The 576,716-nt window shown below is 41.7% G+C and overlaps 4 protein-coding genes and 2 long non-coding RNA genes across 9 annotated transcripts; 2 read left to right on the top strand and 4 right to left on the bottom strand.

Moving 5' to 3' along the window:
* Positions 1-8,458: 8,458 nt before the first annotated feature.
* On the bottom strand, positions 8,459-123,814 carry med23 (mediator complex subunit 23). 3 transcript variants are annotated; one of them, XM_073057264.1, is made up of 30 exons: positions 123,583-123,814; positions 112,256-112,287; positions 108,073-108,160; positions 107,052-107,176; positions 102,139-102,250; positions 99,595-99,693; positions 99,169-99,270; positions 85,413-85,482; positions 81,355-81,467; positions 75,028-75,123; positions 74,527-74,544; positions 73,581-73,781; positions 67,914-68,057; positions 67,669-67,814; positions 65,537-65,782; positions 64,511-64,653; positions 63,339-63,513; positions 60,868-61,031; positions 59,675-59,799; positions 54,213-54,418; positions 52,531-52,711; positions 51,469-51,639; positions 45,428-45,644; positions 44,302-44,538; positions 42,745-42,910; positions 42,135-42,207; positions 37,394-37,608; positions 15,961-16,081; positions 10,571-10,702; positions 8,459-10,115 (listed from the first exon to the last, which is right to left on the bottom strand). In XM_073057264.1, the coding sequence occupies exons 1-30, from the start codon at positions 123,721-123,723 to the stop codon at positions 9,945-9,947; spliced, it is 4,230 nt and encodes a 1,409-aa protein (XP_072913365.1). In that variant the 5' UTR covers positions 123,724-123,814; the 3' UTR covers positions 8,459-9,944. The 3 variants fall into 3 exon arrangements, with proteins under 3 accessions (XP_072913365.1, XP_072913366.1, XP_072913367.1); XM_073057265.1 differs by having other exon boundaries at positions 59,675-59,787; XM_073057266.1 differs by lacking the exon at positions 74,527-74,544 and having other exon boundaries at positions 123,583-123,809.
* A 13,367-nt stretch (positions 123,815-137,181) lies between these two features.
* Positions 137,182-237,692, top strand: LOC140733649 (ectonucleotide pyrophosphatase/phosphodiesterase family member 3-like). Its single transcript, XM_073057263.1, has 23 exons — positions 137,182-137,387; positions 156,615-156,702; positions 162,679-162,739; positions 163,372-163,469; positions 168,139-168,218; positions 172,260-172,379; positions 175,474-175,583; positions 181,546-181,611; positions 183,063-183,135; positions 184,724-184,832; positions 186,700-186,831; positions 189,305-189,336; positions 191,894-192,024; positions 196,924-196,990; positions 198,464-198,551; positions 203,527-203,699; positions 203,795-203,846; positions 213,366-213,520; positions 218,365-218,500; positions 218,977-219,051; positions 224,315-224,447; positions 230,979-231,135; positions 233,301-237,692. Exons 1-23 carry the CDS (start codon positions 137,328-137,330, stop codon positions 233,469-233,471), a joined length of 2,367 nt encoding a protein of 788 aa, XP_072913364.1. The 5' UTR covers positions 137,182-137,327; the 3' UTR covers positions 233,472-237,692.
* On the bottom strand, positions 205,158-258,259 carry LOC140733651 (uncharacterized). The gene is made up of 4 exons (XR_012100330.1): positions 258,083-258,259; positions 234,400-234,648; positions 208,667-208,755; positions 205,158-206,590 (listed from the first exon to the last, which is right to left on the bottom strand). It is a non-coding gene; the product is annotated as an uncharacterized lncRNA (long non-coding RNA).
* On the top strand, positions 258,150-372,578 carry LOC140733648 (ectonucleotide pyrophosphatase/phosphodiesterase family member 3-like). Its single transcript, XM_073057262.1, has 24 exons — positions 258,150-258,363; positions 269,351-269,429; positions 289,899-290,024; positions 291,387-291,447; positions 291,724-291,821; positions 293,145-293,224; positions 301,305-301,424; positions 322,035-322,144; positions 323,685-323,750; positions 324,805-324,877; positions 328,705-328,813; positions 330,135-330,266; positions 335,103-335,134; positions 335,247-335,374; positions 336,980-337,046; positions 337,397-337,484; positions 344,479-344,657; positions 344,749-344,800; positions 349,004-349,158; positions 361,901-362,033; positions 363,291-363,365; positions 365,457-365,589; positions 368,537-368,693; positions 370,252-372,578. Exons 1-24 carry the CDS (start codon positions 258,262-258,264, stop codon positions 370,420-370,422), a joined length of 2,526 nt encoding a protein of 841 aa, XP_072913363.1. The 5' UTR covers positions 258,150-258,261; the 3' UTR covers positions 370,423-372,578.
* A 42,871-nt stretch (positions 372,579-415,449) lies between these two features.
* LOC140733647 (CCN family member 2-like) lies at positions 415,450-418,281 on the bottom strand. Its single transcript, XM_073057261.1, has 5 exons — positions 417,994-418,281; positions 417,445-417,667; positions 416,851-417,102; positions 416,328-416,539; positions 415,450-416,208 (listed from the first exon to the last, which is right to left on the bottom strand). The coding sequence occupies exons 1-5, from the start codon at positions 418,264-418,266 to the stop codon at positions 415,912-415,914; spliced, it is 1,257 nt and encodes a 418-aa protein (XP_072913362.1). The 5' UTR covers positions 418,267-418,281; the 3' UTR covers positions 415,450-415,911.
* Positions 418,282-560,404: 142,123 nt separating this feature from the next.
* LOC140733646 (uncharacterized) lies at positions 560,405-571,360 on the bottom strand. 2 transcript variants are annotated; one of them, XR_012100328.1, is made up of 6 exons: positions 571,052-571,360; positions 570,722-570,888; positions 568,376-568,471; positions 564,838-564,961; positions 563,786-563,849; positions 560,405-562,499 (listed from the first exon to the last, which is right to left on the bottom strand). It is a non-coding gene; the product is annotated as an uncharacterized lncRNA (long non-coding RNA). The 2 variants fall into 2 exon arrangements; XR_012100329.1 differs by lacking the exons at positions 563,786-563,849; positions 564,838-564,961 and having other exon boundaries at positions 560,408-562,499.
* Between the last annotated feature and the right edge of the window lie 5,356 nt (positions 571,361-576,716).

Here is a 576,716-nt window from a genome sequence, read left to right as displayed (position 1 = left end):
GTCTCACTCTTGATGCTGTCAGAAGATGTGTTTAGAAATTCTGAGATCTATATTCGGCATCTCTTAGTGATGCACCATCAATAACTGGGAGACTGGAAGTGAACGATAGGCTTTTATTAGCAGCAAAAAGGGAGCACGACATCTTGAAGACTGGGGGAGGAGCAGTGCCCCAATCGCCTTTATACAGGGGTCTGTGGGAGGAGCCACAGGAGCAGTCAGCAGAGGGGCGTGTCCAGACAGGTATATGTAGTTTACCACACTTAGTTTTTGTGCAAGGGAGGGGTTGGGGGCTTTAGGATTTCTCAGTTTTTGTTTCTTTTTTTTTTGTCTAGGGGGGTGATTTCTTTTCTTTCAATAACTTCCATGGTTTATCTGTATTTTCATGGCTATCTGGAGAAGATGAATCTCTGAGTTATATTCTACATACTTTGATAATATAATGAACCTTTGAACCTTTATATTTTATGTATTGCACTGTACTGCTGCCAAAAAGCTACAGATTTCTTGACATAATTTGGTGTTGATAAACCTGATTATGATTTGAAAATATATACCATTTGCTTCACAGCAATTGGACCAAATCCTGTATATCTCTGCTCACCTGCACCAAAATGGCCATAACTTAAAAAGGTAGCCTACCACCATATTCTCAAGGGCAATTAGATCTGAGCGATAAATACCCAAATCCTAACACAAAGGAATGTAAGTCCCTACAGTGATTTCCACCTTGTTCTTTGCTGATGGTTGTCTGATTGTATGTGGCCTAACAGCGGCATCCCTGAGAGGGATTTCTCGCAGGTTGGCAGCGGTTATTTAAAAAGGGAGCTTTGAGAGCATTTGTCCATTGTACGTGGCCTATCAGTGGCTATAACGGGCACACCAATCGTGAGTTGGAGAGCAGGGAAGGTTCAGGCATAAAAGGGAGACACTGCCCAGCGGAGCGGTCATTGACGGAGTGATCTGAGGCAGAGTAGTAGAGCTTTGGCTCATTCGCGCTTTGGCGAGGAAAGTGGATAAGTGGACTTTTTTTTTTGCATTTTTTTGAGGGATAGAGAGCACGTCTGTAGGGTTAGTACTTTACTCTGGGTGTCAGATGTGGGAATCCTGGGGATCTTCCAGTCTCCCGGATGGCCACATCTGCACCAGGTGCACCAAGGTACAGCTCCTGAGAGACCGTGTTAGGGATCTAGAGCTGCGGCTCGATGACCTACAGCTTATTAGGGAAAGTGAGCAGGAAATAGATAGGAACTAAAGGGAGTTAGTCACCCTGAGGCTACAGGAGTTAGGTAAGTGGGTGACTGTCAGGGAAAGGATGGGAAGAGATCAGATAGCAGAAAACTCTCCTGTGGGCATCCCCCTCAGTAACTATTATCTCGTTTTGGATGTTGTTGGGGGTGGGGGGAGGTGACCTGACAGAGGATGACCACGGCGATCGGGTGTCTGGCACAGAGCCTGGTTCTGAGGTGTAGAAGGTAGAGAAGAAGATGAGGAATGCAGTTGTCATAGGGGATTCCATAGTGAGGGGAACAGACAGGAGGTTCTGTCAGCCTGATGGAGATACCCGCATGGTGTGTTGCCTCCCAGGTGCCAGGGTATGAGATGTTTCGGATCAGGTGCAAGGTATTCTGAAGGGAGAGGGTGAACATCCAGAAGTCTTGATACACGTTGGTACCAATGACGTAGATAGAAAAAGGAAGGAGGTCCTGAAGAGAGAATTCAGAGAGTTGGGTAGGAAGCTGAAAAGCAGGACCTCCAGGGTAGTAATCTCAGGATTGCTGCCTGTGCCACATGCTAACGACTGCAAGAATAGCATGATCAGGCATATTAACGTGTGGCTGAGAGACTGGTGTAGGGGGCAGGGTTTCAGATCCCTGGATCATTGGGCATGTTCTGGGGGAGGTATGACTTGTACAAAAAGGACGGGTTATACCTGAATCCAAAGGCATCTAATATCCTAGCAGGCAGGTTTAACAGAGCTGTTAGGGACAGTTTAAACTAATTTGGCAGGGGGATGGGAACCGGAGTGATAGGGCTGAGGAAGAGAAAAACAAAAATAAGCCTGAGATAGCTTTCAACAGAGATAATAGAAAGGCCAGGCAGGAGACAAGGCATAATTATAGCCAGTGGGATGAGTTACAGGGCAATAGAGGCATGGTGCAGTTAAAACAGAAAGCAATAAATACTGGACTGAAAGTGTTGTATTTGAATGTACGCAGCCTAAGAAATAAAATGGACTATCTTGAAATCCAGCTACAGATCAGCAAGTATGATGCTGTGGCCATCCCTGAAACTTGGCTAAAGGATGGCTGCCATTGGGAGCTGAACGTCCAAGGATATACGGTGGATTGGAAAAATAGGTTAGTAAGCAGGTGAGGCCCGTGCATAAGAAATAATATTAAATCATTAGAAAGGGATGACATAGGTGAAGAGTCTTCATAGGTGAAGGTGAAGAGTCACTATGGGTTGAGTTAAGAAATGGCAAGGGTAAAAGGACCCTAATGGCAGCTGTATACAGGCCTCCAAACAGCAGCCAGGATGTGGATTACAAATTACAGCAGGAGATAGAAAAGGCATTATCAGAAAGGCAATGTCATGATAATCATTGGGGATTTTAACATGAAAGTGGATTGGGCAGATCTGGCCAGTACTGGACCGCAAGAGAGAGGATTTGTAGAATGTCTAAGGGATGGCTTTTTAGAACAGTTTGTTGTTGAGTGCACTAGGGGATCGGCTGTGCTGGATTGGGTGTTGTGCAATGATCCAGAGGTGATAAGAGAGCTTTAGGTTAAGGAAACCTTAGGGAACAGTGATTACAATATGATCGAGTTCACTTTGAAATTTGAGAAGGAGAAACTAAATTCTAATGTGTCGGTATTTCAGTGGAATAAAGGAAATTACAGTGGCATGAGAAGGGAACTGGCCAAGGTTGACTGGAAAGGGACACTAGCAGGAAGGACAGCACAGCAGCAATGGCTGGAGTTTCTGGAAAAAAAAAATGAGGGAAGTGCAGGACAGATATATTCCAAATAGGAAGAAATTTTCGAATGGAAGAAGAACACTGCCGTGGCTGACAAGTGAAATCAGAGCCAAAGTAAAAGCAAAATAGAGGGCATACAAGGAAGCCAAAGCTAGTGGGAAGATAGAGGATTGGGAAGCTTTTAAAAACTTACAGAAGGAAACTGAGGTCATTAAGAAGGAAAGGATGAATTATGAAAGGAAGCTGGTGACAAATATCAAAACCATTTTTAAATATATAAGGGTAAAAGAGAGTTGAGGATATATGCAGGACAAACAGAAAATGACACTGGAGATATTGTAATGAGAGATGCAGAGATGGCAGAGGAACTGAATGCATATTTTGCATCAATCTTCACAGTGGAAGACATCTGCGGGATTCAAGAGTGTCAAGGAAGTGAAGTTCGTGCAGTGAAAGTTACGACTGAGAAGGTGCTGAGAAAGTTTAATGGTCTGAGGGTGGATAAATCTCCTGGACCTGATGGAATGTACACTTGGGTTCTGAAGGAAGTAGTACCCGGAGAGATTGCAGAGGCATTAACAATGATCTTTTAAGAATCGATGGATTCTGGCATTGTACCAGATGACTGGAAAATTGCAAATGTTACTCTGCTATTTAGGGAGGGTGGGAGGCAGCAGGAAGGGAACTATAGACCTGTTAGCCTGACATTAGTGGTTGGGAAGTCATTGGAAAAGATTATTAAGGATGAGATTACAGAGTACCTGGAAGCACATGACAAGATAAGCCAAAACCAGCATGGTTTCCTGAAAGGAAAATCCTGCCTGACAAACCTACTGCAATTTTTTGAGGAAATTACAAGCAGGGTAGACAAAGGCGATGCAGTAGACATGGTGTATTTGGATCTTCAGAAGGCCTTTGACAAGGTGCTGCAAATGAGGCTGCTTAGCAAAATAAGAGCCCATGGAATTACAGGGGAGTTTCTAGCATGGGTGGAGCATTGGCTGATCAGCAGAAAACAGAGAGTGGGAATAAGTGGATCCTATCCTGGCTGGCTGCCAGTTACCAGTGGATTTCCACAGGGGTCGGTGTTGGGACTGCTGCTTTTTACGATGTATGTCAATGAGTTGGACTATGGGATTAATGGATTTGTGGCTTAATTTGCCGGTGATACAAAGATAGGTGGAGGAGCGGGTAGTGTTGAGGAAACAGAGAGCCTGCAGAGAGACTTAGACAGTTTAGAGGAATGGGAAAAGAAGTGGCAAATGAAATACAATGTTGGAAAGTATATGGTCATGCACTTTGGTGGAAGAAATAAACGGGCAGACTATTATTTAGATGGGGAGAGAATTCAAAATGCAGAGACGCAAAGGGACTTGGGAGTCCTTGTGCAAGATACCCTAAAGGTTAACCTCCAAGTTGAGTTGGTGGTGAAGAAGGTGAATGCAATATTGGCATTCATTTCTAGAGGTATAGAATATAAGAGCAGGGATGTAATGTTGAGGTTCTATAGCATCGTGAGACCACACTTGGAGTATTGTGTGCAGTTTTGGGCTCCTTATTTTAGAGGAGAGGGTTCAGAGAAGATTTACAAGAATGATTCCCAGAATGAAAGGGTTACTATATGAGGAATGTCTGGCAGCTCTTGGGCTGTATTCCCTGGAGTTCAGGAGAACGAGGGGAAATCTCATAGAAACATTGTGAATGTTAAAAGGCCTGAAGAGATTAGATATGGCAAAGTTATGTCCCATGGTAAGGAAGTCTAGGACAGGAGGGCATGACTTCAGGATTGAAGGACGTCCTTTTAGAACAGAGATGCAGAGAAATTACTTTAGTCAGAGGGTGGTAAATCTATGGAATTTGTTGCCACGAGTGGCTGTGGAGGCCAGGTCATTGGGTGCATTTAAGGCAGAGATAGATTGGTTCTTGATTAGCCAGGGCATCAAAGGGTATGGGGTGAAGGCAGGGGAGTGGGGATGACTGGAAGAATTGGATCAGCCCATGATTGAATGGTGGAGCAGACTCGATGGGCCGAATGGCCTACTTCTGCTTCTATTTCTTATGGTCTTATAGATACTAGATCAAAGAAATCTCTGGAATCCAATGATACTAGACTGAACAACCAATCACATTAAACAACTTACATGCCATGGAAGAAGAGAAAATGCAACTATTAAACAGGTTAGGGATATAATAAACATATGGAACATTGCACATAATGTTTTACTGACAGCAGACATAAAATTAGCTTGTGCAAATCAAAAGATGTTAGAAATCTGTTGAAGAATCTTCAACCTAAACCATTATATTTTTCTCTCCATAAATGCTGCCTTGACTGTTGAGAGCTTCCAGCACTCTTAAAAATTCACTTCATCACTTAACAAAGCATAACAGAGTCAAGGTTATTTTAAGAAAGCAAAAGTGATTTGTTGATCCTCAGCGGGGCATGCCGTAACTGTGAGAAGGGAGAATTTGAGTTAACATTTTAGGTTATTGACTTTTCATAAGAATTAGACAGCTTGAAGACAAGAACGTTTTGAGTTTTAGACAAGGGAGAGTTATGGAAAGAATCACAGGAATGCCAGAGATGGATGAAGATCGTCAGAACCACGATGGGATTGGCAGCCAGACCAAATAGCAAGCACGATGATGACACTACTCTAAGTAAAAAGGAGATGAATGGGAACAAGGGACAACAAAAAAATACTAAAACTGCTTTGTGTTATCATACAGAATTCTTCTGTCATCCAAGGATGTTGAAGGACTATTAGTGGTTAAGGTCCAAATTAAAAAGCTCTGCAAAGATGATACTTGTTGGGCGATTGTCTGAACCACTTGCAAGTCAATATTGGGTAAGTGATCGAGTTCTCAGCATTCTTAAGTGGGAGAGTGAACAGCCATAAGTCATGGTCCATGTAGGTACCAATGACATGGGTGGGATGAGTGATGAGGTGCTGCATAGGGAGTTCAGGGAGTTAGATGTTCAGTTAAAGGGCAGGGCTTCCAGGATTGCTACCCATGCCATATGCTAGTGAAGTCAGAAATAGATAGATTATATAGTTTAATAAGAGGTTGGCTAAAGAGTTGTGTAGGAGGGAGGGCATAAGATTTTTGGATCATTGGGCTCTCTTGCAGGGAATGTGGGACCTGTACAGAAGGGATGATTTGCACCTGAACTGGAGGGGACTAATATCTGAGCAGGATGGTTTGTTAATGCTGCATGGTGGTGTTTAAACTAATTGCAGGTAGATGGGATCCAGAGTGCCAGAACAGTTAGTGGAGAAGTTGTGGAGGCAGTGATTGGTGAAACCTCAGACAAAGTTAGGAATCAAAAGGTTGAGCATGGTGCGACTAGTGTCTGGAGCTGCCTATATTTCAACGCAAGAAGTATCGTAGGAAAGTTGGATAATAGTGTTGAAGATCAGGTAGCTGGTTTACAAACAGAGATAATGTGTAGTGAGGAAAGGCTGTTGATAGGGCAAAATTGCAGTCAACAGGATAAGTTGCAAAGTAAAAAGTCAGACAAAATCAAAAAGGGTGAATACAGGACTGAAGATGTTGAATTTGAACGCATGCAGTATACAACAGGGACTGTGGAGCATCCTTCTCAAATCTCACTTCCCTCAAAAATTTGTCTCCATCCTAGACCTCTTCCCACCCTAACACTTGTAAAAATGCCATCCTCTTCTCTCACTTCCTCCGTCTCTGCTGCATCTGCTCTCAGTATGAGACATTTCATTCCAAAACAAATGAAATGTCTTTCTTCAGAGAAAATATAAAAACAAAGTGATAATGCTGAAGCTTTATAAGACACTAGTCAGCCCTGCTTGGAGCATTGTTAACAGTTTTGGGCCCCTTATCTCAGAAAGGATGTGTTGTCATTAGAGTCCAGAGGAGGTTCATAAGGATGATTCTGGGAATGAAGGAGTTAACATACAAGGAGCTTTTGGCAGCTTTGGGCCTGCGCTCACTGGAATTTAGAAGAATGCATGGGGATCTCATTGAAACCTACCGAATGTTGAAAGGACTAGATATGGTAGATGTGGAGAGGATGTTTCCTCTAGTGGGGCTATCCAGAACTAGAGGGCAGAGCCTCAAAATTGAGGGGCAACCACTTAGAACAGAATTAAGGAGGAATCTCCTTAGCCCGAATGGTGAATTAGAGACTGCAGTAGAGGCCAAGTCTGTGGGAATATTCAAAGTGGAGGTTGATACATCCCTAAGTGGTCAGGGCATCAAGAGATATGGTAAGAGCTCAGGTGTATGGGGTTGAATGGGATACGGGATCCGCCACGATGAAATGGCGGAGCAGACTTAATGGACAGATTGGCCCAATTCTGCTATGTCTTATGGTCTTCTCAATCTTTTTCATTGCCAAGATGTACCTTGCCTCCAATAAGCTATCGATTGAGGTGGAGCTGGTCTGCAGGACAAATCGGAAATTTTAAAAAGGCATCTAGTGTTGTCCCATTGTATATGATGAATAAACTCTTTCATGATCTTTCATCCCTAAAGAGGATGGCAGATTTTGTCATTGAAACGTCAGTTATAATCGATATCTGTACCCGGCTGGAAACCAGAAAGTTTATAAATCAGAAACTGTTCAACCTATGCCACAGGCTTTTGACGACACAAGAACATCCAAGTTCTGGTATCAATCGTCAGTGTGCACAATGTTTGTATGCAAGTGTCCAATGTCTAAGCTCCAAGTCATAGTGGTGTCACCCAACACCCTTGTACTTCCTATCTTCAAAAGAAAGGGACATCTACCACTGTGCCATCATTCCACAACACTGCTGGACACCCAAAGATCCTAGAGTGCACGAGTGCACGAGTCCGATTTGCTCGGCCTGGGAACTATTGGCGAAGAGATGCAGCATCATCTTCAATGTGCCAATGTCTTTGGCTGTGTAATGAAAATATAACGATCTCAAATTGAGCACAGTGCCCATGCTCTGCTGAACTGCCTACAGTGGACATTCCAAAGTACTGGAGAAATACCACTATCTCCATCAAATTTACTGGCTGAAAATGCAAACTAATATCTCCAACATTGAGGCCTTAATTAAGCTGTTGGATTCAAAGATAAAGACACATCATCTCCATACCCGATAGAAGATTCTCAAAGCAAACACTAATCGGAACTCCATGACATCATGAAATTAACAAGTAAATAGAGGAAATAATTACAGGATGTTCTCAAAGCTCAATGTAAAAGGCAGAACCTGTGCATTATCTCCCAAATTACCTCTCCACCTGTCCAGTCAAACCATATCTGTCCCAACTGTGGTAAAGTCTGCAGGTCCCACGTTGGTCTCATTAGCCATTTCAAAACTCACAGAATGAATTATCTCCAAGGTAGAGGACTACTGAAGTTGAGTGTAATATTGAATGCAATTCAAAATTAGTTAATTTGCAGTAGAAAGGTTTGGGACATCTTGAGGTCAGTGAGAGTGCTAAAGTCATTAACAATGATTGACACACTTTATTATCACAATACTGTACATTTTTAATTGATGAAGAACAAACTGAAGTAACAGTGTTTCATCTTCATGATATCAAACACTCAAATTCACACGCAATGCAAGTCAGTCAATCAATTTAAGTAAATTGGCTAAAATTTAACCTAAAAAAAACCAAATCTGCAAATCCTCAACAATCTCATTTTAACAAAATAAATGTATGGACTATCAAAATTTCAATATTTCACAGCTGATTTTTAAAAATTGCCAGGATATTTGTACTTCAACTCACTTTTGCAGTAGTTTTATCAGTCACTAAGATTATTAACTGGATGATACAGTAAGATTTCTTTGTTTGAAGAATATCATGTCTGAATACAAATTACAGTTTAATTAGGTGGCACGGAGCTAATGAAACTGCTACCTCACAGCCCAAGAGACCGAGGTTTAATCCTGACCTCTGCGATGACATGAATGGAGTTTGGATGTTTTTCCTCTAACTGTATTGGTTTCCTCTGGGTGCTCCAATTTCCTCCCACATCTCAAAAGCAAGCCAGTTGGTAGATAAATGAGTTACTGTAAATTGTGCCTAATGTTGGGGATTGTAGAATCTGGGAAGTTTACAGGAACACAAAGAGAATAAAATGAGATTAGTGTAAATGGATGTTTGATTGTCAGTGTGTACTCAGTGGCTGTTTCCGTGCCGTTGCCTGAATGACTCAATAAAAGCACTCAAATTCTTAACTACAGAAATAATTTAAGGCCAGTAGACAAATATTTTTTCACATTCTTATTATAGAAGTTGAAGCACATATAAAAAGCACACCATTAATAAATATGGATTGACTTCCATTTGGACATGTAACTTTGCTCAATAAATCTGTTTAAAGTCTGTTAGGAGACCAGTTTATATCCCAAAGTAAAGCTTCAAGAATCTGAAACTTAAAACATGGACTGAATCTTGGTAGAAAGGGTGCAACTAACATTAGATCAGGATTACTTCAGAAGGTACATCAACATGCCATGGGTGTTTTGGAACACTCACTTTTGGTTGAACTATTGTACGCCAGTGGTTATAGGAGTAAAATTATATGAATAGTAGGCAAGTTAATACAAAATAAGAATAAAGTTGCCTTCAGTTTTAAATAAAAACCATTTCATTGTGTGGAGAAAAATAATAAAAAGCATCACCAACATAAACAAATACATTTAGTATAAAACATTAGGATCTATATTTCCTCATTGTTAATCAGCAAGGAAGACAATTCATTTTGGTTTACTTTAATGGAACCTAGAGCCATCTCGAACAAGATTAAGTCGTAGGAAAAGAAACTTCTGCAGAATACATGCAGTTAACACTCCTTCTTGGTCAGTGTCATTGTTTATTTGACAATGTGAATAAGTACAATATTTCAAGTAGCCTTATTGCAGGATTTGGTCTTAAATACTAAATAATATATTACATCACAACATTTTTACCACCAAAATAAAATGCGACCCGCATCTTCTTATTGTGTTACTGGTAGAGCAACACCTGTGGAGACCTGGTTGGAAGTGATGGCTGGTGAAGCACTGCTCGTTGGTTGTACTGGAGCTGCTGGTTCCACTTTGCTTATGTGAGTCACAAAACGTAGCCGGAGTCTTAAAGCTGGCCTTAACGTACAGATAATTTTTTCCACCTAGAAATAAGGAGCAAAATTCTCAAGAGTTAGATTGTTGGTTGCTCCTGAGCAAGTTACGAACTATAATTACTGTGTATCCATTCATCAACTGACCCATCTTATCTTTGAGAATTAATTGCCCTTCATTACTATCTGAAAGGAGGATTCAGTTTCTCAGAATCTTCACTACTAGAATACAAAAGATCATTAAACCCTCCCAATCCCATGTCTTGCAAACAATCCAAGATTTAAAGCCAGAAAGCAAAGTATCAGCATTGAAACAATGCATGGAAAACACCAGTAATTCAAGGCAAACAACACTGCTGTTTATCTCAAAATCCTTAAATCCTATGCTCTCTGATTCCACCAATGATTGATGAAAATAAAAAAAGAAAAGCGACTTTCTCTTAGGCAAATTTTATTACTTCAAACACACTTTACCAAACTTATTAAGGTCCTTATAATCTACTCACCTGATCCTTCACACTATCTCCTGTAAACATGTACTTTACATGGTATAGGAAGTCGCAAATGGGGTCCATATAGCTCAAATGTTTGCTGTTTTGATCTACATTCTGTAGCATCTCATAAAACGCTATGCCTATCTGTAGGGAATAAATGTTAAAATTGATTAAATACACTAGCTCTGCCAGAAATCCAAGAGTTGCTCATCATTCAAGGTAATAAATTTAATACAACAAATTGCTCTCATTAACATTTGAACAGAAAACATCAAGTTGCCAGTGGGTCCATACACATGTGGGACGAGAGAAGTTAAATTTTGCTGCGAGCCTTCACGAAAGAGTGTTATAGAGGGGAAGCAATCTCATTAGCTGCAAAGCATAATAAACACTCAACATTTTATTTTGAACTGTCTCTTTTGAAGAGCAATTTGTAACTGCATAGAGCTTTACTCAGGCAGAAAAAATGATCCATCATCTGAAAATTTAATGTAGCAAATCAGTTGAGAAGAAAATTGAGCTTGCCATCTTTTTCATTTCATGCAAGTGTATTACCTTCCAGCTGATCAACTTGTCAGCTGCTCATTAGGTTTCTAACAAACTTTCAAAAATATTGGTTAACATTAATAAGAAAAGATGCCAAAGAATTTGATGCTGTCAGCAAAACATTTAGAGGATAATGATTATCATTGGAAGCAATGGAATGATTATATGGGAAATATATACAACTGTCTCAAAATTCCAGTAGAATCCATATCACCACTTACCAACCACACTCATGTAATATTACATTATGTGGCAGGGCTAATTAAAAGGGAAAGAATGATTAATAGAAAACCAGACCAATAAAAGCAAGTAAACCAAAGGACAACAGTATTTTAAGGCTCACCAATGAAGGAACTAAAAGACAATCATGGCCTGATTGATGAAACTGCCAAAAAGTTAGATTTTGTGCATGACTTGAGTGGACCTCTCAGCATCTCATAGCCAATCAGCCTACCCCTCTTATCTCCATCTCAAATCCACCAAAATCAAATTCACGTTTCCATCTCCAAATGGCAATCACATGCCTGCTACTGACTACCATGAGTCAACCCCATCACGCCCACCTACCAACCCCAAGAAACACCCTATCTTTAGTTCCCAACCTCTCACCCAATCAACCTGGCATTACTCACTGTGGAAATCCAACAACGGTCATACTAAATCCTTAACCTGATGAAGGGGTGTTATTCAATAGTGCCTGTCCTGAGTTACAATATATTGGTTCCATAACAAAATGCTCTCTGACCCACTATAGAATGACAGTTTTATATTCCTCAATGGAAACTGATGAAATTCTAACCCAGGATGTCCTCATAGAAGTCAAAACAATCACTGTACACATGAGTTTCAACAGGTTCTATGGAAAGGACATAAAGTTGAAAAAAAACATGAATTATAAGTTATCACCAGAAAAAAAGCAACTGAACAAATGGCCATTGAGCTATTGCCGATGCCCATAACTCACCTCTGTCTTGAAGAATAAATATCACTCTCCTTGTGAGAAAATTCTACAAACTTCCATTCTCAGCAGTGAAGCAGAAAGTAAACAGGTCAGGCTAAAGTGGAACACACACAACACCCACCAGAAGCCACAGGTGACAATTATAATCCTAATCCTACTTTAGCAAGGGAGCTCAACTGACCAATTCTTGCACTGCTATGGACTTCTCTCTGCTGGTGTATTTTTTTGTGCACTAATGTCTCATTTTGCACAGTCCTTTTCTCCTAATTGTGTAATAATTTGTGTTGAATACTGCCCGACCCTATGTGCTTGAGATGTTGCTGGAAGTTTTCCATTGGACCTGTACCTTACACTACTTGTGTACATGATAAACTCCACTTGACCTGGCCACATTTGCTTTGGCAAAACATTAATCACATACAGAAAATTCACCACTAGCACACAATTAGCTCATTTTCTCAATCTTATCCTTCATGCCTTCACATCCCTTTACACTTTTTCGGTCTCCTCCATTCTTATCCCTGACTTTTTCTGCTTTTGCTCACTTCAGCTTTCCAAGTTGGCCCATTCCTTCATTTCCCCCACTACTCTCTACTTTCCTTCCTTTGCTCCATTCAGCTAATCTGATTTTAATCTTAACTGCACACTCATGTCTACCTGCAGTAACATTTCACTCCCTTGCTTATCAAGATTTTATTTTTCTCTACCTTAAGAATATTCAAAATACTTGCTTCCAAGTTCAAGGAAACAAATTCTAAATACTCAACCTCATTTGGGAAGAAATTATGCCTCATTTCTCTTGCAAATGGCAAACACCTCATTTTTAAAACAATGACCCTACAGTTGCAGCTTATCTCATAAGGAGAAGCATTCTCCCTATATTTATCCCTTCAAGGCCTCTCAGGATCTTGTGCATTTCAATTACATCCCTTTTAACTTTTCTAAACTACAATGTATATAAGCCTACCTTCTCCAATGTCACAACTTGTCATATTCCACCCGTTCCAGCTTATTCCATTAAACATTTTCTGAAATGTTATCAATATATTAACAAACATTCCTTAATAAGGCCAATTCTATTCAGAAGTCTTTTCCTTCTTCTCCATTCATTTGCTGTTTCCAATCCTCAGCCACTCTTGTATTTCTCTCTGCCTTATCAATGCTTTTCCATCGTGCAACCCAAGATTCCTTGTTCACCACTCCGCTTTCTCCTTTTGCCTGATTTCTTATATACTTCAAAGTTGTTTACATATACAACAATTCAGCATGACCCGAAGTGCCTTTGGCTTCAACTGTTCACTTGGATATCATGAGAAACAAACCACAAAACAGTGAAAAGGGCACATGACAACTATAGATTAGCAAAATCCAAGTGATCCTGCTGCTAAAACATAACAGAATTTTAGCATGTGCAAGTAAGATTAAACTTAGACAGTAGGGGCCTTAAGGATTGTCTCCTTGTGGTTTAGTGTGACGGGGGTAAAAGCACAATTAGATGAAACAAGCCTTACATACAGCAATGCAGAAAGTGTAAATTAACAGCAGGGTACCAGTAAACAATCTTAATAAACCAGAAGGCGATAATCGTTTGTGACATTAGGAGTTCCATTTAAATTTATGCTTGCTAACCTAGTTCAGATCTGTTAAAAATGCTGTTCTCCATCGTTCCCCTAGCTCAACAATCTGTTAAGATTTCAGCTTTTCTTTGACTTAGCCCGCTTAAGTAACCCCAAATACAATCTTTCCACTAGTGGTATCAGTGAAGGCACCTTGGCCCCTAAACCCTTAAACTATCAAATTACATCGCCAAACTCCATGTTTCCCCTCTTTACCTGAAGGATACTTGTTGAAACATACCTCTTTGGACAAGCTTATGCTCAATTGCCCTAATACTGGATGTAACATGTACTGACTATGAAAATAAATTGCAGACTTCTTTATACAACAAATCTGTGGCTTGAAATTTATTTTGGTAAAGAAACAATTTAAATCATACCTTGCATAACTTGTAGAAAGCCAAAGAGAAAAGTACATTTCCACACAAACAACATACTTGCTTTTAAAAACTGCATAAATAGACAATCGACAATAGGTGCACAGTAGGCCATTCGGCCCTTTGAGCCAGTACCGCCATTCAATGTGATTGTGGCTGATCATCCACAATCAGTACCCCGTTCCCACCTTCTCCCCATATCCCTTGACTCCGCTATCTTTAAAAGCTCTATCTAACTCTTTCTTGAAAGCATCCAAGAGAATTGGCCTCCACTGAACTTCTGAGGCAGAGCATTCCATAGATCCACAACTCTCTGGGTTCAAACTGCATTCAAAAGGTTTTCAGATAACTAACATTTCAAGAGTATAGTACAGTCAGCCCTCCTTAACTGCGGGATCCACATGCGCGGATTGGGAAAACCTGGAAGTTCTCTCTCCAGCACTTGCTGTTTGAGCATTTACAGATTTTTTTCCCCTTGTCATTATCCCCAAAACAATGCAGTATAACAACTATTTACATTGTATTAGGTATTATAAATAATTTAGAGATGACTTAAAGTATACAGCAGTATGTGCATAGGTTACCACAGATCGGGATCGAAAAAAAAACCGGAAGCTCTCTTACTAAGTAAGTCGGAACAGGTACATCCGGTACTATTTAGCGTCAGTTAGTCAAATGTTTTGTCTTAGTATATAGTATACATTTTACCTTTCTATGCATATAAAACACTTAAGAAACGTATGTATTTCAATAATTAAACCACTGCGTTGCTTAGTAATAATTGTAGCTTTCATTGGGGCAGGGCCTTTCTCACTTTACCCTTTAAAATTGTTCCAATCGTTGCCCGACTGTAGCCTAACGCTTTTCCAATGACTGATGGCGTTTCACCTCTTTTCGATCGCTTTATCATTTCCACTTTATTTTCAATCGTGATCGTGATTATTTTCGTGAACAGAAACACTGCGGATTCAGAGCTCCACCAGGTCCTAAAGTCCACCACACTGAGACAGGTTAAATAAGGGACTTGAGCATCCGCGTTTTTTGGTATCCCCCGTGGATAAGGAGGGCCGACTGTAACTCCAAGCAATTCTCAGTTTTAAACTAATACAAAACAATTTGGAAACCATCTAGGGCCCCTTTTCTCTATGCATCACTAGCCTTTCAACCACAGTTTACTCTAATTATTCACTCATAAAACAGAAGACACGCTGTGAATAATGAACATACATTTGACACAGAGCAAGGCAGTAGGTGGAATCGCTGGAGCTGGCTGACTAAGAAAAGTTTTAAATTAATTATTGAATTAATATGTGTGATGTGTAATAATATGATTAATTCAAATGATGACGGCCATGTTAAGAGGGTAATAATATCAATACAGAATGGAAATAAACTGTTTGTCAAATTGGATCATTCTATACAGATATGAAGAAAAATGCGCTGTAATTTGGATGCAACATTTTATAACTGAGATAGATACAAAAATACATTTCTTAATTGGAAGTGAACTTCAAATAACTTACATGGTGTAATTTGCTGAGAGTACAGAGGCAAATTCCTCATCTGAAGATTCAAAGTTTCGGACATTGAAAAAGAGCAGAATTTTGTTCTAAGTTATAATTAGACTACCACTCTAAAATAAAGAGTTTGATGATAAACACTGAATATAAATGTATGAAAATTTGAAGAGATGATGAGTAGATTAAAAAATTATTAATAAGCGAAAGTAGGCAATGTCAATAAGTACACTTACTTTGTCAAAATATTCAACAATTTTTTTATTACTCTGATTGAAAAAGCCATTAACCTGAAATATGAACAAATACTGCCTGATCTGCACTTAATGTTTCTGAGAAATGGCTACTTGAAATTCATATTAACATTAATCATCAACAAACTGACCTCAAGCATGCATCGAGTCCTTTCTTGCTGGAACCGTTGCAGAAAAGGCCCGACTAGATGATATACATATAACAGTTGGAATTCTGTCTTCACTAATGGTTTCAGCACTTCCGTGAGAAATCTGAGGAAGAGGAGCAGTTTACTAATTTTCACTGGATATTCAAATTAAATATTTATTGCAAACAAATTACTTAACATATTTCTATGGCATTGATTTATGACTTTATTCACATTTTATCTAAGGTTTCACATAAATCTTAATATGATAGTTTTCTCTGACCTAAAGAGAGCAGCTTCTTCAATATCATCACATGCCTTGATAGCTAACCCAATGTGTGTTATATAATATTCTAAATGAGCCCCAACTTGTTTGCACATTTTGTGTCTTTACGTTCAATGCTTTTATTTATGAAGTCAAGGATCCCTTATTCATCTTTACCCTTTTATTGACCTTTACTGCAATATTTAAAAATACAGTAAGTAAATACAGGCTCTTTCTAGTTTATGACACTCAAGTTGTGTAAATTCCATACACATGAACAAGCATCTGGGAGACCAGCAGCATGAATTTGCCAGCTGCTGCAGGGTTTCAGGCATTTTGTGTTGTGCAGGAACTCAATTTGCAGTCACATTTGGCAGCACGTAAGTGCCATTACTAAGAAGGCACTGCAGCACCTCTACTTAGAAGTTTATGAACATATGGCATTTCAAACCTTAACAACTTCTATGGATGTACAGCGGACCGTATCCTGTCTGGTTGTATCATAGCCTGGCATGGAAACACCCAGTGTCCAAGAATGGAAAAGCCTACAAAACGTAGTGAATGCAGCCCAGTCCATCATGGGAAAAGCCACCCCCTCCTCATTCAGCAAATGTACAAGAAGGCAGGATCCATCATCAAGGACCTGCACCACCTTTGGCATACTCCCTTCTCACTTCAGCCATAGGGAAGGAAGTGCAGGAGCCTCAGGTCCCACACTACCAGGTTCAAGAACGGTTATTACCCTTCCACCATCAGGCTCCTGAATCAGTGAGAATAACTTCACTCACCACAACACTGAACTGGTTTCATAACCTATGACTCACTTTGAAGGCACCTGCAACTCTTGTCCCCCAGTATTATTTATTTATTATTATTTGTTTTTCTCTTGTAGTTGCAGTTTGTCTTCATTTATACAATGTTTGTTTTGTCAGTCTTTGTGTGCAGTTTTTCCATTGATTGTTTTGTATGTCTTTGCTCTACTGTGAATGCCCACAAGAAAATGAATCCCAGGGTAGAAAATGGTGACTTATACACACTTTGACAATAAATTTACTTTGAACTTTGAAAATTTCGGACTTGCAAACTGTACACATTGCAGTTCACAGGAACAGAATATCTGGTCATTATCCAAGACTGATGAACCTCTCTTTTGTTATTATGCTTTATCAATATTGGTTAATCAGGATTGCAATGGTGGCAGAAAAAAAACCTTTAACATCCTGATGCTGTTGGTGAGGACGACCGACCAGGTTGAGCCACGGTGGCAGGGCCTCTGGCACGGAGTCTGACCCTGTGGTGCAGAAGGATGGGACGGAGAAGAGGAGAGCTGTCGTCATTGGAGACTCTTTGTCAGGAGAGCAAACAGGAGATTTTGTGGATGTGAGAAGGAAACCCGCATGGTTTGTTGCCTCCCGAGTGCCAGAGTCCGGGATGTCTCTGACCGAGTGCATGACATCCTGGTACGAGAGGGAAAGCAACCAGAAGTCGTGATACATGTTGGGACCAACGACATAGGCAGGAAGAGGGATGAGGTCGTGAAGTGTGAGTTTTGGGAACTAGGCAGAAGGCTGAAGAACAGGACCTCAAGGGTGGCGTTCTCAGGATTGCTGCCAGTACTACGTGATAGTGATGGTAAGAATTGGAGGAGATGGCAGTTGAATGTGTGGCTGAGGAGTTGGTGCAGGGGGCAGGGTTTTAGATTTTTGGACCATTGGGATCTCTTCTGGGGAAGGTGGGACCTGTACAGATTGGATGGGTCGCACCTGAACTCGAGGGGGAGCAATATCCTTGCTGGTAGGTTTGCTAGCATGGTTCGGGAGGGTTTAAACTGATTTGCAAGGGGGATGGGACCCGGAGCGATAGAGCAGTGAAAGAAGTGCATGGAGTAAAGCCAGCTCCAATAAATAGAGAGGCTTTGAGGAAAGAGAAGCAGAATAAAGGGCGTAAAGGTAGTAAGGTAGAAGGGCTAAAGTGCGTGTTCTTCAATGCAAGAAGCATCAGGAACAAAGGTGAGGAACTGAGAGCTTGGATACATACATGGAATTATGATGTAGTGGCCATTACAGAGACTTGGCTGGCACCAGGGCAGGAATGGATTCTCAATATTCCTGGATTTCAGTGCTTTAAAAGGGATAGAGAGAGGGGAAAAAGGGGAGGAGGAGTGGCATTACTGGTCAGGGATACTATTACAGCTGCAGAAAGGGTGGGTAATGTAGCAGGATCCTCTTTTGAGTCAGTATGGGTGGAAGTCAGGAACAGGAAGGGAGCAGTTACTCTACTGGGGGTATTCTATAGGCCCCCTGGTAGCAGCAGAGATACCGAGGAGCAGATTGGGAGGCAGATTTTGGAAAGGTGCAAAAATAACAGGGTTGTTATCATGAGTGACTTTAACTTCCCTAATATTGATTGGCACTTGATTAGTTCCAAGGGTTTAGATGGGGCAGAGTTTGTTAAGTGTGTCCAGGATGGATTCCTGTCACAGTATGTTGACAGGCCGACTAGAGGGAATGCCATACTAGATCTAGTATTAGGTAATGAACTGGGTCAGGTCACAGGTCTGTCAGTGGGTGAGCATCTGGGGGACAGTGATCACCGCTCCCTGACTTTTAGCATTATCATGGAAAAGGATAGAATCAGAGAGGACAGGAAAATTTTTAATTGGGGAAGGGCAAATTATGAGGCTATGAGGCTAGAACTTGGTGTGAATTGGGATGATGTTTTTGCAGGGAAATGTACTATGGACATGTGGTCGATATTTAGGGATATCTTGCAGAATGTTAGGGATAAATTTGTCCTGGTGAGGAAGATAAAGAATGGTAGGGTGAAGGAACCATGGGTGACAAGTGGAAAATCTAGTCAAGAGGAAGAAGGCAGTATACACGAGGTTTAGGAAGCAAGGATCAGATGGGTCTATTGAGGAATATAGGGTAGCAAGGAAGGAGCTTAAGAAGGGGCTGAGAAGAGCAAGAAGGGGGCATGAGAAGGCCTTGGCGAGTAGGGTAAAGGAAAACCCCAAGGCATTTTTCAATTATGTGAAGAACAAAAGGATGACAGGAGTGAAGGTAGGACTGATTAGAGATAAAACTGGGAAGATGTGCCTGGAGGCTGTGGAAGTGAGCGAGGTCCTTAATGAATACTTCTCTTCGGTATTCACCACTGAGAGCGAACTTGATGATGGTGAGGACAATATGAGTGAGGTTGATGTTCTGGAGCATGTTGATATTAAGGGAGAGGAGGTGTTGGAGTTGTTAAAATACATTAGGACAGATAAGTCCCCAGGGCCTGACGGAATATTCCCCAGGCTGCTCCACGAGGCAAGGGAAGAGACTGCTGAACCTATGGCTAGGATTTTTATGTCCTCGTCCACGGGAATGGTACTGGAGGACTGGAGGGAGGAGAATGTTGTCCCCTTGTTCAAAAAAGGTAGCAGGGATAGTCCAGGTAATTACAGACCAGTGAGCCTTATGTCTGTGGTGGGAAATCAGTTGGAAAAGATTCTTAGAGATAGGATCTATGGGCATTTAGAGAATCATGGTCTGATCAGGGACAGTCAGCATGGCTTAGTGAAGGGCAGATCGTGCCTAACAAGCCTGATAGAGTTCTTAGAGGAGGTGACCAGGCATATAGATGAAGGTAGTGCAGTGGATGTGATCTACATAGATTTTAGTAAGGCATTTGACAAGGTTCCACACGATAGGCTTATTCAGAAATTCAGAAGGAATGGGATCCAGGGAAGTTTGGCCAGGTGGATTCAGAATTGGCTTGCCTGCAGAAGGCAGAGGGTCGTGGTGGAGGGAGTACATTCAGATTTGAGGGTTGTGAATAGTGGTGTCCCACAAGGATCTGTTCTGGGACCTCTACTTTTTGTGATTTTTATTAACGAACTGGATGTGGGGGTAGAAGGGTGGGTTGGCAAGTTTGCAGACGACACAAAGGTTGGTGGTGTTGTAGGTAGTGTAGAGGATTGTCGAAGATTGCAGAGAGACATTGACAGGATGCAGAAGTGGGCTGAGAAGTAGCAGATGGAGTTCAACCCAGAGAAGTGTGAGGTGGTACACTTTGGAAGGACAAACTCCAAGGCAGAGTACAAAGTAAATGGCAGGATACTTGGTAGTGTGGAGGAGCAGAGAGATCTGGGGGTACATGTCCACAGATCCCTGAAAGTTGCCTCACAGGTAGATAGGGTAGTTAAAGCTTATGGGGTGTTATCTTTCATAAGTCGAGGGACAGAGTTTAAGAGTCGCGATGTAATGATGCAGCTGTATAAAACTCTAGTTAGGCCACACTTAGAGTACTGTGTCCAGTTCTGGTCGCCTCACTATAGGAAGGATGTGGAAGCATTGGAAAGGGTACAGAGGTGTTATGAATGTGCCACAACTCTGAGGGGCCGAAGGGTACAAAGTCGCCCCCTCCTTTTTGAGAATCGCAAGATCGCTATTAATTCGGGTCTGCAGTCTTAAGATGACAATGGTGTGTTAAAGAAAGGTAGCTAAGAGATGTAGATTAGAACATTGCTCAGTTCTGAGTTTATTATTTTCTATGCATGTATTCAATTTGATAGGAGACCGAGATCTTAAAAATGTGGAAGACAATGGTGTGTTAAAGAAAGGTAGCTAAGAGATGTAGATTAGAACATTGCTCAGTTCTGAGTTTATTATTTTCTATGCATGTACTCAATTTACTCAATTTAGTAGAATGAAATCTTGGGAATGTAGAAGACAATGGTGTGTTAATGAGAGGTAGCTAAAGAACTAAAGAAATGTAGATTAGAACATTGCTCAGTTCTGAGTTTATTATTTGCTACGCACAATGTACGTGCAGCACGTGTAAAATGCAACTAGAGATTGCTTTAAAAGCTGCTGTGTCCGAGGATCAGTGGGCAATCAGCGACTAGCTCAATGACTGTCTCAGCTTTGATTTGCAAATTAAAGTTGAACCCTTCTTGAAGAATCTTCTGCGTCTCCTGGTCATTTGTAAGGCACGAAAAACCACGACATAATTGGCGACCGCGGCAGGTCCGGATAGAGACCCGCGGAAGGGAAACGGAAGATTGGGAACGCTTCCCGGTCCTCTAGGGACCCCCACAAGGCTAACAGAATTAAGGGTGCACCCAAACAAAAGGAAAGCGCTTTTTGCGACAATTTGGACTAAGAATTCTGTTGGCTTTGGGGAGGTCTTGGAGTCTCAGAAGTGTGGAACCGCTGCCAAAGTGTCTCTCCGGTCCAAAGAATCTGGCAGAATTGGGGTTTAACGGAGGAGGCTCAGAGGATTGCTCAAGAACACTGCAGTGAGGGTAAGTACAAATAAGTTAATACGTTAAGAAAAAGTCCACGTGGTGTTGGTAAATCCCTGTGAGTACCGCTTCATATGAAACGAAGGGCTGGACGGGCAGGGAAAGTAGAATAGAATTAGAGTAGAAAGTCCTCGTGGTTACCGCCTTAAGAGATAAGGGTCTGCCCGGGCGAGGTGTTAGAATAGAATTAGAGTAGAAAGTCCTCGTGGTTACCGCCTTAAGAGATAAGGGTCTGCCCGGGCGAGGTGTTAGAATAGAATTAGAGTAGAAAGTCCTCGTGGTTACCGCCTTAAGAGATAAGGGTCTGCCCGGGCGAGGTGTTAGAATAGAATTAGAGTAGAAAGTCCTTGTGGTTACTGCCTTAAGAGATAAGGGTCTGCCAGGGCGAGGTGTTAGAATAGAATTAGAGTAGAAAGTCCTCGTGGTTACCGCCTTAAGAGATAAGGGTCTGCCCGGGCGAGGTGTTAGACTAGGTGTAGAATTAGAGTAAATAATATTATCCAGTAAACAAACTGTGAATCTCTGAAATACCTTAACAAGAGAGAATAACATGACAGGTAAAGGAACAGCAGTCGAGATTCTGAGCAAAAAATTCCCATTAGTTCAAAATGAGATCACAAAAACTTCAGAAAAATGGGAAAAAAGAACCAACAACCTGGTCACAAAGTGGCCAAAAGAAGGAACGTTTGATGTAAGTTTGTGCGAAGAAATGGAGGGACTAGTTAAAAGTTACAAATCAAAAGATAAATCTAAGAAAAGAGAGCAAAAAAGAGAACGAGAAATGGAAGTGCTAAAACTCTTCAGAACGGAGGGAGAAAGGCTGAGGAGGACAGGTAGAATATTGATTACAAGCGAGGAAGACACTAAGGTGCTGGAGAAACAGCCTGTTAAAGAGAGAGGAAGGTACAGTGAGAAGCTGGCTTCAGCTCCGTACCCGGATGCGAAAGAAACAGAAAAACCCCCTCCCTATAATGAGGAAGGAACCCCTAAGCAGTGCCCCCTGCTGACGGGAACAGTAAACATGCAGGGAGAAGTACAGGTTTGGGATAATGAAGAGGAGAAAAAACAATACGAGAAGGAAAAAGCGGCGATATGGCAGGAGATACAGGCAGAAAGGATAAAGATAGAACAGGTACAGAGAGAAATGCAAGAACAGATTGAACGGATGAAATATTTGAGAGAGGAAAAGGAATATGAGGAGTATCGATTATACCATAGAAATAAACAGACTAGAAAAGGTGACTCATTGGAGGAGCAAGAGTTAAGTGGAGAGAGAGAGGATGTGAGAATTTGTGGGGAAGAGGTAGGAGGCAGAAGCCTAGAAGGAAAGAAGGAGGCAGTAGGGGAGCGACTTGCGGAAGTAGAGAGAGAGCCAGATAAGTTACTAAAAGGGGATTGCCAGGAGAGATGCAAAAAATATTCTAGGGGCCAACCAAGTATTGAATCAAGACAGAAAGGAAGGACTCCACAGGGAGACCGAGGGAAGAGCAGAACCCCGGAGACATTTGTGTGGGAGGCAGTAAAGACATACCCTGAGACAGATGGGGAGTCAGGTGAGGAGGAAAGCCAGGGCAGGTGGGAAGGAGGAGGAAGAATGATGCCGTTGTTAGTTACAGGATCAGGACAAGTGCAGTATATCCCTTGGGGATCCCAGGACCTAGAACGGCTGAAAAACACTCTGCCCAATTTACATGAAGGAGCAGGGAAATGGATTAGAGCCTTTGAAGAAGAAACAGCGGGACGATTATTGGCTATGGGAGATTTGAAGGCACTGTTGATAAGGTTGATGGGAACCTCCAAATTTAACGAACTAATGGAAATGGCTGGCAAAGTAAACTCGAACGACCCAAGAACTGATGGAGATGGGTTTGACAGAGTGAGGCAGAGGATATGGCAGGCCCTCAGAAAGCTTTATCCACCCAAAGTGGACCCCAAAGCCTTAAAAGGGCACTGGGAGACACTGAAAACCCAGCAGCCTACGTAGAAAACCAGTTGAAAAGGTGGAGACTGGAGACTGAGCAAGAGGTTTAGAATAGCTTATTTATGACCTCACTGTTCTGACATAGCATTTTGGATGCAATGCCGCCACAAGTAAAATCCAAACTGGAGGAGGTGGTTGGGCTAACGTCAAAGACCCCACAAGAATTTAGAGACCATGTAGTCCATGCGGTTGAGAAATACCGGAAAGACAAACAAAGGTTGGCTGAGCAGCAGAAAGAAGTGCAAAGAAAGTTATTACAAATGCAGCTCGAAGAACTCAAAAAGAAGGAAAAAGAGAAAAACAAAAAGATGCTGCCAACAACCACCGGTTCGAGTACAGCCATCGAGCTGGACAAAGCACTGCTATATGGAGGGACCGATCATACTGTAAGACAAGGGCTGGAAAACCCCATGCCAATAATTGTCTTTGAGGGAGCATTCCCACAAATGCCCTATCAGGAACAGACTAAATTCAAGCAGCCCAGACAGGACTGGAAGTCCCAAGGAGGGGGACAGAGGAGCTATGGGCAAAGGGGGAGGCAGATGAGGAACCCATTGTTCAGGTTATTTTAGAAGGGCAACTGACACCAATGATGATAGATACTGGAGCCACGTACACTTGCGTACAGCCACAGTATGCCCTTCACCTTCCCATGTCAGGAAAGTTTATTAAGACGGTAGGGTTCTCGGGGCAAACACAGTTAACACAGTGCACGGCTCCAGTGCGGTTGAGAATGGGAAATAAAGAAATTGTTTTGCCGGTGCTAGTATTTAAAGGAACTCCGATTAATTTGTTAGGCAGAGATGCCTTGTTGAAACTGGAATTAAAATTAGAATGCACCAGAAATGGGTTGAGTGTGAAAAGAGCAGGGGCTCAATTGATAGTGCGAGAAGACAAGAAGGCTAATGTCTTTTGGATAGGAGACATCGCAGGTCAGATTCAGGAAACCTGGGAAAAATGGAAAAAGGGCGTGCAGGCTATATTACCCAGGGCTGTAATGCCCTAATCTGAGCTACATTGTACAGTGATTTTTGACAAGACTCAGAACAGGGAGTTAGAGGAGAGATGGCATCTGGAGGCATGTACCCAGCAGCACCTGGAAGGGGAGGCTGTGATAATTGGAAAGCAAGGGGCAGCTTTACAAGTTAAGTGGAACACCTTTTTAGAAAAATGGTACAGGATACCGGAGGCGGCACCCCACGTAACGTTGTTGATAAATAAGGGATATCAGTCTAAAGACTTAGGACCTTTAGTTAAGAGTGCTGAAACCGTAACAGTGTGGAGGAAAATCACGCCAGAGGTGTGGATATCAGAAGACAACAATTGTATTAAAATAATGGTAAGTGTAGATATGGTAGGGACAGTGAGAGAGGTCGAAATAACTCCCCAACCACACATGCCTGTGCTGGGAAAGGAAAGAGGCCAGCAGAAAGATAAAAGGTTAGATGAGTTGCCGTCTATTCTGTGGTCATAGCATGACACGGACGTAGGGAAAATAAAAACAGCGAGTCCGGTGGAAATAAGGCTGAAAAGGGGAGCAATTCCACCCAGGAGACCACAATACCCACTAAGACCAGAAGCAGAAGAGGGAATAGCGTCGACAGTGCAGGGGTTGCTTGAAATAGGAGTGCTTAAAAGAACAAACAGTCCATGCAATACCCCGTTGTTGCTGGTCTTAAAAGCAGATAAATCTAAGTGGAGATTGGTGCATGATTTGCGAGCGGTAAACAATGTGGTAAAGGACTGGCCAGCGGTAGTCCCCAACCCACACACGCTTTTGACTAATGTTCCACCAGAAGCAAGTTACTTTTCAGTGATCGATTTGTGTTCGGCTTTCTTCAGCATTTCTCTGGCCAAGCAGTGTCAGTATTTGTTTGCATTTACTTACAGAGGTGCTCAGTATACCTAGAATGCCGCAAGGATTTAAACATTTAAACAAGGATTTAAACATTCACCACACATTTTTAATCAGATATTGAAGGCAGACCTAGAGGGCATGCCGTTGGAAAGTACATTGTTACAGTATGTGGATGACCTGTTGATTTGCTCCCACAGCGAGGAACAGTGTAAGCAGGACACTATAACTCTGTTAGAGAAGCTAGCGCACGGAGGACATAAAGTATCCAAAAAGAAACTGCAATTCTGCACGCAGCAAGTGGAGTACTTAGGCAGGGTAATATCCAAGGGAGTGAAGGCGATAGCACCAGATCAGATTGAGGCAATAGCTAAGGCCCCAAAATCCCAGACTGTAGGGCAGATGATGACATTTTTGGGAATGGCAGGGTACAGCTCAGATTGGATAGGAGAATATGCTGAGATTGTGGCACCTTTAAGAAAGATAATGAAAGAAGCAGTGGAATGGAGAGGCAGAGATAGCTTTCAGTACTATTAAGCAGGAATTGCAGTCAGCACCAGCATTAGCTTTGCCTGACTATGAGAAGGTTTTTTATTTGTATGTATCCAATCGACAGGAGGGTTATGTTACAGCGGTTCTAACACAAGAGACAGGCACAGGAAAAGCAAAGCAGCCGATAGCATACTACAGTATGAGACTAGATGAGGTGGCTCAGGGGTACCCACCCTGCTATCAGGGATTGGCGGCGCTGTACTATGCATATGAAAAGGCATCATCGGTAACCCTGGGCTATCCTGTAACTCTGTACACACACCACAAAGTAGCAGAATTGCTGGAAAGAGGGAAATTTGTGCTGACGCCAGCCAGGATAGCAGCGTATCAGATGCTATTGACATTTCCTGACATAACTATACAGAGATGCACTACCAGTAATATAGCCGATTTTGTCCCTTTAGACTATGAAGGAGAACCCCATGATTGTGTAGGGAAGACGATGGCATTTGCCAAATTGAGAGCAGATTTACGGTCAGACCCACTAGAGGAGATAGATAAAAAGGTTCTGTTCGTAGATGGCTCTTGTTATAGGGATTATGATGGAAATCACGCAGGATTCTCAGTGGTGCAGCAGGATCAGTCGAGCTATGATTATTAGGATGGAGTCCTGTCCCCAGCCATGTTCCGCCCAACTAGCAGAACTCAAAGCCCTGACAGCTGCGTGTGAAATGATGAAAGGTGAGAAAGTAGACATCTATACTGCTTCAGCATATGCTCACGGAGTATGCCATTTGTTCGGGGCAGTGTGGAAGCAGAGAGGTTTTAAAAAGAGTAGCGGAGATCCCATACAACGTTGTCAACAAATTCTAGACTTAATAAAAGCCATAATGAAACATAAAGCATTGGCTATAGTAAAATGCCAGGCACATAAAAAGGGAAACGATGTAATAACAAAGGGAAATCAAGCTGCAGACGAGGCAGCTAGAAAAGCGTCTGGATGTACGTCAGCTGTCATTGCCCCCCAGGTAAGCCTAACTCCAGAACCTGACGTAGAGGACCTAATTGAAATACAAGGTAAGGCAACTTTGGCAGAACAGACAATGTGGAGAAAAAGGGGGGCCAAGCAGAACCCGGAAGGCTTGTGGAGCACGGAAGACGGTTTGTTGGGAGCGCCCACCCCTCTACTGACGATTCTGATTTCAGAAGCGCATGGGATGGACCATTGTGCAAGGGGGGAAGTGATAAGGAAAATAAAGAAGGATGGTTTTTGGTCACCTTATTTACAGGCTTCAGTGGACTTTGTCTTATCACAGTGCGAGGTATGCGCACAAAATAATGTTCGGAAGGGAATTACAACCCCAATAGGTCACATTCCCGTACCTGAAGGACCATTTAAACATTTAGTGATCGATTACGTAGACATGATAAAGACAGTGAGAGGGAAAAGATACATGCTGGTAGTAATTGATCGATTTAGCAGATGGGTGGAGGCGGTACCTTCAAGAGATCAAGGGGCAAAGACAGTGGTAAAATTTCTGACAAATGAAGTGATCCCAAGGTTTGGAATACCTACAGAAATTAGTTCAGACAACGGTTCAGCTTTTATCCAGAAAGTGGTCAAACTGGTACTACAGGCGCTGAGGATAAAGCAAAGGTTTGGATGTGTATACCACCCTCAGTCGCAGGGCATGGTAGAGAGAATTAATGGAACCCTGAAAGCCAAACTAAACAAAATTTGTGCAGATACTAAACTTAATTGGGTCGATGCTTTACCGTTAGCATTGATGAGTTACCGCATGCAAACTAATCGGATAACATGCCTGATACCGCATGAGATGCTCACTGGGAGGCCCATGCCAGTGCCCCAGTGGAGAGGGCCATATAAGGTACCTAGCTTGGAACAATTGGAAATAGAATTGAAACAATACATGCAGCAGCTAACTATGATACATAGGTTTATTTATGCCCAGGAAAAACAGAAAGAGCCGGAGACCGTACAAGGGGAAGGACGGATTAAACCAGGAGACAGGTTTACCTGCGAGTTTTTCGGAGAAAGTGGAACGAGCCAAGAAAGGAGGGACCCTTTACGGTGACTAAGGCATCACCCACTGCAGTTCAGGTAGAAGGATTCTCCACCTGGTACCACCTGAACCATTGCACGAGGGCAGTCCTGCAAGGGCAATCAGGTGAAGTGTCCGAGGTAAGTGATGCGGAAGAGCAATTAGCAGGAGACAGACAGGGGGAACAAGAAGCTGACACTGCACCGCAGGAGTTTGATCAATTAGTAAGGGAAATTTTTGATTCTGAGGATGGGCCTCAAGACCCTCAGGATGTGGTGGTGGATAATAGGGCTTCTCCAGATAATGGGGATGAGCTGGGAACGACCAGTTGTTCCCCCGGGGACAAAGCACCCACATACTCTAGTAGTGCAGACTTGGGTACCATTAGTGGGGCAGATATGGAATGGGACTGGTAACCTGCAGAAAAGAAGTAAGAGGAGCACAACACTTACCTCCTCGCCATGGTTAAAGACACATACTAATCAGTGGTATCAATGGGCAGCTTACACGGCAGGAATGATGAAGAGACAAAATTGTTATCTGTGCTCAAGGGAAAGCCTCACTCAGCATGTAGTTCCCATGCCTTATAACTCCTCCACTTGCACGCGGTGGCGAAGAGAGCACAGAGAACAATGCGAACGACAGTGTCCAGGTCCGGGTAGGGCTTGTGTCATGAGGATTTGCGTTAAAGCAGATTCCTGCTATCAAAACTGTATGAACAATGCACCAATGTGCCCATATTGGTGTATGCTATATCAGGCGTCCTCGCAGTTTGACCAAAACAAGCTTGCCTCTGCATGCAATTACAGCAGACCATGGGCTATAAACAAAAGAAGCCAGACACCTACACTGCAACAGCTTATAATGCAGGACCATCTGCATTATGAATGTTTCATGCGGGTGGGCACTCACCCAGTTGGCCATTTCCGAGGCAACTGCACTCAGACATGGGATGTAACCCCAGGTAAAAGACACTTGACGGGTTCCCCTCCTCCTGAGGGTGCAATGGAGTCTCAGACTATCCCATTAGCAGACACTTGGTGGCTGTGTGGGCAGGAAGGAGGTCTGAGATCTACGCTCCCCCTCAGGTGGGCAGGAACATGTACGCGTGTCATGCTGCTTCAGGAAGTTATAATGTCCCCTGAAGTACAGTCCAATGCTAACTTCCCTGAGCAGCGGACTCTGCTACGGCAGAAGAGAAAATATGACCCGGATCCGACAATCCGGATTGACAGTATAGGGCAGCCAAGAGGTATACCTAACGAATTCAAGGCACGAAATGAAATTGCTGCAGGCTGGGAAGCTATCATACCTGTGATAGGGGTGAGCAAAAATGTTGAATGGATAAACTATATATACTATAATCAGCAGAGATTCATCAACTACACCGATGATGCACTGGAGGCCTTAGGGCAACAGCTGGATGCAACTAGCAGGGTGGTGTGGCAAAACAGACAGGTACTGGATTGGCTTTTGGCAGAGAAAGGGGGTGTGTGTGTAATGTTTGGAGAACAATGCTGCACTTTCATACCGAACAATACTAGCCCAGAAGGGTCTTTCACCAGAGCAATGAATAAGTTAAAGAATCTGCGGACGGAGGTCAAACAGAATGCAGGGTTCGGACATCAGTTCTTTGATTGGTTAGAAAGTAGACTCGGAGGATGGGGAGCATGGCTGACTAAAATAGCAATAACTGTTAGTATTATAGCATGGCTGACTAAAATAGCAATAACTGTTAGTATTATATTGTTGAGCTGTGCGCTTCTGCTGTGCTGTTTTCTTCCTTGTCTCAAATCTCTTGTAGTGCGTGCTGCAACTAAACAATTTCCGATGCTCACGGCAATTACTGAAGCAAGCTTAGTGGAGAAAGGAACACCGAACATGTATCGTTACAGCCTACAACACCTGCAGGATGAACAGGAGACGACAGTGTGGGAGTAGATTGTAAGGGCTTCTGAGTCTTTTTCCCTGTCTCAGATACATAGGGACAGGTTTTTGGCTCAGCAGCCCAGGGTAACAGGGAGAGAATACTTTGAGGTCTTGGCGCAGAAAATTATAGTTTAACCCGAGATTTGGGAATAAGTGCTTGAGTTTATTGGGGCTTTTGTGCGCAGACTCTTCGTCTTCTTTCTCTGTGTGAGACCCTCTGGGTCTCAAAGGGGGGATATATTGGAGTATAAAAGTATAAACTTTAACTATGAAGTCAGTTATTTGCTATGCATGTACTCAATTTAGTAGAATGAAATCTTAGGAATGTAGAGGTAACTAAAGAGCTAAAGAAGTGTAGATTAGAACATTGCTCAGTTCTGAGTTTCCTATTCGCTATGCATGTACCCAATTTGGTAGGAGACTGCAGTCTTAAGATGACAATGGTGTGTTAAAGAAAGGTAGCTAAGAGATGTAGATTAGAACATTGCTCAGTTCTGAGTTTATTATTTTCTATGCATGTACTCAATTTACTCAATTTAGTAGAATGAAATCTTGGGAATGTAGAAGACAATGGTGTGTTAATGAGAGGTAGCTAAAGAACTAAAGAAATGTAGATTAGAACATTGCTCAGTTCTGAGTTTATTATTTGCTATGCACAATGTACGTGCAGCACGTGTAAAATGCAACTAGAGATTGCTTTAAAAGCTGCTGTGTCCGAGGATCGGTGGGCAATCAGCAACTAGCTCAATGACTGTCTCAGCTTTGATTTGCAAATTAAAGTTTAACCCTTCTTGAAGAATCTTCTGCGTCTCCTGGTCATTTGTAAGGCACGAAAAACCACGACACATCTCAGGGAGTTAATTCTGATTGAGGAATTTAAAGGTTGTGTTTCGGATGATATCCGGATGTATTTGAATGAGAAGCCAAATAAGTCCATCTCCGAATTTGCTAGGTTTGCAGATGAATATGCCCTAACCCACAAGACAAAGTTTTCCTCGAATAAAAGTTACCAGAGAGACCGTGGGAACGGTAGAGAAAGCCCGCCAGCTGAGGCAGAGATTCAGCCGGGAGCTAGCGGTAAAATTGAGGAGGAAAGTCAAGACGGCAGGAGAGGTCCTGGCTTGACCTGTTTTAATTGTGGACAAGTGGGTCATATTGATTTAAGTGTCTTGCTCTGAGGAAGGAGACAGGAAAAGGGAAAGCAGCAGTCCCTACAGGATGTATTGTGGTGATCAGTAAATCGACGAGACAGCCCCAGGTAGACAGAATACGAGAAGGGTCTGAGAAATGTATTTCAGAAGGAACTGTGTCTGTGAAAGAGGGAGACACACCAGTTCCAGTGCGGATCTGGAGAGACATGGGAGCTGAGCTGTCATTGATTCACAGTAAGATACTAGGTTTTGGTCGCAAGACTGGAGAGGTAGCTTTGAGAGGCATAGGAGAAGGGACAGAAGTGGTGCCCTTGCATAGGATCAATATAAATTATGAGCTGGTATCTGGACCAGTTGAAATAGGGGTGCGATCAGAATTCCCGAGAACTGACGTAGACCTCCTTCTGGGTAACTATTTAGCTGGTGATGACGTTTGGTCGGCCACGGAGCTGATGAGCCAGCCTGTAAGTGTTGAGGACCCGCCCCTAGATTCCAAGATCTATCCCACATGCGCGACCACTTGCAGCATGTCGAGAAAGGCAGCTGAGAACGCGACCTGTTTAAATCCAGCCAGTATCGCCCGAGACGTTTTTACCGACCCTGTACCAAGAGGAGTTAGAGGGTGGTAAAACGGAGAATAGGGAAGTGAAAGAGAGTAAGGAGGTACACCTGCCCTTAGCCAGGAGGAAATTTATAGAGGCACGGAGTAAAGATGAGAAACAGATAAGGCTGTTAAAAGGTCCAGGGTTGGGCATGGATGATGTCTGGTTTGGCAGAACTGTTTGAAGAAGTTGAAGATTCTAAAGATGTTCCCCATAATGAAATGAGGGCAGTCCTAGATGAAAAGGATGCCATTACCTTGAAGAAGTCTGTTGGGTTGGCAGATGAGGTTGTTTCAGCCCGCAGGGTTGAGTTTACTCCGGAAGGGAGTTGCCCAGAGAGTAACTGGGAGGATCAGGGGAATTTAGAATTTGAAAAGGGTACGGGTATTGAAAGAGGCAGATGTCCAGTTTGAGTGTGTTCAAGATGTGGATGCACGTGGTACTGAACCTAGTAATGGAGCTCAGAAAAAATCTGAGGTATTTGATTCAGTGGAAAAGGAATGCAGTCCTTGTGGGTCAGATGGACTTGGTTCAGTGAAGAAAGGGTTAACCTTGGTAATATTGGGAAGTGAGAATTCCCAGTTGTTTGTGCTGGGGGTGTGTTAAAAGTTAGTGAGGAGATAATTATTATTGAAGGAAAAGGGAAAAGTGTAGTTCCTAAATTGAATGAAGAAAATTTAAAGTCTGGATTGATGTCAGAAGCAGCAACCAGGCTACAGGGACAATGGCTTGGTAACACGGTGCCTGCGAGTCAATTACAGGTTGATTTGGAATGTAAAGGTGCCCCACACGCTATTGTTATTCAAGAGTGTGCTGTGAAGAGGCCGAATTTGAAATGCTGTTTGGACAAAGGGAGATCGCTTGCAGAGTTTAAACTGAAAACTCATGCTAACAACTTGCTTAAAATTAAAGAATTGTGTGGAAATTTGGAAAATGGTCTAAGTTTGGAACACATTGTTGATAAAATAACTCCAATGAAAGGAGCATGCAAAGGCCTATTCCACACCAGTATAGAAGTTAACCACGTAGGAGTTAACTGGAAAAGGGGCGAGGGTTGACGGGATGCCATGTTAACTAACAGGATCCGGTTTTAAGGGATTTCGACAAAGCATGTGAATAATAAAGACAACCCCCATGGAAGATTGACTGTTAAGTTTGAAAGTAACATAAAGATTAGTATTTGCATGAACTTTTGTAGTATACACGTAAGCTAAGATCACAACTCTTTAATTTTTGTTTGCTGAAGAAAAGGAATAAAAATAGGTGGTTATTAAATTGGAGTCTGATGCTACAAGAATTTATTAAGGAACAAGATGTTAAGATATTAAAGGAAGTGAAAATGTAATCGCTAACTGTTTAGATGCTGAATTGAATGTATAACTGTATTACTCTGTAGTAAAAAAAACCTCTTTTGTATTGTGTTAAATTCTGAAATCCTGTAAGACTCTGTATTAATTCATTTTTACCGATGATAAAAATCTTTGAAGGAAGGGGGTGTTACGAATGTGCCACAACTCTGAGGGGCCGAAGGGTACAAAGTTGCCCCCTCCTTTTTGAGAATCGCAAGATTGCTATTAATTCGGGTCTGGGACCCAGGAAATGACAGAGAATCCACAAGGTTTGGAATGTGTCCTGGCCTCAGCGAAACAAAGCCACTGATAACAGGCATTGTCTCTTGGAGACGGAATTGTGTATTGAGTACTGTACTATTCATTGAAGCCCTCAGGGGATGACCAGAGTGGGCTGGTTGAGGGATTGCATCATCCCAACCTGATTGACATCTGAGACCCCGTGAGTAAGGATAAAAGAGGGTCTGGGGAACAACCCCTTCAGACGCACCAGGAGAAACGCTGGAAATCTAGTGACAGCGTTTTATAGCAAAAGCCGGTGGGGCCCGTGTGCGTCCTCCCTTGCCTGGGTTGGTGGGCTCACCACGGAAGAACGGCTTAGCTAAAGGAGAGGCCACAAGTGAACGGCCACACCAACGAGACTCCGATGGATCGAAATCATAAAAGGAATCGGCAAGTTTTCTCCAAAATCTCTCTCTCTCTCTCCAACCAAAGGCTGCAGCCTGCATGAACTGAGTGACTTTTATATTTCCATCGGACAATACATTATCCCCTAGACAACGATAGAGCTTATTTCTTATTGATTATTATTATACCCGCACTTTTAGATTTAGTATTGATGACGTATATTATCTGTATATTTGTATTGATATCATTTTTGTGTATTTTTACTAATAAATACTGTTAAAAATAGTACCATCAGACTTCAACGGACCACTCTATCTTTGCTGGTAAGTGACCCAGTTACAGGGTTTGTAACAGAGGAGATTTACCAGGATGCTGCCTGGTTTAGAGAGTATGGATTATGATCAGAGATTAAGGGAGCTAGGGCTTTACTCTTTGGAGAGGAGGAGGATGAGAGAAGACATGATAGAGGTGTACAAGATATTAAGAGGAATAGACAGAGTGCATAGCCAGCGCCTCTTCCCCAGGGCACTACTGCTCAGTACAAGAGGACATGGCTTTAAGGTAAGGGGAGGGAAGTTCAAGGGGGATATTAGAGGAAAGTTTTTCACTCAGAGAGCGGTTGATGCATGGAATGCACTGCCTGAGTCAGTGGTGGAGGCAGATACACTAGTGAAGTTTAAGAGACTACTAGACAGGTATATGGAGGAATTTAAGGTGGGGGGTTATATGGGAGGCAGGGTTTAAGGGTCGGCACAACATTGTGGGTTGAAAGGCCTGTAATGTGCTGTATTATTCTATGTTCTATGTCCTCTGGATTGAAATGAGAAGTTATGATATACATAGGTTTCCCTGTCTCTACCTCTTTCAAACATGCAAGTTTTTATTATTTCACCCCATTTGCTACCGATCATTCTGTGAATACTTTCTCATTCTCTGGTCAATCTGGTATTCAGGAAAAAATCAGTGTCTAGTAAAATATACGAGTCACTATAGTAATTTTAATTAGATGCGCAAGCAGACAGATTTTAGATCCACAGCAAATTTTAAACACAAAATTCTGGATAGGTCTGCGTGATGATATGATCTCAGTTGGGCAGCAGCTAATCTGTTACAATAATACTGTAAAAGTAGTACATAGTTTGAAGGTGCAAATGAAACGTTATTTATTCCTTTAAAAAAAATCAAATCAACACATGGAAACAAACAGCATGGAACGCAATTCACTTAATTTGGCTGCAACTGTTATACAACATTTGTCATGTGTGAATTGCCTGGTTAATTTCACACTTGAACCGAGGAGTTTGAGTAACTTCTGTCAGAGAAGACAACTGACCGCAGCTCAGAAATCATGACAAGATGCATTGTATTAACTTTTAATAAAGTTCCTCTATTTCAGAAGAACTTTTATCAAAAGTGATGAGTGGGGCAAGTCTTTGGAAAGTATTGGAGGAGGAAAATTTGCATTTCATCAAAAGCTTCCTTTTAGCTTCAGTATTATCAGACTGAATAGGAAAGTGGTCAATACCACAGAGAAGGAAACAGTAAAATCTAGGATCATTGAATTTACTTCTCCTACTCCATTATCCCCTCCTCTCAGTGTGTCTACCTACTGCTTCTCCTTTATTTGCTCAACTATTTCCTTTTTTTTTACCCAATTTACATCTTTATCTAACCCTACTTAACTGAATTTGTAACGATGGAGCCACAAATAAGTACCAATTCCCTTATGTGCAAACAAGAGAAAATCTGCAGATGCTGGAAATCCGAGTGATGCACACAAAATGTTGGAGGAACTCAGCAGGCCAGGCAGCATCTATGGAGAAAAGTACAATCGATGTTGATAGATGCTGCCTGGCCTGCTGAGCTCCTCCAGCATTTTGTGTATGTCCCTTATTTGCATGTTTTTCGTTCTTGTCTTATGATTCTCTGTGACTTTAACTCGTCATTTTTAGTTTGGTAGACAGCTAGCAGAGGCATAATGGACTGAATTGCCCTTTTTGCTGTACTGGTTACATGATTCTAATTTCATACTTTAGATGTTATTTCAAATGCTACATATTGATAACTGTACTATTGAGAAATGGCCAAGACTGCAGCAATATTTGAGGCAGATAATTATAGGAACAAAAAGAAATAAAGCAGTTGGAGCAAGTCTTAAAGGAACAGGAGCAGAAACCAGAATAACCATATATAACCATATAACAATCACAGCACGGAAACAGGTCATTCCGGCCCTCCTAGTCCGTGCCGAACTCTTAATCTCACCTAGTCCCACCTACCCGCACTCAGCCCATAACCCTCCACTCCTTTCCTGTCCATATACCTATCCAATTTTACCTTAAATGACACAACTGAACTGGCCTCTACTACTTCTACAGGAAGCTCATTCCACACAGCTATCACTCTCTGAGTAAAAAAATACCCCCTCGTGTTTCCCTTAAACTTTTGCCCCCTAACTCTCAAATCATGTCCTCTCGTTTGAATCTCCCCTACTCTCAATGGAAACAGCCTATTCACGTCAACTCTATCTATCCCTCTCAACATTTTAAATAACTCGATCAAATCCCCCCTCAACCTTCTACGCTCCAATGAATAGAGACCTAACTTGTTCAACCTTTCTCTGTAACTTAAGTGCTGAAACCCAGGTAACATCCTAGTAAATCGTCTCTGCACTCTCTCTAATTTATTGATATCTTTCCTATAATTCGGTGACCAGAACTGTACACAATATTCCAAATTTGGCCTTACCAATGCCTTGTACAATTTTAACATTACATCCCAACTTCTGTACTCAATGCTCTGATTTATAAAGGCCAGCATTCCAAAAGCCTTCTTCACCACCCTATCTACATGAGACTCCACCTTCAGGGAACTATGCACTGTTATTCCTAGATCTCTCTGTTCCACTGCATTCCTCAATGCCCTACCATTTACCCTGTATGTTCTATTTGGATTATTCCTGCCAAAATGTAGAACCTCACACTTCTCAGCATTAAACTCCATCTGCCAACGTTCAGCCCATTCTTCTAACCGGCATAAATCTCCCTGCAAGCTTTGAAAACCCACCTCATTATCCACAACACCTCCTACCTTAGTATCATCAGCATACTTACTAATCCAATTTACCACCCCATCATCCAGATCATTTATGTATATTACAAACAACATTGGGCCCAAAACAGATCCCTGAGGCACCCCGCTAGTCACCGGCCTCCATCCCGATAAACAATTATCCACCACTACTCTCTGGCATCTCCCATCTGGCCACTGTTGAATCCATTTTATTACTCCAGCATTAATACCTAACGACTGAACCTTCTTAACTAACCTTCCATGTGGAACTTTGTCAAAGGCCTTGCTGAAGTCCATATAGAATGAGCTGAGACAAGGCAGAACAGATAAAATTCTCATGGTGGAACAGTGCGAAAGCAGGGGAATGGGGAACTTTCTTTTTGATTTGGACTCTGATTTGGATAATAATCATCCTTCACAACCTCTGAATGCTCAGTTAAATATTTTGAAGTGAAATTTAGGATGTACACGTCAAGGTTCCACAACCAAATTGCTAAATGATCCGATAATTTTTTTTTGTTAATGCTTAATGAAGATGTAAGGGAAAGATGGCCCCCTTTCTTGACAATGCTCAACACACCCTGCTGACTCAAAATCAAAAGTGCTACCAACTGAGCTATAAAGACTTGCTCCTTCTGTAGTATTACAAAGCTAGAATGACCACGAGCAAGCCCACCACATTTTAAAAGTAAAACAGCAACGCACACCCAGAGAGAACATTTCAGAAGAGATAGATACGTAGAACTCTAGTACATACTTGGGGATAAGAGAAAGCTGTCCAATACTTGAATGGTGCCATACAGCATGGGCCAAGGCTAGAACATAGCTGCAGTACATCTCGCAATAAGACTGATGGCAAGCTGTGAAATCAAAGAGTTGGAATGGATAGCCAACCCATTCTGTATCCGAGGTCAGTGTAGCACTGTTGATAACACTCACAATGCGATCATTCAATACTATCCAGTAGGGCTCCTTAAAACATAAAATTTTTAAAAATTACTCTGTACAGAAATATATCTTTATTTGAATGCATTTTCAAATTCTATTTTTCAATAATCCATAACAACATATCTTCCCATTCTCCATTCTAAGAATTCCTTATTTGTCTGGTTTATGTTCCCACTGGGCATCTAAGATTCAGAAAACATAGAAAACCTACAGCACAATACAGGCCCTTCGGCCCATAAAGTTGTGCCAAACATGTCCCTACCTTAGAAATTACTAGGCTTACCCATAGCCCCCTATTTTTCTAAGCTCCATGTACCTATCCAAAAGTCTCTTAAAAGACCCTATCATATCTGCCTCCACCACCATTGACGGCAGCCCATTCCACGCACTCACCATTCTCTGCATAAAAAACTTGCCCCTGACTGACATCTCCTCTGTACCTACTCCCCACCACCTTAAACGTGTCCTCTCGTGGCAACCATTTCAGCACTGGGAAAAAGCCTCTGACTATCCACACAATCAATGCCTCTCATCATCTTATATACCTCCATCGGGTCACCTCTCATCCTCCATTGCTCTAAGGAGAAAAGGCCAAGTTCACTCAATCTGTTTTCGTAAGGCACGCTCCCCAATCCAGGCAACATCCTTGTAAATCTCCTCTGCACCCTTTCTATGGCTTCCACATCCTTCCTGTAGTGAGGCAACCAGAACTGAGCACAGTACTCCAAGTGGGGTCTGACCAGGGTCCTATATAGCTGCAACATTACCTCTCGGCTCCTAAATTTAATTCCATGATTAATTAAGGCCAATACACTGCATGCCTTCTTAACCACAGAGTCAACCTGCGCAGCTGCTTTGAACGTCCTATGGACTCGGATCCCAAGATCCCTCTGATCCTCCACACTGCCAAGAGTCTTACCATTAATACTATATCCTGCCATCATATTTGACCTACCAAAATGAACCACTTCACACTTATCTGGGTTGAACTCCATCTGCCACTTCTCAGTCCAGTTTTGCATCCTATCAATGTCCTGCTGTAACCTCTGACAGCCCTCCACACTATCCACAACACCTCCAACCTTTGTGTCATCAGCAAATTTACTAACCCATCCCTGCACTTCCTCATCCAGGTTATTTATAAAAATCACGAAGAGTAGGGGGTCCCAGTACAGATCTCTGAGGCACACCACTGGTTACTGACCTCCATGCAGAATATGACCTGTCTACAACCACTCTTTGCCTTCTGTAGGCAAGCCAGTTCTGGATCCACAAAGCAAGGTCCCATTGCATCCTATGCCTCCTTACTTTCTCAATAAGACTTGCATGGGGTACCTTATCAAATGCCTTGCTGAAATCCATATACACTACATCTACTGCTCTTGCTTCATCAATGAAGAGAGAGCATCTTCAAAAAATTCACTCAGGCTTGTAAGGCACGACCTGCCCTTGACAAAGCCATACTGACTATTCCTAATCATATTATACCTCTCCAAATGTTCATAAACCCTGCCTCTCAGGATCTTCTCCATCAACTTACCAACCACTGAAGTAAGACTCACTGGTCTATAATTTCCTGGGCTATCTCTACTCCCTTTCTTGAATAAAGGAGTAACATCCGCAACCCTCCAATCCTCTGGAACCTCTCCCATCCCCATTGATGATTCAAAGATCACCACCAGAGGCTCAGCAATCTCCTACCTCGCCTCCCACAGTAGCCTGGGGTACATCTCATCTGGTCCTGGCGACTTATCCAAATTGATGCTTTCCAAAAGCTCCAGCACATCCTCTTTCTTAATATCTACATGCTGAAGCTTTTCAGTCTGCTGCAAGTCAGCAGTACTATCACCATGATCCTTTCCCACAGTGAATACTTTAGTAATGTATTCATTAAGTACTTCTGCTATTTCCTTCGGTTCCATACACACTTTCCCACTGTCACACTTGATAGGTCCTATTCTTTCACGTCTTATCCTCTTGCTCTTCACATACATGTAGAATGCCTTGGGGTTTTCCTTAATCCTGCCCACCAAGGCCTTCTCATGGCCCCTTCTGGCTCTCTTAATTTCCTTTTTAAGCTCCTTCCTGTTAGCCTTATAATCTTCTAGATCTCTAACATTACCTAGCTCTCTGAACCTTTTGTAAGCTTTTCTTTTCTTGACTAGATTTATTACAGCCTTTGTACACCATGGTTCCTGTACCCTACCATAACTTCCCTGTCTCATTGGAATGTACCTATGCAGAACTCCACACAAATATCTCCTGAACGTTTGCCACATTTCTTCCGTACTTTTCCCTGAGAACATCTGTTACCAATTTAAGCCTCCAATTTCCTGCCTGATATCCTCATAATTCCCCTTACTTCAATTAAACGCTCTTCTAACTTGTCTGTTCCTATCTCTCTCCAATGCTATTGTAAAGGAGATAGAATTATGATCACTGTCTCCAAAATGCTCTCCCACTGAGAAATCTGACACCTGACCAAGTTCATTTCCAAATACCAAATCAAGTATAGTCTCTCCTCTTGTAGGCGTATCTACATATTGTGTCAAGAAACCTTCCTGAACACACCTAACAAACTTCACCCCATCTAAACCCCTTGCTCTAGGGAGAAGCCAATCGATATTTGGAAAATTAAAATCTCCCATCACGACAACTCTGTTATTATTACACCTTCCCAGGATCTGTTTCCCTATCTGCTCCTCCATATACCTGTTACTATTGGGCAGCTTATAAAAAACACCCAGTAAAGTTATTGATCCCCTTCCTGTTCCTAACCTTCACCGACACAGACTCCGTAGACAATCCCTCTATGACGTCCACCTTTTCTGCAGCAGTGACACTTTCTCTGATCACAGTGCCACGCCCCCATCTCTTTTGCCTCCCTCCCTGTCCTTTCTGAAACATCTAAAACCCAGCACTTGAAATAACTATTCCTGTCCCTGAGCCATCCAAGCCACCGCATCATAGCCCCAAGTACATCATGATCCACGCTCTAAGCTCATCCACTTTGTTCACAATACTCCTTGCATTAAAATAGACACATCTCAAACCGTCCATCTGAGCGCATCCCTTCTCTATCACCTGCCTATCCTCCTTCTCGCTCTGTCTCCAAACTTTCTCTATTTGTGAGCCAACCGCCTCTTCCCCAGTCTCTTCAGTTCCGTTCCCACCTCCCAACAATTCTAGTTTAAACTCTCCCCAGTAGCCTTAGCAAACCTCCCCGCCAGGGTATTGGTGCCCTGGGACTCAAGTGCAACCTGTCCTTTTTGTACAGGTCACACCTAGCCCAAAAGAGGTCCCAATGATCCAGAAATCTGAATCCCTGCCCCCTGCTCCAATCCCTCAGTCATGCATTTATCCTCCACCTCATTCTATCACTCATTCTATTCACTGTCGTGTGGCACAGGCAGTAATCCCAAGATTACTACCTTGAGGTCCTGCTTCTCAACTTCCTTCCTAACTCCCCATAATCTTTTTTCAGGACCTGTTCCCTTTTCCTACCTATGTCATTGGTACCAATATGTACCATGACCTCTGGCTGTTCTCTCTCCCCCTGCAGGATATCTTGGACGTGATCTGAAACATCGATTTCTTGATGTTTTAACAAAAGAAGCAAATTGGTAACAGTTCAGCAGTTATTGTTTAGAACAGATTGAATTGCATGATCGTAGAAACACCCTCACATAATAACACTATATAGGACCAGAAACAGGCCAATTGGTTCCACTACTGAAGAAGATAATTGCCAGATCTCCATATGCCTCACTCCCAAATCTGTTAACACATCTCAAAACCATATTTCATATGCAAAATTAACTCTGTGCAAGCAGAAAGCTTTCAAAGCTGATTAAGATTTCTAAATCTGGACTAAACAGGAATCTGAACCATTAAGTATTTCAGTTTTAGCCTTAAAATTCCAGTGAGTATACAGTATAACCAGACATGTCATAAAATCTAAAAAACATTGTTCAGCTTACTAATATACCACTGTTGCCAAAACTTTGTCACAGCAAGCCCTTTTCACGAATTACCATATTAGCTGTTTTATTTTAGATCATTAACAAAGCAAAGTATCTCAGGCTAGAGCAGTTACCCAGCAGAATTTTTCTAGCTTGGCTACAGGCTTCACTTCCCACTTAATAATGTTTGCTCCCCATTTTAGAATACGGTTATTTTACACTACTAATTATGTGATGTATTCTGTTTAGCACTTTCCTAATATTAATCTATAACTGAAGTTGACGTTACGCACAGCAAACTGCTTTACCTAAACACAAGCATCTGTGCTGGTGGGGAACTTAAAAATCTGGCAGGAATCTTTTACTTGGCATATCTGAATTGAACATAAGCCAGAGTCAGTCACTTGAAAGCTAATGGGTTTTCAAAAAAAAAACAGCTGTTTCTCTCAGTGATTACCAAGTCCTACATTAAAAAGAATTCTTCTGGTTGGAAGAATTCCTGTTAATACATGCCTAAAATACAAAAACCTACTGGCTTCATCGTCTATTGCTGTGGCCCCAGAATAATGTAAAAGCTTTTAGACTTACAGGTAATGCAGTAATTACAAGTCCAATTGCATTCATCCAAGCTGTAATATTTTCTCTTGGTACCAAAGGTTGACTGGAAAAAAAAAGAAAAATTATCAGTGTAGGAGCAAATACCTCTAAAATATCTGTCCACTTTCTTGAACTAATTACACTAGATATTTGAATTTTTAAAGAGTAAATAATGAATTTACTCTGTCAATTTCATGCGAAATCAGGTTTTGTACTGAGATCCATTTTGACATTGTAAAGCACATTCAGTGCTGAACCAATTTCCTGTGAGTGAGCCTTGCCTCAATCTGATATAATAGACTGTGAAAGTTTGTTTGTGATTTATACAATAGATTTAGATATAAATAATGTTACAACATTAAAGATTACACAACCTCAAACACTTGAAGTTTAAAAAATGTGCTCATTACCTACATCATTGCACTAACTTTGCAAATGGTACCAGGAATCTTGAAAACACATGCACACAGAATTCACAAACTTTTCAGCAAGACCTTTCCTTACATTATATAAAATGCAATTGATCATTTCATAAGTTAGCCATTCTTTTTGGTTTATCCTTGCAAATACTGAATTAAAAACAATTTCTGGAAACAGCTACCTCTTAAGAACAACGTTTAGAAGTGCATTTCCAACTTCCTTCCCTGATACAGATAATGCCATAAGTTCCACACATGTAACATGGAGGGCGTGTGCTGCTGGGTTAGGAAATTCATTGAATCTCCAGTCACAGTTCGGAAATGGACCAGGTGATTTTCCTGCCATAGCTGAAGGACTAATTAAGGGAAATGTTACTGAACACAAGGACCTTCACATGGAGATGACAAAACAAAATGCAGATTAAGCAACCCATATTGCCATATTGAACAGTATTTGATATAACTCAAAACAGCAAACAAATTCTAAACAAAAAGGAGTAAAATAAATGGTTCAATAGATTTTAAGAGAATTAAGGGATCGAGGGGTTAATGCAGGAAGGTCATGCTGAAGTAAAAGCTTAGCCACATCTTACTGAACGGCAGTGCTGGCACAAGAGTCTGAATGGACTATGCTAGCTTCTTATTCTTTGGTCCTTGCTAAGTCTTAATTATCATCAATGGAGCCTCAGGAAAGTAAACCAAGAACTGTATTGAAGATTTCTGGCAGTTTTATGCAGAATGCCCAGTGTTTGGCTGTTCATAGTTAAGTATCCTTGGATTCAGGTGGCATTGAGGCACCCTGTCTGAAATGAGCTGAGCAACAGATACTATATTAGGCTGAGGAATTTGCATCAGTTATTTTCTATCAGCAAGACCTCATGCAGGACTTGAAACTCCCTTCATTTTATGAGAATTCCTACCTGAAGCTCAGGAAATAAAAGCTCACTTTTTTTTTAAATTTAATTTTCCTCTAAATTTCCTATAAATGTCTATGTATATCAGAGATATTTAAAAATCTTATTTCCTGTCAGCACATTCTGGAAATAGGACTTTAACAATATACCAGGTGTGACTAAGTATTGTCACTTACTTCTCATTATTTCTTCACCAAGGGACCGGTGACTGGACCCTACATCTCTGCCAGCTTAGCATAGATATGGGAAGAACAGGGCCCAAGTTCTGTATTTTCCATTCACATCAATGAAGTTGTGTCACAATTACAAAACATCTGGGTTTTGCCAGTTATTCTGCAGGGAGCTTCTGATAATTACCCTTGTAAATACTAGTAATTTCAAATCCTTTGCACAATTTAGGGAGGCCACAAACTTAAATGCTGCAATTTGCTTCAGGACTTTGTTATTCAAGAGTGAGAAAGAAGTCGGCATTTTTCGCAAATCCAGTACCTTCTGACTCAATCAGATGGATCACATTATATGCTACAAATAAAATCCTTCAATCAGCTGGAACGATTAATTTCTATTATAACATCATATGCTCCTTCTACATGTAGAATTTTAATAAATTCTGGAAGTATTAAAGAAATCTAGTGGCTCTTATATTTTTAGGTGAAGACCACAATAACTCTTTAATCTTCAGGATAACAAAAACCTCTTGCAATGTTTTTCTGTAAAGACACTATTTTTGATTTATATATATTCCTATGAGATTAACATTAAATGCCCACAGCTTTTGGCGCTGATCACTTTTTGCATGTAAAAATAGGTAGCACAGAAGGATACTCTCCACTAATCGACCAATCAATTTGCAGTAGTACGTGTCATCAGGAACCCATGGATTATCCTCACGTGCATTCATAGCAGATTTCAAATAGGTTTCACTTAAACACCAGCCCTGTGGACGGTTATCTTTTAGGGAACCAATAACTGCATGAACAAGTTTGCGTTTAAGATTTGTACGGTCTCTCAGATGTCTCTCATAGTAATGAAGAGTGTTGTACAAATACGTCACAGGTCGGTCTACAACAAAAGCAAAAATGATTATTCTTAAACCTATGTAGAACTAATCAGCTTTGTATACAAATTTGGGCACATCTTTTAATATTAAAATATAAATTCTCTTCACAAACAGGAATATAACAGACACCAGGGTCAATTGCTCACCCAGTACATTATATTTTAATGCAATGAGTTATGATCTAGAAAGCAGTAAACTTCAGAGCTTTTCTAGCCTATGTAAGACCCAAACATACTTATAAAAGTTTTTCTTTACAGACTCTCTAATGCCCTAAAAGCTCACATTAACAGCAATTTCAGTTCTGTCCAAAGCCTTTCCTTTCCCTCATCTAAACCCCATGAAGAATGTAACTTGGGGATGCTCTGTTATACAATATTTGACACTCCTCTCATCTATCCAAGACAGGCAAAATTTCTGAGGCTTCATGATAAATGCACTACATTTGACTGACAAGCAAGTTGACAAATTTCCATTAGGGTTGGCTTTCCAGTCTGCAGAATCTATATTAAATGACACCATGCACCATATGAACAAGAGAAAATCTGCAGATGCTGGAAATCCAAGCAACACACACACAAAATGCTGGAGTTGATGATTGAGTCCTGATGTAGGGTCTTGGCCTGAAATGTCAACTGTTTACAATCTTTTCCAAAGATGCTACTTGGCCTGCTGAGTTCCTCCAGTATTTTATATCTGTTACATGCATATTATACATGCATAACTAATTTTCAGGTAAGAAATGGTAATGCCAGTTCAAGATCACATAAAGAAAATGATGAAAATAGATTAACCTGAAGATCTTAAATTATAAATAATAAAAAAAATCTACTTAATTTGTGGATTAATCAAGGAGCCAGAGCTAATTATTATACTGAGGTGCTCAGAACTTACCATGAAACTTGTACAGGCCTCCTAAATGATCAAGAAGTGTTTCCAAAGACTTTGAAACTGGAAGTAATTCTAAGAATCTGTGTATTACAATATCAAATACAGGCAAAAATCGAAGGCAGACGTTTCCAAAATAAATGGGCAGATATTGAGGCTGAATCTGCACAGGAGGATTCACCTGTTCAGCTAAGCCTTCAAAATACAGCTTCTCAGGATATTTCTGAAAGAGAAAACAAGCAACTATCAATAGCAAATGTTCAGGTGCTGTAAATAAAAACTGACTTCTAAATATTCACTGTAAACATTTTACACTTTCAATTTTATGCTTTTAATCAATTAACAATAACCTTTATAATAAAAAATTGTGAGTATGGCAGCCCAACTAGGGACATCATCTGGGAGAGTGGCAGCCTGCTACAAGTAAGAGACTTTAACTTGCTAAAATGCAAAGTAGAAAAAAAATAGCTGTGTGTGAGAAAAAAGTTATTTTCTGTCTGTTTAGAGAGAAAAAAAGTAAGTTTGCTGGTGACACCCTGATCTCTCTCTCTGTATCTCCCCATCTTTTATCTGACATGTAGTATTGGATGAACATAATTTTCTTCAACTAAGTATTAAGAAGATCAAAGATACTGATCAAAGATAATGCATTGCATTACCCAGACACCAACTCAACCACTTTCTGCAAAGTCTGTTTGAAGTTGAACCAGGCGTCATATTATGATCAACCCCTCCGCCCCCCACCCCCACTGATCTTTGGGGCACATATTTGCATGACCACTAAGATTGCCTATTTTAACATTGCTTTCTCCTTCCTCAGCTCATATGCCCTGAAATGATGTCTTTATTACCTTAGACTTGTTGATTAATTATGGAGAAGGATTTGTTCACCTGGAAAGGTCAACTATTTGTATAGTTCAGAGATTTGTATGGTGGAAGTTGAGAACAAATTACTATCAGATAGAAGGTGGCATCAAATATCTTAGTGACCATAAATATAGGGCATGATGAATTTGTATCCCAGGTGGCCATGCTGGACAAGGCAAGTAATTTAGAACTATATTAGAAATTTTTAAATCATCCCTGGTCACAGAATAGGTACCATGTTACTAGAGAACCCAAATTCAAGAAAGGCAGCAGATGTCAGCCCAGTAATTACTGGCTGGCAAGTCTAAAATCAGTAGTAGGGAAGTTGGTGGAAATGTTTCTGAGACAGGGTTAATCTATACCTGGAGAGGAAGGAAATGATCACAACTGTTAAAAGGATATCCTAACTGACTGAATTTTGAGGCATTAAGTACATCGATGAAGGTTGGGTGATGTAGTTTACATGAGCTTTAGTAAGGGCTATTACAAGGTACAACAAAGAAGCCAAGTACTAAAGATAAAGCTGATGGATCCACAGCAAGTTGGCAAATAGGTTTCAAAATTGGCTAGGATATAAAGGGATGCTTTTTGCAAATGGAAGATTGTGATTAGTGGTGTACTCAATGGATAGAGATTGGGACCTTTACAATTTGTTATCCATGTTATTGATATCTGGATGCAAATGCAGGAAGTTTGATTACACAAAGTTTGGTGGTCTTTGCCTACAAAATGATATTGATCATTTGGTAAGGTGGCCTGAGAAGTGACTCTAAGCCTGAAAACAATGATATATATTTTGAATTAACTAATAAGACGAGCATTATCCAGTCTTTTGCAGACGCAAATGTATCCAGAGGGCAAAATTGTTTCAGTGCCAGGAGATTTAGAGAGGATTTGGGGAATTCCTTCTCGACAAGCAGGCAGTCAGAAACTGGAATGAAAGGTGAAGGCATGCTCTCAACATTTTATCAGTACATGAAGTTCCTTGGAATAGAACTCTACAGGCTAAGTACTGAAACATAGGATTAATACAGTTACAAGAAATGAACTAGAACCCTTTGTGCTTACCTGGTTTTCTACATTAATTACTCAAAATGTGGTCTGATCTTCATCTAAGTCACGATAATAGACAATCACAATCTGTCTACACTAACAACACACAATTATACCTTACATGTCTTTATTGAACACATTGTTTAATCACTCACAGTCCAGACTGGAGAAAGTATGTGAACCGGTTGAACCTCCTTTAGCTGCTATAACCTCCACCAAACGCTTCCTGTAGCTGCTGATCAGACTTGCATAATGTCGAGGAGGAATTTAGGACCATTCCTCCATGCAAAACTGTTTCAGTTCATCAAAATTTCTGGGATACCTTGCATGAACAGTCCTCTTCAGGTCATGCCACAGCATCTCAATTAGGCTAAGGTTTGGACTTTGACTTGGCTATTCCAAAACATGAACCTTTTCTTTTTAAACTATTCTGTTGTTGATTTAGTCTTGTGTTTCAGATCATTATCTTGTTGCATCACTCAATTTCTATTAATCTTCAGGTGATGGACCGCTACCCTGAGATTCTCCTGTAAAATGTTTTGATACAATTTAGAATTCACTGTTCCTTTAATGATTGCAAGCTGTCCAGGCCCCGAGGCAGCAAAAGAGCTTCAAACCATGATGCTTCTTCCACCAAACTTCACTGTTGGGATAAGGTTTTGGTATTTCTGTGCAATGCCTTTTTACCTCCATAGCCTTGTGGATTTCTGCCAAAAAGTTCAACTGCTCTCTCATCTGTCTACAGAACATTGTCTCAGAAGTGTTGTGCAACATCCAGGTGGTCTTTTGCAAACTTGAGATGTGCAGGATTTTTTTTTGAGAGCAGTGGCTTCTTCCATGAACACCATTCTTACCCAGTGTTTTTCTTATAGTGGATACATGAAACGAGACTTCAGCAAATTCCAGAGCTTTCTGCAGGTCTTTTGCTGTTACCCCTGGGTTCTTTTTCACCTCCTTCAACATTGCACATTGTGCTCTTGGTGTGATCTATGGTGGATGCCCATTCCTAGGGAGAGTAGTAACAGTACTGAATTTCCTCCATTTGTAGACAATTTCTCTTACTGTGGACTGATGAACACTCAGGTCTTTAGAAATGCTTTTGAAGCCTTTTCCAGCTTCATGCAGCTCTACAATTTTTCTTCCGAAGTCCTCCAAAAGCTGTTTTGATCGAGGCATGGTGCACATAAACAGATCTTTCTTGAAAAGCATACGCTCCCTGCCAGTAACCTAACTTTGGGTGTCTTTATTTTAATATATAGGGCAGGGTACCCCGACAACCTACACCTCCGATCTTATCTCATTGATTGGAACACCTGACTCCAAACAGCTTTTATGGATGGTATTACTCCAGAGGTTCACATACTTTTTTGAACCCAGACTGTGATTGTTTAAATGGTGTACTCAGTGATTGATGAGAAGAAATACAATTGTTTGTGTGTTATTAGTTTAGGCATTTTGTTTGTCTATTATTGTGACTTAGATAAAGATCAGACCACAATGAGTAATTAATGCAGAAAACCAGGCAAATGCAAAGGGTTCACAAACTTTTTCTTGCAACTGTGTTTGTTGGGAACAGACATAGTGGGCTGAAAGGCCTGTTCCTAGGCTGTATGGTTATTCATATATACTCTATTGATCAGTCTCATTCATCCTACCCTCCAAAAACTTTACATAACTGAAAATACTTGTGTCCATGCCAGACATGCATCACCCTTCTCAGCAGGTTTGATAACAAAATCTGTGTTGAACACGATGTCAGCTCGAGGAAGAGCAACTTATCTTCCAGAGATGATATAAAATTCTACAACTTCAGGTAAATAGTTTTCTCTATTTGTTTTGGAATTGATCAGTTCTGGTGTATATCATCCATCTATGTATGCCAGGGGTTCCCATGGACCCCTTGCTTAATGGCAACACATACAACAAGCTGGAGGAACTCAGCAGGTCGGGCAGCATCCATGTAAACGAGCAGTCAACGTTTCGGGCCGAGACCCTTCGTCAGGACTGAAGAGGGAGGGGGCAGGGGCCCTATAAAGAAGGTGGGGGGAGGGTGGGAAGGAAAAGACTGGTAGGTGCCAGGTGAAAAACCTGTAGGGGAGAAAGATCAAGGGGTGGGGGAGGGGAAGCAGGGAGGGGATAGGCAGGAAAGGTGAAGAAGGAATGTAAGGGGAAAGCACTATGGGTAGTAGAAAAGGTGGAACATGAGAGAGGTGATAGGCAGCTGGAGGATGAAGCAGAGTGAAACTAGGATGGGGGAAGGAATTACCGGAAGTTGGAGAATTCAATGTTCATGCCAAGGGGCTGGAGACTACCCAAATGGCATATGATGTGTTGCTCCTCCAACCTAAGTTTGGTCTCATCAAGGCCGTATGGAAGGCCATGTATGGACATATCCGAATGGGAACGTGAGGCAGAGTTGAAGTGGGTGGCAACTGGGAGATCCTGTCTATAGTGGCTTAACGGCATTTTGGTCCATGGGATAAAAAAGGTTGGGAACTCCTGGTCCATGCTATTGGCTCAGGTTTTCTCTTTCCACAGGCTGTTTTCTGGCAAAGGTATGCTTGGTAAGTGGAAGACCTTCAAAAGTGAAAATTTGAGAGTACAAAGCTTGTATATATCTGTCAGGATAAAAGCTTAAAAATCTGCCTCGTCCCTTCAACCACTCCGTTCTGTGCTGTACTTTTCTATGACTCTATGACTAACGTGGTTGCATCTGCTTGTCAGTTACTAGAGCTGTGCATTTTGCAGCTTTTCAGATACTCCTCTGTGTGAATTCTCTCTAACTGTACTTTAACCAGATAATTTCAACTACAACTTATCTCCGTGGCAACTCTGGCCTTCAATCAGTTATTCCCTTTGTTTTATTCATTAGGAGCAAAGGTTGATTAAAGAAATAATCACAGCTGTGAGATCAAGTGCCTAATTAAAGAGATTATCAAATGGAGCTACACCTGATGAAAGATCATGCTGAAATGCTAATTGCATTTCACACTCTACAACATTAGGCCTTTAACTGCTCCAAACTCCATAGGGTACCTGAGCACAAGAGTCATTTCCTTCAAAAGGACAACCTAAATCTTCAGACTGCAAATGATCAAAAGACACAAAATGATCAAGGACATTCAGCAAAGCTTTTTTTTTAAAAAATGGGAAAGTCATGACCAACTAACTTGATTGAATGTTCCTCTGGAGAAGGTAACATGGAATATCAATAGGGACTGTAGAAATGATGAATTCTACGTACGTGTAGTACAAAGTACATCTATATCTGCTATTTTTTTTTAAACTTGGAAAGTTGATATACCTGGTGATGCATGTAAAATGACATCTTTCCAAATTACTGCAATACTGATGATTAGAAGTTTAAAAACAAACAAGGACCTGAACCCCAGATAAAACTCAAGAATCAAAATCAAGTTTAGTATCACCGGCACATGTGAAGTTTGTTAACCTTGTGGCAGCAGTACAATTTAATAAATGATAAATATTGAAAAAAAAGAATTACAGTAAAGATATACATATTAAATAGTTAAGTTAAAATAAGTAGTGAAAAAACAGAAATTAAAAAAAAGTAGTGAGGTAGTGTTCATGGGTTCAACTTCCATTTAGAAATTTGATGGCAGAGGGGATAAAACTGTTCCTGAATCACAGAGTGTGTGCCTTCAAGCTTCTGAACTTCCTTCCTGATGCTAACAATGAGAAGGTGGTATATCCTGGGTGGTGGGGGTCCTTAATGACAGACTTCTTGAGGCACCACTCCTTGAAGAAGTCTTGGAGAAGGCAACATCTGCTGAAGATGCCCATGATCCAGGCCATGGCAATTTCTTGTATCTATGATTGGGTAGGAGGAGGAGGGGAAACCTGAAGTTCCACAGGTTTAAGAACAGCTGCTTCCCTTCGACCATCCTGTTCTTGAACCAATTTATATAACCCTAATCACTGCCTCAGTATAACATTATGTCCACTTTGCACTACATTGGACTTGCATAATTTACAGTTAACTTCTGTTTTGCCTGTGAATGCTATGCACCTGTGTTGCTGCTACAAGGAAGCTTTTCATTGGAGCTACATTAAATCTGATATATGTAATCTGAACTAAAGTAAAAATCAATAAGGAAGTCACTCACCTTGTGGTAGCTCATGTGTTTTGTATGCCAGTCATTCTGTAGCCAATGCTCTGGAGAGTTTTCTTTCACAAAGTCACTCACCCTATTCCTAAAATCATTTGGTTTTAACAGCAGCAACTGAATAATGAAGTAACAGACTTGGGCTTCATTCCCTTCGTGGCTTCGCAAAGCCTACATTTAAAAATAATTTTCATTACAACAGTCAATTCTCTTGTATACAGTGGGGAAGGGGGATAGAAGACAGGCCACACACACATAATCTGGAAGCATTTAAGTTTAGATACTTCAGATACAATCTTTCCTGGTTCGTTATCTTTGTGGGGATGGGAGAAGTAAGTATGACAAGAACTAATACATACAGTGTCTTGAAAAAGTATTCAGTCCCCACAACTATTTTCATATTTTACTGTCTCATTTTCTAAGTTTAAGATATTTTGACATGGGATTTTTGAGCTAATCTACAAAGCGCTGTTCATCATATCAAATCAAAAGAACAATTCCAAAACCTGGTGACAATGAACTAAAATTAAAAACCAAAACTGGAGCTGAAGAAGTATTCATTCTCTTTGTAACTACAATGCTAACTTTCTTCAGGTGCAGTATACCTTACCGACCATTCATTTTGCTTATGTAGCTCTAAGGGGTGATTCAACTAAATACTGAGCAAAAGGGGATGAATACTTTTGAATTACTGACATTTCAGTTACTGAATTTTTATATTTTCAAAATCTCCTAAAAAAGCTCATCTAAAAATCAGGTATATTGTAAAGGAAGACACCAGAATCAGAGATTTTAAATCCCTATTAATCATTGCATGGCCATAGCTAGATCTCAAATTGACAATGGTCAGCAATAAGAAATATTTAGTGTTTACTGTGAGGAATACTAAGGTCACAAATAAAGCTATAAATATGTTAAAGTTTTACACATTGCATTAAAAAATATGCATTTAATTTTCAATTAATGCCGTGATCACTAACACTTTTTCAGTCTGAAATATCAAATGTGTAGCATGACTCATTTTTCCCACTGAACTTGAAAACTGATTAACAGTAGACTTACTAAGCACAAAATCAGTCTGTCCAAAGTGACAATGTTGTATTTCCACACCATATCATTGAGGATTTCAATGCATTTGTTCAACTGTTGCCCTCCAGCAGAGGTTGAAAATTCATAAACGAGGAAATCTGCAAATGTTCGTACATGAGCTACCAAAGCTCTAGCTCCGATTCTCTCCAATACTCTGCATTCAAAGAAAAATACAGATTTCTTTCACTATTATAGAAAAATTACATAACTTGCAAATACATTATATTTTTATATGAGTAAAAAATGTGTACCTGCAAAATTCTAGAATTCAAAAGCAATGTACAATAAAATTTACATTTTTCAAATAAGATGCTAAGAGTTTATTACATTAAAAGAAATAAAAAATTAAGTGGGTGTAAACTTAAAGGCAAAACTACACTTTAAGGTACTAAATCATAGATGGTGAAACAAAAATAATTACAGAAACATCTAAATCTGTTGAAAACAGGCAAATGTTACAATTATAACAAGTACAAATTAATTGAACAGATTTATACAATTAAATTTCTTTTAGACAGCCCCTCAGGATTGAGGATTATTTGCTTTCATTCCAATTTTGTTGGTTCTGAGAAATTTTGTAAAAACAAACATTTCCACGGGTGGGGCAGAAAAGTAGAAAGGAGTTATTTTATGAGGTGATATACTCTTTCTATGTAGCCTATGTGTAACTCCCAATACATGACCTGAGTTTTACAAGACCATCCTGATTGCTACTTTTCACTTAGAGTGCTCATGGGCCAAAGACTACTGAGAATCACTAAGCTATCAGCAGAAATAGTACAGATATACATTTAGAACATTTAGAAGCCATTTGGGCATGTTTTTAAACAGGAAAGCTTTAGGTGCTTGAGGGTCTAAAGCAGGCAAATAGGATTAGCACGGATATGTATCAATGAAGCCGGCCAAAAAGGCTGGCTTTGGTTTTGTGTGATTCTATGAAGAGTGATCACATGTAACCCCACAACTTTATGTGACACATTTTGATACTAATGGTCCTTAAGGTAAGGAATGACTAATGCCAATTATTTTCTATGTTCTATTAAACAATATTAGAAAGTGGAACAGTACAGCACAATGCATGCCATTCAGACCAGAATGTTCTGCAAACCTCTTAACCTACTCCAAGATCAATATAACCTTCCCTAATACATAGCCATCCATTTTCCTTTCATCTGCGTGCACTGTTCTAGCAGTAAGTGAAATGTTGTCATGCATATAGCCTTTGTTGCTGCACAGTTGGAATTTTCTTTTATGTAAATTTTAAAATAATTTTGAAATCTTTGTTAATATAATTGTACAATGCCCTGTAATTAATTATGTTAATGAATATAATTCATACGTTTTCTAAATTACAACAACCTAACTTACAATTCTAACTTACCACAACCTTTACTTTGAAAACAATAGTCAATTCAAACCTGGCAACTCATACAATGCTAAAAGAGCTGTCAATTCATATAATGTGGTGGTGGTGGTGGGGGTGGGCACGTGGGTGTAAAGTGGAATTCTATTTTGCTACGATTCAAAACAATTAGATTATAGCTAAAGACCTGTACAATGTTATTTATAAAATCTGTAACATGAATGTTCAGCAGATTTCCAGTTCTTACTACTTTTTTCGTAAATTTGCATGAAGTCATTTTGTTGGTGTTCACCTGTAGCCAATCTGATTAATGTGATCAGTCTCCAACAACATTTTCCACAGTAGACAGAGGAAAAGTGGTGGAGAACCCTGCATGGAGAAATGAGTAATGATATCGTTCTCATTGGTCATGGATTTCCACTTCCTATATTCTTCTTCCACGTTCTTTTTTAAGTTAAATCGGCTTTCCTGAGGTACGTTGTTTTGTTTAAAAAAGGCCTAAGACAGATAAAATATTTTAAATCAATAGATTTACCAACTTCAATATATTATAAACACATATGAAAAACTGTGGTTGCAGAATTATTTTCAAAACTTGAGTCAATCACTATTAAACGCTGGCCATGAAACCCTGCCAAACTGTTTTTGATTTTATACTGATAGTGGATCACCTTTATACTTCAACTGCTTTAAGGCCTATTTTAATACTTTGAAAACATAGCAAAAGATAAATTAGGAGCAGTAGTAGGCCATTTGGTACTTCAAGCCAAGTCCATCATCTGAATTCAGTACCCTGTTTCTGTTTCTCCCCATTTCCCTGATTTCTTTACTATTAATCAATAGCAGTACTTAAAAATTGACCTCACTGCCTCCACAAGCTTATCATATTTCTGGGTGAAGACATTTCTCCACTTCTCTGTCCTAAATGGCATACCTCCAACCTGCGGCCCATTGCTCTAGACTTCGCCGAAAATCAGGAATTCCTTTCCTGCATTTTGTCTGTCCAGATCTTCTCCGAGTTTCAATGACATTCCACCTTATTCTTTTAGATTCCAATGAAGATAAACCCAAAAGTTTCAATCTCTTTTCATGTTAGTCCTGCCAGCCAAGTAGTAAGTCTGGTGAACTTTCACTCCACAGCAATGGCATTCTTCCTCAGATAAGGAGACCTAAACTGATCTAATAGTTAAGGTATCATCTCACAAAGACTCTGTATAACTGCAGTAAGACACCTCTGCTTCTGTGTTGAATTCCTCCCACTATGAAGGCCAATATTTACCACTCCATCCACCTGCTTGTTTACTTTCATCAACTGGTGCAAAGAATTCACAGGTCCCACTATATCTTCTCTTTTCCTATCTTATTGCTATTTAAGTCATAATCTGTCTTCCAGATTTGCCATTATAATATCCTTACAATAAAGTGAAACAGTATTGAAAAACATTGGGGCAAATAAAAACAAGTTCTGAATTGTAACATTTCTTTGAAGGTGAAGAAATGTAGTAGGTCTTATTCTGAATTTTACCAATTAGCTGCAGAGAACATACACTTTAAGCTACTTGACTACCACCACAGATGCTCTCTTCTATATGGTTGTATTCAGAAATATAGAAAATTTTGATACCGCAATACCCATCAGAGCTTGAATTTTTGGGTTTCATTAGCTAAGAATAAAATCAAAAACCAGAAACAGGAAAAGAAATGTTGCACAAGTTTCAAACATAAGTGAATTTAGTGGGAATACTTTGGTATTCACTGTTATTTTCTTATGCTGTTACGGCTGCTCTTTATAGAATTTTAATTCAATATTGTAAAAATAGAATTCTAAATATACTCAGCAGATCATGCAGCATATGATTTTTTGGGGTATTTTTGCATTACTTAATTTAAAATATATATATTTCTTATTGCAATTTACAGCCTTTTAATATATTATATATTGCAATGTATTACTGCTGCAAAACAAATTTCATGACATAGCCAGTGATATTAAACTTGATTTTAATTCTGATGCAAGAAATAAAATTAACATCTCATGATGATGATTCCTCAGAACAGGAAAAAGTTATAAAGATTTAAGCATGTACAGAGGTTGAGGAAGGGGAAAGGGAAGCAGAGCCAGGAAAGTTCAAGTGATAAAAGGGACATTAGAACAATGAGAAGAACTAAAGAAGTATGAATGAGCACAACAATAGTGGTTCAAGGAGATGTGGGCAATGGTTAATATCTGAGATTATTGAACACTGGGAAGATTCCAGAATTACATGGAGTGCTTAAATGAGAATTGATTTCTGTTCCTACAGCTTGCATTGGACTTAATCAAAAAGCATATCCAAGAACAGCAGGATCAGATTAGTAGCCTTTCCTCACAGACACCTGAACTATTTCTGATACCTCTTTCTGTTTTGGATCTGTCTGTCCACATCTCAGTAGACAAACTATCCCCCGATAAGCTCACTGAAAACCCACAGTTACCTCAGCTCAGCTTTTCCCACCATCCCTTTTCTCTCAGTTCTCCATCTCTTCCACATTTGTTCTCAAGATGAGGCTTTCCACTCTAGGTCTTCCTTCTTTAGGAAATGTGGCCTCCCTTCTGCCATAGTTGGAGTCCTCATTCACATTTCCACCTGTCAGTGCTCAAACCTCCTCTCCCAGGCCAAAGAGAATTTTCTGGTTTTCACCTTTCACCCCACTAGCCATTGAATTCAGCATATCATCTTTTGCCATTTCTGCTACCTGCAACAGGATCCCACTACCATACACATCTTCTCTCCATCGCTTTCTCCCTTTCACAGAGATGACTCTTTCCATGATCAGCTGCGCTACTTATCCCTTCCCACCCACCCCTCCACATTCCCTGCACTTTCCCCTGCAATTGTAGGAGGTGCAACACTTGCCCCTTCACCTCCCTCCTTAGTAACATTCAGGATCCTAGGCAGCTTTTCTGGGTGTGCAAAGATCAACCTCCAACTTTTGTCTGCTTCAGTCAGTGTTTGTGATGTGGCTTTCTCCAGAGTTAGAACCAAGTACAGACTAGGCTACCAATTTGTAGAGCATCTGTGTTCTGTCTGCAACAGCCAATTTGAGCTTCGGGTCAAAAGTCCTTCAAAATCCTTTCTCGTTCCCACACTGATCTATCTTTTTTTTACTGCCATGATGAGGCCAAAAACAAACTAAAACAACAACATCTTGTATTCCACTTGGGCAGCCTACACCCAAATGGCATGAAGACCAAATTTTCTCATTTCAAACAACTCATACGCCTTGTCTTTTCCCCACTTACTCCTGCCCATCCAGTATCCTCTCCTTCTGATCACTTTTTCCTTTCCTCCAAGACTCTTCACTCATCCTGATCTGGTTTCACCTGCATCAGAAAGTTTTCTTCTTTCTTCTCCCTTGGCTCACCTCTCCTTTCCCTCTTCTACTTAGTTCCATCTGCCATTAGCCCATAATATCTGGTTCCACCCATCACAAAACAGCCTGATTCACCTTTCCCTATCAATTCAATATACAAGCTATATTCTCTCGACATTTGAAGTCTTGAAACTATCATTACTACCACTGGAGAGGAGATACAGACCTATACAGACCTATACTCAAATGTTTTAAACAGCTTCCTTCCCTCCTCTATCAGTTTCTGAATGGTCAATGAACACTACTTGTTTTTCCTCATTTGCACTATTTATTAATTTTTGTAATTTATCGCAGCTTTTATGCCTTGCACTGAATTGCTGCTGCAAACAATAAAGTTCACAACAGGTCAGTGATAATAAACCTGATTCTGATAGTGACCCTCTTTTTACCGCGACAGATGCTGCTTAACCAGTTGAGTTCTTCTAACAGTTTGTTTTTGCTTTAGATCATATTAATATTGTGCAGTGAATTTAAATGAAAGACAACTAGATGCTAAGGTTCACATTTGTAATTAATCCCTCACTCTGTTTCTAGATTCTCCAATGGAAAGGAGATCCTTACAGCAAGCAGAAACTGAAATGAACAATTGATAATTCACCCAGAAAGAGCTTAGAGGGTCAAATTATGGGAAAGGGCAGACATTTAAAATAATGTTATTCACTTGGGACAAAAGAGTACCAAAAAATAATCCATTTATAGAAGCCTGTAAATCAAATTTGCTAAATTAACTTTAATTTGGGGTTGGAGATGATGCCTGAGGTTGCTTTGCATTTTCTTTGTCTCTGTTACTGTTGAAATCACTTCAACATTTGGATTACAGTTTAAAAAACACATTGAAATTTACTTTTCTGATAAGTTTGATATGAAAACATAATAAATTTTAAAAAATTACAAATAATGAAACCATTACATGATTTTTTATTTTCATACTTGGACAGGAATATGTTAGATATATCTGATATTTACTTTTCAAGATGTTGTATTTCAAACTTTCATTTGAAGTTCACTACTTAGAAATACTTACACATATGATTTAAACCAGCGCTCAAACAAGCAGAATGGGGCCCACCTTAGAAGCTACCTCAAGCTAGTAACAAATGATCTATCCTTAAAGAGCCTTCTTTGAAACTTACGTAATTAGCACACATAGCAAAGTAACAAAGGATGAAAAATTACATTAAAAGAGGCTAAAGCTTAGACAATCATGGGTAAAGTCCTCCCTGCCATTGAGCACAACTACGTGAACTGTCGCAGGAAAGCAACACCCATCAGGGATCCCCACCCAGGACATGCTTTCTTCTCGCTGCTACTATCAGGATGATGATACAGGAGCCTCAAGGCTCACACCACCAGGTTCAGGAACAGTTATTACCCCTCAACCATCAGGCTCATGAACCAAATAGGCTAACTTCACTCGCCCCATCATTGAAATGTTATCACAACCTATGGACTCACTTTCAAGGACTCTTCATCTCATGGTCTCAATATTTATTGCTTATTTACTTGTATTATTTCTTTCTTTTCATATTTGCAGTTTGTTGTCTTTTGCACACTGGTTGAATACCCTAATTAGTGTTCTTTTATTGACTCTGTTATGGTTATTATTCTATTATGGATTATTGAATAAGCCTGCTAGAAAATTAATCTCAAGGTTGTAAATGATGACATATATGTACTTTGATAATATATTTACTTTGAAATAAAACAGAATACATCGGATTTTTATAGACGCATGATAAAAGCATCTTATTCAGAGGTATCAAAGCTTGGTACAGCAAAGACAAACCTTCAGAGAGTTATGAACAAATCCCAGTCAATCACAAAAACCAGCCTCCCCTCTACTGACTGTCCACTCTTTCTACTGCCTCAGAAAGAGAGCCACAGTAGTCATGGACCTCTCCCATCTTGGTCATTCTCTCTTCTCCCCTCTCCCATTTGAAGATAGAAAATCTTGAAAACAAAGCTCAAGGAAATATTCCACCCCACTGATACAAGACACTTGAATTGACCTATTATACAATCTAGATAAATTCTTTTTTGCTCAATCTACCTCTTTGTGCTCTTGCACTTGCTTACCTGCATTACACTTTCTCTGTCACTACAACACTACATCCTGCATTCTATGCTTTTCCCCCTTTCTGTACGACCTTTATATACTTATGTATGGAGTCTGTCTAGATGGCATCCAAACAGAAGCTGTTCTCAGTACATGTACTGTAAATCTCAGTACGTGACAATAATAAACTAAGGCGCTAATTAAGAATTTTGTTTGCATGGCTACCAACTTGTGTGCTATCACATTTAATAATTACCTCCAAAATCTCCAAATAATTACCTTACCTGTAATGGAGCTGGAAAACAGCTGAGAGTGTGGGAAGCCCAGTTGTGAGGGGTGAAAACCATAATTGTCTGTAGAATGTCTTTACACCAGGTACCTTGTATAGATTCTGACCCTGTAAAAAAGTCTATATATATTTTTAAAAAGACATGATAAGCATTAAGAATAGCAGGTAATGCAGAAGTATAAGGGCGTGGGAGTACATGAAGACAATACTGAATCTGAAAGCCAGCACTTAGCAAACATGACCCAAATTCCATAGTTGCAGCAAGCCACCTGTGCTCATTTACCCACTAGTCCTGCTCTTACGATGAGAGGAATTGCATGGTGAGAGTTTTCCGATTTGCAAGGTGCTGTTCAAACCCACAGAAATACATAAGCAAGCCTTTAAACCACTCTCCAGAATGAAAATGACTGTCAAACTGCTGAATGGTTGGAAATGTCAGACATTCTATAAACAATAGCAACTAAATAACTTTAAAAAAACAATAAATAAAATTGTACAGAAAAAAATTAACACATATCAATTGAAAATATAAACTGTTTTTCTGTCTCATAGTTGTTCATTCAAACTATTAACCCTGTGCTAGGACTAAGCTAATGCTAATTTAGTAGAACATCTACTGGCAAGCTGCAGAAGGCTGATTCATGGAGACACAGAGCTATGATTGCCATTTGTGACTAGGGCTAGGTGGTAAGGAAGCCTGGTGAACAGAAGGTTGGTCAGGTGAGGACTGTGAAGCAGGGGGTGAGGCTAAATTACTACCATAGCCCAAATGATGCTTACAGAAGAATGTGAGGGATGTTTGGGAATTCAAGGAGAAGTAGGTAATGGACACTCACGTAGCTCGGAGTTTACAGTATTGAACCAGGACTGTTTAAGAAGGTCCCAGTCAGAGTAGAAGCAAACTTTCACAGAGCGTTGGGAGCTTAGTTAAATGTTATAGAAAAGCTCAAAAATGGCATCTTAGTATGCAGTCACGCTCAAGATTCTTCATGTAATGTATGCTTGATGTGCATTGCAGCTGGAAACGTGGACTCCTAGCAACTTGCATGAAATCTTCAATTTTCATTAATATTTTTAATACAAATTGGAACATGTAACATTGGATAATTTACTCAAAATAATCTTAGTCTAACAATGGATAATGCAAGATATATTTATAAAAAACTGAAGTTACATATTAGTACTTACCGGTTACATGTGTTGCTCTAGCTAGAGTAAGAATTAGTGCTCTGTTAAGTTCCTCAGACTCTGCAGATAGAACTGTTTTGGGGTCACTGAGAAACCGAGTAAACTGGGGCTGGACTTCAGAACTGCCCAAAGCAGTGATGAGCCGGAGAGCGGTGCTTTCAACACTAAAATGGTCAAAGATAAAACTGTAAGTAAACTACAGTCTTGCATATAATTCCATATTCCAGCTCTTACCTAGATAAGATTTATGAACAACTACTGCCCAACCCTCTTCAGCAATTTTGTCAGGTCTCACAACAAGCCAATTATAATCTCTCTCCAAGTAGATTCTTCCATAAGCAAAGAAACCTCTATAAACATAAACAATCCAGTAGGAGGACCACAACCTTGGTGTGTGTGTGTGTGTGTGTGTGTGTGTGTGTGTGTGTGTGTGTGTGTGTGTGTGTGTGTGTGTGTGTGTGTGTGTGTGTAAGTAAAATACACACACAAATAAACAAACAATGGGTGCCAATAAACAAATGACATTAGCTGAAAGAAGTATTCCAATTTCTAACATACTGTTTTAAAAACCTAACTCATTTATTAATATCTTAGGGGAAGCATATCTGTCATCTCTTTTTGACCTAGCCTACAAGGTGCTCCATTTTCACACCAATTTCCTCTGAAATTACCAGGCAAACAACTTAGTTTTAAAAAAAAGTGATTCAAGAAGGCTTGCCACATCCTCTGGCCATTTAAGATTTTAATTAAATTTGAATGAAATATGACCTTTTGAAACAAAAGCTATGACAAGAAAAATGTACTTACACTTTTGTGGAAAAGTGATGAAAATATATGTGCATCAGAACTTATTCAACATTGTGGAATAAGATTTGGTGTTCAGATTAACATGGAGGATAAGAAATCCCCTGACAAAAAATCCCAATAAGAAAGTATAGCTCATGTTTGAAATATCTCTAATTGAAGTAAACCCGAATTTATGTTAAAGTTTCTACAAAGGTAGCAACTTGCTGATTATTTCTAAAAATACAAAGGATAATATGTTAAAGCTTTAGTTAGTAGTGGCAATTCTCTCTGTTCATTTGCAACCTCATTTGTATAACAGTAATTTCAACAGTAAAATTAAATTGCAGACATTACAATTACACCAATTCCCCAAAGCTCAATGAGGAGAGCATCAGAACATTATTCCTATTTCGGTCTTCCAAATTTCAAGTGAATGATCGCAAAAATGGTGTATTAAACAAGAGAATATAAATGAATTGTATTGTTCTAAATTTAAAGAAAATCAATGACAATGGAGGGGAGGACCCCACTGCCTTCTCATCATTCAAGATGGCTATTCAAAATGACCTGTGATGGGTTTGAAAAGCCATCCTGAATGATAAGGAAATGAACAGAACGTATTTTCCCTCATAAGTAATTGGTTACAGAAAATGGCTACAAACCAAAGCAACCAGAGCTTATCCCATTCTTATACTGAAGAGCAACACTCAGTAGCCACATTAGTAGGTAATAAAGTGGTCAATGAGTGTATGTTTGTAGTCTTCTGCTGTTGTAGCCCATCCACTTCGTTGAGCTGTGTGTTCAGAGATGCTTTTCTGCACACCACTGTTGTAATACGTCACTGATTAACAATGCATTTTCACCCTCCGAACAGCCAGTCACTGGATGTTTTTTCACATCATTCTCTATAAACTCTATACACAGTTGTGCATGAAAATCCCAAATCAGCAGTTTCCGAGATACTTAAATCAATTCAGACAAAGCATCATTATATTTCCAGAAATGTTCCCTAACCTTCTAAACATTTCCAGCATTTCCTATTTTTACTTCAGAGTTCCAAGAGTTTAAACTAAGCACTGGAGCTTTGTTTAGGAAGGGGCTGAGAAGAAAACTGGATCAGCTATGATAACATGGTGGAACCGACTTAATGGGCCAAATGGCCTAATTCTGCTCCTATACCTTATGATCTAACCTAAGGTAATCTACATACATTTTAAGCACAGGGTTGTAATTGATGGTTTCATAAACATTTGAAATGATGAAAAAAATCCCTTACTGAAGGTTACAAGTAGCAAAGAGTTTCTCCACCAACTAAGGCATTTACAACAAAGCAATAAGTTTTTATAATAGTCAAGTGGGGGAAAAAGGATTCATACCATCAGTAATCAAAATGTAAAAGTTTTACTTCAGATCCCTGTTGAGGCAGAACTGTATCACTGAAAAGGCAACTGGAAAAGTATTTGAAATGGAGAATATAAAATGCTATGGAAGAAGACAGGGATGTTGAATTAAGATAGCTCTAGATAAGGTGCAGGCTCATTTGTGTGTTAAAACTTCAATTTTTCAATTAAAGTCCACTCAAAAAGGCAAGGTTTTAAGTTTTGGAGAATTCTCATCACTACCACAATATTATTTCTATTTAAAGATGTATTGAAATACTAGCTTAGTTATATTAAATAACTTACCATAGGTGAAGTTGATTCTGATTGGTATGTGGCACTGCTGCCAAAGAATGAAGATGACTTAATAGTTGTACTCTGTAGTGGGGCTGGATATGATGCATGCGGTAGCTAAACATCTCCAGCAGAGTGTGTAAGATCCCCCAGGCATGTGACTTGAAAACATTTGGTAAAAGCTGGCCTAAAGGGGAAAAGAAGTTAAAATTTGTGCACAATGAGGAATTTATTTTCCTCAAAAATATATGTATTTTTAATGAGCTAAACCCAATGCCCCAGGATGAAAGATCAGAACTTAAGAGTGGTAATACTGTTAAAGAAATCTCATTTTTAATTACTTAATGGTACAAATGAATCTTTAACATTTAATTAAAATTCCACTGCACTGTGTTACAACTAGCAAAAATATTGGTATGCACCACAAAGGGCAATTCTAGAAAACAGAAACATTCTAAATTTTGTGAAAGAACTTTTTGACATATGCACAACTACAGCCATCATACGCTTGAATGAATTAACTCTATTCTATTAAATCCATTCTCTACATTCCAGACAATTAATTTTAACTCAATCCATGAATGAATTGTGTTAAACTTCGGTAGATCTAAACAGGTTCTAGAAATTATTGCACTATTAAGAGACTATTGCCATTTTAAGTAAAGATGAAAAATGTCCTAATTTTTCATCATCTTTGCAGCACTGAATATTTTGACATATGGAGTTTATCCATATTTTTATTCTGCCCACAACATGACCAAAAATTACAGATACCAGAGAACTGAGATAATTATTTTCTCAAAATACCATTGTGTGGTCTCTGAGTGCCACATTTTCAAAAATGTCAAATTTACAGGAAGTGGACTATGAATACATTAACTTTATGATTTAAAAGCATTACATAGAATCAGAGAACAGTACAAGATTTTCTTCTATAAGTTTGACAACAGAAGCCCGAGAAATAAATCTGCTGCTTTATACTGATTCTCAAGATTTTACACTTGTACATTAGAAGAAGACTCCAAGTCCCAATTCAAATAAGTGAAGCTTAGAAACTTTGCAAGTCCTCCATCAGCCCATATTACTCTCTTAGCCCCAATGAATTCAAAATGTTCTTTCTTTATAAACTTAAAAACATGCAACATTAATCTTCAAAGTACTTTAGACTTCAATGATACACTTACTGATAAAACCTTTAATTCCAAGGGATTCGATCTCCATATAAACTAAAAGACGACTGTAAGTTTCTACCAGAGCAGGAGCTAATGCTAGGCTTGATTTGGCATGAGCTAGTTTGATCACCCTTGTAGCTATACTGTGAATGAGGCTGAAAGACAGAATATTTAAATCAACATTCAAATATTACATAAATCTTGGTAAAGAATAGCAGTAACGTTCTTTATTTATTGCCTATAATGATATTCACGTAAACAAGTAATTAAAATACTAATTGCTTGACAGGCAGAACAAAAAAATCCAATTATCTGGAATGTAACAAAATCATCAGCTATCATGGTGTTATTACTAAAATAAATAAAGCAATACTAAATTGAAACTAACATTGTTTGAGTCCAAGAAACATCTTTAAAACTCTGGCATTAAGGTAACTCATTTCTTTGCAGGCTACATTCATTTTTAAATAGGAAATACATCCCCTAATACTCCAAGCTTTTCAATATTAAAACAATTTATTCTTGGATAGTCATTTGACTTCACTAATAATTTGTTGTATTTTTTAAATCAAACCTTATTTTGGGGCGGCATGGTAGCGTAGCAGCATGCACTATCATTTTAAAGTTCCAGGTATTACCGATCAAAGTTCGATCCCCACTGGTGTCTGTAAGGACTTTGTACGTTCTCTCTGTGACCACATGGGTTTCCTCCCAAAGATGTACTGGTTAGGGTTAGTAAGTTGTGGGCCTGCTATGATGGTGTCAGAAGTGTGGTGACACTTACAGGCTGCCCCCAGCAAATCCTCACTGATTTGATTTGATGCAAATTACACCTTTCACTGTATACTTCGACATATTGATGAATACGTATTTGACAAATAAAGCTAATCTTTATCCTTTAAGAACTGTTTCTTTCTAACACTAAGATATCCCAACTAAGGATTAATAACAATGAGCATTAATAGCAATGAATATGATAAACCTTAACAACAAAAAATATTGCACTGTAGTTGATTAGGATTTAATTCTAGTCACTACCTCATTTTGGCATGAACTGTTAGTGAATCCAGCAAGTTCATAGGCAAGGGGGTAATAGACCCTGAAGCTGTGCAATTTGTTCCTGGAAGAGATATCCTCAGGCTTCCATTCCCATATATTGTTTCAACCAATACTCCCATTGGTAATGTAAAGTATTCAGAATTAGTGGAATAAGCATTGCACAGCAAGGCAATCTTGTAATCATTCATCTGTAGGCTTTTATTTCTCAAACTTTGTTGTAAAAACCTGCATTGGAAATAATTAAACACAATTAATTACTTAACTTTTGTCTATTTATTAAACATCGAGAATTGATTCTTATGAAGAGAAATGAGCATTTTTATTTTCCAAGGACGATCCCCCAAGCTACTGTGAGAAACGAGGGAGGAGATTGCTGAGCGTCTGGCAATGACCTTTGCATCATCAATAGGGACTGGAGAAGCACCAGAGGATTGGAAGGTTACAAATGTTGTTCCCTTGTTCAAGAAAGGAAGTAGCGATAACACAGTAAATTATAGACCAATGAGTCTTACTTCGGTGGTGGGCAAGTTGTTGAAGATCCTGAGAGACAGGATTTTATGATAATTTGGAGAGACATAATCTGATTAGGGATAGCCAGCATGGATTGGCAAGGGCAGGTCATGCCTTACGAGCCTAAATGAATTCTTTGAGGAGGTAACAAGAACACATTGATGAAAGTAGAGCTGTGGGATGTTGTGTATATGGATTTCAGTAAGGCATTTGATAAGGTTCTCCACGCAAGGCTCATCCAGAAAGTAATGAGGCACGGGATCCAAGGAAACCTTGCTTTGTGGATCCAGAATTGGCTTGCCTACAGAAGGCAAAGGGTGGTTGTAGATGGTTCGTATTCTGCATAGAGGATGGTGACGCGTGGTGGTCCATAGAAGGGTTAGTAAGTTTGCTGATGACACAAAGGTTGGGGGTGCTGTGGATAGAGTGGAGGCCGGTCAGAGGTTACAGCAGGACATTGATACGATGCAGAACTGAGCTGAGAAGTGCCAGATGGACTTCAACCCAGATAAGTATGAAGTGGTTCATTTCAGTAGGTCAAATTTGAAGACAGAATATAATATTAATGGTTAAAACTCTTGGCAATGTGAAGGATCAGCGAGATCTTGGAGTCTATGTCCATGGGACACACAAAGCTGTTGCACAGGTTGACAGTGTTGTTAAGAAGACTTATGGTGTGATGGCCTTCATCAACTGTGGGATCGAGTTCAAGAGTCATAAGGTAATGTTACAGCTATACAAGACCTTAGTTAGACCCCAGTTGGAGTATTGTGTTCATTTCTGGTCACCTCATGACAGTAAGGATGTGCATACTATAGAGAAAATGCAGAGGAGATTTACAAGAACGTTGCCTGGATTGGAGAGCATGCCTTATGAGAATAGGTTGAGTGAACTTGGCCTTTTACTCCTTGGAGCAACGGAGGATGAAAGATGACCTGAGAGAGATGTACAAGATGATGAGAGACATTGATCATTTGGATGGCCATGGCTTGGAAGTAAGTACGAGGGGGATGCCAGAGTCAAGTTTTTCACACAGAGAGTGATGGGTGCACTGCCAGTGACAGTGGTTGAGGTGGATACATTGAATCTTTTAAGAGACTCTTAGATACATGGAGCTTAGAAAAGTATAGAGTTATGTGGTAGGGAAATTCTAGGGAGTTCCTAGAGTAGGATACATTGTTGACACAACATTTTGGGACGAAAGGTCTGTAATGCGGTGTAGATTTCAATGTTCTATATAAGAAAAATTACTTCAAAAGCACTGCATCATCCTTTTGAGGATGAGAGATAGGCTTTATCTCTTCATTGCTTATTAATATTTACTCTTTAGTCATCCCTACTTTTCAAAAACATCTTTTTTAATAGTAAGTTAAATGATAGTAAGATAACACCATACATTAAACTAGCTAATTTTGATTGCATTTTTACCATGCTAAAATACACACTGCACAGAATAACAGATTATAAGAAATAACCTGATCAACTGTTTCATTCATTACATAGGCATTAATGGGCCATCAGCCTTCCAGGCAGTGTGCTGTTATAAATATTAGGGACACTTGTCTAAACAATAAACACAAACTTTCTACTTAGCAGCTTACTCATGGTGGAGTTTGAGAGAGTGAGGGATGGGTATCTGCAGTTTGGAATTATCATTCTGTGCCTTCCTGTTGAGATGTATCCAGATACAAGTCATAGCAAAAGCATGAGTTGACTGTGGTTTGCTAATGTCAGGTACTGGAATACACTGCAAATGAAAAAAAAACAAGCACACATGAAAATCTAGAAAGCTACCTTCATCCTTTACTTAAATAAATGCACTGGTAAATTGATGCATAAATCCTACTTCTTTCTCTGGGTACAGAAGGTCAAACAACTTCATCACTGGAAGGAAGTCAGCCAGCGCATTCTTCTGAATACTGCCAGAGATGAACTGTAATAAAACCCACATCAGATGGTCTCGCCCTTTTATTAAACCTCGGCCTGCCAGCTAAAAGATAAAGACAACAGAAGGGCAAAGAGAAATTGTTTAATATTTCGAGTGCTGAAAAAGAGAAATTCAGATTTAAAATGTAATTGTTGTACCAACCAAACACCTATGTGTGCAAGTTTCTGAAATGAGAATGCATGGCAGAGGGAAGAAATTAGATTTTGGGAAGATTTGGGGAAAAGATGATTTGGGTGTTTAATGGCTGAAATGGATATTAAGCATGCATTCAGCTCCTGCCCAATATATCTAAGATTAAAGTCACAATTTTGCTGATCATAGATGTGATTGTGAGCTTTCATTTAATCACTTCCATGTTTCCAAAATTGACTACAAAGCTCAAAATGTGACCAAGCAAATCAAAATTAACTGATTGTAATAAATTCAGTATCTCATGTAAGTAAAATTGATCGTTTTTTCTGTTCCAATTTCAAGTTGTCCGTTTTAAAGATTGAAGGCTACACCCCACAACTTCCTGTTCTCTGGCCCAACTCACCCATGCCAACAAAGTTGCTTGCCTGTGCCAGTCCCATTTGACCATATCCCTCTAAACTAGTGGTTCCCAAAGAGGGGAATATCAGCAGGGGTGATGGGCATTTCTAAGGGGGTAATGAAGATAAAGGCAGCAGTGGGGGGTGCTTGGTAGAATTGGGGGGGGGTGCATGATTACAAGTGTAATTTAAAAAATTAATTACTTGTTAGAAGCATTTAAATCATCAGTACCTCAAAAATCACATCATCTCTTGCTAACTCACCACTCTCTTAGAATTTTCTTGAACACATTATAGTTGTTGAAAAGGAATGTGACACTTCTGAATTTGGCATATCACGCGAAATCTGGACTAGAGTAATTGTGTTATTTCCAGGCCCAGCCCACGCATTATTGCCATTCACTACTACGTAGCTTCTACGATTCCTGTACTCCAGCCATGCAGTGATGAAATTCCTGTGAATTAGGGTATGGCATTCAATGTGGTAAAGTTCAGAATGTCCCCTTTCAAATGGTCTTGACTGCATTTGAAGGCTCCTTGAACATTTGAGAAGAATACACTTTGATAAAGCAAACAAGAACTTAGCTCATTTTCAGTCACTTTGTGATAACTTTCAGAAACGGAAAACACTTAAAACATGTTTGCCAACACTTCACAATGAAACAGTGATGGTTTACATGCTTCATAAAAACATTTCATTGCTCCTTGCTAAATCGGGAAAGCCCCATATAATTGGAGAAGAACTGATTCTGCCAGCAGTAAGGGAGATTCTGAGTACAGTTTTGCAGAAATCACCAGACCAAATAATTACAGCAAATCCATTCCGCAACAACTCTGTTCAAAGACAAATAGATGAAATGTCTAAGAATAAGGAAGAAACACTGTGCAACATACTTAGGGCAACAGAATTTGCTCTGCAGTTGGATGAGTCACCTTTGCCAGGAAACAAATCATTGCTTCTTAGTTATGTTCACTTCATACAAGATGAAAGCATGGTTCAAAGGGTTGTTATTTGCAAGGAGACTAGAAACAGAAACGAAGGTAGAGTCAATATTTCAGATTGTTGACCAATTTTTCCAAAGAGAAGAACATTCCATCCATCAACATTCCTGCTTGTGCAACAGAGGGAGCACCATCAATGAAAGGACGCCACTGTGGGGTTATTACTTTCTTGAAAAGGCTGTACCTAACATATTTACCATTCATTGTGTAATTCACAGACAACATTTTGTCACAAATTACCTAAGTGATCAGCTGCACAAATTTTGAGAGCTTTGTATTGAGAATGATAAACAGTTTTGAATGTGGTCTGAAGTACTGTAATGTTGAGTGCTGTCAGGTTATCGTTGACTCACGGCAATCCTATGGATAGTGTAGGTGTCCAAAGGGTTTTTGTGGCAAGATAGATTACCAGGCCTTTCTTCCATGCAGATACTGCTTCTGTTCGGGTTGGGACCCGGCCAGATTCGAACTCTGGACCATCCACATTGAAGTCCAGCGCTGATGCTACTACATCACTGGCAGTCCAGCCGAAGGGTCTTGGTCCGAAACGTCGACTGTACTTTTTTCCATAGATGCTGCCTGGCCTGCTGAGTTCCTCCAGCATTTTGTGTGTGTTGCAGCAGTTTTGAATGCTTGCTGTTGCACACAGAAGTCAGATGGCTCTCAAAAGGAAATTACTTGAGATGGTATTATGTGTTTTTGAAATTGATAATTCTTTGAAGACTCAAATGCTTCATTCAGTAATCAATTCAAGAACGTTAGGTATGACATTACTTATTTGTCTGAATTATTCATAACATTTAATGAAATTTTTCTTCATTTGCAAGGAAATAACGTGAATCTTATGAAAGTCAAAACAGACGTGTCCACAATTTTGTCCAAGTTAAGTGCAAACATTGGCCATCACAATCTTTCCAATTTCCAACTCTCTCTGAGTTAGAAGAGAAAGAAAAAATACCAGGTGATGATCTTCAAGTATACTGTGCCCACCTGGGTAAGCTACATAAAGACATGTCAGAGAGATTTCAGCATCTTCTTTCGATCCAAATTCCAGATTGGGTGATAAGTCTGTTCTTCAAAACTTGTAATGAGGAATTAAAAGGAAGGATGAAGAACTGATCTTGCTCCAAAAAACATCCTATCAAGACTTTTGCTTGCAGAAATAAGTCTCCATATACTATCCTCACTGTGGAAAAAGGTCAAGATGTTCTTTATTGCCTTTCCAAAATTATATCAAGTGGTGTGCAGTTTCAGTGTAGTCACACAACTTCAACAAAACAGACTGCAAATTACTGAACGTGGGGATAAGATCATAAGACCATAAAATATAGGAGCAGAATTAGGCCAGTTGGCTTATTAAGTTTGCTCCACCATTTCATCATGGTTGATCTATTTTCCCTCTCAGCCCAAATCTCCTGCCTTCTCCCCATATCCCTTCACGCCCTGACTAATTAAAAACTATCAGCCTCTGCCTTAAGTATACCCAATAACCTGGCCTCCACAGCCACCTGTGGCAACGAATTCCTCCAAAAGAAATTCTTCCTCATCTCTATTCTAAAAGGATGCCCCTCTATTCTGAGGCTGTGTGCTCTGGTCTTAAACTTCCCCACCATGGGAAAGGTCCTCTCCACATCCACTCTATTGAGGCCTTTCAACATTTGATAGGTTTCAATGAGATCACCACTCATTCTTCTGAATTCCAGTGAGTAGAGGCCCAGAGATAGCCCAATGATCCTCAATTCAAAATCATTTTCGTGACACACACAAAATTCTGGAAGAATTCAGCAGGTCAGGCAGTATCTATGGAAGAGAATTGACTGGTGAAAGGCCTCAGCCTAAAATGTTGACCGTTTACTCTTTTCCATAAATGCTGCCAGGCCTACTGAGTTCCTCCTGCATTTTGTGTGTATTGCTTTGGTTTTTCAGCATCTGCAGATTTTCTTGTGTTTATCATTTTCGTGCACTTCTTTTGAATCCTCTCCAATATCAACATATCCTTTCTTCGATAAGGGGCCCTAAACCTCTCACAATACTCCAAGTGAGGCCTCACCAGTGCTTTATAAAGCCGCAACATTACATCCTTGCTTGTACTTTCTAGTGTCCTCGCAATGAATGCTAATGTCACATTTACCTTCCTCACCACTGTCTCAGCCTGCAAATAAACACTTAAGGAATCTTGCACGAGGACTCCCAAGTTCCTTCGCACCTCTCTGCACATTGGGGTTAGGGTTAGCGTTATTCTAATTTTCTCTCCATTAGAAAATAGTCTATAAGCTTTTATTTCTTCTACTGAAGTGCATGACTATACACTTGTTGACCTGTATCCATCTGCCACTTCTTTGCCTATTCTCCAAGTCCTTCTTCAAAACTAACTGCCTCTCTGCCCATCTTCATATCATCTGCAAACCTGGCCACAAAGCCATTAGTTCCATCATCCAAGTCATTGACTTATAACATAAAAATAAGCCATCCCAACACACACCCCTGTGGAACACCTCTAGTCACCAGCAGCCAACCAGAAAAGGATCTCTTTCTTCACACTGTTTGCCTCCTACCAATCAGCCAATGCTCTAACCATTCCAGTAACTTTCCTATAATACCATGGGCTCTTAACTTTGCTATTATAAGACTATTTCCTTCATACTAAAAGATCAACACTTGACTTCACAATCTATTTTTTTGTGACCTTGTACCTTACTTTCTACTTGAGCTGTACTTTCTCTCTAATGTAACACTTTATTCTGCACTGTTATTATTTTATCTTGCACCATTCAGTGTGCCACTATAATGGACTGATCTTCATGGACAGGATACAAAACAAGTTTTTCACTGTACCTTCATATATGCAACAATAAACCAATTTATCAATTTTATCAATTTATATATCACTTTTAAAAACTTGTGACATAAACATCCTTTAAGCCTTTCCCTTCTCACCTTAAAACTAAACCGTTTTCTCCTATAGTAAAAAGGCTAAGTACCCTGTCTACGCCTCTGATAATTTTATATACTTCTGTAGTCCTTCAGTTCAACACTCCAAAGAAAAAAATCCAAGTTTAGCCAACTTCTCCTTAAGGCTCCTATTCTCATATTCTCTAATTCAGGCAACATTCTGGGAAACCTTGTCTGCACCCTCTCCAAAGCCTGCACATCCTTCCTGTAATGTAGCAGCCAGACCAGCACACAGTACTCCAAATGTGGCCAAACTAAGGTTTTAAACAGCTCTTACACAACTTCTTGATACTTATACTCAACTAATGAAGGAAATAATAGCTTACACCTTCTTTACAACTCCTTAAGGAAGCTATGGACTTTCACCCCAAGTTGCGTCTGTACATCAATGCTTACAAGAGTCCAGCAGTTGACTATATACTTTCCTCATACTTTTTATATTTTACCTTGTGTCTGCAAATTCTAAAATTTAAGTTAAAGTAAAATGAGTCCTCATTGACTTGTTATCTTTGAGATCATTCACACATATGCCAAATTGTCAACATTTAAAGATTTATCTCTGGCTTCCTTCAGTATATTTGATATGTATTTAATTACGGTAATTCAATTAGCACTGCTAATTTCAGTTTGACCAATACTTTTCATTAACTACACTCGATTAGTAGCTCAACTACACTGTGCTTCATTTTTCTTTTCCCATTCCATAATAAATGTCTTCTCTCCAATCTTGCCATGCTTTGAAAAACACCCTTATTTTCTCACTCTTCAAGTTCTAATGAAAGATTTACAACATCAAATGTTGACAATGACTTTGTCTGGCAATCTGAGTGTTTCCAGAATTTTCTGTTTTTATTTCAGATTTTCAGAGTCTACATATTTCTTGATTTAATTCATGTGCAATTTTCATACAAATTCCTTTTTATACATTATCAGCTGGATTGGCTACCTACTAATGCAAAAAAAAATGCTGCAGAAGTTTATCATCTTAGACACTGGGGAATTAATTATAGATTAAAATGTGAACTGAGCACAATCCAAGTTTGAAATGAGACATGCATGTACTTCTACATCCCAAACATACCTTTTGATGAAGTGATAACACCATGTGCGGGAAGCTAGCAAACTGAAACAAGACAAAGAAAATGAGCTGACTGGAGAGGTGCTGCCACAATAACTGACTGGTGCCTCCATCATCAAATTTTTCTTCTGTCTCTGAGCGCTCCATAGCATAAACCACTAAATCCACAAGCTGGTCTTCCAAAACTGGGCAACGTTGTTTGTGCTGTAAAGTAGACACTTATTACAGTAATGAACATTAAACACAAAGTCAGACTTCTTATGCAAAAGAAAATGAACAAAGCATGAAATGCTAACCTAAACATACTGCAATGAGATATTTCAGAAAGCACCTAATTTGCATGTAGCGTAAAATAAAAGATGCCAAGCACTGCAATGATTTGCCCTTCTCCCCAAATCTACTTATTCAAATACACAAGTCATTTTGCTTTTTTTTGGAAAAGTCAAAAACTCAACTTTGGTCAGCAAGAAACTTAACCATACATGTTCTAGTGATCAAATTTGTAAAGCAGAATATTTTTTGATTTCTTCAGAACCTGAATTCTATTACTACCTACATATAAAATTAGCATGCTTTCCATGTATGATCATGAAACTTAAAAAAACTACAATAAAATTGTACTTCCTTTGAAAGCATGCTTTAATGATCCCTAACAAAAGTAGAGCTACTTTGAACACATCTTTTGATGCCACTTTACATATGCAGTTATCTAGTTTTCAAAGGTCAACAAAAGAATATTTTCTAGACAACCTCTCCATGACAACTTTAAAAAATCTTAGGTGCAAGAATTGCGACGATCACACATTCTGTAGCAGACAGCGACAGACACCACTACATACTCTACGTATACCAGCATGCAGATCTACTTTATTCTCTAAAATGGCATCAGTTGCTACCAAGCAGTCAGCATCTCGTTAGTCACAATACAACAGTAAGATTGTAAACATACCTGAGCAATGTTCAAGGTCTAGAGCATTGTAGGATGGGCAGGACAAGACAGGACAGAACAAAAATAAAGGAAGAAAAAAAGAAAGACATAACAGTGACTATGAGGCCAGCCTCAGAATGCCCCAGACAGGCCAAGCCCCACAAAAACCAATGTACAAATTCTAATGTTTGAGGCTGGCCTAATAGCTAAAGCAATGTAAATAAAACTCAAATTATGTATTTCTATTTCTTTATATTAATTCTACTGTTATTTCATAAGGTACTGCATTTACAGTATTTTACAGTTCCCATCCACAAGGCAATACAAACTGGAAGATTAAACTTTCCTGTTTCATGTAACTCAAGAATAATATCTATGAGATACTGATGCTAACTTACAGTCCTGCTATTCTTGCTAAGCACTCTTTTGCTTATTTAGCCATAGCAACAGAAAAGAGAAAAAGAACAGTGCAGGCTATATTTAGAAGTCAAATCCACGGCAAATTACAGTGAGACACAGTACCTGTTTGTTTAGACCTAGCATGTTGCAGACCATATCTCTGGAATAAGGCTGTTCTAAAACATATCTCAGGAGGGCAGTCTGTGGGTCAAAAAGGTCCTAAGGGAAACAAAACACATGGACTTAATATTTTATAATTTGAGGAGAATTTCAATATAAATACTTGAAATACCATGTTCTAAAGGTTATGAAATTTAACAGAAGATGTACTTCACAGCACTTAAGTACCTAATCATTAAAAAGTGTATTTTGGTGGAATTATGGATTAGGTGATTAAACAGGTGATTGCCCTGTTTTAGAAACTCAGAGCATTCGAAATAGACAGGCTAAGCTGCTCTGCCATTTAATGAGGCAATGGCTGAATTGTGCTCTTTGTCCATTTTCCTCACCGATCACCGTGTGCTGATATTATATAAAGTTCAATTCATCTAAGTTTTAAGAGAGAAAATTCAATGATTGATAATCCTGTGCCACGTATCAAGAAATTTTTCATGATCTTTAGATCTGAATGGCAATCACTCAGCTTAAGACTGCCTATTTCTAGACTCTCTGGCGTAAATAAACCATTTTTTAGTATCTACCTTTTCAAAACTGGATATGGGTGTTTGATTTCAAGCATAAAATGTTAATTCAATTTGAATTCTTGGTTTCAATGAATGCTCATACTGATTTCAAATTCAACCCTGATGGGCAGTCATTTTAAATCTTTCAACATTGTGATAATTCTGAGACTATTAATACTGCAAGCATACCAATAAACTATTATTATTTTGATTGGGGAGAGGGCTTGACAACTTTTAGCAATTGTAAGCTCTAGAAAATTCATCCTCTACATTTTCAATGCTTCTATTCAAACTGTATAGAGAATGGATTTAAAGTGATAAATTGTCCAAGTCATAATGTAATAAAAAAGGTCCCTTTCATCTCAATTGCAATAGCTTTTGTCTTCTTTTTGAGATCAGTCACTTAAAAATTCTCTTATAATGCATTGCACTGAATTTATTTCCAAATCATTTAAAATTTGTCTTTTATCAGTAATTTCCTTAAAGGTTCATTGGGGTTGGAAATGAATGCTGTATTTAATATCAACCTCTACAATCAACTCTGCTACTCATTTTCTTCAACTGTATGTTCGTTTCATGGCTTGCTGATGTATGCTCATATAATTTGGAACTGCAAGAGACAACATCTGATCTGAAACCAATTTGAACTTTAGTTTGCAAAAGCTGGTATGTTAATCTCAGATTTATTCAACCTTCAGATTTTAATCCGACAAAGTGGATTTCAAAATTTTACTCAAACCATCAAGATGGTCAGTAAAGCACATATGTATCCATACACCTTCTCAAAATGCATCATCTAATACTATAGCATCTAGCACACTTCTCCACATTCTGGTCAGAGACATACAAAGAATCACAAACTAGACTTATAAACCAGTTTCTCACGAGTACCTATATTGAAAACATTTCTGCTCCAAACAGGCAAGAAAACCATAACAGCAAAGTATTACTTACCAACACATTTCAGGTCGATATACACATGGTTACTTAACTTTAAGAATATTCCTAATTTTTTTAAACCAGTTACCTAATTGGTTGGTTCACAAAAGTCATGTACAGAAAGACCAATTTTCTGCAATGTCACATTATGGAAAATAATTATATTAAAGGATAAGACACAAAGGGAATGGAATTCACTTTGCAGAGAATTTTTTTTGATATAATGGAATGCTTCTGCAATATTTATTAATATAAAAAATTGGGAAGGTAGAGAAATACAGTAGGGTGAAATTAATAGTTGTCTGTAGTACAGTCATATTGGTGTGCAAATGCTCCCACTACAGACAGGCAGGTGAATTACAATATGACAAGTTTGCTAACATCCATTCAACTATCTGTGCAGGTTAATGGACAAAACTATCAGGAAGCAAACTTACAGAAATGTTAATGCTTTAAACATATTTTTAGATTGCAAAGAATCTTACAAGCTAACATCTACCAAATTGTTACATAAATACCATTCAATCAGATGGGAAAATAAATGTACCTCTTTAAATAAACTGATTTAAGGTCAATTCAGACCTTAATGCAGAAATGTAACTTAATAAAGTTTAATCCAACACAATTTAGAATTGCAGTAAGAAAAAAGTACGTTGCTCAAGAATCCTGAATGTTCTTGTACTGCATAGAGAACACTGAATCTCATCAAAATAAGAAATGGAAGGCAGCAAAATTCAGGCTAAAGTAACTATGGTACCTAGCTTCTAACCTTCATTCTGAAAATGGATCATCTAATCTCTACTCTTCTTATCATAGACACTTTGTGACTGGTTATTTCAGTTTTTATTTCAATAGATAAAACCTTGAAGCATCCAAGATTTCTTCCTGTTCTAAAGAGATAAATTTCCCTGGATGAAAAGTGTTTGCTACAAGCAAAGCTAGACAGGAATAGCTTCAAATATCTGGGTTGTTCTTTTTTAGAAAAGCCTCTGCAAAACATCTGTATCATACTTACAATGAATAGTACCTTAATGTCACTGTTTCTGACCTCTGATATTTTACTAGCATTTTTCTCTTGATATTCAAGTGCTGAGAATTTTCTTTCTTACCTTCACTATTATTATGATGCTGAAGGAGTTGTCAGCATCAGAATGGAAAATAATTGCATTGTAATATGAAACTTACAGGTTGACATCTAATGACATAAAACAAAGCTGAAAAATAACAAAACACCAAAGAACCGATTCTTTTGTAAAGTATCATGCATTAGCTGTAAATAAAGCCTAGCTTCCCTTGTTCCTAATCCAGATAATTTACCAGATTTACAGATATACATGGTGCCTTCAATGTCATCACAAGAACAAATAATAATTGTGACATTCAGTTGAGACATAGTAGCATTGAACTGCTGTTGCTAAGTTAACAAATTTCACGTCACATGCCGGTGATAATAAACTTGATTCTGATAAGAAAGTGAGAAAACTGCCACTGTTCGTTATTTATAAAGATACTGACAATCTTATCCTAATTTGAAATGAGTCAGACCTTTTGAAAAACACCTAGTACCTTCAAAAGAAAATTACAATATTTTGTATAATGTGCAAGCCATGCCAATATTCTACAGTACTTTCAATACCTTTCTATGAACACACGTGATAAATCAGTTCATAGTTTTAACATTATTTTGGAACTCCCAATTTCTCATTGTCCAGTTGTAGTTTAAAAAAGTACACATTTCACCTGCTTTCCATGTAAAATTACCTCTGTCCAACATTGCTTAATAAAAGTACTGTTCCAAATCTGATAGGCAATTTTAAGTGAACTATTGCTATACAAGTGGAAGCCCTGGATCTACCTGCATGCGTTACAAGTTCAGGATATACTGATATATTTGAAGACGGCGAATTTGTTAGCTCTCCCTGCCATGGAACTGTGAACCAACACAAACTCATCAAGACAATGCAAAGTCCTATTAACTTTGAGGACTGCAGATAAAAAGAAAAATGGAAAAACAATAGACAGTAGGTGCAGGAGTAGGCCATTCGGCCCTTCTAGCCAGCACCGCCATTCACTGTGATCATGGCTGATCATACACAATCAGTACCCCGTTCCTGCCCTCTCCCCATATCCCTTGACCCCGCTATCTATAAGAGCTCTATCTAACTCTCTCTTGAATGCATCCAGAGACTTGGCCTCCACTGCCTTCTGGGGCAGAGCATTCCACATATCCACCACTCTCTGAGTGAAAAAGTTTTTCCGCATCTCTGTTCTAAATGGCCTACCCCTTATTCTTAAACTGTGGCCTCTAGTTCTGGACTCACCCATCAGCGGGAACATGCTTCCTGCCTCCAACGTGTCCAATCCCTTAATAATCTTATATGTTTCAATCAGATCCTCTCTCATCCTTCTAAATTCCAGTGTATACAAGCCCAGTCGCTCCAATCTTTCAACATATGACAGTCCGGCCATTCCGGGAATTAACCTTGTGAACCTACGTTGCACTCCCTCAATAGCAAGAATGTCCTTCCTTAAATTTGGAGACCAAAACTGCACACAGTACTCCAGGTGGGGTCTCACCAGGGCCCTGTACAACTGCAGAAGGACCTCTTTACTCCTATACTCAATTCCTCTTGTTATAAAAGCCAGCATGCCATTAGCTTTCTTCACTGCCTGCTATACCTGCATGCTTGCTTTCATTGACTGATGTACAAGAACACCTAGATCTCGTTGTACTTCCCCTTTTCCTAACTTGACTCCATTTAGATAGTAATCTGCCTTCCTGTTCTTGCCACCAAAGTGGATAACCTCACATTTATCCACATTAAACTGCATCTGCCATATATTTGTCCACTCACCCAACCTGTCCAAGTCACCCTGCATTCTCATAACATCCTCCTGACATTTCACACTGCCACCCAGCTTTGTGTCATCAGCAAATTTGCTAATGTTACTTTTAATCCCTTCATCTAAATCATTAATGTATATTGTAAACAGCTGCGGTCCCAGCACCGAACCTTGCGGTACCCCACTGGTCACAGCCTGCCATTCCGAAAGGGACCCGTTAATCACTACTCTTTGTTTCCTGTCAGCCAGCCAATTTTCAATCCATGTCAGTACTCTGCCCCCAATACCATGTGCCCTAATTTTGCCCACTAATCTCCTATGTGGGACTTTATCAAAAGCTTTCTGGAAGTCCAGGTACACTACATCCACTGGCTCTCCCTTGTCCATTTTCATAGTTACATCTTCAAAAAACTGCAGAAGATTAGTCAAGCATGATTTTCCCTTCATAAATCCATGCTGACTCGGACTGATCCTTCTACTGCTATCCAAATGTGTTGTAATTTCCTCTTTTATAATTGACTCCAGCATCTTTCCCACCACTGACGTCAGGCTAACCGGTCTATAATTCCCTGTTTTCTCTCTCCCTCCTTTTTTGAAAAGTGGGACAACATTAGCCACCCTCCAATCAGCAGGAACTGTTCCTGAATCTATAGAACATTGGAAAATGATTACCAATGCGTCCACGATTTCTAGAGCCACCTCCTTAAGTACCCTGGGATGCAGACCATCAGCTCCTGGGGACTTATCAGACTTCAGACTCAACAGTCTATCCAACACCGTTTCTTGCCTAATATAAATTTCCTTCAGTTCATCCTTTACCCTAGTTCCTTTGGCCACTATTACATCTGGGAAATTGTTTGTGTCTTCCCTAGTGAAGACAGATCCAAAATTCCTGTTCACTTTTAAGATTCTATCATTGTACAATTTTTATTACTTCATGTGTCCTTATTTATAATGTTCTATTTTTAAACATTTCTTTAATTATTTGACTCCATTTTTAACTTTTTAAATGTTTCAAGGCTGTTTAAATACATGACAGCTGTCAAATTCTGACCCCAGCACTGCTTTCTCTCAAAGCCACTCAGGAGTTTATATTCACCCTAGATCTAGTTGTGATTCAACCCAAGGATACAGAAATCCAACAAAATTGGTCCCCAAGATCTGAGTTGAATAAGACTCACCTCATTAGAAAAATCTAAGCTTATTAAAGTCAAAACTATAATATTAACACATTTTAATAATTCCTCAGTTACTTCCTAGAAGTGGATTATTCAGCTATAGCTGGGATTTGTTAATACTATAAATTTCTGTCAAATGTTTAAGGACTACTGTAAAATGGAAGTCATTAACATTTATTAACAAATTATTTGTAGATCATGTAAATTAAGAAAAACAGAACTACATACCCAGCAAGAATAGTATGCACTAATGTATTAGGGTGTCTTCAATTTTACAAATCTAATCCTGATTTTCAAAAATCTCCATAGGCTTACCTCCCTCATCATCTCTATAATCTCCTCTATCCTAATGATATAACAATATAATCACTGTTATGGCACTACATTCTAGAACTTACTTCCAAAAGCTCTTAGACCAAGCCTTCAGTAATTCAGACCAAGCCTAAAATCTCCTTACATACTTGATTCCATTGTTTTAGTATAATTATAGTCCCGTGAAAGACCAGCAAATTTTTTTGGTACATTATAGTTATTACATTATTGAAAGTTATTTGACTGCAAGTAGAAATTGTTATAAAAAATACAACCTCACTTACATCTATGAGGGATATAGATTTACATACAATGGAAACACTCTCACCAGAAATTGATTGAAAGACAATTTTAAAACCTGTGAGAATCTTAAAATATGCTGCTGAAATAAATTACAATATACAATTTATTTGAACATCCTTTAATGCTATTGCTTGCCCAATTATTAAATATTTGAATGGGTTTAACAAAATAATGTTAATTACATATCATACCTTGTCATAGGGCAAGAGTCCTCTCAAAGGAAAACGAAGCGTTGCTGGATCCAATTTCCAGGAGTTACAGATTGCACCGGAGTTGTTCACTACAGGCAAAAGACTGCAACGTCCTAGCCATTCAGTGCATGGAAAGCAAGAAAATGTTAAAAGATTCTTAAATTAGCTACTTACTTTTAAATAGCTCATAACCTCAAATCAGTTTTAATTTGTGCACAATGAAGAGACAGATTTCATTCTCACATTTAGATTTCAGTAGTTCTGTTTTGAAAGAGAAGCTTAAATGACGATATTCAGCAAAGATGCATAGATCAAGATGCTCCCTATTGACTATAGCTCAGCATTCAATACCATCATTCCTTCAAAACTAAATAATAAGCTTCAAGACTTTGGCCTCAATACGTCCTTGTGCATTTGGATCCTGGATTGCCTCACTTGCAGACAAGTCAGTTCAGATTGGCAATAGCATCTCCTCCACAACCTCCATCAGCACAGGTGCAGCAGTCCCCTGCTCTACTCACTTTACAATTATGACTGAATGGCTAAGCACAGCTCCAATATCATATTCAAGTTTGCTGTTTGATTTGGCCAAATCAAAGGTAATGATGAATCAGCATATCAGAGGGAAGATTGAAAATTTAGCTGAGTGGTGCCACAACAGCAACCACTTACTCAATGTCAGCAAGACAAAGGAGCTGATAATTGACTTCAGGAAAAGAAACCCAGAGGTCCATGAGCCACCTCAAAGGATCAGAGATAGAGAGGTTGAGCAACTTTAAATTCCTCTGTATTATTATTTCGGAGGACGTGTACTGGGCCTAGCACAAAAGTGCAATTATGAAGAAAGCACAGCAGCATCTTTGCTTCTTTAAGAGTTTGTGAAGATTTGGCATGACATCTTAAACCTTCACAAACTTCGATGGATGTGTGGTGGAGAGTATATTGACTGGCTGCATCATGGCCTGGTATATAAACATCAATGCCCTTAAATGGAAAATCCTACAAAAAATAGCTGATACAGCCCAGTCCATCATAGCTAAAGCCCTCCCCACTAATGAGCCCAGCTACACGGAATGCTGGCTCAGGAAAGCAGCATCCATCATCAGGGACCCTCGCCACTCAGGTCATGCTCTTTTCTTGCTGTTGTCATTGGGAAGGTGGTACAGGAGACTCAAGACTCTCACCACCAGGTTCAGGAACAGTTATTACCCCTAAACCATCAGGCTCTTTTGCATACTGGTTGAATGCCTAATGTGGTCGTTCATTGATTCTATAAAGACTATCATTCTACTATAGAGTTGTGTGGAAGTGTGGCTTATTTCCCAATCAAAACCTGCTTCTGTCATGCCAGTCAGTGATTGGTTCGTTCAAAGTCTGCGATGCTCTTTTCCCATTGTTTGGCTTGCGCGCCACAGCACCCATTTCCATTTCTGGATGCCTTGAGGGGTAAAAAGTGTCACGCGGAGGAGGCTTGCCCTCTCTCTCCATTGCCTAAGAGACTCTGCACAGAACCATCAGGAAGGTATGCTCCACGTACACTTCTTATCTGTTTGTTGAATATTTAGTTCTATAGTTTGTTTAACTTGTAGGAACTTAAATGTTTGGTCAAATGTGTGACTGGTTGTAAATAAATGGTTCATATACTTATTCAGTCAGTGTTTTCTGTTTCATTTACCAAACCCGTGAACCTGCTTCAGTGTTACAACCCGCAAGAAAATGAATCCCAGGAGTGCATATGGTCACATACATGTACTTTAATAATAAATTTACTCAGAATTTTCTGAGTCAATACTCTGATGTAAATCCAATGGAATTCAACACAAAACAATAAAAAAGTCATACAAGTAGATAATTGGCAAAGGAAATAAACAAGATGATAATTTCATGCTAAAATAGGGGAAATTAGGCTGGTGTATACTTTAGGTGGATGGCAGAGCTGCGACGACATTTATGAAGACATTTCAGACTGTAGACTTTAGCAGACATAAAGTAATACCATCAAAAGTGACTCAATACAAGGCCAATAGAATGGCAGTCACATATTCAAATTGGAGTGGAGTGAAAGTTTTGGAAAGGAAACTGCAAAATTAACTGTTAGATGTAAAAGAAATTTTTTAAAATACCATTGGGTGATAGGAAATTTAAATATAATACTGACCACACTTCAGAAATACATAGCACCGTAAGACAATGGTGGGACAAAGGAACTCCCAGATCTAAATTTCTGATTAAAGGAGAAAATAGAAATAGTGGGGTAATCTGAACAAAATGGCAAATTACATCAAAAAAGATTTCCATTGGATGTTCATTGGATGGTCAATTATGGAAAACCCTGAACATCCTCTACATAGCACCATCCAGAGACAGAGAAGCAGTTTCAGCGACAGGTTGCTATCGATGCAATGCTCCTCAAACAGGATGAAGAGATCAATACTCCCCAATGCCATTCGGCTTTACAATTCAACCGCCAGGAGTAAGATATGTTAAAGTGCCGGGGTTAGGACTCAATGTATTTAAGTAAACTACTTAAGAACTTTTTAAAAGCTATTATTAATGCTTTTTGAGACGGTGATTTTAGATGCATATCATATTTTTACTGAGTTAAGTATTGTATGTAATTAGTTTTGCTACAATAAGTGTATGGGACATTGGAAAAAAAATGTTGAATTTCCCCATGGGGATGAATAAAGTATCTATCTATCTATCTAAATAATGTTTTAGAGTGCAATGAAAAGTGCAAAAAACTAAGTTCTCCCTCAAATGTCCAAAAACTGTACTAATATCTTACTGTCCTGGATCACAACCCCATCACTGATCAACAAGTTAAAGTAATTCCTTAGCAAATGAATCAATCCATGCCTGAATGGATCTGTGCACAGTGATATGTAGCACAATAATTATAAAGTTAAAGTGGAAGCAGTGATCATTTCCAAAATGAGACTGTTTAACCATACATTCAATGGCATCATCAGGATTCTCTCAGATCAACATACCGAGGGCAACGTCAGCCAGAAAGTTATGCAGACCAACTACATCAATATTGCTGCTACAAAAGCATTTTGGAGGTCGGGTGGCCTGTGGTGATGAACTCAACTTTAGACACCGAAAATCTTTCATCAATGCTGAATCTTACTCCAACAGAATCCCGTTCAACAACATTATGGGAGTGCCTTCACCAGGACTCTAATTGTACATCGAAGCAGCTTACTAGCGCCTTCACAAGGCCTATTAGAAATAAGCAGCAAATATGAACCTTGTCCAAGTTTGGAAGAGTGAATAAACACCGTTTATAACAGGTCCTGATTCTGATAGAACATACTCTACCAGAAAAGGCAACCCTGCCACCTTATTCTCACATTTGCCATCTTCCCTACCACATCTTTTTAAGATGTTCAGTTTAAATTTAAAGCTGTTGAAGGATTTAAAAAGATAACATTTTTACAGGTGCCGATGAACAAACTGTGTGGTTCTAAAATTCACACAAAATGCTGGGAGGAACTCAGCAGGCCAAGCAGTATCTATGGAAAAAGTACAGTCCATGATTTGGGCCAAAACCCTCAGGACTGGTGAAAGTCCTGAACAGTCAACATTTTGGGCCGAGATACTTTCCAGTCCTGATGAAGGGTCTCAGCCTGAAAAACCCACTGTTTACTCTTTTCTATAGATGTTGCCTGGACATCTGAGTTCTTCCAGCATTGTGTGTGTATTACTTTGATTTCCAACATCTGCAGATTTTCTCATTTGTGACAAAAATAGAGATGCTGGAAGAACTCAGCCAGTCAAACAGCATCTGTGTAAAGAGAAAACAGTTAAAGTTCAGGTCAAAGTTTCTCCATCAGATGTAATGAAGTTCCGATGAAGGGTCTTCAACTGAAATGTTAACTAGTTTCTCTTTTCATTGATGCTGCTAGACAAGTTGGGTTCTTTTTCAGCAATTTTGTTGATTCCAGCATCAGCAGTTATATTTTGCTTTCCGTTACTGTTAAAGTAACACAAATGTGGTTTAAAATGAAAATAAACAGGGCAACTCCACTTCATAGAATTGCTAGTTCTCTTACCACATATGGAGTTTATTCGTGCCGTGGGTCTAAAGCTGTCCACAAAATCAGAAGCCAAGTTGCCTAGCAACTGCAAGCAAAATTTTAAAACCAAATTAATATAACATAAATATAGTTTATCTTCTGTAATTTATTCATTTTAAGATATGACTCTTAAAACAGAAGCTAACCAGCTAATGACGTTCAACTTCCGCTATGAGTGTAAGAACATTTTTGTAAAAATATTTAATAATGGTAGTTAGTATATTCATAAAAACATTTGAAAGTGATTACACTAATGCATTTTTCAATATGTCTAAAGATTTCCCTTCACTTAAAACACTGCTTTCAAAATTTAATACATTCTAAAGCTATACCATGTTTCCCAATAATTATGGTATTGTAGCGACCCACTTCCTAGCGCACTCGAACCGGCTCACAAATAGCCAGCGCGCTGGCATAAAGACCAGTCCCAAAAGGGCGCGCCAGGGCAGCTTCACCAACAAAGGGAAAAGCCCGTGCGGGACTGTGAATACGTGCCCCCTACAGCATCCGCGCACGGGACAGGACTGTGAATACGTGCCCCCTACAGCATCCGCGCCCGGGGAGGGTGGGATCAGGGAGGCTTTAAAGCGAGGCCGCGAAGTTCGAATAAAATCTTTTTTAACTGCAGTTTACCGACTCCGTGTCGTTATTTCAGCGCTGCGTGTAGCACACCGCTACAGTATTCCACAAAAGAAATAAAAGTTCTGTTCTGTTTATGTTAAACAAAAAAACCAGGAGCTACATAATTTACTCCCATTTCCTAACCCTCACGCAACAGGCTTGTAAGTTATAACTCTTCAAATGGGATCGTTGTTTCTGCCTTCCTTCCCTTTTCTGATGGCATATTCCAAACTACTCTGCATCGTTAATGAAATATGCTCTATTCCTTCTATAATTTACATTAATTTGTATCCACGGGTTGTAGATCTGTCAAAGAAAATAGGTTCTTCCTCTTCACTGTGTTTAAGACCCTCAAATTTCTGAACTTGTAACACCATACCCACTCAAAATTCCTTGGAAAATATTTTGTATTTCATTCACAAAAATGTCGCCTGATGCACCACAAGGCGCAAACAGGAACAACATGTGCCTATCTAAATCTCAGAATTTCAGAATCAAGCTTATGCTTACTAAAATATGGGGAGACTCCTAATGGAGTGACATACAGATCTGTGTGGCTGCAATTAATTCTTCCTTTTCCCCAGTTTAAACTTTGAATTTTTAACTTTTATTTGTCAGATCTTAGAGGGGAATAGCTGTTACTATGTCACAATCTTTAAGAAGTGGAAGGCAGCTTCCTGAAGCCAGCAATAGAAAGGAGAAAAAGTCGGAGGAAACACCAGTTTGGGCTGAGCGCCTAGAAAATTCGCTGATGGGTCTTGATAAGAAGATAAGACAACAACACGGTAAAACTTGATGCTACCTCTTCTGAGATGGAAGTCATTACGAGAGTTTTCAATTTGTGCAGGAAAACATTATTTCCCTGAATTCTGAACTTAAAGAGGTGAGGCGGCAAATCGCAGAGATTTCAGCTCGCTTGGAAAAGTCTCAACATAAGATTATCGATTTGGAAGCAAGATTTCGTCGGAATAATATTCGAATTGTTGGATTGAAGGAAGGATCTGAGACTGGAGATTTATTAGACTATTTTGCTAACTTGTTTACCTCGACCTCCCGACATCGAAAGAGCACATAAAATATGCAAGAAAATAAAGAGTTTTTAAATTTAAAGGTTTCGAGATTCATTTTTATGAAGATTATCCATGGGAAGTTATGGACCTGCAGTCTAAATTCATTCCAACCACGAAGATAACCTATGATAAGGGATTATTCCCATCACTTCAATATCCAGCCCGATTAAAATTATTTTCCAAAGATTCGACTCCACGTGTTTTTCTGGACCCCAAAGAGGCATTGGACTATGTTAATTTTATTCCGGTTGTAGCCGAGGTTTGAATGGTTTTAGGACAGCTGAATAATCATTCTTTCGGAAAGAAGATAAGCTTTGAATATTTTTGATTTGCTTAAGATATCCTTTGATTGATTGACCATTTAAAGAAGATGTGAACTTTTTGATGTGAATGATGAATGATTTTTCCGAAATCTGTTTGTTCTATTGAGTGAATTAAGACAACGGATTGTTCGATTATTTGTTTTTATCCTCCTTTTTTCATTAATTAGGTGATAGTTTCCATATTTCATTAAGGTATTTTTCTTATATACATATAGAGAGAGAGAGTTGGGAGTGCTTAGTCGATAGATAATTAGCTTTTTTTAAAAAACAGTTTTTCATTGGGCGTGTCAGTTAAATGGAAAATGGTGCTGATTTTTCTTCACTAGAGGTTACATAGGTATTTTTCTCTTTGTTTAATTTTATTGTTTTGGCATTCTTGGAGATTGTTCTTGCATTCATCAGCATGCTTGTAAGGACTAAGTATAAACATTTCTTTCTCTGAACTTATATGCTGGATATGGGGAGCTAGATGATGTAGAGAAAAACTGAACAGTGCTGGCCTTCTGGCCCATGTTGTTCTGCTTACCTTTCAATCTACTTCATGATTAATCTAATGCTTCTGTCCTGTTGAGAATTCTATTCGTCTTTCATTATGAGCCTATTTAGGAGTTTCTTGAATGTCCTTGTTATGTCTGCCTCTATGACTACCCATGGCAGATCTTTCCACGTACCCATTGGTCTATGAAAAAAAAACTCTGAGATCCCTATACTTTCTTCTGATCACTGTAAAATTGTGCCCTCTTGTGTTAAACATTTCAGCTGGGAATCTTCCATGTTTTAATGATTATCCAGCCTCACCAGTGTCCATTGTTTCAGCACAATAATACTCTGTAAAGTAATGGAAGGCATTAAAGCCAATTGATAGTTAAATTGCTTATCTATCAGTTAGAAGCAAGGCCTGTAAGTGTGCAGAAGAACCAGTTAATATGACTTGATATGGTGGTGTGTTGCTTTGTAGTGTTTGGCTTTTTATATTTAGCAAATTTTTTTTTTCCTTTGCAGGGCTTTTCTATTTTAGGGCCATATGTTGTCTTTTTTTGTAACTGGGAAAAGGAATTAAGGAAAGCTTTTTAAAACCACTATTATAAAATGGGCAGTTCACAGAGTCTCTCTTTTTTTTACACTTTGGGAAGGCATTTCGGCTTTTTTTGGCCAAATTTCAGGCTTTTTGGGGTGGTGGGAAGATTGGGGTTAGTTTTGATTTATAGAATTAATTTAAGGTTAATTTTAGTTTTCTTTTTTGTATTTTTTTTCCATTACAGAGTTCCGGAGCATGCATATTTTGAATATGGTTATACTTATCACCGCCAGTTTTGATTAGCCTGCGCTGGTTTGCGTGTATTTATGTGTTAAATAAAATAATTTTTTTAATGGCAATTAAACAGATTAATGTTATAAGTTGGAATGTACGTGATTGGAATCATCCTATTAAATGAAAGAAGACTTAAAATCATTAATCGTTCCAACACGATATAAATTTTGTTCAAGAAACGCATATCAAAACGGGCGATCAAAATAGATTTTTTTAAATGTGGAAGGGCCTTCAATTTCACGCCACTTGTCAAAATAAAACAAAGGGAGTATTTATTTTTATTAAATCTAATATTTTATTTATCCAAGAGGACATTGTGTCAGATATGTGTCAGGGGATATGGGGACAAGGCAGGAACCGGGTATTGATAGTAGATGATCAGCTATGATCTCAGAATGGCGGTGCAGGCTCGAAGGGCCGAATGGTCTACTTCTGCACCTATTGTCTATATTAATGGTAGATTTTTAATTGTTAAAGGAACAATTTGTAATAGAAAAATTGTTCTGGTTAACCTATACGGACCTAATGTAGATGATCCTTTTTTTAAAAAAAAATGTATTTGCTTTATTGCTGGACTTAAATGAATATATGTTGTTAATGGGTGGTGCTTTCGACTATTGTTTAAATCCTTTGATTGACAAGAGTTCAACCAATCAGCGGCTTCCTAGTTGTTCTGCATCACTTTTAATTGACTTTGGCCAGGTTGAAGTTTGGAGACATTTACATCCTAATGATAGAGATTATTCTTTTTTTCACACGTTCACAAAAAATATTCGAAAATCGATTACTTTATAGTTGATCCCCGATTTTTGTCCAAAGTCCAGAAATGTGAATATGATGCTATAGTTCTCTCGGATCATGCGCCTTTAAGTTTAGCTTTTGAATTGAATGATGTCGCTATTGCAAATTTGCCGTGGCATTTTCCAGAAAATTTATTACAAAGTCCGCAATTTGTCAAATTTATTGAGACTCAGATAAAAGATTTTTTTCTTTTTAATAATACGGGAGATGTGTTGAAATTGATTATACGGGATACATTTAAAATATATTTGTGCGGTCAGATAATCTCCTATTCAGCTAAACTTAAGAAACAGACAAAAATAGAGTTAGATAAGATTTCCAAACAAATTGAAGACTTGGATAATATTTATGCAATCTCTCCTAACATTGATTTATTTAAACGAAGAGTTGAACTCCAATCACAATATAATTTATTATTTATTTATCCTATTGAAAGAAATTTGCTTAAATTGAAAAGTCAATTTTATGTGTTTGGAGATAAAAATAATAAGCTCTTAGCATCTCAATTAAAAGCAGCTAGAGCTAAAAGACAAATTTTAAAAATTCGTAAGGGAGATGGTATTTTAGCATGTAATTATGAAGATATTAATAAAATTTTTCAAGACTTTTACATTGAACTTTATAAATCTGTTTCCAGTTGATTCTTGTAAAATGAATGCCTTTTTACAAAAGATCGATTTTCCTCGAATTTCTGTTGAAGATCAACAAACTCTTGATGCTCCTATTACTGAAAGCGAAAGTCAGGAAGTTATTTTCAATGCAATCTGGTAAAGCTCCTGGACTGGATGGTTATTCTGTATGATTTTATAAAAAATTTGAAAAATTGCTCTCTTCATATATGTTGGAAATGCTTAAAGATTCTTTTTTGATAGGAGAGTTACCTCCCACATTTTAAGAAGCTTCAGTTTCTTTAATTCTTAAGAAAGATAAAGATTCTACTGACTGTGCTTCATATAGACCTATTTCGTTATTAAATGTGGATGCTAAAATTCTTTCAAAAATAATGGCCAATCGGCTGGAGAATATTATAGCTGAAATTATCTCACAAGACCAAACAGGTTTTGTAAAGGGCCATTATTCTTTCTCTAATGTTTGGAGACAGTTAAATGTTATATTGGGGAGTCCTTTTCTAAGACTCCCCAATGTGTTGTCTCTCTTGATGCTGAAAATGCATTTGACAGAGTTGAATGGAAATACTTATTTAATGTTTTAGAGGAATTTGGCTTTGGTATTAATTTTAATAAGTGGATTAGAATGATATATAAAAGCCCTATTGCTACTGTTATTACTAACAATTGCAGATCTCCTTTTTCTCGGCTTTCACGGGGTACGAGACAAGGATTCCATTAAGTCCTTTGTTATTTAATTTGGTGCTGGAACCCTTGGCTATTGCACTTCGTGAAGCTAAAGATATTCATGGAATTTTCATAAATGGGACTGTTCATAAGATCTCTCTTTATGCTGACGATCTCTTAGTTTATATTTCAAATCCTGAAGAATCCATTCCTAGTTTATTGAAACTATTAAACGATTTTGGAAAGTTTTCTGAATATAAACTAAACCTTCATAAAAGTGAATTATTTCCCCTAAACGATTCTGCTTCTATATATGATGACATTCCTTTTAGAGTAACGAACTTATTTAAATATTTAGGTATTATCACTAAAAATCATAAAGACCTTTATAAAGCTAATTTGGTTCCTTTAGTGGATTTTATGAAGCAATTATTTTGTAGATGGAATCCACTTACACTTTAGTTAGTTGGCCAAATTCATGCAGTTAAAATAATGATTTTACCGAAATTTTTTGTATGTATTTCAAAATATCCCTTTTTTTTTAAACTAATAAGTTTTTCAATCAGGTTGGCTCTATTATTTCATCTTTTGTTTGGAATAATAAAAGACCAAGAATTGGTAAATAACATTTACAAAAAATTTTTAAAAAAAGATGGAGGTCTTGCTTTGCCTAATTTAAGAATGTATTATTGGGCTGTTAATATATGTTATATGTGTTTTTGGTTATATTGGGCTGATAGAGATGAACGACCACCTTGGGCTGATTTGGAATTGAATGCTGTGAAACAGTTTCACTTAACCTCATTATTAGGAGCTTCTCTACCTGTACAACTGGCCAAAATTACTAATTTAAATTTATATCCTGTGATTAAGCAGTCATTACGAATTTGGTTCCAGTTTCGTAATTTTTTTAATCTCAAAAAATTTAAACTTCTTAGTTTAATTTATCTAACTTATTTATTTAAATCTTCATTAAGTGATCCTACCTTTCTTCTTTGGAGGAATAAAGGGGTTTATTCCTTCACGGATCTGTTCCAAGATGGCCGACTGATGTCTTTTGAGAAATTAGTAACTAAATACTCTCTCTCATATTCACATTTCCTGCAATATCTTCAGGTCAGACACTTTGAACAAAAATACTTACCGTAGATACCGGATTATAAGCCGCTACTTTTTTCCCACGCTTTGAACAGCTTTGAACACTGCGGCTTTTACTACGGTGCGGCTAATGCATGGTTTTTTTTCATGCCGCCAAAAACATTTTGCCTCGTAACAGTAGACCAATAAAATTGATGAGTAGTTCACAGAGGTCCAATGAAATTGTACGATAAATCAAGCGCACTTTCACAATTAAATTATTGTAAATCAGTCATTTGTACTCACCCTCATCAACATGGAAAACACTCGAAGCATTGTGCTGCCTTTATGGCAGTTATTTAGTTTATAATATTTTCGCTTAGTAATTCATTTGTTAGTATTTTCTAGTTAAAGTTAGAAGTGTTTTAAGTATATTTGTTTTCTGTACTACATCATGCTATGACGTCACATCCGGTTTCGCCGTGTCTTGTGGGGAAATACCGGTTTGGAGAAACGGGAAGGTGGGGGCGAGCGCATTAGACCCGAGCGAAAACGCTGCTTTTAAGTTAAAGGCGATCAATAACTTTTCCTGGTAGGCTGCAGTATATATTTTTTTACCAGTCGTTAGGAGATATTGGAATGTTGTTCGTGCACTGTTCAGTAAAAAAGTATACGCAACGTAATTTGTGTGTTACCGATACGTATGTATATTTAAAAGTAGCCGTGTTACAGGCACGGTTCGAAAAAAAGCATTTGCAATATGTATTTGTTTATGTTACCATACGGATTTAATTAAAAGTTAAAAAATCCTCACGTGTAATATCTTTCTGTGTAAATATCTCATATTACAACGTGGGACACCTGCGGCTTAAAATCCGGTGCGGCTTGTACAAGTACAAAATTGATTTTCTTTCTAAAATTAGAGCCTGCGGCTTTTAATCAGGTGCGCTCTGTAGTACGGAATCTACGGTAAGTAATTTTCCATATATACAAGATTCTGACCTGTTAGATATTATTTTTAAAATGAATCCTTTAGGGAAGGGTTTTATTGGGAAAATTTATAATTTGTTACAACAGCACAAATTACCCTTCACTTAAGATTAAGCAAGATTGGGAGAGAGAGCTTAACATGACCCTGATAACAGAAGATTGGTTGCGGATTTTGAAGTTGATTAACTCTTCTTTGATTTGTGCCAGGCACTCTTTAATTCAATTTAAAATTGTACATTGTTACTATTTGACAAAGGAGAGACTGTCTAAAATGTTTCCTAATGTTGATAGTCAGTGTGACAGATGTAAAACCGAGACAGCCACATTGACACATATGTTTTGGACATGTTCTGTACTGAAACATTCTTGGAAGTCTATTTTCTTTACAATTTCTAAAGTTTTATAAATTAATTTACAACCTAATAAATTGACAGTTTTATTTGGTATAATCCCTCAATATATTCATGGTATTTCTCCATCAGACCAACAAGTAATTGCATTTGTTACATTATTGGCCAGAAGGGCTATTTTGTTGAAATGGAAAGATGCTTCTGCTCCTACTTTGATACAATGGTTTTCTCACGTGATGCTATGTCTTAGTTTGGAGAAAATCAGAAGTCAAACTTTTGATCCTCGATTTGATTTTGAGAAAAGGTGGGGTTCATTCGCCTGCTACTATCATCTGATTTGCGTTAATTAATATGGTTTCCTTCCGATTTTTCTTTAAGTGGATTTGAGTTGGCGGATTGATGTGTTTTTTTTAAATGGAAGCTTGTATGATGTATAGCTCCGGGGTTTTGCTCTCAATGGTTTTTTTTTAGTTAGTAGGGGTTCTTTTCTTTTCCTTTTAAAAAAATATTCTTAACACTTTATTTTCTCTTATTATTATTATTGATATATTGCTTAGCTTTGTTAATCAGTTATTTGCTAATTTAATTCCTTATTGTACATAATGATACATTGACTTAATGTATCTTTTTTTGTTAATCTTCAATAATAATAAAAAAGATTTTAAAATAAATAAATGTTTACTAAAATATGCCAGGAAATTGGTTGTTTTGTGGCAGCAGTACAGTGTAATATATACAAATTACTATAAATTACAATGAGAATATATAAATAATGCGAAATAAGAGGTAGCATTCATGGACCTTTCAGAAATATGATGGCAGAGGGGAACGTCTCTTTTCCTGATAGTCCAGATGGCCTTTACCACACCTGCAGCACATTCCACACACCCACCACTCTCTGTAAAAACTTACCGCTGATATCCCCCCCCCCCCCCAAATTCTGCTCTTATGACTTATGGTCTATTATGGGCAAGCCAAGGACATAGGGTAACAGAGGAAATGAAACAGATTGACATTAGGAAGGAAACGGTGATGAGAAGACTGATGGGACTGAAGACTGACAAATCCCCAGGTCCGGATGGTCTGCATGCTAGGGTACTAAAGGAGGTGGCCCTGGAAATTGCGGATGCATTGGTAATCATTTTCCAATGTTCCTTAGATTCAGGATCAGTTCCTGAGGATTGGAGAATGGCTAATGTTATCCCACTTTTTAAGAAAGGAAGGAGGGAGAAAACAGAGAACTATCGACCTGTCAGCCTGACATCGGTGGTGGGGAAGATGCTAGAGTCCATTATTAAGGATGAAATAGTGGCATATCTAGATAGCAGTAATAGGATTGGGCCGAGCCAGCATGGATTTACCAAGGGTAAATCATGCTTGACTAATCTGTTGGAGTTTTTCGAGGATGTAACCAGGAAGTTAGACGGGGGAGATCCAGTGGATGTAGTGTACCTCGATTTTCAGAAGGCATTTGATAAGGTCCCACATAGGAGATTGGTGGGTAAAATCAAAGCTCAGGGCATCGGGGGGAAGACATTGACATGGATAGAAAACTGGTTGGCAGATAGAAAGCAAAGGGTAGCGGTGAATGGGTGTTTCTCGGAATGGCAGGTGGTGACTAGTGGGGTGCCACAGGGCTCGGTATTGGGACCACAGCTGTATACAATTTACGTCAACGATTTGGATGAAGGCATTGAAAATAACATCAGCAAATTTGCTGATGATACTAAGCTGGGTGGCAGTGTGACATGTGATGAGGATGTTAGGAGAATTCAGGGTGACTTGGATAGGCTGGGTGAGTGGGCAGATACTTGGCAGATGATGTTTAATGTGAATAAGTATGAGCTTATCCACTTTGGGAGTAAGAACAGGAAGGCAGATTATTATCTGAATGGTGTAGAGTTAGGTAAGGGAGAAATACAAAGAGATCTCAGAGTCCTTGTTCATCAGTCACTGAAGGTGAATGAGCAAGTGCAGCAGGCAGTGAAGAAGGCTAATGGAATGTTGGCCTTTATTACAAAGGGAATTGAGTACAAGAGCAAGGAAATCCTCTTGCATTTGTACAGAGCCCTGGTGAGACCACACCTGGAGTACTGTGTACAGTTTTGGTCTCCAGGGTTAAGGAAGGACATCCTGGCTGTAGAGGAAGTGCAGCGTAGATTCATGAGATTAATTCCTGGGATGTCCGGACTGTCTTACGCAGAGAGGTTAGAGAGACTGGGCTTGTTCACGCTGGAATTAAGGAGATTGAGAGGGGATCTGATTGAAACATATAAGATTATTAAGGGATTGGACAAGATAGAGGCAGGAAATATGCTCCAGATGTTGGGAGAGTCCAGTATCAGAGGGCATGGTTTGAGAATAAGGGGTAGGTCATTTAGGACAGAATTAAGGAAAAACTTCTTCTCCCAGAGAGTTGTGGGGGTCTGGAATGCACTGCCTCGGAAGGTAGTGGAGGCCAATTCTCTGGATGCTTTAAAGAAGGAGCTAGATAGGCATCTTATGGATAGGGGAATCAAGGGATATGGGGACAAGGCAGGAACCGGGTATTGATAGTAGTTGATCAGCCATGATCTCAAAATGACGGTGCAGGCTCGAAGGGCAAAATGGTCTACTTCTGCACCTATTGTCTATTGTATCCACACAGCCAAGTTTCCTCTGTTCCCTTGTCTTCTGACATTCTGAATGAGCCTATCATGGGTAAACTTATCGAACGGCTTACTAAAATCCATATATGGTGGTGGGGGGGGGGGGGGGGTGATTGATAAGTTCATGGCCTAAGTTAGAAGGAGTCAATTTTAGAAAACCTAGCACATTTATTTTTCAACATAGTCCCCTCCTACATTTACACACTTAGTCCAGCGGTCGTGGAGCATACGGATCTTGGACCTCCAGAAAGTGTGCACAGGAGGGCTGATTTCTGCAGTTCAACTCTGAGTGATTATGCAGAAAGTTTGAAGTTAATAACTCATCAGTTAAAAACAAATTGAAGGTAGAGAGGTGGATTAGTGATTGATAAGTTCGTGGCCTAAGGTAGAAGGAGAGGAGTTATTAACTTCAAACTTTCTGCCTAATCACTCAGAATTGACTCGCATGTGCATGTAACGAGAGCTGTATAGTTCAACTCCTTCTACCTAAGGCCGCGAACTTATCAATCACCCATCGGTGGACATTTTCTGGAGGTCCAAGATCCATATGCTCCACGACCGCTGGACTAAGTGTGTAAATGTAGGAGGGGACAATGTTGAAAAATAAATGTGCTAGGTTTTCTAAAATTGACTCCTTCTACCTTAGGCCACGAACTTATCAATCACCCCTCATACACTACATCCGCTGCTCTAACTTCAATTTGTTTTGTTTCTCCTTGAAGAATTTGGTCAGGCTCGTGAGGCACTACTGCGTCTGATTATTCCTAATCAGACTCTGCTTCTCAAAATGCTTGTAAATTCTGTCTCTAAGAATCCTCTTCAATAGTTTGCTCATCACTGACTAAGAATCCCAAGTCTATAATTCTCAGGATTATTCCTTTTAACTTTCTTGAACAAATGAGTAACATCTGCCACCCTCCAACCATCTGGTACTAATCCTGTGGCCAGTGAGGATGCAAAGATCTTCAAAGGTGCAGAAATTTCTTCTCTTGCTTCCTGTAGTAATGTGGAACACTTCCTCTCTAGCCCCTCCTAATGTTTTTCAAAAGCTCCAGCACATCCTCTTTCTTAATGTCATCATGTTTCAGCATATCAGCCTGTTATACACTGACCTCACATTCATCAAGGTCCTTCTTAATGTTGAATAATGAAGCAAAGAATTAATTAAGGACCTCTCCTAACCACCTCCAACCCCAGGCACACTTCTGCTTTTACTCCTGATCGATCCTACCTTCACTGTAGTCATCCTCCTGTTCTTCAGTATGTGTAGAATGTTTAGGATTTTTCTTAATCCTACTTACCAAGGCTGTCTCATGTTTCCTTCGAGCACTCCTGAGTCTCTTCTTGAGCTCCTTTCTGTCTATATTAAATTCTCCTCAGCCCTGTCTAATCCTTGCTTCCTAACCTTTGTACTTCATTCTTCATCTTGACAATGTTCACATCTCTTCTCAACCATCATGCCTTTACTCTATTACCCTTTCCCTGCCTCTCCGGGACAAACCTATCCATAACTCCAAGCAAGTACTCCCTAAACAACCTCTACATGTCTGCTGGGTATTTCCGCCAAAATATTGAGAACATCTGTTCCCCATTTATGTACCCAAATTCCTGCCTGATAGCATCATAATTCACCCTCTCCTAACTTTTCCATATCATCTGCTCCTATCTCTGTCCAAGGCGATGGTAAAAGTCAGGAAGTTGTGGTCACTGTCTGAACATCAAGATGGTTCCCACTAGAGGGGTAGAGAGACACACAGTGCTGTAAGATAAAGGGGCAGGCAGATGTACAAGTTTTCTTTTCAGATAATGAATCTGTGGAATTCTCTACTTCAGATAGTTGTGGAGGTTAGATCACTAGGGGAAATTTAAAGAGGAGGCAGTTAATTTTTGATGAGGGCTCTGTTGAACTGGCACAGAAGAGTCAAGGCCTTGTACAAATCTCCAACTATTCAAGCTCCTATTTTTGTGTATCCTTGTACTTCCTTGCTGTAATCTACTCATCTCTCTGACACAGTGGTGTCAAGGAAACAACCTCTCCCTCAATGTTGCAAAAATAAAGGAGCTGGTTGTGGATTACAGGAGGAATGGAGACAGGTGTTGCAAAGGTGGGATGTGTAATTATAAGGGAATATAAGTTAAGTTATGATTAATAATTAAATAGTTATGGAAATAGTTGAACTTCTATTAATGGTGATTAATAATTGGTTGAAAATGAATCATTATTATTACGAACAAAACCTGTTCTACTTGATGAGATGTAACTCTTATGTTTTGTGATGTACTCCTAATAAACCGTAGGGAAGTTTAAGTTTCAAGAGGTAAATCAGTGAAGTTCTCTATAATGGGTAATGAAATAGTGGAAAATAGATGAATGTGGATTAAACATAGTATGTATGATATGGGGTATATAAATTAATGGGGATTAAACATAGTATGTATTATGTACGATATACATATTATGTACTTATGTACTATATACATAATATGTGGCCTGGCCAACTTGATATCAATGGATCTGGGGTTGAGAGGGTAAACAGCCTTAAGTTCTTCAGCATCCACATCACCGAGGACCTCACGTGATCTGTACAACACAGCTGTGTGGTAAAAAAGACACAACAGTGCCACTTTCACCTCAGACAGTTGAGGAAGTTTGGTATAGGTCCCCAAATTGTAAGAACTTTCTACAGGGGTGCAATTGAGAGCATCCTGACTGTCTGCATCACTGCCTGGTATGGGAACTCTACCTCCCTTAATCACAGGACTCTGCAGAGTGTGGTGCAGACAGCCCAATGCACCTGCAGTTGTCAACCTCCCATGATTTAGGACATTTACAAAGACAGGTGTGAGAAAAGGCCTGAAGGATCTTTGAGGACCTAAGTCACCCAACCACAATCTATTCCAGCTGCTACCATCTGGGAAACGGCACCGCAGCATAAAAGCCAGGACCAACAAGTTCCGGGGCAGCTTCTTCCACCAGGCCATCAGACCGATTAACTCACACTGATCTGAGTGTATTTCTATGTTACATTGACTGTTCTGCTTATTATAAATTATTACAAATTGCCACGATTGCACATTGCACATTTAGATGGAGATGTAACAAAAATTTTTTTACTGCTCATGTATATGAAGGATGTAAGAAATAAAGTCAATTCAAATTCACTTTGCACCAGGTCATTAACAACAGAAAGCATTAAAATTATTGATGTGTCTTTACTTGCAAAACTACAGCAGGAATCTCTTACCCAATGAGACAATTTTCCTTCAGGATAAAGCTTCCTAATCTCAGTAACTGCAAAATATGCTGGCAAAAGACAAGCGTTCCTGTCCAGGATATATGCCACAACCTGGAAAGATTAATGGAAGGAATAGCCATTACATTCAGAAGAAAATATTTGAACTAATCAATATAAAACAAAACAAATTCAAATATTGGTTTTGTCAGTGTAATTAAATTAGGTTAAAAGCAAATTATGTGCACATGCTAGAATTCCAAAAAGATTAGTTTATTGCTTGGCATTCATTATTTCATTGAGAATGAAAGAACATTGTTATCAAAAGAACAAAATGCAATCTTATCAAATGTGGAAGTACCAGCACGAGTCCAAACAAGATCAGATTACTGTTTAATATTGACTTCAAATATGGGAAACGATATTTCAAAAACTTACATCTTTGGCTGTTTGCAACTGCTGTACAACAGCGGAGCTGACGGTGTTGGGAATAGTTTGCATTTTCTCTAAGATTGCTTTCAACAGATCTCTTACACCCTAAAAGATTAAATTATGCTTTAAAAATTAATATTGACAAGTATTCCTTTAAGCCCACTAGCCAAATGCATTTAAGAATACATAAACTTTTATTATCACTAGATACACATACAAGGTTCACACACAAAATGCTGGAGGAACTCAGTAGGTCAGGCAACATCAATGGAAATCAATAGTTGACATTTTGGACTGAGACCCTTCATCAGGACTGGAAAGGAAGGGGAACAAAGTTAGAACAAGAAGGTGGAGGGAGGGGAAGGAGCATGCTTGAAGGTGATAGATGAAGTCAGGTGGTTGGCAGAGGGGATGAAGAAAGAAGCTGGGAGGTGATAGGTGGAAAAAGTAAAGCACTGGAGAAGGAATCTGATAGGAGAGGAGAGGAGAGCTGGACCACTGGAGAAAGAGAACAAGGGGGTGACAAGAAGTAAGAGGCAAGAATAGAGAGTTGAAGAAGAGGGAAGGGACGGGGCAAATATGACTGGAAGGAGAAAATCAATGTTCACGCCATCAGGTTGGAGGCTACCTAGATGTGGCATTGTGCCTCCAACCTGAGAACGGACTCATTGTGGCAGAAGAGGAGGCCTTGTACCGACATATTAGAATGGGAACGGGGTTAGAAATTAGAATGCCTGGTCACCAGGAAATACTGCCTTTTGCATATGAAGGAAAGATGCTTGAGAAAGCTAATCTATGCCAAGTTTCACCGATGTTGAGGAGGCCGCATCAGGAGCACTGAATACATTAGTCAACCCAGTAAGATATGCAGGTGAAGAGTTACCTCATCTGGAAGGACTGATTGGGGCCCAGAATGGATCTGACTGAAGAGGTGAATGGGCAGGCGTAGCACTTCAGTGGCTTGTAGAAATAAGTGCCGGGAGGGAGATTAGTGGGGAGGGATGAATGGACACACAGGAATGATCCCTGTGGAAAATGGAGAGATGGGGAATAGTAAATTCCCGTTGAAAATGGCACAAGTTGTGGAGAATGATGTGTTGGGTGTGGAGACTCATGGGATGGTAGGTGAGGACAACATGAACTATATCCCTATTAAGGCAGTGTGAATATCTAGAAAACGGAGGAGCTGCGTCCTTTTTCATTGGTGGAAAAAGGAAAACCCCATTCTTTGAAGAATTAGGACATCTCTGATGTCTTGGAAAGGAAGACCTCATCCAAGAAAAAGTAATGTCATTTTTACAGGAGACAGGGTGAGAAGAGGTATAGTCAAGATAGCTTTGGGAATTGGTAGGTGTATAGAAGAGATCAGTAGACAGTTTACCTCAAGAGAGGAGAGAGAGAGAGGAGAGAGAGAGAGAGGAGAGAGAGAGAGGAGAGAGAGAGAGAGGAGAGAGAGAGAGAGGAGAGAGAGAGGAGAGAGAGAGAGAGAGAGGAGAGAGAGAGAGAGAGAGAGGGGAAGGTGTATAGAAGAGATCAGTAGACAGTATACCTCAAGAGAGAGGAGAGAGAGAGAGAGAGAGAGAGAAGAAGAAAGAAAGAAAGGGGTGAGAGGTGTCAGAAATGGACCAGGGGAATTTAAGGGCAGGGTGGAACTTGGAGGTGAAGAAATTGACGAGCTCAGAATGAATGCATGAACCAGCACCTTTGCAGTAGTCAATAGCACAGAAAGAGTTGGGGAGCATTTCCAGGAAGAAGTGGAAGGTGGATTGTTCCATACAGCCAACGAAAAGGCAGGTGTAGCTGCGGCCCATGTGGGTGTTCTTGGGTACACCTCAAATTTGGAGAAAATGAGAGGAGCCAAAAGAGAAATTGTTGCGTGTGAGAACCAGTTCCACCAGATGGAGGAGGGTGGCGGTAGAGGTGAACTGATCAGATCTCATTGACAAAGAAGCAGAGGGCTTTAGGCCTTCTTGACGGGGGATAGAAGTATATAGAGTTTGAACATCCATGGTAAAAATAAGGTGATCAGGGCCAGGGGACTGCAATTTGTTAAGGAGACTGAGAGCATATGAAGTGTGTGGATGGGGGGGGGGGGGGGGGGGGGGGGGGAGAGGGTAAGGGAATGAACCAAGGAGGATAAAATGGAGTTGAGGTACGTGGACACAAGTTCAGTGGGGCGGGCAGGAGCAGGCAGAAACAATGGGTCTACCCATACAATCAGGTCTGTGGAACTTGGGTATGAGGAAGAAACAAGCAGTGTGTGGTAAGGGAACTGTGAGTTTGGTGGCAGACGATAGGAGATCTCCAGGGTTGATGAGTTTGGTGATGGTGCAGGAGACGTGATAGCCCCAAGTGGGGTCCTTTTCAATGGTTAAGTAAGATTTAAGGTTTTAATATTTTAAAAACAAAACCACATTAGAATTGATAATTATCTAAAATGATTTCAATTATTAGCAAAAAAATATTAATTTAACCAACATTTTTGCTTATAATTAGAAATTGCTACTAGCGTCAAGGTGAAGGTGATTTAATCAGTTCTTTGCATAGTACCTTGTAGTCAACACCTCCTATTATTTTTCGAATCAGTTTAAATGTTAGAGCCCAAAGCTGCATTCTCTCCCATTCCAGACTTTCAGAATTGATTAGGGATTCACAGACCAGTCTGGTAAAATATACAGAAAATCACTTCAAAATATTTCCACAAAATTAACCATTGTGATCACACACATTGAGATAACTCACACATTACAGGATTTGCTGTTAATTCTTAAGATGTCAGTAATGCAAATATTACTCAATATATTGAGAAAAAGGATCTCAATCACAACGCAAAATATATTTTTAAGGATCGCCACTTATTGCCGTAAGCTAACAGGTGACATATTCCATTATATTCTCAGTTTATGTTGCGAAGAAGTTCCAACAAAGAATTGTGAGGACTGATGAGAGGATCATCGGAGTCTCTCTTCCACTCAGCAGAGGCATTTATTAGGAGTGCTACATACGCAAGGTGCTTATCATTGGCAGTGATCTCTCCCATCCACCCAACAATTTCTTTGACGTCCTACCATCAGGCAGGAGATCCCATGGCATTAGGACAAGAACTGATAGAAACATAGAAAATAGGTGCCAGAGTAGGCCATTTGGCCCTTTGAGCCTGCACCGCCATTCAGTATGATCATGGTTGATCATCCAACTCAGAACCCTGTACCTGCTTTCTCTCCATACCCCCGATCCCTTTAGCCACAAGGGCCATATCTAACTTCCTCTTAAATATAGCCAATGAACCGGCCTCAACTGTTTCTTGTGGTAGAGAATTCCACAGATTCACCACTCTCTGTGTGAAGAAGTTTTTCCTCATCTGTCCTAAAAGGCTTCCCCTTTATCCTTAAACTGTGACCCCTCGTTCTGGACTTCCCAAACATCGGAAATAATCTTCCTGCATCTAGCCTGTCCAATCCCTTTAGAATTTTATACGTTTCAATAAGATCCCCCCTCAATCTTCTAAATTCCAGTGAGTATAAGCCTAGTCGATCCAGTCTTTCTTCATATGAAAGTCCTGCCATCCCAGGAATCAATCTGGTGAACCTTCTCTGTACTATCTCTATGGCAAGAATGTCTTTCCTCAGATTAGGGGACCAAAATTGCACACAATATTCTAGGTGCGGTCTCACCAAGGCCTTGTACAAATGCAGTAGAACCTCCCTGCTCCTGTACTCAAATCCTTTTGCTATGAATGCCAACATACCATTTGCCTTTTTCACCGCCTGCTGTACCTGCATGCGGTGTACAATGACACCCAAGTCTTGTTGCACCTCCCCTTTTCCTAATCAGCCACCGTTCAGATAATAATCTGTTTTCCTGTTCTTGCAACCGAAGTGGATAACCTCACATTTATCCACATTAAATTGCATCTGCCATGAATTTGCCCACTCACCTAACCTATCCAAGTCACCCTGCATCCTCTTAGCATCCTCCTCACAGCTAACACCGCCGCCCAGCTTTGTGTCATCCGTAAACTTGGAGATGCTGCATTTAATTCCCTCGTCTAAATCATTAATATATATTGTTAACAACTGGGGTCCCAGCACTGAGCCTTGCGGTACCCCACTAGTCACTGCCTGCCATTCTGAAAAGGTCCCGTTTACTCCCACTCTTTGCTTCCTGTCTGCCAACCAATTCTCTATCCACATCAATACCATACCCTCAATACCGTGTGCTTTAAGTTTGCACACTAATCTCCTGTGTGGGATCTTGTCAAAAGCCTTTTGAACATCTAAATATACCACATCCACTGGCTCTCCCCTATCCACTCTACTAGTTACATCTTCAAAAAATTCTATAAGATTCATCAGACATGATTTTCCTTTCACAAATCCATGCTGACTTTGTCCGATGATTTCACCTCTTTCCAAATGTGCTGTTATCACATCTTTGATATCAGACTAGCATTTTCCCCACCACCGATGTCAGACTAACCGGTCTATAATTCCCTGGTTTCTCTCTCCCTCCTTTTTCAAAAAGTGGGGTTACATTAGCTACCCTCCCATCCTCAGGAACTAATCCAGAATCTAAGGAGTTTTGAAAAATTATCACTAATACATCCACTATTTCTTGGGCTACTTCCTTAAGCACTCTGGCCCTGGGGATTTATCTGCCTTTAATCCCTTCAATTTACCTAACACCACTTCCCTACTAACACGTATTTCCCTCAGTTCCTCCATCTCACTAGACCCTCGGTCCCTTACTATTTCCAGAAGATTATTTATGTCCTCCTTAGTGAAGACAGAACCAAAGTAGTTAATCAATTGGTCTGCCATGTCTTTGTTCCCTATGATCAATTCACCTGTTTCTGACTGTAAGGGACCTACATTTGTCTTGACCAATCTTTTTCTTTTCACATATCTATAAAAGCTTTTACAGTCAGTTTTTAAGTTCCCTGCCAGCTTTCTCTCATAATCTTTTTTCCCTTTCCTAATTAAGCCCTTTGTTCTCCTCTGCTGGTCTCTGAATTTCTCCCAATCCTCAGGTGTGCCGCTTTGTTTTGCTAATTTATATGTTTCTTCTTTGGACTTGATACTATCCCTAATTTCCCTTGTCAGCCATGGGTGCACTACCCTCCCTGGTTTATTATTTTGCCAAACTGGGATGAACAATTGTTGTAGTTCATCCATGCGATCTTTAAATGCTTGCCATTGCATATCCACCGTCAACCCTTTAAGTATCATTTGCCAGTCTATCTTAGCTAATTCACGTCTCATACCTTCAAAGTTACCCTTCTTTAAGTTCAGAACCTTTGTTTCTGAATTAACTATGTCACTCTCCATCTTAATGAAGAATTCCACCATATTATGGTCACTCTTACCCAAGGGGCCTCACACGACAAGATTGCTAACTAACCCTTCCTCATTGCTCAATACCCAATCTAGAATGGCCTGCTCTCTAGTTGGTTCCTCGACATGTTGGTTCAGAAAACCATCCCGCATACATTCCAAGAAATCCTCTTCCTCAGCACCCTTACCAATTTGGTTCACCCAATCTATATGTAGATTGAAGTCACCCATTATAACTACTGTTCCTTTATTGCACACATTTCTAATTTCCTGTTTAATGCCATCCCCAACCTCACTACTACTGTTAGGTGGCCTGTACACAACTCCCACCAGCGCTTTCTGCCCCTTAGTGTTATGCAGTTCTCCCCATATCGATTCCACATCCTCCAGGCTAATGTCCTTCCTTTCTATTGTGTTAATCTCCTCTCTAACCAGCAATGTTACCCCACCTCCTTTTCTTTCCTGTCTATCCCTCCTGAATATTGAATATCCCTGGATGTTGAGCTCCCATCCTTGGTCACCCTGGAGCCATGTCTCTGTGATCCCAACTATATCATATTCATTAATAACTACCTGCACATTCAATTCATCCACCTTGTTACAAATGTTCCTCACATTGACACACAAAGCCTTCAGGCTTGTTTTTACAACACTCTTAGCCCTTATACAATTATGTTGAAAAGTGGCTCTTTTTGCTTTTTGCCCTGGACGATAGGATGAGAAATAGTTTCTCCCCCCAGGCTGTAAGACTACTAAACGCATTGCCACCACTCAGGTCTCTTCATGTTTGCAGAGCTGGTAGCATATACTGTGATAAATGCAACATATTATTTGTTAATTTATTTGTAGTAATATTACTTTATGTGTTATAGTACTGTGTTGTGCACTTTGGTCTGGAGGAACATTATTTCTTTTGGTGGTATACAGGTATGCGGTTGAATGACAATAAAATGAACTTGAACTTCAAACCCCCTCTGTTAAAGGGGACTTAATGTTAACTGTTACAAGTATTGAAAGCAGGGTTATAAGACATAGGAGCAGAATCAGGCCATCTGGCCCATCGAGTCTGCTCCGCCATTCAATTAAGACTGATCCTTTCTTTTCTCCTCCTCATCTCCAGTTCCCGGCCTTCTCCTCATAACCTTTGATGCCATGTCCAATCGAGAATCTATCTGATCTGATTAAAGTTCAATGTTGGAGCATTCTATTTCATCACTGACACTGTTCTTTCACAATTGGAATGCTTTTTAAAAAAAAAAACTAGTTTTACCTGAATTCACATAATATTCTTCGATAGCACGTCAAACCAGTGAACAGTTGCTGTGGTGGTTAAACTACTAGCACAAATAATCTGCTTGGGTATAAAGTATTGAAGCTGAACTTGACCCAATCAGAGCAAAAATCAATCTTACTCAGGTCCAGAGCAGAATTTTTTTTGTTTTTTTATATCCAACCTGACCTATCAATGCTATTTTATTGGGTTCTATGGGGCCAAGTTAGGTAGCCAGATCTTACAGTGCAACCAGGCATTGAGAATTAGGAATCCCCTCTTGAGCGTTACATTCACCCTCCTGGCTATTTCTAGACAATCTGCTTCGAGCCTAGTGTATCATTTATAAAGAGCTACTATAGCTCGATCTGATTCCACTTACATCATTTTTTATTTTTGCTACCCAACCTGAACCCTACAGATATAATTTGGTCACTGCAGATTGAGGCTGAGTAACTGGTCTCCAGCCAGTACATTGCATATAACTGTAAACTGGTGTAAAATGTCAAAGCCCGACCACAGTGTTCAAGAACACCATTAAAATTATAGCATAGTTAAATAAATCCTGTAAAGCTATTTCCCAAATGCCAGTAGTTAGCTTTGTTATGGAGAAAATTCACATAATGAGAGTACCTCTTAGAACACATAATTTCCTTTATGATAAAAACATAGCAAAGAGCTATAGTAGATAAGCTAAACAAATAACACTATCAGAATAAGTCACATTCTAAAGCTGTAAAATTTGATATACTCATAGCAATTAAGTATTTTCAAATTTCATGCATTTGATTATTTGATAAATTTAAATCATTCATCCAACAAAAAAATTAAAACATTTTGCTTTCTCCTTTTGGTTATACCTGGGTGGTAGCAGTCCACTTTCAACTGCCATAGCCAAGCAATCATACAGAAAGGAAATCCTCTTGGGGTTGTGCTGTCCATGGATGAAGCGAACAATCCACAGCACACACTGTTCATGTGATTCCTAGCAGTCAAAAGTATTTATCAATGCATCATATGAAGAACTTCATACAAAATTAAGTTAACTTTAACTGAAAATATATTTCAGGTAAATACAGTGGATTCTGGTTAATTGGGGCACATCAGAAGTTTAATGGAAATAATTAAAAGGTATAAAAAGACAAACTGTCATTTAAATGAGTAAAAATAAATGTATTTAAGCTACATACAGGATAAATTAGAACACTACCAATACTTCCACAGTGCTATAAAACTGTGTATTAGTTCCAAATAGTTACCAATGGAGGAATTCATCTGTGTTCTTTTGAATGACTATAAAAGAACAAAATCAGCTCAGATACCTAGTGCAGATAATGGACTGCTTCGTACAATGTTTTAGACAATGTTTGTATCCTCCAAATCTTCATTTTCATTGTAAGATTCAAGACGATTGTCGATATCTTCAAATTATTTGTAATCCATAACTTGTTGAAGTAATGAAACCATTTCACTTTCACTCCCAGCAGTTTCTGGCATCTCTGAGCCTGAATGCTTGAAACCACGGTGAGCAAAACAGTTCCAAATTGTCTTACTGCTTATTTCTCACCAACTATCAGTGATGAAAATCACTGCTTTTTGAACACAAACACACAACTGATGCTATTTAAAAACTAATTGCTCATAGCACAGTGTAGTATCTAACTGCCACACAAGTGTACGCAACTGATGCTAGTTAGAAACTTTTCAGCAAGTGTCCTGTCCCAATTAAGCATCATGGTATCCCAAATAAACGAAAGGAATCCTGAATATTTCTTTCTTTTTAGATTTTGTTCTTTAAGAATTGTCCCAAATAAATGGCTGCCCTGATTTACTGATGGCCCAATTAACCAAATCCACTGTAATGATCTTTTGGATTCTAACCTGAGGGAGTGTCACCCAGAGTTGTCTAAATGCTCCAAGACAACTGATCAGCTTGGTTCTTTCATCTTCAGCTGTGTCCATAAACATACTGTGAAAGATTTGTTTAAAAATGTTTATAAACAAAAACAAGTATCGACACAAGGCAATTAACTGCCAAGTGTTTTAAGTTTTGTAAAGAAACAGACTACAAATACATATGTTATAAAAATTCTACATTGTAGCTCCTAACTAATCATCAAAAATCAATGTTTGGAAGTATTTTCCTTTTCCATTATATATTTACTCAACTATATTCTTCTGGTTAGGTTATTCTGTTAATGCATTTGATGTTAATCAGCATAATTGATGTTTTATATCCCAAGGTCCTTGGAAATTAATTGTGGCACTAACCACATTTTGACTGGGCACATAAAAATATGAAACCTGATGGAGAGACTGAGCAAAGTGGTGACTGACAATTGGTTCACATCAATGCTGATCGCATATTTGTGGATCAGACTTCCATGAAACAACTTGCAAGCCAATTTAAAGTGCAGGCCAGGATATTGATATAATAAGTTATTGAAAAGCAAAATGTGAACATAGTGGCTACTTCACAATAAATGTTTTCTGTAATAGAAAAACTGTAGCATTTGATGGCCCTTGATTCCCCTGGTGTTACACAAGGAGAAATGATGGGCAAATTGAATGGAACTACAAGAAAGGTGCCAGAATACTGATTGAAAGATCAGTGATTAATGAAGTGGAGACACGAGACTGCAGAATAATGAAGTGTTTGAAGTTGCTATTTTGGACAAGCAAAACAATGAATGGTGTTAGGGACATAATAAAGTTGTAATGAAGAACTAACAGATAGGAATGAAAGAGGTCTTCAGGGCCTAAGATGTCAAAAGAAGCAGCTAAAGGAAGTGAAAGATTGAACTCCCAAGTAATTGTTAGAAACAATGCAAATGGATGTTTTAGATTTCAGAAGGAACAGGTTCCCTCGAAAACAGGTAAAAGATTATATAAACCACCAAAAAATAAACTGTAGTACAAAGAATTTAACTTATTGTTAACTAACATCTGAGCTTAAGAGTCATTTTAGGAACATACAGATGCAAAAACTGCTTGGGAAAAAAAACCCAAAGACTTTACGTTATATAGCAGTTTTTCTTACCTCAAGACATGTTAGAGCATCTTTGCAATCAATGGCTGTAAAAATGTTGTCCATGTTATAACATCAAAAAGATTGATACCAATATAGTTACAGAAATTGAGGGCTGGGGTGATTGACACTAAAGAAATGAGGCCTGGAGCAGATCAGTCATTTGTGTGTGGAAGGTCATGTTTGACAAATCTGATTGAATTTTTTGAAGAGGTTACAAGGAAAGTTGACGAGGGTAAAGTAGTGGATGTCGTCTATATGGACTTCAGTAAGGCCTTTGACAAGGGTTCCACACGGAAGGTTAGTTAGGAAGGTTCAATCATTAGGTATTAATATTGAAGTAGTAAAATAGATTCAACAGTGGCGGGATAGGAGATGCCAGAGGGTAGTGGTGGATAACTGTTTGTCAGGTTGGAGGCCGGGGACTAGTGGTGTGCCTCAGGGATCTGTACTGGTCCAATGCTGTTTGTCATATACATTAATGATCTGGATGATTACCAGATCTGGTAAATTGGATTAGTAAGTATGCAGATGATACTGAGGTAGGTGGCGTTGTGGATAATGAAGTAGGATTTCAAAGTTTGCAGAGAGATTTAGGCCAGTTAGAAGAGCGGGCTGAGCGATGGCAGATGGAGTTTAATGCTGATAAGTGTGAGGTGCTACATTTTGGTAGGAATAATCCAAATAGGACATACATGGTAAATGGTAGGGCATTGAAGAATGCAGTAGAACAGAGTGATCTAGGAATAATGGTGCATGGTTCCCTGAAGGTGGAATCTCATGTGGATAGGGTGGTGAAGAAAGCTTTTGGTATCTTGGCCTTTATAAATCAGAGCATTGAGTATAGGAGTTGGGATGTAATGTTAAAATTGTACAAGGCATTGGTAAGGCCAAATTTGGAGTATTGTGTACAGTTCTGGTCACCGAATTATAGGAAAGATGTCAACAAAATAGAGAGAGTATAGAGAAGATTTACTAGAATGTTACCTGGGTTTCAGCACCTAAGTTACAGGGAATGATTGAACAAGTTAGGTCTTTATTCTTTGGAGCGTAGAAGGTTGAGGGGGGACTTGATAGAGGTATTTAAAATTATGAGGGGGATAGATAGAGTTGACGTGGATAGGCTTTTTCCATTGAGAGTAGGGGAGATTCATACAACAGGACATGAGTTGAGACTTAGGGGGCAAAAGTTTAAGGGTAAAATGAGGATGAATTTCTTTACTCAGAGAGTGGTAGCTGTGTGGAATGAGCTTCCAGTAGAAGTGGTAGAGGCAGGTTCGGTATTGTCATTTAAAGCAAAATTGGATAGGTATATGGACAGGAAAGGAATGGAGGGTTATGGGCTGAGTGCAGGTCAGTGGGATTAGGTGAGAATAAGTGTTCGGCATGGACTAGAAGCGCCAAGATGGCCTGTTTCCGTGCTGTAATTGTTATATGGTTATATGATCATGTTCATGTTGAACGCCACGGCAGTTTGTGGGAGCTATGTGGCCTACCATTTCTTAGGTATGTAAGGTTGCACAAAACAAAATGTGGAAAAGAGTACATTGAACATTTTAGGGGCAAGAGCCTTCATCAAGATAAGGTCTTGGCCCTAAATGTCAAATGTACTCTTTTCCAGTGATGGAGCCTGGCCTGCGTAGTTCCTCCATCAATTTGTATGTGTTGCTTGGATTTCATGGAAGATTAGGTGGGGCAAGGGATAAACATCCCATTCTTCTTAAAAGCTTCAATTCAAGAGAAGAGAAAGAGTCGTGGTTTAATGTCTCTGTCAAAAGGCAGACATCAGTGATGTCATTGGTGTAAGATGCCTCGTGAAATTAAAAAAACGTAGTATTTTGTCAGCTTTGTGCCAATTGTGAGGTTAAACAAAGACTAATTAAGTAAACCTGCTTATTTTCCTTCAAACACTACATGTGAAAATTAGGATTTGCAAACTCTATCACACAATAAACAACCAGCTCGACAGATTAATAGTGAACAGGCAGTGCAAAATGCTCTAAAATTCAATCTTGCTTGCTGTCAACTTCACCCAAGTAAACGCAATGAAATTTGCAGTCAGATATATGGTCAACACATGTTTAGTGCCATCAACCTAACAAGTTTCTAATCCCTTATTTCTTCAGACTGTGGCGGCTACAATTACAAGCCGCACCATCAACTGGGCATATTAAGTGTCCTGTAGCCGACCAACCTCCTGATAGTCTGGTAAACGACTGAGTTGTTGCATTTCACCAGCCTAAGTAGATGGGGCTGGATAACTGGATTGTGCCATTCTGCTACAGCCCCAGAGGGGTGTTCTCTGGAGCTGCTTCATTTATGCCGTATCTTTTTAAGGAGAGGAATGTTTTCCCTCCCCTGCAATTTACCATGGACTGGCCAGCATCAAATCTAAACCCACAGTCAGGAGATGAGTGGTGTCTCTTGGTTTGAGTATTTGTTGTAACCAAGTTCTGTTCTGTTTAGCTGATTCAAGTTTGGACTCTAGAACACTTCTGTTGAGTTTGTAAACATTTTGGGTAATAAAACCCCTATTTTTTTCACCTTTACCTGCTCTCCAAGTTTTATGCTTCCCCTGGTCCTTCACACACACCTTATCAATGAAAATTGACCCTTGCAGTGTATGCGTATGTAAATAAAAATAGGCTTTCAAATAGAACTTAGAATCATGGCCCATATTATACAAGTAAATTTGGAGCAACTGTTAAAGGTAGTAAGATAGAGAAAATGCATGCACGAATATTATACTTATCATATTTCACTGAGATATTTGCTTCAGGTGTTGTTCAATACTATTAACCTATCATCTTAGTAAATTCAAATAATTTTTTAAAATGTAGAAAATAAATTCTGTCCAAGCCAATCCCAATTAAAAATTTATTATAATTGTAGATCAATTATTATTGGTGACAGTTGCGGGCTGAACCCATCACATCCTTGGGTGGTGTGTCGGTTTTTAATGCAAACAACATGTTTTCATGTGCATGACAAATAAGTCTGAATCAAAATTGCTAAGATGAGGAAATATACACTCACCCAGCAAATGCTTCCTCAATTACTTCAGTTTTCTACAAAAATAAAAACAATAGGCTCATGAAATTTGGAGCTCAAAGCAAAGGAAACTTGTAGGTGTCTAATAAATAAAGGAAAAAATTGTAGGTTGCTAAGAAGACACACAAAAAAATGCAAAAACCAAAGTTAATAAACTGTCAATAAAAATAACCAGAATTTTGTTGGCTTTTCAATACATATTTACAACTAATAAATAACAAGTCACTGATAGCCACAAAACTGCCAGGCAACAACCATCTCCAACAAGAGAGAGTCTAACCACATACAGTACATTTGACATTCAATGGCATCCACCATCAACTTCTGGGAACCCAGAATCCCAGATGGACCAGCCATAAAACAATCACATCTACAACAGACTGTGTATTCTGAGGTGAGTGCTCCATTTTCTGACAACTAAAAGCCTTTCCGCCGTGTACAAAGCACGTCAAGAGTGTGATACAATAGCCTTCACTTGTCTGGAAAACTGGACTGCTAAGGATCCTGAAGGATCCAGCAGGCCACTTAACTAAAACCCCATCCACAACCATAAGCATTAATTTCCTTCACCAAAGGTTCACTATGGCCACAGTGGCGTATGTTTAGTGCCACCATCTACAAAACACACCTACAAATGTACACCATCTACAAAATACACTGCACTCTGGAGCAGCAGTGTTTGGGTTATGACTGGAGATTCCGGGAGCTTTGGAACATGCACCATCCAATGAGAGGCACTTTGTTTCTTTCTTGCGTGTCTGACAGAAGGGATTCACGGGCTTTTGGTTCTGGCGAAGATGGAGAGAGAAGATGCCAGAATGGGGAAGTTGTAGTCTGCAGGACAAAGCAGACTTGGAATGGGGTCGGGAGTCGACGACAGCCTGGGGAAAATGGTGGATAACGAACAGAAGTGAAAACAGAGAGCTCCAATCTGCGCATTAGACTGTTTCATTAAAATGGGCCCATTTTCTTTTTGATTTCCTTACTAATCCTTTAGTCAAATTAAGAATTATAAAGCTCATTTGTTTAATTGCATATTGTGTACTGTTTGTTATTTTGTGGTACTTATTTGTAACAGGGGAACACATCACACAGTATCCAAACAAACTAGATTTCACAAGTTTGGCCGGGCCGAAGGCTTTCTTCCCCTAGATTAACAAAGCTGGCCAAACCTGAGGGTAACACTTACTTAACAAGGATATTTTCAACTTCACAATCACTATCATAATGGGCAAGTTTAGCAGGCACTTGAGAAAACAGCACCAGCAGGTTCCCATGCAAGCTGCACCCCATTCTGATCTGGAACTATATTACCAGTCCTTCATTGGCAGGGGATCCAAATGCTGGAACTCCCTTCCAAAAAGTGGTGTAGAGTCATAATCATACAGATATAGAAAAGTACAGCACAGAGTGCAAATGACACATCTAATCTGTGCCTAACTATTTAAATTGCCTAGTCCCATCAACCTGCACTGGGACTATAGCCCCCCCATACACCTATCATCCATGTCCCTATCCAAACTTATCTTAAAAGTTGAAAATGAGCTTACTTGCACAAGTTTGTTCCATACTCTCATGATCCTCTGAGTGAAGAGGTTTCCCCTTAGGATCCTCTTAAATTTTTCATATTTCACCCGTAGCCCATTACCTCTAGTTGTAGTCCCACCCAAACTCAGTGAAAAAAGCCTACTAGCATTTACCCCATCTATACTCCTCATAATTTTGTATACCTCTATCAGATCTCCCCTCAATCTTCTATGTTCCAAGGAATAAAGTCCTAAACTACTCCACCTTTCCTTATAACTCAGGTCCTTTAGTCCAAGCAACATCCTTGTAAATTTTCCCTGTACTCTTTCAAAGTTATTTACATCTTTCCTGTAGGTAGGTGACCAAAACTACTCACAGATCTCCAAATTAGGCCCTACCAACATCTCATACAACTTATGAAGGCCAATGTGCCAAAAGCCTTCTTTATGACCTTTGAGGGAAGGATAAAGTCAGTCAGAGCAAAAGTGATGAGACTCTATGGCCACGTAAGAAGTGCTAGGATGGTGCGTTGCCTCCCAAATGCTAAGTCCAGGGTGTCTCAGAGCAGGTGCAGAACATTCTCAAGGGGAAGGGTGAGCAGCCAAAAGTTGTGGTGCACTTTGGCACCAATGACATAGGTAGAAAAGGGAGGAGAGGTGTTGCACACTGAGTTGAGGAAGTTAAGAAAGAAGCTGAAGAGCAGGACCTTCAAGGTAATAATCTCTGGATTACTCCCAGTGCAATGTGATAGTTGGGGCACGATAATTTGAAGTATGTGTATTTTAATGCTAGGGAGTATTAAGGGTAAAGGTAATGAACTTGGAGCATGGATCAGTATATGGAGCTATAATTTTGTGGCCAATACAGAGATTTCATTGAGGGGCAGGAATAGGTGCTTAATGTCCCAGGGGTTTGAATGTTTTAGAAAAGATAGAGAGGAAGGTAAAAGATGTGAATGAGTTCCACAACTAATCAGGGATAATATCATAGCCTCACTCAGAGGGCACATAATGGAGGGCTCATCCACTGGGTCTGTATGAGCAGAACTCAAAAATAAGAAGGGTGCATACACTCTGATGGGATTGTACTACAGACCCAACAGTCATGATGACAATGAAGAACAGCTATGCTGCAGATAAAAGAAAGGTGTAAGAACAATAAGGTTGTTATCATGGGAGACTTCAGCTTTCCTAATTGTACAATGTACTGTGTATGTAATCAAAATGGCTTCTTTGGTTTGCTACAGTAGGAATGCTTTTATGTCTGATAAGTGTTTTCTCTCGCAGTTGTTTAGCTTTGGACTTGCTGATATGGGGATTGTATTCATTTGTTAACCAATGGGGAATGTTATTTTGTCTTGTGAGGCTGGGAGCTTGGGGGTTTCGCGGTCTTTTCAGGGGAGGCGGGAAGGAGACGCCGAGGAAGGTGGATGTGCGCTGCACTGCTCAGTCGACCACTAGGGTGGTCCCAGGTGCGAGGACGTGGAGGTCAGAGTAAAGTGACAAGGGGTTGAATGGTTCGATGGTTGAGCTTCAACAACATGCACTAAACTGACTGAACTTTGATAAGTTGGCGCCTTTTACTTTTAGTAAAATCTTTAAAGTGTATTCCGTAACAGTATCTGGTGTGAGTTTGATATTGTGTGTGTACGTGCAGCATAAACTTGATTCTCACAGCACCTGCGTGTACGGGAGGTGGGGTGGTGTGTGGCTGGATCTCCTTTTCCCCTAGACATATACCAGCCTGTTGGGTAAGTGTTACATTTGTGGGGGTTCGTCCGGGATTGGATTGTCAGGGGCTGTGGAATCGCGCAGGCAGCAGAGCGGAGATGGACAGAGATAAGATTGTTAGCTGGTGCGAGTTGGAAGATGTACCAGTGCAGTATACCTGTGTAGTGAGCAGAGTGGATTTTCGAGTTTTGGGAGACACGCTAGTGCGGGAGTTAAGTTTGGTAAAAGGTATTGGGCAGGTGGAATTGGTAGCTAGACGGTGTGGTAAAGAAGTAGAGTCTAGTTGGGTGTTGGTTCGTACGAATGCTGACGTCATGACGTTGGAACTGCCAGCGACGGTCAGTGTTCTGGGGGAGATGGGGCCGTGGGGGCTCCACACCCTCTCCGAGGATGAGGATGACGAGACACCAGAGGAGGAGTTAGAGCTAGAGGTGGCCCCCAGAGAGGTGCCCGTCACTAGTAAAGGGGGGGGGGGTCAGAGGGGGAAGGCGTGACTAGGCCACGCCCCCCCAGGTAGGGTGGAAGCCTCGGAGCTGGCAGCCGCACTTAACTCCCTGGTGGGAGTGGCCGAGAGGCCACAGCTGAAGCTGGGGTTGTTCTCCGGAGCCAAGCCTACTCCGGATGGGGAGGTGGACTATGAGACCTGGATCGAGCATACGTCTTTGATGTTAGAGGAGTGGCCAGGCTCGGAGGAGGGGAAGAAGCGGCGATTGGTGGGAAGTTTGAGGGGTTCAGCAGCCAAAACAGTCCAGGAGTTGAAAGCTGAAAAGCCTGGGGTTACGGTGGAGGAATGCATTGAAATTTTGGAGGGAGTGTTTGGGTTGTCAGGGGAACCCTGGCTGCTTTTAGCAGAGTTTCAACGCCTGGAACAACAGAGAGGGGAAAAGCTCTCCGAGTACATATTTAGGATGGAGGGGATGCTTACAGGGATGCGGCACCAGGGGGGGGGGGGGGGGGGGGGTAGTGAAGGCACCTGACGTGGCTAGCGTGAGGATGAGTCAGATATTCAGTGGCTCTCTGGAGGAGGGCAAGGTGGCGTGGACTATCCGGCAGGCTTATAGGAAGGGCCTCCCTCCATCCTTCGGGCAACTGATCAGAGAGGTGCAGGAGAAAGAGAGAGCATTGGGGTGGAAAAGGGGCTCGGGCCACCGGGAGCAATCCTCAACGATACAGGAAGTGGTGGCTGGGTGGAGGACTGAAAACCCCCCGGGGAGTAGGGAACCCCCTCTGGAGGGGAAGAACAGGGAAGGTACTCACTCCCGGGGGCAGCCCGTGCAGTGGATTGGGAGCGAGGGCCGTCCTGGAAGAGGAGGGGCAGTGGGCAGCGTGTGCTTTAACTGTGGGAAAGAGGGGCATTTCAGGCGGGACTGTGGGCGGCCAAGGGTGTGCTGTGGAGAGGAGGGACATTTGCGGTGGGATTGTGAGAGACAAGGAGTCCCGCGGAGGGCAAGCCCCCCTGCGACTAAGAAGGAAGAGGTGTCAGGAAACTTTGGAGAGGTTCAGTGAGGGAACGGACTGGAGCCTCTGGAGGAACACGTCCCCAGAGATCAGCCAGGGGGCCACCGGGTGCCCACGCCTCTATTCCAGATGGGCTGGTAGGACCCCGTGCCAGGGTGTGTCTACGGATAGAGGGAGTTTACACAAAAGCCGTTCTTGATATGGGATCGCAGGTGACCTTATTGTACTGGTCTTTCTACAACAAATATCTAAAGCATTTGCCCGTAGCCCCATTTGACGCCCTGCAGATTTGGGGTGTGAGCGAGGGTGAGTACCCGTACAATGGGTACCTATCGGTGAGATTGGAGTTCTCGGAGGGCGATGTGGGAGCGTCCAAAGCCATTGAGACGTTGGTGTTGGTGTGTCTGGACCCGGTGGAAACCGGTAGTGCTGCCCTCCTGGTGGGGACTAACTCCCCCGTTGTGATGACTCCTGGGAGCTTGTAAGGAGAAAGGGGGAAACACTTTCTGGAGACCCTCTTGGTGCATCCAGTGTTTCGAGCGGTATTCGAAGAAGGGGTTGCCCCCCCAAGGGCTGGACCCGGAGTGTAAATGAGGGACAGTGCGGTGTACACAGGCGAGGCCCAAGGTGATTCGACCAGGGGAGGTAGCACTCGTGATGGGGACACCCAGATTCCCCGGAGTGCCGAACACTACGGCAAAAGAAATCACCTTTAAGAGGGGAATGCCGCTGGTGCATCTGTTCCCAGTGATGGTAATGTCTAGTGAGGACCAGTGAGGACCCCTAACGGGGAGGGAGTGGAGCATCGAAGGGAGCTGACCGCTGAAGCCTTTAACTTCGGGGATTCTCCAGTGTCACCGAGTGGAAACGCAGGCTAGTGGAGAAGATGCTGAAGATGGAAGCTGTTTTTTCTCGGGGTGAGTTTGATGTGGGCTGCTCCAAAAGCACTCGCCACACCATCCGGGTGACGGAGGACACCCTGTTCCAAGAGAGATCCCGGTGGCTGGCCCCAGCAGATGTTGAGGATGTGCAGCAGCACTTGTGCAAGTTGAAGGAAGCCAGAATCATAGCTGGGTCTCGAAGTCCTTATGCGTCCCCAATAGTGGTGGCACGGAAGAAGAATGGGAGGGTGCGCATGTGTGTTGACTACAGGACTTTGAATCGGCAAACTGTCCCTGATCAATACACTGTCCCAAGGGTCGAGGACGCGTTGGCCTGCCTGAGTGGAGCGAAATGGTTCAGTGTGCTGGACTTAAGGAGTGGGTATTACCAGATCCCAATGAGTGAGGGTGATAAAGAGAAGACAGCCTTTATCTGCCCACTGGTGTTCTTCCAGTTTGAACAAATGCCCCAGGGCATAACGGGGGCCCCAGCCACCTTCCAGAGGCTCATGGAGAGGACTGTGGGGGATATGAATCTGTTGGAGGTGCTGGTGTACCTGGACGATTTGATAGTGTTTGGATCGACTTTGGAGGAACATGAAGAGCGGCTGTTAAAGGTATTAAGCTGGCTTAAGGTGGAAGGGCTGAAGCTTTCCCTGGACAAATGCCAGTTCTGCAAGTCGTCGATCAGCTATGTTGGCCATATCATTTCGCAAGAGGGAGTGGCTACTGATCCAACCCAAGTTAGAGGCCGTGACCAAAGAAAGGGCGCGCTCTGCGCTCATTTTTGGGGTTCTGTGGGTATTACCTGACTGAACTTTGATAAGTTGGCGCCTTTTACTTTATTTTCTTTTCCTTCATATATACTGTATTGCATAGTACTCTTTTAGTTTTAGTAAAATCTTTAAAGTGTATTCCGTAACGGTATCTGGTGTGAGTTTGATATTGTGTGTGTACGCGCGGCATAAACTTGATTCTCACAGCACCTGCGTGTACGGGAGGTGGGGTGGTGAGTGGCTGGATCTCCTTTTCCCCTAGACGTATACCAGCCTGTTGGGTAAGTGTTACATAATATAAACTGGACCTACTGTGTGCAAGAGGTGCATCTAGGAAGTTTTCTCAGATAGGCTAACAAGAGGAGGTGCTGTACTGGACCCGGTGCTAGGTAATGAGCCTGGCCAGGTGATTGACCGTTCAGTAGGTGAACAGTGACCACATCTCCTTAAGTCTTAAGGTAGCTATAGATAGGGATAAGCATGGACCTTGTAAGAGAGTATTAAACTGAAGCAGAGCAAAATACGAGAACATTAGGCAGGAACTAGGGGGAGTCCATTGGGAATATGTGCTTTTCAGTAAGCCCATATCCAACATGTGTTGCGTGTTTAAAGACTAACTACACAGAGTTACGGTGTTAGCTGTGAGAAGGATGCCAAATGGATGCAGGGTGACTTGGATAGGTTAGGTGAGTGGGCAAATTCATGGCAGATGCAATTTAATGTGGATAAATGTGAGGTTATCCACTTTGGTTGCAAGATCAGGAAAACAGATTATTATCTGAACGGTGGCCGATTAGGAAAAGGGGAGATGCAACGAGACCTGGGTGTCATTGTACACCAGTCATTGAAGGTGGGAATGCAGGTACAGCAGGCGGTGAAAAAGGCAAATGGTATGTTGGCATTCATAGCAAAAGGATTTGAGTACAGGAGCAGGGAGGTTCTACTGCAGTTGTACAAGGCCTTGGTGAGACCGCACCTAGAATATTGTGTGCAGTTTTGGTCCCCTAATCTGAGGAAAGCCATTCTTGCCATAGAGGGAGTACAGAGAAGGTTCACCAGATTGATTCCTGGGATGGCAGGACTTTCATATGAAGAAAGACTGGATCGACTAGGCTTATACTCACTGGAATTTAGAAGATTGAGGGGGGATCTTACTGAAACGTACAAAATTCTAAAGGGATTGGACAGGCTAGATGCAGGAAGATTGTTTCCGATGTTGAGGAAGTCCAGAACGAGGGGTCACAGTTTAAGGATAATGGGGAAGCCTTTTAGGACCGAGATGAGGGAAAACTTCTTCACACAGAGAGTGGTGAATCTGTGGAATTCTCTGCCACAGGAAACAGTTGAGGCCGGTTCATTGGTTATATTTAAGAGGAAGTTAGATATGGCCCTTGTGGCTAAAGGGATCAGGGGGTATGGAGAGAAAGCAAGTACAGGGTTCTGAGTTGGATGATCAGCCATGATCATATTGAATGGCGGTGCAGGCTCGAAGGGCCAAATGGCCTACTCCTGCACCTATTTTCTATGTTTCTATGAGTTCAAGACAGGTATATTCCAATCAGAAGGAAGGATAAGGATGGCAAGGTAAGTGAACCTTGGATGTTGAGAACTCATCAGGCCAGGCAGCATCTGTGGAAAACAGTAAACAGTTAACATTTCGGGCCGAAACCTTTCATTAGGACTGGAATAAAAGATGAGCAGTCAGAGCAATAAGATGAAGGGAGGGGAGGAAGAAGTACAAGGTAGTAAGTGATGGGTGAAACTGGGAGGTGGGAGAGGGGTGAATTTGGTGAAAGGGATAAAGGGCTGGAGAAGGAGAAATCTGATAGGAGAGAGTAGAAGACCATGGAGGAAAGGGAAGGGGAAGGAGCACCAGAGGGAAGTGATGGGCAGGTAAGGAGATAAGGTGAGAGAAGGAAACGGGAATGGGGGAATAGAGAAGGGGGGCAAAATTACTGGAATTTCAAGAAATCGATGTTCATGCCATCAGACTGAAGGAAACCCAGACGGATAATAAATGTTGCTCCTCCAACCTGAGTGTGGCATCATTGCGACAGTAGAGGAGGCCATGGACTGACATGTCGGAATGGAAATGGGAAGTAGAATTGAAACGGGTGGCTGCAGGCGGATGGAGCATAGGTACTCAGCATTCAAACAGGTTAGCAATGATATACGTGTGGAAATAGGAACAAGACTAGGCTCTTTCAAACCTAGGAGTGGATGGATATAGTGTTACGATGATGAAGAGAGTTCAGTTCAGTTCGAGGTTATTAGTTGAGTAACGTTGGAGAGAGAGAGAGAGAGAGGTGAGCTGATGCTGTCGATCTTCCCGTTGTACTCCGAAATCCTGTTGAAGTCACCGACTGTGACCATAACACGTACGACCGTTCTTCAGTGATGGAATTATCACCCAGGCGAGGGTGGACACACACATAATTCCCCACCGGTCACACCTTTTCACACTGCGAGAGCCACTGATCGATTTCCTTGAATCGATCCTCCAAAAACCCCATCTTCCTGTGGGTACAACAAAGCTCGTCCAGTGTCCAAAACCGTGTGTTTGTCTGTGTATCAGCAGACCTGGTATTTATTGTCAATTGCTGGACACCAGCTGTCCATCAACCTGCTCCGCCCTCCTCTCTCTGTAAGAACTTTACAAGCAGGCAAGTGTCCTTGTGGAAAGATGAACAAGCTTGTAGAGAAACCATAACATCAATCTTTCGAGCAGTTTCTGTCTGTCTGTCTCTCTCTCTCATTGCGTTGGACACCTCCCTCTTAATCTTTGTAACAGCTCAAACAGAGTCCAAAAGTCAGTCTCATTCTCCCGACATTTTAAAGTGATTGTCCACAGAAAATATGAACCCTAGGGGTACATAACACTCTCCACACGATCAATGCCTCTCATCATCTTATACACCTCTATCAGGTCACCTCTCATCCTCTGTCGCTCCGAGGAGAAAAGGCCGAGTTCACTCAACCTGTTTTCATAAGGCATGCTCCCCAACCCAGGCAACATCCTTGTAAATCTCCTTTGCACCCTATCTATGGCTTCCACATCCTTCCTTTTAGTGAGGCAACCAGAAATTAGCACAGTACTCCAAGTGGGGTCTAACCAGGGTCCTGTATAGCTGCAACATTACCTCTCAACTCCTAAATTCAATTCCACGATTGATGAAGGTCAATACACCGTATACCTTCTTAACCACAGAGTCAACCTGCACAGCAGCTTTGAGCATCCTATGGACTTGGACCCCAAGATCCCTCTTATCCTCCACACTGTTAAGAGTCTTACTATTAATACTATATTCTGCCATCATATTTGACCACCAAATCTAACCACTTCACACTTATCTGGGTTGAACTCCATCTGTCACTTCTCAGCCCAGTTTTGCATCCTATCAATGACCCGCTGTAACCTCTGACAGCCCTCCACACTATCCACAACACCTCCAACCTTCGTGTCATCAGCAAACTTACTAACCCATCCCTCCACTTTCTCATCCAGGTCATTTATAAAAATTTTTAGGGAAAGGATTTACGAACATTTGGAAAACCATGGCCTAATCAGGGAGAGCCAGCATGGCTTTGTGCAGGATAAGTCTTATCTGACCAATTTGTCTATTGTCTATTTTCAATTTGATTGAGTTTTTTGATAAGATGGCGAGGGTAATTGATGAAGGTGAAGTTTTGGATGTTGTCGAGATGAATTCTGGCAAGGCATTTGACAAGGTCCATCATGGGAGGCTCAGCCACAGGTTAAGATGCATGGAATCCATGATGAATAGAACGCTGGATTACAAACTGGCTTGCCCAGAGAAGAAAAAGTTATTTTACCTTAAGCTCTCCCAATCCAGAATAGCTGATCCTTTATTAAGCTCAACCATGAGCTGCTCTAGAAAGCCATCTCGTAGGCACGCTAGAAATTTCCCATCCTGGAATCCAGCACCAACCTTATTTTTCCAATCTACCTGCATATTGAAGTCCCCCACAACTATTTGTAACATTGCCCTTTTGGCATGCATTTTCTTTCACCCTTTGTAATTTGTAGGCCACATCTTTACAAATTGGGGTCTGTACACAACTCCCATCTGGGTCTTTTTGCCCTTGCAGTTCCTTAGCTCTACCCACAATGATTCAACACCTTTCGACCCCATGTCACCTCTTTCTAATGATTTGATTTCATTTTTTATCAACAGAACAAAGTTGCCCCCTCTGCCTTCCTGCCTATCCTTTTGATATAATGTGTTTCCTTGGACATTAAGCTCACAGCTATAATCTTTTAGCCATGATTCAGTGATGCCTACAACATCATACCTGCCAATCTGCAACAGTGCTGGAAGTTCATCTACTTTATTCTGTATACTGTGCACATTCAAATACAACTTCAGTCCTGTATTCACTCTTTTTGATTTTGTGTGCCTTTTACATTTCAACTCATCCTGTTGACTGCAATTTTGCCCTACCATCAGCCTCTCCTCACTAAACATTGTCTCTGTTTGTACACCAGCTAGCTTATCTTCAGCACTATTATTTGCCTTTACAGCGAAATACAAATGATTCTATGACACTAGTCGCACCACGCTCATCCTTTTGATTCCTAACTTTGTCTGAGGTCTGCCGTCACAACATGTCTACTAACTGTACTAGCACTCTGGTTCCCATCCCCCTGCAACTCTGGTTTAGACAGCATTCGTATTCTATAATTCTGTCTTCATCTCATGTGAGCAATTACAAATTTGCAAATATTCTGAATCCCACCATTTTCCCTCCCAACTCTCCACCTACCCTCTCTTCCCGGAATCCTTTCCCCAAACTCCCTCCCTCCAGATACTGGATCCATGCACTTCCCCCACTTTCCTTCCCCTTCGCCCTCCCTCCCCACCACCCCACCCCACCCCACTTCATGGGATCTTTCCCCTCTTTTTCAGACGCTTACGCACCACCACCTCCTCGAAGATGCTTTGCAGCTGCGTCTCCATGGAAACGGCCACTTTCCTCGCCTGTGCTGCCCGCTCCACTGATACCCATCGAAAACGCGAACAGTTTCCGCTTCCTGTATCGCTAGCGCCGTCGCCCCTCATCCTCCGCCCTGCCGCAAGGGCTGCGACACCGAGGTTCCGGCAGCGTGCAGCGGACGGCCGGGCTCGAGTCTGCCGTCGGAGGGAAGGCGAGGACGGGCTCGCCCGCTGCAGAGGTTCGCGCTCACACTCTCCTCCCCCCCGGGTTCGTCCAACGAACGAGACCGCCACCCGCGCCTCAGGAGCTCGGTGTGGCGGGGGTTGAACACCCGTGCCCGGCTCCCCCTGCGGCCAACCGCGATATGGCAGCCGAAGGACCCTCATCTCCCACCCGAAGGGACTCCTATCCCCGTAGGCAAAGCATAAGCTCCCCTCTTCCTGCTTTGGCAAATGTACCCACAGTCTCCCGTTGTCAGCTGGAGTTTTATTTCTCAGAATGTCTATTATCATTCATGTACTCCGTGAAATTTGTTGTTTCGTAGCAGTAGAGCAATGCAATATATAAAAAATTACTTTGTTACAAGGTGTAAAAGAGGAATAGTGAGGTGGTGTGTATGGGTCTGTGGACCGTTCGAAAATCTGATGCAGAGGGGAAGAAGCTGCTCTTAGTTCATTGAGTTTGGGTCTTCAGACTCTTGTACCTCCTCCCTGTTGGTAGCAATAAGGGCATTACCCAGATCGTGAGCATCCTTATTGATAGATGCTGCCTTTTGACGATGCTCTTGATGGCTGGGACGTTGAGCCTGCCATGCACTTGGTGATTCTACAACATTCTGCAGGCTCTTTAGATCCTGCATGTTGGAGGCTCCAAACCAGGCAATCATGCAACCAGTCAGATGCTTGTCATTTCCTGTCGAAGGGTTTCGGCCCGAAACATCGACTACATTTTTCCATAGGTGCTGCCTGGCCTGCCGAGTTCCTCCAGCGTTTTATGTGAGATGCCCTTCATTGTACATCTGTAGAAATTTAGGAGTGATTTAAACTAATATGGCAGGGGATTGGGAACCGGTATGATAGAGCTGAGGACGAGCCAGCAGGTTTACAGGTAGATGATGGATGTAACATGAATGTATGGGAGGACAAGCAAATGATTGGGTACAAATGCAGACAGACCAACGAGTTAAATTGTACCACAGAGGCAAAATTCCGAAAGGCCAAGAATGCAGGACTGAAGGTGCTGATTTAAATTTGTCTTGTATTTGGAATAAGGTGAATGAACTTGTGGGGTAACTAGAGCTGTGGAAAGGGCTTTAAACTAAATAGTAGGGTGTGGGTTCAACAGATTGGAGAAGTATTAGTTCTAACTGGTTCTAACTAACTAGCAGTGTGCCAGAGGTCCGTGAGAGTCAGGGAGCATGAGTGAATGCCATTCCTGTTACAAAGGAAAAAGTGCTTGACAAACTCAAATGACTTAAGGTGAATAAGTTACATGGATCAGATGTCCAGGAACTTGAAGCTGCTCTCCCTTTCCATTGTTGACCATTAGATGAGGTTGGGTGTGCTCTCAACTTCGCCTTCCTGAAGTTCAAAATCAGTTCTTTTGTCTTGAACTTCAGGAGGAGGAAACCAGAGGTCCATGAGCTAGTCCTCATCAGAGGATCAGAGGTGGAGAAGGTTTGCAACATTAAATTCATCAGTGTTATTTCAGAGGACTTGTCCTGGGCCCAGCATGTAAATGGAATTACGAAAAAAACACAGCAGCTTTTTCTTCCGGAGATTTGGCATGACATCTAAAACTTTGACAAGATGTTTTAGATGTGTAGTGGAGAGTATATTGATTGGCTGCATCACAGTCTGGTGTGGAAACACCAATGCCCTTGGACAGAAAATCTTACGAAAGGTACTGAACACAGCCCTGTCCATCATGTATAAAGCCTTCCCAACCATTCAGCACATCATGTTAAAATGCTGTCACAGAAAAGCAGCATCGATCATCAGGGACCCCTGCCACCCGGGACATGATCTCTGCTTGCTGCTGCCATTAGGAAGGAGGTACAAGAGCCTCAGGACTCACACCACCAGGTTAAGGAACAGTTACTACCCTTCAACCATCAGGCTCTTGACCCAAAGGTGATAACTTCACTCAATTTCACTTGCCCCACCATTGAAATGTTTCCACAACTAATAGACACACTTTCAAGAATTCTTCATCTCATTTTCTCAATATTTATTGCTTATATGTTTATTATTATTGTTTCTTCTTTTTGTATTTTCTGTTCATTGTCTCCTGCACCCTGGTTGAACACGCTTGTTGGGCAGTCTTTCATTGATTCTGTTATGGCAGAGATTTTCAATGGGGGCAGTTACATGTCCTAAGAGGGCTTTAGTGGAAATAAAAGTAATTGGAGTTCAAGATTCAAGAAGGGTGGTATGCAGCACCCTAACTTGAGCCACGACACCTGACCTACTGTAAGCAGAACAGGCATTTGCTGAATGTACTCCTATGCCTAACCAGTACATTATAAAGTGGATGGGAGACATTGTCCAAGATGGCATGCAACTTGGACAGCATCCTCTTTTCAGACACCACCGTCAGAGAGTCCAGTTTCACCCCCACAACATCACTGGCCTTACGAATGAGTTTGTTGATTCTGTTGGTGTCTGCTACCCTCAGCCTGCTGTCCCAGCACACAACAGCAAACATGATAGCACTGGCCACCACAGACTTGTAGAACATCCTCAGCATTGTCTGGCAGATGTTAAAGGACCTCAGTCTCCTCAGGAAATAGAGACGGCTCTGACCCTTCTTGTAGACAGCCTCAGTGTTCTTTGACCAGTCCAATTTATTGTCAATTTGTATCCCCAGGTATTTGTAATCCTCCACCATGTCCACACTGATCCCTTGGATGGAAACAGGAGTCACCGGTGCCTTAGCCCTCCTCAGGTCCACCACCAGCTGCTTAGTCTTTTTCACGTTAAGCTGCAGATGACTCTGCTCACACCATGTGACAAAGTTTCCCACCGTAGCCCTGTACTCCACCTCATCTCCCTTGCTGATGCATCCAACTATGGCAGAGTCATCAGAAAACTTCTGAAGATGGCAAGACTCTGTGCAGTAGCTGAAGTCCGAGGTGTAGATGGTGAAGAGAAAGGGAGACAGGACAGTCCCCTGTGGGGCCCCAGTGCTGCTGACCACTCTGTCTGACACACAGTGTTGCAAGTGCACGTACTGTGGTCTGCCAGTCAGGTAATCAATAATCCATGACACCAGGGAAGCATCCACCTGCATCACTGTCAGCTACTCACCCAGCAGAGCAGGGCAGATGGTGTTGAATGCACTGGAGAAGTCAAAAAACATGACCCTCACTGTGCTTGCTGGCTTGCCCAGGTGGGCGTAGACAGGGTTCAGCAGGTAGACGATGGCATCCTCAACTCCTAGTTGGGGCCGGTAGGCGAACTGGAGAGGGTCTAAGTGTGTCCTAACCATAGGCCGGAGCTGCTCTAGAACAAGTCTCTCCAGGGTCTTCTTGATGTGGGAGATCAATGCCACCGGTCTGTAGTCATTGGAGCCACTGGGGCACGGCATCGTCTGTACAGGGACGAGGCAAGACATTTTCCACAGCACATATATATATAAAATTATGTATACCATCTCTAAGAATACTTTCCATTAATTTACCCACCTCTGACGTCAAACTTACAGGCCGATAATTGCTAGGTTTACTCTTAGAACCCTTTTAAACAATGGAACCACATGAGCAATATACCAATCCTCCAGTACCATCCCTGTTTCTAATGACATTTGAAATATTTCTGTCAGAGCCCCTGCTGTTTCTACACTAACTTCCCTCAAGGTCCTAGGGAATATCCTGTCAGGATCCGGAGACTTATCCACTTTTATATTCTTTAAAAGCACCAGTACTTCCTCTTCTTTAATCATCATAGTTTCCATAACTACCCTACTTGTTTCCCTTACCTTACACAATTCAATATCCTTCTTAGTGAATACCGAAGAAAAGAAATTGTTCAAAATCTCCCCCATCTCTTTTGGCTCCACACATAGCTGTCCACTCTGATTCTCTAAGGGACCAACTTTATCCCTCACTATCCTTTTGCTGTTAATATAATTGGATTTATTTTCACCTTACTTGCCAAAGCAACCTCATATCTTCTTTTAGCTTTTCTATTTTCTTTCTTAAGATTCTTTTTACATTCTTTATATTCCTCAAGCACCTCATTTACTCCATGCTGCCTATATTTCTTGTAGATCTCTCTCTTTTTCCGAACCAAGTTTCCAATATCCCTTGAAAACCATGGCTCTCTCAAACTTTTAACCTTTCCTTTCAACCTAACAGGAACATAAAGATTCTGTACCCTCAAAATTTCACCTTTAAATAACCTCCATTTATCTGTTACATCCATCCCATAAAACAAATTGTCCCGATCCACTCCTTCTAATTCCTTTTGCATCTCCTCAAAGTTAGCCTTTCCCCAAACAAAAATCTCAACCTTGGGTCTAGACCTATCTATCTCCATAATTATATTGAAACTATATATGTGAAGTGTATGTTTCAATTGAGATATTTAGACTTTGCAACTGGATATAGATGGTGTGAATAAGTGGGTGAAAATGGACTTTAATGTGGGAAAGTGTGAGCTCATGCACTTCATTAAGTAGAAACTAAAAGCAGGCTGTTTTCTAAATGAAGAAAATTAGAAAGATCTAGTCATTCTTGTGCAACGATAACAAAAGTTATCGCAAGAGGGAAGGAGTTCTAAAGTAGGGAAGTACATTGTTATATTTCTATATATCAGAAAGCATCTATGGAGGAAATGGACTGTCCACTTTTGGGTCAAGACCCTTCATGAGTCCAGATAAAGATCTCAACTTGAAACATGCACCTCTCCCTCCCACAGATGCTGCCTGGCCCACTGTTTGTTCTTTTTTGTGCTCCTACTTCCTTATGCTCCAAACAAGAATCAGGGCTAAGTGCAGGCTGATGGAAGTAGGCAGTTCAAATGGCTTGGCATGGACTAGATGGACCAAATGGCCTGTTTCTGTGCTGTACTTTTTGATGACTCCAAGGAATTATTAATTAAAAAGCACAGTACATAATTTTGGGCTGCATAACATTAAATGTTATGGGAAATGAGAGTCAGTCACATTATCCATCTTTCTTTTCATGTGATGTTCCAAGATAGATAACATATCTGCTGTGACACAATGCAAAAATCGCTTGAAAATAGGGGAGAAATGTTTCCCTCATTGTGAGGGATAGCATCGTGTGCAACTGCACAAACATTCAGAGTTCAAAGTAAATGTATTTTCAAAGTACATATACAGTATGTCACCATATACAACCCTGAGATTCATTTTCTTGCGGGCATAAACAGAAAATCCAAGAAACGTAATAGAGTCAATGAAAGATCACACCCAACAGGATGGACAAACTGCAAATACAAAACAGAAAAAAGGAAATAATAATAATAATAAATAAATAGGAAATAAGTATCGAGAACATGAGATGAAGAGCCCTTCAAAGTTGAGTCCAGAAGTTATGAGCACAGTACAGTGATAGGGTGAGTGAAGTAGAGTGAAGTTATCACCTTTGGTTCAAGAGCCTGATGGTTGGTTGGTAATAACTGTTCCTGAACTTGGTGGTGTGGTTCCTGAGGCTCCTATTCCTTCTTCACAATGGCAACAACAGGGTGGTAGATGTCCTTGATGATGGGTGGTTCTTTCCTGTGACAACACTTTTGTGTAGATGTGCTCAATGGGGAGGAGAGTTTTACCAGAGATGGACTGGGCTGTATCCACTAATTTTTGTTCAAAGGCATTGGTGTTTCCATACCAGGCTGTGATGCAGCCAGTCAATATAATCTCCACCACATATCTATGGATGTTTGTCAAGGTTTTAGATATCCTGCTGAATCTTTGTAAAGTTTTAAGGAGACAGAGGCACTGTTGTGCACTGAGGTTGTTGTTGGGGCACCACTCAGCAAGATTTTCAATCTTCCTCCTATATGCTGATTCATCACCTCTTTTTATTTGGCCAATGACAGTGGTGTTATCAGCAAACTTAAATATGGCATTGGAGCTGTGCTTAGCCTCATGGTCATTAATTTAAAGCTAGCAGAGCAGGAGGCTGAGCACACAGCCTGTGCTGATGGAGATTGTGGAGGAGATGTTGCTACCAGTCTGAATTGACTGGGGTCTGCAAGTGCAGATATTGAGGATCCAATTACACAAGGAGGTATTGAGACCAAGGTCTTGAAGCTCATTGATTAGTTTTGAGGGGATGATGGTATTGAATGCTGATTTGTAGTCGATAAAAAGCATCCTGGTAAATGCATTTTCACTGTCCAGATGTTCCAAAGTTGATTAAAGAGCCAATGAAGTAGCATCTGCTGTTAATGTGTTGTGCTGGTAGGCAAATTGGAGTAGATTCAAGTTGCTTCTCAGTCAGGAGTTGACATGTTTCATCACTAACCTCTCAAAGCACTTTGTCACAGTGGTTATAAGTGCTACTGGAAAAAAGTCATTGAGACAGGTTACAACATTTTTCTGAGGCACCAGTATAATTGAAGCCTGCTTGAAGCAGATGGGTACCTCAGACTGCTGAAGTGAAAGGGTGACGATCTCAGTGAATACTCCAGCCAGTTGATCAGCACAGATTTTTAGTACTTAGCAATACATCCCATCGGGCTAGATGCTTTCCATGCGTACATCCTCCTGAAGGATGCTCTCACGTTGGCCTCAGAGACAGAAATCACAAGGCCATCAGGGGACTATGGAAGTTTGTGAAGTTTCCTCCATGTTTTGATGATCAAAACAAGCATAGAGGGCATTGAGCTCATCTGGGAGCGAAGCCTTGTTTTCACCTATGTCGCTTGGTTTCACTTTGTAGGAGTTAATAGCATTCAAGCCCTGCCACAGCTGTCAAGCGTCCTTCAGTGATTCAAGTTTGATCCAGAATTGCCACTTCACCCATGAGATGACATTCCTGGACCTCATGTACCTTACTTAGTTGCCAGACCTGAATCCCACTGGCCCTCAGCAGATTGTGGACTCATGGTTCATCCAGGACTTCTGGTCTGAGAAGACTCTGAACAATTTTGTCAGACACACTCATCTACAATTGTCCTTGACCACTGTGGTGTTTTCATTTAGATCCTCTGATGAGTCCTTGAACACGGCCCAGTCCACTGACTCGAAGCAATCCTGTAGTCGTTCCTCTGCCTCCGGATTTGTTGTTGTTCTCTCTGAAGCCTTGTTCTTTAGTCTCTGTATGTAGGTAGGAGAAGGACAGATAAGTGATCAGATTTCTTGAAATGCAGTCTGGGCATGAAACATATGGCATTCTTTATCATAGTATAGCAGAGCACAGACCTTGTGCAAAAACCTACTGTGACCATGTACTGAGATTATCCCTTTCTGAAGTGTTGCATCATTACCAGGGAATGTTCCTTTTCATTGGACCATATCATTTCCTCTGTTCCTTAAGTGCTTGAGTTTTTTAAAAATCCGTTAAATAGTTCTCGCTGGACCTGGAACTTGCCAAAAATCCTTAGGCTCTTCGGCTGTGTGGAACATGCAGGGCAAAGTGTTTGATTCTTTTATAATGGTATGTGAGCACTGTTTTCTGTTGACAGTGCAGTTGCCCAATGCCCCATTGCACTCTTTTAGCTTTGTGTGCTGTTCTCTCAGGTACAGAGTCTCTGATCACTCTTGTATGTCTCCTACAATCAGTTCAGTAATGACTCATGAATCACTGTTCCAAACAGCTGCCAAAGTAACGTACGTGCTAATATGCATGGGTGTTTACTCTTTATGAAGGTACATTGACAAACAAGATAGGGAGACTTCAAAGATGCATTTATCATTTTAAAAGTAGTTTGTATTGATTTCTCCTAATCCATTGATAGGGAATTTTAATAGTTGTAAATAAATGGAAATTGAAAATCTGTAGATGCTGAAGATGTGAGAAATATTCAGGAGGTCTGTTGACATCCATAAGAAGAACAGAATTAACATTTCTGGTCAAGAACATTTGTCAGAACCAGAAAAGTTAGAAAACAAGTTTATAAAAAAAATTGCAGAGATGAAATAGAAATACTCTTGTTGATACTCAGTAGGTCACATAGCGTCTGTGGAAAGACAAACAGGATTTCAACTTTAATGAATGAATAACCATCCATTTCCTCCTGAACTGCCCTCCAACTGACTTCATTTGGAGTTTATTTCCAGGGCAGCAGTGGCCTCATCCTATCAGAGCTATCTTTGTCTATCACTCCTCTTCTCACCCTGCAGCTTGATGCTAACTTGTCCTCTTTCTTTCCCAGTTCTGACAAAAAGTCTTCAACTCAAAATGATAACTGTTTCTCTTTCCATCGACGCTGCCTGACTTGCTGAGTTTTTTTTCTGCATTTTCTGACTTTGATTCAGATTTCCAGTATCTGCAGTTTTTGTTATCTCTGTTGGGGTGAAGCTAGGATTGCCCTGGTGAAACGTTTTTTGATAAAATTATGAGGTTGATTGGATAGTGAAATGATTTAGGGAGATAGAGAATACAAACAAAAAGCCAGGTAAGAGGCTCATGTTGTCAGATGTGAAGAGGGGTAACAACTTGATATTCCTAGAAAGTAACATCTCTGATACACTGTGTAAACTAACCTGACTTGCTGTATCATGGGCTGCTATGGCAATTGCAATGCATGGGAATGCAAGAGGCTGCAGAGAGCAGTGGACACAGCCTGGTTCATCATGGGCACAGTCCTCCCCACCACTGATTGCATCTACAAGAGAAGATCATAAGACCATAAGATATAGGAACAGAAGTAGGCCATTCTGCCCATTGAGTCTGCTCTGCCATTCAATCATGGACTGATCCAATTCTTCCAGTCATCCCCACTCCCCTGCCTTCTCCCCATACCCTTTGATGCCCTGGCTCATCAAGAACCTGTCTATCTTTGCCTTAAATGCACCCAATGACTTGGCCTCCACAGCCACTCATGACAACAAATTCCACAGATCTACCATCCTCTGACTAAAGTAATATCTCCACATATTTTTTCTAAATGGACGTCCTTCAATCCTGAAGTTGTTCCCTCTTGTCCTAGACTCCCCTACTATGGGAAATAACTTTGCAATATCGAATCTGTTCAAGCCTTTTAATATTTGGAATGTTTCTATGAGATTCCACCCCCCCCCCCACCCATTCTCCTGAGCTGCCAGACATTCCTCAGACAGTAAATCTTTCATTCCTGGAATCATTCTCATGAACCTTCTCTGAAACCTCTCCAATGTCAGTATATCCTTTCTAAAATAAGGAGACCAAAACTGCACACAGTACTCCAAGTGTGGTCTCACGAGTGCCTTATAGAGCCTCAACATCACATCCTTGAGCTTACATTCTATACCTCTAGAAATGAATGCCAACACTGCTTTCACCTTCTTCACCACCTGGAGGTTAACCTTTTAGAGTATCCCACACAAGGACTCCCAAATCCCTTTGTATCTCTGCATTTTGAATTCTCTCCCCATCTAAATAATAGTCTGGCCATTTATTTCTTCCACCAAAGTTCATGACCATACACTTTCCAACATTGTTTTTCATTTGCCAATTCTTTGCCCATTCCCCTAAAATGTCTAAGTCTCTCTGCAGGCTCTCTGTTTCCTCAACACTACCCACTCCTCCACCTATCTTTGTATCATCAGTAAATTTAGCCACAAATCCATTAATCCTATAGTCCAAATTATTGACATACATCATAAAAAGCAGCGGTCCCAACACTGACCTCTGTGGAACTCCACTGGTAATCGGCAGCCAGCCAAAATAGGATCCCTTTATTCCCACTCTCTGTTTTCTGCTGATGCCAATGCTCCACCCATGTTAGTAACTCCTGTGTAAATCCATGAGCTCTTATCTTGCTAAGCAGCCTCACGTGCAGCACCTTGTCAAATGCCTTCTGAAAATCCAAGTACACCACATCTACTGCATCTCCTTTGTCTACCCTGCTTGTAACTTTTTCAAAAAATTGCAGTAGGTTGGTTAGGCAGGATTTTCCTTTTGGGAAACTATGTTGGCATTGGCCTATCTTGTCATGTGCTTCCAGGTACTCTGTAATATAGTGCCTAACAATTGATTCCAACAACTTCCCAACCACTGATGCCAGGCTAAGAGGTCTATAGTTTCCTTTCTGCTGCCTCCCACCCTTCTTAAATAGCGGAGTAACATTTGCAATTTTCCAGTCATCTGGTACAATGCCAAAATCTATCAATTCTTGAAAGATCATTGTTAATACCTCTGCAATCACCCTCAGACCATTAAACTTCCTGAGCACCTTGTCAGTCGTAATTTTCACTACACATACTTCACTTCCCTGACACTCTTGAATGTTCCGTATACTGCAGATGTCTTCCACTATGAAGACTGATGCTAAATATACATTCAGTTCCTCTGCCATCTATGAGTCTCTCATTACAATATTTCCAGAGTCATTTTCTATTGGTCCTATATCTACTTGCAACTCTGTTTTACACTTTATTTACTTTAAAAAAGCTTTTAGTATCTTCTTTGATATTAGTCATGAGCTTCCTTTCATAATTCATCTTTTCCTTCCTAATGACCTTCTTAGTTTCCTTCTATGGGTTTTTAAAAGCTTCCCAATCCTCTATCTTCCCACTAGCTTTGGCTTCCTTGTATGCCCTCTCTTTTGCTTTTACTTTGGCTCTGTCGTCAGTTGTCAGCAATGGTAGTGTCCTTCTTCCATTTAAAATTTCTTCTTATTTGGAATGTATTTGTCTTGCACTTCCCTCATTTTTCACAGAAATTCCAGCATGTGTTGTCCTTCCTGCTAGTGTCCCTTTCCTCTCATGCCATTGTAATTTCCTTTATTCTACTGAAATACCGACACTTTGGAATTTAGTTTTTCCGTCTCAAATTTCAAAGTGAACTTGATCATATTTTGATCCTTAACCGGAAGCTCTCTTATCACCTCCAGATCATTGCATAACACCCAATCCAGCACAGCCGATTCCCTAGTGGGCTGAACAACAAGCTGTCCTAAAAAGCCATCCCTTAGACATTCTGGAAACTCTCTCTCTTGAGGTCCATGGATCATCATGGGTCCTCTGCATCTGTGTCAAACCCTCCTCCAGTTGTTGCCTTCGGGCAGGAGGTACAGAAGCCGGAAGTTCCACATCCCCAGGTTCAGGAACAGATCATTTCCTACAACCATCAGTTTCTTCAACTGATCTGCACAACCCTAATCCTACCTCAGCAACAGAACACTAAGGACCACCTCTTGCACTACCATTGACTTGACTCTGGTTGTGTTTTTCTTTTGCACTAATGTCTTGCTTTGCGCATTCTTTTTTCACTATCTTGTATAACTTATATTCTGTGCGTCGTCTGTGACTGTGATTGCTTCTGCAGTTAAGTTTTTGTTACTTCTGTATGTGATCCTACTTGTACATACATCAATAAATGACTGTGTTAGCAGAGAGAGAGAAAGAAAACCTGATCTATGATCACAGATAGTTGATGCAGCTGAACTGGCCAGGTCTCATATGGAGAAAGTAAGCTGAATTCATATTAAGCCTTTGAGATTAGAATAGGTAACTGCGATGGTTGGCATGACATTGTGGGTCAAAGGACCTGTTTCAATCTTGTATGAATATGGCAGCATGGCTAGATAGATGATGCAGTTCCTCAGATGTACATAGGACCTTGATAAATCACTGCATAAGATGTTATAACATTAGGCTCTCTATATCTTTTCCAGCTCAAGCACTTATTGTGTAAGCAGATTGATATCAAATCTGGACCTACATTGCTACTGCATTGTTGAAAATGGTCAGGATTTTCATTGTGTGGAGGTTTTGATTTTTAGGTAATTGTGTGAAATAGTCAATAAGAACCGCATCTTGCCTGATATCCCCCATTTTTCAATTCCATTCATGTCTCATGGTGGGAGGACATTCAAAGTGACCATAAACCACTTGTGAGGATTTGCAAATGTATTTTGCCTTCATGAAATGGGAGACAATACAATTTCTAAAATTTAAAAAAAATTAAATCTTTTTTTTGAATTTTAAAACTGAAGCTAACTTATCATTATTAAATTTTAACTTAGGGGAATAACATTTCAAATCTCCCCTTGTACCAATGACTCATGGTAGTTGAAAATATATGAATGCTTGAGAGTGAAATGGATATTAATCTGTAGTCACTCAAAATTTTTCTTTACCGACATGGACTTTTTAAAATGCAATAGCAGTATCTTTTATTACTATATTTTATGGAGCTATTTTAAAAACTTATGCCATTGGAGCTTCAATGGGGTTAGTCAAAACAGCAGGGGATGAAAGATTCACATGATATGGAGTTTCAAATGAGAAATCAGGTGTATTTCCTGCTCATAGAGAAGTCATCCAAATTTGAAACTACCGTAGATTTCGCACTACAGAGCGCACCTGATTAAAAGCCGCTGGCTCTAATTTTAGAAAGAAAATCAATTTTGTACTTGTACAAGCCGCACCGGATTTTAGGCCGCACCGGATTTTCGGCCGCAGGTGTCCCACGTTGTAATATGAGATATTTACACAGAAAGATATTACACGTGAGGATTTTTTAACTTTTAATTAAATCCGTATGGTAACATAAACAAATACATATTGCAAATGCTTTTTTTCGAACCGTGCCTGTAACACGGCTACTTTTAAATATACATACGTATCGGTAACACACAAATTACGTTGCGTATACTTTTTTACTGAACAGTGCACGAACAACATTCCAATATCTCCTAACGACTGGTAAAAAATATATATACTGCAGCCTACCAGGAAAAGTTATTGATCGCCTTTAACTTAAAAGCAGCGTTTCGCTCAGATCTAATGCCGCTCGCGTAATGCGCACGCCCCCGCCTTCCCGTTTATCGCAAACCGGTATTTTTCCCACAAGACGCAGCAAAACCGGGTGTGACGTCATAGCATCCCGCGATGTAGTACAGAAAACAAATATAGTTAAAACACTTCTAACTTTAACTAGAATAACAAATGAATTACTAAGCGAAAATATTATAAACTAAATAACTGCCATAAAGGCAGCACAATGCTTTTCTTCGAGTGTTTTCCATGTTGATGAGGGTGAGTACAAATGACTGATTTACAATAATTTAATTGTGAAAGTGCGCTTGATTTATCGTACAATTTCATTGGACCTCTGTGAACTACTCATCAATTTTATTGGTCTACTGTTACGAGGCAAAATGTTTTTGGCGGCATGAAAAAAAATCATGCATTAGCTGCACCGTAGTAAAGGCCGCAGTGTTCAAAGCTGTTCAAAATGTGGGAAAAAAGTAGTGGCTTATAATCCGACATCTACGGTATTTAATTTATAGAAAATATACCAACACATTTGTTGGCATAATTTAATAATTACTTTAATAACTTAATTTATTAATTACTAACTTAATTTCAGTAAGCCTGTTGATTGTTTTACAACCTGCAGTTGGGATTTATTACCATATATAATAAATTTTAACTACCATTTATAATAATAGGGACATTGATCTCAACCTGCATAGTAAATGATGCCATGTAAATCAACAGATTTGTAGACTGCAAAGGAGTAAGGAGAGTTTTAGAAAGAGGGAGAACCGCAATCCTTTTACCAGTTTTGACAACTTGTGTTTGTGTCGGAGAAAAATACTGAGAAATAATGAATTTACAGAAACTATCAAAAGAGGACCAACTAAAAATATTCAAAATATTGTGTGTGGTAAGTGATTTGACTGTTTAAAGAATCTGCTATTCTGTTATGTTAAATGTTTTTCATGGTGTTATAATTAAAGACCATTTGGATCTGCCAGTAGAAAAGGGATCAAACTATGAATAAATATTGTGTTTCTGAAAGACTTTTCATGAGTATAATTACTTTTTTCTTAAAAATCATATTTACAGTGGAACAAATAATGGGTAAAAGATTTTAAACTGATAATTATGGAAACGCTCAGTACTTCAGGAAGTATCAATAGACAATAGACAATAGGTGCAGAAGTAGACCATTCGGCCCTTCGAGCCTGCACCGCCATTTTGAGATCATGGCTGATCAATTACTATCAATACCCGGTTCCTGCCTTGTCCCCATATCCCTTGATTCCCCTATCCATAAGATACCTATCTAGCTCCTTCTTGAAAGCATCCAGAGAATTGGCCTCCACTACCTTCCGAAGCAGTGCATTCCAGACTCCCACAACTCTCTGGGAGAAGAAGTTTTTCCTTAACTCTGTCCTAAATGACCTACCCCTTATTCTCAAACCATGCCCTCTGGTACTGGACTCTCCCAGCATCTGGAACATATTTCCTGCCTCTATCTTGTCCAATCCCTTAATAATCTTATATGTTTCAATCAGATCCCCTCTCAATCTCCTTAATTCCAGCGTGTACAAGCCCAGTCTCTCTAACCTCTCTGCGTAAGACAGTCCAGGCATCCCAGGAATTAACCTCGTGAATCTACGCTGCACTTCCTCTACAGCCAGGATGTCCTTCCTTAACCCAGGAGACCAAAACTGTACACAACACTCCAGGTGTGGTCTCACCAGGGCTCCGTACAAATGCAAGAGGATTTCCTTGCTCTTGTACTCAATTCCCTTTGTAATAAAGGCCAACATTCCATTAGCCTTCTTCACTGCCTGCTGCACTTGCTCATTCACCTTCAGTGACTGATGAACAAGGACTCCGAGATCTCTTTGTATTACTCCCTTACCCAACTCTACACCGTTCAGATAATAATCTGCCTTCCTGTTCTTACTCCCAAAGTGGATAACCTCACACTTATTCACATTAAACGCCATCTGCCGAGTATCTGCCCACTCACCCAGCCTATCCAAGTCACCCTGAATTCTCCTAACATCCTCATCACATGTCACACTGCCACCCAGCTTAGTATCATCAGCAAATTTGCTGATGTTATTTTCTATGCCTTCATCCAAATCGTTAACGTAAATGGTAAACAGCTGTGGTCCCAATACCGAGCCCTGTGGCACCCCACTAGTCACCACCTGCCATTCCGAGAAACACCCATTCACCGTATCTGTAGAAAAAGAAACAGAGTTTACATCTCAGATCAAAGACTCTTCAGATTTTCAGCATACAAAGCTTTTTTTAAAATTTCCATGTATTGGATAGCAGATTGTGTTAACCTTTGCTTTTGAAATTGAATTTGGCCAACTTGCTATAAGTTAGTTTAAATTGTTTAAAATATGTTTAATCAAAATGTAACATCCTTAATAAGTGCTAAAATGACTTCATACCATACACTTTGCTGACGTTCTATTAACTTCCCAGTGGAATAGCTTCCTAATGGCATTGATCAGCTTCCCTCACCGTCTTGAATGTTTTTATCAAATAACTATCAAATGTCACTTCTTAACATGTGGAAGTTGACTGAAGAAAATTTGTCTTCATATAGGGATTAGGTAGGCTACAAAATAATTTTTAATCTTGTGTGGAAGTGTTTCCATTGCTGTTACTGTATATCCATGATAAAGCCCAATATGTTATGTCATCTGTGTCTTAGTTGGCTGAATCAGAAGGGTCGACTCCACTCTAGGCACTTGAGCTCAAAAATCTAGGGTTTTGCTCCTGTGCAGGAATACAAGACCATTGTTATGTTAAGTTTTCAATAATCTATTTTTGATGAAAGTTTAAGATCAAGTATGAGTGAAACCTTTCAAAGGTTTGATTAACCTTTGAACAAATAAATTAACTAGTTTTTCTAAATGATTCGCAACAAACTTATAGATAACACAAGTTAGGAGTTACGCTTTTTGGACATATACGTGCATAGGGAGTGATCATTTTGCTACTTTAAACCTGACTTACAGTGGACTGAAAAGCTTGAGCATGTAAATATTAAGAAAGAAGATGTGCAGGAACTTTTGGAAAGCATCAAATTGGATAAGTCACCAGGACCGGACAGGATGTTCCCCAGGCTACTGTGGGAGGTGAGGGAGGAGATTGCTGACCCTCTGGTGATGATCTTTGCATCATCAATGGGGGCAGAAGAGGTTCTGGATGTTCAAGAAAGGTAGTAGAGATAGTCCGGGAAATTATAAACCAGTGAGTCTTACTTCAGTGGTTGGTAAGTTGATGGAGAAGATCCTGAGAGGCAGGATTTATGAACATTTGGAGAGGCATAATATGATTAGGAATAGTCAGCATGGCTTTGTGAAAGGCAGGTCATGCCATGATAAAATTTTTTGAGGATGTGGCTAAACACATTGATGTTGGTAGAGCAGAAGATGCAGCGTATATGGATTTTAGCAAGGCATTTGACAAGGTACCCCATGCAAGGCTTATTGAGAAAGTAACGTGGTATGGGATCCAAGGGGAAATCCAGGGTTGTTTTGAGGTGACAGACTGGCAGGCACTCTGTGAGCCACATGGAGAGGACATTGATGGGCTCACAGAGTGCATCACTGGTTACATCAACTTTTGTGTGGACTGCAATGTTCCGGCAAGAACTGTCTTTATTATTCAAATAACAAGCCATGGGTAACAAAGGACATTAAGGACATCCTGAATGCTAAAAAGAGGGTGTTTAGAGATGGAAATAGGGAGGAACTGAGGACAATACAGAGGGACCTGAAAGCCAAGATCAGGGAGGCTAAAGACAGGTATAGGAGGAAGCTTGAGTGGAAACGCCAGAAGAACAAAGTGAGAGAGGCCTGGAGTGGGATGAGGACCATCACTGGGTTCCGGCAAACTAGCAACAGAGGAGCTGAAGGCAGTGTGGACAGGGCCAACGAACTTAACCTGTTCTTCAACAGATTTGACACTGTGGCCCCTGCCCATCCCCCACATGATTCATCTGTTGTCGGCCACCAAACAACATATACTCCACTCTCCCCTCCTACCCCTCCTCACAGCCTCCCACCCTGCTCTCATGACTACACCCCTCCCCCACCTGAAACCACCATGGTGGGCTTCACAGCTGAACAGGTGAGAAGACAGCTGAAACATCTCCACCCAAGCAAGGCTGCAGGCCCGGATGGTGTCAGCCCCGGGGTGCTCAAAGCCTGTGCCCCCCAGCTATGTGGAGTACTTCACCATGTCTTCAACCTGAGCCTGAGTCTCCAGAGGGTTCCTGTGCTGTGGAAGACATCCTGCCTCGTTCCTATACTGAAGATGCCGCGCCCCAGTGGCTCCAATGACTACAGACCGGTGGCATTGACCTCCCACATCATGAAGACCCTGGAGAGACTTGTTCTAGAGCAGCTCCGGCCTATGGTTAGGCCACACTTAGACCCCCTCCAGTTCGCCTACCAGCCTCGACTAGGAGTTGAGGATGCCATTGTCAACCTGTTGAACCGTGTCTACGCCCACCTGGACAAGCCGGCGAGCACTGTGAGGGTCATGTTTTTTGACTTCTCCAGTGCGTTCAACACCATCCGCCCTGCTCTGCTGGGGGAGAAGCTGACAGTGATGCAGGTGGATGCTTTCCTGGTGTCATGGATTACTGATTACCTGACTGGCAGACCACCGTACGTGCGCTTGCAACACTGTGTGTCAAACGGAGTGGTCAGCAGCACTGGGGCTCCACAGGGGACTGTCCTGTCTCCCTTTCTCTTCACCATCTACACCTTGGACTTCAACTACTGCACAGAGTCTTGCCATCTTCAGAAGTTTTCTGATGACTCTGCCATAGTTGGGTGCATCAGCAAGGGAGATGAGGCTGAGTACAGGGCCTCGGTGGGAAACTTTGTCACATGGTGTGAGCAGAATCATCTGCAGCCTAATGTGAAAAAGACTAAGGAGCTGGTGGTGGACCTGAGGAGGGCTAAGGCACCGGTGACCCCTATTTCCATCCAAGAGGTCAGTGTGGACATGGTGGAGGATTACAAATACCTGGGGATACAAATTGACAATAAACTGGACTGGTCAAAGAACACTGAGGCTGTCCACAAGAAGGGTCAGAGCCGTCTCTATTTCCTGAGGAGACTGAGGTCCTTTAACATCTGCCGGACGATGCTGAGGATGTTCTACAAGTCTGTGGTGGCCAGTGCTATCATGTTTGCTGTTGTGTGCTGGGGCAGCAGGCTGAGGGTAGCAGACACCAACAGAATCAACAAACTCATTCGTAAGGCCAGTGATGTTGTGGGGGTGGAACTGGACTCTCTGACGGTGGTGTCTGAAAAGAGGATGCTGTCCAAGCTGCATGCCATCTTGGACAATGTTTCCCATCCACTCCATAATGTACTGGTTAGGCACAGGAGTACATTCAGCCAGAGACTCATTCCACCGAGATGCAACACTGAGCGTCATAGGAAGTCATTCCTGCCTGTGGCCATCAAACTTTACAACTCCTCCCTCGGAGTGTCAGACACCCTGAGCCAATAGGCTGGTCCTGGACTTATTTTCACTTGGCATAATTAACTTATTATTATTTAATTATTTATTATTTTATATTGCTATATTTCTACACTATTCTTGGTTGGTGCGACTGTAACGAAACCCAACTTCCCTCGGGATCAATAAATCACGTCTGTCTGTTTGTCTGTCAAATTGCTATGTGGATCCAGAACTGACTTGCCCACAGAACGCAAAGAATGGTTGTAGACAGGTCATATTCTTCAAGGAGTTTGGTGACTGGTGGTGTGCCTCAGGGATCTGTTCTGGGACCCCCTACTCTTCGTGATTTTTATAAATGAACTGGATGAAGAAGTGGAGGGATGGGTTAGTAAATTTGCTGATGACACAAAGGTTGGGGGTGTTGTGGATAGTGTGGAGGGCTGTCAGAGGTTATAGCGGGACATTGATAGGATGCAAAAATGGGCTGAGAAGTGATAGATGGAGTTCAACCCAGATCAGTGTGAGGTGGTTCACTTTGGTAGGTCAAATATGATGACAGAATATAGTATTAATGGTAAGACTCTTGGCAGTGTGGAGAATCAGAGGAATCTTTGGGTCCGAGTCCATGGGACACTCAAGGCTGCTGTGCAGATTGACCCTGTGGTTAAGAAGGTGTACGATGCATTGGCCTTCATCAATTGTGGGATTGAGTTTAGGAGCCGAGAGGTAATGTTGCAGCTATATAGGACCCTGGTCAGACCCCACTTGGAGTACTGTGCTCAGTTTTTTATGCAGAGAGTGGTGAGTGCGTGGAATGGGCTGCCAGCGACAATGGTGGAGGCAGATAGGATAGAGTCTTTTAAGACTCCTTGACAGGTATATGGCGCTCAGAAAAATAGAGGGCTATTAGTAACCTTGGGTAATTTCTCAGGTAAGAGCATGTTCGGCACAGCATTGTGGGCCGAAGGGCCTGTATTGTGCTGTAGATTTTTTATGTTAATTACCTATCGGAAGGCTGCTCTGTAGAGTGAAACAGTCAGGAAATAATTTATTTAAAATGGCAAGCTGAATCTGTAGGTGTAACAAACTCAAGCAAGTTTTAAGTTTTGCCTTTTGGGAAGTTAGCCAGGCCATGACATAAACAGTGAATAGAAGGTCCCTGGGGAGTATTGTTAAATATTGATACCTAGGGATACAAGTTCATAGTTCCGCGAAAATGGTAACATAGTTAGTCAAAATAGTGAAGAAGTATATGGCATCCTTCCCTTACTGGATGGGACATCAAGTAGAAGAGTTGGGGCATCACATTACAGCTGTTCAAAACATTTATGAAACATTGGAATATTGTGTGCCATATTTATGATTGAGCTGGAGGGGGTCGAGAAAGCATTCATAAGGATGTTGCCAGGTCTGGAGGGCTTGAGTTTAAACTGAGACTGGACTCAGGATAGGAACATATAATGCTGTGGCAGGTTCCCTAGATTGAAGGAAGCAAGGGTGGCAAACCTATGACACGTGTGCCCATGACAACACATGCAAAATCTATGCTGGCATGCAGCATGCAGTTTCACCCCCAATTCTTTAAACTCCACCTATAATAAAAAGATTTATGTCGATTATCTTTACAGCCAAATGATTCTTTTACAACCTGAGGTCAGTGAGATATTTTCACAGGTGACATTGGAAGATACATTTTGAAATCCTTGCAGATCTGGTGTACATATCAGTATCTAGATAGCAAATTGTTACAATAACAATCATCATCACCATCATCATTATGTGCTGTGTCATTTGACACGGGTGATTATAGTCTTGACCATGATTGCTCTTGGCAAATTTTTCTACAGAAGTGATTTGTCATTGCGTTCTTCTGGGCAATATGTTTACAAGTCAGATAACTCCAGCCATTATCAATACTCCAGACATCGTCTGGCGTCAGTGGTGCATAACCTGGACTTATGATATGCACCAGCTGCTCATATGACTATCCACCACCTGCTCCCATGGTTTCACGTGACTCTGGTTGAGAGTATGCAGGTGCCCAAGGGGGATCTGCAGAGTAGCAGAGTAAATGAGACAAGGAAAGGATGGTAGGGTACAGGAACCGTGGTGTACAAAGGCTGTTGAAAATTTAGTCAGGAAGAAAAGAAGAGCTTATGAAAAAGGTTCAAAAAACTAGGTGATGACAGACATCTAGAAGATTATAAGGCTAGCAGGAACAAAGTAAAGAATGAAATTAGGAGAGCCAGAAGGGGCCATGAGAAGGCCTTGGCGAGCAGGATTAAGAAAAACCCCAAGGCATTCTACAAGTATGTGAAAAGCAATAGGATAAGATATGAGAGAATAGGACCAATCAAGTTTGACAGTGAAAAAGTGTGTATGGAACCAGAAGAGACAGCAGAGGTACCGAATGAATACTTTGCTTCAGTACTCACTACAGAAAAGGATCTTAGTGATTGTAGGGATGACTCACAGCGGACTGAAAAGCTTGAGCATGTAGATATTAAGGAAGAGGATGTGCTGGAGCTTTTGGAAAGCATCAAGTTGGATAAGTCACTGGGACTAGACAAGATGTACCCCAGGCTATTGTGGGAGGCAAGGGCAGAGATTGCTGAGCCTCTGGCAATGATCTTTGCATCATCAATGTGGACAGGAGAGGTTCCAGAGGATTGGAGGATTGCAGATGTTGTTCCCTTATTCAAGAAAGGGAGAAGAGATATCCCAGGAAGTTATAGACCAGTGAGTCGTACTTCAGTGGTTGGTAAGTTGGTGGAGAAGATCCTGAGAGGTAGGATTTATGAACATTTGGAGGGATATAATATGATTAGGAATAGTCAGCATAGCTTTGTCAAAGACAGGTCATGCCTTACAAGCCTGATTGAATTTTTTGATGACTGAACACATTATAAAGGTAGAGCAGTTGATGTAGTTTATATGGATTTCAGCAAGGCATTTGATAAGGTACCCCATGCAAGACCTATTGAGAGAATAAGGAGGCATAGGATCCAAGGGGACGTTGCTTTATGGATCCAGAATTGGCTTGCCCACACAGAAGGCAAAGAGTGGTTGTAGACGGGTCATATTCTGCATGGAGTTCGGTGACCAGTGGTGTGCCTCGGGGATCTGTTCTGGGACCCCTATTCTTTGTGATTTTTATAAATGAACTGGATGAGGAAATGGAGAGATGGGTTAGTAAATTTGCTGATGATACAAAGGTTGGGGGTGTTGTGGATAGTGTGGAGGGCTGTCAGAGGTTACAGCAGGACATCGATAGGATGCAAAACTGGACTGAGAAGTGGAAGATGGAGTTCAACCCAGATAATTATGAGGTGGGTCATTTTGGTAGGTCAAATATGATGGCAGAATATAGTATTAATGGTAAGACTCTTGGCAGTGTGGAGGATCAGAGGGATCTTGGGGTCCAAGTCCATAGGACACTCAAAGCTGCTGCGCAGGTTGACTCTGTGGTTAAGAAGGTATATGGTGTATTGACCTTCATCACTGTGGGATTGAGTTTAAGAGCCAAGAGGTAATCTTATAGCTATATAGGACTCTGGTCAGAACCTTTGACAAGGCTCCACACAAATGGCTACTTACCAAGTTAAGAGCCCATGGTATTACAGGTAAGTTACTGGCATGGTTAGAGTATTGGCTGATTGGTAGGAGGCTGCAAGTGGGAATAAAAGGATCCTTTTCTGATCGGCTGGCAGTGACTCGTGGTGTTCCGCAGGGGTCAGTGTATGCTGTATGTCAATGATTTAGGTGATGGAATAGATGGCTTTGTTGCCAAGTTTTCAGATGATATGAAGTTTAATGTAGGGGTTGGTAGTGATGAGGAAACATCTTGGCTGCAGAAGGACTTAGCAGATACAGAGAACAAGCAAGAAAGTGGCAAATGAAATACAATGTTGGAAAATGCATGGTCATGCACTTTGGTAGTAGAAATAAATTTGCAATCTATTTTCTAAACGGGGGAAAATCCAAAAATCTGAGATGCAAAGGGACTTGGGTGTCCACACTAAAGGTTAACTTGTAGGTAGAGTTAGTGGTGAGGAAGGCAAATGCAATGTTAGTATTCATTTCAAGAGGTCTAGAATACAATATCAGGGATGTGATACTGAGGCTTTATAAGGCACTGGTGAAGCCTCACCTTGAGTATTGTGAAAAATTTTGGGCTCCTCATCTAAGCAAAGATGTGTTGGCATTGGAGAAGGTTCAGAGGAGGTTCACAAGGAAGTTTCTGGGAATGAAAGGGTTATCATATGAGGAATGTTTGAATACTCTGGGTCTGTACTCGCTGGAATTTAGAAGGATGATTGACGATCTCATTGTCACCTCTTGAATTTTGAAAGGCCCAGACAGAGTAGATGTGGAAAGGATATTTCCCATGGTGGGAGATTCTAGGACAAGAAGGCAGAGCCTCAGAATAGAGGGGCATCCATTTAAAATAGAGATGCAGAGAAATTTCTTTTGCCAGAGCGTGGTGAATTTGTGGAATTCTGCTCCTATGTCTTATGGTCTTATGGAGAGTGAGTCCATAGGTTGCGGGAACATTTCAATGATGAAGCATGTGGTTGAGTGAAGTTATCCCCTTTGACTGAAGGGCATAATAGTTGAGGGGTCATAACTGTTCTGAGGCCTTTGTACCTTCTTCCTGATGGCAGCAATCAGTAGAGAGCATGACCTGGGTGGCAGGGGTCCCTGATAATGGATGCTGCTTTCATGTAGATAACATTTAAAAGACAGATTTATGGATTAAAGGTTTGGAGGATATGGACCAAGTGCAGGAAGATGGTTTGGCTCTGAAAGGCACTTCATTAAGCATGGGCTGAAGATCCTGATTCCATGCTGTATAACTTTACGACTTTGTTAGTAATAACAGCTCATCCAAATAATTTGAAATATTGGCATTTTTCAGACGTGAATTTACTCGTATCCGATTATATTTTGGTATCATTCTCAAGGTTTGCTGTATCTTGGTGGCCAGACGTGCTATTCGCTTAAGCTAATCTAATACATACTTAAGCTGAGTTCTGAAGAAGGGTCTCAGCCCAAAGTGTCGACTGCTTACACTTTTCCATAGATACCTGGCCTGCTGTTCCTCCAGAATTTTGTGTGTGTTGATCAAGTTGGGTTGTTTTCTGTTCAGGTTGGACTGCGATTAAAATATTTACTCTCATGTGTTCTAAGTGAGCATGCAAAAGGAACATGAGCATGAAGGAAAATTCCCTTGCAGCAGGTTGCATTTAACAAACATGTGTTCCAGGGTGCTTTATAAAAGGATAATCAAACAAATAAAATGGATTTCAACCAAAGGAATAGACACCAGTGTTTGTTGATAAATAAAGTGACCAAATGAATGATTTGATGAGTTGGGGTTAAATATGGAGATGAAGTATACAGGGGGAATTCAATTGGATAAACCCTCAAGGGCTGGAGATCAATATACCTGAGACAAAAGGTGAGGGAAAATGCAAGAGTCCAGAATCATAAATTGTCAGGTTTTTTAGGATCAGTTGAAGGGAAAGAGAGAAAAACAGGAAAGCACAAGTGTAGAAAAAAATATTGGAAGTCTTTTCTGACTATATTATAACAGAGCTATTAAATAAAAGAAAATCAAGATGATCAGAAAGGGAAATCATATTTGACCAATTTATTGAAGCTTATTGAAGAAGTACTAAGTGGTGTGGTTGGAGGTTTAACTGTCAGACAGGAAACAGAGAGTAAACTTAAATGTGCAAACAAGAGAAAATCTGCAGATGCTGGAAATTCAAGCAACACACACAAAATGCTGGTGGAATGCAGCAGGTCAGGCAGCACCTATAGGGAAAAGTATAGTTGACGTTTTGGGCCGAGACCCTTCGTCAGGATTAACTGAAAGAAAAGATAGTAAGAGATATGAAAGTGGGAGGGGGAGGGGGAAATCCGAAATGATAGGAGAAGATAGGAGGAGGGATAAAGCTAAGAGCTGGAAAGGTGATTGGCAAAAGGGATACACAGCTGGAGAAGGGAAAGGATCATGGGACGGGAGGCCTAGGGAGAAAGAAAGGGGGAGGGGAGCACCAGAGGGAGATGGAGAACAGGCAAGGAGTGATTGTGAGAGGGGCAGAGAGAGAAAAAAAGGAGAGAGAGAAAAAAAAGAAAGGCTATTTAGGACCGAAACAAGGAAAAATTTTCAGCTTAATTGATGGCAGATCTTAGAAATTCTCTGTCCAAGAGACCTGTAAAGGCTTTGTCACTGATGCATGCTGGAGATTAATATGGATATTGGAGATTCTGGGTGTGAAAGGAGTCAAGGGATATAGGAATAGGGCAGGAAAATGATGTTTGAGTAGAAGATCAGCCATGATGTTGTTGGGTAGCCTTGGCTTTCTCCTACTCCTATGCTATTATTCTTTGTGGGCTTAATTAAATAAGTGCTGAGAGGAATGCAGAATTAGGACTGAAGCTTTCCATTTAAAAGAAGAATAAAGAAGGTTTTCTTCTTTGAGGCTTTGGTGTTCTCTTCCCAAGAGAGCTACCAAAAACCAAGTTATTGTATAGTCAAAGCTGAGATGAATCAATTTTCATGGTGGTCATGGTTTACAGAGGAGGCAGAGGAAAAAGAAATTAATACCAAGATTGGATCTGCCATGGTCATTACTGAATCACAGAGCAAAATGGCTTTGGTCGCTCTTCTTTTTAATGGACTTGTGCCTCCTGCAGAATCAAATTTATACAATTAAATAGTTCAGATATGAGTTCAGATTACATAAATACGATAAAGATGTAATGTAATTTGGAAGAGGGAGGAAACAATATAAGATAACGGACAGATGAAGGTTCATGTCCTCTGACTGAAGAAGGTCAATTCAGAAGAAGCCAGCAGCTAAAAGTTAATGAGTCAGAGGGGTTGAATGAGGAGTAGAATGACATTGGACACAATGTTGGAGATTGTCATGTGAGCAATAATAAAAAGAGGAGACACAGAGAGCCAGTCACACGTCAGCAGGTTTACTGAGGACCTAGCCAAAATTAAATACATGTACAGGGAAGCCTGCTAAATTCTCAGATCAGTGAGAGCAAGGTTGAGAAATAAATAGGAAGTGGAGAGCTGGCAAGTTTGGGGACATCAGTGATAAATTGAGAGACTGGTGTAGTCCATTTAGAGAAGAAATTATAGAGAAATTCAGAAGGATGATAGACCCCAAGGAGCAGAATCCTGAGCATAATAAGGCCATAAGATATAGGCGCAGAATTAGGCCATTTGGCCCATTGAATCTGCTCCGCCGTTGAATCATGGCTGATCCTTCCCCCATGCCCAGCCCCACTCCCCGGCCGTGTCCAATCAAGAACCTATCAGGCTCTGCCTTAAAACCACACAGCAACCTGGCCTCCACAGCTGCCTGTAGTAACAACTTCCACAAATTCACAATGCGCTGGCTAAAAGTTCTCTGCATTTCTGTTTTAAATGGATGCTGCTCTATCCTGAGGCTGTTCCCTCTTGACCTAGAATCTCCCACCATTGGAAACATCCTTTCCACATCTACTCTGAGTAGGCCTTTCAATATTCGAAAGGTTTCAATAAGATCCCCCCCTCATCCTTCTAAATTACAACGAGTAAAGACCAGAGCTACCAAACGTTCCTCGTATGATAACCCTTTCATTCCCGGAATCATCCTTGTGAACCTCCCTGAACCCTCTCCAATGCCAGCACATCCATTCTTAGATGAAGAGCCCATAACTGGTCACTATACTCTAGCTGAGGCTTCACCAATGCCTTGTAAAGCCTCAGCATCACATCCCTGATCTTGTATTCTAGATCTCTTGAAATGAATGCTAGCATTGCATTTGCCTTCCTCACCGCTGATTCCACCTGTGAGTTAACCTTTAGGGTGTCCTGCACAAGTACTCCCAAGTCCCTTTGCATCTCAGATTTTTGTATTTTCTCCCTAAAATAGACCACACATTTATTTCTACTACCAAAGTGCATGACCATGCATTTTCCAACATTGTATTTCATTTGCCACCTTCTTGCCCATTCTCCTCATCTGTCTAAGTCCTTCTGCAGCCTACCTGTTTCCCCACCCCTCCACCAATCTTCGTATCATCTACAAGCTTGGCAACAAAGCCATCTGTTTCATCATCTAAATCATTGATATACAGCATAAAAGGAAACGGTCCAACACTGACTCCTATGGAATACCACTCGTCATTGCCAGCCAACCACAAAAGAGTCCTTTTATTCCTACTCACTGCCTCCTACCAATCAGCCAATGCTCTAACCATGCCAGTAACTTTCCTGTAATACCATGGGCTCATAACTGCCAACAGGGCCCTTTTACTCTTGCAGTTTCTTAACTCAACCCACAAGGATTCAATATCTTCTGATCCTATGTCATAGAAACATAGAAAACCTATAGCATAATACAGGTACTTCAGCCAACAAAGTTGCGCTGAACATGTTCCTACCTAAGAAATTACTAGGCTTACCCATAGCCCTCTATTTTTCTAAGCTCCATGTACCTATCCAAAAGTCTCTTAGAAGACCCTATTGTATCCGCCTCCACCACTGTTGCCAGCAGCCCACTCCACACACTAACCACTCTGCATAAAAAACTTACCTGACATCTCCTCTGTACCTGCTCCCCAGCACCTTAAACCTGTGTCCTCTCGTGGCAACCATTTCAGCCCTGGGAAAAAGCCTCTGACAATCCATATGATCAAGGCCTCTCATCATCTTATACACCTTTATCAGGTCACCTCTCATCCTTTGTTGCTCCGTGGACTAAAGGCCAAGTTCACTCAACCTGTTTTCATAAGGCATGCTCCCCAATACAGGCCACATCTTGTAAATCTCCTCTGCACCCTTTCTATGGCTTCCACATCCTTCCTGTAGTGAGGTGGTCAGCACTGAGAATCGTACTCCAAATGGGGTCTGACCAGGGTCCTATATAGCTGCAACATTACCTCTCAGCTCCTAAATTCAATTCCACAATTAATGAAAGCCAATAAACTATATGCCTTCTTAACCACAGAGTCAACCTGCACAGCTGCTTTGAGCATCCTATGGACTTGGACCCCAAGATCCCTCTGATCCTCCATACTGCCAAGAGTCTTACCATTAATATTATATTCTGCCATCATATTTGACCTACCAAAATGAACCACTTCACAGTTACCTGGGTTGAACTCCATCTGCCACTTCTCAGCCCAGTTTTGCATCCTATCAATTTCCCGCTGTAACCTCTAACAGCCCTCCACACTATCCACAACACCTCTAACCTTTGTGTCATCAGCAAACTTACTAACCCATCCCTCCACTTCCTCATCCAGGTCCATTTATAAAAATTACGAAGGGTAAGGGTCCCAGAACAGATCCCAGAGGCACACCACTGGTCACCGACCTCCATGCAGAATATGACCCATCTACAACCACTCTTTGCCTTCTGTGGGCAAGCCAATCCACAAAGCAATGTCCCCTTGGATCCCATGCCTCCTTACTTTCTCAATTAGCCTTGCATGGGGTACCTTATCAAATGCCTTGCTGAAATCCATATAAACTACATCTACTGTTCTTCCTTCATCAATGTGTTTAGTCACATCCTCAAAAAATTCAATCAGGCTCGTAAGGCACGACCAAACTTTGACAAAGCCATGCTGACTATTCCTAATCATATTATACCTCTCCACATCTTTCTACTGATTTGATGCCATTCTTTACTAGCAGAGCCACATCACGTCCTCTGCCTACCTTTTTAAGCCCTCCGATACAATGTGTAACCTTGGACGTTTAGCTCTCAACTACAACCATACTTCAGCCATCATTCAGTGACGGCCATAAAATGATACCTGACAATCTGTAATAGTGCAACCAGATCATCCACCTTATATATAATACTCCATGCATTGAGATATAATACCACCATTAGTTATCATTTATTGTTAATAATGCGAATTTCAGGAATGTAAAAAAAAACTGTAAGAACTTTCAAAACCTCTGAAGGAATTTCTACAATAATGTTGAATGTGAATAATGTTGTGTTGGCGCGTGGCCTAGTGGATAGGCATCGGTCTAGTGATCTGAAGGTCACAGGTTCGAGCCTCAGCTGAGGCAGCATGTTTGTGTCCTTGAGCAAGGCCCTTAACCACACATTGCTCTGTGACGACACCGGTGCCAAGCTGCTTGGGTCCTAGCGCCCTTCCCTTGGAGAGGGGAAGGCTTGCAGTTTGGGCAACTGCCGGTCTCCCATACAACCCTGCCCAGGTCTGCGCTCTGGAAACCTTCCAAGGTGCAAATCCATGGTCTCACGAGACTCACAGATACCTATAAATGTCTAATACTGACAGAGGGCTTTGATGATGGTTGTTCTGCACTGTTCGGCCTAAAGACCTGTGTTGGATCTAATGATATTGATCTAGTGGTTCCTTTGACGTCCAGAATAGTCATTTTATTAGGTGTTCATAACAATAAAAATATCGGTAACCAGCTCACAGTTCTGTAAGGGAGGGAGAGAGTGAGGGAGGGGGGAGAAAGAGAGAGAGAATGAGCAGAAGAAGAAAAATGAAAAAAATTATAGTTACCTTATACTAAAAGCTAACTCACTAGGGAAATAAAGCACATTCCATTGATAAGAAGTAATTTATGTAATAACCACATTCAGTGCAGACTGCAGATAAACTTCTCGAAAAATACAGAATTGGCTGTACTACAATTATGGAAAATTCACTGAACAATTATACACATATAGATGCTTATATAAAATTGTAACCAAGCATATGAAAGTTCAACTACAAAAAAATTTACAATAATTGAACACCTGTCAACAGGCTGCCAAAATGTTGTGCATTCTTTAGATGCTGCTCGACCCACTCAGTTCTTTTAGCATTTTGTTTTTTTGTACCCTTTGTTGTCTGCAATGTATGGCAGGCAGTATATTTCCTGTAGAATAAATTTCATATTGACCATGTTGATGTTAAGGGGTTGCGTTTTGATCAAAACACAACCAATGTAATCCACAGAATCTGATTCAAATACAGTTAGGTAGAATTTTCCAAAAGATGTTTCATAACCAGGATATTTCATTCTTTTTTAAATTTGTCAATGAAATTTCAACAAAATTAGAATTATGAGTACATTATTGATACAGAAAAAATATGAATATTATGATCTGTATGCCTCTTGTCAATTGATCATTGCTTTAAAATTTTGAAATTTCACCTAGACTATAACTTTATCCCAGGAATTCTTACATCAGATTATATTAATTGTCATAAATTGTATTTTCTTCTAATCATTATTTTCTTCATAAATGTAGCCTTAGTGTCATGTTGCACACTCGCTGCCAAAATGATTTAGGCTTATAAGTGACTCATACCAGTTTCAAAAATATTATCTTTTCCCAGTTACTCAGAAGAATATTTTCAATGAGATTAGTTTTATCTTTAAACCAATGATTGCAATGTCATAACCTGAATCAGAATTCAGTTTAATATATTATTCATTTATTGAGATACAGCATTTATCTGTGGCAGAAATACATTGCAAAACATAATAATAAAAATTATACATTACAATAAGAAGTATATAGAAAAATATTAAATTAAATAGGCAATGCAAAAAGAAAAGGAACAGATACTGAGGTTCATTGTCCATTCAGAAATCTGATAGTGGAGGGGAAGAAGCTGTTTCTAAAATGTTGAGTGTGTGTCTTCAAATACCTATACCTCCTCCCTGATGGTAGCAATGAGAAGAGAACACGTCCTGGGTGATCGGGTTTATTAATGATGGATGGCACCTTTTTGAGGCATCAGCTTTTGAAGGTGTTCGGGATGCTGGGGAGGCTAATGTCCATGATGGAGCTGGCTGAGCTTACGAATATCTGCAGCTTTATCCCATGCTCTACAATGGCCTCTCCATACCAGACGGTGATGCAACTGGTTTAAATGCTTTCCATGGTACATCTATATAAGTTTGTGAGAATACCAACTCTCCATGAAATATCACAGCTGTCAAGTCTTCTTTGTAATTGCATCAATATGTCGAGTCCAGGATAGATCCTTACAGAAGTTGACACCCAGGAACTTGAAACTGCTCACCCTTTCCACTGCTGATTCCTCGAAGAGGACTGGTATGTGTTCCTTTAACTCCCCCTTCCAGAAATCTACAATCAATTCCTCGGTCTTACTAATGTGAGTGCAAGGTTGTTGCTGTGACACCACTCAAGCAGCTGATCTATCTTGCTTCTGTATGCCATCTCATCACCATCTGAAATACTATCAACATTAGCTGTGTCATCGGCAAATTTATAGATGGCATTTGAGGTGTGCGTAGCCACACAAGCATGGATGTTGAGAGAGTAGAGCAGTGGGCTAAGTGTGCATGCTTGAGGTGCACCAGTGTTGATTGTCAGCGAGGAGGAGATGTTATATTTCATCTGCATAATATCTGGTCTCCTGTTGAGGAAGTTAAGGATCCAGTTGCAGAGGGATGTAGAGGCACAAGTTTTGGAGCTTGTTGATTAGAACTGAGAGACTAACCTCTCAAAGCACTTCATCACAGTAGATGTGAGAAATTGAGGCAGCTCACCCTTCTCTTCTTGGGCACTGGTATGATTGTTGCCCGTTTGAAGTAGGTTGGTAACTGACCGCAGCAGTGAGAGTGAACATGTCCTTGAGTACTCCTGCCAGTTGGTTGGCACAGGCTTTCAGAGCACTACTAGGTACACCATCAGGGCCTGATGTCTGAAGAAGGTTCACCCTCTTGAAAGATATTCTGACGCCAGCCTCCGAGACAAGGATCACAGATGCTGGATTGGTCCGCACAGGATTAGATTTATTTTCTCTTTTAAAGTGTGCACAAAAGGCATTGAGCTCACTTGTGAGTGAAGCATCACAGCCATTCATGACGTTAAGCAAACGTTGCCAGAGCTGATGTGCACCTGATTCCATCTCTAACATCAATCGAAATTGTTTTTTTTGCCCTTAAAATAGCCTTCTGTAGGTTGTATCTGGACTTCTTATATAGGTCTAGGATTACTGTTTTTGAATACTACAGATCTAGTCCACAGTAGACTACAACTCTCCTGGTTCACCCACTGTAATGAGTTGGGTTGATCAGACCTAGAAGACCCAATCTAATTTGTGTCCAAGAAATGTTTTATTAAGTGTACAAATACAACAAAGTAACTTAAGCCTAACTTATTATCATAAAACAGAAAGCACAAATAGACCACACTAAATACTACTTAGTAAGTCACAAAGATAGAAACATAGAAAACCTACAGCACAATACAGATCCTGTGGCCCACAAAGTTGTGCTGAACACGTCCCTACCTTAGAAATTACTAGACTTACCTATAGCCCTCTATTTTACTAGGCTCCATGTACCTATATAAAAGCCTCTTAAAAGACTCTATCGAATCCGTCTCCACCACTGTTGCCGGCAGCCCATTCCACGCACTCACCGCTCTCTGAGTAAAAAACTTACCTTTGATGTCTCCTCTGTACCTACTCCACAGCACCTTAAACCTGTGTCCTCTTGTGGCAACCATTTCAGCCCTGGGAAAAAGCCTCGGACTATCCACACGATCAATGCCTCTCATCATCTTGTACACCTCTATCAGGTCACCTCTCATCCTCCATCGCTCCAAGGAGAAAAGGCCGAGTTCACTCAACTTATTCTCATAAGGCATGCTCCCCAATACAGGCAACATCCTTGTAAATCTCCTCTGCACCCTTTCTATGGCTTCCACATCCTTCTTGTAGTGAGGCAACCAGAACCGAGCACAGTACTCCGAGTGGGGTCTGACCAGGGTCCTATATAGCTGCAACATTACCTCTCAGCTCCTAAATTCAATTCCACAATTAATGAAGGCCAATACACCATACGCCTTCTTAACCACAGAGTCAACCTGCGCAGCTGCTTTGAGCGTCCTATGGATTCGGACCCCAAGATCCCTCTGATCCTCCACACTGCCAAGAGTCTTACCATTAATACTATATTCTGCCATCATATTTGACCTGCCAAATGAACCACTTCACACTTAAAATTCCATATATACTTATATTATAGACTTCCACAAAGATTTCAAGGATCATAACTCTTAGTCACAACTTGATTGTTGCCGTCGTCGGGTGTCTTGTTTGCTGCTGTTGTCGGGGAAACTCTGAATTTCGACTTGTGAAATCACCCTGGGTCCATCCTAGGCATTGATCGATCACAATTCCTCAGTCCACGCAAAGTCCCAAGAACTGAGCGAAAGGCGTGTCAATAAATAGGGACTCAATCCACAAGCATTGAGAGGCACGCAATGACAGATAAATTCTTTGGTCACTTGTTCTCATGCCTGAGGGCAAAAAAGAATGCAGTCAGTATTAGCAAATATTTAACAGTGTTAAACTTATACAGATGCCTCACATGCTGCAAGCTCACAAAGGGTTAGTGTCACTTGGACTTGTTCAGACAATATTTTTACAAAATTTAATATGCCAAAACATGCCCACAGCTTTCAGTTTGGGTATGTCCAGTATGTTCTCGAAGGCACACACTCATCCACACAGGTGTTGATGTGCTTTGGTAAGAAACGTTATATGTTACTAAGATTTTTCATTAATACAGTATTACCATGAGTAATCTTCTGGAGCTAATGAGGTCACAATATTTGCTTTGCAGGTGCTGATTGTCTGTTTAATTGTTGTATCTCTTGGACTTGGACTGGGATTGGGTCTGAAACATCAGTCAGCTCCTACTGAAGAGAAGGGTAACTTTACTAATTTCATACACAATACAACAAGCCTAAGTGACAATTTATACATTACGTTTGTTTAACAATTTGAATTTGTAATGCCTGCTATTGGCAGTAGACCATTTTTGGTCCATTAAAAAGGTGCTGTGTGAAGCATTAGTGCCCAGTATGATGGGGTGATAGGCTGTACTCACCACTGGGAAGAACATTAGTTCTGAAGGAAATCTTTCGACAGCCCACAACAGAATTCTGTGGATCTGAGAGAAAGTGGTCAAGTGGGGCAGATGGGTAGGGACACCATGTTACCCTGGGATATCTGGGCAACTCTTACACAATGGGCTGGTCCATTGTGCCCACTTCATCAAGAAAATCAGATGTTTTTATATGATTGGAGCTATATGCAACCTGGACCCACAGCAATTTAATTAACCCTTAAATACCCTCAAAATGGAGCCATTCAGTTCCATCAGCCAGGACATTTAAACAACTAAAAACGGTCAGAACATCCAAAATGGGCCTAAGCACTGGATTCTTAAGACGTCCTTAAACGCTGGTTGCTCCTATGTTTCTAGGTCAATATATTTGAACAATTGTTTAGGACATACTTTGATTTAGCCAAAAGACCACAATACATAAGAATAGAATTAGACAATTTGGCCCATCAAGTTTGCTGCCATTCCATCATGGCTGATTTATTATCCCTCTGAATCCCTCTCCCCATAACCTTACATGTCCTGACATATCAAAAACCTATGAACCTCCCCTTTAAACATACCTAATGACTTGACCTTCACAGCTGTCTGTGGCAATGAATTCCACAGTTTTGCTGCCCTCTGGCTAAATAAATTCCTCCTCATCTCTGTTCTAAAGGGATGTCCTTGTATTCTGAGGCCACTATAGGAAACACGCTCTCCACAATAATTGCACTTAACTATTGTAGTTCATTGGAAATATAGAATAATGCATTTGGAAGTTCTATTGGAGACAGTTCAATTCAATATTGTTCCAATACTAACTCTTCTCTAAATCTGCATAATTTGTTACTCCTAATGACTCCTGTGAACAGTAACTCTCTGAGCTTTCTAACAAACTTCCGATCAACGTACTTTTTCAGAAATAAACACACAAGTATTATGATGTAAGTGCATTAAGAAGCCAGTTAGCCTCTGGACTTTACCTTGTTGTTTTCAAAAACTTACATCAGCAGTGTAGATACTTTGAGTAATAGGGAGCGGTCAAATAAAACAGATGGTCTTTGAACAGGCGGACTCCTAGTGTTGATCAAGAAGAGTCAGCATATCTGACAGCCTGGCCATTCACACGGATTATTAAGTGTTCAAGGGTCAGCTGGAGGAGAATATGTACCAAAGAACAAAGGAGAGTGACGGAATGTACCACACAAAAAATGCTGGAGGAACTCGTCAGCTCAGGCAGCTTCTATGGAAATGAATAAACAGTCGACATCTCAGGCTGAGACCCTTCATCAGGACTGGAAAGGAATGGGGAAAGAAGTTAGAATAAGAAGGTGGGGGAAGGAGAGGAATGCAAGCTAAAAGTGATAAGTGAAGCCAGGTGGGTGGGGGAGGGGGAGTGAAGTAAGAAGCTGAGAGGTGATAGGTGGAAAAGGCAAAGGGCTGGAGAAGAAGGAATCTGATAGGAGAGGAGAGTGGACCATGGGAGAAAGGGAAGGAGGAGGGAGCACCAGGGGGATGTGATAGACAGGTGAGGAGAAGAGGAGAGGTAAAAGATTTCTGCTCCAGTATCTAGAGAGAAACAAGTACATTGATACATCTATACAGAGAGCATGAATTCCAGGGTTCTCTGGGTGTTTGCAACATACAAGCATGATACGGCACCAGATCCAAGCAGCTTGGAAGAACAAAAGAAACCTGTGTGTTATCTTCCTGGACCTTGCCAATGCATTTGGCTCAATTCCCCATGCACTCTTCTAGGAAGCATTTGACTTCTTCCGGATACCAAAGCGCATCACAACGCTGGTGAATTTGTGCTTTAAAGACCTGCAAATGTGCTTCACAACAGAGATTTTACCACAGCCTGGCAGAGACTGGAAGTAGGCATTATGGCAGGTTGCACTACATCACCCTTGCCCTTCACAGTGGCCATTATCAGGGCTTCAAAAGGGTGGTAGGCAGTGAAAGAACAAGTGCTGGACTTTTCTTCCCCCTGTCAGGGCATACATGGGTGATAGAACAATACTGACCACTACAGCAACATGCACCAAGCGACTATTTGGAAAGCTGCAGGAAAACATCAAGTGGGCTAGAATGGAAATCAAGCCCAGAAAGTCACAAAGTACCTCCATAGTCAAGGGAAGGCTGGAAGACAAAGTTCAAAAGCCTGGGTAGATGGTACAACGCCAGCCTCACAAACAAAGAGCAAGTGCAGCAACTAAAGCAACACATCACCAACGGCTTGGATAACATTGACAAAACCATGCTGCCTGGAAAATTGAATCTCTGGTGCTTACAGTTTGGACTCCTACCCTGAGTGATGTGGCCACCCACTGTCTATGAGGTCCCAGTAACAACCGTGAAGAAGCTCGAGCAAACCATTGTGTTGTTTATAAAGAAGTGGGTCAGTGTCCCAAGGAGTATCAGTAAGATCAGTCTCTATGATGAAGGAGTCCTTAACTACCTTTAACTGGCCTTACAGAGGAATTCAGGAGTTCTAAGGTGCGTCTGCAGATGACACTCAAAGATTCTCATGACAAGACCATCAGCACCGCTGCACGGACCTTATCAACTGGGCGGAAGTGGACCCTAGCTGATGCAGTGCAGCAAGCAACAGCAGCCCTTAGGCATAGAGACATTGTGGGGCAAGTCCAACAGGGTAGGGGCAGCTCTGGTCTAGCAGCAAGTGGACCCACCTGGCACAAGGCCACGATTCCAGAGCGAGGGAAGATGGTTGTCAAGGATGTGTGGCAACAAGAAGAGTCAGACAGAAGTGCAAAGGCTGTCTCCCTGGCTTAGCAGGGGCAGTGGATGCGGAGGGAAAGCACTGCGAGGAAGAAAATCAACTGGAAGGACATATGGAAGATGAAAGCAAACAGACTTAGCTTTCTCATCAGAGCTACGTATGATGTGCTTCCCTCAAAAAAAAACCTCCATCACTGGTTCGGTGAGGATTGTTACGTGCCAGCAGCAATAGATCACAAGTGTGTCGGGTTTTAATGTTAAAATCACTATCTTTATTAATCTCTACTTATAATACAGTAACTTATACGAAATAAACAGAAGTTTAACAGTGTTATGTGTATATATGTGTGTGGCTCCCAAACAATCAAGTTTAGGAACAATTCTTAAAGTCTTAAGAAAGTAAAGTGGAAAAGATCAGTGATCCCTGAAGTAAATGATGGGAGAGAGATTTATAATCCAAGGTGAAATGTAGAGAGAAGGCGATTACGTCGAATTCCATAGGTACCACACTGGTAGAATGAAATAGCGGACATCGAAGATCTTGTCTGTCAAGTTGTTCGGAAATCCATGTAGAAACAGGTGACATGCCACGGAAATATCCCTTCTTCCAAGTGGTGACTACAGAACACACCCGAATTCAGGCAACGGTTAACGAAAGTGGTTCTACAGGATACTCCACAACAGAAATCCACATACAGACAATACGAAGTGACAGTTGCACATTCAAATCATTAAACAACCCACACTTTTGGGCTTGGATGAGTAGCCGACTTTACTCATATCATAGCAAACTGCTCCATTAGCGCGCGCGTGCGCTCTCTCTCTCTCTCTTTCTTTCCTCTTCTTCTCCACATCCACTCTGTCTACACTTTTCAGAATTTGATAGCTTAAAATGAGATTTCTTCTCATTCTTCTAAACTCATTAAGTACAGGCCCAGAGCCATCATACATTAATCCATTTATTCCTGAAATTATTCTTGTGAAGCTCCTCCGAACCCTCTCTAATGCCAGCACATCTTTTCATAGATAAGGGGCCCAGAACTGCTCACAATACCCCATGTTCAGTCTGACCAATGCCTTATAAAGCCTCAGCATTATACCCTTGCTCTTATATTATAATCCTCTCAAAATGAATGCTAACATTACATTTGCCTTCCTTACCACTGACTCAAGCTGCTTGGGGAATCTTATAAGAGGACTGCCAAGTCCCTTTGCACCTCTGATTTTTGAATTTTCTCCCCGTTTAGAGAATAGTCTACACTTTAATTTGTTCTGCCATAGTGCATGACCGTACACTTCCCTGCACTATATTCCATCCACCATTTCTTTGCCCATTCTCCCAATCTGTCCAAATTGTCATCTGCAAACTTAACCATAAGTGCAATAACTGTGTCATTTGTGCATAAGTGATAACTTGATCATTATTGATCATAAGTATTTTGCAGGCTTTGACAGTGAGCAAGTACTAGACAAAGCATTCCACTATGAAAAATACCCAGAAATTTCAATGAAATTCAGCACCTTGTCTGACATGCACCACAATATTCAATATGATTTTGCAAAGTCTTTTTGCAACCTACTAGGCAATTTTGAACTGTGATCCAAAGGATATTATGTTCAGCAACAGGCATTAATTCTGAACTAAGCAGATATGCACTAACTTGGCCTTAGCTACTCCCTACATGCTGGAAAATTGCTTGCATTGAAACAAAATATGTTCTGTGAAATTTGGGCCCATTCTGAAATCACATCTACACCAGGATGTAATGTTTTCACATCAGTGTACGGAAGTTTATGTTAAATACAACTCACGCCCTCAAGCAGATTAAATCCAGATCAAAAGCACAGACTGTGAAGACCACTGACCCTGTGGAATTCCATTGATAAGCGGCTCAACATAGTTACTTTCACAGCAAACTTTCACAATATAACCAATGAGTAAACTCATTAATTGAAAGAGAAATGCTAATCGATCCAGTGGTTTAGTATTACTTATGATGCAAATTGAAATGTCATTTTTATGTAAATAGGGAGAGGATTTCAGTTCATTCTAAGTATAATAGTAGGTTTTCACAAAGAGAATAGCAGAAGTGCTTTATATTTCAGAAAAGCCATTAACAACTCATTTATTGAACACCAGAAAACTGAACTCAAGATGTGCTAAAAACCTTTTATGTAATTACATCATCACATCAGGCCAGCCTCGTAAAGTGAAACCCCAACTCAATGTCGGTGGTCATGAATTCTGTACGTTTCCACCAATTACATTACCCTACATAATAATGGCAGTTCTGAAATATACAAACATCACTGCAGGCAGGGAAGATATTTCCCCTGACTGACCCGGTAGTTAAATTAAGGGGCAGCCCTTGTTCCCCCTCTCGCTGTGAAAGGGGGACACCCTTTTTTCCCTTATTAGGGAGTGAGAGAGCCTGTGCTATGTCGAATTACTTCAAGTCTGTGTCTTTATTGATGCTTTGCTGCATGCTTGAGTTCTTGATGGAGGGTGCAGGTGCTTTTTTGCCGGTGGGGGGAAGGGGGGGGTCGTTGCTTTACTGCTGCTTATGCGTGGGAGGGGGAGTTGGGGGTGACTTCGGAGTTCTAACATTTAACTGACATTCATTCTTTGGGGCACTCCTCTGTTTTTGTGGATGTTTGCGAAGAAAATGAATTTCAGGATGTATATTGTATACATTTCTCTGACATTAAATGGAACCTTTTGAACCTGTTGAGCCATTCAGGACTGAGCAGAAATGAAAATTTTTTACCCAGATTTCTGTATCAAAGAGGGCTATGAAGGATCAGTTGCTGAGTATATTAAGGGAAACAGAATAAGTGAGTTTAGAGCAGGATAGAGGCATCAGTGGTAAAAGGTCTGTTTTGATCATAGTGCACGTTGGAGCAGGCACAAGGAACTGAGAGGCTGCAACAACTTCTGGCATTCAAATGAGAACAGAATGAACAGTATTTAATATGAAAGTGTGAAGTTTTTTTTCTGAGTGTGAATTCAAAGCTTAAAAAAGTGATAATTTTGGTGATTTTACTCATTGTGCAGGGGAGCCATCCTGGCTGGAAGATCAGTGTGAAGAAATCAAAACTCCTGAATGTCCTACAGGGTAAGCGAATCTATAATTAGATACGTATATCAGTTTAATGGCTCATGTTTTAGAGAGAGCGAGAAAGGCAACGGCACAGAAATAGAAAAAGGACACCCTTCTTGTTGAGCCAGAAGTTATTGGGTTCAGGTTCTACTTCAGGGTCATGAATACAACATCTACTTTGAGATTTTGGTGTAGTTCTGAAGCTGGCCTGCACTGTCTTTTAGTTGAGATATTAAACCGAGGCCCACCTGACCTGTGGGGTTCTTTGGATATTTTGTTACGTTATCACCATTTTGACATATAATTTCTTGATTTGTATAACTCCTACTGCCTTGCATCTAGTAACAGATCTTGCTATTGCTATTTCTTTCTCTCCCCACCCCCCCCCCCACCAATCATACCTTCATCTCCAAGTTTGAAAATTTTCAAGGTCTGATGAAAAGCTATTAACTTGATTACTGGAGACCCTCAGCAGACCAGGCAGCTTCTATGGAAAGTAGAATAGAGTTAATGTTTCAGATCAGAGACGCCTTCAGAAGATTGAAACACAAGGATGTGTGTGAAATAAATTGAGTTTATGACACATATATTACATTGATGTGAATTCATTGATATTGGTAAGATAACATTTTGTCTTTGGATTTCAGATTTTCCCGTCCACCTTTGATTCTAATTTCATTAGATGGATTCAGAGCTGGGTATCTAAAATCATGGGCCAACTTCCTCCCAGTTATTGAGAAACTCAGTAAGTAACTGGAACTAGATAATGTTGAAAGCAACCCTCCTGCCACAATATGTATATATGCCCAAAATCAAAGAGATTAAAGTATCTGTACAATAATGATATCCAAAGTTATAAAATTCTTCTCTCTGCAACATTCTTTAACATGCAATAAATAGATAGATTAATGTCTTTATCAACGTTAAAATATATTATGCTAACAGTGCCACACGGTAATTTTGGATCCATTTAATTTAAGTCCATTCAATTTAGTCTTTTTGAAGTGTTAAAATAAACATATTCAAATGTAAGTTGCCACAATCCTACAAACTTGAAATAGACAATAGACAATAGGTGCAGAAGTAGACCATTCGGCCCTTCGAGCCTGCACTGCCGTTTCGAGATCATGGCTGATCAATTCCTTTCAATACCCGGTTCCTGCCTTGTCCCCATATCCCTTGATTCCCCTATCCATAAGATACCTATCTAGCTCCTTCTTGAAAGCATCCAGAGAATTGACCTCCACTACCTTCCGAGGCAGTTGTGTATTATAATCAGCAATTAAATGTTAGAGTACTGATTGAGATTCAAAGCACTTTTATATTAAAATTGTAAAACTAAAGGGATCTATTTTTGAGAATACAGATTTAGTACAATTTGGAACCATGATATTGCAACAATTTCTATCCCTAACAGTAGGTGTCCCCAGAGTGCATTACAAGATACATTCATAAACTCCATTTAGATATTTCTTTTTCAATTCTAAAACCAAAGCCCCATCTTTTAATCAACATATTTCTTTGGAATTCAATCTCTTTTATCTTACCAGTCCATTCTTATAATAAAAAAGCAACAACAGGACGGGTCACACTTGAATCCTGGGGGGACCAATATCCTAGCGGGGAGGTTTGCTAGGGCTACAGGGCAGACTTTAAACTAGTAAGATGGGGGGGGCGGAAATCAATTTGAGGAAACTATGGGAGAGGAGGTTAGTTTACCAGTAGAGCAAGTAAGTAGACAGTGTGTGAGGGAGGAAAGGCAGGTGATGGAGAAGGGATGCGCTCAGCCCGAAGATGTAGGGGAGAAGAAAGAAAAGGATAATAAATTTGAATGCATTGCTAGGGATGAAAAGCGAGGAGGAGGTGGAGAGTATCTTAAATGTATCTATTTTAATGCTAGGAGCATTGTAAGAAAGGTGGATGAGCTTAAAGCATGGATTGATACCTGGAATTATGATGTTGTAGCTATTAGTGAAACATGGTTGCAGGAAGGGTGTGATTGGCAACTAAATATTCCTGGATTTAGTTGCTTCAGGTGTGATAGAGTAGGAGGGGCCAGAGGAGGAGGTGTTGCATTGCTTGTCCGAGAAAATCTTATGGCGGTGCTTTGGAAGGATTGATTAGAGAGCTCCTCTAGGGAGACTATTTGGGTGGAAGTGAGGAATGGGAAAGGTGTAGTAACACTGATAGGAGTGTATTATAGGCCACCTAATGGGGAGCGTGAGTTGGAAGAGCAAATGTGTAAGGAGATAGCAGATATTTGTAGTAAACACAAGGTGGTGATTGTGGGAGATTTTAATTTTCCACACATAGATTGGGAAGCTCATTCTGTAAAAGGGCTGGATGGTTTAGAGTTTGTGAAATGTGTGCAGGATAGTTTTTTGCAACAATACATAGAAGTACCGACTAGAGATGGGGCAGTGTTGGATCTTCTGTTAGGGAATGCGATAGGTCAGCTGACAGATGTATGTGTTGGGGAGCACTTTGGGTCCAGTGATCACAATAGCATTAGCTTCAATATAATTATGGAGAAGGACAGGACTGGACCTAGAGTTGAGATTTTTGACTGGGGAAAGGCTAACTTTGAGGAGATGCGCAGGGATTTAGAGAGGTGGATTGGGTCAAGTTGTTTTATGGGAAGGATGTAATAGAGAAATGGAGGTCATTTAAGGGTGAAATTATGAGGGTACAGAATCTTTATGTTCCTGTTCGGTTGAAAGGAAAGGTTAAAGGTTTGAAAGCTCCATGGTTTTCAAGGGATATTAGAAACTTGGTTTGAAAAAAGAGGGATGTATACAATAGATATAGGCAGCATGGAGTAAAGGAATTGCTCGAGGAATATAAAGAATGTAAAAGGAAACTTAAGAAAGAGATTAGAAAAGCTAAAAGAAGTTACGAGTTTGGTTTGGCAAATAAGGTGGAAGTAAATACGAAAGGCTTCTACAGTTATATTAAAAGCAAGAGGATAGTGAGGGATAAAATTGGTCCCTTAGAGAATCAGGGTGGTCAGCTATGTGTGGAGCCGAGGGAGATGGGAGAGATTTTGAATGATTTCTTCTCTTCGGTATTCACTAAGGAGAAGGATATTGAATGGTGTAAGGTGTGGGAAACAAGTAAGGAAGTTATGGAACCTATGACAATTAAAGAGGTGGAAGTACTGGCGCTTTTAAGAAATTTAAAAGTGGATAAATCTCCGGGTCCTGACAGGATATTCCCCAGGACCTTGAGGGAAGTTTGTGTAGAGATAGCAGGAGCTCTGACGGAGATCTTTCAGATGTCATCAGAAACGGGGATTGTGTCAGAGGATTGGCGTATTGCTCATGTGGTTCCATTGTTTAAAAAGGGTTCTAGAAGTAAGCCTGGCAATTGTAGACCTGTCAGTTTGACATCAGTGGTGGGTAAATTAATGGAAAGTATTCTTAGAGATAGTATTTATAACTATCTGGATAGACAGGATCTGATTAGGAGTAGCCAGCATGGATTTGTGCATGGAAGGTCTTGTTTGACAAACCTTATTGAATTTTTTGAAGTAGTTACGAGGAATGTTGACGAGGGTAAGGCAGTGGATGTAGTCTATATGGACTTCAGCAAGGCCTTTGACAAAGTTCCACATGGAAGGTTAGTTAAGAAGGTTCAGTCGTTAGGTATTAATGCTGGAGTAATAAAATGGATTCAACAGTGGCTAGATGGGAGATGCCAGAGAGTAGTGGTGGATAATTGTTTATCGGGATGGAGGCCGGTGACTAGCGGGGTGCCTCAGGGATCTGTTTTGGGCCCAATGTTGTTTGTAATATACATAAATGATCTGGATGATGGGGTGGTAAATTGGATTAGTAAGTATGCTGATGATACTAAGGTAGGAGGTGTTGTGGATAATGAGGTGGGTTTTCAAAGCTTGCAGGGAGATTTATGCCGGTTAGAAGAATGGGCTGAACGTTGGCAGATGGAGTTTAATGCTGAGAAGTGTGAGGTTCTACATTTTGGCAGGAATAATCCAAATAGAACATACAGGGTAAATGGTAGGGCATTGAGGAATGCAGTGGAACAGAGAGATCAAGGAATAACAGTGCATAGTTCCCTGAAGGTGGAGTCTCATGTAGATAGGGTGGTGAAGAAGGCTTTTGGAACGCTGGCCTTTATAAATCAGAGCATTGAGTACAGAAGTTGGGATGTAATGTTAAAATTGTACAAGGCATTGGTAAGGCCAAATTTGGAATATTGTGTACAGTTCTGGTCACCGAATTATAGGAAAGATATCAATAAATTAGAGAGAGTGCAGAGACGATTTACTAGGATGTTACCTGGGTTTCAGCACTTAAGTTACAGAGAAAGGTTGAACAAGTTAGGTCTCTATTCATTGGAGCGTAGAAGGTTGAGGGGGGATTTGATCGAGGTATTTAAAATGTTGAGAGGGATAGATAGAGTTGACGTGAATAGGCTGTTTCCATTGAGAGTAGGGGAGATTCAAACGAGAGGACATGATTTGAGAGTTAGGGGGCAAAAGTTTAAGGGAAACACGAGGGGGTATTTCTTTACTCAGAGAGTGATAGCTGTGTGGAATGAGCTTCCTGTAGAAGTAGTAGAGGCCAGTTCAGTTGTGTCATTTAAGATAAAATTGGATAGGTATATGGACAGGAAAGGAGTGGAGGGTTATGGGCTGAGTGCGGGTAGGTGGGACTAGGTGAGATTAAGAGTTCGGCACGGACTAGGAGGGCCGGAATGGCCTGTTTCCGTGCTGTGATTGTTATATGGTTATATGGTTATACATAGTGTTGCTCTTGTTAATATCAGAAACAAACGAAATAGCTTTCTTAATTAATATTTTAATTAATTCTAATGAACAAAAGTTGATGGGCAAAAGGTCCTGAATATCAGAATAAGGGACGAGTGTTTTTTTCCTCCAGTAAGATAGGGGAAGGGGTTGTGGGAGGCTGTTGAAGGTTGGGTTGGAAGTTCTGTTTTCTTTCTGTCCTGTTTACCTCAAAGGTTGGCCAGAGAGAGGACATATCCAGATTCCCACCAAAGCTAATCTCTTTAATCTTTAGTGGATGACCAATGTTTTCTACTAAGGTTTCACAGCGTCATCTGACTGTTTTCTTAGAAAAAGTAGTTCCTTATTACTTGCGTTGGTGAACATAAACTTTTCCTCCAGAAAATTACAACATACCATGAAGCATTGCTATTTCATCCCTGGCTGTACGCTGGGTTCCAATTGTATGATGACTGGAGCTTGGAGACATCTGCAATGCAAATATCCAAAGTTAAAGCTTATATACTTTACATTCGAACAATGTTGTCTCTGTGTCCCATCTCTCGAACCGGGGCAAGTTCAGCTGGGCACCACAAATGAAGTGATGTGAAATTTTACCTGTCTGCTTAAAAAATGTGACAAAATTGAATGTAATTTTTTCCAGGAACCTGTGGAACGCACTCCAAGTATATGAGAGCCATGTACCCAACTAAAACATTTCCCAATCACTACACAATTGTCACCGTAAGTTTCTCATTTAGATCACAATGACTTTCTATCACATTTCTGTTCTCTGTGTGACTTTGGAAACGAAAGCAGCAGAAGGTTACTGCTTAGTTACTGAACATTGCACTCAGTCCTCTTTAATGGTGGAGAATGATGTTGTGGATACTTTGAATAATGGGAAGTATTTTTCTTAATATTCCCTCTATCAGTAATTTATTTGTAGGAGATTTCCAATATTTTGCACTTTGGGTGACACAAATATCCTAACATTCCATTATATTGTGCAGTAGTCCAGCCCTCTGGATAATTCTTATGTGGTGTTTATTAAATTATCACAATTTTTCTGGAAATTATCTCCTACCCTGAGAGTTGGAAATCTGCAGGAAATGCCTGACCTCTGCGCCGTAGCTGATACAGTTTTTTGGTTATTTTGCATTCATGTTATTTGAAGTAATACAAATAGCAGACCTCTTTTAAATACTGTATTAAAAAGTAAGTAAAAACTGAAAAATACTAGGTATTTGAAATAAGAAGAAGGCTGTAAGTTCTCAAGAAGGTGTAAGTGTTTCACCTCTGAAGATAAACTAATGCATTCTCCCAACAGAATCTGTGGAAGTCGTTTACATTAGAAGAATGTCAAATTTGCCAGACAGAAGCAGCTGAAACAGTTTATGGTTGGGGTGGCTGGAGTCCCTGATGATCCTCTGGGCCCTTTTGAAGACCTGCTGCTGTAAATGCCCTGAATAGAGGAAAGTTCACATCCAGCCCAGCGAAACTAAGGATGTGAACTTTCCACTATTAAGGACATTCAAAGCAGCAGATGCGTAAAAAGGATCTGGAGCATCACCAGGGACTCCAGCCACCCCAACCACAAACTGTTTCAGCTGCTTCAGCTACTTCAGTAATGGTACCGCAGCATTAAGGCCAACAGGCTATGGACAGCTTCTTTCACCGGGCCGTTGGATTTATCAATACACAGTGATCTGATTGCATATCTGACTGTATATACATGTATACTAAACAAGTATGTATACAGTCTTAGTGTTTGGGCAATATCCTCCCACAGTTCCCTTCCTTATGGCTTGTACATTGTGACAAGATCTTTACTCCCTCATATTGTGAGATGGATGTAAGAAATAAAATAAATTCTAAAATTCTAAACATTCTAATTCTAAAATGACAGAATATCTTTTCCCCAAAGGAAGGGTGACTGTTCCCACTTCCTTTGCACTGAGCAACTTGGAAGCTAGCAAGTTCCTGACATGCAGATTTAAGTCAAATCACATAAAATGCTGGAGGATCTCAGCAGGTCAGGCAGTATCTATGGAAAGGAATAAACTGTCAATATTCCAGGGTGAGACCCTTCATCAGGACTGAAAAGGAAAGGGTAATATGCCAGAATAAAAAGGTGGGGGGGGGGGAAGAGAAGAAGGATATCTAGAAAAGGATAGGTAAAGCCAGGTGGGTTGGAAAAGTAAAGGGCTGGAGAGAAAGGAATCTGATAGGAGAGGAGAGTGGACCATAGGATAAAGGGAAGGAGGGGACCCAGGTGGAGATGATAGGCAAGAGAGAAGTTTTAAGAGACCAGAGTGTGGAATAGAAGAAGAGGGGAGGTGGAGAAAAAATGTTTTGCTGGAAGTAGAAATCAATATTTATGCCATCAGGTTGAAGGTAACCAGATGGAATATAAGGTGTTGCTCCTCCACCCTGAATGACACAAGATGAGGCCAAGGACCAACGTGCCAGAGCGGGAATGGGAATTGGAATCAAAATGTTTGGCTTCTGGGAAAGTCCACTTTTAGTGGATGGAGTGGAGGTGCACGACAAAGCGGTCCCCCAACTTACGACAGGTCTCACCAATGTAGAAGAGGCTGCATCAGGAGCACCAACCACAACAGATTTGCAGATGAAGTGTTGCCTCTCCCGGAAGGATTGTTTTGGGGCCTTGAATGGAGGTGAGGGAGGAGGTATCGTACTTTGGACACTTGCAGTGGTAAGTGCCAGGAGGGAGATCAGTGGGGAGGGATGACTGGATAAGGGAATCACAGATGGAATGATCCCTGTGGAAAGCGGAAGGTTGGGGGGAGGAAGAGATATACTTAATGGTAGGATCCCTTTGAAGATGGTGGAAGATGCGGAGCATGATGTATTGAATGTGGAGGCTCATAGGGTGGTAGGTGAGGACAAAAGGAACTCTATCACTGTTAAGGTGGCAGAAAGCTGGGATGAGCACGGATGTTCAGGCAATGGGGGAGATGCAGATGAGGGCAACATCAATGGTTAATGAAGGGAAACCCTGTTCTTTGAAGAAAGAGGACATCTTGATGTCCTGGAAAGATTTAAGTGTTTTTATGTATGTATCTCCATAAGGATGGTTGGGGAAAAAACATCTTGGCCTGGAAGATTCCTGCAGATGTCAGAAGAACAAATTTTGCATGTTGCTGTTAGAAAAGGAGTTGATTAATAGATATTAATAGTTCATAGAATCAGTGAAATACATGGCAGAAAAAGAGACCGTTCACACACAATATGCTAACGCTAGCCACAATGAACTGTGCAATACACACAAAATGCTGGAGGAACTCAGAAGGCCAGGCAGCATCTATGAAAAAAAGTACAGTCGACGTTTCGGCCCAAATCATCGACTGTACTTTTTTCCATAGATGCTGCCTGTCCTGCTGAGTTCCTCCAGCATTCTGTGTCTTGCCCAGATTTCCAGCATTTACAGATTGAATTGAATTGAATTGACTTTATTTCTTACATCCTTCACATATGAGGAGTAAAAATCTTTACGTTACATTTCTGTTTAAATGTGCAATGTGCACTCATAGTAATTTAAAATAGTTTATAATAAATAGAACAGTCAATGTAACATAGAATACACTCAAATCAATGTGAGTTAATCAGTCTGATGGCCTGGTGGAAGAAGCTGTCCCGGAGCCTGTTGGTCCTGGCTTTTATGCTGCAGTACCGTTTCCCGGATGGTAGTAGCTGGAATAGATTGTGGTTGGGGTGACTCGGGTCCTCAATGATCCTTCAGGCCCTTTTTACACAACCTGTCTTTGTAAATGTCCTGAATAGTGGGAGGTTCACATCTACAGATGCGCTGGGCTGTCTTTGCACCCTCTGCAGAGTCCTGCGAATAAGGGAGGTACAGTTCCCATACCAGTCAGGATGCTCTCAATTGTGCCCTCGTAGAAAGTTCTTAGGATTTAGGGGCCAATACCAAACTTCATCAACCGTCTGAGGTGAAAGAGGCGCCTTTGCGCCTTTTTTGCCACACAGTTGGTGTATACAGACCACGTGAGACCCTCGGTGATGTGGATGCTGAGGAAACTAAAGCTGTTTACACTCTCAGCCCAAGATCCATTGATGTCAATAGGGGTTAGCCTGTCTCCATTCCTCCTGTAATCTCAACCAGCTCCTTTGATTTTACGACATTGAAGGAGAGGTTGTTTTCTTGACACCGCTGTGTCAGAGAGATTTTCTCTTGCTTGCAATGTCTGCTGCATTGCCTCATCCGTAGCCCGGTCATTTTTATTTGTGGTAAGGTTTTCTGCATCTACCGCCCTTTTCAGGCAAGAGGGACCTAGCACCAATTCCTGCACCTGTCCAATGGTCCCAGGCCTCCAATTGAAAAAACAGCCCACCTCCAACACCTCACGCTTTCCTCCACGGGCCATTTTTAAAATCCAGTTGGCTTCTTCACATTGGATCCCAAGTGAAGGTCCCAAGGATCTTCCAGTCCTGCCTACCATGCCTTGCTAAAGTCCATGCAAATATTATTTATCACCCTGCACTTGCCAATCCTTTTGATCATCTCTTTAAAAAAATTCAAAAGGGGATCTCTGAGGAGAATACTGTTGAGTCCAGACTGCATCAGAACTAATGTTTAATCTTACATTAGGTTAACTTTAACAATGTATGCACTGTCACTCCTCCCTATTCTCCTCTTTACCTTGCTGCTATCAGTTTCTTCATTATCATTACCCTTTGATGAGAGGATGATGAATTCAATTAATCTTCATGTATTTGTTTCAATCAATGTACTTTTTTTAGGGACTGTATGCAGAAACCCATGGCATAGTTGACAACAACATGTATGATTACGTATTTAAGAAGTCCTTTTCTCTGTCTGGTGATGAAAAGAGCAATCCAGAATGGTGGGGAGGGCAGCCAGTAAGTATAATATTAATATTTATATATTATGTATTTAGAACTTTGTACATTTTAGGCCATTTCTGGGTCTATGAGCTTTATATATGTGGAGTAGTATGAAAGTGAGTGTCCAGCTGGGACACGCTATTGTTTATTGAACATATATAGTAAAAGATTATTCACAAAAAATTGCAACAATAAAAGCAGATAATACTAGAAACACAGAGCAGGTCAGTCAGTACTTGTAAAAAAAGATAAGAAACATATATCTTTAATCAAACCAATTTTTAATACGCTGATTACTTTGTTGTCTTGGTTTGATACTATTTTAGATTTTCTAAATTTATTATTTTCCCATTTTATTTTACTGCTGAAGGTAAAATTTTGCGGATGAAGGGTTCCATGCAGAGGGCAATCTGGAGACAATTGCATTTTAAATTCTAATTTCAAAACTTAATTTTTCCATCTAATAGTTAAAAGAAGAGTGTGATTTCAAACAATATATAATAGAATATGTGTACGATGTACTGGTCCTTTTGCTCTGGGTCCTCAGCAAACGCGATGCAAACTAATGGGATAAAAATTCCTAATTTCTGTGGTGTACTTTGTGAGGAATGTTTTAAGGAATGTTTTAATGTTTGTGAGTCTTAATGTTCATAATTGCCCAGGACCTCTGTTTATGCTGCTTCTAACCTGGTTGTTCAGTCTGATATTGAAATTATAAGCCAACGTGGGCAAAATTCCAGAAAATGCAGAGTTCACCATGCAAATAATCAGCAACAAGGCTCCCTCCCGATGTCACAGTTGAGTTTCCATAATGACGGCTAATCAACTGATTGATAAGTGTATAAAAGCCTAGCATTTGGAAGACACACTACAAGTGAACAGTGCACTGATGATGTCTCCTCGTATGGTTACGAAATATTTGCAAATGAATTGCCAAGACTGGAGAACAACGCGACCCAACCATCCATCCATCACCCGAGCTACACATTTTCCAAGTTATTTCCATATTGATCTGTAACTTTCAGAAAAAAATTTACAACAGACAAATTTACAAGATGGGATCAATTGTTTTGTAAGTTTGCCTAAATGGGAATAATTGAACACGCTAGTTCTTTGTTCTGGTAAATAACAAAATTATCAATGTTAGCAGAAACCACTTCCACAAAATGGATGGGCATCCTTGCACCTGTACAGCTTGCTGTCTGCCACCCTGGGCACTAATTCATGTTATATTATTCGGAACCTGTGTAAAGCAGAGGAAGCATAGGCTGGGTGTCAAAAATGGCATTCTTGCATGATTGATTAATATAGCTTGTTTCAGATGGGTACTCTGTTTGCCACTCTCTGCCACACTGAATTATGGATCCTCTGTGTGAGTAGCAATGGTTTGAGAATCAAATTGGCACACAATGATATGGCACATCTGATTTGCCACTAACAGGCAATACAAGAAGAAATGTGTCTCAATTCCAATCTAGGACAGAGTTCTACACTGATGCTGAGTAACTGCTTCAAAGAGGCAGTTCTGATCTTTATATAGTCCATGATCATGGTGCCTTCTTTTCAGACTAGATTAGCATCAAAATATGCATACATTATACAGCCTTGAGATTTGTCTTCTTACAGGCAGCATAAAACAAAGAAACCCAAAAGAACTCATTAAGAAAAAGACTGTCAAATACCCAATGTGTGTGAGAGAGAGAAAAAATGAATCCTGCAAACAATAAAAGCAAGCAAGTAGCATTTGGAACTGAAGTCCACAAAGAGAGTCCATCCACAGACCCTCAGTTCAGCGCAGAGCCGAGTAATCATCACAGAGCAGTGAGCTAGCTGAACTGGTCCATCCCTTGCCTCGGGCCCCGACCCCCTGACCTTATCTGGCCCGGCACTTAAATCATTGTCCAAACATTGGGTTCTGTCACTTTACTGCACTCTGAGGCCTAGACCTCGCCACTTCAATCTGGCCTGTCACGTGTCACGTGTCAGAATTCGGAGCATGCACAGAAATGACAGAATGATCCAGAAGCTTGTATGTTAAAATGTGGTTGCTGTTTGCTGTTAAATATAAGTTCTAGTTATGTTCTTCCAGAATGTGTCTTTATGAGTAACCCTCGGTATGTATAAAGAACACAACACCTAACCTTTCCAATTTGACTCAGCACTAAAAACTGATCAAACTGCAGGCCTTCCTTGCTCTTGGTGATGGGCCCGCTGCCTCGCCTTGTCTCGGTTCTGCTGCATCCAATTGCTTCTAAGTCCAAAGGGAAGTTACAGCCGATTTGTTTCTGATGATAGTTTACCAGAAAAAAAAAGATTAACAAAGTATTTAGATGTTTTCTTCATTTCATTGGCCACCAGCCAGAAGTCACTGAGAAATCACCAGCACCATCCTAAACCGAAAGATCGATGATTGAAGATCAAACATGTGATGTGGCCAGTGAGCTGCCGGCGTAACTGTCTTAACATCCATTTGGAGGTACTCCAATGTGGGCTGTTAAGGAAAGTTTATTGAGTGGTACAACATGCAGGCAGCAAATGTGACATCAGTTTAACTAGCTGGCATCAAATGAAGATTGGGTGCTGCATTCTCTCATCGCTTACTTGTAATTGTTTCTCCATCCCCTGTTTCCATGGAGATAATGTAAATTCCAATATGTAGGTATTGCCACATGTGTAAGTAATTGTCTTCGTGCTTTTGAAGCCATTCTAAATGCTTTCGGAGTTTATGTCACTTCATTTTCTCTCCAGTTATCTCTATCTTCTTAAATTCCACATATTCAGTCTTCTCCTCCCATCATAAGCGCGGATCTTATTTCCATCGAATCCTGCTGCCAAGTCCTTCCAGAAAATGTAAGTGCTATCGGCACTGTAACTATTTAGTGTTGGTTTACATCGATCAATAAAAATCAGTGTCAAAGTGAGACATACTCCATTTCATGTCCAATCAGGAATGCCTGAAGTTAAATTTCCTGGCAGTAACAGCAAAAAAAAATGTAACCAGTGACATGATAGTCAAAGAGCAGTGTTCTTTGATCCTTTAACCTCTGCTGACACAACGATTTTCATATGAATCATAAACATATTCATTTTGCTTTTGTTCTTGTCATAGATATGGCTGACAGCCATGTATCAGAATCTGAAAGCAGGCACGTTCTTCTGGCCTGGATCTGATGTTAAAATAAATGGGACTTATCCAGACAAATATGAAAAGTTTAATTCGTAAGTATTACAAACTATGCAATTGCCTTGAAGCAATTGGTCAGGAAATTGTGAAAAATCTTGGTTGTGTCTTGCTGAAAGGCCTGTTCAAATTTAGATCAAACCATTAACAAGCTTTATGGTTGATGCACCATCAGTAACTCTCTGAGACGTGAGGCGAGATATCGGCTTTTATTGACTGGAAGAAAGAACAAGCAGCAATTGACCACTATGCTACATCCTGGAGACTGAGAGGCAGGGCTCAGGCCCCAATCGCCTTTATATCGGGGTCTGTGGGAGGAGCCATGGTCAGTGGGAGGAGCCACAGGAGCAGTCAGCAGGGGGGCGTGTCCACAATGGTATTAAAAAATGAAGTCTGATTTTGCAATTAAGAAACTTCAGTAATCAGAGCAAATCAGGGAAAACAGTGAGTACAAACTGGGTCAGTTCAGTCAGTGATAAACAGTCTGTGTCTTGTACAAAAGGGGGTGGGGATTGAGCAAGGATAGGCTGGACACTGGGTGCATGACATATATTTTGCTTGTCACGTGCCATTTACAATGCAGTTGTGTAATATGCTGTGGTGGGTTTATCTTAAGTTTTCATTTAGTTTAAGAATAACATTTCTATTTTAGGATTTAATTAAATTCTGAATTTGGAATCAATATTTTAAGGTTTTAGTTTTAATTATTTCTTACAGGATGAAACTGTAAAGTCAGAAGGTGTGGTTCAGGTACATTTCATGCATACAAGAGAAGCTAAACCCTTAATGTTCACAGTGGCTCTTTGTTCCGGGCCCAGCTTTCTCATTAGTTCATCACCTGTAGACTTTGTAGAATACAACAAAGATAAACTGGTGGGGGTATCAAAGCCCATAGTTTTTAATGTTTCTAAGGATAGAAGCATCACACATAAGAAGCTGAAGGAACTCAGCAGGCCAGGCAGATTCTACAGAAAAGATTGAACAGTTGACATTTCAGGCCAAAGCCCTTTATCAGTCCCAAAACATCGACTGGTTACTCTCTTCCATTGATGCTGCCTGGCCTGCTGAGTTCCTCCGGCATTTTGTGTGTGTTGCTTTGGATTTCCAGCATCTGCAAACTTTCTAGTGTTCGTGACAAATTATCTTGTGCATTGTGACAACTGCATATTTAAGATTACAAATATGCTGTCTACTCTACAAATGAACATATCAGCTTTTGTTTTACTAGAATCAGCAGAAAAAGTAATGGTTGCAGTTCCATACAGTCAATAAATGAAGAAGAAATATTAGTAGATGTTGAATGTATTTGAAGACTTTCTTGAAACAGAATTAAAGATTTCTAGTGATGGGAAAAATGCTGCTGAATATCTAAAGCAAATTCCAGATCTCAGAGCAGAATTAGGTCATTTGGCCCAACAAATCTGCTCCAACATTCAATCGTGGCTGATCCATTTTTCCCCCTCATCAACCTCACTCCCCAGTCTTCTCCCCATAAGCTTTGATGCCGTGTGCAATCAAAAACTTATCAAGCTCAGCCTTAGATACACCCAATGACCTGGCCTCCACTGCTGCCTGTGGTAACAGATTTCACAAATTCACCACCCTGTGGCTAAAGAAATTTCTCTCATCTCTATTTTAAATGGATGCCCCTCCAGCCTGAACTGAATTACAATTGAAAGCATGCTGCAGACACACCTGTACACAGTTGTTTCGAATGAAATTATGAACTTTTGAGCAGATTCAGTGGAATTTCATTTTAAGGTTAATTCCTTTAAATGAAATTCCTTTCTTTGACTCACCTAATTGTGTTAGAGTAAGAAATGCTAGAAGATAAATCTTCACAGAATGACTTCAAACGCAATCGGCAATTTCTGTACATTTGAAAAGAATTAAATTTAGACATAAACACAAGAGATCCTGCAGAGCTGGAAATCTTGAGCAACACCTACAAAGTGCTGGAGCAAGTTAGGCAGCATCTATCAAGGGAAATAAACAATTGACATTTGAGGCTCTTCATTAGGCCATTTTAAACAAGTGTGAAAATTATAAAAGGATTTGACATATTTTTATATGAAGACTATTGTCAAGATATTGGGTCATGTCATAACAGCATGTTAATTGGCTACATTTAAATTTGTGAATACAAACATCTGATTTGCATGATTTATGCTAATTTGGGAATTGAAATTGCCTAAAGCATGTAGTTTGGGGAGTTGTCAATCCTCATGCAATTAGGCTGTGTTCAACTAAAGCATTGTTCACGTCACATATATGTACTTTGCTCAGTTGTAAGACCACTTCACAGGCTTTAAGTAGTTGCAAGAATGCTTCACTTCTGTTACATGGCACTGGCCTCATGATTTCCCCAAAACATCCCCACTATCAAAACAACATGTCAAGAATGTGATAGAATATTCTCTCCTTCCACGAAGACTCAATGTTCTCCCGGACTAAGAATCAGAATCAGGTTTAATATCACCGGCATATATTGTGAAATTTTTTGACTTTGCGGCAGCAGTACAATGCAGTACACAATAAAAAAAACTGAATTACAGGAAATAGATTAAATAGTTAAATTAAATAAGTCGTGCGAAAATAGAAATTCTAAAAAATTAGTGAGGTAGTGTTCAAAGGTTCAATGTCCATTCAGAAATCGGATGGCAGAGGGGAAGGAGCTGCTCATGGATTGCTGAGTGTGTGCCTTCAGGCTTCTGTATCTCCTACCTGATGATAGCAATGAGAACAAGGCATGACCTGGGTGATGGGGGTCCTTAATGATGGATGCCAACTTTCTGAGACATCACTCCTTGAAGATGTCCTGGATACTGCAGAGGCTAGTGCTCATAATGGAGCTGACTAAGTTTACAATTCCCTGCAGCTTACTTTGAACCTGTGCAATAGACCCACCCCGTACCAGTCAATGATGCTGCCAGTCAGCATGATTTCCATGGTACCTCTGCAGAAATATTTGAGTGTTTTTGGTGACATCACAAATCCTTTCAAACTCCTAATGAAATATAGCCGCTGTCATGCCTTCTTTGTTGATGCATCAATATGTTGGGGGTTCCAGATTAGATCCTTGGAGATATTGACACACAAGAACTCGAAAATGCTCACTCTTTCCACTTCTGATGCCTCTATGGTGTGTGCTCCCTAGTCTTACCCTTTCTGAAGTCCACAGTCAGTTCCTGGTCTTACTGATGCTGAGTGCAATGTTGCTGCTGCAGCACCACTCAACTAGCTGGTATATCTCGCTCCTGTACGCCCTCTCATCACCATCTGAAGTTCTGCCAACAACTGTTAGTGTCATTAGAAAATTTATAGATGACGCACACAGTCATGGGTGTAAAGAGCCTACTTGGTTAATAGGGTCACCCGCAACTTTAAGCATCCGCTACCTCTATCCATATTGCTTACACATGCAGTCGGCATCATCCACAGAATGCATATCAGCGACTCCCTGAGGCCTCCTTGATGATATCTATGGTGATAAACACCACCTCCATACTTTAGTCTAAAGGACTAGGGCAGGGGTTGGAATGGGAGTTTGCTTCTGAGTCACTCAGCAATGAGACAGCACACCTTCTAGTCACTTGGAAAAAAATCCTGGAAATCCCTAGTATTTAGAGAATGTGCCTCAGACACTTCTCTAGTTAAATGCTTATTTCCCCATGATAACCATCACATAAACAACCACAAAATGCCCACTGCAATTCAATTTGTAACTTATCTTCCTTCTGCTGTTATAATTTGGACAGAATTTTACAGGAACAAAACAAATCAGCATCCAAAAACAAATTTATTCATTACATTGGACAAAATGTATGCAGACGTCGACCAATTGACTGTTGGCTTTTCTTTCAGGAGCTGTTTTTCAAATGTAGTATTTCTTTAGCTCAAGAGAATGGAAGGCTACTCATTTAAAATCAAGGAACTTGAGCTGGCCCTTGCAGTGAAGAAATTTCTTCTCATCTCTATCTTGAATGGCTAGATCCTTGTTTTGAGATGGGATATTTAGTTCCAGATGTTACATATAGGGGATGTATTACAGAACATCAAGAGACTGCAGATGCTGGAATCTGGAGCAATAGACAAGATGTTGAGGAATTCAATGGGTCAGACGGCACCCGTGGAAGGAAATAGGCAGTTGACATTTTGGGTTGAGACCCTTCATCTGGGGAAATATTCTCCTAGCACCCTGTCAAACCCTGTTACAGTTTTATATTTTTCAATGAGATCTCTTCTAACTCTTCTAAACTCTGGAGAGTGTGAACACATGCTTCTTAATTTCTCCTCTTAGGACAAACATCTCTCATGCCAGGAATCTATCTGGTGATTATCTACTGTACTTCTTCTGTAGCCAGACTTGTACACAATATTTCTAGTGCAGCTTGATCAGGACCTTGTAGGATTTCAGAAAAATATCTTTATTCTTGTATTCAATAAAATGGGATTTAGGCCAACTCATAGACCTGTCTAATTACTAAAAGGCAATTTAGCCTATTGTCTATGCTGAGTCTCTGAACAATCTTTGTCACTCTTTTTATATTTAATATTGGATACTATACCCCAGCTGTGTCCAAACTATGGTCTATAGAGGCTGATCATGTCACCATTATAATTGATTTATGAATCCTTTTCCATTTTGTCGTGCAAGCAGAGGGGTTTTGGGGGTTGATGTTGCTGTTCTGTTTTGTGCAAAGGAAGGGGTTTTGGGGGTTGATGATTGTGTTGCCGTTCTTTGTTGTACAGGGGGTGGGGATTGGGTTTGATGTTTCTCCCTGAATGACGTTTGTGCTCTTTCTTTGTTTCGTGACGCTCTGGAGAAAACAAATGTCAGTGTTGCATATGGATACACACTTTGATACTAAATGAGCCTTACAAACTTTTAAAGCCAAGGATCCAGCATCTGTTTTAAATTGCTTTCTTATCCTGTCAAGGATATGTATTTATGAATTAGGAGGTAGAGTAGGCCATTTCATTCTCTAGCCTTCTCAATCACTCAGTATCATTACCGATCTGAATGTAATCTCCAGTCTGTATTCCTGCCTACTCCTGTAACCTTACTTAGCAAAAATCGATTTAAACCGATTGTCATACTTTGCAGAAGTTCCAAAGACTCTACACCATCAAAAAGTTTCACAGCACCCCTGTCTTAAGTGCCAGCTTTTTTTTACATTACCTCTTCATCCTTTGTTCTCATAGAGACATACAGCAGAGAAATAGGCCCAGAGAAAGAAGCCTTAGTCATATGTGAATGCCTCACTCTTAACCATGGTTATGTTTGGATGATGTTATGGCCAAATTTTAAAAGCTCCTGCCACCAGGACTGCAGCAGTCCAAGAAGGATCTCACCATTACCCTTTAGTTATGGAGATACAGCGCGGAGTAGGCCATCCCCCGATCTAAACCGAGCCTAATCACGGGACAATTTACAATGACCAATTAATCTACCAACTGGTACGTCTTTGGACTGTGTGAGGAAACCGGAGCACCCGGAGGGAACCCATGCAATCACAGGGAGAATGTCCAAACTCCTTACAGGCAGCAGCGGGAATTGAACCCTGGTCGCCTGTGCTGTAAAGCGTTGTGCTAACCACTATGATACCGTGCTGCCCTCATAAATATTGACCTTTCCTGCATTATTTACATTCTGTAAGTGAATGAATTAATATACAATACTTGCAAAATTTCAACCAGCAAATAAACCTTAATGTGAGACAAATCACTGTTGGTGTTAGGTTGACAACAAGTTTATGATAATGAGGTGGAAGTGCATTGTACCATATGTACCTATGGTGCATATGGTACATTTAGAGGCATTGTACCATATCAGTCTGGTATGGCAATTAACATTCCCTGGAACAACCTAACATGGTGCACCCATCCCAGACCTTATTAGATAAGCTTCAGACTAGCTAGTGAACTAGCAATAGGCAGGGATTTATCTTGAAACTCTTTGATGTGTCACTTTTGCATGTAACTGTTTGTACATTCCAGATCTATTCCATATGAAGAAAGAGTACGCACTGTTTTGAAATGGTTAAGTTTACCCGAGTCTGAAAGGTAACTTGATATTTAATTGCTAATTTCTAACAGCTTTTACAGACCTGTTATCTATCATTTGTTCACAATCTTATTTATCAAATGTGTTTGCTCCTTCCTTGACCACTGTGCCTAGGCTCTGTTCCATCATTCATTCTGACTTCCTTGGCATCAGGTGTCCTCCAAAGAAAAAGAAGTTCAGGATGTATATTGCATACATTTCTCTGACATTAAATGTACCTGTTGAAATCCTACTCCAAGGTCTCTGTCCTCTTTGTGTGCCCTTTCTTTGTATCTGTTTCTTTTCTCTCACCTTGTTTAACTTTCAAATCCAGCCCTTCCTACTATATCATAAAGTATCGTAAGTTTTATATTATATATATAGGCCCCTCAGCCCACTCAGTCTGCATTGATCATCAAGAACCCGTTCATGCTAATCCCACAGTATTTCTTCCTGTGTTTCTCATTTTCCCAGGATTCTGCTGGTCACCTGCACACAGGTGGCAATTGACAGTGGCCAACCTGTACATCCTTGGTAGCTGAGAGGCAACAGCTCCTAGAGATCACAGAGAGAACATGCAAACTGAAATCAAATCAAATCAAGTCTAATTATCATTCAACCATCATATATGCAGCCGAACGAAACAGACTCAAGTCAGACAGCACTGGAGCTTAAGTTTGAGCTCGTTGTCTGGGACTGTAAGGCACCAGCTCTGCAAGCTGTACCGTAGATTCAGTCCTTCCTAGCCTGTGATCCCTGATTTCCCATTCTTTCTCAGAACTTCATCTCAAAGCCCTGGCACCTATTTCTTCCTGTGATCTGCAGAAGGATGATATCCTATCAAAAGCTTTCTGGAATTTAGTCCTCCATGTTCTGCTTAATGTCACTCTGTGAAGTGTTAGGAAAAGGAGAAAGTGATGAGAAAAGAATAGAAACAGGCTGAGAGTGAAGGAAAATATGGGAGACTTACAGACAGAATTAAAAAGGGTGAAACATCAGGAATATGACAGATCTGTGAAAGAAAGAAAGACAGAGAGGGAAAAAAAAACAATAAAAGGTTCACAAATGTAGATAACAATTAGAGGGGGAGGGACATAGGGGAGGGGAGAAGAGGGGAAGGGTAGGGGGTAGGGGGGAAGGGTAGGGGGTAGGGGGAGAGGGGCAGAGGGGGAGATGCACTGCCAGGTACAGACCATTAAGCATTAAATCAGGGATTCCCAACCTGGGGCCAATGGACGCTTCAGTTAGTGGTAGGGATCCATGGCATAAAATAGATTGGGAACCCTGGCAGTAAAGAATATATGAGATAAACAATATGGTAGACTTGGGGAAGAATGATGCACATTTGCACTTCTGTGAATAAAGCCGCAGGGATCCAAATAATTTACCAAAATTGCCATTAAAATTAGCAATACCTGTTTGCTGAAAATCTTACTCACAGTTTACTTGATGTTTGATTTTGTTATATTAGGCCAGAGTTTTACACCCTTTACTTTGATGAACCAGACCATGCAGGACATAATTCTGGCCCTGACAGTGGTGAAGTAAGTTAATGTTTTTTGAATTAGCTCTTTAAAATAAGATTTATTACCTATTTTACAAAATGCCGACTTAGTTTTCATGTATTTTTTCATAGATCTATACTTGTAAACTCATTTCTTTGCTTTTATTATAAGTTCAAAGTAAATTTATTATCACCATATACATCCCTGAGATTCTTTCACTCATGGGCATACTCAATGAATCCAATAAACATAATAGAATCAATGAAAGACCACACCAACAGTGTGGAAAAGATGGCAGATTGTACAAATACAAAAAGAAAGAGAGAAAAATAAATAATAATAATAACTGAGGTTGATAGACACTTGGTTGATCAGGACATGAAGGGATACGGGGAGAAGGCAAGAGATTGGGGCTGAGAGGAAAATTGGATCAGCCATGATGAAATGGCGGAGCAGACTTGCTGGACCGAATGGCCTAATTCTGTTCCTATATGTTACGGTCTTTTCGTAAATAAATAAGCAATAATATTAAAATTTGGCATATCAAAATTAAATACTTTGACTCCTCACTTACTGTTGCTGATTGCTAGATAACCCGAATAGATTTTGTTCTTGGAGAAGAGCAGTTTTTGGACGAGTGATACACACACTATGGTATGGAGTTGCCTTTATGCATGCTTCTTCTCATCAAATACTGCATATATTATCTTGATCAACATCACATTTTGTAATGGATCATTGACATTAATCCTGACCCTGTCCTTTGTCAGCTGAAGTTGAGATATTTAATCCACACCTTCTTCTGGGATATCAATTCATCACCATTGATTTAAACCTTCTCTTGAAAATGAAAAGCATTCCCATTTTCTCCTATTCTTCTGTAGTGTTGAATATCTAGACATCAGGAGGAAACTCCCATGTTAGAAGAGCTTAATTTAGAGTTTGTTTGGAAAAAAATCAAGGTACTGTCAATGGTGGTTATCCTACTAACTTCCCACCCACATTAAAAATCATTCAGCTGTTGAGATCCATTATACAGATCCTGGATAATTAATTAAATGTTGATGACCCATTGGTAAAATTCATCCTGCTATTACATGGCTTTTCTGAGACATGTTATCTTCTAGCTTGTCACTTCTGGTATTGAAGTGAATTAATAAAGGAAAGAAAGAAAGGTTAGAAATCAAAGATTTGTACTGATTTTTACTTCATTTCAAGAAGGACAAAGGTGGCAGGTTCTGACATAAGCATCTAGAACCAGCACAGCAGTTTCAGAAATAAGGGGATGCCACTTAGGAATGAATAGAGGAGAAATGTCTTTGTACAACTTTTGGTGAATCTTTGGAATTCTTAACTGTGGATGTCTAGGTATTGAGTTCATTCAATGAAGATATAGATAGATTCCTTGACTTTAAGGGATGCTACAAGGAAATAGCATTAGTTATGATCTTGATGAATGAAGGGATAGGTGCCTTCCTCCTACCTGTAGTTTTGTGCTGATGCTCATTTCAGAACTGCTTGGTTCTGAAGAAATGTTATACAAGCTGATAGATGAGAAATAAATCATCTACTTTCAGAGTGAGTACATTTTGCTTCTTTTAATTAAAAAAATTACCTCATTTTTCAGGTGGTTGAAGCTTTGCAGTTGGTTGATCGGATTGTAGGAATGTTGATGGATGAGCTCAAAAAGAGGAACTTGCATAAATGTGTTAACCTCATCATTGTAGCTGATCACGGTATGAGCTTTTAAATATTGCTTTCTGCCAAAGCAAAACATGTAGTCAGAATAAAAATTTTACTAAAATAAAAGTTTTATAAGAGATTCATACAGTGTTGATACCAAAATTGCATAAACTTACATACTTAATTTTACAATTCTGAGGGCACAATACTACTGTAAGTAGTACGAACTGTTCTGTACAAATATACTCAAACCTACTTAAATAACTATCCATTAAATAAATTAAATATTCAAAAGAGTAAAATAGAATCCTAGCTGAGCAGTTCATATCCCTATGGTGATGTACTGCTAAATTCAGATGTGTACACATAAATATGGAAGCCCTGGATGGGCTGATAGCAATTTTCCTGATTACAACCTGCCATAAAACTCATGTGGTTGTTCTTGGACATCTGTTCTTAAAGATTTCCAGAAGTTTCATCCTGGCACCAGTGGCTTTTTGAATCTGTAACTTGTTTTCTTCAAACATTTGTTAAGCTGTCCCAGCAGAGAAACGTCACCACTTGTGGTCAGAGGGATTTTAGATGTGCGACTTTTCACATGAGCTATTTCTCTGTCTTATTGATTGATGCACTTATTCTCTGTACCACATTGAATTCTAAAAGATACTATTTCTATGCTATTGTGTAAATTATTGATGTGGAAATCCAAAAATTCAGATGCAAATGTTTGGCCTAGGAATTCACCCAGACGTAGGTTTACACACCAGAGCTGGACAGGTGTGATATTGTAGGCTGCTTATTGTGTACCTCTCCCATTATAGTCAATGGAACCAAATGTTAGAAGGGGAATGAATCAAATGGTTTATATGATTAATTGCTTGTCCGTCATATCTGACAATGACAACGAAACCTGCGTGGAAGAGTTTTTCAAATGGAAAAGCCATTCCACTTTCTTGACCTTGGAAGATCAGGTCCAGTGATTCGAGTAGTCATCACAACTGGTTCCTTGGTTTCAGTGGATGATCATGGCTTCTTCTGTGTGCTCTCTGTGAAACGTGGACCCGCCTTCCTGGTCCTTTAAATCTCACTGTTGATCTCATCCACCTAGTCCACCAGAAATGACTTGTTTTGCTAGGACAGGCATATCCCTATCTCATGGGGGTATGAGGCCGGACAGCTACCCTTCACCTATTTTGTTCCTCCTGTCGAAGTGGTGCACCTACCGGGGTGTGGCTGCTGTTGCATGCAAACAGCTACATGGAGCCACAGTTGAGAGCTGAGTGTCTGGTGGCTTATATAAAGCAATAGGAAATGTCACAGGTTCTGTTGACCTCCTAGTACAAGCTTCTGCTGAGCAAGGAATTGCTGGAGAGTCAAAACTGTAAAAATTAACATACTGATTGTTATTTATTTATTTATTTATTTATTCATTGAGATACAGCTCAGAATAGGCCCTTCCCAGCCTTCAAGCCACGCCACCCAGCAATCCCCTGATTTAACCCTAGCCTAATCATGAGACAATTTGCAATGACCAATTAGCTTACAAACTGGTACGTCTGGTCTGTGGGAGGAAAGCAGAGCACCCAGAGGAAACCGCATAGTCACGGGGAGAACGTACAGACGGCATCAGGAAATGAAGCTGGGTCACTATTGCTGTCAAGCTTTGCACTAACCACTACGCTACTGTGCGTTAGGTGGTGATCGTAAAGAATAATGTAACTGGCATTTTGAAAATGTTAATGTTCCAAGAATAACGTCTGGATTGACATTTTGTTTGTTGTTATCCTACTACACTCAATGCAGACATTATTCTTGGAAAATTAGCCCTTTCATTTAGAAACTTTACATTTAAAAAACTAGATTTGAATTGAGTAAGGTGTTACAGTGATCTTTCATTGAGTTTTCTAATATATATTCCAGGTATGGAAAATACTTACTGTGATCAAACTGAGTATATGACGAACTACTTTGACAGTGTAAAGAATTTATATGTTTATAGTGGTCCGGCTGCTCGCATCCGAGCCAAAAATGTCCCAGCGGATTATTTGAAATGTAAGTACTTTTAACAAATATAAACAGGATATGTTAAAATCACAAATTTGTGTACAACATAATCAGTCGCAACAATCTATAGAAACAGAAGTTAATTTGTCCATCTGCTCTGCCACTCAGAAAGATCATGGTTGATCTTTTACCTTAACATTGCCTTCCTGTATCATACACTTCAATTCTATTAATATACAAAAAAATATTTTTAACCCCTGACTTGAGTGTACTTCATCACTCTGCTCTCACATACACTTAGGTAGAGAATTCCAAAGACTGTTCTTCCCGACCACGCCCTAAAAAGCAGACTCCATATTTTGAAATTGAACCCCTGGTTCCAGACACTCTAGTCAAGGGAAACGTTATTCCTGCATTTACCCTGTCAAGGCCTGCAATAACTTTGCACTTTTCAATGAAGCCACCTCTCATTCACTCAAGCTCTGAAACCTGAAGATCTGTTCTGCTTAATTTTTCTCAAAGGACAGAAACACATCCCAGGAATCATTCTGGTGAATCTTTGCGCATTTTTATTTTGCAACTGTATCTCTCCTTAGGTAGGAGAGCCAGACATGCACAATATTCCTAGTGTGACCTCACCTGGGCGATATATAACCAAACAAAGTATTTCTACTTCTGTATTTTACAAAAAGGTCGAAGTAAAATTGGCCTCTCTAACTGCTTGCTGTATTTGCATATTAGTTTACAGTAATTTGCATATAAAGACACTCATAACCTCTTGAACACCGATATCTTTCAATTTGTCACTGTTTAAAATATACAGCCTTGTGTTTTTCTACTAAAAACCTCACTGTTTTTTGCATTAAATTCCATCTTAACATCCATTCCCTCAGCTTGTCTGTTTTTCCTTGAAGCCTCTTTTCATCCTCTTCACAGCTTACATTGATATCCAGTTCTGTGCTGCTAGCAGGCTTGGATATCTACTTGATCTAGTCCCTTAATACAATTCATTGACACACATTGTGTACAGCTATATCCCCAGCACTCACCCCCCATGGCACCACACTAGTCACAGGCTCTCAAGACAAAACTGTAAAGTCAAATGTTTATTCCAACTCTCTGTTTAGTCTCCGTTAACCAATCTGAAATCCATGCCAATTGTGTTCAGTACCATGTGATGTAAGATTATTTGATTACTTGCGCAACACCCTATCAGACTCTTTCTGAAATTCCAAAATAACCAATTACATTACTTTCCCCTTTTCAATTCTGATAGTTGCAAACTCAAAACAAAATCAAATCAATTTACCAAGTTTCATGAACCTATTCTGTGCTTGTAGGTGGAGGTCACACTGCTGTTTGGGGAATAGCCCATTGGCCATTGGGTGGAGGCAATTGAGGAGGTCTCTTGTAATAGAAACAATTATTTGCTGTGGACAGAGTAGTGACGCTCTTCAGAGTGTTCTTTTGAACTGGCAATGATTGCCCCTCAATCTATTATTTCTTCCAGCTCCTTATTCATATTAAAAGTAAATTAGAAGTTCAAAGTACATTTTATTATCAAAGTCACATACACGTCACCATATACAACCCTGAGAGTCACTTTCTTGAGGGCATACTCAACAAATCTATAGAATAGTGACAATAACAGGATCAATAAAAGATCAATCAGAGTGCAGAAAAGAACTGTGCAAATGCAAATATAAAAAAATAAATAACAAAAACATAAAAATAACAAGATAAAGAGTCCTTAAAGTGAGATCATTGATCCATTCTACAATATTTCTGGGAAATTTCTTGTATCTTTCAAGGTGGACAACATAAATTTTTTGTATAATTTCTCTGACATTTCTTTATTCTCTCTATAAATCTTCTTGCTCAGTCCATAAAAGATCTTCATTGATTTCTGTCACTGTTTTACTTTCTACATATTGATGAAAGTCGCAGAAGCCTCAAATAAAGTACTAAGATGAGAAAAATAAAACAAATTTGTCAAAAGTATTCATTATGTAACCATTAATTATGGTCATTTTTTCTAATTTATTTATAACCATATAACAATTACAGCACGGAAACAGGCCATCTCGGCCCTTCTAGTCCGTGCCGAACGCTTACTCTCACCTAGTCCCACCGACCTACACTCAGCCCATAACCCTCCATTCCTTTCCTGTCCATATACCTATCCAATTTTACTTTAAATGACAATATCAAACCTGCCTCTACCACTTCTACTGGAAGCTTGTTCCACACAGCTACCACTCTCTGAGTAAAGAAATTCCCCCTCGTGTTACCCCTAAACTTTTGCCCCCTAACTATATTTACTATACTCTTTATTCTGTTTCTAATGTAACATCTCCAGCATCGTGTAGGATATTTTCTGTTCTTTGGGCTCTTGAAAGTTTGAGCCAAGGGTCACAAATTACAATACAGCATGCACTATTAGTGATGGGGCAAGAGGGCAGAACTTTCATGTTCCACCAGTTTTTTGTGGAATTACGACAAGGATTTGTTTCTTTTCCAGTTGATGCGGAAGGAACTGTTAAGAACCTTTCTGTAAGTAATAGAACATTTCAATTTTTTGTAAAGATTTTGTTGGATTTTGCAAGGTAATTAAGTTCAGCATATTTCCACATATGTCAAAGTTTGCATTTGCTGACTGTTGCTCACAAGGTATTTCCCAGCTTCAGTTTGAATTGAACTTCTCATGGATCAAAGGGTAGAGTACAAGATTGCACTTACCCTCACAAACTCATTTGAAGAACTTGTCTTGAAATGTAACTTGACTCGAGAGTTTTCTTACTCTGATTTCAATGGAGGTCAATTGCAAAGGAACTAAGATCAGCACATTTAGTTGTTGCTTTTTGCATTCCTTTTAAATTAATTACACTGTAACTTAAAGCATTTTAAACAATTTTTAATAATCTAATTTATTTTCCTAGGTTGGAATTATTTGTGATATAAGACAATATCGAAAACATTTATCATAGTTTCGTAAGCCTAACAGCTGGGCAAGTTGGGATCTTGTGGGAATGATTAACCCACAACAGCTGTCAAAATTTAATTCAGTATTTCCATGTGAAGAACTTGTTTAATATTGCAGGCGTTAATATGTAGCTTCTTCCTGATTACTATTGTGGCATTGTCTTTTTTCCCTTTCCCCTCTCCTGATTCATCTCCTTTTACTTACAATTGTTCCAGAAACATCATTTGTGATTTACATGTCCTCGCTTGGCTTTTACCAGATCAAAGACATCCCCTTTCTTCCTTCCTCCAATCTCTTCTCGACATCTTAAAGCACGGTTCAATGGTTCAAGGATTCCATTTAATATAAACCCGAAATTCTTACTCTTCACAGACATCCATGAAACAGAAGAAAAAACCCCAAAGGACTGACAGAAAAATGTTAGAACCCCAAGGCCCTCCCCTCCCACTCCAACACACAAGCAGCAGCAAAGCATCTACTCTTCCCCTCCCCGCTTCCCCTTCTCCCCCCCCCCACCTGCTTCAGCAAACACACTACCCATCATACAAGCAATAGCAAAGCCCCCCAAGGAGACCATGATCTGGAGTCCATCAAAAACTATTGTTCACCCCAACACTTCGACGTAGGCTCTCCTTCTCACTAACCAAGGAGAGGGAGGTATCGCTCCTGCCACATCGAGAGGGAGAACAACAGCTCGCTGCTTTGATGTTACAGTCTGCACTGTCATTTATTTCAATAGCGTCATACCCTGCTGGCTGGTTTCTTAATTTCTCCTGGGTAAAGGAGCATTGACTTGAAATCTTAACTGCGTCCTCTCTTTGTAAATGTTGGCTAACCTGCCGAGGATTCCAGCATTCTCTGCTTTCATTTCAGATTTCAGATTTGCCGTATTTGATAAACACATTAATAAGGCAGCACTAAAAAACAAGTAGAATTATATGAAGTGATAAATGATTTGTCTTCATCAAACGACATCATAAAGCAGCTTAGAATTAATATAATTTAGACCACAGGAGACAATTTTTTTTCTTTTTCAATATTTTTATTGGTTACTTGCATAGACGAATACAAAATACATTATGATATTATGAAAACAGAAACAAAGTTGAAATGCTCCATACCTGTGTATAGTAAATTAAACATAATATTGAAAAGGTGTATTTTATTCTAATCTAAAACAGAATCAAAACCCCATAACAAAAAAAAGAAGAGAAAAAAAAAGCTGTTTGGTTAAAAGAAAAAAAAATAATCCTGGACATATAGTTGTAAATTCAAACATATAATAGCCATCATCATTGCTGAACAAATCAAAGATTGTGAAAGTAGTTCCAAAAAAGTCCCCATAATTTTTTAAGTAGCAAACAACCTGCTCCCTATGGAAACATTTTTATTTCATGGTTTAAATGTATACATTCAATGTATTCAGGGATGTAATGTTGAGACTTTATAAAGCACTGTTAAGGCCTCATCTGGAGTACTGTGAGCAGTTTTAGGCCCCTTATCTAGAAAGGATGTGCTGAAACTGGAGAGAGTTCAAAGGAGGTTCACGAAGATGATTCTAGAATTGAACAGCTTGCCACATGAAGAGCGTTTTATGACTTGGGGCTGTATTCGCTGGAATTCAGAAGCATGTGTGTTGGCCTAATTGAAACCTATCGATTTGTGGAAGGCCTTGATAGTGTGGATGTGGAGAGGATGTTTCCTATGGTGGGAGAGCCAAAGACCTAAGGGCACAGCCTCAGAATAGAGGGGTGTCCTTTTAGAACAGAGATAAGGAAGAATTTCTTCAGCCAGAGAGTAGTGAATCTGTGGAATTTGTTGCCACGGGCAGCCTCTGGAGGCCAAGTCTGTATGTATATTTACAGCAGAGGCTGATAGATTCTTGATTGGTCAGGGCATGAAGAGATATGGAGGTGGGGGGAGGGGATGGAAGGCAGCAGACTGGGGCTGAGAGGAAAATTGGGTCAGCCATGATGAAATAGTGGAGTAGACTTGATGGGCCAAATGGCATAATTCTACTTCTATATCTTATTGGCTTATAAAAGCAAACAGGATTTATTATTATAACAAAATGTATTAAAAATAAAGTTAACATTTTTTTCTAATACCTATTTAATACTCTTTTAGTGCAGATACTCCAAACAGCATTTTATACCTTATATGGCATATGAGCTGCCAAAACGTTTCCACTATGCCAACAACAGAAGGATAAATAAGGAGGTCCATTTGTACTTGGATAAACAATGGCAGGCTGCACGGTATGTCATTTTATTTAGTTATGGTGTTTTCACCTCTCTCTAATTTCTACTGTTTGGTTATCTGTAATGGAAACAAAGAATTACACCATTTTCCCCCTTCTCCTTCCTGATTTTGCCCATGTAGATGGTATCTTATTAGAACTCCTACAACATTCTAGCAGTGTGAAGGAATATTTCAATAGTAGTGATGTTCTACCTCCTGTTTCCCATTCACCATTTTGTCTTCCAGTATATGACGGTTTCATCCTTATTAATGTCCTACTTCTATCTAAATTTAAGCCATATCTTACTGGTAGCAAATCATTTCTCTCCACCGTTTTGTTTAGAATGTTCTTGATATTTATCTTCTTCTTCTTCTTCTTGGCCCCTTAGCTCCTAGTGAAGCATAAGGTTTTACTCCTAGTAAAACCTCCCATCTCCATCATCAAAGTCGATGGTATGGTTGGAGTTTATCTATGTTTCTGTAATCCCTTATATCCACTGTACAGGGTATAGCTTCACCAGAGCCCTTTGGCCGGTCTTCTGTTTCCGCCTTTCATGACGGGGATATAGGCTTGGACTTTGAAAGACTAGATACTTATCTGATGCCACTCGAATTTTCTGGAATGTTGAGATGCTTTGTTATCTAGTATTCTCATTCCTACTTTATTCAACTTTAGGTTTTAATTCTCTGTTCTAAATAGCCTGCTTTTTTCTCAGTATTTATCTCTGATTAACCTTCAACTTATCCTCTAATAAATGCATTAGAGTTGCAGGTTCATACAGCACAACAGGCACTTCAGCTCACCATGTCCATACTGACCAAACACATCTATACTAATTCCATTTTCCAGTATCTGCTCTGTAGTCTTCTGCATGTTAGCAATTTAAATGCATGCTCAGCTATTTCCTAATTATTGTGGGAGGACCTGCATTTACCACCCACTCAGGCAGCACTTTCCAGATTCCATCCAGCAACTTGGTGAAAAAGTTCTTTGTCAAATTTCCAGTTGAACCTGCTAACCCTTATCCCAAATCTACACCCTCAAACTGCAAATACTTATCCTAAACATATACCCGGTACCCTTAAACCTGTTAGCACTTATCCTAAACTGATGTCTTCTATTTTTAGATATCTCTGGTATAGGGAAACGTTTCCTATTTTCTATCTTTTCTAGGTTCCTCATAATCTTGTATATGTGTCTGATCCCCACTCAGTCTCCTCTGCTCCAAGAAGAACAAGCCCAGCCTATGCAATCTCTCTTAGTAACTGAAACTCTCCATCACAGACAAGATCATGGTGAATTTTCTCTTCAGCCCCTGTGCTACAATTACATTTCCCCCAGAGTATAACAACCAGAATTCTACATAGCACCCCATAAGACCTAGTCTATGTTTTGTAATAATATATTAATCATATTCTCTCTATCTGGTAATAAACTGTGGCACTTCTCATCCAGTGCTAGATTGTGACCATACTGCCTCTGTAAAGAATTGAATTGAATTCACTTTATTTCTTACAGCCTTTAGGTACATGAGGAGTAAAAATCTTTACGTTACACCTCCATCTGAATGTGCAATGTGCAAATATAGTACTTTATAATAAATACTATGTACACCAGAACAGTGAATATAGCTTAGAAATACAATTGTATCAGCATTAATTAATCCATCATTGATATGATCTGGGTTCCAGCAAGATTTATTGTTTGTAATAGCTATCTCTTCTGCTAGTTATTAGAGGAAGGGCATTATTTGAAATTGTATATCAAAACTGGCAAATAAAAACTCTTCCTCTGCTTTTAGAATCCCTCGCCTTGCACCCCCGCCAACTCACCACCACCAACAACTTTCTGTTTCTACTCTTGAATCCAATCTCCTCAGTTGCCTTTTGGTCTGTGTGCAATATATTTTTTGAGTTTCCAGCATTGTCATTTCCCAAAGTGCATGTGTTGTTATTTGGAACATTTAGAAATAACTAATTCATACTCACTTATCTCTGTCATGATGCTGTATAACACTCCAAAGGGAAGAATCTTTAACCGATGGTAAATAGTGTCATTAGTATATTGTTTGAACTTTTGAAGTTTGAAAAAAAACCAGTGTCTTTCTTCTTCTTAAGAATTAAAAAAAAATAAACTATGGATCATGGTTCTCTGAGATGCCCCCACATCCCAAAGATGTGTGTATTGGTAGGTTAATTGTCCATTATAAGTAGCACCTAGTGTACAGATAAATGGGAGAATCTGGGGGAAGTTCATGGTAGAGTGCGGAGAGCTAAAGTGGTGATAGTGTAGAATTATCATAAATGGTGCAGACTTGGTGGGATAAGAGGTCACTGTCTGGGCCATCTATGATCTTGAGTGTTATTACTATAATGTAGGTCATTAATTATTCACCATTATTTCAATTAAATAATAAGGCTGAAAAATGTAAAAGGAAACTTGATTTTGGTTTGGTCATTTGGAGAAGTGTCTTAACGACATGCAAAATGATTGATAACATCATTGTTAACAGTTTCAGAAGCATGTGATAATCTTAAATCAGAAAATTATAAGAAAGGAAGGAAACCATTCTGTGTTTAAGATAGTTGAGCAAGATACTAAGTGCACATGGAATGGAAGGTAAAAGAGATGGCAGCAATCCATATTCCAATATTTAACATTTAATGATTTTCATGTTAGTATCATTACTCTTTTGCAAGTTCAGGCTTTTGAGAAACTTTTAATACATAGCAAACCATTTTGCAATTGTTACTGTTTGATATAAAATATTACAAAAAGCAGCATTTCAAATTTGGTTATCATGTAAAAGGAAGCTGAAATTACACTCTCATAAGTGTATCTCCATGTCAGGAAACAACATTTAAATGAAAGTCCCACATTAGACTTAAGCATGAAAGCAGTGTCTAATTGTTGAGGTCTTACTAATTAATAATGCTCTGTTGGAATGTGACATTAACCAAAGACCTGTTGCCCTTTTCTAAGGGTGTAAAAAAATCCCAATGGGAAAGTACCAAAGAAGAACAAATGCTTTAACTCCAGCACCCCAGCCAATATTTGTCCCTCACACAATATTATAGAAAAGACAAGTTACCAACCTCTGTATGTGGGAGATAATTGTGTACAAAATGTCAGCTCTGTTTCCTCCATTCTATCAGTGATTGCACTTCAACAGCAATTAATTGCCTTAAAGTGTTTAAAAGATGTGAAAGTTGCTTTTTCAATGTACATCATCCTTTCATCGGGTAATGATATTTAAATAAGATGCAAAGAAAGTTAAAATAAAACTTCAGAAGCTGATAAATGTAGGTGGTGGAGATTTGATGTATAAACAGGAAATGCTGGAAATACTGAGCAGGTCAGACAATATCTCTGGAGGAAAAAGCAGTTAAGTTTCAGATCAGTCGGTATTTACCAAGATTTTTTACAAAGCTTTTTTAATAGTTTGTTAATTTTTTCAGCATAAAATATGGATTTTTTGGGTAACTTCTGAATGATTAAGGTCCCTATTAGTACTTCTGTTCGATTCCTTAGTAACTTCAGTGTGAGTTGGCAATGATCTGGATATCAAAGTACAAAATAAATTTATTATCAAAGTACATCTATGCCACCATATACAACACTGAGATTCATTTTCTTGTGGGTATTCACAGTAAATACAAGGAACATAACAAGATCAATGAAGGACTGCACCCAACAGGGCAGACAAACAACCAGTGTGCAAAACAAATTGCAAATACAAAAAGAAAGAAAATAATAGTAATAATAAATAAATAAACAAACAAACAAACAAACAAACAAACAAACAAACAAACAAACAAGCAAGCAAGCAATAAATATAGAGAACCTGAGATGAAGAATCCTTGAAAGTGAGTTCATAAGGTTGTGGGAGCCATTCAGTGACAGCGTGAGTGAAGTTATCCCCTCTGGTTCAAGGGCCTAATGGTTGAAGTGTAATAACTGTTCCTGAACCTGATAGTGTGAGTAATGAAGTTCCTATACCTTCTTTCCAATGGTAGCAGTGAGAGGATACAATGGCCTTGATGGTGGGGGTCCTTGATGACTGACGCTACTTTCCTGCAACAGCACTCTATGGATGTGCTCAAGGTGGGGAGGGCTTTACCCATGATGGACTTGGCTGTATCCGCTGCTTTTTGTAGGCATTTCCATTCAAGGGTATTGGTGTTTCCATGGCAGGCTGTCATGCAACCAGTCTATATACTCTCCACAGTGCATCTATAGAACTTTGACATGCCAAATTTTCGCAAACTTCTAAGAAAGTAGAGGTGCTGCCGTGTTTCCTTGGTAATGGCAGTTACGTGCTGGGACAGATCCTCTGAAATGATAACACAGAGGACCCTCTCCACCTCTGATCCCCCAGTGAGAACTGGCTGATGGACCTCAGGTTTCCTCCTCCTTAAGTCAATAACCAACTCCTTGGTCATTGTGTGAAAGGTTGTTGGTATGGCACCACTCAGCCAAGTTTTCTATCTCCCTTCCTCCTTGGGCTGATTTCTCACCACCTTTGATTTGGCCAATGACAGTGGAATCATCAGCAAACTTAAATATGGCATGTGAGCGGTGCTTAGCCTCACAGCCATAAGTGTAAAGTGAGTAGAGCAGGGGACTAAACACGCAGCAGATAAACCAATTTTCAACTGAAGTAGGTGCAGCCTTGTGGTCAGTGACTTGGAGGGGAGGGGACCTCAGGTACCCCATCTCATGTGAAATAGGGTGCCTATCGGAATGTCCACAGAGTTTTTGACAGCACGTTCTTGCTCCATGCCAAATCTGGCATCCTCAGGTTTACCCTGTATTCTCTAGTGAGTATTGCACCGGAGGGTATCTGTACTTTTTGGCTATATCAACCCCATCCTTTGTGATTTATGTCTATATTTTTTGAAAAATTCATTTTCAGAGACAAGTCTTATAATTTCTGTGGTGGTGGAAATCATGGCTATGATAATGAATATAAAAGCATGCATGTAAGTATTAAATGTATCTATCAATGTTATACTGTGTATAAACAGTTGACATTTAGAGGGATACTTAGGATATTCTATTTATGAACTTCCTGCGAATGTAGTACTCATAACTATTTAATATCAATTTACACCACTTGACACATTTAGTCAGGTTTCATTTTTCTGCATTGGTGATACTAAATATCACCTATCATAACCCCATGTTAGAACATTGCACAGATTATTATTCATCATGGAAATCCTGAGAGAATAATCATTTTCCTTTAGTTATGAAATCACTATGACATATCACAGAGATGGATAATGTGGGACAGAAGAAGATGTTTCTATAAGACCATAAGATCAAGGAGCAGAATGAGGTCACATGGCCGATCGAGTCTGCTCCGCCATTTCATCATGGCTGTTCCAATTTTCCTCTCAACTCCAATCTTGTGCCTTCTCCCTGTATCCCTTCATGCCCCAACCAATCAAGAATCTATCAACCACTGCCTTAAATATGAATTTGCTGAGGTTATTACTCAGCACATGGTTTGGGCTGGATCATAGAATGCCATTATAGGGGTAGATGCAAAAACAGTGGATAGGTAACTTTATAAATCCGTTTTCAGTTGGGAACTTCAATGGTGTGTGTTATGATTGTAATAATTGCAAGCATATGATTATAACGAGAATGTAATATTAAGTAGCATGCCCCCAAATTTTCAATTGGTGAAGTTTCCCACAATGAACTTTGACTTAAGATGTTATATAGGTGGAAAATTTGCAAAATATAAGTTACTTACATAACAAATAGAAAAATTGCAGCATTTTCTTGAAAAATGTAAAACGATCTTTGAAATAAATATCAGTTTGGGAGTTGAAAATAGTAACACTCATGAAACTTTACATAAAACCTTAAGCCCATAAGATATAAGAGCAGAATGAGGCCATTTAGCCCATCAAATATGCTCCACCACTTCATCATGGCTGATCCATTTTCCTTTCAACCCAATCTCCTGTCTTGTCCCTGTACCTCTTCATACCCTGACTAATCAAGAATCTATAAACCTCTGCCTTAAATATTCCCAAATGACTTGGCCTCCACAATTGCATGTGACAATGAATTCCACAGATTCACCACTCTCTGGCTAAAGAAATTCTTCCTCATCTCTATTCTAAAAGGACATCTCTCTATTCTGAGTCTCTGTCCTCCGTTCTTAAATACCCCCTCCATAGGAAACATCTTTCCACATCCGGTCCTTCAAGGACTTTCAACATTTGACTAGTTTCGATGAAATCCCTCCCCCCATTCTTCTGAATTCCAGTGAATCTATCTATCTATCTAATTATAAATGTTATCACAGAGTTAAGCCCTGTTTCTGCAGAGTCTTTCTCTTGCAAGACATAAACACAACATTCCAATTTAAATTGTTTGTTTAATAAACTCTGTTTCTACTTGTATTAACCATCTTTTGTCTTAATGGAAAAATCCAGGCTATTTTCATCGGTAACGGGCCTGGCTTCAAATTCAAGACAGAAGTTGGTCCATTTGACAACATTGAACTTTACAACCTGATGTGTGGTAGGTTATTTGATATTAGAACAAAGACTACACTTCAAGAGAATCATTCTGAGACCTCCCAAGCTCTTGAAAGGCACTATAAAAAAGGAAGTCTTTTCTATCTAACACTCCCCTCCACAATGCAGCTATAAGAGCACATGTACAAAGGGATGTACAGGAGACAGGATGCAGAGCTGGGCAGAGAAATGACAGACAGAGTTTAATTCAGTAAAGTGCGTAGTGATACACCTTGGAAGATTGAAATTGAAGGCAGCGTACAAGGTTAATAGCAGGATTCCTAGCAATATGAAGGAACAGTGGGAGCTTGGGGTCCAAACCATAGATCCCTCAAAACTACTGAGCAAGATGATAGGGTGGTTAAGAAGGCCTATGGTGTGTTGGTCTTCATTAGTTGAAGAGATGAGTTCAAGAGCCGTGAGACAATGTTATAGTTCTATTAAACTCTGGTTAGACCACACTAGGAGTATTGTGTTCAGTTCTGGTTGCTTCATAATAGGAAGGGTGGTGGAAGTTTTAAAGAAGGTGCAGGGGAGATTCATCAGGGTGCTGCCTGGATTAGAGAACATCACTTAAGAGGAAAGGTTGATTGAGCTTGTGCTTTGGAGTGTAGGAGAGATGAGAGGCAACTTGATGGAGGTGTAAAAGATTATGAGAGACATTGAAACGATAGACAGCTCGAACATTCTTACCGGAACAATATCAGAGGACATCTACTGTGACTGGAGGAAGATTTAAAGGAGAAAGTCAGAAGTAGGTATTTTTGTCACACACAGAGAGTGGTAGGAGTCTGGAACAACCTGCTTGGGGTGGTGGTAGGGGCATTTCTTCGATTAGGCACATCGATGTTGGAAAAACTGAGTGTTGTTGGTTGTGTAGAAGGGAAATGTTAGATTGATAGTTGGGTAGGTTTATTTCGATCAGCACAACATTGTGGGCTGAGGGCCCAGAATGTTCTAATTTCTATGTAAGAGCATTCACAAGAATACCTTAAATTATTAAAAAAATACAAGAGAAAACACAATTAGAAAAAAATATCAAGGTCTTGGAAGTCTTGAAAGTTGGACACAAGCTAAAGAATAAGCTTTCAGTTCTCCAGGGGACTGCTAGTAAAGTACAAGATTTGTTTATTTATTACTCTTGATGTTTTAATTTGCAAATAAACTATTCCTTATGAAGCGCATTAACAAATCCAAACTTTTCAGCATGATAAGTGCTTGTACCAGAAACCTTATCACTTGAAGCAAATTGTTTATTTTTTAAATCATTCTAGTCCCTGAGTTGTGCTTAACACTTTCTCTTATAATCAGGTCCATGGTGATAGTGGATGAACCGGGTCTAGAAATAATGAAGGGGGGGGGGGGGTGGGTAGATACCTCTGTAATAATAATGAAATCCAAAACTATTTAATCCTGTTTCTAACTTAATACCATTAGATCTTTTGTTTCACCTATTGAATTGTTCTAGGCAATTGCTTCGAATGGAAAATTGCTTACAGTCACTTAACTGATGAAATACTAATTTAACACAGGTAGATACGGTAGTTAAGAAAGTTTATGGGGTGTTAGCTTTCATAAGTTGAGGGATAGAGTTTAAGAGACGCGATGTAATGATGCAGCTCTATAAAACTCTGGTTAGGCCACACTTGGAGTACTGTGTCCAGTTCTGGTTGCCTCACTATAGGAAGAATGTGGAAGCATTGGAAAGGGTACAGAGGAGATTTACCAGGATGCTGCCTGGTTTAGAGAGTATGGATTATGATCAGAGATTAAGGGAGCTAGGGCTTTACTCTTTGGAGAGAAGGAGGATGAGAGGAGACATGATAGAGGTGTACAAGATATTAAGAGGAATAGACAGAGTGGATAGCCAGCACCTCTTCCCCAGGGCACCACTGCTCAGTACAAGAGGACATGGCTTTAAGGTAAGGGGAGGGAAGTTCAAGCGGAATATTAAAGGAAGGATTTTTACTCAGAGAGTGGTTGGTGCGTGGAATGCACTGCCTGAGTCAGTGGTGGAGGTAGATACACTAGTGAAGTTTAAGAGACTACTAGACAGGTATATGGAGGAATTTAAGGTGGGGGGGTTATATGGGAGACGGTTTGAGGGTCGGCACTGTTAAGTACCCCGTAACTGGGTGTCTGACCAGTACAGAAAGAAGAATCCGTTGGAGTCTGGTGGTACTATATTTAAAGGTGTTTATTAATAAAAATAAGCAAAACCATATCAATAATGCAAATATACATATAACACAAGGTAGCAGTAATAAACCTAAAAGTGTAGGAATAATAATAATAAGCAATAATAAACAAGCTCTATCGATGTCTAGGGGTAAATGAATTGTTATAGAAAAGTATAAAGTTCAGTTCGTGAGTGCTGAGGTAGTTATGCTTGTTGAGTTGTAATCGTTGGAGAGAGAGAGAGAGCGAGATTAAGGAGTTGCGGTCAGCAAACCTTCCTGTTGCCTTTTGATTCCGTTGCACCGTTGTTGTGATGGTCATTCAGCTACGACCTCTCCGTCCTTCAGCTAGACCGTTCTTCTGTGGTGGACTCGTCACTCTGGCACGAGTGGACACACACACAAGTCCCCACCGGCCCTGCTGTAACACTGTGAGCTTTACTGACCGATCTCCTGGTTCGGTCTCCGAAGCCCCCACCTTTCTGTGGGTTCCCAACACTCAGTCAGTGTTCACTGGTGTGTCTGAAGGGTGTCTCTCCAGACCTGTCTTTTATCCCCACTCACGGGGTCTCAGCTATCCATCAACTCTGAATGATCGTGTCCATCAAATCAGGCCACTGCTGCTATCTCCTGAGGAATGTTAACGAGCAAACTATTGTCCTTGCAGCAAAACAGTAAATAATTCAAAAGGAGTCACAATACAGTTAATCAGCAATCTCCCTCTCTCTCTTATCTGTCGCAGATGTTCTTGCCTGTTTTTCGTCTCTCTTTCTCATGGTCAGCATAGCAACTGTAATAGTTCGTGGTTCTCCAGGGGGATGGTTAACTCTGTACCCCATTGTCCATCAGGTCTGTTCATCACTCATAACAGCACAACACTGTGGGCCGAAGGGCCTGTAATGTGCTGTACTATTCTATGTTCTATATTTAACACTGTAATGTCTGTGCGCATTTTGAGAGCCACTGTAGTGATACAGGAAGCTTGTAAACACTACCAGAATCTTTCAAATTTCAATTGCTACAAAGCTCAACACTATTTGTGCATCAAACCACACTAGTTAGTAGCGCACAGATGACGTCTGGCAAACTGCGGAAATGATTAATGATTTGATGCACAAACTGGTTGCAAGTAGTCAAGGTTCCTGTGAAAATTAAGGAGTGGCTGGATTGCATCATAGATAGCAATTGATCTCAGACTTATACAGGGAGATAAAACTGTCCTTAAAAGTTTCCTATGAGTTTGGGTTTTAAATTTAATTTGCTTTCTTACTTTTTGCTTCCATCTCTATTTTCTCTCAGTCAAGTTCCTCATTCACTCCCTTGAATTGCCTGCACGGTATCTAATTTGATTTGAATTCATTGTGCTTCTTCCAGTGTACATGAATTTCTTTGATTATTCTTTGATTCAATTCAAATTTCCAGGTAGACACAACAATAAACATTAAGCCCATAAGAGGTGGGAGCAGAAGGCCATTGGGCCCATCGAGTCTGCTCCGCATTCCATCATGGTTGAATTATTTACCCTCTGAATTCCATTCTCCTGCCCTCTCCCTGTAACCTTTGATGCCCTGACTAATTAAGAACCTATAAACCTGTGCTTTAAATAATCCCAAATGACTTGGCCTTCACAAATGTCTGTAGCAATGAGTTCCGCAGCTTCACTATCCTCTGGCTGAAGAAATTCCTCCTCATCTCGTTCCAAAGGGTTGTCCTTTTATTCTGAGACCGTGTGCTCTAGTCATAGACTCCCTCACTACAGGAATTATCCTCTCCATGCACTCTCCACTAGGCCTTTCGGTATTTCATAGGTTTCAACCAGATACCCATTTGTTCTTCTAAACTCCAGCGAGTAGAGGCCCAGAACCATCAAACATTCCTTATATGTTCAACCTGTCATTTCTGGGATCATTCTCATAATTCATACTGTATCACTTGTTCTGAAATCTGATCTGATCCCTTACTTCAGATATCTGAGCCATTAACTACCAGCTGTGATTTTCTCTAATTTAAAAAAAATTCAATGACTTACTCTGAACAAGTTTGAGAGTATGAATGCAAATAAGAAATATGAAATCCTTTCTCATTAATAACTTCCAAACCTACTAAAGATTTACCCAAGTTGTTTTGTGGGCCTCAATCTGTAGAGTGGTATGTCAAATAGCCAATCTGCCAGGTTCTGAATCCAGGAAATTACTTATATTTTCCTAGCAGGAATTTAATCCACAACAGTCCTTGTTATGGACTAATTATAAAAATCTCTGTGATTGAATTGAAGTGCTTGACTTTGAACTTTCTACATTGAAACAATAACTAAGTATGTCTAAATGATTCATGAAACTGTATCACATGCTCTGCCAAAAGCAATAGCATTTTCCTCCAGATGCAAAGAGTCTTGTGTTGGTGGTGTGTAGTGACAATGGGATGCATTATTATCGGGAAAGGGATGGATTAGTGATTGTCTTCTAGAATGATAAAATGGACCTATATTAGTAGGAAATCTACGTCTTTGGACAATTAACATATAGATTACTTATTAGCTCAAGGAAAAATCCAAATAAAATTTCTTTTGTTGGTTTGTAAATTTAGTTAGTGCATCTCATGTACTACTGTATCAAAGTCCAGTTTTTTAATCTTAGATACAGTGCTAAATGAGCCGTATTAACTAATTTCTCATACACCAACTCAGAGGCTATCAGAAGTTGGGGGTAAGTCATTGATATTTTTCATGCATCTTATTACAAAAATACCGAAGAAAGAGAGGTAGAGAAAACTGACCTGATTGCTTTATGATGTTTCTGTTAGATATGTTGCAGATCACACCTTCGCCTAATAATGGAACTCATGGGAGCTTAAATCATCTGCTGAAGAATCCTCCCAAGAGTCCTACTCTTCCTGCTGAAGTGTCTGCTTTATCTAGCTGCCCCCTCTCCACACTAAATCCAAGTGACCACTTGGGATGTTCATGTGAAAATTCAGTAAGTACAGGAATGAAGTTTGATGAACTGTTTTTAAACTTCTTTGAACAACATTCAACCTGTTAACTTCAACAGAATGTGTTCCTATTCCTTAGACACTCAATATTAAGGAAATGAATAAAAACATCAACCTAACGGCTGAACAAGGTAGGATAATGTATGGGTTTTATGAGTGTTTTGCTGTGAGAAATGTTTAGAGATTCTGCAAATATGATAAAGGTCTACTCTGATTACATTTCAGCAGCTAATTCCTGGAAACCTGTCCAAATATTAAAGGATAAATTCATCACAAGACATAATTCTTATCCTCCAAACAAGAGTTAGTCATAGTCATAAAAATGGTCCCTTCAGCCCTTCTAGTCCATGTTGAAGCATTTAAACTGCTTACTCCCATCGGCCTGCAAAGGGACCAGAGCCCTCCATACCCCTCCCATCCATGTACCTATCCAGACTTCTCTTAAACATTGAAATCGAGCTCGCTACACCATATGTGCTGGCAGCTCATTCCACACTCTCACCACCTTCTGAGCAAAGAAGTTTCCTTCCACGTTCCCCTTATATTTTTCACTTTTCGCCTGTAACCCAAGACCTCTGGTTGTTGTCCCACCCATTGTTAATATAAACAATGGTTCTTGAACACATAATATAAGTTGGAAAAACTTCAGCTTTAACGTAAGTGAGACCATTGCTAAGTGAACAGTCCGAGATGCATTCTGATGAATGGAATATACAAGCCATCTCTGAGTTAAGAATGCCTGAGCTTTGGATCCTACACATGAACGTGTTCCGATAACATTATTAAGTTCAAAAGAAACATACACATGTTCATTCCTGTGAATAGTCAAAGTAGATTTCTCTCTCCTTTTGACATAGATTCATAGAGAAATACAGCACAGTAAAAGGCTCTCTGGCCCATCTATTCCATGCTGAAACCAGTTAAACTACCTACTACCAGTCCCTATCCCTACCATCCATGTACCTATCCAAACTTCTCTTAAACATTGAAATTGAGTTCGCATGCATCACTTGTGCTAGCAGCTCGCTCCACACTCTCATGACCCTCTGAGTGAAGGAGGTTCCCCTTAAACTTTTTACCTTTCACCCTTAAGCCATGACCTCTGTTCACTCAACTTAAATGGAAACAGCCTGCTTTCATTTACCCTATCTATAGCCCTCATAGGTTTGTATACCACTATCAAATCTCCTCTCAATCTTCTACGTTCTAAGGAATAAAGTCCTAAACTATTCAATTTTTCCTTATAACTCAGGTCCTCCAGACCAGGCAATGTCCTTGTAAATTTTCTCTGTACTCTTTCAACCTTGTTTATATCAGCCCTGTAGGTAGGTGACCAAAACTGCACACAGAACTCCAAATTAGCCTATATACAAAAGCCTTATACAAAGCCTTATACAACATAACATCCCATCTCCTGTACTCAAAACATTGATTTATGAAGGCCAATGTGCCAAAAGCTTTCTTTATGACACTTTCTACCTGTGACACCACTTACAATGAATTATGGACCTGTATTCCTTTGTTCTACCACACTCCTCAGTGCCTGACCATTCACTGTATAAGATCTACTGTGGTTGTTCCTACTGAAGTACAAAACCTTGCCCTTGTCTGCATTAAATTCCATCTGCCATTTTTCAGCCCACTTTTCCAGCTGAAGCAGGTCCCTCTGCAAGTCATGTTAGCCTTGCAGAGGGATTTATGTTTAGTAGTTGTTATTTCTTTGTAGTTTGATATCATTCAAATTGGTAATTTGGTTTAATATGGCTATGTATACAGTGAAAATCTCTTTTGCCATCCTTACAGATCATTGCATTACAATGGTGCATTGTGGTAGTACAAGGGAAAGCAATTCCAGTCTGCAGAATATAGTGTTACAGTACAGAGAACGTGCAGTACAGGTAGACAATAAGGTGCAAGGTCATAACAAGATAGATTGTGATGTCAACAGTCCATTTTATCATACTAGGAGCCTGTCCAATAGTCTTATAACAGCAGAATAGAACTTTCCTTAAGCCTGTTGTCCTTGTGTCTTCTGCCTGATGGGGGTGGGTTGTGGTGGAGAAGAGAGAATGTTCAAGTTGGGTGGAGTCTTTGATAATGTTGGCTGAATACCGAGGCAATGAGAAGTGTAAGCAGAGTCCGTGGAGGGGTGGCTGGCTGCTACAATGTGCTGAGCTGTGTCGATGACTCTGCAGTTTCTTGTAGCTGGACCAGGATAGGCTATTGGTGATGTCCATTCCTAGGAACTTGAAGCTTTTGACCTTCTCAGCCTTTACATCATTGATACACACAGCAGTGTCTGCACTCTCCCCTTGCTGAAGTCAATGACCAGCTCTTCTGATTTGCAGGCATTCAGGGAAAGGTTGTGGATATGGCACCATACCACTGCATCTCTGTCTCCTTCCTGTACTCCCACTCATCATTATATGAGATTCGGCCCACTATAGTAGAGTCAAATGCAAATTTATAGCTGGAGTTGGAGCAGGAAAAGACCATGATGTCGTGAGTATAAAGGGAGCAGAGCAGGGGAATAGTATGCAGACATGTATGGATAATTGGGGCAGAGACGTTGCTGCCTGTCCTTACTCATAGTTGGTCCGGAAATCAAAGATCCAGTTACAAAGGCAGGTATTAAATCCAAAGTCTTAGAGTTTGGAGGTGGGCTTGCATGGAATTATAATACATATTGAAGGCAGAGCTGTAGTAAGTAAGCAATAGGGTAATGTATGTGTTTTATCACTTATTACTCATCACTCACTGTGAAGGTACAGTTACCACTTTGAATGATGTGTCTGTACTTTCTGACTTAAGTCAATGTTATCCATATGAAAGTATATAAAAGCGGAACCCATTCATTCCCAGGATCTTCCTGTACCTGCAATAGAAGTAAATCCTTTCACAATTCAGCTTTGAATGGAACGTTCTATTAAGCAGAACGTTCTATTAATTCTATATTAATGATAAAGTGTTTTCAGAAGTATTGACAGTAACTATTTCCCCAGATACATACATGTGCAAATATGCAGTTTAATATCAGTCATAAATACCAGAGCTGTAAACATTGGCTAAAATTCAGATGTGACGCTTACAATTGTAATTTGATTTAAACAGCCTTTCTTTTGTGTAATTTGAAAAGTGTTCCTGCACATATTTTAATTTCTTATCTTTCACTTTATATCCTTTCTTTACCATTAGAGATTTCAGAGATCCTTTTTTTTAAAAAAGATTTCAATTCCAGTGAAAAGTGATATCTGTACCTGTACTGATCTGACAGCTGCTGCTTTGCCTAACAGGTCATCTTGACTGCTCCTCCCTCCTCTCCCACTCCCAAGCAATAAAAATTAACAAGCAATGGAATTAATAGAATAATTGCTGTGGATAGGTTGGCTTTAAATATTGTATATAATGGTTGGGTTGAACTGTTCTCCAATCTTGGCAATTTACTTGCAAATGCTTTGTCACTATATGATTAGATATCATCAGTGTATAGTGTGTCCTCAATGCTTGGCCTTTGTATACTTTTCAATCAGCTGATTGGACATTTCAGAAACTCAATTGTGATGTGGGGAGGAAATCTTGTCGCTGATTGGCTGCGTGGTGAACTTCGTGCGTTGCGGTCTGGAATTTTGCCCACGGCTCATAAATAGGATCGAGGTCTACAACTGGGTTTCTGAAATGATGACCAATCAGCTGATTGGAAAGTATTGAATGGCCAAGCATTTGGAGGACACGTCACAAACAACAGCGCACTGACGATGTCTCCTCGCATGGTGACGAAATGTTTACAAGTAAATTGCCAAGATCGGGAAACAACTCAACCCAACCATCAACCACCCGAGCTACACATTTTCCAAGTTATTTCCATTTTCATTTAAAAAATATTTTTATTGGTACATAATCCTCTACAGCTATAAGATGATACAAAACTTCAACAAATTAATATATATACATTTAATAAAGCTGAAGAAAATAAAAACTGATCGTAATATATAAAAATGAAAAAAAAATTATATGTAAGTAAAAGAAGGAAAAAAAGAACCCCATCTAACTAAGAAATAAAAACCCACTGACTACAAAAGAAAGGGGAAAAAAACCCATTAGGAATCAACCCCCAGAGCAATACGTCTTACCATCATCTATATATATAAAGAAGAAGTATCATCAACCACCAATTCAAATTTATATGGAATAAGATTGGAAGGAAACCATATAAAATAATTCAAATTAAATGATAATATTTGGCAAATGAGCCCCATCTTCTCTCAAAATTGAATCGGGGATCAAAAGTTCTACTTCTAACTTTTTCCAAACTGAGATATAACATTACTTGAGAAAACCATTCAATTAATGTAGGACAGAGGTATCTTTCCATTTTAATAAAATAGCCCTTCTTGCCAATAATGTAACAAATGCAATTACTTGTTGATCTGAAGATGAAATACCCTGAATATGATGTGGAACTATTCCAAATAAAACAGTCAATTTGTTAGGTTGTAAATTAATTTTCAGAGCTTTAGAAATTGTAGAAAATAAAGATATCCAAAATGGTTTTAATAAAGAACATGACCAGAACATATGTGACAAAGTAGCTACTTCAGTTTTACACTTATCGCAGTGGTTGTCTATACTAGGGAATATTTTAGATAGTCTCTCCTTTGTTAAATAATAACAGTGAACAATTTTAAACTGAATTAAACAGTGATTGGCACATATAGAAGAATTTACATTTTTCAAAACTTGTAACCAATCTTCATTAACAAAGATCATATTAAGTTCTCTCTCCCAACCTTGTTTAATCTTTAATGAGAGGTTCTCCTTTTGTAACAAAAGTAAATTATAAATTCTGCTAATGGAACCTCTCACTAACGGATTCAACTTCAAAATGGTATCCAACAAATCAGATTCTTGCAAATATGGAAACAGATAAATATTGGTGTAAAAAATGTCTAACCTGAAGATATTGCAGAAAATGTGTATGAGCGAGAGAATATTTGTTAATTAATTCTTCAAAAGTCATCAATCGACCATCACAAAATAAATCTGTAAAAGAACGGATCCCTTTATTTCTCCATAGGAGAAATCAGTTATTGAAGGTTTAAATAAAAAGTTTCAATATAAAAAACTAGACACACTTAAATTGTTTAAAATTTAAAAAATTGTGAAACTGAAACCAAATCTATAAGGACTGCATAATAACAGGGTAAAGATTTAAATTTGGAATTTTAGAGAGTTGTAGAGGTAATGGAGCTACTAATATTGAAGTTAAATGAAATTGTTTACCAGCTTTTAATTCCAAATCAACCCATAGTCGTTTTTGGCTCTTGTCGAGCCAGTACAGCCAAACACATAATTGATATTAACAAACCAATAATACAGTCTTAAATTAGGAAGTGCAAGTCCACCAACTTCTTTAGATTTTTGTAAATGATACTTATTAATTCTTGGTCTTTTATTGTTCCAAATAAAGAAAGAAATAAGAGAGTCAGTTTGATCAAAATTTTTTTTAGTTAAAAAGATAGATATATTTTGGAAAATATATAAAAATCTAGGTAAAAGCATCATTTTCACAGCATGGATGCGACCTATTAAAGAGCGAGTAAGTGGATTTCATCTAGAAAATAATTGCTTCATGGAGTCCATTAAAGGAACTATATTAGCTTTATAAAGATCTTTATATTTTTTAGTAATTGTAATACCTAAATATTTAAAAGTATTAACAATTCTAACAGGAATATAATTATATATAAAAACAGGGGCATTTAATGGGAACAATTCACTTTTATTCAAGTTAAGTGTTTCCAAAAGATTAGGAATTGATTCCTCAGGATTCGAAATAAACACCAAAAGATCATCTGCATAAAGAGAAATCTTATGTATGGCTTCATTCATAGAGATACCATGAATATTTTTAGCTTCACTTAGTGTTATTGCTAAAGGTTCCAATACAAGATTAAATAATAAAGGGCTTAATGGACATCCCTGTCTAGTACCACGAGAAAGTGAAAAAGAGGACCTGAAATTATTAGTAATAACTATAGCAATAGGATTCTTATAAATCATTTGAATCCACCTATTAAAATTATTACCAAAACCAAATTTTTCTAATACTTTAAACAAATATGGCCACTCAACTCTATCAAATGCCTTTTCTGCATCGAGAGAGATAACACACTGAGGTTGCTTAGATATTGGTGAATATATAATGTTCATCAATCTCCGAACATTAGAGAAAGAGTAATGGCCTTTAATAAAGCCGCTTGATCCATAGAGATGATTTTAGTTAAAATATTTTCCAAGCAGTTAGCCATTATCTTAGGGAGAATTTTTGCATCCACATCTAATAGTGAAATAGGTCTATATGATGAACATTCAGTAAGATCTTTATCTTTCTTAAGGATTAAGGAAATAGATGCTTCATAAAAGGAAGAAGGTAAACTACCCTTCTCAAAGGATTCATGAAATATTTCCAAAAGATACGGAGAAAGTAATCTTCCAAATTTTTTGTAAAATCCTACCGAATAACCATTAAGTCCAGGAGCTTTACCTGATTGCATTAATAAAATAGCTTTCTGAATTTCATGTTCGGTAATTGAAGCATGAAGCATCTGTTGATCTTCAGCAGAAATTTGAGGAAATTTAATCTTATGTAAAAAAGCCTTCATTTTGGTGGAATCTGCAGGGAATTGAGGTCTATAAAGATCAGAATAAAAATCTTGAAAATATTATTAGTGTCTTCGTGGTTACTTGCTATATCTCCATTATTTTTATGAATCTTTAGAATTTGTTTTTTTAGCTCTAGCTGCTCTTAATTGGGAAGATAAGAGCTTATTATTTTTATCCCCAAAAATATAAAATTGACTTTTCAATTTAAGCAAATATCCTTCAATAGGATATGTTAATAATAAATTATATTGTGATTGTAATTCTACTCTTCTTTTAAATGAAACAACATTTGGAGAAATTGCATTGATATTATCTAATTCTTTAATTTGTTTAGAGATTTTATCTATTCTTGTTTGTTTCTTCAGTTTAGCTACATAGAAATAATCTGACAGCATTAATAGGCTTTTAATAATCCCAAATTACTAACTTTGAGAGGTTTCCTGTATTATTAAAGAGAAAAAAACTCTTTTATCTGAGTTTCAATAAACTCAACAAATTCTGAACTTTGTAACAAGTGTTCTGGAAAACGCCAAAATGGTCAGGTTGAAGCAACATCTTTCAGTTCAAATATTAGGATTAAAGGAGCATGATCAGAGATAACAATTGCATCATACTCACATTTCTGAACATTAAATAGAAGTCGAGGGTCAACTATAAAATAGTCGATTCTCAAAATTGTATTATGAATATGTGAGAAAAAAGAATATTTTCTATCACTAGGATGCATATGCCTCCATACTTCAATTAGCCCATAATCAATTAGAAAGGAATTAATAAGTGATGCAGAACGATTAGGGAGTTGATTATTGGGTGATGACTTATTCATTAAATGATTTAAACAAGTATTAAAATTACCACCCATTAATAACATATACTCATTTAAGTCAGGTAATAGAGCAAAGGCAGCTTTAAAAAACAGAGGGATCATCTACGTTTGGTCCATAAATATTAACCAAAACCATTTTCCTATTATAAATTAATCCTTTAACAATCAAAAATCTACCATTAATATCGGCTATAATGTCCTCCTGATTAAAAGGGATATTAGAATCAATAAAAATAGAAACACCTCTAATTTTACTCTGAGAGTTTGCATGCACTGAGGATCCTCTAAGATTAAAAACTCGATTTTTATCACATAATCTGATATGCGTCTCTTGAGCAAAGATTATATTGGGTTGGAATCAGTTAATAATTTTAAATGTTTTCTTATGCTTAGTAGGATGATTCCAACCACGGACATTCCAACTTAAAACATTTAACTGTTTAGATATCATCATGAGACTTTGTATCTAAAAAGTCCGACGCATGTCAGGATAAGATAGTCGAAAATGGCGGATATGAACAACAGTAATAATTTGCGTATGCTCTGGGATTCCATAACGGGGATTGAAAACAGAAGGAAAAAAACCCACCTAAACTACAAAATCCAGAAATAAGTCGATATCAATCGACGCAAGCCCCAAGAAAAGCACAGAAGCGATTATAAACTCCACTTACCTAAATAAAAAAATGAAAAAAAGTAATCTCTGTCTCCCTGTACTGAACATAAAACTCATTACAGTCGACATGTATCTCCATATAATTAAATTGGAAGGAACAGTGTTTTTTTTGTAAAACAAAACGACCTTCAATTTTGAAAATAACTTTCATAATATTAGATAAGGGAAGAAAAACACATCCAAAACAATTCTTGAAATATTTGCACAAAAGAAAAACAATCACCATCTTTAAATTATCCAATCTATCTTTAAAACGTAAAGAAATCCAAATAATTACTTAAAAGATCTTTACAAAAGAATACGGAACAAAAATGTTCATTTAAATGCTGCACAGAAAAAATTCTAGATGGTTCAAAATTATCTACAGTCTTTCAACAGTTCTCCCGCTATGTCTTCTGAGGTTAAAACCATCTAAACCAGTCTTTTTCAGAGATAAAAATACATTTTAAGGTAAAGACTTTCTATAACCATCAAATCTTCCAATTTCATCACCCCTTACGCCGTGAGACAATCAAACCGTTGTAGATCATTCAAACTTCAGGCTTCAGACTTGTCATCAGACTCATCAGGCAAAGAGTTAATAAAACACAATGCTTCGGCTGGGTCATCAAAAATACGAGCCCCAAAATTTTTGACAAAAAGCCTTAACTTAGCTGGATATTGTAATAATGGGAAGAGCTTTTTTTGATATGCTAATTTCATAGCCAAAGCAAATCCAGCATGCTTCTTAACAATTTCTTGTGGAAAATCTTCAAAAAAGCGAATCTCTGATCCTTGAAATTGAAACAATCTTTGTTTTCTTGCAAATTTAATAATGCGGTCTTTGTCTCTAAAACGCAGAAAACGCACAACAATATGCCTGTTTTTTACCTTGATCCAAAAGTTTTAAAGCACCGGTTCTGTGAGCCATTTCAGTCTCCGGGGGTTGCGAACAGACCTCTGAAAATAATGACTGAAACATTTTAGCAAAATTATCCAGTGTGTCGGCAGATTCTGATTTCTCTTCTAATCCAACAATTCTAAAATTATTCTGACATGACCGAGCTTCCAGATCCACGATTCGTTGTTGAGCCTTTTCCAAACGAGAGGGAAGGTCAGCTGCATTTCGACTAACTTCTTTAAGATCGAGGCTCAGAGAGTCAATTTTTTCTTCAAATTTCTCTTTTAGTTGAGTTATTTCAATGCCGATACCTGATTTGAGACTCTAATCTCTTCACCCAAGGGGGTTCCTCCGAGAACTCGTCAGCTGTTTTAGACTTTCTGTTGCCTGGGTCCGGATTCTGTTTGGTGCTTCTTAAAGCAGCCATAATTATAACTGTTGCTCTACAGATCTGACTGACTAAAGGTGAAATTTCAAAGTTTAAATCGGAAAAGGGAGAGATTAAAGGCGGACAGAAAGAGACTGTGTCTTACATGTCTGTGAGCAGGAGTCAAAGTCCAGTTATTTCCAACTGTATGCGATATTAATCTTGCATTTCTTTTTAGTTAAAACAGCGGAAGCAGTAAGCATGCCATACGGAAGACCAAGAGTTTTACAGAGGAACAGGAAATATTGCCTCTTGACACATAACTCTTACACAAATGGATATAATTCTGACATTTTAATGCCTTTATGGAGTGCATATAATGTTAACAAATCGGTAAGATTGTTTCTTCTAATAACTTTCCTCTCACTAATTTCGAATGCCATGTTGGGAGTTCAAGAAATTATGACATGCATCCAGTCAGAATACATAATAATAAAAACTAAAGATTATAACAAGTGTTGTATAAAACTTAAATTAAGTAGGTAGTGCATAAAGAGAGGAGAAAATGATTTAAAAATTCAGAGATAGTGTTCAGAAATCTGTGGTGGAGGGGAACAAGCTATTCCTGAAATGGTGAGTCTAACTCTTCCTTGATGGTATCAATGAGAAGAGGGCATGTTCTGGGTGATGCGGGCCCTTAATGACGGATGCTTCATTTTTGAGGCATCACCTTTTGAAGGTGTCCTGGATGCACAGGAGGTGAGTGCCATGATGGAGCTGGCTGAGTTTACAACTTTCTGCAGCTTTTCTCGATCCTGTGCAGTGGCCCCTCCATACCAGATGTTGGTGCAACCAGTTAGAACGCTCTTCCTGGTATTTCTATAGAAATTTGCGAGTGTCTTTGGAGACACAGCAATTCTCCTCAAACTCCTAATGAAATATAGCTGCTGTCATGCCTTCTTTATTATTGCATCTGTATCTTGGGCCCAGGATAGATTCTCAGAAATGTTGACAGCCAGGAGCATCAGCTCACCCTTTCAGTTCTGATCCCTCAGTGACTGGTGTGTGTTCCCTCGACTTCCCCTTCCTGAAGTCCACCATTAATTCCTTGATCTTACTGATGTTCAGTGGAAGGTTGTTGATGGATGTAGCACCTGTCTCCCATCTTGTCACCATTTGAAATTCTGCCAACAATAATTGTTGCATCAACAAATTTATAGATGGTGTTTGAGCTGTGCCTAGCCACACAGAGTGTAGAGATAGTGGAGCAGTGGGTGAGCATACATCCTTCAGGTGCACCAGTGTTGATAGGCAGTGAGAAGGAAATGCTATTTCTGAATTGGTTTACCTGAGTAAAAGGAAGTTTTTTTGAAACCGTGCTTCTCATAGAGGATATGATAATTGAAATAGCCAGAAGAACTGGATTTTTGGAGTCAGGAAAGGCAAGTAAGCAGCAAAGTCATAAAAGAATGCAGCAATCAAGGAGATAATGGAGAAAGGGGAGGAATGTTAAAGGCATGTTGGTTGCCTTTCTGCATAAATCACCAGATGTTTCCCACGGGACCCTTCCCCCTTTGCACTTTCAATGTATGGTGCAGCAGCAAGGGCTTGGGTTAATGAGAGGCACCCACAGTACACAAAGTAATCTTCTATTGACAACACAGCCTGCTTGCCCGTTTTTGCCAATGCTGATTGAGAGATGATTATTGGCCATGTCACTGGAAAAAAATCCCTTTTCTTCAATATTCTTATAAAAATACTTATCTGCAAAACATGTAGGCACAGCCTCATTTTTATACCTCATGCAGTACAAACTGTATTCTGGCAAAATGGAACTTGCCATTTGGACCACAAATGCAGAATGTTAAATAGGGCTTGACTCCACAACTTAATAAAATCTGTTCTCATTTTAAATCCATTGAAGTTACATTAATGTTGACTTGGCATTTAACAAAGAACTTACTTCATTTCATCGCTAGTTTCACACAATTCAACACAATTTGGTTTCAAATCAGTGCACTAGTGCACAACTTTCTCACTTCAGATCAAGCTTTTAAATTAAGATGTTGTTTGAATTTGCAGTAAATGGCAAAGAAATCACAGACCTCATGAGAACTGTGTAGGTTGTTCTGAGCAGGAGCAGTGTTCTTACAGGACTCTGGTTTCAGTTTGATGCCTCATGCAGTAGGTAGTTGATAGCCAACAAAAGGAAGGCCTGCAGTCTGGCTGACCAACCAATCACATAACAAAAGTCTCAAAAACAGTGAAGCATAAAGCAAAATTTGTAACATTTTAATCCTTGTATGGAAAGCAAATTATGTCTGGGAAGTATGCCATGAATTAAGAAAGCTATAACAAGACAATAAAATAAATTTACAATTTTTGAATATTCTTCTAGACTAATGAGACTCCACAATCTGCTATTTAAGAATATTATCCTGACTGAACTATGTTTTGTTGTTTTATTTTGCACAAGTCATTAAGTATTGTTAAAGTTCACAATGTGCTTTGCAACAGGAAAGGCCAATTATTTAGACGCACCCAATGCACACAAAGTTCTCAAGGACATTACTTCCTTTAGAGGTGACAGGACTTGTTAATTTCTGTATTTGCATTCGTCAGAACCACTGTAATTCCTGGGCCACTGGGAAATGCAGGATTTTGCCGACTGAAAAAGGAACTGAAAAATTAAAGTGAGTGAGGAAAGAAAACAAGGTGGGTAATTGAAAGGGGGGCAGTGGGAGAATGATAAGGAACTGGAGGAGAATCAAAACAACTGAAAAATAAAACAGGAGAAAAGGTATGGCACAGAGGGACCAGGAGAAGAGGTAAACAGGAATGAGAATTGATGTTCTATTAATAAGGAAAAAAAGAGACAGAAACTGGAAAAATGTGAGTTGAAAAATAAGAGGTGCTAACAACCAGAAATAACCAAAGAATCCCAAGTAAAACTCATTGGAATGCTGGTGCATGGGCGAGGTGTGGGATGTGGTACTGGTTTAGTGACCAATAATGATGTGTTTGTGCTATGGCACTGAAAGCCTTGTATCATTAAAGTAATCCTAACAGGAACAAAAACCACTGAAAGAAATTAATTTTCCCACATCCTTAGGGAGATTCCAACATTAATACTAACATAAGCAACATTATGACATAACCTTGTGTTTTAGGTTTTTCATATGACATTTGGTAGTTTGTTACTCTCTGCTTCAACTCACAAGAAAGAAAGGCCATGGAGCTTTTACTGCAGGAGGGTGTATTGGAGATTTATATTGTACTGCTAAGAAATCTACTCTAATCTTGACTGCTAGGAGGTGCATGTTGGTCTCTATGAAATTCATGGATTTATTCTAACCTATCAGTCGTTGTTTCTTCTTCTTAAATAGGTTTGTGGCGCTGAGGCTGACTCACTTCCTCTCCAGTTCTGTGGGTTCTGGGGAAGCTGGCAATGTGGCAGGTGGTTTGCTGCTACTTATATTTATGCTGGATTTCTGTAACCTGGAATATTGAGTCATCGTGCACCAGGGATTCTCATGAGTCAGTGAGGACGTTTCAAGATGCTTTGAGAAGATCTATGGATTGGTTTCAATTTCCATTAGCCATTTCTTGGAACACAATGCATGGTGAAGGTGTTTGGTGTTGCAATTAGCATGGGCTGGTCATTTGAACCCAATGAATAATATTAGTGGGACGCAGCTAGGGGATATTAACTAGAAGAGACACTGATACTGATTATATACACTGCCAAGGCTTTTAGAGGATTTTGCAGACAGTAATGGCCATGTCTTTCCAGTGCTTGAGATGCCTGCTGTTGGTAGTCCCTGGTTCAAAAACCTAGGGAAGGCAGTGATCCTATCTGTCCAGTGGATCATGATCTTTGTGGTGGGTTTGAGGTCTTGATCTTTAACTATATGTTTTCCTCAGATGAGCATATTGAACATAGTGGTGACTATGATCATCCATGTTTGGTGTCAATTAGAGGTGGTTCCCCAGACATGGGATGTAGCCCATATTTACATAATTTCATAGTGGACCTTTACTGTTGAAGTGCAGTGTTATAAAGTTTGGGGAGATCAGTAGATGTTCTTCATTTTGTATGTCGTAAGCCCATCAGCTTGCATGCTCCAGTGGACAAGTCAAGATGGCTTGAAGCTTGCTCCCAAATATGCATATCTGCATGTGTCATCTGCCTGCTGTAGTTTGTTGACTGAAGTTGAGGCAATCTTGGTTCTCAAGTGAAGCTAACGTGAACTGAAGAGATTTCTATTTGTCCTATTTTCCATTCCAGCAGTAGTTTGTTGAAAATGGGGTGTAGTATTATGTCATGAGAGAAGAAATGGGGGAATAACACAACCTTATTTGACAGCTGATCGCACAGAGATTAATTTTCATGGCATCATATTGAATTTGTAAAATGAAGACAAATATTTTTGAACATTGACATTTGAGAAGGATTCTGCACCATCACTACTGATTGATGGAGTGAAAGGATTGTAATGAAGTCAAAAAGGCCATGCTAAAGTATTACTACTGCTCCCTACGTATTTCTTGACTTAATACCCAATGAAAATGATGTGTTGTAGTTGGAGAGAATCCATCCAGACGAAGAGAGTAATAATTACATTGCCCCTGACATGACCTTCACACCTTATAGGAGATGCACTTGTGTATTTATGTCTGAAGTTCCTATCCAGCTAAGCAGTAGAACCTTAACAAAAATCCCATCTACTCCCAAAGCCTTGATGCCTTTTTATTTTAACATCTTGTTTCTCAGATTTGGTGAACTAGATAGCTTGTTCTGGACAAGGCTATGCACTTAGCCCGCTGCTCTACTAGCTTAATACTGTGAGTATAAGCACAGCTCCAATGCCATATTTAAGTTTGCTGATGACATCACTGTCATAGACCAAAACAAAGGTGTTGACAAATGCTGGTGAGGTAAATAGTCCAATGTTTTTCTAAGTATCTGTGGAGGCCAGCAAACTGGTGAATTGCTGCTCCTTTCCCAATAAATTGGTTTGTTATGAATGACAATATATATGTGCAAGATGATTAAACTATAATTAAATGATTCAAATATATGACACTAAATGCTTGACAGTACTGTGAAGTTCATCTGGACTGTGCAGTTTGGCAAGTTAATATTTGATTGTTTCAGGAGCTGAACTCAGGCCAACATATTGCAAGTTCACATTAAAACCTTTTATTTTATTTAACTTTTGCTTGTACTTCACCAGCAGGGACAGTCTGTTCTACCGCCTGTCATTCCCAACTGTCTAAGGGCTGATCCTCGAATCTCTGCAATTACCAGCCAGCGGTGTTCATATTATAATACAACTTCAAGCATCGGCTACGAGTTTCTTTATCCTCCCAGTAAGTGAATTCACTTTAGCTTGGTTTCGGAAAAGAGCACCGACCATGTAAAGGAATCTCAGTTAAACTTCATTAGTCACTGTTAGTGGGAACACCATCCTACTACTTTCAAAACTAGTTACCCTGTTGGTCAGCTCTTCAACTTGTAAATCATTACCTAGGGGAAAAGCCCTCTGACAGGTGGTCCTGCCGAGAGACTCTGTTGAAGTTTGGATTTGAAAGATGGTTTCAACTTGAATAATTCAGTGATGGACTGAGAGTGAATGTTGCAATCAATGACAAGAATTGATGGCAAACTTCCATTTCTCTAAAAGTCTGCTGGCCAAGACAAGCCTTGTGAAACAATATTTTCTTTTGTCATTTGCTTTTATTAATCTGTAAAGTAATGGGGGCAAGTTGATGAAATAGTTCAGATTCATGTGAATTCAGATCAGAATATTATTTCCCTTTAATAATATGTAATGGTATTTTTGCAGATATGGTAACAGGAAATCAACAATATGATGCATTAATTACCAGCAATCTTGTGCCTATGTATCAGGCTTTTAAACGTAAGTGTGATTAATATTTATTATTTCCTGTGTAACTGTGATTTAATGGCTCCAACTTGTCTCTTTACCTACGAGATGACTATTTTAGAAACTTCAGTTGGTAATAGGCTTATTGTTATCACATGTACTGAGTTACAGTGAAAAACTTGTTTTGCTATCCATACAGATCATTCAAAAAACCTAAGCACATTAAGGTAGCACAAAAAAAAACCAATAACATACCACAGATAATGTTACAGTTACAGAGAAAGTACAGAGAATGTCTAGGGTAGGTGGGTGTTTGATAACGTAAGCTGCTTTGCCAAACCAGTGAGAAATGTAGACAGATTCGACGGAGGGGAGGCTAATTCCCATGATGCGCTGAGCTGTGTCCACAACTCTCTGTAGCTTCTTGTGGTTTTGTCAGAGCAGTTGTCAAGGTGTATCCGGATAGGATGCTTTCTGAGGTTCATTGATAAAAATTAGTGAAGGTCAAGCAGGACGTGCCAAGCTTCTTTAGCCTCCCAAGAAAGTGGAGATGCTTCTTCAGGTTTGCTTTGGCTATGGTATTTACACAGTTGAACCAGAACAGGCTATTTGTGATGTTTACTCCTAGGAACGTGAAGTTGTCGAATTGCTTGACCTCAGCACCATTCATAAACAGGACTACATTCACTGCTTCCCTTCCTGAGGGCAAGTGGCCAGCACCTTTGCTCACCTTGAGGAACAGTTGTTGCCATGGCATTGTGCCACTGGGCTCTTTTGTCTCCTTTCTGCATTCTGACCCATCATTATTTGAGCTCGTCCACCACGAGTTACAACAGAATCTGGACTCCCAGCCATGGGTGTACAGAGAGCAGAGTAGTGGGCAGAGAATGCAACTTTATTGAGGATTATTGTAGCAAAGATTTTAGAAACATAGAAAACCTACAGCACAATACAGGCCCTTCGACCCACAAAGTTGTGCTGAACATGTCCTTACCTTAGAAATTACTAGGCTTACCTATAGCCCTCTATTTTTCTAAGTTCCATGTACCTATCCAAAAGTCTCTTAAAAGACCCTATCGTATCCACCTCCACCACCATTGCTGGCAGCCCATTCCACACACTCACCACTCTCTGAGTAAAAAAACTACCCCTGACATCTCCTCTGTACCTATTCCCCAGCACCTTAAATCTGTGTCCTCTTGTGGCAACCATTTCAGCCCTGGGGAAAAGCTTCTGACTATCCACACAATCAATGCCTCTCATCATCTTAAACACCTCTATCAGGTCACCTCTCATCCTCCGTCACTCCAAGGAGAAACGGCCGAGTTCGCTCAACCTGTTTTCATAAGGCATGCTCCCCAATCCAGGCAACATCCTTGTAAATCTCCTCTGCACCCTTTCTATGGTTTCCACATCCTTCCTGTAGTGAGGCAATCAGAACTGAGCGCAGTACTCCAACTGGGACCTGACCAGGGTCCTATATAGCTGCAACATTACCTCTCAGCTCCGAAATTCAATTCCACGATTAATGAAGACCAATACACTGTATGCCTTCTTAACTACAGAGTCAACCTGCGCAGCTGCTTTGAGCATCCTATGGACTCGAACCCCAAAATCCCTCTGATCCTCCACACTGCCAAGAGTCTTACCATTAATACTATATTCTGCCATCATATTTGACCTACCAAAATGAACCACTTCACACTTATCTGGGTTGAACTCCATTTGCCACTTCTCAGCCCAGTTTTGCATCCTATCAATGTCCCGCTGTAATCTCTGACAGCCCTCCACACTATCCACAACACCTCCAACCTTTGTGTCATCAGCAAACTTACTAACCCATCCCTCCGCTTCCTCATCCAGGTCATTTATAAAAATCACGAAGAGTAAGGGTCCCAGAACAGATCCCTGAGGCACACCACTGGTATCCGACCTCCACCCAGTCGTTCCTTAGTAATTGCTGTCTTTTGGTCAGGAAGTCAAGGATTCAGTCACAAATGGAGTTGTTTTATCCCATATGTAGGAGCTTCAAAATGATTTTGCTAGGAATGATTGTATTGAAGGCTGAGTTTTGGAGTTTAACATGGGTGCCTTTATTGTCCAGATGCTCCAAAGATGAGCATAGTGAAATGGTGTTCACTATGGACCGATCTTGGCACCAGATGAAATCTTTCTAAATTAATTTATTACCAGAATGTTTTAGAACACAGGGCCATGAAATATTGCTGACTTAATTTCGTACTCTTCTAAACTCATAATTTATCATTAATTAAACTATATATTTTATGTTTTTCTAAGATTTTGGTTAAATCTAACAAAACGTTGGTTTGTTTATCAGTTTGCAGTATTGTCAGGAAGACTCAAATTGTGTAAGGCAAGATTTAAAATTTTGGAACACTGCAATAAAGTTCTGGAAACCAGTAAAAATCTGAACTATATTGATGACAAACTCCATTTGCGTCACATTCGCTGAAATGCTTACCAAGAGTACCGTAGTATCTGTCAACTAACGCCCTTCCCTTGGACAGCATCGGTGTCGTGGAGAGGGGAGACTTGCAGCTTGGGCAACTGCCGGTCTTCCATAAAAAAAACCCTGCCCAGGCTTGCGCCCTGGAAACTTTCTAAGGCGCAAATCCATGGTCTATCGAGACTAACGGAGGCCTGCAACTACAGTATTTGTCATGCACCTGGCCCTGACACACCTTGAAAACAAGGACACTTGTCAGAATGCTATTTCAGGATTTCAGTTCAGCCTTCAGCACTATTGTCCCATAAACCTAGGTGAACAAACCCCTACTCCTTGGTCTAAATACACCACTGTGCAGCTGGGTGCTGGACTTCCTAATCAACAGTCCTCATATAGTCAGGATGCACAACCACTCCACCCTCGCCATCATCCCCAACAGAGGTGCCACCCCCCACCCCCCACCCCCCACCAGGGCTGTGTGATGAGCCCCTTGCTGTACACTCTGCTCACACGCGACTGCACAGCCAATGTATGTAACTCTAGTTCACCGATGACTCAACAGTGGTGGGGCTCATCACCAACACCAATGAGACGGCCTACAGAGGAGAGGTGGAAAGGCTCAAAGCAAATAACTCCTCCTCAATGTCAACAAGAGAAAAGAGAGGATTATCAACTTCAGGAGCACTGGTACGACTCACACCCCTCTGTACATTGGCGACACAGCAGTTTCAAACTCCTGGGGGTGCACATCTTGCAGAATCTCTCATGGTCCCAGAACACCTTCAACACAATCAAAAAACTCACCAATGCCTCTACTTCCTGAGGAGACTGGACTATGCTCAAAAATACTTGTGTCATTCTACTGACGCGCAGTAGAGAACATGCTTCGTTGCACAGTGTGGAAACTACACTGTGGCAGACAGGCAAGCTGGAAGATAGGATCCCACCCACACAGCTCTTGAACTGTTTGTCTCACCCCCATCACAGAGGAGGCTACAGACCACCAGACACAAACACAGTTACTTTCTCCAAGCAGTAAGGCTGATCAACACCTCCACCCCTGAACTCACCCCTGACCACCACCACTTTATCATTTCCTGTCAGTCACCTTATGTACAGATATTCCTGTGTCCAGCCTCTCTTTATGGAAATGCAATCACTGTATGTAAGCTATCTTATATTTATTGTGTTTTATTATTATTATTGTGTGCTTTTTGTACTGCATCAGATCTAGAATATCAATGATATTGTTCTCCTTTACACTTGTGTACTGGACATGACGTTAAACGATCGAGATTCAATGGAACAGTATAAATTAGCATACATGGGGATACTCTTAAGTAGAAACATCAAGAAACAGACAATGTAGTTGAACCATGTGGTGAGTACATTTCAAAAAGGGAATTTAGAACAGATGAAAAATAAGAATAAACTAGAAAATAGAGGAGACTGAAAAATAAGAGGAGGTTACAGGTAGGATAGGTAAAAGGGGTGTAGTGGATGTTGTATATTTGGACTTTCAGAAGGTCTTGGACAAGGTGCCACACATGAGATTGCTTACCAAGTTAGGAGCCCATGGTGTTATAGGAAAGTTACTGGCATGGTTAGAGCATTGGCTGATCAGTAGGAGGCAGCGAGTGGGAATAAGAGGATCCTTTTCTGGTTGGTTGCCAGTGACTGGTGTTCTGCAGGGGTCAGTGTTGGGACCACTTCTTTTTATGCTGTATAGCAATGATTTTGATGATGGAATAAATGGCTTCCTCAACCTTGAAGCTCCGCATGAACTATGAGATGTGTAATCTGCTCAGAGCTAGATCGGAGGCATTCAAGTCTGGTGAGCAAGATAGTCACAAGAGTTTCCAGTATGATCTCTGGAAAGCCAATTGCAAATCCAGATACTATTACCTCTTATAAAGTAAAATTGAGTGACATAGTTGACAACAGGGCTTTGGTCCCAGATGAGCTCAATGCCTTCTAAGCTCGCTTTGATGGTCAAAACATGGAGGAACCAGCACAAACTCCCATAACTCCTGATGATCCTGTGATTTCAGTCTCTGAGGCCGATCTGTGATCAGCCTTCAGGAGGGTGAACTCACGAGAAGCATCTGGCCAAGATGGGGTACCTGGCCAAGTACTAAAGGCCTGTGCTGATCAACTAGTTGGAATGTTCTCTGAGATCTTTAACCACTCGCTTCCGCAGTCTGAGGCACCTACCTGCTTCAAGCAGATTTCACCTCTACCAGTGCCTGAGAAGGATGTAATAACCTGTCTCAATGACCATCATCCAGTGTCACTTACATCCAGAGTAATGAAAGGTTGGGTTTGAAACATTTCAGCTCCTACTTGAGAAGCAACTGGGATCCTCTCCAATTTGCCTACTGGTGCAACAGGTCCACCACAGATGTCATCTCATTGGCCCTTCACTCAACCCTGGAATATCTGGACAGCAATTAAGGATACATCAAGATGCTCTTTATTGACTACAGCTCAGCATTCAAACCATCATCCCTTCAAAACTAATCAAAAGTTTCAAGACATTGGCCTCAGTACCTCCCTTCAGACTCAAGAAATCTTGAAACGCATATCAGAGATGCACAGGATCAAAAAACTTGGTACCAGGTGCTAAAGAAGAACCTTACAGAAGTAATTTCTTTCAAAGAACTAGCGAAAAAAAGTAAAAAGCTTACAAGAAGCCTCTTTGGAAAGCTGTTTCTGTGTCATGGGATTTAAGAGGAACGTTGTGGAAATGTTTCTACATAAATATTGAACAGAACTTTTCCTATAATAAATATCAAAATGACCAACTTCCATCTATCTGATGCTTTACAGAGATATGGCATTACCTCCATGATACTATGTTGCTGAAGGAGGCTGCAGCGAGGAATGGTGTCAATGTGATGAGTGGGCCAGTGTTTGATTATAATTACGATGGACACTTTGATACACCAGAGGAAATTAAAATGTAAGTAAGAAGCATTCATTTTGTATTTTGTTCTGTTTGACACAAGGAGTCAATTTTGGTCACCATTTTGAGAGCATAATTAAGAAATTTTGAAAGTGAAACCCGGTTTATGGAAAGGATAATCTCACGATTTGAAATTTATTTAAGTATAGATAAAAGTATATTATATTCTGGATATGTATTTACCATTAAGTCTGGAAAATTGTCAGCTTCATCAGTAATAGAATGTGGCTGATTTGGAAGCATTCCCTCCTTTAAATCAATGGTCGCATTACCAGGGCTTGTGATATGCACCAGCTGCTCATACGACCATCCACCACCTGCTCCCATGGCTTCACGACCCTGACCCTGATCGGCGGGGTGGGGCTAAGCAGGCAATACAACTTGCTCGATGGTGATCTGCAGTCTGTCAGAGAAAGGAATGTCTTACACCTCCTTCGGTAGAGATGTATCTCCACTCCAACACCCAGATGGCTTTCATAATGTAAAATAAAATAGAGCCAACAATAGGAAGACAGAAGACACCTGATTTCAAAATATTGCCATGATGGTTTCTGAGAATACATTTTAGAAGAATGAAATAAATAGAAGCAGGCAATGACCAGATGGCTTCTTTGTCCTGCTCTACCATTCAACAGTGATGATCCAGTCTTGGTCTCAGTGCCACTCTCCCACTACTCCAAAACCCATTGACTCGAAGTTCAAGGTACATTTCTTTTCAAAGTACATACAAGTCACCACGTACAACCCAGAGATTTGCTTTCTCGCAGGCGTACTCAGGGAGGACAAACAACCAATCTGCATAAGACAACAAACTGTGCAAATACAAAAGAGAAAAAAAGCAGGAAGTATTGAGAACATGAGATGCAGAGTCCTTGAAAGCGAGGCCACAGATTGTGGGAACAGCTGAGTGATGGGGCAAGTGAAATTGAATTGAACTCTTTGCAGGGATCGATTCATGATTCCCTTGTCCATTCTTCCCTCCCCACTAATCTTCCTCGTAGCATCTTCCCTTTTATCACTGCAAGTGGCCAAGGTGCTACACCTGCCAATTCATCTCCATTTTGTGCCCCAAACAGTCCTTCCAGGTGAGGCAACATTTTACTGCAAATCTTCTGTCTAATGTGTCCAGTGCTCTTGATGCAGCCCCTCCTACGTTGGTGAGACCCGTCATAAATTGGGGGAGTGCTCCATTGATAACCTCTGCTCCACCCGCCAAAAACAGATCTTCCCGGTTTCCAAACATTTTAATTGCAAATCCCATTCCCATTCCAACAAGTCAGTTCATCTTGTGCCATGATGAGGCATCTTATATTCCTTATATACACCTTATATTCTCTCTGGATAGTCTCCAAACTTCCAATGGAATAAATATCAATTTCTTCTTCCAGTTAAGATAATCCCCCCCCCCCCTTTACCCACTCTGGCCACATACCTCTTCTCACCCAGCTATCACCTCCGTCTGGGTCCCCTCCTCCTTCCATTTCTCTAATTAATCGCTCACTTCTCCTATCATATTTCTTCTCCGGCCCTTTACCTTTCCTACTCACCGGGCTTCACCTATTGCATTCTAGCTAATTCTCCTTCCCTGCCCCCCCCACCCCTTTATTCTGTCACCTTCCCCTTTCCTTTCCAGTCCTGAAGAAGGGTCTTGTCCCGAAACAGTGACTGTTCATTCATTTCCATAGACGCTGCCTGACCTGCAGAGTTCCTCCAGCATTTTGTGTGTGTTGTATTGGATATTGTGCCACGCAGTTCCAATACTTGTTAATCCGCACCTTGAATATATTCTGTCTCTGCTGCTCTCAGGGATAGAGGATAGAGAGCAAGTCACTTTGTGCTGCAACATTCTGTTATCTCACACCATAATTTTCCCTGTCTATTCTTTTCCTTATGCAAGTATTAATTCCCCCTCATCTTTCCCTTACATTGGAGAAAATAACCTTGGATAAATAGAGGCTTCAGATAAAAGATTCTAGAGATCGCAAGTCTCTAGAAAAAGCAAATTAAATGTTTGGAATAATGCCACAGTGAGGAGAAATGCTGTTACATTTCAAATCATGAGAATTGCTTATGATTCTGATAATCAACAGTATATCCAAATAAAGATCTTAAAAAATGAATGAGATTTAAAAACCTGTAGATGCTGGAAATCTGAAATAAAAAGGCTTTATAAATTAAAAATAATTAAAAATGATAAAAACCTTGAAATATTCAACAGGTCAGGTCATACCTGTGGGAGGAGAAATTAATTTAAAAATATTTTTATCATTGACCAAAAACCACTTCCACAAAACCACATCTGTGTTTTTATTTCATCTGTTCTCACTCTCGACTCTTCACTTTTACCAGGTAATCTTGTTTCCAGTTTAACCCTCTGTTCACACTAGTGATCACGTCCTCCCATCCTCCTTGCATGTTACAAGGAGACACAAGGGGCTGCAGATGCCATCACGTATATAGCTCGCATCAACAACACCTGGCTGCCAGGAAAACTCAAGCTGTGGTGCTCCCAGTTCGGCATACTCCCAAGACTTACGTGGCCTTTAGCAATGTATGAAATCCCCATCAACAAGGTGGAAAAGCTCGAAAGAGTGATCAGCACACATGTCAAACAGTGGCTTGGACTTCCACGATGCTTAAGTCCTGTTGGTCTGTACAGGAATGGCAAATTGGAATTACCAATTACAAGTGTTATGGAAGAATACAAATGCACCAAAGCAAGGTTGGTCATTATGCTCACTGAATCTGAAGATACTGCTATTCGAACAGCGGCCCCCCCCCCCCCCTCCCCGTGTGGCAACGGGGAGGAAGTGGACCCCATCTGAAGCCGTTCAGAGTGCTAGGTCTGCTCTTCACTTCAGGGATGTGGAAGGCTCCTCAATGGCACAAGGCAACATCAGTGCAGAAGAGACGGCTCGTGGTGAAGGAGGTGAGGAGACAGGAGGAGGCAGAGCGACACGCCAGAGCTGTTTCAATGGCCAAGCAGGGCCAATGAACTAATTGGGAGAGCCTGGAAAAGAGGAAACTCAGTTGGCATGACATCTGGGAGATGGAGGGGTCTTAGCTAAGTTTTGTCATCAGAGCCACTGATGACCTCCTACCAACACCTCAAAACCTGACCCAGTGGTGGGGAGAAGACCCCACTTACTCTCTTTGTCAAGCACCTGGATCACTAAGGCACATTTTAACAGGATGCACCATGAGCCTCAACCAGGGGCGGTATACTTGGTGGCATAACCAAGTTTTCAGACAGCTGGCATCGATCTTGGAACAGAGGCAAACCACCATAAACGCTCTCCCACAAACATCAGCTGGAAATATCCACATTACACGATTTGTACCAGCAGGCCAACCTCCAGAGCACCAAGTAACATCAAAGGATATAAGCATTCTGCATGTTGCTCGGGATTGGAAAATGGACTTGGACTTGGAGAAGAAGCTTGTGTTTCCCCCAGACATTGCAGCTACAACACTCCGGCCAGACATAGTCCTGTGGTCCACAATAGCCAAGCTGGTATATGTTGTGGAATTGACAGTACCATGGGAAGATGGTGTTGAAGAAGCTTATGAGAAGAAAAAGACCAAGTACTCTGAACTGGCAACTGAAGCTGCTCAGAACGTCTGGAAGACCAAGATTTTCCCTGTAGAAGTGGGATGCAGGGGATTCATTGCTACATCTACGACCAGTCTATTGAAGAAGGTGGGGGTGAGGGGTGTCTCCCTCCAACAAGCAATCAAGTCCTTGTCAAATGCAGCAGAGGAAAACTGCAATTGGATTTGGATTAAAAGGAAAGACAACAACTGGGCTGCAAGATGAAGACAGGAGGGTACGGAACTGAGGGGGGTGTATCTGGGACACCAGGTAGCACCGTTGAGCCCTCTGGAGACGTTGTGGGCTTATCAACGAAACGTCAAAGAAGGAGGGTGCCCACCTGATGACCCCGATGAAGCAGCTACCCTCCTCGTCACCACTCCAAGCCTACTGCCAACATCGAGAGTGCCGACTTTATCATTGGGATTGAAACATCAAGTCCTAGTAGCTCTACTGGAGCAACACACAAAGTACTGGAGGAACTCAGGAGACGGAGAGAAACGGACTGTTCAAGTTTTGGGTGGAAACCCTGAAACAGGACACAAAAGTTCCTTGTATCTCTTTCCCAGTTCTAACAAAGGTTCTTAGAGCTGAAACATTAATCCTTCTTTTCACAGCCTGATCTGCTGAATAGTTCCAGTACTTTCTGTCTTTATGCAGCCTGAATCTTGCTAAAGAAAGCAACATCATGAAACATCTATTTCTCTATATGCCTTGCTCAATAGCAAATAGCTGTACAAATGTTGCCATTTGGCCCAAGTTACCAATCTTGGGAGCAGTCCCACATAATACTAGTGTTTCTCATCATTACTATTGGCATGGTTCAAGTCCCTGACATAAGCTCAAGAATTCTGAACTTAACTGCCTTAACAACTGATTGCAGCCTCCAAATGGAGTCAGGCAGTGTAGACTCTTGCTGATGTGGCCCCGCATTTACTTTGGGAAAACTGTCCTCAAGTCCTCCAGTCTGATACAGTAGGGGAAAGAATATTGCTATTATAGTTGAGGCGAGGGAAAGAAAATTATTATTTTCTAATTGTTGGAGTTAACATTATTAACAAAGAACATAGAACCAAAAGCATAGAACTATACATCACAGTAATATGCCCTTCAGTCCACAATGCTGTACCAAATAAATTCAGAATCAGTATCAGGTTTAATATCACCGGCATATCTCATGAAATGTGTTAAATTTGTGGCAGCAGTACAGTACAATACATGATAATAGAAACAATGTGTATTACAGTATAAATATATATTAAATAGTTACATTGAGTAAGTAAGGACCCCCATCACCCAGGGCATGCCCTCTTCTCACTGTTACCATCAGGTAGGAGGTACAGAGGCCTGAACGCACTTACTCAGTGATTCAAAAACTCTGCCATCCGATTCCTAAATGGACATTGAACCCGTGAACACTACCTCACTACTTCTTTTTATTTTCTTCTATTTTTACACTACTTATTCTAACTTAGCTATTTAATATACATACATATACTTACTATAATTCAGTTTTTTTTCTATATTTATCATGTATTGAATTGTACTGCTGCCACAAAGTTAATAGATTTCATAACATATGCTGGTGATATTAAACCGATTCTGAAATGGTGAAAAAAGGTAATTAAGCTAATGATGCCTAATTAATTAACCCAACTTTGCCTGCACAAAGTCCACATCTCCACATCCGTTAGATAGGTACATGAACCTATCTAACAGGCCTCTTAAATGCCTCAAAACATCAACTGTTTATTTCCTTCCATAGATACTGCCTGATTTGCTGTGTTCTTCCAGTATTTTTTTGTGTTCCTCAAGATTTCCAGCATCTCACTCTCTGTGTAAAGAACCCACACATTTCCTTTGAACTTCCCCCCTCGCTGTAAATATATGGCCTGTTATATTAAGTGCTATCAGCTGTCTACTCACTGCTTCTCATAATCTTAAAGGATTCTATCAGATCTTCCCACAGCCTTAGTAGCTTCAGAGAAATCCTCGTTTGAAGAACCTCTCTTTATAGCACATGCCCTCTAATCCAGGCAGTGTCCTGATAAACCTCTTCAGTATCCTCTGCGAAGCCTCCATATATTATATATAAAACATACAAATCCTAATACTCCAGCTATGTCCTAACCAGAGTTTTATAAAACTGCAATGTAACTTCCTGACTCTTTAACTCAATGGCTCAAGCACACCAGATATCTTGTTTACCTTCCTATCAACTAGTGCAGTCACTTACAGGGAGCAATGGACTTGGACCTCAAGTTCCCTCTGTACATCAAATGATCTTGCCATAAACTATGTGTGTTTTTAATTAGTGTTTAATCTATTTAAGATCGTAAAGCTATAAGATACAGGAGCAGAACAGGCCATTTGGCTCAATGAATCTGCTCCACCATTTCATCATGGCTGATCCATTTCCTTCTCAATCCCCATCTCCTGCCCCCTCTCTGTATCTTCAATGCCTTGACTAATCAAGAATCAATCAACTTTTGCCTTAAATGTACCCAATGACTTGGCTTCCACCACTGCCTGTGGTAGCAAAACCACAGACTCACCACTCTCTCGTTGGAGAAATTGCTCCTCATCTTCATTCTAAATTTATTCTATTGAGAATGGTTTGAATGTTTTGAAATGCAATGTATAGTAATATTGAAAAAAAATACACTGACAACTGATAAGCCCTGCACTAGTTTCAGAAGCTTTCAGCAGAAACATTCTAGACAGGGCCTTATCTGGACTGTTCACTGACTGTTTGTGTCCTCATGATTCAGCTTGCAGAATGCGAGGGCCAACGAGACTAAATGTACAAATCTGGGGGTGGGAAGTTCAGGCAAAGATAGCTTTGGGTAATCCGATCAAATGTCATTACTAAATGAGGGCTCTGATACTGATATAAAATCTTAACCTTTTAATGAATTTCCATGTTATTTTTCTAGGCATGTAAATGACACAAGCATCCCCATTCCAACTCACTTTTATGTAATCCTTACCAACTGCAACAACACTGCACAGACCCCCCTGTCTTGTGTTGGCCCTTTGAGTGTAAGATCATTCATTCTCCCACATCGGCCAGATAACAGTGAGAGCTGCCCGGTAAGTAGACAATCTATCAGTTCTACTTCAATAATGAACAGTGGATCTCTCCTAATGTGCACTGAATCTTTTCGTAATGCCCCAATTTTATATTATAAAAACCACGCTGATCCTTTCCAAACTACTTCTTTCTAGACTAACCAGTTTGCATACTGTTTTGGGCACATCTAACTGGATTCCTGAGGCAGCCAGGAAATACTCCAAAGATACCCTGCTGCCAAGAAAAAGCTGTTGCAAGGTTGTGAGGGCTGAATCGAGGAGGCAGGAGAAACGTTTTGCTTCTGTTCACTATTCCTTGCTTAAGTGACGTGAAAGGAAAACCAGTCACATAACTCATTTTTAATTCAACTGGCAATAATGCCAGAAGAATTACTGTCCTAGAGTATTGTATTTCAGTGTTATATTCTAAAATACTGCATGTCAGGGTTATAATCAATATTATTCTGTTGCCTTTGTGAACAAACAAAAACATCTTCTGAAACAATTATTCATGAAGAGAGCCTCTTTTCATACAAGAATCTTTTAAACACTGTGTGGGGTTTGCACGCTCTCTGAGTGGAGTTTGCAGTCTCTCCCTATTACCACACGTGTTTCCACTGGGTGCTTTGGTTTCCTTCCACATCCTAAAGACGTTCTTTCTGGTTGGTTGGTTGGTTAATCGGCTGCATGTGTTCACAAGTGTAGGTAGGTGATAGGAGAATTGTAAGTGTTTGATGGCATCTGAGAGGGAGTAAGTGACAGGAAACTTCCACTGGGGGAAGAGGGATTGTGCTAAGTGGCAGCGTGAAGTTAATTGTCAGAATGGCCTCCTTTGTTGTGAGAAAAATATTAAGTAAATAATGGGAGCAGGAGCTCCATCATTGCATAAAATCCCGGCTGATCATCTACCTCAATGCCAACTTCCTCCATTGTCTCCAGATTCCTGCATCCCATGAACATCCAAAAATCCATTACTCTGGGTCCCGAGCACATTCAGCAGTTGAGCACCCACTCCCCTGTTGGGTAAAGAATTCCAAAGATTCACTGTGTTTTATCTGAAGAAACGTCTCTATATTTCAGGATCTGATCTTTAGTCTCAGCCAGAATAATTATCTTTCTAGGTTCAATCCTCTCAAGCTCCTTTATAACATTATGTCTCTGAAAGCTTATCTTGTGGTCCTCTAAACTCTGAAGAGGTTTTCTTTTCTACAAAAATAAACTTTATTCATAATAGAAAAATACTCTATATACAAAGGAAAGTACAGTGCAAAAACATCTATCAGCGCGCTAAACTTTTCGTGATAAGCTAAGGGGCAGCAGGTAGTATAGTGGTTAGCACAGTGCTTTACAGTACAGGCAACCCGGGTTAATTCCTGCCACTGCCTGTAAGAAGTTTGCACGTTCTCCTGGTAACCGCGTGGGTTTTCTGAGTGCTGCAGTTTCCTCCCACAGTCCAACGGCGTAACAGTTGGCAGATTAATTAGTGTAAGTTGTCCTGTGATTAAACGAGGATTAAATCAGGACTGTGGCTTGAAGGGCTGCAAAGGCTGTATTTCAATAAATGAATAAGTAACAGAGAAGTAAACATAGAACCATGCCACTCGTATGGTCCCTGTGTGTGATGCACGCTTTTCATTGTTCAAGAAGTTTCCCCATCCAACTCTACCCTTCCATGTGCAGTAGTGGAAGGACCCTGGACTGTGGTCCTCCCCCCAGAGAATTGTCTGCACTGAGTCTCGGGGCATCCCTCAGCATGTACTCCTGCATTCTGGAGTGTGCAAGTTGCCCGGCACCCTCTTCCTTGGAAGATCAACAAGCGCATGGCAGTACAAAGGGCGACTTTCACTGAGATAATGGCCCTCCAGCAGCAGAGAACCTATGCGAGGACAGCGTCTTCTGCTCCACAGATGCTGGCATTGAATCGAGAAAGTTCCCTTGCATCTGTCTCCACACCATTTGTAAAACCACAGTCTGCAAAGAGGGGGGGTCATTGTACCTTCCCCGGTGCAGCCTTTGAAATTGGTAATTACATCAATAAACTAGCTAAAGGCACATGAATGACTTAGAATCTTTCATTCTGTAAACAGTACATTAATTTTATTTGACGATGTAGATTGTTTATGGTAAGAATGTGGAATAACCTAAGCATATAGCCAGTGGATATTGATTCTTACATTCTTTGGCAGATGGAAAAACGTTATCCTCAGTGGATTGAAGAGCGCATCTGGGCTCACACGGCACGAGTACGGGATGTGGAGCTAATCACCGGACTCGATTTTTATCAAGACAGGAAGCAGCCAGTCATAGAGATTTTACAGCTTAAAACATACCTGCCTGAATTTACACCTCATGTTTAATTAATGATTCCAAAAATACTTTGCTTATTTAGAACTGATATATATGTATATTGCCTCTTCGGCAGATATTCAAATTGGATTGATTATTGTGATACATATTTATATTGGTGAATCTGATCTCCTGTTCACAGTCGAACAATATGAAGCAAACAAGTCATAAAACAAAATCGCAGACCAGTTCAAGAGCATTATTAATGTCACTAAATATCCAACGGTTGAGAGGCATGTCTGTTAGCTGCTGGTGATTACTCTGATGATTTCAGCTCTTCCCAGTTCCTCTCAGTAAGAGGCCATGATGGATAAATCATAGCAACAAAATAGGTGTGTGATCCTCTGTTCTTTGTGCATTATAACCAGTGAGTGGCATAGTTTTGTTACCCAAACAGGACATAAACTGGAAGCTGTCACACTCATTTTTGGGTGTTGGGATTAGGTAAATAGCATCATTCCGTAGGGGCACATAGAAGCAGGTTTGACACCTTACTGGCTTCCATGATATAGTTCAATGGTTCCATTTAATATCAGAGAACATATACAGTACACAACCTGAAATTTTTACTCCCTGCAGCCATCCTTGAAACAGAAGAAAAAGAATGAATGACAGAAAAAAACCTAAGACCCCCAAAGCCCCCTACCCCCTTCCACATACAAGCAGCATCAACCCTTGCCCCACTTATTCTAGCAGAAAGCATCAGCATTCCTACCACCCGCTAGACGCCAAAGAGCATGGTCTACAGTTCATCAAAAACTGGTGTTCATTCCAACAGTTCAGCATCCCTCAGCCTCTCTCTCTCTCACTAACAAAGCAGATATCACTCCTTCCTCAGCAAGAGGGGAGACAAACAGTCACAGTTTCAATGTTATATTCTGTCTGTACTTTTATTTCGAGTTTCCCGGACTCAAAAATCAGCAGCAAACTCTCACTCACCATCGAGAGAAAGAGATTACCCGAGTTCAGAGGCCTCCGACAGCTGCACTCACTGTCTGCATGTTCCAGCTCCCCACAACGCTTCAGTTTGCAACACTGGCTAGAAATCGAGTCCACAGGCACCTGTCTTCAGGCCGCTCCTGGAGGTATTGAAAATGTGGCTGAACAGCGAGCTCCAAGAACGGGTACACGCAGTTCCCGTGCAGAACCACAGTTTGAGTGCAGCTGTAGATCACGGACTCCAGCCACCTTGAAAAAAATAAATAGAGACATTAGAACAATTTAAACTGTGTCGCTGATAGGCCAGGAGAAGACACCCTCTGGTGCTATCTTTAGCTCTGCACCACCCCCCATGATTAATGTAGGATTCCTTGCGAAAGCCCTGCTTGTTGAAGATACAGAAATATGAAGATCAGTTTTTGAATTGTAATTTTACATTAACATGGAGGAAAGATGCACATGTCCTAGCCCATGTCACAGATCTCTGCCAACCCTTATTTCCACCTTTCTCTCATTATCATCCCGTCCCAGGGCACTTTTGAACTTCATCATTAAATCTGCAACAAACATAAACCATTGCCTTAGAAACCTGGGATTCTCAAAGTCTGACATAATCCTGGACAATTCCACTCACCATTTGAAATCCATGTTCCCTTTGCCCAGCAAACTATAGCCTGCAGTGTGTGCTATCTTTCACATCCTTGTGGCATTTTCATAAAGCTTTTTTTTACAATCTCTCTTGACTCTACAGTTTCCATTACACTAGAAACAAATGCAGCAGAACCAAACAACCATCATCTCAAAATCACACCACGTACTGAGTTGAACATCACTGCCTTTTCTTCGTGGACACCACCTGGACAGCCCACCGTCGCTCCAAGCACTCCAGCAGCCTAGAGAAGAGCCCACAAGCTATTTCCAAAAAAGTGATTAAAGACGGGAAATTAATGTCGGCCTTGTCATTCCCAGAAGTTAACAAGAAATAAGAAAAGATTATGCAGGTTTGATCATGAAATGCGAGCATAATTGAAATACAAATGCCTCATACAATCTTCCAGAAGAAACACACCTCCTTTTCACGATTTTCCAAGTACTTCAAACACATTAATGTAATGCCTCCTTAGAAATGAATATCAATGTCAGAAAACAAGAGAACGCTCACAGTAGTAATAGAAGTGTGAGATGGAGGATTGCCAACAGATTGAATTCATCTCAGAATTCCACAATAGAACAAGGCTCGATTCTCTTTGGATCACACAATAAAGAAAGCAAATCAGTATTATAATAAAGGGCTCTTTTCTAGTGAGATAGGAGGAGATATTCGAACCTCGATGCTGGTTAAAGACGACCTATGTGGTTCATCCTAGTGCATCAGGAGTATACACAGTCCCTGCATAACATAAGGGTTCTGTTACTGTCAAAACGTCCACAAGCTGATTTCTCCAGAAGTCAGAAACATTCATTCACTATAGTACTGCTCTACATACAGACCATTCAGCCTAGAGTCTATACAATCATTCCATCAAGGCTGGTTTATTATCCTTCTCAACCCCATTCTCCTTTTGTCTCCCCATTAAACTTTGACACCCTGACTAATCAAGAACTGCTTTAAAGCTACCCAGTGACCAGGCCTCTACAACCTTCTGTGGCAACGAATTCCACAGATTCACTACCCTCTGGCTAAACAGATTCCTCCTCATCTCCGTTCTTCTATTCTGAGGCTGTGCCCTCTGGTCCGAGATAGGAAACACCATTGCACATCCATTCTATTGAGGTCTTTCAAGACTTATGATTTTTTTCATTTCATGTAATAATTACCCTAACACTGCCCATAATTAAGCTAATGGAAATATAAAAATGATGGAAAACCAGTCATTAATGAATACCATGAAAAAAGTATTATTCTTAGCTTCAAAATGCTTTAAAATATATGGGAGGACTTGCATAAAGTCAGATTCCCATAAGTTATGTCATAGTAACCAGGGGAGCCCAGCGCCTGTAATTTGTGAAACTCCAACAACACTTAAGAATCTGAAAACATCACAGAACAAAGAACAAAGTCAGAAACCCTGATGAAGGGTCTCGGCCCGAAACATCGACAGCGCTTCTCCCTATAGATGCTGCCTGGCCTGCTTTGTTCCACCAGCATTTTGTGTGTGTTGTTGACAGAACAAAGCAGCTCACTTGACTAACACTGTATTTATCTGCTGCATGGAGCTTCAGTGTATCATGCAATGTTTACAACTCAAAGGATTAGGGCAGCTGATGAATCAGAACACTTTATTTAAAAGTCCTTCTTCAAAACATAAACCACCCTGACTTGAAATTTATATGTCTTTCCTCTTCGTCCTTTGGTCAAAATCCCTACTGTGACTGTACAGTGGAAGCAAGTACAATCTCGACAAGGACTTTAACATTTCAAGATGGCAGCCTCAAACCACACCCTCAGTAGAAATGGAGATAATAAATAGAGGGTCTTTTGCCTTGAAAGCTTTCTTGTTTCCATTCCACATATGCAACCTGACCTGCTTAGTTCAGATTTCCACCATCCGTACCTTTTTGATATTTAATCATCTCTGACCTTGTCAAGGATGCTCATACAGTGAGAATGAATTTAAAAATCAAAGCAACTGGGCTGAGAGAGAAGTGTACTCTCATAGATAAATCACTGCACTACAACACCAGTCTGCAGTTTATGATATCTGAGCTCCTAATGTGGTAATTCCCACCCAGATATTGTAATGGAGTTGTACAGCTCCCTTGGCCCACCATCATGCCTATTTTTTCCATTCCCACATGGCTGCATTAATTCTATATCTTTCAAAGCCTTGCTCATTCAAGTACCTCTTCAGATTTCTTCTATGTGTTGTTACTGTTCCTGCTTGGAACACCTCCTCTGGAGTGAAATATTTACCCTTCGAACTATCATTACGATGAGGACACTTAGCATGGGAAACAGACACTGTCTATCCACCCTCCCTATCAATGCTTCTCATAATTCTATCATGTCACCTCTCGGTCTATGTTGCCTTCTATACCAGTTTGACTCAGGAGATGCATAGGAAAATAAACTACATCAATCAATATCACTGGCAGTATTTGTGATATAGCTATCATCTATTTTATCGATTGAAGATTTAGGATTCAAAGATATTACTGTGAAAGTGTTGAGTACTTGTTTTTCACGTGTACGACCATGAATTGAAAGTTAGTATTGAGTGACAAGTGAAAATCTGTTCTATTTCCCAGCTCTATGGATCACATATGAAATAAATATTGGCATACGAATCTAATCTTTCTGTATATGCTTGTCTTTTACAAATTGTCCCTGAATGATATTGAGTGAAAACTTAAAAAAAAATTTGGTTCTAATTTAAACTTTAGATGAGTGGCCAGGAGGGAAGGTTAGAAACACACATGTGGGACAATAAGTTATCTGCTTAAGAAACCCAGAAGGTGGAGCAGCAATGAGGAGAAAATCTGCAGATTCTGGAAATCCAAGCAACACACACAAAATGCTGGAGGAACTCAGCAGGCCAGGCAGCATCTATGGAAAAGAGTAAACAGTTGGTTTGGGCCAAGACTGGAAAAAAAAAGATGAGAAGTTAGAGCAAGACGGTTAGAGCCAGATAGAGCAGCATCTGTAAGAGGAAAAGGAGTGTCAACAATTTGGATCAAAACCCTACATCAGGATTGTCCCCATCATCCCTCCACCCCATTGCCTCATCCTCACTACAGAAACTCAGTCTTTAAAAAAAAAGGTAACTCTTCTACCACAGATGCTGCTCAGCTCATTCATTCCAGCATCTGCTGCCTCCAGAGTCTCCAACACACTTCTTTGAGGAGGTTCCCACTGCTGGATTTAAAATAAAATATTAATCCTCAACATCAACATCATCTAATGTTTTTAATAAGTGGATGTGGAATGACTTTAAAGAGTATGAACATTATTGCTGTTGTTCTGGTGAATATCTGTCTATGAAACAATTTTCACGGAAAATATTGCCAATAGCAATATTGAAACCAGCATGGTCATGGGGATAACGTACAAGGAAGTGGTGACTAAACCTGGGTCACTGGTGCGGTAAAGCGTTAACTTAACCGCTACCCGCCCGTGCTGCCCTAATCTCACAACTTCTGCCATGAAGGAGGACAAAGGCAGCAGGTGCATGGGAACACCAGCACCTCCAGTTTTCACTTTATGCCTCCAACCTGATGGCATGAACATTGATTTCTCGAACTTCTAGTCATGCCATTCCCCATTCTCTTTCCCTCTCTCAACTTACCTGCCCATCACCTCCCTCTGCTGCCCCTCCCCTTTTTCTTTCTTCTACGGCTTCTGTCCTCTCCTATCAGATTCCCCCTTCTCCAGCACTGTATCTCTTTCATGAATCAACTTCTCAGCTCTTTGCTTCACCCCTCTCTCTCCTAGTTCTACCTGTCAACTTGTGTTTCTTCCTCCCCTCCCCCACCTTTTTCCTTTGGTTCCTCATCTTTTCTTTTCCAGTCCTGATGGAGGGTCTCGGCCAAAACATAACTGTACTCTTTTTCACAGATGCTGCCTGGACCGCAGAGTTCCTCCAGCATATTGTGTGTGTTGGGTTTTTGAAATATAGTCATTTTTGTGATTTGGGAAATGCAGCAGCCATCCAGGACACACAACGAACTCTGGCGATCAAGTCATAATTGAATATACCATTTAGGAATATTTAGACATGACTAAATTTGGTGAAGGGAGAGCATAACACTCTGGGAAAGGTTTCACTGCTAATGTAATGGTTTCTCTGTAGCTGCAGTGTTTGGGTTATGGCCGGAGATAACGGGGGCTTTGGAATGTGCACTGTCCAATGAAGGGAGTGTTTTTTTTCTTGTGTGCCTGACACCGTGGTGATGTGGGTCTTTTGTTTGGCGGAAGATAATGAGAGAAGATGCCAGGAGAGGTCGTAAACACAGAAAGGAGTGGACTTGGAGTGGGGCTAGGAGTCGACAAAGCCTGGAGAAATCGATAGAGGACCAGCGGAAGGGAAACTGTGAACTCCAACTTGTGCACGTTAGACAGTTTCATTAAAATGGGCCCCTTTCTTTTTGTTTTTCTTTACTAACCCTTTAGTCAAATTCAGGATTATAAAGCTAAATCGTTTAATTGCATATGGTGTACTGCCTGTTATTTCCTGATACTGATTTGTAACAGGCGAACCGATCACACAGCATCTACACAAACAAGAGGCTTTGCACCTCAGATTTCACACATTTGGTGGGGCCAGAGACTCTCTTCCTTATACTAGCACCACCGGCCAAGCCAGAGGGTTACACAAAACTATTGGCCTTTGCTGGTTTCTTAATAAACGATTGAACATACTTTTTCTCGACTTAGATCTTCGTTAGTGGAATGTGTCATACGGTGTCAACCCCACCCCCATGCTTAGTCTCTGAGCAGTTTTGGTTTGTTTTTAATGTCATCACTGCAATTGAATTTAAAGGATAACTACAAGTACTCCCCAGCTTATGAATGTACATTTAAATAAGCATTTGGGATAGATTTCCACCTGCCACGTGGGAATGTGTTTTAGAGCTACATTTCCAACTTGGAATTGTGCTGGGTTCAAAGTCCATGGCAATGCAACCCTGTCGATATCTGGGAGAGGACCTGCACTGGTCAGAATACAGTTGGATCATCATCATTGTGTTATCAAAAGGTTCTATGGAAGTGAAGAATGAGGCAAAAACTTGTTGGTTTTGGTGGCTGTTAGGTGTTACAATAAAAATGAACAGATAAAGAAAAAGAACACATGGTTGTCTTGTATTAAATACCAGCTCAGACGAGATGACAGACATTCCAGTGGTAAGAATCACCTATCAAATTGACAGATTCAGTGGAGTGACACCAACCCTTGTATATAGGTGATTATATAAAAATACAAACAAGCATAGGCAAAGTTAAACTATGTGAAAAAATAACAAGTTTATGCTCAACAATACCAAGGATAGGGAGACATGCTCTTGTTTCACACAGGTATTAGGGAACTTTTTTACTTCCCCCAAGAACAGGCCTGGCCCGGCTTTATGAACACAGGGAAAAGAGAGGTCAAGACTTGAAACTATCCTGGCACCTAATGAATGACTGCTCTACGACCTTACATTTGTATTTTCCCCATGATCCCTGAATGTCTTTGAATAAGAAACTTCTATCCATCTCAGGCTCAAAATTAACAATTTTAAATCGACCTTTTTTTTCCTGAAAAATAATCAAAACTTCCACTACATTTAATGCACAGATATGTTTCATTTATTCTGAAAGGAATTGCTCTAATTCAAGTTAAAACAAAATTATATTCCTTGCTACAGGGTTCCTCAGCCAGGGTAACTGGTACAAGCTGCCACTGAAGCCAAATGAGGTAGGCCTCCCTGCCAACACACAGTTGCTGGCACATCTCTTGCACAATAGTCTATGCTCCTGCCACTAAGCTCCATCTTCCACTTCCTCTGGCAACATTTTGGACTGAAGCATCCATTAAGGATCATGTACCGTGAGCCAAATGCTTTCCCACGATCAAGCAACATGAAAAAGAACTCAATAATCACAGGTTGAGACTGTATGAGCCAAATAAAGATGTCTAGGTGAGCTAGCTTCTGCAGGGGAGTCTGAGGAATCTACTTCAGTTCAGGTAAGTAACTTATTTAACTTTCCTTTGTTACAGATTGCATCCTCTTTTCCTGCTACCTATACCTTTAATATTCTTCCCAACCTCCAGTCACAGCTTGACATCCCATCACAAGTTCCCTGTCCATCTGCCCAACATCCATCAGTTGTCTACTCCAATACCTAGCTCTAATAGGAGACCTGAATTTCCAACATTTGCCTACACCCCACCATCTGCAGGACATCTACACCAACCATTCCCTCAAAACCAATCTGTGCTTACCTATCTGCTTCCTAATCCAATTGATGTTCTACTACCGATTGACAATCCACTCTCCAAATCAGTTTCTCCAAAGGACCCACAACAGCAAGAGATCGCAGTGTAAATCCTACCCTGTGCATCTTTAGGCTAGCACACCAGTCATCCTTTCGCATCCAAAGCAACATGTACCAGAAGCCAAATGTAGATGGGCCATCGATTAGGCAGGTCTGGCCCAAATTTCAATGCTCATTTATGATGTAACACGTACAACACACTGGAGGAACTCAGCAGGTCTGGCAGCATCTGTGGAAACGAGCAGTCAATGTTTCGGGCTGAGACCCTTCGTCAGGACTGAAGAGGAAGGGGACAGGAGCCCTATAAGGAAGGTGGGGGGAGGGTGGGAAGGAGAATGCTGGTAGGTGCCAAGTGAAAAACCAGTAAGGAGAAAGATCAAGGGGTGGGGGAGGGGAAGCAGGGAGGGATAGGCAGGAAAGGTGAAGAAGGAATGTAAGAGGAAAGCACTATGGGTAGTAGAAGGAGGTGGAATCATGAGAGAGGTGATAGGCAGCCAGAGGAGGGGGCAGAGTGAAACTGGTGTAACCCCTGGGTCAACTCAGGCATCGCTCAAACTCGTTCTCGTCTAGGGGGAGCAGCCTTCGGCCCCGCCAAACTGGGTAATCAGCTGGTGTGGATGCTGTGTGATGTCCCCGCCTCGCCCAAAAACAGACAGTACACCTTATGCGATTAAATGAGTACAATTTATACAGATTACTATAACTAAGCGATTACTAACGATACAGTATATATGAATAAGAGAAAAAAAAGAAAAGGCGCCAAACTTATCAAAGTCCAAACCACTTCGTGCACAATCGTTGGAGCTCAATTACTGAAGTCTTCTGGTATTCGATCCCCTCCGAACTCCTCGACCCGCCTCCTGGGACCCCCACGGTGGTCAACCAGACGCTCCACACTCCTCTGTCTCCGTCTCCTCTCCTCACCGAAAACCTTGGGCCGGGGACCCCCGCTCGGGGTCCGTACCGTCGCCCAGCTTCCAGCACCCCGTCCTCTCTCTCTCACTCCATCGCGCCGACTCCCCAAAAGCCCCGCCAACAATCAGTTTACAGTCCCAAACAAGCTTCCAGCACTTATCATAACAAAGAACCTAGCATTCCTACTATTAATACAGGCGCCAGCATTCCTACTTGTAACAAAACAAAGACGCCATTTTGATTACATACACAGTAACAAAGAAAAAGAAAAAAAACCCCGTTACACTCTCCCCCCACCAAATAAAAGTCATGTCCTCATGACTATTAGATAACTCGTCATCTTTCCTGCTAACACACCGTAACCCAAGCACAAGCAGTGACATCTTCTCCCCACACAGTAAACCTCACGCCCTGTTCCTTAAGCGCTATATAGGCCAACTATCTGGGCGTTCCCAAACCCTTCTGAGACCTCCGTACCCCCCTCACCTAAACCCTGAGGCTAGGACACAGCTGAGGATACCTTGGGTCCACTACCAACTCCTCTTTCAATCTCTCACTCATACCCCACACTGCACACAGCTAACCCTCCCCACTACACCTGACTCAGTGGAAGAAGGGCCAAAGGTCTCTTCCTCAATCGAGGGAAAGTCAGCAAAAGGCAGCATGTACCACACATCCAGCACTTCAGCCTTTGAATCCGTATTCTTCCTCATTTCTTCGATCGGTAGCTGCTGTTTGATCTTCTCCAAACGGAAACACGTGGCCTGCACTGCTCCTGCAGTCTCTTCAGCCTCCTGCAATTGAGATTATCATCTTCTCTGGCCCCTGGCTCAGCAGTTCTGACTCCTGCATCCCGACCATCTCAATCTGGAATGCAGTTACTCCAACAGCTTCTTCCACCCCGACCTGAAAAGCAGCAGTTAAAGATTGGTCACCCTCCAGTTCAGTATTCACTGCACTTCTCTCCAGCTTTTTTTCTCCTCATGACTTCTTCCAGATCAACCTTCAGGTTTTGCACTTCATTTGAACTGTCGATGGTCATCTTCAGGTTCCCTTCAAGCTACCGCTTCCCCCTTCCGAGATTTGTCCGCAATTTCTTCACCTCCGCAAACTCCCTTCTCCAGGCTCTCAGTTTGCTGTGGCCCTTAGTCAAACAACTTTCTTCGTTCTCTCCAACTTGTAAGTCTTTCAAATGGTTCCAGATCACTCTCTCCGGTCTCTCAGTCTTCATTTCAAACTTGATTCCGTAGAGACAACTCTGGCACGTGTCCAGAAAACACTTTAACTCTGTAGTTCTCAGCCGCTCCTGCAACGACCTCACTTCATATTCTCCTGAGGCAAATCCAAATACCAGGAGATCATCCACATACGTCAAAATTCCAAACGCCTCCACACCCCATGGTCTTCCACATGCCCTGCAGGGAGGTTGCAAGGGCTCCGGAGATACCCTGTGGTATCTTTTCGGACCGGAAAGACTCCTAGGAAACTTTGAACCCCCGTCTTCTCCTTGCCGGCCTCACTCATCGGGATCTGGCAACATCCACTCCTCAGATCCAGCACCTTAAACCTCTTCGCACTACTCAGATAGGCCATCGCCTCTATGGCCCAATATAATCCACACACACGCTGCCTACGTCTGCCACGCTGTAGGGGCCAGTCGCCACAACCTCTGCCTCACCGAGGTGTCTTCAGCAGTCAACTCCCCTCCCTGGTGGTATTTCGCAGCGTCCACTAAGAGGGTCTCACCCTCAGATACTCCTCCAGGCCATACCACCACCGGCTCTCGTTTGAATTCGGTATTGGCCCAATGCTGCTACACACGTCCGCACAAGCAGCTCGAAACTCTGGGTGCATCGATAATGCCTCCAAACAGCTCTCACCCGCCTCCTCCGGGCAGGCCCCCAAGCGCACCAACAGGATATTGGTTCTCTCCATAACCGAAACGCTGCCCGTCTCAACAGGGTCCGGACACATCAGCATTAACGATTCACGAACCTCAGTCACCTCCACATTTGCCTCTAAGAACTCAATTTTCACTGACCAACAACCGTCGTCTTTATAATCACCGGGACTGGTACCCCAAATCTCCAGTGCCGTCAATGTCATCAAGGGTAAAGGCTTCCAAAAGCGGTTATAAAACAAACTGTACAGCAACTTAACCGGTGCCCCGGTGCCGAGGATGGCTTTAACTTGACTTCCATCCATCCGTAACAACACCTGAGTGCGTGGTCCCTCTAAGCCTTCAGGAATAGGGTCTGTTCCTTGCGGGAGTTCCTTGGTACATTGCTGGGAACGTGCTCCCCCAGAGACCCCAAGCCGTTCCCCCACTGGGCCTCCTCTAAGTTTCCCGACATCTCTCGGATCAACGGAACAACTGATCCCCTTGACAGATCCCCCTGTCTCCGCAAGCAATTTATCTGCCCTCCTAACCAAAAGGGATACCCTAAAAACTTCCCACCAATCTCCTGCCACAGATATGATAAGCCCCCCAGCTGCGGCATTTGACTTCCAGTCGAACCACACGCATTTTCCCACACTTTCCCAGAACTGGCAGCTGTCACTTCGAGATAATTGCGCCCGACAGTTCTAACAACGCTACCAGCCCGCCTACTCAAACTTTCAACCAATCCCTGTCGCTTTCCCTCAGCCAAGCACTGCCACTCACCCAACAACTGAGAGGTCCGCTCCGCCCCTTTAGGGCTGGACGTTATTCCAACAACCGGGCAGAGCCCACCATAGCTAAAACATCCCAACCTGTCACTCCTCACTCTCCAAACAGTACGGACAACCCATGGTACCACCACCATTTCGTCAGCGCTAGTCGGAACTCGAACAACGACCTCCGGGCTACCAACAGCAGCCACCCCACCCAACACACATGCAGAGATAACCGGCAATCGCACACCCACAAAGGCACACCAGCTCTTCGCCGCAGACATAATTTAAAGAGGGCGATCACACAGCTTCCACAGAAATCAATCCCGGACGATCGCACCCACAATGTAACCCCTGGGTCACCTCAGGCATCGCTCAAACTCGTTCTCGTCTAGGGGGAGCAGCCTTCGGCCCCGCCAAACTGGGTAATCAGCTGGTGTGGATGCTGTGTGATGTCCCCGCCTCGCCCAAAAACAGACAGTACACCTTATGCGATTAAATGAGTACAATTTATACAGATTACTATAACTAAGCGATTACTAACGATACAGTATATATGAATAAGAGAAAAAAAAGAAAAGGCGCCAAACTTATCAAAGTCCAAACCACTTCGTGCACAATCGTTGGAGCTCAATTACTGAAGTCTTCTGGTATTCGATCCCCTCCGAACTCCTCGACCCGCCTCCTGGGACCCCCACGGTGGTCAACCAGACGCTCCACACTCCTCTGTCTCCGTCTCCTCTCCTCACCGAAAACCTTGGGCCGGGGACCCCCGCTCGGGGTCCGTACCGTCGCCCAGCTTCCAGCACCCCGTCCTCTCTCTCTCACTCCATCGCGCCGACTCCCCAAAAGCCCCGCCAACAATCAGTTTACAGTCCCAAACAAGCTTCCAGCACTTATCATAACAAAGAACCTAGCATTCCTACTATTAATACAGGCGCCAGCATTCCTACTTGTAACAAAACAAAGACGCCATTTTGATTACATACACAGTAACAAAGAAAAAGAAAAAAAACCCCGTTACACTCTCCCCCCACCAAATAAAAGTCATGTCCTCATGACTATTAGATAACTCGTCACCTTTCCTGCTAACACACCGTAACCCAAGCACAAGCAGTGACATCTTCTCCCCACACAGTAAACCTCACGCCCTGTTCCTTAAGCGCTATATAGGCCAACTATCTGGGCGTTCCCAAACCCTTCTGAGACCTCCGTACCCCCCTCACCTAAACCCTGAGGCTAGGACACAGCTGAGGATACCTTGGGTCCACTACCAACTCCTCTTTCAATCTCTCACTCATACCCCACACTGCACACAGCTAACCCTCCCCACTACACCTGACTCAGTGGAAGAAGGGCCAAAGGTCTCTTCCTCAATCGAGGGAAAGTCAGCAAAAGGCAGCATGTACCACACATCCAGCACTTCAGCCTTTGAATCCGTATTCTTCCTCATTTCTTCGATCGGTAGCTGCTGTTTGATCTTCTCCAAACGGAAACACGTGGCCTGCACTGCTCCTGCAGTCTCTTCAGCCTCCTGCAATTGAGATTATCATCTTCTCTGGCCCCTGGCTCAGCAGTTCTGACTCCTGCATCCCGACCATCTCAATCTGGAATGCAGTTACTCCAACAGCTTCTTCTACCCCGACCTGAAAAGCAGCAGTTAAAGATTGGTCACCCTCCAGTTCAGTATTCACTGCACTTCTCTCCAGCTTTTTTTCTCCTCATGACTTCTTCCAGATCAACCTTCAGGTTTTGCACTTCATTTGAACTGTCGATGGTCATCTTCAGGTTCCCTTCAAGCTACCGCTTCCCCCTTCCGAGATTTGTCCGCAATTTCTTCACCTCCGCAAACTCCCTTCTCCAGGCTCTCAGTTTGCTGTGGCCCTTAGTCAAACAACTTTCTTCGTTCTCTCCAACTTGTAAGTCTTTCAAATGGTTCCAGATCACTCTCTCCGGTCTCTCAGTCTTCATTTCAAACTTGATTCCGTAGAGACAACTCTGGCACGTGTCCAGAAAACACTTTAACTCTGTAGTTCTCAGCCGCTCCTGCAACGACCTCACTTCATATTCTCCTGAGGCAAATCCAAATACCAGGAGATCATCCACATACGTCAAAATTCCAAACGCCTCCACACCCCATGGTCTTCCACATGCCCTGCAGGGAGGTTGCAAGGGCTCCGGAGATACCCTGTGGTATCTTTTCGGACCGGAAAGACTCCTAGGAAACTTTGAACCCCCGTCTTCTCCTTGCCGGCCTCACTCATCGGGATCTGGCAACATCCACTCCTCAGATCCAGCACCTTAAACCTCTTCGCACTACTCAGATAGGCCATCGCCTCTATGGCCCAATATAATCCACACACACGCTGCCTACGTCTGCCACGCTGTAGGGGCCAGTCGCCACAACCTCTGCCTCACCGAGGTGTCTTCAGCAGTCAACTCCCCTCCCTGGTGGTATTTCGCAGCGTCCACTAAGAGGGTCTCACCCTCAGATACTCCTCCAGGCCATACCACCACCGGCTCTCGTTTGAATTCGGTATTGGCCCAATGCTGCTACACACGTCCGCACAAGCAGCTCGAAACTCTGGGTGCATCGATAATGCCTCCAAACAGCTCTCACCCGCCTCCTCCGGGCAGGCCCCCAAGCGCACCAACAGGATATTGGTTCTCTCCATAACCGAAACGCTGCCCGTCTCAACAGGGTCCGGACACATCAGCATTAACGATTCACGAACCTCAGTCACCTCCACATTTGCCTCTAAGAACTCAATTTTCACTGACCAACAACCGTCGTCTTTATAATCACCGGGACTGGTACCCCAAATCTCCAGTGCCGTCAATGTCATCAAGGGTAAAGGCTTCCAAAAGCGGTTATAAAACAAACTGTACAGCAACTTAACCGGTGCCCCGGTGCCGAGGATGGCTTTAACTTGACTTCCATCCATCCGTAACAACACCTGAGTGCGTGGTCCCTCTAAGCCTTCAGGAATAGGGTCTGTTCCTTGCGGGAGTTCCTTGGTACATTGCTGGGAACGTGCTCCCCCAGAGACCCCAAGCCGTTCCCCCACTGGGCCTCCTCTAAGTTTCCCGACATCTCTCGGATCAACGGAACAACTGATCCCCTTGACAGATCCCCCTGTCTCCGCAAGCAATTTATCTGCCCTCCTAACCAAAAGGGATACCCTAAAAACTTCCCACCAATCTCCTGCCACAGATATGATAAGCCCCCCAGCTGCGGCATTTGACTTCCAGTCGAACCACACGCATTTTCCCACACTTTCCCAGAACTGGCAGCTGTCACTTCGAGATAATTGCGCCCGACAGTTCTAACAACGCTACCAGCCCGCCTACTCAAACTTTCAACCAATCCCTGTCGCTTTCCCTCAGCCAAGCACTGCCACTCACCCAACAACTGAGAGGTCTGCTCCGCCCACGTCTCCGCCCCTTTAGGGCTGGACGTTATTCCAACAACCGGGCAGAGCCCACCATAGCTAAAACATCCCAACCTGTCACTCCTCACTCTCCAAACAGTACGGACAACCCATGGTACCACCACCATTTCGTCAGCGCTAGTCGGAACTCGAACAACGACCTCCGGGCTACCAACAGCAGCCACCCCACCCAACACACATGCAGAGATAACCGGCAATCGCACACCCACAAAGGCACACCAGCTCTTCGCCGCAGACATAATTTAAAGAGGGCGATCACACAGCTTCCACAGAAATCAATCCCGGACGATCGCACCCACAATGTAACCCCTGGGTCACCTCAGGCATCGCTCAAACTCGTTCTCGTCTAGGGGGAGCAGCCTTCGGCCCCGCCAAACTGGGTAATCAGCTGGTGTGGATGCTGTGTGATGTCCCCGCCTCGCCCAAAAACAGACAGTACACCTTATGCGATTAAATGAGTACAATTTATACAGATTACTATAACTAAGCGATTACTAACGATACAGTATATATGAATAAGAGAAAAAAAAGAAAAGGCGCCAAACTTATCAAAGTCCAAACCACTTCGTGCACAATCGTTGGAGCTCAATTACTGAAGTCTTCTGGTATTCGATCCCCTCCGAACTCCTCGACCCGCCTCCTGGGACCCCCACGGTGGTCAACCAGACGCTCCACACTCCTCTGTCTCCGTCTCCTCTCCTCACCGAAAACCTTGGGCCGGGGACCCCCGCTCGGGGTCCGTACCGTCGCCCAGCTTCCAGCACCCCGTCCTCTCTCTCTCACTCCATCGCGCCGACTCCCCAAAAGCCCCGCCAACAATCAGTTTACAGTCCCAAACAAGCTTCCAGCACTTATCATAACAAAGAACCTAGCATTCCTACTATTAATACAGGCGCCAGCATTCCTACTTGTAACAAAACAAAGACGCCATTTTGATTACATACACAGTAACAAAGAAAAAGAAAAAAAACCCCGTTACACTGGGATGGGGGAAGGGAGGGGGAGGGAATTACTGGAAGATGAAGCATTCATTTCCACAGATGTTGCCTGACCTGCTGAGTTCCTCCAGCATGTTGTACGTGTCACTTTGACCCCAGCATCTGCAGTGTACTTTGTGTTCACTCATTTATAATGTGGGGCTTGTGACCTGGGAGAGAAATACTAAAAAATTAAGTTAGAAGTGCATTTTCATTTTTTGATAACTATTTTCTAAAGTGGCATGGATAATTAACTATACTCAAAGATGCCATATAAATGCACCTGATTGTGCTTATTGCTCGTGAATCTGTGAATTCTCAGGGTGCGACAGTACAGAGTAAAATTATAGAAGGACAGAATAAACAATAAACCATCTCTGCTGGTGGAAATTGAAACACAAGACAGAAGATGTTGGCATCTAGAGCAGTAAAATCTGCTGAGGAACTCAACAGATCAGGCAGAATCTGAGGGAGGAAATAGACAGTTGATGCCATTAAAGTGAAGGTGCAAAAATAACTTATAAGAATGTCAATGGGTCTGCAGGGCTTGAGTTACAGTGCTATAAAAGGTATTGACCCCCACTTGGAAGTTTTCCTTTTTTATTGTTTTACAACATTGAATCACAGTGGATTTAATGTGGCTTTTTCTGAGAATGTTCAACAGGAAAAAAAGACTCTTTCGTGTTAAAGTGAAAACAGATCTCCACAAAGTAATCTATATTAATTACAAATATAAAACACAAAATAATTTATTGCTTAATTACTCTCCCCCTTTAATATGACATTCCAAATCATGGCTGGTGCAGCGAATTGGTTTCAGAAGTCATATAATTAGTTAAATGGCGATCACCTATCTGCAGTCAAGGTGTTTTAATTGATTGTAGTAAAAAATACACCTGTATCCAGAAGGTCCAACTGCTGGTGAGTCAGTATCCTGCTATAAACAACACCACGAAGACAAAAGAACACTTCATCAACACTGTGAAAAGGTTATTAAAAAGCACAAGTTAGGAGATGGATACAAGCAAATCTCCAAGTTACTGAATATTCTTTGGAGTGCAGTTAAGTCAATAATCAAGAAATAGAAGGGAGGCAAGGGAGGAGATTGCTGAGCCTCTGGTGATGATCTTTGCATCATCAATAGAGTTGGGGGAGGTTCCAGAGGATTGAAGGGTTACAGATGTTGTTCCCTTATTCAAGAAAGCGAGTAGAGATAGCCCAGGAAATTATAGACCAGTGAGTCTTACTTCAAGTAGTTGGCAAGTTGATGGAAAAAGTCCTGGGAGGTAGGATTTATGAACATTTGGAGAGGCATAATATGATTAGGAATAGTCAGCATAGCTTTGTCAAAGTCAGGTCGTGCCTTAAGAGCCTGATTGAATTTTTTGAGGATGTGACTGACCACGTTGATGAAGGTATAGCAGTAGATGTAGTGTATATGGATTTCAGCAAGGCATTTGATAAGGTACCCCATGCAAGGCTTATTGAGAAAGTAAGGAGGCATGGGATCCAAGGGGACATTGCTTTGTGGATCCAGAACTGGCTTGCCCACAGAAGGCAAAGAGTGGTTGTAGACGGGTCACATTCTGCATGGAGGTCAGTGACCAATGGTGTGCCTTAGGGATCTGTTCTGGAACCCCTTCTCTTCGTGATTTTTTAAAAAATGACCTGGATGAGGAAGTGGAGAGATGGGTTAGTAAATTTGCTGATGACACAAAAGTTGGGGGTGTTGTGGATAGTGTGGAGGGCTGTCAGAGGTTACAACGGGACATCGATAGGATGCAAAACTGGGCTGAAAAGTGGCAGATGGAGTTCAACCCAGATAAGTGTAAGGTTGTTCATTTTGGTAGGTCAAATATGATGGGAGAATATAGTATATAGACCCTTGGCAGTGTGGACGATCAGGTTATCTTGGGGTCTGAGTCCATAAGACACTCAAAGCAGCTGCGTAGGTTGACTCTGTGGTTAGAAGACGTACGGTGTATTGGCCTTCATCAATCGTGGGATTGAGTTTAGGAGCTGAGTTGTGGTGTTGCAGCTATATAGGACCCTGGTCAGACCCCACTTGGAGCACTGTGCTCAGTTCTGGTCACCTCATTACAGGAAGGATGTGGAAACTATAGAAAGGGAGCAGAGGAGATTTACAAGAATGTTGCCTGGATTGGGGAGCATACCTTATGAGAATAGGTTGAGTGAACTCGGCCTTTTCTCCTTGGAGCAACAGAGGATTAGAGGTGTATAAGATGATGAGAGGCATTGATTGCGTGGATAGTCAGAGGCTTTTCCCCCGGGTTGAAATGGCTATCATGAGAGGGCATAGTTTTAAGGTGCTTGGAAGTAGGTACAGAAGAGATGTCAGGAGTAAGTTGTTGTTTGTTTTTTTTTTACGCAGAAAGTGGTGAGTGTGTGGAATGGGCTGCCAACGATGGTGGTGGAGGCAGATACGATAGGGTCTTTTAAGAGACTCCTGGATAGGTACATGGAGCTTAGAAAAATAGAGTGCTATGGGTAAGCCTAGGTACTTGCTTTAGAAATTACATGTTTGGCACAGCATTGTGGGCCAAAGGGCCTGTATTGAGCTGTAATTTTTCTAGAAAGTATATGGCACAGCTGAAAATCTGTCTAGAGCAGGCAGTCCATGCAAGACCATTCAAGAGGTGACTAGTGAGGGAGGCCACCAAGAACTCTATGACAACTCTGGAGGAGTTACAAACTTCAGTGGCCCAAATGGGAGAGTGAGAAAGTGAAAGCCACTGTTTAAAAAAAAAGAAAACTTGGCTAGAGTTTGTCAGAAGGCATGTAGGAGATTTTATAGTCTGCTGAAAGAAGGTTCAATGGTCTGATGAAACCAAAATTAAACTTATTTGCCATCAGACTAAAAGCTTTGTTTGGCGCGAGCCAAACACCGCACGTCAAAAACACACCATCCCTACTGTGAAGCATGGTGGTAGCTGCATCACGCTGTAGGGAAGCTTCACTGCAGCAGGCCCTGGAAGGCTTGTGAAGGTAGAAGGTGAAATGAATGCAGCAAAATACAGGGAAATCCTGGAGGAAAGCCTCATACAGTCTGCAAGAGAACTGTGACTTGGGAGAAGATTTGTTTTCCAGCAAGACAATGACCTCAAGCATAACACCAAAGCTACAGAAGAATGGCTTAAGTACAAAGTAGATGTCCTGGAGTGGCCAAGTCGGAGTGCAGACCTCACTCCAATCAAACAACTCACTGGAGGAGACGGCTCCACAAATATCCCCATCTTCAATGATAGGAGCCCAGCATACCTGTGCAAAAGATAAGGCTGAGTCATTTACAACAACCGTCAGTCAGAAGTGTCGAGTAGATGATCCAGCTCGGCCTCCTCCAGAAATTCCCGGCGTCCCAGATGTCAGTATACAGCCGATCCAATTCACTCCACGTGATATCAAGAAATGGCTGAAAGCACTGGATACTGCAAAGGCTATGGGCCCAGACAAAATCCTGGCAATAGTCCTGAAGATTTGTGCTCCAGAACTTGCTGCACCACTAGCCAAGCTGTTCCAGTACAGCTACAACATTGGCATCTACCCAGCAATGTGGAACACTGTCCACAAGAAACAGGAAAGTCCAACCCAGCCAATTATGCCCTGTCAGCCTACTATCAATCAAAGTAATAGAACGGGTCATCAACTGTGCTATCATGCAGCACCTACTCAGCAATTACATGCCTACGGATGCCCAGTTTGGGTTCCGTCAAGGCCACTCAGCTCCTGACCTCATCACCTCCTTGGTCCAAACATGGACCAAAGAGCTAAATACCAGAGGTGCGATGAGAGTGATAGCCCTCAGCATCAAGACAGCATTTGACCGAGTATGGCATCAAGGTGCCCCAGCTAAAATGGAGTCAATGAGAATTAGAGGGAAACCCTCCACTGGTTGGAATCAAACCTGACCCAAATGCAGCAGGACCTGGACAATATCCAGTCCTGGGCTGACAAGTGGCAAGTAACATTCGAGCCACGCAAGTGCCAGAAAATGACCATCTCCAACAAGAGAGGCTCTAACCATCACCCCTTGACATTCAGTGGCATCATCATCACTGAATCCCCTACTATCAACATCCTGGGGGTTACCATTGACAGGAAACTGAACTGGTCTAGCCATATAAACACCGTGGCTACCACAGCAGGTCAAAAGCTAGGAATCCTGTGGCGTGTAACTCACCTTCTGACTCTCCAAAGCCTCTCCATCATCTACAAGGCGCAGGTCAGGAGTGTAATGGAATACTCACCACTCGCCTGGATGACAGCAGCTCCATCAACACTCAAGAAGCTTGACACCATCCAGTACAAGGCAGCACACTTGATTGGTACCCCTTCCACAAGCATCCAATCCCCCCACCATCGACGAACAGTTGCAGCAGTGTGTACTATCTACAAGATGCACTGGAACAGCACACCAAAGCTCCTAAGGCAGCACCTTCCAGACCCCACGGCCACTATCATCCAGAAGGACGAGAACAGCAGATACCTGGGAACAGCACCACTTGGAAAACCCCCTCCAAGTCACTCATAATCTTGACTTGGAAACATATCACCATTCCTCCATTGTTGCTGGGTCAAAATCATAGAAATCCCTCCCTAACAGCACAGTGGGTGTACCTACACCTCAGGGACTGCATTGGTTCGAGAAGGCAGCTCATCACCACCTTCTCAAAGGCAACTAGGGTTGGGCAATAAATGCTGGCTTAGCTGGCGACACCCAGATCCCGTAAATGACTAAATAAGAGAAACTGTGGCTGACTGGAATAGGGCTGTTCACTCAAGATCCCCATGCAAACTGACAGAGCTTGAGCAGTTTTGTAAAGAAGAATAGGGAAAGTTTTACATTGTAGTGTCCAGATGTGCAAACCTGGAGACGTATCCACACACTGAAGTCTGTAATTGCTGCCAAAGGGGCATCTACTCAATACTGACTTGAAGGGGGATGAATACTAATGCAATTATTGTGTTTTATATTGTAACTAATTTAGATCACTTTGTAGAATACTTTTTATAGGCACTGTGTCAGGAGAGTCTTACTCACTATTTATCAAGCTCTAATGAGGGCTACATTGGATTATGGATGTGTAGCATACATGTCAGCTGCAGAAAGTAATTTAAAAATGCTGGATGTTGAGCAAGCTCAGGCCCTCAGGATATGTAGTGGTGCATTCAGAACATCACCGGTATCAGCTCTTCAAGTCGAAATGGGGGAAATGTCATTAAGACTTGGAAAGAATAAAGCTACATTACTGGGTTAACTATTCACATCCAGCTAAAGCTATATTAAAGGACTGCTGGGAACATAATAATTCAAATTATAGTAGCTTTGGATGGATCGGGGTTGCAACAGCACAAAAATATGATCTACATGAGATGGAATATAGCCCTACAGTTCCATTATCTGATGTTCCTCCATGGCTCTTTACAATACATACAGTGGATATAAACCCGCAATAACTTTTTAAAAAGTCTGTGGAATCAAACTCATGGTACAAGAATATATAGACCTGCATTTTAGAAACGAACTTATAATATTTACGGATGGATCAAAAGACCCTAGGTCTGGCCACACAGGTATTGCAGTCTACATTCCTCAGTGCAAAACTAGCATTAGGAAAAGAGCATCAAACCATTTATCAGTGTATACAACAGAATTAATGACAATATTGAGTGCATTATCTTGGATAGAAGAAAATAATGTCAAAAAGGCTGTAATCTGTTCAGACAGTTTGTCTGTATTAACCTCTATGAAATGAAGAAAATCTGAAAGCAGACAGGATATTTTATTGGAGATTCTATGCAAGTTATATACCCTGACCAAAAATGGGGTAGAAGTAAGCTTCCTTCGGGTTCCTGTTCATTGTGGTGTGGAGGGTAATGAAAAATTGGACATTATAGTTAAACAATCACTCAAATCGTCTGTAATAGATCCCTCTAAGCAAATCGGAAGTCAAAAGCATGATAAAAACACGTATTGAGGAGACATGGCAGAAGCACTGGGATGAGAGTGAGACATGGAGACAACTGTACAAAATACAAAGGCAAAGCAGATATCAGAGAATATCAGGTGGGCATAGGAAGATAGAAGTGATCATCAGTCATTTAAGAATTGGACACACAAGTCTTAATTACACATTATATAAAATAGGGCAACATCCAACTGGGTTGTGTGAATACTGTAATCAACCAGAAACAATTGAACATGTATTGATAAAATGTAAGAAGTATCAAAGAGAAAGAGTGAAGATGATAGGAGCGCTTAAGATAAACAAAAAAAAATCTGCTGCGGGTATAGAAGACATTTTAAGTGGGAGTTCAAGAGAAATAAGGACCTATATCATGAAGTATCTGAAAGACTCTGGTTTGTTATATAGAATTTAGGGAATGCAATCTTTTTATTCCTCCTGTTTATCAAACGATCCACACTCCAGTCTAGTAGGTGGCGGTAATGCACCATAAAGCTGCTTTGCCAACCGCCATAAAACAACACAGGAAGAAGTCTTACTTGAAAAGCAAACACGAGGAAATCCACAGATGCTGGAAATTCAAGCAACACACACAAAATGCTGGTGGAACGCAGCAGGCCAGGCAGCATCTATAGGGAGAAGCACTGTCGATGTTTCGGGCCGAGACCCTTCGTCAGGACTAACTGAAAGGAAAGACAGTAAGAGACTTGAAAGTAGTGGGGGGAGGGGGAAATGCGAAATGATAGGAGAAGACCGGAGGGGGTGGGATGAAGCTAAGAGCTGGAAAGGTGATTGGCAAAAGTGATACAGAGCTGGAGAAGGGAAAGGATCATGGGACGGGAGGCCTAGGGAGAAAGAAAGAGGGAGGGGAGCACCAGAGGGAGATGGAAAACAGGCAGAGTGATGGGCAGAAAGAGAAAAAAAAGAGGGGGGGGAAAAACTAATTATATCAGGGATGGGGTAAGAAGGGGAGGAGGGGCATTAACGGAAGTTAGAGAAGTCAATATTCATGCCATCAGGTTGGAGGCTACACAGCCAGTATATAAAGTGTTGTTCCTCCAACCTGAGTGTGGCTTCATCTTGACAGTAGAGGAGGCCATGGATAGACATATCAGAATGGGAATGGGACGTGGAATTAAAATGTGTGGCCACTGGGAGATCCTGCTTTCTCTGGCGGACAGAGCGTAGGTGTTCAGCGAAATGGTCTCCCAGTCTGCATCGGGTCTCACCAATATATAAAAGGCCACACCGGGAGCACCGGACGCAGTATACCACACCAGCCGACTCACAGGTGAAGTGTCGCCTCACCTGGAAGGACTGTCTGGGGCCCTGAATGGTGGTGAGGGAGGAAGTGTAAGGGCAGGTGTAGCACTTGTTCCGCTTACAGGGATAAGTGCCAGGAGGGAGATCAGTGGGAAGGGATGAGGGGGATGAATGGACAAGGGAGTCGCGTAGTGAGCTATCCCTGCAGAAAGCAGAAAGAGTGGGGTAGGGAAAGATGTGCTTGGTGGTGGGATCCTGTTGGAGGTGGTGGAAGTTATGGAGAATTATACGTTGGACCTGGAGGCTGGTGGGGTGGTACGTGAGGACAAGGGGAACCCTATCCCGAGTGGGGTGGCGGGTGGATGGGGTGAGGGCAGATGTGCGGGAAATTAGAGAGATGCGCTTGAGAGCAGAGTTGATGGTGGAAGAAGGGAAGCCCCTTTGTTTAAAAAAAGGAAGACATCTCCTTCGTCCTGGAATGAAAAGCCTCATCCTGAGAGCAGATGCGGTGGAGACGGAGGAATTGCATTTTTGCAAGAGACAGGGTGGGAAGAGGAATAGTCCAGGTAGCTGTGAGAGAAGTCGTCTTACTCACTAGGGCCCTTCACTCCAAGCGGAGCAGAGGCCATCGATGACCTCCCGGCTCCATTATCCGATGATTGGAGTTCATCAATGACTCTGCAACCCACTGTACCGGGGATCGGCCTGTGCAGCTTCACCGGAGTCCCAGTGGCCGGCTTGCCCGCTTCTACCTCTCACCACAGGGACTGCCGTTCGACTTTGGGAGGCACGAGGAGAACCCGATTACCCTGGTTTTCTGTTGCGGCTCAGGGCTCTCTCTACAGAGGTGTACACAATCTCGAGGCGCATTTCCTCCAGGACAGTGGAATCCAAAACTAGAAATGCAGAGACGGGTAACTTTTCCACAAGTTGTGGTTGCTATATGGAACTAGCTGCCAGAGACGGATCCAATGACAATATTGAAAAGGCATTTGGATTAGGAATTAGGCACATGATTAGGAAAGGTCTAGACTGTAGTGATATGGGTAATTGCGACTTGCTCAGTCAGACAAGCCCTTCGACAACATTAGGTCAATGCCATTTACCCTGCGACTCTTAACTGGTCTCTCCACAGATTAACCTTGAACACTGAACTCCTCCAGTACCTCGATTTTTGCTCGGATATGGGAAATTTACTCTATTTTAAGTAAGAGTTCTTCTTAAAGAATCTCTAATTCATTGTTTGATTTATTTTAAAACATCCAACGATCAAATTGAAAGGAAACAATTTAACGCTCGTATACATTTGCTCCCCAAGCAATCAAACCTCTCCGTTGCTGGGGAATAGGAAACTGTAAATCGCAAGGAATGGTGGAGCGAACTGTCGCAAACAAGTCTGTTTACTTGCAACAGTTGCAGCGAGGCGACCTTGAGCTTTGTGCCCTGCAGAGCGAAGCTCACCTGCGGCCGGAGCGGCGCCGTCCCGGGCCGGCCGCGTCCTCCCCTGACCCGCCTTGCTCCGGCGGGGATTGGTTTGCCGTCCGGCCATGGGAACGCCCTCTGGCCTCCCCTCCTCACTCTAACCTCAGCTCTGCTGAAAGTGAGCTGTTGATCGCAGTGCAACGGAGAGTGGTCGCCGCATGGACCTGGAAGTAGCTAAACAGCAGCGCACGTCGATGCTGCAAGCCGACGCCGAGCCCCGGGCGAAGAGTCGCTGGCACAACCACCGGGTGCTCATTGCAGTGAGTATCAGGCAGGGGGTTACCGAGGGGCACCGAGGGGCTCCGGCTAAAGGGAGAGTCCCGTCTTAATCCAATTACCCAGCTTCCAACGCTGTCCCAACTTAACTGCCCTGTTACTTCGGTTTACTTCTGTGCGATTTGCTTTTTGTTTTCTAATCTATTTAATTCACATTAGACGCGAGCTGATGCACAATTTGCTATGTTTTCAAAGTTTATAGGTTTCCCTGCAGATATTGTACAAGATGCACAGTATCCGGAGTTGTCAGTAGTTTGAAATGTTGCGGAATTACGGATGTAAATTTCACATGCGGGACACGGCCTCCCAACTTTTCTGACAGTTTGGGGTAGATTTTCCGCCCTGGAAACTTGAGGGGCTGAAAATGAGGCGGAATTGGAGATACTGGAACAAAAAACAGAACTTGCTGGAAATGCTCAACAACTCGGGAAATCTGCGGAGAGAGAGTGAGTTAATGTTTACGGTCTGACGAGGGATCCTTGTGTGAAGCGTTACCATACAGACTGAGCGCTTTCAGTATTTTGTGGTTTCGGAACTCTAGGGTGTGATTATTACAATATATCGGAAATTTGAATGTCTTGAGCAAGCATGTGAGGAAATTGGGTACAACCCACTATGCATTTATTATGGGCTGTATGCTGGATACAGAATTAGCACCTTCAGCGTTTGTCCACTTCACCTGTCTTATTACTGTGGGCCGGTGGAGAGAATTAGCACAGAGAATAGAATCACTGTTGACAAAAGTGCTTTCGACCCAAAATGCTCTTTAATATCCCAAAAAGGTTTCCTTTTTTAAAAAATCCTTGATTCAATAAATGCAGTGGCTGAGTAAAATCAACTCTGGCTGTGAATTATCTGACGGTGAGAGATTTATTAATTTATCTATAGTGCAGAGTTGACCCTCCAAGCCACACCCAGCAATCCCCCAATTTAAACCGAACCATCTCACAGGACAGTTTACAACGATCATTTAACCTGCCAAGCGGTACATCGGTGGACTGGGGGGGGGAAGCTGGTGAACCAGGTGGTCATGGGGAGACCATACAAACTCCTTACGGGCAGCGGTGGGAATTGAACCCCGGTGGCCTGTACTGTAAAGCGTTGTGCTAACCGCTACATGACCATGCCACCTCCCTTCTCGCATGGGAAACGAACACAGTGGGCCAGGCGGCATCTGTAGAGGGGAATGGACAGCTGTTGTCTCGGGTTGATGATGTTTATTTAGACAAAGGGTGGAGGGGAGATGGCCACTATAAATAGAACGAGGTGAGGTGATGTGAGAACTGGCCAGTGATTGGTGGATCCAATTGATGGATGGATGGAGGAGGGAAGTGTGGAAGTAGAACAGAGGAAGGAGGAAAACGTGAGGCTAGAGGTGAGGGACAGGAGTGCAAGTGTGCAAGTAAGGAAGGTGATTAAGTGGATTGAGATAAGGGGCAGCTGAAGCCAACTGTGGGAAGAGTCAGAGAGTGGTGAATCTCTGGAATTCATTGCCACAGACAGCTGTGGAGACCAAGTTTTTGAGTGTATTGAAAGTGGAGGTTGATAGGTTCTTGATTAGGCAGGGCGTCAAAGGCAGAAGGCGGGAGAATGGGGTTGAGAGAGATAATGAACGGGGCATGATGGAATGGCAGACTAGACAAGATGGGCCAAATGGACTAATTCTGCTCCTAAGACTTGTGGTCTAAGAGTGACGGGTGAAGGGGACAAGATTGGGTGATGGGAGGGGTGTGGCTAGAAATGTGAGAACACAGGTGGGGTGTAATTTCAGGGTGATTGGAGGAAAGTATAGAGGGGGAAGTTAGAGGTAAGTTTTCTACACAAAGAGTGGTGAGTGTGTGGAACACCTTGCCAGGGGTGGTGTTGGAAGCAGGTACATAAGGAGCATTTAAGAAACTTTTAGACAGGCTCATGGATGCTGAGAAAAGTGGAGGGCCATGTAGGAGGGAATGGATAGATCTTAGAGTAAGTTAAAGGGTCGGCACAACGTTGTGGGCCGAAGGGCCTGTGCTGTGCTGTAAAATTCTCTGTTCTAACACAGAGGTAAGGGGTATCTGAAGTTGGAAGATTCATTGTTCATACCGTAGGTTGTAGGTCGGTCAGGTAGAATGTGAGGTGGTGTTCTTTTTCACTCTGGCCGCAGAAATTGGATGATGAAGGGAAGATTGGTGAAGAGCACGCACTGAAAATGCTAGCTCTGATTTAAATCACCTTGTCTTGATGATGTGTGTTTATGTTTGCTTAGGTAAACAAGGTTGAAGATTGTTTATAAGGGCTTGCCTTTATCTTTCGGTGTTCCCTGGCTACAAGTGAAATTCCAGAGGACTGCAGATTAGCAAATTCAATTCTGTTATTCTAAAGCGGGTGGGAGTTAATACCCAGTGATTAAAGACTGGACAGATTAACCAGTAATGTCTTCACTCTCACACTCTGTGCAGAGATAAAGCTTTCTTATCTCTCACTGTGTATAACAAGGGGATTTCCCTGACCCCCAGCCAGGAAAAAGAACTGAACATTGGTGGGGAACAAGATGTTCTTCGAATTATTTTCAGAAACAAGGGAAAATCTGCAGATGCTGGAAATCAGCACGAAATGTCGACAGTACTTTTCTCCATAGATGCTGCCTGGCCTGCTGAGTTCCTCCAGCATTCTGTGTGTGTCGCTTGGAATTCTCTTGCTAGCTTTCTGTAAGCTGCTGGCAAGGAACTCAGCTGGTCAGGCAGCATCTGTAGTCAGGAATAAACAGTTGATGTTTCAGGCTGAAACCCTTCACTAGTTCTCATGAAGGCTTGAAACATTGACTGTGCATAGAGGGGTATTGATGCTGCCTGACCTGCCAAGCTCCTCTAGTGTTTTGTGTGTATGTTACACAAAACTTCCAGCATTATTAAATGCAAACAGTGCATTTCACTATACGTTACGATATCCATACGTAGATTTGAATCTGCAGAATTGCTTGTATCTATGGGTGATTTACCTAGGTTCTTTTCCGACTGTAGTTTTTAAAGTTCAAAATAAATTTTATTATCGAATATTACATATACGTCACTATATACAACCCTGAGATTCATTTTCTTGTGGGCATATTCAGCAAATCTATCGAATAATAACTATAACAGAATCCGTGAACGACGGTCCAACTAGGATGTTCAATCAGAGTGCAGAAGACAACTAACTGCAAATACGAAAAGAAGAAGCAATAATAAATAAGCATTAAATGTTGAGAACCTGAGATGAAGAGTCCTTGAAAGTCACTCTCTTGCAATGGGTGGAGATTATTTTCTGTAATGTAGAAAAGGAGCCCTCAATGGGTGACAGAGACCTCAGCTATTGCTGAAGTCCTGGTGCTTTGGGGGTGGGGTGTGGAGAGAATTTACAAGCATTTGGTGCATGGTGCATAAAGGACAGCCATCAAAGATCTGTTCGTTGTGTTTGACTAACCCAATGAACCTGTTAGATGAAGTAATAGAAGGCCGATGAAAGGAATGTAGGAGGTTTTGTCGACATGGATTTTCAGAAGTTATTCAATGAAGTCCCTCATAAGTGAAATTTGTATTTATGAGATTAAAAAGAAATATGAGGATTAAAAATTAGCTTTATTTGTCACATGTACATCAAAGCATGCAGTGAAATGCAGCCAGTAAGTCTCCCCACACTTCCAGCACCAACATAGCATGCTAAAACTCCCCAGGTTTTGGAATGTGGGAGGAAACCAGAGCACCTGGAGGAAACCCACATGGTGTAGACTTCTTATGGACTGTGGCAGGAATCGAACCCAGATCGGTGGTGGCTGGTGCCGTAAAGCGATTGCCCTAACCACTGTGCTACCGTGCTGCCAGAATACAAGGCATATGTGGAATATGAAACCTTGGTTAGAACAGTTGTAGCCTGCAATCTAGGAAGGATGTGATGTCCTGGAGAGAGTTCAGAGGAGATTTGCCAAGTAGATTCCAAGACTGAGGAATTTTATTGGTAACATAATACAGTTAGAATTGAAATTTATCCTCCTCAAAGAATGAAAATGATTGATGTAGAAGATCGTGACAGGGTAGTCAGGGCCAAGGACCAGTGGGCATTGCTGTAATGTGCCGGTAAAAAATACGGGGCGGTGGGGGAATACTTTCCCAAGACAGCATCTACGTGTTTTGTGTGGAGAGGAGAAATAAAACCCAGAGAACTTTGTGGAGTTGTAATATTGTTACAGCTGCTTCATCTAGTGAAGTGGGGAGTATTTCCCTATGCAAGGGTTCAGGTGAGGCAGGACATTAATCACTCTCGGCAGAATACCCAGCCTCATGATCTGTTGCAGTTTCAGGGTATATGTGACTAGTCCAGATAAACTTATTGGACTGTATCTGTGGAGAATTCAGTGACGGTAATTTTGTCAAACATCTTGGGAGATGTGGCTAGATTGATTCTTTGTGGTTATGGGCTGAGGTTTCTGTGGTACCACACATACCAAGATACAGTGAAAAATGTCATGTATACTGTCCTTACAGATCTAATCATGACACAGTGCATTGGGGTAGAATAAGGTAAAACAAGAATGCAAAATAGAAGTATAAAAGCTATTGAAAAAGTGCAGTGCACACAACCAAAGTGCGGAATAATAATGAGGTGGATTGAGGCCAGGAGTGTATCTTATTGTAAAAGAGGCCTGATCAAGAGTCTGATCACAGGGGGAAAAGTGGTGTCGTTGAGCTTAGTGGTATGTCCTTTAGCCTTTCCTGCTCGAAGGGAGAGGGGAGGGGTAGGTGGGATCTTTTATAATGCTCTCTGCTATCCTGAGGCAGTGAGGAGTATAGGCAGAGTCCTTAGAGGGGAGACTGGTGGTTGTGATGCGCTGAGCTGTGTCCACGACTCTCTGACGGTCACGTGCAGAGCAGATGTCATACCAAGCCATGACACAACCAGGTAGGACGCTTTCTGTGGTGCGTCGATAGACTTTGTAAAAGTCAACTGGGTTGAGCCAAATTTCTTTAGCCTGCCGAGGAAATAGAGGCATTGGTGATCTTTCTTGGCCACCACGTCAACGTGGTTGGACCAGGACAGGTTATTGGTGATGTTCACGCCTTCATCAGGAGGGGAAAGGAAGGGGGCAGAAGACAGAATAAGGAGGGGGGGTAGGGCAATTGGCAGAGACTTCAAGCTTGCTTTTGCCACTTGTATGGCTGTGTCATTGTTGAAGGTGAGATTGTTTTGTAGACTTACCACCTCCTTTTAGCTGTTAACTGTCCATAGCTGATGTGAAAGGCCTACAGAACTTTAAGTGATCTATTGGATGTAAGACAGCTCTGTATGATGCAATTTAGTTTTTCTAATGCTCTGCAATTTGTCATCTCAATTTTATTTGTCCGTGGTGTTGTTGCTGACCTGCTTGTCTTTGCTCGGGAGCCCATCTGTTTAACCCGAGCCTAATCACAGGACAATTTACAATGACCAATAAACCAGTCTTAGGACTGCGGGAGGAAACCGGAGCTCCTGGAGGAAACACATGCATTTCACGGGGAGGCAGCGTCGAACTTGAACTGCCAACACCGGATCTCCCTGAACTGTAGTAGCGTCGTGCTACAGTTCAGGTGGCAGAACTGTACTTGTATTGGAGGACTCAGCAACATCGTGGTCTGCGACTGTGATAGCCAAAAGAAATTTACAGTGTCCACTTTTGAGTTATTTGATGCATTGTATACACCAGATTGTTACCATAAACATGATGGTGATTGCCTTCAGCATAAAGATGTAATATATTAGGCCTGTTTTTTTTTTCCTTGTACGTCCCATACACACAGAACTTGGTTGGATGGATGGCAACTACAAATTACTGCTGAGGTAGTGGCTGTTGGGAGAATAAGGAGAGTGTTTTCGAGGATTTATTAAAGAACATGAAGCAAGTCGGGGAATAATAAGTTCCCATGCAGTACAGACTCGATGAGCCAAGTGACCTTCTGTGTCTTGGGTGCAAAGCTTTTGTGTTCATTACTCTTCCTTCCAATCTTACAAGCTTCCAAGTCATCTGCACTCACAAGAACATAATAGTTCCAGCATGGACAGAGCGTCAGTGTTAGAGCAAGACTCAAGAGACTGCAGATGTGGAATCTGGAGCAGCACACAAAAAACTGGAGGAACTCAGCAAGTCAGGCAGAATGCACGGAGAGAAATGAACTGTTAACGTTTCAGGTTGCGATCCTTCATCGGAACCAGAAAGCAAGAAGGAAGATCGTCGGTGAAGAGAAAAGGCGGAGGAGGGGTTGGCAGATGATAGGTGAAGGCATGTGTGGGAGAGTGATGGGTGGCAGTTATATAAGAAGCTTGGAGGTGATAGGTGGAAGTGACAAAGGATGAAGAAGGTGGAATCTGATGGGTGAGATAGTGGACTATGGAAGGAGGTGAAGACGGAAACCAGTGGGAGGAATGTGGAATTGAATAGGCACAATTGAATAGAGAAAGAAGGTAATGTGAGCTGGTAGGATGGGGAGTGGAAGAGAAGTAAAGGATGGAGGAATTGGTTAGTGGAAATTAGAGAATTGATGTGCCATCAGATTGGGGACCACCGAGGCAGAATATGAGCTGCAATTTCTCCAATTTGCTCAGCTTTGCTGTAGAGGAGGCCAAGAGACAGACAAGTCAGTGTGGGAATGGGGTGGAATGAAAATTGTTGGCCACTGGGATATGGGAAACCTGACTATATGGGGGTGAGGAATGTAAGGAATTGTGTGTGTACTCCACACAGACAGCATTGGAAGTAAATTGGTTTATTATTGTCACTTTTAACATGGTATAGTGATAAACTCTGTTCTGTATGGCAAACATACACATTGCGTCAGTGCATCGAGGCACCACAAGGGGAAAGCAATAGCAGAAGCAGAATATAGTACAACAGAGAAAATGCCATACAGGTGGTTAAGAAGGTGCAAGAGCCATGTGTAAGGGGTTTCTTCTTTTAATGTTACTGAGTATGTTCATCAAAATGGCTTCTCTGTTAAGTTAAAAGTAAAAATGCTTCTTTATGCTTTGTTATGGTAACTGGTGAGAGAGTGCTTTCTCTCGCACAAAAATACAACTGCAGATGCTCTGCATCAAAGAATACGTACACAACGCTGGAAGAACTCAGCAGGTCAGGCAGCATCCGTGAGAAAAGAGTAGCCAACGTTTCGGGCCGAGACCCTTCATCAGGAATGGGGGGGAAGAGAGGGCCAAAGCCCAGTAATAGAGATAGGGGAGGGGGAAGGGCCTAGAGGCGCTAGGTGGAGAACCAATCAGAGGAAAGGTAAAGTGGGGAGGGGCATACATCTGCAGTTGTATTTTTGTGTTTTGATTTGTTACTCCGCTGCGAAATCTCTTCGAGGTATGCCTACCCTGAAGAAGTTCAAATCTTCTCTTTGATGGGAGTTCAGTGAGACCCTTGCTCACTGCCCACCCTCCGTTATCTCTGCCTCTCTCCATCTCTTCGACCACATCCTGACCCATACACGGTCTTTCATGCTTATCCCCTCCCCTCCCCCCTTTACCTTTCCTCTGATTGGTTTTCCACCTGGCGCATCTAGGACCTACCCCCTCCCCTATCTCTATTACTGGGCTTCGGCCCTCTCTTTCCCCCCATTCCTGATGAAGGGTCTCAGCCTGAAACGTTGGCTACTCTTTTCTCACGGATGCTGCCTGACCTGCCGAGTTCTTCCAGCGTTGTGTACGCTTTCTCTCGTAGCTTGTTTGGGTTATAATTACTGATAACAGGAATTGTATTCATTTGTTAACCAACTAGGATAGATGTTATTCTTTCCTGTGGGTCTGTGAGCTGTTGTTGCACGGACTTTTGGGGAGTTGGAGGGGAGATCGCGAGGAAGGCGGACGGTGCTGGATGCGCTCTGGTCGACCACCGAGGTTGGTCCCAGGCACGCGGGTCGTGGAGGTCGGAGAAGATCGAATAGTGGACCAAAGACTTCGATGGTTGAGCTCCAACGATTGTGCACTAATTGACTGATCCCTGATAAGTTCTGGCGCCTTTTCTTTCGTATATATTGTATTGCTATTAATCACTTAGTTCTAGTAAGATTCATAAAGTGTATTCTGTAAACGTACATGGTGTGCGGTTTGACATTGTGTGTGCGAGTTTGTACCAGTCTGCATTTCACAGCATCCACGTATACGGGAGGCACGGTTTGGCGGGTGGACGAATTTTCCTCTAGACATACACCTGCTGATCATGTGAGCTTTACATATGATAGCGTAGATTGCGAGGTGAAGAGTCGTACAAGAGGTCCATTAGTAGTTTTATAGCAGTGGCATAGAAGCTGCCCTTGAGCCATGTGGTAATTCCTTTCAGGTTTTTGTACCTTCTGCGTGATGGGACTATCTGGTTTGGGAGGGGTTTCTGATTACGCTGGTTGCTTTACTGAATAAGTGTAGACAGAATCCATGGAGAGGAGTGGACACTGCTCAACACAACTCTGCGGTCTCTGCTCTCCCCAGCACAACAATGCTATATCAAGCTGGGTAGGATGCTTTCTACAGTGTATCAATTAAAAATTGGTGAGGGGTCAAATGGGACATGCCAGATTAATTTAACTTTCTGAGGAAATTGAGGGACTGGTGTGCTTTCTTGGCCATGACGTCTACATGGTTGGACCAGGACAGACTATTGGTAACGTTTATTCCTCGGAATTCAAAGCTCTCAACCATCTTGAGCTGAGTATCTTTGATATAAAAGGAGCATGTGGAGAGGCCCCCCCCGCCCCCCCGAAAACAATGGCCGTATCTTTTGATTTGCTGACACTGAAGGAAAGGTTGTTGTCATAACACCACACTACTAGGCTTATCTATCTCCTTGTACTCATTGTGTCACGCTGTGTGCTGACGGGCGACTGAACCCAGGGTGTGGAGGAGCGACAAGCTCCCATGTCAAGACAGAAACAAGAGTTTATTCATCTGAACTCCAAGTGAACTTCAGTGGCGACTCTGTGAAGCGAGTTATTCTTGAAACACGCACGCGCGTGCCATGATAAGCGTGAATCGAGAGTCGACTTTAAATAATCACAGTTGGCTAAAAACCCGTGCCTGTCAAAATAAACTTGGCAACAGAAAGCACAAGACTCTAGAGAAGATGACAATTACAAATACAGGTGCAAGGCTGGCAGGGCTCATGAGATTTGGCCCATCATCTACAAATTTATTAATGGAGTTCCAGTTGAATGTGGCTGTGCCAGCTTGAATGTACAGGAAGTGAGGTAAGGACTGATGACACAGCCTTGTGTGGCAGAGGCGTTGCTACCTACCCTTAACGATTATGGCCTATTAGGAAGTCAAAGATCCTGTTGCAACGTGAGGTGCTAGGTTCTAAGAGTTTGCTTGGGATTACTGTTTTGAAGGCAGATCTGTATTGAATGAAAAGCATTCCGATTTCTGTTATTTGTTGTCCAGAGATGAATATGGGGCCAAGGAGATGGCATCCAGCGGAGACTTATTCTGGCCGTAGCCAAATTGTAGTGAGAGAGGTTGTCTGAGAGATTGGGGTTGATGCGTGCCACGAGCAGCTTCTTGAAGCACTTCAGAGCACCACCAGGCGATTGGTATCATTGCATGTTACCTTGTGTTTCTTCGGTACTGGGATGGTAGAATTTTTAAAGCAGGAGGGAATCACAGGTTCATATTGAGACCGTTTAAAAATGTCTGAAAATATCTCCGCCATCTGGTTTGTGCATATTCTAAGACCATGCCCAGGGACACCAGCTTGTAGCTCGAGAATCAGAAGTGAACTTGCTCACTAGTGCTGGGGGCCAGTCGCACTTCTTCCAGCGCAACTGTCCCACTCCGTGGTGCTTCATTTCCTTTGCGTCTACTGGTCTTTTTCTTTGTGGACACTGCAAATTAATCCCAAACTGGAGGGTTGACAAACTGAGCCAGGTAACTCTTGATGGTTCTGCTCCCTGTAGCGTAGATGTTTTATCTTCTTAAAGGCTGCCAGGATGCTTTGAGGTCAGAGTGTCAGATCTACATAGGGCAGAATCACCACTTGCAGATCTGTCTCGTAGAACAGTCTCCACAACATTGGAAACTGTGCAGCTCTGAAATGTTAGTGTGACGATAAGGAAGACATTGCCAATTTTAAGTGTGGACCAGGTGAAAGAGACCCACTTAGAAATGGATGTGATTTATTGCCTTGCATTGAATAGACAACAAAAATGCTTAGGAAAAGAGACAACTTTAAAGAGGCACATTATTGCTGCAAATATACAACAGAGGTGGCACATACTGTGAGCTGTAAGCATATGCTTTACAGCGGGAGCTGTAAGTTCAAGGTTTAATCCCTTCCCCCCCCACTGCTGTCTGTAAGGAGTTGTACATCCTCCCTGTGATCACGTGGGTTTTTTCCATCTGCTTCAGTTTCCTCCCATATTCCAAAGTCATACAGGTTGGGGTTGGTAAGTTTTGGGCATATGCTATGTTGGCACTGGAAGCATAACGACACTTGCGGGCTGCCTCAGCACAGTCCTCAGACTCTGTTGACCATTGACGCAAATGATGCATTTCACTGTATTCATGTACATGTGACAAATAAAGCTAATCTTTGATCTCTTTCTTTCATAGAATTGGAATCAAGGAGTAAAGCTTTCCTGAAGTGACAGTTCTGCCAACGCAAGCTGGGAATCATTAACGTTGTGGTCATTATGAAAAAATGGTGTACAGAAATATTGAGAGAATTTCAAACTATCTAATCTCTATTACTTAACAAATACTAGATTCTACTTTTGAGAGTTGGTTGTCAAGTAGTGGATGAATCTTCCCTGGTTGGTGAAATTATTGACCCTAATAGGCTTTTATCCCTCTGAAGAAATGAAAATTACCCCCAGCTGTATCACAGGCTTATGATGCATTCAACAAACAATATATACTTTATCCTGAAATACAGCACGAAGAGATGGAAATGAATGAATAGATGTGTGCAAACTTATGGTATCTCTTTTTCCTCCTGCATAGGTGCTGCTAGCATTACTGTTAATTCTACTCCTTGGGCTAGGCCTTGGTCTCGGCCTCCGATCATGTCATTTAAAATCAGGTATTTAATGTTGCCGCCTTAACCATCAAATTTTGCAAATTGTTACACATTTCCACTATGTTTATTGTGATCCATTTGACTAACTTTGGCAGTTCAAAGCTACTCGAGTTGTTTTTATAACATTTAATATAAGACAGTAGCTATTAATGGACGTAGAGATCACTTTGTTGAGGTGTGCTAAATTCATTCATTCATTATGTGCCTTGTCAGATGACGTGGGCAGTTGTGGTCTTTCCATGATCATGATTGTTTTTGGCAAATTTTTCTACAGAAGTGGTTTGCCATTGCCGCCTTCTGGGCAGTGTCTTTACAAGATGGGTGACCCCAGCCATTATTAATACTCTTCAGAGATTGTCTACCTGGTGTCAGTGGTCGCATAACCAGGACTTGTGATATGAACCAGCTGCTCATCCGACCATCCACCACATGGGTTCACATGACCCTGATTGAGGGTGCTAGGCGGGTGCTATACCTTGCCCAGGGGTGACCTGCAAACTAACAGAGGGAAGGAATACCTTCCTCCTTTGGTAGAGACACATTTCCACTCCGCCACTATGTAGAGGCTCAGCAGTCCCTCAGGAACCTCAGCCTCCTCTTCTCGTCAGTTTCAAAGAGCTGCTGTTTTTTTTTCTATTTACCTTCATCGCCCTGATGTTCTGTGCATCAGAGTTGGTCAGAGCCACAAAGTCAATCAAGTGGTAATTGTAGGTCGCAAATGGCATCTCTGCTGAGGTCTTTGCTGTTTACAGATTACAGGAGTAACTTAGACAAAGGGATTATGTGCAATGTTCCTAAACGTGCTGCTAACGCTAAGGTGAGAAACTGGGACAAGGATCCCTAATATCTGTAAAAGGGAAGAGATGGGGTCAGCAAGCAAACAGAAAGATGGCAGATGAGGTTGAGAGGAATAACAAATAGAACATGGAACATGGAAAACTACAGCACGTTACAGGCCTTTCAGCCCACAATGTTGTGCTGACTATGTCATCTACTCTAGAAACTGCCTTGAATTACCCTACTGCATATTTGTCTAAGCTCCGTGTACCTAAGAGTCTCTTAAAGACCCTATTGTTTCCGCCTCCATCACCGCCACCTGTAGTGTATTTCACACGCCCACCACTCACTGTGTGAAAAACTGGCATCCCCCTTGTACCTACTTCCAAGCACCTTAAAACTATGCCCCCTCATGTTAACTATTTCAGCCTTGGGAAGAAGCCTTTGGGTATCTACACAATGCCTCTCATCATCTTAAACTCCTCTATCAGGTCACCTCTCATTCTCCGTCGCTCCAAGGAGCAAAGGCCAAGTTCACTCAAACTATTCTCATAGGGCATGTTCTCCAATCCAGGCAACATCCTCGTAAATCTCCTCTGGTCTTTCTTTATAGAATCCACATCCTTTTTGTAGTGAGGTGACCAGAACTGAACACAGTACTCCAAGTGGGGTCTGACCAAGGTCTGATACAGCTGTAAAGAATCAGCCATGATGGGATGGCGGAGCAGACTCGATGGGCTGCATGGCCTAATTCTGCTCCTATGTTTTATGGTTTAACATGGGCAACTGCAAGATTGCCCGTTTTGGAGGGAATATTGATTAGCAAGTTATCATGTGAATGATGAGAGAGTAATTTATGCTGGTGTTCTGTGAGACTTGCATACCCTTGTTCATGGAATGTGAAGTCAGCATGCAGTTAGTAAGCCAAATAGAATGCTGATTTTTATAGTTGATTACTGTGTCATGAAACCTTTGTGGCCACAAATTAGTGTTTTCTCGGTGCCGTCCTCTCATTTATCTACTGCAGCCTTCTTGATAAGTAAACAGAAGAATTAAAAGTACCTGCATGATTCTCAAGCAAGCAGAACAACTGGGGTGCCATTTCCATTTTAGCACAAGGGTTCCCAATCTTATTTATGCCATGGCCCCCTACCATTAACCGCGGGCTCTGTGGACCCCAGGTTGGGAGAGCCTGTTTTGACATAAAAACCACATAACTTGTGTTATTTGGCTTTCATCAACCATCTTCCCTTTTCCATGTGTCAGCCACTTTGAAATCAAAAGTAATCTAAGGAATTTCCAGGTTTCTAGCTGGCTCTTGTTGACTGGGTAATGAATATTGGGGTTATTGTAGAGTGAGAATATTGTAAAGCTACCTTTCAGCAAAAATGTATCTTTGTCATTGTGTATCCTTATTTTCTCTTCCAGTATTTGTACTATTTGCATATGTTTGGCTGTGTTTTTAAGAAAGTTTTTAAAACTAGTTATTAACGCCTCTCTAAATTGTCCCTGGGCTGTGGGTAACAGTAATAAGTCTGTATTCACTAACTGGTTCCGATTGAGTGGGTGGTGATGGTCAATGACTTCAAGCTGTTGAAATCCTGTGGTAAAAGTGTTCCTGTAATAGCTTTCGGTGGGTAACTTCAGGCTTCCAAATGGAAATGTAAAGATAATTGTAAATGTAGGAACCTGAAATAATTTAAAATAAAAGAATTGCTGATAAAACTCAGCAGATCAAGCAGTATCTGTGGGAAGAGAAACAGTTAATATATCAGGTCATCAATTCTGATGAAGGGCCTTCAGTCTGAAATGCTAATTGATTTTCTTCCCACAGCTTCTGCTTGATCTGCTGAGTTTTTCCATCATATTTTGAATTTATTTCAAATGTCTAAATTATGGGAGAAAAAAATGCCAATAAACATCTGGGTCAGAATGCTGTCTGATCTGGAGACCGTAGTATTTTGAGAAAATTGCTGTTTGTCTTGTCGAGAATGAGATGTGTTCTGTTGAAGTTATGGAGATGCTGGACAACTTCATTTCGACCTTTCGTATGGCAACTCTATTATCCATCTATTTAATTTATTTACTCATTTATTTGTTTATTCATTCATTTAGAGATACAGCACGGTAACAGGCCCTTCTGGCCCAACGAGCCCATGTGACCCAATTATACCCATGTAACCATTAACCTACCAACCTGCACGTCTTTTTACTGTGGGAGGACCAGGGGGAAACCCACATGGTCATGGGAAAAACTTACAAACTCCTTACAGTTAGTGGCGCGATTGAACCTGGATCACTGGTGCTGTAACGATGTAACCTGCCGTCCTATCTGTGTAATATAAAGATTACTCTTGTCCTCTTACGTCTGATGCATAGTAAAATCAACATTATACTTCAACTGCACAAGGGATTCGGCGATGCACTCTTGTTTTCCAGTCAGAGTTCATTGGGAGTTCATTGTCGAGAGATTTGTGCACATAACTGGTGATATTGAGAAAGTAAGAGATACTGTCTTTGGGATGAAAGGTTAAACCCAAGTTCTGATTACCTTCTCAGCTGGTCATACAAGACACCATTTGAATGCTTCAGATTCTTGATTAGTTTGGGCATGAAGGGATACGGGGAGAAGGCAGGAGATTGGGGTTGAGAGGAAAAAGGTCAGCCATGATGAAATGACAGAGCAGACTCAACGGGCCGAATGTTCTGATTCTGCTCCTCTTTCTCATGTCTTTATTGTTGATGCCCTCTGTGATCGTCATCAGCATTGCTAATTGATTTTTGTCATATTGCTCTTACTGGGAGAATGTTTCCAGTTTGACCTTTCTAATGCTTTAAAGGCAGTCAAACTCAACAAGATTTCCTGAGGTTTTGAAAAACCATATAGCCATATAATAATTACAGCACGGAAACAGGCCATCTCGGCCCTTCTAGTCTGTGCTGAACGCTTACTCTCACCTAGTCCCACTGACCCGGACTCAGCCCATAACCCTCCATTCCTTTCCTGTCCATGTACCTATCCAATTTTACTTTAAATGACAATACCGAACCTGCCTCTACCATAAAAAAAATCATGCCTCTGCCATGTTACCAAAAGCAACATAAAAATGCCAATTTTTTAAACAGTTCGGATCCATGGAATGGAGAAAAGAATACCTTCTGAGACAGTTTGGAACTGTTACAAAACAAATATTTATCCTTGGATGTAGGAGTCAGTCTTGGCTCTCTGGTCTATTTCTTGAGCTACACAGCTCTGTATTCTACAGTGGCATGCAAAAGTTTGGGCACCCCGGTCAAAATTTCTGTTACTCTGAAAAGCTAAGCGAGTAAAAGATGACCTGATTTCCAAAAGGCATAAAGTTAACGATGACACATTTCTTTAATATTTTAAGCACGATTGCTTTTTTATTTCCTTCTTTTACAGTTTCCAAATAACAAAAAAGGACAAGGGCCCGAAGCAAAAGTTTGGGCACCCTGCATGGTCAGTACTTTCTAACACCCCTTTTGGCAAGTATCACAACTTGTAAACACTTTCTGTTGCCAGCTAAGAGACTTTCAATTCTTGTTTGGGGGATTTTTGCCCATTCTTCCTTGCAAAAGGCTTCTAGTTCTGTGAGATTCTTGGGCCGTCTTGTACGCACTGCTCTTTTGAGGTCTAACCGCAGATTTTCGATGATGTTTAGGTTGGGGGACTGTGAGGGCCATGGCAAAACCTACAGCTTGCGCCCCTTGAGGTGATCCATTGTGGATTTTGAGGTGCGTTTAGGATCAGTATCCTGTTGTAGAAGCCATCCTCTTTTCATCTTCAGCTTTTTTACAGACGGTGTGATGTTTGCTTCCAGAACTTGCTGGTATTTAATTGAATTCATTCTTCCCTCTACCAGTGAAATGTTCCCTGTGCCACTGGCTGTAACACAAGCCCAAAGCATGATCGATCTACCCCGGTGCTTAATAGTTGGAGAGTTGTTCTTTTCATGAAATTCTGCACCCTTTTTTCCTCCAAACATACCTTTGCTCATTGTGGCCAAAAAGTTCTATTTTAACTTCATCAATCCACAGGACTTGTTTCCAAAATGAAATTTGCATCACCTGGCCTTTCCTAATGATGACTGTGAACAAGCCGTAGCCCTAACAAGCTAATTAAGGTCTGAGACCTTGGTAAAAGTGATCTGAGAGCTCAAATCTCTTGGGGTGCCCAAACTTTTGCATGGTGCTCCTTTCCTTTCCTTCACTCTAAAATTGTACAAAACAAAAATAATACACTGATCTTGCTTAAAATGTTGAAAATAATGTTTCATCTTTAACTTTGACTTCTGGAGATCAGTTCATCTTCTACTCACTTAACTATTCACAGTAACAGAAATTTTGACCTGGGATGCCCAAACTTTTTCATGCCACTTTATATTAGTTCCATACATTTGATCACCTCTTCTCGGTTGATGGTTTGTTGAGTATTTTGCAGTGCCAGGGTGTCAAAGTTCAGAAGAGATAGCATGTTCTTTCAAGCTGATGCAAAAGATTCAATGGAAAGTGTAGGAGATCCATGATAAATACAGAAATTGCCTAAAATACTCAAAAATACAACTGCAGATGCTGTGGATCAAAGAATACGTACACAACGCTGGAAGAACTCAGCAGGTCAGGCAGCATCCGTGAGAAAAGAGTAGCCAACGTTTCGGGCCGAGACCCTTCATCAGGAACACTTTCTGTTGCCAGATAAGAGACTTTCAATTCTTGTAAGTCAGGTAGCAGCAGGAATTGAACCCCGATCACTGCAGCCGCCACTGTACTAAGTGAAACATTTGAGTAGGAGCAAGCAAAGGAAGGGTTTGAAAAGCTGTGGGCAGATTGCGGGCAACCGGGACTAGCAGGTAGGACACTTCGGTCGGCATGAACCAGTTGAGTGAGAGGGCCTGTTACTGTGGAATATTATGTTGAAGTTGTATAAGACATTAGTGAAGTCTGTTGTGTGCAATCCAATCTACAGGCAAGATATCAATAAAATTCAAAGTGCAGAGAAAATTTACAAGGATGTTGCCAAGACTTGAGCACCTGAGTTATAGGGAAAGGTTAAATAAGTTAGGACTTTATTACCTGGAGCGAGGGAGAGTGAAAGGAGATTTGCAGAAGTAGACAAAATAATGAACAGTATTAGTAGGGTAAACCCAAGCAGGCTTTTTCCACTAAGGTTGGATGGGACTAGAACTAGAGGTCATGGGTTGAGTGTGGAAGGTGAAATGTTTAAGGGGAACAAAACAGGAAACTTCCAGGATGGTGAGAGAGTGGAATGAGCTGCACATGGAAGAGGTAGATGCGGGTTTGATTTCAACATTTAAGAGGAATTTGGGTAAGTAGAGACTAGATGGGCAGAAGGGCCTGTTTCTGAGCTGTAGTGTTCTAGAGGATAGGAATTGACTTGATAAAGGTGTAACGATGATAAGAAGCTTAGATGGAGTTTCACAGTATGAGACTTCTTCCAGGGCATAATTCTGAGGTAATTTGAAGGAAGTATAGAGAGGATATCACAGCTAAGTTGTTTACGTAAAGAATGGTGTGAGCGTTAAATGCCTTGCCAGGAGTGGTGGTACAGGTAGATATGTTAGAGGCATTTAAGAAACTCTGAGATATGCACCTGGACATTGAAAAATGGGAGGGTTAGATAGGACAATAGACAAAAGGGGCAGGAATAGGCCATTTGGCCCTTTGAGCCAGCACCGCCATTCAATGTGATCATAGCTGATCATCCACAATCAGTAACCCGCTCCTGTCTTCTCCCCATATCCCTCAACTCCACTATCTTTAAGAGCTCTATCTAACTCTTTCATGAAAGCATCCAGAGAATTGGCCTCCACTGCCTTCTGAGGCAGAGCATTCCATAGATCCACAACTCTCTGGGTGAAAAAGTTTTTCCTCAACTCTGTTCTAAATGGCCTACCCCTTATTCTTAAACTGTGGCCTCTGGTTCTGAACTCCCTCAACATTGGGAACATGTTTCCTGCCTCTAGAGTGCCCAATCCCTTAATAATCTTATATGTTTGAATCAGATCCCCTCTCATCCTTGTAAATTCCAGTGTATACAAGCCCAGTCGCTCCAATCTTTCACCATATGACAGTCCCGCTATTCCGGGAATTAACCTTGTGAACCTATGCTGCACTCCCTCAATAGCAAGAATGTCCTTCCTCAAATTTGGAGACCAAAACTGAACACAGTACTCCGGGTGTGGTCTCACCAGAGCCCTGTACAACTGCAGAAGGACCTCTTTGTTCCTATACTCAACTCCACTTGTTATGAAGGCCAACATGCCATTAGCTTTCTTCACTGCCTGCTGTACCTGCATGCTTACTTTCAGTGATTGATGAACAAGGGCACCTAGATCTTGTTGTACTTCCCTTTTTCTTAACTTGACTCCATTTAGATAGTAATCTGCCTTCCTGTTCTTGCAACCGAAGTGGATAACCTCACATTTATCCACATTAAACTGCATCTGCCATACATTTGCCCACTCACCCAACCTGTCCAAGTCACCCTGCATTCTCCTAACATCCTCCTCGTATTTCACTCTACCACCCAGCTTTGAGTCACCTGCAAATTTGCTAATTTTACTTTTAATCCCTTCATTTAAATCATTAATGTATATTGTAAATAGCTGCGGTCCCAGCACCGAGCCTTGCGGTACCCCACTAGTCACTGCCTGCCATTCTGTAAAGGACCCGTTAATCCCTACTCTTTGTTTCCTGTCTGCCAACTAATTTTCTGTCCATGTGAGTACCCTGCCCCCAATACCATGTGCTCTAATTTTGCCCACTAATCTCCTATGTGGGACCTTATGAAAGGCTTTCTGGAAGTCCAGGTACACTACATCCACTGGTTCTCCCTTGTGCATTTTCATAGTTACATCCTCAAAAAATTCCAGAAGATTAGTCAAGCATGACTTTCCCTTTGTAAATCCATGGTGACTCAGACCGATCCTGTTACTGCTATCCAAATGTGCCATTATTTCATCTTCTATAATTGACTCCAGCATCTTCCCCACCACTGATGTCAGTCTGACTGGTCTATAATTCCCTGTTTTCTCTCTCCCTCCTTTCTTAAAAAGTGGGATTACATTAGCTATCCTGCAATCCTCAGCAACTGATCCTGAATCTATAGAAGATTGGAAAATGATTACCAATGTGTCCACAATTTCTAGAGCCACCTCCTTAAGTACCCTGGGATGCAGACCATCAGGCCCTGGGGATTTATCAGCCATCAGTCCCATCGGTCTACCCAACACTATTTTCGGCCTAATGTGAATTTACTTCAGTTCCTCCGTTACCCTAGGTCCTCTGGCCACTATTACATCTGGGAGATTGTCTGTGTCCTCCCTAGTGAAGAGGTAGGGTAGGGTTAGATTGATCTTACAGTAGATTAAATGTTGGACTCAACAGCATGGGCTGAAGAGCCTGTACTGTCCTGTAGTGTCTTATTTTCTATGACTCCATGGCCAAAAGAATGTAGGATTTGTAAAATGCAGTACAGGAAGGCATGCCCAGTAGGTCAGGTGGGCACATCCTCCAACGTGAGAGGGGAGCGGGCAGTAAAAGGTGGATAAAAATGCAAAAAATCTGAGATAATATTCTAGATTGGTGATTGAAAGAAACACAAACATCAAGTTCCATGAAATTGTAGAATTTGGGATTAATCCGGAAGATTACAGTGTTTGCTGATGGATGACGAGATGCTTGTGTTGGCCTCATTTCTAGAGGCCACAGATTGATAGGTCAGAGTAGGAGTGGGAAGTACCAGAGATCTCCTGGTTTCCAGGCAAATATCATGTCTGCAACCAAAATCGTGGAAAATTTTTGGAGATTTTTTCCCCCATTGTGTTTATGGAAAATATTGAGCTCACTGAAGATTACAGGGGTTGTGTGGTCAGCATTTGATTCTGGAACAGGAATGCAAAAACCGTAGAGACTGTGTGTAGTTAGAGTGGAAACGAGGTGCTTGCTTTAACTGAGCATCTCATTACAATTGGCTAATGTTCAAATGTCATTCACATTAACAGAAATATGTTAGTAAGTGTAGGTGCTATGGTGGCAGTGACTCCTGTAAAGTGCTGGTAAGAATTATGAGGTGATCTTATTTTATTAATTAATATTAAACAGTGGCTGAACAATTGAAATGCTCACATGGAATATGACTTGGTGCTGGTCTGGACTGAATATCAAAGAACAATTCAGTTAGTCTATTCCCACACCTTTTCTCCCAGACAGTCTCCCTTTCTAGTACCTGTCTAATTTCCTTACAGGCCATTTTAGACCGTTTCTACCAGCATAATCAGACAGCGGATTTAAAATCATTACTTTAGATTTTTTTGGGTGGGGGAAATCCACCTCATCTCACCATTAATGCTTTCACCAATCTCCTTAAACCAATGGTCTTGTATATCAATTGTTTATGATTCAATAAATCTACTGCTTAGCATTTTCTGCTAAAAATATACCTGCAATCTCGTGATTTGTTTCTTTTTTGTAGTGGTGAGGGGTTTCATGATTTTCTTTGAACAGGATCCATGATTTTCTTTGTTTCGTGGCTGTCTGGAGAAGACGAGTCTCAGAATTGTATACTGCATACATACTTTGAATTTTAACTGTGATTCCCTCATTTATGTAACTGCCCAATAAACATCAGCTGTATCCCCATAAAGCTTTCACATCAACTTTAGGGGTCTGTAAATTTGGCCATTGTATTGCATCTGGGTTGACCTTTTTTTTTGTAGGTTTAGCGTTTTCCTGCGCTTTCCCCAAAACCATCTCCACAAAACTAATAAGTCTGAGCCATTACATCAACATTCATCGCAGCTTGTGCGATCTTGACCGGATATTGTTAAAGACAGGATTGGATTGTGTTACAGAGTTCTGAATATGACAATGAAAATTATGATCTAAACAAGAATTAGTAACGTCGTCTTTAAGAGAGGAAAATATTCTGAAGTCTGTAAACTCATCCTTGAAGAATGCCACAAAAAATCTTAAGTAAAGTCTTGGATTTCAGCTTGTGTATAAAAATACATCTGTGGTTCAGTGCTGAATAATAACTGGAACCATGCCTTCTCGTATTGAGCATAAACACTGTTTAAAATCAGATCGTGTGGAAAAGGAGCTTCCTGTTTTGAGGATTTAATTGCATTTTAGGAAACTGTAAAACACACTGGTGTTGGCTTTCACAAACAAGAGAGCATCTGCTGACGCTGGAAATCCAAGCAACACACACAAAATATGCTGGAGGAACTCAGCAGGCTAGGCAGCATCTATGGGGGAAAAAACATAGTTGACGTATAGGCCGAGGCCCTTCGTCAGGACTGGAGAGAAAAAGATTGAAAAGGTGGGGAGGGAGGGAGAATCACAAGGTGATGGGTGAAACTGGGAGGGGGAGGGATGAAATAAAGAGCTGGGAAGTTGATTAGTGAAAGGGATACAGGGCTGGAGAAGGGGGAGACCGAGAGGAGAGAACAGAAGGCCATGGATGAAAGGGAGGAGGAGAACCAAAGGGAGACTGTGGGTAGGCGTGGAGATGAGGTGAGAGAGGGAAAAGGGGATGGGGAGTAGTGAAGGAGACTCTAATGATTCAGAGCAGACTCAAAACTTGGACTCCACCGCCATCATTACGGGTTCCAACGACGTTGGACATCTCCAAAGTGCTGATTGCTTAACCTCCAACTATGACTCCAGCCTTGACTTGGAGAAGGAAACGGAACGGAACACAGAAGTTCATAACCAGGGTGTACTTCTTCCATCTATTCAAAAGCCAAAATGATAGAAACTATCTCCGATATAAATTCTGATAATTTGTCTGATAATCTTTTCTTAATTAACAGCTGAAAATTTAGAACAGAAACACCTGTCACTGGATCTTTTGAATCATCTTTGTAGATAAACTGAACCTCTTGACCATGCCTGCATGCTTTTATGCAATGAGTTGCTGTCGCATGATTGATGGATTAGATATTTGTGAGTGATCATCTTAGTCGCATTTCATTTGATCACAAGATCCTGTTGGACATTGTTAAAGTGGAGTTCTGCAGGCCTAATTCATTGGTTATTGCCAAGTGGTGGAGGAGTTGCGTGGCCTCAGTCGTAGTGAGGACGAGTCTTAAGCCGAGGTGTTGCCTACTTGTAGCTGCCCAGGAGAGCAGCGTGGAGTTAGAAAGCTCCACCAGAGGGCCGGAGGTAGTGTGGCACGTTGTACATTCTGGGGTCGGTGCTGTCCTCAAGTTTTCACTTGCAGACAATGAGATTACTATGTTCTGCTGCAGACTGCTGTAGCAGTCATGAACTCAGGAAGCTGGACTATATATTTTTTTCTGTGTAACTGTATTTTACTGTGTTATGTGTGCCTTGTGCTGCGTATGACTTGTTGGTACTGTGTTTTGCACCTTGGCCACGGAGGAACACTTTTGTTTGGCTGTATTCATGTATAGTTGAATGACAGTTAACCTTAAACTTGAACTTCAACAAGCAGGTATACAAGTTAACCTAATCAAGAAGCCATTGAGCATATGTATGTTAAGAATGAGGTCCTAATAGTGCCTGACTGGGGACTTCAATGTACATTTCACCTCAGTCCACTCACCTTTCTGTTTGCTCCCTGTTACATACCCTATTTTAGTGAAGTTGCTATGGCCTTACATTAATGCTTCTTGTTATTCAATAATTCTGTTTAGTTGCACAGAAGTTGCTTTTAGCAATCCATACTGGCTTTCTGTAATCAAACGCATTTGTTCAAATTGCTGACAATTGTTTCTTGAACTTTCCCCACTGAGGTTAAATGACTGGTTTGTAACTACTGGGTTTATTCGTGATGCCCCCTTTTGAAGGAGGCAGCAGCATTTGCAGTTTTCCCGTCTTCCGGCATCACTATTAAATCCATGTCAAATGACCAGGACCACCGTTAATTTTTTTCCCTTTCTGGAACAACTACAACTGACGGCGCATCTCTTCTAGATCAGGTGATTTTGGGTCTTTAATTCTCAGTCCATCTGGAATCTTAGACACATCTTCCTTTGAAGCTCTCGCAGCATCTTTGATGAAGACTGAAGTTAAGTACTCTGACTCCTTGAGTGGGTTTCATTTTTTTTTTTTACAACCTTTGGATGCTTCAAGGTATTTCTGAATTCCATTTTACGTTACCTGTCAAACTTCTGTTATATTCTTTTTTATTATCCACATTTTCCACCTGAACTTTCTGTGATCGGCAGGATTCTCATTTACATGAAGAACTTGCCATCTGCTGTATGCCCTTTTCTGTTCTTTTTTTCTTGATCATCCGGAGAGCACTGGATTAAATGTCCCATTGCTCTTCTCCTTCTCTGCAATGTTCTAGGACGCCAGCAGAGGCATATCCATCTAATGCTTCTTATCCATCAAAGTCTCCTATGGTTTAATTGCAGTTTTGCCTGCTAAAGTTTGATCCCAGTTTAACTGGGCAGATTGTGGTCATCCCTGTGAAATTTGCCCATCTCTAATTGACTATCTTGGAGTGGTTTAAATCCTTTTACAGAGCTATTCTGAATCTTATGATCACTGTTTTCTACGTGTTCCCATGTTCCATTTAAACTGGCTGTTTCCCTTTAATCAGATCAATGAGGCTGAATTCTTTGTTGGGTCAAAACTCAACTGATCAAGAAATGTTGAACATAGAACATATAGCACAGGAACAGGACACTCAGCCCACGATGTTGTGCTGAACTAGCTAAAAAGCAAATCAGAAACACATAACACTAATCCCTGCTACCTACACCATGTCCATATCTCTCCATCTTCCTTATATCCATGTGTCTATCCAAATGTCTCTTAAAAGCCTCCAATGTATTTGACTCTGTCATATACTGGGCATTGTGTTCCTGGCATCCATGACTGAGTAAAAAAATCTTGCCCCTAACATCCTCCTTAAACCTACCCCCTCTGATCTTAAATGCATGCCCGCTGGTAATAGACATTTCATAGAATATCGAAATCTACAGCACATTACAGGCCCTTCAGCCCACAGTGTTGTGCTGACCATGTATGTAATCTACTCTAGAAACTGCCTAGAATTACCTTACTGCATAGCCCTCTATTTTTCTAAGCTCCATGTACCTACCTAAGAGTCTCTTAAAAGACCCTGTAGTATCTGCCTTCACCTCTATCGCCGGCAGTGCATTCCACGCACCCACCACTCTATGTGGGAAAAACTTACCCCTGACATCCCCTCTCTACCTACTTCCAGTCACCTTAAAACTATGCCCCCTCGTGTTAGCCATTTCAGCCCTGGGAAAAAGCCTCTGGCTATCCACACGATCAATGTCTCTCATCATCTTATACACAACCCTGGGAAACAGATACTCTCTGTCCACTCTATCTATGCCTATCATAATCTTGTAAACCTCCGTCCGATCTTCCCTCAGCCTTCAATACTCCAAAGAAAACAGCCCAAGTTTACCCAGCCTCTCATAATAGCACAGGCCCTCTAAACCAGGCAATATCCTGGTGAACCTCTTCTGCACCCTCTCCAAAGCCTCAGCATCCTTCTATAGTGGGCAATTATAACTGTTCATAATACTCCAGATGTGGCCTAACCAGAGTTTTATAAAGTTGCAACATAACCTCCTGACTTGAACTCAATGTCTTGACTAATAAAAACAAGCATTCTATAAGCCTTAACCACCTTATTGATCTGTGTAGGCACTTCCAGGAAGCTATGAATTTGGATCCTGAGATCTCTCTGCTCAGCAACACTGTTAAGGGTTGTTCTCCCTGCATTTGCCCTATCAATGTGCAACATGTCACATTTATCTGAGTTAAACCCCATCTGCCCATATCCGCTACTTGTCTATATCATGTTGTGTTCTTTGCCAGTCATCTACACTTTCTACAACTCCAACAATCTTAGTATCATCCGCAAGTATACTAACCCACCCATCAACATTTTCATCCAGGTCATTTATATACATCACAAACAACAGAGGTCCCAGCACCGATCCCTGCAGAGCACCACTAATTACAGACTTCCATCTCAAATAACTTCCTTCAACCCCTAACCTCTGTTTTCTGTGCACAGGCCAGTTCCGAATCTAAACAGTCAATTCTCGCAGATCCCATGCATCTTCTTAACCTTCTGGATTAGCCTCCCGTGAGGGATTTTGTCAGATCTTTTATTATTAAAATCCAGGCAGACAACAACCATGCCCTGCCATACAAGAGAAAACCTGCAGGTGCTGGAAACCCTTTGGCCTGAAACATTGACTGTACTTTTTTTCATAGATGCTGCCTGGCTTGCTGAGTTCCTCCAGCATTTTGTGTGTTGCTCTGCCCTATCCTCATCGTTCTCTCTCGTCACCTTCTCAAAGAAATCGATCAATTTGATAAGGCACGATCTGCCATGCTGGCTCTCCCTAATTAGGCCATGGGTTTTGAAATGCTCATATATACTATCCCTAAGAATTTTCTTCAGCAATTTCCCTATAACTGGCGTGTGACTCACTGGACTATAGTTCCCAGGATTTTCCCTTGTTCTACTCTTAAATAGAGGTACAACATTAGCCACTTGGAAATCCTCTGGTACCTCACCTGTGGCTAGAGAGGACACGGAGATACTGGTCAAGGGCTCAGCAATCTCGTCTCTTGCCTCTTTCAACAACCTGGGGTAAATCCCATCAGGCCCTGTGGACTTTTCCACCTTAATACTCATAAGGAGGACCAACTCTTCCTTGTCCTTGACCTCTAAACACCCTAATATATTTGTACACTGCACTGATCTCCCGGTCCTCCATATCTTTTTCCTTGGTAAATACTGAAGCAAAGTACTCATTTAGTACCTCACTCACATTGTCTGCATCCAAGCAAATGTTTCCTGCTTTAGAAACATGGAAAATCTACCGCACAGTACAGGCCCTTCGGCCCACAATGCTGTGCTGAACATGTCCTTGAGTTGTCCCACCCTTTCCGTAGTTACTCTCTTGCTCTTGATGTATGTATAGAATCTCTTGGGATTCACCTTAATCCAACTTGCCAAGAACTTCTCATGGCCCTCTTGGCTTTCCTAATTCCTTCCTTTGGTGCTTTTCTAGCTTCTCATACTCGTGGGCTTTGTTTGATCCCAACTTCTGAAGCTTTACAAACTATAGCTGCACATCCAAAGTTCTCTTATCTTTTCATTCCCGTCCTTTCTTCTAACAGAAACATACCTTCCCTGCACTCTGCAGTTGATGTTTTAACACCTTCCACATGTGTGATGTGGGCTTGCCAGAGAAAAGGTGTTCCCAATTAACACTTCGTAGTTCCTGCCTAATGCCCTTGTAATTTGCCGCCTTCCAATTTCAAACTCTGTCACAAGGGCCATAAATGCAATCAGGCTTTTTTCTACTGAGGCTGAGTGTGACTACGACCTGAGGTCATGGGTTAAGGGTGAGAGGTGAGAAGTTTACAGGAAACAATGAGAGGAACTTCTTCACTCAATAGTTGTGAGAGTGTGAAACGAGTTGCTAGCATTAGTGGTGCTTGCGAGCTCGGTTTCAATGTTTAAGAGAAATGTGGATAGGTACATGGAAATGGAGGGCTCTGGTCCAGATGCAGGCTGATGGGAGTAGGCTGTTTAAATGGTTTAGCATGGACTAGATGGGCTGAAGGGCCTGTTTTTTGTGCTCTACTTCTCTCAGTTGTGGTCACTGCTCCCTAATTGTTCACCCACTGAAAGGTTAGTCACCAGGCTCATTACCCAACACCGGGTCCAGTATGGTACTCCTCTCATTGGACCACCCACTTATTGATTTAAGAAACCTTCCTAGATACACTTAAAAGTTCTGCCCTATCTAAACCCCTTACACTAAGAAGGTCCCAGTGTATATTAGGGACTTTAAATCATCCAGTGTCAACAACCCTATTATTTTTAAACATTTCCTTAATCTGATTACGTACTATTTGTTCATCAATATCCTGGTGATTATTAGGGGTCTGCAGTACAATCCCATCAGTGTGATTGCATTCTTCCTATTTCTGACTTCTACCCAAATGGACTCGGTGTTTAACCCTTCGGTTATGTTTCCCTTGAGTGCAGCTGTGATATTGCACCTGTTTAGTAGTTCAACCTACCACCTCTATCTGTTCTAAAACGTTGAAAACTGGGTACATTAATCATCCATTTGTGCCCCTCTCAGTCAAGTTTCAGTAATGCCTACAACATCGTAGTTCCAAGCTCGGTTCACACTCGCATTCTCTGCATCCGTTTATCCTTGAGTGGTGCCTGTCCCCAGCTATCTCTTCAAACTATCTAACCCAATATACTTGTTATTTATAGTTTGCCTTTCAATCCTTCCCCTGACATTTACTTTCTGGTCTGATCCTTTACCGAGCAGGGACCTTGGGTACCAGTTTCTGCAAAACTAGTTTAAACTCGTGTGAGTAGTATCAGCAAACCTCCCAGCCGGGATATTGGTTCCCCTGTAGTTCAGGGTCAACCTGTCTACACAAAGATCTGCTGGCTGAATTACGTGACCTCGGCTTGCTGAGGGGAACGGGCCTACATTCCTCGGACTCGCCTGATGCTGGGAGCCGAAGATGGAGACATCGAAAGCGATATGCGAGGAAGCAGAAGCGAGGCAAACGGGCAGGGGTCCGTGCCAGGCTCAAAGCAAACCCTAGCCGGCCGGCTCTCCCCTCCATTCTGCTCTCCAATGTCCGCTCCCTGGACAATAAAATGGGCTCCATCCGACTCCAACGTAATACTCGGCGGGAGTACAGAGTTTGCTCCGCGTACGTTTTCACAGAGACGTGGCTCACTGAGGGGGTTTCGGACGCCGCCATTCAGCTAGACGGGCTCGCCTTGTTTTGAGCAGACAGGGATGCAGCTCTCTACGGTAAGACTCGCGGTGACGGTGTGTGTATTTACATCAACACGGAATGGTGTAAGAACTCAGTGCTGGTTTCCAGACACTGCTCATTGCGAGTGGAGTTTGTGGCTGTTAGATGCAGACCATTTTATTTGCCACGGGAATTCACCTCTGTTCTTATGTTCATTGTGTACATTCCCCCCAGCGCTAATGCTAAGGAGGCGCTCTGTGAAATGTACAGGGCTATTAGCGAACTGCAGAACGCACACCCTGATGGACACACATCAGTATGTGGACTTTGCAATGAGAGGAGAGAACACGTTGGACCTTGCTTATACAAACATCCCTGATGCGTACCGGGCAGAGCCCCGCCCCCACCTCGGTTACTCAGACCACATCTCTGTTATGCTAATCCCAGCATACAGACCGCTCGTCAGATGCTCCAGACCAGTTCAGAAGCAGGTGAAAACCTGGCCAGCAGGAGCCATCTCTGCTCTTCGAGACTGCTTTGAGCACACTGACTGGCACATGTTCAGAGAGGCTGCAACCGATGGCGACTCTACCAGCTTAGAGGAATACACAGCATCAGTGACCAGCTACATCAGCAAGTGTATTGATGATGTTACTCTGTCCGAGACCATCACTATACGCGCTAACCAGAAGCCATGGATGACCGCAGAGGTGCGTGCGGTGCTGAGGACCCGTGACACCGCCTTCAGAGCAGGTGACAAGGCAGCCCTAACAACAGCAAGGGCCAAACAGTCCCGAGCCATCATGGGGACAAAGCGTGCACACACCCAATGAATCCACAGCCACTTCCAGGACAGCGGTGACACGCGGCGCATGTGGAAGGGCATCCAGGACATCACCAATTACAAGACAACATCACCTGACTGTGCAGGTGATGCCTCCCTCCCAGATGTGCTGAATAACTTCTACGCCTGGTTTGAGGCAGAAAGTGACGTGGCAGTGAGGAAGTCCACCCCTCCTACAAATGACCAGGTGCTGTGTCTCACTGTGGTCGATGTGAGAAGAACCCCGTGCAGGGTCAACCCATGGAAGGCTGCTGGACCAGACAACATCCCTGGTAGAGTGTTCAGAGGATGTGCAGACCAGCTAGCAGATGTTCTCACTGACATCTTCAACGTCTCCCTGAGCACTGTTCCAATGTGCTTCAAGGCCGCCACCATCGTCCCTGTGCCGAAGAAGTCTTCAGTGTCCTGCCTAAATGACTACCATCCCGTTGCACTCACATCCATCATCATGAAGTGTTTCGAGAGGCTCGTCATGAGGCATATCAAGACCCTGCCACCCTCACTGGACCCCCTGCAGTTTGCGTACCATCCAAACCGCTCAACAGATGACGCCATTATCACCACCCTCCACCTGGCCCTAACCCACCTGGACAAAAAAGACACATACGTTCGGATGCTGTTCATAGACTTATAGTTCAGCATTCAACACAATCATCCCTCAGAAACTGATTGGAAAGCTGAGCCTACTGGGCCTGAACACCTCCCTCTGCAACTGGATCCTAGACTTCCTGACTGGGAGACCTCAGTCAGTCTGGATCGGAAGCAGCATCTCCAGCACCATTACACTGAGCACGGGGGCCCCCCAGGGTTGTGTGCTCAGTCCACTGCTGTTCACTCTGCTGACCCACGACTGTGCTGCAACACACAGCTCGAACTACATCATCAATTTCGCCGATGACACAACCATGGTGGGTCTCATCAGCAAGAACGACGAGTCAGCTTACAGAGAGGAGGTGCAGTGGCTAACGGACTGGTGCAGAGCCAACAACCTGTCTCTTAATGTGAACAAAACAAAAGAGATGGTTGTTGACTTCAGGAGGGCACGGAGTGACCACTCCCCGCTGAACATTGACGGCTCCTCAGTAGAGATCGTAAAGAGCACTACTTTCTGCGAAGGCTGAGGAAAGTCCATCCCCCCCCCCCATCCTCATCACATTCTACAGGGGTTGTATTGAGAGCATCCTGAGCAGCTGCATCACTGCCTGATTCGGAAATTGCACCATCTCGGATTGCAAGACCCTGCAGCGGATAGTGAGGTCAGCTGAGAAGATCATCAGGGTCTCTCTTCCTGCCATCACGGACATTTACACTACACGCTACATCCGCAAAGCAAACAGCATTATGAAGGACCCCATGCACCCCTCATACAAACTCTTCTCCCTCCTGCCGTCTGGGAAAAGGCATCGAAGCATTCGGGCTCTCACGACGAGACTATGTAACAGTTTCTTCCCCAAGCTATCGGACTCCTCAATACCCAGAGCCTGGACTGACACCTTGCCCTATTGTCCTGTTTATTATTTATTGTAATGCCTGCACTGTTTTGTGCACTTTACACAGTCCTGTGTAGGTCTGTAGTCTAGTGTAGCTTTCTCTGTTTTTTTTTAACGTAGTTCAGTCTATTTTTTTTGTACTGTGTCATGTAACAACATGGTCCTGAAAAACAATGTCTCATTTTTACTGTGTACTGTACCAGCAGTTATGGTCGAAATGACAATAAAAAGTGACGACTTGACTTCTGAGCACATTTCGGAAACTTCCTGTACCATTCATTATTCGTTATTCCTGTCTATACTTGAAGCTCCTTTCCTCACCAATCTGATTATTCTTTGGCTTTTGTTTCTTTCTGTTCTTTGCTGCATACCTGCTCTTCAGTATATTTCCTGCGAGTTGTGACTTGCAGCCTAGGCCCAAGTAGTGTAAATGTATCCTCCTGGTTTCTTGACTGTAAACTGTTAAGATTCTATCCTTAATCGTTTCAGAACAGACTCTTTCTCCAATGCTGTTGTGCTCTTCTGGATCATTACTGAAGTGTTTGTTTTTTTCTATTCTCTGTGTCAATTCTGTGCCTGTACTGATGTGTCTAGGATCACTGTCTAAGACCAGTTTTAGGTTGTTTAAGCATATGGGGTCTTTGGTGTGGGACTGTTTCTGCCAGCTATTTTTAAATTTTACCTCTGCCTCATTCTTTCTGTAAGTTCTTATACTTTAATACATTTTTGAATATTAAGGAATCAAAGTTTTCTTTCAAAGTAGTCATTCCACAGCTGTCTGAGATCACCGGTATCTTAGGAGTAGATAAATAACAGTGACATTCACTTTCACCTATTAAGCAAATGCAGGAGAATTCCCTATCCTGTGTGGAATTAGATTAAGCTGATACTGGCCCAACTCACTGTTTCACCAGGTACTACCGTTCTATGAATTATACTGAGCAAAATATATATATATTGATACTGGAGGTTGTGTTAAAACAAAAGACCCTGTGGAAAATCCTGGCAATTCTGGACAATGTTTCTCACCCTCTGCGTGCCACCTTGGCTGAACAGAGGAGCACCTTCGGTAATAGACAACTGCGTTGCTCCAAAGAGCACTATATGAGGTCATTCTTACCCTCGGCCATTAGACTCTATAATGAGTCAAACTATAGCTGGGGAAGTGATGACCCCCCTCCCCGTTAGACTGTTATTAACCTCTGCTTACCACACCCTGCCATCGAGGACACCCAGTGCCATACAACTGTCACTTCTTATCTGGATGGTGTGAATGTGGACCCCTTACTGTATAATCTTACAGTAATTGCACAACATCTATCAGTGTGAACTTGGAAATCTTCTAAATCTTGTAATCTTTGACTTGTAAATCTTGCACATCTTATTTTTAAGGTAACTTATTTTATTCTTTCTTCTAATATTTGTATATTAGTGCATTGTGACAATGTAATTTCCTCTGGGATCAATAAAGTATCTATCTGTCTACAGGATGTGAGGTAAATTTATGTTAAACTGTGTTCTAAATTTATTGGCTTTTTGTTTCAGCTAAGTCCTGGACGTGTAGTCAGAGCCGATGTGGAGAGAAGCGCTTGACGGAAAGTTACTGTTCGTGCTCTGATGACTGCATCCAGAAAAAGGATTGTTGCACTGACTACCATAGTGTTTGTAAAGGTAATGTTCATGACTAGAAAAAGAGTCAAAAGACAATCCTCATCTCATTGTGAAATATTGGTGTGTCCTAGCATTGAGGACACCTTCAAAAGGTGATGACTCAAGAAGGCGGCATCCATTATTAAGGACCCCCCCCCCCCCCCCCATCACACAGGACATGCCCCCTTCTCCTTACTACTATAAAGGAAGAGGTACAGGAGGCTGAAGTCACACACTCAACAATTCAGGAACAGCTTCTTCCCCTCTACCATCAAATTTCTGAATAGATAATGTACCCATGAACACTACCTCACTACTTTTTGTAATTCACGGTTTGTAAATTAGCTACTTATTGCTGCAGAACAACAAATTTCACAGCATACGCTGATGAGATTAAACCTGATTCTGATTCTGGAATCATTGGAGAAATGAGACTAATCTGAAGTAATAGACTGCTGGATAAATTCATCAGATCAGGCAGGATCTGCTGAGGCAGGAGGATGGTTGATGTTTTGGGTCATGATCCTGCATTAGGATTTGAAAATGGAGTCAATAATCTGTAAGAGGGATGTCTGTTGGTATAATTGGAACAAAGACCATTAGTGTTAACATTGAAACATCATAAATAATATTTGAAACAATGCTTATTGTTCTTGCTAATTTGAAACCAAAGTTACTTGTGTCTTGTTTGATTGATTGGAAACAATGTTTGAAATGCTTAGCTTGGAGGCCAGCAGGAACATAAGAAATAGGAGTAGGAGTAGGCCATCTGGCCTGTTGAGCCTGCTCCACCATTCAATAAGATCATGGCTGATCTGGCTGTGGACTCCTCTCCATCTACCTGCCTTTTCCCATAACCCTTAATTCCACTACTATGCAAAACCCTATCCTTGTCTTAAGTATTTACTGAGGTAGGCTCCATTGCTTCATTGGGCAGAGAATTCCACAGATTCACCATTCTCTGGGAAAAGCAGTCCCTCCTCATTTCCATCCTAAATCTACTCCCTTGATTCTTGCGGCTATAAACATTGTCAGGAACATTGGAAGCATTGGAGTTAATGACTCAGATCGATTACATTTTATTAGATCTGATTTGATGAAAGGTTATGAACCTGAAATGTTTACACATTTTCTTTCTCCATGGACACTGCCTCACCTGCTGACTATTTCCTGTCTTTTACTTCAGCATCGGAAAAATTTTGCTGTGGCATTGAGCAAGATTTAATATTGCAAAAGTTCAATGTTTTTATTTTGGTAATGAAACCAACCTGATTATGCAAAGTAGATTTGTATTTAAAAGTAATCATTAAAAAGTATCTGTAGCAGAATCCACCAAATATCGACAAGTGTTTTTTTTTTAGTAACAATCTTACTTCTCATCAGGTGAGAAAAGATGGGTTCAGGAAGATTGTGAAGATGTTGCCTCACCCCAGTGTCCAACAGGGTAAGACTTTCCTGATTCATTCAGTGTAGGTGAATTCATGGGAGTTCACCATAGACCACTTTTTTTTCTAAGGTTTGAGTTTGACTAGAGCTGAGAGAACAGTTTATTCTCATTAGTTACAAGCATCAGAACTGAACTACTCATTAAAATAAAATTATTAGGGAACAAAGCTCCATGGGTAATTAAAATTCATTTTGTGCTCCATTGGAAGACGATTGCGACACTGTCGATCTTGGTGTGCATCCTACCTGTTGATTTTTTTTTAATATACTGTAGGTTCACTCAGCCTCCTGTCATCTTGTTTTCAATGGATGGGTTTCGAGCAGACTATTTTCAGAAGTGGAAGAGTCGTATGCCTGTTTTGAACAAACTTCGTGAGTATCACCAAAAGGGAAACAAAACAACTGTATTCCATTCTCACCTGTCTTCTGTAAGTTTAAATTTCAAAGGTCTTTTGATGTGATGCACACCTTTTCCCCTACCAGGTTTAGTTTAAACTGTTGCTGGAAAAACTCTTGGCTCATGCAAGGTATCTAATTAGTATTCTGTTCATTAGTCCACAAATAATGCACATTGATCATGAATGAGTCTTTTCCTCTCAAGCTTTTGCAACTTAAATTAATTATAATATTGCTTTTAGGTGGAGCATTGGGAATAAGGATTAATTTTTTTTTTGCAAAATTCATGTTACTGATTGCAATGGCTCAGATTGCCTTCAGGCCAAGAAAATAGGCAGCTGAGGCTATCTTCAAGTTTGAAGTTATTTTCAAGCTCCAGTATGTGTATTTATTTTATAGAGGAAAGTCAACATGGAAGACAATACTGAAAGTCAACAAAAAGCTGCCAAAACTAGAAATCTGAACTAAAACATTAAAGGTGCTGGAAACAGTCAGCAGGCTAGATGGTGCCTATGGAAGGAGAAATGGACTTAAGATTTCAGGCTGAAGAAGATCTGAATTGCTAACTCTGATTCACTTGTCCACAGAAGTTGTCTAGTCTGCTGCCTGTTTCCTGTTTCCAGCACTTTCTGGTTTTATGAAGAGATATTAGTAGCTTTGGGAATAGTAGTGGGTTTATAAAATGAGCTCTTTCCTCCAGATGTATATGATATAAAATATTCTCAAAATTTACTTAACATTTCTGGTTCATGTTTTGCACGGAATTGAATTCCCTTTGGCTTCCTGTGGCCGTGAGCCTCAGACACTTGCATTTTACCTGCATGATGTGTTTCTTTCCACACAGTTGGTAAAGGCTAGGTTAGTACCTCCCTCCCCTCTGAGAAGAATCATAGCCCATTGGAGTAACTTGAATTGATAAATCTAGGCTTTAACTTTCAAACACAAACAAGCGGAAATCTGTCAATGCTGGAAATCCAAGCAACACACACAAAATGCTGGAGACAGCATCTGTGGAAAAGGGTACAGTAGACGTTTCGGGCCGAGACCTCCACCACAAACAGTGTATTCCACCACTTGGAGCCAGATTCCCACTGACCTCACTTCTAACCACACTGCTCTGTAAGCTTCATGGTCCCACTTTTCCATTAGCTGCTCCAACTAGATGCATAGGAAATTGTCCTTGGAAAAGATATCAGTCTCTTTCTTAAGTCGAAGTTATTGCTGCCAATTTACTGCATTAGAGTGAAGTAAACTGACAATAAAAAACATGCTCAGTCTATTTATTCTGGTTCTTGGCAGGAACTTGTGGTGTGCGATCTCCATACATGATACCAGTATATCCAACCAAAACCTTTCCGAACCACTATTCAATTATCACAGTGAGTAGAAATATGATATCCAATATATAATTTGCTGTGTGTGTTTCATTGTGATTCTGGGGTAATGTAAAAAAGTCATTCAGAGATTGTGAAAATCTTGGCATGATATGAAGTCTTCATCGCAAGGTATTCCATATAGTTTGGAGATGTCCTGATTTGGTTTAGAGATCATATTTAATTTTGAGACAATCCCTGTGTGATGTAAACAATTTAGTTACATTATTTGTCTTTGGAACTTTGGCTCATTGGTTACTCACAATTCCTTAGAACATTTAAAAAAAATTATTTTCTGGCATGCTTCGCATTGTCAGAACATCTTAAAGTGAATTCATTGTAGGTGAAGCCTTGAAAACTTGTGTTATCTTCATAAAAATGTCCTCAGATCCATCCTTCTGTTCCTTTTTGTATCTTTTTATTGGTTTTTGAAAACAAGCTTTATGGATCTAATTTACTTCAGGAGCATTTGTTGCCTGTTCTGTTCAGTAACTAGCAGTTTCTGTTAAGTATTGTAATCATATTGTACTATCGAAGGAGGAATTTTTATTTGCAAAGCAGAACATGGAATCGAAGCGAATATCGAATCTTAAAGCTCCTGCTGTGGACTGCATGCTTCAGTGTTGTAATGAAGTAGACGTACTAAATGCCTGTCCAGTCCAACAGCACCATAGTCTTTTCACACACTATGTACAGAAGAGAATATCAATACGTATATGACAAATGATCTGTTAAGAAGAGATTGTGCAAGTGCTAGAAATTCAGAGGAATACCCACAAAATGCTGGAGGAGCTCAGCATTTATCCTGTAATGGTCCCTAGAGGCACAGTTCATTTTGTATGAACATCTCTTCCTGTATGTAAGCTGTTTTTATGTCATTTACGGTGCGGATTAATTTGGAGCATAGGGTGGAAGGACATCGATCTCCATCCCGTCTTTATTTGCCCTTGGAACAGCAATATCTGTGAGTCTTAAATTTAGTAAACTTTTAGTAGGTTTATTTTGAAGGAAGTATCATCTTTATTGCTTAGTGTTGCTAAGATATCATTGAGTATACTCTAGTTTACAGGCATAGTTTGTGTATGTTACCTTAGTTAACACTGATTGTGAGAATAATTGGTAGTATCAGTATATTCAGGTGTGCAACGATCCTGTAATGAATTTTACTTAACTTTCTGCAGTTTCACAAGTAAGATCTTATTTCACAACCTTGAAGGAAGCTTCTGTCTCAGGTGATTTTTGAGAAGATGTTTATCGCACTGCATAGCTTTGTATGTCCACACTGAGAGGGCAGTAGAGTGAAAAGATAACTCATTTTCAAAGGCATCATTCGTGGATTGGCGATGTATCTGAACGGTATATACGGCAATGTTGGCTTCTGAGCCGAGCAACGGTGATTGCCAACACCTGGAAATCAGCTCAGAACGTGCGCACTGATTGAGTTATTGTGATAGTTGAGCTGATCCACAGTTAGCATAGCTGCAGTATGAGCTTGCCCCAGGGCTGAAGCAGTAAGCATGAGAGTGGCTTATGCTAAATGCAAAGTTGAGATGCGAATGGAGAATTCTCACATAGACATGGAGAAAGCTCGTGTAGAAGCTACACTGAGTGCGTTCGAGGAGGAGTGTGAAGGTGAGGCTGCCTTAGCAGAGGCAATGGTGTATGAAGCAGCAACTGACTTAGTGCTCCAACTCTACAAGGAGAAGCAAGCTGACCACGTCACACAGCCAACATGCTTTTCACATAATTCAAGTACTGACTGTCAAGGTGTACAGCAGCCAAGACCCCACACCCTTCTGCTGTTTCTGCAGTCCAGTCTGGATGTCACCAGTGAACAACACTACCTTGGAAGACATCTTTCAGATAGAGCACAAAACTATTTCTTTCATTTCTTCTACATCTTTTTATTTTATATGTGTTTCTGGTAATGTTAGAGCCTGTGATCTACGGGTTGAAGATCGATTGAGCGGTTTGGCACTTTGATGCCTCAGAGAGGATTCCAGGAGGCGAGTGGCCTCAAGACCTAGAAGCTTAGAGACGGGTGTGAGCCCATGATCGACTCCATTTTTTTTGCCAGTTAAAGCATCAAGGAAGATTGAAACATCGTGATGAGTACAGAAGGCAAGTGCGTGTTCAGTGCTGTCTACAAGCCTCTCGCTCTCTGCTACAGGAGAAGGTGACTTCATGTGACGGTCTCTTGCTCGTTGCTCCCGATGCTGTTGGAGGATGGCATCAAAGCTCTGGGTCTGCAATTTATGGGTTGGACTGGTCCAGGTTTATGTTTTTATGTTCTGTGTTTTCTCCCATTCTTTCTTGTTGCTGTTTGCACGATTTTTTTTTGTGTGGGGGGTGGGGGAGTGTTGATGATCCTGTTGCCGTTCATGCAATTTATTTTTGATTGATGTTCTTTTTGTTGATTCCACAATTTGCATTTTGTGTGTGTGTGTGCGTGTGTGAAGGGGGTTGATGTTCCTCTTGCTGTTTGCGCGATCTGTTCTTTTTAAAAAAAAATTTTGCATGTTGGTATTAATGTTCTTCTTTGAACATCTTCCATATTTTTCTTGTTTCGTGGCTACCTGGGGAAGATGAATCTCAGAGTTGTATACTGCATACATACTTTAATGATAAATGTACCTTGAACCTTGAGTTTCATCACAGCAAAAACCTCATTCAAGATTTGCTACCGATACCAACCCCATTTGCACAGACCGAACTTCCATCCATTGCAGGACACACATCTGGCCAATCAGTCTCCACAATGCCTTGGAAGGACTAAGTTTCAAACCTAGGAAGGAACTTGACCTTCCCTGTAAGTGACTTGAATGTGAGTCACTGCAACATGCAAAAAGGGTTTGGGTAGTGTACATTCATAATCCAGCTATGGGTTTGCAAATGCTGTGGTAGAGGTAGAGGCTGTTGTGCTTCGTGTCTGCGAACTTTGCGGTGATATGCCCCGCTAACATGATGAACGGAATACCGAGGCTTTGGGCGTACACTGAGCTGCTCGGGATTTGGATCAGTTTGGTTTGGAATGCTGTTGTTGTTGGTCGCTTCTCTTTGCATGATTTGTTTTCTCTTTCTCTGTGCTTTGGGTTCATTCCAGTTTCTTGCTTTGCGCCTACTTATAATCAGACACATCTCAAGGGTTGTACAACTTGTGCATTAATTGATAATAAATTACTTTGCATCTTTGACAAATGCAATTGCTCTCCAGGGGCAAATGAAGAATCTGTTTTCAACAGACTCGATAACTTTCCAAATCTCTTACACAAGGAGCCCCGGAAGCTAATGGAACTTACAGATCTGTTGTTGGAACTGCAAACTGCAGAAAACGAGGGTTATCTACAAGGACTGAATTTCTTAGACACAGCAAGAGGAGTAAACCCTATGGTGGAGAAACTTACAAGCAACATGCAAGAACAGTGGATATGCAGTGGGTTCAAGTATAAAATGAAGTATCATGCCCAATATCCACCACTTTCATTCTTTGTGGAATTTGTCTTCTGCCATGCAGAAATGCGAAATTACTCTAGTTGTATGTTCTCAACTTCTGTTAACATGTCAAGGAGAGGTCTCCAGTAAGAGCATGGAAAACCAAAACCCCTATCACAGTCAACAAAACTGAAGTATATCGCTCTGTCATGGATCCCAATAGACAATGCTCTGTCCAAAGAAAATCATTCCTTAAGGAAATGCAGAGGGTTCAGAGAAAAACCAGAGAAGCTTTCTAAAGGAGCTCTCAATATGTTTCAAATGTTGTGCTTCAAAAAAGAACCAAGCAAAAGACTAAGGCTACATCCACACTAGACCTGATAATTTTGAAAACGCCGGTTTCACGTAAAAACGATAGGTGTCCACACTATGCGTTTTAAAAAAATCTCTGTCCACATTGAAACGGAGATTTCAGCGAATCTCCTCCTACTGCGCATGCACAGGACGCATCTACCAAAAACAAGCGACATGTTTTGTGTCGAATCTCGGTGTGAAAATGCGTGTTTGTTCAGTTACAGACTGGAAAAACTTAAAACGATGGACAGCTGTTGGCTCTTGCGCAGGAGAACTTAAAAGTAAAAAAAAAACAAATACTGGAGTGTACAGAGGCAACCGACGGAGTTGACGGACAGATTGACCCGGCTGACAACGAACATTGAAGAACTGACTAACTCTGTTGCATTAATAAAGCACCTTGTTAAATGTGTAAAATATGTCTGCATCAGTGTTATCTTGTATTTCCATACAATGTTACATTAGGCTGTTAAACACCTATTATCAGAAAAGTACTTGCATAAATAGGTAAACCACCTTCATACGAGCAAGGACAGAAAGCAGGGCAAAGTGAGTATACTTATTTATTCAGTAAGTTATGGGTCACAGTATTTGGTGAGTACATTTCTAACTCTTCTGGCTTCAGTCTTCTTGCTGTCTGTTCTGAAATTGTTAGGTTGCGTTCAAGAAAACAATGAAATAGCGTGCTGCCGTCTAACAGCGTTTTCAGATTTCTCTGGTTACCTCGTCTACACTGCTGCGGCCAATCTGGCATTTTCAAAAATACACACTTTGGAGAGCGTTTCCGTAAAGCTCCAGTTTCGGGGCACGTAAACACCATTTTAGTGTGGACGGAGGGTAAAAACGAAGAGAAAAAGCTTCGGTTACGGATTCATCCGGTGTAGTGTGGATGTAGCCTAAAGCTACTACACTGAGTACAACAGTGACCAGTACATATCATCACTTCATTGAGGGCCATCACCTTGGGCTATTACCCACGGCAGAGCACGGCAGGGAGTCAGCTCAGCATCCGTCAGGTGTAGTTTCTTCCTCATGCACCGAGGTTTATGCAAAAAGGGTTCCAAATGAAATTCTTTTCTAAACTATATCGAGCCAACGTCGACCTGAAAGGACACCCTGAGCAAACAAATAAAGGCATGTGATTTTAGATGATCAGCAATGTGTCATTGGCAAAGTCAGCTTTCTTTGACACATTCAGTGTTCAAAGTTTTCCCATAAACTCTAAAGATACGTTCTGGAACAGCAGAAGAAAATGTGGCTGGAAGAAAAGATAGTGATTTGTCATTGAGTCAATTGGAGGGGTGGTCAGCTTACCCTTGCCAACTATCAATGAGTGTGACCATATTCCCATCAATGGGGATGAAATCCCAGCTCCCGAAGCTATACTTGATCATTCACATCTTAAGGACGTAGCTGACAAGATTCCCGCATTTGACTTTTCTGCTGACATTCTTTTGCTTAGCAGTGACACTCTCTGTGCACATAAGGCATGTGAACAGTGCACTAGTTGGCACGATGCGCCTTAAGCACGGTGACTGGACCTGGTTGGGTCATCGTGAGTGAAGTCTGCTTCAATGGTGCTCACCAAGCCATTGTCAGCATATTTAAAACTAATGGCCTGGAGAATGGGTGCCCAAGACATTTCAGACCCTGTGGGAAAGGAACCTATATGAAAGAGAAGATTGCACGTTAGCAAACCAACCACCCTGACATACTTACCTCTGCTCAAACAAATTTAGGCAAGCTAGTCTTCTGTCATTTGGAAGATGATTTTAAGTTGGCACTTTCCACTGAAGTGAGGTCTTCCTTCGAATCATGAACAGATGGTTTCAGTAAATGTGTCGAACAGTTGGGTAGCTCCACTTCTTTTCCATTCTCCACGACAGCTCCTACCAAGCAACAGAGAGCAGAACCTTAGTCCACTGCTGTCTCTCTGTCACCAATTGAGAAGGAAACCAGAAATGAAAGATTATTTTGCCAAATTCATGGAGAAACTCTTCAGGAACAGTCATGGTGAGCTGGCGCCTCCACCAAATCCCAACAAAGAAAACTGGTAATTATCCAGCTTTGGTTCTTACCACCCCAAAAACCTGCACAAATACGAATTGTCTTTGAGTCAGTGCACAGTTCAAAGGTGTATCACTGAATGATGTGCTCTTGTGGGGTCCTGAACTCAACAACAGTCTGCTCAGAGTCCTCGTGTGCTTGAGGATCGAGTCGTCTGCAGTGATGGGAAACATTGAACAAATGTTCCACAGCTCTCTAATGAGAGAGGATCACCAACACTACCTCAGATTCTTGTGGTTTCGTGACCACCAACTGGACAACGAGATTCTGATGTAACATACGTGTTTGATTACTGCCCCTCACTAGCTGTGGCAATCCATGGCCTTAAGTGGACAGCTATCAAGGAAGAGAAGGAATTTGGTATGTAGAAAGGTATTTCTATGTTGGTGAAGTCTTAAATCATTTTCTAGTGCAAAAGAAGTAGTTAGTGTCCTGAAAGGAACATGAGATGTTGGCCCATCCAACAGTGCTATGGTCATGCATCTGGAGGTCTGGCCAAAGGTCTACAGAATCTTGATTTTGACAGGATCTACCTCCAATGTTTCACCGTCTAGGCCTTGGAAAGGATCTCGTTACTGCCTTCCTAGCTTCCCAGGTCACTGATCCCGAAAGACCCTTTACGCCTTGTGGCATGCTATCAACGATCAGCAGCCTGTTTGTTCCTCTTGGATTTGGTGCTCCAGTCAGTATCTAGGGATGCTTCAGGTCAAGACTGTTGACCTTGGACACTTTGCACGAAATGCCCCACTCCCTAAAGAGAAACACAAGCACTGGCAGTGGTGGTGGTCTTCCCTTCAGGATTTTAAAACCTTGATGATTTCAAGAGCCTACACAATATCTACAGCTCAAAAGAAAGAGGTCTGATTTACTGTAAGGCATCAACTAAATCTATTGCTGCTGTTGCGTGCCTGACAGTCACAGATGTTGCTGGATATAGTGAAGTTGAATTCATCCTGGGCCAGGCAAAGCTTGCTCCCAAAATCAGATCTCACCATACCAACACTTGAACTCAGTGCTGCTGTTCTAGTAGTTGAGGTGGCAGAGATGATCTGAGGAGCTGGACACAGAACTAGTTTTTTACTGACATCAAGGTTGTACTCAGTTATATATTTAATAAAACAAGGAGAATCTATATTTATGTATAAAACAGAATTCAGTATATCAGGCCTTCAACACAGAAGGGCCAATGGAACCATGTTCCTACTGATCACAGTCTGGCTAAACGTGTCACAAAGGCTGCAAGCTAATCAGCTTACCATCTCCTTATGGTTAACTGGTCCAGTATTTCTTGCTGATCCCCACCAAGAACATCAAGGTCAGTACTTTTGACGTGAGAATGGTTCAAGACTGTTTCAAGACCTGTCTCTGAGACTATCTTCCAAAAGACTTGCAGAAATGACGATTTGACTTTTGTTTCAGTAGTTAAGTTTGACATCCTATGGATGTCAGGCAGTGAGTGTTCTGGCCTCCAGAGGTGCAGTTCGTTTTGTATGAAGATCACTTCCTGTATATAAGCTGTTTTTTAAAAAAAGTACCATTCCCTGCGCAGGTTAATTTGGATTTTATTTTTGGAGCACATCTATCTCCATCCCCTTTTTAATTTACTTTTGAAACAGCAATATCTGTGAGTCTTAAATTTTATTAATATTGGTTAACATTTAGTCAATGTACTTTGAAGGAACTATTAGGTTTATCATTTGTCGTTATTCAGATATCTTTGCACCACTAGTTCACTCTTGTTACGCAGCATAGTTTCAGAATGTTGCCTGTGTGTATGACCTTGGTTAGCACTGACTGTGAGAACGCTCGGCAGTGTTAGCACGTCCAGGCACATGATGATCCTGTATTGAATTTAATACATATTTTACTTAACTTTCACAAGTAAACTGTTATTTAAAAACCCGTCTCAGAAGATTTTTGAAAAGGTATTTAACTCGCTGCATAGCACTGCGAGAGCAGTAGGTATCCAATTTCCTTTTCAGAGCAACTATTGAATCTAAAACTTTATATTGGACAATACATTCCCAATCTTAAACACTCATGCAAAAGAAATTCCTCATGTAGTCTCTCGCTCTCTTTGTATGTTCTTTCTAATCATCAGCACTAATGCAACGATAATTTAATTTTTATTTGCTCAATCAAAGTCATTTGTGGTTTGAAATGCATTTCTACAAATTCGTTCTTCACTCAGTGAAACATTCAAGTAGTCTTGTGGTATGCTCTTCCATTTCAGGGGCTGTACCCGGAATCTCATGGTGTGATTGACAATAGTATGTATGATGTGGATATGGACGCTGTTTACAACATTCGAAGCGAGGAAAAGAACAATCCCCTGTGGTACAAAGGTCAACCGGTGAGTATTGAAGATGATATTTGCACATTTTAAATGCAACACTGTGACTTTAATACTCAAAAAAACTTGGAAATATTCTATTAATAAAAAAACATTTTGAAGGTATTGGAGTAACTTTAAATATAATGATGTGGTGAAAATGGATAACAACCTGGAAGTATTTAAAATGGTTCATCTCCGTCAAATGATAAACAGTTAATTTGAAGCTTGTGTAGCCTTGATTCACCAGGAATGAACCTCGAATGTTTCCTGTGTAAGACAATTACAGGATTTGAATTCAATCAAATCAAAAAAGAGTGAGTGGGCCAGTGAAGGAGTGGAGATTTGAGGCTTTGACTCGAGAAGCTTCGACGAGAAGAGGCGGAGGACGAGCTTGTTCCTAGTTAGTCTTTACAATGCCTCCTGAGACGGTGATGTGCCTCTCCTATGAGACGTGGCAGTCTTGGGGGAGCTCCCCTCTCCCGTAGAGTCACATCTGCCAGAAGTGCTTGTGGCTGGGCGATCTGGAAGACCGTGTGAGGAATCTGGAGCAGCAGCTGGATGACCTTCGACTCATAAGGGAGAATGAGGCAGTCAGAGATGAGAGCTACATGGAGGTAGTCACACCTAGGCTGCCGGAAGCAGGTCGTTGGGTGACAGTCCGAGGGGAGAAAGTGAAGGAGAGTAGGCAGGTAGTGCAGAGCACCCCTGTAGCCATTCCCCTGAATAATACGTTTGCCGTCCTGGATGCTGTTGGCAAGGACAAGCGACCAGGTGTGAGCCACGGTGGCAGGGCCTCTGGCACTGAGCCTGACCCTGTGGTGCAGAAGGATGGGATGGAGAAGAGGAGAGCTGTTGTCATTGGAGACTCTATAGTCAGGGTTGCAGACAGGAAATTTTGTGGACGTGAGAAGGAAACCCGCATGGTTTGTTGCCTCCCGGGTGCCAGGGTCCAGGATGTCTCTGACCGGGTGCATGACATCCTGGTACGAGAGGGAAAGCAACCAGAAGTCGTGATACATGTTGGGACCAACGACATAGGCAGGAAGAGGGATGAGGTCCTGAAGTGTGAGTTTCGGGAACTAGGCAGAAGGCGGAAGAACAGGACCTCAAGGGTGGCGTTCTCAGGATTGCTGCCAGTACTACATGATAGTGATGGTAAGAATTGGAGGAGATGGCAGTTGAATGCGTGGCTGAGGAGTTGGTGCAGGGGGCAGGGTTTTAGATTTTTGGACCATTGGGATCTCTTCTGGGGAAGGTGGGACCTGTACAGATTGGATGGGTCGCACCTGAACTCGAGGGGGAGCAATATCCGTGCTGGTAGGTTTGCTAGCATGGTTCGGGAGGGTTTAAACTAATTTGCAAGGGGGATGGGACCCGGAGCGATAGAGCAGTGAAAGAAATGCATGGAGTAAAGCCAGCTCCAATAAATAGAGAGGCTTTGAGGAAAGAGCAGCAGAATAAAGGGTATAAATGTAGTAAGGTAGAAGGGCTAAAGTGTGCGTACTTCAATGCAAGAAGCATCAGGAACAAAGGTGAGGAACTGAGAGCTTGGATACATAAATGGAATTATGATGTAGTGGCCATTACGGAGACTTGGCTGGCACCAGGGCAGGAATGGATTCTCAATATTCCTGGATTTCAGTGCTTTAAAAGGGATAGAGAGGAGGGAAAACGGGGAGGAGGGGTGGCATTAGTGGTCAGGGATACTATTACAGCTGCAGAAAGGGTGGGTAATGTAGCAGGATCCTCTTTTGAGTCAGTATGGGTGGAAGTCAGGAACAGGAAGGGAGCAGTTACTCTACTGGGGGTATTCTATAGGCCCCCTGGTAGCAGCAGAGATACCGAGGAGCAGATTGGGAGGCAGATTTTAGAAAGGTGCAAAAATAACAGGGTTGTTATGGGTGACTTTAATTTCCCTAATACTGATTGGCACTTGATTAGTTCCAAGGGTTTAGATGGGGCAGAGTTTGTTAAGTGTGTCCAGGATGGATTCCTGTCACAGTATGTTGACAGGCCGACTAGGGGGAATGCCATACTAGATCTAGTATTAGGTAACGAACCGGGTCAGGTCACAGATCTGTCAGTGGGTGAGCATCTGGGGGACTGTGATCACCGCTCCCTGACCTTTAGCATTATCATGGAAAAAGATAGTGTTACGTACCCCGTAACTGGGTGTCTGATCAGCAGAGAAAGAAGAATCTGTTGTGTCGTTGTGGCCATTCAGTTATGACCCCTCTTTCATTTAGCTAGACCGTTCTTCTGTGGTGGACTCGTCACTCTGGCATGAGTGGACACACACACAAGTCCCCACCGGCCCTGCTGTAACACTGTGAGTTTTAACTGAAGGATTTCCTGGTTCGGTCTCCGATGCCCCCACCTTTCCTGTGGGTTCCAACACTCAATCAGTGTCCACTGGTGTGTCTGAAGGGTGTCTCTCCAGACCTGTCTTTTATCCCCACTCATGGGGTCTCAGCTATCAATCAATTCTGAATGACTGTGTCCATCAAATCATGCCACTCCTGCAGTCCACTGAGGAATGTTAATGAGCAAACTGGTAGAAGATAAATAACCCTTGCAGAAGTCATAATACAGTAAATCAACAAGTCTCTCTACCCTCTCTTATTTGTAGCAGATGTTCTTACATGTTTTTCATCTCTCTCTCTCTCATGAGCAGCATAGCAACAGTAGTGGTTCGTGTTCTCGGGGGGGGGGAGATGGGTGACTCTGCACCCCATCGTCCATCAGATCTGTTCATCACTCATAAAATAGAATCAGAGAGGACAGGAAAATTTTTAATTGGGGAAGGGCAAATTATGAGGCTATAAGGCTAGAACTTGCGGGTGTGAACTGGGATGATGTTTTTGCAGGGAAATGTACAATGGACATGTGGTTGATGTTTCAGGATCTCTTGCAAGATGTTAGGGACAAATTTGTCACGGTGAGGAAGATAAAGAATGGTAGGGTGAAGGAACCATGGGTGACAAGTGAGGTGGAAAATCTAGTCAGGTGGAAGAAGGCAGCATACATGAGGTTTAGGAAGCAAGGATCAGATGAGTCTATTGAGGAATATAGGGTAGCAAGAAAGGAGCTTAAGAAGGGGCTGAGAAGAGCAAGAAGGGGGCATGAGAAGGCCTTGGTGAGTAGCGTAAAGGAAAACCCCAAGGCATTCTTCAATTATGTGAAGAACAAAAGGATGACAGAAGTGAAGGTAGGACTGATTAGAGATAGGGGTGGGAAGATGTGCCTGGAGGCTGTGGAAGTGAGTGAGGTCCTCAATGAATACTTATCTTCGGTATTCACCACTGAGAGGGAACTTGATGACGGTGAGGACAATATGAGTGAGGTTGATGTTCTGGAGCATGTTGATATTAATGGAGAAGAGGTGTTGGAGTTGTTAAAATACATCAGGACGAATAAGTGTCCGGGGCCTGATGGAATATTCCCCAGGCTGCTCCACGAGGCAAGGGAAGAGATTGCTGAACCTCTGGCTAGGATCTTTATGTCCTCGTTGTCCACGGGAATGGTACCGGAGGATTGGAGGGAGGTGAATGTTGTCCCCTTGTTCAAAAAAGGTCGTAGGGATAGTCCAGGTAACTACGGACCAGTGAGCCTTACGTCTGTGGTGGGAAAGCTGTTGGAAAAGATTCTTAGAGATAGGATCTGTGGGCATTTAGAGAATCATGGTCTGATCAGGGACAGTCAGCATGGCTTTGTGAAGGGCAGATCGTGCCTAACAAGCCGATAGAGTTCTTTGAGGAGGTGACCAGGCATATAGATGAGGGTAGTGCAGTGGATGTGATCTACATGGATTTTAGTAAGGCATTTGACAAGGTTCCACATGGTAGGCTTATTTAGAAAGTCAGAAGTCATAGGATCCAGGGAAGTTTGGCCAGGTGGATTCAGAATTGGCTTGCCTGTAGAAGGCAGAGGGTCATGGTGGAGGGAGTACATTCAGATTGGAGGGTTGTGACTAGCGGTGTCCCACAAAGATCTGTTCTGGGACCTCTATCTACTTTTTGTGATTTTTATTAACGACCTGGATGTGGGGGTAGAAGGGTGGGTTGGCAAGTTTGCAGACGACACAAAGGTTGGTGGTGTTGTAGATAGTGTAGAGGATTGTCGAAGATTGCAGAGAGACATTGATAGGATGCAGAAGTGGGCTGAGAAGTGGCAGATGGAGTTCAACCTGGAGAAGTGTGAGGTGGTACACTATGGAAGGACAAACTCCAAGGCAGAGTACAAAGTAAATGGCAGGATACTTGGTAGTGTGGAGGAGCAGAGGGATCTGGGGGTACATGTCCACAGATCCCTGAAAGTTGCCTCACAGGGTAGTTAAGAAAGCTTATGGGGTGTTAGCTTTCATAAGTTGAGGGATAGAGTTTAAGAGACATGATGTAATGATGCAGCTCTATAAATCTCTGGTTAGGCCACACTTGGAGTACTGTGTCCAGTTCTGGTTGCCTCAGTATAGGAAGGATATGGAAGCATTGGAAAGGGTACAGAGGAGATTTACCAGGATGCTGCCTGGTTTAGAGAGTATGAATTATGATCAGAGATTAAGGGAGCTAGGACTTTACTCTTTGGAGAGAAGGAGGATGAGAGGAGACATGATAGAGGTGTACAAGATATTAAGAGGAATAGACAGAGTGGGCAGCCAGTGCCTCTTCCCCAGTGCACCACTGCTCAGTACAAGAGGACATGGCTTTAAGGTAAGGGGAGGGAAGTTCAAGGGGAATATTAGAGGAAGGTCTTGCACTCAGAGTGGTTGGTGTGTGGAACCCACTGCCTGAGTCAGTGGTGGAAGCAGATACACTAGTGAAATATAAGAGACTACTAGACAGGTATATGGAGGAATTTAAGGTCGGGGTTATATGGGAGGCAGGGTTTGAGGGTCGGCACAACATTGTGGACTGAAGGGCCTGTAATGTGCTGTAGTATTCTATGTTGTATGTTCTAAAAAAATTACATACCACAGCAACTGAAGTTAGAACCTCACATTATGTCAACATTTATTCTGGGACTCCGTGGGCTAACATTTCAAGTGCAGTCTGTTAGAACAAAATGCTGTTTTTGTTTACAGGTATTAGTAAACCTCGTAAAAATATTTCCTATATTACTGTATTGTGATTAAATGTAAAAATATGTCTAATGACATCTGGTATTGGTCTATTATTACCAAATGTACCAAGATACTGTGCAAAGCTTCTCTTCCATACTGTTCCTATGGATCAAACCATTAGACAGTGCATTTAGGCAGAAAGGTGAAACAATACTGAGGCAGGATAAAGTGTAAAAGCTGCAGATAAAATACAGTGCAGGGGCAAGTGAAGCGCAAGATCATAATGAAAAAAGAATACAGAGCGTTAGGAAGGAAGCTGAGGAGAAGGACCTCAATGGTAGTAACCTTCGGACAGGAAAGATAGGAATAGAATGATATGGCAGTCAAATGAATGGCTGAAGAATTGGAACAGGGACAGGGATTCAGATTTCCGGATCATTGAGACATCTACTGGGCCAGGTGGGACCTGTACAAAAGGTTTGGGTTGCACTTGAATCCGAGGGGTACCAATATTCTTGCGGGCAGGTTTACTAAAGTTGTTGGGACTGATTTAAACAATTATGGCAGGGTGATAGGAACCATTATGATAGAGCTGAGGATGAGCCAGTAGGTTTACAAGTAGATGATGTAATATGTAATATGAACGTAAGGAAGGATAAGCCAATAACTGGGTACAAATGCAGACAACAAAGAGTAAAGTTGTATCACAGAGGCAAAAGACAAAAGGGTGAAGAATGTAGGACTGAAAGTGTTGTATTTAAATGCGTGTAGCATTCAGAATAAGGTGGATAAACTTATTTGAGGCACAGCTACTCAGGCGCATGGACGTCAGCGAGTTAGACTGGGGGGAAGAATTTAAAAAGAAGACAGCTTTATGGAGCAGGTATTGGAGTAGAGGGAGACAGAGTAGGAGGGCTTTGGCGATAACGGGTCAAGGCGAGGTAAGTTACTTGTGAAGAATAGGAAGTATGTCTGTGAGGCCAGTGTTCTGTACTGGGTGTAAGATGTGAGATGTCCAGTAGTCTCCCAGCCTCCCGGACGGCCATATCTGTGCCAGATGTGTCAAGCTGGAGCTCCTTAGGGACTGTGTTAGGGAACTGGAGATGCAGCTCGATGACCTTCGTCTGGTCAGGGAAAGTGAGGAGGTGATAGAGAGGAGCTATAGGCAAGTAGCCTCAGGAGACAGATAAGTAGGTAACAGTCAGGAGCGGGAAGGCAAGAGTCAGATACTAGAAAGTACCCCTATGGCTGCCCCCTTAACAATAAGTTCTCCTGTTTGAGTACTGTTGGGTGGGATGACCTACCTGAGGGAAGCAACAGTGGCACAGAGTCTGGCCTTGTGGCTCAGAAGGGTAGGGAAAGGAAGAGGATGGCAGCAGTGATAGGGGACTCTATAGTCAGGGAGTCAGACAGGCAATTCTGTGGACACAGGAAAAAAAACACGGATGGTAGTTTGCCTCCCAGTTGCCAAGGTCTGGTCCATGATATCCTGAAGTGGGAAGGTGAACTCGGCCTTTTCTCCTTGGAGCGACAGAGGATGAGAGGTGACCTGATAGAGATGTACAAGATGATGAGAGGCATTGATCGTGTGGATAGTCAGAGGCTTTTTCCCAGGGCTGAAATGGCTAACACAAGAGTCATAGTTTTAAGGTGCTTGGAAGTTGGTACAGAGGGGATTTCAGGGGTAAGTTTTTTACGCAGAGAGTGGTGAGTGCGTGGAATGGGCTGCCGGCAACTGTGGTGGAGGTGGATACAATAGGGTCTTTTAAGTTACTCCTGGATAGGTACATGGAGCTTTAAAAATAGAGGGCTGTGGGTTATCCTAGGTAAATTCTAAAGTAAGTACCGTAGATTCCGGACTACAGAGCGCACCTGATTTTAAGCCGCTGGCTCTAATTTTAGAAATAAAATCATTTTTTTAATTGTACAGGCCGCATCGGATTTTAGGCCGCACCGGATTTTCGGCCGCAGGTGTCCCACGTTGTAATATGAGATATTTACACAGAAAGATATTACACGTGAGGATTTTTTTAACTTTTAATTAAATCCATATGGTAACAAAAACAAATACATATTGCAAATGCTTTTTTTCGAACCGTGCCCGTACGCGGCTACTTTTAAATATACGTTGCGTATACTTCTTTACTGAACAACATTCCAATATCTCCTAACGACTGGTAAAAAAATATATATATTGCAGCCTACCAGGAAAAGTTATTGATACCTTTAACTTAAAAGCAGAGTTCGCTCGGATCCAAAGCCGCTCCGCCGCTCCCCCCCCCGTTGTCCCGTTTATCGCAAACGGCATTTAAAAGCAGAGTTCGCTCAGATCCAAAGCCGCTCGCGTAATGCGCTCCCCCCCTCCGTCCCGTTTCATCGCAAACCGGCATTTTCCCACAAGACACCGCGAAACCGGGTGTGACGTCATAGCATCCCGCGATGTAGTACAGAAAACAAATATAGTTTAAACTAAGTAGGGTAGGTAGCACAATGCTTCGAGTGTTTTCCATGTTGATGAGGGTGAGTACAAATGACTGATTTACAATAATTTAATTGTGAAAGTGCGCTTGATTTATCGTACAATTTCATTGGACCTCTGTGAACTACTCATCAATTTTATTGGTCTACTGTTACGAGGCAAAATGTTTACGAGGCGGCATGAAAAAAACCATGCATTAGCCGCTTCGGATTATTGGCCGCAAAGTTCAAAGCTGTTCAAAATGTGGGAAAAAAGTAGCGGCTTAAAATCCGGAATCTACGGTACATGTTTGGCACAATATTGTGGGCCAAAAGGCCTGTATTGTGCTGTAGGTTTTCTATGTTTTACTTAAACCCTAATCAACTGATGACACAATTAGTGATTGGTCGGTATGGTGTTTAGCGTCACTGAGTCATGGTTGAAAGAAGGCCATAGTTGGGAGGTTAACATCAGGATATGCTTTATATCGAAAGGACAGGCAGTAGGCATAGGCTCTGTTGGTAGGGGATGGAATTACATCTTTAGAAAGAGGTTACATAGGGTCAGAGTATGTTGAAAATTTGTGGGTGGAGTTAAGAAACCGTAAGGGTAAAATAAATTATGGGAATCGTATATAGGCCTCCAAATAGTAGCCAAGATGTGGAGTTGAGATTGCAAAGGGAGCTGGAAAAGGCACACATTAAGGGTAATGACACAATTGTAAAGGGGGATTTCAATATGCAAGGGCATTGGGAAAATCATGTTGGTGTTGGATTGCAAGAGAGGGAATTTGTTGCATGCCTACATTTCATCCAAGATGGCAGCTTGCAGCGGCCACTCCGGAGTTGATTATCTGTTATTTGTGAAGCGGGGTGCCATGCACAATCATAATCGGATGAAAAACGGACATGGGAGCACAGAGGAACATCTGGAAATCTCCAGGAAGACCTTCTTCGTTGCTGCTGAGGTCCGGGTCTCTGCTGGGAAGATCAGGCCCCCAGTCCTCGGGGTCGCGTTGCCGATGGCTGTTGGTGAGGGCGTCTTAATACGCTCGGCAGAGGATGGTGCTCGGAGAAGCTGTGCCGGAGGGGATGGTCGGAGGCTCGGCGGTTCGACGGACTCGGAGTCCGCTGCGGTCGGAGCACTTTCACTGCTTGCTGTGTCTGCGAGGCTGGGTTTGATGGAGCTTTCATTGTGTGCTGCATCTGCGAGGCTGAGTCGGGCGGCGCCGTGGAAGTCCATAGCGGGGGTATTCCTTTCTGCCGCCGGCATGGGATGACGAGTCTATCGGGACCCTGAGGACTTGTGGAAACTGTGTGGTGGTTTCTTTTGAACTTATAGTCTTTTAACATCTTTGGTCTATTTTTACTGTGCCCATGGTCTGTTTTTTTTATCAATTATGCTATTGTTTGCACTGTTGCACAATGTGGTTTTTGTGCAGGTCTTGTAGCTTTAGTTTTTGGTCTTGTTTTATCTGGTGGGATTGGAGCTCCTTTCCGGGGAACGCACTAAGATGGTAGCGCGATATTAATACGCAGCAGCCTCTCCGGACTCTGGACTGGGGATTGCCAAACGTTACGTGGATTTTCTGGTGTAGTCTGTTCTGCCATGTGCTTTTGTGTTATCATTCTGGAGGAACGTTGTCTCATTTTTTAATTGCATTGCATTTGTGGTTTCTAAATGACAATAATCTGAATCTGAGATGGCTTTTTAGAGCAGCTTGTGTCCAAGTGTACTTGGCGAAAGACTATCTTAGATTGGGTGTTGTGTAATAACCCAGATCTTATTAGGGAGCTTAATGTAAAGAAAACCTTTGAAAGCAGTGATCATAATGAGATTGAATTTACTACTGCACCTTGAGAGGGAGAAGCATAGCTCAAATGTATCTGTATCACAATGGAACAAAGGGAGTTACAGAGGCATGAGAGAGGAGCTTGCCCAGGTGGATTCGAGGAGGGTACTGGCAGGGGCGGGGAGAACAGAGGTCGCTGAAGTTTCTTGGAATAGTTCACAAGGTGCAGGATAGTCTACTTCCCACAAAAGAAGTAGTTCTCAATGGCAGGGGTAGGTGGCCATGGCTGACGAGGGTAGTTATGGACTGCATAAAAGCCAAGGAAAGGACATTTAAGGTAGCAAAAATGAGTCAGAAGTTGGATTATTGTGAAGTTTTTAAAATCCAACAAAAGGCAACTAAAAAGCTGTAAGAAGGGAAAAGATTAAATATGAGGGCAGACTAGCCAATAATATAAAGCAAAATAGCGTTTTCAGTTATAGAAAGAGTAAAAGGGAGGTGAGAGTTGATATTGGACCGCTGGAAAATGATGTTGGTGAGGTAGAAATGGCAGATGAACTTTATTAAGTACTGTGCTTTAGTCTTCACTTTGGAAGAGTCTAGCAGTGTGGCAGAGGTCCCCGTGAGTGTCAGGGAGCAGGAGTGTGTGCCATTGCTATGACAAAGGAAAAAATGCCAGGCAAACTGAAAGGTCTTAAGGTGGATAAGTCACCTGGACCAGATGGACTACATCCTCGTCCCGAGAGAGGTTGCTGAAGAGATAATGGATACACTGGTCATGATCTTTCAGAAATCACTTGATGCTACCTTGGTCCCAGAGGACTGGAAGATTGCAAATGTCACTCCAGTCTTTAAGAAGAGAAGAAGGCAAAAGAAAGGAAATTATAGGCCAATTCACACAAAATGCTAGAGTGTTTTAGCCCAAAGCATCAACTGTACTTTTAACTATGGATTCTGCCTGGCTTGCTGAGTTCCCCCAGCACCTTGTGTGTGTTGCTCAGATTTCCAGCATCTGTACGTTTTCTCTTGCTTGCGAAATTATAAGCCAGTTAGTGTAACCTCAGTGGTTGGGGAAGTGTTGCAGTCTATTATTAAGGATGAGGTTTCATGATACTTGGAGACTAATGACAAAATAAGTCAAAGTCAGCATGTTTTCTGTAAAGGGAAATCTTACCTGACAAATCTGTTCTTCGAGGAAGTAACAAGCAGGGTGGAAAAAGGAGAGACAGTGGATGTCACTTACTTGGAATTTCAAAAGGCATTTGATAAGATGCCTCTCATGAGGCTGTCTAACAAGATAAAATCTCTGGGTGTTAGGAAAGATACTGGCATAGACAGGAATGGCTGATGGGCAGGAGGCCGCAAGTGGGAATAAAGGGGGTTTTTTCCCGTTGGCTGCCAGTGACTAGTGGTGTTCCTCAGGGGTCAGTTTGTTTACAATTACTTCACACATTGTTTGTCAATGATTTGGATAAATGGAATTGATGACTTTGTGGCAAAGTTTGTGGATGATATGAAGATCAGTGCCGGGTAGGTGGTGCTGAGGAAGCAATGCGATTGCAGCAGGAATTAGATAAATTGGTAGCATGGGCAAAAATGTGGCAGATAGAATACAGTGTTGGGAAATATATGATAATGCATTTTGGTAAAAGGAACTATAGTGCGGACTGTTTTCTATTTGGGGGAAAAGGTTCTAACATAAGAGGTGCAGAGGGACTTAGGAGTCCTCGTGCAAGACTCCCAGAGGTTAATTTACAGGTTGAGTCTGTGGTAAAGAAGGCAAATGCAATGTTGGCATATATTTCAAGGGAAATAGAATGTAAAAGTGAGGAGAGAATGCCGAGGCTTTATAAGACACTAGTCATGCCACACTTGGAGTATTGTCAACAGTTGTGGGCTCCGTATTTCGAGAAGGATGTGTTATTGGAGAGAGTCCAGGGGAGGTTCATGAGGATAATTCTGGGGATGAAGGGGTTAACATATTCAGTTCATTGTCCAAGTGTTTCAGCAGAGGGAGCTCATTGTCACAAGCGATTATTGTCGCATTAAAAAATAAGTCTTCACTTGTTGAAGAGAAATTACATTCTGATACAAGAAGTAATGGGTGTCATTTGAAAGTTGAATTTGTCCTGATATTTGGAGGCACGGTTAGGAGTACAGGGAGTTTGGAGTAGGTCTGGTCATTGAGGTTGTTTGCTGAAGTGGAAAGACAGAGCGATGATCTGTGCCAAAGACTAGGAGGTCAGAAGACAATGAGGATGAGAGTGGCAGAGTTTAAATCAGTCTGGATGCAGTGCAAAAAGAGGTGTAATGATCTTTCACTGGTTGTAAAGTTATTTTCTAAGTATGTGCATGTCACCATACAGGGAAGGACATGCCTAATTGTCATCACTTCTATTAACCCAGTTCACTGCTGGATTCAGTACAACCCCATCTGCACTTACAGCAATCAGTATAAATCAGTACACAGTAACCTTCCCCTGGATACTTAACCCCACACACACTAGCTTCAACTAAGACGATTACCCAACTCTCTTTCGGGGGCACCAGCATAGTGTCGTGTTCCTGTCTCGTTTAACCTCTGAAGGGTGCTGTTTGCCAGGGAGGAGGCAGCATTGAAGCCGTGGCAGCCAATTGGTCCGAAGCATTCCATTCCACATCCCACTTCCCTTTCCCTCCTCCACCTCCTCTTTTGATTCGCAAGTTGCTAATCCTTTTCCTACTTCTGCATTTCTCCACCGCCCCACCACCAAGCAGTCCCCCTATTTAATCCTAGCCTAATCACGGGACGGTTTGCAATGGCCAATTAACCTACCAATAGGGACGTCTTTGGACTGTGGGAGGAAACCGGCACACCCAGAGGAAGCTCACGTGGTCACGGGGAGAACGTACACACTCTTTATGGGCAGCGGTGGGAATTGAATGTGGATCGCCTGTGCTGTAAAGTGTTGTGCTAACCAGCTCTTGTGCTTTCTGCAGTCACGCACGTTCTCTCTGAGGGGTTTCTGACAGTGCACTATCATCTGTGGCACAGTGAAAATGTCTCTATTTTGACGGCACTGTGAGTTTCTATAACTGTGAAAACAGCAGTTAATTGAAGGACCAGACAATGTTGATTTAACATTGTCTGGACTGTCAGTGTGAAGATGGAGGTGGGTGGGGGGGGGGATGAGAGTTAAGTGTGGTTCAAAGAAAGCATTGTAGGTAATTGCCCTTTGATATAAGCTTATAAAGTGTCACTTAGTGTTGGGTCGAGTAGGCCTCTTCCTCTGAAAGGGTCTCAGTATGATACCTGCTGTGCCTCATTTTGTCGAATAAAGAGATCTCTTCATATCTATTAGCTGCTTCTTCTGGTGTCTGTCTTCACGTGACAGCATACTCTATGGTTCTCCCTCACACTGTCAACCTGCCCCTCCCTCCAATAACTGGCCCTGCTGTCATGTTTATTCTCCCAGTTATGGTCATTTCCAGGAGCGAGGCCACTAGACACCCATTTCTGGCAACAGCCTGTATCAGGAAAAAAATGAATTTAAAAAGTGTACTTGGGCTTAAGGGAGAAGTTTAGCAAATCTACTGATTCAGGTTGTTGCTACAGCAGCTAGCCTGCAGCGAGTTAATAACTCCTTTTAATAAAGTTAATTTATCAATTTCTGTTGTTTAACCCATCATAAGCGATACAGGATTAAGACAGGCTATAGACTGGAGATCTTGTTAGAAAGTGGTAATGTTGTCTGTGCATGTACCCTCGTAACATCCAACATACTTCCTGTTGACAGTGTTTTATGAGAACTACAGTATACGAATCCTAGCCTTCCGAAGTAATTACATGTTATTTACGTGGTGAAATGCTGCACAGTATTGTTGCTAATTTCACTGCCATTCCTTGAAGTATACCTTTTATTTTCCTCTTCCCCCTCTTGTCATTTGTTTAATGCTGCATACGTGGTTTTTTGTACAGAGTTTGAAGTCAAATGTAGTTCTGTCATAACATCCATGTTGAGATCATTTTCTGTTTTCAGATCCTGCCTTTACATTGCTTCAGCTGAGTGTGACAGCAAACAATAGTGTAGGTTTCTTGGCAAATAACTTCTCTGCTTGAGTTTTTGAAAGCTGCGGTAATCTGTCTGCAAGGTTTCCTATTTTGCTTTGGTTGTGGAGCATTTAGAATCCTAGAGTTCCACGAGAGATCGTGATGGGAAAAAAAACACCTTTTTTTGAACTTGGCACAATGTGTGATGCTAATGCTGGCAGTGGTGGGCAGTGACTGAGCAGCCCCGTTAGAGGTCTCTCAGCTTGGTACGGCAGTGCACAGTGGGGCCGTGTTTATTTCGTTGAATCCATTCTCAGTTTTTGACACAAGATAGGGGAGGTCATTGATAATTGGCCTATAGCAATACTATATTGTATGGAGTGGAGGACAGTAGGCTGATAATTGGTGAGCGCTGTATCGCACGGATGGGAGGACGATAGGGTGTTAATTGGTGAGTGCTGTATTGCACGGATGGGAGGACGATAGGGTGATAATTGGTGAGTGCTGTATCGCATGGATGGGAGGACGATAGGGTGTTAATTGGTGAGTGCTGTATTGCACGGAGGGGAGGACGATGGGGTGTTAATTGGTGAGCGCTGTATTGCACGGAGGGGAGGACGATGGTGTGTTAATTGGTGAGCGCTGTATCGCACGGAGGGGAGGACGATGGGGTGATAATTGGTGAGCGCTGTATCGCATGGAGGGGAGGACGATTGGGTGTTAATTGGTGAGTGCTGTATTGCACGGAGGGGAGGATGATGGTGTGTTAATTGGTGAGCACTGTATTGCAGGGAGGGGAGGACGATAGGGTGATAATTGGTGAGTGCTGTATTGCACGGAGGGGAGGATGATGGTGTGTTAATTGGTGAGTGCTGTATTGCACGGAGGGGAGGACGATAGGGTGATAATTGGTGAGTGCTGTATTGCACGGAGGGGAGGACGATGGTGTGTTAATTGGTGAGCGCTGTATTGCACGGAGGGGAGGACGATAGGGTGATAATTGGTGAGTGCTGTATTGCACGGAGGGGAGGACGATGGTGTGTTAATTGGTGAGTGCTGTATTGCACGGAGGGGAGGACGATGGGCTGTTAATTGGTGAGTGCTGTATTGCACGGAGGGGAGGACGATGGGGTGTTAATTGGTGAGCGCTGTATTGCACGGAGGGGAGGACGATGGGGTGTTAATTGGTGAGCGCTGTATTGCACGGAGGGGAGGACGATGGGGTGTTAATTGATGAGTGCTGTATTGCACGGAGGGGAGGACGATGGGGTGTTAATTGGTGAGCGCTGTATTGCACGGAGGGGAGGACGATGGGGTGTTAATTGGTGAGCGCTGTATTGCACGGAGGGGAGGACGATGGGGTGTTAATTGGTGAGCGCTGTATTGCACGGAGGGGAGGACGATGGGGTGTTAATTGGTGAGCGCTGTATCGCACGGAGGGGAGGATGATGGGGTGTTAATTGGTGAGTGCTGTATCGCACGGAGGGGAGGACGATGGGGTGTTAATTGGTGAGTGCTGTATTGCACGGAGGGGAGGACGATGGGGTGTTAATTGGTGAGTGCTGTATTGCACGGAGGGGAGGATGATGGTGTGTTAATTGGTGAGCACTGTATTGCAGGGAGGGGAGGACGATAGGGTGATAATTGGTGAGTGCTGTATTGCACGGAGGGGAGGATGATGGTGTGTTAATTGGTGAGTGCTGTATTGCACGGAGGGGAGGACGATAGGGTGATAATTGGTGAGTGCTGTATTGCACGGAGGGGAGGACGATGGTGTGTTAATTGGTGAGCGCTGTATTGCACGGAGGGGAGGACGATAGGGTGATAATTGGTGAGTGCTGTATTGCACGGAGGGGAGGACGATGGTGTGTTAATTGGTGAGTGCTGTATTGCACGGAGGGGAGGACGATGGGCTGTTAATTGGTGAGTGCTGTATTGCACGGAGGGGAGGACGATGGGGTGTTAATTGGTGAGCGCTGTATTGCACGGAGGGGAGGACGATGGGGTGTTAATTGGTGAGCGCTGTATTGCACGGAGGGGAGGACGATGGGGTGTTAATTGATGAGTGCTGTATTGCACGGAGGGGAGGACGATGGGGTGTTAATTGGTGAGCGCTGTATTGCACGGAGGGGAGGACGATGGGGTGTTAATTGGTGAGCGCTGTATTGCACGGAGGGGAGGACGATGGGGTGTTAATTGGTGAGCGCTGTATTGCACGGAGGGGAGGACGATGGGGTGTTAATTGGTGAGCGCTGTATTGCACGGAGGGGAGGATGATGGGGTGTTAATTGGTGAGTGCTGTATCGCACGGAGGGGAGGACGATGGGGTGTTAATTGGTGAGTGCTGTATTGCACGGAGGGGAGGACGATGGGGTGTTAATTGGTGAGTGCTGTATTGCACAGAGGGGAGGATGATAAGCTGATGAGGACCATGAAGTGCATTTTCCAAGCATTGAATGGACTCGCCCAGCTTGGGCGTTGATGTCAGCCTCTCCCTCCCGAATTAGCTGCCTCAACTTTCCCTTACGCGCTGCCAACTGACTTATGGGAGTGAACAAACTCTAATGGAGGGAAATTTTCATTCTAAAGAAGGAATTTTTACACGCCATGACTCAGCTTGCTGGCCTGCTGCTTTGCTGCTGTTGTAAGTTAGAAGTTAATTGTATTGTGAAGTTTTTGTATTTTTTGTGGTTTTCTCATTCAGTTATTTATTATGCCATTCTTATTATGCAACAATGGACACAAAACAAGTCTGTCTTTACAATGAAGGCTACTTATCAATGGGTTTACATGGACTGGTGATCCGGCTTGACCTATTCCACGATGCCTAGTCTGTGGCAAACAACTTAAATGCAGCAATGGCTCCATCAGAATCGAAAAGACACTTAACGAAAGATCACAGCCATATGACACATAAAAGTGCTGGTTATTTTATATGGCTATTGGAATCCCAAAACAAACAGTAGAGCTTTCATAATAAAGTCAGTCATGAAGCAAGCTATTTAGTAACAGAGCTTATTACCCCGTAAAGGAAAAGTCACGCTGTTTGTGAGAACCTAATAATGCCAGCATGTAAAATTATAGTGGATAAGATGCTAGGGCAATATGCAGAATGAGAAATTGAAAAGGTTTCGCTCTCAAACAATATGATGAATCGACATGTTCATGACATGTCACCTGTTGCCGAAGAGTTTTTATGTGATAAACTGAAAAACAACAGCTTCTCTATCCAGGTTGACGAGTCAACAGATTTCACAAGTAAGTGTCATGTTGTAGCATTTATGAGATTTGTAAGTGATAGTGAAATTGAAGAAAACTTTTTTCTGTTGCAAAGAGCTGCTGAAAAAAGCAAAAGCCAGAATATATTCAGCGTTTTATCTTCAAATCTGAAAGCAAAAGGTCGCTCTTGAGGACCGTGTCGGCATCTGTACTGATGGTGCCCCAACAAAGTTTGGCTCCACGAGAGGTTTTGTTTCTCTTACATTAAAAAAAATCCTGACGTCATCACAATACACTGCTTCAACATTGTCAATAAATTTCATGTTGTAAATAGCATTAACTAAAATCTATGTACACCCTTTATTTAAATTAAATTTACCGAGCCTACCTTTAGAAAAAATAAATGACATTTTGGCTTAAGCCAGTTATTTAACAGATATTTATTATGTTTGCCTTATGAGTTTTAAAAATTTATGAAAGGGAATGAAAGAGATTAATTTCAAGAAAGGTAAGCTAAACTTAACTACCCATTTTTTTTTCAAGGAAGGTTGGCTACAAATTCATTCTCTACTCAAAAGAGCATTGACAATTATTTTTGGATTCTTATATCTTCAACTTACTGATCACACTAATGTACTGTGAGCTGTAGGTATAATAAATTAGCAGGGCTTCCCTGAAACCTGAAAATTATTTCAAGGGGTCCTCCAGGGCAAAAAGTTTGAGGAAGGCTGCTCTAGAGTTATAAAAAATGCCAGTTGTGTGATATGAATTTAAGAAGAAATTGTTTTATCATCGCAACAATGTTAATATAATTTTAATTTTAGTATAATTTTAGATTCAGAAAACATTACACATGAATTTAAGAAGCAATTGTCTAATGTCTACTGTTGCTTGAATCTAAAATGATACTAGTATTATAACTATAATAATTTTTGCTGGGTTAACTTGTAATCCTGTAAATACCTTGTGCATCATGTTTTTTATTAGAGCGTACTTGATTATAGACAGAACTGAAGCCAAATGTGTAATTTTTGCTCTCAAACTCTTTATTGAGAACATTAGAAACAGAAGCAAAAGTGATAATTTGTTATCTTGTTCCTACTTCACCATTCATTAAGAACGTAGTCAATTGTTTACCCCACCTCCACTTTCCTGCATTAACTTCATTTCCCTGGCTGCCCTGAGAAACCAAAGATCTATCAGTCTATATTTGAATAGACTTGGTGACAGAATTTGCGTAAACCTCTTGGGTAAAAACTTCCAGGCCCTGTTAATGGAAAAGCACTTTCAGTTCTGAATGACTGATCTTTTAATTTAAGACTACGGACCCTGATTGTAGATACCCAGAGAAAATACAACTGCATCTACCCTGGTGAACTTCTGTATTAAAATAATTTTGATAGGCAGTGAATAAAGAGAGTAAAAAGGAAAGTGAGGTAGTGTTCATGGGTTGGTTCATTGTCTGTTCAGATCATAAGATAGAGAAGCAGAATTGAGCCATTTGGCCCATCAAGTCTGCTCCACCATTTCATCACATCTGATCCAATTTTCCTCTCTGCCCCATCCAATCTCCTAACTTCTCCCCATGTCTATTCATGCCCTGACCAATCCAGAATCTATCAACCTCTGCCTTAAATATACATAAAGACTTGGCCTTCATAGCTGCCTGTGGCAAAGAATTCCACAGATTCACCACTCTGTGGCAAAAGAAATTCTTCCTAATCTCCATTCTAAAAGGACACCCCTCTATTCTGTGCCCTCTGGTCTTAGACTCTCCCTCCATAGGAAACATCCTCTCCCCATCTACTCTATCAAGATCTTTCACCATTCGATAGGTTTTCATGAGGTCACCACTCATTCTTCTGAGTTCCAGTGAATACAGACCCAGAGCCATCAGACTCTCTTCATATGAGAAGCCATTCTGATGAAACCCCGCTGGTTTCCTTGGCTGCCCGTAAGTCCAGGTAAGACATGCTCCAGTCCCGCTAAACCTGTGAAATTGAGACAGCTGTCCCACTCCAAACCCCGGTTTGTGGGGGTGCTGTGTAATTTGCTACCCTGTGACAACTCAGTGCCAAGAAATAACAGACAGCAGACTGCGCACGACTAAAGGAATTATATATATGAATCTTACCTAACCAAAGGGTTAGTAAAGGAAAGAATGAAAAAACAAAAAGGGCCCATTATAATTAAACAGTCAAATATGCGTAAGTTGGAGCTTACCTTGGACTTCTCTGTCACTCTGGGCCCTCAATCTGCGTGAAAGCACACGCCATTTTCCGAACGTCGCTCGCAATCCACCTCGAACAAGCAGGTCTCCCACTGGGTCGTATCCTACAATTGGTTCTTCCCAGTGCCTTCTCTATTCATCTCCCACTGAACAAAAGCCCAAGACTTTGGTGTCCCTCATCAAAAAAAACCTCCCCCCAGTTCCGTCATCCTAATTGGATGGCACAGGTTCCTCATCATCCCTTATCTTCAACAATAACCCAAACAGGCTGAAAGCAGAACAGACTGCTCTTACAGAGCTGCTAAATGAAATATGTATAGCATAACAGTAAAGATTTGAACCAGGGCATTACACTGGAATCTTTTTCATAAGCCTCCTTTGAACCCCAGTTTCAGCACATCTTTTCTAAGATGAGGGGCCCAGTGAGGCCTCACCAGTGCTTTATAAAGGCTGAACGGTCTTCTCTTGAAATGAATGCTATCATCATCTTTGCCTTCCTCACCACAGACTCAACCTGCAAATAAACCTTTAGGGAATCCTTCACAAGGACTTCCAAGTCTTTTTGTGCATCAGTTTTATTGGATTTTCTCTCCAATTAGAAAATAGTCAACCCTTTCATTTTTTTTCTAACAATTTTCATGACCTTGAGGAAGTATTCCATTTGCCATTTCCTTGCCCATTCTCCTAATCTGTCTTAAGTCCTGCCGTAGCCCACTTCCTCAAAACTACATGCCCCTTCACCTATCTTCATATTGTCTGCAAACTTTGCAACAAAGCCATCTATTTCATCATCCAAATCATTGACATATAATGTAAAAATAATCTGTCCCAACACAGACCCCTGTGGAACACCACTGGTCACTGGCAGCCAACCACAAATAGCTCCCTTTATTCCCACAGCTTTATCCATGCTAGAATCTGTCCTGTAATACCATGGGCTCATAGCTTGTTAAGCAACCTCTTGTGTGGCACCTTGTCAAAGTCCTTCTGAAAATCAAAGTAGACAGCACCAACTGATTTTCCTTTTTCTATCCTGCTTGTTATTCCTTCAAAGAATTCCAACAGATTTGTCTGTGGGTCCACCACTAGTCAGCGGCAGCCAACCTGAAAAGGGTCACTTTATTCCTACTCTTTGTCTCCAGATCTCATACACAATCCTTATTCCAGGTGAGTTCTTATCAGGAATGTAACTAGAATGTACTGCAGGGGTGGTAATGTTGTTTAATCTGTTTACTGTTATCAAGTTTGAGGTACACTGAGGGAGAAATATACCATTGGTCACCAGAATTGTACATGTACAGACTGGTCCTGGTATTCAGTCTCCACACGTTTGGTTTTACTGATTCTACGTCCATTATTACCAACAGCTAAAGACAAGTGTATCATCCTCTTTCTCATCAAAGGCCAACCATCAAGCATGGTTTTTCTTCTCCGTGCATCCTGGCTACTCATTGGTTAACCTGCTTGGTTTGTTGGGAATATGATTATAGGTCAGCTTCACCTTGTGGTGGGTTGGCTAGTCTCCATTCAGTTTTTACTTAAGCACACGCGAGAGGAAATCTACAGATGCTGGAAATCCAAGCAACACACGCAAAATGCTGGGAGGAACTCAGCAGGCCGGGCATCATCTATGGAAAAGAGTACAGTTAATGTTTCTGGCGGAAACCCTTCAGCAGGACGGAGGGTCCTGATAGCACACCGTACTTGAGGATAATCACCACATGGATGTGTGCGGTGGTACATTTTTTTTTCAAGATCCACCGACTGAAAGGTGTCAGGATTGGAGTGAATTCAGCTGGTGTTAATGGGTCTCATTATTAATAATTTGTTCTTTTTATAGTTGTGGCTGACAGCAATGTATCAGGGTCTGAAGACAGGAACCTTCTTCTGGGTTGGTTCTGAATCCAAGATAAATGGATCATACCCAAACATTTATAAATTATTTGACAGGTATGTAATAAAGAGGCTAGTGAATATTCCTATCTTTAAAAAGAATTGAATGAAACTTTGCTAAATCAGTGGGGAGGAAATGGGATTGCATCAGTGTTTTGTGATGTTCTGTAAGATGGAATTTTATGGACCTGAAGCATTGTGTTGTGGGGAGGAGAGAGGGGTGAAGTTGGAGATGGAAGAGGAGGATGAGGTGGATGGGTGAACATCCTATCATCTAGATAGTGGCACCACACAAAGGCCCATGTGGGTTATATAAAAGTTAAGATATGAGAAGAGTAGGAAAATTCCAACATAGCAGAGGGCATGTAGACCTGATCTGCAGCTATAAAAGATTTGCACCTGGAGCTAAATCTTTTAATTGCAAATTATTCTGACCGGAGCACAGTAACATGACAAGGGGAAGTATACTATTTCTTCTGTGCTGGGAAGGGGAATAGTGGCCAATGGGGATTCCTGCGTCTGCTGTGAGAGTTAGCTGACTTGCTTCTGGTGATGAAAAGGCTGTCTGTGGAAATATAAATAAGGATCTCGATGACATGGGATAGTTTTATCACTCAGGTGGTGAAGTTGAAAATGATCTCTGATGCACCATCAATAACTCACGCTGAGACTTAGGAAGCGAGATATCGGCTTTTATTGACTGGAAGAATAAACAGCACTACATCCTGGGGAAAATGAGGGAGAGCAGCAGCCCACAGTCGCCTTTATACAGGGGTCTGTGGGAGGAGCCACAGGAGCAGTCAGCAGGGTCTGTGGGAGGAGCCACAGGAGCAGTCAGACAGGTATATCTAGTTCACCACAATCTCCAAAGTATTGAATCGGATTTATCATCACCAACTTGTATGACATGAAGTTTGCTGTTTTGCAGCAGCAGTAGTGCTAAGTTGCTATAAATTTAAAAAAAAATATATATAGTATTAAAAAAATAACAAGGTTGTGTTCATGTGTTTGTGGACCGTTCAGAAATCTGATGGGGGAGGGGATGATTCTTGCTGAATCATTGAGTGTGAGTCTTCAGGCTCCTGTACTTCCTCTCTGATGTTAGTAGTAAGAAGAGGGGCAATTCCAAGATGGTGGGGGGTGTCTTTAACGATTGTTGTCATCTTCTTGAGGCATTGTCTCTTGAAGACATTTTCACTGTTGGGGAGTGTTGTGCCCATGATGGAGCTGGTTGTGTCTACACCCATCTGCAGCCTCCACACCAGGCTGTGATGCAGCCACTTCGAATGCTCTCTCCACCGTACATCTGTAGACATTGCTAAATCTCTGGTGACATACCAAATCTCCTCAGACTCTTAATGAATTAATGTTGTGGTGTGCTGCCTTTGTGATGGCATCAATGTATTGGGCCCAGGGTAGATCCTCTCAGATGCTTCCAACCAGGGACGTGAAGCTGCATAACTTGAACTTGAAAGTGGAGAATTTTATAAAAATATAAGGCATCTCACTTAAATTTGAACTACATAAAAATAGCCTTTTTCATTTATTTAAGCATGGTGAAAAAACAAATTTTCAAATGTGATATTTTATTTTTAAGCCATATTCAATTTGAAGAAAGAGTTTTCACAATCCTTAAGTGGCTGGATTTACCAAAGGAAGAAAGGTAATCATTTGTATTTATAAATGTATTTACCAAGCCACTTCCATTTCTGTTAACTGAATCAATTATTGTTTTTAAAATTATGTATGTAGAATGATGGATGAACTGAGACAAGTTTAATGAAGGCATGTGGCTGTTACAATTCAAGAGAGATGAGTAAGCATTGTATCCTCATTCTTCTGTTGAACTGGGCTAAGAAGTCACAAATATTTCTTCCAAGTTGCTTGCAAATATGAATGTAGTATGCAGTTTTACATTTAAGTAATATTTACTGATTCAGTCAGAATGACTTTAAACTTAACTGTAATTCTGAAATATAAGATGAAACTTAAAGATGATATCAAAATCTGGCAGTGAAGGTGGTTACCTATGATTGCAACCAGATCTAGATCGACTATGAAAGTGGCCAAATGAACAGTGAAGAAGTGCCTTTCAAATGGATTTTGACATACCATTCTGATATGTCTATCCATGGCCTCCTCTACTGTCAAGATGAAGCCACACTCAGGTTGGAGGAACAACACCTTATATACCGGCTGGGTAGCCTCCAACCTGATGGCATGAACATTGACTTCTCTAACTTCTGTTAATGCCCCTCCTCCCCTTCTTACCCCATCCCTGAAATATTTAGTTGTTTTTTTTCCTCTCTCTCTGCCCATCACTCTGCCTGTTCTCCATCTCCTTCTGGTGCTCTCCCGCCCCCCCTTTCTTTCCTCCTGAGGCCTCCCGCCCCATGATCCTTTCCCTTCTCCAGCTCTGTATCACTTTCATCAATCACCTTTCCAGCTCTTAGCTTCATCCCACCCCCTCCGGTCTTCTCCTGTCATTTCGCATTTCCCCCTCCCTCCACTACTTTCAAATCTCTTACTATCTTTCCTTTCAGTTAGTCCTGACGAAGGGTCTCGGCCCGTGACATCGACAGCGCTTCTCCCTATAGATGCTGCCTGGCCTGCTGCGTTCCACCAGCATTTTGTGTGTGTTGTTTGAATTTCCAGCATCTGCAGATTTCCTCGTGTTTGCTGTTCAAATGAATTTGTTGTTGTTGTTGTTGTTTCAGGCCTGATTTTTATGCAATCTATTTGGAGGAACCTGATAGTTCAGGACATAAAGGTGGACCTAACAGCAAGAGAGTAAGTAACCTTCAGTTATCAGTTTGCGTAGCTGTTGTACTTGTATAAATTATATTTGTGTACTTCTATTGAATCAAAATAAGGATTCTCTATAGCCAATGTTAACATTAGCTTTACAGGGAAATCCTGTATAAAGTTTGTGCTACGTTACTCAGGCTAATGTGGTGAGGCAGCATTTGTTGTGTTGCCCTTGGGATGATGGTTGCACCCTACTCAGAACTGTATTTGTTACCTGTCAGGTAAGGCAGACCTGGGCCCTGTTACAGTGACATCATGTTCAAACACACAGGTGTACACCAGTATTACTTAGCAGGGAGTTACTGTATTTCCATAAATATTTGATTAGTTGCCATGACAATTCACCTGAAATTAACCAAACTGGTGTAAAAGATTAAACAACTACTAGTGCATGTTACACCCAGTTAAGTTTACCTAATTATTTTGAAAATGTTTTCATGATTTATGCACAGAGAGCTGGTTTCGTGAACAGAAGTCGATCAACAGAATGGGCAGAGTTTGTACAACCCTTCTGACCTATTAGCAGCATTCAGAGAGGGTCATCAAATTAATGTCGGAACATGCCAGCTTTTCAAAACCACTGCCTTAAAATTATTACCACACAAGTCAGTCTTAGACCTACAAAGTGACTGAACAGCATCGTATGGCACACTGCCGTGCTGCATGAATTCACTTGGAGTCCAACACCAAAGTTCAGGGCAATGCCCCCACCCCCACATTTGAAACTGCTGTAAGACTGGAGACACCGGAAATTTCAGTGAATAGTCTCAGCTTGGGGAATGCATGTTTTAAATTCTTTAAGCGTTTTATTGACCCATAGTGTTTATTCATGACATTTATTCACTCTTTTAAGTTACCATTTTAATAGTTTCGAAATGTCTACAAATATCAGAGATTTTCAAAAACTGTCTATCACGGTTAACCTTCCACCCCCACTCCAGCTTAGCTCTAAGCTCTATTTTACCACTGTTAGATTATACCAATGGTTTTTTTTAATCCAACATAGCAGAGGGCTTGTGGACCAGATCTGCAGCTATAAAAGATTTGCACCTGGAGCTAAAGTTGCAGATTATTCTGACCAGAGCACAGTAGCATAACAAGGGGAAGTGTACTGTTCCTTCTGTGCTGGGAAGGGGAATAGTGGCCAATGGGGATTCTTGCATCTGCTGTGAGGGTTAGCTGACTGGCTTCTGGTGATGAAAAGGCTGCCTGTGGAAATATAAATAAGGATCTCGATGACGTGGGATAGTTTTATCACTCAGGTGGTGAAGTTGAAAATTATCTCCAAAGTATTGAAACAGATTTATCATCACCAACTCGTATGACATGAAGTTTGTTGTTTTGCAGCAGCAGTAGCGCTAAGTTGCTATAAATTAAAAAATATATACATAGTATATTTTAGTGAGACCAGATGTATCCCACCGCTAGCCTCAGCCAGGATACAGCGTTGGGCTCTCACATTGTCAGCCTACCTGTATACTATAGTGGACAGAGCGGGTGGGGATAATGCAAACGCCGATGTGCTGAGTCGACTCCCTTTACCTGAGACGCCTGTTACTACATATGTGCCTCCAGAGACTGTGTTTTCATTGGAGAGGCTGTCCGAGACACCTGTAAAGGTGATCCACATCAAGCAGTGGACAGTGTTATTTTAGGTTTTATGTGTTATTTGGTTTGATTTGGTAGGTTATTTTTTGGGTCTGGGAACGCTCAAAAAATTTTCCCATATAAATTAATGGTAATTGCTTCTTCGCTTTACGACATTTCGGATTACAAACAGTTTCATAGGAACACTCTACCTTTGGATAGCAGGGGAAACCTGTATCTACAAATGGAAGAAATTCAGTACTGTTGCTACTGTCCCTAGGAGTGGGCATCCACCAAAGATCACACCAAGAGAACAATGTGTAATGTTGCAGGAGGTGAAAAAGGACCCCAAAATCTCTAGAACTTGCTAGTTTCTGTTCATGTGTCCACTATGAGAAAAACACTGAACAAGAATGGTGTTCACGGATGGACACCGTGAAGGAAACTGCTTGTTCTCCCAAAAAAAACATCGCTGCATGTCTCAAGATTGCAAAAGACTACCTGGATGCTCCACAATGTTCTGTGGACAGATGAGACAAAAGTTGAGCTTGTTGGTAGAAATGCACACTGCTATGTTTGGAAGAAAAAAGGTCACTGCAGACTAACACCAAAACCTCATCCCAACTGTGAAGCATGGTGGAAGGAGCATGATGGTTTGTGGCTGCTTTGCTGCCTCAGGGCCTGGACAGCTTACCGTTTCTGAGGGAAACACAAAAATACAACTGCAGATGCTGTGGATCAAAGAATACGTACACAACGCTGGAAGAACTCGGCAGGTCAGGCAGCATCCGTGAGAAAAGAGTAGCCAATGTTTCGGGCCGAGACCCTTCATCAGGAATGGGGGGAAAGAGAGGGCTGAAGCCCAGTAATAGAGATAGGGGAGGGGGTAGGGCCTAGAGGTGCCAGGTGGAAAACCAATCAGAGGAAAGATAAGGGGGGAGGGGGAGGGGATAAGCATGAAAGAACTGTAGAGATAAAGAAGCAGAAAGTGGAAAGGGGAGAGAGGCAGAGAGGGACCTGGGATAGGGGGAGGGGGAGGGAATTACTGGAAATTGGAGAATTCAATGTTCATACCAAGGGGCTGGAGGCTACCCAGACGGTAGATGAGGTGTTGCTCCTCCAACCTGAGTTTGGCCTCATCATGGCAGTAGAGGAGGCCAGGTATGGACATATCTGAATGGGAATGAGAGGGAGAGTTGAAGTGAGTGGCAACCGGGAGATCCTGTCTGTTGTGACGGACAGAGTGTAGGTGCTCGATGAAGTGGTCCCCCAATCTATGTCGAGTCTTGCCGATGTAGAGGAGGCCGCACCGGGAGCACCGAATGGAACAATGACTTCGAAATTGTATCAAGACATTTTACGGGAGAATGTCAGTGTAGTGGTCTGTCTGTCACCTGAAGCTTAATAGAAGCTGAATGATGCACCAAGACAATGAGATGAAACGCAAGAGCAAATCAACAATAGAATACTTTAAAAAGAAGAATATTTGTGTTTTGGAATGGCCAAGTCAGAGTCCAGAGCTTAACCCAACTGAGATGCTGTGGCATGACCTGAAGAGGGCTGCTCGTGTAAGGTATCCCAGAAATATTGGTAAACTGAAACAGTTTGTATGGAGGAATGGTCAAAATACCTCCTTGAAGTTGTGCAAGTCTGATCAGCAGCTACAGGAAACGTTTGATGGTGGTTATTGCTGCTGAAGGAGGTTCTACCAGTTATTAAATATACAAGCGTTCACATTTTTTCCACCCTGGACTGTGAATGATTTAACAATGTATTTAATAAAGACATGAAATGTACAATTGTTTGTGTGTCACTAGTTTAGGCTGATTGTGTTTGTCTATTATTGTGACTTAGATGAAGATCAGGCCACGTTTTATGAGTAATCGATGCAGAAAACCAGGTAATGGCAAAGGGTTCACAAACTTTTTCTGCAACGGTAAGTGCATGATGTTAGGCTCACTGTTCTGTAACACAAGCCCATGTCACTGAGGCCTTCTTGAAGTGCTGCACGACCAGATGCAGCTACCATTTCCCAAAATATTAGCCTTGATCATTCCTGACACCTTGATAATGTGGTACCAGATATTGTTGCCTGAAATAAAGGTCTTCCAGGATTTGCAGCAGAGATTGGATAAGTAAAAAAAAATTATCTATGTGAATAACAAACAGTTGTGGCTTTGTTATTTATTGCATACTTTTCCCCCTCTGCTCTTGATATACAGGTGGCAGATGCACTGGAGAGAGTGGATGCAATGGTGGGAATGCTGATGGATGGGCTGAAACAAAGAAACCTGCTGCAGTGTGTCAACCTTATTATGATATCTGACCATGGTAGGAGTCCAGGGTGATAAACACAGAGTTTTAAAAATCGTTCCTTCCATGTTCCACTGTCCTTTCTTATTTGATTCCTGCTTCTTTAGCCTGTTACCTCTTCTACCTATCCCCTCTTTCTTCATCTCCACTCCCCTACCCATCCAGCTTCTTGCTCACTTGGTCTCGCCTGTCACTGGCCAGCTTGCACTCCTTCCTGTCCCCCCACCTTCTTATTTTCACTTCCACCCACTTCCTTTCCAGTCCTGAGGAAGGGTCTCAGCTCCAACCTTCCAACCTTTCATTCAGCTCCAAAAATGCTGCCCAATTTGCTCTGTTCCTCCAGCATTTTATGTCTGTGGTTTAAGACTTGCAGCAGCTGTAGAATCTCATGTTTAAAAATCCCCTGTACTGGATCTTCTCACAACTTGCCAAGCTCCTAATTCAAAGTCCACAAGTTTTGTGCCTTGGCCACTAAATCTCACTCAAGTTTCTCTTCATGGGTCTTGCCTAGAGCGAAATCTTTCTCTAGATGTGTTTCTCTGTCAGCGAGTCCTCGATTGAGACAGATTGAAATGTTAACACGAGGAAATCTGCAGATGCTGGAAATTCAAGCAACACACCCAAAATGCTGGTGGAACGCAGCAGGCCAGGCAGCATCTATAGGGAGAAGTACAGTCGACATTTCAGGCTGAGACCCTTCGTCAGGACATAGATTGAAATGCTGTCTTCATGCAATCTCCCCTCTTCGACACATCCACACTTCCCTCCCAGCCCCTAAACCACCAGCGTGCTGTAACCTGCAGAGAGTCTCAAACCTGATCTGTTGGCTCCTGTCGATTTTAAAGCAATCATTTCTTAAACAACCAGACCCTCTGATGTATTTCTGACAGTTAAATAATTGACATCTCCATTCTTTTTTCCATTAAAATCCTTTCCTTCCTGGTAGCTTTCCATCTATAACCAATCACTGCCCTTTCCAGTACTCTGATAGCTGTTTGAAGAATGGTTCCATCTTCAGAGAGCTCTTAGTGGAGAAAATTAGGCTACAACTTGTCCAATTGCATATTTATTGTCGGGTTAAAGTTCTTGGGGAAATGTTACCTTTGTACTGTTGAACATGGTGAAAATGTGAGTTAAGACAGAAAATTCTGGAAATATTCTGTCCATCAGCTAAAATCTGGGGAAGGGGGTGGTGTGTTGATTATGGAGAGAGAGAGTGCAATGTGAGTAAAACGTCATAAATCTGCAGAGTTTATATACCCAGCTACTCTGCAAATACTCCAGCATTTCTGCTCATGATTTATATTCACTGTTGTTTGCTAACTTAATATCATTTTAGGAATGGAAGAAGTCAATTGTTCAAAAGTTGCATATATGGAGAATTACTTGGACAATGTAGATGACATTTATATAAGGTCTGGCCCAGCACCTCGGATAAGGAGTGAATCTGTTCCTGAGGATTATTTCAAATGTAAGTAATCAAAACAAGGTTGTGATCTTTTAAATGTGTACAGATGAATAAGAACGGTGTTTCTGTTTTGTAAAGCTTTATCGGTTGTCCAACAGTCTGAGGAGGAGATGTGGGGAGGCAATGGCCCTGCTTTTTTGTATTGTTATGAAACTGCAGGGAGTGAGCCTTCCTGCAGTTTATATATAAACACAAAGACTCTTTCAGAACAAATCTGTTGCAGGTGATAGATTGGAGTCTGAGTTCAACGGTGAGTGAACAGAGACCGGTAAAAGTCCACTTAATTACTTGTCTGTTAATGCTGGAGCGTTGCTGATTGTTAAAGGTTATAAACCAGAGTTAATAACAAATATTAGCTCTGTTCACAGTCAGTTTAATATTTTGCAGAGTGTAGAACACTGATCCATTGTCTGGGTGAGGTCTTCAAAATATAGGTTGAGTACCTCTTAACCGAAAATCCAAAACCTCTGAAACTGAATTTTTGAGCGCTGACGTGATGCCACAAATGGAAAATTCCTCAAGATGCTGGGAAGTTCCCAGGTCTCTGCGCATCACAGACAGTTCTGAGAAGTGACGTCACGTTTGCTGAGTGGGGCCCTGTTGGGGCTAGTTTGTTATCAGCAATCATCATAGCCAGACCTTTGTAGATGTGCAATGATTACCATGTGTTTTGTGCTTATTCTCTGCTCTGTGCTGTGAAGATATTGTTGAAAATGTCAAAAAGATCTGTGATTACCCCTTTGGGTAATAGTGAAACAAAAAAGATGCTTATCATTGATGCTTATCTACAACACAGAAAATCAAGTTGTTGGAAAAACTTGACAGGTGTAAAGGTGAAGCTCGGACAGGGAAGTATGGTGTTGGAAACAAAAGGACGAACTGTTACAAGATCTGTGCTGAAAGAAGTTAATGAAAAATAGAAAAACGCTGCTAAAGTGCAAAATGAAGACCTTGATCGTGTATTAAAAGAGTGGATTCATCAGCATCAGAGTGAACATATACCGCTTAATTGTATGCTGATCATGAAACAAACAAAAATCTGTCACAACAATCTGAAAATTGAAGGTAATTGTGAATATTCAGCAGGCTGGTTGCAGAAATTTAAGAAAAGGCAGAGCATTAAATTTTTAAGTATTTGTGGTGATAAAGTGTTTGTTGATCACGAAGCAGCAGAGAAATTCATTGATGAGTTTGCCAAGATCATTATTGATGAAAATCTAACATGCTGAACGGTTGTATCAGTCCACATGTGCGATGAACAAGTGTACGACAAAGACAGCTTACCAGTAACAGGTAAATTCGGAGTCGGGAATGACGGTGATGCCAAATATCCGCTGACTGTCCACCTGGGTGGAAGAGGTAGTTATAGCTCACCTTTCCTGATTCCTGATGAAGGGTCTTGGCCTGAAACGTTGGCTACTCTTTTCTCACAGATGCTGCCTGACCTGCTGAGTTCTTCCAGCGTTGTGTATGTATTCTCAGCTCACCTTTCCAATGGTTCAATGTATACATTATTGTTTCATGCACTATTATTAAAAATATTATATTGAAATACCTTCAGGGTGTTATGTAAATTGATTGTGTTTAGACTTGGGTCCATCCCCAAGGTATCTCATTATATAGATGCAAATATTCCAAAATCTGAAACTATTCCAGCCCCAAGCATTTAGGATGAGGGTTGCCCAACCTATCTTGCATAAGAACATATAGTAGAAGCAGCAGGAGGCCAGTACGCCCCTTGTGACTGTTAGACTGTTCAATAAGGACAAGTAAGTAAGTTACCTCGGTATCATTTCACAGGGATTTCACAGAAACAGTGCAGCACCGACAGTCCATTCCTCCAATTTTGTTGTGCTGATCTTGTTGCCAATTTATACTAAAAGTCCTCTTCCTGTGTAACATCCATATCCCTCCATCCCCCTTCATGTGTTGATCTAAAGGCTCTCAAGCTCCAGCAAACTGCCTGCGTCCACTGTTGACCATTCGGAGCCCCTACCACTCTCTCTTTTTAAAAAAAAAAGTGGCTGCTCACATCACCACTAAACTCTTGTTTTCTGTGTGTTTGAAATTTAGAACCTGAAACTGTTAGACTTTGCAACTCCAAAACATGAAATTAATTGAAAGGAAAACAAAGCAATCGGAAATGCAAGTCTAACTTCATGTTTACTTAGAGCAAGACACACAGGTTCCAGGTAGTGATGTGATAACGTATGCCATTCACTTATTTTTACTTATAACCCGTAATGTTTAAACAAAGAGGGATTACACAACAACATACTTACAGTATTACTCAAATATTACTGAAATATTAAATACACAACAGAACCTTTTCTATCCTACCTCTCTATCATAATTTAAAAAATCTCTAACGTGAGATTTTTAGCCTTTAATTCTCTGATGCTGTCAGGAGAAGAACCCAATTTTGCCCTGTCTGCCCTTAGAGCTCATACTTTGTAATCCAGGCAGTGTCCTGGTTGATCTTTTTTGCACCCTTTCCAGAGTCCACATCCATCATGGTATGGAAAAACCAATGCCCAACTAAGGAAAAGCCTACAGAAGTGGTGGATATAGTTTGATTTATAACAGGCAAACCACTCCCACTACTGAGCACATCTACAAGGAACACTGCCACAAGAAAGCAGCATGCATCGTCCAGGACCTCCACCGTCCAGGCCATACTTCCTTCTCGCTGCTGCCCTTGGGAAGGAGGTTACAGGAGCCTTACGTCCTACACCACCACCTTCCTGAACAGTTATCTTCGGCCATCAGGCTCCTGTACCAGCATGGATAACTTCACTCAGCTCAACTAGGAACTGATTCCACAGACTATGGATTCACTCTCGAGGAGTCTACAACTCATGTTCTCAGTATTATTTATTTACGTATTATTATTATTATTTGCACAGTTTGCTTTCTTTTGCACATTGGTTGTTTATCAGTCTTTGTGTGTAGTTATTCATCAGTTCTAATGTATTTCTTTGTTCTACTGTGAATGTCTGCAAGACAATGAATCCCAAGGTGTGCATTCTTTGATTATAGCTTTACTTTGACTTTCGCCTTGACTTTATAATGCCTGGAACTGTATATGAGGCTCCAAGTGTGGTCTGAATGAAGTCTTGTACAGCTTCAATGTGATTTCATTTCTCTTATAGTCAGCAACCCCACAAATGATGGCAAGCCTTCTCTGCCACCTTATCCACGTGTGTAGCCATTTTCAGTGAACTATGGCCTGGACCCCAAATCTCTCTGTGCTTCAATACTATTAAGTTTCCTACCATTAACTGTTCTCTTTCTCCGTTCATTTGACTTCCCGAAGTGCAACACCTCAGAGATACCCAGATTAAACTCCATTTGCCACTTTTCTGCCCGTTTCTATAACTGATCTGTATCCTGTTGTACTTCTGATAGATCTTTATAGTCCACCTCTTCAACGGACTTCCTGTCTTCTTTAAGATTGCTGATCCAACCAGCTACGTTTTTATCCAAGTCAATACTATACATTATAAACAATTCTGGACAATCTTTCTCACCCTCTGCATGCCACCTTGGCTGAACAGAGGAGCACTTTTAGTAATAGACTAAGACAACTGCGCTGCTCCAAAGAGCACTATATGAGGTTATTCTTACCCTCGGCTATTAGGCTCTATATAGCCAGGGAGGTGATGACCTCTCCTGTTAGATTGTTTGTGGTAACTTAATAGAATAGAAGTAGAAAGAATAAAGAATATTTATCTGTGCACTTGTAATGCTACTGCGACACTATAATTTCCTTTGGTATCAATAAAGTATCTACATATCTATCCACAGAGGACCCAGCACCAATCCTTGCAGAATCCAGTACCACTGGTCGCGGACTCCCAGCCAGAATATCAGTTTTCCATCACTGCTGTATCTTCTATCAGCAAACAAGTTTTATACCTAAACTTACAATTCACCCTAGATCCCCTGCACCTTAATCTTCTGAATCAATATACAATGAGGGACCTTAGCAAATGTCTAAGTCCACGTAGATAATGTCCAGTGCCTTGCCAGCACCAGCGCTATCCTCATTTGCCAGGCTTTCTCAGTATCCAAACATCTATCGTTGTCTGCTTGAATAATCAATGACTGTCCCTCCACAACACTCCATGCTAGAAAATTTTAAAGGTCTGCCTCCTTCTGGAAGCTTTTCCCCCATTGCTTATTCTGAGATGATGAAATCTCAGGTAGGAGAAAAACCCTGTCGCACTTGAATAAGGATTTTTAAGTAGGAAGGCCAACTCTGTACATAGTGTTCCAGGGGCAATTATACCAGGCCCTTTACAATTGTAAATTCAGACTTTTTAAAGTGGTGCCACTTACAATATTTATGATGGAATTTGAACTGTTAGCCCAGATCTCTAGGCTGTTTGTCTTGGAATTTATCTGCTGCGTCAGTAGCATTGACATGTAATATATGAAGCTTTGGATAATTTACTGCTGGTCAACTGGTCCTTGTCTAGACAAAGTGTCATGTCAAACATTAGCTACCAAAATGGTCCTTAATGAATGCTGTCAAACAAAATAAATTGGAACCAACTGCTTAATGCTCTGGGCAACTGTTCCTGGTACAGATGGCAAATCTTGCTAAAATGCCATTTTGGTCTAAATACAGGGTGAATAACATTTCATCCAAGGTCCCCATTGTTTTCACTTTGGAGGCTCTTTTGCACCTAAGCTAAGTTTTAAAAATTCCTCTCGAACTGTAATCTATCTTTTTGGAGGGGAAGCTGAAAGAATCAAGAGCAGAGAAATTGGTCTATTTAAAAAAAAATCAATGTTTCCCTTCTGTGACTAATTTTAATGTGGTTTCTATTTCAGTTGATTCAGAAGGTGTCGTGAGAAAGCTTACTGTAAGTGGATTTCTCAATGTTCCAATGTGTAAGACGGATTTTGTAAAAAGCATTAAGTTCTCAAGTAACAGGATTGGGGAAGAGCTAATGTGTGATATCTTTGTCATGTTAGTGCAGGTCAACAGATCAGCACTTCATACCCTACCTAAAGCATCACTTGCCAAAGCGTTTCCACTATGCCAGCAGCAGAAGGATCGAAGACGTGAACTTGTATATGGACCCCCAGTGGCAGGCTGGTCTGTAAGTTAAACTAAAGGCTATGATAGCAGCTGTTGGAAATGTGAAATAGCCAAAAAATTTGTTGCAAGATCTCAACTGATCTCAGTATCTGTTGAGAATAAGTGGTCCAAAATGACAGGCATTGAACTATCGCTGATATTTTGCAACAATTCCCTCCACAAACATTAGCTGACCCACTGAGTGTTTTTAGCATTTTTAACATTCATGTTACAAGTTTATTTAAACTTAAATTTCTTAGAAATAGATAATTATATACAGAAGAATTATAATAGGTTCACAAGTATGCAGGAAGTATTTGTATAAACTTTAAAGTTGGCAGCTGCCACAGTAATCACTGTCTGCATGATTGAATTATAACTCAGTCAAATCCTCTTAACAAAAATATCAGTAATTGGTATGTGTTCCTTATTGGCTTATTAGTGTAATTACATCTAGGGGAAACTTGCTGATGAAATAATTTGTTTTTGAGGGAAAACTCCCTTTACTCTCCTTTTATCAGTAATCCTGGAAATAACTACCGTAGATTCCGGATTATAAGCCGCTACTTTTTTCCCACATTTTGAACAGCTTTGAACTCTGCGGCCTTTAATCCGAAGCGGCTAATACATGTTTTTTTTTCATGCCGCCTCGTAAACATTTTGCCTCGTAACAGTAGACCAATAAAATTGATGAGTAGTTCACAGAGGTCCAATGAAATTGTACGATAAATCAAGCGCACTTTCACAATTAAATTATTGTAAATCAGTCATTTGTACTCACCCTCATCAACATGGAAAATACTCGAAGAAAAGCAAGACCCGAGCGCGTCAGACCCGATTAGACCCAATCGCGTTACGCAAGCGCGTCAGACCCGATTAGACCCGATCGCGTTACGCAAGCGCGTCAGACCCGAGCGAAAACGCTGCTTTTAAGTTAAAGGCTCGCAGTATATATATTTTTACCAGTCGCTAGGAGATATTGGAATGTTGTTCGTGCTGTTCAGTAAAAAAGTATATGCAACGTAATTTGTGTTACCGATACGTATGTATATTTAAAAGTAGCGGTGCGGCCTAAAATCCGGTGTGGCCTTTACAATTAAAAAATTGATTTTATTTCTAAAATTAGAGCCAGCGGCTTTTAATCAGGTGCGCTCTGTAGTCCGGAATCTACGGTAAATGGAATTATGCCTTTCTAAACATCCACCATATCAGGGAAGGATGTACATGGAGTTCAGCTGATGTCATTTATTTCAAATAAGAAACTAATGTAGTTAAGATCTTGACGAAGGGTCTTGGCCGGAAATGTCGACGGTGCTTCTCCCTATAGATGCTGCCTGGCCTGCTGAGTTCCACCAGCATTTTGTGTGTGTTGCTTGAATTTCCAGCATCTGCAGATTTCCTCGTGTTTGCTTTTTAAGTTCAGAGTCTGTCACTTTTATCCAAATTGCCCAGAACCCTGCATCTTCATTTCATTTTGTAATGTTTTTGTTTGAAAATTTTATCCCACTCACCTTTGGGCTTAAAAAAAATTTCTTTGTCAACTACTACATAAAACAAATGTACCGTTTTATAATGTGGCATTCTGCATTTAAGCTAATATTTCCCTCATTTTGCTGCCCTTTCTCAGGAAACCTCCATTTAAATATTGCACAGGTGGATTCCATGGTTCTGATAACCAGTACAAGAGTATGCAGGTGAGGTGCCTCCGTTACGTGAGCATTTGTCTTATCAGAATCAGGTTTATTACATGAAATCTGTTAGCAGCAACAGTTCAATGTAACACATGATAATATTGAAAAAAATCAATTGCAGTAAGTACATATTGTATTAAGAGATTAACAATAATGCAAAAAAAAAATATAAAACAGTGAGGTAGTATTCATGGGTTCAATCTCCATTTAGGAATCGTATGGCAAAGGGGAAGAAGTTGTTCCTGAATTGCTGAGTGCATCAAAGGAGATAAATGTCTATGTATTGCATTAAATGTGCTTCATTTCTTCAAGAGTTAAGAATAGTTCTGTTTTGTTTCTTTTGGCAATGGCAGACCATTTTTATTGGCCATGGACCTGGATTTAAGGCCAGGACCGAAGTTCAACCCTTTTCAAATATTGAAGTGTACAATCTGATGTGCGGTAAGAGCATGATTATTATTGCTCAGATTTGAAGGATTTTGAGACTTACTTTGGTATCAAAGGTTTTAATGCTACAAAGAGTACTAATGAAAGTGTTGAAATGGATTGTTATAGGTCACTGCAGTATGTACGCTTTAAAAATATGCTCATAATATGCCCATAATGCAGGCTGAATTTGAAGCAGTGGTTGAAATGAATATTTTTCTGATGTAAAAAGAAACTTTACCATTACATGTGATAACTGAGAAGTTATTTGTAGCTGTTTTTGTCAAGTTGCTGGTATAGCTTTAAAAAATAGTGTCAAAAATTATGTTGAATGTTGAGTGGCGGGTAGGAGGTACATCTCTACCAAAGTAGGAGTAAGGCGCTCCTTCGCTCCGCTAGACTGCAGGTCACCCTTGGGCAAGGTGTAGCACCTGCTTAGCCTACCCCCCTCCCCCCCACCCCGTTCAGAGTCAGGTGAAGCCATGTGAGTGGGTGGTGGATGGTCGTACGAGCAGCTGGGGCGTATCAAAAGCCCTGGCTATGCGACCACTGACGCCAGGCAGACAACCTCTGAAGGGTATTGACAGTGGCTGGAGTCACCCGTCTTGTAAAGACACTGCCCAGAAGAAGGCAATGGCAAATCACTTTGAAAAAGTTTGCCACGAAGAATCATGGTCATTTTAACAACCTGAACACCCACATCATACGACACGGTACATGATGATGATAGATAGATGGATTATGTATTTTATTTGATAGAAGAGCACTCTCATACTAAGTAGATTCCTTTGCTTGATGTCATGAAAGCATTCAATAAATTGCAGTTATTAATATTATTTATGTAATTAATATTTAATATACGTTCATACCCTCACATTGATATTGCTGCTTTCAAAGGTTAATGTTAATATGGGAGCAGAAATTTCATTGTGGGCACAAACGCAAGTGCATAAACTTATTTTACACTTGTGTTAGCAAACTTAAAGTTGTGTTCAAAGCCTCTTTTGATTCTATCAACTTTTTTCTTTCAACTGTCCAAATCTGTGCAGAGCCACTTTTGTTACCTGCCAAAATTATTATAAGGGTATAAATTGTCAAAGGATCCATTTGCTGAAACCTTTGTAGTTCATACCAGGTTATTCCTAAATGACCTAAGTTTAAATTCAGTTTTTCCAGTTTTCCTTGATCCAGATATAAGCTTCACTCTGTATCGCTTCAGATGCAAAGAACCTGCAAGTATGCAGGAAATGTGTGCGTGTGTGTGCGCATGTGCCTGAGGGGAAGGAATGAGTCAAGTCAAATGAAGCTTACTTTCACCCAACTACGTACATGTACGTAGCATATATAATGTACGTTTGTATATAGCAACGAGATGACGTTTCTCCAGGCCAGGGTGTAGCACACAGTATTACACATAACACACAATAACTTATGAAGGTAAGGAAAAGGAGGGGGGAATTGCTCTGAAGGACAAAATAAAGTGAAAGAACAGTGTAAAATTTCCCAGCAACCTTGACAGGATGGAAAGATATGGTAAGTTACAGGGAAAGGTTGAACAAGTTATGTCTTTATTCTTTGGAGCGTAGAAGGTTGAGGGGGGACTTGATTGAGGTATTTAAAATAATGAGGGGGATAGATTGAGTTGACGTGGATAGGCTTTTTCCATTGAGAGTAGGGGAGATTCAAACAAGAGGACATGATTTGAGAGTTGGGGGGCAAAAGTTTAAGGGTAACACGAGGGGGAACTTCTTTACTCAGAGAGTGGTAGCTGTGTGGAACGAGCTTCCAGTAGAAGTGGTAGAGGCAGGTTCGGTATTGTCATTTAAAGTAAAATTGGATAGGTATATGGACAGGAAAGGAATGGAGGGTTATGGGCTGAGTGTAGGTCGGTGAGACTAGGTGAGAGTAAGCGTCGGCACGGACTAGAAGGGCCGAGATGGCCTGTTGCCGTGCTGTAATTGTTATATGTTATATGGTATTTACACTCACTGATAAGTTTTGCTGGGATTGATGAAGGAGAAGGGCAAAAGCTAAATGTCAGGAGCAGGCATTAATCTCCAGGTGAGTGGCATCAGGCAGTAAATCCACACGATGGCCTGACCATGAACTGGCTGAATATAGATGGTGGAGCTGTTTGGCAGCAATAAGGCTGGGGAGCTACCAAACTTGCATCCATCAGCATTGTTGTCTAGTGAGAGTGGGGCTTACTAGACCATAAGATATAGGAGGTTGTTCAGCCCATTGTGTCTACTCTGCCATTCCATCATGGCTGATTTATCATATATTCACTTCTGGGGCACCTAGGGGTGACTCGAGTAGCAGCAGTACTCTCAGTGGATACGATTAAATATTCCCATGTCAGCCTGTTACAGCTAAAAAGCACAACTGTTTCCAAGATCAGTACAGTCAACAAAGCGGTCTTAATGCGTTTAAATGAACTGTCACTGCTTAAAACAGCCGGAACCAACAATGATTGTGGACGGAAGTGTCCACCTAGGATTCCAAGGAGGAAGTGTGGCTGTAGATCAGGGATACAAGTGTGTTTTAAACTCCCAATACCAACTATCTTGCTGGCAACCGTGCAGTCTCTGGTGAATAAAATCTGGTGATTCTGGAGCTAGGGTGCTGAATCAGAGGGACATTAGGACCACATGTGGCCTTTGTTTCATGGAATCCTGGTTAACCCCTCCTGTACCGGATGCAGAAATCCAGATTGACAGATTTACTATACACCATCAGGATAGATCTATAGAGTCTCTCAAAAGCAGAGATGGAGTATGCCTCATGATCAACTCTTCTTGGTGCAAAAAAAATATCAGTGCTGCCCCAATTCTGCTCGCCAGGCCTGGAATATCTGGCAGTAAAGTGCCATCCTTTTTACCTACCAGGGAAGTTCTCTGGGGTCATTTTGGTAACAGTTTACATTCCACCTCAGGCCAATGTCAAGCAGACTTTGGATGATCTGAGTAATGGGATCAACATGCACAAAACAGCACACCCTAATGCCTTCACCATTGTTTTGGGAGATTTTAACAAGACCAGTCTAAAAAAATCACCAAGCAACTACCATCAACAGATCACTTGCAATACCAGAGGAAACAACACACTGGACCATTGTTACACCACCATCAAGAATGCCTACCGTGCTATTCCACGCCCTCATTTCTGGAAGTCTGATCACCTGACTGTACTACTTCTCCCTGAGTATAGGCAGAGACTGAAGACTGAGGACCAAGAAGAAGGTATGGACAAGGGAAGCACAGGAGCACCTACAGGACTGCTTTGAATTGGTGAAGTGGACTGTATTCAGGGATTCATCTTCGAACCTGGATGAGTGTGCTGTAGTTGTTACTGATTTCATTAGACCCTGTAAGGATGAGTGTGCTGTAGTTGTTACTGATTTCATTAGACCCTGTAAGGATGAGTGTGCGCCTACAAAGCCTTATTGTACATTCCCAAACCAAAAGCCGTGGATGATCCAAGAGGTACGTCATCTGCCTGATAAACAGCTCAGCATTACATCTTTGATTTTGTACCAAAATCCTCCCAAAATGAATGCTAAAATTGCATTTGCCTTCCTTACTACGGATTCAACCTGTAAGTTCATCTTCAAGGAATCCTTCGTGAGAATTCCCAACTTCCTTTGCACCTCTAGATTTCTGAATTTTCTGTCCGTTTAGCCTTTATTCCCTCTACCAAAGTGCAAGACCATACACTTTCCGACACTATTTCATCTGCCACTTCTTTGCCCATTCTCCTAATTAGTCTTTCAATTACAATCATCTGACCTCTTCTAAATAATTCCCAACCATTTAGTAACATATATATCAAAGTGTGTGTTATGTCAAAGGCTAGAATTTTCAAACATAAAGCTAGAGAATTCACAGAAATTTCAATTTAATCAACAGAAAATTTGATTAACTATTAAATTCATTTATGGGAAATCTGTTTTAGAAACAGACAAAGAAGCCCTTAAGCCTATCAACTCACCAAGGATTCAGAGTCACAGAACACTAGAGCATGAAAACAGACCCTTTAGCCTATCTAGTCCATGTTAAACCATCATCTGCCTGGTCCCATAGGCCTCCATGTACCTGTCCGAATTTTTCTTAAATATCGAAATCAAACCCGCATCAACCAGTTGCACTGACGGCTCATTTCACACTCTCACCATCCTCTGAGTGAAGGCGTTTCCCTTATGTTCCCCTAAATATTTCACCTTTCACCCTTAACCTACGACCTCTAGTTCTAGTCTCACCCAACCTTAATGCAAAAAGCCTGTGTGCATTTACCCTAACTATATCTCTCATAAGTAGAAGAGATGAAAGGGTTGACTATTTTCTAAATGGAGAGAAAATACCAAACACTGAGGCACAGATGGACTTGGGAGTGCTTCTGCAGGATTCCCTAAAGGTTAATTTGTAGGTTGAGTTGGTGGTAAGGAAGGCAAATGTGATGTTAATATTCATTTTGAGAGGAACAGAATATAAAAGCAAGCATGTAATGTTGAGACTACATAAAGCACTGGTGAGGCCTCACTTATTGAGAGCAGTTTTGGGCTCCTTATCTAAGAAATGATGTGCTGACATTGGAAGGGGTTCAAAGCAAGTTCACGAAAATGATTCTGGGGTTGAATGGCTTGTATCAGGTGCATTTGATGGCTCTGATCTCTACTCACTAGCATTCAGAAGAATGAGGGGTTACCTCCTAGAAAACCTATTGACTGTTGAAAAGCCTCAATAGAGTGCATGTGGAGAGGATGTTTCCAATGGTGGGGGAGTCTAAGACCACAGGACACAGCCTCAGAATAGAGGGTTGTTCTTTTAGAATGGAGATGAGGAATCTTTGAGCCAGAGAGTACCGAATCTGTGGAATTTGTGCCACAGGCGGCTGTGGAGACCAAGTCACTGCGTATATTTAAAGTAGAGGTTGTAAGTTCTTGATTGGTCAGGGCATGAAGGGATACATGGGAGAAGGCAGGAGATTGGGATGCGAGGAAATGGATCAGCCGTGATGAAATGGCGGAGCAAACTCGTTGGGCCAAATGACCTAATTCTGCTTCTATATCTTATGGTCTTATAATATCCCTTATTAACCCCCTTTATGTGCATAATGGATATTGTATTCACAGAAGTTACATGGAAACAATTATTCAGCTTCTACAATAAGTGTAAGTACTGATTTTTGCCCCATCCCTATTCTGTCAATAGATTTGCAAATCCTCGATGAATTCCAACTGAATTCCACGTACCTCAAGCACATGTATACTGTATTCCATGTACATCATTGTAAACAAAAAAAATAAGTACCACTTGCTCTCGGCTTCCAAATCTCCCAAATATGCCCACACTCTCTAAATTTTCTCAAGCACTGAAAAATGGATGTTTGTATCCACTTTGCTTTTCCTCTCTATCTGCAGTCTGGCTGATGAAAACTTCCTGCAGGTTCATAGGTAACATTAGTTGTTAATGTTAGAATATTATTTTAAAAAGGTTCAAGATTACAGCTGGTACAAGATGAAGCAACATAGAAAATACTGGAGGAGTTAGCAGATCAGGCAGATTCAGTATCTGCACTCTTTAATATCTCCATTGCTCGAGATCAGAGGTTCCCACCTTTTTTATGCCATGGACCCTTAGGGGTCCATGAACCCCAGATTGGGAACCACTGCTCTGGATGAAACTAGACAAAGCAGGCTTAGATTTCATTCGCAACGTAGTGTAGAGAAGTAGGGCACTATGCATATCAGTGGGACTAAAGGCAAATGTTCGTTAAACATTCAGCCTGCAGTATATTTTCCAGTGACCACATCTTGTCTCTGACCTTTAATACGTGCCCACAAATGTGCATAGGAGTGACAGAGTGACTTTGCCACCACTGCCTGCACCGCTTATATCTTAGGACATCTAAAAGGAGAAAGCTGCAGGTAATTGTCAGTGAAGTGGCCAAGTGGTTAAGACGTTGGGCTAGCAATCTGAAGGTCGTGAGTTCAAGCCTGAGCCGAGACAGCTTAACCACACACTGCTCCAGTCCACCCAGCTGAAAATGGGTACCGGCAAAATGCTGGGGGTTAACCTCACGATAGACTGGCGTCCTATTGGGGGCTGGGGGTTAGTCGTACTCTCGTACTCTCAGTCGCTTCACGCCATGGAAACCAGCATAAGCACAGGCCTGATAAGCCTATAAGGCTCGGGACAGACTTTAACATTGTCATTGAAGAATTTTATGTCTTAAATGTCACTGCCTCAGAACGACCTCTCTGCAGGGAAATTCGTACAAGTTTAATGAGCTTATTGCGCTAAGCATGTGCTAGTTCTGCTTTTTCCTGTTGCCTTCACTTATGCAGCATAGTGTTCTGTAAGAGAAATGTGTGATGACGTGACTAGAATACATGATGGCACATACAAAGATACAGACATTAGGCTTGGAATGGGTTAGGAGTGTGCAAGTGAGTGGAAACACCATGAATATACGACAGGAGTCCAAAATATTGGAGATTTTTGATGAGAGTAAGATGCGCTGAGTTGTCTATGAGGCTGGCAATGAAGGAGCTGGTTTAAGCATTTATTGTCTTGGGTGTATATTTGCATAAAATGCTGGAGGAGCTCAGCAGGTCAGGTAGCATCTGTGAAGGGGAATAAATAATCAGTGTTTCAGGCCAAGACTCATTCCTTTCCATTGATGCTGCCTGACCTGCTGAGCTCTTCCGGGATTTCATGTGTGTTACTCTGGATTTCCAGCATCTGCAGATTCTCACTTTTACGTATGGTTGCGCAGAGGTTCCGTTACTGTTCTAGTTCTGTAGACTCTCTGGCATAACTATTACAGATCAAGTATATGGTTGCTCAGGATTGTAATTTTTCATGTGACTATGAAACAAATGGATTATTGCAAGAACCCATTTGTATTCAATCAGGGAAGAAAATCTGCCTTCCTATTGTTTACAAACTTATTCCTAGGAAAACAGAAGGTTTTTCCTCCCCCCTTTTTCAATTATTCTTCCTAACAGATTTGTTGAACATCACTCCTGCACCCAACAATGGAACTCACGGAAGTTTAAATCATCTTTTAAAGAAACCTCTGTATATCCCGACCCACTTAAAGGAAGCATCTTCAGAGTCTCAGTGCTTATCATCTGGTTTAATACCGACTGCAAATCCACAAGTGAAATGTTCATGCAGTTCTCTGGTAATTAAAAGCATTTTTTAATATTGCAAATCTCTTTCTTAATCTCACATGACTAGAGACCAACTTATTACTTAAATTTATTTTTTCATAGGAATCGTTGCCAGGAAATGCTTGTGACGAATTGCGTCTCTCCTCCAATGAAGGTAGGAAATCACAAAGAAAATGTAACTGTGCATCAGGCTTGGGAAAATTCTGTGCATTCTGTGGTATCTGGGGGAAGCCGGAAGGTTGCCTTTTGTAGAAACCATTTGATGTTTATTCTCTTGAGGTCTGTGAATAAAATATAGCTACCTGTTTTAGGAACAGTCTGATGTGCCTTGTCAGAATCGGGTGCGTTATCACTGTGAAATTTGTAGTCAAACTAAACAGTGCAAAAAAGGGGGAATAACGATAAGATATAGGTGCACAAGTAGGCTATTTGGTTCACCAAGTCTGCTATTTGATCATAGCTGATCCGGTTCCCTTTCAGACCCAATCACCTGCCTTTCTCCCTATCCCATCGTGCCCCGACTAAATAAGAAACTATCAACCTCTGCCTTAAATATACCCAATGACTTGGCCTCTAACAAGGTTGTGATTATGGACAGTTCAGACATATGATGACAGAGGGGAAGAAGCTGCTCCAAAAGTATTGAGTATGGGTCCTTGGGCTCCTGTAACTCCTCCCCAGTGGTAGTAATGAGAAGAGGGTGTGGCCAAGTGGTTGTCCTCAGTAATGGATGCTGACTTCTTGAGGCACTGCCTCTTGAAAGCATCCTGAACGGTAAGGAGTGCTGTGTCAGTGGCGGAGCTGACTGAGGCTTCAACCTTCTGAAGCCTCTTCTGACCCTGTGTGTAGGAGTGACTGTACCAGTCAGAATGGTGTCCACCACACACTACAGAAGTTTGTAAGGGTTTGATGACATACCAAATCTTAAAGCTCCTAACAGAGTACAGCCATGGGCATTCCTTCTTTGCGATTGCATAAATATGTTGGACCCAGGATAGATCCTCCACCCAGTGATAGTTTTTCTGAGGTGCATTGAAAGGAAAGGTTTATCATTACCATTGCAGGCAATAACCTTTATCACTTGATTTTCTTTTTTCTTCCAGATAATAATTAATGTACATTCAGCCCTGTTGATTTTTTGGTAACTCAAATAAGTGGTTTGATTACAATTCAACTAATAATTATCGTTGTATTAACATCCTGGAAAAAAGAATTCCAATCGACAATATGAGTATAAAAAATGGGTATCACAAGAATCTTTTGCAAAAGTTTTTGGAACAGTTCAGAGCAATGCTCCCCCTAATTTGTGATGACCAGTGTGCACAAAAATCTTGTGCTGTGCTATTTCTTGCCCAATGACAACATGTGCGCACTGAATAATTTCTTCAATAAATACGGTATAAATAGACCAGTTCTAAAACATGCAGACAAATCATCGCAAGCTGCACATTGTCAACACCGACCGCATCAGAAACCGGAGAAGGAAATGTGATTGTGTATGACCATGAAATATACTTAGCATGTCAATGAAGCATGTCAGTAAATGTATTTAAGACCAGATTGGATAGGTTTTTGTACAGTAGGGGAATTAAGAGTTAATAGAACATAGAATAGTACAGCACATTACAGGCCCTTCGGTCCACAATGTTGTGCCGACCCTTAAACCCTGCCTCCCATATATCCCCCCACCTAAAATTCCTCCATTTACATGTCTATCAGTTTCTTAAATTTCACTAGTGTGTCTACCTCCACCACTGACTCAGGCAGTGCATTTTACGCACCAACCACTCTGAGTAAAAAACCTTCCTCTAATATCCCCCTTGAACTTTCCACCTCTTACCTTAAAACCATGTCCTCTTGTACTGAGCAGTGGTGCCCTGGGGAAGAGGCGCTGGCTGTCCACTCTGTCTATTCCTCTTAATATCTTGTACACCTCTATCATGTCTCCTCTCATCCTCCTTCTCTCCAAAGAGTAAAGCCCTAGCTCCCTTAATCTCTGATCATAATGCATACTCTCTAAACCAGGCAGCATCCTGGTAAATCTCCTCTGTACCCTTTCCAATGTTTCCACATCCTTCCTATAGTGAGGCAACCAGAACTGGACACAGTACTCCAAGTGTGGCCTAACCAGAGTTGTATAGAGCTGCATCATTACCTCGTGACTCTTAAACTCTATCCCTCGACTTATGAAAGCTAACACCCCATAAGCATCCTTAACTACCCTATTTACCTGTGAGGCAACTTTCAGGGATGTGTGGACATGTACCCCCCGATCTCTCTGCTCCTCCACACTGCCAAGTATCCTGCCAGTTACTTTGTATTCTGCCTTGGAGTTAGTCCTTCCAAAGTGTACCACCTCACACTTCTCTGGGTTGAACTCCATCTGCCACTTCTCAGCCCACTCCTGCGTCCTATCAATGTCTCACTGCAATCTTTGACTATCCTCAACACTATCTACAACACCACCAACCTTTGTGTCGTCTGCAAACTTGCCAACCCTCCCTTCTACCCCCATATCCAGGTTGTTAATAAAAATCACGAAAAGTAGGGGTCCCAGAAACGATCCTTGTGGGACACCACTAGTCACAACCCTCCAGTCCAAATGTACTCCCTCCACCACAACCAGGCAAGCCAATTCCGAATCCACCTGGCCAAACTTCCCTGGATCCCATGCCTTCTGACTTTCTGAATAAGCCTACAGTGATGAACCTTATCAAATGCCTTACTAAATTCCATGTAGATTACAGCCACTGCACTACCCTCATCTAAATGCCTGGTCACCTCCTCAAAAAACTCTAACAGGCTTGTTAGACACAATCTGCCCTTCACAAAGCCATGCTGACTGTCCCCTATCAGACCATGATTTTCTAAATGTGCATAGATCCTATCTCTGAGAATCTTTTCTTACAGCTTTCCCACCACAGACATAAGGCTCACTGGTTTATAATTACCCGGACTATCACTACTACCTTTTTTGAACAAGGGGACAAAATTCTCCTCCCGCCAATCCTCCGGTACCATTCCCGTGGCCAACGAGGACATAAAGATCCTAGCCAGAGTCTCAGCAATCTCTTCCCTCGCCTCGTGGAGCAGCCTGGGGAATATTCCGTCAGGCCCCGGGGACTTATCCGTCCTAATGTATTTTAACAACTCCAACACCACCTCCCCTTAATATCAACATGCTCCAGAACTTCAACCTCACTCATATTGTCCTCACCATCATCAAGTACCCTCTCATTGGTGAATACCATAGAGAAGTATTCATTGAGGACCTCGCTTATTTCCACAGCCTCCAGGCACGTCTTCCCACCTTTATCTCTAATCAGTCCTACCTTCACTCCTGTCATCCTTTTGTTCTTCACATAATTGAAGAATGCCTTGGGGTTTTCCTTTACCCTACTTGCCAAGGCCTTCTCATGCCCTCTTCTTGCTCTCCTCAGCCCCTTCTTATGCTCCTTCCTTTCTACCCTATATTCCTCAATAGACCCATCTGATCCTTGCTTCCTAAACCTCATGTATGCTGCCTTCTTCCACCTGACTAGATTTTCCACCTCACTTGTCACCCATGGTTCCTTCACCCTACCATTCTTTATCTTCCTCACCGGGACAAATTTATCCCTAACATCCTGCAAGAGATCCCTAAACATCGACCACATGTCCATAGCACATTTCCCTGCAAAAGCATCATCCCAATTCACACCCGCAAGGTCTAGCCTTATAGCCTCATAATTTGCCCTTCCCCAATTAAAAATATTCCTGTCCTCTCTGATTCTGTCCTTTTCCATGATAATGCTAAAGGCCAGGGAACGGTGATCACTGTCCCCCAGATGCTCACCCACTGACAGATCTGTGACCTGACCCGGTCCATTACCTAATACTAGATCCGGTATGGCATTCCTCAGAGTTAAGGGGAAAAGGCAGATGAGATCATGGTGGATCAGCCATGATCTTATTGAATGGCAAGGCATGCTCAGCGAGCCATATGGCCTACCCCTGCTCCTATTTCTTAACGTTCTAATGCCAGCAACGTAGAGAGTGGCAATCTTTTGTGTGCTGTTTTAATTTCTTTGTGTACTGGTAGCAAAAGATATGTGCATGTGCACACCATAGAGGGAACATTGGTTCAGAGAGGTAATTGTTGCAAATTTCATGCTGTTCCATGTATTAACTAGTGAAAATAAATGTGAAGGCGATTTTACTTATTCTAATGCAGTCTTATTTATCTGGATGGTGTGGCAGGTCTTGTTTAATAAAAAAATATATAGAGTTTCTGGTTTGCAATTACTTTGCAGCTTCTAGAGATTATCTGTATATTATGTGAAAGAAATGTTGCTAATCTTTACATTGTATTTTGTAGTTCAGGCTACAAATTCAAAGCATTTGCCCTATGGACGACCAAGAGTGGTGCAGGAAAACTGTAAATGGTGTCTCCTGCATCAACACTCGTATGTAAGTGGATACCGCCATGACATTAAAATGCCGATGTGGAATGCATACACTGTCCTCAGAACTGTAAGTGACCTATACGTAATCCTTTTGATAGGTGTTTTTCTAATGTATTGCTGTTACCAGCCCTCATTCCTCTTTCAACAATTCTCCAATGTAACACATTTGTTCTTTTTTTTGTTGAATTTATTTCAAATTGTTAGTATTATTCTATTTATTGCCATAAATATCCTGGAATCTTTACTATATCTAAACTATTTCAGCTTAGTTCATGTCATTGTTCAGAAATTACTCACTGTTAGAAACTGTTAAGGGAAATTCTTGTAGTTTTCTGTGATTTATTGAGAGAAAGCTTGGAGAAATGGATTTCAAAGCTATTTATTCAATTATGTCTTCCAGTCATCTTCTGAAGTTGTGTGGCATGTTGAGAGAATTTTTCCCAATCCTTTCCCTCTAAATATAGGGATTACACTCCCACCCAAAAGCATTGTTCTTATACACTCTGTGGCCACTTTATTAGGTATGGGAGGTACCTAATAAAATGGCCCTGTGTGTCTTCTGCTGCTGCAGGCAGTCCACTTCAAGGTTCAACGTCTTCGTTCAGAGCTGTTCTTCTACACACCATGGTTGTAATGTTTAGCTATTTAAGTTATTGTCGCCTTCCTTTTAGTTTGAACCAGTCTGGCCATTCTCCTCTGACCTCTCTCATTAACAAGGCGTTTTCGCCCACAGAACTGTTGCTCATTGGAGGTTTTTCTTTTACTTAGTATTTTGCACTATTCTCTGTGAACTTTAACGAGAGTAACCTAAAGAACTGAACATTACAACCATGGTGTGTGGACGAGAACGTCTGAACACACACGTCGAACCTTGAAGTGAATTGGCTACAGCAGCAGAAGACCATGAACATACACTCAGTGGCCATTTTATTGGGCATCTCCCATGAAAATCCCGGGAAGTCAGAGGTTTCCGAGATAATCATACCACCTTCTCTAGCACCAACAATCATTTCACGATCAAAGTCAGTTCTTCCCCATTCTGATGCTTGATCTGAATAACAACTGAATCTCTTGACAATGTTTCTGTACTTTTATGCGCTGAGTTGCTGTCACATGATTGACTGATTAGCCATTTACGCTAACGAGCAGGTACACAACAGAACCCAATAAAGTGGCCACTGAGGGTGTATAATGTGTGAGGGCCTCCGTCAATCAGAGCCGAACGTGAATATTGCGTCCTAGCTGTCTAGATTTGCAAGCTTGGACAGGACAATACGGAGTGCAAGTTGTTGCCCACGTAGTAAGCTCCCTCTCTCTATGCATCTGATGAACCCAAAGGAACGGCAGAGGCAAAATCAGTTGGGACTGTTCCCCGCTTCTCCCTTGCCTGTGCAGTGATGGAAATTCTGAACTTGCTAGCCAAGCTGGCTGGATGATTTCCCATCTTTGCCCTGCCACTGGACTTCACCTAGCAGTGGAGTGGCAGATTGCCGTCTTTCCCATTCCATGAAACCTGCCTCCACTGGATGTGAGTTTATGTTGGAGAATGTACGCATAACTCCAAAGACCAGGTGCCATTCTGATTGCCCATTCTCTTGGATAAAATTTATGGCATGGTGGGGTGAGAAGGGAACGGAAAAATCGGGTATACTTGTGGATGGCCTAGCATTTTCAGCTCATACGTAGTGTTTTTATTTAAATAAACTCAAACATTTCATAATATTGAGTTCGTAAATATACCATGGAGAGCATTCTAACTGGTTGCATCACTGTCTGGTATGGTGGGGGGGGGGGGGGTGGGGGGAGGGCTACTGCGCAGGATCAAAGTAAACTGCAGAGAGTTGTAAACTTAACCAGCTCCATCATGGGCATCCAGGACATCTTCAAGGAGTGATGTCTCAAAAAGATGGGGTCCATTATTAAGGACCCCCATCACCCAGGTCATTGCTACCAGCAGAAAGCCTGGAGACACACATTCAGCCAATTTCTGAATGGGCATTGAACCCATGAACACTACCTCATTACATTTTAATTTTAATTTTTGCATTATTTATTTAACTTAACTATTTAATATATGTACCTACTGTAACTCAGTTTTTTTCTATTGTTATGTTTTGCATTGTACTGCTGCTGCAAAGACAACGAATTTCACAACATATCACATTCAGATTCAGTTTATTGTCATTTAAAAACCACAAATGCAATGCAGTTAAAAAATGAGACAACGTTCCTCCAGAATGATATCACAAAAACACATGACAAAACAGACTACATCAGAAAATCCACATAACATTTGGCAATCCCCAATCCAGAGTCCGGAGAGGCTGCTGCGTATTAATATCACGCTACCATCTTAGCGCATTCCCTGGAAAGGAGCTCCAATCCCACCAGACAAACAAGACCAAAAACTAAAGCTACAAGACCTGCACAAAACCACATAGTTACAACATATAGTTACAACAGTGCAAACAATAGCATAATTGATTAAAAAAAACAGACCATGGGCACAGTAAAAATAGTCCAAAGATGTTGAAAGGCTATAAGTTCGAAAGAAACCACCGCACAGTTTCCACAAGTCCTCAGGGTCCCTGATTGACTCTTCATTCCACACTGGCGGCAGAAGGGAATACCCCCGCTATGGACTTCCATGGCGCCGCCCAACTCAGCCTCGCAGACGCAGCACACACTGAAAGCGACCTGACCGCAGCGGACTCCGAGTCCGTCGAACCTCCGAGCCTCCGACCATCCCCTCCGGCACAGCTTCTCCAAGCACCATCCTCTGCCGAGCGTATTAAGACGGCCCTGCCAACGGCCATTGGCAACGCGACCCCGAGGACTGGGGGCCTGTTCTTCCCAGCAGAGACCCAGACCTCACAGCAACAGCAGCAATGAAGGTCTTCCTGGAGATTTCCAGATGTTCCTCTGTGCTCCCACGTCCGTTTGCCGATGATTTCCATGCTTCTGATATCAGAAACAGTGAATAAAACCTGGCAAAGCCAGCAAAGTGGTTTTGTCCGTTGCCAAAGATTTCTAGGCGCTTGTATGACCAAACCACATTACTCATCTGGTTTTAATTAGTTTTTGCTGCTCAGCACTTAGATTCTTGGATTGCCTTCATCAGCTGGTCCGGCCTCTTCATCCAGAGAGGGTACATTGAGGGGAATGGGCTGCACAATAATGAATATTGGACACTGTGGTGAATATAGGCAGAAAGCTCTGTCTGGAAATTCCAGAACAGTGGTCTATCCTTAAATTTGAAGTAGTTTGGTGGCCCCCTGTTTACTGACGTTTACTGAAGTAGCTTTCTTGTTGATTTGAAACTGCTTTATCAGTTATTTAGTTTGTGCTCGGACATTCAGTCTGCATGGATGGCTGAGCAGTTTTAGGATCAGCATTAATGTTGAGTGTTACATCTGGCCTAGTTGATATATTTTAATCGGATCAAAAATACCCTGCAGCTGATATAAATTTGTTCTTGAAATCTCTTCTAAAATGCCTATGATGATGATACTTCAGGCAAGGCATTTTTAATTTGTGCTATTATTGTTCAACACAAAGAAGCAAAACCTGAGACTGCTTACCATCTAGGAAGAAAGAATATGACCTGGATGTGCCTGCTGATTAGATTAACTTTACAGTATACACAGCAGTGTATCTGCATACAAAACCAGGATGAGCCTCTGCTGTTTTCATTGTTTCTATATATTTTATAATGTGTTCATTTGGATCATGCTGTCTGTGGAAATATTAAAAAAAAAACTTAATAAGAAAACACTGAAGCTTTTTTTTTTGTTCTCAGTTAATGGCCAATTTCCAGATTAATTGCAAAAATTTTGGTCTGAACTAGTAATAAGAAGTCTGATAACGATAATTAAGTGCCAAGTACTACAGGCAGTTTGGGTTACCTCCAGGAATAATTTGGAAACAGAAAGAGATTGGTTTGACTGAAGATGTACGCAGAGGCTTTTGGGAATACAAGAGGTTGTTGGCAGTGCCATCGAATAGAGGATGATAACTTCCAGTTTCTACAAATTCTGAAAGTGATCTGTGGTTTCTTTCTTATTGAAATTAGAGGAGCTTCTTTTGTCAAAGCAATGCACATGGAAACTTATGCTTAATGTGATAGACAATAGTAGAAATTCACAACACCAGATTTCATTTGATTGCCAAAATATTGATATAGCTTTTCTGAGAAAGGTAATATACAAAATCTTTATTCTAAGCAGACTAGCACTAATTTCAAATATACATTCATCTACCAAATTAGTCTGTGTCCTTTTTGTTCTTGTCTGCACATGAAAATGAGGAGTAGTTGTACCCTGTGTAGCCCACTCAAGTCTGCTTTGTCATTTAATAAGATCGCAGCTGATTTCCTTGCAACATAATTAGATAGATAGATAGATAGATACTTTATTCATCCCCATGGGGAAATTCAACTTTTTTTCCAATGTCCCATACACTTGTTGTATCCCTTGCAACTTTACAACCCCTAAAGTATCTGTTTGTATCTGCCTTAAAAGTATTTAAAGTTTCTGCCTCCAAGAAGAGGGCCCAAAAGACTGAGATGCCTCTTCTCCGTCTTAAACTGTGACCTACTTATTCTAGAATTGAAGCTGAAGAGCCCAACACACTGAATCTCAGATGAACAGTTCCTGTCTATATAGCCACTAGCCAACTGGGTATCAGAAACCCATAGAAGTCTTTTCTCTAAACCAGCCTTTCTCAACTTTCTTGCCCTGTTGTATCTACAGCTCATGGTACATTAGTGAGATCAGTAAGTTGTAGATATAAAATAATTGTCAACGCTCTTTTGAGTAGAGAATGAATTTTTAACCAACCTTTCTTGGAAAAAAAACAGTTAAGTTTGGCTTACCTTTCTTGAAATTACTCTTTCTTTCCCTTTCATGAATTTTAAAAAACTCATAAAGGCAAGCATAACATATTTCTGAAATTTGGGTTGAACTTGAGATAAGCAAACACAGATTTCACATTCAACTGAAATGAGACGATACCTATTCTTACTCTTAGAAACATAGAAAACCTACAGCACAATACAGGCCCTTCAGCCCACAATGCTGTGCCAAACATTTATTTACTTTAGAAATTACCTGGAGTTCCCCATAGCCTTCTATTTTACTAAGCTCCATGTACCTATCCAGGAGTATCTTATAGACAATAGGTACAGGAGTAGGCCATTCTGCCCTTCGAGCCAGCACCGCCATTCAATGTGATCATGGCTGATCATCCACAATCAGTACCCCGTTCCTGCCGTCTCCCCATATCCCTTGACTCCGCTATCTTTAAGAGCTCTATCTAACTCTTTCTTGAAAGCATCCAGAGAATTGGCCTCCACTGCCTTCTGAGGCAGAGTATTCCATAGATCCGCAACTCTCTGGGTGAAAAAGTTTTTCCTCAACTCTGTTCTAAATGGCCTACCCCTTGTTCTTAAACTGTGGCCTCTGGTTCTGGACTCCTAACATTGGGAACATGTTTCCTACCTCTAGCGTGTCCAATCCCTTAATAATCTTATATGTTTGAATCAGATCCCCTCTCATCCTTCTAAATTCCAGTGTATACAAGCCCAGTCACTCCAATCTTTCAACATATGACAGTCCCGCCATCCCAGGAATCAACCTTGTGAACCTACGCTGCACTCCCTCAATAGCAAGAATGTCCTTCCTCAAATTTGGAGACCAAAACTGAACACAATACTCCAGGTGTGGTCTTACCAGGGCTCTGTACAAATGCAGAAGACCCTATCTTAAAAGACCCTATAGTTTCCACCTCCACTGCCGCCACTGACAACCCATTCTATGCACTCACCATTCTCTGCATTTAAAAAAAAAACTTACCCCTGACATCCCCTCTGTACCTGCTTCCAAGCACCTTAAAACTGTGCTCCCTCGTGTTAGCCATTTCAGCCCTGGGAAAAAGTCTCTGACTATCCACACGATCAATGCCTCTCAGCATTTTATACACCTCTATCAGGTCACCTCTCATCCTCTGTCGCTCCAAGGGGAAAAGGCCAAGTTCACTCAACCTATTTTTGTATCCTATTGATGTACTGCTGTAACCTCTGACAGCCCTCCACACTATTCACAACACCGCCAACCTTTGTGTCATCAGCAAATTTACTAACCCATCCCTCCACTTCCTCATCCAAGTCATTTGTAAAAATCACGAAGAGAAGGGGTCCCATCCCTGAGGCACACCACTGGTCACTGGCCTCCATGCAGAATATAACCCATCTACAACCACTATTTGCCTTCAGTGGGCAGGCCAATTCTGGAAAGAAATTCAATCAGGCTCGTAAAGTATGACCTGTCTTTGACAAAGCCACGCCAATCCTCCAGAACCTCTCCCGTCCCTATTGATGATGCAAAGATGATTCCCAGAGGCTCAGCAATCTTCTCCATCGCTTCCCACAGTAGCCTGGGGTACATCTCATCCGGTCCCGGTGACTTATCCAACTTGATCCTTTCCAAAAGCTCCACATGTCTAGCACATCCACTTTCTTAATTATACCCCCTTGTATTAGCCATTTCTGCCCCGGGTAAAAAGTGTCTGGCTTGATGTTAAAGAACAAGAAGCTTGCTCACACATGTAAGAAATTGAAAACTGCAGCAAAATGTTCATTGCTTTCCTATGAATGGTAGGATACTCTTCTTTCACAGAAATCCAGAACTTGTCCAGGGGCAGGTCAGTAAGTCTCATCTTGAGTGCTCGATCAGAGTGCAGCTCACAAAGTTCATCCCCTTCTCTCAAAGTCAAGTTCTCAGGCTGAGCAGAAGATTCAGAGAAAGGGTCCTTTACCCTGTCATGTACTTGTGTTGAAAGGGAGGAAAATACAGTTTCAGTTTTGTTCTGCAGTTCTTCCAGGTTGTCTTCAATAAGACTTGAGACTTTCTGATACCCTTCCTCTCGCTCAAGTCCAAGCAACAGTGGAAAATATTAAGATTTCCTTTTGCAGCATGATTTTTCCAAAGATTCAGTTTACTTTTTAAATCCAAGGATCTTGTCACTTGAAGTCATTTTCTCCAAGGGCCTTGCAGAGACTTGTTCAGCTGGTTCATATGATGAAAAATGTCTGTTAGGTAGGCTAGTTTCTGCAGCCATTCTTCATCTTCAAAGCATTTAGCAAAAGCTATTTTCTTGAAAGTACTCCAGCGATTCACCTTTCAGCTCGGACACCTTGTTGAGAAGTCTTCCTCTGCTAAGCCACCGGATTTCTGTGTGTAGCAGGATTGGTGTGCTGCTCGTCCAGGTTTTTACACAGTTTCTTAAACATTCTTGAGTGAACCGGTCTTGAAGCTACTAAATAACTTGCTTCCCGAGTCCTTTTACTGACTGTGACTTTATTTTCAAAAGCTTTAATCTGTTTGTTTTGGGATTCCAATAGCTGTTTAAAATAACCAGCACTTTTACATGTCATATGACAGTAATTTGTCGTTAAGTGTCTTTTCGATTCTGATGGAGCCATTGCTGCATTTAAATTGTTTGCCACAGACTAGGCATCGTGGAATAGGACAACCCGGATCACCAGTCCATGTAAACCCATTGATAAGTAGCCTTCATTGTAATGATATGGCACCAGCTGATTTCTCCAGTCCTGCCCACTACTTTTGTCTCTCCAGGATCCAGAAGGGGGCTGGGGGACCTCTGGGGCAACAGGAGGCATTGGGTCTCTGCTGTAGCCCAATGAGTGGAGGGTGGTCAGTCATTGGTGCGTGTGCACACCCAGCTTGTGGTTCCCCGCCTCAGGGTCCTGCAGAGATACCTGTGCAGTGACCACCCCCCCAAGGTGTCATGTGCTGGCAACGCACTTTCTCCGCTGGGAGCACTGCCTGCAGGAGGGCACGTGGCTTCCAACAGAGAGCATCGGCCACGCCAGTTTGAGGGAGCTGCCTTGCGTTTACCGAGAGCTGTTGATGGTATGGGGTCTAGTCTCATCCAGACGGTGCTCCACCGATGGGGGACGGCAGTTCAGCTGGTTCCCATCCTATCATGCTGGGTGTCGAGGAGGCTCGGGGAAGTGATGAGGTTCCAGCTGCAGCACCACCTGATGGGTAGGAATTGCTCGTTGGACCCGGGCCGCAGGATACCACGTGGAGACCGTCTCACACAACATGAACAGTCTAGCGGTGATGCCCACCGTGCCCTTCTGTGACGCTCCAAAACATCTCTTGTACGGGCTGCTTGTGCGCACCTTTCGCTTCCTCGCCTTTGTCTGCCGACCAGACTCGCTTTGGCAACCTGTTTTACCATCTGGCAGCGGAGGAGGTCCCCAGTGGAAATCTCTTTACGCAGAGATCTTTCTCCTGCACACTGGAGACCCCTGGGGTGGAAAGTGTTGCATAGGGCAGTACTGTACAACAGATATTGACACCGTGTCCACCTGTCCATTCTGTGGCCTGGAGGAGTCAGTGTACTATGCTTATATGAGTGTATTTGTTGTGTAAATCAACTTTTATACTTGTGTTTTTTTTAAAAAAAAAGATGGACTATTCTGTGTCCATTGTTGCACTAATGCAGTGAAATGACTCAAATGATTGTAATTCTTCATCAATAACCTTATCAGAATTGTTCATAGGCCTCGGCCTAGAATTCTCCTCTTCCATCTCACAACTCCTCTTCAAAAATCATCACACTGGACTGTCTTTAGAATGAAAATTTCCCTCCAATTTTCTACTACGCTGGTAGTTTCTTCGCTCCCAATATTTAGTCGGCGGTGTGTAAGGGAAATTGGGGGAGATAATTTGGGATGGAGAGGCTGACATCGTAGCCAAAGTTGGGCGAGTCTGTTCAATGCTCAGAAAATGCACTTCATGCTCCTCATCAGCCCACTGCCCTCCCCTCCGTGCAATACAGTGCTCACTAATTATCAACGGCCTCCACTACCTTGTGTCAAAACCTGAGAATGGACTCGGTCTTACTGTGCACTGCCATACCGAGCTGAGAGATCACTAATGAGATTGTTAGCGGGGCTGCTCAGTCACTGCCCAGCACAGCGAACGCTAGCATTGCGCGTTGCACTAAGTTTAAAAAAAAAACGATGTTTATATTTTTATCATGATCTCTTGCAGAACCCCTAGCAATCTCTCACGGAACCCCGGTTGAGAAACCCTGTTCTAAACCCATCCTGAGACAAATAAACTGAAAATTTTGCTTCTTTATTTGACTGATAACAATGCAGCTATCAGAAAGATCTTTTTGCCGTTTTATTGCATTAAAATTAACTTGTCTCACCTACAGTCATTGTCTAGTGTAAACAGTTTCCCTACAGTGTAGTTTCAAGCCAAGTACCAGATTGGTATTCGGCGCAAAACTCCGCCATGGGCGGTCCCAAGCCTAGCTGTGAAATGAAGAGAGTTGGGCATGGGGCTAGCAACCCACCCTGTTAAAACCCCAGTACCACAGAAATACCAACGGAAGCTCCAAAGACCTCATCCCTGGGAGAGGAAGGATCGTCAACGGGCTACACCTGGGGACGGGCCGGAGGTCTAGGCCAGGGCATAGGACTCTGGCAATCTCCTGTCAGCAGCTATCCCCCAGGAGTGAGGGGCTCAAGTGTTAATTAAATAAAGTATGGAGAAGTTGTCTGTTGGAATCTTCTGGTGAACTGCAGTTGCAGTGACTAATCGCACAACACATTTTCATCACCTACTGATGAAGCAGGACAGAGTTATGGTGACATTTATGATTTCACCAGATTCTGTAGGAAAGTGGCGAGAAAAATTAAAGTCGATTTCTGTGACTTGCATCGACTAGAGCAACCCCTGTGTAGAGCCGGCCTGGTTCCCCACAAACACTGTGGCCAGTTGTCTTCCTGGGCCTGTGGAGCAAGACACATCTTCTCTGTCACACATCAGTAAACGTGTTGCCACACCTGAGAATCCTTCCACACCTGAGTGAAAGAGCATTTGAGTATAAATCTGAAGGGTGTGCTGAAGCTATGACCATGGGACCAAATGTGAAAACCTTGAGTAGTTGTAAACACCTCAGCCTTTTCTGCTTGGAGCGATGGAGGGATGAGAGGTGATTTGATAAAGGTGTATGAGACGATGAGAGGAATTGATTGTGTGGATAGTCAGGGCTGAAGTGGCTAGCACGAGAGGGCACGGTTTTAAGGAAGTAGGTGCAGAGGAGATGTCAGGGGTAAGTTTTTTACGCAGAGAGTGGTGAGTGCGTGGAATGGGCTGCCGGCGACGGTGGTGGAGGTGGATACAATAGGGTCTTTTAAGAGACTCCTTGATAGGTGCATGGAGCTTAGCAGAATAGAGGGCTGTGGGTACCCCTGGGTAATTTCTAAGGTAGGGACATGTTCGGCATAGCTTTGTGGGCTAAAGGGTCTGTATTATGCTGGAGGTCTTCTGTGTTTCCGAACAGCTTAGCATAATCCAAGAAAGTGCTGTCAGCTCAATAAATATATAAAACTTAAATATTCTCGTGTAAAGACCTTTTTTTCTGCAAATGGTGAGGCTTAATTTAGAGCATTGTGTACAATTCTGGTCACCTATCTAAAAGACAGGTAACCAGACTTATCTATATCAATAAGTCTGAAAGAATACAGAGGAAATTTGCAAGGATGTTGCTGGGACTTGAGGAGCTGATGTATAGGGAAAGGTTGAATGGGTTCGGGCTTTATAGGGATCGTAGGCGAATGAGGAGTGATTTGATAGAGGTATACAAAAATCATGAGGGATCTAGATAAGGTAAATGCAAGCATGCTTTTTCCACTGAGGTTGAATGGGACTACAATTACTAAAGGTCATGGGTTAAGGGTGAAAGGTGAAATGTTTAAGGAGAACATGAGGGGAAACTACTTCTCTCAGAGGGTGATGAGAGTGTGGAACGAGCTGCCAGCATAAATACTCGTTCAATTTCAACATGAAGAGAAATTTAGGTTAGTGCATAGATGGAAGGGATACAGTCTGGGTGCAAATTGATGGGACTGGGCAGAATTACAGTTTGACAGACTAGATGGGCGAAGGGCTGTAGTGTTCTATGACTCTATTATATATGAGGCAGATATGTCTGAGAAAGACAGAGGTAAAGAGATTAAAAAATAGGCTCATACATTTGAATATTTCTGAATGCCAACAATGATTCCGTTCAAACGGCATCTTACTCAGCTGGTGAGACGGTGATGGGGCTTTTTGACTACCAATGTGTCTAGGTGATTTTGCTGTATGCCTAGTCTTTGAGCAGGACTTCAGTAGATGACTAGCTGAGGGCATACTGTGGGGTGGGGTGGGAAACAAATCATACTCCAAGGTGGCAGCCAGCAAAAGATTTCTCCCCTGCTCCACCCGATATATTAACCACAAACAGAAAGCATTGGAAACTCTTGGCAGGGTAGGTAGCTTCAGTGCGAGGGGGAAGAAATGATGCAGTGGATGTTTTTGCAGAACCAGGGAAAGTGAGAACTAATTATTTTGTGATCGGATAGGGCACAGGGTCATCAGTGGGGGAGTGATTAGAATTGCTCAAGAGTTTACGGACACTTCTGATTCAAATAATTATAGAGGGGAGAGGGAAAAGCAATAAATCAAGCGACCTGTTACAGTCATGAAGTGCAGGTCAGAGCTTTTGCTGAAACCTGAAATCATAATATACCCCAATCTTTACTTTGTTCTCTGCACAAATAAAAATTGAAGTACAAATTAGGACTTTTTTTTGTTTCAATTTCCAATTTTAGTCTGCGAGTGGATTCGCCTGGCTGGTGCTGAAACATATTTTCTATAGATGACGACAGGTTGAAACTGACGTTGGAATGGAGGACATCTACTTTGCATTACAGTCAGCCCTCCTTATCCACACGTTCCACATTCGCGGATTCAACCAACCGCGGATCGGGAAAGCCCGGAAGTTCTCTCTCCAGCACTCGTTGTTTGAGCATCGTTCTCATGTACAGACTTTTTTTCATGTCATTATTCCCTCAACAATACAGTATAACAACTATTTACATAGCATTTACATTATATTAGGTATTATAAGTAATCTAGAGATGACAAAGTACACAGGAGGATGTGTGTAGGTTATATGCAAATGCTACGCCATTTAAATAAGGGACTTGAGCATCCGCGTTTTTTGGTATCCGCGGGGGGAGTCCCGGAACCAATCCCCCGCGGATAAGGAGGGCTGACTGTACTTGTTAAGTATTTAGTGCGCTGGTTTGTTCATTAGGCCAGAAGTGGTGGTAATCCTTTTCTTCATTGACCACAAGATCAGGTTGTTACTTGAATGGCCATGCATCTATTTTCTATCTGCAGTGTATTCTGTTGTTTGTTTATGATTCATATTATGGTAACTAGTCCCATGAGTGAGGGTGTGGTAAAACCGAAGGGAATAAGTCATGTATTCGTGCTTTGTTCTCGGCGGTTTGGAGCTGGGAGCTGATGGAGGTCATGTCTTTTGCTGATCGTTTAATTACATTGCTTCATGATTGTTTTGCTAGTAAAGCAACAAATACAGTTCTTTGACTTTTGGAACATTATCATTGGAGTGATTGGAGGGTGCGTCAAACAAGGATAACAGCCCACGCTAGGACGCCAGCAGCAGCATTAATTTATTAGGATTGGCTGCCACAGTTAGGGTTCAGCCAAACGAAAAGAAATGAGAATTATGTACTGGAAAAACTTGAAGCAATGTCACTCCTATAAAATGGGCCTTTTCTACTTATGCTTCTAATAATTAGAACGTGCTCATGTCCGTAGGATGAAGTATTTGTCTGTTGATCTATTGAATGCTAATTGTGCTTTATTTTTCTATTTCTACAACCATCATTACATATCTTAATTCCTTTACAGGACAATCTAAGTTTGCCTCTGCCTGACATTCCAAACTGTGTGTTTGCTGATGTTCGAATTCCTTTGACCATAAATCTTAGTTCATCCGCTACCGGAGAGCGCAATGAAACATATGGCTTTCTTTATCCACCCCGTAAGTGTGGCAGTAGCTTGCATCCAGATTACATTATTCCTTTTTCTGCCTTAAGATGAGATTCTTCGCAGCTGCAGGAATGATCCTTTCATATCCAGCGATAGTTTAAATATCCACCAGACTGGGGTGCCGCGGTAATGTAGCGATCAGAGTGATGCTATCACACCAAAGGGCATCAGAGTTCGGAATTCCATTCTGATGTCATCTTTAAGGAGTCTGTACCTCCTCCCCGTGAAATGCATGGGTTTTCTTCAGGTCTTCCGGTTTCCTCCCACGGTCCAAAGATGTACCAGTTAGTCTGTTACTTGACCATTGTTAATTTTTCCATGATTAGGTTAGGGTCCAATAGGATGTTGCTGTGCAGCGCAGCTTGAAGGGCTAGAAAGACCTGTTCCACGTTGTATCTCAATAAATAAAATGAATTATTGTATTTACTGTGTTTAGGCGGGGATGGTTTTGTTGTTCACACACCTTTTAAAAATTGAATTTTTCCATTTTCCTTCACCCCCTCCCTCTTTCCAGTCCATCTCCACCACCCCATGGTAGCCTCTGGGTTCCTGCTTATCAACATTCAGCAACTGCTCACCACTTCCCCTTCTTCACTTTTACTCTATCTGCATTTTTTTTTTTGACAGGATTCACCAATATTGGTGTCCTATCCTTCCCCAACCATGCTTCACAGATCTTCCATCTCCCATTCTCTGTCTAGCTTACTTCATTACCCCCTACCTCCCAACCTCACCCCATACAACACTCAGTCCTGATGCAGGGTTTGCACCAAAACACCAACAGTTCCTATCCCTCCCCCATCATTGATGTTTGACTGAAATTCTTCTAGAATGATTGTTCCAGATTCCAGCATCTGCAGTTTCTTGTGCCTCTGGCCAAATGCTCCTGAAAATGATCTGCAGTATCATAATATGTAATATATTTTACAATTTCATGTGTACAAAAATCTGACTGTATTTAGTAAAAGATGAGAAGAACACAGAAACAAAGTTCCAAAATAAAAGCCCTTCAGAATTTCTCAGCAATAATCCTCGTATTTACTTTGGTTTCAAGGGAGCTGTTGTAAAGGAGGCACAAATTTTACAAGAAGTTATTGCTTGAAGCATTGCTTCTGTCCATATTGGAAACCTCTATACAGGTGCAGTTTAGTATAGCTCAGCCTTATTTTTAGTGCAACCCAGATAAATACGCTTTAACTTATAATTAGCCTCAAATCCGATATTTAAAATAATACCATTTTTTATCTAGATTTGGTGTCCAATCAATATCAGTTTGAAGGTCTATTTACGAGCAACCTTGCACCTATGCACAAAGCCTTCCAAAGTAAGTACAGAAATTTCCTAATATACGGTGTATATGTTGTAACAATAAAGACTTGCATGTAAGTTGATAGTAATTCTGAATTATCTCTTTCCTAATGTGTTTTCTTTATCTCTAATTACTAGATCTCACCACTTGTAAGTTCAGAACTGTTGCTGATTACTTATTGTCTTATTAAACAGTTAGCTTTTGACACTTGGCTGCTATATGATCATTTGTACATTTCATTAAATAGTTAGCAACACTTGTTAGAGGTCAAAGGAATTTCAATTAATAGTTGTATTTGCCTTTCATTACAACGCTAAGAAATACTGCCATTTTACACTAGCTCCTTGCATACTGTAAAGTGTTGCTGAATAATAAAACTGCCTTCAACTACAGCTGCTCTGGGACTGGAGTTATCTATCTGCCTAGCTTTAGAAAGCGGGGAAATTGTTGAGCGAAGGCAGAATAGCTATTATTTTACTGCATCTTAATTTGAACTCAAGTTGGATGTGCTTCATATAGAGGCAAAATCTTGGTATAATCTCAGCCATATAATTGTAATATTAATACAAACAGGTTATAATGAATGGTACAGACCAAAAGAATTATTCAGGTTGGACATTTTAAATTCCATTTCTAATATACTGAACATTCTTTCCTGCTGCCCAAATGGCTCATTCATGCATCTAAGGAAATCTAATTTGAGATGCAAATAATGAAAGAGACCTTGATTGGAGAATCAAAACATGAATCAGTACAGATAGAAGCCATTTGTTCGACCTGTGTCCTTACTGTCTCATTGATAGAAAAATGCCATTAACTGAAACCGTTTGCCCCCATCTTTTCGGTGCTGAATCTGGTTCTATCACCCTTTAAAATGGTGAATGCCAGAATAAAATGAAGAAAGATTAAGAAGATTGAAGTAAGCATTTCGTGGTTACAGCAATGGACCAGATAGGCTGAATATTCTCTTCAGGATGCAACAAATGTAAAACATAAGATGAATATTACTGCAAAAAGTTAAATCTTTTTTAGTCCTCTCACAGCTGGGCAAGTTACTAGCATGTAGGTATAAATCTGACGGAGAGGGCCAGTCCTTTATACTGAGCAAAATATTCCAATTTATGGATCAGTTTTGCTCGCTGTAACATTGGCAGGGTGTGAGAACTTTGTCCCAGGATCTGCAGGAAGTCTGTAGGGGGGTGACAGCGAGCCACTTTACTCTGCACACTGCCTTCCATATCTAAATAATCTTAGGGTAACATTTGTTTTCTTTTCCATGGCACAAAGTTTAAACCTTGACAAAACTTGCACTCCTCCTCCTTCTCTTTCTCCCATTGCCCACTCTCATCTCCAATCAAATTCCTTCTTCTCCAGCCCTTGACCTTTCCCACTCACTTGGCTTCATCTATCACCTTCCAGCTAACCTCCTCCCCCTCCCATCCCCCTTTTTATTCTGGCATCTTCCCCCTCCCTTCTTAGTCCCCTAAAGCCCGAAACATTGACTGTTTATTCATTTCCATAGATGCTGCCCAATCTGCTGAGTTCCTCCAGCGACTTGTGTGTGTTGCTTTGGGTTTCCAGCATCTGTAGACTTCCTTGTGTTTAAAACTTGCACACTGTCTAGTTAATAAGACCCTGAATTTTCTTTTAAAAACAAAAAATGCCCACTGAATAAAGCAGGCAGACTTGAATGACCTATTTTTGATGAGAACAAGGCAGTTCAGTATTTTCAAGCTGCTACCACACTGCACTTGTTAATATCTGTGTCACTGGAACCCAGCTGCCTAGAATCTGTGCAATCTATGTGAGTTAATTTTCAAATGGACATCTGATGAAGATGCTTTTTTTTGTGTGGTGATGTCTCAATGGTTTCAGAGACTGATACAGGTTATATTTTGAGTTACATGTGAGGGGAATTACAGGTGGTGATTCTAATTGTGTGGACCAAGGCAATAGAAATTTAGTCTCAATTGTTCCTCCTGATTATTGTGAAATAAAAACGACACCTGACGATTACCTGGATCATGAAGAGCTTGAGCGTTGTTATTCTCCTCTAGATAATAAATGCTGAATGAAGAGAGAAATTCTTGTTTTGTTATTTGACAGAGATATGGGATTACTTCCAAAATGTTTTGTTGGTGAAGTATGCACAACGAAGAAATGGTATCAATGTGATCAGCGGACCAGTGTTTGATTTTGATTTCAATGGACGGTTTGATACCCCCAATATTATTGCAGAGTAAGTGGTTTTTAATACTTCCACCGACACCAAGGTTTCACAGGTTCCCCGTGCCTTAACACAAATGGCCAACATACTCTGGCCTTGATAGATTTCATACTAGACCTTGATGAATTAGTTGTGATTCACGAAACTCCAGTGATTCCCACTTTAGGCAACCCTGCCAAAACTGTATTGAAAGTAGTGGAATTTCAGAATCCTGCGGAATAAGCGACCAATCAGACTGGATGACCATTCTGAAAAGCAAATTGCATAGTTCCATTTTATTTTCCCTTTTCCGTTATAGTTTCCCATTTTTGTATGGAACCCTAAATTTAATTCTTTATTGCTTGTTCCGCACAGTGATAAAATAGTGAGGGAGGCAGCTTTTCTAAACTTTAAACAGGGAATGACGTTTTTAGTTATCTTTGGAATGACCTTTGATCTTGACCCTCTCTTGGCAGAAGGAACATCCTCACTTTAATCGTTCAAAGTCTGCACAGAATCTGAAAAAATCACAATACACAAGATGGTCCTTAGACTCGAGTCCACACTAACCCAAAACAGAGCAGTTAGGTTTTGTCCTGTTTCTCAACTCTGTTCATAACAGAGGTTAAGGTATCGCAAATGGTTGTCCAGGGGCCGTTGTTGTGTGAATTAAGTCACTGGAGAGAAGTATTTGTAGACATGGAGCAGCCTCTTTATTTGACAAAGTGAAATACAGTAGGCATCAGGTGGAGACCCCTTTAAGGGGGGGGGGGTAGGGAGGTCTGCTTAGCCCAACACTATAAAACATTTTTTGTGCTAAAGATCGAAGAAAAATTCAGGACAATTCAAACAAATCCACATTTACAATGCTTCCTTTGAATTACACACCTCTTTCACACCTCCTTTCTTCACACCCATACTACAGACACCCAAAGAGACACAAATAACAAATTTAAATCATTGTTCAGAGTTGCATTTTAGATTTACTCTTCAATGCATATTCAGATCTGAAGGTTATTTACTGGTCAATATTCACTTTACGAGGGGTGATTGATAAGTTTGTGGCCATAAGGTAGAAGGAGTCAATTTTAGAAAACCTGGCACATTTATTTTTCAACATAGTCCCCTCCTACATTTACACACTTAGTCCAGCGGTCGTGGAGCATACAGATCTTGGACCTCCAGAAAGTGTCCACTGCAGGGGTGATTGATAAGTTTGTGGCCTGAGGTAGAAGGAGATGAGTTATACAGCTCTCGTTACATGCACATGCAGTTCAACTCTGAGTGATTATCAGAACGTTTGAAGTTAATAACTCATCAGGGATAATTGATAAGTTCGTGGCCTAAGGTAGAAGGAGATGAGTCTTGTAGGCACACTTGCCGATCTCCACCTCATGCTCTCTGGGCCTAGTGTTCTTGTTTTGTAAAGATCCCTCACCCCCACTTCTGCTGAAGCTCAGTTAGCTATTAACATCTCCAAAATATGCAATTTACCAGCAAAATTAGTAGCATTTACTACATCTAATTAGGATATTCCTTCATATACTTAGATCTTGATTAATTTACTGAAAATGAGCTGATCAAGTTACCCTTCCCATCACATATTAAATATTTCTGCATATGCAAATCTAGGAGAAACCAGATTTTAAATTATTGAGTATTTTATGAAAGATCATTTTACTTGATTCACTGGGTAGATTAGTCGGTTCCTTAAAAATCTGTACCCATTTCATTGTTCTCAGAACCAACCTGAGTACTCAAAAGTTAGTGAAACTTCTGATGATTATTAGTTTGGCTTGGTCAGTGGATAGTTATTTGGATTAAGCCAATACCCAGAATGCCATTTGTGAAAATGGCTCAAGTGGGAAACTGATTATGTAATTTCTGTTAATCTCTGATTGCACCAGTTCTAGGAAATAATGCTGGAAAATAAAGTGAAACTGTATGGAAAGGTCAGTTTTGAGACCTGTTTTTCATTACGTATGGAAGTGATTTGGATATAGATGTAGATGGGATAATAAGCAAGTTTGTTGATGATACTAAATTAGGGACTCTTGTGGAGAGTGAAGCAGGTTACAATGAATTGCACAGAGATTTTGATCAGTTAGGGAGACATGCTGAAGAATGGCAAATGAGTTCAACTTGGGTAAGTGTGAGGTGATGCCTTTTGGACAGTCAAACCAGTGAATGGTAGGGCACTGACAGATGTTGTGGAACAGAGGCACTGGGAGTGCAAGTACACAGTTCACTGAATGCAGCTGCACAATTAGACAGAGTGGTGAAGGCAGCTTTTAGTGTGCTGGCCTTCATCAGTCAGTACATCGAGCTTAGGAGAAGGGGCATTATGTTGCTTACAAGTCTGCATGCAGAGTTTTAGTCACCCAGTTATAGGCAAGATACTGTCAAGCTAGAGAGAGTGCATGAAAGATATACGAGGATGTTGCCTGGACTAGTGGGCCTGAGTTATAGGGAGAGGTTGGCCACATGGGATCTTTTATTTCCTGGAGTGCATGAAGAGGAGTGACTTAAGAGGTTTGTAAAATCACGAGGGGATGGATAAGGTGGCTGCTCATAGTCTTTTCCCCAGGGTTAGTGAGCCCAGAAATAGAGGGCACAGATACAAGATAAGAGGGGAGAGATTTCAAAGGGACACAGGAGGCAACTTCGAACAGAGAGTAGTGAGCTGCCAGAGGAAATAGTCGAGGTGGGTACAACTGCCACATTTAAAAGAAGTATTTGGATAGGTACATGGAAAAGAAAGGCTTGGAAGGTTATGGGCTGAATGTGCAGAACTGGGACTGGCAGGACAGATATGCTGGTTGACAAGGACCAGATGGGCTAAGGGGCCTCTTCCCTGTGCTCTGTTACTCTGTGTTAGAGGAAATGGACTAAATTGTTATGTACCCAGCATACAATGAAAGCTGACTAATGGAATATTTCTATAACAAGTTATTCTTTGTTTATACAACTTGTTTTGAAGGAATACCAAGGATGTGCACAGCCCGATCCCAACTCACTACTTCATAGTGCTTACCAACTGCAAGAACAGAGCGCAAAGCCCCCTGCAGTGCGAGGACTCACTGGAGGCACTGGCTTTCATTCTGCCCCACAGACCTGACAACAGTGAAAGCTGCGCAGTAAGTAAAACTTCAAAAAAAAATCACAGATAGAAACAGGTGGCAGTTACCTGTAGCTTGAGAACAAACTAGTGTTTTTAAATTAATGTAAATTCTGCGAGAGTTTAGTTTTATCTTTTCAGTGTGTCCATGTTGTCAATTAAATACAACACAGTATAACATAACTGATAATAACTTTGTTGAACGACTGTAGTAATCACAATTAGTTCAAATAATTCAAAGATTCACCATGTAATTTCAAACAAGACTCATACTTTAACAACTTACGGAACATACCATTTGTATTCTGATAAGATCCACTCTTGATGAATCTAGTCAGGGTTCAGTCTTGGCAAGTTTTTCTGAGTCCCTGACTTAGGGTTATTATCTTCAATGGTTGAGTTCTAGAGAAACTGCTGCTGGTATGCTTTTCCAACCCTTACTTACGTATCTACCAAACATCACTTGTTCTTTGTCATTGATGCCGCTGTAAGGCACTCCTTCCCTCTGCTAGCCTGCGGGTCACCATTGAACAAGGTGTTACACCTGCTTAGCCCCTGATCAGGGTCATGTGAACCCATGGGAGCCGGTGGTGGATGGTCACACGAGTAGCTGGTGCATATCACAAGTCCTAGTTACCCTGGTTATGGAAGTGTAAATGCAATGGAACAATTCACCACATTCATTACATATTTGATGTATTTTTAAATTTCAGATGATTTGCAAAAAAGTGGAGTTAGTTCCTGGCAAGTTTTTAAAAAAAAAACCCACGATTGACGCCAGACAGACACTCTCTGAAGAGTATTGATAATGGCTGGGACCACTTGGCTTGTAAAGACACTGCCCAGAAGAAGGCAATGGCAAACCACTTCTGTAGAAAAATTTGCCAAGAACAGTTGCTCATGTCATATGACACAGCACATAATGATGATGATTCCATACCTTATTCATACAAATACCCCTCTTTAACTCCAAATTCCAGCTAGTTCCGTTGTACAATTTCTTCACCCATTTGCTACCTTAATTATCAGAATGGTTTTGTTACATATTAAATCGTATTTTCAACAAAACGTCAGTCTCCAAAGAAACATTACCATGTGCTTATCCTGTCCTTTAGATAGCTCACAGTGACATGTTTATAATGGGATAGTTTGGAGGGGTGTTAAGTTGGGCCAGCACTGGACTGTGAAACAGGTGGTCTTGAGTTCACATTCTGCTGGGTCCCAACCTGGGCAGCAGCAGTATCTGCGCGGAAGAAAGGCCTGGTAATCTACTTCCGTATCTTGCCACGAAAACCGAATAGACAACTACACTGTCTAGGGTCGCCATGAGTTAACAACGACTCGACAGCACTCAACAACGGCAGCAAAGTTTGCCTTGGCTATGTTCTTATTAAGACTGACTCTTTGTTCTGTGATTCCCAACATCTTTTCCAAATCCTGATGGGATACTTAGCATCACTCTGACTGTCGCACTCAGAGTCTATGAAGAGATGATCAGGAGATTTTATTTTCCTACGATGCTTTCGAGTGAATGTGTGCATGGTGGCTGGATTGATGAATTCTGTGCTCTTTGGCAGGATGGCAAAAATGAATCCCAGTGGGTTGAAGAGCGAATCTGGGCTCACCGAACCCGAGTGCGAGATGTGGAGCTGATCACCGGACTCGATTTTTATCAGGAAAGAAGGCAGCCGGTTCCAGAGATATTACAGTTGAAAACGTATCTACCGAAAATTGAAGATCAAATGTGATTAAGTGCCTTGTTCATAGTATTAGTGTTTTTCTAACGTTTTGTTCATGCAGAAATGGAATTTGGTATGCAGTGCACTTAAGGCTTTTGAAAATAGGTACTGGTGGCACCTGAGGACGGTAGAGTGCAGAAAAGACAATGGAAGTGTAAATGCAACGGAGCAATTCACCACATTTGTTATATATTTGACGTATTTTTAAATTTCAGATGGTTTTTAAAAAGTGAAGGTATGTTATTGCCTGGCAAGTTTTTAAAAAAACACAATTGTACAGCAAGAATGAGATTAAAACTCCAGTGGAAAAATTGGATTAAGATTTACCACATGCTGGCATTTGGCATAAAGATTTAAACCTGTATTTCTAATGCTACTTGGAGGATCTAAACAAGCTGACACAAAATGTCTGTGTTGTTTTATGTAACCAGATCTATAAAAGGGAATAATTTCTACATTTGCACTTTCAGGAACAGTGTTATATAATGTTTTGTTATAACTGCAACTTTCACAACTACAAGATTTGATGTTAACATTTCTATGGAGCGATTAAATTACATTTTAACTTCCAGGTTAGCTGATACCTTAGTGTTGTCCTGATCAATTTCTGTCATCTTTTTATGTGTCCCTTTCTTTCTAAAGAATTGTGAACAGGACTGGTGTTTGAACCAGTCCCACCAGTGGGGTGGGAGATAATTGACGGAGGAGAGTGCAGTGGACATTCATGTGAAGAGTTATCACTGGAGGGGATAGTGTACTCAAATCTGTATAACCGTATAACAATCACAGCACGGAAACAGGCTATCTCGGCCCTTCTAGTCCGTGCCGAACGCTTACTCTCACCTAGTCCCACCTACCTGCACTTAGCCCATAACCTTCCATTCCTTTCCTGTCCATATATCTATCCATTTCTTTAAAATGACAAAATAGAACCTGCCTCTACCACTTCTACTGGAAGCTCGTTCCACACAGCTACCACTCTCTGAGTAAAGAAGTGCCCCCTCACGTTACCGCTAAACTTTTGCCCCTTAACTCTCAACTCATGTCCTCTTGTTTGAATCTCCCCTACTCTCAATGGAAAAATCCTATCCATGTCAACTCTATCCATCCCCCTCATAATTGTAAATACCTCTATCAAGTCCCCCCTCAACCTTCTATGCTCCAAAGAATAAAGATCTAACTTGTTCAACTTTTCCCTGTATCTTAGGTGCTGAAACCCAGGTAACATTCTAGTAAATCTCCTTTGTACTCTCTCTATTTTGTTGACATCTTTCCTATAATTCAGTGACCAGAACTGTACACAGTACTCCAAATTTGGCCTCACCAATGCCTTGTACAATTTTAACATTACATCCCAACTCCTATACTCAATGCTCTGATTTATAAAGGCCAGCAGACCAAAAACTTTCTTCACCACCCTATCCACATGAGATTCCACCTTCAGGGAACTATGCACCATTATTCCTAGATCACTCTTTTTTACTGCATTCCTCAGTGCCTTACCATTTACCATGTATGTCCTATTTTGATTATTCCTACCAAAATGTAGCATCTCACACTTAACAGCATTAAACTCCATCTGCCATCATTCAGCCCGCTCTTCTAACTGGCCTAAATCTCTCTGCAAGCTTTGAAAACCTACTTCATTATCCTCAACGCCACCTATCTTAGTATCATCTAACCTTTTGAATTTTGAAAAATGAGAGATGATCTCACGGAAACATACAAAATTCTCACAGTACAACTTCGCTGGTCGTTTCATTTGAAGAATTTGCTAGTATTGTATTGAGCAAAGACCAATATGATGAATTGTTTTCAGCTATCCAAGCTTTTTGTTATAAAACTGTATTGGAGGTCTCAGTATCTCTTTGTCAAAGATAGTAAACGTGACTGTGAATTTCATAAGATCAGCTTCCGTTAATGTAGGATTAACAATTGAGTTTCTTCTACACTTCCAGCCTGAAGAAAATCATGGTTATTTTACTTTCTTCATTCATAGATTTTTAAATCTAGTTTGAGAAAAGATGTAATTGTTTTCTCATGCTAGCCAATATAGTAATTTTATAATGTCTGTGATTTAATGTGACAGAATTAATACTTGAGCATCTAATTTTTATAATGTTATTGTACTATCTAGTTGTATAATTATAATTCTGTTAAACAAATATTCTGTCTTTATTGGTCTATTCTTATTGGTTGGGCCATTGCAGTTCCTGAGTTGTCTACTTTTACTGCCTGCTTATTCTGCCATACACTTGATAGATACATTTCCATTTCAATCATTTAGTTTTGGTATACATTTCATTGTTCGAAGAAATTCTGTGCTAAGATCAAACTGAAGACTCAATGAATCATTGCTATGAAAGCAATGAAGTAGAATTTTCGTTTCTGTTAAATAATGGAAACCCAACCTAAATTACATGGCTTGAGTTACAGGAATGAGAAATTTGAGCTGTGTCTTTCCTTTATGTAAATTGGAATTGGTCTATTATTGTCACAGTACCAAGATAACAGGGAGAAGCTGGTCTTGCATACTGTTCTTGCAGATAAACTCATTGCTCAATGCTTTGAGGTGGTACAAGATAAAGCAATAGTAGAATGCAGAATTAAGTGTTACAGCTACAGAGAAAGTGCAGTGAGGTAGATTGTGAGGTCAAAATCCATCTTAACATACTAGGAAACAGTTTAATAGTCCTATTACAGGAGAGTAGAGGCTGCCCTTGAGACAGATGGTACAAATTTTAGTGCTTTTTTATCCTCTGTCCGATGGGAGAATGGAGGAAGTCCAGGGTGAGTGGGGTCTTTGCTCCCTGCTTTACTGAGGCAGTGAGAAGCTGAGACAGAACCCATAAAGATGAAGCTGGTTTCTGTGATGTGCTCAGCTTTGTCCACAACTCTGTGGTTTCTTGTAGTCACATCCACACCAAGATATTATGCATCCAGATAGGATGCTTCCTATGGTGCACAGATTAAAAATCAGTGAGGGTCTTCAGCCTCCTGAGGAAGTAGAGAACGTTGGTGAGCTTCCTTTGCCATGGCATCTACTTGGCTGGACCAGGACAGGCTATTAGTGAGATTCACACCAAGGAATAATCTTTTTACATGAAGCTCTTGACTCTCTCAAACTCAGCATTGTTGATATTAAAAGAGCATGTGCATCACCCCCCTTCCTGAAGTCAATGTCGAGCTCTTCTGTTTTGCTGACCATCGCCTGTCCCTTTGGAACAGCGTTCACCCATCTTCTAGGACTGACTGACCCATGTTCAAATGCAGTTCACGTGGAACCTTTCTCCACCATGCCAGAGGCTGTTCACCTGCTGCAGATATGAGTACGGCCGGGCACGGGAGTTCACCAGATGCCGCCGGACCTTGCGGGAAAGTTGTTGTCATGACACCACGTCATTAAGCTCTTTACCTCCTTCCTGTACATAAATTCATTATTATCTGCAAAATTGTTGATGGAATGAGAGCAGAATCTTGTCATGCAGTATGAGTGTACGGGGAGCAGAGTAGTGGGCTGAGGATGAAAGCTTGTTGAGCACCTGTGTTGAGAATAATAATGGCAGAGGTGTCCCTCACGATCTTTATTGATTATGGCTCCATCTTAAATAAATCCTGCAATGTAGTCAGAACCGTACAACACAGACATGGGAACATTGGCATCACAGTCAGCATGGACAAGATGGGCCAAACTACCCTAATTACATTTGCCTGTGTTAGGCTTGTATCCTCCTGCTTCTTTTTCTAAACACCTCTCCAAATGCCTTTTAAAATGTTGCAAATGATTGTGTCTACCAGCATATCTGGAAGTTTGCTTTCATTAACCATTATTTTTGGATAAAGGAGATCTGAGGGGAAAATTTCAGTTTTTCACCTCCTACATTAAACCTAAAAGCCCTCTATTTTTAGACTGCCCTACCCTGGGAAAAAGGCGGACTATATCTCCTATCTATGCCTCTCAATTTTATAAACCTAAAATTGGGTGGCATGGTAGCATAGTTCTTTACAGCACCGGTGACCTGGGTTCAATTCCCGCTGCTGCCTGTAAGGAGTTTGTAAGTTCTCCCCGTGGCTGCGTGAGTTTCCTCTGAGTACTCTGGTCTCCTCCCACAGTTCAAAGACCTACTGCTGGGTAGGTTAATTGGTCATTGTAAATAGTCCCATGATCAGGCTAGGATTAAATCACGTGACTGATGACTAGATGGTGAGGCTTGATGGGCTGGAGGGCCTATTCCACATTGTTTCTAAATAAATCTATAAGTATACTATCTGTAACTAAAGTCCGACGCTCCAGGCAACATTCTGTTAAATCTCTTCTGCCCTGTCTCTTAATGATACCACATGCTTTCTGTAGAGCAACAACCTGAATTGTACACAATATTCCAAGTATGACTGAACTAATGTTTTCTTTCTTTCTTTTTTCTTTTTCAATCTTTTTATTAATATCAACATGATAAGATTAGTACATAGATAATGGGATTACAAACTTACAAAATTAAAATGAACATAAAAGGATACACAAGCAATAAGTACAATATAGTTAAGTCTTCCCAAATCATGAATGATACAAATGTCATATAAACGAAACAAAAAAAAAACTAGGTAAATCATGTTGAAAAAAAAACACAAAAGAGAAAAAGAAAAAAAAATATTAATACCCTAAGAAAAACTAAACTAACAAACTAACCACTGACTATTAAAGAAAAAAAAAAGAAGAAAAAAAATGGGCTGTTTATAGTATCTATAAAAAAAATTACAAAATCATCAGTGTCCCCAACTCCGATCCTCTCAACATATATATATATAATCAAAACCAGAAAAACAAATAGGATTGGAACAGGGTCAAATTACATCATGTGAAAATATTGAATAAATGGCCTCCAAATCTTTTCAAATTTAATGGAAGGGTCATATACGACACTTCTAATTTTCTCCAAATTTAGACATAACATAGTTTGAGAAAACCAATGAAATACGGTAGGGGGATTAATTTCGTTCCAATTCAACAAAATAGATCTTCTAGCCATTAATGTAAGAAATGCAATCATCCGACAAGCAGAAGAAGATAAATGGATTGACTCCATCATTGGTAAACCAAAGATTGCAGTAATAGGATGAGGTTGTAAATCAATGTTCAATACCGTGGAAATAATATCGAAAATGTCTTTCCAATATTTTTTCAAAAGTGGACATGACCAAAACATATGAGTTAAAGAAGCTATCTCAGAATGACATCTGTCACATATAGGATTTATATGGGAATAAAAATGAGCCAATTTATCCTTGGACATATGAGCCCTGTGCACAACTTTAAACTGTATCAATGAATGTTTAGCACATACAGAGGATAAATTAACTAATTGAAGAATTTTATCCCAATTCTCAATAGGGATAGTAAAGTTAAGTTCTCTTTCCCAATCATTTTTAATCTTATAAAAGGCCTCTGAACGTATTTTGATAATTATATTGTAAACATTTGATATTACACCTTTCTGAAAAGGATTTAGTTCTAACAATTTCTCCAAAATACCTGAAGAATCAAGATTTGGAAAGGTAGGAAGTACAGTGTTTAAGAAATTCCTAATCTGTAAATATCTAAAAAAATGAGATCTGGGCAAATTATATTTATTAGATAATTTTTCAAAAGACATAAAACAATTATCCAAAAATAAATCAGAAAATCGTAGTATTCCTTTAGTCTTCCAAGCTGAATAAGCTTGGTCCATAATAGAAGGATGAAAAAAGAAATAGGATACAATAGGAATAGTTAAACAAATTGATTCAACCCAAAAAATTTCCAAAATTGAAACCATATACGTAAAGTGTGTTTGACTATCAGATTGTCAATTCATTTATGCAATTTAGAAAGAGCAAAGGGAAGAGAAGTCCCTAAAATAGAACCCAATGAAAATCCTTGTACAGATTTAGTTTCCAGATTTACCCAATATAACGAGTTATTCAAGGTTAATTTTTTACCCTTAATTGATCAGATTAAATGTTTGTTCACTAAATGGTCACCATTGTCTTTATCTCTGATAGGTCAGATTAAAGCTATTAAGATGATTATTTTACCCAAGTTCTTATATATATTTCAAGCAGTACCAATTTTTATTCCGAAATCCTTTTTTGACAATGTTGATTCAAAAATTTCCTCATATATATGGCAGAACAAAAATCCTAGATTAGGTAAAAGATATTTACAGAAGGCAAGGAAGGAAGGTGGATTGGCATTGCCTAATTTTAGATTTTATTATTGGGCAATTAATATTCAATATTTGAAAAGTTGGTTAAGGGATTGGGAACTAATGTTTTGTACATCTACAAAATGCCAAATGCATAAGGCTTTTGAATGTGCATTAGTGCCAGAAGGTCACAGAGCAGATTTGCTAAGAATGATGCCTGGAACAGAATGTTTTAGTGATGTGGCAATGCTGCAGAAGCAAGTTTGGAGAGAAACTGGTCTGCACCCTCTACTGCTTACCTGAAGCATACACAATTTCATCGTAAAACCACTGCCACGAAAATATTTCCTAACCATGTACCATCTCTGCTTCTCAAATGTAGTATACTTCCATCAAATCAGCCTACCCCATGGAAAACATACCCAGCCTGTCCAATCTCCCCACATGTTGTCCCCAGGCAACAACTGGCAAATTCTCCAGTGAAATCACATCCTATAGTGTGGCAATCAGAACTGCACACATAATAGCTAACCTCATGTTTAGATTGCAATTTAAAATGTCATTATTTGAGCTAGTGTCCCTGGTAAAATAGCATGATATTGGGTACATGAGTATGTTGAACGTTACGGAGAAACTAATTTTTAAATTATGTCCTAACTCGGGGTGAAAGACAATTCAAAAATCTTATTTTCAGTATTCTGAATATGGAAATTGCTGATTATTAGATAGAAAATTGTCTGTGGAAGCTTTTTTAAATGGGTCTGCTGAATGCGAGTAAGACCAGGAAGCTCTAATATTAAAACAGGAATGCAGTAGAGGGGTTATTAGTTAAATAAAAACAAGCATCAGTTTGGGTTGAGATTAAACTGTTGTCTGAAAGGTGTTCAACCACTGGTTGTAATTCAGTCAACTGGAAGGGTAAGTAACAAGGGTATGCATTAATTGGGTGGTGAAGTGGAGGCTCGTCTCTATCAAAGGAGGTGTAAGATGTTCCTTCCCTCTGCTAGCCAGCAGGTCACCCAGGGGCAGGTAAGGTGTTTGAGGTGTAGCACCGGCTTAGCCCCCCCCCCCCCGCCAATCAGGGTCACGTAAAGCCATGGGAGCAACTGATGGGTGGCCATGTAAGCAGCTGGTGCATATCACAAGTCCTGGTTATGCAACCACTGACTGACAACCTTTGAAAAGTATTGATGATGGCTGGGGTCACCTGTCTTATAAGAACACTGCCCAGAGGAAGGCAATGGCAAACCACTTCTGTAGAAAGGTTTGCCAAAAACAATCATGGTCATGGAAAGATCATGATAACCTAAGTCATATAGCATGGCAAATAATGAACAAACTAATGCAATAATCACAGTGAATTTGAATTTACAGACTGGGCAAAATGCATGTGAAATGTATAAGAGAGCTGTTTTTTTAAAAATAAAAAAGTCAACATATTGAGAAACCGAACTAGGAAGTATGCTAGTTTTAGATCAGTTTTGTGTAATGAAAGGAATTGGTAACTAAAGGTCTTTGGGGAACTAAACAATAATGAAGTTACACAGACTGAGTTGGACAATCCGCATCAGGGGTGTGTAAAAAGAGCTGATTTTTAATCAGGACAGCAATTGAGATTTTAAAGGCGGAGTTTCAAGGCAGTTTCTCTGAGTTGAGGAGCAACCAATCAGCAAGGAAAGGGGCAAAAATAATTCAAGTTCAAGCAGAGCAGCCATTCTTTAGAGTGGCTTTGGCTCATCAGGGTTGAGTGAAGTAGATTGTCTTGTAAGTTACTCTCTCTTCCTTCTTATTTGTTCATGCCTCTTCTGTAGGGTATAGTAGATGAGTGAGAATGGCTCCGGGGGCAGCGTTTTGTACTCTGTGTGGATTGTGGGAAGGCTGGGAAACCTCCAGTCACCCAGATAAACCCATCTGCACCAGGTGCACAGAGTTGCAGCTCCTGAGAGAACGTATTGAGGAACTGGAGATGCAACTCGATGACCTTTGACTCATATGGGTGAATAAGGAGGTGATAGACAGGAGCTACTGGGAGGTGGTCACCTCTAGTTTGCAGAAGACCAGGTAAATGGGTGACTGTCAGGAGAGGGAGGGGGAATGCACAGCCAGTGCAGAGTATACCTGTGGACATTCGCTCAATAATAAGTATGCCACAGTGACTGGATCTCTGGTACTGAGTCTGGTGCTGTGGCTCAGAAGAGCAGAGAGGTGAAGAGGACTGCAGCGTTGATAGGAGATTCTGTAGTCAGAGAACAGAGTTGAGGTTCTGTGCGTAGGATGGAGACATCCAGATGATATGTTGCCTCCCTGGTGGCAGGATCAGGGATGTCTCAGATCTGGTCGAAGGCATCTCAAGGGTGAGGGAGACCATGCCAGAGTCTTGGTACATATTGGCACCAATTACAAGGTGAGGAGGTCCTGAAGAGAGATTTTAGGGAGCTAGGTAGAAAGCTGAAAAACAGGACCTTCTGGATTGCTGCCTATGCCATGTGTCAGTGTGGTGAACTACATATACCTGTCTGGACACGCCCCCCCTGCTGACTGCTCCTGTGGCTCCTCCCACTGACCGTGGCTCCTCCCACAGACCCCGGTATAAAGGCGATTGGAGACACAGCCCTGGTCTCAGTCTCCAGGATGTAGTGTGGTGGTCAATTGCTGCTTGTTCTTTCTTCCAGCCAATAAAAGCCTATATCTCGCCTCACGTCTCCGAGAGTTATTGATGTTGCATCAATTTTATTGGCTGGATGTTTTAAAACATGGAAAGTATTTTACGTCTGGAAATATTAGACTTGGACCCCCAGGCTCCAGAAGCAGCTTTTGCCTTTGAACTCTGGCTTGCATGCTTCCAATCATACTTGGAAGCGATTCCAGTGACTGAGCCTGCCACAATGTACAAAATCCTCCTATCTAGAGTAAGTCCGAAAGTATTCTCCCTTATCAGAGACCTGCCGACCTACCAAGGGGCACTGGACGCCCTCAAAAGACAGTACCTGCGGCCGGTGAACACCGTCTACGCAAGACATCGCTTAGCGACGCAGCGACAGCGAACCAACGAGTCGAACGCTGAGTTTCTCCGGGCCCTACAGACACTCGTGCGGGCCTGCGACTGCAAAGGACTGACGGCGGAACAACATGCGGAGCTGCTAGTACGAGACGCCTTCGTTACGGGGATCAGGTCAGTGTACGTGCGCCAGCGGCTGCTGGAAAATGCCGATCTTACCTTACGCTTGGCGATCGAGACGGCTGACATGCTGGAGGCTGCTCTGCACAACGCTGATGCTGTCCAGCCGCGCGATCCCCCGCCAGTTCCGTGGACACTGCAGACCCCGCCGCCGCCCGCAAACAAATCCACCACCACCGCTGCCAGTCGCGAGTCCACGAACTCCAAGAAACCGACCACAGCTGCTGCCAGTCGCAAGTCCACGCAGTGTTACTTCTGCGGACTCGAAAAGCACCCCCGAAAATGCTGCCTGGCCCGAGAAGCTACCTGCTCCAGCTGCGGGAAGAAGGGCCATTTCGCCAAGGTCTGTAAGTCTAAACCACGAGCGGGGTTGGGCAGCACTGCGTGTGAGGCATGGAGGCCGCCATTTTGGTCACCGCCATCTTGCCTGCCCGCCTCGTGCGAGGCATGGGGGTGGCCATCTTGGTCGTCGCCATCTTGCCTGCCCGCCTTGTGCGAGGCATGGGGGTGGCCATCTTTGTCGGTGCCACCTTGCCCCGCCCCCGACCCACTGGTGTTTACCGGGCACGAAGACGGCAGTTCAACTCTGGCCTCCGTAACCCTCGACCAAAGCGCTCCACACCAGCTTGCAAGGTCAATGATGGACATCCTGGTGGAGGGGCACAGGACTAGCTGCCTGTTTGACACGGGCAGCACTGAGAGTTTTATTCACCCGGACACGGTGCAATGCTGCGGACTCGTTACACGGCCGGTAAGCCAGAGGGTCACCATGGCTTCTGGGTCGCATTCCACAGATATCCGGGTGGGTTGTGTATTGACATTGGTGGTGCAGGGCACAGAATATCGGGACTTTGCGCTACTGGTCATGCCTCAACTGCGCGCCCCTGTGCTATTGGGGCTGGACTTCCAGAGCCACCTCAGAAGTGTGATTATGGCATATGACGGGCCCCTCCCACCACTCACTGTCAGGAATCCTCAGTTTTGTGGGACTTCGCCATATACCCCGCTACTGACCACACACACACGCCGACCCGCACATCCCACCCCGCACCATGCCAACAGCTGCGCTACTGACACCACTTGCAGCCTGTCCACCCTCAAGATCCCTCCCCCACCGCTGTTCACCAACCTGACCCCCGACTGTAAACCTGTGGCAACTAAAAGCAGGAGGTACAGTGCGGGGGACAGGGCCTTCATTCAGTCAGAGGTGCAGCGGCTGCTCAGGGAGGGGATCATTGAGCCAAGCACAAGTCCTTGGAGGGCCCAGGTGGTTGTTGTTCGGACCGGGCAGAAAAATAGGATGGTCGTGGACTATAGCCAGACCATCAATAGGTTCACGCAGCTTGACGCGTACCCCCTACTCCGCATCGCGGATATGGTCAACCAGATAGCTCAGTACAAGGTGTACTCGACAATAGATCTGAAATCCGTTTATCACCAGCTCCCCATCCGCCCGGAGGACTGCCCCTACACTGCCTTCAAGGCGGGCGGCAGTCTCTATCACTTCCTGCGCGTCCCATTTGGTGTCACAAATGGTGTCTCTGTCTTCCAGAGGGAAATGGACCGGATGGTGGACCAGTGCCAACTGAAGGCCATATTTCCCTATCTGGATAACATCACCATCTGTGGTCTAGACTGGCCAGATCACAACGCCAACCTCCAACGATTTTTTCAAGTGGCCAAAGCCCTCAACCTTACTTATAATAGGGACAAGTGTGTGTTCGGAACCACCCGACTCGTTATCCTTGGGTATGTCGTGGAGAACGGGGTCATTGGCCCTGATCCCGACCGTATGCGCCCCCTGTTAGAACTCCCTCTTCCCACCACCCTCAGAGCCCTCAGACGGTGCCTGGGCTTCTTTTCCTATTATGCCCAATGGGTCCCCCATTACGCAGACAAGGCCCGCCCCCTGGTCAAGTCTACCACTTTTCCCCTCTCTGCTGAGGCCTGCGCGGCCTTCAGCTGCATTAAAGGGGACATTGCCAAAGCAACGATGCATGCGGTGGACGAGACCATTCCCTTCCAAGTAGAGAGTGACGCCTCCGATTTCGCGCTGGCTGCTGCCCTCTATCAGGCAGGCAGGCCAGTAGCATTCTTTTCTCGTACCCTTCAAGGCCCTGAAATTCGGCACTCCGCGGTGGAGAAAGAAGCCCAGGCCATAGTGGAAGCTATTAGGCACTGGAGGCACTATCTCGCCGGCAAAAGGTTCACCTTGCTGACCGACCAGCGCTCAGTTGCATTCATGTTCAGCAACCAACAGCGGGGCAAAATCAAAAATGATAAAATTTTGCGGTGGAGAATAGAACTCTCCACCTACAGCTATATTATCCTGTACCGGCCTGGAAGGCTCAATGAGCCCCTGATGCCCTATTCCAGGGAGCGTGTGCCAGCGCACAGCTCGATCAGCTATATGCCCTCCATGCAGATCTTTGCCACCTGGGGGTCACCCGATTTTACCATTTCGTGAAAGCCCGGAACCTGCCTTACTCCCTTGAGGACATCAGGACGATGACCAGGAACTGCCAAGTCTGCGCTGAGTGCAAACCGCACTTCTACCATCCTGAAAAGGCGCAACTTATCAAGGCCACCCGCCCCTTTGAGCGACTGAGTGTTGACTTTAAGGGCCCCCTTCCCTCCACCGATAGCAATGTCTACTTCCTCAACATTATCGACGAGTACTCGCGGTTCGCCTTTGCCATCCCCTGCCCTGACACCACTGCCATGTCCGTCATAAAAGCCCTGCGCCAGCTCTTCACTCTGTTTGGATATCCCTGCTATATCCACAGTGATAGAGGGTCCTCCTTTATGAGTGACGAGCTGCGCCGGTACCTGCTAGCTAGGGGCATTGCTACTAGTCGGACCACGAGTTATAATCCCCGGGGAAATGGACAGGTGGAGAGGGAGAATGCCACGGTGTGGAAGGCCACACTCTTAGCCCTTCGGTCAAAAGGGTTGCCGGTCTCTCGCTGGCAGGAGGTCCTCCCTGAGACACTCCACTCTATCCGCTCCCTGTTATGTACGTCCACCAATGCCACCCCTCACGAGCGCCTATTCTCTTTTCCCAGGAAGTCTGTCACTGGGACCACCCTACCAGTTTGGCTGACGTCCCCAGGGCCAGTGCTGCTCCGGAAACATGCGAGAAGTAATAAATTCTCCCCGCTGGTCGAGAGGGTTCACCTTCTGCATGCGAACCCCCAGTATGCCTACATGGTCTTACCTGATGGGCGGGAGGACACGGTCTCCATCCGCGACCTGGCGCCCGCAGGAGCAGCAGACCACTACCCCGAACACTCCACGGTAATTATGAACCCTGTACCCGAGGTGACAACGCACACACCGCGACCTACACAGACTCCTCACGACACACCTATACCGGGCGTCTCGTACGCGCATATACCAGGCGCCTCGCACACGCATGAGGGATCACTGACGCCTAGTGGGCTGACACCTCCAGTCAGGCCGGAACCAGCACAACCACCGTCTCTGGTGCAAGCACCACCGGCACCTGTGCAATCACCACCACCGGCACCTGTGCAATCACCACCACCGGCACCTGTGCAATCACCACCGGCATCTGTGCAATCACCACCACCGGCATCTGTGCAATCACCACCGGCACCTGTGCAATCACCACCGGCATCTGTGCAATCACCACCGGCACCTGTGCAATCACCACCACCGGCACCTGTGCAATCACCACCACCGGCACCTGTGCAATCACCACCACTGGCACCTGTGCAATCACCACCACCGGCACCTGTGCAATCACCACCGGCACCTGTGCAATCACCACCACCGGCACCTGTGCAATCACCACCTCCGGCACCTGTGCAATCACCACCACCGGCACCTGTGCAATCACAGTCGGTGCTACGTAGATCGCAGCAACAGATTCGACCACCTGATAGACTTAACCTGTAAATATACTTGTAAGAAACTTCGCCCCATGGGGACTCTCTTTTAAAACAAAGGGGGGGGGTGAATGTGGTGAACTACATATACCTGTCTGGACACGCCCACTGCTGACTGCTCCTGTGGCTCCTCCCACTGACCGTGGCTCCTCCCACGGTATAAAGGCGATTGGAGACACAGCCCCAGTCTCAGTCTCCAGGATGTAGTGTGGTGGTCAATTGCTGCTTGTTATTTCTTCCAGCCAATAAAAAGCCTATATCTCGCCTCACGTCTCCAAGAGTTATTGATGGTGCATCAGTTAGTGACGGTAAGAATAGGTCGATATGGCAGGTAAATGTGTGGCAGAGGAACTGGTGCTGTGGGTAGGGCTTCAGATTTATGAATCATTGGCATCTCTTCTGGGGAAGGTATGACCTGTATAAAAGGAACAGTTTACACGTGAACCCGAGGCAACACTGAGTCATTGCTGAAAGAAGATTATAGCTTAATGTCCAACAATACACATTGTATCAAAAGGACAGGAAGAAAGGCAAAGGGTTGGCGTGGCTCTGTTAGTAAAAAATGAAAATAAATCATTTGGAGGAGGTGACACAGAGTTGGAAGATGTTGAATTGCTGACAATAGAGCAAAAGAACAGCAAGGGTAAAAAGACCCCTCTTTTGCGGAAGAAGCTACAAAAGGACTTGATTACAGGAATGGGCACTGGAGTCACATGGTATACAGTCTTGGGAAGTGTATGGCCGTGCTCTTTGGTTTAAGAAAAAAGGAAAGGGTGGACTATTTTCTAAATGGAGATAAAATACAAAAATCTGAGGTGCAAAAGGATTTGGAAGTCCTTGTGCAGGATTCCCTAAAGGTTAATTTGCTGGTTGAGTCTCTGGTGAGAAAGGCAAATGCGATGTTAGCATTCATTTCAAGAGGACTAGAACATAAAAGCAAGGATATGGTGTTGAGAATTAATAAAGCACTGGTGAGGCCCCACTTACAGAGTATTCTGAGCAGTTTTGGGCTCTTTAGAAAGCATGTGCTGAAACTGCAGAGGTTTCAAAGGAGGTTCATGAAAATGATTCTAGGTTTGAACGGCTTGAGAACAGAGTTGAGGAGGAATTTCCTTTGCCAGAGAGTGGTGAATCTTTAAAATTTGTTGCCTCTGGTAGCTGTCTTTATGTATATATATATATTTTTTAATTTTTTTAATTAGTTTTTCAAAACATTTTACAAATTAAAAACCCCAAATCCCAATGAGGAGCATTAATACAGTGCAAGATTAAGCATACAATAACAAATTGCTACAAAGGAAGATAATTTAACAAAAAAACACCTAAATTAAAGACAAGTAAGCTTAGTATCCTCCCCAAGCCCCAAAACACAAGAAAAAAACAACAACAACTCCAGACTGACCACAACACAATATAGAGAGTATAAGTCAGGACAGTCAAACTCCCAGACTGTGAATACACTTAGCAACAGAGGACAATAATGCCTACTACCAGAAAAAAAAGGAAAAAAAAGGGAGCTGAAAGCAAGGGACCGAAAAGAAGAAGAAAAAAAAACCAAAAAAAAAACCCTAGTCAAGAGGAAGGTTATGAAAGTACTCGATAAAAGGTCCCCAGACCTTATGGAACTTTAGATCCAAATTAAGAACTGAATAATGAATTTTTTCGAGGTCCAAGCAGGCCATAATGTCGTTAAGCCATTGCGCATGAGTAGGCGGGGCAACATCTCTCCATCTAAGGAGGATCAAGCGTCTAGCCAGGAGAGAGGCAAAGGATAGTATTCGGCATTTGGTCGGACCCAGACATAAATCTGTCTTGCCCCAAAAACCGAACAGAGCAATTAAGGGGTTTGGTTCTAGGTGCTGATTCAGAATACACGATAACGTAGTGAAGACATCGTTCCAGAATTTCTCCAAGCTAGGACAGAACCAGTACATATGGATGAGAGAGGCCACGCCCCTCTTGCATTTATCACAGAGCGGACTAATGCCAGGGTAGAATCGAGATAGTTTAGATTTAGACATATGGGCTCTATGAACAATCTTAAACTGTAAAAGGCAATGGCGAGCACAAAGAGAGGTTGAGTTAACCGATTTGAGAACTGAGTCCCAGCTCTCCTCGGAGTCTTTACGTATATTTAAGATTTGATAGATTCTTGATTGATCAGGGCGTGAAGGGATATGAAGAGAAGGCAGGAGATTGGGGCTGAGAGGGAAATGGATCAGCCATGATGAAATGGTGAAGCAGACTTGATGGAACAAATGGCCTAATTCTGCCTCTATCGCTTATGGTCTTGTACAGTACAACCAAATTCAGTCTCAAATCTAAATATTGCAAACCACAAAGCCAAAAGATATTTTTTAGTGGATTGGGAAATCATGTATTTAAACAAGCATTGGCTAATATTTAAAATATTTAATAGGTGATTTCCAAAACACATTTAAAAGGCAAACAAAAAGAGGGCAGGAGCACGTGGATCTGCCATGACTCAGGTCAATACCGGCTTTAAAAGACTCGAGAACTTGAGAACTTAATTCACCAATAGAGGATCAAAACAAGTAGAAAAGGATTAGTTTGCTGAGAAACAAAAGGAAAGATTAGCTAAAGTTAATATTTTCCTGTATATGTGATCCAGTCAGCCTGTAGGAAGATTATGTGCTCCACTGGAAAGGTGAATGGTTCAGAGGCCCTGTACAGGCTTTAATGCAGAGACAAAATGTTAAATTATTGTTATGATTGAATTCAATCAACTTATGTTAAATGTGCTGAAAGATCTTTGTGACATTTCCCTATTTGGAGTCCTGAAGCCTGTAATGTGAGCATTCAAGAATGCTTGCAGGATTGTCAAGCAGCTAATTACACATGAAAAGAGCCTGAGGAACAGGAGCAGGGAGTGGGTAGTGAGCTCCACCATTCAATTAGATTCCCGCTAACTGAGTCTTGGTCTCGACACTGCTCTCTTCCCATACCAATTCAAAAGGTCCGTCAGTCTCCACAAATCCCTGGGGACAAGAATGCACTAAGTTCACAACGATTAAAGAAATCCTTTCCTTTTCCATCTCAAACAGTTGGTCCGTTCTCCCTGTGACTGCGTGGGTTTCCTCTGGGTGCTGCAGCTTCCTCTCACAGACCAAAGGCATACTGGTTGGTGGGTAATTGGGCATTGTTCTTGCCCTGTGATTAGGCTAGGATTAAATCGGGGGATTGCTGGGTGGCGAGACTCAATGGGCCGTAAAGGCCAGTTCCATGCTGTATCTTAATAAATAAAAATCGGCAACCCTTCCTCTGTGATAGGATAGACTCTTGTCTTCACAATCTCCCTTCTTGTCAATTTACTCTTTATCACTTACCTGCACTGTACTTTTTTTGGTAGCTTTTACACTTTGTTCTGCATATTATTGTTTTACATTATTCTAGCTCAATATATTGTGTAATGATTTGATCTGTAGGAACAGCATGCAAGACAAGTTTTTCTCTGTATCTTGATACATGTGACGGCAATAAAACCATTGCTCTTTATTCCCCTCCACTTCCCAGTGTCTTCACTATGGGAAGCATCCTCTTGTTAAGTTCTATCAATTTTTCTAAAACTTTTGTGTGTGTCAATAAGATTACCTCTTACTCATCTGTATTCCAGCCAATATAGCCCTGCTCAATTGCTCAATCCTTTTCTCATCATAGTGAAGCTGACTGACCCACCCACCCCACTCCCCATCCTATCTATTCTTGGCTCCCTTCTACCCCTCATCCACAAAGCTGGAGAATGTGATGCTAGTTTACAAATTTCAGGTTTATTAGCACTGTGGATATGATGTGGAATTTGTCATTTTGCAGCAGCAGCACAGTGCAAACTCAAAATTACAAGTCAATTTTTTAAAAACAAAATATACTTTATTCAAAAATGCAAAAAGGAACAAAAAGTTTGGTGAAAGTGAAGAATCTGTTTCTGAATCATTGATTGTGGGTCTTCAGGTTGTAATGAGTAAAACCTCCTCCCTGGTTGTAATGAGTAAAACACGTCTTCTCTCATCCTAAATGATGTATATAAATGATCCTAAATGACTATATTGTTAAGGCACCTCACCTCTTGATGGTGAGCTAAAGAATGGATACATTAGTATAAATTTGGAGCCTTCTTACCAAGCTCCAAATTTATGCAAATGATATCCAGCTTTCGCTCATCATTTTGAATCAAGACTCGCCACTGTCCTTAAATCATTACACAATTTGACGTATAGGATTGGGTGAGCAAAATACTCTCCAGCTAATCATTTGGAAGATCAGCCTTGGAAATCCCTGCTTGCTCTGTGAAAGTAGACAGGACAGCGAGGAAGTTATGTGGCATGCTTGTTTCCTGTACAGAGTATAGGAATTAGGGTGCCGTGTTACTGTTGTGCATGACACTGGTTTGGCAGCTCTTGAACTAGTGAGTGCAGTTTTAGTCACCACACTACAGGAAAGGTGTGTTTAGGCTAGAGATGGTGAAGAAAATATTTGCAAGGATGTTGTCTGGTTTAGAGGGCTCAAGTTATCATGAGAGATGGGATCAACTGATTTATCTCAAACAAAGGAGGCTGAATTGTGACATGATAAAGGTATATTACACAAGGGGCAATAGTGTTGAGTGAACCATGCTTTCCATGGTTCATTCATTACATGGTGAAGGCAATCATCATCGTTCCATGACCATGATTGTTCTTGGCAAATTTTTCAACGTAAGTGTTTTACCATTGCCTTCTAGGCCGTGTCTTTACAAGACGGGTGACCCCAGCCATTGTTACCGCTCTTCAGAGGTTGTCTGCCTGCTTTGTTTCCCATGGTATAGATGTCTAATAGCAGAGGCTTTAGGTATAAAATGAGAAGGAGATGATTTCAAGAGGACCTAAGGGATAATTTTTTTCCGCGGTGTTAGTGGTAACTGGAATTCGCAGCCAGAGGAGGTGGTGGAGACAGGAACCGTATACTTAAGAGGCATCTGGGCAGGTACTAGAATGGGCAGGGTTTGGAATTAATGCGGGCAAAGTTATCACAGATTATAGGTGATCTTGATCAGTTAGGGAAGTGGCTCAAGGAGTGGCAAGTGGATTTCAAAACAGGTAAGTGTGAGGTGATGCATTTTGGAAAGTCAAACCAGCAATGGATTTTTGCTATCAATGATAGAACACGAGAGAGTGGCACAAGTGCATAGTTCATTGGAAGTGGCATGACGGGTAGACAGGGAGGTGAAAAAAAGCATTTAGTGTTCTGGACTTGATCAGTCAGGACATAGAGTATAGGAGTTGAGATTTGATATTGCAGTAGTGTAAGTCATTAGTCAAGCTGCACTTGGAGTACTGTGTATAGTTTGTTGTAGGAAAGACATGGTTAAACTGGATGGAGTCCTGAAAAGCTTGAAGATATTGTCAGGACTAGTGGACCTGACATAGTGAGAGATTGGACAGGCCTTTATTCCTTGGAAAACATGAGAACAAGGGTGCCCTTATGTTTAAAATTATGAGAGACATTGATGAGGTGGATGGTAACCATGGTAGGAGAGTCCAAAACTAAGGGCACAGATTTAGAGTGAGAGGGAAGAGATTTAAAAAGGGAACTGAGAGGCATCGCTCCCCCCATTCAGAGGGTGATGAGTATGTGGAAAGCTGCCAGAGGAAGTGGTTGAGGCAAAAACAAAAGTATCATTTAAGGAATATTTGGATAGGTACATGGATGAGAGAGGTCTTGGGGGTGGGAGGATATGGACCAAGCATGGGAAACTGGGACCTGGAAACAGGAAACTTAGGCTGTAGGGCAGTGGTTCCCAACCTTTTTTTGGTTATGCCCCACCTAATCAGCTCTAAAATCTTGATGCCCCCTGTGGTGATATATAATTCTTATTATTCAAAAAGTGAACTCCTATTCACCTGGAGGAAGCCTAAAAGACCATTAACTTGGTTTAAACAAGCTTCCAAAGAACATGGCATTCATGAAAGAGAAAAATAAAAGAACCAAAGGACTGTTAAAGTTCTAAGGAAGAAATTACTAAGAAATTGTAAAAAAAAGAACATTAAGTGATATTAAAATAATAATAATAATAAATAAATAAAACAATGCCGATTCGTTTCTACAGCATACAAAGACAGATACACCGTTTAAAAGAGATGACGCAATGTACACACCTTCACACCACCAAGAACCGAAAGCTACTGCAAAAAGCAGCATTGGCGCGACCTCGTACGAGTTTCTTACGCGTTTGGACTTGTTCATTCGTTCCTTCCTACATCAGTCAATTCATTAATTTAATTATGAAAGCCATTTGATGGTTGTAATGATGGTGATACACTATATATACAGTACATACGCAATTACACATGTACATACAAGTATTTTTATGTATGCATACTGTATATACACATATGTATTAACTCGCACACACACTCATACTCACACAGACTTACTAGAAAAAATTCACTGTTAATAACTCATTCTCAAATTGCCCCCCTTAAAAATCAAATTACCCCCCTGTGGGGCATACGCCCCACGTTGGGAACCACTGCTGTAGGGCCTGTATCTATGCTGTGGTGCTCTATGATGCCAGTATACAGTAGATAGGTATAATGTTCAACACAAGAGATTCCACAGATGCTGGAAATTCAGAGTAACACACAGAAAATGCTGGGGGAAAACTTTGCAAGGTGACTGGGGTGAGAACAGCTCGATTCTTATTAGGTGATTTGTCTTGTTTTATTCTTGTTCAATATTTTCATAATGAACGCCTCGCTAGGCCACATCAGGGGTGTATTTAAGAGTATGCAAGAAGTTTCATTATCATCATGATGCCAATGCCATTCCTAAAACCCAGATTTACTTTTAATATATACAACTAATATTAAACAGGTACAACTATGAGTTTCAAATTCTCTCTGATTGATAATCCCGGCCATCTGGTTTATCAATCCCATAATTTAACCATTGTGCCAACTTTCCTAAGGACAGTAATAATATTCAGTGCCTTTTGCAATTAATCTAAATGTTTAATTGTACATTGTGTAGGCAAGAGCAATTTCCTTTCTAAAACTAGTCCATAACAAAACCATTACTTCCATTCTCCACATATAAATAATTCCCAGAACCTCACTAAGACTGGAGATACAGCTGGATTCCCAAGCAGGAAGATCGGTGATGTGTGGAATGTGTGATAAAAGAAAAACTTTTATACCATTACTGTATCTGACGCTGCCTTTAAACAAAGCACAGGCATTGATAATCGTGCCGAACTTCACTGATGAATTTGAAATAAATTGGAGCCTTGCCCCATCTAGTGGTAAACTAACAAAAATACTTGAAACTTGGCTTAATGTGATATGATGCATAATGAAGGTTTGGTCCAAAAATTATTGATGCATTTTAGATTCTTTCCTCCCTTGTTAAATTTCCATATACTTTTCAGAGAAGATGGGATGTAATATTGAACCTGTATAAGATGTTGACGAGGCCTAATTTGGAGTGTTGTGTGCAGTTTGGGTCTCCTACAGGAAAGAGTTGAAAGAGTGCAGAGAATATTTATAAGGATGGAAACAACTGGACAACAGAAGACTGATTAAAGCAATAAGTATTCTGGGATTGAAAGTTTTGAAAGGCTTAACGTATGACGAGTGTCTGATGACTCTGGGCCTATATTCACTGGAATTGAGAAGAATGGGGTGTGGATTTTACTGAAACCTATCCAATGTTAGAAGGGTTCAATAGAGAGGTTGTTTCTTATGGTGGGGGAGTCTAAGACCACATTCTTAGAATAGAGAGATGTCTTTTTCGAACAAGAGATAAGGAGGAATTTCTTTAGCCAGCGACTGTGAATCTGTGGACTGCATTGCCCCAGTCCGTTGTGGAGGCCAAGCCACTGGGATACGGGTAGAAAGCAGGACATTGGGACTGAGACGGAAATGGATCATCTATGATGAAATGGTGGAGGTCTTGGTGGGCCTAATAGTCTCATTCTGCTCCTATATCCTAAGGTCTTAGTGTCTGAAAAAGCAAATGAAAATAGAAAACATAGAAAATCTACAGCACAATATAGGCCCATTGGCCCACAATGCTGTGCCGAACATGTACTTACTTTAGAGATTACCTAGGGTTACCCATAGTCCTCTATTTTTCTGAGCTCCATGTACCTATCCAGGAGTCTCTTAAAAGACCCTATCATATTTGCCTCCACTACTGTCACCAGCAGACCATCCAACGCACTCACCAAAAAAAAACTTGCCCCTGACATCTCCTCTGTACCTTCTTCCAAGCACCTTAAAACTGTGCCCTCTTGTGTTAACCATTTCAGCTCTGGGAAAAGGCCTCTGACTATCCACATGATTAATGCCTCTTTTCATCTTATACACCTCTATCAGGCCACCTCTCATCTTCCTTCGCTCCAAGGAGAAAAGGCTGAGTTCCATTCCAAGGAGTAAGGCATGCTCCCCAATCCAGGCAATATCCTTGTAAATCTCCTCTGCATCCTTTCTATAGTTTCCACGTCCTTCCTGTAGTGAAGTGACCAGAACTGAGCACAGTACTCCAAGTAGGGTCTGACCAGGGTCCTATATAGCTGTAGCATTACCTCTCTGCTCCTAAACTCAATCGCATGATTGATGAAGGCCAATACACTGTATGCCTTCTTAACTACAGAGTCAACCTGCGTAGCAGCTTTGAATGCCCCATGGACTCGGACCCCAAGATCCCTCTGATCATCCACACAGCCAAGAGCCTTACCATTAATACTATATTCTGCCATCATATTTGACCTACCAAAATGAACCACCTCACATTTATCCGGGTTGAAGTCCATCTGCTACTTCCTCAGCCCAGTTTTGCATCCTATTGATGTCCTGCTGTAACCTCTGACAGCCCCCCACACTATCCACAACAGCCCACACCTTTGTGTCATTAACAAATTTACTAACCCATCCCTCCACTTCCTCATCCAGGTCATTTATAAAAATCACAAAGAGAAGGGGTCCCAGAACAGATCCCTGAGACACAATACTGGTCACCAGCCTCCATGCAGAATATGACCCGTCTACAACCACTCTTTGTCTTCTGTGAGCAAGCCAGTTCTGGATCCACAAAGCAATGTCCCCTTGGATCCCATGCCTCCTTACTTTCTCAATAAGCCTTGCATGGGGTACCTTATCAAATGCCTTGCTGAAATCCATATACACTACATCTACTGCTCTACCTTCATCAATGTGTCTAATCACATCCTGAAAAAATTCAATCAGGCTCGTATGGCACGACCTACCTTTGACAAAGCCATGCTGACTATTCCTAATCATATTATGCCTCTCCAAATTTTCATAAATCCTGCCTCTCAGGATCTTCTCCATCAACTTAGCAACCACTGAAGTAAGACATATTGTCTATAATTTCCTGGGCTATATCTAGTCCCTTTCTTGAATAATGGAACAGCATCCACAACCCTCCAATCCTCCGGAACCTCTCCCAGCTCAGCAATCCTGTGGTATATCCCCTCCAGTCCTGGTGACATATCAAACTTGTTGCTTTCCCAAAGTTTCAGCACATCCTCCTTCTTACGTCTATATGTTCAAGCTTTCCATGATGATGGAGCAGAGAACCAGTAGCCATGATCCCGAAACAATATCCAAGAAATATTTTTAAAGGTTTAAACAATCATTTAAAAGAAATGAAAAAATAAAATGGAGAAAATTAGGAGGAGGATTTGAAACAACAGAGATTGCCAGAGATTCTTTACTGTAGATGAGCAGGGTAGGTAGAAGGCAGGAGTTGAAATGACAGTTAAGGAGTTTTAAATTGAGCAAATATAGAGACATTTTGCAAACCTGTCAGTAAGAGATATTGCAACGAGGTTAATGAGAAATTCCAAGAGGAATTGCTGGCCGACGCAGATTTCAGTGACCCCCGGAAGGTGGCAGCCCGGGCAGACGTACTGTGGAAAGCCAAGAGGGAGAGCGGGGTGTCTGTCGGACAGATTACCAAGCCACACACCCAACAGCAGGCCAGACCAAGCCCGGCAAGGGAGTGCACACAACCCAGAGGCAGGAGTGAGGAGGCTGATGAACAATGGTGTTTCTACCACCAGCGGTGGGGCACAGAAGCCCGCTGTTGTCGCCCACCCTGCAAGTTACCGGGAAACGCCAGGGCCATCTGCCGCTAATGGCTACGGTGGCTGGCCACCAGGACAGCCTCTTGCACGTCTGGGACAAACAGTCGGGACGCCGCTTCTTGGTCAACACCAGAGCGGAAATCAGCGTCTTACCCCCGACGGGGTATGACACCCGCAACAGGAAGCCAGGACCCACCCTGAGGACCGCAAACGGCAGCACGATACAGACCTATGGCACTCGCACAGTGCAGCTGCAGTTCAGCACCAGCCGGTTCACGTGAGACTTCACACTGGCTGCGGTGGCCCAACCATTCCTGGGGGCGGACTTCTTGTGAGCTCACAGCCTGCTGATCGACTTGCAAGGGAAAAGACTGGTACATGCTGAGACTTTCCAGACGTTCTCCCTGGGTGAAGCCAAGTTGCTGGCCCCACACCTGGACTCCATCATGCTGTCTGACAACAAATTCACCAGAATCGTGGTGGACTTTCCATCGATTCTGGCACCACAGTTCACGGCAGCCATGCCCAGACATGGAGTACAGCACCACATTCCGACCCAGGGACCACCCCTCCACGCCCGCATACGAAGGCTCCCCCTGGACAAGCTCCGCCTGGCGAAGGAGGAGTTCAAGAGGATGGAGGAATGTGGGATCGTACGGTGGTCCGACTGCCCCTGGGCCTCCCCCCTGCACATGGTGCCCAAAGCAGCCGGGGGCTGGAGACCATGCGGCGACTACCACAGACTGAACGAGGCTACCACTCCAGACCACTACCCCGTGCCGCACATACAGGACTTTGCAGCAAACCTGCATGGGGCAAGCATCTTTTCCAAAGTAGACCTCATCCGGGGATACCATCAAATCCCGGTGCACCCTGAAGACATCCCCAAAACAGCACTCATCACCCCGTTCGGCCTGTTCGAATTCTTCCGAATGCCATTCGGCCTGAAGAATGCCGCACAGACGTTCCAGCAGCTAATGGATGCGGTGGGACACGACCTGAACTTTGCGTTCATCTATTTGGACAGCATCCTCATAGACAGCAGTAGTCGTCAGGAGCATCTGTCCCACCTCCACCAGCTCTACTCCCACCTGAGTGATTTCGGCCTCACGATCAACATCTTGATAAGATGGTTTATTATCGATCACATATGTCTGCTGAGGTACAGTGAAAACATGCTTTGTTTGCCATCCACGCTGATCACTTTATCAGTGCAATGGACGAGAGAGTGTATCTGTTTGAAAAGCCTCTTCAAACAGCTGTCAAAGGTGTAATGAGCAGAGTGGCCTTCCATGCTATAACATTGAATTTTATGTAGATACATTCTAGTTCAATTCCCATCTGTTATGAATACAAAGCTGGTTATAGAAGTCTCAAGTAACATTGTTATACTTGTTTTTGTGACTAATCTCGGTGGTTTGTACATCTAATAGTAGGGTGGTGTCAAATACTAATCTATGCTTGTGGTAGAGTATACAAATGTGGGAAACTCAGATTGGGAGAAAATGTTGTTACTCTCAAGAGGACCACATCTTTATTGAAGTTTGAGGATAGCTGCCTCAGTGACCCGGACAGCTATGTTGCTCGGAGGTAGGGCTTTATGCTTTGGCTCCTGGTAGAGTCACCAATGCCGAACAGGTCTAATGGTAGAGAACAGACCAAGAGTGGTCCTCTGGTCTTCCAGGTTCAGGGTTCAGCTCAAAGCAAACAACCCTGACTAGTCAAACAAAACTGTTATGGAAACAGCAATGTCGAATCCTTCTGCATCTGTGTGCGATGGTATTCCTGAGTCTCCACCCGGCTCTAGACTGACTAACAGTAGTGAAAACTGATAGGAAGCTACTGGCATGTTGAAGGAAGCCCAGAACACCACCAAAACCAAATGTGGAAGGACAGACAGAGACGCAGGGCCTTCATTGCCGGCCTAAATGCCAGCATGCGGAACGGGAGGTAAGCAAGTCAAGTTATTATATATAACTGCCATTACAAGGAAGTCATGGCAGCATCTCTAGAAACATAGAAAACTGAAATCCATATACACTACATCTACTACTCTACCCTCATCAATGTGTTTAGTCACATCCTCAGAAAATTCAATCAGGGTTGTAAAGCACGACCTGCCTTGACAAAGCCATGCTGACTATTCTTAATCATATTATGCCTCTACAAATGTCCATAAATCCTGCATCTCAAGAACTTTTCCATCAAATTACCAACCACTGAAGTAAGACTCACTGGTCTACAATTTCCTGGACTATCTCTACTCTCTTTCTTCAATAAGGGAAAAACATCTGTAACCTTCTAATCCTCCAAAACCTCTCCCGTCCTCATTGATGATGCAAAGATCATCACCAGAGGCTCAGCAATCTCCTCCCTTGCCTCTCACAGAAGCCTCAGGTACATCTTGTCCGGTCCCAGCGACTTATCCGACTTGATGCTTTCCAAAAGCTCCAGCACTTCCTCTTTCTTAATGGCTACATGCTTAAGCTTTTCAGTCTGCTGTAAGTCATCCCTACAATCACAAAGATCCTTTTCCATAGCGAATATCGAAGCCAAGTATTCATTAAGTACCTCTGCTATCTTCTCCAGTTCCATACACACTTTCCTTCTGTTGCACTTGGTTGGTCCTATTCTCTCACATCTTATCCTCTTGCTCTTCACATACTTGTAGAATGACTTGGGGTTTTCCTTAATACTGCCCAACAAGGTCTTCTCATGGCTCCTGCTGGTTCTCCAAATTTCATTCTTAGGCTCCTTCCTGCTAGCCTTATAATCTTCAAGGTCATGATCTTTACCTAGTTTTATGAACCTTTCGTAAGCATTTATTTTCTTCTTGACTAGATTTACAACCGCCTCTGTACACCACGGTTACTGTACCCAACCCTCCTTTCTCTGTCTCATTGGAAAGTACCTATGCAGAATGTCACACAAATATCCCCTGAACATTTGCCACATTTCTGCTGTATATTTCCCTGAGAACCTGTTCCCAATTTATGCTTCCAGGTTCCTGCCTGATAGCTTCATATTTCCCCTTACTCCAATTAAACACTTTCCTAACTTGTCTGTGCCTATCCCTCTCTGATGCTATGGTAAAGGAGATAGAAGTGTGATCACTATCTCCAAAATGCTCTCCCACTGTAAGATCTGACACCTGACCGGGTTCATTTCCCAATACCAGATCAAGTACAGCCTCTCCTCTTGTAGGCTTATCTACACGTTGTGTCAAGAAACCTTCCTGAACAAACACCACCCCATCTAAACCCCTTGCTCTAGGGAGATGCCAATCAATAGTTGGGAAATAAAAATCTCCCACTGCAACAACCCTGTTATTATTACTCCTTTCCAGAATCTGTTTCCTGATTTGCTCCTCGATGTCCCTGTTACTATTGGGTGGCCTATAAAAAACACCCAGTATTGACCCCTTCCTGTTTCAAACCTCCACCCACAGAGACTCAGTAGACAATCCCTCCATAACTTCCTCCTTTTCTGCAGCCGTGACACTATCTCTGATCAGCAGTGCCATGCCCCCACCTCTTTTGCCCCCCTGTCATTTCTGAAACATCTATAGCCTGGCACTCTAAGCAACCATTCCTGCCCCTGAGCCATCTAATTCTCTGTATTGGCCACAACATCATGGCTCCAAGTACTGATTCACACTTTAAGTTCATCCGCTTTGTTCATAATACTCCTTGCATTAAAATAGACACATCTCAAACCATCAGTCTAGCATCCCTTCTCCATCACCTGCCTATCCTTCCTCTCACACTGTCGACAAGCTTTCTCTATTTGTGAGCCAATAGCCTCTTCCTCCATCTCCTCAGTTTGGTTCCCACCCCGCCCCCCAGCAATTCTAGTTTAAACTCTCCCCAACAGCTCTAGCAAATCTCCGTGCTAGGATATTGGTCCCCTCAGATTCAAGTGCAACCCATCCTTTTTGTACAGGTCACTTCTGCCCCAAAAGAGGCCCTAATGATCCAGAAATCTGAATCCCTGCCCTCTGCTCCAATCCCTCAGCCATGCATTTATCCTCCACCTCATTCTATTCCTTTACTCCCTGTAGCATGGCACAGGCAGTACTAGATTACTAAAATTACCCCAAGATTACTACCTTTGAGATCCTGCTTCTCAACTTCCTCCCTAACTCCCTGTAGTCTGTTTTCAGGACCTCCCTTTTACTACCTATGTCATTGGTACCACGACCTCTGGCTGTTCTCCTTCCCAGTTCAGTACATCATGGACGCAATCAGAAACATCCCCGACCCTGATACCTGGGAGGCAAACTACCATTCACATTTTTTTCCTGTGTCCACAGAATTGCTTGTCTGACCCCCTAACTACAGAGTCCCCTATCACTGCTGCCATCCTCTTCCTTTCTCTACCCTTCTGAGCCACAGGGCCAGACTCTGTGGCAGAGACGCAACCACTGTTGCTTCCCCCAGTTAGACCATCCCCCCAAACAGTACTCAAACAGGAGTATTTATTATTAAGGAGGACAGCCACAGGGGTACTCTCTAACATCTGACCCTTGCCCTTCCCTCTCCTGACTTTTACCCACTTATCTATCTCCCGAGGCCCTGGTGTGACTACTTACCTAGAGCTCCTATCTATCACCTCCTCACTCTCCCTGACCAGATGAAGGTCATCGAGCTGCATCTCCAGTTCCCTAACGTGGTCCCTAAGGAGCTGCAGCTCAACACACCTAGCGCCGATATGGCTGTCTGGGAGGCTGGGAATCTCCAGGACTTAGCATATCTAACACCGAGCACAGAACACCAGCCTCACACGTACATTCTACCTCGCCTTGACCTGTTATCGCCGAAGCCCCATTGAACCATAGCCCTCCCACTATCTAGCTCTACTCAGTCGCCCGCTTTATAAATCTGTCCCCTTTAAGCTCTTCTCGATGTTCTAACTGGCTGACATCCACGCGCTTGTGCAGTCATGCCTCAATCAACTCGCTGAAGAAATAACCATCTCCTTTTAAACTCTTCCTTCTGTTCTAACTAGCTGACATCCACATGCTTGCACAGTCATGCCTCGATCTACTTTCTTAGAAGTTTGTGAAGATTTAGCATGTCACCTAAACTTTGACAAACTTCTATAGTTGCACTGTGGGAAGTATACTGACTGTTTGCATCATGGCCTGGTATGGAAACACCTATGCCCTTGATGGAAAAACCTACAAAAAGTAGTGGATATAGCCCAGTCCACACGGGTAAAACTTCCCCGCCATTAGCCACACCTACAAGGAGCGATTGCAGGAAAACAGCACCCAGCGTCAGGGACCCCCACTATCCAGGCCATGCTCTCTTCTTGCTGCTGCTATCAGGAAAGAGGTACAGGAGCCTCAGGATTCACATCACCAGATTCAGGAACAATTAAGATCCCTCAACCATCAGGCTATTGAACTTTACTTGCCCCGTCACTGAACTGATTCAACAACATATGGCTCACTTCAAAAACTGTACAACACATTCTCGATATTTATTGTTTATTTAATATTATTATCTTGTGTGTTTCTTTTTCTGTTTTGTATATGCACAGTTTGTCTTTGTTGTGTGGATTTTTTCATTGCTAGATGGCTCCTTTGTAAATGCCATTAAGAAAATGAATCGCAAGATCATATATGGGGAGATATATGTACTTTGATAATAAATTTACATTTGAACTTTGATTACCAGGGCAAGTAATCCACTGACACATAGGGAATAAGCTTACACCTTGTCTCTATTTACCACCTTGGTCAATACCAAGTAAACATTGACTGCCATTGGCCTATCAACACAATCCTGACACTGCAACCTTTAGAAATACTCAATGTGGCCCAGCCAGCTGTCATAATTCTGTAGAGGATGCAAGCAACAAGTATTGTCTGAGGGATAGATGGAAAGTTGGGAATTAGAAAGGAGGGAGAAACTGGGGAAATTTAGAATTGGACAGTAGGTGGAGCTGCAGTCTCATATGTTCTCAGGTCCTGATGGACTTCAGCCAATGTTCTTTTAAAAAAGGCATTAGTTAATGCGATTGATGTTTGTTTTAATTTTCTACATTCTCTAGATTGAGAAAGGGTTCCATTAGATTGGGGAAAAAAAACTAACTGATTTATTCAAGAGAGACAAAATTTCTGCTCCTATGTCTTATGGTGTAATTCCAGGCTCATAGCCCAATCTCCAGTTGAGAAACGCCATTTAGAGTCATAGACTCACAGAAAAGACAAGCACAGAAACAGGCCCTTTGTCCTAATTAGTCTCTGCTGAGCCATTTAAACTGCTCGTTCCCATTGTCCTACACCGGGACCATAGACCTCCATACCCCTACCATCTATGTACCTATCTAAACTTCTCTTAAAAGTTGAAATCGAACTTGCATGAACCATTTGTGCTGGCAGATCTTCCCACACGCTCACTACACTCAGAGTGAAGACGTTTCTCCTCATGTTCCCATAGAACCATAGAACATTACAGCACAGAAACAGGCCTTTTGGCCCTTCTTGGCTGTGCCGAACCGTTTTTCTGCCTAGTCCCACTGACATGCACCTGGACCATATCCCTCCAAACCCCTCTCATCCATGTGCCTGTCCAAGTTTTTCTTAAATGTTAAAAGTGAGCCCGCATTTACCACTTCACCTGGCAGCTCATTCCACACTCCCACCACTCTCTGTGTGAAGAAGCCCCTTAAACTTTTCCATATAACCATATAACAATTACAGCATGGAAACAGGCCATCGAACCTTACTCTCACCTAGTCCCACTGACCTGCACTTAGCTCATAACCCTCCATTCCTTTCCTGTATATATACCTATCCAATTTTACTTTAAATGACAATACCGAACCTGCCTCTACCACTTCTACTGGAAGCTCGTTCCACACAGCTACCACTGAGTAAAGAAATTCCCCCTCATGTTCCCCCTCATGCCATCTTGGACAATGAGTCCCATCCACTCCATAATGTACTGGTTATGCACAGGAGTACATTCAGCCAGAGACTCATTCCACCGAGATGCAACACGGAGCGTCATAGGAAGTCATTCCTGCCAGTGGCCATCAAACTTTACAACTCCCCCCTTGGAGTGTCAGACACCCTGTGCCAATAGGCTGGTCCTGGACTTATTTCCACTTGGCATAATTTACTTATTATCATTTAATTATTTCTGGTTTTATTTTGTTATATTTCTACTCTATTCTTGGTTGGTGCAACTGTAATAAAACCCAATTTCCCTCGGGATCAATAAAGTATGTCTGTCCATCTTTGTTACCCTTAAACTTTTGCCCCCTAACTCTCAACTCATTTCCTTCTTGTTTGAATCTCCTCTACTCTCAATGGAAAAAGCCTATGCACATCAACTCTATCTATCCCCCTCATAGTTTTAAATACCTCTATCAAGTCCCCCCTCAACCTTCTACGCTCCAAAGAATAAAGACCTAACTTGTTCAACCTTTCTCTGTAACTTAGGTGCTGAAACCCAGGTTTTCACCTTTTATCCTTAACCAATGATCTCTAGTTGTGGTCCACCCAAATTCAGTGGACAATGTCTGCTTGCATTTATCCTACCTATACCCCTCAATTTTGTATACATCTATCAGATCCCCTCTCAGTCTTTTATGTTCCAAGAAATAAAGTCCTAACTTACTCAAACTTTCCTTATAATTCAGGTCCTGCAGACCCAGCAACATCTTTCTAAATATTCTCTGTACTCTTTCAACCTTATTTGAAATTTCAACCCAATGCCCATCTTTCCTGTTGGTAGGTGACCAAAACTGCACAATTCTCTAAATTAAGCCTCACCAACATCTTAAACAACTTCAATATAGCATCTTATCTTCTGTACTCAATACTTTGATTTATGAAAGCCTACGTGCCAAAAGCTTTATTTGCAATCCTATTTATCTGTGACACTACTTTCAAGAAATTTTTACCCTGTACTCCCAGATCACTTTGTTCTACAACACTCCTCAGTGCCCAATTTTTCACTTTTTTTTTTTTAAGACCTTCCCTGATTGGTCCTGCTGAGTGTGTTACACTCATCTGCATTCAAATTCATCTGCCATTAATGTCAATTGCATTAAATGTATATATATTAAGCAACACACAAAAAAATGCAGGGGGAAACGCAGCAGGCCAGGCAGCATCTATAGGAAGAAGCAGTCGACGTTTCAGGCCGAGACCCTTCATCAGGACAAAGTTGTCCTGACGAAGGGTCTCAGCCCGAATCGTTGACTGTGCTTCTCCCTATAGATGCTGCCTGGCCTGCTGCGTTCCACCAGCATTTTGTGTGTGTTGCTTGAATTTCAAGCATCTGCAGATTTCCTCGTGTTTGCATATACGTATATTAAATAGTTAGATTAAAAATAATGCAAAAATGAAAGTGAGATAGTGTTCAATGTCCACTTAGGAATCAGCTGGCGGAGGGGAAGAAACTGTTGCAGAATCACTGAGTGTGTTCCTTTAGGCTTCTGTACCTCCTTCCTGATGGTAACAATGAGGAAACCTGAGTGATGGGGGTCTTTATTGAGGGATGCCAGCTTTCTGAGGCACTGTACCTGAAAATGTATGGATGCTATTTAGGCTAGTACCCAAGATGGAGCTGACTGTAGCTTCTTTCAGTCCTGTGCAGTATCCACCCTTCCCCACACTAGACAGTGATGCCACCTGTCAGAATGCTCTCCATCCCCTCGCCTTCCTCGCTGTCCACTACATCCCCAGTCTTGGTGTCATCGGCAAATTTGCTGATCCAGTTAACCACATTATCGTGCAGATCGTTGATATAGATGACAAACATCAACAGACCCAGCACTGATCCCTATAGCACACTACTAGTCACAGTCCTCCAGTCAGTGAGGCAAACCTTCACTACCACTCTCTGGCAGGGAAACAAGCTCTTCAACCTAACAAGTCCTTGGTGACCATCAAGCATCCAATTTTACTTTAATCCCACACTAATCCCAATTTTATCCTCCCACATTTTCGTGAAATTCAGCCCCCCTTCTCTCCACACATTCCCCCCACCCCTTCCAGATTCTACACTCACTACCTGTTGGAGGCAATTTACAGCAGCCAATTCATCTTCCAACCAGCATGTGTATGGTGTTGAGGGTGGAAACTCACTAGTCTTGTTTCGTACTGAGCACGAGGGCTCCCCAGGGCTGTGTGCTCAGTCCACTGCTGTTCACTCTGCTGACCCACGACTGTGCTGCAACACACAGCTCGAACCATATCATCAAGTTCGCCGATGATACGACTGTGGTGGGTCTCATCAGCAACAACAACGAGTCAGCTTACAGAGAGGAGGTGCAGTGGCTAACGGACTGGTGCAGAGCCAACAACCTGTCTCTTAATGTGAACAAAACAAAAGAGATGGTTGTTGACTTCAGGAGGGCACGGAGCGACCACTTCCCATTGAACATCGACGGCTCGTTGGTAGAGATTGTAAAGAGCACCAAGTTTCTTGGTGTTCACCTGATGGAGAATCTCACCTGGTCCCTCAACACCAGCTCCATAGCAAAGAAAGCCCAGCATTGTCTCTACTTTTTGTGAAGGCTGAGGAAAGTCCATCTCCCACCTCCCCATCCTCATCACATTCTACAGGAGTTGTATTGAGAGCATCCTGAGCAGCCGCATCACTGTTTGGTTCGGAAATTGCACCATCTCGGATCGCAAGACTCTGCAGCGGATAGTGAGGTCAGCTGAGAAGATCATTGGGGTATCTCTTCCCGACATCACGGACATTTACACTACACGCTGCATCTGCAAAGGAAACAGCATTATGAAGGACCCCATGCACCCCTTATACAATCTCTTCTCCCTCCTGCCATCTGGGAAAAGGCTCCGAAGCATTCGGGCTCTCACGACCAGACTATGTAACAGTTTCTCCCCCCAAGCTATCAGACTCCTCAATACCCGAAGCCTGGACTGACACCTTGCCCTATTGTCCTGTTTATTATTTATTGTAATGCCTGCACTGTTTTTGTGCACTTTATGCAGTCCTGTGTAGGTCTGTAGTCTAGTGTAGCTTTCTCTGTGTTGTTTATTTTAAATGTAGTTCAGTCTAGTTCTTGTACTGTGCCATGTAACACCATATAGTCCTGAAAAACATTGTCTCATTTTTACTATGTACTGTACCAGCAGTTATGGTTGAAATGACAATAAAAGTGACTTGACAAATGGCTGGAATGCAAGTGTAGCATTCCTAATTACGTGTTAACAGAAATGTTCTTGTATAATGCTCTGAGAATTGAATATAAAAATAGTAAGGTTATACTTCAGATATATAGGCTATTGGTGAGTCCACACCTCGATTGCTGTATACAATTTCACTAACGCTAAACATCAAGCTAGCTGAGTGTGATGCTTGACTTTGCTTTTAAGCCCTTGTACAGTGGAAGGGACTGAGGTGACAAACCAAGGGCAAAAACCAAGGGAAACAGGAATTTGTAAAGTTAAGGGAATTGATTTGAAGGAGAATAAGGTACACAGTGAAATTGTCCTAGGTGTTACTTAGTAGTATGATAAATTTTCCAGTAAACTGGCAAGTCTTAAAGGAGCACATGAAATCAGGCCCTGTGTAAATCAAATGCCAAGTTATCAGGATTTCTGAACAAAGGGATAGCAGATGGTTGGAGTTTTACAGAAAGGTTATGGCTATATAGGAAAAGGAGAATTATCAGAGATGACCAGAAAAGAGGTGATCAATATAAAAGTTTGTGTGAAGAGAGCTCTAACTTCCTTAAGCTTCTGTTCCTTTTCTCTGAATGGCAAGCAATAAGTAAAGATTTTTAAGGATTAGCTTTATTTCTCAGATGTAGATCAAGCCATACAGTGAAATGTGTCCTTTGCTTCAATGACCAGTGCTGTCTGCAGATGCGTTGGGGGCAGCCTGCAACTGTTACCAAGCTTCCAGCACTGACGTAGCGTGTCCACAACCTACTAATCCGTACATTTTTAGAATGTGGTAGGAAGCTAGAGCGCCCAGAGGAAACCCACATCATCAGGGGGAGAATGTAAAAACATCCTATGGACAGCGGTGGGAATTGAACTCTGATCTCTGCCACTGTAAAACATTATGCTAATGGCTACGCGACTGCACTACCCTGTCTCAGTACACATATGCATTGAGAAACTCTGTACGTGTCTAAATACAGATATGTTTTAGGAGCATATATGAAGATTCCTTGCAATTCTAGAAATCAACACAAATTCTGTCTGCTTTGGCATACAAATCCTATTGGGAAAGTAAAACAACTGCATCTCTTGTTTATGCTTGAAAGAATTGCACATTTCATGAATGTGCTCAATGAACATTGAAGTTCAGATTTCAAAATAAGATATCTGGAATACAAAATTCCTTACCAGCAGTAAGCAGCCCAAACTCCCCACTGACTTAGAGGTGGCAGGTACAAACCTGCTTGACTTTTGGGGATCTGGACATGCTAACTCTGACAAAAAAAAAAGTATGCCCAAGTCCTCATCAGTGAAATTATACACAATAACATCCACACAATTGGTAATATTTCAGGTCTGAAATGCTGAACAAAACCCTACAACAAATCAACTGAAAAACAGTGCTAACAACCTTCAGTGTCTCATTTGGGAATATTAAGGAAAACTGTAGATCTTAATTTAACTCTTTTCATTAGCTTAACAATTTGAACAGAGATTAGAACTCTTGAAATACTAAAGAACACTTGAAAGATTTCATTGTATCATTTGACACAAATAATGAAATTGCTCTGGATGAACTGATAGACCCAAGAGAGTGGTAAACATTGACCAGTCCATTGGAGGTTATCACTTTCACCCAGTCCATCTTCATCGTGTGGTACACCAGGAAGTCTAATAGCTTAAGACCATAAGATATAGGAGCAGAATCAAGCCATTCAGCCCATTGAATCTGCTCTGCTATTCCATCATGGCTGATACCAGATCTCACTCAACTCCATACACCTGCCTTTTCACCCTATCCTTTGATGCCCCGACCAATCAGAAAACTATTAACTTACTCTTTAATTATACCCATGGACTTGGCCATTCCACAGCTTTACTACTCTCTGGCTAAAGAAATTCATCCTAACCTCCATTCTAAAAGATCATCTATCAGTTTTGAGGCTGTGCCCTCTAGTTCTGGATACCCCACCATAGGAAACACCCTCTCAACATCCACCCTAGTCTGTTCAGCATTTGGTAGGTTACAATGAGATACCCCACATTCTTCTAAATTCCAGTGAGTACAGGCCAAAAGATGCCAAATGCTCCTCATATGTTAACCCATTCATTCCCAGAATCATCCTTGTGAACCTCCTCTTGACTCTCTGCAATGACAACACATCCTTTCCAAGATACGGGGCCCAAAGCTCCAACATGGGGCAATACTTCAAGTATTAACTAGTGTCTCAAAGCTTCAGCTTTATTTACTAGCTTTTGCATTCTATTACCTTTGAAATAAATGGCAACATTGCATTTGCTTTCTTTACTACAGACTTATCCTGTAAATTAACCTTCTGGGAGTCTTGCACGAGAACTCTTAAGTCCCTTTGCACCTCTGATCTTTGAACCTTCTCCCCACTTAGGTAATAGTCCACACTATTGTTTTTACCAGAATGCATTATCATACATTTCCCAACACTGTATTCAATCTGAATGAAACAAGGTGCCTGACATTTCTGTCACAAGTCAGGTGTTGAATCAGGACCCAACTGCAGGACACAGACAGAGCCAGGGCTTATCCACCAACAAGCCAGGACTCATCTATAACTCCACACCAAGGTGGGGCAGGACCATCCATCAGGTAACAGCAGAACAGCCTGACCTACCCAACAGAGGCAAGGACAAGACAGATACCCCCACAGGGCAACAGCAGAACAGTCAGACTTACCCCACAGGGCAAGGACAGGAAGAGACAGACACCAAGGAACAAACAGTTCCACCTCTGCATCAGGGTAGCTCCAAGTAGCCATTACAGCCAGCAGCCTTGGCTGGCTACAGAAGCAACCAGATCCCTACCTAGCTCAGAGTGGCTGACAGCCACCCAGCAGGCCCAGGAAACAGCTGAATCCATACTGCAATGACCACTCCAATTACTACCAGCAAGGGTCCCAGAAGCCATGGTTCTCCAACACAGCCCCAAGGATGGCAACAAGAGTCCATTCTAGCCTTCCACCAACCATGACAAGACAACCCCCCTACCACACTCAATACCAGGGCCACTTATGTTCCCAGTTCCAATATGAGCCTCAGGTGTTTCTAGTTAAGTCCAGCTGCAGCAAGGGACCGCCGGAAAACCCGGAGTCTGCAGACCGGACAACAGACTTCGGACTGATCCACCACAATTTCAGCCAAGCAATCATTTAAAATTAAAGATACAGGTGTTCCCCCCCCCCAACACTTTACAAAGGTAGAGCGTTCCTATGAAACTTTTCTTAAGCCGAAATGGCATAAAGCGAAAAACTGTTAATTTATATGGGAAAAATTTTCGTAAAAGTGAAAATCCTCTTTGTAAAGCAAAAACAGGTTGCTAATGTAGGTCTTTTGTAAAAGTGAAGTGGCGTAAAGTGAACAATCATAAAGCGGAGGACACCTGTATACTGTAAATGTAGTGTCTCCTTTGCATAAAGGGGAGGTGATCAAAGTCTCTTTGATCACTGTGGCAACAAAGTTGGGATATCCCAGCTTATATCTGTGTATAGCTAGGGTGCTTAAGACTTTTTCACAGTACTGTAGTAATTTTATCTATTGCCCTGTACTGCTGCCATATATTAAAAAAATACATTTCATGACATAAGTGAGTGATAATAAACCAGATTCTGATATGGGTCTCCATTGTGGACTGAGAGTAAGAAGGGGGAACTGTGGTTAGGAAAAGGGAAAGGGAGAGGGGAAGGAGTGGGAAGCACCAGAAAGACATTCTGTAATGATCAATAAATCAAAGGCATGGAATCAAATGACCTTGCCTGGTGTCTCAGGGCGGGGTGTGCCTGCACCCATGCCACCCTCTACCCTGGCACTCCTTCTCTGCCACCTGGCCCACAAGCCTTCTACGTTGCTTCACCCTTTTAATTCCTGACATCCTTTGCTCCTGCCAGATTTACAAACTCGCTCTCCGCTGCTATATTGACAAATTATAGGACATGTACCTAAGACTTTTGCACAGTATTGTATAAAATTCAAGATGGTAGGAACTCAACTGGGAGATGGGTATAAAAGGAGGGAGGATGAGATGTTCAAACATTTACGTATTGGACATACTAAGATGAATAATTTCCTGTTCAGAGTTATTATGCATGATACAGGGTATTGGTAAGGAGTGAACTTGCCAAGAAACGGTACAGTATATGCTGTATGGAGGAGGTTCTTGACAGTGGTTCCCCAATTTCCATTGGGTTTCACCAATATAGAGGAGGCCACATTGGGAGCACTGGACACAATAGACAACTCCAACAGATTCATAGGTGGAGTGTTGTTTCACCTGGAAGGACTTTTTGGAGCCTTGCATGGTGGTAAGGGAGGAGGTGAATGGGCAGGTGTAGCATCTTGGTTGCTTGTAGGAGCATGGCTAGGAGGGAGCTTAGTGGGGGGGATGAATGGACAAGGGAATGACAAAGGGAGCAATCCCTGTGGAAGTGGAGAGTGGGGAGGGGGTGCGGGGGGGGGGGGGGAGGAAGTAAAGATGTGTTTGGTGGTAGGATCCCATTGAAGATGGCGGAAGTTGTAGAGAATGAGGTTTTGAATGCAGAGCCTCGTGGGTTGGTAGGTGAGGGTAAGAGGAACTCTATCTTTGTTAAGCCGGTGGTAAGATGGGCTGAGAACAGATGTCTGAGAAAGGGAAGAGATGCAGGTGGGGGCAGCATCAATGGTGGAGGAAGAGAAGCCCAGTTCTTTTAAGAAAGAGGACATCTCTGATGTCCTGGAAAAGAAAGCCTCATCCTGGGAGCAGATGTGGCGGAGATGAAGGAACTGAGAAAGGGCAATAGCATATTTACAGGAGACAAGTTGAGAAGATGTACAGTTAAGATAGTAATGGGAATCGGTAGGTTTATTAAAGATGTTGGTATATGGTTTGTCTCCAGAGATGGAGACAGATATCAAGAAAGGGGAGGGAAGTGTGATGTTTCCCAAATCTTCCGGCACTACATTGACAACTGAATTGGTGCTGCTTCATGCACCCATGCTGAGCTTGTTAATTTCATCAACTTTGCCTTCAACTTCCATCCTGCCCTTAAATTCACTTGGTCCATTTCTGACACCTGCCTCCCCCTTCCCTCTTCTCACCTGCCACTGGTCCTTTCCCTTCTTCCTTTCTCCTATTAATTGTCTATTTATTTATTTGCATTTGCACACTTTGTGTGAGGTTGTCATTGATTATTTTGAACTTTGTTCTACTGTGAATGCCTGTAAGGAAGCAAATCTCAGGGTAGTATATGGTGACATATACGCACTTTGATAATCCATTTACTTAGAACTTTGAAAATCCGATCAAAGCATCTTGGCATCTAAATCTGTATAAGATGCTAGAATTAAATCACTATTTTTTTATATCATGTTTGTAAAATAGATGTATTAATGCATTCAATAAAGCTGTGGGAAGCAACATTTAATATGAATGAATTGAACTTTCACATGATATTGTGCTCTGTAATTCCTTGGTTAATTTAGAACTTATATTGTACCTGATCATCTGCAGTTCACTTTTGGGCTCTTATTTACACTGCATTACCTCTTCACAATTGGAATGGATTTTAAACGCCACGTAAAGGTGGTATATTTGGAATATTCTTATTGTGGCTACATTCCTGGAACAATATAGTTCAGGAATACATCATGGTGCATTGTAGTTCCTTCACATTTATAGTACCCTCACTGGACACATGAACAATAGTTTCCATTACAATTGCAGATTAGTAACTATGCAAAGGATACATTTACAGTATTATAAATATCCTGAATCAATTTATATTTCTACCTCTGTGCAGGTGTGGAATAGACACTGCAAATGCTTCTTTGAAATATGTAAACGCAGGCCGGCAAGTGAAATGAGAGGAGAACATAAAATGAATTACCTTGACATAATTACACATTCCTTTCTATTTAAAATTTATTGTTCTTACTTTCTGAACTGTTTATCCCTCTCTTCACGTCCAATTCCAATTCTACTGAATTTCAGGACTGAGTTCATGCTTCGGTTGCTGTGCAGCACAGTTCCCTTGTTCTAGTTCCGATTGCAACCTCAACTGCTGATGATGTACCATTTACATGTTCTCTCCGTGACCAAGTGTGTACACAGAATGTTCTTGTTTCTTCCCAAATCCCAAAAAGCCGTGATGGTTGGTATAGGTCAATTAGCTATTATATCAGTGTAAGTCAGTGAAAGAATCATTAGGGTGGGGAGGTTAACGGATCTGTGGGAGGATAAATAAACTGAAAATAGTCGAGGGACTGGACTGATGAGAATGCTCTGAGGGTCGGCATCAACAATGTAGCCAACTCTACACCGTTCAGATAATAATCTGCCTTCCTGTTCTTACTCCCAAAGTGGATAACCTCACACTTATTCACATTAAACGCCATCTGCCAAGTATCTGCCCACTCACCCAGCCTATCCAAGTCACCCTGAATTCTCCTAACATCCTCATCACATGTCACACTGCCACCCAGCTTAGTATCATCAGCAAATTTGCTCATGTTATTTTTTATGCCTTCATCCAAATTGTTAACATATGTGGTAAACATCTGTGGTCCCAATACCGAACCCTGTGGCACCCCACTAGTCACCACCTGCCATTCCGAGAAACACCCATTCACCGCTACCCTTTGCTTTCTATCTGCCAACCAGTTTTCTATCCATGTCAATGCCTTCCCCCCGATGCCCTGAGCTTTGATTTTACCCACCAATCTTCTATGTGGGACCTTATCAAATGCCTTCTGAAAATCGAGGTACACTACATCCACTGGATCTCCCCGTCTAACTTCCTGGTTACATCCTCGAAAAACTCCAACAGATTAGTCAAGCATGATTTACCCTTGGTAAATCCATGCTGGCTCGGCCCAATCCTATCACTGCTATCTAAATATGCCACTATTTCATCCTTAATAATGGACTCTAGCATCTTTCCCACCACCAATGTCAGGCTGACAGGTCGATAGTTCTCTGTTTTCTCCTTCCCTCCTTTTTTAAAAAGTGGGATAACATTAGCCATTCCCCAATCCTCAGGAACTGATCCTGAATCTAAGGAGCATTGGAAAATGATTACCAATGCATTCGCAATTTCCAGGGCCACCTCCTTTAGTACTCTAGGGTGCAGACCATCTGGACCTGGGGATTTGTCAGCCTTCAGTCCCATCAGTCTTCTCATCACCGTTTCCTTCCGAATGTCAATCTGTTTCATTTCCTCTGTTACCCTATGTCCTTGGCCCATCCATACATCTGGGAGATTGCTTGAGTCTTCCTTAGTGAAAACAGATCTAAAGTACTCATTAAATTCTTCTGCCATTTCTCTGTTTCCCATAATAATTTCACCCAATTCATTCTTCAAGGGCCCAACATTGTTCTTAACTATCTTCTTTCTCTTCACATACCTAAAAAAGCTTTTGCTATCTTCCTTTATATTCCTGGCTAGCTTGCATTCGTACCTCATTTTTTCTCCCCGTATTGTCTTTTTAGTTAAGTTCTGTTGTTCCTTAAAAACTTCCCAATCATCTGTCCTCCCACTCACCTTAGCTTTATCATACTTCCTTTTTTTTAATGCTATGCAATCTCTGACTTCCTTTGTCAACCACTGTGGCCCCTTTCCCCCCTTTGAATCCTTCCTTCTCTGGGGGATGAACTGATTTTGCACCTTGTGCATTATTCCCAAGAATACCTGCCATTGCTGTTCCACTGTCTTTTCTGCTAGGCTATCCGTCCAGTCAACTTTGGCCAGCTCCTCCCTCATGGCTCCATAGTTTCCCCTGTTCATCTGCAACACTGACACCTCTGAGCTGCCCTTATCCTTCTCAAATTGCAGATAAAAGCTTATCATATTATGATCACTACCTCCTAATGGCTCCTTTACTGCGAGATTGCTTATCAAATCCTGTTCATTACATAACACTAAATCCAGAATAGTCTTGTCCCTGGTCAGCTCTCGTACAAGCTGTTCCAAGAATGCATCCCGTAGGCACTCTACAAACTCCCTATCCTGTGGTCCAGCACCAACCTGATTCTCCCAGTTCACCTGCATGTTGAAATCCCCCATAACTACTGCAACATTACCTTTGACACATGCCAATGTTAACTCCCTATTCAACTTGCACCCAATATCCAGGTTTGGTGGCCTGTAGACAACACCCATTTGGGTCCTTTTGCCCTTACTGTTCCTCAGTTCTATCCACACAGACTCTACTTCTCCTGACCCTATGTCCCCCCTTGCAAAGGACTGAATCTCATTCCTCACCACCAGGGCCACCCCACCCCCTCTGCCCACATTTCTGTCTCTATGATAGCACGTATACCCTTGTACATTCATTTCCCAGGTCTGATCTCCCTGCAGCCATGTCTCCGTTATCCCAAGTTACCCATATTCCCATACCCATAGTTACCCATTCGCACCTGGGCTTCAAGCTCATCCGCCTTATTTCTGACACTTCGTGCATTCAGATATAGAATTTTTAACCCATTTCTCCTCTCTCTGTTTGAATCGCTGCCTATTGTGCTTAGCCCAGCTCCCCAAACTCCCATCGGGCTATACGCCCCTAGAATTTTGTTGTCCTTCCTAAATTTACTTATTCTTTCAACACATTTAACTCCATGTTCCGTCAGACCATCCCTCTGTACATGAGTCCTCCTTATCACTTGTTCCGCCCCACCTTCCTCTACTACACACTTAATATTCCGGAACCGTGTAGTCCCCACCTGTCCTTTATTCTTCATCTCGCTATCCTCTCTCGCATTCTGGATCCCCGCCCCCTGCAAATTTAGTTTAAACCCCCCCCCCCCCCCCAAGAAGCTCTAGCAAACTTCCCTGCAAGAATGTTAGTACCGCTCCAGTTCAGGTGTAAACCGTCCCTTCGGAACAGATCCCACCTTCCCTGGAACAAAGCCCAATTATCTACAAACCTGAAGCCCTCCCTCCTGCACCATCCTCTCAGCCATGTATTAATCTTTATAATCCTTCTGTTCCTTGCCTCACTCGCACGTGGCACAGGTAGCAATCCTGAGATTGTTACCCTGGAGGTCCTGCTCTTCAGCTTCGCACCTAACTCCCTGAACTCCCTACGCAGGACCGCCTCACTCATCCTACCCACGTCATTGGTCCCTACATGGACCGCAACATTTGGATTCTTGCCCTCCCTTTCAAGAATAACCTGCACCCGATCTGAGATGTCTCGGACCCCAGCATCAGGGAAGCAACATACCATTCGAGACTCCCGATCTTCCCCACAAAATCTCCTATCCGCCCCCCTGACTATAGAATCCCCTATCAATACCGCTCTCTTCTCTTCCCTCCTCCCCTTCCTAGTCAAGGGTCCAACCTCAGTGCCAGAGACAGGACCACTGCAGCTTGTTCCTGGTAGGTCATCCCCACCAACAGTATCCAAAATGGTATACTTATTTTTGATGGGAACAGCCACAGGGGTGCTCTTCTCTCTCTGTCTGCTCCCCCTGCTTCTCTTGACTGTCACCCATTTGCCTACCTCCTGTCTTTTCGGTGTGACTGACTCCCAATAACTCTTATCTATCTCTGCCTCTGCCTCCCGAATGATCCGTTTGGGTATAAAGGGAATTGAGTACAAGAGCAAGGAAATCCTCTTGCATTTGTACAGAGCCCTGGTGAGACCACACCTGGAGTATTGTGTACAGTTTTGGTCTCCAGGGTTAAGGAAGGACATCCTGGCTGTAGAGGAAGTGCAGCGTAGATTCACGAGGTTAATTCCTGGGATGTCTGGACTGTCTTACGCAGAGAGGTTAGAGAGACTGGGCTTGTACACGCTGGAATTAAGGAGATTGAGAGGGGGTCTGATTGAAACATATAAGATTATTAAGGGATTGGACAAGATAGAGGCAGGAAATATGTTCCAGATGCTGGGAGAGTCCAGTACCAGAGGGCATGGTTTGAGAATAAGGGGTAGGTCATTTAGGACAGAGTTAAGGAAAAACTTCTTCTCCCAGAGAGTTGTGGGGGTCTGGAATGCACTGCCTTGGAAGGTAGTGGAGGCCAATTCTCTGGATGCTTTCAAGAAGGAGCTAGATAGGTATCTTATGGATAGGGGAATCAAGGGATATGGGGACAAGGCAGGAACCGGGTATTGATTGTAATTGATCAGCCATGATCTCCAAATGGTGGTGCAGGCTCGAAGGGCCGAATGGTCTACTTCTGCACCTATTGTCTATTGTATTGTCAGACAATGGGAGCAATAAAAATGACTAACATGACATGTAAAATCCATGACATATGCATTGTAAATTCCAGAAGGAATCCAACATTATTATCATTCCATTAGCACTTTTAACATTCCTTAGGACACTTTATTGGAGAGTTGTTGAACAAAACTCGGCAAAGGTATACCAAAGAATTGCCAGAGATAAGATACTTATCTTAAATGGTTGAAAGAGAGATTTAGGGAAGATTTCAAGAGCTTTCTGCTTTGGCTCTCGTATTTCCAGTGGGGAATTGGAGAAGTGCAGATATCTGTCGGCCTTGCACCTGTATTTGTTAATTGTTATTTTATCTAGTGATTAAGACCTTGTGCTTTCTGCTTAATCTTGTCAAGTTTGACTGGCACGGATTCTCAGCGTACTGTACTTATTTAAAGCAGACTCCCCCTCAGTGCAGGGTCCTTGTGTGTTTTGATTTGTCTCATGGTTTCACTCAGTCAAACCAGTGACATTTACTTGGAATTCCTTTGAATGAATTTGTTTTCAGTCTTAACATGGGAGTTTCATTCCCCTGCACCTGGGTGTACTCCTGTGACAGCGTACACCGTGACAATCCTGGGGATCAGTATGTCTGAAGGAGATTACAGAGATATAGATGCTGTCTGGCCTGCTGAGTTCTGCCAGCATTTTGTGTTTTTATTTATTTCCAGCATCTGCAGATTCACTCGTGTTACAGAGATATAAGATGGGAGCAGTGAGGGATTTGAAAACAAGAATGAAAATTCAGAATAAACAGCCATTGCTCTAACCAGAATCAATTTGGATCATGATGCAGTGGCAACAGGGAATGTAACTTAGAGCAACACTAGAGAAACTCAGCATGTCAGGCAGCATCTACGGAGGGGAATAAACAGTCAATGTTTCTGGCTGAAACACTTCATCAGGGCTTTTATCAGATGTGTATGAAAGATGCGCATCTTAGAGCAAGTTTGAAAATTAGGCAATAAAGTTTTCACTGGTCTTGTGCTTACAGTAGCTGAGAACGGGATGCTAAAATATTGATATCCATAGACTCTAGCAAGCACAGACTATGAGCAGGATTAGTTGATGTTATGTTGGTGGAAATGGATGACTTTTGTGGTTCAAAACTCAACTTGCCATCAAATGAAACCCCAGTTTTGCAAGCAGTCTAAATAACTCAGTGACATTACAGAGGATTGGCATTAGCATCCAAGAAATACAATATGTAGTTACTGCCATATGATTAAGTATATTCAATTTGCGAAGATTTGACAAATACAAGAACACTAATAAGTTTATATCAAAAATATATTTTATTCTGAACTAGAAAAGTGCAGACATTGAAATTTTGATTACACTTCTCAAACATTACAACAACTGTTCAAAAACAAAAATAATCAAACAGTCATCTTGTCAGATCTATAACTAATAGTCAAAGATAATTCAAAATAAATTTTTTTGACTTTAAATCTGTTGATCATGAAAGGTTTCTTCCACCTTTACCGTCTCTCAATATCCATTTTGCAAGGCTAACAAAAACAATGCACATTTAAATTAACTTAAGACAACTGTACACATATGTACATTATTTACAATATTACAGCTAACAGTGTACAAGCAACGCATTTTCAAAATATAGGCTGAGTGCTGTGACACGTTGTCAACATGTCAGTGTTTTCCATTGTTTAATGCAGTGACCTCTGCAGCTGAGAGGGTTAATCTTTCCAGTTACGTGGTCTCTGGTCAACAGCATAGTTTAGGCCATATCGCCAATCATTTTCCTGTAATACAAGGACTGGAAGATATCATTGTCCATGGGGCAGTTGTAGTGACAGGCACAGGTCTTGATGAACATCATCTCTTTCTTCATGAGTTCTCCGTTGGGACATTTGAACTCAACAGGCAGGGTGGCGGTTCTGTGAGGAGTGCAGCATCGGCCGTCCGTACAGACGCCGCAGAATTTGGTTCTGTAGGACTTCACGCTGGTACAGCCAGAGAATTCAAACTTGGTGGGTCTGTAGACTTTTGGTGTGCGGATACACCGCTTACCTCTCTGTGGGGGTGAACAACAGAAGATGGAATTCAATTAAAGAATAAACAGAGCAAACATAAAGATACCTGAAAATAAACTCCAGTTTCCAATTTGCTGATCTCGGGAGGCTGTCTCTTTACCTTTATAGTCTCTTTCATATTCATTTCGCAAGGCCTGACAGTGCAAAGCCTGGACTGCTTCTCCAGTCTGCACTCGCTGTTGTCGTTGGTTACCCGGGTTGAGATGCCCATCCCACAGGTCTTGGAACAGGCACTCCACTCAGTAGTCTGTACAAGACAGTTGGCACGGAACATGGAGGGGTCAGGGCCATAGGTCGCTTCTTCCCTATAGGCTGCAATAAAGAATAAATCAATCAACTCTTTTATCAAAATCAAACAGGCAAACCATTGACTAAAGAATAATGTTAATTGTTATTTGTTTCCTTCAAACTGTCTAAGCAAGTTACATGTTAAAAAACGACTTACTAAAATAATATTAAGTAATAGTAATTTAAGACTCTTTGATTCCAGCCCATTTAATTCTATTGTGAAATTTTGTTTAGTATATGATTTTAATTTGCCTTGGTTACAAAGAGCAGTCCTGATGTTGATAGTCTAAGGTTCCTTATTGGATTGATGCTCAGCTGACCGACAAATATCTCACCTGCCAGTGCGGATCCAAAGATGGCGTCACGACGCGGCTGTTCGCAGACCCATTCCTCACAGCACTTGCCGGGTACTTTGACCTTCCTGGGCACGGGGCAGTCCGGGCTGGCCAGGCGGATGCTCGGAGTGCAGACAGGGACGCAGCCGAGGGAACCGTCCATGCAGGTGCATCGGAACTTGCAGCCATTCTGGAAAGTTTCACCGCTCTTGTAGACAGCGCCGTCCATCATGCAAGGCGCTCCTTCCCTAGCTGCAAGAGACCAGATTAAAATAAAATCCCCTGTGATCTAGTTCAACCAGCAAAACATTTTAGCGAGGTGAAAGAGGTGTGATTTTCCTTCGATTTCTGATTCAAAATAGCTTGGGATGTAGAGATTAAATTGCTCAGACTAGGGCGCGAATATGTGTCCCCACACCATCAATAGGTGTGTGCACACGAAACCTCACTTCAATTATATTTAAAATATCCCGAATATAAGATGTTTTCTGCCGAGTGTAAGCATTTTCTCTCTTCCCCCCCCCCAGAAACTGTGGGGTTGGTTTGAGTGCCCTCGCTTGCTTGGACGAGGTCGAGAGAGGAGCTGCCGCTTACCAGTACAAACTCCAGAGCTGGTGGAGGGGTTGAATCCGAACTCCATGGAGCAGAAGAGGTCCTTGTGGTGGTCGCAGGGCTGGCGCTGGGAGCAAACCTCGCCCACTTGCTTGGCGCAGACCTTGCAGCAGCCGCAATCGTCGGTAACCAGCGAGACCCCGGCAGGGCAGACTGGGGGATTCTTGGGGCACTTACAGGGAGTCTGGCATTCATTGGCGGAGGCCTGTAAATCAAAGATCACCGAAGTTAGAATCAGCCCTTGCATTTCTGCAGATAATTTACCCGGGTTGCAATTAATACCAAAATCACCACTAAAATCGTTTGCCGGTACTTGAATCGTGAAATCAAAATACTGAAAATCTGCAGGAAAGACGGGGAGCGATGGAAATACTCAGCAGCTTCTCCGCAGTTGTTCTGCCGGGTATTTGCAGATTCCCGTTTTATTTTTTGCAGTCATGCAAGAGAGGGCAATGTTTCCCCCTCGCAACCTGCTTCTGGAGACACTTGGATGTGTTACATATAAAATATATACGCAGGCAGTTAACTCACCAGACAAGGCAGTGCCATTAGCAGGAATGGTACAAAGTTAACGTTCTTCAGTCCAGCAAACATGTTGCACTGGAGTTTCCTTCCTCTTGCAAAGCAGTTGCGATCGAGTCGATCTGCTGAGTCTTCAGTCTTTTTCTCCGTCTCTCTCTCTCTCGAGAAGTTTGTATCTGTTGAGTGGCCGAAGCGAGGGCTTTTTATCCCGTCCCAGTCGGGCTGACGCAAGCGGGCGGCCGCCCTCGCCAGCAGACTTGCCTTTGGAACAACACCAAACATTCCAGGGCAGCTTCGCAGTTCCTGCCTCACACCGGATTGTATCTGACCTCTTGACACGCCGCATACCTCCAGCCCGACGCGCTTCAAAATGAGAGCTGCGCTGCCAGCCGGCGACCCGGGTGACGCGAGCTTCCCCCCGGGCTCTCGGGATGGGAACAGCCTGCATCGAAATATAAGCACGCTGTACTGTAAACTCCATGTGCTCCAAAACAATGCAAGGCATAGTGTGTGCTGCACGCTGGACTAAGACGAGACTAGGACATGCATATCAGTTCAATCGTCTATCTGTGCTGCTTTTTCACGCCAAGGAATGCATTTACCTCAAATTACATTAAAACTTTGAATATAATGTATTGGAGTTGCGAACACCGCAGAGAAGTGCCAAAGGCTTGTTATGTCTACTGAAGTTTCCAAGATCGCGCAAGAACGTGTTGGAATGTTGTGCCTTTTGATTATTTTTATTTCCCACTGCCCGATCAGATATTAGACGCGTTTCAGACGGCCAGGGTTGCAGGAAAGCGGCTAGACGATATGTGTGCACACAGGATGCGCACCCTTCTGCGCTCCGGGTCGTCACGCCAGACGCGGATTGTGAGATGCAGTTCGGGCAGCTGCTTTCGGGAAGTGTGTGTGTGTGTGTGTGTGTGTGGCGGGGGCGTCCCAGCTGCAGGAACGCGTGGTAGGAATGTAACACCAGGCTGTCTGTCCGCCTTTGTCAATCTCTGGTGCAGCTCTGGGGTTTCAATCACAAAGCCATCCGTGTAAATACTCCAAGCCAACTCTTCACGTGAAAGTTCATTTTGATCTAGACAAAGAGGCACATGGGAACAACCAGAATGAGCAAAGTGTTGAGGGATATGGAACTACTGCAGGCCATTAGTACAGGCAGGTATGACAGTTGGCAGAGATGCGATGGGCCAAATGGCCCGTTTCTGTGCTGTACAACTCTAAAGCAGGAGTTCCCAACACTTTTTATGCCATGGGCCCCTACCATTCACCGAGGGGCCAGTGGGCCCCGGGTTGGGAAGCCCTCCTCTTAAGGATATTCCAAAATCTCACTGGAACCATGTGCAGGTTGTGTCATGTGACCTGGTGACATCTGATTCAAGGTGTCTCAAACAAGGTACATGGTTTAACAGCAACTTAAACATATAATCAATGTAGCACAGAAATTAACGTTTTACGAAGTATAATTCACCCCCAAAATGGGCAGAGCTACAGAAAGAGTTTGATTCAAGAGATGTCTTTATTTTAAATAAGGGCCTTACAGAGAAATAGAGATTGGGAAAGGAATTTCAGCTCCAGGCTTGGGTTCCTTGAGCTGCACTAGGCCGAAGAGCTAGGGGTTGGAGAGTGAAGTGCAGAGGGCTGGAATGCTGCAAGAGAGGAGAAAATTAGAAATGTACACCTGGGGGCTTGGAGTCAATGTAGGAAATAGGTAGAGCGTAGGAGAGTGTCAGGAGGATTTCCAGCATCTGCTGATTTTCTCTTGCAAGGACGGTATGTGACAGAATTCCTGCAGACGAACTGAATCTCAATGGAGGCAGGTCAAGGAAGCATGAGGAATGCCCATTCTGCTTCTAACCAAGACCCTCTTGAGGGGTGGGGCTTGAGTGGCTAATATACGGAGACAGGGGACATTTACAAATGTAACTACTGTAGGTCGTCCCTGAGAGGAGTTAAGGTTCAAGGTGATCAGAAGCTGAATTTTGCAAATAGGGCAATTATATTTCAAAGGATTCAGGGTATACAACCCTCAGATTCGCCTTCCCCTCAACCAGCCATAAAATAAAGAAAACCAGTGAAAGAAAACCATGGGAAGTGTTCAAAAAACCATCACGCTCCTCCCATTTGCAAAAAACCCGACAAACTGCACAAACTCCAACAAGAACACCAACCCACCCCTTTCCCCTGCAAGAAAGAGCAAGTGAAAGCTCAAAGTCGCAGATTCTCTCTCGCTTGTTTATTGAAGAGTCCGTATTCAGTTCAGTTCAGCGCTCATTATCTGCAGGCCATCCCGATTCAAAGTCGCCCGAAAATAGCAACGGCAAAAGGAGAAATGGTGAATCAGAAAACACACCATAATATGAACTATAGAGTCCAACCCACTAACCGTGTCGATCAAACCTTCATCTGGCATCATCCTCCGACAGCATCGACAAGAGAGGTCATTTGAACTTGCGCTCATTAATTTTTCACTGTTTATGCACCATATCCATCCTTTACCCTTTTTCAGTAATTATGATGCATGGCCACACATAAAGGACTTATGAGCACAACAGCAGAAAAGATTGATTATCACATTCCAATAAAATACAGGATCTCCACTGTACAGTTTTTTAACTGGTCTTCAACAAAATGTAAACTCTTGTTTTAACAGTACCGTGATCTTCCACTGCTGTAACTCTTACGGATTTATTTTAATGCTACAGGGAATGATTGCCTGCAAATGTTAACATAGACATATATGTTGGAAATTCAAACTATTTAGCACTTGGTTTTATGTTAACAAATGATTGCTAATGTAAACTATATAGCCTGAGATACTGAATTGAAGGAAGTTGACGAGGTGGGTGATCATTGTGCATCTCTACATCCAGGACCACAGTGTTTTGGCCCAAAACGTCAACTGTACTCTTTTCCATAGATGCTGCCTGGCCTGCTGAGTTGCTCCAGCACTTTGTGTGTGTCACTTGCTTCACGATAGATTGGTTGAGGTATTGGATGAATGGACAACGTACCAAATGTTAATTTCCATCAATTATCCGATGTGCCTTCGGAATATGATTCTAGGATTGTGTAAATCTAATAAAAGCTATTTTTGGTATCTGACAAATTTCCAAAAACAAATTCAGTACTCTAAAAGGTTAACATAAAGTGTATTAGTCCAATGATACCTGACAGTGGAAAAACAGGGCAATGTTATAGCCAGTCATTCCCTGTGCAAAGAAGGGTAGGGAATTCTTCCAGTGTGCAGGCTAACATTCACCATTCAACTATGAAAAACAAATTATTTTGGCAATTATCTCATTTCCTGTTTGCAGGACCCTGTTGAGTTCAGAGTGATTGCCTTGTTTGCCTTTGGTGACTTCACTTGCTCTGAAACATTTGGAAGTTTTTTGAGAGCATGAAGGCTGTGTGAAATACATGGCAAAATACTGAGATAAGAAAACATGCTGATTTATCTTTTACAAGGGAATAGTTTACTTTTCAAACCCGTACATCTCACTTTAAGCGATCTTGTAATAATGACTTCTTACTAAAAAATGTACTTAATTTTGAGGACACACAATCTTAAAATAATAACCAGGTAATTGTATATTTATGGATGGATTGTCTGGAGTCCTGGTCCAATACAATTAAGGTGAAACTCATACAGATTAGTTCCATAACAAACTTTATTGAAAGTGATTATTCTTCTTATAAGCATGCATTATAATGTACACTCAGTGGCCAATTTATTAGGTACACCTGTACTCCTGCTCACTAATGCAAGTACCTAATCAGCCAATGATGCGGCAGCAATTCAATGCATGAAAGCATGCAGACATGGTCAACAGGTTCAACTATTGTTCAGACCAAACACCAGACTGGGGAAGAGATGTGATCTAAATTACTTTGATCATGGAATGATTGTTGGTGCCAGACAGGGTGGTTTGAGTATCTCAGAAACTGCTGATGTCCGTGGATTTTCATGCACAAGAGTCTCTAGAGTTCGCATGGGCTGGTGTGAAAAACAACAAAAAAAACGTCCACTGAACTGCAGTTCTATGGGCGGAAGCACCTTGTTGATGAGATAGGTGGGAGCAAAGGCCAGACTGTTTTAAGCTGACAGGACACACGTGTCACAACAGTGGTGTGCAGAAGAGCATCTCTGAGCATACAACACATCGAAGCTTGAGGTGGATGGGCTACAGCAGCAGAATGCTGGCCTCTACTCCTGTACCTATTAATGTGGCCTCTGAGTGTATATTGGCAGAAAGGTGGAATGTGATGCCTTGAAGTGATTAATGTACTGCCATAAACTGGAAGTGTTGGTTGTCATTGGTATCGTTTGATGTTCCCTTACAGTACAGGCCTGCAGTTTTTTAGAGGTGGTGCCAATCTCCTGTAGTGTTTTTGCCTCAGACCAAAAACGCACCTGCACAAATCTTTAAAAACAACGCACAGCTGACTATGTTTGGGTGTCTGACAACCAGAAGGCAGAACTGTCAACCAGCCAGAAAAACCCCTGGATGTTACTAGACTGGATGTACTCTGCCTTGAGTTGAAAGCAAATTTGCAACAAGTCTGGTTATGTACAGTACACAAGTTCCCAACTCAAAACAGAGCTTCACAGATTAGCAATTCTAGCCAGCTGGTACAAAATGATATTTAATATATTCATGAGATTAAATTATTGAAACAATTGTCACTCATGAATGCAGTATATCAAAGTTATAATCCTATTGCAGACAGACTGCAGGCATTTAGGACAATTATACTCCAGGAAGTCCAAATTCTAAGTGAAAAAGAGATGCCAAATAAAATTAATCTTGCCTCAGGTGCAATCCATATTTCATGCTGAGGAGAAGCCTAGCTTGAACATAGTCTAATTTACTTTTGAAATAGCCATCAGAACCTGCTAAGTAACATTATTAAGTTACTTGTAGTGGTGCTACAGCTAAGAATATATAGGCATTATTTCAAAATCTGGGAAAACATAAACATTTCTGGGCATTTTTGGTGATAATTGACACATAACATTTGCGGCAAATAATTGCTGGGCAAATGTCACTTCCACCACAGAATAACCCAAGAATAACCTAGCCTTAAATGTGCTGCTGTTTAGAAAATCTAGTCATTTATTCCTGTGATCCTTCTTACCACATTAGGAGATAATAAAGTACGATGGAAATCCTTCTGGGCTGATACTGCTCAGAAGAAGGCAATGGCAAACCAAGAGCATTCGTGGTCATAGAAAGACCATGGTCACCCATGTCATACAATGCAGCACATAATGATGGTGATGAACTCCACATATCTGCCCTATATATATGTAAATTCGGTAATTTAGTTAGTGCCTATTACCATTTGTAAAGACTTGACCACTCCTGACCACTCTAAACTTCAGGCTATGATCAGTTGCCCTAAACTGATCTTCTGCATAGAAATAATTTCCTCAAACAGTCCCCTTAACATCTTGATTAATGCTATACTTTCAGCAAGTTAATCATGATCTGTGCACGGTCTCCTTGTTATTTAAGCATGGAATCTGGTACCATTCTGGTGAATCCACACAGTGTTTCTTCCATGGATGTTACATCCTTCACAATGCACAAAGTCCAGAATGAAAGCACACTGGCTGTGATCTAACCATGGCTTTGAACAATTGGAACATATGTAGATGTAGGGAATAAGATATAAACTTGTCCTGACAGTTCTTCACATTGTGTATCATCCATAATTGGACTTAATTCTTAGTTTCTTCGTCATTAATGTGTAAAGTTCCTTAAATTCCTTATCCCGAGATACTGAGAGCTTTTTCACAACAGGTAAAGAAATGACACAAAAATATACACAGTATTACTTTATCACAGTCTGAAAAACAGTTAGAGACACAAATATAGTGAAAAAAGGAACTTATGTCCACGTCAATGATCCGTAACTCAGACCTAATTGAGTGAATCCGGTGATTGAAATGACCTTCTCCGATTTCACATTGCCTAAAGGCCATTCAGTAGGACATAACTGAACACAGAAACCCAGCTAACATAAACTGAAGTCTCAGGATTTGTCTGCGGAGTAGTTCTCCGGCTATTTGATATTTACCTACAAATGTCTGAAATGTTCAGCACTTTGTAATTCTGGGTATTGCCAGCAGAGGGCAATCATCTTAGAGCTCAAATAGATAGATAGATAGATAGATACTTTATTCATCCCCATGGGGAAATTCAACTTTTTTTTTCCAATGTCCCATACACTTGTTGTAGCAAAACTAATTACATACAATACTTAACTCAGTAAAAAATATGATATGCATCTAAATCACTATCTCAAAAAGCATTAATAATAGCTTTTAAAAAGTTCTTAAGTCCTGGCGGTTGAATTGTAAAGCCTAATGGCATTGGGGAGTATTGACCTCTTCATCCTGTCTGAGGAGCATTGCATCGATAGTAACCTGTCGCTGAAACTGCTTCTCTGTCTCTGGATGGTGCTATGTAGAGGATGTTCAGAGTTTTCCATAATTGACCGTAGCCTACTCAGCGCCCTTCGCTCAGCTACCGATGTTAAACTCTCCAGTACTTTGCCCACGACAGAGCCCGCCTTCCTTACCAGCTTATTAAGACGTGAGGCATCCCTCTTCTTAATGCTTCCTCCCCAACACGCCACCACAAAGAAGAGGGCGCTCTCCACAACTGACCTATAGAACATCTTCAGCATCTCACATACTGATGATGCAAAATACTTTTTTTATGTGGATATATTTTGTTTCTTGGGAATAATACATCAAGTTACTCAGAGCGTGTGGAAGAATGTGACAAGTTGTGCTGATTAGAGTTAGGGTTCGTCGCTGATGGCTGTCCTTCAGTAAGAAGGGAAGAGGGTAGAGTGGCATTCTGGGCTGAGACAGCCATTGCTCCCAGGCACACCATTTCCTCAGCTAGCACACTCACTAACTGAGTTACTGAATAATACAAATAAATTTGTCTCTAGCTGAAGGAAATGAAATACAGATTGGCATCAATCTGAGGATAAGACTGTGGTTTTTATGAATTACAATTGGCATAAGACAGAGGGAACCATTATTTCATGGTTACATTACTGAGCTGCTATTCCAGGGTCGGCCCTGACAACCTTGACACATGATTTCAAATCCCACCTTAGCAGCCAAGGAAACTGAAATTCAATCAGTTAAATCTGCTGTGGTGAACATGCAGCCAACCAATGGTCACAAAACCCTATCAGATGCAACCCCTTAGGCAGGGAATCTGATGTTATACTTGGGTCTGACCTAATTGTGATTGTATACCCACAACCACATGATGGACTTGCACCTGCCTTCAGAAATGTCTGCTCATTCCAGGACACACAGCGGAATGTTGGGCAGACTGATAACACCACATCCTAAGAAGTAAGTTTTGAACATTATACTTTTGCGGATGTCAAATTGATATGCATCTCCAGAGCATTGACAATAACACAGTAGCCCTGGATACGTCTGGAGTTTCACTCCTTTAGATTTAAAAATGGAGTCTGTTTACATACAGAGCAAGCATTCAAACAAATGCTGAAACAGGAAAATCTAGGCAACACACACAAATTGCCTGACAAACTCAGCAGGCCAGGCAGCATCTTACAGTGCAAACACAAGGAAATCTGCAGATGCTGGAAATTCAAACAACACACACAAAATGCTGGTGGAACACAGCAGGCCAGGCAGCATCTATAAGGAGAAGCACTGTCAACATTTTGGGCTGAGACCCTTCATCAGTGTTACAGTCTTACAGTACTGGTCAGAGGAAATAGATGATTTCAACGCGACTACTCCAAGTTGGTAGAAGACAAGGTAGCAACACATTTGCCCTGATTGTTCTCAGCTCTGGTGCTTCATGAAACTGTGTCCTTTGCCTGCTCCTCTTCTCCCTGTACATTCAAGTATAACTGCATGGCCAGAATCTGCTCTAACTCCTCCTACAAGTTTTCAGTTGATAACAACCGTAATGGGCTGTATTTGAAATAATGATGAGTTGGAGTACGGGGAGATTAGTGACATGGTGTCACGACAACAACCTTTCCATCACTTTCAGCAACACAAAAGAGCTGGTCACTGACTTTGTGAAGGAGGCTGCACATGTTCCTGTTTACATCAGTTGTGCTGAGGTTGAGAAGATTGAAAGCTTTACATTCTTTGGTGTGAATATCACCGATAGACTGTCCTGGTCCAACCATGTAGATGCCAGTTGCCAAAAAAACTTGTATAGGAAGCTAAAGAAATTTGGCACCTCACCATTGACCCTTACCAATTTTTATCAGTGCACTATAGAAAGCATTCTATCATGTTCTTCCTCAAAGGTGGAACTGCTTCCTACCATTTAACAGGCCTGACTGAACATGGGCATCAAAGGGATGTCTGAGATGCTCCTGACTTACTCAACTGCTATAGTTTCCATATCACTGCTGTGATGCCGGACTAAAAGCTGTGGCCATATTATCCAAACAAGTTGTCGTCAGTCTCAGTTAACACAGCACAGGAAAAAATAATGACTGAAAAAATATGAACCCTTCGAACATTCAGCATTCTTTAGAAAATGTCAGGACTCATAAATTCAACCCAGGTTGCATGTCTTTCAGGCATTTAACTGGCCACTAATAAAGGCAGGAAATGGAATGGCTCCAGCCAGATTTGCACTTCAGGATATCAGATCAGGAGTAAAAAGTAAATCCAAGGTCCAGATCCTGTGCATGAGACAGGACAGAGGATCGGTCTGAGGTCAACACCTGGTGTTCTCCAAATTAATTGACAACAGTAAAATCAAACATTACCTGCTATTTACATGGTGAGTTTTTGAAATAAAGGTAGGGTAGAGAATGGCAGATAGACGCCCTGTTCCAAGTTTCAAATAACAAATCTCCGCACTCCTCAACCTGGCCTCATATAAGCCTTCAGGTCTTTCATGTGCCATCTTAGTCCTCAGTGCCCTTGATGCGGGGAGCATCATAAAGGACTCCTCCCATCCTGCGCACGGACTGTTTGATCTGCTTCCGTCTGGTAGGCGCTTCAGATCCCTCCAGACTAAGACTAATAGGCACTGGAGAAGTTTTTTCCCTACTGCGGTCACTTTGCTGAACAGTTAGCTGCCGGTTAACTGTCGGCTAACTATTACTTGGATTGCACTACCTGTATGTATAATCTATATTTTCATTTATATTTATCATTATTATTGTTATGAGCAGAGAGACAACATCTGCCGGAAGTAAATTCCTTGTATGTGCACAGGTACTTGGCGATTAAAGTCTGATTGTGATTCTGATATGGATTGGCATCAATCCTCACAACTGTTCAATTGGAAAGCCAGCAGCTTGGTAAAACCAGATAACTCTAAAGATTTCAGTTGGTGAGCAGTTGAAAACAAAATGAGGCTATTAGACCTTTTTAAGGAGTGAGATGAAAATCAAACACGAGGAAATCTGCAGGGGCTGGAAATTCAAGCAACACACACAAAATGCTGGTGAAACACAGCAGGCCAGGCAGCATCTATAAGGAGAAGCACTGTCAACATTTCGGGCCGAGACCCTTCGCCAGGACTAACTGAAAAGGAAAGATAGTAAGAGATTTGAAAGTAGGAAGGGGAGGGGAAAATGCAAAATGATAGGAGGAGACCGGAGGGGGTGGGGTGAAGCTGAGAGCTGGAAAGGTGATTGGCAAAAAGAATACAGAGCTGGAGAAGGGAAAGGATCATGGGACGGGAGGCCTAGGGAGAAAGAAAGGGGGAGGGGAGCACCAGAGGGAGATGGAGAACAGGCAGAGTGATGGGCAGAAAGAGAGAAAAAAAAGGAGGGGGAAAAAACTAAATATATCAGGGATGGGGTAAGAAGGGGAGGTGGGGCATTAACGGAAGTTAGAGAAGTCAATGTTCATGCCGTCAGGTTGGAGGCTACCTAGCCAGTATGTAAGGTGTTGTTCCTCCAACCTGAGTGTGGCTTCATCTTGACAGTAGAGGAGGCCATGGATAGACATATCAGAATGGGAATCAGTTGAGTTTTGTAAGAGCAATCCCAGACCCTAAAATACTAACTGTTTTACTTTCAGCAGTTGGTGTCCAATCTGCTTTTACTTCAGTTGTGTATTTAAGTTGAACACTTGGTGGTGACCGGGAGTCGAAGCTGTCTGCTGTGCTTGTTGAAGCAAAATATGTATCCAAAGATTGTAACACTACATCATCCACTCCAGCCTGCAATGATTAATTCTTTATCATTAGACATGACATAATGGATTGGCTATTTATCAGCATTGATCTAATTAAGAATCAGTAAGTGGTAGGCCCTGCACTGGGTGGGGTCGACCATGGATGTTGTGTCCAAGCTGTCTGTGTTGAAGTCAAAGTCGACACACATGCCAAGTACAATATGGCGAGCAAGCTGTTGCCCATGCAACAGTCTCCACCTCTCTAAGAAGCTGATGAATCCTAAGATTATACCTTTTCCCACCCTGCCAAATGCAAAAATTCTATTCCCTATTCCCAGTTCCTCCGTCTGCACCACATTTGCTCCAAGGATGAGGCTTTCCGTTCCAGGACATCCCAAATGTCCTCTTTCTTTAAGAATCGTGGTTTCCCTTCTGCCGTCATCAATGATGCCCTCACCCGCATCTCCTCCATTTCCTGCACTTCAGCCCTCACCCCGTCACCACAACAGGGACCGTGTCCCCCTTGTCCTCACCTACCACCCCACCAGCCTCCGGATCCAGCATATTATCCTCCGCAACTTCCGCCATCTTCAACAGGACCCCACCACTAAGGACATCTTTCCCTCTCTACCCCTCTCCATTTTTCACAGGGATCGTTCCCTCCACGACTCCCTGGTCCACACGTCCCTCCCCACAGATCTCCCACCTGGCACTTATCCCTGCAAGCGTAAGTGCTACACCTGTCCCTACACCTCCTCTCCTACCACCATTCAGGGCCCCAAACAGTTCTTCCAGGTGAGGCAACACTTCACTTGTGAGTCTGTTGGGGTAATCTATTGCATCCAGTGCTCCCAGAGTGGCCTCCTCTACATCGGCGAGACCCGACGCAGATTGAGGGACCGCTTCGTTGAGCACTTACAGACAGGATCTCCCGGTTGCCACTTACTTCAACTCTCCTTCACATTCCCATTCGGATATGTCCATACATGGCCTCCTCTACTGCCATAATGAAGCCAAACTCAGGTTGGATGAGCAACACCTCATATACCGTCTGGGTAGTCTCCAGCCCCTTGGTATGAACATCGAATTCTCCAACTTCTGGTAATTCGCTCCCTCTCCCTTCCCCCATCCCACTTTCACTCTGTCTCCTCTTCTAGCTGCCTATCACCTTTCATGACTCTGTCTTCTTCTACTACCCATAGTGTTTTCCCCTTAGATTCCTTCTTCACCTTTCCTGCCTATCCCCTCCCTGCTTCCCCTCCCCCACCCCTTGATCTTCCCTCTGATAGGTTTTCCACCCTCCCCTCACCTTCTTTATAGGGCCCCTGCCCTCTCCTTCTTTAGTCCTGACGAAGGGTCTCGAAACGTTGACTGCTTATTTCAACGGATGCTGCCCGACCTGCTGAGTTCATCCAGCTTGTTTGTACATCTTGATTTGACCACAGAATCTGCAGTGTACTTTGTGTTTACCAAAGAAACAGCAGTTTGACAGCAGGAGGATCTGTCAGTCAATGTAGGACTACCTTAGGGACACCAGCTCTGGACTTTTCCCTGGGGGGTTTCCCCATGAGGGGGTATAGCTGCAAGGCAGCAGAGATTTGAGTTCAGAGTGTTCCTTCTCCTAGCTGAGCTGTCAGCCACAGCTGATGAGCCCTATCTGCCTGGAATTACAAATAAAACTCACACCTTATTCCAAATAAGCTGTCATTAACACTTAAATATTTTGCACCATGATCTTGCCTTTCAAGAGGGCTTACTTCTAACGTGACATTATCTCACTGTGATATTTGGACTAGCTTAAGGCAAATGAAGGATAATTCAATCTTTGAAAGATTAACTCTGCAACTACTGCATTTTAGTTAGTGAAGTTACATAAACTTACAACTTCTAATTGCCTATTTTTCTTTGAGGTCACCAAAGTAATCACATGGTGAGAATGATCTTTTGCTGCAGTTCTGGCTAGAATACCTTATTGTAGTTAAACATTTCTTTGTTAAAATCCTTAGTGAACTTGTATAGCACATTATTCCCACTGCCAAGTCTTCAATTAAATAAATGCTCCTCAGACACTATTGTCCTGCTAACAGTGCTATCGCTGTGTTGTGCAGACAGAGCTTTCGACTCCTTCTCTTGAGAATTGTTACTTTAAGAACAAGCGTCCAGACTCCAACCCATACACCCAGTAAAAGGAATGTATTTTTCTCCAATCACATTAAAGTAATATTGGTCACAGAAATTAGCTCTGGCTTCAGCTTTTAAGTATGGAATTTATTGCTCCGTTCATTCAGTTCGCAGATAAATAATGCAGAGCACCATGTGATAGATCAATTTTAGGTCAAAGATGGATCACGGTTCATTACATGGAAGAAAGATTAAAAGCTGCCTTGTAGCTTCTTCAGACTTGCTCTGTCTGACTTCCTTAATTATTTATTGCAATTGATTTATGGAGATGCTTTTGCCCTTTCTTTCTGTATGTTTCCAACATTTTGTTATCATTTCACTCATAGAACTATTGATGTTTATGAATCCATTGAGTGTGTTTTGGTTAGCTGTTGAAAGTGCTCAAGCCAATTCCATTAGTTCACATCATCTTCAGCATGACATAATTCCCCAGCCTTTTGCACCTTTTCCTGCTTCAAATAGTTGCTCATTTCAGCATAAAAATGCAATTTTCTGTCAACCATGAATTTATTCATTTCTTGCTTCTTTAATTCACTCTGTAAATAAATTTCTTCAAATCTCTTACCTCCTTCACCATGATAAATTTAAACTAATCGCTCCTCACCTCAAAGTTCCCAATTAAAGAAAACTGTCTTCATGTACTTTTAAAAAAACTCTAGGTGATTACAGAATTTCTACTTCTTCTCAGCTCAGTGATTTTATGTCTGAGGAGAAATCATAGAAGCTTAGAGAGATACAGCATGGAAACAGATTTTTGGCCATCTAGTCCATGCAGAATACTCACTTCAAAGGATTCAAAGTACATTTATTATCAAAGTATGTATGCAGAATTCAACTCTGATTTGGCTTCTCCACAGACAGCCATAAAACAAAAGAACCGTGGAACTCTTTAAAAAAAATCAATCTCCGTGTGCAAAATAAAATCATGCAAACAATAAAGAACTGAACAAAAACACAGAATATGAAATACAAAATCAAAAGGCATATTTCAGTTCAGCTCAGTTTTCATTATCTGCAGGTAGTCCCGATTCAAAATAGGCCAAACTAACAACAGAAAAAGGAGCAACTCAACAATCTAGCAACACGTCATATGTGAATTAGAGTCCGATCCAGAAACCACGTCGATTGTCGATTAAACCTTGCACCATCCTCCGACAGCATCGAGAGAGAGAGAGAGGGATAGAGACAGACAGACAGAGGGAGAAAGAGAGAGAGAGAAAGACAGAGGGAGCGAGAAAGACAGAGGGAGAGAGAGTGCTACCTGTGATTGGGCTTCAACCATGAAGGGCTGTTTGTGTGGAGTTTGCACTTTTCTCTGTAAATCATGTGGGCTTACCCTGGGTCCTTTGTATCTTCCAAAAAAGTCCAAGTTAAAAGGTAATAGGCCATTTCTGCTGTTTAGGTGACTGATAGAATCTGGGAGGATTTGATGGTAATGCATGGGAAGACAAGATTTACAGGTAAAGTTACTCAGGAGACAGGATTACTCTGTGAGTTAGAACAGGTGCCAATGGTTATAATGGCCTCCTTAAACATCGCAAGGAAACACTGGAAATAGTAGAATCCTGGTGTGATAAGTTTCTTAATGTAAGCAATTATGGACGAGGAGAATTATAATTGGAAATGAACGTAAAGTGCAATGGCAATAAGTAACTGTACTTCAATATAACTTTACCAGTAAGAAATTTGGGTCATGAACACAAAAGATTCTGCAGATGCTGGAACACACACAAAATGCTGGAGGAACTCAGCAGGCCAGGCAGCATCTATGAAGAGGAATAAAGAGTCGATGTTTTGGGCCAAGATCCTTTATTAGGGTTGGAAAGGAGTTGGGTGGGTGGGGGAGGAAACCAGAACGAGGAGGTGGGGGAAGAGGAGGAGCACAAGCTAGAAGGTGATAGGTGAAGCCAGGTGAGGGGAAAGGTAGGTGGGTGGGGGAGGGTGTGAAGTTAGAATCTGGGAGGTGATAGGTGGGAAAGGTAACAGACTGGAGAAGAAGGAATCTGATAGGAGCGGAGAGTGAACCATGCAAGAAAGGGAAGGAGGGGCACCAGAGGCAAGTGATATGCAGGTGAGGAGAGAAATTTAGGTCATTCTCACTCTGGTTATAATATTACAGAAGTTCTAAGTTGTGAAGAATTCTCACCTGAATGATAGCCCTAGTTTGGCTTTTGTGCATTTCAATGAAGAAGGAAAGAATACTTTGGCCAGACAGACTGTCATGAGTTGATATGATGCCATGGGTTGAATTAGTCTCAGATTAGAATCAAATTCCTCAGCTTCATCAGAGCTCACAGTAATACCACTCCCTGGCATGAAACATCCATTTTATAAAAAGCAATGAAACTCATTAGTAGGGCAGAACACTTAAACATCGTAATTTGAGTAGAAAACTTTCTTAAGTAAATATGTTCACATTAATAATAAGTCATTGCACTGTGATTCATACACAAGTATAGAACTGGAAGTGTCCTACTGAAAAATTCACATCAATTTTATTTTAATTAATGTAGTTAGTAAGATGAATCTGGATATCAGGAAGGAAAATTTAAAGAAATTGAGTTTTTTTTCTTTCTAAATAGGAAAGGCTTTGAAGTGATTAAGTGTCCTTTCAAAGATATGAATTGAATGAAAAATACTGCTCCAGGAAATTCTCTGTTCACTGTGGAGGAAATCTCAAGTATCAGGAACCACAAACTATAAATAATAATGTAGGAGTAAGATGGAGGTTTTTCTTATCATAAAGGGAAGTGGAGCTGTAGGATATGTACCAAGGACATCAACACAATGTAGATGCTCCCATTAGTTTGGAGGAATGGAGGCATACACAACACGATAAAGACGTTTGATCTCTTTTAATGGAAAAAGAATATTCTTTCAGAATAGGGTAGTAGGATTCAGAAGTATTGGAGGATTTTTTCTTTACTGCACATAGTAAGCTAGGATTTGAAACACATCAACTTCACAACAGTAATTGAACAATCCGTCTCCAAATAAGCAGAAATCAACAAGTCTGCAGCCCTTACACAGCTACAAGCTAATTATGAAGAACAATGCTTCAGTCTCTTGAAGCTCACTAGGCCAGAGCTTAAAATCTACAGCGTATGTGCATAAATGGTACGTTTGTGAAGCAGTTAGTTGAGTTGTAAGTAGTTTGGTAAAGTCACCACTGCCCTTAGATCTTAGGATTGGCCAAGCTGACAGTGAGGAGTTTCAGGAGAATTTCTTCAGCCAGGAAATATCTATGTCAATGACATTTTCCCATCGTATTTCCCATCCTTCAGCCAGCTTCCCCCATTAGCACGACTAGATCACTTACAGATTTATGAAGCATGAAAGCTAATCTCCGTTTGTATTATTGTATTCGATGAGCATAAATGAGTACTCAATGGAGCAAAGAAGAAAAAGGAGGGAAATGGGATGGAGATACCAGATATTATCTCTCTCAAAATCAAATTAGCTGAGGGAAGTGTGCTTTATCAAAGAGCCACTGGTTCCAAACTGCATAGGTCACATTATGTGCCTCCACAGGAGATTTAATTCCTGCCTTTGATTATTATTTAGTAATCACTGAATAACCTTTGATAGCGGGTGCTGGAGGCAAACAGGATGATACTTAATTGTGATGATCAGGATAGCTGAATAGCCCCTGGTAGCCACCTATGTACATTTTTGCTTCTTAGACCATAAGACATAAGAACAGAATTAGGCCAATCACCCCATCGAGTCTGCTCCATCATTCCATCATGGCTAATTTATTATCCCTCTCAATCCCATTCTACTGCCTTCTCCCCATAACCTTTGACACCCTTATTAATCAAAAACCTATGAAATTCCACTTTAAATACACTGAATCTCTGCTGAGCAGGATGCTCATCACAAAAGCCCATCTTTTGCCTTATCCATCAGCAGATCCATGCAGATATTCCCCTATATTACTAATAGCAAAAAATAACATTATTATTTTTTTACAAATTCCGTGATAAAATAAAAGTTTTTGAAGTTGCCTGAAGCAAAGGATTTAAAAACACAACAACACATCTGTTTTCAATATACAATGTTGATCATAAGACTTCAAAATCAGGAAAACCATTCTAAATAGCCTCAGTCCGTTAAGCAGAAATTCCATTCCACTGAGAAGGGATTATTCACCATGTTCTCATGAAGTTCTGCAGACAGAAGGCGGAACAAAATCCATAACCCTGACATCACTGACTGCAGGTTAAAGTTCCTCAGCACCTGCTGCAGAACCACATGGAAGTGAATCACTGTCAAGATTGTTTCCTTCACTGGTAAAGTAAGTGGCTTAACTAAATGTGCTTGGTAAAATGAACAAAGGTTTTCAGTCCACTTTTTGATAAGACATGAATTTCTCCAGAAATATATTTTAATTCAATGAATAGCCAACTTTAACAAATTTAACAAAAAAGGAACAACAATGAAAGCAAAGACATGAACTAAAGTTAACTATTACAATAAATATGTAACTTTACAGCAAATCTGTCGAACTAAAGTTAACTATTACAATAAATATGTAACTTTACAGCAAATCTGTCAACTTCCAAGAATTTTGAAAATGTACTATAAGTTCAAAATATTCAGCATCACAGCTCTTTTATATGAGAATAACAGCATAAAACATTTTTAGTGTGTACAAACACAAGAAAATCTGCAAATGCTGGAAATCCAAAGCAGCACACATAAAATGCTGGAGGAATTCAGCAGGTCAGGCAGCACCTATGAAAAAGAGTAAATAGTCGACGCTTCAGGCTGAGACCCTTCTTCAGGACTGAGAGGAAAAGTGGGGGGGGGGGGGGGGAATGCCTGAATTAGAAGATGGGGGAGGGGAAGGAAGTAGGGCCAGGTGGATGGGACAGATCAAGGACTGGAGAAGAAAGAATCAGACTGGAGGGGAGAGTAGACAATAGGAGATATTCACGCCATCGGGTTGAAATATAAGGTGTTTCTCCTCATCCTGAAGGTGGCCTCATCTTGGCACAAGACGAGGCTGTGGATCAACTTGTCGGAAAGGGAATGGGAATGAGAATTAAGATATTTGGCCACCAGGAAGTTCCGCTTGTGACGGATGTTGCAGAGATATTCAATGAAGCATAGTACATATTCGCAGATGTTTTAACAATATTTTCAGAACAACATGCAATATGATTTACTGATTTGTTTTCCTTGCCCACTGTCCATTGAGGTGATTTTATATTGGTTTATGTTCAAATCAGGTCACAGACACCTTGAACATAAAATATAAATGTATTGCTCTCTTTCATTCCTGGTGCATTGCACGTCACCAATTATAATAATTAGACTTTTGACAGCTACCTAGGCCTGAGCTCTAGAGTTCTCACTTTTCACTCCTCTAATTCTTTTAAAACTTAAATTTATTGAGATAGAGAGTGGAATCTGGTGCTTTGAGCCCTGCTGCTCAGCATTCCCCCCGATTTAATCCTGGCCTAGTCCTGAGACAGTTTACAATTTACAATGATCAATTAACCTACCAACCAGTATCCCTTTGCACTCTGGGAGCAAACCTGAGCTCCTAGAGGAGATCCACGAGGTCACGGGGAGAATGTACAAACTCCTGACAGGCAGCAGCGGGAATTGAACCTGGGTGGCTGGTACTGTAAAGCATTGTGCTAACCACTAAGCTATCATGCCACCCCAATGGTGCTATTTTTATTCACATCACTAAAGATGCTTAACGTGGTTACGTTTCAAGCTATGTAGTACTTGAGAATGGCCCCAAACATTATCTTGGAGCATATAGTGAACGATAGAAGTACTGGTTACTTTGGTATAATATTCAATTCATTTTTTTATGCACATGATAAAAAAATCATAAAAAGAGCAAGTAAGTAGACCGTGTGTGAGGGAGGACAGGCAGGTGATGGAGGAGGGATGCGCTCAGCCCGAAGTTGTAGGGGAGAAGAAAGAAAAGGATAATAAATTTGAATGCATTGCTAGGGATGAAAAGAGAGGAGGAGGTGGAGAGTATCTTAAATGTATCTATTTTAATGCTAGGAGCATTGTAAGAAAGGTGGATGAGCTTAAAGTGTGGATTGATACATGGAATTATGATGTTGTAGCTATTAGTGAAACATGGTTGCAGGAAGGGTGTGATTGGCAACTAAATATTCCTGGATTTAGTTGCTTCAGGTGTGATAGAGTAGGAGGGGCCAGAGGAGGAGGTGTTGCATTGCTTGTCCGAGAAAATCTTATGGCGGTGCTTTGGAAGGATAGATTACAGAGCTCCTCTAGGGAGGCTATTTGGGTGGAATTGAGGAATGGGAAAGGTGTAGTAACACTGATAGGAGTGTATTATAGGCCACCTAATGGGGAGCGTGAGTTGGAAGAGCAAATGTGTAAGGAGATAGCAGATATTTGTAGTAAACACAAGGTGGTGATTGTGGGAGATTTTAATTTTCCACACATAGATTGGGAAGCTCATTCTGTAAAAGGGCTGGATGGTTTAGAGTTTGTGAAATGTGTGCAGGATAGCTTTTTGCAACAATACATAGAAGTACCGACTAGAGATGGGGCAGTGTTGGATCTCCTGTTAGGGAATGCGATAGGTCAGCTGACAGATGTATGTGTTGGGGAGCACTTCGGGTCCAGTGATCACAATAGCATTAGCTTCAATATAATTATGGAGAAGGACAGGACTGGACCTAGAGTTGAGATTTTTGATTGGAGAAAGGCTAACTTTGAGGAGATGCGCAGGGATTTAGAGAGAGTGGAATGGGTCAAGTTGTTTTATGGGAAGGATGTAATAGAGAAATGGAGGTCATTTAAGGGTGAAATTATGAGGGTACAGAATCTTTATGTTCCTGTTCGGTTGAAAGGAAAGATTAAAGGTTTGAAAGCGCCATGGTTTTCAAGGGATATTAGAAACTTGGTTCGAAAAAAGAGGGATGTCTACAATAGATATAGGCAGCATGGAGTAAAGGAATTGCTCGAGGAATATAAAGAATGTAAAAGGAAACTTAAGAAAGAGATTAGAAAAGCTAAAAGAAGTTACGAGTTTGGTTTGGCAAATAAGGTGGAAGTAAATCCGAAAGGCTTCTACAGTTATATTAAAAGCAAGAGGATAGTGAGGGATAAAATTGGTCCCTTAGAGAATCAGGGTGGTCAGCTATGTGTGGAGCCGAGGGAGATGGGAGAGATTTTGAACGATTTCTTCTCTTCGGTATTCACTAAGGAGAAGGATATCGAATGGTGTAAGGTGTGGGAAACAAGTAAGGAAGTTATGGAACCTATGACAATTAAAGAGGTGGAAGTACTGGCGCTTTTAAGAAATTTAAAAGTGGATAAATCTCCGGGTCCTGACCGGATATTCCCCAGGACCTTGAGGGAAGTTTGTGTAGAGATAGCAGGAGCTCTGACGGAGATCTTTCAGATGTCATTAGAAACAGGGATTGTGCCGGAGGATTGGCGTATTGCTCATGTGGTTCCATTGTTTAAAAAGGGTTCTAGAAGTAAGCCTGGCAATTATAGACCTGTCAGTTTGACATCAGTGGTGGGTAAATTAATGGAAAGTATTCTTAGAGATAGTATTTATAATTATCTGGATAGACAGGATCTGATTAGGAGTAGCCAGCATGGATTTGTGCGTGGAAGGTCATGTTTGACAAACCTTATTGAATTTTTTGAAGTAGTTACGAGGAATGTTGACGAGGGTAAGGCAGTGGATGTAGTCTATATGGACTTCAGCAAGGCCTTTGACAAAGTTCCACATGGAAGGTTAGTTAAGAAGGTTCAGTCGTTAGGTATTAGTGCTGGAGTAATAAAATGGATTCAACAGTGGCTAGATGGGAGATGCCAGAGAGTAGTGGTGGATAATTGTTTATCGGGATGGAGGCCGGTGACTAGCGGGGTGCCTCAGGGATCTGTTTTGGGCCCAATGTTGTTTGTAATATACATAAATGATCTGGATGATGGGGTGGTAAATTGGATTAGTAAGTATGCTGATGATACTAAGGTAGGAGGTGTTGTGGATAATGAGGTGGGTTTTCAAAGCTTGCAGGGAGATTTATGCCGGTTAGAAGAATGGGCTGAACGTTGGCAGATGGAGTTTAATGCTGAGAAGTGTGAGGTTCTACATTTTGGCAGGAATAATCCAAATAGAACATACAGGGTAAATGGTAGGGCATTGAGGAATGCAGTGGAACAGAGAGATCTAGGAATAACAGTGCATAGTTCCCTGAAGGTGGAGTCTCATGTAGATAGGGTGGTGAAGAAGGCTTTTGGAACGCTGGCCTTTATAAATCAGAGCATTGAGTACAGAAGTTGGGATGTAATGTTAAAATTGTACAAGGCATTGGTAAGGCCAAATTTGGAATATTGTGTACAGTTCTGGTCACCGAATTATAGGAAAGATATCAATAAATTAGAGAGAGTGCAGAGACGATTTACTAGGATGTTACCAGGGTTTCAGCACTTAAGTTACAGAGAAAGGTTGAACAAGTTAGGTCTCTATTCATTGGAGCGTAGAAGGTTGAGGGGGGATTTGATCGAGGTATTTAAAATGTTGAGAGGGATAGATAGAGTTGACGTGAATAGGCTGTTTCCATTGAGAGTAGGGGAGATTCAAACGAGAGGACATGATTTGAGAGTTAGGGGGCAAAAGTTTAAGGGAAACACGAGGGGGTATTTCTTTACTCAGAGAGTGATAGCTGTGTGGAATGAGCTTCCTGTAGAAGTAGTAGAGGCCAGATCAGTTGTGTCATTTAAGGTAAAATTGGATAGGTATATGGATAGGAAAGGAGTGGAGGGTTATGGGCTGAGTGCGGGTAGGTGGGACTAGGTGAGATTAAGAGTTCGGCACGGACTAGGAGGGCCGGAATGGCCTGTTTCCGTGCTGTGATTGTTATATGGTTATATGGTTATATGATCATATTGATAATATTTCCTCAGATAATTCTATCAAACAATAAAATCTTGCAATAACAGGTTAGAACTTAATAGTCAATTGGTCTACATCATTTCTACTTCAGAGCAACAACAATTAATCCCTTGCAATTTTAACTCACTCCCTTGCAATTTTAACTTTTCAATCATTTAACCAAATTGACTTTAACCGGAGAAAAATGTTTTCTACCTCAGTTGCTTTCTGTGGCAAGACATTCCAGGGTCTGCCACAGAAATCTGAATCCGAACAAATTCCTCATAGATCTGTACGATGATTTGATGTTTGTCTATCAGCAAGCAGAATAAGTTATTTTTCTTCTCATGTTTACAGAGAGATTTCATGGTTATAGAAATTCTTACTACTACCATCGGGCAGGAGATACAGAGTCTAAGGCCCTACACCATCAGATTTAGGAACAAATATTACCCTCTAACCAGTAGGCTCCTGAACCAGCTTGGATAACTTCACTCGCCTCAACTCTGAACTGATTCTGCAACCTGCAGACTCACTTTTAAGGACATTACAACTCATGTTATCAGTATTATTTATTTACTTTTTTGTTACTTGCTTGATTTACATTTTTTGCATATTAGTTGTTTGTTATTTATAGTTCTTTTTATTAATTCTATCATATTTCTTTGTTTTCCTGTAAATGCCTGCAGGAATGTGGATCTCAAGATACTACGTAGTAACTAATACATACTTTGATAATAAATTCATTTTGAACTATGGTTTGAGATATATATATTTTATTTTATTGAGATACAGTGCAGAGCAGGCCCTTTGAGCCTTTCAACCCTAGCCTAATCACAGGACAATTTACACCGACCAATTACCGTAACCTATCACCCAGTAGGTCTTTGGAAACTGGAACACCCGGAGGAAACCCAGGTGGTCACGGGGAGAAATACAAACTCTATACAGGCAGTGGTGGGAATTGAACTGGTACTGTAAAGCATTGTAACCACTATGCTACTGTAAATGAGTGACTGATGGTAACTTGGTGGACTAAAGGCCCAGTTTCTGTGCTGTGCTCTATGATTATGACTCATCTACTTGGCTTCAGCTCAGTTCTGCCTTACCTGTTGCGGAAATGGACACTGAACATTGACCATCTCTGCCTTGCTCTTGTCCAAATACGTTTGCTCTGACGTAACAAACCAATCCCACTGGATGCTCTTTCTTTTAGGCCAAGTTGCTACAAGTATCTTTTCTACGCGTGCGCAAGGTATGACACAAAGGTACTGCTAGTTATGAACCGACTAAAAATACGTTTGGCAATGTTATGTTGAGAACAAGCACTCTGCATTGCACTGGGGTTGCAGTATGTATTCCTGCAATAGAAGGCAATTTATATTCCTCTAACTCCTTTGTTTGTCATAATTATGTAAAATAAATGATAACTATGACATTAACTCTCTTTATAGTAGTCAGTGCTAATATTGAACTCGGTTCTTACTGATATCTTGTGAAAAATTGCCATTAAATCTTAACCCACATTTTCTATTTTCCATTTATAAAACCCTACATTTTAATGTCTTTATTATGACCTTACTTATCAGCACTCGTTCTTTATGAGGAATAACAAATTTTAAAACTTACATTCTCAATTTTTTTTATTGAAGTCTAGTTCCATACCCAGTTTATTTTGTCCCACAGTGTATGACCACAAGTTTACCTACATTGAAACATTCTTGTCTGCTCTGTTACCAATTTTTATTTTGAAGACACCAGATCAGGGGTTCCCAAACTTTATAATGCCATGGACCAATACCATTAAGCAAGGGGTCCGTAGACCCCAGTTGGGAACCCCTGCACAAGATGCTGAAATCTGGAGCAACAATTAACCTGCTGGAGGAACTCAATAGGCCAAGCAGAATCCATGGGGGAAAAGGAATTACTGACCTGAATCGTTTTCAATTCCTTATCCCTCACAAATGCAGCTTGACCAGCTGAGTTTGTCCAGCAACTTGCTTGTTGCTTCTTGAACCAATAAATTGTCCACTTCATTGTACACCAAATCTACCTTTGTATCTCAAGTGTATTTTGGGATTGTATTTCTTAGATCAAAAGTCCAAATCACCTGTTAGCACTCAAAACAAATTTGGACCCATACACTGACATGCTATTAATCAAATGCTCTTTGGTGAAGCATATTAGTTTCTTTTAATTGTTTGTTTTGTGTTCATTCCTTAACCAGATCTACAAAAATAAAATCTTTTCTTTTAAATCTATTTAACAATTTAAAATTAAAAACCTGAAGAGAGACTTTCTTAGATAATTCTTCAACTAAATCATACACAATATTTGATCTTAACTTATATTTAATTTCACATTTTAAAAGATTCATTCATGTTAGTTTAGAGATTCAGACAACAAATAATTTACTTCAAACTGCAAAGCGTTTAGCTTCAATAATACTCCTGAAAGGTTGGGATATTTTGATTTTACCTTATGTTGTTGTTTATCATTGTGGCTTTGAAGGAACGCACTGAAATTTGGGTAATCAGGTTGCTTTTTGTCATTTTGCCAGACCTTCAGTAATTTGCAGTTATGAAAAGGTCCTTTTTAAACTTCTGGTAAGTTGTTCAGAGTAACAAACTGTCCTGGAATGTGGTAAACACATTCCAGGATCTTAGATAAAACCAATGTTACCTCTATTCACATCAATGAAAGCATCTGGACTTCCTTTTTTCTATTACAGGTTTAAATTGATATTAACAATTAAATTCATTGGGCACTATAATTTCACAACTAAGTATTGTTGATATTACTGAAGAGGGAATCCAGTGAAATGCATGACAGAATCCTAACAAGTGTTACTACTTGCATGCTGAAGCTCTGTGTATTTGTGAGGGTCAGTTTATTAACTTCAATAGAAAACAGTAGCGGAAAAAAATATCCTTTCAAAGGTGTAAAGCACAGATTTTTTTGTGGTGAATTACTCCACAAACTCAAAGCTACATTTAATTGAAATCATTATCTTATTTTGAGAGTAAAATACTTGTCTTCATATCTTATTTTGCAAGACCAAAATATTGCAGTGTATCTACTATGGCCAATCTTCATCTAAAAAATGGAACCTGAACCTTCAGCAAAACACCCTCTTGTATTTATTGGCTTCTCTCCCTCTCAGTTTGTTTAGAAAAAAGAAAATATAAATATGCACAGAATCTCTACGTGCCTAATTTTAAACTTAAACACATCCTGGAGAATAAGTAAGGTGCTGTTAAAATAAGAATCTCAATATTTTGCTTTGTACTATAAATAACACATTAAGCGGTCAATGGTGAATCACAGATGTGAATGCGGGTTTTTTGGTTTTAAGCCACTAAATATTGAAAAAATTGGCAGCCAAGAACAGCAAAGAAGTTTAGATTTTTAAATTTATTTTGCTGGATTCAGGTATCAATGGGTAGGTCAGCATTTATTGTTCATCCTTAATATTGCTTAAAATGGTGGTGGAGAGTGGTCATCTTGGACTTGTGCTGAAAGTACCCCCATACTCATGTTGGACATGGAGTCCCAAGATTTAAGCCTAATCTCTATGGAGAATGGGCAATGTATTTCCATGGCAACACAATGTGAGATTTGGAGGGGAACAAGCTGTTCCGTGCTTCTTGCTAGATGATATAGGTTTGCAGCAATGCTGTTGATTAGTCTGATCTAGGAGCTACAGCACATTCTACAGATCATACACATGTGCATTGTGGGTAAAGCCCTCCCAACCATTGAGCACGTCTACATGAAACGTTGCCGTAGAAAAACAGCATCCATCATCAAAGATCTTCACCACCCAGGCCATGCTCTTTTCTCTCTGTTGCCATCGGGTAGGAGGTACAGGTGCTTCAGGACTCGTAATAACAGGTTCGGAACTGTTATATCCCTCAACCATCAGGGGCTTGAACAAAGGAGGATAACTCCACTCATCTATTGAGATGTTCTCACATCCAATTTAAGAATTCTTTATCTTTTTATTTTGTGCTCTCGTCATTTATTTATATTTGCATTTGCACAATTTGTTGTCTTCTAAGCTCTAATTATTCTTTCATTGATCCTGTTTACAGTTACTGTTCTATAGATTTGCTGAGTATGCCCGCAGGAAAAGAATCTCAGGGTTGTATGTGGTGACGTGTATGAACTCTGATAATATAATTAACTTGCAACTTTGAACTTTGTTGCTCACAGTATGCCTGTGGAGAAGGCATTGCATGTTTCACAGATGGTGGGTGAACTGCCAATGACGTGAGCTGTTTTCTCTTGCATGGTCCTGAGTACTGTTGGTTCTCTCCATTTGGAGGGTGTAAAATTATTTTCCTCAAAATCTGATTTTCTGTCATATTAAGTTTATTGTACAATGAAAATTTCACCTATATTTCATAGATGACAAAAAGGTTTGCAGTTCCAAAAAGTATCAAGTTCAAAGTTCAGAGTAAATTTATTATCAAAGTAACCATATATGATCCTGAAATTCATTTTCTTGAAGGCTTTTACAGTAAATCCAAAGAAACACAATCGAATCCCAACAAGGCAGATAAACAATCGCAAAAGAAAAAAAACCTGAAGATACAAAAAGAAAAAAAGAAGTGATAATAATAATAATAATAATAAATAAATAACCAATAAATAATGAAAACATGAGATGAAGAGTCCTTGAAAGTGAGTTCCTAGGTTGTGGGAACAGTTCAGTGGTGGGGTAAGTGAAGCTGGTCCAAGAGCCTGATGGTTGGGAGGGAATAACTCTTCCTGAACCTGGTGGCGTGAGCCCTGAGCTCCTGTACCTCCTGCCAAACAGCAGTGAGAAGAGAGCATGCCTGGATGGAGGGAGTCCTTGGCGATGGATGCCGCTTTCCCCCAGCAAAGCTCCATGTAGATGTGCTCATTGGTGGGGAGGGCTTTACCTGTGATGGACTGGACTGTACCCTTTACTTTTAGTCAGCTTTTCTATTCAAGGGCATCTGTGGATTTCATTGTCATAGGCAGCTGTGGAGGCCAAGTCTTTATGTATCTTTAAGGCAGAGGTTGATAGATTCTTGATTGGTCAGGGCATGAAGGGATACAGGGAGAAGGCAGTAGACTGGGGCTGAGACAAAAAGTAGATCAGCCATGATGAAATGGCGGAGCAGACTCAGAGGGACAAATGGCCTAATTCTGCTCCTATATCTTATGGTTCAATAGCCTTTCGTTCAGTCAACAACAGTGGTGCCATCTACAAAATATGGCATTGGAGGAGGGGAACCATGCACCACACGATAATAACCACCCTCTGGCATGCTTTTGTAGTCACTTAAGTTTTGTGTATGATCCAACTGGATTTCTGGTCAAAGCTGACTGCCAAGACTTTGATGATAGTGGAATTGGTAATGTTGTTGGAGATGGTCCTTGTAACATGAATGTTATTTGCCACTTCTCAACCCAATACCAGAATATTGTTTAGGTTTAGCTACACGCAGGTATGGATTATGACTGAGTTATAGAGTGAGGTATAGAGTGTACAAAATCATGAGGGGCACTGATAGGGTGAATGCCTATCCACAGGGATTGGGAATCTAGAATCTAGAACTTAGACACTCTAGCTATATATGTAGTGGAGAGCAAGTTTGTAAATATGGCAGGAGCAAAGGATGTTGGGAATGGCGAGGGTGGAGCACCACAGGAGGGGTGTGGGACCGGTGGCAGAGAAGGAGTGCTGGGGCGGACACAACTATCCCTGAGAAGGCAGGGTCATTTGATTCAAAACAATTGGTTTATTGAACATTACAGAATGTCTCTCTGCTGTTTCCAGCTCCCATCACTCTCCCTGTCCCTTTTCCCAACCACGATGACCCTCTCCCTTCCCCCTTCCCACTCGCAGACCCCAATAGAGATTCCTATCAGAATCAGGTTTATCATCACTCACATATGTCATGAAATTTGTTTTTTTTTGCTGCAGCAGTATAGTGCAATGCATAATGTTGCTACAGTACTGTGAAAAAGTCTTAGGTATCCCAGCTATAAATACGGGCCTAAGACTTTTGCACAGTACTGTAGGTTTAAGCAGAGAGGAGAGAGATTTAATAGAATTTAATAGGCTGGGAATTATAGGCCAGTTAGCCTAACATCTGTGGTTGGCAAAATGTTGGAATCGATAATTAAGGAAACAGTAACAGGGCATTTGGATAAACATAGCTTAATAGGACAAAGTCAGCATGGCTTTACAAAAGGGAAGTCATGTTTGACAAATTTGTTGGAGTTCTTTGAGGACATAACATATAGGGTAGATAAAGGGGAACCAGTGGATGTGGTGTATTTGGACTTCCAAAAGGCGTTTGACAAGGTGCTACACCAAAGATTATTACTTAAAGTAAAAAATCATGGGATTGGGGATAATATTCTGGCATGGGTGGAGGATTGGCTTTCTAACAGAAAACAGAGAGTTGGGATAAATGGTTTATTCTCAGACTGGCAGTTGGTGACTAGTGGTGTTCCGCAGGGGTCGGTGTTGGGACCCCAACTCTTTACAATCTATATTAATGATTTGGAGAAAGGGACTAAATGCAATGTATCGAAGTTTGCTGATGACACAAAGATGGGAGGGAGTGTAATGAGTGCGGAGGACATTGAAACCCTGCAGGGGGACATAGATAGGCTGAGTGATTGGGCAGACATTTGGCAGATGAAATATAATACTGACAAGTGTGAGGTCTTGCACTTTGGCAGGAAAAATAATAGAGCAAGTTATTATCTAAATGGAGAGAAACTGGAAAGTGCTTCTGTGCAAAGGGATCTGGGGGTCCTGGTGCAGGAAACACAAAAAGTTAGTATGCAAGTGCAGCAGGTGGTCAAGAAGGCCAATGGAATACTGGCTTTTATTGCTAGGGGGATGGAGTATAAGAACAGGGAGGTCTTACTGCAGTTATACCGGGTATTGGTGAGACCACACCTGGAGTACTGCGTGCAGTTCTGGTGTCCATATTTAAGAAAGAACATACTGGCTCTCAAGGCAGTGCAGAGAAGGTTCACTAGGTTAATTCCGGGGATGGGTGGGTTGATGTATGATGAGAGGTTGAGTAGATTGGGACTCTACTCATTGGAGTTCCGAAGAATGAGAGGCGATCTTATTGAAACATATAAGATTGTGAAGGGGCTTGATCGGGTGGATGCGGGGAGAATGTTCCCAATGATGGGTGAAACTAGGACTAGGGGGCATAATCTTAAAATAAGGGGATGCCATTCCAGGACTGAGATGTGGAGAAATTTCTTCACTCAGAGGGTAGTGGGGCTGTGGAATTTACTGCCCCAGAGAGCTGTGGAAGCTACTACACTCAATAAATTCAAAACGGAGATAGACATTTTCCTGGATAAAAATGGCCTAGTCACGGGACAACTTACAATGACCAACTAACCTATCAGCTGGTACACCTTTGGACTGTGGGAGGAAACCGGAGCACTTGGAGGACACACCGCATGGTCAACGGGAGAACATACAAACTCCTTACAGGCCATGGCGGGAATTGAAACTGGGGTCACCTGTACTGTAAAGCATTGTGCTAATGACTGTGCTATCTTGCTGCCCCAAAGTTTCCGTGCCATGCAACTCTCTAACTCCCAGTATGTTCTTCTGCACTGTTCATTGGAGCAGGGTTTCTACCTGGCTTGATTACATGTTGCTAGGGATGCAGTGGGTCAAAGACATTATGGACTTAGGCAATGTACTGAACCTCTGCTTCTGCTACTAGTCCATAGCACCTCGTAGATAGTCTGTGTTCTTTCATTTATGTAAGGACTGGAGCTCAAAGCCTCCAATTTGCCTAGTGGGCATCGGGGGCCAGTTGACACATGATATTGGTGGCCTGTGTCTATTTTATGTGCATTTTATTGCTTTGTATTTTTCTGATATTCTATATGGGCTTGTTGACTTGTACAGTATGTGTGAGGATTGGGTATCAAGCTGTGATATCGAGGGGGTCTTGGGTGTGGGTGTGGAGACTCATTAAATGACTGTGATCTAGTGTGTGCTTATTGAGTGTGACTATTGGTAATGTGTCTTTGTACCTTCACCCCACTGTCTCATTTGGCTGTATTCATGAGTATTCATGTATGGTTATGTGACATTTAAACTTGAATTGAATTTATGAAATGTAATGCTAATTACATGTATTATAGTTATAATGTGTTTAACAGAGAAGCATGAACCATGATTTGTTCATCAGCAAAAAGATAAGATTGATGAAATAGTGATTGAACAATGCCAGTCATTTAAACTAGAGATGATTTTTTTGCAGTATAGCTCATTTGCATGAGGGAGAAGGGTTGGTGGCCAAAACTGAAGTAAAATAAAGCAGAGAAAAAGAGATATAACACAAGGCAGATTGTTAACAACAGGGAGAATGAAGCTGATCACAGTAAACACAGAGGGGATGTAACAAAGGGAGTTAAAGACAGGCACAGAGAGAAAATGAATATATTGGAGTCAAAGGGAATGTAAAAAATTTGTAGGCTTGTGAATAGGAAAATGGCTGCAAGACAAGAGGTGGGCTAATCCGAGAGCAAAAATTAACTTTACTCAGTGGGACAGAAGACAAGGCTGAGACTCTAAATCACAAGAGAAGAAGGTGCTGCTGTAGCCTCAGTAAATGAAGATGAAGTTGACATTTCCAGATTGATTAAAATCATTGAACAGGAGGTGTAGAATGGCTAGCTGCTCCAGAAATGGACAAACTCCCCAAGTGCAAAAGGCCACAGCCTTGATTGCTGGGGAGATTAAGGGAAGAAACTGCAAAGCCCTAGACATAATCTTCCAGACATCTCTAGATTCAAGGGTGATGTCTGAAGACTGAAAAATTGCAAATGTAGCAGTCCTGTTCAACAAGTGTGTAACGATAAACCTGGTCATTATACAACAGTCAGCTTAAGCTTGGTTGCGGGAAAGTTCAAGCAGTCTGTTCAGAAAAAGCCAGTGTAAACTTGTTCAAGGCCCATCATTTCTAACTAACTGAATAGATTGTTTTAAAGAAGTAACTGAGAGATGTTGTTGATGTGGTATATGCCGACTTCCAAAAAGCATTTGAAAAGGTGCCACGTTGTAGGCTTATCATCAAGATTAAAGGCTATGGAATTTAAAAGTTTGTAGCAGCATGGATAGAAAATTGACTCAATAACAGGAAACAGCAGTGGTGAAGGACTATTTGAGAGAGTCTTAGAACTCTACAGCACAGAAACAGGCCCTTTGGCCCATAGTCTGTGCTGAACGGTTCATCTGTATGGAGGAAGGGTACAGATCACACACTTGGAGGCACACTGAGCAGTGAAGAGGATAATAATTGATTTAAGGGGATAGAGATAGGGGCAGTGTTAAGGGGGCTGAGATGGCAGATGATACAGGATAAAAATTGCTCCATTCAGTAAGGAGGAATGAAAAGATGATTCACGACGCTAAAAGGAAAGTAAAACCGGAGAGATCTGGAGCAGCGGTACATTACTTGTTGAAGGTGCCAGGGCAGATAGAAATTGTGTTTAATAAAAAAGTTGTGATCCTAGGCTTTATAACTGGCCTAGAGATGAAGAGCAAGGAAATCATGGGGAACCTTCATAAGCCGCTGGCTTAGCCACAAGTAGATTATTGACTTGGTCTGGGTGTCGCACTTTAGGAATGATGCAAAGGGTTTAGAGGAGGTGAAGGTGAGGTACATTATTTATGATTGTACATTGGAGAGGGTGGGTTTGTTCTCCTTGGGTGATAGAAAGTTGTGAGAGGTTCTGATAAGGGTATTTAAAATAATTGAGGGTGCAGTGAGAGTGGATAAATTGGTTTCATGGTGAAGATGAGAGGACAATACGGTAAGGAAATTTGAAAATCTGTGAATACTGGTTGGCACTTATTTATAGCCAACATGGAGTCATACGGTAACTAAAGACAGATTAAGACAGACTATTGATGGGTCCAATCTCATAGCTCAGCTTCAACATTAAAAACGAAGCATATGTGTTGAAAATCATTCATTACCAACAATTTGATGGCCATGAAGAGGCACATACCAGAGGGATTCAAGTGACATTCCTTTGTTCTTCATTGTAATATAAGCATTTAGTTAAAATGAGTTAAAGTCATTGTAAAAAATTCCAACAGATGTTTCACATTGAAGTATATTAAGTAGTTAGGAGCTGTTGTCTCCAGAAACCAGATCTAGAATTACGTAAAACATTTACGTTGAAAGCATGTGTGTGATGATTGGACCGCTGTGGGTTTGCTCTTGACGACCACATCCCATACACCATCAATCTACAGGATACGGCACTCAGCGGCTTGGGTGATATTATCATTTTTGTGACTGTATAGTTAGTTCTATCATAGTTACATGTGCAAAGCATATCTGCCTTGTGCCATGTATAAGTGTTTGCTCTGTTTTTGACTGTATAGTTACTGCTATTATCATTATATATGTGATACATATCTGCCTTGTACCATGTATGGCTGTTTTCACTGCATTTTGCACCTTGGTCCCAAAGGAACGCTGTTTCGTTTGCTATATTCATGGGTATTCGTGGATGGTCGAATGGCAATTAAACTTCAACTTGAACTTGATGTGCCTGCTTCTGAAGAAAAAACCTTCAAAGTGCAGGAACTGCCCAGTCATAATTTAGTTAGTTAGTTAGTTATTGAGATACAGTATAGATTAGGCCCTTCTGGACCTTTGAGCTACGCCACCCAGTAATCCCCCAATTTAATCCTAGCCTAATCACGGCACAACCTACAGTGACCAATTAACCTACTAACCGGTACATCTTTGGACTATGGGAGGAAACCAGAGCACCTAGAGAAAATTTAATTATTGTAAATGTAAATAAAATATATGATTACTGCCATGATACTTTGCAGAAGGCAGGTTATGTCATGTGGTTGGCTCACATAATAAGAAAAGCAACCAAGTGAGAGTCAATTGTTTGACTCCCGCATGCTTTAAATACTGTACTGCCTAACAGTGGGTACAGAACATGGAAACAGAAGAACTGGTGGAGGCCTCTTAACCTCAGTGAGATCAGGTCTGATTAATGACCTACCTGCATCCTTCTTATACTACAACCAAGCATGGGAGCCAGTTACTTACAGCTAGGTATGATTAGTTACTTGGTAACTTACTAAAAACAGACAGTACTGCTTTCGTGGCAGAAATGGCTCCCTCATCGGTAATAATGGTTTAAATTTTCTTCCCCAGTTCCCTCCTTGTTGATCTTCTAAATCAACATTCATCATATGGTATTTCCTCCTCTTCTTCGTAAGGGGGGAGGGGTCATTTCCATAGGGGAAGAATCTTTCTTTCTTGGGGTACACCTCTTCACTCCACCAGTGTTCCTTGCTAGATTTATCTTTCATCCTTTGGGGTATCATAACATAGGGACACCTTTAGGGCCAGACAAGGCTCACTTCATTAATTGATAACAGCACAATCGCAATGTTCCGCATACACAACACCCCAGAACACTATTATAATCCCATGTGTGATCCAGCTTCCCCAGCCAGAATATTCCTTCTTCTAACACTGATTTAACCCACCTAAAGAAATCCCAGCCTTCTGGAGGGGCTTGAGAGCTCAGTCTGTGCATTCCATCTCGCAACTGGTCATATGTTCTAACACATGGGCCATATTTTCTGAAGCATCGGGTATGTAGGTGCAACATTCTTTCCCTACTAACGCACAGACCCCCTCCTGCTCAGGCTAATACTTCTTCACCACTTACTGTTTCTTTGTATTTGCCCTCCGATGCTGTTAGGTAATCAATCAATCCCACCCTCAATATGATTATTACCACTACTTCCTTCATGTTAGTCCTCTATTGAGTATATGTTTTGTTAATAATCAGTCACTATGTATATAACATGAGGTGCAGGGTAGGATAGATTTAAGACCATAAGACCATAAGACAAAGGAGCAGAAGTCAGCCATTCGGCCCATTGAGTCTGCTCCACCATTTCATCATGAGCTGACCCAATCTCCCCTTTAGTCCCACTCCCCTGCCTTCTCACCATAACCTTTGATGCCCTGGCTACTCAGATACCTACCAATCTCTGCCTTAAATACACCCAATGACATGACCTCCACTGCCGCCCGTGGCAACAAATTCCACAGATTCACCACCCTCTGACTAAAAAATTTTTTTCGCATCTCCATTCTGAATGGGCGCCCTGCAATCCTCAGGTCATGTCCTCTCGTAGTAGACTCCCCCACCATGGGAAACAACTTTGCCACATCCCATGCCTTTCAACATTCGAAATGTTTCTGTGAGGTCCTCCATCGTTCTTCTAAACTCCAAGGAGTACAGTCCAAGAGCAGTCAAACGCTCTTCATATGTTAACCCTCTCATTCCCAGAATCATTCTAGTGAATCTTCTCTGAACCTTCTCCAACGTCAGCACATCCTTTCTTAAATAAGAAACCCAAATCTGCACACAGTATTCCAAGTGAGGTCTTACCAGTGCCTTCTTTTGTCTTTTCCAGTCTCTCGACAAGACTTGGTTCTTAGCGTCGTTCCTTTCTCTCAGGGAAGATGTCACTTGTTCAGTGCTTTATTTCGCCCTTGTCGTGGTGCAACTTGCACCTGCTGACATTGATCCAATCAGTTCTCCTTCACCTTAACGGCTGCACAGGTCGTCAGCAGCTCTAGGTAAGGGCCTTTCCACCTGTGAAAGAAAGAATCTTTATTCACATATATTCTATCTCCTGGCTTAAATGGATGCATGTTACCTTCAGTTAAAGGTGCCTGGGCTTGTCGGACCCTCTCATACAATTTCCCTGCCTCCGGACACAATGCTTGTGCGTATTTCAGTGTTTTCTCATCATATCATATTAGCTCTACCTTTTCTGGGATCATGGGAGGCTGAGTTCCTGTTGTCATAGGCTGCCTTGTCAAAATTTCATGAGGGGTAAGTCTTGTATTTCTATTCTTCTGATTTCGCAGACTGTACATTATAAAGGGCACTGCCTCTGTCCACCTGAGACCGTTTTGCTGACAAACTTTTGTCAAAGCCACTTTTATTTCCCTGTTTCCTCTTTCCACCATACCTGAGGGCTGATGCTGGTAGGGGATATGCAATTTCCACTGGAACCCCAAGGCTTCCTTCAGTCCCTGCACTAATTTATTTGTAAAACGGGATCCCCTGTTGCTATTTATCCCTAGAGGAATTCCAAACCCAGATATAATATCTTTCATCAATATGTTCACCACAGTTTCTACATCCTTCCTCCTACTTGGATAGGCCTTCACCCATCTGGAAAACATGTCTACTATTACCAGTATATACTTAAACCTTCTTTCAGCAGGCAAACGTGGAAAGTCAATTTGCAGAGGCATACTATTGTTGAGTGATGGCACGTTGCATCCATCCTTTGCCCATGTGAGCCTGGTCATGTGCCAGGTGAGCCGGGGGCAAAAATAAACTATGCGGGCACAATACTCGGCCGTCTGGGTGATGCCAAAGCGCGGTACTCTGGTCACATTCAGATTTGCTCCAGGCACATTTCTCTCTTACTGTGAGGCAAGGTTTTGTGCTTCCTGTGACTGTTGGACGTCAATACACACAGGGAGCTCCTTCCTCCCAATTCAACCCGAGGGGTCTGTGGCACAGGTTGTCACTGAAGGGCCACCTGTTTTGCTGCCAAACCGATTCCCCTTGGAGACTTCATTCTCGGCTGAGGCGTGCGCCTCGCACTTAGTTATTACTAAAGTCTGTGGCAACTGTATAGCTTTGAAAAGGTTCAGTACGAAGGAGGCGTGTTGAATCGCTTTCCCCGACGAGGTGGTAAGTCCTCCGTTTTTCCACAATTGCCCAAAGTCATGTGCTATCCCAAACGCAACAATGGCAGCTTTTCCTTAGGCCAAAATGCAAGGAAGCTCGGGTAACGGCATAGAGTTCTGCCGCCTGCGCTGATGTTCCTGTTGTCAAGGCGTAAGCTTCTGCTACCTCGTGGGGAGCTACCATGGCAAACTCTGCCAGCAACAGATCATCTCTTGGGCGGTGCAAAGAGCCATCTGTAAAAAGAATTAAATCAGGGTTATCAATAGGTTCGCTTCTCCGATCTGGTGGGGGAGTAGTCGTGGCTTCCACTGCGAGCAGAAAGTCATGGTCATCCCCATCTTGCTGTGCAGATGGTAATGGAACAAAAGTAGCTGGATTAATAGCTGGAGATCTTTTGTACATACAGTTGGATCGAGAGAGAAGAATCACCTCATAACCTGTCCTTCTAGCCGTGGTAAAATGCTGAGTAGCAGCTGAATTCAACAGTAGCATTATGGCATGGGGTACTATCACAATACACAGGTGATCCAACACAATAGGAATAGATTTTTCTACCGTTACATTTAGGTCATGGAAGGCTTTCTCCCCTTCAAGTGTCTATTCCACAATGAGGGGCTCCGTTTTCAATGTAGCAGAATGCATTAGTTCATCCCTCTCCCGGTATTCGGGAATCCCCTGTCGACAGTGCCCTACCATGCCCAGGAAAGAAAGAATGCCATTTTTTGTTTTGGGGACTGGGATCTTCTTTATTGCTTTTATTCGATCTCTTCTCACTCTTCGCCAACCTTTACCGAGCTGGAATCCAAGGTACTGGACAGTCTCTTGGCAAAACTGCATTTTCTCCACAGACACCCCGTGCCCTCTTCTTGCCAAAAGTTCAAGGAGTGTTAAAGAATCTGTCAGACATTGTGGCTCTGTAGCAGAAGCTATCAGGATGTTGTCTGCATACTGAATTGGTGTGGAATATTCAGACAGCTGGCATTCGGCCAAATCATTTTTAACTGCTGCAGCATAAACTGTGGGGCTTTCAGTATATCCCTGGGACAGACGTGTCCACGTATATTGCTCATTCTTATAAGTAAAGGCAAATAAATGCTGGCTATCCTCATGCAAAGGTTGGAGAAAATGCTGAGCACCGATCGACTACAGTAAAGGTACTAGCTCCCACAGGTATAGAATTGAGTATAATGTTGGTGTCCGGCACCAGCGGAGCGACAGGGATGACTATCTCATTAATGGCTCTTAGGTCCTGCACAAAACGCCACTCGTTTCTCCGGACCGGTTTTGGAATAGGTAATATAAGGGTGTTACACAGGCGTTGTGTCTTCACCAGCACCCCTTGTTGCAATGAGTCAATTACTGGAGCGAAACCTTCATCAGCTTCAGTAGCCATACGGTACTGTTTAATACAGGGCAGTGGCACATTCTTTTTTAGAGTAACTTTATGCTCCAGAACTGTTTGGGCTTTTCCCATGTGGTTTTTATGTTGGGCCCATAGTCAAGTCAAGTCAAGTCGCTTTTATTGTAATTTCAACCACAACTGCTAGCACAGTACACAGTAAAACCAAAGCAACGTTCGTCCACGACCCTGGTGCTATATGAAACAACACAAAGCTACATTAGACTACCTGAAACAACACAAAACTACATTAGACTTCAGACCTACATGGGACTACATAAAGTGCACAAAACAGTGCAAGACAGTATAATAATTAATAAACAAGACAATAGACACAATAAAGGGCACTTTACAGTATAATAATAAATGATGTAAATGTAAATGTAAACAATGTTTTAGCAGGAACTGAGAAAGGAATGAGCAAAAATTGCAAAGGGAGTGGAGGTGTGTGTGTGTGTGTGTGTGTGTGTGTGTGTGTGTGTGTGTGTGTGTGTGTGTGTGTGTGTGTGTGTGTGTGTGTGTGTGTGTGTGTGTGTGTGTGTGTGTGTGTGTGTGTGTGTGTGTGTGTGTAAGACTAGACTGGGAATTGAGGAGTCTGATGGCTTGGGGGAAGAAACTGTTACACAGTCTGGTCGTGAGAGCCCAAATGCTTCGGTACCTTTTGCCAGACGGCAGGAGGGAGAAGAGTTTGTGTGAGGGGTGCATGGGGTCCTTCACAATGCTGTTTGCTTTGTGGATGCAGCATGTAGTGTAAATGTCTGTAATGGCTGGAAGAGAGACTCCGATGATCTTCTCAGCTGACCTCACTATCCGCTGCAGGGTCTTGCGATCCGAGACGGTGTAATTTCTGAACCAGGCAGTGATGCAGCTGCTCAGGATACTCTCAATACAACCCCTGTAGAATGTGATGAGGATGGGGGGGGGTGGGGGGGATGGATTTTTGTCAGCCTCTGCAGAAAGTAGAGACGCTGCTGGGCTTTCTTTGTTACGTTGCTGGAGTTGAGGGACCAGGTGAGATTCTCCGCCAGAATGGACAGGAGAGGCTGGCTGGCTAGCCAGGGTTTGCTTTCAGCCTAGCACGAACCACTGCCCACTTGCCACGGTTCTGCTTCCTCGCACACCACTTACAACGTCCCCGCCCCCGGCCACCGGCATCAGGCGACACCGAGGACTGGAGGCCTGGTGCGTAGCTTCTCCAGCAGATCATCATGAAGGCTTATTGTTGAGCAATTTCTGTACTGTAGCAGTGTCTGGCGATGGGAGATACAAACACCGGTTGCTCTGTTGTCCATGTGCCCTACTTAACAAAAATAATTGTACCCTAGTGCCCTAGTTAAAAAAAATTAAAAGTTTAATTAAAGCAACACCAGGTCCTGAGAGTCTGCTGTGTACTGCTACCCTCATACCCGCGCTGAGGCTCTAGGGGGAAGTAGAGGGTCTTCTGCTGGTGGTTGTAGCTTTTCAAAGGATGTTTCCCAGCTCTTGGACTTTAACATATTTCTCCCCTCCTTTTCGCTGAAGAATTCTATTCAGGCTTCTTGTCCCAGTACCGGCAGAGTTATGGTACAAACAGCCTTTGTTTCTTTCGCCAATCATTTTATCATCATCCCGATATCTTTAGGCTTTGCTGGTGGTTTTATGGCCACTGTCAAATGAGGCATTGAGGAGTCCCCTAGTCGAAATCTTTTTTTTTCTGATCTTCCACTGTGTCTACCAGGAGCCCTAATCCCTCGGGTCCAAAACACATGTAGGGTATTGCCTTCGGTGTTACCGTTTAAATAAGGGTGCACAGCCTGATCACAGTGCAGGTCAGTTTGTAAAGTGTACTAGGCCGTGCAATGGGGCTGCTTCTTTTCTCAGCTGCTATTGCAGATTTTGCATGTAGAGTTTGGCTCATCCTATCAATGTGTCATACAGTCTCTGAACCTGCCAAACATAGAGATTACTATCCAGCTGCCAACAGTATAGTATGGGTTCTGAACTGTCCTTTTCTCACCCATTCATTAATTTTAGCATTTGAGGGATCCTAATTTGAGGAAACTCCATGTATATACATGGATGTTTTGGATCATGTCCCAGATATTCTGCGGTGGGAAGGTGAACAGCCAGAAGTCGTGGTACATATTGGTACCAATGACATAGGTAGGAAAAGGGAAGAGGTCCTGAAAAAAGACTACGGGGAGTTAGGAAGGAAGTTGAGAAGCAGGACTGCAGAGGTAGTAATCTCGGGATTACTGCCTGTGCCACGCAACGGTGAGAATAGTTATAGAATGAGATGGAGGATTAATTCATGGCTGAGGGATTGGAGCAGGGGGCAGGGATTCAGATTTCTGGATTATTGGGACAGGTGTGACCTGTACAAAAAGGATGGGTTGCACTTGAATCCCAGGGGGACCAATATCCTGGTGGGGAGGTTTGCTATGGCTACTGGTGAGAGTATAAACTAGAATTCTGTCAGGTGTCAGACCTCTCAGTGGGAGAGCAATTTGGAGATAATGATCATAATTCTGACTCCTTTACAATAGTATTGGAGAGAGATAGGAACAGACAAGTTAGAAAAGCATTTACTTGGAGTAAGGGGAATTATGAGGCTATCAGGCAGGAAATTGGAGGCTTAAATTGGAAACAGATGTTCTCAGGGAAAAGTACGGAAGAAATGTGGCAAATATTCAGGGGATATTTGTGTGAGGTTCTGTATAGGTACATTCCACTGAGATAGGGAAGTACGGTAAGGTACAGGAGCCGTGGTGTACAAAGGCTGTAACAAATCTAGTCAAAAAGAAAAGAAAAGCTTACAAAAGGTTTAGAGAGCTAGGTAATGTTAGAGATCTAGAAGATTATAAGGCTAACAGGAAAGAGCTTAAAAAGGAAATTAGGAGAGCCAGAAGGGGCCATGAGAAGGCCTTGGCGGGCAGGATTAAGGAAAACCCCAAGGCATTCTACAAGTATGTGAAGAGCAAGAGGATAAGACATGAAAGAATAGGACCTATCAAGTGTGACAGTGGGAAATTGAGTATGGAACCGGAGGAAATAACAGAGGTACTTAACTTTACTTCAGTATTCACTATGGAAAAGGAAGTTGGTGATTGTAGTGCTGACTTGCAGCAGACTGAAAAGCTTGAGCATATAGACATTAAAAAAGAGGATGTGCTAGAGCTTTTAGAAAGCATCAATTTGGATAGGTCGCAGGGACCGGATGAGATGTACTGCAGGCTTTTCCTTCTGAACTTGGAAGGCACCTTTCTGTCTTGCTTCTCCTTTTCTGCCTAGGGTTCTGTTTTGGATCCTGCTCTTCTAGCCTCCCCCTTTCAGCAAGGAGACCAGATTGAGGATGCCATCCTCGTCACCAAACTGTTGTGGAAAAAAGTCTCAGCAGCCGCAGATAGAATAGATCAGGCCGACTCAGAAAGTTGTTTCAGACTAAAGGGTTTTATTACATGATATCACGGAGAGCCCAGACTCCGAAAGCGGAGCTCCACAGCTCTGCTCAACAAAAGATTACACTGATATTTCTAGTCAAAATATAGGTGACAAAAAGCACTTTCTCACACAAATAGAATCGAGAAGTTTCACAACATGTTCTAGGTGATAACGCGAAGCACCAGTCAGCTTAAAAGTTACTCTGCCTTCCGTGTTAGGGCACATTACGGAACAATGAGTTCAGAGAAGAACAAGTTCCACATCCTTCTTAAAGTACAAGCAAGCATGGGAGTCAGTTACTTATAGCTAGGTACGGTTAGTTAGATGGCAATTTACCAAGAACAGACAGTACTGCTGTCATGGCAGAAATGGCTCCCTAATTGGTAATGATGCTTTAAATTTTCTTCCACAAACACTCATGGACGCAGGGGCTTGGACTACATTATTTTGTGTGTGACTGTGTTTTATGATAAGTTATATGTGCTTGCTATCTTAAATATGCTATATGTGCCTTGAGCTGTGTGTGACTGTTGGTACTGTGTTGTGAAGAAGTCATCACCGTGACACAGTGGTGTCAAGAAAACAACCTCTCCCTCAATGTCACAAAAACAAAGGAGCTGGTTGTGGATTACAGGAGGAATGGAGACAGGCTATCCCCTGTTGACAACAATGGATAATTGAGAGGGTAAACAGCTTTAAGTTCCTCAGCACACGCATCAACGAAGAAATCACATGGTCTGTATATACATGGCTGTGTGGTGAAAAAACCACGACAGCACCTCTTTCACCTCAGACGATTGAAGAAGTTTGGTATGGGCCCCTAAATCCTAAGAACTTTCTACAGGGACACAATTGAGAGCATCCTGACTGGCTGCATCACTGCCTGGTATGGGAACTGTACTTCCATCAATCGCAGGACTCTGCAGAGAGTGGTGCGGACAGCCCAGCGCATCTGTAGATGTGAACTTCCCACTATTCAGGACAATTACAGTGACAGGTGTGTAAAAAGGGCCTGAAAGATCATTGGGGGCTTGAGTCACCCCAACCACAAACTGTTCCAGCTGCTACCATCTGGAAACAGTACCACAGCATAAAAACCAGGACCAACAGGCTCCGGGACAGCTTCTTCCACCAGGCCATCAGACTGATTAATTCATGCTGATGCAACTGTATTTCTATGTTATATTAACTATCCTGCTATGCATAATATTTATTATAAATTACTATAAACTGCACATTGCACATTTAGACGGAGACGTAATGTAAAGATTTTTACTCCTCATGTATATGAATGATGTAAGTAATAAAGTCAATTCAATTCAATTTTAGCTTGACCCTGGAGTAACACTGTTTCGTTTGACAGAAGTCATGGGTATTCATGTATGGTTGTATGACAATTAAACTTGCACTTATTCTTCACTCATTCATCACAGTTGCATCTGATTAGTATTTTGTTAAGTTGTAATTTGCAAGGTAAACAGAAATAAATCATTTCTCCAGTGAATGTTGGGGAACCACGCAGTGAAAGTGCGATGGAGGCAGAAGACCACACCGCACTTTAAAAAAAGTTAGGATGGGCATTGGAGATTTGTAACTACCAAAGCTACAAGCCAAGCAGAAGTTTTATTAATTCGCTATCCCTTTTGGTGGACATGGAATTGATAGACAGAATGTTTTCTTTCTGTCTTTTCCTTGTGTGTAGGATTTTCTAAACACTCATGAAAGGATTGGTCCTAATTTTTAATCTGTGGCTCCATGGCAGCAGGAGATTAAAAGTAAATCGGGGATAAAATAATGGAGCTAAAACCTGCCTGTTGCATAATAATTCTGCTGTGGTTCTTTCTCAGTGGAGTGCCATATCAGAGAATGAATTATGATAGAGTTTTGTCCTAATATAAGCTATTAGATCCAAAGAGTACATCTCCATCATGCCATTAGGTCTAGTTAAATGTAACTTGCTTTAACAAGGGTGCTGTCCAAGGATGTACTTTGGTCTGGGTCACAGAAACCTGAGCGATGTTTTCAGGTGTTTGTTCCTATAGTTCCCAAATAATACAAGCTCAGTATAAAATCTCCACTCAACCAACACATTTTACACCCTGGGCTCAGCTCACTTTTTGAGTAAACAGAAAAATATAGACTTGGCTTTTATTACCCCTATGGGTGTCACACAGGTATTACTTATGAAAAATTGTTAAAAATCTGTTTGATGATAGCAGAGTGTATAGCAATATGTTGAAGGCTGTTGAACAGATTATATATTGAGACTTAGAAAAAAGATCCGCATTTATATAGTATATAAAATGTGCATGACTGATGTCAGAAAGCTTGGGATAGATAATAATTATACTGCAGGAATGTAGTTTGAAAGCAAAAATGCCTTCCCATAAATACTGTATGTTCCTCTCAAATAACAAGCAACGTTTTCAATTATAAGTTTCATGGTATGATTATGGGTATAATCATACATCCATGTTTTAGCTACATCACTTTTTCCAAGTAAGTATTCATTCTAGGTGCCACAGTTTACGCTATGACTCACATCAAAAGAATCTGAACAATAACGTTTTATTTCAAAGGGTAACAATTGAAAAAAATGTTTGATAGTAATCATTTCAGTGAAATTCATGTATTTTCTGAAACTTCCAGATTTTTGATCAACCTGCCATTCAGAACAATGTAGATATGAAAGTATTGACATGACAGCCTATAATTACATTATTTGCTGATTTGTTGGGAATGGAGTTTAAGTTACTGAACTGGTAATGGAGAGACCATCTTTAGAGATTCTGAGACATAAGTTCAAATCCCATGAGACAACAGGAAAATTGTAATTGATTCATTAGTTAATTGAAGGAAAAACTTGGTACCAGCAGGGATATATTTCTCCTCCAATTTATTTTTCTGATCATGCTTTCGTAGAGCAACACAGTTCAGAAAAAGGCTCATTGGAGAAATGTTCCAACTAGAATGTGGCCATTTTCAGAAATAAATAATGCATCCTCATATTATCTATCAATGGATTCTGCTAACATATTATAATCATACAACATTAAATATTTCCAATGCGTAAAATAATCTGGGGAAAATGTTAGGCTAAGAAGCACTATTGAAAAATGTATTAGCAGATGTGAGATAAATCTCGTTGGTGTTGAGGGGGAAGTGCACTCTTCACTTAACTGAGTTTGTTTGTGTTTATTGGACCCATAGCGTTAGCTTAGACTGCGACTGTGGAACGTTTCCACGGAGAGGCAGAAATAGCATTTACAGTCCTCCATGACACCGTGCCATAGGTCAGCAGCTGTTGATGAAGAGCTGTGCACAATGCCAAACCTCCTGCATGAAGCAATGGATCTGAGAGTGGCTTGAATCCAGTTTGGATAAATTTATTTTACTCTAGATGCTATTACTCACCACCGTTACTTAATGCTTTTAGATCATATGACATAGGAGCAGAATCAGGCCATTCAGCCCATTGAGTCTGTGCCACCATTCGATCATGGCTAATTTATTTTCCGTCTTCTCCCCATAACAATTTGAAGCCCCTACTAAGTAAGTGCATATCAACCTCTGTTTTAAACATATCTATTGACTATGCCTATTCAGCCATCTCTGGCAATGAATTCCACAGGATCACAACCCTCTAGCTAAAGAAATTCCTCCACCTCTGTTCTAAAGTGATATCCCTATATTCTGAGGCTGTACCCTCATGTACTAGACTCACTCACTATTGGAAACATTCTCTGCACGTCCAGTTTATCTAGACCTTTCAATTTTCGGTAGATTTCAATGAGATCCCTCTTCATTCTTCTAAGAACTCCAGCGAGTACAGGCCCAGAGCCATCAAATACTCCTCATACATTAACCCTTTCATTCCTGGAATCATCCTCTTAAATCTCCTCAGGACCCTCTCCAATGCCAGTTCATCCTTTCTTACATATAGGGCCCAGTACCGCTCAAAATACCCCAAATATGGTCTGACCAATGTCTTATAAACCCTCAGCATTATATCCTTGCTTTTATATTCTAGTCCTCTTGAATGGATTTTTAAAGGGTATTTTAATACTAAGTTAACTGACCGTCGTTGACATGACAGGAGAATTCCCAAGAAAGCAATATGTACTCCAGTTACTTGTAGGGTTAAACTCAATAGCATCTTTTCAGCTCTGTAAACAGGAGTTAAATACAAAACATGAGAAAATCTGTAGATGCTGGAAATCCAAGGCTAAAATACCAAAAGAAAACAGACATTTTATTCCCTTACATTTATTTGAAGTAAATATTAAATCTCATACCTTTGCACTTCTACAAGCACATTTTCAAATGGGAGTTCACATTTAAACATCAGATTCTCTGTACAATAAACATACTTTCTTATGACAATATAAAATGTTACCATATACTTTTAACAGGTGAAGGAGAAGATGACTGATTGCGATGATATTTTTCCAGTTGGGATTTTTTCTCAGGAATTCCCGTTGGATAGGCCCTAAGGAAAAATACTTCAGACTTCAAAATACAGACCCAGGCCTGTACCAGAAAACCAGGTATCATTTGCGGAGGGCTATTTTGAGGGAGAAGTGACAACTTCAAATGAGGTTGGAGGCGACATCGGATGCAAGGCAACTCTGGCAGGGTCTACAAGGCATTACTTCCTACAAAGCGAAACCCAATAGCATGAATGGCAGTGATGCTTCACAACCAGATGAACTCAACATCATCTATGCAATGAAGATGTTGCAATAACTTACTAAAATCCATGTAGGACACATCCACTGCACTACCCTCATCTATATACCTGGTCACCTCCTCAAAGAATTCTATCAGGCTTGATAGACACGATCTGCCCTTCACAAAGCCATGCTGACTGTCCCTGATCAGACCATGATTCTCTAAATGCTCATAGATCCTATCTCTAAGAATCTTTTCCAACATCTTTCCCACCACAGACATAAGGCTCACTGGTCTATAATTACCTGGACTGTCCCTACTACCTTTTTTGAACAAGGGGACAACATTCACCTCCCTCCAATCCTCCGGTACAATTCCCATGGACAATGAGGACATAAAGATCTTAGCCAGAGGCTCAGCAATCTCTTCCCTCGCCTTGTGAAGCAGCCTGCGGAATATTCCATCAGGCCCCATGGATTTACTCGTCCTAATGTATTTTAACAATTCCAACATCTCCTCTCCCTTATTATCAACATGCTCCAGAACGTCAACCTCACTCATATTGTCCTCACCGTCATCAAGTTCCCTTTCATTGGTGAATACTGAAAAGAAGTATTCATTGAGGATCTCACTCACTTCCACAGCCTCCAGGGACATCTTTCCACCTTTATCTCTAATTGGTCCTACCTTCACTCCTGTCATCCTTTTGTTCTTCACATAATTGAAGAATGCCTTGGGGTTTTCCTTTACCCTACTCGCCAAGGCCTTCTCATGCCCTCTTCTTGCTCTCCTTAGCCCCTTCTTAAGCTCCTTTCTTGCTACTCTATATTCCTCAATAGACCCATCTGATCCTTGCTTCCTAAACTTCATGCATGCTGCCTTCTTCCACCTGACTAGGTTTTCCACCTCACTTGTCACCCATGGTTCCTTCCCCCTACCATTCTTTATCTTCCTCACCGGGACAAATTTATCCCTAACATCCTGCAGAGATCCCTAAACATCGATCACATGTCCATAGTACATTTCCCTGCAAAAACATCATCCCAGTTCACACCCCCAAGTTCTAGCCTTATAGCCTCATAATTTGCCCTTCCCCAATTAAAAATTTTCCTGTCCTCTCTGATTTTATCCTTTTCCATGATAATGCTAAAGGCCAGGGAGCGGTGATCACTGTCCCACAAATGTTCACCCACTGAGAAAGGAGGATGTTGTAGAAAGGAAATTATAGACCAGTTAGCCGACCTCAGTGGTTGGGAAGATGTTGGATTCAATTGTTAAGAATGAGGTGATGGAGTAAATTGTGACACAGGACAAGAAAGTGCGGATTCAGCTTAGTTTCCTTCAGGGAAAATCCTGCTTAAAAAACCTGTTGGAATTCTTTGAGGAGATTACAAGTAGGATAGATAAAGGGGATGTAGTGGATGTTGTATATCTGGACTTTCAAAAGGCCTTTGACAAGGTATCACATATGAGGCTGCTTACCAAGTTAAGAGCCCATGTTATTACAGGAAAGTTACTAACATGTTTATAATATTGGCTGATTGGTAGGAGGCAGTGAGTGGGAATAAAAGGATCTTTTTCTGGTTGGCTGCCAGTGACTAGTGGTGTTCCACAGGGTCAGTGTTGGGACCACTTCTTTTTATGCTGTATATAAATGATTTAGATAATGGAATAGATAGCTTTGTTGCCATCTTTGCGGATGATACGAAGACTGGTGGAGGGGCAGGTAGTGTTGAGGAAACAGGTAGGATGCAAAAGGACTTAGACAGATCAGGAGAATGGGCAAGAAAGTGGCAAATGAAATACAACGTTGGAAAATGCGTGGTCAAGCACTTTGGTAGTATAAATAAAGTGCGGACTATTTTCTAAATGGAGAAAATCCAAAAATCTGAGATGCAAAGGGACTTGGGAATCCTTGTGCAAAACAGCCTAAAGGTTAACTTGCAGGTTGAGTCGATGAAGGCAAATACCATGTTAGCCTTCATTTCAAGAGGTCTAGAATGCAAGAGCAATGATGTGATGCTGAGGCCTCACCTTGAGTGTTGTGAACAGTTTTGGGCTCCTCATCTTAGAAGAGATGTGCCGGCATTGGAGACGGTCCAGAGGAGGTTCACAAGGATGATTCCAGGAATGAAAGAGTTATCATTCGAGGAACTTTTGATGGCTCAGGGTCTGTACTCGCTGGAATTCAGAAGGATGAGGAGGGGATCTCACTGAAACCTTTCAAATGTTGAAAGGCCTGACAGAGTAGATGCGGAAAGGATGTTTCCCATGGTGGGAGAGTCTATGACAAGAGGGCACAGCCTCAGGATACAGGGATACCCTTTCAAAACAGAGATGCAGAGAAATTCCTTTAGCTAAAGGGTGGTGAGTTTTTGGAATTTGTTACCACAGGCAGTTGTGGAGGCCAGGTCACTGGGTGCTTTTAAGGCAGAAGTTGATAGGTTCTTGATTGGACATGGCATCAACCGGTACGGGGAGAAGGCTGGGAACTAGGGTTGGGGAGGAGATTAAAAAAATGGGATCAGCCATGACTGAATGGCAGAACAGACTTGATGGGCCAGATGGCCTAATTCTACTCCTACGTCTTATGGTCTTATAACTTTAAGGTGTTTGGAAGAAAGCATAGAAGTTATGTCAGAGGTAGGTATTTTTACACAGAGTGGTGAGTGCGTGGAACTCCCTGCCGGGGGTGATGGTAGAGGCAGACACATTCGGGACGTTTAAAGTATTCTTAGATAGGCACGTGGATGTAAAAAATGGGAGGAAAGTTTTAGATTGATGCTGGAATAGGTTAAAAAAGTTGGCACAATACTGTGGGCTGAAGGACCTGTACTGTGCTGTGCTGTACCGCTCTATGTTCTAAGCTCAACATTGCTGGGTCTAAATCGTGAAAATCCTTCCCCATTTCTCACCAGATGACTGCGGTAGTTCAAAGCAACAGCTCCTCACCATCATTTCGAGGGCTGTTAGGGATGGACGGCACTGTCAGTGATACCAAGTTTTTAAGAACGTATTAAAAATGGCTCCACAATTTGTTGGAATGGTGAATGCATTATTCTTTATTTCAGTACATGTCATGTGCTGACATGACTTCCTATACCTCTGTCCAACATGCAGATAAATTTAAATTTCTCTCCAGCCCCCTGATTATCGGCAATGATGACAATGTAATTATTAGATTATCATACAAACCCAGCCAGTTCAAGAATGTACTCTAAATAAGGAAATCTGCCTGCATACTTTGTCTAGTCTGTTTGAGGTTCCAAACATATTGCAATATGGTCAACTTTTATATGGTCCCAGAAATGGTTCAGCAAGTCATTTAGTTGCATCAGAATGTCACCACACCCTTTCCAAAGGTTCTGTGGGAGCATCATTACCACAAGGAGAGGAGTGGTTTAACAATATGACTCATCGCTATCCTCTCAAGGGAAATTAGGGATGTCCATTTAATCCTCATATGGTCAGTAAAGCCCAAATCCTTTAAGAGGATAAAAGTAAATATGAAGAACCCTTAATTTTGTATTACACCGAGAAGCAATATTTAACAGAAAAAGCAAGCAAAACAAAAATACAGGCATTACTTTGTTAAAGTCTATCTGTGACTTGCTGTCTTTTACTCAATTAAAAATGTATTTAAAAAGGAACTTGATAATTATTGAGGAACATTTATTGTAACTAAGATTTGGCACTGTGTAATTCTGTCCTTCTTAATATTCTTTCTTTTCAAATCCTTTTTATTATTATCCAAAATAACAAGAGAACATTGAAGTAGGTAACACTTACGATGTCTCAAAAGGAATAAAAAACAATGTTTTAAAGATTGAAAAATATGGTGACACAAAAAAAAGAAAAAAAACCCTACTAAAGCAAAGAAACGTGAAAGAAAAAGAACCCATGAGGCGTTCAACCCCAGAGCCATGTGTCATACAAAAAGCTTCTAAAGATAAACATCAAACCGCCAGCAAAAAAAAAATTATACCAAAATTTACAATTAGATCGTGGAGGAAATCTATCAATTAAATCAAATAGTAGTACCGAGCAAACGAACTCCACCTTTTCTCAAAATCAAACATAGGTTCGAAGGTTCGACTTCTAAATTTTTCCAAACTATGACATAGCATCACTTGAGAGAACCATTGTGACAGAGTGGGAGCCGACGTAACCTTCCACTTCACCAGAATGGCCCTCCTAGCTCATCAATGTAACAAACGCAATAACACCTGTCCCTCTTAATATTATCAATGCAGAGCACATTGTCGATATGTTAGCCACACACACAAAATGCAGGAGGAACTCAGCAGGCCAAGAAGCGTCTATGGAGAAAAGTACAGATGATGGAAAGGTCGACTGTACTTTTTCCTATAGATGCTGCCTGGCCTGCTGATTTCCTCTAGCATTTTGTCTGTGTTGCTCGGATTTCCAGTATCTGCAGAGTTTCTCTTGTTTTTTGTCGATATTTTACCATTTTATTTTGGTGCATGCAGTCATCACTAGAATGCTCTGGGAGCTTCAGTTTTCAATGATTTCCAAGCTAAACAGTGAGAACAGCATTTATATTGAAATAAGGAATATGTACACTACTAATAGGTGGAAAAAATAGGTGAAGTCAATAAACTAACTCCACTTCATGCAAAATAAACCTGTTGATTATGCAAAATACACAAAACATATTATACATTTTCAGCATTTGGAACAGAATAAAATAAATAAACACTTGGATTGCAGCTATTTGCTTCAGCTTTATGGATTGTTTAAGAGATTATTTTAAAAGACAACAGTTTATTCTGTGTTCAAAATACTAATGGTCTAGAAATATGTAGCATGTGGAAATGTGTTAAGGTGGCAATGCATACAGCTCCTATACGTATGACTTGCAAGGATACATGGTCAAAATAGCAGAAAGCAATGTCAAGAATCATGTGAGAAGTGCCAAATCTCCTGGAATTTAGAAACAACTTCTTCCCCTCCACCATCAGTTTTTTGAACGGACTATGAACCAACCCATGAACCTCACAGTTTTTGAACCACACCTTTTGCACTGTTAAGTTAATTTAATTTTTAATATATATTCTTTAATGTAATTTATTTTTCTTATGTACTGCACTGTACTGCTGCCACAAAACAATGAATTGCACGACGTACGTCAGTAATATTAAGCCGTATTCTGATTCTGCTGTGCTGGGCGATCCTACATTATGTTGGCTTTCAATGGGAATCCCCTGCTTAAATAACAGGCCTAAATTGAAATGCCTGAACCAGGCATGGTGAGGAAGTCCTGTGGCAGGCAAGGCAGACTCCAGGCAGAAACAATAAAGCACGTGTTGTCAGTTCAGAAATGCCCTTCTGCACATCACTGTTATAACGTGTAGTTAGCTGAGTTGTTGTCATCTCCCTGTTAGCGTGGACCAGCCTGGCCTTTAAGCTCTGACCTCTCTCATTAACAAGGTGCTTTTGCCCACAGAACTTATTTTGGGGCTTTTATTTGCACAATTCTTTGTAAACTTTAGAGACTGCTGTGTGTGTGAAAATGCCAGGGGATCAGAAATATCTCAGATGCTCAAACCACCCTGTCTGGCACCAATAATCAATCGATGGTCAAGCTCACTTAGATCACAAGCAAAAAATAGCAAAATAAGCCCCTTTTCCATCACTCTCACACACACATACATGCCACCTCCTGGCCCTAGGTGTCAGTTGCACAGATAACCAAATTATCTTCCAGACAAAGCAGGATTCCGATAAGAACAAGGCCATACTTGTTTAAAGAACAATCTGCAGTGGAGTCTATAAAATAGATTTATTTATTAGAAGATCAAAATGATTACTTTTCTGGCTAATTACTGGAAGCAAGCTCCAGTGTAATGTAAAAGGACCGTGTGCTCTGTGCACAATTTTTCCAAAACTTCATTGTTGTTACAAAACTTCAACGATTGTTCCGAAACTTCATAGGAAGTCAAGATCTCAGCCTGTGGTCACCTGTGTTGCAACAAGCACTGAAGTGAGCCCAGAGGAGGAGTGGCAGGTCAGGTGTCCCTGTATTTGCCCTTGAGAATGTTTCAGGTATCCACATTTCCAATGCACGTAAGTGGAAGTCCAAGACATCCTGGACGTGGAATGTGAATTGGCCAGCTGTTAGTGAGCACAATTCTACTGACCACATTAAAGACATCCCATATTCTGGTTCAAATTTTCAGCAAACTAATTTTGTCCATGTATGGAATTTTTAAAGATTTTTCTTCAACAGCAATCTGAAGAACTGCTGTTTGTAAGTGATTCAGTTTTCCTTCTAATTTGGCAGACTAAACCACACAAATGAGATCATGGTTTACACTGTTGGCAGGAACAGCAATTTCACTGCCTACAAGACAGTTCACAGCGAAGAAGATCAAAAATAACATTTCAGATGTTTCAACTTACACTAAGTAGGAATACATGGTTCTGCTGACAGAAATATGCACTACATATTTTAGCTTTGTTGAAATGGGAAATCATCCATGCTGTCTCTTTCAATTAATTACCCTATTCATTGTTAACATTACTGTAATGTCTGTGATTCATGATATAAATGTAGATGGAAAAATATTAAAGTCATGTGTGTGCAATGAAAAAGAGTAATTGGCTTCCAAGTCTTAATGGACTTGTAAAAGAGGAAACAAAAAGCACTTGCAGAGAAAAGAGCTGAAAAGCACAATGGCAATCATTGTGTTCATTGTTCCAACATTAGGAAATTTATGCTCTTTCTCTACATTCCCTGACTACAATGTTACCAGACAGGATTTATTTCTGCTAGATTATCCAAAATTGCACTTAACTGCCACATAAAATTAGAAGAGTTTAGAATGGGACAGCCTGTCCTATGAACCTGCCCTATTACCATGGCTTGTGATTTTTATAAGAACATATGATGACAAGAGGCATTGATAGAGTGGACAGCTAGCACCTTTTTCTGATTAATATGAGAGGATATTACCCTGAAGATCTCTCAGACTTCCAATAATGCCCACCATCCCCTCCTCTTCACCATTTCCCATCCCCCTTACCCTCTCTCACTTTATCTTCTTGCTACTCTGGTGCTCCTCCCCCTTGTCTTTCTTCCATGGGGTTCTGTCTCTTCCACCAATCCCAGCTCCTTACTTCATCCTTCCCCCTCCAGGTTTCACCTATCACTTTGTGTGTTTCGCTCTCCCCTCCTCCCACCTTTTCAATCTACTCCTTAGCTTTTTTCCCTCCAGTCCTGCTGAAGGGTTTTGTCCCAAGATGTTGACTGTACTCTTTCTCTAGATGCTGCCTGGCCTGCTGAGTTCCTCCAGCATTTTGCGCGTGTTGCTCGTATTTCCAGCATCTGCAGATTTTCTCTTATTTAGCTTGAAGAAGAGTCTTGGCCCAAAACATTGACTGCTTATTTAATTCAGTAGATGCTGCCTGACCTGCTGAGTTGCTTTGGGTTTCCGGCATCTGCAGACTTCCTCGTGATTATTATCGTAAGGTGATTGGAAGGAAGTGTAGGGGGATATGTAGAAAGTAGCTGCTGTGGTAGTAGTGGAGGCAGATACACTAGAGACATTTAAGAGACACTTTATAGGCACACAGATGAAAGCAATTGGAGGGCTCTGCAGGACGGAAGCAGTATACTGCGGTGACACCTCCTCATCCTGTGACACTGGAATCACTCATCTTCCTAGCGATCTCAATTGCATCTGATCTATTAACCCCCAAGGTTTAACATCCTTGGCTTTATTTTCAAACCTCTGTGGTCAGATTCTTTCTTCAAGCATTCAATCCACCTAGAAAACTGCATTCTCCAGCTTTAGGCCCTTATCTTTCTCTAGTAACACACACAAAATGCTGGAGGAAATCAGCAGGTCAGGACTATGGGGAGGAATCCTTCTTTATTGCCTTTGCACATCACGTTTGTAGTACCTTTAACTGACCAGCTCCTAGGTTCTGGAATTATGTACTTGAATTTCTGCCACACCATCACTCTTCCTGCATTGAAATCCCTAAAAATATCTCTTAGTAACCAAGTTCTTAGTCGTTCTGCCAATGTCACATTTTGTCTAATTTTGTTTATATTAAAGCGATGCTATAAAAAGCCAACTATTGTCAATAGCTTCACTAACTCCCCCACTTTGTTGCCTTGATTTGTTTGCTCAGGTATGAATGAAGGTGTCAACAAACCCATTCTTTTTTATTTTAGCAATGCAAGGAGGTATATACAGAAAGGTCTCAGAGAAGGGCCAGTAGCATCAAGAGGGATCACACCCACCCTGCTCACAGACTGTTTGTCCCATTCCCATAAGAGAGGAGGCTACATAGCATTCACACCAGGACCACCAGACTCAAAAACAGTTACTTTCCCCAAGCAGCTATGTTCTCTCTAAGCTGTGCGCGTGTGCACATAGACACACATTTTTCAACCAGCACACAAAGGAAATTAATGTGCGCACAAAAGGTTAGTTACCTAAAATAATGTAGTAATTAATAATTATACTTATTGAAAATAATCTTTTAGCTAAACGTTTCTGTTAACTAGTTAGTCGGTTTTTCAACTACCACAATGCACGTCACTAATTTACATCACCTCACCTTTCCTGTTCTGGTTTGTACAGCTGCATCACAGTGGCAGCCATCTTTGGCGGACAGTAAAGTTTACAAAGATCTGTTTCAAATTCTGTAGATAGCCTACTAAGTTTTTATTGGAAAAAATATTGATTCACTCTGTCGAATTCAAAAGAAGCGAAGGGTGTGGAGCACAAAAGAACTGCAAATTTGTTTAAAGTTGAATGACTTAACAAAATATTAGAAACTACTACACCGAAAGCTCATGAGGTCACGAATGTTCAGCTACGAGAAATATTTCTGTATGATTTGGAAATTGGAGTTATTTGTTTGTTCTGTATTGTCGTGATGCAAAAGTTGCTGGGGAATTTGCTAGTGGAAAGAAATGGATGATATTTGGAAACTTGACATTTTGAAGCATCATTTGGCAAGTACCTTTGCTTCAATGGTGGCATTTGTACTTTAAAATGAACAGTTTTGCGACCTTGCACAGTTAATGGACATTGGGGGAACCTTTTTTTGCATCTAGTGCAGACTGTGAATGAGGTTTTAGCCTAATGAATCAACTCAAAAACAAGCTGAGAAACCGTTGAGGTGAATGTCATTTGGATATGTTAATGAGAATCAAAAGCTATCAATTGGATGGAAGTTCTATTAGGCTAGAAAGAGTTTACAAAGAATGGGTAAATGCCAAAGACAGGAAAGAGAAAAAAATAACAGAGTCCTGACGAAGGGTGTCGGCCCGAAATGTCGACAGCACTTCTCCCTATAGATGCTGCCTGGCCTGCTGTGTTCCACCAGCATTTTGTGTGTGTGTATTGGAGTAACTTAAATATGTATGTTATTTTGTGCAGTCTTATGTCAAATATTTTGTAAATCATAAACTGTGCCATGTGTGCATTCAGTGCGCACATACTTCCGTCACAGGAAAAAAATTGCACAACGCAAGATTTTTGTGCACACTGACTACTAAAAATTAGAGGGAATATTGCCTAGCAGTAAGTCAGATCAATACTTTCGCTGGCTAACCCACCCCTCCATACCTCTAATCTCCACTACTTCGTCATTTCCTGTCAGTCAGCTTATGTATAGACAAATGCCTAGTGTTACTTTATGGACACACAGTCAAGCTATGTATATGCTAAATATTTATATTTATTGTTTCTTTCTATTATTTACTTTATCTAATTGTGTCTTTTATCTGCATTGGATCCCGAGTAACAATTATTTCATTCTACTTGTGTACAGGAAATGACGTTAAACAATCGTGAATCATGATGTGGCATCCAGATTTAACAATGAAAATATCCTCCCTACTTTTCCTAGTCCACTGTCATATAATTAGTGGGAAAACGGTGGAGACCCCATTTACAGGGTGTAAGCAGTATGACCACCATGTTTCTGTGCATTGTTCTACAGATTTATGTGAGTTGAATAAAAGATTTCCTTGGAAATTCTCAGTGCAACATACTGACTAAATATTCCACTTGCATTTTTTTAAAGAGTTTTTTTCGTGATTACAATTTAGGAGTCCACCACTCTACAACTCTTTATCCAATAACATTCACCACAAAGTCGATGCTATAGTGTTCAAGAGCTGTGAGGTAATGTTAAAACCCTGGTTAGACCACAGCTGGAATATTGTGTTCTATTCTGGTTCCCTCATTATAGGAAGGATGTGGAAGCTTTAGAGTGGGTGCAGAGGAGATTTACCAGGAAGCCACCTGGAACAGGGACCATGTCTTATGGGGATAGGTTGAGTGAGGTAGGGCTCAGGATGAGGGGTGACGTGTACAGGTTGATAAAAGGTACTGATCGAGTGAATAGCCAGAGACCTTTTCCTAGGGTGGAAATGGCTAATACCAAGAGGGTATAAGGTGATTGCAGGAAAGTATGGGGAGAATGTCGGAGGTAGTTTTTTTTTTAACACACAGAGAGTGGTGGGTACATGGAAAGCCCTGTTGGAGATTGATGGTAGAGTCAGAAACATTAGGGGCATTTAAAAAAAACTTAGATAGCTATATGGCTGATAGAAAAATAGAGGGGTATGTAGGAGGGAAGAGTTAGATTGATCTTAGCGTAGGTTAAAAGGTTGATACAACATAGTGGGCCAAAGGGCCTGACTGGGTTGTAATGTTCTACATGTTCTGCATCAGTTAAGGCATATGGCTTGCCATCGCCTCCTCGTTTCATTTCATTTTCAATCGTTCTTTATTGATTTAAAAATAATATAAGGATAGATACAGATCAGAGAAGTTATATCAAATACATATTTCAATAAATGTACAAACAAAGGAATATACACTGTCAAAATCATGTATAGTGTAATATTGCAATATAAAAAAGGAACCACATCCTCAAGGATCAGTTAGGGTTGGGTGCTATATACCACACTCCTAGCCACATTTTGGATTTAAACTGAGCCTGCCGACTTTCCCGAGAAAGCAGGCTCTCCTTCCTGCTCTCTCAGTCCTTTTACAAGCAAATTTTCCACACTCCACGGCCTTCAGCAAGGTCTGGCATTAGACCAGAATAACATCCTCAATGTCAACAGCCAGCACTTCCCGACTTGTCTAATATTCGGCGGTACAGGTGAATGTCTTGATGCTAGAACTGCCTGGCACATAATTCGATGCAATAACTAAAAAATGATACGGCAATACATAACCAATGTCCGATAAGTTTTATTGTTATTTGTGTAACATTTGTATCAAGTCAGCTTACAGAAAACATACATGTGGAGCTCATTTTGGATTAGTAAGTCATAATGTCATATAGCGTAGAAAAGGCCCTTTGGCTTACAATGTTCAAATCGACCAGCAAGTGCACATTTATACTAATCTCATTTATCAGCACCTGGCCATTGTTCTCTTTAAATTGTTTTAAAATGTTGGCATTAAACGTTCTTATGTTATTTTTATTGCATTTTCGAAGAGCTTGCAATGGAATCTCCAGTGTATTTGCAGCCAATCTCAAAGCTTCCAGCAATTCTCTGGAATATTATCTATATATCATCATTATTTATTTATTGAGATGTAGTAGGCCCTTTTGGGCCTTTGAGGCCAGATTTAGCTGTAGCCTAATCACGGGACAATTTACAATGACCAAATAACCTACCAACCAGACTGTGGGAGGAAAGCGGAAGGCCCAGCAGTAACCCATGTGGTCACGGGGAGAAGGTACAAACAGCAGCGGGAATTGAGCCTGGTTCGCTGGTACTGTAAGGCGTTGTTGCTTACCACTGCACTATCATGTAACCCAGTGATTTAATGCATGGTTTGGAAACACATTCTTGTAGAGGTAGTTAAATAAAACCACTCCTTCCTGTACAATGTCTTTCCAGGCCACAAGTGAAAGCAGCAAGTCCTGTTTCCTGGCACTTTAGTTGGAAAATTCATACTGCACATTCAAAAGTGATATCTTTCATAGAGAAAGCGATTTCTCCAAGACATCTGTATCCAATTGTTTCTATTCTACAAAGCTCAAGAAAAATGACACAAGTGGGCGAGCTTTGCTTTAGGTTTTTAAGGTACATCCAATTAGAAATCTGTAAGTATTCAAGGCTAGTGATGGCAGTGGTTATAATTGTTATGATACCGGGATCTGAAACATCGGAACATCAGAAATAGAATCAGGTGTAAGCCAGTCAGCCTCTTGTGTCTATTCTGCAATTCAGTATGAAGCTGGCTGAGTTTTTACAGCAGCACCACTACACAAACTCCTTACACACTTCACTCCTTCCACAAATACACTTTGGCACTAACGACAAACTATTAAGGGAAGCAAAGACAGCATTAAAGCAAAAGAGAGGGCATACAGTATAATATTGCAAAGAATCAGAGGATTGGGAAGCTTTAAAAGATCAACAGAAGACAAATAAAAACCAATAAGGAGAGAAAAGACAGAATATGAAGCTGAAATAGCCAGCAATATAAAAGAGGATACAATAAGGCTTTTTTTCCAGATATATAAAGAGTAAAATAGAGGTGAGAGTGAATATGAACCACGGGCAAATGATGCTGGAGGGAAAGTAATGGGGGACAAAGAAATGGCAATGAAATGAATACGTAGTTTGTGTCAGTCATCGCTGAGGAAGACACCAGCAGTACACCAGAAATTCAAGAGTGTCGGTCAGAAGTGAGTGTAGTTGCTATTACTAAGGAGAAGGTTCTTGGGAGGTTGAAAGGTCTGAAGGTAGGTAAGTCACTTGGACTAGATCAACTGCACCCCAGGATTCTGAAGGAGGAGGCTGAAGAGTTTGTGGAGGCATTGGCAGTGATCTTTTAAGAATCACTAGGTTCTGGAATGTTTCCAGAGTACTGGCAATTTGCAAATTTCAATCCACTCATTAAGCAGGGAGGGAGGCAAAAGACAGGAAACTATAAACCAGTTAGCCTGGCTTCAGTGGTTGGCAAGTTGTTACAGTCCATTAATAAGGACGAGGTTGTGGAGTACTTGGAGGTGCATGATCAAATAGGCCAAAGTCAGCATGGTTTCCCTTAGGGGAAATCTTGCCTGACAAATCAGTTGGAATTCTTTGAGGAAATAACAGGTGGGATAAATAGAGCAAAATCAGTGGATGTGGTATTCTTGGATTTTTAGAAGGCCGTTGACAAGGTTGTGCTCATGAGGCTAATTAACAAGGTAAGAGCCCATGGTATTACAGGAAAGATAAGACCAGAAGACCCAGGAGCAGAATTGGGCCATTCAGCCCATCAAGTCTGCTCTGCCATTCCATCATGGCTGATTTACTTTCCTTCTCAGCCTCTCTCTCCTACCTTCTCCCCATAACTTTAGACACCCTGAATAATCGAGAACCTATTAACTTCTGCCTTCAATATGTGGCAAAGAATTCCACAAATTCACCACCTACTGGCTAAATACATGTTTCCTCATCTCTGTTCTAAATGAACATCTCTCAATTCTGAGCCTGTGCCGTCTGATCCTAGATTTCCTCACTATAGGAAACATCCTCTCCACAACCACTCAGTCGAGGCATTTCAATATTCGATAGTTTTCAATGAGATCACTCCTCATTCTTTTAAACTCCAGCGAGTACATCAAATGTTCTTCATATGTTAACCATAAGACCCTAAGAGATAGGGACGGATCTCTGCCTTCAGCGTGACACCAAAATCTGTGAGGTTGGGGGTAGTGGCTGCTACTGCCACAGTCCTACTGTCTTAACAGTTCTCCCAACAGCTGCAACTTTGGACTTTCGGCACACAGATGACCTGCTTCCCTGCAGTAATAGCAGCAGCCTTGACACCGACACCGGAACCTCTCCTCAGCAGAGATTGTTGTGAGGCCCATTTGGATAGGCTCGACAGGATCCCAAGCAGGAGACGGGCTGGTCATTGTCCGAGGTCAGGGGATAGAATTATGATGCACTGAGACTTGGTTTGGGATAGCCCTCTTCGACCTTGATGTAATACTACTTACGCTCTGTCAGATGACCGTCGAGATTAATGGATTGGTCAATCAGAACCATTAAATCCTCACCTGGCTCTCCCGAGGTGAAGGAATAGACAATAGACAATAGACAATAGGTGCAGAAGTAGACCATTCGGCCCTTTGAGCCTGCACCGCCATTTTGAGATCATGGCTGATCAATTCCTATCAATACCCGGTTCCTGCCTTGTCCCCATATCCCTTGATTCCCCTATCCATAAGATACCTATCTAGCTCCTTCTTGAAAGCATCCAGAGAATTGGCCTCCACTACCTTCCGAGGCAGTGCATTCCAAACCCCCACAACTCTCTGGGAGAAGAAGTTTTTCCTTAACTCTGTCCTAAATGACCCATCCCTTATTCTCAAACCATGCCCTCTGGTACTGGACTCTCCCAGCATCTGGAACATATTTCCTGCCTCTATCTTGTCCAATCCCTTAATAATCTTATATGTTTCAATCAGATCCCCTCTCAATCTCCTTAATTCCAGCGTGTACAAGTCCAGTTCTCCTTAGTTGGCGGCGGTATAGAGCGGCCAAGGCCTCTCCGTTCCAGCCACTCTCTTGGGCCAAGGTTTGAAACATGAGAGCACAGTTGGCCTTGACCATCTGCCCTGATGAATCTTTATTAGACAGTCCAAGGCTCAGCAGGCTTCAGCAGGGTGGTGGAACACCTTCCTCACGTCGGCCATGAATTCCTCCGAATACGAGCAAACCAACCTTCACTCCCAATGCGTGGTGGCCCGGGCCAGGGCTCTTTCAGTCAGAAGAGAGGTAATGAAGACCACCTTTCCACACTCTGAAGGGAACCAGGATGGCTGGAGTTTGAACACTAATGAGGAAGCTGTGGTAGGAATCTGGAGCACTGTCAAATCTCTCCGGGGCTGGAAGATGGACTGACTCCGCAGAGAGACCAACTGGCCCTCTCAAGTGACTCTAGCTTCCTCCTTGTGAAAGTTGATAAGCAGCTACCAGGAGGTCATGAGTTTCCAGGCTCTGTCTGGAAATCCTCTTGCTGTGGCTGGTCATAGCCAACAAAAGACTCTGATACCCCATTGGATCCGTACCGGCTCAATTGTGCTGTGACTAGAGTCCTTGATGAGGATGGTTATTCCAGCCCCAAATGCTGGAGTATCTGAAGTAAGGATCGAGGACTCAGTACCAACTGGATTGAGAGTTGATCACAAAATAAACTCTAGATGATATCACTAGTCGGGCTCTGTTCAGGTTCTCTTTAAGTACTTAATTCTTGGTGCCCACACCATAATTGCCAATTAGCAGCCTGGTCCTGAATCGTTAAAGGGGCCAGACCAGCTATCCATTCTCCTGACGAAGGGTCTCGGCACGAAACGTTAACTGCTCATTTCAACAGATGCTGCCCGACTTGCTGAGTTCATCCAGCTTGTTTGTACATGTTGATCCATACTCCAGAGAGTTAGAGCATCTAAACCTCAGAAGATGGCGTGGTTGGGTGTGTGTTGTAACAGCATGACCATGTACTTCCCTACATTATATTCCATCTGCCATCTTTTTGCCTCTTCCCTCAATCTGTGTAAGTCCTTCTGCTGACAAACTGCTTCCTCAACACTTCTTGCCCCTCCACCTATCTTCATATCATTCCTAAACTTGGCCACAAAGCCTTCGATTCCTTCATCCAAATCATTGACATACAACATGAAGAGAAGCGGTCCCAACGGACCCCCATGGCACGTTACTTGTCACCGTAATGCTGAGGCTTTATAAAACTTTAGTCTGACCACACTTAGAGTGCTGTGAGCACTTTTGGGATCCTTATCTAAGAAAGAATGTTGTAGCATTGGAGAAGATCCAGAGGAGGATCATGAGAATAATCCCAGGAATGAATGGTTTAATGTATAAGGACTGTTTGATGGTTCTGGGCCTGTACTCATTGGAGTTTAGAAAAATGAGAGAGGATCTCACTGAATAATATTGAATACTGAAAGACCTAGATAGACTGGATGTGGTGACGATGTTTCCTATAGTGAGTGAGACTAGGACCAGAGGACACAGCCTCAGAAAAGAAAGATGTCTCTTTAGAACAGAGATGAGGAGGAATTTCTTTAGTCAGATGGTGGTGACTCTTCGGATATTCATTGCCACAGACGGCTGCAGGGGTCAAATCACTGGGTATATTTAAAGTAGAGTTTGATGGGTTCTTGATTAGTAGGGGCATCAAAGGTTACAGGGAGAAAGCAGGAGAATGGGATTGAGAAGGATAATAAATCAGCCAAGATGGAATGGCAGAGCAGACTCAATGAGTCAAAGGAACTAATTCTGCTCCTGTGTCTTAGGGTCTTAAATTCCGCAATAACCAAAAATTGATTGACGGCTGCCGTGCATTAATTCAGTGATTAAGTCTCCACAGCCATCTGGGCTCCATGAATAAATGCGAACCTTGTTCATAGTAACATTAGCATAATCATCCGTAACGTCAAGACCGTAAGATTGCTCCAGAATGTCCAGAGAATATTTCTTGCTTCATAGCAGCTTATTACTGCTCAGAAACAAGAATTTTGCCACTTCACCTACATGAATCAGAGCACTGTGAGCTGTTATAAGCCTTCCTGTTGCTCTTAAATATACCCAGTAATCATGGGGGTGAGCTAAAGATCCAGACTACAAAATTTAGGACAGAGAAGAGAATTAATACACTCAGAGGGGTTTGCTCTTCATTTGCTGTTAGTACTGAGGTCATTTGTCTAAAGCAAGTTTATTTGGGCCCTTGTCTATGACTCCTGATCTAACATTTTACTCAAAACTTTCTCTCTAATGGTTTAATAGTATAGACATTCAGCCCTGGTCAGCTGTACAATACATCTGATTGTTCTCTAAGGACATTGCACAGACTGTGAGTGGTTTAGGAAAAATAGCAAAGAGGGATGTTATTCCCATTAGGAGATAGTTCACTGACTAGATGGGTGGGGGCTGTGGGGGCGGCAGGGAACAGATTTAAATGTCTGAGCAAAAGGAAAATCTATTTTTAGTGAAAAGAGTAGTTATGAGCTAATGCTCACTGCATGGTGTCCTCAGTGGGAGTAATTTGTACATTGTGGGGAGAGAGTGATGAAACAGGGTTGGTGAGATTGACCCACTAAATGCCAGCAGAGAGTCCAGGACTGAAGAGCCTCCTGCTGGTCCAAGTGGCGATGCAATGTGACCTGTGTTCAGAGCTGCATAGCAGAAAGGAAAGAAAGACTTATCTTCAGGCTAGGTTGGAATAGTTCTGCAGTTTCAATGAAGTGCACAAGCTGGACCATCAAGACTCAGGTAATAAAGCAGACAGGGTGCCAAACATCTTTTTGGCTTGGAATGATAAGTGGCACATAATGCTTCAGCCACATATACCTGAAACAATGAACATTTCTAGTATCATAAAGCCGAACTACCTTCCTTTAGCATTTACCAGAATTACCATCACCAAATCTCAATCACTAACGTTTCGCGTTGGCCAAAAGCCTACCTGGGGCAGTCTGTGGCTATAAGAGCGGGTCTCAGAGACTGGGCATTCTGCAACAAATATCTACAATCACAAAGAATATTTTAAATATGTGAATGGAATACTACCCAGTAACACTGTATCAACATTTAAAAGTTATGTGTACCTTGATGAAAGATTATTGATTGGAAAATTAACCTTGTTTCCATCACCGCTAAAGACGCATGACTTGTTAAGTATTTCCAACATTTCCTGCTTTATCTCTGATTGGCAACACTACAGCACTTTAGTTTTGGGCACATCTTCTAGTGCTATCTGGCTTATTCCTTCCCTTCTTGACCTTCATAAAAATAAACACTTTCTCTTTCACACCTTGTGACTTTCATGCAATCTTGAAACCAAGCAGACCATAAACATTTGTAACATTCATTCCGTTCCACGGAGACATAAGTGTCAGTGTTCCATGCAAGGGAATAGAATTATCAAATACAATTGTGTATGTTTGGAATTTAAATTCAATATCTACACAATAAGAGTCAAATTTTAATTCATCCTCCAAGTGGATCATGGTCAACTTAATGCCCTTTATCTGGCACAGAGTTATGTCTAGGAGATGCACTAAACTTCAGCAGACACTTCTGTATACTTATGTACACATTGGCCCCTTTTGCAGGAGTCAGGACCCCTAGAGTGAAAGAGAGCATCATGCTGATGAAGGTTTTGGCCTGAAACGTCAACTGTTTTCTCCTTGTAAAAGATGCTGCCTGACCTGCTGATGCCCTCCAGCATTTTGGGTATGTTTTGCTCTGGATTTCCAGCATCGGCGGAATCTCCTGTGTTTATGGAATGCATCAGGCTATGAAACACAGCAATGGCCATGCACACTTCATCAAATATCTGGCAGAAACAGCTTTTAAAACAAGAACATTAAAAATGTTTTGAAACACTGACACACACTTCTTAGTAATTTCCCAGGCTACAATTTAATTACTTTTTGCCTTTTGCAATTCATTTCTTCATTGGCTGGTATATAGCAAGCTACAGCCAGGATTCTGATTCTCCAGGAATCTATTTACCTCTATTTAACTGAAGTCTGGTTAGCAAAGGGTCCCTATTTTCATCATTGTGCATGAATCCTAATGAATGTCTGCTCAGGAATTAAAACATTCCTAGAACATCATTTGGAAATATTGGATCTAAACTGGGATTCAGGGAAGGTTTTCTTAGGAAATGTGCTTATAGTCTATTTTTGTAGGTTGCAGGGTGGCTGATGAATGAATGTAGGAACAACAGATTCTGAATCAGGCTGGTGATGGTCTGGGTTCCTTATGCAGCCACACAGAGCTCCTGTGTGCTTCCAGGGCTCTCAATACCATCTGAACTGCTGTTTTGCCACTTGGAGTGGGACAGAAATTCCCAGGAGTCAGCGGATTTGTTGCATTTCTTCCAAGGAGGCTTTGAGTACATCTTTATCTGCCTATTAACCTCTTCCCATGACAGAGCTCAGAAGGGAGAAGCTGTTTCAGGGGTCTCGTGTCAGGCACGTGAACACAGTGCCCTGACGTGGCTGAGGATGGGCCCGAGACAGAACACTGACATTGGTTAACTTGCGTTCCAGTGAACTAGACGGTATTCTAGAGGTAGTGTAGTGCCTTGAGATGTCTGCTGCTGGCAGCCAAAGTCTCAAAAGCACACAGGAAGACAGGGAATGAATGAATGTAACCCAGTAGACCAGGAGTTTTGTTCCATGGTTGAGGCTTTGAATTTTTTTGTAATTAAGAGCTTTACTGTCATATTTAAAGCACTGGAAAACATCATCATTGATGTCTGCCTTTGCCAAGAGTTAACTCTTGATATATGAGAAGAGTACTGTTGTGGTGAATTACATATAACTGTCTGGACACGCCCCCCCTGCTGACTGCTCCTGTGGCTCCTCCCACTGACCCCTGTATAAAGGCGATTTGAGGCACAGCCCTGGCCTCAGTCTCCAGGATGTTGTGTGGTGGTCACTTGCTGCTTATTCTTTCTTCCAGCCAATAAAAGCCTATATCTCGCCTCACATCTCTGAGAGTTATTGATGGTGCATCAACTGTGCTTTTCAGTGGGTAGAAATCTCCTAGCTGTCTCTGGTTGTAAGGCTAATCCCCCTGTAAGCTTCAGTGAGTGAGCTAGCAAGGGTTTGGAGATGGGTCTCTGAGCATGTGGGAGTGCGAGCGTTGCCCACTTACCTCAGCTCTACCATTGAGATATGGCTGACATTGCTTATGGAGGATAGTGGCTGTAGAACAGCCTCCAGTGAGTTCTGAAAATAGGCTTCACTTCTGTGGGTAGTTTGATGGAGGTGTGGTGCAACATAGTGGCAAGAAAGACTGACAAGAACGTTGGGGCAATGGCACAAGCTTGTTCATCACTGGACTACACTGCAATAAGTTCTGTGGTAGTCCTGTCGGTCAGGATGATGGCTTACATTCTGTTGTAGAGCAAGTGTAAGGTAGAAACTATTTTAGATAGATAGATAGATAGATAGATAGATAGATAGATAGATAGATAGATAGATAGATACTTTATTCATCCCCATGGGGAAATTCAACTTTTTTTTATGTGCGCAGCTCCCTCTTGGACCCGAGATATTCTGCCTGTGCTGGAAATCCAGATCAATGCACATAAGATGCTGGGGGAGCTCAACACATCAGGACACAGTTATGGGACACCCTTCTTCAGGACTGGAAAGGAAGGGAGAAGACACCAGAATAAAAGGGTGTGAGGAGGGGAAGCAGGATAGCTAGAATTTGATACGTGAGGCCAGGGGGGTGAGAAAGGTAAAGGGCTGGAGAGAGAGGAATCTGATAGGAGAGGAGAGTGGACCATAGGAGAATGGGAAGGAGGAGGGGACCCAGGAGGAGGTGATAGGCAGGTGAGAAGAAGCAAAAGGCCAGAGTGGGGAATAGAAGAAGAGGGGAGGGGGAGGGAATTTTTTTTACCATAAGGAGAAACCAATATTCCGGAGGCTACCCAGACTAAACATAAGGTATTGCTTCTCCACCCTGATGGCAGCCTCATCATGATACAAGAAGAGGACATGTCAAATGGGAACAGGAATCACAATGAAAATGTTTGGCCACTGGGAAGTTCTGTTTTGGCGGAAGGAGCGGATGTGCTCGGTGAACCTCCTAATGGATGGAGTCAAAGACACCCCTGAGGCTGAAGGAGGCAATGTTGAGTGGCTGTTGCTATTCTCTGAACTTCTATTAGAGATAGCACATACTGAACAACCCGTGACAACTCTGCCTCGAGCTAGTTGGAACGCATGCAGTGATGAGGGGAGCAGATCTTCAGACTCTAGGAGAAAGAGGTTGAGGAGGTTACTGCTAATGAGCTTCCCTGGAGAGACCTTCTATAATTACTCTGATTAGACTTTGTTCCTTTTCTTGAAGATGGTCACAATTAAAACTTCTCTGAGGTCTCCTGATATATCCTCCTCTTCCCAGCTGAGATTGTTGATTTGTAATGGAAGCTCTCCACCACTAATTTTTGGGATTTCAATGGGGTAACATATGCTCCCAAGGTGTTGTTATATTTTTCAGTCAGGATATGGCCTTTTGGATTTCTTATCAGTCAGTTTTGGGGGTAAGGCTAACCTAAACAGACGGTAGAGGATTGGAGTCAAGGCCACTCAAGCTAAGGATAGATTTGTGACAAGGAGGATTTCCAAGTGTGCATTCTGGCTTGTGCTGACTGTTTGTCCCCAGTAAATTCACCCTGTTTTTGCTTCTCTTGGATGTGTGATCCTGAGAGTGTTAAAGAATACACACGTGTCCTGGCAGTGAGCAAGTTGCTATGTAAGTCTATTGTGTTCTCTCCACCATTTGCTCTTTAGATTATGGATGTCCCATCGGTCCTCTGCCTTCAGATACCTGTAGGGCTATTATTTCCTCTTGAGGAATTGTTCAGCTTAAGAATTACGAGAGTTAAGGTATTTAATAAGTTTGTGTAATTTTGTAATTTTAGTACAGAAATGCCACGATAAAGCTGAGAAGGAAAATTCTGAGCACCAACTGCTATTTCAGACGTTCTTCCCGTAAGAGCTTTGAGAAAACACAGTAGTATGTCCAAAGTCTAATCATAACAATTAACCTAAAAATTCACAAGATTTTCTTCAGACCAAGTGCAGTACGATACAAAGAACAAAACTGGTGAAAACAGTTTGTACAATTCATAGTACGACAGCTGAATAAACAGCAAAGTAGACTGTTTTTCTGTAGTGCCTAGGAACTAAGTCTGTAGCACTGATGAAAAAGGTAATAGAACATGCCAAAAATATCACTTAAAAGGTTTTTCTCAATTGCAACGAAAGGGTAAATTTTACATAGGTATGCAAAAACTTGCTAAGTTCAGAAAGACCTTATATCTTTTGCATTGGTAATAAGTAAAATCCAAATTGAAGTGCATTATGATTAAACTGTTTGATAAATCTGTTAAAAGTTATGAACACTTTTCTGCCATCAAAATCAGAATATCAAAGACATACTAACTTTGTTATTTCAGTTGTTACCAAAGGGTAGGGCTGGTCTCCTTGTAAGTTTTCAGGTTTTACCAATTTCTAAAGAAAATGTTAAAATAATAAGCTTTTGTGAAGGGTGTTGGCCTAAATATTAACAGGATTTTCTCATTGATATGCCGCTTTTAACAAATTTCAAGTCTTTCCTACTTTAATACCAGTTCTTATTGACTAGCTCAGTACAACACTCCTACCTATCCATTAGCGGCCAAACCATCCCCATTTCGATCTTCCAGCTATTCTTCATAAATCAAAGTATTGAGTACAGGAAATGGGATGTTGAATAAGATGTCGGTGAGACCTAATTTGAAGTATTGTGCATTGTTTTGGTCATCTACCTACAGGAAAGATGTAAATAAGGTTTTTGAAAAAGTACCAAAAAATTTACAAGGATGTTGCTGAGTCTGGAGGTCCTGAGTTATAAGGAAGAGCTGAATAGGTTAGGACTTTATTCCTTGGAATCTAGAAGGTTGAGAGAAGATTTGATTGAGGAATACAAAATTATGAGGGGTATAGATAGGGTAAATGCAAACAGCCTTTTCCCACTGAGGTTTTGTGGGACTACACGCTTGGAGTATTACCAACAGTTTTGGGCCCCATATCTCAGAAAGGATGTGTTATCATTGGAGAGAGTCCAGAGGAGGTTCATGAGGATTAATCTGGGAATGAAGGGTTTAACATATGAGGAGTGTTTGGCAACTTTGGGCCTGTACACATAGGAATTTAGAAGAATGTGTGGAGATCTCATTAAACCTACTGAATGTTGAAAGGACTAGATCGGGTGAATGTGGAGATGATGTTTCCTATAGTGGGGGGTATCCAGAACTAGAAGGCACAGCCTCAAAACTGAGGAGCGATCCTTTAGAACATAGGTAAGGAGGAATTTTTTTTTTAGCCAGAGAGTAGTAAATCCACAGATTTACTACTGTAAGTGCTCTGCCACAGACTACAGCAGAGACCAAGTACTTGCGTATATTTAAGGTGGAAGTTGATAGTTTCCTGATCAGTCAGGGCATCAAAGGATATGGCAAGAAGACAGGTGTGTGGGGTTGAGTGGTATCTAGGATCAGCCATGATGGAATGGTGGAGCAGGCTCGATGGGCTGAATGACCTAATTCTGCTCCTATGTCTTATGGTCTTACAGCCAGAGGCCATGGGTTAAGGGTGAAAGGCTAGAAGTTTAAGTGGAACAAGAGGGAAAACACTCAATCAGAGGATCATGAGAGTGTGGAACAAGCTACCAGCACAAGTGTTGCATGCGAGCTCGATTTCAACATTTAAGAGAAGTTTCGTTAGGTACATGGACAGTAGGGGCATGGAGGTCTATGGCCCCAGTGCAGGTCGATGGAAGTAGACGGTTTACCATGGATGTAATTTCTTGAACTATCTTGATAACTAATATGCCCAATTTGCAAACTAGAAGAGTTCCTCATATGTGATTTTCTATAATACTACAGCGATCAGAAAGGAAACGAAAAGGGCAGCAATTACAGCATAAATATAATTTCTTTAGCAGTTACATTATATTCAGAACCATCCCCCAATCTTTAATACAAATTTGGCACTAATGTAGCATAGATAAAATGAAAAACTTACTTGTATTAGCCTCACAGACACATAGCACCATATAAGCAACATGCACAAGAAAAACACACATTAAATATAAATTATACATATTTCTTTACAAGTAAATACTGAACAAATGAAAGCAAAGCCCATTTTAGTGCTAAGTGGTCGCAGTGTTGCTAAACTGTAGTGACTAGGGTTTTGCTGGTTGGTTCAAGAACCAAATGGGTGAAGGGTAGTAGCTATTCTTGAACCAGGTAGTGTGGGACTTCAGGCTTCAGTACTCTTTCCTGATGGCACCTGTAACAGGATGGCATGGCCTGGATCGTGGGGACCTTTGATGATAGATGTAGTCTCCAATAGGTACGTCCAGTGGTGGGGAGGAATGTGCCTGGGGTGTAATGGGTGGGACCTACTGCTCTCTGCATCTTCATATGTTCCTGCACATCCAAATCGCCATAACAGACCATGATGCAAACAGTCAGAATACTTTCAACAAAACACCTGAAGAAGATGGTCAGATGTTCAGTTACAAGCTGAACCTCCTCAAGCTCCTAAGAAAGTGACGAAGCTGGCCCATTTCCTTCGTGATTGCTGGACCTAATATAGCTCATCTGATATGTTACACCCAGCTGCTAACTCTCTCTACCTCTGTTTGCCCTCCTTCCTGTCCCCTGAAGTCAACAATCAGCTCTTCAGTTTTGCTGACACTAAGCAAGGGTTTGCTTTTAGTGTCGCCGCTGAGCCAGGTGGCCTATCTCTCTCCAACAGCTGGCTCATCAGCGCCTGTGAATCGTCCAACAACAGGAGTGTCGTGAGTGAATTTGAAAATGGCATTGGAGCTGTGCTTTGCCACACAGTCATGTGAATATGGAGAGTTGAGTAGAGGCTAAGCATGCGGACTTGACGTACACCTCTGATGGTGGTCAACGAGAAGATTGAGTATCCAGTTGCAGAGGGAAGTCTAGAGGGTCAGAACAGCTATGATTTGATCCACTGTTTCTAAGTATCTCTTTGAAAAATAACATAAATATAGCGATTTCTTTGGCCATTGTATTGGGTGATGGAGTGGAGATACGCCTCACCAAAGGAGGTGTAAGGTGCTCCTTCCTTTCAATAGCCTGTAGGCCACACTTGGGCAAGGTGAAGCACATGCTTAGCACCCCCCTGCACCCCTGTCAGGGTCACGTAAAGCCATGGGAGCAGGTGGTGGATAATCCTGGTTATCCACCCACTGATGCCGAGCAGACAATCTCTGAAGAGTATTGATGACGTCTGGGGTCACCCACCTTGTAAAGACACTGCCCAGAGGCGTTTTCCCAGGGCTGAAATGGCTAACACGAGAGGACACAGTGCTTGGAAGTAGGTACAAAGGAGATGTCAGGAGTAAGTTTTTTTATGCTGATAGTAGTGAGTGTGTGGAATGGGCTCCAGCGAAGGTGGTGGAGGCGGATACAATAGGGTCTTTTAAGAGACTCCTGGATAGGTACATGGGGCTTAGAAAAATAGAGGGCTCTGAGTAATCCTAGATAGTTTCTAAGTTAAGTTTATGTTCGTCACAGTACTGTGGGCTGAAGGGCCTGTATTGTGCTGTAAGTTTTCTATGTTTCTACAAAGGCAAAGGCAAACCACTTCTGTAGAAAATTTTGCCAAAATAATCATGGTCATGGAAAGACCATGATCACCCATGTCATATGTCATGGGACATAACGAGCAAACAAACTGTGTCATTTTGGGTTACTTTGTCTGAAATGAATTTAAGCTTCCAATATCTGTCCTATCTCTGATCTCCCACCCAGCTCTATAATGCCTGTGCATCACCTCGTTTCCAAAAGTCACAGCTTCTAGTGACAAAACTCAAATAAACAATGACAGCTGCATGTGGGCCAAAAGAAGCAGAAGTGTTTCATTCACTGTGATTCCCCTCATGATCAGACCCACCCCATGAGTGAGCCTCCGAAAAATGTCACTGCACCCATACCCCTCGCCCCTGGCCTACAACCTCTTTCACCATTGCTTCCATTTATTCCTGTGTATGGCGTGCTGCCAAAAGAGAGACTGTAGTTGTTGGAAATCTGGAGCAACAGACATTAAAATGCCAGAGAAGCTCAGAAGGTCAGGAGGGAAATGACCAATCAGCACTTTAGACCATAACCCTTCAAGTGTCTTGGCCCAAGTGTTGGCTGTTTATTTCACTCCATCGATGCTGCCTGACCTGCTATTTCACCAGCATTTTGTGTGCGTTGCAACCCGAGGCCTTAGCCTTTCTGCCCAACTGTCTTCTGACTGCTTCCTGACTGAGTAGCTGAATCCAAATATTTACATGGAAATTTTCCATTCAATTTGGCAGGATCTCTCAACTAAGAAAGGAAAAGAAGGATTAGCTTTATCTGTCACATGAACACTGAAACATACAATGCTGGGGCGGCCTGCGAGTGTCGCCCTGCTTCTGGCACCAGCAACTTATTAACCCTTACCCGTACATCTTGGGAATGCCGGAGGAAACCTATGAAGTCAAGGGGAGAACGTACAAACCCCTGCAGACAGCAGAGGAATTGATCCCAGGTCTCTGGCGCTGTAAAGTGTTATGCTGAATGTTACACTACCGTGTCCAGATGAATTGTCCATTCATTTGGATTCAGTGGCAGCATTATAGACCAGTTGCATTGCCCCCTCCCCTCTGTCCTGTAGATATGAGCACAAAATGCAATAGTAATGGGTTAGTGAACCTATCCTCTAATGTCCCTGGTCAAATACTCAGGTATTGGTGACCATTTAACTTCTGGTCTTCTTTTATAAATTCTCCTCAGATTCATTGATCCTCCAGACCTGTAAGGTAGGTTATTCTCTGCTTTAACAGCAGCTGGAGAGTGTTATGGCTGCCTGCCAGAACCACAGCTCTGAGCCATCAAATGAACCCTTCCTGCCTCTTCTGTTTGAGACTGCAAGGTGCTGCAAAGTGCAGTTTGGAGACATTAAGAGCCTGGGACATGAGACCTATGCACAGCATAAGCAAGGCTGGGCAGGTACACGACACTTGGTGTGAACCGATATTCTTGGCAGATTGCGCCAAGAATATCAGTCCCCAAATGTTTATACTCTAATGATAGAAAAAAGAAGTAACCTTTTGATCTCACTGTTTACCACTTCCATGTAAACACTCAGAGACTTACATTGATGCAGAGTGGAAGTGGTTACCATACATGAATATAATCTTCAGTACAGTAAATATCCCAGCCTGCTGATTTCTGGAAGGGTCTGAAGTATCCGAAATGCTGCATATTTACACATCACTTAGCAGTCTTCAGCGAGTCAAAGCAAATAACATATTACAGATTAGAAGTAAAATAAGCAGACGTGTACTGGTGATGAATTTGGAAGCACAATAATGTTCAGGTCTTTGTGTTTAATGTGCCCAGAAATGCATTTCTGGTCAGTAGCAATAGAGATACAAATAGTTACATCTTTTCCTCCCAAATTTATTCTACAAATTCAGAAGCAGAAGACAGTGTGTTGGTGTGACTATTTCACTTAGTACTAGTTATATGGAAAGATTGAATTGATTAGGACTTTATTCCTTAGAATGTAGAAGATTGAGGGGAGATTTGATAGAGGTATACAAAATTATGAGGGATATAGATAAGATAAATGCAAGCTGGCTTTTTCTACTGATGTTGGGTGGGACTACCACGAGAGGTCATGGATTAAGGGTGAAAGGTGACAAGTTTAAGGGGAACATGAGGGGAATCTTCTTCACTCAGAGGGTTGTGAGGGTGTGGAATGAGTTGTCAGTGCAAGTAATGCATGTGAGCTTGACTTCAGCGTTTAAGAGAAGTTGGGATAGGTACATGGATGACAGGGGTGTGGAGGGCTATTGTCTTTGAAAGTAAGCACTTTTAATAGTTCAACATGGACTAGATGGGCCAAAGGGCCTGTTTCCTTGGTTAATGACTCTATAACTCTATTAACTAAGAGGTGTGATTCTACATATAACAATATCATTTATACATTGCTTTGAGTGACTTAAGATCCTATAACAAGATTATAAGAAATCATAACGAAGATAGAAATAATGAATGATTAAAATTATATAAATAAATAAAATGCTGGAGGTCAGGCAGCATCTATGGAGAGGAATAAATGAAGCTTTGGGCCAAGACCTTTCTTCAGGACTGGATAGGAAAAGAGGAAGAAGCAAGAATAACTTTCCAGGCCCAAACTCCCTGATCGAATGGGAGGCCATTTCCAAAATGTTTTCCCTCACCACAGCTGCTACCTGATCTGCTGGGCTTTTCCCGAAACTACTGGCTTTCGTTTCAGATATCGAGCGTGTGGAACCTTTAGTTTTTGTTTTAGGATTTATTTTACCTTTGATACTAAAATAGAATGTCCAATATGTGTTGCATGAAGTAGGCTCTAAATATCAACAACAGTTGTGGTTGTCACTGCCTTTTCTGCTTTTTTTCTGTGGAGGCATTAAAACAAAACAGATTGATCTGAAAGAATAATATGCAAAATCAAATTAAGAATAATTAAAATGCTAAGATTTGCATTAAAATAGAGAACTTTAGAAATGCACTTGATAGACAGGCTATGCATTTCCAGCACCTTATAAATGTATTCAACTGCTTTTACCATTTCCTGCCATGTTCCCAGCGTTACTGTACCTCCATTCTCAGCCTCAAAGCTAGAAATGCCTCAGCTTCGTGGCTTGACCTACAGAACACACCCACTCCTGGCCCCCGTTCGGAATGTCTCCGCTCCCAGACTCAGCCACAGTAAAGCTCTGAGTGCTGGATTCCACCCAAAGACAACATGTGTTCACAGCCTTCAGCCTTAGGAACACCTAAGCACTTGGTCTCAGTCTAGGAATGCTTTTATTCTCGGCCCCAATCCACAAGGCAACGTGAGCGATTATCCCCTGATACTTGAGGTGGTCAAGAACCTCTGGGACGTCCAGGGTGGGGTCTGAATTGTGATGCCAGTTGATCTCAGCTTTAGTCTTGATGCAGGAATTGAAATGCGTGCCTAGAACAGCCCCACTGAGGATAGCTACAGCTCTTAGTGACAACTGAGATGCCTGTTAACACACATCAAAGAGTTTACATGCCGCTGAGCTGGTGAGTACTTTAATTAATGATCTTTCTGAGCAGTAAACAGCTGAACGGTAAATAAGGTTTTCAGGTGATCTTGAAGCAATGCAAAGCCTTCACTGTTCGACTGGCGCTGGAGGCCCTTTGGAATACATTTTCAGACTTTCTGGAAATCTGAAAGTCTTCAGGAGCACCAATATTCCTGCAGCCTTTGTTCTGGAAATTCCCTGAGGATTTCACCAAAAGCCAGAGTGCGTTGTATGCTGCGCTAATGGAGATCTGTTTCAAGCTTAGCAGAAGTGAATGGCATCTTGCTTGATTTCACGCTAGGCTTGTGGCAGAGGGTACCCGAGGCCAGGCAGAGCAGGAACAGCAAGTGGACTAACATCTCTCCATCATGCCGCCTCTACCCACTCACCTACCCCTGAGACATCCTGAAACACAGCCGGTCGGCGCGCTTTACTGGAAGAAAAAGTACTAGGAAGCAATTTATACTGCTGTATAGGTCTTGCTTCCAATCTGTACTGCAGGAAATTCCCCCAACATCCATGTTCCTCAGTCCCCACCGTCAAAGTCCTTGGGTCCTCGGAGCTGCATACGTCTTGCTTTCGATCTGTATTGTAGGAATTTCTTCTTTTGTTTTAGACATCCTTGTCAGATTTATTTACTTATTGAGAGATAGTGTGGAATATTCCCTTCTGGTCCTTCAAGCTGTGCCACCCAGCAATCCCCCCAAGTTAATCTGAGCCTAATTGTGGGACAATTTACAATGACCAATTAACCTACCAACCAGTACGGCTTTGGACAGCAGGAGGAAACCAGAGCACCCGGAAGAAACCCACGCAGTCACGCGGAGAACGTACAAATCCTTACGGGCAGCAGCGAGAATTGAACCTGGATCTCCTGTACTGTAAAGCATTGTAATAACCACTACACTACCGTGCTGCATCATGGCACTCATAATTTACAAAAAAAAAGACTATTAATAGCACAGGACAACTTGTCACCTTTTGTTCTCTTTCATTAAAGTAACATGCTACTGCTTCTCAGGCTAGCCAGTCTCAAGTAGCAGACAATAGGAAACTAGGGGCCCTTAGCTTCAACTTTGAGAAACACTTTCTTTCTGTATTAGTTTCTATTTTGTCATATCCTCCTGTCCACCTTGTCATGTAATGCTGTCTTCTTGGCCATATCACTTCCATTAAACACAGCAGGATATCTGTGACCCAGAGGAATCGCCTCATGAAACATAAAGAGCAAAGAGCCTACATCTCTACTTGCCTTCTCACGATTGCACAGCGGGCATTTGCAAATGTAGCTGAAGAAGTTCATTAAAACACATGGGGTCTTACAGTAGTGTAGTGGTTAGCACAGCGCTTTACTGTTCCAGCAACCAGAGTTCAATTCCTGCCACTGCCTGTAAGGAGCTTGTACCTTCAACCTGTGACTGCGTGGGTTTCGTCCCGCAGTCCAAAGGTTAATTGGTCATTGTAAATTGTCCCATAATTAGGCTAGGATTAAACTGGGGGATTGCTGGACAGCACAGTTTGAAAGGCTGGGAGGGCCTACTTCATGCTGTATCTCTATAGATAAAAAACTCGGGCGTCCAGCCATAAATCTCAATGTCAGCAACCCAGGAAAATGGTATTTAAAATCAGAAGGGGGCAGAACATAGCAGAAGGTCTATTTATCCCTATGCCTGCTTGTTGAAGCTCCTAGGCAACATTTTAATTGTTGCAACACACACAAAGTGCTGGAGGAACTCAGCAGGTCAGGCAGCATCCGTGGAAATGAACTGTGGACATTTCGGGCCGAGGCCCTTCTTCAAGACTGGAAGGGACGAGGGAAGACGGCAGAGTGAAAAGGTCAATATTTGACCTCTAACTATTGACCAGACCATTCATCTGATAAAGGGGAAAAATGATCTCAATGAAGAAATTGGATTATGATAGCTGTATGACCCTGATTATAAATCTATAGATCCCTTAAAAAGGTTCAAGTGCATAGATCCCTCAAAGATGCCACACAAGTTGATAGGGTGGTTAAGAAAGCATATGATGTGTTGGCCTTCATTTGTTGGGGGACTGAGTTGAAGAGCTGTTCGATAACTTTGCAGCTCTCTAAAACTGATTAAACCGCACTTCAAATATTGTGTTCAGTTCTGGTTGCCTCATTCTAGGAAGGATGTGGAAGCTTTAGAGGAAGTTCAGAGGAAATTTGCCAGGATGCTGCCAGGATTAGAGAGCATGTCTTATGAGGAAAGACTGAGTGAGCTCGAGCTAGACGTGTATAAAATTGAGTGAGGCATAGATAAGAATGGTCAGCCAGTGCCTTTTTCCCAGGACGACACTGACTACGACAAGAGAACATATTTTTAAGGTGATTGGTGGAAAGTTTAGGGGAGATGTCAGAGGAAGATTGTTGTTTTTTTTTTACACAGAGTGCTGGTGTCTGGAATGGACTGCTGGGTGTGGCGGTAGAGGCTGATACAGTAGGGACATTTGAATTGAATTGAGTTAATTTCTTACATCCTTCACATACAAGAGGAGTCAAAATCTTTATGTTACGCCTCCATCTAAGTGTGCAATATGCAATCATAGTAATTTATCAGAATCAGAATCAGGTTTATTATCACCAGCACAAGACGTGAAATTTGTTAAATTAGCAGCAGCAGTTCAAAGCAATACATAATCGAGGAGAGAAAAAATAATAAATAAAATAAAACAATAAATAAACAATAAATAAATAAGTAAATAAATTATGTATATTGAATAGATTAGTAAAAAAATGTGCAAAAACAGAAATACTGTATATTAAAAAAGTGAGGTAGTGCCCAAGGGTTCAATGCCCATTTAGGAATTGGATGGCAGAGGGGAAGAAGCTGTTCCTGAGTCACTGAGTGTGTGCCTTCAGGCTTCTGTACCTCCTACCTGATGGTAACAGTGAGAAAAGGGCATGCCTTGCATGCTGGAGGTCTTTAATAATAGATGCTGCCTTTCTGAGACATCGCTTCCTAAAGATGTCCTGGGTATTTTGTAAGCTAGTACCCAAATGGAGCTGACTAGATTTACAACCTTCTACAGCTTTCTACAGTCCTGTGCAGTAGCCCCTTCATACTAGACAGTGATGCGGCCTGTCAGAATGTTCTCCATGGTAGAACTATAGAAGTTTTTGAATATATTTGTTGACATGCAAAACCACTTCAAACTCTTAATAAAGTATAGCTGCTGTCTTGCCTTCTTTATGACTACATCAATATGTTGGGACCAGGTTAGATCCTCAGAGATCTTAACACCCAGGAACTTGAAGTACAGTCAATGTAACATAGAAATACACTCAGATCCGTGTGAGTTAATCAGTCTGATGGCCTGGTGGGAGAAGCTGTCCCGGAGCCTGTTGGTCCTGGCTTTTATGCTGCAGTACCGTTTCCCAGATGGCAGCAGCTGGAAAAGTTTGTGGTTGGGGTGACTCGGGTCCCCAATAATCCTTTGGGCCCTTTTTTCACACCTGTCCTTGTAAATGTCCTGAATCATGGGAAGTTCACATCTACTGATGCACTGAGCTTTCCACACCACTCTCTGCAGAGTCCTGCGATTAAGGGAGGTACAGTTCCCATACCAGGCAGTGATGCAGCCAGTCAGGATGCTCTCAGTTGTGCCTCTGTAGAAAGTTCTTAGGATTTAGGGGCCCATACCAAACTTCCTCAATTGTCTAAGGTGAAAGAGGTGCCTTTGTGCCTCTTTCACCATACAGCTGGTGTGTACAGACCACGTGATGATACTATTATTTCAGATGGTGATGAGAAGGGATACAGGAATAGGCTAGATCAGCTGGTTGAGTGGTGTCACAGTAACAATCTCACACTGAATGCCATAAGACAAAGGAATTGATTGTGGATATCAGGAATGGAAAGTTGAGGAACACACACCAGCTCTCATTAAGGGATCAGAAGTGGAAAGGGTGAGCAATTTCAAGTTTCTGGATGTCAATATCTTTGAGGATCTCTCTTGGGCCCAATATCTCAATGCAGTTACAAAGAAGGCATGATAAAGACTATACTTAATTAGGAAATTTGGTATGGCATGAAAAAGACTCAGAAGTTTCTACAGATGTACTGTGGAGAGCATTCTAACTGGCTGGATCAACATCTGGTATGGGGCGACTACTGCACAGGATCGAGTAAGCTGCAGGGAATTGTAAAATTAACCAGCTACACCAAGGGCACTAGCCTCAGTTGTATCCACAACATCTTCAGGGTGTGATGTTTCAAAAAGGTGGCATCCATCACTAAGGACCCCCATCACCCAGGACACATCCTCTTCTCATTGCTACCATCAGGGAGGAGTTACAACATATGTTGGTGATATTAAGCCTGATTCTGAGGTTCTTGGATTGGCACGTGGGACGTAAGAAAATGGAGGATTATGGGCTGTGCAAGAGGGAAATGTTAGACAGATTATTGAGTAGGTTTATGTGGGTCAGTGCAATATCATGGCTGAAGTGCCGTTGTACGCAATGCTGTTTGATGTTCTATAATAATTAGTGAAGTACATGGCCAGCTGAAAAGCTCTTTCAATGAGCTGTCTGTTTTTATATGAGCTGATCCTATACAGTTGTCAGTCTTTTGAAAGTTGGAGACAATGAAGCCCAGGGTCTGAATCTCAGCAGAGACAGTGACACAGATTTGAGTCAAGGTCACTTCCTACCTCTCTTTTGTCAACAGCACCTTGAACTGGCGAGACAAGTCAAAAATAATGCAAATTTGAAAAAAAGAATTATAACTATAATCACAAAGAAAATTAATCTGGAACCGCCTCAGAGATAGTTCCATATTTGCTGAAGTTTGACAAAACACCTGGGTGGATATGCTATGACAACAGATTAGGAAAACACAGAGGAATATATCATTCAAGATGGCGTATTTTCAAAAAGCTCTTAAAATTAAGTTTTACAGATTAAATCTACCCATTTGTGGTGGGGTTTAGAAACAGTCAGTGATTGCTGGAAATTCTGCTGCTGTAGAATTTATAATTTAATTTTCCCAGCTCAAATTTCTTTGGATGCTATACCGCTGTGCCCACTTTCTCATCCATAAAATACTAAAATCAACATTTCAGAAACATTAATAATTAGTATTCATATTCAGTTCATATTTTAGTGCTATATGATGTGATAATTAACTTCTCTGGGAGTGAAGGGCGGCATGGTAGAATAGTAGTTAACACAGAACATGTGCCCCCGATTCAGTTCCGCTGCTGCCTGTAAGGAGTTTGCATGTTCTTCCCGTAACTGCATGGGCTTCCTCCGGTTGCTCCGGTTTCCTCCTGAAGTCCAAAGACATACTGACTAGAAGGTTAATTGGTCATTGTAAATTGCCCTGCGATTAGGAGAGGGTTAAACCCAGGATGGCTGGGTGGCACGGCTAGAATGGCTGGAAGGACCCATTCCCAGCTGTATCTCAATATATGAAGAGAATGTGTGATATGGACCTTCTGCATTGCTCCACTTATACACGTGTGATCAGGAACTTCCCCTGCATGGGTCATGTGGTGCACCGCGGTGGTGTAGCGGTTAGTGTAATGCTTTATAGCACCAGCGATCGGGGTTCTATTCCAGCCGCTGTCCGTAACAAACGCGTATGACTGTGTGGGTTTCCTCTGGGAGCTTTGGTTTCCTTCTATATCCCAAAGACCTACAGGTTAGGGTTACTTAGTTGTCGGCTTGCTACGTTGCTGCCAGAAGCATGGGCTGCCCCAGTGCATCCTTGGGTTGCGTTGGTCATTGACTCCAATGACCAATTTCACTGCATCTCTCAACGTTCCGACGTACCCGTGACAGATTAATTCCCAGTTTTCTTCTAGATTATACTTCTTATCAAGAAACGTTTGGAGACAGATTCACTTTTGTTCAAAGTAAAAACTGAGACCTTGACAGTTGTAAGCAGTTCTTTTTTTCTCTGCTGATCGCTAGCCAGAAATTAGGCTTGGATTTCTGTACTGCCTTTCATACTCTCAGAATGTCCTAAAGAATTTATCGTCACTGAAATGCTTTTGAACTGTATTCACTGTCAAATTGACCCAGACCAGTGATAGTTATGGAACGAAATCAAATGCACAGAGTTAAATTTGGCTGTGGATCCTTGTAAATCACATGACCACAGAATGGATCAGATTGTCACAGATAGAACTTACTGTGGGCCCTTTGATCAACACAAGCCCAAACTGTGTGGCACTTCCCTGACTACCAGTGTCCCCAAGGTTTGTTCAGGGAAAGGCTCAGGAATGGGGTGAGTGAATTAGTGCGTTACACCCATAGTGCAGTAACAGGAGGAGGTGCAAGAATTCTGACCCTGAGCATCATTTTTAAAGAGGCTTTTTTGAAAATATACCCTGTACCAGGATTACAGCGACTACTGAAGAATCCATGAGTGCTTCAAATTTGTAGTTTTTCCACCTCCTCAATGCGAAGTTTGCAGACGATCTATACAATCTTAAGGTTCTCAGTTCCATGAGGAAAGGTTCTAATACTATTTTTTTGGGGAGAGGGCAGCCTAGTTTAGTTGAAAATATATTTCTTTCAGACGTGGTTAGCATGCAGTGCATTGGTCGATAAAGGTGGTTCAGCCGGTAAGATGGCGGTGTGTTCAGATGTTACTGCATCTGGGGAGTCAATTGAAGGTGTTTTGTTTTCTTTACACAATTTTTTTATGATTGTAAGATGATGGTGGACATTAAGAGCTTCAGGTACTGCAGGTTTACCCCATCAGCAAGCTGCTCGTTGGCGGAAGAGCTGGAGGAGTCAGACTAGGTGCAGACCGTGTTGCTGCCTGCTGCAGGGAGGCATAGGAATCAGTGCGCGAAGGCAGTGTGCTGTCCAACAGCGAGAGATTGTCTTGGATGTTTCTCTTGTGATCACAAGAACCTGTTGGACACTGGTAATGGAAAATGCTGCAAGTCTGTTTCCCTTCTTCCCTTAGAGTTGTGTGGCCTTTGTGTAATGGAGACTAGGCCTCAAACTGCGGGCCTGCCTACTGCAGCAGTCCAAGAGAGGAGACGCCAGGGACAGGGTAGCGTGGCGTCCACGCTGGGTTGGGGGCTGGCAGTTTACAGGACACATTACTCAGGGACTTGGGTTTTATATTTATAGTGTGACGGTGTGTATACTTGCTATCTTATATATGCCATTTATGCCTTGTGCTGTGTTTTGTACCTTGGCCCGGGGTAAGTTGCTTCATTTGGCTGTATTTATGGGTATTCATGTATGGTTGAATGACAATTAAGCTTAAGCTTTATACCCGTAAGGTCTGATTTCATCTTCCTTAATAAAAACAATTTTTATACTTGAACCTATCTGGATTATTGCATGAGCATGACCTGAAATAGGATAAGCCCATGGACTTCCACAGCTGAAAACCTGGGCTTGTAACTGAGGAGTCCTTCCATCTTTCTAAGGCCTTTCTATCTGGCTGCATCGACTACACAGCACTGCAGATTCTGGAAATCTGGAATACACTGGGAAAATGTTGGGAACACTTAACTGTACCCAAAGGAGAAAGAGAAAGGATTGTGAGCAACACACACAGAATGCCGGAGGAATTCAGCGGGCCATGCAGCATCTATGGAAAAGAGTACAGTCGACCTTTCAGGCCAAAACCCTTCTGCAAGACCCTTCACCAGTCCTGCTGAAGGATTTCAGCCCAAAATGTAGACTGTACACTTTTCCATAGATGCTGCCCGGCCTGCTGAGTTCCTCCAGCATGGTGTGTGTGTTGCTCGGATTTCCAGCATCTGCAGATTTTCTCTTATTTGTAAAGAGAAAGAATTGTCAGTTGACGTATTACATTGTGCTAATTGCCAACACTCAACTTTTTCTGAGCACTCACCCCTTACTCTCTGACCTCGCAACCTGTAATTAAAACCCTTGTCATCATCTGCTTCTGATTTTGAATCCTTATATTTTTTTCCCATGACCTTTAGAATACTGTACTTCCAGGATTTCATCACAAATCCTTATCACTCATTGGATTTATATCCCAAAGTCCCAGGCATCAATGTTTCTTTTCACTAAAACTCTCCTGTGTATCATTTTATCTTTCCTTCTTTGTGATAATTTGCTCTGCCCACAATTCAATTAAAAGCCTTGGATATGTTCATTTCTATAAAGTTATTATGTAATAGTAGATAATAATATCGAAAGAAATTTAATATACTGTAGAAAGACAATTTTCAAACAAATTAAAACACGACACTAGTTAATTTAAATATTAATTTATACCAGACCACAGTACTAAGTTAATAGATTGGTAAAACATAATATTTCTAGCACAAGAAATGTGAGTAAATGGAATGTGGCCTGAACCAGAAAGCTTTTGCTGGTTCATGAATGTCACTAATGTCATGAATTTGCAAAGTGGGGGAGGTTATTAGAATATTTGTGAAGGATGACTGCAGTATGGTTTTAGTCGATTGTTAGATGTCGCCACAGATGTATTTGGCTTACTGTTGCGCAATTGCTGGGTAAGACTATCCAGAGCTAAGATCATGCTGCTTTGTTTAAAATAACATATGTAGAGAAGTTAAAATTAGATCAGCTACAAATAATTAAGATGCTGCCCTTTGAGAGTAATGTTGCACAAAGGAAGTATTAATGGTTACAGAGATGACACAGCACTCAAACACTTTATCACAACTTTTGGATATAATTTCTGAAGTATCAATTATGTTAAGTGCTTTTTAAATCCTTTTTTGGGGCTAGGAATTAGGTGTGAAAAAGTATTTAATTGGTGGAAGGCAAATTATGATATACCAGGCCATAGTTCCAAATTTCACACAGCTAATGGATTGGTAAATCACAATATATCCAGCATTAGAAATGTGAATAAATGCAACATGTTTCATTGCATTGACCAGAAGCAGAGCATCTTTATTGCACTCCCGTCACCATCGGCAGAAACTTGGGAGCATAAATTGGGAACAGATGTACTCGGAAATGTATTTTGAAAATGGGGAGGTTGCTTAGGGTGCGTGTGCGTGGGGTTCCAGATAGGATTGTCCCATTGAAGCATGGGAAGGATAGTAGGGTGAAGGAGCAATGGCTGACAAGAGATGTGGAACATCCGATCAAGAGGAAGAAGGAAGTATACTTAAGGATTCTTAGGAAGAAAGGATCAGACAGGGTTCTTGAGAGTTATAAGGTAGCCAGGAAGGAGCTTAAGAAAGAACTTAAGACATCTGGAAGAAGACATGACAGCATTGTGGGCCAAAGGACCTCTACTATGCTGCACTGTTCTACGTTGTTCTAAAGCTTACACAGTCACAGGGAGTGTGTGTGAACTCCACAAAGACAGTGTCAAAGGTCAGGATTGAACTCAGATTGTGAGGCAGCAGCTGTGTGGAGAGGGAAGATAAAACGCCAGTAAGAAGTAATGGGGGAGCAGGATGCAAAATTCTGGCATGAATTGTGGGTTATTAGTTATGTGAGAATAACTGCTGTCATTATTTAAATTGGAGGTGAAAATTTAATGGTCAAGTAACTAGTAGACTTACCAGCTTGTGTTTTGCTTATATTAAAAGTGAGAATGATTCCAGGAATTAAAGAGTTGCCGTATGAGGAACATCTGGCAGCTCTTGGGCTGTATTCCCTGGAGTTCAGGAAAATAAGGGGGGATCTCATAGAAACATTTTGAATGTTCAGAGGCCTGAACAGATTAGATATGGCAAAGTTATTTCCCATGGTAAGGGAGTCTAGGACAAGAGCGCCTGACTTCAGGATTGAAGGACGTCCATTTAGAACAGAGGTGCGGAGATATTACTTTAGTCAGAGGGTAGTAAATCTGTGGAATTTGTTGCCATGAGTGGCTGTAGAGGCCAAGTCATTGGGTGCATTTAAAGGCAGAGATAGATAGGTTCTTGATTAGCCAGGCCATCAAAGGGTATGGGGAGAAAACAGAGGAGTGGGGATGACTGGAAGAATTGGATCAGCCCATGATTGAATGGCGAAGCAGATTCAGTCAGTCCGGATCGGAAGCAGCATCGCCAACACCATCACACTGAGCATGGGGGCTCCTTGGGGCTGTGTGCTCAGCCCACTGCTGTTCACTCTGCTGACCCATGACCGTGCTGCAACACACAGCTCGAACCACATCATCAAGTTCAGCAATGACACAACCGTGGTGGGTCTCATCAGCAAGAACGACGAGTCAACTTACAGAGAGGAGGTGCAGCAGCTAACGGACTGGTGCAGAGCCAATAACCTGTCTCTTAATGTGAGCAAATCAAAAGTGATGCAGCTCTTTTTTTTGGTAGTAGGCATTATTATCTTCTGTTTTTAAGTGTGCTTACAGTTTTGGGGGTTTGAATGTCCTGATTTATATTCTCTATATTGTGTTGTGGTTGGTCTGGAGTTTTTTTTGTTGTGGGGCTTGGGGAGGATACTAATTTTACATGTCTTCAATTTGGGTGCTTTCTCAATTATCTTTTTTGTATTATACTATGATTGCATGTTTATTTTTGCACTGTATAAATTTTCTTCATTTTGATTTGGTTTTTTTTTCTATCTGTAGTGATGTAGAAAATGCATTAAAAAAACTAATTAAAAAAACCAAAAGTGATGGTTGTTGACTTCAGGAGGGCACGGAGCGACCACTCCCCGCTGAACATAGATGGCTTCTTGGTAGAGATCGTAAAGAGCACCAAATTTCTTGGTGTTCTCCTGATGGAGAATCTCACCTGGTCTCTCAACACCAGCTCCATAGCCAAGAAAGCTCAGCAGCATCTTTCTGTGAAGGCTGAGGAAAGTCCATCTCCCACCCATCCTCATCACATTCTACAGGAGTTGTATTGAGAGCATCTTGAGCAGCTGCATCACTGCCTGGTTCGGAAATTGCACCACCTCGGATTGCAAGACCCTGCAGTGGATAGTGAGGTCAGCTGAGAAGATCATCGGGGTCTCTCTTCCCGCCATCACGGACATTTACACTACACGCTGCATCCGCAAAGGAAACAGCATTATGAAGGACCCCATGCACCCCTCATACAATCCCTTCTCCCTCCTGTCATCTGGGAAAAGGTTCTGAAGCATTCGGGCTCTCACAACCAGACTATGTAACAGTCTCTTCCCCCAAGCTATCAGACTCCTCAATACCCAGAGCCTGGACTGATACCTTACTGCCCTATTGTCCTGTTTATTATTTATTGTAATGCCTGCATTGTTTTTGTGCACTTTACGCAGTCCTGTGTAGGTCTGTAGTCTAGTGTAGCTTTCTCTGTGTTGTTTTTTTACATAGTTCAGTCTAGTTTTTGTACTGTGTCATGTAACACCATGGTCCTGAAAAACATTGTCTCATTTTGACTGTGTACTGTACCAGCAGTTATGGTCGAAATGACAATAAAAGTGACTTGACTTGATGGGCCAAATGGCTTACTTCTGCTCCTATACTTCATGGTCTTATAAAAACTCTACATCTGTAGACATCCCTACATGTAAAGCTGCTCCTATACGTGGCACTTTATATGGCACTTTTCTGGGGATGTTCTCAATAAAGTGCAGTTGACACAATCCCTGGCAGTGAGTGGATTAAAGAAACGTTTGTGAAAGTAGGCGTTCTCAATGAAGGTGGGTCTGAATGAATCAAAGTTCAAAGTAAATTTAGTATCAAAGAACATACATGTCACCTTGAGATTCATTTTCTTGCAGGCATTCATAGTAGAATAAAGAAATGCAGTGGAATCAATTAGAACTACATGCAAAGATTGACAAATAACCAATGTGCAAAAAGAAGACAAACTGTGCAAATACATAAAAACAAGAAATAATAATACATAAACAAATGAATAATTAAATAAATAATACAGAGAACATGAGTTGTAGAATCCTTGAAAGTGAGTTCGTAGGTTGTGGAATCAATTCAGCATTGAGGTGGGTGAAGGTGTCCATGCTGGTTCAGGAGCCTGTTGGTTGAAGGGCCATAACTGTTCATGAACCTGATGATGTGGGACCTAAGGCTCCTGTACTTGATGATGGATGTTACTTTCTTGTGGTACCACTCCTTATAAATGTGCCCAAAGGTGGGGAGAGCTTTTTCTGTTCTCCGTGATGGAATTTGCCTTCCGTTGATCTTGGAAGGCCTCACAGAAAATCTTCCAATCATATTCAGTGCACGCACATGCATTGCAATGAACAAGTTTAAATAAATTGCCTTGAGGCCATGCCAGGTTAGATAACACCATTTAGCTCAATGCAAATTTTCAAAGTCATCAGACTGTTCCCTTTTAGGTTGCCTAATTATTTAATACTTCTAGGGGAAGTAAATCAAAGAAATACAGCATAATTAATGCTCTGAAAGGATGATTTTAATAGATTCAAGAACGGAGGGAGAGAGAAAACAGGGAATTATAGACCGGTTAGCCTGACGTCAGTGGTGGGAAAGATGCTGGAGTCAATTATAAAAGAGGAAATTACAACACATTTGGATAGCAGTAGAAGGATCAGTCCGAGTCAGCATGGATTTATGAAAGGAAAATCATGCTTGACTAATCTTCTGGAGTTTTTTGAGGATGTAACTATGAAAATGGACAAGGGAGAGCCAGTGGATGTAGTGTACCTGGACTTCCAGAAAGCTTCTGATAAAGTCCCACATAGGAGATTAGTGGGCAAAATTAGGGCACATGGTATTGGGGGCAGAGTACTGACATGGATTGAAAATTGGCTGGCTGACAGGAAACAAAGAGTAGCGATTAACGGATCCCTTTCGAAATGGTAGGCTGTGACCAGTGGGGTACCGCAAGGTTCGGTGCTGGGACCACAGCTGTTTACAATATACATTAATGATTTAGATGAAGGGATTAAAAGTAACATTAGCAAATTTGCTGATGACACAAAGCTGGGAGGCATTGTGAAATGTCAGGAGGATGTTATGAGAATGCAGGGTGACTTGGACAGGTTGGGTGAGTGGGCAAATGTATGGCAGATGCAGTTTAATGTGGATAAATGTGAGGTTATTCACTTTGGTGGCAAGAACAGGAAGGCAGATTACTATCTAAATGGAGTCAAGTTAGGAAAAGGGGAAGTACAACGAGATCTAGGTGTTCTTGTACATCAGTCAATGAAAGCAAGCATGCAGGTACAGCAGGCAGTGAAGAAAGCTAATGGCATGCTGGCTTTTATAACAAGAGGAATTGAGTATAGGAGTATAGAGGTCCTTCTGCAGCTGTACAGGGCACTGGTGAGACCCCACCTGGAGTATTGTGTGCAGTTTTGGTCTCCAAATTTGAGGAAGGACATTCTTGCTATTGAGGGAGTGCAGCGTAGGTTCACAAGGTTAATTCCCGGAATGGCGGGACTGTCATATGTTGAAAGATTGGAGCGACTGGGCTTGTATACCCTGGAATTTAGAAGGATGAGAGGGGATCTAATTGAAACATATAAGATTATTAAGGGATTGGACACACTGGAGGCAGGAAGCATGTTCCTGCTGATGGGTGAGTCCAGAACTAGAGGCCACAGTTTAAGAATAAGGGGTAGGCCATTTAGAACAGAGATGCGGAAAAACTTTTTCACCCAGAGAGTGGTGGATATGTGGAATGGTCTGCCCCAGAAGGCAGTGGAGGCCAAGTCTCTGGATGTATTCAAGAGAGAGTTAGATAGAGCTCTTATAGATAGTGGGGTCAAGGGATATGGGGAGAGGGCAGGAATGGGGTACTGATTGTGTATGATCAGCCATGAACACAGTGAATGGCGGTGCTGGCTAGAAGGGCCAAATGGCCTACTCCTGTACCTACTGTCTATTGTCTATTGTCTAAAAAATATTAGAACTATAACTTCCAAAACACTGAAGCTGCTGGGAAAGAGAATGATACAAATACCCAGCAGACCAGACAGTCTCAGAGGAAAATGGAGTACAGTGGATTCAGGTGAACATTGGGACCAATACTTTTTGGTCCAATTAAGTGGCTACCTCAATTAGCCAAAGTTTCATGGAAATAGTCAAAAAGGTATAAAAACACAAACTGATGTATTTAAATAAAAAACAGAACAAATTTGAACACTACTAATGGTATTACAGTACTATAAAACCCTGTATTAGATTGTAATAGTTATCAACTAGGAATTCATCCAGTGTTCGCAATGAGCAATTTCAGTGTAGACACTTAGGGCAGATAATGGGCTGTCTTCATACAATGGTATCAATGATTGCATCCTTCAAATCTTCATTTTCATTGTAATATTCAAGATGGTTGTCAATACATTCAAATTCTTCATAGTTCCTAGTTTGCTGAAGTAGTGAAAGTGTTTCATTTTCACTCCTGGCTGTTTCTCTAATCTCCAAGCCTGAATGCTTAAAACCACAGTCAGCAAAGTAGCTTTGTATAGTCTTACTGCTTATTTCTCACCAACTATCAGTGGCAAAAATCACTGCCTTTTGAAACCAAATACATGCAACTGACGCTACTTAAAAGCTGCTCACTCAAGCATAGCGTGGCATTTAGTGAACACGCGAGTGTGTGTGACTGATGTTAGTTAGAATCTGTTTGGCACCAGTTTCCTGTCCCAATTAAGCAGCATAGTGTCCCAAATAAACAAAGGGAACCCTGGCATTTTTCTCAATTAATGTTTATTCTTTAAGATTTGTCTCAAATAAGTGACTGCCACAATTAAGTGATGGACCAACTAATTGGAATCTGTTGTATATGTTGCAAAAAAACAACTTTTCATCTAAATTGACTGGTTTCACACAAACTGGAAAGGCTGGTTATCTGACATGGTTCAAGATTGGACCTTCTCAAGGGTATTAATGAAGGGCCAGTAACAACTCCTTTTTCCAGTGGCACCCACATCTTAAAAAATAAATAGCTGAAAAGAAACCAACCAATAATTTGGAAACACACACAAAATGCTGGTGGAACACAGCAGGCCAGGCAGCATCTATAAGGAGAAGCACTGTTGATGTTTCGGGCTGAGACCCTTCATCAGGACTTAAGAAGAAGGAGAAGTGCTTCTCCTTATAGATGCTGCCTGACCTGCTGTATTCCACCAGCATTTTGTGTGTTGTTGTTTGAATATCCAGCATCCGCAGATTTCCTCATGTTTGCTTTTGAAAATAATTTGGGAATGAGAGCCTTTACACAAACTTCTATTATTAAAGCTAAAATCATGAACCACCCAGCAGCCACGAAGAACAGGCAACATAAAATACATAAGTAATTTAAAGTAAATTGATATTGTCATTTAAAGTAAAATTGGATAGGTATATGGACAGGAAAGGAATGTAGGGTTATGGGCTGAGTGCAGGTCAGTGGGACTAGGTGAGAGTAAGCGTTCGGCGTGGACTAGAAGGGCTGAGATAGCCTGTTTCCGTGCTGTCGTTGTTATATGGTTATATGGTAAACAAGTGCTTGGCTTCATCAGTCTTCAGCTGTACCACCTTGAAAATGGCATAATTTAAAAAATCTATATGAAATTGATAGACCATGGCAATATAAAATATGGAGATGCTAATTTTTGTGAAATATCTTGTTCATATATCTTAGGTGTTTAATATTTCTCACAAACAATATAGTCAAAAACATTACTGTAAACAACCATTGAACCAACATTTAGATTACATAAAAAAGACTAGAAGTTATTAAGAATATAAAAAAGAAACCTGAGCAGTTTAGGAATGGTTTCCTAATACAGAAAGATGGATTCTTGACCTCACAATCTACCTCGCCATGGTCCTTGCAACTTATTGTATATGTACACTGCACATTCTCTGTTGTTATTCCACTTTATTCTGCATTCTGTTGTTGCTTTCCCTTGTAATAACTCAATGCACTGTGTACTGAATATAACAGTGTGTAGGTCAAGCATTTCACTGTACTTTGGTATGTGTGACAATGATAAACCAATTCTAATTCATTTGGCCCTGACTCTTCTCTATCATTCGGTAGGATCATGGCTGGTCTTTAGCCTCTCTGGAACTTTCTAGTACTAAACCCATATTCTTTGATTCCCTTTATGTCCAATGTCTATCAATTTCTGTCATGAATATGTTCAGTCAGTGAACCTCCACAGCTCTCAAAGGTAAAACCTGCCAAATTTTCACTAACTCTGGCTGAAAATATTTAAAAATCTCTGTTCTCAATGAATGAAAAACAATTTAACTGAAATTTCCACTTCCATGGAATCTAAATGTAATGCTGGAGAACTTCTCAGGTGCACTTTCATCAAGCAGTCAGAAACACAGATTAAATTATCTTTCAAATGACTGGGATTCCGACCAGTCAACACTCCTACAGCAGTGGTCTGATAAACCAGCGTAGAATATGAACTCATAAACTGGTATATAACAGGCTAAAGCACTCTCTCTAAACTAAAGCAAAGGGAGATAAAAATGGTAACAGCCTGACATTAAAGTGAACATGTTTAATATGCCAAAATTTTCAAAGTTAAAGAATTTTATCCGAACTAAAGTGTACCATGGAAATGTTTTACATAAGAAGTTATTTTTATATTGGATGAGAGATTCACATAACTTGCCATATTGCATTTCTGTAAAGCACTCTGAGATAATATCCAAACAAAACCGATAATTTGTATTTTCAAGTCAGTTCCCATGTAAGATAACTATGTAAACAAAATGACTTGGCATTGTGACCAGATGAGTGAATCCAAATATAAACATCCAGTCCAACAACACATCAGTATTTTTGTTAGTTGTGACTAAATCTGATTTTTATCATTTACATATCACAGTATGTGTGTTTTAACATCATGCCTGTGTTCATCTACCATGGACGATTTAGATAAACTGATGTGACACGTTATCATTGATCATAATTACTGTACAGATAGCTATAATTTGAAATGAAAATAAGGAAAAATTATCAGACCACTCTACTACATCTGCAATTGTTTATATGACAGCTGTTCTGAATGGCAAAACCTAACAGAATTTAAGAAGCTAAAACATAGAACAGTACAACACAGGAACAGGCCGTTCAGCCCACGATGTCCTGCCAAACTAATTCAACTAGCAATCTGAGACCCAAAAGATTCTGCAGATGCTGGAAATGGAAGGATGGAAATAAACAGTGAAAGTTGCACTGAAACTCTTTATCGGGACTACAGTGTTTTGTGTGTGTTGTAAATTGGTAATCAAATGCTCAACTAAATGAACTCCTTCTGTTTACGTAATGCCCATGTCCTTCCATTTCCTGCACATTCCTATGCCAAACAGAGCTTCTTCAATGCACTTACTGCATTCTCCTCCACCACAACTCCAGGTAGTGCATTCCAGGCACCTACACCTCTCTCCGTAAAAATACTTGCCCCTCACATCTCCTTTAAACTTACCTCTCTCACTTTAAATGCATGCTGTCTGGAATTAGACATTTCAACCCTGGAAAAGAAAGATACTACCTGTCTACTCTATCTATGCCTCCAATAATCGTATAAGCCTCTTTCAGATCTCCCCTTGGCCTCTGCCACTGCAGAGAAAACAACTCGTTTGTCCAACTTCTCCCTATTTCAGATCAAGTGATGAACGTCACAGCATTAGACTGAACTAGAACTGAGCTCAGCTGAATATGCCTGGACTCTTTGATTCTATGTTTTACATTCTGTATTTTTCACCTCTGTTTTTGCTGTCTGTGTGATTTGTTTCTTCTTTGCGCGTGGGGGGAGGGGGTTTGATGTTTTTCTCTGAACAGGTTCCATGGTTGTCTTTGTTTCATGGATGTCTGTAGGAAGACAAATCTCAGGGGTGTATACTGCATACATACCTTGATAATAAATGCACTTTGAATCTTTGAACTTTGATGCCCTCTTATCCAGGCAGCGTCCTCTGCTGCACACTCTGCAAAGCCCTTCTTATAATGGAGCAACCACAACTGAATTCAATATCCATTTACCATTGAGGATGCCAATAATTAGCAAGTTTGGGTCTTCTACTGATAAGAATACTAAGAATTGCACTGAAAGCCTTCCTTGTGTATTTTGTTCTATATAACCACTTATGCTAATGATACTAGTGATACATACCATCTTACCATAGAACCATAGAACATTACAGCACAGAAACAGGCCTTTTGGCCCTTCTTGGCTGTGCCGAACCATTTTCTGCCTAGTCCCACTGACCTGCACCTGGGCCATATCCCTCCAAACCCCTCTCATCCATATACCTGTCCAAGTTTTTCTTAAATGTCAAAAGTGAGCCCGCATTCACCACTTCATCTGGCAGCTCATTCCACACTCCCACCACTTTCTGCGTGAAGAAGCCCCCCCCAATGTTCCCTTTAAACTTTTCCCCCTTCACCCTTAACCCATGACCTCTGGTTTTTTTCTCCCCTGGCCTCAGTGGAAAAAGCCTGCTTGCATTTACTCTATCTATACCCATCATAATGTTATACACCTCTGTCAAATCACCCCTCATTCTCCTACGCTCCAGGGAATAAAGTCCTAACCTATTCAACCTTTCTCTGTAACTCAGTTTCTCAAGTCCCGGCAACGTCCTTGTAAACCTTCTCTGCACTCTTTCAACCTTATTAATATCCTTCCTGTAATTCGGAGACCAAAACTGCACACAATACTCCAAATCTGGTCTCACCAATGTCTTATACAACATCACCATTACATTCCAACTCTTATACTCAATACTTTGATTTATAAAGGCCAATGTACCAAAAGCTCTTTTTACAACCCTATCCACCTGTGATGCCACTTTTAGGGAATTATGTATCTGTACTCCCAGATCCCTCTGTTCTACTGTACTCCTCAGTGCCCTACCATTTACCTTGTATGTTCTACCTTGGTTTGACCTTCTGAAGTGCAATACCTCACACTTGTCCACATTAAACCCCATCTGCCATTTTTCAGCCCATTCCTCCAACTGGTCCAAATCCCTCTGCAAGCTTTGAAAACCTTCCTCACTGTCCACTACACCTCCAATCTTTGTATCAGCAGCAAATTTGCTGATCCAATTTGCCACATTATCTTCCAGATCATTGATAGAGATGACAAATAACAATGGACCCAGCACTGATCCCTGTGGCACACCACTAGTCACAGGCCTCCACTACCACTCTCTGGCTTCTTCCATTGAGCCAATGTCTAATCCAATTTACTACCTCTCCATGTATACCTAGCGACTGAATCTTCCTAACTAACCTCCCATGCGGGACCTTGTCAAAGGCCTTACTGAAGTCCATGTATACAACATCCACTGCCTTCACTTCATCCACTTTCCTGGTAACTTCCTCGAAAAACTCTAATAGATTGGTTAAACATGACTTACCATGCACAAAGCCATGCTGACTTTTTCTAATAAGTCCCTGTCTATCCAAATACTTGTAGATCCTATCTTTTAGTATTCCTTCCAATAACTTACCTACTACCAATGTCAAACTTATCGGCCTATAATTTCCCGGCTTACTTTTTGAGCCTTTTTTAAACAACTGAACTACATGAGCTATCCTCCAATCCTCTGGCACCTGACCCGTAGATATCAACGTTTTAAATATTTCTGCCAGGGCCCCTGCAATTTCAACACTAGTCTTTGACAATTTCTCTTCTCTTTGACAATTGTCAGCTCGAGGGAAATGAAGATAAGACAAATGGAGAATGCAGTAGAATTTTCCATTTGTATCTATCTTGCATTAGACTAACCATTTTTTTCCTAATCAGAGAGGCATTGATCTGTGTATAAGATGATGAGAGGCATTGATCGTGTGGATAGTCAGAGGCTTTTTCCCAGTGCTAAAATGGTTGCTACATGTGGACACAGGTTTAAGGTGCTGGAGAGTAGGTACAGAGGAGATGTCAGGGGTAAGGTTGGTGCCTCTGCAGGAGATTGGTGTGTTGTTGGAGACAAAGGATCTCTGGCTGAGTGACCAGAGACCCGAGATCTTTGAGCACAGAGCTCGGAAAAAAGTGATGCAATTGATGTTTAACATCATAAACTAGCGAGTTGTTTCTTACGTCTCTCCTCTCGCTTTGAAACGGAGACACCTCTTTCTCCCTAATTAGGGAGAGAGAGAGCCTGTGGTATGTCGAATACCATGTGAACAAGTCGTCTTTGGGGTACTGCAAGTCGGTGTCTTTGCTGTTGTTTTGCTCACGCTTGAGTGTTTGGTAGCGGGAGGCAATTTTTTTTTAACTGGTGGGGGGAGGGGGGATTGCTGCATGCTGCTGCTTACGCGTGGGAGGGAGGGGACCTGGGGAGGATCCTTGGGGTTCTATCATTTAACCTTCATTCTTTGGGGTCACTTCTCTGTTTTCATTGATGGTTGCAAAGAAAAAGAATTTCAGGATGTATATTGTAACCACTTCTCTGACATTAAATGTACCTTTGAAACTGTATACATGTATACCGCTAAATGAAACAACAGTTGTCTGCACAACACAGTACGTACAACTCACACACAACACTTAAAGTGATACTAACCACAAATAAATCAGCAAATAACGAAGAGCATTTACATTATAATCTAAAAAGTAAACAGTATAATGCCACTGGTAGTTCATATATGGATGTATCACAGCCTGATTTCAGAAACACCAATGCCCCCTTGAACAAAAAATTGTACAAAAAGTAGTGGATATGGCCTGGTCCATCATTGTAAAGTCCTCCCCACCACTGAGCACATCTACACGAAGCAATGATCATGGAAAACCCCCATCAGGACCCCCACAATCCAGGACATGCTCTCTTCTCACTGCTGCCATCAGGAAGAAGGTACAGGATACACACTACCAGTTTCCAAAACAGTTACTACCCCTCATCCATCCGGCTCTTGAACCAAAGGGGTTAACTTCACTGAACTTGACTTGCCCCGACATTGAAATATTTCCACAACCAATGGACTCACTTTCGTCTCATGTTCTTGATATTTATTGCTTACATAGTGACTATTTATTTATTTGTTTGTTTGTTTGTTTATGTTTGTATTTGTACAGTTTGTTGTCTTTTGCACACTGGTTGAACGTCAAAGTTGGCGCAGTATTTCACTGATTCTATTACAGTTATTATTCTCAGGGCTGTATATGGTGACATATATGTAATTTGATAATAAATTTACTTTGAACTTGGAATAGTGAGACCTGGCTGGTGGTTGGAGTTCAGTAATCTCACAGCTGTTTCCCATCCTAACAGTCCCTGTCCTGCCTGATTGTGGGGGGTTGAGGGATTGTTGGACGGATGGGAGAGATTATTGACAATGCTCAGGGCCCTGCATACAGAATGCTCCAGTTAAATATCTCTAATGGGTGGAGAGAGACCCTGATAATCCCACCTCCATTCTCTGGTCATAAAGAGATATACGTCACAGAGACAGCTGCATCTTTCTGGAAAATATTTTATGTATTTCTGTGAATCCTACACTCCTCTTATCCTATTCCCATCAGCTTCTGCCAATTTCTTCCACTCGGGACAATTTACAGCAGCCAACTAGCCTCCCATTCGCATATCTTTGGGATGTAGGAGGAAACAGGAGAATCCAGGGGAAACACACAACCACAGGGAAATGTGCAAATGTAACCCGGGGAGCACTGGAAGTCAGGATTGAAGGTGGACTGAAGAAGCAGCTCCATAATATGGTGTCCTCTGCTCTCTTCCACTTCCTGTCTCCACTCTCCATTCTGCTTTCCTCTTCTTGCGCTCAGACAGCCAAACCCCTACCCCATCTCAAAAACCTTGTCCAATCACTTACCCTCTCCCCACTTCCAACCACTTGTCATGATCTTGTTCCCAGTCCTCTTCTGTCTCCTCTTTCCCAGTTGCCTGCCCTCTCCACTCACTCCTCTTTCTGAACATCTCTTGCTCTCCAGTCCCTTGTTCTCTCCCCAGTCTCTTTCCGATTCCACCCCCCGTATCCTCCCTACACTCTGTTCCTCCTTTTTGGTTTGACCTCCATCTTCTTCCTGTTCATTTAACCACGGCTCTCTCTCTCCCCAACGCTGTGATCTCCTGCCTCCAGTTCACTCCCCTATCGCTGCTCTCTGGTCAGCTTTTTCCTTTTGGTTTTCTCTCCAATCAAACCTTTGCTCGATTTTCCTTCAATTTCCAACTATATGGTGCCATGACTTTTTCTTGCTCTTCAGTCATATATTCCCTTCTCTCCTTATTCTTCTGCCCTCTACCTGCTATCTAGTATCCAGCCCACTTTCAAATCTGTAGTGCCCTATCTACCCCTGGTCCATCCCCTTGCCTCTTCCTGTAACCACTGCTTTGTCTTCTCCCCATTCTATGGCCTCTAGTCCTCTGTGCAGACTTCTGGTAGCCTACCTATTCCCTTCTCTCCAGCACCTTGACAGCTTCTCAGTCCTCAATAGAATTTCTGGTAATTTTTCTAATACTTCTATAATATTTAAAAATATTTATTTCCTTGTTTCTCATTTATAATTTTAAGATTTTGAATGGTGTGTTGTTATTTTCTATTGGGATTTCAACCTTGTTTAAACTTAGGTGTTTAAAATTGCATCCTTTTATATTAGTGTGATTCTACATTATAAGAATGACCTCTTCTTATAAATAAATTGGTTTAAATCCCTTCAGATTTCAAATGTCACTCTGTTTAAGTGTAAGTTCTCTCTTTATTTTGCTTTGGGTCTCCTTGGCTTCCAGTTCTGGATTTTTTTTTGTTCTAGGCTGAATTATTTAGAGAAAGTTATACTTAAAAGCAAGTTGCCTTTTCGCAGGGCTGAAACACATAGAAGAATGTGCTTTGCTATTTTGCACACAGATTGGTGGAAGAACAACGTGGAATCATAGCATGAATAAACTTCTAAAAACAATATCTCTGTAGGGAAATGTTTCTTTTTTGACGATTTATATCGTTGTTGAGTTCATTTTCATTAATTGCCGAGTGCTGAAAAAAGAGATGCTGACCCAAAAGTTCCTGTTGCCAGGCGCCTAATGGCATCTGCTGGTATTTAGACTCGCCCATTCCTGATTAACATTTCAAGAGGTCCACTGGGCTCTGGGTGAAGCTTTGGTGGTTAGGCCAAAGCTCCAAGTGAATTTTACAGTTTTGAAACTTCTCCAATATTTACTTATGTTTGCAAGTATTATAAAGGATCAAGGATCAACTTTATTCACCAAATACATTTACACCTATTAGGAATTTGCTGCGGTATGTTGGTGCAATGTTCAACAAAAACGACATTCAACAATTACAATGAATAAAGACTTATATCAAAATAGCTTAGAGGTTACAGTATAGATATGGAATAAAATGTTCATAAATACTTACTGCCCATTGCACTTCTGGCACTTAGAGCAGCTATGAAGGTCCTCCCTTTCTGTCTGTCCATGTAGTCGCACATAGATACAGAAGGATTCTTCTTTGCTTTACCAGTCAGGGTTGTTAGCTCTGAGCTAACTTCCGAATCTAGAGGACCAGTGAACTACTCTTAATCTGCCCTCTACCCTTTGACCTTTCTGGCATGGATGGCACTGCGAAGTGCTAAAGCACAAGGCCCTGACTCCAGCCAACATAGCCCTCTGGGTCATTAAGCCTCCAAACCCTGTGACAAGGATGTGGTCCTCTGGAGGAAAATACATAAATATCAGCATGATTATGTTATAAACAGCATTATAAAAAGTAGTTTGAAGTGTTTACAGAGTAGTGCAGTGACTGAGGTAATATACAGAACAGAGTGAGAGGTGCTAACTAGGAGTGACTGATCAGACTGACTACCTGGGGGAGACAACTTTTAAGTTGGAGTGATTTTTTGAGCCCTATAGCACTTTCTAAAAGGGAGCTTTTGGAAAAGGTCAGTTTTCTGGACTAGTATCTGATGGACTGGATTATCAATCTGGAGAATTACACTTCCATTTTATAATGGCTGTTGGAACAAAATGTAATATTAAAAATGAATGAAGCTACATTTGGTTCCTTGACATCCTTCAAAATAATGCTCATTTAATATCAAAGTATATATGTAGTATGCAGCCTTGAGATTTGTCTTCGGGGAGAAGGTTAGCTACCTGTATCCGGTCTGGACTATACAATACAGTAAAGTTACAATAATGGCAGTGCACAGAGATACAGTGGCTTCTCCAGCTTCCAAACAATCTTAAACAAAACTATTGTGCTGCACCAATGGCTTTTGGGACTGCCTGGTAATGGAAGCCATTGAAATAAAACTGGAGGAAAAGAATTTTAACAAAAACAAAGGTCTTGATCAAAGTAAGAACTGGAATTTGATTGTAAACAAGGTGGGACAGAGGAAACCTGATTGGATGAGGACTAACCAATCAGGAGGGACAATCTATGGGGGTATAAATACCACTGGACCAGACAACCTAGGCACCACCCTTGAAGAAGGTGGCAGAGCTTGTCATTGTAACATTGGTTATAATCTATACCTGTACCCGAGTGGAAGCCCGAGAAGAGTTTATTGCAACATATATGTTGGGAAAGCACTAGATCCGTTCCTTTAATCTTAAACAATCTTGACTATACCGTATTGTACAAAAGTCTTGCCTAAGACTTTCACATAATCATTCATATTGGCTAAAATAGGAAGGTGGTTGAGAAACAAACAAGAGTATTTAGCATTGAATTAGCTCAGTAGTGTTAAGTGTTATTTGGTAACTGGAAAGACATAACATACAGTTCTGTGCAAAAGTCTTAGTCACCATAGTTAGTGTGTATGTATATATATACCTAAACTTTTGCACAATGCTGTATATAGCATACAATACAATCATAGCTGATCATTTACCTCAGAACCCCTTTCTATTAACCTCATATCTTTTAACTTCAGACCAATGAGTTTATTTAACCCTTAACTGTCCAAGGGGACAATTAGCACTGGGCAAGGACTGTGGCTTGCCAGTCACAATTACATTGTATGAATAGGTGAAGTAATATATCTTAAGGACATTTAAGACCTGTTAAAATGAATTAATTAGTAATAAATTCTTGAAATTATGAGAATAAGGTAAATCAAAACACAGAACCACAAGGAGTTAAGTTTAAAATTTAAAGTAATTTTAAAAAAGCATATTTATCTGACCTCTTGTCTCCCAATCAACGGACCTGGAACCTCCATTGAAACAAACAGGATCTCTAATCCCATGTCAGATCTGATTAGGGTACGAGCGGAGAGGTGGACTCCATATTGTAAAGCCAGGGGCATCAAATAAGCCATGGCTCTACTGATGGACTAAAGTTTTAACAACCGGAAACCGGTAGCCTGATCACAACCACTGGCTCAAGGCTGGCAAGGTTTGTTTCAGTCTACCCAAGTCTTCTGGAAAGAGAAGGCTCACAGTTCTGTCCTTGGTTGCAATGAAAGATTAGATCTTATTAATTGTTTAGGAATGTTAACCATCCCATTTTGCATTAAAGATCAGCAATAAACCATTTGCTACACCCAGTGGCTCAGTGAGTCTGGTTTCCTGCGGGTGCTCCGGTTTCCTCCCACAGTCCAAAGATGTACCGGTTAGTAGTTTAATTGGTGATTGTAAATTGTCCTGTGATTAGGCCAGGGTTAAATAGGTGGACTGGGTAGTGTGAATTTAAGGGCTGGAAGGTGATATTCTACACGCTATCTCAATAAATAAATAATATCATGCAATTGCAAGTTGTCTGTAGAGGTGAGAGTTGGTGGGCATTAGAAAAGGAAACAAAACTTAACGGATAACCCTCCGTGTAAGACCATAAATGTCTTATACTCCATATAACTAATGAGGCAAGGTCAGGCCCCTTAGTCTAAATCCGATAAACACCTCAACCCAGTTCTCATGAAAGGTTTCAGCCTGAAACTTTGACTGTTTATTCCTCTGCCTGGATGCTGCCTGGCCTGCTGGGTTCCTCCAGCAATCTGTGTGTCAACGTTGCTTCAGTATGAATGGCCTGCCACGGTTTTGGGGCATCAGTATGTGCATAAGGACTCTGCATGAATGATATCAAAACTGGGGTTATGTTGTTGTGGCTGAGACAGCCTCTTGTGAGGCGCTCTTCGCCCATGTAAAACCAGGAACAAACTCTGAAAAAGTGCTGTGTACAAAACCAAATATTCAATCACGTTCAGTGATTATGTTTCAGCTTAGTTCAATCATGTAACACACAAAAATTATATACTGTGCAATAGAGTTTCTGGGTGACAAGAGGGTAATTAATCTACTGATTTGTGCAGGTTAAACTGAACAAGTAGATACTGAGTTCATCCCCTGAAGGAACAAGGAACTCACTGACATCTTCTGGATTACAGTGTGTCGGTGGATGTATGTAGTCCAGAAGCTACTGACATTATGACAGTGAGCACAGAAACTCTATTATTTCTCACTGCAAATGCCTGGCCAATATAAACATGTGAGATTTACAGCTGAACAATTCGCACAGCTCCTACTATCTGGTTACTGCCTTAATGACTATCAGTCGTGCCTGCACCATGATATCATCTGTTCATCAGAGTGGTATGTTTTTAAATGGATCAGGAAGAATGGAATTTTCTAATCGCTGTTCATTGTTGTTAGTGTGAGTCACCAAACGTCTATCCAAGTGTATGGTAACTACAAAGGTATGCTAACCATATGTAGACTTTACAGAGACTTCCTTAAGAGAAAACTGAATGAGAATGTAACTGAGATTATCATTGCACATTTTAACATCCCAGTCTATACTGTATAGAGTGTTGCTTGCTCATACAGCGCTATGCTTGCTCATACAGTGAGTTAGTAAATCTGGCGGGAGCCAGATTCCCCTCTCCCTGCCCCCTTCCCATTTTCAGTCCACACCAAACATCCATATCAGAATCAGGTTTATCATGAAATTTGATTTTTTTTGCAGCAGTACAGTGCAATACATAAAACTACTGTGCAATAGTCTTTGGCACCCAAGCTGCATATGTGCACCTAAGACTCTTGCTTGGTACAGTACATACAGTGGGTTTGGCTATTGACAACGGTCTATTCTGAATGTAGATTCATCATCACTGTAAATGATGTCTGCTTTCCTAGTTTATTTTGTTATAACAATTTAGAATGTCTCATAGAAAAGTTTTCGAATTACAAAGAAGAGTAAATCTGCAGATGCTGGAAATCAAAGTAGTACACACAAAATGTTGGAGGAACTCATGGTGAAGCGTCTCGGCCTGAAACATCGACTGGTTACTCTTTTCCATAGATGCTGCCTGGCCTGCTGAGTTCCTCCAGCATCTTGTGTGTTACACAGAAAAGTTTTAGTTTATCTTGTCCTAATGGGAAGATGTATCAGTTGACCATTGATGAGTGTAGACTGATGTCACTTAATCTGTCCCTGTACATAAGAAAATCATAAAAGAAAAAAACCATTAAAAGGCTGGTATGGTTTATTTTCAATGAAACCGGTTGAAAGGATACAGTTGAAAAGAATGTGCTCTATATTTTTGATATTTCCCTAAGTATTTTGCTGATGAGCAACTAAATGAATTTTGAAGGTAAGGGTTTGATGCACCATCAATAACTCTCGGAGACGTGAGGCGAGAGACATCCTGGAGACTGAGGGAGGAGCAGTGCCTCCAATCGCCTTTATACAGGGGTCTGTGGGAGGAGCCACAGGAGCAGTCAGCAGGGGTCTGTGGGAGGAGCCACAGGAGCAGTCAGCAGGGGGTCTGTGGGAGGAGCCACAGGAGCAGTCAGCAGGGGTCTGTGGGAGGAGCCACAGGAGCAGTCAGCAGGGGGTCTGTGGGAGGAGCCACAGGAGCAGTCAGCAGGGGTCTGTGGGAGGAGCCACAGGAGCAGTCAGCAGGGGGTCAGTGGGAGGAGCCACAGGAGCAGTCAGCAGGGGTCAGTGGGAGGAGCCACAGGAGCAGTCAGCAGGGGGTCAGTGGGAGGAGCCACAGGAGCAGTCAGCAGGGGTCAGTGGGAGGAGCCACAGGAGCAGTCAGCAGGGGTCAGTGGGAGGAGTCAGCAGGGGTCTGTGGGAGGAGCCACAGGAGCAGTCAGTGGGGGGGCGTGTCCAGACAGGTATATGTAGTTCACCACAGGGTTAATCTGTTTATGACCTGTTTTTGAAACCAGATTTACAAACTGCCCATTCAATGTGTCATGTCCCCTAATGGCCCTGGATTTCAGAAATGTTAAGATATGCTGTATTGCAGATTCTGTAATTTAGTTGGATTTCATTGGAACTGGTCAAATGCTCAACTGCTGACCACAACTGATGCTCTCTTGAGCTTACTTTTAGCTGGATGCAGAGGTCCTACCTTGCCGGTCTAAACTATCCCAGAGTCCTGTGATAAGACCCTTATTGCCATCCTGCTGTGGGCAACACTGCGAAGAAGCTCTGCCCTGGCAGCTCCTCTCATAGTTTTGTCAATGTCCCAGTCCCGGTTTTGCTCCTCAAATTCACAAGCAGGTTCGAGGGTATCACAGCTGGTTTCAGCTACGCTACCTAGCAATCCCTGATTTAACCATAGCCTCATCACAGTACAGTTTACAATGACCAATTAAGGCACCAACTGTTACGTCTTTGGACTGTTGGAGGACACTGGAGCACCCAGAGGAATCTCGCGCAGTTACAGGGAGCATGTACAAACTCCTTACAGACAGCAGCTCTGTGTGGGTTCTCTCTGGTGTCTCAGTTTCTTCCCACATCCCAAAGACATGACGATTGGTAGGTTAACTAGGTACCGTAGATTGCTCATAGTTCAGGGGCGTGGCAGAATCTGGTGGGAATCAATGGGAAATGTAAAATAAGATTAGTTGTTGTTGTAGTAGGATAGGTAGCTACTGATGGGCAGAATGGACATGCTGAATTGAAGACCCTGCGTCATTGCTGTGTGACTATGATTCTGTGATCCAAGACAAACCATAACTTGTGCTGGAAAAATGAATCCATTTTCAACTATACCACATTGAAAAGCAGAATCGTGAGATTGGATTTCTGGGCAATTGTCTTTAATTCTCAGCAGAGGTGACCTGATAGAAGTGTATAAGTTGATAAGAGGCATAAATCATGTGGACAGTCAGCGACTTTATCCCAGGCTAATGTGAGGGGACATAATTTTCAGGTGACTGGAGGGAAGTGTAGTGGGGATGTCAGTAGTCTGTTGTTTATACAGAGTGGTGTGTGTGTGTTACATGCTCTGCTGGGGTAGTAATAGAGGCAGATACGTTTGGGACATTTAAGAGATAGGTACGTTGATGAGGGAAAAATGGAGGGCTATGTAGGAGCGAAGAGTTGAATAGGTTAAAAGATCGGCACAATATCGTGGGCTTAAGGGCCTATATGGTGTTGTACTTCTTTGCTCTGTGACTATGATTCTGTGATCCTAGATGATCCATAATTTATGCATGGAAAAATGAATCCAATTATAATAACACTGCATTTAAAAGCAGAATTATGAGACTGAATTTCTGAGCAATCATCTTTAATTCTCAGCAGAGTGACTTGATAGAGGTATACAAGATGATAGGAGGCATAGAGCGAGTGGCCAGCCAGTACTGTTCTATGCTTTATGTTCTATAAAATGGATGTGAGAACATTCAGCAAATGGCTAAAGGCAATGAAATTGTGGTTTAAACCAAGATAATACAGTTTTCAACAATGCTGTTGCTCAGAGTCCATTTCAAATGATATCACTAATTCATCAGAAATGCTGAAACCTGAATGGCTCACATTAACTTCAGGAGCCCTAGAAAGACAAGGTTAAGAAAGCGTGGGGTCACTGAGGTAGGATACAGCACGAGCATCCAAATAAACAGGCAATTGGTAACTGGTATACTGGAGTGTCAACATGGCTGAAGTCGATCCTAAGCCCAACATATTGATGCAATTACAAATGAGGCACACCTGCATTTGTATTTCATTTGTAGTTTGAGGAGATTTAGTATGGATGGGCATTTAATATTTCAGTAATGTTTGAGTAATATGGTAAATATATTGTTTGATTCAACATTTCTTGCACACATATTTCATTACGGGTTACATGTAAGACTAATGAATGGCATATGTTATTATGCCACCCGTGTCATGTGTGTATCTCACTAAAGTAAAGTGAAGTAGACACGTTTTTCAGTTTCCCGTGTTTCTCTTTTGATTATTTTCTGGAGTTACAAAACATACCAGAGGTGATAAGGAGGTTTTAGGACAAACCTTGGGAATTTTGTCTGTTTTCTGCCTTTTTTTAAGCTCAACCTTTCCTCTGCACTTTCTGAAGAAATACACACTGCGCTATTTTTTAAAAAACTCAAACGTCTCGCTCCCCATTACGTCAGAAAAGGTGTTGCACTTCAGCTGGGAGGCAGTGCCATTGAAGTGCAGCACCTTTTCGTAAAGTGGAGAGAGATGGTTGAGTTAAAGAAAAAGCACAGCATGTGTTTCTTCAGAAAGGGAAGAGAAAAGGTCAATTGAAAATAGGCAGAAAATGGGCAAAATTGACTGGTTTATAAACAGTGAGTACTGGGTGATAACCATAAATGAGAAAAACAGAAATAGTTGGCTATATTAGAAAGATAGACATGCCACTTGCATAACAGATGTATACAGAATGAATTGAGTGGTATTTGAGAGCAAATGGAAAAGCCAATAAGAAATTAGTGCCAGGTTTGCTGAGTGCAGTGGGTGGAAAAGCATACTGACTGCTTAAAAGTTTAACTGTTCCAACCAAACTAGCTGAAATGAGCTTTGCTGATATTGTGGCAGTAATGCAGGAACATGTAAAACCAAAACCATTGTTGATTGTGAAACTCTTTAGGATTCGTAAGCAGAATCAAAAGGAAGGGGAGTCCATTTCAGCTTATGTAGCTGATTTGAAGAGATTGCCTAAGTTCTTACTGTTCAGTAATGGGCTTAATGATGCACTGCGAGATCGTATAGTTCACGGAATGCTTGAATACAAACAGATCCTAACTGAAGCACAAATCACGATTACAGTTGGAATCATTGTATCAGACAGAGACACAACTGAGTTGCAATCAGGAATGAAAGTGAGTGTGAACGGTACTGCAAAGTCTACAAAACAACCTGCTTAGCCTAACAAATTGAGTTACTGTTGTGGCAGGGGCTCACCTACATCAGACCAATGCAGGTTTAATGGTAGAACTTGCAGAAAATGCAAAAAAGTAGGACACATACAAGGAGCATGTCAGGCAGACAAAAGTAAATGGACTGCATAAGGAAAAGAAAATGATGAAAAGTCAAGTTGCAGTTTAAAAAGAGCACTAATCTGCAGGCTGCTGATGAAAAATCTGGTAATGATGACAGAGATACAGGACTGGGTAGCTTTGAGATTTAAATGTGAAAACTAATAATAGACAAGCAATATGTCTTAAACCAGAAATGAACAGCAAATTATTTAAGATGGAATTGGACACTGGCTCGGTTCTGTCAGTCATTCCACAAAATGAGTTTGAAGGGCAATTCAAAGATACCAAACTGAAGCCTGCAGATAGCCAGCTAAGAACTTATTCTGGAGAAAAGATAATTCCTGTGGGAATGACATTTGTAACAGTGAAATGCAACAATTGACAAGCCACATTGTGCGTGCATGTGGTAAAAACAGGAAGGCCAGCATTGTGGGGCTGTGATTGGCTGAGACAACTACAACTTGATTGGAGGCCCATCCACCATTTGCATGTCACATTTCCCACAATAGAGTTAACTGGAAGCAAATTAAGAAAAGCACTGGATGATGCCTCAGCAGTGTTCGGGGGTGGGATTGAAAAACTCGAACATATCGAGGATAAAATAGTGTTAATCGAAAATGCCACACCCAAGTTTTGCAAAACCCAACCATTTCTTTATACCATCTTTATAGCCAGTGAGCTAGATTCCATGGAGGCTGAATGAATTATTTCCAAGGTTGATCCATGGGCCCAGTCAATAGCCAAGAAGGATGGGTTTGTCAGGAATTGTGGTGATTTTAAGGTCACCATTAACCCAACACTGGAAGTAGTTATCATGCTATCATGTTTGCTGTTGTGCGCTGGGGCAGCAGGCTGAGGGTAGCAGACACCAGCAGAATCAACAAACTTATTCGTAAGGCCAGTGATGTTGTGGGGATGGAACTGGACTCTTTGAAGGTGGTGTCTGAAAAGAGGATGCTGTCCAAGTTGCACGCCATCTTGGACAATGACTCCCATCCACTCCATAATGTACTGGTTAGGCACAGGAGTTCATTCAGCCAGAGACTCATTCCACCAAGATGTAACACTGAGCATCATAGGAAGTCATTCCTGCCTGTGGCCATCAAACTTTACAACTCCTCCCTCTGAGTGTCAGACACCCTGAGCCAATAGGCTGGTCCTGGACTTATTTCCACTTGGTATGATTAACTTATTATTATTTAATTATTTGTGGTTTTATATTGCTATATTTCTACACTATTCTTGGTTGGTGCGGCTGTAACGAGACCCAATTTCCCTCGGGATCAATAAAGTATGTCTGTCTGTCTGTCTGTAGTTCAATACTCTCTATCCAGAATAGAGGGTATCTTTGAAAACCTTTTTGGAGGAAAACACGTCAGCGAAGAGGACTTAGCTGAGGCCTACGTACAGATGGAGACGGAGAAATGTCCAAAGTGTTTCTCAGCATAAACACACACAAATGGTTTTATTGTTATAATATGCTCATTTTTAGAGTAGCATCTGCACCTACACTCCGGCAGAAAGCTATGGACCAGGTGCTGCAAGGTTGCTCAGGCGCTGAGTGACATCATTCCTACTGGTGACGATGACAAGGAATATCTCCAAAATCTCAAGACAGTGTTAAAAAGATTAGAAGATTATGGGATCAGAGTACGATGCGATAAGTGAGAATTCTTTAAACCAAGCATCACTTGCTGTGGTCACACAAGATTTACACGGGTGTGCTGAGAAAATTCAGCCTGTGATGGAAGCCCCAAGGCCAAGGATGTGTCACAGTTGAGGTCCTTCTTAAGATTTGTCAATGACTATAACAGTGACTGTTATAGTGACTATGTTCCACCCTTGAACTTGGGAAGAAATGGCGATGGGCTAAGCAGTGTGAGGTAGCTTTCCAAAAGGCAAAGGAAATGGTGACATCGGACACTGTGCTCACACATTATTGTCCAGTGAATCTTGTCTGTAACACCTCGTCATACGGTATAGGCTCAGTCATGTCACATGTTATGAGTGATGGAAGTCAACACCCAACAGCCTTTGCATCACGTTCTCTTACTGCTGCCGAGAAAGATTATGCACAGAGAGGCCTTGAGTCTGGTTTGGGGTGTAAAACATTTCAACCAGTCTCACCTGTCGTGCAGAGTGACCCGCCACCCAACCCCCCACCCTTATCAGGAAAGACATTATCCCACAAGTGTAAGAGAAATCTTCCACAGCGATTAAAACTTTAGGCCTGAATGGGATATTTAAAATTTATTATGTTATAGATATCCATATGGTAGTTGCATTATATAGTATAGTTGATGTGCATTCTATATTATGTTGGGGATTATAGCTAGGCAGAGAAGAATGTTGTGTATTTAATATTTCAGCAATATTGTAAGTATATCCTTCACCATTCCCCACTCCCCTTTTCCCTCTCATCTCCTTACCTGCCCATCACTTCCCTTTGGTTCTCTTCCCCCTTTTCTTTCTTCCATGGGCTTCAGTGCTCTCCTATTAGATTGCCTCTTCTCTAGCCCTGTATCTCTTTCACCAATCAACATTCCAGCTCCCTACCCCACCCTTCCCCCCACCCAGTTTCATCGATCACCTTGTGTTTCTTCCTCCTGTTCCCCCACCTTCTTGTGCTGACTTTTTATCTTCTTTTCTCTAGTCCCGATGAAGAGTCTCAGCCCGAAATGTTGACTACATTCTTTTCTATAGATGCTGCCTGGCCTGCTGAGTTCCTTCTGCATTTTGAGTGTGTTGCTTGGATTTCCAGCATCTACAAATTTCCAAGGGTGGTGCACACTTTTTATAGGCACTATATATTTCTTACTGTGACTTATAGTATTTCTAGTACATTGCACTCAACTGCTGCCCGAAAACAACACATTTCTCAAGAGATGTTAAACCTGATTCTGGTTCTGATTCTGATTGTAATTGTAATTCTTAAAAAAGGGCCAGATAAAATTCTTTACATTCTTTCACCATACCAAAAAAATGACAGTCCATTTATTAGGTTATGAACTTATCAAAGAGTCTCAGAGAAAGACATCAAAGCAATCATTAGATTTACATAAATTCAATCTACTTAACAACTTCTTTCAATAAAAATGTAAGGAACACACAGTTTATGAAGACTAGCATTCACACTGGAGACTCATTGATGTGTTTTCTTGAATACTACGTTAAACAGAAATGTGCTTATTTTCACTCCAGCTGGAAAGGTTTCCATGGCTACAGACTAGGAAATAAATTTTGAGAAATAGGTATGTTCAGTAACTCATTGGACAGAGAGAACTGTTATTCTGGAAGGAAATAGAATGTCTTAAAACTTGAAGGTGATGTGTATTTGCTTAACCCCAATATACAAGTTTAAAAGATGTTGAGTAAACTGAGAGTGGATGCTGACAAGGTGTTGGACTGGAAATTGCAGTGCAAATATGCAAAGTTTGCAATTTATGTCAGTACTAAAGGTTAAGAGATTTAGCAAATCATTGCAAATTAGTAGAAGTCTAAAACAATACACACAAAATGGTGGAGGAACTTAGCAGCATCTATGGAAAAATGTACAGTCAACATTCAGGCCGTAACACCAACTGTACTTTTTTCCATAGATGCACTTTGCCTGCTGAGTTCCTCCAGCATTTTGTGCGTTGCTCGAATTTCCAGCACCTGCAGATTTTCTCTTGTTTGTGAGTAGAAAACTTATGCTGGGCCACCATTAGTCTTGCAAAACTGTGAACCTCCTCAAGAAAGTCAAGGAGATCCTGCAAAAGGCTGGTTAGTTGAAATTAAAATGAATGCAGAAACCTTGGGCCCATGTTTCTAATGACTTTCTGGTTTGAAGCCAGTTAACAAATAATAACGTGCTTTCAGGAGCATAAAGCACTGTAGTTGGCAAGTTCATTGGTTGTTGGAGATACAGTGTACAGTATCTCTCATACAGAGGCAGAAAACATTAGGGATGCAGCTATATCAAGGGACTTGAAGGAAACAATGAACATAGATTGGGAAGTGTGTTGCTGGGAATGAATGTAGCTGATTGAGAAAACACAGCCTAGTGATTGACTAACAAAGCAACAAATGGGTCGACAAGCTTTCAGAAAAGGCATCAAACATAAAGCTTTTGCATACATTGCTGCATTAATTCCTGAATTTTAGAATTAAAAAGAATAGAAAACTGAACATAATGCCATTTTATACATGGTATTTATGTGCCACTTGATGGTTTCAATAAGGATAATTTACTGAGGTTCAAAGTTTAAAGTAAATTTATAATCAAAAGTATGTATGTCAACTGACCTTCAGGTTCATTTTCTTGTAAGCACCCACAGGAAAATAAAGAGGTGCACTAGAATCCATGAAAAAAACAGACACAACAGAGTCTGTGAAAGTGTGTCTATGGGCGGTTGAGTCAGTTTAGCGCCGAAGCAAGTGAACCCATCCACTCCAGTCCAGGAGCCCAACAGCTGTAGGGCAATAACTGTTCCCGTCATCAGTAGCTGTCACAGAACTTATGTCATTGCCTTCAGAACGTAAGTTAACCATTGAAACTCATCCATTTCACTTTTTAAAAATTGAGGTACAGTGCAGACTAGGCCTTTCGAGCTGCGTTGCCCAGCAACCCCTGATTTAACCCTAGCCTAATCATAGGACAGATTACAAGGACCAATCAGCCTGCCGACTTTGGACTGCGGGAGGGAAATGGAACACCCAGAGGAAACCCATGCAGACACAGGGAGAAGGTACAAACTCCTTACAGACAGCAGCAGGAATTGAACCCAGGTCACTGGGACTGTAAGACATTGGGCTAACCTCTATACTACTGTGCCACACAAATTTCACTTGCTGAATGGATTTATCCAATGGTTCCAGCAGTCAATGCCCTGTTCACCTCATTGCACTGTTATCAGTGAATATCGCTGACAGACATACTAGGAACCATGGAGAGATGAAACTGGCTGTTTGATGTTACTTCACGGGACCTGAACCATTTTTTTCTCATACAGTGCATACAAGGAATAAATTTGCAAATCATGGGGTTAAAGCAAGACAGTTTAGAATGCGGGAGAAGGGAGCTGTTATACATCATGTAGTTTCAAAAAAAAAAGTGTAAACAAAATCTAAAGGGTAGTGTTGTGCATTTAATATTTCAGAAATCTTATGTATATATTGTTTGATCAAACATTCTTAATTGGTTAAATAATTCATTACGAGTTACAGTACATGAATGAATATGTTAATTGCATATATCATCACAATATGCAATTTGGCACAAGAACTGAAGTCATGGACTATTTTCTAAATGAGGAGAAAATTAAAAAAATCAGAGGTGCTTAGGGACTTGGGAGTCCTTCTGCACGATTCTCTAAAGGTTACTTTGCAGGTTGAGTCAGCAGTCAGAAGGCAAATGCAATGCTAGCATTCACTTTGAGAAGATTAGAATACAAAAGCAAGGATGTAATGCCAACATTTTATAAAGCATTGGTCAGACCACACCTGTTAGCAGTTTTGGGCCTCTTATTTAAGAAAAGATATGCTGGCATTGGAGTCCAGAGGAAGTTCACGAGAATGATCCTAGGAATGAAAGGGTTGACATGTGAGGAACATTTGATGGTTCGGAGCCCATATTCACTGTAGTTTAGAAGAATGAGGAGAGATCTCATTGAAATGTATCGAATATTGAATGATCTAGATAGAGAAGATGTGGAGAGGACGTTTTCTGTAGTGGGGGAGTCTAGGACCAGAGGCCACAGCCTCAGAATTGAGAAACGTCATTTAGAACAGAGATGACGAAAAACTTCTTAAGCCAGGGAGTGGTGAATCTGTGAAATTCATTGCCACAGACGGATGTGCAAGCCAAGTCATCGGGTATATTTAAGGTGGAGGTTGATAGGTTCTTGATTAATCAGGGTGTCAAAGGTTATGGTATGAAGGCAGGGGAATGGGGTTGAGTGGATGACGGATCAGCCATGATGGAGTGGTGGAACAGACTCTATGGGCCGAAAGGCCGACTTCTGCTTGTGTGTCTTATGGTCTTCTTGCCATCCCTGTGAGAAAAATCTGAGTTCTCCTTTGCATGACTCTTGAAGCTTCTAGAATGACAAGGCATTCTAGAAGCAGAAACTAGTTCATTATCATATTGCTTAATGTGGAAGTTTGCTTTACCACCACATGAAATTTTAAGGCAGTAACGTAAACATTTACCAAGCAAATATAAATGCAGACCACTAAACCTCTCCTCCCTCAGAAATCCGTGGGTCTTTTAATCTTTGGAGGCAATCTGAATAAGCAAAGTTTTCTATGCAACTTACGCATAAAATGCTTTCAAGAGCACTTTGCGGTAAAGATTTTTTTTCTTTCAAGTATTTACTTCTTGTATGCTACTTCCATAATTATGTGTGTTGGAGCACAATTCACACAGAAGCTGTACATCATCTTTGTGGTTACGTAGAGCAACTATAAAAGCTACAGCACAGGATCAACAGAAGCTGCAAAGAATTGTAAAGTTAGTCAGCACCATCATGGGTACTAGCTTCCACAGTATCGAAAACATCTTCAAGGAGCAATGCCTCAAAGCAACGACATCCATCACTAAGGACCCTCATCACCCAGGTCATGCCTTGTTCTCATTGCTACCATCAGGAAGGAGATACAGAAGCTTGAAGATACACGCTCAATAATTCAGAAACAGCTTCTTTCAATGAATGGACGTTGAACCCATGAACACTACCCCCCTGCTTTTTTATTTCTATATTTGCACAACTTATTTAATTTAACTATTTACTGTATATACTTATTGTAATTCATGTTTTTTCTCTATTATTATGTGCAATTGTATTACTGCTGTTAAAAACAACAAATTTCACGATGTAAGTCGGTGATATTAAACCTGATTCTGATGATCCCCTGCACAAGGAGAAGATAAGAATTCAGAAAAGCTAATCATAATCACTCTAAATATGTAGTAAAATTGTTAGACAGTTGAAGCATGCTAAAGTGTAAATTTTCATCTCAGCATGGGTCATATTTAGACTGCAATTTTTTTCTTTGAAAAAATGGAACATATGTCTCAAAGTCTTCTGAAAATAAATGGGGATATAAATAACAGTCAGCAGGAGGGGAGAAATGACTATTACTACCAGTTAAACTATAAGCACCTGAGTGAAATTCCCAGAAATGACTGTTTTCTTTTACATATACATGTTATGGTTCATTTGATCTTCACCACCTTCAAGTAAGTAATTCTTTTATTCCTTATTTTACCTCCTGGCAACCTTGCAGTCTTTCTGCACCAACTATATTATTGTTATAAAGTTTATACTTACTGGATTCCTTACTTTATCCAAAAATACCCTTTATTTGGTTGCCTTCAGAATCTCTTTATACTGATTCAGGATTTTCCCTTTGCAAACAATGTGCCACTCCTGTTCGAGATCCTGCAGCGCTGAAAAATTAGCCACCTCATTCGAACATTCCTGAGACTTTAAACCAGATTTTAAAAGAAACGCTCTCTTTCAGAATTCTTGAGAAATGTTAATTTTTCCTTTTCCACACCATCTTGCTTCTTAAAGGAGTATAGTAATCTATGGCAGATAAATCAATCTGAGCAAGCAGAAGCATTAATGGAGATAGTTTGCAGATCAAATTATGGCAACGACTGTGCCTTGTAACATAAGTTTACTATGAAAAAGTATCGAGTGCTTTCCCGGCGTATACGATGAATAAACTCTGCTCAGGCTTCCAGCCGGGTACAGGTATCACTTATAACCAACGTTTCGATGACAAACTCTGCCATCTTCATCAGGGCATCATCCTTGAAGGCAGAGTTTGTCATCAGAACATCGGTTATAATCGATATCTACAACCGGCTGGGAGCCCGACAAGAGTTTATTTGGCAAGTAACTACAGATAGAATAAATATATTAAGCAAATTACTACTTCCTAAGAGTTAAATATAGATTTAGTAACTAATTTGGATCATAGCCCTAAACTTTGTGCAAAAGAGCTAGAGGGCCAAAATAACACAGGGCAAATGTTTGGAGAAATATTCTGTAATCTGCTTGAGGGTGGATTCTGTGTAAGTATTCACAGCAAGGAGATTTTGGTCTAATAGGTGATTTCTAAGAAATCCCTGGAATATGACAAATATCACATTGCCAGCTGAACTGCTCATCTCCTTCAGGCTATTTGATTGGGTAATGTTTGTCTCAGTATGGCCTGGAAATTCCTTCACCCAACTCGCAACAAGAATTGTGCTGTGCAATGGAAAATCAGCACAATCACTGATGTTACAGACTGCAAAGCAACAGATTTCATGCCATCCAGTATAAGTTAGTGATAATACTTCTGATTCTGAACTTAGCTCCCTTTGGGAAATCCAGTTCCTGAGTTTTCAATGTTTTTTTTATTGGAAACTCTTCTTTCAGTGTTATACTCCCCTAAGTGGTATTACAACAAGGAAAATGTGTCTCCAGTTAGATCTGAACATTGGCCTGATAAATAACAGTGCTTATTTAGTCACAGAACAATCATGTTTTATTCCTTCATTGCATGAAACTGCAATTTCTAATGATTTCATCGTGTTCACTAAGACCTGCAGCCTCAAATGCAACCTCCCACGGGTATTTAGATGGCTTTGCTTGAGAAATCAGGATCATGGGGTTTCAGTTTCCTAGACTCAAGATCATTCATCCCATCCATCCTGTTACTCTGAATACAGTTTAGTTACTATGCTTGAAATCTGCTGTTCTAGTCAAAGCAAAGGTTTCTTTGAATTGATTCCATTGTTTACCTTCTAACATTCCAAAAGGGCAGGAGAACTGGTGTCAACCTCGTTCCATTCCACATCGCAGACCTTCTTGATGGGACATTTGTATCAGAACTTTGACATTTCATACGTAACATCATTGTGGGACCACTATTCCCTTTCTCTTAGACAGTCCCTTGTCATCAGGATGACTTGCTTCCACTCCAGCAAGATGGTGCCGGATAGTCCATCTGACTCTGTCACAACTGTGGCAAGAGGTGCTTGGTATGACAGGTAAGTATAGTTGCTACAGAGCTCTTTTCATGTGCTCTTCTTTACAAGGCTCTCAGTGTAAGGAGCTCTCTGGGCCTGTGCAGGGAGCTGGAAAGCATTGAGCTTTGAGGCTTTTAGAGCACCTGAACTGGTTAATTGTTGTTTAATGAGTTTCGTTAATTGCTATATACCTCATTGTTACATTTGTTTTGATTGGCTTGGGTATTCTGTGTTACTTGTATTATTTAAGCTCTATTAACACTATCGTGGGATCCTAGTTTTGAGAATGTTACATCTCGCAGCCGAGCCACTGATGTTCAGTAGGAATTTCGATGTATAAACTCTGGCTGTCGTTTCTACGTGAATGTCTCTCTTTCCTCCACATTGGGTTCTGTCATTGCCAGTGTACCTTGTGACACTGAGATTTTTCCCAAAACCTCCTTCTCCATTTGGATCAATCAAAAGCCACAGATGCCCATGTTGATGAAAATGTTACCCTTTTTTTTCCGAAGAAAGGTATTGAGAATGGCCATGATGTTTTCCTTCGCTCCTCCTGTAGACCTCTTGCTGTTTTGAGCTTTAAACCACTTCTATCCCAAATGAAATGTGCAGGGACATTCTGAACAGATATAGATTGTCCTTTGATTTGTTTTGCCTCTGTCCATTAACTCACAGGGAGATCCTTATCCATTGACTACACATGTGTCTGATTCATTAACTGAGAGTGGATAAGAAGTCACAGCAGAGGTGGATACCTTTGGTAAAGCTAGCTTTTATTGTCCTGAGTTCCTGAAATGAGTGGAAAGATGAGAGTTAGGGGAGAGGTGGACACTTTATAGAATCACTAGGATCAAACCCTGAAAATCATTAGTGAACTACATGTGTCCGATGATAATCTGGTTATTCATGATCAAAGTTAAAGAGGACTTTCAAAAAATACCTCCAGATTATTCAGTTTCCTAAGCTCTATTTCTCATCTGTGCTGGTGGGAAATAAATTTGTGTCTATCGATAGATAGTCTAGGCCTCTAGATACCTAACCAGTAGCTTAATTCCTCCACAATAGCCTTATCCAGATGAATTTGATATCTCCTCCTTCATTTCTCCTTCCTGTTAAGCTGCAGCCAACTACAGAATATACTAACTTTTGATACTATGGCACCGATTCACTTCTGCTTTAACCCTTCTTTGCCTCTCTTCCTCATAATAGTCCCCTTAACTTCTTCTGTCCTGCAGATCTTTTTATTTAAGCATTCAAACTCCCTTTCCTGTCCTCAGCCCTTGTGTTTTTTTTCTTCCAAACCTGTGATGTTCTGTCCCATAAAATCCTATTATAATCCCTAGACTCCAATTTCCTCTTATTACTAGCACTAAAATTATCCAAGCAAAGACACAAATGAGATTTGCCCGTCTCTGCCCACCTTGACCCATTTACAGACCTTTACTCAGGTAGTCACACCATTCTCTTCCAATATCTGCCTCACTGCCGACTTAATTGAGACAGACCTTGCTTGATTCTAGTCTTACCCATCAGCTCAATAGGTGCAGATAATGTCAGTGAAATGTATACAATATACATCCTGTAACTCCATTTTTTCACAAAATTTTGGATTCTCTTCCAATGGCTAACTTTCAACAAACTTTTTTGCATAAGTTTGGATACCCTGGATACTCCAAAGGCCCAAACCTGGTGATTTCAATTTGATGTAGCATTTCTAGATGCTCTCAAAATGTCAACTGGAAACACCTCATTACAGCTCTACAGCCAATGTAGAACACAAGGATTGAGAAAACAACTTAATATGAGCTTGTTACTTTAAATCCTTCACTACTATCAGTAAATGAATGAGCATTGGGATAAGCTTGGCTCATTTTGCAATGATAGGATAAGGGACTCTATTATTGATCAGGAATAGAAGCTATTGTCATAAATGGTAATCTCATTCCAGCAGAAAAGGTCTATCCACTTACCTTTCAAGTTCCTATCACATAATGAACATTTTAAAGAACTTAACCCCTGAGGATATGAAGTTAAGCATATAGAGTTGGCCTGGATGTGGTACTATTGCAGCTGGTCTTATAAAATAATGATAGTTTTGTTTAAATATATGGAAATAATAAAATCACATAGAGCTCATAGAATCTTTGGCTGGATGTACTAATTCATTAGGGTACTGATGATATCAATTGCAAAGTTATGAAGTTTCAGATTGTTGAGGTAAATTGTGGTAGATGTGAGTTTAGAGAGAGGCACAAGGAAAATACTGTTTTTGCTCTTTAGCAGTATTGAAATTATGCTTGCATGATGAAGGATTTTCAATTTAGCCATTTCCTGTTCCTATACGACGTTCTTCTGATGTGGAGATTCATAATAATCTCCTGTTACTTACTGTGATCCTCCATAGATTGAGGAGATAGTGGACTTTACCACTGCCACTTAATACCGTGACAAGTGAAGGTTCCTTATAATCTGTCCAGGCAAAACTTCAACACTCTGTTAAACATAAACATGCATTGTAATATAATTGCTTGGAGGTTATATCTTCTTATCTATGAATATCTATGATTGAGCTCTAGATTGAGCTCCAATTTATTATTTTCTATGTACTATTATTATGTACTGTACCAGCAGTTATGGTCAAAATGACAATAAAAGTGACTTGACTTGACTTGACTTCATCATTTTGATTATAATATTGAATTTAAACTTAAAATTTTAGAGCTTAATGCCCCTAATTAAACAAAAATAATGTCGATAGATCCTGGGAACTTGTGTCTATTGTCTGAAACATTGTACAAATATGGAATTAAGTGTCAAATTTCTTAAATCTTTTTTACCTGTCACTGAGATTTCTATTGATGGGAATAAAAACCGCAGATGGGAAACATCCAGAACATCATTTAAGCAATTGTTGTGAACCAACTCGCTTTTCTGTGCAATCAGTGACAAATTTATACAGAAAAAAACAGATTGGAACAAAATATACATAATAGGAAAATAAAGAAAATCTGATGAGAAAGAAGTCCAACTATGCAGACAGGAATTACACAAATACTTAAAATATTATAAGAGATTAGTGCAGCTCATTCTATTCCTTGTTGTGGATATGATTTCATAAGATAGTTGGTGGTTTTATTGGTAGTCTGGAAGAAATGTATTTCCCTCTTTTGCTATGGAAAATCATTATTAGTGAAATTATTCTAATTTTTATTCAAGTATACAGCATCATCACTTTTATCTACCAATATATTAGTTGCAAAGTAGCTGTGCATTCTTTTTAAATGCTGATAAAATCAACTCTGATAAATTCTTCCATAATGACCACATTGATTATTAGATAGAGCATTGCTTTTAAGGTAATTGAAAGGCTTATTTCTATTTTAAGAACTACAGCACAGAAACAGGCCCTTTGGCCCATCTAGTCTATGCTGAACAATTTAAACTGCCTACTCCCATGAATAATCTTTTATTGCAAAGGTATTATTAGGCCAGAAACAGAATATAAATAGGGGTTACATGCACTCTTCTAGCATTTGAGATTTGACGGGGTGAAAAGAAATTTCTTTCCAGCTTATTTCATGGCAGCAGTTGTAACTTACGCCGCCTCGCCCCACCCACACTTGTCATGCAGTGACAAGCAGTCGAGTGATGTCCATCTCCCAGGGGGATGCAGCAGGCAGAAGCTGATCTTCTGTTCATTGGTTTGGGATGTCCTGGGAGTGTTTGTGAAGGTACCACACAAGCTTCTCAGCAGATGGGATTACCAGAGAAGTCAAATATTTCAGCAACAAACTGTTGTTCCATAAAGCTGACCTGTTCTCTTCTTATATTTCCTTACTGACATTTTGGAGTGTTTTGAATAGACAATGAGTGAAAGGCTTTGGCAGATGTCAAGCCAGCTGCATAAATACCAGTGTACCATTTGAAATCTATCTTCCTTCACAGCTGTTTACTAGTTACACTCTATTAAAATCATCTCCTTCTCTACTTATTATTGTCTTCATAAAAGACAAGAGTAAATTATGCTTATGTCAGATTTGGGTCAGCCATAAATTTTAAATGATATATCCATTCCAGGTATAATTATTATCAGAGGTAAAAGATGTATGTTACACATACAAATTTACCGGTACTTTCCCTAATATACTGGAATGAAATTCATTTTAAGAACAGCCCAACCTTACTGAATAATGAAGAAGCAAGCAAACTATCCCTCCTGTCTGATTATGAATATCACTGAAAATGACATCTTCCTAATTGTGAGTTTGGCATACTTTAAAGGAACATAGTCAAGACTGAATGTAAAAAAATCTTTCATTATTAAACAAAATAAAAAATAATGTATTACTTTTGGTGAAAAGTTAGAGAAAGAAATTTAACACAAGCACATTAACTGTGATCAATCTAAAATTTGCATTAATGCAGAGGTGCAGGAATATAGCTTCTTAACAGGCTTCCACATGATAACGTTGTACAGTATAATATCTGTACTGCAGCTTGCAGCTCTATTTTCTAGTCTTAGATGAAGTCCTCTGTAAAACTTCCATTCATTTATCTATAAAGCTCATTTTAACATTTGGTGACTCAAGTCCTTCCAAAGGTGTAATTAAAAATAATAAATTGGCTAAGTAAAAGACTGAGGTGAGGGGCAATATGGCTAACAGCTGCAGCAAGAAAAGAAATATGATAGGGAATTTGAGCAAAGTTTCAATTTGGGGTGCTCATATCAATAATGCTAAATACCACCTGCTTAAGGTGGTGTCAAATCTACTTATATACAAATGCATAAAGATGGGTCTGTAATAGGTAAAATCAAATGAAAAATACAAGTGAACCCTCATGTCTTGGACTTGTTCTAAACTGAGGTTGGGCCACGTGCAGTTTCACAGATTTAATGTTACTCATCTTGGAGAATATAAGGAATGACAGATAAAGCATTTAGAGAGGATATTAAAGAGAGGGTAGCCTTGAGGCATAAACTGGTATGGAAATGATCAAGGTGACCTGGGTAAAAGCACATATCTAGCCAGAATCATAAACATTATGCTGGTGGTTGTATATCTGTAGAAGGTTAGTAGATACAAAGGAATGAGGCTATGAAGACTCTCGATCAAGTCAAAATGAATTAAACATTAAGGTTCCAGGAGAGTCACATTCCGCATCTGCCTCGATGTTTCAATCTTACCTGTCATTTTAACTGGCGAATAATGGAAGCTTTAGCTGGTGAAGTGGAGTCAAGTATTGGCTCGTGTCCCATCTTGAAGTTTTTTCGCCTCGAGGGTTTGAACTCGAGCTTGCTTCCTGGAATCTTCTCGGAGACAGCAAAGTGCTGGGTCACTCAGTTGACCTCCAAACTGTAAATCACAGGTTCTGACTGTTTCAGGAACACATTTAAGATGAAAAACAGACATGAAAGAAGTGAAACAAAGTTTTGTGGTTTATCCAGAAGATATCAACCAAGGGAGCATTGTACACAGGAGCCATCTTGACAAGGATATTAATAGGGCTCTACAGAATATTGCAGAGCTAGAACATGGCTAAAGATTCTCATTCAATGTTATACAAAGGCAGCCAAACAAACTTTTCCTCACACAGCTGAAGAAGGCAGCCTCTTACTGCAGATTCTGTGGTGCATGATCCAGCAAGTTCCCAGCCGTAGTGCCTGACACTTTTTCATCGTTCCAATCTTGTTCTTTCATGTTTTTCAACAAATATGTACGTTAACACTGGGACACATTTTGGGAAAAGATATTTTCTAAACAGGAGAAATTCTGCAGATGCAGCAAATCCAAAGCACCACACACAAAATGCTGAGGGAACTCAACAGGTCGGGCAGCATCTACAGAAACAAAGAACAGTCAAGGTTTGGGGCTGAGACCCTTCTTCAGGAGTGGAAAGGAATGCCAAAATAAACATTTTCTCCTTTGCAAACACGAGGAAATCTGCAGATGCTGGAAATTCAAACAACAACACACACAAAATGCTGGTGGAACACAGCAGGCCAGGCAGCATCTATAGGGAGAAGCGCTGTCGACGTTTTGGGCCGAGACCCTTCGTCAGACCACTAGAAGCACTTGTGGGGCTTTTACTGCCACATAAATGTGAAAACAGTTGGTGTCCTGGATCTCACAGGTACAAAGAATCCGTGACAACTAAAGGCCTTTCCCCAGTCATATTTCAGATTTTAAACTGCAGCATGGCTTGCTTCTTGCTACAAACCAAACAAGCCTGGTTTTACATGCTTAATTGGTATCTATAATCTGACACAATAACTTTACCTTGTCATTTAACAGAAAAATGGTCAAAGACATAATACTGAGTTGCATGCTCATTTTTTGAGTGGTAGAGTGAAATTGCTAAACCATTTTCAAAGGTTTCAAAGATACATTTAATGTCAGAGAAATGTACACATTATACGTCCTGAAATGCTTCTTCTTCCCAACCATCCATGAAAGACAGAGGGGCGCCCCCAAAGAGTGAATGACAGTTAAATGTTAGAACCCTAAAGACCCCCCCAGCTCCCCTCCCTCCCACACATAAGTGGCAGCAAGCAACGATCCCTCCCCCCTCCAGAAACAAAAAGCATTGGCACCCACCACTGGGCGCTCAAGCGTGAGCAAAGCAACAGCAAAGATACAGACTTGCAGTACTCCAAAGTCTGCTTGTTCTCCCAGTATTCGACATACCACAGGCTCTGTCTCTCCCCAAATAAGGGAGAAAGAGGTGTCTCTGTTTCACAGTGAGAGGGGACACATAACATCAACTCGCTGGCTTACGATGTTAAAAGTCCATTGTGTCACTTTTTCCGAGCTCTGTGCCCAAAGATCTCCGGTCTCCAGGCACACATCCTTCGATCTTTCGACTCCTGCCTGGACACTGACCTCCAAACCCCCCATTTCCTGGGCAATGAATCTTGGACCTCCGAAGGCGAGCGAAGCTCTTAGATCGTGCCCTTGGCGTGCTGAATAACAGCCAGTCGCGAAACCCCGAGAGCGGGTCCCATCCCCGCAAAGAACTGTGTAACTCCAGGTCAGGGTCTTCAAAAGAACCCTGAAGGGGAAAAATAGAGATATTAAAGATAGAAATAGAGCTGCTTCCGAAGCAAAGGAGTCACCGTTAGGTGCCACTGATTCTCCTAAGCTCCTCCTCAATTAAAATCTTGAATGCACAACTAAAATCTCAAATCTTTGTGGGTCCAGCTAGGACTTGTACTAGATTTATTTAAGACTAGGTTGGATAGATTTTTACATAGTAGGGGAATTGAGGTCATGGGGAAAAGTAGGTAGGTGGAGATGGGTCCATGGTCAGATCAGCCATGATCTTACTGAATGGTGGAGCAAGCTCAACAGGCCAATGGCCTGCTCCTGCTCCTATTTATTATGTTCTTATCTGGAGACTAATTCAGCTCATCAGAACAATGTCTTTGTCTGTAAATGAATTGGGTTGGTAGCAGGGGCTCTGCAGCAATTACCTAATCTCTAGAAGCTGAAGGTACTCTAAGAATGTATTTTAATATTACATCTAGAGAAAGGCAGATGTATTTAATTCACCTGACATAATAACTAAGAAAAAACAATGTCCCTATTGACTGCATACAATAATAGAGTCAACAACTAAGTTTTTGCTAAAATCATTAAAGCAGGAGAAAAATAAGTGCCAAATTCAGAATTATTTTATATTAAAATTAGCTACAAAAGTGGAAATGTAAAACAGATATGAATACAAAAGATGGCCTACAAATATGCTTATTTATACCTAGGCCTTCAAGAATCTAAAAAATTAATGACCCTGTTAAAAGAATATGATCAAAATGCAATAAATTGGCACATTCGTGAAAATAACCAGGAAATTGACTCAAAAATCAATTCTTACTTTCTGATCTTTTATTATGAATAATGGTTTTCTTTGAAGCTCCACAGCATCAGCTTGCTTCAAGACAATTCAAAGCCAAAATTAAACAATGAAGAATTGTTCTGCAGGGGAATAAAAATTAGGCGCATGAAAAAGTTTCTGCAGGTGAAGGAAGAGTAAAGCTGACAGCTGGCCTCTGGATCTGCCAACTGCTGCCATTTCTTGTGATAGATAGATAGATAGATAGATACTTTATTCATCCCCATGGGGAAATTCAACTTTTTTCCAATGTCCCATACACTTGTTGTAGCAAAACTAATTACATACAATACTTAACTCAGTAAAAATATGATATGCATCTAAATCACTATCTCAAAAAGCATTAATAATAGCTTTTAAAAAGTTCTTAAGTCCTGGCGGTTGAATTGTAAAGCCTAATGGCATTGGGGAGTATTGACCTCTTCATCCTGTCTGAGGAGCATTGCATCGATAGTAACCTGTTGCTGAAACTGCTTCTCTGTCTCTGGATGGTGCTATGTAGAGGATGTTCAGAGTTTTCCATAATTGACCGTAGCCTACTCAGCGCCCTTCGCTCAGCTACCGATGTTAAACTCTCGAGTACTTTGCCCACGACAGAGCCCGCCTTCCTTACCAGCTTATTAAGACGTGAGGCGTCCCTCTTCTTAATGCTTCCTCCCCAACACGCCACTACAAAGAAGAGGGCGCTCTCCACAACTGACCTATAGAACATCTTCAGCATCTCACTACAGACATTGAATGACGCCAACCTTCTAAGGAAGTACAGTCGACTCTGTGCCTTCCTGCACAAGGCATCTGTGTTGGCAGTCCAGTCTAGCTTCTCGTCTAACTGTACTCCCAGATACTTGTAGGTCTTAACCTGCTCCACACATTCTCCATTAATGATCACTGGCTCCATATGAGGCCTAGATCTCCTAAAGTCCACCACCATCTCCTTGGTCTTGGTGATATTGAGACGCAGGTAGTTTGAGTTGCACCATATCACAAAGTCCTGTATCAGTTTCCTATACTCCTCCTCCTGTCCATTCCTGACACACCCCACTATGGCCGTGTCATCAGCGAACTTCTGCACATGGCAGGACTCCGAGTTATATTGGAAGTCTGATGTGTACAGGGTGAACAGGACCGGAGAGAGTACGGTTCCCTGCGGCGCTCCTGTGCTGTGACCACCGTGTCAGACCTACAGTCTCCCAACCGCACATACTGAGGTCTATCTGTCAAGTAGTCCACTATCCAATCCACCATGTGAGAGTCTACTCCCATCTCCGTTAGTTTGTGCCTTAAGATCTTGGGCTGGATGGTGTTAAAGGCACTAGAGAAGTCAAGGAATGTAATCCTCACAGCACAACTGACCCCATCTAGGTGAGAGAGTGATTTGTGCAGCAAATACGTGATAGCATCCTCCACTCCCACCTTCTCCTTATACGCAAACTGAAGAGGATCCTGGGCGTGCCTGGTTTGTGGCCTCAGATTCTGTATTATCAGCCGCTCCATGGTCTTCATCACGTGCGACGTCAAGGCAACAGGTCTGAAGTCATTCAAATCCTTTGGTTGTGGTTTCTTCGGTACCGGGACAATACAGGATGTTTTCCACTGTCTGGGTACTCTTCTCTGCTCCAGGCTCATGTTGAAGATGCGCTGTAGTGGTTCTCCCAGCTCAGTCGCACAGGCCCTCAGTAATCGTGGGGAAACTCCATCCGGTCCAGCCGCCTTGCTGGTACAGATCTTCCTCAGTTGACCTTCCACCTGTGCAGCTGTAATCCTGGGCGTGGGCAAGGTCTCCTGTGAGTGGCTATTTTCCTGTGAGGGAAGTAAGCCTGGTGTGGATTCCTGCGGTGAGGATGAGATTGAGCTGTCGAACCTGTTGAAGAAGTTGTTCAGCTGGTTCGCTTTCTCCACATCTCCACTTATGTTCGCCCCCCGCTTTGCACCGCATCCGGTGATGTGTATCTTTTTTCTCTGCAAACCTGAGTTGCATATGGGTCAGGAGTACGTTTATTAAATTTTTTATTATTCTTAGAAAAAGTGAAAGTTGTGCAAGGTGGAGTCCAGCAAGAAGACAGTCTCTGCCCCTCATTTGGGATCGGAAGCTGTTGAATCCTTGTCGACTGAGTGAAGAAACTGCAAGGGTAAAAGGATGTTGATGGCAGTTGTATACAGGCCTCCCAACAGTGGCTGGGAGGTGAATCACAGGTTACAACAGGAAATAGAAAACGTGTGTCAAAAGGGCAATGTTATGGTACTCATGGGAGATTTTAACATGCAGGTCGATCGGGAAAATCAGATTGGTAATGGATCTCAAGAGAGTGAGTTTGTCGAATGCCTTTGAGATGGATTTTTAGAACAGTTTGGCGTTGAGCCTACCAGGGGATCAGCTATACTGGATTGGGTGTTACATGATGAACCAGAGGCGATTAGGGAGCTTAAGGAAAAAGAACCCTTAAGAAGCAGTGATCACAATATGATTGAGTTCAACTTGAAATTTGATAGGAAGGAAGTAAAGTCTGACGTAGCAGTATTTCAGTGGAGAAAAGGAAATTACAGCGGTATGAGAGAGGAGTTGGTCGAAGTAAATTGGAAGGAGCTGCTGGCAGGGATGTCAGCAGAGCAGCAATGGCATGTGTTTCTGGGAAAAATGAGGAAGGTGCAGGACATATGTACTCCAAAAATGAAGAAATAGTCAAATAGTAAAAAAGTATAACCATGGGAGACAAGGGAAGTTAAAGCTATTGTAAAAGCAAAAGAAAGGGCATACAACAAAGCAAAAATTAGTGGGAAGATAGAGGATTGGGAAGTTTTTAAAAACCTACAGAGAGCAACTAAAAACTCATTAGAAGGGAAAAGATGAAATATGAAAACAAGCTAGCAAATAATATCAAAGTGGATAGTAAAAGTTTTTTCAAGTATGTTAAAAATAAAAGAGAAATGAGACTGGATATAGGACGCTAGAAAATGAGGCAGGAGAAATATTAACAGGGAACAAGGTGATGGTTGATGAACTAAATGGATATTTTGCATCAGTTCTTCACTGTGGAAGACACTAGCAGTATGTCAGATGTTGTAGTGTGCGAAGGAAGAGAAGTGGGTGCAGTTACTATTTCAAGAGAGAAGGTGTTTAAAAAGCTGAAAGACCTAAAGATACATAAGTCACCTGGACCAGATGAGTTGCACCCTAGGATTCGAAAATAGGTTGCGTTAGAGATTGAGGTGGCATTAGCAATGATCTTTCAAAAATCATTGGACTCTTGGCATGGTGCCAGAGGACTGGAAAATTGCAAATGTCACTCCACTCTTTAACAAAGGAGGAAGACAGAAGAAAGGAAATTATAGACCAGTTAGCCTGACCTCAGTGGTTGGGAAGATGCTAGATTCAATTGTTAAGGATGAGATGATGGAGTACTTTGTGACACAGGACAAGATAGTACAAAGTCAGCATGGTTTCCTTCAGTGAAAATCCTGCCTGACGAGCCTGTTGAAATTCCATGAGGAGATTACAGGTAGTCCCTGAGTTACGAAAGTCCAACTTACCGACAACTTGTACTTACGAACCGAGGAAGGAGAACACCGTCTGCCATTTTAAGTTGTTGCTGTTGACACTGTGTTGAGCGTTTAACTTTGTATTTGGCTTAAATATTTCTTAGTAAGAATCACCCTGACCCCCCCCCCCCCGTTCCAGTCGGCTGGTGGCGCAGTGAGATCAGCGCCGGTCTGGAGAACGGAGGTTCCCGAGCTCGATTTAATGATGACCGTTCCTGTGCTGGGTTGATGTCGATCCAGTAACTCCCGTACCGTCTGTGCCGGGTTGATGTCAAGCTCGCAACTCGACCTCATAAAAAAAACACTGCCACCTCCAGTTTAAATTCCCACGCGGAATATAGTGGAGGATCAAATACCCAAACCCAGCACAGCCCCCACTTGTCCCATTTAACCCGTCTCAGTGCGGTGGAGTTTAGGACCCGGGGAATTCAGTTCAGTAGTCCTTAGGGCACAGCAGACTTTGGAACTCGGCGCAGCTTGGGACCTGCCGCCCGCAGTGTTTCTGTTCCACTGACAGGAAGCGATCGCGATTGAAAATAAAGTGGAAATAATAAAGCGATCGGAAAGAGGTGAAATGCCATCGGTCATTAGAAAAGCGTTAGGCTACAGCTGGTCAACAATCGGAACAATTTTAAAGGATTACAGATAAACAGAGAATAATGAAGCATGTGAAATGCCCTGCCCTGATGAAAGCTACTATTATTATTAAGCAACGCAGTGGTTTAATTATTGGAATACATATGTTTCTTAAGAGTTTTATATGCATAGAAAGGTAAAATATATACTATATATTAAGACAAACGTTTGACTAACTGACGCTAAATAATACCAGATGTACTTGTTCCAACTTATGTACAAATCCGACTTAAAGACGGACTCAGGAATGGAACTCATACGTAACCCGGGGACTGCCTGTACAAGTAGGATGGATAAGGGGGATGCAGTGGTTGTTGTATATTTGGACTTTCAGAAGGCTTTTGATAAAGTTGGCACACATGAGGTTGCTTACCAAGTTTAGAACTCATGGTATTACAGGAAAGTTATGAACATGGTTAGAGCATTGGCTGATTGGTAGGAGGCAGCGAGTGGGAATAAAAAATCCTTTTCTGATTGGCTGCCAGTGACTAGTGGTGTTCCACAGGGGTCGGTGTTGGGACCACTTCTTTTTATGCTGTATATAAATGATTTAGATGATGGAATAGATGGCTTTGTTGTCAAATTTGCAGATGACACGAAGATTGGTGGAGGGGCAGGTAGTATTGAGGAACCAGGTAGGATGCAGAAGGAGATTAGGAGAATTAGGAGAACGGGCAAGAAAGTGGCAAATGAAATACAATGTTGGAAAATGCATGGTCATGCACTTTGGTAGTAGAAATAAATGTGTGGACTATTTTCTAAATATGGAGAAAATCCAAAAATCTGAGATGCAAAGTGACTTGGGTATCCTTGTGCAGAACACCCTAAAGGTTAACTTGCAGGTTAAGTCGGTGGTGCAGAAGGCAAATGCCACATTAATCATTCATTTCAAGAGGTTTATAATACAAGAGCAAGGATGTGATGCTGAGGCTTTATAAGTCACTGGTGAGGTGAACAGTTTTGGGCCCCTCATCATAGAAAAGATGTGCTGGCATTGGAGAGGGTCCAGAGGAGGTTCACAAGGATGATTACAGGAATGAAAGGGTTATCATACGAGGAATGTTGGATGACTCTGGGTCTGTACCTGCTGGAATTCAGAAGGATGAGGAGGGATCTCACTGAAACCTTTTAAATGTTGAAAGTTCTAGACAGAGTGGATGTGGAAAGGATCTTTGCTGTGGTGGGAGGGTCTAGAACAAGAGGGCACAGCCTCAGGACAGAGGGGGTGCCCTGTCAAAACAGAGATGCGGAGAAATTTCACTTGCCAAAGTGTGGTGAATTTGTGAAATTTGTTGCCACATGCAGCTGTGGAGGCCAGGTCATTGGGTGTATTTAAGGTAGAGTTTGATAGGTCATTGGACATGGCACCAAAGGTTACGGGGAGAAGACCAGGAACTGGGGTTGAGGAGGAGATTAAAAAAGGATCAGCTATGATTGAATGGCAGAATAGACTCGATCAGCCAGATGGCCTAATTCTGCTCCTATGTCTTATTGTTTTATGGTCTTATTTTCACTTAATGAACACATTAGTTAGTTACGACTTACTATATACACACATTTCTCCACCACCATCCTTGTCCCTGTGCCTCCCCATAAATAATCCATGCAAGACTCTCCGAAAGCAGGAAACTTCCCGTACATGCTCTGAGAACCAGAGTATAAAAATCTGTCTGTTTCTGTCTAATCTGATTCATAACAATGTCCAGGAAATTAAGGAGATGCAGGTGAGAGCAGCATCAATGGTGGAGGAAGGGAAACCCTGTTTTTTGAAGAACTCTGATGTCCTGGAAAGGAAAACCTCATCCTGAGAACAGATGTGGTGGGGACAAGGGAACCGAGAAAAGGGAATAACATTTTTACAAGAGATAGTGTAGGAAGAGGTATAATCAAGATAGTCGTGGGAATCGGTAGGTTTATAAAAGATATCGGTAGATAGTTTGTCTCCAGAGATGGAGACAGAGGGATCAAGAAAAGAGAGAGGTGGGAAGGAGGAGAACAACAAATTTCACAAAATGCTAAACCAGATCTGATTCTGAGATGTGCCCAAAATGGGCCAAGTGAATGTCAGGGCTGGGAGGAAGCTGATGTAATTGATATGCTCAGCATGGGTGCATGAAACAGTACCAATGCAGCCATCAGTGTAGTTCAGGAAGGGTTAGGGAGCTTTACATAAGAAGTCTTGAAACATGGACTGTTCTGCATAACCAATGAAAAGACAAACATAGCTGAGCTGTTTGCAGGTGCCAGTGACTATACCTTGAGACTGGATAAGTCTCATTCCAGGACGAAGGAGTTGTCTTCCTTTTTTAAACAAAGGAGCTTCCCTTCTTCCACCATCAACTCTACGCTCAAGTGCATCTCTCCCATTTCCTGCACGTCTGCCCTCACCCCATCCGCCCACCACCCCACTTGGGATAGGTTCCCCTTGTCCTCACCTACCACCCCACCAGCCTCTGGGTCTAACGTATAATTCTCCATAAATTCTGCCACCTCCGATGGGATCCCAATACCAAGCACATCTTTCCCTCCCCCCCCTTTCTGCTTTCCCTACGCGACTCCCTCATCCATTCGTCACCCCATCCCTTCCCACCGATCTCCCTCCTGGCACTTATCCTTGTAAGCGGAACAAGTGCTACACCTGCCCTTACACTTCCTCCCTCACCACCATTCAGGGCCCCAGACAGTCCTTCCAGGTGAGGCGACACCTCACCTGTGAGTCGGCTGGTGTGGTATACTGCGTCCGGTGCTCCCAGTGCGGCCTTTTATATATTGGTAAGACCCAACGCAGACTGGGAGACCGTTTTGTTGAACACCTACGCTCTGTCCGCCAGAGAAAGCAGGATCTCCCAGTGGCCACACATTTTAATTCCATGTCCCATTCCCATTCTGATATGTCTATCCATGGCCTCCTCTACTGTCAAGATGAAGCCACACTCAGGTTGGAGGAACAACACCTTATATACTGTCTGGGTAGCCTCCAACCTGATGGCATGAACATTGACTTCTCTAACTTCCGTTAATGCCCCTCCTCCCTTTCTTATCCCATCCCTGACATATTTAGTTGTTTGTTATTTTCTCTCTCTCTGCCCATCATTCTGCCTGTTCTCCATCTCTCTCTGGTGCTCCCCTCCCCCTTTCTTTCTCCCTCGGCCTCCCATCCCATGATCCTTTCCCTTCTCCAGCCCTGTATCCCTTTTGCCAATCAACTTTCCGGCTCTGAGCTTCACCCTACCCCCTCCGGTCTTCTCCTATCATTTCGCATTTTCCCCTCCCCCTCCTACTTTCAAATCTCTTACCATCTTTCCTTTCAGTTAGTCCTGATGAAGGGTCTTGGCCCGAAATGTCGACAGTGCTTCTCCCTATAGATGCTGCCTGGCCTGCTGTGTTCCACCAGCATTTTGTGTGTGTTGCTTGAATTTCCAGCATCTGCAGATTTCCTCGTGTTTGCTTTTGAAAGACCCCACCCATTCCTATGGTTATGATAAAAACACCTCTTAATATTCTGTCTCCTGTAAAAACGCTATTCCCTTTTCTCAGTTCCTTTGTCTCCACCACATTTGTTCCTAGGTTGCAGTTTTCCTTTCCAGGACATCAGAGATTTCCTCCTTCTTCAAAAAACAGTGTATCCCTTCCTTCACCATTGATGCTGTCCCCACCCACATCTCCTCCATTTCCTGGGCATCTGAACTCACCCCATCTTCCTGCTGCCTTAACAGTGAAAGAGCTCCTCTTGTCCTTACCTACCACCCTATGAGGGTCTGTATCCAACATATCATCTTTTGCAACTTCTGCCATTTCCAAAGGGATTCTGCAACAAACAAATCCTTACCTCTCCCTCTCTCTCTCTCTCTCTCTCTCTCTCTCTCTCTCTCTGCTTTCTGCAGAGCTTGCTCTCTCTGTGATTCCCTTGTCCATTCATCCCTCTCCACTAACCTTCCTCCTGACATTTATCCCTGCAAGTGGCCAAATTGCTACACCTGCTCATTCACCTCCTCCCTCATCTCCATTCAGGGCTCCAAACAGGCCTGAGTGAGGCGACTCTTCACCTGCAACTCTATTGTGTCCAGTGCTCCTGATGTGGTCTCCTCTACAATGGCGAGACCCATCTTAAATTTGCGGAATGCTTCGTTGAGCACCTTCACTCCATCCACCAAAAACGGAATTTCCCGGCGGCCAAACATTTAAATTCCAATTCCCATTCTCCTTCTGACATGTCCATCCATGGCCTTCTCTTGCACTAAGTTGAGGGCTCCTGCAGGGTGGAGGAACAACTCTTTATATTCTGTCTGGCTCACCTCCAACCTGAAGATATGAATATTGACTTTCTCCTTCCAGTAAAAAAATTCCCTGCCCCTCCCCACTTCTTCTGTTCCCCACTCTGGCACTTACCTCTTCCCACCTTCCAATCACCTCCCTCTGGGTCCCTCCTCCTTTCCTTTTTCCTATGGTCCACATTTCTGTCCTATCAGATTCCTTCCTCTCCAGCTGTTTATCTTTCCTGCCCACCTGGCTTCACCTTCATCTATCATCTTCTAGCGATCCTCTTCCCCTCCTCTCCTTTTTATTCTGGCATCTTCATCCTTCCTTTTCAGTCCTGAAGAAGCATCTTGACCTAAAGTTTCCATAGATGCTGCCTGACCTGCTGAGTTCCTCCAGCAATTTGGGTGCCTTGCTTTGGATTTGCAGCATCTGCACAACTTTACATCTCACAATATTTTATCCTCCAATATTTTTATTCTCACTTCTAACTGCCCTCATTCCATAGTTTTTTTGTAAATCGGAGGCTTAACTCTAACAGTCCCAGAAACACATTTAAAGTGAAAAATAGACATTCCACAACTTTTGTTTATTTTCTCCCATCCTAACTCCTCTCTCCTGCCAAGACCATGCTCCTATCAATCTATCGAATAGGGAACCTCTACAGCTGTTGCCCTGAGAACTCTGTCCTCACCTTATCGCCATTATTCCATTTGTTTGATTTGTCACACCCACACATTCCCTACCACTTAAAATAAAGTTTCTCTTTTCCGATTTTTCCCATCTCGGACAAAGGGTCTTTGTCTTGAAATATTCACTGTTTTTATTTTTGCAGAAGCAGCCGAATCTGATGAGTGTTTGCAACACATCCTGTTTCGATGGGAGGCATCGGGGGCTTGTGAGGCTGGTGCTCTGGAGAGACCGAATTTGGTGAGAGGGACAACTTGTTAACCGACGGCCGATGAGCAAGGCAGTGTGGGCAGTGAGGATAGAGGTGGAACCGGATGAGCTCAGCACCTTTTATGCTCACTTTGAAAGAAAGAACAAAGCTACCGCAATGTGAACCCCTGCAGCATCCAGTGATCTCTGTCTTGGAGGCTGATGCCAGAATACCTTTTAAGAGGGTGAACCTTCACAAGGCATCAGACCTTGATGGTGCACTTGGTAAGGCTCTGAAAACCTGTGCCAACCAACTGCCAGGTGTGTCCGAGGAGATCTTCAATCTCTCATGGCTGTAGTCGGAGGCTCCCAGCTGCTTCAAAAGGGCGAAAGTCATACCAGTGTCTGAGAAGAGCAGAGTGAGCTGCCTCAATGACTATCACACAGTGGCACTCACATCTGCTGTGACGAAGTGCTCTGAGAGCTTCGTCCTGCCTGAGCAAGGACCTGGACCTGCTGCAATTTGCTTATCGCATAATAGGTCTACACTGGATGCAATCTCACTGTCCCTCCATTCGGCCTTGGATCACCTGGACAAGAATAATACTTACATCAGGCTGCTCTGCTGTCTATTGACTACAGCTCAGTGTTGAACATGATCATACCCTCAGTTCTAATCAAAAAGCTCCAAAACCTGAGTCTCTTTGCCTCCCTCTGCAACTGTATCCTTGACTTCCTCACCAAGAGATCATCAGAAATACTTCTCCAGCTCGCTGACAAATCAACATTGGCACACCTCAATGATGTGTGCTTATCCCACTGCTCCACTCTCTCTACATCCATGACTGCTGGCTAGGCTCAGCTCACATGCCATCTATAAATTTGCTGGTGACACAACTAGAATTTCAGATGGTGATGAGGAGGTGTAGAGGAGCAAGATAGATCAGATGGTTGAGTGATGTCACAACAACAACACTGCCCTCAATGTCAGTAAGACCAAGAAATTGAGTGTGAGCTTCAGGAACGGTAAGTTGAGGGAACAGCCACCAGTCCTCATCGAGATATCAGAAGTGGAAAGGGTGAGCAGTTTGATGTTGATGGGAATGGACATCTTTGTGGATCTGTCCAGGGCCCAACACATTGATGCAATTACAGGGAAGACACAGCAGCAGTTATATTTCATTAGGGATTTGAGGAGAATTAGTACTGTATGTCACAGAAGAGACTCGTAAATTTCTACAGATATACCCTGGTCAGCATTCTAATGGGTGGTATCACCGTCTGACTTGGAGAGGCCACCACTGCACAGGGTCAGAAAAGACTGCAGAAGGTTGTAAACTCAGCCAGCTCCATCATGGGCACTAGCCTCCCCAGGACATTTTCAAAAAGAGATGCCTCAAAAAGGCAGCATCCATTATTAAGAACCCCCATCACCCCTAGCATGCCCTCTTCTCGTTGAAGGAGGTACAAGAGCCTGAGGACACACACTCGGTGTTTCAGGAATAGCTTCTTTCCCTCCACCATCAGATTTCTGAATGGAAATGAACACATGAACCTTTCCACAAGTGTTTTACTTCCCCCTCTTCTTGCACTAATTTAATTTTTTAAATATATATATATTTTTTATTACAATTTGCAGTTTTATTATGTATTGCATTGTACTGCTGCTATGAAACAATAAATTTCACAACATATGCTGTTGATATTAAACTTGATTTTAATTCCGATTCTTAATCCGAAGTGACGATGAGGTATTATTGTTATGGTAAATCTCTGATGAAGGGTCATTGATTGAAATGTTAAATCTCATTACAGGCACTGCTGACTAGCTATAGTAAGTATTTCCAACAGTTTTTGATTTTATTTTATTTCTGAAACACATGATTTGGTCATTAAAACAGCAGTTTGTGGATCTTTGCTGTGTAGATGCTAGTCATTCTGTTTTCTACGTAACAATGACTGTTCTTCCAAAGTACTTTAATTCAAATTGGCTTTAAAGTGCTTTGGACATCCTGGGGTTGTAGCAGTTGCTTTATGATGGAAGATTTTATTTTTACAGGTGCAGACACACCCACCTGGCTTTGATGGGGAAGTATTACATCTGAAATCTGAGGCTTAGCATTGAAGTAGTTTCAGATTCTTGTTTTTTTGCAACAAGAAATCTTGAAGCTGTCAGCTGGCACAGATTATAAAGCAAATGGCAGTCAAAACTACCTCACTCCTTAATGTTTACTCCTATGCTCTTGCCAGTAAGCACAAACACACATAACATTAAAACGCCCAGAGCCTAGTTAATGAAACAAATTTCTGCCACTGTCATAAAGAAAGTTTTAAATACAGTAGAATTAATACAAATATAAATATCTAGGATTTAGATGTCCCGACCCACACTCCAGTTCAGACGGTGGCCGTAATGCACCTGAAAGCTGTTTGCCAGCTGCCATTAATCCTCAGAAGGAGGTGGCTCACTAACACCTTTCCAGTGACTGTTAGAGATGGGCTATAAATGACATACACTTTTTTTCAGTTCTGTTTCACTCTCTATATTTTTTTGCTGTCCAGGAAGCTCTGGCTTCATTTCTACCGTATGGGAATATATCTAAACTTTAAACTTTACCTACCGACATTTCCACCTTGAAAAGTTTCCATAGTTACAGCTTTAATTACAGCTTTATCTGCCAAGCTTTGATTATAATCTACCTGGTCCACATTGGTTCTCATTTTACTGAAATTAACTCTTTACAATTGACTACTTAATGCAGAGTCAATCTCTGAATACATTATCCACCCATTACATTTCCACTAATACTTCCTCGCACATGCGTCAGTGGTGAATCTGTGGAATTCAATGCTGTGGAGGCCCATTCCCCCACAGCCATAGTGGACCTTATCATAAGGATCTTACTTCCTGCCTTTCCATCAAGCAGACTATTATTACTCTCTCATTTCAACCTCACTAGTAAGTGGTTAAGGAATTGCCTGAAGTTTACCATCTTTGAGTCATGGATTCATAGAGAAGTACAGTAGAGAAGCAAGCCCTTTGACTCATCTAGTCCATGCCAAAACCATTTAACCTACCTACTCCCATCGACCAGCAGAGACTATAGTACACGGACCATAGCCCCCACCTATATCCCTATTATCTACGTACCTATCCAAACTTCTCTTTAATGTTGAAATCAAGCTCGCATGCACCAATTGTGCTGGCAGCTCATTCTGAACTCTCACAACGCTCTGAATAAAGAGGTTTCCCCTCATGTTTCCCTGAACCTTCTTACCTTCTATCCTTAACCCATGACTTCTGCTTGAAGTCCCACCTAACCTCAGTGGAAAAAGCCTGCTTGCATTTACCCTATCTATACCCTCATTATTTTGTATACTTCTATCAAATGTCCTCTCAGTCTTCTACGTTTTAAAGAATACAGTCCTAACCTATTCAATCTTTCCTTATAACTCAGCCACTCCAGACTTTTAAATTTTCTCTATATTTTAACATCTTTCCTGTAAGTAGGTGACCAAAAATGCACACAATTCCACATTGCACAGCTTACAACCCTCTTTCCCTGCCGGTATGATCTCATACCATTTTTATCTTGTCATTGGTACCATAAGACCATAAGACATAGGAGCAGAATTAGGCCATCTGGCCCATCGAGTCTGCTCTGCCATTCAATCATGGCTGATCCTTTTTGTCTCTACTCCTCTACCCCAGTTCCTGGTCTTCTCCCTGTAACCTTTGATGCCATGTCCAATTAAGAACCTATCAATCTCTGCCTTAAATACACCCAATGACTTCGCCTCCACAGCTGCATGTGGCAACAAATTCCACAAATTAACTACCCTTTGGCAAAAGAAATCTCTCTGCATCTCTGTTTTGAAACGGTGCCCCTCTATCCTGAGGCTGTGTTCTCTTGTCGTAGACTCGCCCACCATGGGAAGCATCCTTTTCACATCTACTCCATCTAGGTCTTCAAACATTCGAAAGGTTTCAATGAGATCCCCCTCATCCTTCTGAATTCCAGTGGGTACAAACCCAGAGCCATCCAGTGTTCCTCATACTATAACCCTTTCATTCCTGGAATCATCCTTGTGAACCTCCTCTGGACCCTCTCCAATGCCAGCACACCTTTTCTAATATGAGGGGCCCAAAACTGTTCACAATACTTAAGGTGAGGCCTCACCAGTGCCTTATAAAGCCTCAGCATCACATCCTTGCTCTTGTATTCTAGACCTCTTGAAATAAATGCTAACATGGCATTTGCCTTCCTCATCACTGACTCAACCTGCAAGTTAACCTTTAGCATGTTCTGCACAAGGACTCCCAAGTCCCTCTGCATCTCAGATTTTTGTATTTACTCCCCGTTTAGAAAATAGCACATACATTTAGAATCAGAATCAGGTTTATTATCACCAGCATGTGACGTGAAATTTGTTAACTTAGCAGCAGCAGTTCAATGTAATACATGATATAGCAGAGAAAATAATAATAACAATAAATACAATTTAAAAATAATAATAATAATAAATAAATACATTACAGTATACATATATTGAATAGATATTTAAAATGCACAAAAACAGAAATACTGTATATTAAAAAAAAGTGAGGTATGTCCAAAGATTCAATGTCCATTTAGGAATCAGATGGCAGAGGGGAAGAAGCTGTTCCTGAATCGCTGAGTGTGTGCCTTCAGGCTTTTGTATCTCCTACCTGATGGTAACAGTGAGAAAAGGGCATGCCCTGGGTGCTGGAGGTCCTTAATAATGGACACTGCCTTTCTGAGACACCGCTCCCTAAAGATGTCCTGGGTACTTTGTAGGCTAATGCCCAAGATGGAGCTGACTGGATTTACAACCTTCTACAGCGTCTTTCGCTCCTGTGCAGTAGCCCCTCCATACCAGACAGTGATGCAGCCTGTCAGAATGCTCTCCACGGTACAACTATAGAAGTTTTTAAACGTATTTGTTGACATGCCAAATCTCTTCAGACTCCTAATAAAGTATAGCTGCTGTTTATTTCTACTACCAAAGTTCATGACCATGCATTTTCCAACATTGTATTTCATTTGCCACTTTCTTGCCCGTTCTTCTAATCTGTCTAAGTCCTTCTGCATCCTACCTGTTTCCTCAACACTAGCTGCCCCTCCACCAATCTTCGTATCTTCTGAAAACTTGGCAAAAAAGTCACCTATTACATCATCTAAATCATTTATATACAGCATAAAAAGAAGTGGTCCCAACACCGACCCCTGAGGAACACCACTAATCACTGGCAGCCAACTAGAAAAGGAACCTTTTATTCTCATTCGCTACCTCTTACCAATCAGCCAATGCTCTAACCATGTTTGTAACTTTCCTGTAATACCATGGGCTCTTAACTTGGTCAGCAGCCTCATGTGGGTATCTTATCAAAGGCCTCCTGAAAGACCAAATATACAACATCCACTACACCCTCCCCCTCATCCATCCTACTTGTAATCTCCTCAAAGAATTCCAACAGGCAGGGTTTTCCCTGAAGGAAACCATGTTGACTTTGTACTATCTTGTCCTGTGTCACCAAGTACTCCATCGCCTCATTTTTAACAATTAACTCTAACATCTTCCTCCTTGCCTTCCAGAAATTTCTGCAGCCCTAACAATGACACAAAGGGTCAGGTGTTTTTAATTTTTCTATGGAAAATTAGGATGCCTGCAGCAACCCACTTTCTCTCATTTGGAATTCCTTGAGTCTCACAGACTCGAAGTGGTAATTATTTCTACGACCTTACACAGTGAGATTATGCGTGCATAGCCAATAGCTCTGAAGCACATATTTGCCCCAATGCTGCATCAGATGCAATGTTTGAAATATTCACTTCCTTAAAAAAAAGAATTGCAATGCATGAACCATCACCTGTAGCCCTGACAGAAAGAAAGCTGAGTAAATTTGACAGATCATTCATTTTTCTTTGATCACTAGCTTGGAAGGATGAGTGATTGAAGTTGCTGCAAAAAATATTTTTAGAAAAAGTATTTTGTGTTCAGCACGCAAGTGAATATTACACAACGTGTGCTTTCTGTCAGGATGTGGTCAGCAAGGTACATTGCCAAGGTTTTTGTGGATAACTATGTGGGCTATATGCCTCTAGCCTCTTTTGAGTTGGACTGGAAAAGATCAGTTTTATCATCAAAACAGTTCTTTTTTTTTTGTTGCTATTTTCCCATTTAATTTTATGTGTCAACATTACCAAACCACAAGTCATACCTTGTGCACTGGACACAAATTTTTGAACTGAAATAGATGGTTGCTTTGTTTCAATGTTTCTTTTTCCTTCCTGAAAACTAATAAAAACATTGGACACACGGAGACACATAACAGATATTACTAAAATTCTACTTCAAAGAGTCCCCATTCTTTGTTACAAGATGCATCCAACAATAATCTTTACATTTTGCATCCATATCTTTATTAATGAAAATCCCATGTCATTTCTGAAGAAGGGAATGCATAACCTGTCCATAGGCTGGAGGCAATAAAAATGATGGAGTAAATGGAGACTTACTTATCGTTTCTCCATTAATTTCTATCCGCTGGCTTAGCTTTATTAGCTCAGTGTTTCAAGTTGATGCATGTTAATACAGTATATAGAGAATTCCCCTGTGCGATTGGGCTCATTTGCTAACTAATCAAAACTATCTTTTATTTGAAGCTCGGCACGATTCAGGTTGAGGTAGGCATTCATATTCCTGGCAGTGTTACTGCTTGAGTTGGGGGATCAACCCCATTTAATTCTGTAGCTGAGCCCAATTAATCTGTAGTTTTGTGCAGTAACAAAATTAAACAAAAAATTTGCGGTGTGCGAAGTTGTCTCACCAAATGGATCTTGTAGCATTTTTCAAGTGGTTCAAATGGTTCTATTTATTATCAGCATACAACCTGAAATTTTTACTATTCGTAAACATCCGTGAAAAACAGAACCCCAAAAATAAACAACAGAAAAATATTAGAACCCAAAAGCCCCCTCTCCCCCTCCCCTGCGCAAGCAGCAGCAAAGCATCAACCACCCCCCCCACCCACTTCGGCAGAAAGCCTTCAGCACCCACCACCCACCAAGCAACAGCAAAGTCCCCAAACAGAGTCCATGATCTGCCGTTAACAAAAACTGTTGTTAACCCAACAGTTCAGCCACAGGCTCTCTCTCTCTCTCTCACTAACAAGGGACAGAGAGATGTGACCCATTTCACAGAGAAAGGGGAGATGAACAAACGGTTGCTGTTACGATGTTACAGTCTGCCACGTTGCTTTATATTCTGAGATTCTCCAAGTCAAGAGTGGGCAGCAAATTCCCCCACCATCGAGAGAGAGAGAAAGGGTGATTACTTGACTACAGAGAACTGAGTCCACAGCATCCGCTGCTGTAAAATCGTAATGCTCCTTCTCCTGCATCAGTCAGTGGCACCAGCCCAGAATTGGTCATTCAAGAGCCATGCAGGGCTGCACCCCAGTGACCTTAATGCCACGCCTGGAGAATCTTGGAAAATGGCTGGTCTGTCTGTGAGCTGCAAAAATGGGAACACTTTGCTGTGAAAAAGCGCAGTTTGAGTGCTGTTGCAGATCAGGGACCTTGATAGAACCCCAGCCACCATGAAAAGGAAAATAAAAGAGACATTAAAGAAAGGAATTTAAGCTGTGTCCACAGATGAGCTCAAAGAAATAGCCATTTGACACCATCTTCATTAATGCTGCCTGCAAGTTTAATAATTTACTACCATTTAACAAATCTCAAATAGTTTTAATCTAAAATGTATGCCTTGCTGCAGGAATATTCTCATTTGATTAAAGGAAGATCTTGAGTGTGTTGTGCAGAGGTGAAATTATTCCTGGTCCATTGCCCATTAATAGAAAGGTTGATTGTCCATGCTGTGGTAAAAAATGAAAATATTTTGTGTATTAGACCAATGTTTGTCTCGTAGGAAGCTTGGCTAACTACTGGTGTGGCTTTTGACATTTGAGCACCAATAGACATGCATGGTGAGAAGTTCCTACTAAATTCACAACAAATATTTTGCTACTTTTTCACCCTTCATTTGTTTAATATGTTATGAACCCCATAACTGGGTCACTTACCAGCAAAGATAGAGAGGTCCGCTGAAGTCTGATGGTACCATTTTTAAACGTTTTTATTTATAAAGGGGCACAAAAGTAAGGTTAATACAAACATTCAGATAATATACGTCGTCAATACTCAATCTAAAGCACGGGTATAGTAATAATCAACAATTCGAAGTAGCTCTATCGTTTGTCTAGGGGTAAAACTATTGTCCGATGGAAATATAAAAAGTCTCGCCAGTTCATGAAGGCTTTTAGCCGTTTGAGGGACCGCTGGGTGTTCACGGGTTGGAGAGAGAAAATAAACTTGCCAGCCTGTTGGACTCAAATCGTGGAATCGGAAACATGAGTTCCCCGTTGTCAGTTTGGAATCCTTTTCGGGGTTATTAGCCACTCGATTCCCTAGCTAGGGGAACCAAATCACACGTTGCTCCCAAACAGCTTCCCGTCCTTATGGGAGCGATGAGCAATGGTGTCTCCGTCTGGTGCATCGCTGGAGTACCGCCTCCTGCAGTCTCCGTTTTATCATGGCTGGCAGATTTGTAAATGTCAATCAAGGTAGGGTGATACAATCCCCACCCCACATTGCCCGAGGGTGTCCATGTCCCTGATAGCTGGCACGTACTATAGAGTTGCAATTCACACAGGTGCCTCTAAGAACAATGGTCAAATCCGTTGCATTGTCTCTCATTTCCTGGGTCCAAGACCCGAATTAATAGCAATCTTGCGATTCTCCAGAAGGAGGGGGCTGGTCCCACACCCTTCGGCCCCTCAGAGCTGTGGTACATTCATAACACCCCCTTTCTTCAAAGCGTTTTCACCAGCGGTGAAACGAAGTGGTACAAAGTCTTACAGGATTTTAGAATCTAACACAATACACAAGCTTTCCATGTCACTACAGAGCTATACAGTTATACATTTAATTCAGCATCTAAACAGGTAACGAGTACAGTGGCACTTCCTTTAATATTTTTTTGTTTCTCTTGTACCTGACTAAAGGCTGGTAGCATCAGATTTCAACTTAACAGGCAGGTTCCAAGGGGGTTGTCTTTGTTATTCACATGCTTTGTCAAAATCCCGTACAGCCAGTTTTCCTATTTAAAATGGCGCCCCCATTAACCATCACCTTTTTTTCGGTGAGTTTCCACGGGAGGAACTCGAGTAGTTTGGCAGGGTAAACTCCTGTCCACCTTATTCATAGGAGTTCTCGTATCAACACCGGATCCCAGACCTAATTCATTCCTACCCAATTCTTTAGTTTTAAGCAAGTTGCTATTTTTCTCTTCAGGACGCGTCATGCTATTAGTTTCCAATTTAAGATCTGCAAGCGATCCCGCTTTTTCCAGACAGCCTGTCAAGTGCTGCCTGTTTACTCTACATCCTTGAATAACAATAGCGTGTGGGGCCCCGGCAGCTCTCGACTTACTCTGTAAGCGAGCTGCCGGGTTTAAAATGTTTTCATTCGATTTGGGAACTACAAACTTTCCGTTCCCTTCAATAATAATGTTTATCCCCCCATGGTCGAGTTCCACTTTAAGGTTCACCACCCCTTCGTGTACAAACACCTGGGAACCCTCCCTTCCCGCAATTACCAGGGTTAACCCTGTCTTCACTGAACCCAGTCCATCTGACCCATAGGGACTACATTCCTTTTCAACTGAATCAAGTACCTCAGACTTTTTCTGAGCTCCATTACTAGGTTCAGTACCACGTGCATCCACATCTTGGTCACACTCAAACGGGACATCTGCCTCTTCCAGGCTTTCAATACCCGTACCCTTTTCAAATTCTAAACTCCCCTGATCCTCCCAGTTCCTCTCTGGGCAACTCCCTTCCAGAGTAAACTCAACCCCGCGGACTGAAATAACCCCGTCTGCCAACCCAGCAGACCTCTCCAAGGTAATGGCATCCTTTTCATCTAGGACTGCCTTCATCTCATTATCGGGAACACCTTGATAACTCTCAACTTCTTCAAACAGGGCTGCCACCCCCGACAGATCATCCATGTCCAACTCTGGACCTTTTAACAGCTTTTTCCGTTTCTCATCTTTATTTCCTACCTCTAGGACCTTTCTCTTCGCTAAGGGAAGATCTATCTCCTCTCCCTTACCCCCTTTCACGTTACTATTCCTCATTTTACCACCCTCTAAACCCTCGTGGCACAGGGTCAGTAAAGACGTCTCGGCCAAATCAAAACTGGCCAATTTTAAACTGCTCCCGTTCTCAGCTGCCGATCTCGACAGGCTGCGAGTGACCGCGCATGCGGTATAGCTCGGGGACGCTATGGGCGGGGCCCCAACACGCACCGGTCGGCGGGTCATAGTCATGGTTGACCAAACCCTACCCCCGGCTAAATCGTTCCCAAGGAGGACGTCCACGTCAGTTCTCGGGAATTCTGATGGCACCCCTATTTCAACTGATCCATACACCAGCTCACAATCTAAAATGACCCTATGTAAGGACACCATTTCTGTCCATTTTCCTATTCCTCTCAGGGCTACCTCGCCCGTCTGAGGTCCGAATTGTAATATGTTACAGCTAATTAATGATAGCTCCACCCCCGTGTCTCTCCAAATCCGTACGGGAATTGGTGGGTCCCCCTCCCTCACAAACACGGTTCCATGTGACAGATAAATCTCAGACCCCTCGCGCTCTCTGCTTACCTGGGACCCTCTTGCCGATTTTCTGATTACTACTGCACACCCGATAGGGACCGCTGCTTTCCCTTTTTCTGGCTCCTTTCTCAGAGGAAAGCACCTAGATGCAATATGTCCTCCCTTCCCACAATTAAAACAGGTCAAGTCCGGAAATCTCGGGCCGCCTGGCCTTTCCCCCTCAACCTTACCACTAGCTCCCGGCGGGACCTCTGCCTCAGCTGGCGGACTTTCTCGGTCGTTCCCATGGTCTCTCGGGGTACTTTTATTCGAGGGAAACTTTGTCGTGTGGGTTAGGGCATATTCATCTGCGAACCTAGCAATTTCCGAGATGGACTGATTCGGCTTCTCATTCAAATACATCCGGATCTCCTCCGGAACACACCCTTTTAATTCCTCAATCAAAAATAACTCCCTGATACACCCATAATCCCCGTCCACCTGTTCCGTGGTGCACCAATGGTCCAAGAGCACACCCTTTTCATGGGCTAGCTCGGTATACGTTTGATTCTACCTTTTTCGTAAATTTCTGAACCTTTGTCTATAAGCTTCAGGTACTAGCTCGTAACTCCGGAGAATGGCCTCCTTTACTTTGGCATAATTCTCCGCTTCCCCCTCCCCGACAGACAATGCCGCATATGCTCGTTGTGCCTTCCCTCTTAACACACTTTGTAACAACGCCACCCACTGCTCTTTGGGCCACTTCTGATTTACTGCCACCTTTTCAAAAAGCAAGAAATAACTATCAACATCCGACTCTTCGAATGGAGGTACTACCCTCAACTCCCGACTAACATTAAACCTCTCCTCTCGATCTAACCCTAGATCTCTTCGCTCTTTCCTTAACTTCTCCATCTCTAAGTCATGTTCCCTCTGTTTCTCTTTCTCCTCATACGCTCTTTGCTTTTCAGCTCGGTCCTGCTCTCGCTCGGCCCGTTCCTTCTCCTTCTCGGCTGCTTCTAGCTCTTTTAGCTGAATTTCATGCTGTCTTTGCCTCTCAGCTTGGGCCTGCTCTTTTTTCACCTCTAACCCCTTTAGTTGGAGCTCCTGGTCCCGTTTCACTTCTAACTCCTTTAGGTGGAATGCCTGCTCCCTTTGTTTGTCGGCCCTTTCTTTCTCTTTCTCAGCCCTTTCTTTCTCTCTCTCAGCCCGTTCTTTCTCTCTCTCAGCCCGTTCTTTCTCCTTCTCAGCTGCTTCCAGCTGCTTTATTTTAAATTTATGTTCCAACCTTAATTTCTCCAACTCTAACTGATCTGTCCCACTCGCTAGTACCTTTTCAGGGATATTTTCCAACTCCTCAGCTGCAAACACCTTCTTCCCAATGTAATACTGAGTTATGACCCTTCGCACTTCCCGCTTTTTCATTGATGACCTCACCTCTGTGAGGCTTAACCCGTTCGCCAGATTTACCAAGTCTAATTTTGTAGCTGCCTCTAGCGCCCCCAGAGTCGGGTCTTTCATAATTTCATCCACATCCATCTTTGCTGGTTTCCCGTCTGGCTACCCGCGTACCAGATCCAAATTTTTTGACTTACAAACCCAATTCACTGACCTCCCAATTTGGTATCAAATCCCGGACGAGCCCCCACGTTGTTATGAACCCCATAACTGGGTCACTTACCAGCAAAGATAGAGAGGTCCGCTGAAGTCTGATGGTACCATTTTTAAACGTTTTTATTTATAAAGGGGCACAAAAGTAAGGTTAATACAAACATTCAGATAATATACGTCGTCAATACTCAATCTAAAGCACGGGTATAGTAATAATCAACAATTCGAAGTAGCTCTATCGTTTGTCTAGGGGTAAAACTATTGTCCGATGGAAATATAAAAAGTCTCGCCAGTTCATGAAGGCTTTTATCCGTTTGAGGGACCGCTGGGTGTTCACGGGTTGGAGAGAGAAAATAAACTTGCCAGCCTGTTGGACTCAAATCGTGGAATCGGGAACGTGAGTTCCCCGTTGTCAGTTTGGAATCCTTTTCAGGGTTATTAGTCACTCGATTCCCTAGCTAGGGGAACCAAATCACACGTTGCTCCCGAACAGCTTCCCGTCCTTACGGGAGCGATGAGCGATGGTGTCTCCGTCTGGTGCGTCGCTGGAGTACCGCCTCCTGCAGCCTCCGTTTTATCATGGCTGGCAGATTTGTAAATGTCAATCAAGGTAGGGTGATACAATCTCCACCCCACATTGCCCGAGGGTGTCCATGTCCCTGATAGCTGGCACGTACTATAGAGTTGCCATTCACACAGGTGCCTCTAAGAACAATGGTCAAATCCGTTGCATTGTCTCTCATTTCCTGGGTCCAAGACCCGAATTAATAGCGATCTTGCGATTCTCCGGAAGGAGGGGGCTGGTCCCGCACCCTTCGGCCCCTCAGAGCTGTGGTACATTCATAACAAATACAAATTAGCTACTTTGTCCATTTTCTTCCTTGACAGCAAGGTATCGTAAGGTGACTTGTACACAGAACATCATTGGAACTGATTCTTGTTAGTCGTGGATGCTTCATGTGAAATGCTGATAACAATCAGAAGAATGGCCTGTAATTCTTTCTCCAACAATTTATAGATAAAACAATGCGATACAATCAGTAGGTCAATAGGTACATTTAATGTCAAAGAAATGGGTGTAATATACATCCTGAAATTAGTTTTCTTCACAAGCATCCCCAAAGAATGAATGACAGTTAAATGTTAGAACTCTGAAGTCCCCCCCAACTCCCCCTCCCGTGCGTAAGCGGCAGCAAGACAACGACCCCCCTCCTCCCCCACCAGCAAAAAAGCATCGGCACCCCCACCGAGCACTTAAGCATGCAGAGCAAAGCATCAACAAAGAAACAGACTTGCAGTACCCTCAAAAACTACTCGTTCACCTGGTATTCGACATAACACAGGCTCTCTTCCTCCCTAATAAGGGAAAAAGAGGCTTCCCTGTTTCACAGCGAGAGGGGAGACATAACAAAGCAATTTGCTGATTTATGGTGTTAAAAGTCTGTTGTGTTTCTTTTTACGAGCTCTGTGCCCAAAGAACTCGGGTCTCTGGGCACACAGCCAGCAGCCAGCTTGCCGGTTACGATCTGGCATGTCCTCCCACGACACACCAGGTGGAGGCACCAGCCCTGAATCCACCCGCCTCCAGAGCCGGCACCCTGAAGCCATGCTAATTTTCCAGGCCGCATCCTTGGCATATTGGAAAACGGCCAGTGGTGAGGCCCTGAGAGCGTGTCCCATTTCCGCAAAGAACCAAAGTCAGCGTGTAACTCCAGGTCGGAGTCTTCAAAAGAGCCTTGAAAGGGAAAAAAAAAGTTAAAAAAAGAGTGAAAGTAAACCATTGGCCAAACTACTGTGTTTCTTCTTTAAGGTTTGTATTTACACACTTGAAAATGCAAAATACCTAGCACAAAATATTGCACTGGCAGCCTGGTTCTAAGTATATCCTATGCCAGAAGTCATGGAAAACAGGGCCAGTGTCTTAAAAATAACATAAGAATCAAAATAGGAGAAAGCCCTTTACAGCCCTATGCCTGCTCCTTCATTCATTAATATCAAGGCTGTTCTTTTAATACAGTATGATTTTCTTTCACTAACTCTATATCCTTTGAAATCCTTAATCTCTAAAAATTAATCGATTGTTGTCTTTAATAAATTCAACAACTGAGAAAACACTGCCTTCTTTCACAGACTCAGCTCCCATTGTGAGAAGTCATTTCTTCTAATCAGGGCCGTCGATGACATGCCTGATACTGTTCGCATGTAGTTTCCTGCTCACATGGACTTATTGTCCATCATCTGGCCGAGTCAAGTCAAGTCACGTTTATTGGCATTTAACTACAGTTAAATGCTTCCAAACGAGAAAACGTTTTTTCCAGGCCAGGGTGTAAGCACACATAACGCATATATTGCACACAATAACTTAGGAAAGCAGGAATTAAATCGACAAATGAATTGCACATTGATAAACAAAGTAAAATGCATAAATTAAATATTGTGGGGTACAATGCAAATTATTCAGTGACACTTTGAATGCAATGAGGCAGGGAGTTCAGAAGCCTAGTGGCTTGAGGGAAGAAGCTGTTTCCCTTCCTGACCATTCTTGTTTTCATGCATCGGAGTCTCCTGCCTGATGGTAAAAAGTCAAAGAGGATGCTGGATGGATGGGTAGGATCCTTGATAATACTAAGTGTCTTGTATATACAGTGCTCCTGAAAAATGTTCCCAATGGATGATAGGGAGAACCCGATGATCCTCCCGGCCATTCTCACAGCCCTTGGTGCTTGAGGTAGTATACACTACACCGAGCTTGTTTGGTATCTTTTATTATGAATGGGACCCAGGAATCTTTAGGTAACCGTGCTTTCACCCATTTCCCACAGATACATTCTGATTAAACCACTCCCAAATCCGTGAAACAGCTGTGGTACCATTTATCAGCTGTGACAGTGTTGGTTTTGTGTCTTCACATAAGGTTTAGTTTCACTTCAGTCATTCTTAATGTCTTTCTCCCTCCTTACCCCTCCACATTGCAGTCAAAACTTATGATCGTACAAAGTTGAAACAAATATTCACCCCCACCTGGACTCCCCTCTTATTTGGATGTCATAGCCAGAAAATCAACCTGCCTCGTTTAGTTGTCTCTCTGCACAAGGATAAAGTTAAATATAATTTATTATCAAAAGCACAAATTTCAAGGGAGGTTAAACAAATAATACAGCACAAAAACTCTCCTGTGCTTTTTTTTAAAGACAGCTTAAGCTCCCAACTCTAAAGGCAGCATAGTAGCCCTCATGGCAAATCTATTAATGATGCCATCTGTGGTATGATGCGAATTAATGCCATGAAAAGACAGTGCTTTTTATCAGCAAAGTGTGCAAACAAGCTTGGTAAATAGCTATTCCAGCTTTAGAAAGGTGAATGACTTTCAAAGCATTCAGCGTTTGATGTGCTTCGCTGGAACATATGATTAATGCACCAAAATGGTTAGCATCTCCGGAGAACATTGTTCCAATCACTCATTCTTCCGTCTGCATTGGAGAATGGCCACCTGTTGTTATTGCCTTCCTCATCAAAACCTCCCAAATGTTTAGGTGACATTCTGTGACAAAGCTTTTCTTCCTGCTACTTAGTGAGGGCTGGATTCAAGTTGTTCCCCAAATTTAGTCGTTCTCATTTCAAGGAAGTTACTTCTTGAAATGAGTACTTGTTACCTCTGACAATTCCCTTATCACAGTGTGTAACCAGAAGGTTCTATTTTCCTGCCACATCGATGGACTCAACAACCTCAGGAACTCACTCAGGTGCCAGTACTGCTACAGCCTATGCTATCTGATCAGACTCCCAGTCAACATCTACTAATTAAGTGTTCAAATGCCGAACTAATTGAAAGAGGCATGAAGCAGAATTGGGTTTAATAACACCAGTGCAATGAAATACATGATAAATAAATATATTAAACAAAGCTGAATAACAGTAAATATATATACATATATATATATATATATATATATAATAGTTAAGTTAAATAATAGTGAAAAAACAGAAATAAAAAAGAAGTGTGGTAGTGTTCATGGATTCAATGTGCATTTAGAAACCGGATGGCAGAGGGGAAGAAGCTGTTCCTGAATCACCAAGTGTGTGCCTTCAGACGTCTGTACCTCCCTCCCGATGGAAACAATGAGCAAAGGGTGGCGGAGATTCTTAATGGCGGTCGCCTCCTTCCTAAGGCACCGCTCCTTGAAGACGTCTTGGATACTACGGAGGCAAATACCCATGACGGAGCTGACTAATTGTACGTTTCTTCAACTTACTTTGATATTGTGCAGTAGCACCCCCCCCCCATACTAGATGGTGATGCAGCCAGTCACCATGCTCTCCATAGTACATTTGTAGAAGTTTTTGAGTGTTTTAGTTGACAAACCAAACTCCTAATGAAATATAGCCACTGTCTTGCCTTCTCTATAGCTGCATCAGTATGTTGCACCCTCAGAGATATTGACACTCAGTCTCTCCACTTCCGATCCCTCGTGAGGTTTGTTTTGTGTCTTACTCTTTCTGAAGTCCACACTCAGCTCTTTGGTCTTACTGACGCTGAGTGCAAGGACGTTGTACTGACATCGCTCAGCTAACTGGATAACTTAGAACTTCTCACCATCCCAGTTGAATCCAAATAACCATCTGCCATTTGTCTTTGGCACTGCCCATGTGGAGACAAGCTCTCGTCATTCGCAACGGAAGGCATTTGGATGAAGAGTGGCATGATGCTTCACATCTGATCACAATTTGTGCCTCCTCTCAGTCATAACTATTGGAACGATTCTGACCTGAGGGGCTCACTAATCTGCACAATTTCCTCCTGATCCAACAGTCAGCTATCCTATGCAACCTTTTCATAGCTCTCCATGTGTCAAACTACCTTTTAAACACAAAACATATTTAAATAAGCACGAAAGTAGCTGACCATTGCAATAAATATAAATCTTTATATATAAAAAAATGAATAAAGATTCAAATTCATTTGTTCAAAAGTTCAAAAATTTATTATCCGAGTACATACATGTCACCACATACATCCGATAGATTCCTTTTCTGCAGGCATACTTTACTGTTAAGACTTTTTTTTATGGATATGAGGCTTTAGTTTTAAGAAACGCTGCAAACAATTTTCTCACTAACAAAATAATATGAGCAGACAAAAAAAAGAGCTAGGCTCTGTTGATATTGCTTTGCAGCGCTCAAGTTACTTGCTGCCTCTTTCTTTGCCCCTCCACAATTCATCATTGTGTATCAGGAGGGAGACGAGAACTTGTCAAAAACACAAGAGATTCTGCAGATGCTGGAAATCTTGAGCAACACTCACAAAATGCTGGAGGAACTCATCAGGGAAGGCAGCATCTACGTAAGTTAATAAACAGTCAATATTTCAAGTTGAGGCCTTTTTCTAAATGTTCTCCTCGATCTGGGATTCACCTAACCTACAATATTTTTCCCAATAGTGCAATTTTATTTAGAAGCATTCCAAATATATGTGTAGTGCAGGCCTCTGTTATTCTCGATAGACCATGGATTTGCACCTTGGAAAGTTTCCAGGGCACAAGCCTGGGCAAGGTTTTTTTTTATGGAAGACCGGCAGTCGCCCAAGCTGCAAGTCTCCCCTCTCCACGCAACCGATGTTGTCCAAGGGAAGGGCATTAGATTGCAAATATATAATAGTCTGTTAAAAGATCGCCCACCATTTGTGGTACAAAATAAATAATTGGATTCACATTTTAACAGTACATTCCACTCAAGGGTACAGTACATCATTCTATTTATTTGCAAGATTAAACTTTACACTCACATGACATTTATTTTCTTTGTGGGTTCAAGCCACAACAGCACGAGGGCCTCAAACTCTGGCCTTTCTGTAGAGAGCCTTTATGAAGGTTGCACCAAACCTCATTGCATTCAATTGCTCTGAATCTTAGGATCTGTCAATGTTTTAATCTGAATGTTTTAATTTGGTTTTGCGTAGCTTCTTGAATGAGGACCAGCAAGATTCGGGAAGAGAAAGGGATGCCTTCCACCAAAATGACGATTATCCTGCAGCCCTTTGGCTTCAAAGTTCAAAGTACATATATATCACCATATACAAAACTAAGATTCATTTTTTGTGGGCATAGTCAATAAATCCAATAGCCATAATAGAATCGGTGAAAGACTGCACCAACTAGGCATATAACCAACATGCAAAAGATAATAAACCGTGGAAATACAAAAAGAAGGAAATAATAATAATAGATGAGATGAAGTCCTTGAAAGTGAATGTGAAACTTAACAGACCATTGAATCATTTTTTCCAGATCTGATTAACAATCATGCATTGCAGAAATGGATGATGATCTCATCCCTATCACAGCGTATGGTGCAGCAGAACATCCAGATGTGCAGGAAGAGCCTGATGAGAATCTGAGAAAGTAAAGCTGATAACACCATTCTCACCACCAGCCAAGCCAGATGATCCCTTAAAAGTTATGGTGTTAAACACCAAAATGTGTGTCAGTCTGATGGAAAACTCCAGGATCCACCGGCTTAGTTCCATCACAGACCCTTCAATTGCTTGGCCACTTGCATATTAACATTAAGCCAATCTCATAAAAGAAATTTTCATCAACCTGAATGCTAACTCTGCTCCTCTTTCCACTGAAGCTGTCTGGCCTCCTGATTACTTCCAGCATTTTTTATCTTCAGGAGACAGAGAGGGGGATTGTGTCTCTTTGTCCAGTTAAGTTGCCTCCAGAAAAATGAACAACACCAGCTGGTTGTGTCAGGAAGACCTTTAAGGCCCAAGGGCTAATATTCTCTGATCTCTCAATTCAGGCACACACCAAGCTGAGTCAAATCTGGAAAATCTAGGACCATAAAGTATGTTCCGGATATTTAGTAGCACCTGGGTGTTGGTGTTGACATATGCTCCTAACACTTGGATGTTGGTTGTAAAAGGTTCCAATTTGCGTTATTGCAACTGTAACATCAACTGTAATTTATGTTTAGGAAAAGTAAACAGGACAATTCAGCATGCCACAATTGGAAATGAAGCAAGGGATGCAAATAAACTTCACAAGTCCAGAAGTATGTGAAAGCAATGTTTAAGGATGCTATAATATCCCATATTAGAAGTGGCCATCTTCCAAAAACACTTAATTCACCAGAAAAAATCCTGTTCAGTGTAATCTTGGACGTAAATCCCTGATCATGGAAAACTGTTGATCCAAGGTGCTAAATCTCTGCCCTATAACTTGAATTCTACAGTAATTCAGTAGTTATTTTCAATGTGTAGCTGGCAGAGAAAAATTGAACATCTGGGATATACAAGATCCAGTTTTTGTAGGGCTTTTAACTGGCAGCCAACATACCAAGTCAAAGCAGACACAGGCTGTTATCATGAAAAGTATTTCCAAGTACAAGAGGGCAGAGCACCTGTTGCCCATCCGAGGTGACACAGACATTTCTGGGCAGGTATTTTGTTGGACCGGAAGGAGCAGGATTGATTTCACATGAAGGTTATTACAGTGATTATAGTAACAACCAATAGGGATGATGAATCACAAATGATTTAATCCACAAGGTAAAAGGCTTGATAAAACTGCTTGAGGCCACAGAGCACAGAAAGCAAAGAAACCTCCTCACCTGCCCTGACTTGTCATCACGCAATCTTCCTACTCGAAACTCCTCACTCGACCTTGCTGCTCATCCTTGACTGGCTTTGTTCTGCAAACATTTCACCTGATAAAGAGTAACACATTTAGAAGTATTTAAAAGACGGCCAAGACTTTCAAGGGATTCATTCTGGGTAAGTGCAGCTCCAACAACTATTAACCATCATGTCAATAAATCTAAGCCTGGGCTGTGGGAGTTCATGTGACTGTTGTCCTCCTTTCATTACAATTGTTGTTGCACTTTCATAGAACATTACACCACAGTACTGTCCTTGCAGCCCATGATGTTGTGACGGCCTTTTAACCTATTCTGAGATCAATCTAACCCTTCCATCCCACATAACCCTCCATTTTCCTATCATCCATGTGCCTATCTAAGAGTTTCTTAAAGTCCCGAATGTATCTGCCTCCACCCCACCACACCGGCTGAGTATTCCGCGCACCCACCACTTTCTGCATAAAAAGCGTACATCTGACATTCCCCAGAAACTTTCCTCCAATCACCTTAAAATTATGCCCCCTCATATTAGCCATTTCCACTCTAGCTATCCACTTGATAACCGTCCTATCATCTTGTACACCTTTCAAAGTATTTCAATGTTTGGAAAGCACTTGGGATGCTCTGTGCAGATAGGAATAGGAAGGTGCCATATAAATGCAAGTTTTTATTATTAAAGCAGTTTATATTGTGAAGTTATACAATAAAGCAAACATGACAGAATGGTGGAGAAGACAATGGGCCAAATAGTTTATTTCTGCTCCAATGTCTCATGGTCTTATGGAATCTGAACAATATATCTTAGGAATTGAACAAAACTGAAATAATGTAGATTAAATCAATCGCTTGAGTATATTATTATTATTTTCATTAGTGGAATTGTGCAGAGTTTTTAAAGTAACAATGTACTCAATTATCGACAAGATTTCCAAAGGATTCTGAACTTCTGAATCCACGGTACTCACAAACCAAGTGGAGAGGAAGGGTGAGAGAGTGATGCGTGTCTGGAGAATGGAAGAGCCTTGGTTACAAAATAAGCTCATGGTCACTTGTGTGCATAAACAAATTACATCCGGTGTGTAGCCTGTTTCAATAATTTTCTTGCCTAAGTTGCTTCAGGTGAAAAAAGATTTTTTTTATTGTTGTTGCTTTGCTGCTTTCAAATAACTGCATTCCCAAAACCGATGCTTCAGTAGGACCCAATAGGACATTTGACATCCTGGCTCTCTGTGCCTTCTCACTGCTGGCCAGGGTGAGGCTCAACTCGTATCAGCAAGAAAGCTACAAGGACAGTTGTGACCTCTCTTACCTGGTCTCTGCCTATTGAACTGCTCTTTTCACTCCTTGCTGCTCAGCCATTGTCATGAGCCTTCAGGGCCATTGCGGCGAGCCATAGTGATAGGGCTCAAAGTTTCTCGAAGACCCGTATTCACTAATTGTCGTCTTAATGAGAGTCGTTAAACCTTTGTGCTTTCTGTTTAATCTTGTCAAGTTAATTGTAACTGGCACGGGCTTTCCGCTCTCTATGATTATTAAATGTGGGCCCCCTTTTCGTGCTCATTGCGGGGTGCCTGTGTTGAGAATGATTTGTCTTTCAGTGTCATTTGGTCATGTCACTGATGTCCTGTTGAAATTTATAAGTATAACCTCTTGTTTCCATCTGTACATGGGAGTCTGCCATTCTTCCTCGCCTGTCAACGCTCACCATGACAAGTAAGCTGGCTTGATCTGAGGAATCATCTCATTAGTGGGAGAGAGCTCCAAAGGTTTGGCTAGTATTCTGTATTCATGACGAAGGGTCTCGGCCCGAAACATCGACAGCGCTTCTCCCTATAGATGCTGCCTGGCCTGCTGCGTTCCACCAGCATTTTGTGTGTGTTGTTATTCTGTATTCATGTTGTTTTGCTCGTGGAGCTCCAGCCCATATATTAAATTAACGCTGGGTAGTAGTGGGTGTAATAAACGCCAGCCACAATTCAGTTGGTAGCACTCTGATTCAGAAAGACAGCTCTCTATATCCTTTTCCAGAAGCATGAATGCAAATGCTACGGTCCTCATTCCACCGGAGAGCTGAGGAATTTCTACGATTAATTAACCACGCCCCTTCACCTCTCTCAGGTGAGCATGACACTTTACACCTTGAGAAGAAGAGGACTTCCCCCGGTAAATATTTAAGATTAAGAATAGCTTTATCTTTTATATGTACAGTACATTGAAACATCAAAACATACAATGACCAACACAGCCCAGGGATGTGCTGGGGGCTGTCTGCAAGTGTTGCCATGCTTCCAGTACCAACATAGCATGCCCAAAACTTACTAAGCCTTGTTTGGAATGTAGGAGGAAACCAGAGCACCTGGAAGAAACCCATGTGCTCATAGGGAGAACATACAAACTTCTTTAGGTTGAATCTCAGTCTTCAAATTGCTGATGCTAACCACTACGCTCTGTTGCGCCGTCCCAATCACGTCCTTCTTTTGTCATTCCTGCAATATTAATAAAAAATGATTAGTTATTATCAAATATTGTTCTTTTTGATCTTACTGTGCCTAAAGCATCCAGGGCTTGTGCTTCAAAAGTACCTCATTGCCCATGAAGTGCTTGGGGTATACTGAAAGAAAATGGAAAAGGTGCTATATTAATACCTACCTTTCTTAAGTTTATTCAGCAGTCAAGTTCAATAACACTTGCACCTTTCGACACCTTTAATTTATGGTAATGGAAGTGTGCGATTCTACATACCGTAGAGGAAATGAAGCAAACTTCTGCATGTGTTTGATTTGAAGGTCTTCTGTGAAAAAAGAAACAAACTGAGAACTAAAATAAGATCAGGATATATCAAATACCCATCATGAAAACTTAAAACCAGCCAATTTAATTCGCAAGAAAAGAAATGGAATGATTAGAATTGCAAACATGTCTGGAATCAAAGAGCAATTCTGTCCTCACTGAAAACTAGATATAAGTCACCTATAAAGGAGCGTCTGTTGAAGAACTGTGAGGAATCTAGTTCACATTCCAGGCATGTCTGCTAGCATTTTGAGGGAAAAGAGAAACTGCTGGAAGGCCAAAGTAACTAGAAAATACATAGGAAGCAAATTAATGTTGTATTTGTGTAGACACCTTGTCAGAACGGACCAACACAACTACTCTAACGAACCCAGCAGTGGTTGGCAAAACCCCAGCAAACACCTGTCAGGAAGTTCGGAGCTCCTGTTTTCACACAGAAGTCCCAAATATCCTGACACTCCTGAAAGGAAATACCTACAGTTCCACACTGACCTGGGTTTAGATTTCTACTAGCCACACCATTTTGTTTTTGCACTAACAGCATTTTGCTCAATTCGAAACATAGTTAAGAAGTCTGAATCCCAATTAAATCTGCTAATAGTAAAAGAGCTGCAAGACATGCTTTGATCAGTAATGACTATTGCAGCAGTTACTTTCAAACAGGCCAAAACTGCTCAGAAACACTCACAGGAAATTGACACTGTATGACGTGCTCTCTGAGTAATGAAGTTCCAAAGTCAAAGACAGTACCTTTGATCCTTTATTGAGGAACCTGTAAAGACAGGCTAACTTGTAATGATAAAACTAGCGGAACTAAAACTAGCAATAAAAATAAGCAGTACACGTGTTCAAACGTACTTAAGCCAAGTTTTCTTAAACGTATCTAAATGATAAACAAAGTGACATGTAACTAAGTGAAACAAAATGATAAGTGAAGCGGTCAACACAAAATATCATTCCAGCTCCCTCTATCTCTAACCAGACTAAAAACTAAACTAAAGACAAAGCATGAATGCATACTGTAACTGTACCCTTTTCTTCTACCACGTCCAACCCACATGACAAATTAGAAACATAGGAAACCTACAGCACAATACAGGCCCTTCAGCCCACAATGCTGTGCCAAGCATGTACTTACTTTATAAATGATCTAAGATCCATGTACCTATCCAGCAGTCTCCTATCGTATCCGCCTCCACCACCGTTGCCGGCAGCCCATTTCACCCACTCACCACTTTCTGCATAAAAAACTTACCCCTGAAATCTCCTTTGTACCTACTTCCAAGCACCTTAAAATGGTGCCCTCTCATGCTAGCCATTTCAGCCCTGGGAAAAGCCACTGACTATCCACATGATGAAAGCCTCTCATGATCCTATACACCTCTATCAGGCCACATCTCTTTCTCTGGTGCTCCAAGTTCACTCAAACCATTATCATAAGGCATGCTCCCCAATCCAGGCAAAATCTTTGTAAATCTCCTCTGCACCCTTTCCATAGTCTCCACATCCTTCCTGCAGTAAGGCAACCAGAACTGAGCATAGTACTCCAAGTGGGGTCTGACCAGGGTCCTATAAAGCTGTAACATTACTTCTCGACTCTTAAGCTCAATCCCACGATTGATGAAAGCCAATGCACCGTATACCTTTTTAACCACAGAGTCAACCTGTGCAGCTGCTTTGAGTGTCCTATGGTCTCGGACTCCAAGATCCCTCTGATCCTCCACACTGCCAAGAGTCTTACCATTAATACTATATTCTGCCATCATATTTGATCTACCAAAATGAACCACCTCACACTTATCTGGGTTGAATTCCATCTGCCACTTCTCATCCCAGTTTTGCATCCAATCAATGTCTGGCTGCAACCTCTGACAGCCCTCCACACTATCCACAACACACGCAACCTTTGTGTCATCTGCAAATATACTAACCCAACCCTCTACTTCCTCATTCAGGTAATTTATAAAAATTACAAAGAGAAGGGGTTCCAGAACAGATCCCTGAGGCACACCACTGGTGACTGACATCCATGCAGAATATGACCCATCTACGACCACTCTTTGCCTTCTGTGGGCAAGCCAGTTCTGGATCCACATAGCAATGTCCCCTTGGATCCCATGCCTCCTTACTTTCTCAATAAGTCTTGCATGGGGTACCTTATCAAATGCCATCCTGAAATCCATATACTGTACACTACATCTACAGTTCTACCTTCATCAATATGTTTAGTCACATCCTCAAAAAATTCAATCAGGCTTGTAAGGCACGACCTGCCCTTGACAAAGCCATGCTGACTATTCCTAATCATATTATGCCTTTCCAAATGTTGATAAATCTTGCCTCTTAGGATCTTCTCCATCAACTTACCAACCACTGAAGTAAAACTCAATGGTCTACAATTTTTAGGCTATCTCTACACCCTTTCTAGAATAAGGGAACAACATCTTCAACCCTTCAATCCTCTGGAACATTTTTCATCCCTGATGATGATGCAAAGATCATTTGCCAGAGGCTCAGCAATCTCTTCCCTCACCTCCCAGTGTAGCCTGGGGTACATCTCATCCAGTCCCGGTGACTTATCCAAATTAATGCTTTCCAAAAGCTCCAGCACATCCTCTTTCTTAATGTCTATATGCTCAAGCTTTTCAGTTTGCTGTAAGTCATCCCTACAATCACCAAGATCCTTTTCCATAGTGAATATTGAAGCAAAGTATTCATTAAGTACCAATGCTATCACCTCCAATTCCATGCACACTTTTCCACTGTTACACTTGATTGGTCCTATTCTCTTATGTCTTATTCTCTTGCTCTTCACATACTTGTAGAATGTCTTGGGGCTTTTATAATCCTGTTCATCAAGGCCTTCTCGTGGCCCCTTCTGGCTCTCTTAATTTCATTCTTAAGTTCCTTCCTGCTAGCATTATTATTTTCTAGATCTCTATCACTACCTAGTTTTTTGAACCTTTCGTAAGTTTTTCTTTTCTTCTTGACTAGAGTTTCAACATCCTTTGTACACCACGGTTCCTGTACCCTACCATCCTTTCTCTGTCTCATTGGAGCGTACCTATGCAGAACTCCATGCAAATATCCCCTGAATATTTGCCACATTTCTGCCGTATATTTCCATGAGAACATGTTCCCAATTTATGCTTCCAATAGCTTCATATTTCCCTTGCTCCAATTAAATGCTTTCCCAACGTCTGTTCCTACCCCTCTTTAATGCTATAGTAAAGGACGTAGAATTGTGATCATTATCTCCAAAATGCTCTCCCACTGAGAGACCTGATACCTGACCAGGTTCATTTCCCAATACCAGATCAAGTACAGTCTCTCCTCTTGTAGGTTTATCTACATATTGTGTCAAGAAACATTCCTGAAAACACCTAACAAACTCCACCCCATTTAAACCCCTCACTCTAGGGAGATGCCAATCAATATCTGGGAAATTAAAATCTCCCACCACAGCAACCCTCTTATTATTACTCCTTTCCAGAACCTGTCTCCCTATCTGCCCCTTAATGTTCTCTTTACTATTGGGTGGTCTATAAAAAACACCCAGTAAAATTATTGACCCCTTCCTATTCCTAACTTCCACCCACAGAGACTCTGTAGACAACCCCACCATGACTTCCTCCTTTTCTGCAGCTATGACACTATCTCTGATCAGCAGTGCCACGCCCCCACCTCTTTCACCTGCCTCCCTGTCCTTTCTGAAACATCAAAAGCCTGGCACTCTAAGTAGGCATTCCTGTCCCTGAGCCATCCAAGTCTCTGTAATGGCCACAGCATCATGGCTCCAAGCACTGATCCATGCTCTAAGCTCATCAGCTTTATTCATGATACTCCTTGCATTAAAATAGACACATCTCAAACCTTCAGTCTAAGTGCATCCCTTCTCTATCACCTGCCTATCATCCCTCTCACACTGTCTACAAGCTTTCTCAATTTGTGAGCCAACCGTCCCTTCCTCCCTCTCTTCTGTTTGGTTCCCACTTTCCAACAGCTCTAGTTTAAACTCTCCCCAATAGATTTAGCAAACCTCCCTGCCAGGATATTAATCCCCCTTGGATTCAAGTGCAACCCATCCTTTTTGTACAGGTCATGCCTTCCCCAAATGATGTCCCAATGATCCAGAAATCTGAATCCCTGCACCTGCTCCAATCCCTCAGCCACACATTTATCCTCCACCTCACTCTATTCCTATGCTCACTGTCACGTGGCACAGGAAGTAATCCCGAGATTATTACCTTTGTGGTCCTGCTTCTCAACTTCCTTCCTAACTCCCTGTAGTCTGTTTTCAGGACCTCCTCCCTTTTCCTGCCTATGTCGTTGGTACCAATATGTACCACGACCTCTGGCTGTTCTCCTTCCCACTTCAGGATATCATGGATACGATCAGAAACATCCTGGACCCTGGCAGCTGGGAGGCAAACTACCATCCACGTTTCTTTCCTGTGTCCACAGCAATGTTCCCTCTAATTTTTGGTAGTCAGTGTGCATAAAAATCTTATGTTGTGCAAATTTTTTTCCTGTGACAAAAGTACGTGCGCACTGAACACACACATTGCACAGTTTATGTAGGCTTACAAAATACTTGACATAAATCTGCACAGAAAAACAACAAAATAACATAAATATTTAAGTCACTAATTTTTTTTTCTCTCTCCTGTCTTTGGCATTTACCCATTCTTTGTAAACTCTTTTTAGCCTAATAGAACTTCCATCCAACTGATAGCTTTTGATTCTCATTAACATATCCAACTGACATTCACCTCAACGGTTTCTCAGCACGTTTTTGAGTTGATTCATTAGGCTAAAACCTTGCTCACAGTCCGCACTAGATGCAAGAAAGGTTCCCCCGATGTCCTTCAACTGTGCAAGGTCGCAAAACTTCATTTTGAAGTACAAATGCCACCATTTGAGCAAAGTTTGAAATCAGTTTGGATTTAATTTTTTCTTGCACAGAAAATTTGAAATCACTGAACTGTCTATTACAGTACTTTCAGCTAGAAAATCATGATATTTTAGACATAAGGCATTAACTTGTTCATCACCAAGTATGAAGTTTACAATATGAACACTGTCCGCCAAAGATGGCTGCCGCCATGATGCAGCTGTACAAACCAGAACAGGAAAGGTGAGGCGATGTAAATTAGTGACGTGCATTGTGATATTTGAAAAATCAACTAACTAGTTAACTAGAGGATTATTTTCAGTAAGTATAATTATTAATGACTACATTATTTTAGGTAACTAACCTTTTGTGTGCACATTAATTTCCTTTGTGCACTGGTTGAAAAACAGCTTAGAGAGAACGTAGGTCCACAGAATCGCCTCTCTGACCCCTAACTATAGAGTCCTTATTACTGCTGCCATCCTCTTCCTTTCCCTACACTTCTGAGCCACAGGACCAGACTCTGTGCCAGAGGCACGGCCACTGTTGCTTCCTCCAGGTAGGCTGACACCCCCCCCCCCCCAACAGTACCCAAGCAGGAGTACTTATTGTCAAGGGGTACAGCCACAG

Source organism: Hemitrygon akajei, chromosome 9 (genome assembly GCF_048418815.1).
Source record: "Hemitrygon akajei chromosome 9, sHemAka1.3, whole genome shotgun sequence".
Classification (NCBI taxonomy): Eukaryota; Metazoa; Chordata; class Chondrichthyes; order Myliobatiformes; family Dasyatidae; genus Hemitrygon; species Hemitrygon akajei.
Note: the sequence above shows the minus strand (reverse complement) of the source record. Positions and strands in the feature narration are given on the sequence as shown.

Excerpts from the sequence above, each read along its gene's own strand:
- LOC140733647 (XM_073057261.1), bottom strand. The coding sequence starts at position 418,266 with ATGTTTGGTGTTGTTCCAAAGGCAAGTCTGCTGGCGAGGGCGGCCGCC. Across the intron at positions 417,103-417,444 it reads CAGCTCTGGAGTTTGTACTG|CTAGGGAAGGAGCGCCTTGC; the intron begins GTAAGCGGCAGC and ends GGTCTCTTGCAG. Across the intron at positions 416,540-416,850 it reads CTTTGGATCCGCACTGGCAG|CCTATAGGGAAGAAGCGACC; the intron begins GTGAGATATTTG and ends TCTTTATTGCAG.
- med23 (XM_073057264.1), bottom strand. The coding sequence starts at position 123,723 with ATGAGGGGCGACGGCGCTAGCGATACAGGAAGCGGAAACTGTTCGCGT. Across the intron at positions 112,288-123,582 it reads GCATCTTCGAGGAGGTGGTG|AAAACTGAAGTAATTGAGGA; the intron begins GTGCGTAAGCGT and ends TTATTTTTGTAG. Across the intron at positions 107,177-108,072 it reads TCTGGGTGACACTCCCTCAG|GAATCACATGAACAGTGTGT; the intron begins GTTAGAATCCAA and ends TTTGACTGCTAG.
- LOC140733648 (XM_073057262.1), top strand. The coding sequence starts at position 258,262 with ATGGACCTGGAAGTAGCTAAACAGCAGCGCACGTCGATGCTGCAAGCC. Across the intron at positions 337,047-337,396 it reads ACCAGTACAAGAGTATGCAG|ACCATTTTTATTGGCCATGG; the intron begins GTGAGGTGCCTC and ends TGGCAATGGCAG. Across the intron at positions 362,034-363,290 it reads TGGCTTTCTTTATCCACCCC|ATTTGGTGTCCAATCAATAT; the intron begins GTAAGTGTGGCA and ends TTTTTTATCTAG.
- LOC140733649 (XM_073057263.1), top strand. The coding sequence starts at position 137,328 with ATGAATTTACAGAAACTATCAAAAGAGGACCAACTAAAAATATTCAAA. Across the intron at positions 175,584-181,545 it reads AAATATGAAAAGTTTAATTC|ATCTATTCCATATGAAGAAA; the intron begins GTAAGTATTACA and ends TGTACATTCCAG. Across the intron at positions 218,501-218,976 it reads CGAGTTTCTTTATCCTCCCA|ATATGGTAACAGGAAATCAA; the intron begins GTAAGTGAATTC and ends GTATTTTTGCAG.